Source organism: Antedon mediterranea, chromosome 2 (assembly GCF_964355755.1).
Source record: "Antedon mediterranea chromosome 2, ecAntMedi1.1, whole genome shotgun sequence".
NCBI classification, from domain to species: domain Eukaryota; kingdom Metazoa; phylum Echinodermata; class Crinoidea; order Comatulida; family Antedonidae; genus Antedon; species Antedon mediterranea.
Genome location: NC_092671.1, coordinates 879,950 through 1,456,665, shown reverse-complemented (window position 1 = coordinate 1,456,665; position 576,716 = coordinate 879,950). Strand labels below are relative to the sequence as shown.

Sequence of the window (576,716 nt, the reverse complement as noted above, 5' to 3'; positions counted from 1 at the left end):
TAAAAAAAGTAAATAAATAATTGCATAAACAGGTTAAATAGTAAACAATATGCAGTTACTGTAAAACTGCAGTAGAATAATTTGACATGGTCCCTAATAATATGCAACAAAACAATATGTAAAGAAAAAAGTAACATATTTAAATGTAACTCCAAGGTAACAAAAACATGATTAACAAGCATAATTAAAAATTAACTTATTTTCCTAAATATTCTGATTTTTTGAATATAATTATTATGGCAGTTTATATTATATTTTCGTTAATGCATTACAATACATAGATAACATACTACATTAACACAGGCTGCTGTGCTATTTGTATCAGTACAGCCTGAAGTACTTAATTAACATTCAAACTAATTAAAACATACTGTATTTGAATCTTAATTATAATAATTTATTTTATTATGGACATTCTTTCTTATTAATATTATGGAGTTCTCCCAAAGGTTTTCCCAGTAAATTAGCTCCAAACAATATAAAAAATGGTGTATTATAAAGAAAATTATACATAAAATAAACACTTATCTAGTAGTATTAGTATGCCAAGGTATCAGGATTAATTTTTTTTTTTAATGTCATCATACAGAATAAAAATGTCCACAAATTCAAGGTTTTTATAGTAAGTAAGTACAGTAGCTTAAAAGGTTAGACCAATTAGAATGAAGGTTCTTTGGTCCAATTAGGAAATTACAGACTTGTAGGGACAATCGCGCGGAGTTTTACACACTCTTCTTGTTTGTAAGTTTCTCTCTCTTCGTCTGGTTTTCAATGAGAAAACATCGATGATAATAATTAGTGTTAATACGATTTTAATTTATTCAGCGTGTTATAACTTTACATCTTTTTACAGTTAACTTGATTGTACTTCTGTACATCTGTTGTACTGTATATACATTTAAAATAGGGTATGTAAAGGCTTTTTGTTTATTTTCCTAAAGACTTACTTATTCCTTTTATTAAACTGTAGCAAAGACTCCTTGAATAATAGGTAGTAACAGTAAACAACATTTTTCTAATTATTAGTAAAATTACTACATTTTCAAAATGTAAACTTTATAGGAAACCCAATTATTACTACTGGTCAAATCTGTTCATTTCGTCCAACAACAAATGTGTGTACAGATTACTGTATTTAGAAAGTATACAATTTAAAACCAGATTTTCGGGCTAGGCCACTAGTACTGGGAGAGTTAATAAAAAGTATAATATTGGTAATAAAGATACAACTAAAACTTAACAATTAACTTAAATATAAATTCAGCAAAATATACATAAACATTTCTTTATAGTACTAATAATTAAAACAGATAATATACAGTAGTGACTGTGAACAAAAAAATACATTTGATTAATTTTAAAAACATAAAATTGGTAAAACAAACAATTTTAATGTCCAATCTGTCAACAAGCCAATTCAATTACATAAAACATTGAAGCCTCTATGAGCATTAAATATAACATCTCTATGTAATAAGCGTAACATACAAAAGTCAGACTCTATCCTAGAGATATATACTATTCTCTATGTTTAAAATTTCTTAAATGCTGTGTAAATATAATATTAAAACTGTATTACATTACATAAATTACAATGGTTGGTGGGGAATACCCAAATTCTTAACATTGATTATTTTATATTAACAAGAAGTAGAAAAATAGATCTGCAAGTAAAACCACTGTGAATGGTGAATGCATGCCTACTCGCTCACTATACATCGGAGTCAATCAACCATATCCTTTAGATGCTAAACAATACCTGTTACGACACACCTACAAAGGCAATGAAAAGATTAAATATTTGGTCTGTTTGCATTTTTTTAAAACTCAAACTATGTTTTTGAAGTTGATAAAACTATATAAATGTTCAAAAAAGAAAAATACATATTATTTATCATTTTGTATTAATTTATCAATTTTATAACCTTAAAAAGGCATTCCAGTTTTAAGGTTAAACAATATTATTTTTTGGAAAAGTATTTTAAGGCCACAATTATGCAAGGTGTTTACAACCAAAGGCTACAATAAGCCCGCTATCTAAATATTAAAACGACATATAGTACGCTTCAACTAAATTGTTTAATCATCAAATACATTTGTTAACATGTACTGTATGTACCCGTAAAAAAGCTCTGAATTGCTTCTACTACTGTACAATTGTTCCAATCATCACACGTACATCAAGACATTAAGGTACACACAGAAAAAAAGTACATCTTTTGATCATAAAAACTTAATATATCAAGGTACAGTAAGATTATAAAGAAAAACATACTGTTAGCCAACTGGATAGTAATATAATATTTGTATAATTTTATGATCATAATTTGACATGCAAATTTATTATGGTAATGCTTAATACAGTCAGAGCATTCAAATAGTGCAACAGTATATTAAACATTGTTGATTTTGCATGACTGCATTCACATACTTTAAAGCCATACACATTCCAACCAGCTTTACCAATATATAATTATTTACCACAAATTTCTTAACGCATTCTATAATTTTGATAAAAACCTATTGACATTTGAAATGTGTTTAATCGTTCTCATGCTCTTGTTCGTATTTAACCATTGCTTTGATTCCATTCATCACCACCTCGTGAGGGGGTGAATCCAGCGGGTTTTCATCCAACTCGAGGACCTCTAGCTTACACATTTTCGCGAGTAACCCCCTCGGTAACCTCTCGATCTGATTCTTCTTGATAAACACTTCACGTAGGTTTGGCATCTCAGCTAACGCTTCTGGAAATTCTTCCAGTTGATTATTATCCACAACTAACACTTCAAGGCATTTCATTTTCGCTATTCCAGCAGGGATACAACGGATTTTATTATTACGGATGTACAACTCCTTTATATTGGTTTCAAAAATGACTTCTGGGATTTCTTCGAAGTCGTTATAATCGAGATAAAGCTCTTCTAATCTATGAAGGTAAGTAATATCCTTTGGAAGTGATGTGAGTTTGTTATGCGACATCTTTAAGACTTTTATCGCTTCCATATCACCAATAACAGCCGGGAACTTTTCAAACTTATTTTCTGATAAATTGAGTTCTTGAACTTTTGTGAACTTTTCCAACCAATCAGGTAGATCAGTGATGTCATTTCCTTGGAGTCGGAGACCAATGATATTTGTTTTAGATCTCATCTTTTCGGGTACTTCGTCAGCTTTTTTACGAATCAATTCGACACAATCCCGCATATCGCCCTTGTCATCAAGAATCTTTGTTACTTTGTAATCTCCCATCTTGATTAATCTGTAACTCAACAAAAAACAATTGCTCTATGTTAGGGTAACAACACCAATGATATTACTACAGTAAGTTAAGTAGAGCTATTGTACTTTGGCATCTAACTTGAAAGATAGGCCAGGGAGTTGTTATTATAACAACTCCCTGGATAGGCCTCTAGGCCTAGCTCCTGCCTATCCACTGAATTATTTAAATTAATTACTGAATATTTATTTTTAAAATAGAGACTCTATTACATTAGGCCTATGCCTACTACAACTAATACGACACATATCCATATAAGCCTTATCCTACTGACAGTACATTTGTATATAAAGGTTCAAATGCTAGGCCACCAATATATGGGAAACACGCCCCATCAAGCTAGTCTCTTACTGCTCTAACTTAGGCTACCGTACTCACTGTTCGCTTCGTTGAATATGGATTATGGGGAATGGTTTTTGGCTTTGATATATCGCTTAAATATACTATAATATTCAAGAAACTGTGGATCTCAGTAACATACCAGGAGTAAATAATAATCTAGTCAATGGTAAAGATGTATTCAATCACCGAAACTGCCGTAAAATCCAAAATTGTGTAGGATTAATCTAGGCTAGCTTACCACCAGTTCAACAAGATAATAATAATGGCTCCGTTTCGGTTCACTAAGCTGCTAAGCGCCACCACACTTCGGTAGTGGATCTTCTGATGCTACACTACTGCAGACTGTCCCTTTGCATGCGGACTATGGTCTGCCTTCTTGCGGCTGTCCGCCAGGGGGGGGGGGGGGGGGGCGGGAGGAATATAAATCTTCTAATTGTAACCCTGGGTTATTATTCGGCAGTTTCTGCCTATAATGATATAATAGAAACAATATAATTCCCTCGTTGTGCCACGAGTTAAATATGTTGTGCATTGTTTCCCACACCAGTTTCTCGTAGAAATTATAAATTAGTTTTTAGGCATATGGGTTCGACTTGTACCACCAATGCATTTTACCACTCTGTTTTTATTTCCTTTCCGATGTTGTGGGATACCCTCCCTATTGAAGTGACTGATTTGTGCCTTTTTGGTTCCTCTAAGTTTTTCCCTGCCTTATTTAATGTATTTTGCTGTTAACTTGTTTTTGTCTGCACCACCAGAATGAGAGTAGCCTACTCGCATAGTGACTTGTCACTTTTCTACAATACGCCAGACTGGTGTTAGTTTTCTTGTGTTTGTATTTTTTATTGTATTAGGCCTATAATGTTTTATATGTCTTCTGCTGGAAAATAAATGAATTGAATTGAAATTGAATTGTGCCATGTGCTGGCCTTATGTTATGTGGCAGTAATTGCTCACTTTGGCGGATAATATAATTTTAAATGAATTACAAACAGATATGGGTGTGGACATTGATGATGCCGAGATCTTCTCTTCCAGATAAGTCTGACGCTCTCCCATATTTCGCAAGCTAACAGTAGGCCTATACATTGAAAAAAATATTACACTGAAACAAAAAATCAATGAAATATTAAAAATCGATGCCGATCGGAAGAGACCGTCAGACATACAACTCTGATCTGACGCTCTCCTAATGAATGACAGATGCAGTATACATTGAACAAAATATATTGTATAACACCTAAATATTCCTGTCATTTGATTGGAGTGTTGGTCAAATTATATGTTCGTGGAATGATACAAATAATTTCATTCAGTGTGAAATTCCAATTAGAAATTTAATCTTTCACCTCCCCATGAAATTATTTGTATCAATCCACTCATAAATATTAATTATTTGTATATTACACGGAGACAAACGTAAATGCATTAAAAATACATCGGTGATAGATGCCGAGCGTGTTGAACCATGGAGGTATTAGGCTCCATGGTTGAACCAGGGACCTCCAGAATTCAATCCGACGCCCTACTTCGGCAGTCACAATGATAGAGAAACATTATCTGAAACAAAAGTAAATGCATTGGAAAATAATTATATTGGTGATATTTTTTCGAAATCGGTGATTGAAAAACAAACTCTAAGAAAGTTAATACAATTATGGAAAAGAGAGAATTTTATAAACGAATCGGGCGAATCAAACATTATTCATGTTTTATCTGTTGTTGTTCCAAACGCAATAGGCTACACACTTCGAATTCAAAATTCAAGAGAAGATTTTTAATTCGGTATTTTAAATGTTGCGATTTGTATTTTATCGTATCATTCTTTCTTATATAAGTATTTTACATGCATTATAATATCCATATTATTTTCAAGGAAGACATTACATTTTTTACTAATAAAGTTTATTTTGTGGATCAGAGACCTCCAGATCTCTGACGCTCTTCCTTGAGGAAGCTACGTAAAACTTCGAAAATAAACTTGGTGCGGAAAAATTAATCTTGAAAAGAAACCCATATCAAAATCAAACCCACGATGAGCTTCTTTTCGAGATAGACTGTGTAAATGTCAGCATTGTGTTGCCCCATGTCAAAGGAATATAAACAATTATAAACATGCATGGTTTATAATTATGACAACTTGATGAATATATTAATAATCAAACCGTATACATTCTATTTAAAAAGATAATTATTTTCCAAATGGTACTTTGATTGTATCGTCTTCTTATCTGCATTTTGTTGGCAAAATGTAAAATTGGCATGGCTCTCTAGTCTGAATCTTAGTATGATAACCAATTAATTGTTATGGTAACAAATTTACAGCATTTATTTCGAAAAGAAGCCAATCACTCTTTAGTTTGCAAAAGTAATTTCAAAAAGAATCCCATCTCGAAACGAACGACGTCACACAAAAGACCTAAAATCAGCCCCTTTTCAAGGTTTTATGGAATTTCGACAGTTGATTTAAAATATGCAGTGAAACAAAAGATTTAACAGAAATTCAGAATTAAAATAACGCCACCTATTTTTAACAATTCCTTATAAACGTATTTTAGTCATATATCGAGAGTGTACTGAATGTTTTTCTTGAATTAATTTATAATTATGAATTATGAAAGACCAGAAGAAAAGAAAGGGTGAATAATGATTAAAATGTTTACAATAAACATAAATAATTAATATTTAAAACGAATGATTGGCTATAAAAAAAGTACAATCTTATTTGATTTTTTGCGTTAACCCACGTGACTTTTATGACGTAACAAATCAGACAACACAACATGCAAGAAGACCTGCAGCAAGAAGAAGAAGGAAAAGAAAGAGAAGCCTTATTGTATCATATGCCATGATTAGAGGCTATATTTATATGCATTATGCCTTTAAATAGTACTAGTAAAGCAGGTAAGTTTAATACTGAAGTAAGTTATTGTCAGATATTCTAATATTTAAAGCAGAGGCTACCCCCGAGGACGAGGTTACCATTCTTATGAACATTGTTTAGTTTGGGCTTAAGTTGAGGGGACAGCAGCATCCTGACCGGTTGGGTCTTGCATGGCATGGCAAGGTGGTGAGAAAAGTCTGGAGGTATGACCTTCTAACAGTCAGTATCCTGTCTGTCCGTTCGTCCGTCTATCTATCTATATGTCCGTGTCTAGAACACAAATTGTGTACCCATTGTGTAGGATCAGTCAGAGCTTCTTTTTTCCATTCTAAAAACAAAAGCATGATTTTTTTAATGATTGGGGAAAAACATTGAAAAAAACTAGAATTAATTAGACCATCGGCATACATGTTCCAGGTCACCCGCATGTTGCGCAAGGCTCATCCTTTTTTTGCTCAACCTCCTGCTCTTGTTATGAGCAATTTGATTTATATTTTATAAAATAATTAATATATTGAGATTTGTTCCATAAGCTTGGTTCTTCCAAACTAGGTTTCAACGCAAGGATGTATAAAGGCAATCAATCAGCCAATCACAACATGGATATGGATCCTCATCCAAACTGTCGCTTGTGATTGGTCAACTCACTTGCATTGCATGTGCGTTGTGTGAGAACCAAATTTAGTAAGAAGCAAACTGTTTATTTTGTGGTTTGTAGAAAAGTTTGTCTAGCCCCCTCTATTATGGTATTGAGTGTATATCTCTGAAGCCGTGTTTTATTTTGGATGTTACTCTTGTTGAACATGCTGTGTTCCAATCCTTATTAGGAGTGATTGGTAAGTTTCTGTCTGAATTTTATTATTTTCCACTGCATTTTGTTATTTACTGTATTTGTAACTGTATACAATTATTTTGATGATGCCAGATTATCACCATCAGAATAAAGACAAAATGTTGATAATGATGAGTATGATGATGAGGTTGATCATTATCAAATCATGATTTATTAATGATTAGATGATAATTAGGACATGCATTATTATGATTTCATCTGTCAATTATAACTTCCGTATCATTTCATTCTTTTTTTTAGCTTTTGTATTATTGTAAAAAACATACAGTACTAAGATTTGGAATAAATTATCATTTTCTCAAATCATAATCATCGTAATGATAAAAGTGATAATAATAAGGATAATAGTAATGATGAATATTGTGATTTTATTATAGATTTCCTCGTTTTTTTAATGCTACTTTATGAGGTCTATAATATCCTGCATGCATTATGTTCTAAACCATAATGTACTGTTTCTATGTATGTAATCCTATCCTATGATTTATGACACTAAAAGCGTACATTTATGCATAAATTTATGAACTTATTTCATTTACGTCATATATGGATTATTTATGGATAAGTTGCATCATTATTTCGACTAGGAGGTCTATCAAGTTTCATTTTAAATTTGTTATAGAATATTTTTTTTACAAAATGATCATAAAAAATCTAATAAATAAAACAGAACAAGCTTAATAAATTATTTAATAAGGGTTATTCTTATATTTTCTAAAAAAACTTATTTTATTTTTGAATATTTAGCGGACATACCAGATTGATTTTTACCGTAATTGTATTTAAAAAAAATTAAAATTAGGTAAAGAGATAAAAATATCTGGTTTTGCACCTGCTTCCGATTCATTCTTTTCTTTTTTTAGTTGACTTATCGAGTCAAAACCCTCATTTATAAGGATGAATTGTATGTGTTGTAACAAGCTTGTCATCAGGTACAAAGATCGCACCCTGAGGCAAAGTTGTTTTAACCCTATAATATCAGCTTAGCTCTCAAAGGCCTGGTTTACTTCTGCTTGGAGAATTTAGAACAGTGTTTTGAAAGTGTTCCCTCCTTTTTGCAATTATCACTGCGGTATATCCACCATTTGTCTATTGATACCAGAATCTACGTTTATTTTTATCGTAAAATTACAAATTTAACCTACTTGCTATTCAACAAACTAGCAAAAGACATTCTCAGAATGGTTCTGTTAAATCAGAATTCACAGCCTACTTTACACTTCTATTATAGATTATATTATCAGTGAAGATGGCAGCAAAGAGAGCACCTCCGGTAATTAAAAATAACATTCGTCGATGTTCTGCTTCGGATCAAAAAAAGGTAAGCAGATGATGATTGTCCGTCGTGTATTTTCTGTTTGTATATTAGCTGTTTGGTTTGTGTGTTATTATCTCTATAATGAAGGTGTGGAAAGAAAAGGGAAGAGATAGATTCATGGTATGTTAATTGAAAGTGTGTAGCAAGTGATGGTTAGGGCCAAGATGTAGTAATTAACAACAGTGTTGAGTAGTTCTTAAGTTTAATACCAGAGGAAAATCAAGGGTATCATGTTTAGCACTGTGAACCAAATAGTTGGCCCTTTTTGAACCATTTATAATTGGAGATTGAAAACTGAAAATTATATAAATTAAAAAAGTAAATCATAGGTGATGAATGTGAATAAAGTTTAGTATTTAAAAGGATCAGCAATAACTTCTGTGAGACATGGAACATTGCAAATATTGTGACAATTGATATAGTTCAGATCCTATGTGTCTTTAAGGTTCTTTCTACATTATCAAACTAGTCCAAAAAGTTTTATGTGCCCAAATATGGTAGTGATATACCTAAATATAAAGTTTGATAGTGTAGACAGGGCTTAACACTATGAACCAAATAGTTGTTCCTTATTGAACCAAATATCTAATTGTAATTGGCGATTGAAAACTGAAAATGACACAAAATGAAGAGATCAATTGAAAGGATACTCTAAATAATTCTTCCATGTTTTGTAAATGGTCTAATTTGTACAGTATCATAAATAAAGATTTATGTTATATATATATATTTATAATTATATTTTATACCTATCATTCCTAATTTCTTGTAATATTTTCTAGTAACCGTTTTAATATTGACCATCATATAAATTATTTTGGACATTATAATATGAGTCACGATTTCATGACATTTTACCGTTGACTCATTTTAAATGTTAGCAATTAAATACAGATGCAAAGCATAGAGGTCTCTGAGGCTGTTAATTATTGAAAAAAAGATTAGATCTTGTCAAACAAATCCATTGCATCTGTAATTAGAAAGCGGTAAAACTATTACGCTATGGACATTGGATATCATGTATGTCGTAGGTCGTACACTGACCTCTTTGATTCAATTTGATTCAATTGCAATTCAATACATTTTTAAAATTTACTGTATGAACCCGAATATATTCCCAGAGAGAATAATATTATATGAAATTTGACGAAAAATTAGGGGATGGGATGATACCCAGATTGCATTAAAAATGGGATTGAGCAAATCCATATTTAGCCTGAATTATGGGGTGGGATTATTCCCAAGCATGCGCTTATACTTTGTCATATACTGTCTGATAATAGATATTTGGTAATACATCTGTCTTGTCTTATACTTTGTCATATACTGTCTGATAATAGATATTTGGTAATACATCTGTCTTGTCTTATACTTTGTCATACACTGTATGGTAATAGATATTTGGTAATACATCTGTCTTGGTTAAAGGGAATATTTAGAAAAATATGACAATTGTCGTAAAGGAGACACCTTGTGTATCCAGAAGGAAGCCCACAGGGACTAGATTGTCTTTCTCAATTAAAATAATAATCTATAGGGAACATTCCTTTTAAGGAACAAATGTTACCATAATTGTAATTATATTTCATATCATAGATTTTCTATTGATCTAAACTATGCTTTTCTTATAAATATTATACTATACTAACAAAAAGTATCGGTTATTAATAAAATCCATAGGTACGTAGTTTAATACATTTAACCTTGATGTTGTAGCCCTGATATAACAGGCATTCTGTTCGGAAGCTTTTCGTTGAACATTACTACTGAAATAGTTGTGACACTTTTGACTGGATTACGGTTTGAAACGTGTGATTTACATCAACTGAGTAACATAATCTATGTAACAGTTTGTGCAGTTGTTCTCAAGCTTTCGATTTATTAAATTGCTTGGAAACAATGTCATGTTTGTTTCCTACAATTGGACATACAGACAATTATTTACTTACTCTTCTGAGTTAATTAGTTAGGCACTCAGAAAACCGAGAGAAATGCTGAGGACTTATTTTGAAGATTTGAATATTTTTATATTTTTTTTGGTGACATCACCAATGTATATCTATCAATTTTTCTTAAAATTAATAAACATGATGCATTGGAATAACTAATACTAAGCGGTCTTTTGGTGATAAGTCATTTTTGGTTCTGGGGTCTCAATTGTAAAATTGTTTACCTGATTGGGTTTGTGAGGTTTCTAATGTGCAATCTTTTAAGAAGCGACTTAAGACTTTTGTAATTTTGTCTGTATTTGATTTGTAAATGATTGTATATAAGATTTATATTTTTTTATAGCGCCTTGGTCTTTCAGAAAAGCGCTATATAAATATTGACTATAAATAATAATAATATAACTGTAAACAAAATTCACAACTTAAAAATTGTGGAAATTGAACGTGATACAGAACATTCAAAGCACGTAATATTCTTAGCAAATGATTTGCAAGCATTTTGCCAAGTAATCAACAAACATTATTCTGTAATTGTTATATAGTGTTTTAGTTTTTAAGTTGTTTGATGTTGCTTGTTAGTGAAGACACTAATGACAGTTAAAGTGAACTTGGAAATTGAATTGAATGCAAAAAGGTAATGAAGTGTATTAAATGCAAAGAATGTTGTATTGCTGTAAAGATACCGCATTCACTGTGTTTAAGATCTGCCGACATATTCTGTTGTAAATTGTCATTTCTGATTAATATTCTCAATTTCTACATTTTCTTTCTATTTTTTTAAAAATGAATCAAAGAAAAAGAAAATTACCTCATTTGATCTAAAAAAAGAATTTTACATTTTTGAATGTAATGAAAATTGAATTGAAAAACTAGGCTTTATTTATCAAACCAGTTATTTTTTTTGTATGAAATGGACGTAGTACAGTATAGGATAAGTTTTTTAAGAAAAATAAGTAAAATTATTGGCTTAAGGTAAATTTTAACCTGAATTAATCAAAACAAATGATTTTTTATTACTATTACCGTAGTTCCTCGGGTATAATCCCACCTCGGGTATAATCCCACCCCCGACTTTACGATTACCTTCGCACGCAAGCATATCCCCGGGCAAAGTCCCAGTGTATAATTTAACATTAGGCCAGAGGTGGGCCTAGGCTTACTGTAGCTAGCTAGGCCGACGTCAATTTCTCACCCAAAAAATTGAGTAATTTCTCTGAATTTGGCTGACTTAAAACTCATCAAACATTGTTAAGTTGAATACAAGCTTAAGGCTAGCATGCCCCGATCGTCACGTTCTGTACATCCTTTCGCCGTCGTGTACATTCTTTCTTGTTGTTTACACTACTGTGCATGCTTGATTACCGTAAAAAAAACACCGCCCTCTATACCGACCGGCTTGTGCAGTAGAATTTGTGTCACATGCAACAACATGCGATTTACACAGAGAGCTCGAGCGTGTGGGTGAACATGGAGAACTGGTATGATCGAGTTCATGTCGATTTAGGAAGCTAGGCCTAGCCTAGATCACATTTTAGGGTATTTTTTATATAGAAATCTCGGGGAAAATCTATACGGTAGGCATAGCACAGGTAAGACCAATTAGGCCGCCTAGGCCTAGTTGGCCTGGTTGTCTAATTGCTAGGCCTACATCGGAATATAGCTTTTAGATAGCCTAAAGCTAGAAGAATATCGTAATTTTCAGTTCATGCAGCGGGAAATCCCCGGGTATAGTCCCACCTCCCAAATTCGGGCAAATTTCACGTACAAGGGGGGTGGGATTATACCCGTGGAACTACGGTATAGTAAACCTTACTTCTGTAACTCGTTGCCTGGACTAGAAACCATCAAATCTGTGTCTAGGTGAGAAGTGAGGACACGGTATCCCAATTTTCCTACATACACACAATGAACTAACATGATGTAGTTTGGTTGTTGGTCATCACAAGTGCTTTAATTTTTGCCCAATTTTTGCATGTTGTAAATAGTTGTTGCATTTAATTATTTTAGATTATCTTGTATTACCTTGTATTTCACCCGCATTTGGCAATTTGAAAATGTTTAACCAATCACAAATTGTAAATAATCTTTAAGAAAAAAAAGTATAGTATTAAAAATCCTTAGAAAGAAGCAGGTTACTGCAGCAACCTATGAAGTCATTTAGACTTCACAATATCTATAAATCTTCTTTATGTTGATGTTTAAAAGATTTACAGCTCAAATATATATCAAGTTGATTTTAGCTTAGTAATGAATATGAAGTAGAACAACTGTGTGTTTAGGCCTAATAAAATCTGTTTGCTCCTGAAGATGGTGGTAGTATAACAACCGGAACGTCGTCGTCGAGACATTCTCAACTTAACTATATTTCTTTTTATAAGCACACGCTGCAACCGTACTTTACTAATGTGTTTGTTATGCCTGTGGTTTAATATGAAATAAGGCAGAAAATTCAATTTTGTAGAATCACATCAATTTTCATTTTGCAACAGTTGTGTAGATGTTTGTCCTCCATCTGACTGATTCCTGTTGTTTATTCTACTCACTTATATTGTTTGTTCAATATTCCTTTTATACATCAATTAGCATATTTGATTGAGAGACTTTTCATTTTATACTAACGTATATTCTCATGTACAATCCCACTTTTAATCCCATCCTCTACTTTATGATTTTTACAAACAGTCATATTCCCGGGTATAGTCCCAATATTGAATTTTGGTTTCTCTCTAACCAGTTCAGATGAGTTTTTTTGTGAACTAAGGTTTCCTCGGGTGTCCCAACCCCCAAAGTCAGTGCAGGATTGAATGTGATCTGTGTTGATTGTAGTTTTGCATGATGAATAAACATTGTAAAGTAAGATGTGTGGAACACTGTACTGTATTGTATTGTATCTTTTCAACAAGTAAATGAGTAGCCTAAAGTTGATAATCTCTTGACGTTTCGGTTGTTATGGTACAACCATCTCTTGGAGTAATGTAACTATAAAAGTAGTTTTTGGTTGAAATCTAATTTACTTCAGTATATTCATTGTTTTTCTACTATGACTGAAGAAGCTTGGAAATCAGGGGGACTTGTTTTTTATAGGGAGTAAATCTGTTCTGTGTCAATTGTCTGACACAAGCCTTGTTTCTTGGTGGCCTAGCATAAACTGACTATGTATGTTTATATGTGGGTTTTTTGTACTATCTCTACCTTGTTGCAGGCTCACTCACTCTGTAAATTATTAATGTTTATGAACACAGTGACCTGTTTTGACTTTAGTTAATGGTCTGTTACATTCTACTTTTTTCACATTAAACAATGTCATTAATAATGCTAAGATAAATCATCACGTGTCTAAGTACCTGCTTGCTTTGTCTTACTAGCAAATTTTATGAAATTTAGATGTTTTCATGCTGTAATGTTTGCAAGAGCTGTGTTCCATCAATTAAACAATGAAGAAAACTAACAAGACAATAAAAGACCACCACTAAAAGATAACTGGATAAACCAAATAAAAACATATTTAAAAGGAAAAAATAGAGACTTTAGCACAATGACAACCCATCCTGCCCAAAACAGAAAAACATGGAAAGAAATCGTGGAAAGCGTAATGTCGGAATGACGGAAAACATTTCAAGAGAGAGGTGTTCAGACTTCACTTTTTCTAAAGTAAAAGTTACTTTGCAAATTTAATACTCTGAGATAAATCAAAGAGAAAGTTGGAGTACCGTAGACCAGATACTTAGACCCCATTTATACTTCATCGACGATTTCTTAGCCGGCCCGAAGTCGGCCCGACACCGGCTTTCTTTTTAGCCCGCAATGTGTTTACACTTACCCAAAAAGCCGGCCTCGGGCCCCTACTATTGTGTTTACACTTGCTCTCACGGAAGAGTGCTCGATGATACGATTTTGCTACATTCACGTCATATCCGCTCATGTGCGCCCACTAACCGTCTTAAAAAGTTAATATTATTAAACGGTATTTAATATGGATCAAAACAATTGTATTGTTGCTTTACTACTAATGTTTGCGTCTCGTTTTCTGAAGAATATAGTAGTTGATCAATACGCCTTTTTCGCGAAACTGAAGACATTTTCGATCGATGTCAAACAATGCCGTGCAACGAAGGGTAACCAACAGAAATAACATAGCGTTTTCAGCCTATTTTCGGAGGACAAGTTACTCCATTAATTCGTAACTCCTCAACGGACAGTCGTATGGACAACATTTTTTCTGTAAAATGTTCTTTAAAGATTAGCCTACATAATTGTGTGATTGAAAAAAATTAGAAAATTTGTTTTCACTTCTTAAAGGCCATCGAAAAAAACAAAACACCACAGTGTATAAGCATAGGCGCCGCATGGTGTCCTGAAATCCCCTGAAAACGCTATGTTATTTCTGTTGGTTACGCTTCGTTGCACGGCATTGTTTGTCATCGATCGAAGATGCCTTCCGTTTCGTGAAAAAGGCGTATACATCTTCACCAATTTAATTTCAATGAAGAATTCCCGTTCATCAGCAATAAGTTTTGTAAACTTTAAACTATAGTTGACCCAGAACGTTCATTTTATGACCGCGAGTGTTTACACTATACGAAGTGCCGGCCCGAAGCCCGCAATTGCCGGCCTGAAGCCTACTCTAGACTAGGCTAAAAATTGAGCCGGCTCGAGGCCGGCTCGTTTGGTCCCAGAGTGTTTACACTTGTGCACTTTTGGCTCGGAGCCGGCCTCGGGCTCGCTAAAAGCTGAAGTGTAAATGGGGTCTTAGATTACCGTCATAGGAGGACCATACCATACGTTAGATTAAGTTTGAACCTTATCATAACCAAACCGTCCAACCATTTTCAGTAACAATGAATTTTTTTAAATGTGACCTTTTATAGAATAGCCTTAACTATAATGTAGCCACAAGAACAAGTTTTTTCATGGTGAACTTCCTTTGGAATAGAAATAGATAGGTTTATTCTGGGTTTATTATAGTAATTGGAAAATTAATGATATGTTGCGGTTGATGTAGACGTTCATTGAACTTAATTAGGTGGACAAACATTTTATCAACCCTAGATTTCTAGAAAATGATATAGTAAAATAGTCCGATATATTTTTATTTTAATCAAAATGTTTATAATGAAGATTTATAATAAAATATACAAAATTGCAAAAGTTTCTGGGTTAAAAACTAGAAAATATGATAATCAGCAATGTTTCCCATTTACTGTTAGTTTAGACTCGGAGCTTTTAAACAATCTTAAGAGCAACATTACAGCGGAAATATTTCAGCAATGATGTTCTTGAAACTGCAATGCCATGGAATAAAAAAGAAATCAATATAAACTAAATAATTCACATAGATGCTTCACATTAATGTTTGAAATATTTATAATGCTAAACTAGGTCATCAGAATAGTATAGCCCTAAATCCATGAGTAGGCTGTTCAACATGGGTCATTTTAGCAATGTAATCTTGCAGTAGGCTGCAGGGATATTTCATTAAACCTAATCCCTATTCCTTTTTCAAGCAAACCTTTAGTCATGGATATATTTGTGTGTGTATTGAAAATTGCGAGCACCTAGTTTTCAACAGCAACCATGAGGGATGTTTTACTTTGACTTTTACTTCATACAAGGCCTGCTCTTCTAAACTGTGTTTCAATAATTTCGCCCATCACTATTTTCTAATCTGAAATCAATAACATCAAGGAAGACTTGCCCCATGTCCAGCATCAACCCACCAACACGGTTTTTGTATGTTTTACACACATGTTATGCTAGTGTTTATTCACGTATGTATAAGCCTATTTGAATTAACAACTTTACAATGACAGTAACCCGTCATATTGTCTACTGTACCCATGCAATACCCTTGACTTTAAAGTCTTTGTAAATCCTTGTTTACCAACTATTATTTAAATAAACACATACATGTTTGTATTGTTGCCTTTACTGTGCTTAAATAGATTTAGTAAAATATTACTGAATAGAACTTAAATTATGATATGCTTTTGAATACTGTAATAAGCGTAACACGCATAGACATGTAGTCTGTCTATACAATTTAGCAAATGCTTAGTGTATAGAGGGAGGGGTTTAAAGGGCGTCTTAACACCTCTTTCTCTATTCAAGCTAGATCCATTTTCCACCCAATTACCAGCAAATCCTTTTAAAATGTCTTGAAATCAAAGCCTTTCTTTCAATCATCAAATAATTTTGTGATAAGTAGGTATTAAACGCGTTATAAGTTTACTATAATGTCATTGTTAAGCAGCGAGTGTACGTTCTTTGATTTAAGTTAGTGATCATAAACTTGAGTAACATCATTGTCCAGCTTTCATCTTGTGGTTTTCTTCAATTAAAACCAATAATCGTAAACTATATAGAATTGCTTGTTATTATTATAATTACAGTGCTTTAATATTTATAATTGAATTTTCAAGTTGGATTGTAGTTTTTTCCGGTGTTTCTGACAGGTAAGTCAAAAAGATATTATCTAATTTAGCATCTTTTTTAAACAAGTTGAACGACTTCATCACAACCATTGTATATATTCTAGAAGATTTTAATAGCTTTAAAAATTAATTGGAGAAACTTAATAAATGACCTGTATCTAAGTCCTTTTTGAGCTCTACTTAAGAATTGTCACTGAACTGTTTCTTTTTTCTCAATCATTGATATAAAGCAGTTTAAAATCACAATTTTTGTATTATACTGTAATTGTATGTGTAGACTGGATTTTAACCAAGAAATTATTACACTTTTAAGCATAAGCTTCACAATATCTCCTTTTCTCCATTAAAAAATGTATCCTATCTTTACAGTATCAACATACTGTATTGTGCAAATACTGTATCATGCAAAGAAAATAAAAGAATTTTCACCTATTAGTATTAGTTTATTTTTTTCAACATTATTTTTTAAAATCGGAATCTCTTTAAAAGTCTTAAACACTACTAAAGAAATATACTACTACTCTATTGAGATTCACAATTACTATATCATTGTTGCGATGTAAAATATTGTAGGCACATTTTACATAAACATCTGCCATGCATTCCTCTTTCTGTACATCTTAATGCCATTCTCGTTTACTGTCCGCTTTCAATTGCATCTTAAATTATATAACGTAGTTTAATAGGACATCTTGCTATTCTGTATACTGCATATTATTGGACGAAGGCTCAACTAATTTAGTGCACTATAGGAATGAGTTAAGTTATTATTTCCATTTATAATGTTAATTGCTGATGTCACAGCAGTGTTTTGTCCCTTGGGGATAATTTCTCACTGTTTAGTAGAAGTGAAGTCACAAAATTAAGATTTGTTGCTTAAGTTAAGAAGACAGTTAATGAAATAATAATGAAGGTGATTATACATGAATGGATATAATGACATTGTGTGCAAGTAAATGCATTAGAATGGGTTTAGACCTTAATAAGCACTTAGAAAATTACGTACTGTGTGATTTCATTATAATTTAGGGGTCAAAATTTAACCTTGATTTTGGAAGAAATTGTTTGTAGATAACTTACTGATAAGCCTAGATGTACAATGATGATAGATACAGTAAGTCTATTTCCTTTATCATATGTACTTTCTTCCAGAATATAGACGGAATTTAGAATCTACTGTAGTTAAATTTAACATAGACATGGCTAATTTTCTTACTATAAACACATTTTCTGTTATAATATGATAATATTGATAGATAGATTTTAATTTGGCAGAATATCAAATAAATTAATTTAAGAATCTCGTCATTTTTTGATGATTAATCATTGTTAAAATTTCAAAATACAAGTCTGTTTAATCTTATATACTGATAGTTGGAGTATAAAACTAAATATATATTCCTATAAAATATTCAGTATTCTGTTACTTCGTTCTTTGCAATTTTAATGCCAATTTTATACTAATTCTTATACATACATATACTATATATTCTATATATTCTTGTATACAAACATATACTATATAAACCATAATAAATAGTTTAGACAAAGTTAAAACATGACATTCAATTACAAAATGTAGGCCTACTAAATCCGTTATGAGTAAAAAGAAAATTGTACAATTTATAAAATGTAGGGCATAATTTAAGTTCATTATTAATTTGATGTTTATAAGATATTACTGATCTAAAGCTGTAAAGATGTTTTTAGCACCAAGATTACCATCGTTCTATACTTAAAACTGTATGATGTAACTTAAGTTAAGCAACATCACCAAGACCAAGTAAAGCCAATGAATCTATATATCACTTGACCAGTTTGGAGTATACTTAAGACTGATAAGAAAACTTAAAAGCATAAAAGAAATGTACAAAGCTTAAGTAATAGAAAATCATTAAGCCAAATTTCTACAAAAGTGGAACGGTACGCTTAAAGAGCTCAACTTGAATCTGACTTTAATTCTTTCTAACTTAACAACTATCAAGTACCTTGATGATTCTTAAGAAAACTTACAACTGTTTAGAATTATTCCTGATATAACCAACACAAATTGTAACATTTGCATTTTCTTCTCTGAAGTTTAATTTTGTAAATGCTGCCCTCTATAATTGTCATTTCTATACTTTCTGTAGGTGAATCCATAGGAGATAATATGAGATGACCCAAATCTTGACTTATGACATTTTAAAAATGGACATGAAAATATTTTAGCCAGTAGGTGCAAATGAGTAAATATCTTTTTACCTTGAAGAAATATGCATAATCTCTATTTTATGCTGTTTACTAAAATTAACTTTATATGTACTTTTATTTTTATCAGAGTGCCGTGGCCTCAATCCTCAAGTTAACACACACCTATCTATTATTCCTCCATCTATTGCACAACTAATTAAAAATGTTGGATCAGCATTCAATATTGAATAATTATAAAAAATGTAGTAGAGTTGTTACCTCTATATATAATGGTCTCTTCCAAAGTTTTCTTGAATGTACAGTGATAGTGATTCCTATTGGTCAGAAAACAAGTCATGTGATACCTTTATCCAAATATGGTGTTTGTCTATCAAGAGAGCAATAATTTACTATGAATTGGCAAATAGGTGAAGAGGTTTTAAAAGTGGGAAAAATAGCTGATTTATTTCAAAAGTGGTCTTCAGTCTCCTCTCAAGTGGAAAGATCTTCTTGGATGATAAAATAACTTGTTGATGAAGATGGATATTATTTCACTTTTTGTTACAGCTTAAATGGTATATTGACTTTTGTAGCCTATCCTATCTGTCCTTCAGGTGTGTTTACATAAAGGTAAATTTTCTACTCTCTGTCCTACAGCTGTTTATATACAGGTACATTTTGATATATGATCTTTTTTTAAATACTTTTTCAATCAAGGATGAGTGTTTAACATGTGAAATACAATCACATTTTGTATCAGATACTTGCTTGAACTTGTTAAACCACATTACAAGTGTTTACATATGGTGAACAGGATTGGGGACTTGTATTACATGATATAGGAGTGTTTCTGTACTTTCTGCCTTACTTTCTGGTTGATTACGCTTGAGTAAGGTAGGTGTAGTGTACCACTCCTTTTTATAAATCTTGGTAACTAAATGAATGTTGTATTTTACCTAACTAATAACGGTATTGCATTGTTTTATGTAAGTTGTGACAATTTTTATATATCCAACAATATTGGGAATATGCCAGTTTGGTATCAGCCAGAGAGAGTGAGAGATTGATAACTCTGGGAGCGACGGCCGACGTGCAAAGACGTCCGTCTCCAGCAATACCTGCTAAACTTAATAACAGTAATGTATTGTATTATCTAAGTTGTAAAAAACTATTGTATCCGGCAATTGTTTTTGTCATTCACTTTTTTTTTTAAAGATTAGTTAATAATTCTGTGTAATATACCGTATAAAGTATTAGTAAAATTTTCACAGATTACTGTTATAATAATGGTCATTGTATGTTTTTTTTTAAATGTCATTAAAAATCCAGATTTGATATTTTATTTATTTACTTCCTTTTGGCCTTGAGTGATATTTTATTATAAAACTCAACCAGACTGGACTGTGGTTTGCACCACCTGAAATATAGTGACCTACTTTCACAAGCACCACACTTAAAAAATAAATTTTGTGTTCAAATTGTGTACAGTAAATTAATAAATTTGATATTTTACCTATGCAGAATTTTTGAAATTCAGTAATTTTTGTAGAATTTTTGACCTTTTTACAATTTTTAATCTTAAAAAACAAAAGGGTGCTAGCTCATTCATTTTCAGTTTTCAATAATCTGGTTCTGACCCTGTATTGTACTATGGTGGGACTGAGAATTGGTCAGTTAAGTTGAAGTACAGTATTCAAGACTGGTAGCCATTACATAGAGCCATGATCAAGTCCATACAAACTACAAGGACAGGGATACCAATATAAACTTTTAAGTACATTATTTATCTAATTATTCATAATTTGGGAACTTAATCTAATACCCGCGCCCTTGACACCAACATGTGAAAGATTAGCAATGATGATTCATATACATAAGTGGGAGGCAGAATTAAAGAAGATATTATGAATGATGATGTTTGTATTGGTTTTGGTAGTGTGAGAAAGTTAGTCAACTGTTCCCACCTCTTCATCTTGGATCAATAATGAATCATACGGCATCATAGTTAATGCGAAACATGTGCAATTTAGATTTATTTTAGGTTTGGCAAGGTGGATCTATAAACTATTTGATAACGCTGAGATATTAAAAGTTAGTTTCTGATTTTATTTCATGGGTAAATCTTTTTTTCCTTTTAGTATTGGTTTTTGTCACTATAATGTTTTTATTTATGAAGTAACACCTTACAAAATATGCAAATTCTGCTTTACATAATTTTAAAATTAGGTGTAGTCCTTGTAATTCTTATACTTTTATTTAACATTGAAAAGTAAAATTCGTTTAGTTGAGATGGAAAGTCTGAACAGTTAACACGCAGCTAGTCACTTCATGTTGCATGTTTCATGGAAACATTTCGCGATTAAGCGCTCTCGCTAGTAGATTTCACGACTCTCAGATTGTTTGACTCTTTAAAACAAGACAATCAATGTGTGAATGACCGTAGGACTTGACCGGACTGAACCGCTTGGTAGTTTGACCAAAAAAGTAAAATGTGAATGAAGCTTAAATTAAAGTATGGTACTTAAAATAAAGCATGATTCATATACTGTACTTATGTAATTTGAGGATTTTAAGAATGTTTTTTACATCTTCAATCCGTGATGACTCATTTGCTTAAAGCAAGTGTATGCAGTAAAATTATGAAAGTTAAGTTAATTGAATGACAGGCTTAAGTTTGGCTCAATTATTTACAATATCTAATTGAGTTCAAATGCAATGTTTACAAGTCAATTGTTTATCTGTTTTTAAAAGTCGTTATACCGCAAAATACATGCCCAGTCTGTTGATCTTGGAGAGTGAGAGCGTGTCAGACATGTTAACTTGTGTACCACAAGGTCAGTTTTTGTGTAGTAGGGTCAAGTGGATACTAAATTTTAGTGCAAACTTCGAGTTCATTTACCTTAATTACTAAAAAAAAAATTGAAATATTATAGCTATTATTGGAGATCAAGGTAAAATAATAATTTGTATATAGTTTTTGAGTTTATAAGAACATTTTTATTAAGATTTTAGTTTAATAACCCAATCAAATTTAACGTTACAGCTGCTATACAAAATGATATGCCCTTTACACAATATGAATACAGTACACAGTTACGTAGTGAGGTGCAAAAGGCCCCTTGTTTCTTAAAGGGCCCTCCAATGCTTGTTAATTGCATTGGGGCTGTTCATGCTCTGGGCCCCTCTTAACTCTCGGCCTCTCTTAGCTCTCGGCCTCTCTTAGCTCTGGGCATCTGAGCTCTGGAGCCCCTGGGTTAATCCAATGAGCTCTCATAGCCATGTGCCACTGACAGTAAAGTAAAACCGTAGTACTGTAGGTTATTCACTTTCTGAGTTTACCATATAAACTCTTTACATGCTAGATGCAAGTTGGGTGCAAGTAAACTTTCAAGGATAACAAAGATTAAAAGAAGATCAAACCATTTACAACAGCTACTGTATGTAGGAATTATTCCATCTCTTTAGAAAGCATTGAGAGGCATCCCAAAGGCTTAGATCTTGGGGTGTGCCGATGAATATATGATGAACTATTGAGTATTTTAAAGCTATGGTCAAAACAAAATATTTTGATTAAATTTCAATCAGACATGGAGGATAGATAAAGATAAAGTTAATCACCCTTTTCATTATGCAAGTTTTGTTTCACCAAGCTCTCATTTGGGGGTGTCAAAATTCTGGAGAATGTTGGGGAAGATTCAGGATTTTTTTAACGGGGAGCGCCAGGGCCATAGCCACCAGTATGGTTGGTAAGGTGACCACTTTTTTACAGAGGTTGACAACCCAGTAGCTTGAACAGAGATTGTTCAAGCACCACTTTATTTCTCGTGGCTACATCACTGAGCGTTAATCAATAGATACCAAAATGTGGTTCATTCATTAAATCTTTCCTCCGCATCACCTTCATTCATTATCATTTTTAATTAGTTTAAATTGCTTTGTCAACTTTTGGCAGATCTACTGGTAGACTTAATTTAGCGTTATTAAAGCAGTATTAAAACTTTTCAAATTGGATATTTATCTCAACAATGCTATTCTGTTCCTTAAGTTATGACCTTCAAATTTTACCATCAGATTCTAAATAGTTATTAAATGCCACAACTTAAGTTGCTACCATCTGTAAAAACAATTATCAATTTGTTCGTTGGTTGATGACATATTAATGATGGCTGTCAAAACATTCTGTGTAAAGATAGAGCATAAAATTAGACATCTAGGATGTCAATTATAGCAATATTACACTCTATGAATAATATTAAAAGTTCATTGTGTATGTTAATGATGTTATTATTATAAATAATAGGAACATTAATTTGACAGTTAATAATTTCCTATTAATATACAAATAAAACATAGTAAGATACAGTATCATTACTAAAGTTAAAAGACCCGTTTTTCAATTTTAAAATTGCAATAAAAATATGAAAGAAATAGAAGGATAATTAATGCAATGCAAAGAAAGCTTACTATTATATATTATATACTTGCATAATCAGGGTCAACAAACTATATTTACTGCAGTAACTTCAGTATAATAATTTTGACATGGTCCATTATAAAAACCAAATACTGTATAACAGCATAAATTTGAAGCATAAAATGAGCACATTTGTATCCAATTTACATGCATTTTTAGTAGTAAGTCAGATATATTGCCTATCGCCTCATACATTATGCGGTTGAGTTAACAACGGATGATGTTAGTGACGTTTAAGTAGGAAATTCTCGGCCGTTGAACCCTATAATATGGGGTAACATTGTCATTTCTGGGATAAAACTGTTTCCTTTATATGGTGTACAGGTAGAATGTTATTTGGATAAAATATTGTAACAACATTTCAAGAAACTTTTTAATTTATATAATACAAGATACAAAAAAAAATTAATTCATCTTAAAATCTTTTTTGATTAACCATTTTCCTTATTTAAATCTAAAATTAAGAAATGTTTTGACTAGAAGATTTTAATTTGATTTGTTTTTTTTGGTGTCCTTTCTTGTATATAAACAATGAGTTTGTGTAGGGAAATAAGCATGTGTTTGGAAATTTACGAGTAAGCAGAAAATGCCTTTGGATATAATATAAAGTTTCCACGACATGAACACTAGCAACCTGATAGTGTAGATCAGATGAGGTTTGTTTTTTTGTAAAGAAAGACTCTTTGTAATAATCTGTTGATTTATAAACATCCTGATGACATGATAGTTGTAATGGCTACTCGCCTTTTCTTAGAAACGTTTTCTCCTTTTGTTTTTGAAAATTTATTGTGTGATTCATCATATCGGAACCAATCTGGCAATAAAACTTGTGTGGTAAAATAAGATATTTTAATTCAGTCTAATTTACCATTTTACTTTTTGTATTTCCTTCATATTAGGTTTAGTATACAGTACCATCCCTTTCCCTTTGCATGGATTAATGTGTGTGTAGTGTTACAATTTGTGAATTGGTTGAATTTGAAGGATTTTACTCTGCATAATTGAAGCATCTTCTTGGACATCAAACAGGTTAGTGGCTTGCTATATCTATGGTTAATAGAGTGATATGACGTAATAGTCAAGGGGTTGAACTATGAAGTGAGAGGTGGGTTAAAATCTGTACATATCAGGTTAATAGAGTGATATGACGTAATAGTCAAGGGGTTGAAATATGAAGTGAGAGGTGGGTTAAAATCTGTTCATATCATCATATTGACTCTATTCTTAGGCAAGATACTTGCCAAGTTTCCTGGACTTTCTGCATTCTCATTCCTGAGGACGATCAAAGTATATTGATCGAAACGTCGAGAAACTCAACAGTTCTTTTCAGAACTAATACATGTGGTGTACCGCAAACTTTATATCAACAAGATACTTTACTCAGGGGGATCGGGGGGATCGTACGATCCCCCCGCTGAACAGCGAGTTCCGCTTGGCCTCCCACTTTTTTTTTGCTGGGCATACTAACACAACACGACGATTGTTCACTACAGGCCTAGTCAAGCCTTAATAAATTTAATTAATATATATATATATATATATTTTAACTAAAATATAAAAACCTAACACTAAAATTTACAAGATAAGTTCTATTTTATAACTGCTGAACATCGTGGTTCTGGAGCTAGCGAGCTGTACACAGAGCATAGTTGTTGTTTGGTTGACATAACAGGGTATTCCCCTACACAGATCTCCGCGTGCGTGTGTGACGTGCCCAGCCAGCTGCTTGATAGAGAAAGCATGCAGCTCACATGGACGCAAGTGCAAGATGCAATGGTTGAGTGAATTCAGGTATCATCTTAATTCCATGGTTTTTTACCTAAACACCACATGATGGTGAATATGCCTGTTAAAGTCTCAATGATACGATCCCTAATGTACCATGTTGTTGCTAGGAGGCTTGAAAGGAGGAGGGATCTAGCCTAATTTCGGTCGGCAAGAGAATGCCGTCCTCTGACAATATAAGGTCGGCAATATTAAGGTCGGCAATTGAAATTTGTGAGCTGGAAATTACACCAACAATATAGTTCATAAACAAAAGAGAATAGCCGGAAATGCGATTTGTGGCCATAGGCATATAGAGAAAAAAATTTCGAGGGTATGGTTCCAGTGGCGGATCTAGCGGGGGCATATTTTTTTTTTTTAATTAAATATATTTTAAAAACACGTATCGTTTCGACGGTCATCAATCACCGATGGTTTGCACATTTTCATAGTGAAAATAGTACGTCGGAGCACATCGCCAGCTTGATCGCATTCCACCAAGCATGTACGTCGACATCCTTTGTGTACTATCAATCTCTAGCGTTACCAACGATCATTCACAGTTAAGTGTAAAAGGAGCAAGTTGATAAAAGCCATGTGGTGAGCTTGGTCGCGTTCCACTAAGCAGGTCGGCATCCTTTGTGATCGTCACTCCCGTATTGTAGAGTAGCGGTACCTCAGACGATCAATAGAGTTGATGAAGCCACATGGTCAGTGCTACTATACTACGCGCCCATTTATTAAGTACAATAAAAACAAAGGCTAGGACTGTATGCCTATGAAAATTATCCCGTTAGGGCTAAATTTTATTAAAACGTATTACTATTAAAATATTAACAATGCTGCAGCATTTCATGACCCTTGTTGTTTTATTTGCTTTCCCGTCGATGATTCTCATAAACACATTGCGATGACATCATGACAAAAGAGGTGTTTTGTTTTTTTTCAAATCACTAAATATAATGTAATCGAGCCGGACCGCTAAATTTTAAACGATCGTTATGCCATGATTTTAATTGTCAAAAACATGACCGTCAGTCGATGGCTCGGAGTTTCGATAAATCTCGCGTCGCATGTGTTGCGTGGTGAAAACACTCTCAGCAAGTTTGCTTCATTAATATGCATGAGACTCTGTGACGACCCGCTTTAACGGGACGTCATTTTACTTTAGCTGCATGCGAAGTATAGTGACCGCGATCGACCCGGCGTGCGTGTAAAAAAATAATACCGGCCTAGGCTAGGACAAGTTTATAATATAACGGTGAAAAACATCGTCGCGTTGTAAAAATTTAGATGTAAAGTACAGGCAAGTTGTTAGCTTGCTTTTGGTACCCTAGGTAAGTATCAGCTGCATATTCCACATGTCGTAATTTGCGAGCTTTAGAGTGTTTGGTAAATGACATTTCATACTGAATGTGTCGACACGAACAAACGAACAGATATGGAACGCCAAGAGTGCATCATTAAAACTGCATTCGACATATTAAAAATAAATTAAAAAGAAATAAATATTATACATTACATGGTTAAACCATGGACGTATAATTACATCTGGTCTTCTTATAACGAACACTATAGGCCTACCAAGCAGCGTGTTGCGAACATGTGCATGGGGGGAGGGCCATAAGAAAAGCTTTACATTTCACACATGCATTGTATACGGTCAAACCTTCTCACCCGCCGCTGAAAAAGGGGCCATTTTGACCTGGTATTTCGTGTGCTAATCGGATCGAATGCAGTTTTAATGAATGCACTCTTGGCGTTCCATATCTGTTCGTTATGAAATGGCGATATTTCTGTATTTTTTCAATCAATTGCTTGCTTGCGAGTATTATATAAGGTATGGTTTAAAGATCTTTGGCTATGTTCGGCTTCGGGATGTTATACCACACTTAGGCCTAGGCCATGCCTAGGCTAGGCTAGGGTCGTCGGTTTCGTGTTATGGGTCGTCCAATTCTAGGTTGTCCAATTCGAGGTCGCCCGGGTCGTTGGGGTCGTCCAATTCGAGGTCGTCGCTTTCTACACACCCTATGTGCATATAATCATTACTGGAATTTTCTGCACATAAAAAGATTGTTTAGGTTTTTTTTTTGTATTATAAATCGGTTTTTAATTATTTCAGAGTTTTACTTTTTACATTTTTTCTTATTTTTTACCACCCAATTTGAAGTAATCAGCCTTTAGTTGGAGCTAATAAGAGGGTCAAGGAGGCAAAAAAACAACATAATATAAACTTGATTTCATTAATTTTAGTTTGCACACACAGGTAGCTCTAAATGTCAAAATACGTTTAACATCCTTCAAAAGATGAATGTGTTTTAAATTAAAAGTTTTATTGATAGATTCTTTGAGGTTTTTAGTGCCAATAACAGTGTTTATTCAGGTAAACGTAAAATAAAACAATTATGTTTATTTTGTACCCTGGGATATTAAATGGCAATTGTTGGTATTTTATGCGCAGTTTGTGTATTACCTTACACCTTTATGATTCTTTGGTGTATTGAATTCATTTTTGATAGTTTAATAAAAATCAACATTTCACCATCACCGTATTAAACCATTTTATAGAACTTTGTTTTGAAGTTTTAATTACTTTTTACCTGCTATATGAATGAAGTACATACTTAAGGACTGGCTTACTCATTAACTTAACTGGGTTAAAACCATCATCAATTTTATTTTTCATTTGAAAATATTTGTTTTAACTTCCTTATTTGTAAGTCTCATGTGGTTTGCACTTTTCTTTCTACACCTGTTCAAGCCTCCAAATATAACATTTATAACATATGTGATGCTAATAGTTTTATAAGCAGTTATTTCCTTTCAATACCATAAATAATAACAAATACAACAATTTAGAAAATATTTTTGTCAGGTGTTTGTTAATGTGGGTTTAGTACAGAACTTCTTAAAAAATGTTTTTATAATTTTATACAAAAAAAAATGGAATATCTGTCATGTGGAGATACAGCACTGAAAATCGAGTGCATTATGATAGATGTTTTTTTTTTTATATGGAAACCATTAGTTGATGAAAAGATAAGAGAGTGATGCGTTTGTAAGATGTTCGATCAAATTCTAATCTACAAGTAAAACTGTTGGTGCCTTTTTAAAGCAGTTAATCTGGTAATTTCATGAGTTACACCATTCCAACCTTTTTTCCTTGGCAATGAAGCGCCGTATGGGCTTGTTCACTCACACGATTATTAATACGCTGTCCAGTTTCATAATCTTTTCAATTTTTTATGTTATGTTGTAATATACAATGGATTAAACTTTTCTTTTGGATGATAAATTGTATAACTACTGTGGAGTAGCTTAGTGGTATAGAGGTATGAACGTAAGGCTAGTGATGTGGAGGTCGAGTCTTGCGGCAAATCATAGAATGCTTGGGACGCTTGCTCTCTCCTTTTGAAAACTAAAGTGAAATTATTAATTAATTTTTGATATCTATTTTTCTTTTTCATTGAAGTTCATATTTTTCAAGTGAAAATTATGTCACAGGATGGCAAAACATCTCACCAATAACTCTTCTTTTTGTAGAAAATTTCAAAACATAAAGTGACGTTTATTAGAAAAAAAGAAAGTTTGTCGGTAAGCTGCCCTCTTGTGTCTCATAAAAACATAAGTTATGGCAGATGAATAATCTATATTCCAAAAACCACAAAGTATAACGATTGTTTATAAACACAAAATGTGTGAGATTTGTGAAAAAGAAACTTATTTAAATTAATGAATTTAGTATGTGTAATAAAAAGAATGATTGTGCTTGTGGTAACATTCTTAGTATTGTGATTGTGACTTAAAGACATAAAGTCTATACATTGTCCTATTATGAACATTATAAAGGAGATTTATTACAGGGTGTTTGACATAGGAAACGCACTGTGGTAGACAATCCTCAATGGTGTTTTAAAACATTTTGAAAAGGGATAATAAAACCCTGAATTTTGTTCTATTTTATAGTTAACCTGATACATTAAATAGGTTTTGCAATTGTGTATTTATGTGTGCATTTTAATAAGCAAGGTCCTGGTAGCAGCGTCCAAGTTTATTCTGTTTGTTATTGTTATTGATATAAATAACTTCTTATTACCTTATTTATTTTTAAGGGTCTTGGCTTAAAAGCTTTGCCATATTTTTATATCCTTAGTTTTATGGAATTGATAAATTGATTTTGATTGATTGAGTATCATTTCAGGGTTATGATCTGAATATTTTGTCTTCCCAGAGAACAATTTTTTTGCAAGCGCACCTCCTCATTGTAATTTTAATGTTAACAGGATAGCCAGCCTTATATTTTTTTAACTTGTATGCTGCCCTCTATAGTTACAAATGTATGAAACTTTAGAAACACACTGATATGTATGGAACGCCGTTTACGCAAGATTTCGATGATATGAATTTTATGACGCGATATGTGAATGAAATGCATCGATATGAATTAAATGGTGCGATATATGAATGAAATGTTTTGAATTGAATGCTTTGAATTGAATATTTTGAATGAAATGTTTTGAATGAAATGTTTTGAATGAAATGTTTTGAATGAAATGTTTTGAATGAAATGTTTTAAATGAAATGTTTTGAATGAAATGTTTTGAATGAAATGTTTGAATTGAATTGAAAAGTCAAACTATTGGTGGCGTATGTCATTCTCGCTCGCGATTATTTTCTCAACCTCTTAGGCCTAAGCCTGGGTACCCTCATCTCCTTTCTTCCACGCTGCCTTTACAGAGAATCCTAACAGACCTGGGTTCGGAAATATGTATTCCAATGTTTCAGGTCTGTTAGGGAGTCTCTGTAAAGGATTCATATTGATGACAGCGTTGAAAGGAGATGAGGGTACCCATGCTTAGGCCTATTAAGAGGTTGAAAAAAAATCGCGAGCGGGAATGACATACGCCGCCAATAGTTTGACTTTTCAATTCAATTCAAACATTTCATTCAAAACATTTCATTCAAAACATTTCATTCAAAACATTTCATTCAAAACATTTTATTCAAAACATTTCATTCAAAACATTTCAATCAAAACATTTCATTCAAAAAATTCAATTCAAAGCATTCAATTCAAAACATTTCATTCATATATCAGGCCATTCAATTCATATCGATGCATTTCATTCACATATCGCGTCATAAAATTCATATCATCGAAATGTTGCGTAAACGGCGTTCCATAGATATGAATTATAAGTCACTAATACGTTGTTACAGCAAACAGAAAAAAATATTAACATATGAGTTTTTTTAATGCAGCATAAAATTTCAGACGGAAAATATTTAGAGCTACAATTAAATGTCCCTGAAAACTAAAACTGGAGATATTAAAAGATGTCCATGGTATAAATGAATTAGTAATGTTCACAGAACATTAATTTTGTTACCATGACATCAGGATTAATGAATGCTTAGCAACAGGGCAATTGGTAAAACTAATGGTCAGACAGGTGGACAAGCTAATGGTCTTTTATTAATGTGAAGGTCAGGTACAGATTTGGTAGCAATTTGTTGCCATGGTGATCATTGTCAATAATTTTAATATTTGTACAGTTAAGCTGAACCTTGAGAGGATTCATAAGTGTCATTTGGTATGTACTCATAGATTTGTTTATCTGGTATTCATTCTGAATGTAGAGGAATAAGCTGTTAGCTCATTGTACTAAAAGCTCTGTCTACAGTATCAAACTAGTTTGACCAAAAAAGTGTGCTCAAATATGGTGGTGATATGACATCATCATGTCCATATATGGGCACATCATATTTTTTTGTCACATAAAGTTTGATAGTGTAGACAGAGCTTTAGCCTCAGCATTATGTGGTAGGGTGGCCAGTTCCTTTCAATGCGCACACTTTCTACCCTAGTATTTTTCCAGTGGACTGCAAGTTGTTCTTATTGGTTCTTTCTGTATGATAGTCATCTAACCTCTACAGAGACCTGCACAATTTACTGTATTCTATTATTAAACATGGATGAATATAAATAAAACAGTATTGTCATTTATATGTTTCTCAAAGGATATGTTGCCATTAGTAATGGCTTCTATTTCAATATAATGCTTTGAGCATTTACATTTTAAATGTATTTATTTTTTCCAAAGTAGAGGAAACACTTATGTTGACTTTATATGATAGATTGTAAAAATGAAATGTTTTGTCATGGCTTAGTAGGTCACTGACATCGTCTGTGGTTTTTGATCCTTGACCAAAAATTATTATGGTTTTGAAATAAAAATATATTGGGTAAAAGTAATGCAGTAACAAACAAATCACTGAAAACCAGCACTCAAGGTAAATAGACCAAACTTGATTGGATAAGGGTGATGGTAAATAAAACTGATATTAGCCAAGGACATACTTAATGAAAAATGTGTATCTAGATTTAATAGACTGAAGTTCTATAGCATATTTTATAGTCCACAAAGCAAGAATAAATTCTTATTTTCTTTTACTGGGATATGCAAGCAACTTCACTTCACTGTTTTTTTCATGGCTATCCATTACATGAACTGGCAAGGTTAAGGGAGCTATATCAACATCTTTAATACTTCCTTTAATTAGGAATCTGGTGTTTCATTTCTTGTTTAAAAAAAATTATCGTATACTGCCCTCTATGTTTTTATTGATAGATGATGGACTATGTGTTATCATATTCATACAAAATAAAAAACCAAAACAGAATTTTCTCAAATGTATCATTGTTATCACCATTTTCACTGTACTGTATTAATATTATATTCAATTTCTTTATTTCTAACCTATTTTAAATTTACAATTCTGTCAGCGTCTATGACGGACAGAAATTAATATGCATAAATATACAGACAATAACAATTGAATTGCAACTCGGGTTTCAAATTAATATTGTTCTACATATTATATACAATTTATGTTATGCAGCATAATTTTAATATTATATCATATTTAAATACCTAACCTATTTTAAATGTGTTAGATTGCCAGCGTCAATGACAGAGCATATCAAGCATACATTTCAGAAATTAATCAATAATTCCGTAGGCCAATTAGTTTGTCAGCCTAAGAATAAACATAATTATTCCATTATCCATGAGTCATTACTTTAGCTCACGCTTATTTCCCAAGTACAGTCTTATGTATTTTAGCATCATGCACATTTGTCAATTTTAATATAATTAAAAAAATTACTTTATGTCACCTGGTTATCATTAGAAACAAATAGGCTACAGTCCAAAATAAAAGTACATTTTAAACTTAATTTTAATTATAAAATTAACACATGTTCATGTTGAAGTAATTCAATTTTCAACACACTTAATCTTTGCAATTCACTATGTGGAAAATGTAGCTACATGGAATATATAACACGTCTGCTGTTATAGAATGTTCTAAATATATTTTATGATAAATACATTAGGTTAAAAAGAGAGGATGTAAAACGCTGTCAGTTTGTTAAATTTATTTGCCTGAAGTGATATAAGATGATTACTTTTCACATGATATATAGCATGGTTGTTCACAGTATTATATATATCTCTTTTTTTTTATTTACGGATATTTAATGTTGGAAAATATGTTTATTGGCAATTAAATATCAGCTTTTAATTATCATTCGTTAGAATGCCACAGTTTTTCAAAATTAAATTAATGTCATCGTTATAAAATAACATTTAATTTCAAAATACATGTAATTATCATAAAGTAAAATAATACTATAGTAAACAAAACATTAATTTCATCCTCTGAATTATTCTATCAACAGAATGATGAGAGTTGGCTTTAGACAAACGAGAACACGGTTGCCATTAAAATACACAATTTATACATTATTCAAAAACAATTAGAGTGTTTGCCACTATTAAAATACTGTAGAAATGGTGTAAAAGTGATGATTTACCTTCTAATTAATTTTGTATAATTTTGTATATACTTTCAATAGAAACCCTATGAATCTTTTTTACAAATTTGAAAGAAAAACAGCAACAATTTACGCGTTATTTTAAATAATGTTTAGATAAATATTAGTGTTGTGAAGTTAAATGTTGATTTTCCATTGTTCTTTATCGCAATTCCCACTGATAATTTAATTATTCTACTACTAGCTTTAAGATTGTCATCATTCTTGAGATGGATTGATATTATGTCAGCTCCAGATCTTGATTCCACTTGATGTACCCATTTCATATCTAAATTGCATCTTAGTAGCCACCTGGTAGAACAAGAATGCTGTAATCTATAATAGATGAAAGTAAATTAAGTTAAGTTCTTGCTAAGACTCCCCTTTACGTTGCTGTAACAGTTGTCATTTTACATGTAATCCAAATGCTTAATGATTTAAGTTGATACTTAAACCTTGCAGTATACTTTACTTAGTTTTATTCCATCTTGGTGAAACGAAGTTGGTTTCTGGTCCACATTGAGAAGATGGACCAGTACGGTTGGTAAGGTTTCAACCTGACCACTTTTTCACAGGCCTTTGACAACCCAGTGGGTAGGGTTGCACAGAGGATTGTTCCCTTTTCTTGCAAACAACAACAAACACACCACTTTATTTCTTGTGGCTGCATCACTGGGACTGGACTCATGTATAAGAGTTCCCTTATTTAAATGCAAAAAATAAAATAAAATATCCCTATGTATGCTTTCAACAGAAAAAAACAAGGCAGCAGAAGACCTAGAAACGTCATACCACAGCACCTAGTCTTGATTTCTCCCCTATCATTTAGTGAAAGAATGCTTGTGAAGTGGTATCTGTTTTACTATACGTTAGTTCCACCTCTTTAAGAAGTGAAGTATCCCATGTTCATGCCAGCCTTTAAGTTGTACTTTTTTTCATTTTGGTAAATTGTTTTAAGTGTTTCAGGATTTATCATTATTATAAATTAGATTGTGGAGCACTGTGGCGCAATGATTAGAGCATTGGACTTGCAATCAAGAGGTAGTCGGTTCCAGCCCCGGCTCGGTCACTGCAGTGTTGAGTCCTTGAGCAAGATTCTTTATCCACATTGTTCCTCCCCACCCAGGTGATAGAAATGGAGATGGGCACTACGGCCGTTAGCATTAGCTTGGTTTCGACTTTACCTACCCTACCTTATAAATTAGAAGATAAATACAGTATGACTTATTTGATAAATTGATTACTTGTATAATTGGTTCTGCTTGAGTACTATTATTGTTAGATAATAAATTACATTAAAATAGATATAAATTGTATAGATAATATTTATATCAACTAACTCCCAGTTCATTTCAGCTTTATGGCCCATGTTTGAACCAATGAGCTACTCGATGTTTGAACCATGGAGCTACTCCGTGTTTGAACTATCCAGTCTTTTCATCCATGACAGGTGTAATATACCAAAGGTACCTTAGTGTTGCGTGAGATAAATTATAAACACTTAAGCAATTTTACAGTATTTGAATAGAAATAGAGATTCATGTTGCAGAGCAGCTGCCATGGACTACAGACTCTGTGTACAATGAAAACAACGCGTTGAAAACTACCTCAATTTAAAGTGCCAATTTTACAAGTTCACATCCTATAATAGCTGTTTATGTTTGAGTGTCAATGTTAGTTGAATAGAGATGGTAGGCGGAGCAGATCGGAAAATTCAACAAAAAAACCATACTGCCACATTTCAATAAAAATGCACAATTTGAAGACAACTTTCAATTTCAAATAGTCTAATTTATTGAACAATTCTCAAAAATAGATCTTTGGATCTACGGTTTATAGTACTTATCCGAGAAGACTTGTTTCACCACCAGAAACTACAGTAGTAGCAAGTCGGCCTCAAACCCATGCCAATATACGCGCTTTAAGTACGGTAAACGGTGCCTCTGCCTGAAAGGCTCGAGCAATTGAACTTTGAAGCAGACTTTCTGTCCTAAAGTGTTTAATGTATCATTTATGATTTGTCATGACATATTTATTTTATGTAAACTGATGTAAAACAATTATTTAAAAATTCAGTATTCTCCAAAAAATTAGAATTAAATTAATAATCTATTTTACATATAGGCGTTGTTGCATATATCACTAAAGTGGACTATAAAAATAAGGATGGTATAAGGAATGCCAAGTATAGGATGTGCAACTTAAAATTCTAGTCTACTTAATACTATAGTTATATTGGTGTGTTACTACTAGCTAGCTGTTTAATTTCTACTGTCCACTCACCATCATTTCCATGCCAATTATCTCACGTAAATTCCTTAGCATAGAAGTGAATTTAGTATGGTACTCCTGGGACACTGCAGTCTAATCAATATTATATTAATATTTGTTATTACCCAATAGACATTATTATTGAAACAAAAATTAATTTATAATACTGGTTATTTTGTTGAGGATGTATAGAACAAAATAGTACCAATAGAACACACAACTCGGCTGTAACTATTTGAAAAAAAAACTGAAGAAGCTAAAATATTTTGGATATGCAGCTGGTGTAAATATGTTATATACAAAACTTTTATGATTATGTATATTAAAAAAAATAAAATAAAATTTATAAGGCATACAGTATTAGATGATAAAATAACATTATAAATATAATACATAATGTTGTTGGATTATGATCATGAAATACCAACGCTCAGATGTGTACGTACCGTAAATGAGAAAAGTTACTGTAGTTTCTAATTGACGAGAGGCTTTAGTTGGAGCGATAGTTTATATAAGGAGCGCTTAATTTATAGACAAAGCTGGTATTTAAGCACGCACTAATAAAGTTGGCTTTGCACACTACAACAAATGCACACATGTGTGTCCCATTTAATTGTAGACCAAAATTTATTTGGATTGAACAATTCATTGATAGATTTATTATTAGAAACTAATTTTTTGTGACCCAAGTTGACCTGTCGTGAATTCGGACGATTGTATTAAAATGTGTGACCTAAATTAGTTACTTATGATAACAAAAAGTACATACATTTTAAAGTATTGTAGATTATTAGGATTTTAATTTCAATTTAGTTTGAAAAATGACATGTTGACTTTAAAGTAATTATATGTTGAATTTATTGATTACTAAAAATTGATAGAACATTAATAAATAACGTAACTGTAACAGAAAAGTAGTCCTGGAAATAATTGTTTTGGGATTTAAACAAATGCTGTTTGACGAGTTACTTGCTGTGTTAGATATGTACGAAATTTAACAAAATAAAAGTTGATTTTGAAAAGTAAAAAAAAAAAAATAAAATGAATATAAATGTCGTCATTCACTGTTTTTCCATGATAATAAATGTTAGAATCCAAAATGTTTATATAAAAAAAGTCAGAGGGTGAAAATGGAAGGCTTTTGAGGATGTTGTATGTCTACTGTGTAATACTATAGATGTGTTGGGTTTAGCAAAATTGATAGTGTATGAAAACATGAAAAAAATAAATACATACTAAATTATAATAATAACAAATTCAAAGTTGACATCTCATTAGCATTATTGACATAAATATCATATTTTCTTATTAAACATGATATTTACGTAATTATATATTAGCAGATGTTGTTCATTTGCATAATTCATAATCTTCATATCATGTAATTCCAATCCTACTTTATGTTAGTTTCCATGGTAGTCATGACAACTGAGAAGTGCTCTTTTTATTTCTCAACCAATCTTTAATCACCTAATTATTTGCAATAATGATTAGAATGATGTGCACATGTTGCCATGGCAGCATATAAATTAACCCTCTTTCCAAAGACCGTTCCATTATTCATGAATATATTCCAAGCAATACAATGCTGTTTCATTGAGTAAAATTATTGAAAATATTGTGGAATGAATCATTTTTATCAAGGGATAACAAAATCATAATTCTTTAAATTTTTAATTGAAATTAATTTCATTATTTTATTTATTTAATTGTAAAGTAATTAAATTATTTATAGTTGTCCCTGGATAATTAAGTATATACTTAGTGTCATTGTATTAGAAGGTTGTAATATTGATTTACGGTTGAATAGTCACAGTTGTCTAATACATGCTTTACTATTCACCCCTTTTGATGAATGGTTGTGTCCAAAGGCCCTGTTAGGAGTAAATCACTATAGAATCTATGTACTGTAGTATGTACATAGACGAGCTGTCAGAATTAAAAGGATGGCAGCTATTTGAAGGGTTGTTTTTGTTGCTGGATGCCAGGGAGATTAATACAGGGATTTTAAATACGTAACAAATTCCAAAACAATTATGGCTGTGATGTTATGGAAATGGGAAAAGAACAACCAGAAAATAAAGAAGGTAAGATCCATGGGATAGTGTCGTCTGCTATTTATTGACTGGATATTCCTCTTGAGTGCTTTTGTTATTTGTATTGATTGAATTCTGGAAGGTTTTTTCATGTTCATGTTTGTATCGCACTATGATGCTAGAATGACATTTATTTATAAAAACATTTTTTGATATTTAATATTCATGTTTTTTTTTATCATTTAAATAATTTGTTATGTGTAATTTGTATACTCTTTTCACTAAGCATTTAAATAATATATTGTATTAAAAAATTAAATATAAATTTAGATATTTACATTAGCGTAAAATACTTATATGACTGAGTACAATCCCATGGCATCAAGATATTTAGGGTGGGATTATACATGAGGACCATGGGATTATATCTGGGGTCATATACATTTTTAGGTCTTGTGTCTATTTTATTAATGAGAAGCTAATTAAATAAACGATCAAAATGTTATATTTATTAGGTAAATATATATTCAGATATTAGAACAATAAAATTTAAATCCAACAATAATAACCTTTTATTTAAAAAGAATCTTTTTTTTAACAATGGCAATTTTCCCAATGAGTCAGTAACATCATGAGTGCTGTCATTTTGAATGTTGTACAGTAGTAATAATGCACGTAGTGTTTGACAGCTAAATTGGGTACTAGACACGTCATTCATTTTGAACAACTAACTCTTCCAAATAATTAAATACAAAAGACAGTCACGTTAGAAAGTAAAACTAGGTTTGTCTCATGTGCGGTAAACAGTCCTCATTCCTATTATAAACTTTTTAATTATGTTAATAACGATGTCTAGTTTGATTTGAGATGCGTAGATTGATCATCTTAGCAGACTGATAAACCCTCTTGGCATTTAATCAATCGGGCAACCTTTTTTAATCCCTCTTTTTGTTTATCCATCTTAAGTTATCTATTATCCTTAAGACATCTCCATCAGAATTTATAGTTTTCAAACAATAAAATAAAAATAACAAATTCTGTCATTTTATTGAGATACAGTAAAAAATATTAGATTTTTTACTATCAAGATTAGGATCTTTAACAATTTTCTTTTTTTGCATATTCATTAATTACATTTTTTGCAAAAAAAATTATTTCCCAGAAAACATGTGCCAAAAAATGAGGTAACTCATAATTTGTTTTCTTGAACATTAATTAATCTCTGAAAAAAATTGGGTTCTCAGAAAAATGACAACTCATTTATGGCACAAGTTCAACAAGACATTTGTTAATTTTCTACTTATGTCTAAAATATATGTTTCACATTTCTGCTTTGAGTTTGACGTGTATCATGTGGATTTTCTGAAAAATTAGAAATTTATAGTGACATTCATTGTCCCTTTAATCTAATTGACTGAGGCATACTACCACAATAATATAACACAATAAAGTACATGTTTTTTTGTCAACAAAGTGCAGGGAAAGGACGAAACAAGAAGTTAGCTTATTGATCATCTCCCCTTAGTTTTAAATCTTCCCTTAATTTCTGAAGAATGAAGATTTTGTATAGTGCCTAGATTTGCTATTTTTGTAGTTACTCAAACTGTGCCAGGCTTTCTTTATCTCTAAAGCCTTGTCTACACTATCAAACTTTATGTGACAAAAAAAAGTGCTTATAATATTTGGACAACATGATGATGTCGTATCACTACCATATTTGGGCATATCACTACCATATTTAGGCATATCACACTTTTTTGTCAAGCTAGTATGATAGTCTATACAGAGCTTTAGACTATATTTGCTACATTTGCTATATTTTTTCCATTTTGGATCCCCACAATATTACCTATTCATTCATCATTAAAGATCACTTGCGAGACAATGGAATTTGAAGTTAAATACAATAACATCAGTTAACTTAATTCAGAATGAATTAAGTTAAGATAAATGATTGTTTAACTTAAAATAATATTATTAAAACTAATAAACTTGGCTTTGATTTTGTAAGTCCTTGATATGTACACAAGAAAAAGACCATTTGAGATACGGAGATGACATAAAATGAACTTATGTCACGGTATGAATACACATGACAGTAAATAAGACATGTAATGTGTTGACTGTAAATTAAGTTTGAAGAGGTTAACATAATGTTTGCGTACTCAAGATTTAGACTGTGATAATGATTTATAAATAGAGTATATATCAAATCAAATTAACTTATTTTTATAATAATTTTCATTTTTTATTAATATTTTATTTATTGAACATCTGTTCCTAAAGAATAAAGATGATTGATATTTTCCTTGAATATTTTTTTTTTACAACAAACTATTTATATTAAAATATTGCTATTACCAATCATTCCTTTTGCTCTTCTATGCCATCTGGCATTAAATATTTTAATCTAAATTTTAAGCATAATTATTGTAGTTTTTGATGTGTTTTTATATCTGTATTAATTAATTATCAATCCAAAGGCAAATTACTGAAAAAATGAATTGTGTGGGTATTAGTGGCTGGATCTCAATGGAGATACAAAATAAAATAAGCAAAAGACTAAATCAAAATGATAAAGTAAAATAGCCAAAAAAATTAGCACAGCCTTCGGGCAACACTAGTCCTTTATCAGGGCAAGTATTTTAATTAATTATAATTATTTTATTTGATTTGTACACAGTAAATTACAAGCATTAAGATTTTTTCAATTGCAAAATGAATAAAAAGTTTGACTTTTACTTTTTATGTAAATTGTGTTTAAACTACAGCCAACCTCTAATCAGGGGATACTCCTATTAAGACGACACCTCCTATTAAAAGGACATCCTTGTAAGGACACTTTGTTGGGTCCCGAAGGTGTCCTCTTGATAGAGAGATTCTACTTCACATTAAAAAAAATATTGAGATTATAATGATTTAGAAAACAATTTTGTTATCTAGTTTTCTAACCATGACTTTTCTCATTGTCCAAACAATATATCAGACCAAAAAAATATTTTGCAAGATCATTATTAATAAGAATTAATATACGACTGTTGTGACTAACAACATTTTGTACTATGTTAGTAACGTACTAAAATAAACACTGGTGCATTACCTTAACCATCTGTCTGGTGTATGTACATTGTGCGTTGATGATCTCGTTTACTTAAAGAATCAATCGTGAAGTATGAATCACTCTGTTGATGTTGGTATCGTAGCGTTGTGAACTCATATCGCGGGGATTTAGATGTGTTGGAATTTTCGAAAAAGAATAATTGAATTAAAGGAGTTAGAAGATTTGTCTTAGTCAACTAATGTTCACTGTGGACATTAGAATAACCTTTTTATTGGAAAATACATGGTGTGGGGTCATTGACGAAAAAATGGCAAGATTACCCGAAATACAATGTGCTCACCTTGCATAACAACTAAAAGTTGTACAGCGATAACTTTAAAATGGCGTTCCACCATTCTCAATCATTCGAGAACGCTATTTAACCAGATGTTTGAAATTTGTCCTGTTTTTCTTTTTTATTTGGAGGATAATTTTTTCACATGATTATTATTTGATAATGTTTCTAACCAGAAAATTTGAAATTATTTAATTTCTTTTATTTTGAAATTTCTACTGGTTACACAAACATTATGATTATTAATCTAGCATTGATTCCAGCTCATATATTGCTGGTTGTTACATTTAATTCTGTCCTTGATTTGTTATGGTAGCATCAAGATATTGAATATTGTTTGTATAGTAGCATTATTTCATAACCACTATTCTCAAGTACTTTGTTGATGTTTTCATATCCTTGTCATCATGTTACCTTGGGTCGGTGAGAAAAACAATATTTGATTAATGTTCACTTCTTAAAAAGCTTAAAAAAATAAAAATTTGAAAGTAATTCATTTTAATTTTTAAGAATATACAGTAGCTACAAAGAATGATGATGTTATTACAACATTTTACAACATTCAATTGTCGGACAATAACAGTGCAAAAAACAAAAAAGCATTCAAACTTTAAAAAAAAAAAATTAAAAAAATGGTTATTTTTCCTTTTGCGAAAAAACCCTTATCCGATATTTTCATTGAACAGAAACGTTTCTCAGTTTTTCCGTTCCTTGTCACATTACAGATAATTTATGATTTTGATATTCCTTCAGGAATTTCGTCAAGGATTATCTGGGGGTACACAGAGGATGGATCACAGTGATATTCTTTCCCCTCAAATTTTGCCCCAGGGGTTTGTGCTGAGTCATAGAGAGAGCAGATTGAGAGGAAAGTAGGTCTTTTGTATTTGCTTGCTTGTAAATCAAGAATAAATGATGTTTGTATTAAGCAGAATATTTAAATTTATGTAAATTAAAATTGCAAAATGGAAAAAAGTATATCCTTTCGGAAGAGCCAAATGAAAAATAATTTATGCTAAATATTATGCCACTCTGTACAATAAAGGCCTCTTTATCCACTATTTCTCTTTAAAGAAGCGGTCTTCTTTGGAAAGAAACGGTCTTCTTTCTCTGGAAATAAGCGGTCTTCTTTCTTTGGCAAGAAGTGGGAGGGATAGTTACTGGTCCTACCCTACAACAAAGGTTGCTCATTCCACACTCTCTCTAAAATAATTATGTGATCATTTTTTTGAGTAAGCTACCCAACTTACCTATGTTATATCTTGTACTCTAGAGATGCACTGCACTTATCATTGTGTGACAGATTGTCATGGGATGATTTATCTCACACAAATAAATAGGTATTATGGGATTCACAGACAATTACGGATACATGGCATAATGTGTAAAATGATTCACTGCTGGATTTAAGTCAATTTTACTGTATAATACTGTTAACGTTTTAACGTATATTTGATTTATTTTCAAACATTAGAATAAATTTAATTTGTAAAAATGTTGAATTTGAAAAATGAATTGTTAAAATTAATGAGTATTTGTATATTTCATTTAATCAGAAAGTTGTAAGCAAAAATGCTTTACTTTTTTATGAGAGGACAACTTGTAAATCTTTATGTCTATTTCGTGCCTAGCTTACTTTAAATGCACAATATCCCATGTTCTTCAGAAAGAGGACTTTGATATGAAATTTATAGGTTCCTAAAGCACCCCTCTACCACAAAACTGTCAAGTCCCAAGTTTGAATATATTGTATGAATATAGCAAAAGAAAACTAAAATTTGCGGAAAATTAAAATTTTAGGGATAGTCTAGTGGTGTCTTTTTTGGAGAGTTTAAATGCATATTAAAACGAAGACATCAATATACGTTGTATTTGGTATGTATTTCCATTTTAAAGCTGGTGATATTTTTTATCCTGGGATGTACGTCTTATTGATTGTATGGTTGATGTATGCAAAAGTGTTTTTATATTAAAAAGAAAAACTAATTTAATATATTCAGATCATGGAGATATAAACATAGGATTGATTATTCAAAATTTAAGTATCGAAAACTTTAAGTAATTACGTAGCAAGACTGATGTGAGTAATGCATGTTGTTGAGAGTTGATGACAATGATTGAGAGGCTAATAATAGAAGATCGAAGAACCATTGGACCTTAATGCCTGTGGATGAATTCACTCTGAACTCAATTGTCACAGTGAGTGTTGATGATGCTTCTGTTGATAAATGCATCACAAATTCATTCATCTATTGTGTGCTAGTACTATGTAATTATGCATTCTTTTTGACAATATTCATAAATTCATAAACAGGTTTTTACAGTATATATGCTGATTTTAAAATTCCAAACTAGTAGTCTATGGTTAAATAAAGTTGAATTGAAGTGACTATATATATTATTTTTAAAAAACCCTAAAATAATAATTTGAAGTAAATTCTGCAATTTCAAGCAGTAGGCCTAGGCCTCCGTGGTTAAATACAGTTGAATTGAAGTGACTATGTAAATATAAAACCCTATATAATGATTTCAAGTGAAGTCTTTAATTTCAAGCAGTAGGCCTAGGCATCCGTGGTTAAATAAATTTGATTGAAATAATAATTAAAAAAAAAAAATGAAATTTAAAAAGTTGACATGTTCTAGCTAATAAATCTGCTTACACATTACCTGGTATGAAATCATTCATCTTAATTCTAATATCATTTTCCTACTGAGATGTTTTTCTAAACATAACGAATCTCGTAAGTTGATATACTCGCGATTCATCAAAATTGATGGATAATAAGTACATAGAAATATGCAAAGAACTCGCTAGCATAGTAAGATGTTCCATACAAAACTAGAATAGGCAATCTAAATATTCTGTTAATTACTATAATTTTGAAAGATTAGATTGGCGACATGCCACGTTATATCATGTATTTGTTTTAAATAAGAATTATGTTGCAGTACTCCTATACGTGTATGAATTTATTAGAAAAATTCCAGTAATTTAAAAAACTCTTTTATATTGCTTTAGAATGTATTTGCAAAGGTAACAGTTGAACCGTATATAGGCCTATGTTGAATCTCACAGAAGATGAAAGATATACTTTTAATTTATAGTAGTTTTTAAATGAGATATTTTCCATTTTATTAGCTATGTTAGCATGTGCTGAAAGGGAGTACTACCGGTAAATAACAGAAAGTATAAGAACTTAACGTATAGGGCGTAACCCATTTTATAAATGTAATATAATTCAGTTTTATAATAAAAGTGATATGTCATCTATGTTTTACCAATATACACGTTTTAATATTCGTTATTTTAATAAATGACATTTCCATCCAATGATGGTTTATCTGTGTTTGTTTGTGGTCCTGTCCGGTCGCTAGCGTAACACAAAACTTATTATTAGACCCTCAAATATATGTATCTTAACAATTACACAAATAGCTAGTTTTGATTGTAATTATATAATTACAATATACAGCTGCTATTATATATATAAATTATAATTAAATCATATCCCTAGGGACAGTACAGATATGAGACGTAACACTTTGTATGATTGTGGACAGTTGGTTTTACAACTGACAACGAAAACTGATTTGTCATTTGTAGCCTTGTGATGACATTAAACAGAATATTGAAGTTTTCCTCTGTTTGTCGGCCCACTCAACAATTATCTCCAACATGACACGCTTTTCATAATGTCAAAATATCAATATGTGTTAAAATCAATGTTTTTATAATGTTGATTTTTTTATGAGACATATTACTTTATAAAAATGTCAAGCTCATAAAAAAAATACTTTCAAAGATTAATTTGCACTTAATCCAGAAATTATTAGATACCATGAGGCTAAAGGTGCCATTTTATATAAAGATTACAGATAATACTTCAGGATGTTTATTAAGACATTTTTTTTCAAAAATTGTTGATATTTTAAATAATTAATAATAAAAAAATACATTTAATTACTATTTATATGCATACAATAATAGCGAGAGTACCCTTCCTGGTGAACAGCATTGCTAACAGTCATAAGAAATATTACCCCATTTGACAGAAAAATGTTTAATTGAATACCAACATACAGTATAGTATAATACATAATAAGCATAACAACAATCCAACATGAACATTACATGTGATAAAACATAACAAATTAACGTAAATTATATCTGATATTCTTTCCCATGCTATTATAGTCTTATGTACAGTAATACTGTATCAAACTGGGAGCTTAGAGATAGATGTATTATAGATGTATTACTTGGTATACTACAGTATACAGTCGTACTGTGAACTTAAAGGTACATAGATGTATTACTTGGTATAGTAGAGAATACAGTCGTACTGTGATCTTAAAGGTACATAGATGTATTACTTGGTATAGTAGAGAATACAGTCGTACTGTGAACTTAAAGGTACATTGATATATTACTTGGTATAGTACAGTATACAGTCGTACTGTGAACTTAAAGGTACATAGATATATTACTTGGTATAGTAGAATACAGTGGTAGGTACTGTGAACTTAAAGGTACTGTACATAGATGTATTACTTGGTATAGTAGAGAATACAGTCGTACTGTGAACTTAAAGGTACATAGATGTATTACTTGGTATAGTAGAGAATACAGTGGTACTGTGAACTTAAAGGTACATAGATGTATTACTTGGTATAGTAGAGAATACAGTGGTACTGTGAACTTAAATGTACATAGATATATTACTTGTTATGGTACAGAATACAGTCGTACTGTGATCTTAAAGGTACATAGATGTATTACTTGGTATAGTAGAGAATACAGTGGTACTGTGAACTTAAAGGTACATAGATGTATTACTTGGTATAGTAGAGAATACAGTCGTACTGTGAACTTAAAGGTACATAGATGTATTACTTGGTATAGTAGAGAATACAGTGGTAGGTACTGTGAACTTAAAGGTACATAGATGTATTACTTGGTATAGTAGAGAATACAGTGGTACTGTGAACTTAAAGGTACATAGATGTATTACTTGGTATAGTAGAGAATACAGTCGTACTGTGAACTTAAAGGTACATTGATATATTACTTGGTATAGTACAGTATGCACAAGTTGTAGCAATTGTGTTGATATTCTTTTTGTTTGTGATTTCAACGTTTTACAAAGTACTGTTTTGATTATCCTATTAAAAGGATAAAATAAACATTGAACGACAATATAGAATAAAAATAACAAAATATAGGATTGTTTTGAAACGCAACAAACTTAAAGTTCAAATTTAAAATGTCAGATCTAAAGCTATAGTATTTTACAATTTTTTATGTTAAAAATAACAATCTTGTGTTAAAAGGTTAAGAAATTATTTTTTTGCTAATTATAGATAAATGTAATATATCATATTTACAGTATGTCACTAGATTGAAAATGGTGCTACTGGTAGTAGTGAATACTGTATTTAATTAATGATAAATTAATTAATTTCTTGAATATTTTAACATATTTCACAACAATCATTATTTGTTTAAGACATGCTGCTTCAGTGTGTATGCAAATAAGGTGTGAGAATTTAGCTTTTTGAGTGAAATTGATATTGAGATCTTGACTTGAATCAAGTAATTCATTAACATCTGCCAATTGAGTTTTAAGCCTAATTACATCATAGGCTTAATAAAATGCATGAATTGAAAGACTGTGTTTGCAGAAATCATATATTTCAAAGCATTTTAACCAATGTTTGACTTCACAACATTTATCCATACTTTTTTAATATTATTTTTAATATGACTTTCAAACAAATATAATAATTACATATTTAATATAGTTATAATCAAAATATTATTATTTATAATATACAATTTCAATAAAATATAGTATAAATAGGAATGACTGATATAGAGATGATTGTCGAAAAGCTATTGAAGAAACATAAAACAGTACTGTCTAAATTAAAATAAAAGCTTTAAAATAAGCTTTAGGTTTGGTGGAAGATTTAGATGGTAGGTATTGCCATCAAAATTACATCCATGGCATGAGTAAATATGTAATTTATGTTTTTGTAATTTGTTGTAGCTGTATTAAAAGCCATAGATTCCAAATTGTTGCTCAATGGTATACTGTAACTTTTCATTGAATATAAATGTTGTATGTATTAAAAAGTGTTTGTTATTAATCACTTAATGAATTATAAAAGATGTTTAATTGTAAAGACTCGGTCATCAACTAAGTACTATCTTTCCCTAAGGTGTCATAAGTTTTGAAATGATAAACTACTGATATAGGAAAATATTTACTTAAAATTGCTACTTGGCGGTGATGTCAAGGGAGTTTGAACGCTTTGATTTCAGAATTCATTATTTTGTCTCTCTAGTGTCTTCAGACATCTGTTCAAGAATTTGTAATATTTTCATTATCATTTTGTTAGTTTACTTGTGAGAAGTGATCAAGTTAAATTTGCTGTCTAATTCCAATGAGAAAAATATGACTGACTGAAAATACAAAGTTAATCAGTGGTCAGGCAATAGCCTAAAATTAATATAAAACAAAAGAAAGTGTCAATAGGAATAAAATTCTGTATACACTATCAAACTAATTTGAAAAAAAAGTGTGATGTGCCCAAATATGGTAGTGATATGGCCAAATATGGTAGTGATATGACATCATCATGTCCATATATGGGCACGTCACATTTTTTTGTCACATAAAGTTTCATAATGTAGACAGAACTTAATAGGAGTTTTCTCTGAGTAGGAGTTGGCTGTATTATAAAACAATTAGTTTTATTAGAAAGTTAAGAGTGTTTTATTGTTCATTACCTGAAAAATCTAAACAGACTAAAGATGAGTAAATTAAACGTTTAGAGAATAAGCGTGACTGACAAGGGAAACAATCAAAAAGTGAAATCTAATTTGATGAAATGTTAAACTCTGGTTAATGGCACTTCATGTTAAGGGAAATAATTTCAATAATAAACAGAAGAAAATTTGATATATCATCTATCATTCAATTAAAATGAACTTTTTTTTATTGTTAGACAATGATTTTGCTAAAAATTAATTCAACATTTATGCAAGCATCTTTGTGTTGGGTACTTTTCTTGTTCCTGTTTAAGCTAATGTCTGCTATTTTAATTTCTGAAGGTCTTTCTACTTTTGAAAGTCATTGTAAATGTTTCTAAAGTGACATCACTTATATTTAATTGAAATTTATAATAGTCTTAACTTCCAAGTAGATCATTCATTCATTTAGGATGGACATTCATTGGGGGAGTGCTTATCAGCGTCAATATAATATATATAGATCCGAGTCTGCCTCAGCCCCACCTAAATTTTGTAAATTATAATAAAAAACTAGATTTAATTCGTCACTATGACGAATTATAGGTTATATGCATTGATTTTAATAAAGATAATTGATTTTTAAAAGATATTTTGATTCATTGATTTTCTCAGATTCTATAATTATTTATAATATATGATAGGACCTTGCTAACGCGAATACAATAGCCGGTATCACAATCCGATCAAAGATCCCTCTGCGTATAATGTCATAAACCACATTTGCTGTTACATAATAATAAAGACATAAGTTATTTTTTATCTAGATTTCATTATAAATCATGTGTATAATATATACACTAAGAAATAAATTTGAACAAACAATACGGATAATAAAAAAAAAAATCTTATTTCGTTTCCCAAGGTGAGACTCGATCTCGGTACCTTGAGTGCCATAGACACGAGCACACACCACCGAGCCATACACAACTGTCTAAAAATTGTAGAAAAATTCCTCCGTGTATTTACTATGCAGTAACCACTTTGGTGCAGATAGATTATTAAATACCGCAATGAATTATAATTTTTTACTATGATGACATCTCTAAAAATGTACAAAAATGATGCACTGTCAAACTATATACTTTTAACTTTAATATATGAACTTTTGGAGGAAGAAAGTTAATGTTAAGTTTGTTATTTTGGCCTAAGAAAATGTCATAATTTGTTTGATTGTCGAAATGAATTTTTTTTAATTTAATATGCAATCAATTATGGCTTAATCAACTTTTGTTCCCTTAGTTTAATAATAAATCATACATAAGATACATACACTTCAAGAAAATGAAATAAAAAATATGTGTTCCCGAGCATTTTGACGATCTATATTAATTTTAAAATTTAGCATATTTTCACCATTTTGTTAACTTACACGTGCGTAGCCTGTCACTTTTGACGTGCTCGTATAAGGCAATTACGCGTTGAAAAGTGAATAAAATATGATGATATTATTAAAGAAAGGTTGTACAACCGAAATCGGACAAAAAGAGTGCGCATTAACGTATAACGCGCAGTGCGCGTGCAAAAATCTGCGCACTCATGGCAATTTTTTAAACGCTTAAAATTGCCTGAAACGTACTCTAATTTCATCGAAAATAAATTTTGACAATTTTGAACATTTTAAGCGCGCGTACGCAAGCGTTATATGCGCTACGCACGTAATTGTATTGCCATATGATGAAATATGACCTGAAATTTATGAGTACCAAATTTTGTTTAATTGTGATTCATGCTTGTGAAGATATGATTACAAACGTGATTTCGTAAAATCGCGCGTAGACCGCGTAATTTTTGATTACGCATCGTGAAAATATAACCACATCGATTCCTGGCCATAAGGAATATACTCTGAAAAATTGACTTAGATAGATGAAACTGATATCAAGATAATTCACGGACAAAATAGTGCTAAGGAAAGAATAAATAAATAAATAAATAAATAAATAAAGATTTTGACAGAATCAAGAGGTTATATGCATATCATGCATATAACCTAAAAAAGACCATATATTAAATTTAGTTTTAGTTACATATTAAAAAACTAAAACTTAATATTGCAATTGTGCAACTTTGAATAACAATTATTTGTTTAAACAAATTGACAGAATATGACTGTTTCTATTAGAACAAATAGTATTTTTAAAAGTATCTGTCAATGACAGCCATGTGAAGAAGATGGCCACCAGAACAGTAACAGTATGCGATTCCACAATTGGCAAAGCAGTATACCAATAACATATATTAAACACCAGTGCTTCTAAATTGTCTATCCATAGACTAGAACATGTGATTATTGTTTGAAGGTTTTTCAACACATGTAGAATTACTAGTTTACAAAGGAATTATTTACTTATACAAAATCAATAACCCATCACAGCTTAGGATAAAGATTAGCCTTGATGTCTAAATAGTGGGCAGTGGCTGTAGTTGTGCTTGGCCTTCAATGTGACACAATATTGATATGTCATTTGTTAGCAGTTTAGCACCCGCCATGACCAATTTTACAGCAATTTAACTTTAGATATTAATGTAGTAATGCTACATCTTTAATTGTTAATATGGAGTGTTAATTTTTATGATGCCTCACTCCACTATGCAGCTGGCATTCAATGTCATTTTGCGCCTGCTCATGTTTCTGAGCGTGTGCACAATGACATCTTCTTATAGCGCAACATGAAACCAAAATCTCCCTACTAAAATGTTTGAGTTGTCATGTAATGTTTTCGTCTAGTATCCACAAAATCAAATCTTGACTCTTGTCAAAGTATCTGCAAACATTTATTTTTATTTTTCAAACCAATAGGAGCTCACCACTTACAGAAGGGAACAACACAATAAGTTATATTAAAAATTAATTTGCTGCACAAATTACAACCATATTTCACGACTGTGATTGTGTAACTCTTAATGTGTTCAAATCATGTTATAGTTCAAAGTGGCGTACGTAGATAGAATGAACATTACGTATTTAATTCAGCTGGTTTATTAATCCAGGGGGAATTGTATCAAAAGAGCTGTTCAATTTGTAAAATCAATTACTTTCATTAATTATGTTTACTAATGGCAAATGTGTTAAGCTCAAAATATGATGTGCCTAAATATAGTTGTTATATGCCCAAATCTGTTGGTAGTGAAGTGACATCATCATATGGGCACATCACATTTTGTTGGTCACATACTAGTTTGATAGTGTAGACAGACCTTTAGGTTGATTATTTAGATTATATAATTCTTAGTCTTCGTTACAAATATAAAATGTTGGATGTGTCGCAGTAAAATATACACAAGATGTATGTAATGACATAACTGTTAATAGAATATTTTCAAAATTAGTTGTGCATAGATTTTGGCACAAACAAGTTTATAAAATCATCTCACTGTCCGTAAAGGATACATCTGGTTGTCCGTGATTTTATGTTTTTTGAGTGCAGCCTATTATTGCATTGTTTTCAATGATTTGAATGTTTCAAATGAGAAAGGTCTGCACATCAAACTTTATGTGACAAAAAAATGTGATGTGCCCATATATGAACATGATGATGCCATATCACTACCATATTTAAGCATATTACTACCATATTTGGGTGCATCTCACTATTTTTTGTCAAACTAGTTTGATAGTATAGACAGAGCTTAACAAACTCAATTGATTTATTCACAATCTGAAAGTCCTCTTGCGAGAAAATTACAAATTAATTTATCCTGTGTGATTTAAATCCGTCTTTACAACATTAAAATAAGATTTGCAAATTTTGTCTACAAAATCTCAGAATCTAATGCATAATGTGTTTGCTCTATGAGTATACAGAGGACAGGTGGATATATCACCTGAGGTAGCACCTGAGGTAAGATTCAATTTAGAGATGTCGATCTTGCTGTCTTCAAACCTAATACATCAGCAATTAGATTACATCCATCAGATCATATGCAAAGTTTCTTTTTAGGTTTACTACATTTTATATTTGCAGCTTGGAAATGTAGGTCGTTTGTAGATGACATTTTGATCTTGTATCAGCGCAAATGTAAATTTTTCATAATCTTTTTTTTAATACACCTTTTTACAAGTATAATGAAGAAAATGTAGTTTGGCTTAGTATAAAAGCCATATTCACACTGGACTTTGTTGATTAAAAAATTACCTGAGGAAGGGAAATGTTACCAGTGTCCGCACATAAACTTTGTTGGCTCTATGAGCTTTACCACAGTTGTGGTAAGACCTCTAAACTGTAAAAAAAAGCAAAAAGTATTCCCTTGTACGCGAGTGAAAGCATTCAAACTTTATTAAGTAAAATTGTCTCACTTAGCAAGAAGGACTTGATAAAGATACACCTCTTAGCAGTTATTATTGAAAAAAAAAACAACAAAAAAGAGCATAATTACGGCTGCGAGTAGACTATTGAATTGCAATGGTGTTGCTACTGTAGTGCTGTTTTGCTTTGATATTTTTGCCAGGAATCAATTTCCTCTACATGACAGCTTCTACTGTGCTGATTGAGATGTGATTATGTTGGTTTAACACTAGTACTAGTACCAATACATTGGAAGCTGGTGTGCTATAATTTAATTAGGAGCTCAATCCTAATCTGCCAGGTTTGTTGTGGGTGTGAAACCACACAATAATTGACATTTTGACATTATGAACCAAATACATTTAGGCCTTGTAGTTTTCACGTTTTTAATTTTTTTTTTCGTTAAGTAAAATGATTAATATTTTTAGGAAATTTGTTTTCCCTTTGGCATTGGTTTGAAAATGATCAGAAAATAGACAGAACTAATTTTAGTGAAAGCCAAGCATCATACTTATTATGTCTGAAGCAAACCAAGAACATGTTATTAAATATAAAGTTTGGCCTATAGCATCATTTATTCCAAGTATAAGCTGCTTTGAGTGTAGTATCCCTATATTTAGGTTTAAGTTGACCCAAATTTGAATAGTATTTAATGGGTTTTTGGTAATTCTTTGAAAAATAGAGGTCGATATAGTTGCTTAGAAATGTCAACTTGCGAGAGGCAAACCTTTCAAGGCATGGTTTAGTGAAAAGCATGGTTCAGCTTAAAAGCATGATGCAGTAGAATGTCATGGTTCAATCAGAAGGCATGGTTTAAACAAAGTCCTAAAAAAGAAAGAAATAGATGACAGTGTAGAATTTAAAGGTAGATCACTGAGTCTAAGTAAAAAAGCAGTTTGACGACATGTGTATTTACATCTAAAGATCTATAGTATTGTAAGATAAAACTTAGAGAATCAGTATTGATTAGTATCTGACATAAGCTATCTACCAGTGTTACTTAGGAAATAGATCATTTCCCCATAATCACATTGTCATCGTTTATTCATGCATGTACTTTGTAAGATGTTGATTAACATCTCTCGTTAACTAGCCTCTCTACGCTGTGAAATCATTCAGACTTACGTTAGACATGAATACAATGATTATCAACTAGTAGGTAGTTTGATAAAATTGTAATTTTTAACTCTTTTTAAAAAATTATAACCATCAAGCATTTCAACCACCACCAGAGGGAACCCTTCCAGTTTTCGTTTGTGTAGCCTTCTTTGTAAGATGATGTAACAGAATTGCTTTTGTAGTTTTTATTATAACAAATATATTATATAAGGAATTCTTTTTACTATACAAGATGAAATAAAAAATCACTGTTTGTTATGGACTCATATTTTGAGACTAGACTGGACTAGCGGACTATAATCCAAATCGAGATGTAACCAAACGTCGTCTACATGGGAATGCCCGATCTGATAATCAAAATTTTGTTTGGCCGGTCAGGATAGCCTGATTCTGCACATCCAATTTAGTAATTTGACCTCTATATTCAATAGCCAATCAACTTCTGGTATTCAAATCAGCGTGTGGGAATTCATATGACTTTTGGGATTATATGATTTTTAGTAAAATAATAACACTGATCCAGATAAGGAAGAACTGTGTGAACACAGGCTTATATCTAGATAATGCTAATCAGTAGTTGTGTGTGTGTGTGAACATGGCTTTAAGATAAAATTACCTTGGTGTAGTGTTTGTCCAAGTATGTCGCATCGGATTGAACCTTAATGATTTACCTGCCTACCTCGTTATAGATTGCCAGTATTAAACATAAGATATATTTCAAACGATATAATATAATCACCTTATGATAGAGAAAGCATCAAGATTCGTAGGATGCGGAGATGATAAATGACACTAAATGCTATATTAAATTTCTAGTTTAATCGCTGCATTTAAATTACTCCATTAAGATCAATTAGACTAGATGTTACATGTATCATATTTTTTTATATTGCAAAATGTAATTTACAGTGGATACCTTAAACATTCATATAAGCATAACAATTGTGTGCTTGCAAACAATTCATTATGTAATTCTTTTTATCAATTTTATCTTTTATGATATAAATATTATATAATTATATGAAGAACTTCTATAATGGTTTTTTTTTTATAAGCATTATACAAAATAACATTTAAAAGTAAACATATAGCAAACAAATTATTTACTGCTAAATTAAAGCAAAAAGACATAAAACTAACAGATACCAGGTAATTATATTATATAAAACTATACAATAGAACACCTCCTTTGAGACACTCCTATTAAGGGACACTCCTATTAAGGGACACTCCTATTAAGGGACACTCCTATTAAGGGACACTCCTATTAAGGGACACTCCTATTAAGGGACACTCCTATTAAGGAACACTCCTATTAAGGGACACTCCTATTAAGGAACACTCCTATTAAGGGACACTCCTATTAAGGGACACTCCTATTAAGGGACACTCCTATTAAGGGACACTCCTATTAAGGGACACTCCTATTAAGGAACACTCCTATTAAGGGACACTCCTATTAAGGAACACTCCTATTAAGGGACACTCCTATTAAGGGACACTCCTATTAAGGGACACTCCTATTAAGGGACACTCCTATTAAGGGACACTCCTATTAAGGGACACTCCTATTAAGGGACACTCCTATTAAGGGACATTCCTATTAAGGGACACTCCTATTAAGGGACACTCCTATTAAGGGACACTCCTATTAAGGGACACTCCTATTAGGGGACACTCCTATTAAGGGACACTCCTATTAAGGGACACTCCTATTAAGGGACACTCCTATTAAGGGACACTCCTATTAAGGGACACTCCTATTAAGGGACACTCCTATTAAGGGACACTCCTATTAAGGGACACTTTCCTGTAAAATGAACAAGGGGCAATATATGTTTTAATATGATGACCAATCCCTCTTGAATGGAAACACTTGACGGGGCACTTTTTTGGGTCCCAAAGGTGTCCCCTTAAGTTCTTCTGTAATTGGCAATCATTTTATATTAAAAGTGGATGATGGATGTAAATATGAATTTTAATAAGAAGTTACATTATACCATTATTGTTTACATGAAATAATACAAAATAATAATTGTAGCATTACCTTGGGGTTTTGTCCTTGCACAAACAAAAAATTGAGACGTGATTGATTCCAAAGCGATTATTGCACACATGTAATTAAAACGTCAATGTTGCAATGTTTGACCTGTGTTATGTATGTGATCAGAGTCTTCCTTCCCCAGCCTTGCCCCCTTCATGGCTGTTTATTCTCTAGAGATTGATCACTCAACCCAATAGTTGTGGAACTTGTTATCTAGATTAGTATAATGATTTAGAGTAGGAGATCACTTTAATTAATAATATGCATATGAAATGTGTTTGATTAAATATATTGCATATTATATGAAGTATTAAATCAAGTTTAATATGTCAATTTATAGCATACTATAATTAATGTGCTAATTGGTGAATAACATCTGAATGAAAAATGTTTTATTTAAAGCCCCCTTCCCTACGTTTTTTAGATCTAATTTAAGATCACAAACTATATTTAATGTAAAAATAATACTATATGATCCTATTGCGATAACTTTTTTCGTCTTTAAACGGTTAAAAATAAAAAATATTATATAATTAAAAATAAGTCGATTCTGATAATTATAGCGGCCCGCTATAAATCCCAAAATGCATTGCGCGCAGATTGATATTTTTGTTTTTCACCTGTAATTCGCCCACTTTTCGATCGATCGTGAGGCCAAAACAAATGGAAGACTCCTAACTTTTCAGCGAAAATACCGGGTTTCCCCCAATTTGTATCAACGGAGTCTGGCAAAAATAGAAAGACAATTAATGCAGCAACTATACAACGTCAGGCTAGGTATATAGGTAGCGTACGATGTTCGTACGTTACCGATGTTTACCAGCTAGGCCTACAAAACTAAGCCTAGCTAGGCTAGGCCTAAGACCGTCCACGAGAGGTCGATCGCCGCGAGCTACTTAGGTAGTGCATTGTTTCTCACTTTTTATCATAATTTTCCAAAAAACGTCCAAAATTGCAGGGAAGGGGTCTTTAAAATACTGTAATCCATAATTTATTTTATTTAAGAACATCATTTTAAAAATAGTAAAATCAGGTTTGTGGCAAATAGAGTACAATCGGGAACGTTGATTGTTATGCTCATGGAGTAATGTTATCGTCCGACCTTTCTATTCGCGACTTTTAGGTACATATTACATTATTTTGGAAACACATGGTGTACTTCAAACCTCGCCATGGAAACCTTAAAAAACCTGACTGGTACTTGCCATGGAAACCTTAAAACATTGTCTACATAGGTAAAATAAAGAAGTTGATGAGTTTCAGTGACATGTTCAATATGTAGTTGGTCTCTATACCATTTACTTCTACTTCCGAATATTCAGAATATACTGTAGGTGTACGTATTTGGGTTAAAGTGCATCATTAAATTGAAGGCTGTTAATAACATATTAATATTCACTATTATATGTAAAAAATATAGATTTCATTGCAATAATCTGCTATAGCGTGTCAGTTAGGTGTGAGTATCACATATTTAGGTCATTAAATTTTGTAAGGCTACCAATAAAAAATGTTTCTCCAATTGTCCTAGTTCTCCTAAGTGACACTTGAATTTAATCACGTTGACACGCCGTAAAGCATTCAAAATCACCGAGAAAATGGATCTGTGATTGATTTTCGTCACTCCGTCTCCGATCACAATTACATCGCTCCACAAAATTATGTTTTTTATGTCTAGTGTTTCTGTTTGATAATGTGCCAAATAATATATTCTTTCAATATCATTAATTATAATTAATTTCTAATTAGAAAAAAGAAATAAGATGCAATAGTGAAAATTGTTTAATATTTAAGAAATAAAATATTAAACAATTTTCACTATTGCATCTTATTTCTTTTTTCTAATTAGAAATTAATTATAATTAATGATATTGAAAGAATACACTTTCAGTCAAACACACGGTAGTAGATAGTTTGATATTTTTACCAATAAATACTGTATAACTCATCCTTTGGACACCCCTATTCAGAGGACACTTTCCCATGAGATGAACGAGGGGCAATATATGTTTTGAAACTTTTACTGTCAACCCCTATTCAGAGGACACTTTCCCATGAGATGAAGGAGGGGCAATATATGTTTTGAAACTTCTATTGTCGACCCCTATTCAGAGGACACTTTCCCATGAGATGAAGGAGGGGCAATATATGTTTTGAAACTTCTACTGTCGACCCCTATTCAGGGGACACTTTCCCATAGATGAACGAGGGGCAATATATGTTTTGAAACTTCTACTGTCAACCCCTATTCAGGGGACACCCTTATTAAAGGTGGACTTCGTTTGATCCTGAAGATGTCCCCTTAATAGAGGTACTATACTGTACATTAGCATATAACAGTATAAGATGAATCTAAAATACACCATATCCATATCTGAAGTATACTACTGTATCTGTTCTGCTATCAAATTTTGATTCTTATATCATGTAATAAAAATAAGCTGTCTTCCACAATTTTTGACTTAATTATAATCTTAAATCCCATAAGAACTAACCGATATTGATCGTAACACGTGATCATAATTGGTTTTACGAGAATTTAAACTGACCTGCTTTTAAAATGCGAACAATCATTGCGATTTAGCTAATCCGTTCGTTTGTTGATTTCATCATTACTTGATGAAGATTGTACTTTCTATGATGCAGTGTTTATGACTAAGCAAATAATTACACTCTGCTAAATACACTCTTCTCGCTGAGGTTACATGTGCTTTGGTACAGTAGGTTTTTTTTATCACAACATATTATCAAAAACATTTGACCACAGGACCAATTCGCTCTGATCAATAAATAAAAAGTAGGCCTATTACTGTGATAAAAATACTCTTCAGAGTTTTTTGGTACAATCAATAAAAAAAAGTTACTCTCTGCTGAGAATGATTTTCACGCTGAGGTTACATATTTTACATACTGGCTTACTTCTTATTTTATTCAATAACTAAGATTAATAGCTGTATCTCTTACATATTTGATCAGGGTACAGATGCATCCTGATAATTTTCCATTATTTTAAGATGAATAATAGCAATATCTCTTACACATAATCAAGGCACAGCTGCTATTGTCTATGTTACCCTTAAATCATAGCAGCAGGAGGAGGATGAATATTTAATGAGTCATATGATACTGTACGCATACCGGCAGCATCTTTACACACCTGAGCAGGTGCGGCGCTATCAACGTTACCTGCCGACTTTGCTCTTTGATGATTCATCCTACTACTGCTTCATTTTTAATGTTAATAATATTGATAATATTTATGAAGTGTGTCATCTAAGTAATAAGTGTATATATTCAAAACACATCCATCATAGTATTGATGAGGTATTATTCTACATTGGTAGTTTTGGGTATTTTGTTTTTTTACTGCAATTTTAATGTTATAAATATTGATAAGATTTATGAAGTGTGTCATTTAAGTAATGAGTGTTCAAATATACAAAAAATGCATCATAGTATTGATGAGGTAATATTATTGGGTTGATTCACTGGTACTTTTAGTTTCTTTTATTCTTTTTTTAATGCAGTTTTAATAATTTTAATTGATAACATTTTAAATGATAAAAGGTGAGAACAATTTTACCTACACTTAATCCCAGTATACCTTTGTTATGAGCTTATAAAGGATCGCCACACCAAGTACGTACTCTTCACCAAGTACGTACTCTTCACCAAGTACCTACTCCCTGGCCTCTAATGAACAGTTTACACCTTAGTATAATTAGTATGTTTACATATTTTATTGAAAAATGACAGATGTATAAGGTCGTGAACTTTTCGGACCTTCTATAAAAACATTCATTATATTATTTCAGTCATTTTATCACAGAAAGATGTTTTCTTTAGTCAAGATATCCTGGTTTTATTACCAATGGGTCGTATAAAGTTCAAAAGAACATTATATAAACCAAAAATGATATTACTAATTTAATTGTTCCAATGTTCAAATCAAATCAAAATCAATATTTATTTCCAAAATGGTGGTGTCACCAAAAAAGCAAAAGCTTGTATCAGGAACACCAAAACAAAACATTCAAAAGCAAACAAAACATATAAATAAGACACAGAAATGAAAATAACAATAAAACGTAAAGCGGTACATTTCAATTGCAGTAAAAATCATATTAATACATTTTCAATATTTCTAAAGGTAAATATATTAACAAGAAACATGGCAGCTAAGTATTTTTGATAATAAATATTATTTTGCAGTTTTTTTTAAATTATTTACATTATGTTTTTGATATGCTTATGAAATAATGTTGTTTTCAATTTTGTTGTTGTAAATTATGAATAAATGACCAATGCCTTAATATTCCATCTGAAGGATGAGGCTAGTAATATCATCTTGCCTAATAAAATACCAAGGTGTTTTGTGACTGTGCAATTTGGTAGTAGTCATTCTCATACTCATGTACATTTAAAAGTAACACATCCAAATTCCAACTTTAAGTCAATGGCTACCAGATGTCTCTGTGAGCCGGTTATTTGAACCAGAACCAGTGGCAGGTGTTGGGAAAAAAGTTGAGGTGAACCTCTCTTTCATTTTTAATTTTTTTCGTCTTTCTACAAAATGATTTTAAAAATATTTCTACATTTTGAACTAAGAGTATACTAACATATTTTGTTAGATTTCAAAATGATGAAGCATTGACATCTTTTTTTTAGGTCATTTCTGACATAAAGTCTTCAGTCTTTCAATACCTACATCATATGTTTTATAAATTCCCACACCCAGAATCAAAGTAACCGATTTTAACTCATTTGTGTGACCTATATGCATGAACACAAAATGATGTCATTGGGGCAAACTAACATAAAATGGATGCCTGCAGCATAACAAAACAAAGAATGGAAAAAAAGAGAAATAGTATTTTACATTTAGTAAATATTATTGCACAGTTTGTGCTGTTGATTGAGATTAAGAATATGACCATGATGCTTATATTGAAATGTTAAAATATACGTAGTTAGTGTTACTATAATTTGGTTCTACATTATTATTACAAGTGTAATTTGTGTTCAAGTGAGAAAATCTTTATTATGAATAACGTTTATTGTAAAAATGTTATTTTGAAAATGTTTACATGCATACAGTATTTAATTTCAAATGAATAATTAAGATCTATACTAAATAATCTACTTTGATTTTGTTTTGAAAACCCCAATAGAGGAAAATCAATTGAATCCAATAATATTATGTAAAATATTGTGTTTATTTACGCTGCAGGTCCGTGTGTCCACACACCCACGCAGTTTGTTTGCAATTGCACCGCAAACCAGCAGACATTTCCTGTATCCCTAATGCTATAATATTAACTATATGAAGATATGTTGCTTAGCAACCATTAATTGATGGTTATAAAATGTCATGGATACCACACGGTAGCTAAATTAAATATTCATGAAAAATGTTACATAATTATATAGTAGTCAATACTACATTTGTGAAAATTATCATGTACTCATGTTTAACCAATTTTCTACATCTCAAATTTTACGTAAGCCTATAAAACTCTCTCTCTGTTTATATGCATCTTTTATAGCACATTATACACAAATCATTCTTTATACAATTCAGTAAACACTATACCTGTTGTTGTTACTGTTGCATGTACTCGCTTACTTTGGTTTACTTCTTCTTCCACAATCCTTCCTTGTGGCAATCGTTGCTTCCATGTCACTACTCCGAAGCAACCAACAATTTGTGAATCTCCATCTTTTGTTCTCTTTCTTAGGTCCCCCATCTGTTCTTTTTTTTTTCATTTCCCAATTGTTTCCTAAAAATTGTTTAATTAATTACTAAATTAAACTAATGTACTATTTTTGATGTATTTCAATTGTCAAATTTACACCTCCTCCATCACCTTCGATCAGCCTATGGAACTTTATAGCATAAACCAAAATCAGCTTAGATACAAATGTTACATTTATCACATCTAAAAATATATTAATGAACAGACAAATAATTAAAATTATAACAATAAATTGTACTTTCGCAGGCTAAGGGCAAACTTATCTGTCCCCTAGCCTAGCTGTATAATCTTATAAACCATTAAATGAGCGCTTCTACCCTGGAGTGCAGTTAACATAGTCCTTACTAGGTTACCTGACATTTATATACCCTTCAGGCCTAGAATTTGTCTATATTACATTTATTGATTCGGAAAATATTTGCTTACAATTTCCTTAAGAAGCAATATAATAAATTTGAAGAAAAGTGAAAGAACATGTTTTGACAAAAATGGAGACAATTACTATAGTAACTAACCAGTTCTAAGAAATAAGTATTAATGCCTTAAGTCAAAGTACAATGTTTCTGTCAAAATCTTTTTTTCGACCTGTGAACTATTCCTAATTTAAAAAATAGGTTTTTTAGATTGTAAAATGTATGTATTCTAAAACATCAGTGGAAACATCATTTCCATTAATATCATTTGCATATAATACTGTGTTGGTCTGAGACGCAAATACATACAAATAAAAACAGTGCATGGTGGTATATATTAACAAAACAAAGTAATTCTCCATATTATACAATGGGAGCTAAGATATTGATATAATATCTAATCTGGCCTAGCCGCCTGCAAAGAAATAAATGCTTTACAAACAGAATAATAAGCAAAACGTGTGGTAAACAACATGTCACATTTGTTATAATGACATCTTGCGACCGACCGACAACGGACGTCTTTAGTTAAAGAATTTGTGAAATTAAAATAAATCAATAAATTCTGTGAGCGATATTATTATGAGTTTTACGTGTCATAGGAAAGGTTTTATGTTGCGCCAAAGATCACCATTGCATCCATGTAATATTCCCTGCAAGTTCAGTATTGATTATATTAAGTTCATGAACTTAAATTGAGTTCTACCTCTGTTATGGTAGCTATAATTCATTATTTGTGAGTGAATTTATTAGGGAATATGAGAAGAAACCAGGAATACCTGATGATGTCAATGTTTGTTGCGGTATTGTATTACCTTTATAGTTAATTTAGATGATGTATATTGATTGGTACGTAATAACCATCATTCATCACTAACCCCTACTGCCCCTAGTACAAGTTGAAAAGTTAAAAATCTGTTATTTATTTATTTATGAATGAAGTTATTATGAATGGAAAGATTGCAAGGCAATATTAGTTGTAATATTAAGTTACCATATCATTGATTATAGCAAGTCAACATCCTCTGTCTGTAATTGTTGTCATTTCGCCCCTTTTTAGCTGTCTCTTGGATCTAACTCTTCATTATTTTACTGTAGGCTATGCATTAACTCAAACTTTCCTTTGGGTGATGTATTGAATTCATTTGGGTCAAATATTGATTAGAAAGAAGAAAGAAGAAAGAAAATGTGTTAAAGAAAACACTACAGAAACCAAAATTATTATAATAATACAGTTTAAATAAACATCAATTTTCAGAATAAATTACTGATATTTTTTACAAAATAAATATATAAATGTAGACCAATTTAGCTTTAAAATAAAAATGCTATCAAATGTGGAATGAGGAGGACCTAGTCTTGGTTAAATTGGTTTCAGATATTTTTAATTATACATTTTAAAAAACAGACAATATTATTTATAAGTTATTGTAACCAATGCCATTGGTGTAACATCACACTCATGTATTTTATCTAATAAATAATTTTGTTACAAGTTTTCTTAATCTTCCAATATTGATATTACAAATGTTTTGATGATTTCCATTATGGTATCCATTCCATTAACACACTCTCATTTTATTTTTTTTATATACTTTATTCACGAGACTGAATACAGCACAAATCAACATTGATTGTTTTTACACAAGTTTGTAATAAAATTAATAAAACACCACATAAATACGAACAAAATTTGAAAAGGAATCATCTATTCCATCTAATTCAATCTTGTTTTGTTTTCAAAATATATTGGCAATAAGTTAAAGGATTATGATTGTTACATCTAATAAAATCTTGTTTTGTTTTCCAGGTGTATTCAGACTGGGCTAACTTTTACTTGGAGCGAGCAGGTCACCGTAGCTTGATCAATGACCTCCAGGTTGACGTGTGTAATGGCGTACTCCTGGCACGTGTCATTGAATCTGTTAGTAAGTATACAAATCATTAAATGATCTTGTTACCAGCTTGTTGCCCATTATTCATTCTTTATTGAGCTTGTATTGTTCCTGATTCATGGCTGTATGTAGGCTAGCGGTATGTTTAGACCCAAAGTTTAATAGTGTTTGAGTGGGTTGGAAACCCACGCAGTGCAGATCTTGTGTCTCAATTTGGTAACTTAACATCTCAGAATTTCTTGCATCTTTTTTAAATGAAATAAAAGATGAAATTAAATCATCTGCGGAAAAAAAATGAAAATAATTTATATGCAGAAAAAGGAAAAATCAAATTATCCACAATGTTGAGATGTTGATCTATATAATTTACATCAAACTAAAAATTGTTTTACCAAAAAGAAAAAAATACTTTACTTAGGCCTATATCATGAATGCTTCTGCTCCAATGGATTTCAAAAACTTGAGGGAGTATCTTTTAAATTGGTTTTAATTGCTGTGTTAAGTAGATTTTAATTAACTATGATGTTATGTCCCCTATGACCATTACAAGGTGTCAAGGTAAATTACTGCAGTAATTAACATCATCAGCTGTGATGCACTTTCAAAATAATAATTACTATAGCAGCAGCAGCATAGTCCCAAAAGTTGTCTTTATTTTAGAGAAATAGCACTTTTTTGTTAATGCTTTAATTTTAGACAGAGGGAAATACATGTATATTTATTTTCCAAAATGTAAAACTCTAAATGCTGTTTGTGAATGTTTGATTGATTTATGACTGAAAGTAATCCATGTCCATAAAAGGAAACCCCAAAAGAATAAAAAAAAAAAAATATCCCCATCAGAACTGTTTCATAAAGAAACTATTTCATATTAGCTTTTCCACGTTCACCTTCATTTACCAGAAAAATGTTTCCCAACCTACAAGGTGTAAATCTTTCTGCTGTCAACAATAAACTAGGCCCAGATGTAAGCCAATAGGTAGAGATGCTGTATACGCCAGCTAACCAGCATTTTAGAATGTTTTAGCAACGATTTCAAGGTACATTTAAATTCATTTTACTTTGTACAGCAATAAGGTTATACATTGCTATTTTTGTTTTTAGTTGGTGACAAGCTAACTGTAAATTCACATCCGAAAAGTGCATCTCAAATGGTAAGTCTCATTTTCTTTGTTTTCAGTGATTTCTGTTGATTCTCGGTACTGTATTTATTTTTTTTTCAATATTTCACTCAGAGGCTCCTCACAAGGCAAGCTTAGTCACCACATGTAATATAAATGAGATGCTGTATTACCAAATATTACTATGATACCTCGGAAATCGGGTGGTGATTTTCACAGTTATTGTTACTTTTTTTGCACATAATTTAATTTATTATGAAAGTTAAAAATCTAATTTAGTGCGTGGTATCTATAAATAGATGGACATTTGTTATAATCTTTGACATGATCTGTGACTGAAGGTTATAAGGTTTGTAAGAAATTATTCCAAAATGAAACGTGGTTAGCAATAATTAGTCTTCCAAAATTGTGTTTTTTTGGTAGAGTTTTTCCCCCCGAGTGTCTTGACATCATCCGATAATCTTGGCTTTATTCACTTTATAGACAATAAATTTTTGAAACACAGTACTAAACGACTGGTATAGCATTTTTTGTTTATAAACTTATTTTAAATGCAATATTGAATTTTATAAAGTTATTCCAATTCCGGATAAAAACAAGTCCCAGTCCACTCAGGTGTAAATGATTACCTAGTTGAAAGACAAGGCAACATGGAAAACAACTGTAACATTACCACATAATGCTGAGGCTTATTAAAATGAGCTCCTAACAGGTCATTACCCTACGTTCAGAAATGAATACGGGACACGCCTTTTCTTTGACTTTTTATTTTTTGGGAGTGTTTTATTAGTATCCTAGTAGAACTTTTAAGTTTGTATGTACTGTAGTAAGAGTATGAGTATTTGCCATCATAGATAACATTATGCTGCCCTCTGTAAATTTATAAAAAGTAAGTGCAGTATAATACGCGTAAATGATTATTTTGTTGTACTGCCCTCTATAGTTCAAATCATTAGGTTCAGAAATAATTTTGTAGAATGTTTTGTAGTTTTTCCTTCTTTATTGAAATGTATTTTTCAATAATTATAGTTAAATTTACTATAATAAAATAAAAGAAGAAAAAAAATACTTATGATTTATGAATAATTGAAGATGCTATACTAGGAACTAAGTTAGTTTTTATTTCAATTTAACATTAAAATTTTATTTATTTCAATAAATGTAATATTTATGTAAATTGATATTTCCTAACGTAATGACTAACTTAAATTTGGCTGAGGAACCAGTAGTTAATCTGTTTTATAGAAAAGGTTTGCCTTGGTCTTAATAAACTAAGTATCCTGCCCTGTTTGGGATCAAACCAATATGTCATCCTCAATGTTAAGGATATGTGGGAAAGAAACATGTTAGGTTTCCATCTTTTTTGATAGGTCTAAAGGACTGTTAAGTTTATTGTGTTTCAAGATTTATAAAAAGATTTTCAATGAATCACAAACTTAGTAGTGAAGGTACAATGTACTTATTATATGTTTATAGCACACACATAGCACACTTAAGTTCATAGACTTATTCCTACGGGACCAGAAGCAACAAATTGCTTTGAGAAAAGGGAAGGCCTTGACATTGGATTTGTTTAATTTAAAAAAAAGAAGTTTAATTACACATTCATCATGGAATCCTAAGGGATAACTTTTGGCTGATATATAACTTTGCATAGGATATTTTAATCAACAAGATTTTAATTTAGCCTTTGTAAAAATATGTACTAATAAAGTCTTTCTAAAAAATAACTTTAGAACATATAGGATTAAAGTTGAAAAATATAAATCATAATCAATGTAGAGCTACTACTGTTTATTAAACAATAGAATTACTGCAGTTTTTTGTAAGAGGTGATTTCAGGTGTGCGGATGAGGGATGTTGTGAGTATTGTACTAACAGACATGTTTGCCACCCATACTCGAGGGTGATTCTGTAAACATCGTTGTTCATGATAGTTAAGCCTATATATTGTATTGCTCACAATTAGTTGATTAAAACCTTACAGTTACACAGGTAAACAAGACTACTCGACTCTTATTATACTACTTTCATTACTGTAGTATTAAGTACATCTACTAATGTTAAATTGGTATAATGGCATGAATTATTTTTGCTGCAGAGCATATTTACAGATAGAGGGCAGTATATCGAAATTTATACTTATCATTTTATAATGTTAGATAATTAGATCATTAATTCTTGACGTCTTGTCTGACATAATGTTTCTGTCATTTTTTGTATAGGTCAGATATGGTTTGTTATTGTGTTAACTATGCTTTTTTCCATTTAAATCTTTTTTATTTGGTTCATTCAATTATTTTTTGGTCATTTGATCCATTTACTTTCGTTTTGTTTGAATATTAATTTATTATATATTGCTACAAGATATGATATAAAATAAATTATATGCAATTAATTTTGGATTGATAATAATGTGAATTTCTTCCTACCATGTAAACACAACTAGAATATCAAAAAAGCTATTAATTCTTTGAAATTATATAATATATATTATAGTTTTTAAGTGTTCAGACAAAATGATATTAAAGCAATTTGTATTATGTCTGATGTAGACAATACATTTCATTCATGAAATTATAAAAAAAAAATCATTTGTATGTAATATGAAAGTAAATTTAACCTGGCCTCTGTTGGCAAGAAGCCAGATCGATGCTCAAAGAGATAGCTAGCTAGATGAGTTGCTGTCTACTGATGATGTCATCAGTGATATTATTAACTCAGAAACTATGTCCATTCATCAACTCCTCTGCCGCAGATGGTTTAAAGTAATTCATTTGTAGAGAGGTGGTGTTCATATTTAGGCCAACACTGTACATCTGTTCAATAGGCCTTAATAATTCAACATCCCTGCCACATTTCTAAGGTCAGTCTAATATATTATTGTTCTGTATAAGTTTTCCTTCTTGAATGTTCATTGAAGGGAAGAGTAAATATTAAGTAAATAATACTGGTAATGTTGTTTCATACATTTTCTTACTTACGTTTTTGAAGTTATATTTGGTAGATTTAACCATAAAAGGATATTGATGTTAAATTAAACATTATGTTTCTGATGTAAGATCAAGACAAGCAGTAGGTTTCTATATGCTCCCTTTATTTTCAAAACAACTTATCCAGAGCCAATGAGGAGTTTAATTTACTTGAATTTTTTTGATTTGAACCTTTTCCCCAAATTTCGCAAGTATACATGAAGATTAAGTTCGTACTCGTAATAAATTTTCTATTATTTGTGGTAAATATTATATTACCATAAGATGTAAGTTGACACCATAAGATAATCCAATTATATAATAGAAATATGACTGCATTTCTGGAAGGTTAGCATGATGTAATAATCCAATAACTGCTTGATGTTTATTATTTTGATATTCCTTATGATATGTATGATGAAGAAAGTTTCTTGACATTGTGCCAATAAGTTTTAGTTTATTCTTTATTTCTAAAAACATTGGAGGATGAATATGATTGTCTACTATACATTATTTAGGACGTGTGGCACAGTGTGTTAGATGCTGGACTATAGATTGTTGGTTCGAATCCAATGACAATAATGGTTGTATCCCTTTTGTCGTACAAAAAAATTCTCCTATAAAAACTATAGCTATGGGCTTGCATCAAATATCACCAGCATGCTAGATACTTCATTCAACAAGTAAGCTATAGGTTTCAGTAAACTCATCCTAAATCCCAGATATGTTCCACCTGCCTTCGCAACAGACTGACATAGTTTCACGTTTTTCACATTATCTCAATTTCTCCTTAAGGTACACCTGTTTAAGATGTTGTATTTGGTAATGTTCATGTAAGTTGTTTGTTTTTATAAAGTGAAAGTGATTTTTTTTCCTCTCACGCGCTCACCAAACCAAGCAACTTCAAGCTGTTTGGTTCATCTATTCTTAATGAATAATGAAAACATCCCCGTTTTTAGAATTAATTGCTGTCTAAAAATTGATTTGAAGAAAAAGAAACCTTAAAAAAACATGAACCTGTTGTAATTTGTTTAACGTTGCAACCCCATACCAAGTTGTAATTAGCTGGTAGTATACCTAGAGGGCTTAGGCAGCATGGCACGATTCTCTTTACAAGGATGATTGCCGCATATTCAGGTAAGGTTACCTGAACCGCAAATAGATCAACGATCCCTGTCTGCGATCGGCTCGGGTTACGTCCTTCGATCATGACCTATCCGAGCTCTTGTGGCATCGACGGAAAGGTACACTTTACGATGTACCATCAGGGGTCACAGCAGGAGGACAGATTTAACATGACGTCTTCCGAGGGATGCTGCGTTCGAAGCCGACACTCGTTATGTTTACTAGCATCATATTAACGGTTGTGAGACACTTGCTGGTTGTTTCCATGACGAATCACCACTGAGTATTTGAAAGTTGATTCCGTTAGTGACGGTCTGTCGTGGTCAGCGTTTGGTTAGGTATTATTACTGGTCAGTTTCTCTGTAAACTATATTACAGGCTGGTTAATCAATAACATTGCTTACAGCATGTTTGTTTAATGTGTGCTGACTACTACCTGAAAACAGATACATAGCAACTTGTACTATTATACTGCTCTTAGGTTCTGACATTCTACACTTGTTATTGGATAGTTTATTGCATCTATTACCAAAGAGATAATATTTTGCATGTTTGTGGAGTTTGCTAAGAACATACAGTCGAGGTAGGATTATATTTTGAGCTTCATAAACATACATTATGTTTTTATAAATTACAAATGTTTATTTGTAGCTTATTTGATGTGTACATGTGAGTAATTTTGTTGATTTTATTTTGATTAGCCTAAGACGATAAATACTAAACGTTTTAGGCTGTAAGTTGAGTTTTTTATGTATCATTTTCACATACATAAAGTGCTTAAAAGGATACTAGTAGGCCTAGATACACATTTTGGGTTTCAATTACATAATGATGGCATTCTAATGCATTTTGTTAGACTACAATTGACAAAATGCAGTACAGTAAATTATTAAATTTATAAAAATTAATATATTTTATTTAAAAAAAATGTTCATAAAAGTAGCAGCAAAAAAACAATTTTAAAGTAATTTTTACATGAATAAACATAACAATAAAGTGAAGACGTGTAAGTTTCACAACATGTGTACAGGTCATTTAAGGTTTATACGAGTGGCCAATAGCGCGTCTGATCAGCCCCCGAGGGCAAGAAGGTGTTCGACCAGCAGGGCATGGACAAACACCACTGGAAGTTATTTAATTCTCGCAATATCTCTCCAAATTTTTCATTTGTAATCAACTATCTAAATTCAATTTATTTGATATGTTGTCTTCAAATGGGGTTTGTTTCAGGATACATACTGTAGTACTGTATTAGTAGGCCTACAGTAATACAATTCAGTAGTAAATTGGTGTACATTAGCAGTAGTAAGAGATTTTACCCACTGATGTTTCTATGTTATATCTGCAATAATTACCGTAAACAACCAAGTATAGTTTCAAGGGGCCTGCTTACCAAAATTTGGCAAAAATTAGTGGGTGGAATTGTATTTGGATTAAACTAAAACTACTATGTGTATGAATTTGGCCTAAATTAGGAGATGGGATTATATGGGTCATATACAGTATAATAATACCGGTAGAATTAATTTTGAACATAGGTTTCATAAGTTATGTACATGTAAGTTAATTAATACTGGGATTCTGATATTATAGTATAAAATTATAAAGAATAAAGTGATTACCCACAAACAGAACTGCTCTAAATCCATCAACTGGAAACGATTTAGATTAAGATTTCATCTTTATAATAGTTCTACTCATCTTTTCAATACACCTGTGATTTACCTTATGTGAGCCTCATTTACACAATACAGTTGAATCGATCGCTTTAATTTTCATTTAAATTAATTAAATACGAGCAACATCCTCATCTGTAAGGTGTAATACTACCATAGCAGCCTGTATCTATTGCAATGCTTTGTACAACTGCAGGCATTCTTTATATTAGTCCATACTTTAAGATCTAGTTTATTGTCGTGCTGAGTTGACTATTTGACATAGATGATAATTTTGGAATAAGACCTACGCAACGTATGATCAGCATATAAAAAATAGTAATTCTGATATCTCAGTTTATACTTTGAGCTTTTTGTGTTGTATTATTTGTATTTTTTTAGAACTGCTCTATTTCTTATGCTGCCTCCTTCAGATGAAATGTAAAGGAACAGTGGGGTCAGTCTAATTACCGAAAACAACCGAAAACAACCGAAAACAACCGAAAACAACCGAAAATAACCGAAAACAACCGAAAACAACCGGAAACAACCCTAAACAACCGAAAACAAACCGAAAACAAACTAAAACAAATCTAATTACCGAAAACAAATTTTTTGTTATGTCGCCCTCTATATTAATGATATATTGAAGTAGATAGCACTGCGTTATTACACGTGAGCCTTGGTTTGGTTGTCAGGATCTGACGAGTATTCGGCACCAAAATCAGGGGCGGATCCAGGATTTTGAAATAGGGAGATGTGGGGGGGGGGGGGGGGGAGCAAAGGTAAAGTTTTCCCCTATGACATGTTCATTTCAAACTGAGAAGCAAAAAGCAAAGCTAAATACGTCAGAGGTGTTTTTTTGTTTTATAGTAGGCCTATACCCCCAAGTACCCAACAAATAATCCACTGAAAATTAATTAAATAGTCTATTATTTATTAAACTTTGTTATTCGGTGGCCATATAACAGCTAGAAGGCCTACTAAGAAATTTGTAATGCCTGAGATGATCATTGTGGGTGGGTGGGTAAGTTTAGTTCTGATAAAATGATAAGAAGTATTGGAACCATGGTGGGGCCTGTGACGAAGCTAATTTACTCCCATGACACCCCTAGCTAGATGGCCGGAAATGGGTACTCTCGCGCGTAAAATTCATGAAAAATGGAACCTCATAACTCATATCATTTGACGTTATTTTAATGTTGATTCTTGAATTTATTTGTTCACTAAACGAATAACTGTAATTTATTTGAATGCAAATAGAGAGAAAATGATGCCTATGTGCTCACGCATGAATTTGTTCAAAGTACTTGTTTCATTAAAAAATCAATTTGAAAGAAAGAGTATAGCTAGCCTTCTGGTGTAATGCCCAATTCACCACTAGACTAGACAAGTATTGTAATACAAATTAAAATCAAGGTTAAAATAAAAAAGAAAAATATATAAACATTTATTAAATAAGTTAAATTCTTAATTCCAGCAGTGTGCGTTTTAGAGAGGATTCATTTTAAGTCTTTTGCAGCGACAGCTTAATTTTGATTAAGTTGTTTAACAATTAAACGTAATGTTGTTTCCCCTGATTAATGAGTTAATGAATGTTTTTCTCCGTTGAAATATATATATATATATAATAGTCTGACAAAAATGATGACAGGAAGTGAAAACACAAACATGTTTCATTAACTTGTAAATCTTTATTAACCTTAGGCCTAATCATATTGAGAGAACATGAGAACACAACTCAAGTCTGTAACATCTTTTTAGTACTAAATTTCATTTTGTTTCGAGGTACAAACTCGATTCAAGATATCAGATGTATTATCAACATCTAGCCATGTTTGTTTAACTACAACAAACTAAATTTAAATAACATAGTGTAGTAAATAAATAACATTTTTCATGTTTTAAATAATACATGAGAACACAACTGAAAATCTGTAACATAATTCCTTTTTTATTTTTTTATTTTTTATTTTATTAAAATAAAAACCAACAGCGATAATTACCGCCACTAACAGGTTTGATACAAACAAAGCCAGGACTGTTTAAAGCACCTTGATTGGTCCTAACATTGGTCAAGGGCTTATCTCGTCTCTTGACCAGAGGAAAGGCATTAAATATAATGTTTTTGAGGTATACAAACTTGATTCAAGATATCAAATGTATTATCAACATCTACCTAAATTTAATTTGTAAAAAAAAACACACAAAACATACTGAAATCTAATGTTTTTTTAGGTATAGGTTGAAACTCAATAAAATATCAATTTGTGAATTTTTTTTTGAAAAAGAACAAACTTAATACACATGTTTGTTGAAGGCAAAGTGATTTATATTCTATGTGGAGAAAAAATACAAATTATCGAACAAAAGTTTAAAAGAAAAAAGAAATTTTATAACTTAATGCTAATTGCAAAACTGAATATTTACAACTGCTAAGTTGTCAATCTAAATCGGATACGATTGCATTGCTTTTAAAAATTGTTAGACAGAGAACGTATGTTTTTAGGAAGTAGTGTTATACAAACCATGGAGGACCTCCATGTACAAACCAATATAAACATATTTAAAATTGCAATAATAATCTGTAAATGCTATCTAGTAAATGCGTTATTAAATAATAAAAATTTAACACTGTGACAAATACTGGAGTAAATACATAAGTATATTTAAAATGCGACTTAACTTTAACAATAATTAATATAAAAAGATAGATTTAATAAGTGCAAACAGAATTAATAACACGAGAAACTAAGGTAGGCCTACCTTTAATAATAAACGTTTCATTGTTAAAGTAATAGTAAAACGTACGAGATGTGGAATTATTAAATGTGCGACATAAAACACAACTGAGAACATTTAATCAAATTACTAGCTTTTGACACATTGATGGCGTGGATAATGGGGTTCTTCGACAAAATTTAGGGAAACCGATTGAATAAGCTTAATGCACTTTTTATTTTTTTTTTTGGTGTAAAATGGTTCAATAGATATCTCGGAACCTCTTCAATATGAAAACTACAATACAATTACATCACGACGTGTTAAATAGAGTAAAAATTAGTTTGTGTAATTGTCGCCCTAATTAGAGGGGTTGGGTTGCATTTATTCAATTTATTCGAATAAATACGGTACTATTTTTTTCACATTCAAATCTTTGTATTATACAAGTATATACTGATTTAATATAAATGATATTAAGTTAAAAACATATACAAAACAATATTATTATAAAAAGAGTGTAATTATTGTAGATTATGAGTTTCAAATAAGTGTGAATATAAAATAGCCTAAGTAAAATCTTCACCATTAATTCTTTCAAGTCTTGATACAACTCTTATTTCTTACTGAATGATGTGGTTTTTGCAACTCTGGTTCTTTTTTTTTGTCCTGGTTTTTTAGCACATTGTGGTGTTGCAGGAATAATTAATTTCCCGTCTTTAGATGTTGTTGTTTTTGCAACTGTTTTGTTCAGTGATATTTTCAAAAATCGTAAAACATATTTGTTTTTTTCATCTTCAGATTTCCCTATCCAAACCGAATTTGGCACTGTATATTTCTTTAATCTAGGGATAACGTAAAAATTGCCTTGTCCGTGAATTGCACGCCGGGCGTCTGCATATTGTAATTTCGCAATTTTGTGTAGAATTTGTACTAAATCTGGAAGCCTTTGTGGTTTCCAGTTAATGGATAGTTTTAGAATGTGATTTATGCTTTCGCAGTTGTTGTTTGTCCAACGGTCCGGAATCACTCGGTCGGTAATATTGGGTCTGAAAACCTTTTCTTTTAAGGTTGGGCACAGTTTATCTCTAAAATAATTTCCAAATAGTGGAACTTGTTTTTGGAAATCTATTTCCAATTGTAGTGAACGTTTGTCAAATTGTGAAATGTTTGTACTCCCAAGTAATCCGGACGGCGAAAAGATTTTGTTTAGTATTATTTGTCGGTACTTATTATTTGCTCCTTGCTTTTCAAGCAAGTAACGAGATGCATTTTGCTTGATATGCCTTGTGCACAATATGTGTCGCGAATTGGGGAAAGAAAAGTTTAAAGCTTTCAAAATTGCCTTTTCTTCGTCGGAACCTATGACCATATTACAACTCATACCAACTTCGGAATTGTTTATGTCACTGTCAAGCTGACAACGCAAATGTGTAAAGAAATCAAGATACGTGCTGTACCGACCATCCCAGTGTAATAGCATCGGGCCGACAAAAATGGGATGATCATTTGCTTCTTTTTTAAGCAATAGAGTGTTTTTAAAAACAGTAACCGTTAAATAGCAAGCCCCCAAGTTAAAAGTCCTATCGATCCCTAGTATACTTTGAGAAATATTGCCACAACAAAACCTTCGTAAGTCATTAATTTGATTGTTTGTGTACAGAATTACACAAGGAGGCTGATTAGGTACAGCAAAGACTTTTTTTACAAATTCATGTTTTGTTAATTCGGTTATTAAATTTTGTATATCATCGGCAACATTAGACCTACTACCTGTGGTGAGTTTTTTTGATCGGTTATATTTCAAATTTCTCAGTTGTTTCATATCTCTGGGTGCGCTTTCGGGGTTAGAAAAAACCATATCTGCGTAAGTATCCCTGGGTTTGGAATGGACAAGTCTACATTCAGCATCACGTAGAACTTTCGGATGAGTACGTACGTATTCTGTGTGTGTATGTCTGTCATTACCATGTGACGAAATGGTAAAAGGAAAATTGCCAATGTATTCAACTACTGCTTTAGGCCTATTGAAGTTGTTCATTTTTTCGTTTTCGTTTTCTATCCACGACACTCGTTTTTTGTACCCTTTGTCTCGTTTTAATTTACAATAACACCTATGCAAAGTTATAATATTAGTCGGTTGTGGTACGAGCGGGACCCAAGTACCGTTTTTTTTAATGCAAAATCTATCACACTTAAAGACAATGGTGATAAGCCTTCCAGCTACTCTTGTGAACTGTGTCTTCGGAGTACTACTACTTGACGAGTCCCATACACCACAATCATCAGGAAAGAAGCTACGACCACCTCCAAAACGTTGTTGTACATTGCCTTCATTGTTGACAACAAATAACATATTTTCTTTAACACCCTGCGGAATGTCTGGGAATGTTGCATTTTCTGATGTTTTCATGAGGATTTGGTATAGTTCAGACACCTGAACAAATTTTTTGTTTAACAACCGCTTTGTGAACCTTTTGCACGACATTCGGTCACCTAAAACGAAGCATATTGAAAATTTCAAAATATTTAATAACAGTAATAGGCATGTTTCCTTTTTTGCGGGCACTGTTTATAAACTTTATTTCAATAGTTACTTTTGAGCAAATGTATGATGCATGCATTTTCTATTTTATATGTAATATTTTCACAATAGAATATTAGTATATTAGTAACATGTAATTGTACCTTAAGAACACGCTAAAACGTAGTCGATACATCTAAAGATAGTTTTATTTGGAAAATAAAAGATATCAGCCGTCACAATTTCCCACAAAAATAAACAGAATTATTTTAATTTTAATTGCATATTGGAAATGATAATGAATTTTGTTTTCGAATATTGTGTCACACAAAGATAATGTAGATTTTATTAATATAGTGTTTCAATTAGGTTGTGTAAATTAAATAACGAACCTTGCTTTTCCAGATCAGAACTAAATGAATTGTTTATGTGACTGTATCGTGTTTCGGAATTACTTAGAGCAACTTCAGACTCGGACGAAGAAAATATAATTGGTGAATTATCGCCGACGTCTTCAATCTTGACAAATGCAGTGTGTCCCCTCTGTTTTTTTCCTTTTTAAAAATATATAAATATTTGTCAAACCATAAAGCAATACATAACTTACAAATGTATTCCCCTATATTTTCATGCTATTGCTGGGAGCTTTTCTTTTGCTTTTTAACGGTAAATAACATACAGTACATGATAAACAATCAGACATTGAATCGTGTTCTATATCATGATACATTTTATCCGCATTTTATGCAGGTTGACCGCAGTACTATTGCAAATAACAGTACTTACAATGATAGGTGTATTTTAAACACTACCCTCTTATTAATAATGACACGATTTACTGTATTTGGTGATTTGAGTTTTCTATTTGAATAATGAAACTCGAATCTTGTTATTGAAATATCATAAATTTAAGAAACTCAAATATCTGAGTTTTTTAGATCTAGGAAACTTAGATATATTTAAAACTTGTGTTTTCTAACACAGATCTTGTAATGCGAAGATCAAAACGAACAAAACACTTACTTTCATGTTGCATAGTTTTTGTGGTTTTCGAGTCGGGCGTTGTCATCGACGTGCTTTTTTCCTTTATGATTTCGCTGTGGGGGTTACAAATTGGGGATTGGAAAATCACACTATCGCCGGAAGGCCTTCCTGTTATAGGCGTATGCAATACATCATTACGATTAGGTAGTAACTTTTCATTGGTGTCTGTATGATCACTGCTGTCGTTGTTGGAGTCAGAAAATTGATGTGATAATGAAATCAAATCAAAATCTATATCGGAAGATTGGCTAAAAAAAGAGGTAGCTGGAATGCCCTTAAAATTAGCCATCGTGGCATTTGTGTCTGTCTTTTTGCTGTTGTCGCTGTTTGGTGTGGAGCGTGGAGATATGGAAATCATATCACGTTTATGGAAAGGTTGTCTATCAACAGAAGTGGAGGGAACGTCTGTAGGATCAACCTGTGGTGTTGAGTCAACGGAATCAGATGATATGGTTGCGATTCGTTGCTTCTTCTTCGGTCGCCTTGTTTTCTTTTTCCGCACTATAAAATGTAGATTCATATCGATAAGTAAAAACACACAATGTTATATGATCTAGATACATTCAGATATCTCAGTTTCCTATAGACACCTACACTTATTGAATAAAACATTACTTTGTTAAAAAAAAAACAACAGATCAAAACACTACCTCCTGCATGATTCGTTACTTTCGTGGTTTTTAAGTCGGGCGTTGTCATCGACATGGGTACGTTGTCGCTATTTGGTGTGAACAGTGGAGATATGGAAATCATATCCCGTTTATGGAAAGGTTGTGTATCAACAGAAGTGGAGGGAAAGTCTGTAGGATCAACTTCAGACTCGGACGAAGAAAATATAAATGGTGAATTATCGCCGACATCTTCAATCTTGAAAAATACAGTGTGTCGCCTCTGGTGTTTTCCTTTTTGAAAATATATAAAATATTTGTCAAACCATAATGCAATGCATAACTATACATGTATTCCCCTATATTTTCAGGCTATTGCTGGGAGCTTTTCCTTTGCTTTTTAAAGGTAAATAACATACATGATAAACAATCAGACATTGAATCGTGTTCTATATCATGATATACATTTTAGCCGCATTTTATGCAGGTTGACCGCAGTACTATTTTTGGCAAATAACAATGAGTACTTACAATGATAGGTGTATTTTAAACACTACCCTCTTATTAACAATGACACGACTTACTGTATTATGTGATTTGATTTTTATATTTGAAGCTTGAAACTCGGATCTTGTTATTTAAATTTCATAAATATAGGAAACTCAAATATCTGAGTTTTTTAGATCTAGAAAACTTAGATATATCTAAAATTTGTGTTTTCTAACACAGATCTATTCTTGTAATGCGAAGATCAAAACGAACAAAACACTTACCTTCATGTTGCATAGTTTTTGTGGTTTTCAAGTCGGGCGTTGTCATCGACGTGCTTCTTTCCTTTATGATTTCGCTGTGGGGGTTACAAATTGGGGATTGGAAAATCACACTATCAGAAGGCTTTCCTGTTATAGGCATATGCAATACATCATTACGATTAGGTAGTAACTTTTCATTGGTGTCTGCATGATCACTGCTGTCGTTGTTGGGGTCAGAAAATTGATGATCAAAATCTATATTGGAAGATTGGTTAAAAAAAGAGGTAGCTGGAATGCCCTCAAAATTAGCCATCGTGGCATTAGTGTCTGTCTTTTTGCCGTTGTCGCTGTTTGATGTGGAGAGTGGAGATATGGAAATCACATCACATTTATGGAAAGGTTGTCTATCAACAGAAGTGGAGAGAAAGTCTGAAGGATCAAGTGTTGAGTCAACGGAATCAGAAGATATGGTTACTGTGGTTGCGATTCGTTGCTTCTTCTTCGGTCGCCTTGTTTTCTTTTTCCGCACTATAAAAATGTAGATTCATATCGATAAGTACAAACACACAATTGTATTTGATGTAGATACAATCAGATATCTCAGTTTTCTATAGACACCTACACTTATTAAATAAAACATGTCTTTGTTAAAAAAAAAAAAAACAGAACAAAACACTACCTCCTGCATGTTGCGTAGCTGTTGTAGTTTTCAAGTCGGGCGTTGTCATCGACAAGGGTACGTTGTCGCTGTTTGGTGTGGAGATTGGAGATATGGAAAACATATCACGTTTATGGAAAGGTTGTCTATCAACAGAAGTGGAGGGAAAGTCTGTAGGATCAACCTGTGGTGTTGAGTCAACGGAATCAGACGATATGGTTGCTATGGTTGCGATTCGTTGCTTCTTCTTCGGTCGCCTTGTTTTCTTTTTTCGTACTATAAAAATGTAGATTCATATCGATAAGTACAAACACACAATGTTATTTGATCTAGATACAATCAGATATCTCAGTTTCCTATAGACACCTACACTTATTGAATAAAACATTTATTTTTTACAAAAAAAAAAACAGAACAAAACACTACCTCCTGCATGTTGCGTATCTTTTGTGGTTTTCAAGTCGGGCGTTGTCATCGACATGGGTACGTTGTCGCTGTTGGGTGTGGACAGTGGAGATATGGAAATCATATCCCGTTTATGGAAAGGTTGTGTATCAACAGAATTGGAGGGAAAGTCTGTAGGATCAACTTCAGACTCGGACGAAGAAAATATAAATGGTGAATTATCACCGACATCTTCAATCTTGAAAAATACAGTGTGTCGCCTCTGCTGTTTTCCTTTTTGAAAATATATAAAATATTTGTCAAACCATAATGCAATACATAACTACAAATGTATTCCCCTATATTTTCAGGCTATTGCTGGGAGCTTTTCTTTTGCCTTTTAAAGGTAAATAACATACATGATAAACAATCAGACATTGAACAGTGTTCTATATCATGTTATACATTTTAGGCGCATTTTATGCAGGTTGACCGCAGTACTATATTGCAAATAACAGTACTTACAATGATAGGTGTATTTTAAACACTACCCTCTTATTAATAATGACACGATTTACTGTATTATGTGATTTGATTTTTATATTTGAAGATTGAAACTCGGATCTTGTTATTTAAATTTCATAATTCTAGGAAACTCAAATATCTGAGTTTTTTAGATCTAGAAAACTTAGATATATCTAAAATTTGTGTTTTCTAACACAGATCTTGTAATGCGAAGATCAAAACGAACAAAACACTTACCTTCATGTTGCATAGTTTTTATGGTGCTTTTTTCCTTTATGATTTCGCTGTGGGGGTTACAAATTGGGGATTGGAAAATCACACTATCGGAAGGCTTTCCTGTTATAGGCATATGCAATACATCATTATGATTAGGTAGTAACTTTTCATTGGTGTCTGCATGATCATTGCTGTTCTTGTTGGGGTCAGAAAATGGGTGTGATAATGAAATCAGATCAGAATCTATATTGGAAGATTGGTTAAAAAAAGAGGTAGCTGGATAGCCCTCTAAATTAGCCATCGTGGCATTTGTGTCTGTCTTTTTGCCGTTGTCGCTGTTTGATGTGGAGAGTGGAGATATGGAAATCATATCACGTTTATGGAAAGGTTGTCTATCAACAGAAGTGGAGGGAACGTCTGTAGGATCAAGTGTTGAGTCAACGGAATCAGATGATATGGTTACTGTGGTTGCGATTCGTTGCTTCTTCTTCGGTCGCCTTGTTTTCTTTTTTCGCACTATAAAAATGTAGATTCATATCGATAAGTACAAACACACAATTGTATTTGATGTAGATACAATCAGATATCTCAGTTTTCTATAGACGCCTACACTTATTAAATAAAACATGTCTTTGTTAAAAAAAAAATAACAGAACAAAACACTACCTCTTGCATGTTGCGTATCTGTTGTGGTTTTCAAGTCGGGCGTTGTCATCGACATGGGTACGTTGTCGCTGTTGGGCGTGGACAGTGGAGATAGGGAAATCATATCCCGTTTATGGAAAGGTTGTCTATCAACAGAAGTGGAGGGAAAGTCTGTAGGATCAACCTGTGGTGTTGAGTCAACGGAATCAGATGATATGGGTACTATAGTTGCGATTCGTTCTTTCATTTTCGGTCGCCTTTTCTTTTTTTGAACTATAAAAATTTAGATTTATCTCGGTCAATAATATAAACACACCTCTGAGATAACTTCGTTACAATAAAAAATAACAATGAACCAATCTATTGCGTACACTACGTACGGATAAGTTTTGTGTATTCTTATCCTAAAATTTTATTTTTTTTAAATTTGTACAAATAAATAAGAAACCATTTGTCTAAATTAGTAGAGTAGGCCTAATTTACCTTTCCTTTTGATTACTTTCTTGTGACCAATGTCGTCATACGAAGTAGATGACAAGCAAGATGACAATATTTCGGGTAAACACACTCTCTCATCTATTAAAGAACTGTCCAATAACGGGACAAAGTGGTTAGGAATCCACGTACCCTTTGAAGAAGGTAATAGTGTACTAGTCCACATAATAAAAATCGGATGTCTGTCAGCTGTTTCTTCGCAAGGATAAAAACTTCTATTCAATATGCGATGTGCATTGTCAGTAACGCCATTATAAGGAGGATACACAGAAATAATTTCTTGCCCTATAACACTAGACAACGCCTGTATCTGCCAAGCTGAAGAATAACCGCTTTCACGACTACAATCTGAACAAGCGAGATTGTAATCAGGACTGGTTAAAGCAATTTTTGAATGTTTGTGCAGTTCCTTGTAGAATGTTTCTTTTTCTACCATATCAACAAATGTTCTTACGCGAAGTTCAGTAGCAATGTTTTCATTGCCAGTCAAAGCAACAGCTACGGCATTAAACAAGCAGCTACCGTCACCAGCGACAGATACAGGGATTAAACGCCCACCTCCACATTTGTTCATTATACTTGTAGAAACAGCATCGATGACATACTGTTGAGATATCGTAAACGGGGGTTTACTAAAGCGATGATTACGTAGAAATAAACGTTCACTTTGCGCTATGTCAAGTATATTGTAATTGTTTTTGGTAGCTGAATCAATACGCTCTAATGAGGCCAAAAAATCAAAACTGCCATTAGGGCTACAGCATTCGGAACAAGTGAAATGCAAAGGAGAGTTACCTAAGCTATGCAAGTTTGCTTTAGTTAAGTTTTCGCACAATATGTGGAACCAGCGTAAGCAATAATCACAAAATATACTGTCATTGTTGCACGCAAACTTACAAACACCACAAAAGTATTTCCCCGTTTTTTTCTTGTCACAATCAAAACAAGTTAAACAAGGTCTAGTTTTTTTGTGCTGCCTTTTTTGTCTGTACATATTCTGAAAGTAAAATAAGAACAATTGGTTTGAAAGCAATTGTAAGGTCCTATCATTAGCAAGTACACATTATATTTATCAGATTATATTTACACTTTTGCAGCATTTACTATTTATAGAATAAAAATGTTATCTGCACTAAATAAGCCAGTCGGTAAATCTTTATGGAATTCATTTAAAAGCAATATGTTATATAACATTGAATGTGAAACATATAACAATAAAGAAAAAAGTATAGAAAAATGGGTAGCTTTAAGAAATAAGATTATGATAATATAATTTCTAATTTGATACGATTAACAGAAAAAGAATTACAGTGATACGGGTTACTGGTGGTACTGAGCTATTATTGTTTATTTTTATCATGTATATAAATATATTGTATAATCCGGGTTGTAAAATGAAAACAAACAAATGAAAATGTGTGAACTATTTTAAAACGGGATAGATGATAATGATGATCCTGTCAAGTGTATAACAAAATATAAGAAAATTAATGAAAAAAGGAGTAATACAGAATTCATATATGTAAAAATGTTACTTATGAACTGTAACGACATTTACAAGTTAAATAATACGATTTTATGTAATATGAGATAATATGAATGTGAATAAAAGTGGTGTTTGCGCCACAAAAGAGAAAAAGAAAAAAAACAAGTACACAAATCAAATTGCTTAACTTAGGCTTTATTGTTTTTCAATTCTTTATATCATTATTAGTCAAAATGATTAGTTTGATGATTTTTGGGTAAAAATTAAACTGCGAATGCGTATACGCGAAAAATTGCGATTCGCACAAATAAATAACTTGAATACCGTTGTAGATATTTAAATTAAAGCATTCTTTATACACTGAATAATGATTAACTATTAAAAAATGAACTGTAAATAATTATGAATGACTTACCACTGTGTGCTCGTCAGAACCGAACGGTTAAGTAAAAATAGACTGAACTGTTGTACAACTGAACTGAACTGTACAAAAATAAAGATTTAGATGGATTTTCTCCAGTGAGAATTCAAGAATAAAGGTATGATGTGTTTTTTTATCGCTTTAAATAGTGGAAAGAAACTTCAGCAGAACCACGCTTTTTACATAGTTGCATGAAGGTCTTTTTTATTGGCTTATTTTCTGAAGCCTAACACCGTCAAAGTTCTAGACCAATCGCAATGCACATTTTGCCAAAGCTGCTCTCATATTTGGGACCATCTTTAAGAAATCGGAAACCAACAGGCTGCTTTGATAATAACCGCACACGGAACCGGTGCTATCGCCATATCAAACACTATTTTGACAAAACCGTCCGACTCCGATAAAATGCCAGTTATTCCACTGACATATTGCAAAATAGGTTACCGTCAAGAATAAACATGTAAGGAACTCCTTTGTATGATCTTGATAAAATTACTAAGGTTCTTCGAACACAGAGACCAGAGACTAAGAGATAGGTCGAAACGGGTGTCTCAAAAACAGAGACCAGAGACCCGAGACCCAGGGTCTCTGTTTTCGAGAAAATCTGGAAAACAGAGACCCCCACTAAAACGTCTAAATAATACGTTATATAGGGGGTCTCTGTTTTCCAGAAAAACTCGAAAACAGATACCCCCATTAAAACGTCTCAATATTAAGTCAATATTACGTTACATAGGGGGTCTCTGTTTTCCAGAAAAACTCGAAAACAGATACCCCCATTAAAACTTCTTAATATTAAGTCAATATTACGTTATATAGGGGGTCTCAGTTTTCGAGTTTTTCTAGAAAACAGAGACCTCCACTAAAACGTTTCAATATTAAGTCAATATTACGTTATATAGGGGTCTCTGTTTTCGAGAAAAACTCGAAAACAGAGACCCCCACTAAAACGTCTCAATATTAGGTCAATATTACGTTATATAGGGGGTCCCCACTAAAACGTCTCAAAATCACAGAATGACGTATCAGTAATAAACGGTAACTGATATGCCGATATCAAAGAACATGCCGCAACGATAAGAAGATTGATGAATTCTTGAACGCGTGTGAAGAGACTGTCATTTTGGAATACAAGGTCGACGTCCTAGAAGTTAAGTAAGATGTATAAATGCATGTTAGAAGCTAAAAAGCGGGAGATTATTTCAAAAACTGACACTAGTTTCGTAACCTTTATTAACAAGCATAAAAGATAATAACGTACAATGCAATAACAAAATGATATGAGGTCAGACTTTGAGGCAGACTGGAGGATGAAGACAAATATATTGTGTTGGGCGAACCTTTAAAAAGAAATGAATTAAAAAAATAAAAATAAATTGATAAATAAATAAACATAAATTCACGGTTTTTGCGATAAAAGTTGGGTTTTAATAATTTATGACCAAGCTCGTTGGTGGGTATTTGCAACACTCTCAATAAACAGGGATTATATTAGGGGGTCTCGGGAAATCTCAAAAAAAGAGACCCCCAATATAATGAGACGTTTTAGTGGGGGTCTCTGTTTTCGAGTTTTTCTCCATTAGTATTTGTTTTATTATAAGGTTGTTGACATTATAATGTGTCTATTGTATATTTTAATGGTATTATACATATGCCTACATCATTATAATATAGCTCATCCCCACCCTCCTACCTCCTCCATTAGGCCTATTCCCTGCCCCACCGTTCGATAGAGATTAAATATAAATATATGAAAATTCACTAAAATTAGTTGTGAAATTAGGTTTTTTTTTCGTAAAAAAATTAGATTTATGAATAACTTATACAAATTCTCAAGTGTCAACAATAAATCGTCTGTGTTTTTAAACAGTGAAGCTTTAGCTTATCTTTATCTATTCTATACTTAAAGAGCACCAAATAAATGAACAACCATAGTTGATAGAACTATCGATCTCCACAGAGTATCTCCATAATATACTAGTTCAAGTTACTGATACCGTATCTATAAGAAACTGAAATACACAGCATGCTTTATACGTGTGTGATTGCATTTGATTGTGGGAATAGACATTTCTCAAATGTTGTGGTCTTCATGACGTGCTCTTTTGAAACATCATATTCATACTGGTTCAATAATTTTGTTAACGCTAGTTTTTGCAGGTTATTTATCCTTTTGATACGATAGATCACGACATCCTGATCAGTCGTATGCAGAAGGAATTTGGCATTACTGGCTTTTCTTTAAATTGGGTAGATAGAATATTGATGGATCCATTCTTCTTCCTTGGTAGTTTTAATATTTGTCTCAGTCGAGCCTTGTATTTCAGGACCTGGTACCCAAGCTATAGTTTTCCAGAGGTTCTCCCATGTTGAAAATCTCAGACTGACTTATTTTCATTACTATCTATGGGTGCTGCCTCATCGATAGTTAGTGTCATCAACTACAGAAACGCTGGCCCTTAATTATAGCATCTAAAAAAGGGTGTAATTCGCTCTCGCATACTTTTTGTGTTGTAGTTTGTAACATATTTCATGCCTTCTAAGTTCATCTAACCAATATTCCATTCGGATTGGATGGTGCGAGGTATTGCATCATCCCAGCCAAGTTCTTGACGGCATCAATTCTGTAAAATAAGTTAGTAAATTAATTCGATGAGTTGCATAGGCCTGTCAGTTATGGCCTTAAGACAGATTTCCGAGGAACTACGTAGAATTGTTTGCCGTGATTAATTACAATTTTTGTATGAAACGTATATACAGGTTCGAATCCCGCCAGAGACATTTTTTCATACAACTAAAAAATACGGAACTTTCGCCAATGACGCGTTTATGAGATCATGTTCCGATGAGCACTGTAATTTGACAGTATTTATTTATATATAATTTACACAGTGCTTCGCAATACAATTGTATAAATATAAAAACACAACAGGCATAGAAATAAATTCCAAACCGCCCGGTGATACACTGAAAATTATTTAATTAATTTTTGAAATGATAAAGATGAGGAAATCTGTGAGAATGAGAAAAAGTCGACCCAACCGAGACTCGAACTCGGACCGTCTGCTTGATATGCAGTTGCCCTCTAACCATTAGACCATTTCATGGTATTGTTCTTTAACTCGATTGGATAACGACCCTTTAACATTCTCGGCGTGGTACGGTTGGAACACAACTAGTCCTCAGTATATATATATATATATATATATATATATATATATATATATATATATATATATATATATATATATATAATCATCAAAGTAAAAAAAAATGTATAATACAGCGCAACACATAATCCTTGATGTACATAAAATATGGGTAACAACAATATCGCCAATGCATTTAATGTAAAAATATTATATCGTCATTCACCTCTGGAAAGTAACCTGGCATGGTTATGACGAATTTAATGAACATGCAATCGTAAAAGTTTGTAAACAAATCAACGTATAGTTAGAAATAAATACCCAAATAGATATTATGTTTTTCTCCTGTCATTTGTTTAAATCGGGCTATATACAAAATATTTGTACTGTGTATTTGACCTCCATTTTTAAATGTAGCAATATATCCGTTTTGCCCATTTTTATCCTAATACATTTTAAATAAAAATAAAAGTTTTAAAACACAGAATCGATTGAATTTATATTTATACTGGGTAACCTCTTCAGTCAAAGACTGGTCTCCCAGAGGACCCAGTTGGTGATCAGTGGCTGTAATGTACTAATACACCGGGGTAACCCCCTACTCGTCTCGTACTAGGTTCTTTAAAGTGCACACGAGCGAGATGTGTACACTGGACCTACGGTTTATAGTCCTTATCCGAGAAGACTCGTTCTAACCACCAGAACCACGGAGTGAGTGAGCCTCGAACCCCTGCCGATGTTATGGCTACGTAATTACTGTTCCACTGTCGTAACCGCTCGGCCACTCACTCCCTACGAATGTCTACTAATGTTGATTTGCGAAATTATTGGTTTAGGTTCCCGACCAAATCAACATTAAACTCAGATTTTCGCCCAGTTTCTAACCTTCATACGTTAGGTAAGATTATTCAGTATCTAACCATTTCCTGTCTACTTTATGAAACATATCAGTCGGTATAAATAATATAATAAATCTCATAGTACGGAAACTGCTCTATCGCGTTAAAAGTGATATATTATGTTGATGAAACATGATAAAGGGTGATATATTATGCTAGTTTTGGCAGTTTTTTTTTTATCCTTTTGATACGATAGATCACGACATCCTGATCAGTCGTATGCAGAATGAATTTGGCATTACTGGCTTTTCTTTATTAATTGGGTAGATAGAAATAAAATTACTTCAGCATTACATAAAAGGGATTTTTTTATTGGCGTCTTTCTTGATTTGTCAAAGTCAGTCAAATACCACAATACTTCTATCACAATTAATTGATTGGTTTAAAAGTTATTTATTATTTACCTCCGCCAAGGAGGTATCTCTAATCGATCGCGTGTGTCTGTTTATTTGATTGTCTGTCTGTTTGTTAGCAGAATTACTCAAAAAAGTTATTGCAAGAAATATGTGGCCAAGGACCACTCCATTACATTTGGAGGCAATCCGGACTACGGTCCCAATTTTTGACCACTTTTTAGTATTATTTTCAGACCTGCTAATTTACGATTTGCACCGAATAGAGGTGTTTTTCACAAACTGTTTTACATATAAACACAATATACACAAATAAACGTCGTAGAAGTGGTGTATTATTGTCATGCGGTAAGTACATTTGAAATCGCTGAAATTATACTATGTATTCGAGAACCATCCCTAGTTGTTAAAATTGTTATAAAATACTAAAAAATATTTTAGAAGTGATTATATCGAATTACAGTATTTAAAAATGCTTATATATTAAAATGCTTATATATTATGCGTGGTGCGTGTTAGTGTTAGGCTACTATTATGTAGTTTCTTTTATATTATATGTAGGAATACTTTAACTTTCCAACTTGTATCTTTAAAACCTTATTTCATGTTTTTTTCTATGATAATGTTTTATTTTTCAAAGGGTCTTACGACTACAGACAATTCCTTGTCTCCGTAAGATTCATGTAACATATATATTAAATATCTAACATATTGTAGATTCTGTAAGTAAATGCACGGTGTTATCATTGAGTTTGTACGATATTGAGTTAAATTTTGTGCACACTTCCATTTCGTATGGTCTCTATCTCCTTGGCTTTGCGCGCGCGGTCTTGTTGGCTTTAGAAACACCTATCAATAGAGGGCGACATTTAAAAAATATACTGTAGAAATTTGTTTGGCGTGCGAGGTCAATATAGTAGCTGCATCAAATTTGTTTTCGGTATTTAGATATTGTTATTTTGTTTTCGGTTTGTTTTCGGTTGTTTATGGTTGTTTTCAGTTGTTTATGGTTGTTTTCGGTTGTTTTCGGTTGTTTTCGGTTGTTTTCGGTAATTAGACTGACCGAGGAACAGTGACATACCTTTCACTTTTTTATTCATTTAAAGATACAATAGGTCAAACTCGGTTGAAATAACATTTACTTTTCACAATGTGAACACATTATTGTGTACCTTAATGTTGTGTTTAGTTTTCACAATACGAACACATATTTATTCTGTGCCTTTCTTACCATATTTGCACCCAACATGCTTATTGTTGAAAATGTTGATATTGTTCCTACCAAAACATGAGAATGTGGTTTCTATGTTCTTTGACGGCAGCATGTTACTTTCTTGCTGTTCATATTAATATGTAAATAATTTAACAGTTGTTGCGTCTTGATGCAAGCCCAGTAGGCATGGTTTCACTTAGTCCCAGTCAGAGTAAACAAGGTCCATGTTTTACATGACTTTTACCCAGCTACTGTATCAAGGTATGTCTTTAATTAGTCAGCAATGTATGTAATCGGGGTCATTAGATAGGGGGGTGGTCCATGTTACTCAATTGAGAGCATGCTAATAGATTGATTACTAGCTTAACTCTAATTATGTATTTCTGATTGAAGTCATATGAAATATATATAATTTTAATTGAACTTTGATTTTTCTCACTGACGTAGTAAAGTAGAAAGTGACCTTTTAATTTATAAGCATTTAAAAAATTAGTTAATTAAATTTATGTTTAGTTATTTAGAATAACAAAATTATTTGTTAAGCATCGACCAAATTTATAGGTCTATGGCCTAAGCAAAAACCAAAATATTAGGCATCAATTAATTTGTAATTTCTAGTTTAGAAATGACTTTCACGACGCATATCTTCAAGCTTAAGATTCAGTGGAAATAACGAGGTATTGGAAGGACAAATCTTTGTTCTGATTGATCACAATTAAAGAGTGCTCAAAAGCTTTTGAAAAGAGTTGAACAATCGCCATTAAAAAGGCTCAATAATAGATTTATACAACTGAGATTCTGACTAATTAATTATCCACGATCAATAAAGCATTTGTATATTTGTGAATAACAACTAATTAACAGGAAACACAGAACAGACAAGTTTGAAAGATGTTCATTTTGTGATTGAAGGAAGCTAAGCAAGAGGTAATTAGTCTACTGACTTTGATGTAAATACCGGATTTACCAAATACCAGGAGGTAGTGTACTGAGAGATATAGTGTACCAAGAGGAGTGTACAGACAGGTAGGGTAATGCTTTAACTCCCTGGTCTGAATTCTAATATAGTACAGCTAACTCTCAGCCCAAATCCAGGATTTTTTGGTGTTTTTTTTTTCTAATAGTTATACATTGTGGGAGAATTTCCTGTTTTCAGTCCATATTCCAGTATTTGGAGATTTTTAAAACTCTTCTTGCTCTTAGACACTAGATTGCACTAAGACGTAGGAGTGGTTAAAGCTTGAAATAGCTTTAAAAAACAGAATAAAGTGTCTTTCATAGATTGAGGATGTGGACTACAGTACAAGAAAAAATAAGTCTAGACCTCAAATAACCATGTACATGCTTATGCTTTTCTTATGGGCAGCGGACTGTACCCGGGCTTGGTGTAAACTTGGCTTTAGACTTTATGTGGTGGACATCTAGGCATTAGCCTGGTTGTCAGCATGGATTTACATACTCATTCCTTAGGGATATAGTATATTTCATGCTAATTGGATGCTTTGCATTAAGTGCATTTAGTATTCATATCGTTATAGTATGCATTTAGTGGTTTGCAGGTGACATCAGATTTAATGTAGGTTTATAATTTTGTATCCATTTTTAATATTACCATTTTGAAATCATTTAATATTCATGTTCTGTTTAAAAAAATTAATTACGAATCAATGAAATACAATATATACATATTTTACTTGCTTTATTCCTTAGTTTGAACAAATTATTTTAATCTTTTATTGAATTATGTTGTGAAAATTTAATTACATAATAACATTAACAATCAGTACTTTCTTTTTTTAATCATCTTTTAGGAATTTAGCTTTTATTTATATCGAATATGTTTTTGCTTATTAATAACTGTGCCCTTTCAAGAAAAATTGGGTCATCTTAGGGTAAGTTATCCAGACACCGTACCCAGAATGAAGTAGTTTAGGTTACAACTCCTAATTTATAAATTGGCTTATATTCATTTGTATGTTTACAGCATCAATAAAACATAGGAAAATATACTGTTGAATAGCAACCATTATCATCAGTGTATGCGGCATCTTTTATGTTTTGTTTACATTCATATACGTCATTTGTGTGATAATGTTACCGTTTGTTAAGCCGTTTAGACGCTACCAATATGTGGCACCGGCTCATGTTAGATTTTAATGTGTTAGTAATGTATTTCTTAATTATTTTTCCAGTATCTATGCCATTGTTTTGATGATATTCAATATTAATGATTATGTTATGGATAAACAACACATTTATAGTATGTTCCATCATGGTTATGGTCAGTAATATTTCTTTGTTGGAACATTACATAATGTTTTATAGATTATGCTAATGAGTATGTAATGAATAATTAGCACTATGTCATAATGAGTCACTGAGATAATTTCATTGGTTGCGCTCTACGACCGCCAAAAATCAATCTGTTTACGCAATTAGTGCCGAGAGCATCTCACTGACTGTTGTACTATGTACGGCAGTAATCGCCAGCAAACGGATGCATACTATAAATCTACGCCATTAGATCTTAAGGTGTTTGGTTTGAAGGCAAATACCTCTCAGATTGTGTACTGCAATTTAGTGCTTATGCCTGATTTCTCTTCCCGAATATTAATTCCTTTTTGCATCGTATACATTGATTCAGGATTTGTGCATTAACGGTATGTAACTGTTTTATTTATCAGATATTATGGTTTTTATAATATAAATTGATATAATAGTACTTAAAATATTTAACAGTGACCAATTTGACAATATATTCTTTAATTGTTAATGTTGTGTGTCTTGTGTGTTTGTTGTTTGTTAATTGTTAATTTGAGAGATCAGAAATAAAAATGGGATGAACCCACATCAGATAAGAAAATACATTTAGTTATTTACAGAATGTGCCAATTAGAGATTTAGTAATATTATCAATTAAATCAATGTCAATGTCTTAAAAAAATAAAAACTTGAATGAGTATATTGCCACACTGTGATATACCATAGTGTCCTTAGCATCCAAGACAGATTCCTCATAGTATAGATTCCATTTTAATGACTTGCTCTGTTTGGGAATCACAATTTCAAACTGCTAGTAAGTACTGATACATCATTCCCAGCTGCTAATATTTTGTATTCTTTAGAAATTAAATAAGACATTGTATTTTGATTTTGACATATATTATTATGATTGCTGCAATTCAGAGGACATACTGCTTCCACAGCTGATGTGATTCTGTAGGCCACATTTACTAACTGTATGCTCTAGTCCAATGAGCCAGCCTTATATGGACAATGTATTGTATTCATATACTACATCTCGTACATGTGTTAGTTGTAGTGATGAATTGTTTTGACAGGCTCTGCGTAGCATCTATGCACTATACTGTGACTAGTAATCTCTCATAATCATTATCATTATCATTATCATCATCAATGGAATCATCAGTATATTACTAGCATGATAATGATAATAATTCATTGCTATATTATCAACATTAAATTATTATTATTATTGTAATCTAAATTTATCCAACTTGGTTTGTGTAGTTTGAGAAAGATATGTAGAGAACATAAACATCATCATATACAATCATTATCATCATCATCATCATCATCATCTTTTTCATCATTCTTATCATTGCAATCAAATTATCACTTTTTCCCCACCTTTCATTGATATTAGAAAGCTTTTGGTTGTGTGACAACATTAACATTGGACTTTGTCCAGCCTTAGAATTTTATAATTTTAGTCATAATCATATTGCATTGATCTTATGGTTTAAGTCCTCTTCAAATAAATACTTCCTCTTTATGTTTTTTTTTATCATCTTTATTGTTATAATTTAAATAGCAATGATTATAGACTATAAATAGTTCCATTAGTGAACAACAATAAAAGCCCATTTGACAGATTCTATATGCCATTTCCATCTTATTACAACAAGATGTTTGTTTAGAGACGAATGAAAACGGACAGATTTTAATGATATCTCCAGCCTTAGCCTTCTTCGCAAAATTAAGCAATGACTTTCCAAGTCATTATGTGTATTTTGTTGGGAATAATACAGGGTTTTGGAAATTAGTTTTTGCAATCAGCAATCATCATTTACATCAATTCTTTAATTTATGAGGTCAAAAGTTATGGTGGGATTGAGTGGGTGGAAGATTGGGAATGTATATTTTTATATTATAATAAGCCAAGTTCTATTATTATAGTTGTACCCTTTGTTTTCTTGTGGCTCCGGCAAACTCGATAATTGGCTTTCCATTATTGTTGGTCCATCTTTACATCCATAATAATACATTCTTTTATACCACATATAACTTTCCATGTGTTTTACATAAAAGTAAAAGTAAAACATCCATACTACAATTTACATACCACATTCACTGGAAGTAGAAATACATCAGGGCTCACAGAATCACCTGCCCCGACGTCCAGGCGCCACCAAAAAATCAAGTCAAACATATATATAGAGCTTCATTGCCTGCATCCAGATGGACAAGCTCTCAAAAACCCCAGGATCATTGATTCATTTATGCTAGGCAGCAATGATTGTCTAAATACAGCTAAAGAATTAATTAGTTTTATCACATAAAAATTTAACAAAAAGGTTGGGCAGCTAAAAATTAGTTGGGGACAACCAAATTGTCCAAAGGACTACCTAATTTTACAAAATTCTACAGCCTTGCATGCCTGTGATTCGTGTAATTCAATGATTTATTGAATTTCTTGCGTATTGATCATACATAACCAACGTGTATAATTTACATAATATTTATTTGATTTAGCATTGGCCTCAAGCCAATATCATTTTATGAATCCAAAATTATGATTTCTGTGCCCTTTGGCTTTAATATATTCAGCTTGTACACAGACATGAACTGTAGTACACTCAAATATATCACCAGCTATCTTTATCTTATACCCAGGTGCTTAAATAAGTATCAAATGTACTAAGATGAGATTATTTCGCATAATAAATTTTAATTTTAAATCACATTGAAATTGAACACATGAATGTTTGGTACGGAATCTGAGATGGCAGGAGGCAGCCTGTAATGAAATCTTATGAATGTGAATTCAACATTTTTCAAATTAAATTTATGTCAAATTATGGATTCAGACATAAAAATCTTGCTTCTAACACCATCAATAGATTCTATAATACTTCTTAAAGATGTTATTTTCACTTAAATTAATGTATTGATTTTTCCTTCAGACATATGATAATTTAATGTCTTGTCATACTTTGATTAATTTTATATATAACATAATAAGATTACAAAATGTATTAAATGTTAACAATTTTACATATGTTTGTAATAAAATATAAATTAAAGCAATAATATTTTATTAGAAATCGGGAATTGAAAGAATTTTACGATAAATAAATTGATAGAATTCATAAAATTGCTGACAACATTGTATAGTCTAGGTGTACAGGGTTACCGACTTCTACATTTTGTTCTCTTGTATTTATAATAATTACCAAAGACACACATATTTAAAGCTAGTCTATATTATTATATAGTTCATGTTGCCCAATTTTAAGCAACATTTAAAGGAAGTAGTAAAAACAATAACAAATATCCAAAGTATTTTCTCTAATTGAAAAAATAAATTAATGTTGTTCTTATTGATAAATGTTAATTTTCTTTTGATCTTGAATTTATGATTATACTGCCAGAAAAATTAATGGCTGAAAATGCATTTTCAAGGCTAGATCCAATTAATTTAAATAGAATGTTTTAATGTAACAGATGTTTGGTTTGTTTAATGTGTTAGTTTCAACATGAAGGAATTAGTTTTAATTCCTCTGCGTTCAAAATGTTCATCCTTAGCAGATGATAAGATGTTGACGGGATGATATCGTAGTGATAGTTTATGTTTTAATAACAAAGGCTTGTTATATAGCAGAGGCATCAGGAACTGCACAAGCCCCATTTATTAATGTCTATTTCATGGCTAGCTTACCTGGATAAACCAACAATAGCCGTTTCTCCTCGAAGAGCGAGATATAACTCGAAAAGTAGAAATTTTCATTGAACATCCCTCTCCACAAATGGTATAGTCCATGAACTATGCCCTCAGGTGGGAGCCTCCCCACAAACCTCCATCATCATTTCTTAATATTATTATTAAATATGTGAAGTATCAGTAAGTTTTATAATATTTTATTATTTGTCTGCAAAATGAAAAATAAATTTGAATTATCATTTTTCTAGCCATACTGTATGTGATGGCTTGGTTGTATCATTCAAATATTAAAATAATTGAATTAAAACAATGTACTGTTATTATTAATTTAAAACAGTTTAATCATAATAACAGAAACACATATATTTATTTGTATTTTGTCTACAAAGACCGAGGCACAACTGGTGCTGTACAGAGTTCAATTAGACCAAACACTGGTTCGGGCACAACTGGTGCTGTACAGAGTTCAATTAGACCAAACACTGGTTCGGGCACAACTGGTGCTGTACAGGGTTCAATTAGACCAAACACTGGTTCGGGCACAACTGGTGCTGTACAGAGTTCAATTAGACCAAACACTGGTTCAGGCACAACTGGTGCTGTACAGAGTTCAATTAGACCAAACACTGGTTCGGGCACAACTGGTGCAGTACAGAGTTCAATTAGACCAAACACTGGTTCGGGCACAACTGGTGCTGTACAGAGTTCAATTAGACCAAACACTGGTTCGGGCACAACTGGTGCTGTACAGAGTTCAATTAGACCAAACACTGGTTCGGGCACAACTGGTGCTGTACAGAGTTCAATTAGACCAAACACTGGTTCGGGCACAACTGGTGCTGTACAGAGTTCAATTAGACCAAACCCTGGTTCGGTTACAACTGGTGCTGTACAGGCTTCAATTAGACCAAACACTGGTTCGGGCACAACTGGTGCTGTACAGAGTTCAATTAGACCAAACACTGGTTCGGGTTTTTGGTACTGGATTTTTCTTTTGGTCTTTTTATTTTATTTATTTTTTTTCAGTTTATGTACTGTAGGCCTACAATGCTTATATAAATCAAAGCTATTGTTATTGTATTATTAGTATTTTGTTATAACCACCAACCAACCTACCTACCTTGTCATCTGTCATTTGGCAGGTCCATTACAGTCTTATTTCACCACACTTCTCTATTTAGTGCTTCTTCTTTTAGTTAATCATTTTTTAGTTTAATCTTTTTTAAAGCATAGCACCAGCAGATACATCAATGTTTGTACCATTGACTTGAGTGTTTAACATTGTTTATATATACAATATGGTACTGGCAGGATACAATATGGTACTGGCAGGATACAATATGGTACTGGCAGGATACAATATGGTACTGGCAGGATACAATATGGTACTGGCAGGATACAATATTTGTTTTTCATTATTATTCTGTCAGAAGTAATTCTTCCATCAATTACACTTGCATACATTTCATGAATACAACGTTTGAATATCATCCCTGGAAACAGAGAAAGTAATCTTGCCTATCAATATGATGTTGATTTTAACTTAAAGATTCTTAAAGAAACTAATAGCTTAGGAAACCATCAAGGATTTCATAGTTGATTGAACTCCTAATTACAATAATTAGTTTGTCGCCTGGTTTATTTGAGATTTATACTATTAACGTCTTGTAAATTATAGATGGTATTTATTAGTAAAAATAATTGTGAATGTTACCTAAGCATGAATTATGCTTTGTTATCAATATATGTTATAACAAAATTATGTTCCGTTTGATAATTATATTTTACATAAATATTGATATTTTTGTACTAGCAAATGTCCCTTTTTTTGTACGGTTTCTTGATTTTTATTATGTTTTTTTTAGTATTAGTAAGTACCATGATAGTATTGCTATTTATCTAATCTTTAATTTCAATTAAATATACTTTATTTCAGCTTTTAGCTGTCTCTGCATTTTATTGTTTTTTTTGGGAAATAACAGATACCATGAATAAATAAAAATAACTATTATTTTAATGTAGGTTCAAAAACTTTGTATATGCTGCACTATTAAATTCTCCATCAGTATTGTATGCATATCTTGAGGAGGATCTATATAGTAAATCTTATCACGTTTTCTTGTAATAATAACTGCTTCTCGGACATGAATAATTCTTTGCATGACAAATTAAAGTGACTATGGCGTCGCAAAAATGATCCAGTGTGCTCTACATAAAAATTTAATTATTTTACTGTTCTGAATAATACCAAATTTAGGATGATGTCATCATTTTAAAAGGATTGAAATTTTAGAGTAATTGTAAATTTTGAACAATTTATCAACATAGAAATATCTAATGCAAACAAATATGTAAATGTACAGTACTATTAAGTATTATTTAAACAATGTGAAACCCTCATAAGGTATAGGACTGGATTAAGTACAGTAAAAAGTCTATGAATAGTATAATAATTTAAGTATCCCTATAAGTGTATATATACAGATGTGTTATGTTTTACATTATATAGTAGGGATGAAGTACCTGTACAGAAAACTCTATATCAAACTCATTTATTTTTTTCGAAAATACATTTTAAATTCATATAGGATCCTATAAAAAAGGTTTGTTTTTAATAATCTAAAACAATTGTAAGCATGTTGCCCTTTAATTACTTCGCAATAAACTTAATTCTAAATTTATTGCGCGTGATCTATTCACTTGTCATGGACTGTTGAACTGGGATATTGATTGTAGAAGGCGTCTGCTAGTCACAATTCAAATTGACAATATGATGTGAACACAAGCATTCCACATAATGCTCCTGCATTATTCAAATTAAGATCCTATTTCTATGCTGTTCTGGTCATCCATCCACTTTCATTCATTCATCCATTCATTTATTCATTCATTCATTCATTTATCCATGCCATACTATCCCATTCATCCTATTCCATACACCCTATCCCACATGACCTATCCCACACACCCTATCCCACACACCCTATCCCACACACCCTATCCCACACACCCTATCCCACACACCCTATCCCACACACCATATCCCATCCATCCTATCCCATCCATCCCATCCCATATTTTTATTCATTTAACATCTTTAATAATGGTGGCCTATACAGTCGCAGTAAAGGAACTGATCATTAAGACCCTCGATATATACATCCAAATATGTGGCAGAAAAAATAAAAGCGAAAAATAGATAAGAGATAGAAGATACTCTATACTACTCAAAATTGTTGCAGTAAAACTATTTTCCCATGAAAGGAATGAAGAGTAATTTTATTTTTCAATGCTATGGCCAACTTCTATTATGGAGACATTTTTGTTGGGTCTTTCAGTTGTCCCCTTAATAGACGCTCTACTGTAGCTCCAATTGTTCTCATTTAAAATGCATTGTTTCAGCAGTTGTATAGTAAACATAATAGGGTTTAAAGTACACAAGATCTTTAATTAAAATTTATTACCAATCCTGAAATGACTAATCCAAATGTCATCGTTGAAATGCGTAGGATGAGAGTAATGCCACGTGCTATCCTTGATGGATATATGAGAAAAATTTGATATTCACAAATTGGGATTGGCACTCCTGCTGAATTCTGGGACAATAACCACCCATATACTCTGTTAGAGTGGGGTATTAAAGGGGACAATGTGGAGTTTGGTTCTTTTAGTATCACCTTTACAATACAATTAGGTTACATTGTTACAGTATATCCAGGGAGGTATACCTCCCTGGTGTATCCTTTTGTACACGCCTTTTCCTTTAAAATTCCACTTTTTTTTAAAGGAAGTCAGACATAGAAATACCACCATGAAGAAATAAATACCCATGAGGTATGAATGTAGTAATAAAGTGATAAATATTTGGTAATGTTTTTATGCCTAAAGTACTTACAACAGTATACAAAAAATTAAAAAAATATATAAAAAAATAATAATTTCTAACTTATAATATGAAAGAAAAAAAGAGATTTAAACAGGAAAATAGTAATAAACATTTGTTGCATAAAACATGCAGTATATATTTAAAATAAATAAAGTTAAAACAAAGTTATTTAAAAATATTATTTTGTGCTCCGACCAATCGGCAAGCACATCAATAATTTCATGGCCCTTGCGTGTAGTATTGCAATAGTGTTATTCTTTGTGATTCATGTCTAGAATTAATTGCAGAATTTCATTTACACTTATCAACGTTGGTAGATGTTATGATGACTCATGCTAGAAAAAACCAACTGGAATAAATGACATTAAAAAATGTAATTTTGAATCTGTTTATATGTTGTCACTAAATTGATGAGTCAGCAGATATTAAATGGCAAATTTTGTAACAAAAATATTTTAATTTCTGATAACATTTAGTTATTCGTTTATTTTAATCTGTTTTATTGGATTTTTTTTGTAGCTGAATTTTAATGTGATTTTTAAAAAATCCATTAACAAAATGCCAATGCTGTGGATATCAGTTGCTGGATCTAGTATATAGTAATAAGTAAAAAAGCCAGAATGTAGTCCACTATTTCTTTGTCACAGCTATTTAAAAAAATTATTAAATTAGAGATACACTGTACAGCATTATTTTATGTTCAGCCTGCCAATATAAAGAATATAAGAATTCGTAGCATTAATAGGTCCATGTTTGTAGTATGGACAAAAATTACAATAATTTATATAAATCATGAAGTTATTGTTTAGGCACTATTCCTCCATGATATAATTATTTATTTGTGATTATTTACATATAATTAAATAGTTTATGCATATTTTGTATTGATATAAACATAAGTCACTAGTGTTATATAATCTTTGTCACGCTCCATTAGGTTTGTTTATTGTAAACATTGACCCATTGTAATTAGCTCATTTGAGCAATACTCTTACTGAGAACTGGTTGCTGGACTTAAGTTCTCCATATTATATGTTCAAATGTTGTTGCATTTGATCATTTTGTGAAGTGAACTAGCATGTGTACATCTTTCTAGTTCACAGTCACGTTTAATATCTTAATACGAAGACCTGTGTATTATCACCAATTAAACATTATTGGGATGGTTATGAATTATTACGTGTACAGTAGTAAAAGCAATGTATTAAGCCATACTATTGTGTTAGTTGGCATGCGAGGATCAGGTTTGTTATTCAATCCGATAGCGTGAATCAACCGATGCAAAAACACAGCAGGTAAGTTAAATTGGAATGCCATATTCTTTAATTCGTAGTGTCATCTCTTTATGGCTATACAGCCACCTCCGACTACAAACGGATAAAATAAATATTAAGAAGCGAACGATGTGCTTAGTATTTACGGTATTTAACGATTTTGTTGGCTTGGAATTAAAGTAAGTTTTAGTTTACTAATGCTATGCTCTCAAAGATCACATATGCTTTTAGTAATTTGCACTCAAATGGCATTACACATTGGAAAGTATCTGAAGTAAAATTACATTTGACAAGGTTTGATATGGGATGACAAGTCTTGTTTTTATAAGTCTAGTTGAGGAGGCTTCTAAAAAACTACAAGTCTAAAAGTTTGATACAAGAACATTTAAAGCTATACTATGGAACGCCGTTTACGCAACATTTTGATGATATGAATTTTATGACGCGATATGTGAATGAAATGCATCGATATGAATTGAATGGCGCGATATATAAATGAAATGTTTTGAATTGAATGCTTTGAATTGAATGTTTTGAATGAAATGTTTTGAACGAAATGTTTTGAATGAAATGTTTTGAATGAAATGTTTTGAATGAAATGTTTTGAATGAAATGTTTGAATTGAATTGAAAAGTCAAATTATTGGCGGCGTATGTCATTCCCGCTCGCGATTTTGTTTTAACCTCTTAGGCCTAAGCCTGGGTACCCTCATCTCCTTTCCACGCTGTCATCAATATGGATCCTTTACAAAGAATCCTAACAGACCTGAAACATTGGAATACATATTTCCGAACCCAGGTCTGTTAGGATTCTCTGTAAAGGCAGCGTGGAAAGGAGATGAGGGTACCCACACTTAGGCCTAAGAGGTTGAGAAAAAAATCGCGAGCGAGAATGACATACGCCACCAATAGTTTGACTTTTCAATTCAATTCAAACATTTAATTCAAAACATTTAATTCAAAACATTTAATTCAAAACATTTCATTCAAAACATTTCATTCAAAACATTTCATTCAAAACATTGCATTCAAAACAATTTATTCAAAACATTTCATTCAAAACATTTCATTCAAAACATTTCATTCAAAACATTCAATTCAAAGCATTCAATTCAAAACATTTCATTCATATATCGCGCCATTCAATTCCTATCGATGCATTTCATTCACATATCGCGTCATAAAATTCATATCATTGAAATGTTGCGTAAACGGCGTTCCATACTATACAACCTTGAGCATAACAATTTGTTGTTGAAGGATTGGATTATTTTTTATCATTTTAGCCCTGCAGTGTTATAGATTTTGATTCTGAAGTTTGTACGTAGTCGCCATTTATAAAGTTAAATTTAAAGGAATTAATATTAATAATAATTAATTATAAATTTATTAATAATGCATTTCCATGAAAGAATATTCACTAACTTGTCCTTAAAACTGAATTTATAGTAACAATTTAACTTTAGCCTTTTTCATTCAAAACACAGAACAAAACAAACAGATATTCTTTCACTCTTTGTTTCAGTGCAATGACTGTTTGCCTTATATTTATTGTTATTTATTTAATTATCTTGTTGTCTGGAGTGTAAATAACTTTGTTATTTCATTAACATTTTTCTTAGAATCTTACAAACATATTTTTATAGTTAATTAGGCAATTTGCATTGCAAAAATTCAGTATATTTTCAGGGACAAAATTACCAGTATATTAATCAAACAAAAATAAAATGTATACCATTTCTGTCATTGTAATTATTTTTCTCAAGTGTTCTTTCATAGTTTTTATTTTATTTAAAAAAATATATTCACTATTAAAACTTAGAGTTACTAGGGGAAACACTTCAAATTAAAAGAAAAATCTCCTATCTAAGTGAACAATTTAAGGGAAATACTTACTATACTAATACTAAATATTTATTGAGTTAAGTGAAATACTTAATATTTAAGGGAAATATCTCACTCTAGATTGTATTTGGTGAATACGGTACTTTATTGTGTTGAAAGAGCTATTTCTGAATAAAGACAATTTGTATCGTATTGTATAGGTTGATTAATATGTTGTAATTTTTAATACAGTATACCGTGCCATTTGTTATTGATTATTCTTTTTCCCAAGTTCAAGTTTATTATTTTATTGTTTTGCAATTCCAATTGGGTCATACCATTATTGTTATTGTTTATAAGTTCAAGTTCATATTATTACTATTACTTAATGTTGTCATGAGACAGTAATTCACAGGTTGACTGGAACCTAGTGAATATAAGACTAATTCCTATTGGCTGATTGCTATGTGATTATTTAAATGATGTCACCATATCTTGGCCTGGATATCTGATGAGTTGTCTACAGTACAGATAGATAGTACAGTTTATTTGTTAGCGTATTATAGCAAACATGTTATTAATATTAGACAAAGGCTGTTAAAATTTGATCAGTAACAATGTTTTGGATGTTTATCACATGTGATTGATGTGTATCACAAGTTACATCTAACAAAAGTGTTTTTGCATCATCTTGTGTAAGTACTTTATAGTTAATTACTTTTATTTTTTTATAATATAGAATTTATTTAATTTATTAATTTAATTTATCATCCTGAAACCTGTCATTGAGTTATATCGAAGGTACATCAAAGTTACATCAGATGTATTAGGAATTAATTGATTGATTGGGTTAGCTGTTCAGATATAATTCTGATCATCTTAAATCTGTTCTATGGTTAGATCGAATGCATGCTTAACATTAGTCCATGTGAACACAGCTTTATTTTACATTAGGATCATCTTAAATCCATTATATGGGTAGTGCTAATGCATGTTCATGTGAACACAGCTTTTATTTTAACATTTTACTTACCGTAGTACATTTTACTATTATATATTCTTATCAAGATTGGATGATAATTATGAAGTGTACAGCTGGATTATTAAACAAATGTAAATATCATTTTACAATATTATCAGAAAGTATGCAAATACATTTACTGTATTGTAAACTTGATTTTGTATTCAATAGAGAGCAATTTAACTATTCAAAAGCGTCTTTGATAATCTTTTTGGAATTGAGTGTCACCTCTGTCCTGCATGATTATTGCCACTTATCATCTATTTTAATTGATGTACAGCGCATTGAGAGCTTGCTTATATATTATTATTATTATTATTATTATTGGTGTCAAGAAACTGAAATCATAATGTGCCTTACTTTGTATTGTAAATTTTTAAACTTTTTAAAAGTTTATTTGGTGATGAGAAAACAAATGGGTCACAAAAATAAGTTAAGAAAGCCAATTTAAATTGTGTAACCTTTTCTTTTGTTGTCTTTTGTGGATGGTGTAAATAAATTCAAACCATGATATTTATGAGTAATCAAAAAGTAAACAATGAACAGTAGTCTTTGTTTTACGCAATAAAGGCTGACCTGGGAAAATGGCTAACTCTTCTGTATTTCATAACAATAGGTTGCCCAAGGTGGAATGCATTGTAACAACATTTTATTGCAATTGTCTTCTGTTCTTTGGTAGCAACAATGGGATTTTGTTATATTAAAATATTGAATTATTGTTTTTGTTATTAACGAAATAAAATTAAGAAAAACAATTTTTCATACTGTAATTTATTTTTAAGTTGCAATAAAAATTATTGTTGAAATACAGTAGCCTACAATTATATATAATTTTGATATAATGTAGGCCTACAATTATATATCATTTTGATATAATTTAGGCCTACAATTATATTAATTTGGAAGTACAGTAGGTCTACAATTATATATAATTTTGAAGTACTGTATGCCTACAATTATATATTATTATATATTGTACGAATGAAAACAAATTTAATGAGGGACAACTAACTATACATACTATTAAAGGTTATGCTGCGAGGCTAGATAGTATCTTAAATATTTCCAAGTACAGCGGTAAAGTTGTTAATTATATCATGATTATCTAGTGATCTTTGTTGGTGCTATAGCAAATAAGAATTGTATCAAGTTTATTTGTTTTCTGTTCTATACTCATTACAATTCATTGCATTACCTTTAGTAACCTAAAATGCCTGCAGAAATAGTTTCTATTTAGGTGATCAGGCGTAGGTACAATGTACAGTTTTTGCTTTTATTTGCAGACAGAATGATACAATCTGATCTAAGTAAAGTTTTATTGTGTGTGCCCATGTTTGTTTGATTTTGCCCAATAGTTGTTTTCAACCGTGTGTTGATCATTTTGTTGAATGTGTTTCTTTTAGTTGTTGGTTTGTTTGAGTTGGATTAGATAGGTATGTGGTTATTCATGTAACAAACATTGTAAGTAGAATGTAGTTATTAAGATACTTTATATTTAGTTTTAATCAAGATAGTAGGCCTACTGTATGTGTTGCCAACCTGAAATGAACCATGCTGAATACTCAGTACTGATACAGTTCTAATAATTATTTAGGATTTGAACATATATTCTTTATATTACTGGCCCTGAAGTTTACTTCTAGACCACCATGTGTTGGTGAATATTGAAAGTAAAGAAAAGTAAAATTATTATTCATACAGTAATCTATTTTGGTATTAGACAATATAAAGGATTCATAGCATTTTATTGTTCTAATGTAGTGTTCGATATTAAATGTTTAAAACATTTGTAATTTGGATTTCTTATCTTAGTGCTAAATTTACCAGTTTCGGAAATAATATTTGAATATTCATTGAATGCTTTGTATCTCAACCTTTCAAAAATATTTAAAAAAAAAAAATATTTAATCTTAATATGGATGATCACCACACATGTTTCAGAAAGCAGTTTCCATCATCAGTGCGAAGCTTTTCTTTATATTAAGTTATTCACAGTTACTACTCTACTGTATGGCACCAGATAGTGTCAATATCAGCTATTTGTTGTAAAATAATATACAGTAAAATATGAATAGAATTATTATTCTATTGTGTTAATTATCAGCAGGCCTATGTAATTCAGTCAATAATATTTTATATGTATTGTAAATAACATGCATTAGCACTTTGAAGATTAGACGCTAAAAAGGTAGACACCATTACTGAATCTTACAGCAAATTTGTCAAGTTATTTGCACATTTCGCCAAAAGCTTTACGTTAACAGCGGTTAAACGCGTCCTAGTTTTTAACACACTTGTTTGTTGTCCATTATTATGGTGTATGATGCGCATAAGGAGTTACAGTAAATGATTGTGCCCGATTTTTAAGAAAGGAAATTGGATTTTCTTAAGCCAATGCATTAGAATAATCGTGGTAGCTCATTACAGAATGTTAATTACCTTAGTTATAATTAACATAATTATTGAAATGGTTTTGACAGTTTGCATCTAGATACTAAAGGTACTGTATATTTTGTTTATGGGTATTTCAATGCAAATAAACTTTTTAAACTGACCAGTACAATTGCTGAGCTTGTAGTAATTAATGTGGAACAACAAAATTTAGGTAATCGGCACACTTTCTTATGAGTAAGTTTACAGTAGCCAGTGACTTGGTTGACAAATTAAGTCCAGTGGATTTACAGTTTAATTTCTTCTCTTCTATATTGGTTCTTGTGGGCGTTTTGGTTTGTAGTTTTTCGTGTATATTGTATGTTTAGGTTTATTTTATAATGACAATGAAATTGTTAGGAATGTGTTTTGTATAATTCCAGAAGTTATTGTATTCATACAGTGTATTACTGTAGATTGTTATCAGAAGACCTACCAACTATATTTTACTTTCGGTTTAATGAAATGTCATTTTGTCCACAGTTTGATCTTGTTAATTTTGTGTATCACCAATCTTGTTAATAACTTATTTAATGATCAATTCGTTTCTTTGTTGTTAACTTTTCTGTTTTTAGAGTTTTAGGGCACTAATTATGGAATGGCAAAAGGTAGCTTTCTGCTTTACACAAAAAGAACATTTTGTATCAGAATGGCAAAGGGGCCACTGAGTAACCTTTTTAGCTTTTTCCTCTAGGACAGTAGGCCTAAAGTACATACAGTACTTACAGTAGTAAGACCTTCCTAAATCTTTTTCCACATCAAACCCATCCAAAATGGGATGGTCCCAAAATGGGATGGTCCCAAAATTCACACAAACAAATTGGAAATCCCACGATACTAACAAACCTAAGTAGTGATAATTATAGAAAATCAATAATAAATATTGATTACTTTTAGTTTATTAAATCACTTTTGAATAACCAGTGAGAATTATAATATTTATTATTATAATAGGTGATGTTTTATTCTGGTGTTTGAGTTAATAGTTCTATCTGGCACCAGACAATGATATCGATCATTTTATTGTTTTTTTCTAAGGAGATTTTAATGAATGGGAAATTAATTTTATAAATTCAGTTATTGTTATTTTTAGTGTGGTGTATACGTACTGTGCACATTCTAATGATTGTAGGTAGGTTTTTCAATGTCTTTACAGTAGTTTGTTTTAAATCAGGGTTCTTTTTTTTTTTACTCCTGAACAATATTTACTCATTTGTGTCAGAACAAGTATTTTAGGTTAAGGACCAACAGTCACTTTCTCAATTTATGTTTCTGGATTCTATACAAAACGTACTGTGTTATTGAAAAACGTAACATACAGTAGCCCAGAGTTTTCTCTTGCGGATGGACAAAATCTGAGTTCAGTGTGAACTTAGCTTTAAGATGGCCACTTCTTTTTATTCATAAAACTAATAATAGTACTTACTATAGGAAGAGGAGTTAAATTGTAAATGCGAACCCATAGTCATTTGGAATTAGAATACTGTAATTCCCTGTTGATATAAAGCAGTCCAATTGACATCTAAGGGAGTACAGTAAATGCTCCCAGAAGTAATAACGTCCAATTGATGTGTTCATGAAACTTACGAATCATCCAGCTGAAGGCGAAATTATACAGTTAATTGAAAATGTTGATTAGTGTTGCATTAGCATAGAGCAGATGTAGCACACACAATCATCATCAATAATATTGGCCTAGCACTCGTACAACCTAGTCTAGAAATGCAAGTCGAAATTGAGGTTTAGTTTTTAAAGAATTGTTTTTTCTAAGGATACTGAATAGAGTACAGTACAACAATACTGTAGTAAAGAAAGAGTGGTGAGTACATTGATACAGTATGTTTTCCACCAGTATTTTTATTTTTCAGTTTTGCGAAGAGTGTTTTTATTATTTATACTGTACTTACTTTATATAAATCAAGCGTGTGTTCACAATTTAAACAGACCATAGAGCTAGCAAAAACTGGTTAAACCCAAAATGTCGTTTTTTTTCTTCAGAAAAAACCTGGCAGGCCAACATAATTTTACTAAAATTGTAATTATTAATACTGTATCTACAGTATATTTAAAATTTTGAGAGAATTTCCTGTTTTGATGTATTTACAGTAGATGTTGTTATTTAACAACTAAAATCTATTAAACATACTGTATATGTAATGCAACAAAATTAGATAAGGAATATTTAACAGATGCTATAGCTGGATGGTTATTGGACTGTGAGCTAACTCCGCTAAGCTTCTACAAAATGGACATCATTTATTCTTGAACGTATGACCGATTGCATTTGTATTCACCTCGCAATATAATTATGTAAATATGATTATCGCTTGCAAACCACTGAGTGAATACAGCAAGTGTAATGAATCATCACTGGACATTCAAAATGACCAGTCATATATCATACATAGTGTGAAAGAAAAACTGACCATTAGTGGCCTTTAAAATATATTTGACCGCAGTATTACTGTATAGTTTTTTTTTATTAATTTCAATTTCAATTATGGTTATATTTAAATTACTGATTGTACAGTAACTTAGCAAGAAAAATTAAATATTAAAATATATAAATAGTTACTGTATAAATGATATTTTTTTACAACAAAAACTTTTACCCGGAGAAATTCTGATTCTAGCTAATGAAAATTAAACATGAATTTCATTATGTGCTATATGAATATTTAGTACAATGTTTAATTACATTAATGTAAATAACATCACTTCTGAGGACGATCAAAGCATATTGACCTAAACGTCGAGAAACTCAACAGTACATTATTGTAAATAACATTAATTGTTTCATACTGCTTATCATGGCCATTTACACAGTTGCTACAAGTTTAATTTGAAGAATGTATTAATTTAAATAAATTACTGTAAATTTCACCTTTACTGTACAAACTGACCACACAAAATTATCAGAATAAAAATTATAAATATTACTATGATATACAGTAAACACACACAACAGTCTTTGCATACAAAACATCCCAGATTCTATGAATTGAGGCGACGTTTCAACTTCTAACGATAGAGTCAATAAATGATTCAGTCAAACTTGATTGAATTTTGACGAGATGAATAAGAACATGTATATAGCGAGTGTTTCCATGTTTTTTAATACTTTATGTTTAGAGTATTTCCACATCTGTTTGTTTCCCTGTGAGACTAGTCTGGATGTAGGTTGGATAGATAATGATGTGTCGTAAAAAGGATAATTTAACATTGATTCTGGCGAGTGAATGAGCCAATAATGACCATAGGATTAGCTGTTTTCTATTTTGATACCAGTGAGTTTATTGCAAGTCTCTTGTAGATTCTGTGGACTTGACTTACATGTACAATCTTCAATTTCTAAAAACCGAATTTTCCACTAATCAACTTAACCACACAGTAATGTACAAAAGTAAGATACAGTACTGTACTTAGGGTACTGTAGTAATGGTATACGCACCTTGTGTTAGGATTGAATATTCTGTAATTACTGTTTGTACCATATATCCTCTGGTATAATCCCACTTCACTAGAACACAACATTTGGCGGACTTTGGCGAGTGGGACTATACCAAGGGAAAGCCTGGTTCAGGAAAAAAATTATTGGTAAGCATTTCCTGGAAAAACTTTATCTTGAAATGGCGAGAGAAATTTATTTCCTAACTTTATTCTGACAATGTTAGATTTGAGCACTATTTATTGAAGTTTGAATTGACATTTCTCCTCGCGTTGATGTGTCTGAAGTTCTATTTGCTCATTATGATAATGTATTGTAAGAAATGTTTTAACCACATGGTAACCAACAGTAAAGAGACTTTGTACAAACACTTCATGTTGATCAAAGTTGTCAGACATTAATAATAATAATTCAGTGGGTTTCATTAGTATCCTTTTGCAACTATCCCAAAACTATACACTCTTTGGCTGGCCTACTGTAGAATGTCCAATTTTTTCCAAAGTTTTCTTCCGGAAAGTATTAAATCTTAACTGAAAAAATGTAGAACAGTTATAAAAAGTATAGTATTGAAATAGTAGATGAATGAAATGTTTTGTTTTATACCACTTAATATTATTAGATGGCACAATTAAATATTTAATGTGGTAGAGTTACTATGAGACAGAGCTCAGACTCGAACCTAAGACCTTGGTATTGTGCCATGTAAAACTTCAAATCTTCATATTGCCACTGCGAAGTTTGTCACAAAACTGATATTAGAGAATAATAAAGATTGTTAATGAGAAATCATGACTTCGTCGTCGTCACGCAGAATGACTTTTACTGCTCATTCTCACCTGATGAAATAAGTGACAAGGTGTTTATAATTACATGCTTGACCTAAGTTCACGCTAATTTTAATTGCTTTGATCGATCCGGTATATTCTAAATCAACAATAGATTATTACTGACTTACATGCCTTTTTACATCATTTTGAATATTAGAAACATATCTCACACATTTTGATTTAATGATGAATGTACACTCTTGTGCTTGTAATTTGACATTTCCTAGATTTTTCAGTTTGAATAATTAAAAATATTATACCATTATAGAATTGACATAAAACCACTGATTTTTTTGCCGATCTATCAAAGCAAAGAGCAACCTCTATATTGCCATGTACATTTGTACATGTGCCAATTGACATATCATCAACAGTAGATACAGTAAATGTCTATAAATTGTCAGAGCTATAGATAGTTCAGAATCTTGACCGATCAATCTGTCCTTATTTGGTACAGTATTTACTGTAGTACACTAATATAGCAATAATATTTCTAAACCCCTTCAATCCTCCAAAAAACATAGCAAACCTTATTGAACCAGCATAAAAGTGATTGAATCTTGTAGTGTACAACTCACTTGCTATGTTAGTTTAAAAAATGTTTTTTTTATCCCCAAAATAATGCATGGTTTGGGTGTTTAGCAATACCCTCGGAACGTTATTCTACTGTATATTGAAAATTATGATAAGAATAAAGTCGGCCATGTTTTACAAAAGGGTTTTTTCAGTATCTTTCAATTCTTTACTTTCTATATTTCATACAGTACAATGCTGTGCCTACAATACTAGGTTGAGCACTTTACTATTTCATACAGTACAATGCTGTGCCTACAATACTAGGTTGAGCACTTTACTATTTCATACAGTACAATGCTGTGCCTACAATACTAGGTTGAGCACTTTACTATTTCATACAGTACAATGCTGTGCCTACAATACTAGGTTGAGCACTTTACTATTTCATACAGTACAATGCTGTGCCTACAATACTAGGTTGAGCACTTTACTATTTCATACAGTACAATGCTGTGCCTACAATACTAGGTTGAGCACTTTACTATTTCATACAGTACAATGCTGTGCCTACAATACTAGGTTGAGCACTTTACTATTTCATACAGTACAATGCTGTGCCTACAATACTAGGTTGAGCACTTTACTATTTCATACAGTACAATGCTGTGCCTACAATACTAGGTTGAGCACTTTACTATTTCATACAGTACAATGCTGTGCCTACAATACTAGGTTGAGCACTTTACTATTTCATACAGTACAATGCTGTGCCTACAATACTAGGTTGAGCATATTCATACAGTACAATGCTGCGCCTACAATACTAGGTTGAGCATATTCATACAGTACAATGCTGCGCCTACAATACTAGGTTGAGCATATTCATACAGTACAATGCTGCGCCTACAATACTAGGTTGAGCATATTCATACAGTACAATGCTGTGCCTACAATACTAGGTTGAGCATATTCATACAGTACAATGCTGTGCCTACAATACTAGGTTGAGCACTTTACTATTTCATACAGTACAATGCTGTGCCTACAATACTAGGTTGAGCACTTTACTATTTCATACAGTACAATGCTGTGCCTACAATACTAGGTTGAGCACTTTACTATTTCATACAGTACAATGCTGTGCCTACAATACTAGGTTGAGCACTTTACTATTTCATACAGTACAATGCTGTGCCTACAATACTAGGTTGAGCATATTCATACAGTACAATGCTGCGCCTACAATACTAGGTTGAGCATATTCATACAGTACAATGCTGCGCCTACAATACTAGGTTGAGCATATTCATACAGTACAATGCTGCGCCTACAATACTAGGTTGAGCATATTCATACAGTACAATGCTGTGCCTACAATACTAGGTTGAGCATATTCATACAGTACAATGCTGTGCCTACAATACTAGGTTGAGCATATTCACTAGCAAGAGTGGTAAACAACTCATTATTTTTGTTATGTTCCAATAGTAAACTAGGAAATAAAAATTCAGATTGGATTTTTCGTAATGTGCCCATTAAAGATCTTATATCCTGTGAAATTATAAATTGAGTTGAGTTGAATGGCAAAGTTGCTTAAAGTAGTCTACAGTTAATGGAAGTTGGAAGTAAATCATTTAAATGTGTACACTGACTCGGAAACTTTGGAATGCAAACAAAGTCAGGAATTTAGAATAATCTGTATTTACTCTACTGCACTTGTTTAGGAATTTATGTAAATGCTATTTTAAAATTATAATTTTTTTATTTCAAATGAAATAGTTTCATTGTTGTATTTATTGCTGATTTCTACTCAAAATGCATGTCCCACAGTGATCTGTTAGAGTTTGTTAAATTTATGTAAATGTTGTTTCAAAATGATATTTTTAAAATCCAAATGAAATATTTTAGAAACTATAATTGATTTTGATAAATTTCAGATTCAGAAAGATTAGCACTGAATTTATTCATTGTATTGAGTGTTTCATTTTTTTTCTATCTTATAGATCGATAACATTGAGCGATGTCTTTACTATCTTACTATCAAGGGTGTCAACACACAAGGACTCTTAGCTAAAGGTGACAATTTTATTCATTATAAAAATTCTTAAATATGATGAATAGTGTTGAATATTCTCAATCAATAAAATACATATTCAATCCTATGACGTTGTCTAAGTATGGAGTTTTTGATTTGTGACTACTGTACCTTAAATGTAGGACTAATTATTAATAATAATGGTGGCAAGTCTACAGCCAGTGGGTTGTACTGTAGGCTGCAGTATCCTTTTCAAACTACAGACCATCTCAGAAAAAGTGCCTACAGTAACTTATGATGGAAATTCTACCTACTGTAGCCAGCAGGCCAATTACTTTCATTTACTAAGTTTGCCTAAATCTATTTTTTCTTCAGTTGCTTACACTTGCACTTTTCCCTTTGTGTGGAAAAAAAGTGCTTTGGGGAGATATATATAGTACCATATCTGCATCAATAGCGCTCATGTTGTAGGTCGTTTTCTGGGCATAGAATCCATCAAAACTGTCCTAAATTGTCAAAAATCAAAACTCTGAAAATATTTGGGGCCACTTTGTCAGTTGCAATCATTTAAAATGAATAACAGCGAAATTAGTTGCACAAAATAATTTGTCTACTGATTTCAATGGTTATTTCCTAAGTTGTCATTGTCGATAACCAACTTGCATTATTCCCATTTATTATTTATAATGTAATAAAAGAAGTTTAACTTTCAAAAGTCACTTTGAAATGTTAAACATCTGGTAAAACAATACCAGTAACATTATCAGCACTGTTAACATATGTTACTAGCAAGTATCCATAATGTGCTGCTGTACAGTAAACATTAATGTTTTCAGACACATTAGTCAGTTGACTTAGTTCATAAAGTATGACATCGTATTTACATACTTATTTAATGACAAGTGCACTTAGCTGTACATGGTAACCGATATAAGCCTACTATACAAGTAAGTAGAATCCACGCAGCATCCGGTTGTCAGTTGTCACTGGGTGCATCTAGCAGCATATATGCACGAGCTCAGAATTGATTTAAATTAAAGATAAACGTCTAAAGTAAAGTATAATTGTTGATGATAAATAATGTATGTTTCCAAGAGAGAAGATGTAAAGATGTATTTTCAATCTGTGATAGTTTGTTCTGTCTATTGTGAATAATTAAATTATGATTGTTGTATTTTTGACTGTTTTCTACTCAAAGCAGCAATGGATGCATTTGCCCCACAGTGGTCTCTTAGTGTTGTTGAACTTTAAAAGCCATTTTGTTTAATCTTGTACTCGAGGGAAAATATATCATAACAATTTGAACCATACATGATATATACAATATTGATTGATTTTAAAATATAAATTGTTAATGTTTATTAGTGGAATATTTTTATTCACTGTCAATCATATTTCAGCAAGTATTTGGCCAGGTAGTGGTCAGTGGGTAAAATAATATTTTTAGAGATTTTAAAGAGACTCAAATATGTTGAATGTAGAATAGGAAAACGAGTCTAAATAAAACCGGTCAATTAGTCTGATGAGAGAACAGTGTTCGAACCCGAGGGATCCTAGGATGTGAGATACTCCTAATCTAATCAAACCACTTGATTGGTTGTAGGAAATCATGTGACCACTTTAGATTATGATAGTCTGTCATAATGGGAGTAGTTGTGGCAGACTATATTTCATGATGCTATACTGTAGTATTAGTAATAAGAATCTGCAAAAATACTCTGCTTTTATGAAATGTAAAATTTAGGAATATTAGAAGAGTCAAGTCTGAAGGTATAGTGTATTACTTTTAACATTTTAATTACTGTTATAATTAGAATCAGTATTAATGCCGTTGCTATGGTGATGTTCCCACATTGCCATGTTAATATTGGCAATTTAAATTTGCATTTAATTTGAATGTTTAATTGTCTTTTAGGTTTATTTTAGGGGAGTTACTAGTACTTTAGGAGAAAATTATTCTTTGCTTTATAAACTTGGTTTGATTTCCACTGAATTTAGATTAGATATTGTTACATTTGAACCGAAAGCAGTGATAGAACCAGTTACCAATACCAAAATCGCTAGCCATTACCAGCCTCATTATGTACTGTACAGTACTTACAGTTCAGTAGTAACACAATTCTTTCGTTTCAGTAATAGCCTAGACAGTCAAATGTTCAACATATATGTTGGTAGACATGTTTTGAGTTTGTCTACATTTTATATAGCATTAATAACAACCACAAGAATACCGCATTTAAAATTTAGTATGCATACAGTACTATATGAGCGACATCACATTCAATGATTTGGACATTTTAAAAATGTGCTTCTGTGCCTCCATTCTAATTATTGGGTTTTTTTTTGGCAACACAATTTGTTCCCGATGTCTGCTGGTGTGATCAAAGCTTGTTGTGAAGCGAAGCTTGTATAATGAAACAGTGCTGTCATGTGAAACTAGGCCGTGTCAAAGTAGTTATTGGACAAAATCATGAAAATGAAAATTAGGAAGAAAAGGAAGTAATGTTATTTTGAATTCTAAAAGCTTAAATCGTTGATTTATTCATAATATTTGCTGAGAGAAATGATGCGGAATAAATAGAATGTGGGAATGTGAAGCATTCCTTAGTCCTTAATTAAATATCATCTTTGTTTTTCTATTTTGCAGATATTAAAGACGGAAATCTAAAGTCGATTCTAGGACTATTCTTTGCACTATCACGTTTCAAGCAATTACAACAAAAAGCACATCAGGAAAACAGTAGTGGTGCTCAAGATTCCCATCCTCCACAAAGACAGCAAACAAAACCAACTGTACCTCCTAGAGTTTCATCAGTCCCTACCCAGCAACGAGGATCAATTCCACCCATACAACCACCAAAAGCAATTCCAGGCTCGCAGAAATTAGTTTCAGGGGCACGTCACCAAAAACCAAGCGGGTCAACTCACCCAAGAGTCACCGTATCTACTACCCCTTCCTCACAGGCATCGCGTCCTCTACCCCAACACCCAAAGGTAACCGTTCTCCCCTCCCACCATCAGCAATCTGGCAAATCCCATCAACAGTTTGTGTCGCCGTCAACGAGTGGGAGACGAATTTTGTCACCGAAGGCAAGGTCACCAACTGGGAAGGCACATGTCACTGTATCGGCTGAAATCAGTATTTCATCAGTAAATGCACAAGTTACTCAAGGTGAGGCTATTGTTATTAGCTATGTAGTTTAAGTTTAATATACAGTATTTCATTTCATGCTCAAATATGTTATATTTATCTATGGTTACAAATTTATAATAAATAGGTATGTATATTGTCCTGAAAAAATTGATTTTTTTAAAAATATCATATTAGCTAGCCAATACTGTGTTTACTTTGACCAAAATTATTTTCCGATTAAAAGTACAGTACAATAAAATAAATTACCCATTACCTAAAATTAAAAGAAAACCTATTGACATCCGAACAATGGCTTTTGTTTAAATGTAACAGTTATTATATCTTTTTATAAGCAAAATCATTATTTTCAAATTCTTTATTAAAACTACAAAATGGCCTTCCAATAGTATTTTACAGTACAATGATTTCTTCATATTTTACTGTTTGTATCGTGAATATTGGTAATTATAGAACTGCTTTGTGGTTTGAATATGTTACAGATTATTTTACTAGTAGTTTCTTATTAGCCTCAGTAGTCTTCTTCAAATTATAATATATCATATTTCATTATGAAATAAATTCATTCATTCATGATAATACGAAATTGTTGAATGTTATTAAATTCAGAATTATTTATCTGGACTGTCATCGTCTTATACAGGAACTTAAAAGCAATCTATTAGAATTATAAGATTAGATGGATGATTTGAAATATCAAGTAGCAATACTTAGAGTTTGTTAGGAAGTTAGTAATGATCGTGGTATATTGTTCACAATGCTGAAGGGAAGTAGTTGGACTTGATTTAAATCATGAAAATATTGATGTAGCAATAATAAATACATTTGTTACGAAACACTAGGTACTACAGATTGGACTAACATTTGTACAAACGTACATACGAAAAGTTAGAGTCATGGAAATGAATATGAAAATTAATACATCATTTAATGATTTTTCCATCCACGGGACAGCCTAAAAAAAGTCAAAGTTTAGACCAAAATATTAACTAAAATGTTTGTTTTTTTTTAAATGTTTTTTTTGTTATTTGTATAATTTCAGCTTCATTAAAAACGTCCACTACAGCAGCAGCAGCAGCAGCAGCAGCAGACATGGCTTCCAGAATTCCAACTCCTAAATGTGCAAAATCAACTCAGGGATCTAAACTGGTTCCTCCGTCAACAAACATACGTCAAGGAGAAAAGAACCGCATGCCCGCTTCTCAACCATCGGCACAAACTCGAGGTAAACTGCAATAACAAATAAAATTGAAAGTTGATTTTGAATGTTAAGTACCATTTTGTAAACTTTCAATTCCTACTGTAATGTTTCCTTATTCGTATTCATTTACAAAATATGTTTCCCAATAATTTTCATAGTTTAGTATATTTTTTATTTGACTTTTGTTATGAATTGAAAACATACTGTACTATACTTCCTATCCTGCTCTATTATTTTCTAAAATAAAAGTAATTAATTTCCCCTGTATTTTCAATACTGAGTTTTCAAATGAAACAATCGTTTTGTTGCATCTCACCAGCACTGTACATGAACCCTCTTATTTAATAATAATAAAAATGTTTAATTTAATATAGCCTAAAATACAGGGTGCCTCTAAGCACTGAACAATCGACAGAAAAAAAGAAGAAAAAAAACTCCTGTAACTAGATTATCACTCTAGTTCTATATATCTAATTCATCTGTAACTAACTTGTCTGTTTTAGTACACACTAAAAGACATAACCTAAAATTGAAACTTGAAAGGTTGATAACCCAATTTTTAACCCATTTTAATATGTCACAAGAGACTGGCCTAGCCAAAACATTAACCCATATTTTGACATATATTCACATTCTAACACACACACTTTGACAAATAGCTTGCTTAAATATTGTTTACTTTTTTTCGGGAGAAATATTGACCTATAAATCTATAAGTAATTTAATATTTATGAGCTTTGTTTGTTATAATAATTTGACATTTAATTCTTAAATGTGTCTATCCCCAGGAGATGAAGACGAAACTATGAAAGTTGTTGAAAATGGTTCTGGTATAAAACCACCCGTGAACATAAACACAATTCCTAAGAAAGCTGCAAACCCACGAAGTCCAACACCAACCAGTCGGATTGTTGTGAATAAAATACCAGCAGCAATGCAGCAACAGAATGCCAAGCAAAACAACACAAAGAACTCCATGCTAACAAAACTGAAATTCTTTGGTAAAGAAAATGCAGGAGCCAAAGATAAAATTAACACTAAAGATAAAACAGACTCTATGCCTAAAACGCCGCCTAGTAAATTGAAAAGTAAAGATTCAAAAGGAAAGGCCAGCGCAAAAGAGAAAAGTGGTAGAGAAATACCTCAACGAAAAGTCAGTCAAAACAAAAGTGGGTTCAAAACAAAATCTGAAAGTAATTCAAGTATTGGGACTACAGGAAGTAATACGTCCTCTACTAGTAGTGCAATGAACAGTCCGACGTCATCGGCAGGTCCGACGATTGGAATTCAAAAGAAATCAGGTCAAAAAGCAATACCTCGTCCAGTAACTGGTCTCAAAGCCAGAGACTCGCCAGCCTCTCAGAGACGAGAATTAGAAAAACCAACAAGTGGAAGGTCTTCCAGAAGAAGTTCCAACAGCTCTGCTTTCTCAGAGGATTCATATGATACAAAGAGTTCTATAAGTAGTCCTCAAACCAGAGTGAAGAAAGCAACGTCAAGACTGCCCTCTCCTGGCCAACGAACCACAAGTACTGGCGGTAAAAAGTCCATGCTTGCTAAGTCTAAACCTATTACCAGTGCTCCGAGTAATACTACTCCAAGTCAGTCTACAAGGACTATTCCAAGACCACCTGGTAGTGGCATTAAAACTGGTTTGAAACCTCCAGTTAACTATCAAACATTACCAAGGAAATCAGCTATAACAGCTGTCACAACAGCTCCTGAAAAAGCAGTTAAAGACAAACAACAAGAAGAGGAAGTGACTAGTAGAATACCAAGCAGAGGTGGTGTATACAGCACATTCCCAGGTCCTCAAAAATCGAAAATGACCGTTAAAGACCGACGTGCAAAGGAAACAGAGGATGGCGATTCTGAACAATCTGAAGAAGTTCAAGTTCATAGGATAGCATCAAAATCTGAAGTCGGAAGTTATTCATCTCTTCCACGGGTCACAGGGCCATCTCCGTCTTATCCTGGTTCTCCTGGATCCTGTCACTCTCCCAGTCGTGGAGTACTTGAACGAAAACCATCTTGTCAGAATACAGCCACTGTTGCACCGTTTAACTACACCGGTAGTCGGCCATCTTCAAAAGACTTCAGTGAGGTGGGCATGCACTCACCACATACACCAGAGTCTACTCCCGGTACACCATGCAATATCAGTATTTCTTCTGGCACTTCAGAGAACAGTGTGATTTTTAAACCAATGACTGAGTCAGAAGAAGTGTGTACTACTTACACTAATGATAGAGCAGTTACGACCTTTGGCACACCAAAATCACAGAGGTCACAGAAGATTATGACAGCACGTCAGATTAGTGGTGAGAGCGTTGAGATGACGGTGATGACTGTCGCAGCTGACACCATAGGTTCTCAAAGCACTATGGAAACTACATTCGACGACAATGTTATAACACGTCTAACAAGTTCACCGGCTAAAAGTCAGAAGTCAGGTCAAGGTTCACCACCAGCTAAAGGAACGCCACATGCTGGATTTAAAACGTCAGTATCACCACTTCTTAACGACATAAACGCTCTTAACATGTCATCTGTTCTCACTCAGACTGACACCATGTCATCGTACATTAGCAACACGTACCCATTCCGTTCAAACGTCAACAGGTTCATCCCAGCACCATCTCTTAGCAAGCTTGCCTCTGGGCCAATGCGACGAACAATCTCAAATCGGTCACACTTGAGTGATTTACAGTTCTCGGAACAGGCAATTCTCGATGCTTGTGACGATGTCATAAATGAAGATGTTGCATCCGGTTATATGAGTGAGGGCGACATACTACAACCGAACCAACAACATGACAACAGTGGATACATGAGTGAGGGTGGTGGCATGATGTACACTAAGAGACTTCTGCTAGATTCCAGACCTTATCAAGATGGAATGGCCGCTGTCAGAGAATGCCTTGGTCAAGACCTTGATCTCAGTGACAATGATAGGTAAGAGAAACATTTACACCATTTTGAATTTTGTCTGGAAATTATTAACTGACTTCAATGTTAATTTATTAATTCAAATATAAAACCAAAATACACAATTGAGAAAGTTACAGCTAAAAAAAAATATGAAAAAACTAAGTTACAGTAAAAACCTTTTACATATTGCAATATGAATTAGGTAATTTAAAAAGTTTTCTGACAAGAGAGGGCAGCAAACATGATTTTATTTTTCTACAGCTTGAATCGATATAGTGCCCTCTATTTTTATGAAGAAATATAACTTTTCAACCAAACAATTCTTGGCCTATTCAATCAAAGTGCACCATAGTCAGTATTTTGTTGTTCTTATGAATTCTTACGAACAATTAACATGTTTATTGTATTTTTAACATTTTACACACTGTACATTTTAATACTATATTAACAGCAGAGGTCAAAGTTGAATATTATTGTCCTGAAAAGGACATGGCATAGCTTTGACATGTCAACTAGCAGCTGCAGATATCATCAAGGACGGACGCAAATTACATTTAGCTTAGTTAATAGGACATGATAAGCTACTCGGTGTGATGTCCCAATTCCTTCACGTCATATAATTGGTACTTCTTTGATGCCAGAAACTCAGCAAATGACTTGGGTAGTCAATACGCCATAGGATTCTATTAGCGCCTTGTTGAGGATTTGAAAGATTTACTGTGGAGAATATAAATACAGAATTTATAAATGAAATTATTATTTAAAAAAAACATGTATAAATATAGCAAGGCTAATATATTTTAGTAATATTGTTCATGATACCTTAAATACTCATTCATTATGATATAGACATAGACCATAGATATACTTTATTTGTCAAAAAGACATTTTTGAAAATTGCCTTTCTTGGCAAGTTAAGATAATATTAAAATATGTTTTAAAAATACTTTAAATACTTTCAAAACATTTTTATGATCTAATATAATGTAAGAAATAGCTACAGTTAGATGAAACTGTAACATAACATAAATATGTAATACAAATTAATTAAAGAAAAACGTAACATAACAATTAATGATAATAGTTAACAACAGTGTTCATCAATCACCAATCTATTCTCTTTGAAATTTTGAACGCCAATGTTTTTGTTCTGATTAAATAGGTCAAGTTTTTGAATTCAATTAAAAAATGTCCGGTTACATAAACATGCAGACATACCTTAAGACCTGGCTTATAGGCAACATCTTTGATTGGCTCTAGCTCCGCAAATCTTGATGATGCATTTGTTATCTTTCGTTAAAAGCACCTGCTCTGCAAAGTTTCTGCAATATGAATACGATAATTAGCAAAAAAGGATTAGAGGGCAGTTTAATTGGAAACATCCATTTTAAAATACCTCCAACTTTTAAGAATAGGTTAAGCATAGGCTTGTGGTAGCCCAGTGATCATAGGAACAAGAAGATTTATATTTTTAAAAGATCCCCAAGATAAAGATTATTTTTATATAAAATTACATTCCTACTAGTTTAACCCTGGCCTTTGCTGTATTTTGTCATCAAATTGTTCATTAATTTATACAGTTTTTCTAAGAACTAACCACAAAGTGTTTCTCTCATTTTGTGGTTTATTTATAATTTACAAAATAATTCCAAGAATTTGAAATGAAAGCCCAAATATCTTGTAAATTTTCAACTCTGCATGTAATAAAGCTTCCAGATTACAGCCTCGAGTTGTTGTTAACATTTTAGTTACAAAATCAAGTTGTTTCATCCAGAATTTTAAAACAACTCTCCTGGGTGACTGGAAATTCATGGAAATTGTTAGCCACACCTAAATGTACTTTTTAACAATTTTACTTAGGGCATTATGAAATATTTACATAATAATTTTGTCAACTTGATTAAAATATGGAGAATACCATTTGTTGTATGGGTAAATCAGTGCTAAAATATGGAGAACATTAATATAATGATAACTTGAAAATTAAAAGATAAATATATGTATTAATCTTGAATTATCTTCAATGCATTTAGTTCTTTGTGACAGATATCTACAGACCGTTATTCTAAATTCCCTATCTGATTTGTATTTAAGAAATGATTTTCTTTTTAACAAGCTATAATTTAAATATATGAGTAAAAATTAACAAAAAAAACTTTGACTTTGTAGCATCAGAGCTTTTATTTTAATATTGCTTTGAAATATCTACATGCTATATTTAAAAATGTCTCCTTATTGTTAAAAATTATGAATACCTATTGTTATGCCATTTCATGATTAAAAATGTATTGAAATAATGTTGCCAAGATTACCATCACATATGCGCTGTTGATATGCACTCAAGCATAATTATAATATTCTAGTTCAAAACCAAAAACCTGTAATGATGAAATTTAGTTGAAAATGAAACAACGGGAATAAACTTGGTATGATAGTTAATGAGCCAGTTTGGATGATCACTGATATTTTTATGCTTGTGTTTTCATCTGTAAAAAGAACTGCTAATCAAGCAGATTATCTGGGTAGGTTCAGTAAAAACAAACAAAAGCTTTTGTTTGCTAATTGCATTTTTTCTCATTATATGGCCAATATGTTACCATGAGTAAGCATACAGGAAAGTTGACCTGATGTTTGTGCAACACACGCATGTTACTTTGTGTATCAAGAATCGTCTGTACGTTGTTTTCTTTCGGTTTATGAAGTATTTGAACATTTATAACTTTCAATTGTCTGTGATTTTTAGGATAATTATCATTTTGCTGCTGAACTGAGCTTGTTTTCTGAGGAATCCTATTCCATATGTCTTGCTAAATACATGAGGTACAAGTTGATATTTTTTTTATAGTGATATTTTGATAAATCTGGTCTGATGTGTTAGAGGATTTGGGGATACTTTTATAGATTTTTAACTTCTAAAAAAGATTCATATTTATAGGGAAAAGGTTTGTTTTGATCTTTACTTTAGTAAATTAGATTGATTTCTATTTTAGATTATTGATAACCTTTAATATATTGATTTCTATTATAGATTATTAATAACCTATAATATTAATTGTTGATTCTCTTGAACTATAGTGTAATATGTATTGTCTAAAGTAATGTTATATTTAGAATATGGTTGAGATTTAATAAGGACATTAAGGCGTTTTATTTTTATATTTTATCATGTTCATACAATAGAACCCCTACAAAGTGTTCTCATAATTGGATGGATGTGTCTCAAAACATGGCAAATTTATAAACATTTAAAAAGCATTGTTGTAGCATATACTAGAGTAAAACTACTGAGATAGTATTGCTGTTACAACCATAGTGTAAGATCCATTGTAGTGGCAGTCAATTAAAATTGAACAAATGTTCTCAGCTTCAATAACAATGATAGACAAGGGACATTATAGAGAGGAAGTAGATAGAAGACTTCACATCCATTGAGCCTAGCTTATACATCTAATAATTGCTCTTACAACATACAGTGTCGGCAGTTATTCCTCCTTTGGGAAGCTAGCCTAACTGCATTATCATACATATTGTCTGTGAAGGACTTCTTGTATTCATACTGTACATTTAGTTTGCAGTGGAAATATATAAACATTTACATGTATAGAAAGATTCTAAATTGCCTGCTGATATACTAAATATTAATCATGTAATGAGAATGAGAAAAATACATCCCTATATACAGTTAGTTTATTTTGAATTTTGAAACGATAAAGATGAGAAAATTTGAAAGTCCCAACTATGATTCGAACTTGAACCATTCTGCTTGATATGTAGATGTTATAACTATTAGACCACAAGAGCTTTATGGTATCGTTCAAATGTTATTGGATAACGACTCTTTCTTTGATGAAAAGGAATTTGTTAAATTATTAAAAAGAGAATTTCTTTTTTTTTCCATTTTATCAAACCTATTAGTAAAAATGCCCCACCCTCTTTGAGAGCAATATTCCTGTTTACAGTTCATTGAAAAACATATAAGTTTTTAGTGGAATTAGTTAATTACCGTATTATTATAATGAACATTTATTAATAGGAATCAATTTATACAGAGTTAATCACACAGATTTATCACACAGATATACAGTGTGTCCTAGGTTCAGTTGAACCAACCATTTTTAAATCATACAATCTCTGATAGGATTAAAATTTTAAAATTGAGAATGTGAACTGATGTTAAGCATTTATTCTTAGCTTGATCAGGGACTTGAGCCTCTGACTAGATGTTTTCTGTCAGCTGTTTATTATCATTGGCTGATGCAGTATTAAGGGTCTTATTAAGGAGTTTATGCACGTTATGCACTGGATTTAAAGATTACACTTTTTACTACAACTCTTATTTACAAATGTTTTGAATAATTACTTACCAATTTTGGAATATGATGTTGTTTTAAAATCATGAAATATTTAAATAGAACCTTCTATTATAAAGAAAAATTGTCAAAAAAATTAAATGCAGCTTGGAAATAAGTGTGTTTTCAATTATTTGAAATTAAATTATATATTCTCTTACATTCATGACTGTCCTCATTAATTATGTTGCAAAAATTTGGAAATAATAAATTTGATATTCACAAACATCAATATAATTTAAATACTTACTAAGCTTTAGTTGAGTAGGTAAGAACAGAAACACAAACATAAGAGATAGAATTGAGCTTAATGTGTTAATTGTAGATATGATTAAAATTAATGTGTTGATATGATTATTTCCACCCAATGTATAATGGAATATTCTATATTCTTGAGTGGCCCCCCCAAAGCTGAAGAGGTGGTAAATCCTGTGGACTGAACACAGTGTATGTTTTCATAGTAAAATTCTACAAGGAGCATTTAAATAAGTTTACCTGCAGTGAAATGAACTAGTCCAGTTCCTGTGGAGGTACTGTAAATTATGAGAAAATTGGAGCCAAGTGAGTTGTACAAGACAAGCGGTACGGTCATCTCCCATGGATTAATATTACATAGAATATTAGCTGGATTACAAGACAAATTCCACAATTTGGAGTGATATAGCCGTCTTTTAAATCTAGCACTTTAGTTTTCAATTTTAGTTCTTAGTTTTTATGGTTCGACCTGGATATATTTGTGCAGAACAAGCATCATGGGGTCAGAGGGAAACCCCCATTCACGTTTCCTAAACATGCTGGGGATTGTTTCTCGCAGGCGAAAACTGTACAGGTAACTTTTCTAATAAAATTCAGGCAAACTTTTATTTTGTTACTTGGATTTAGTATGTTTGGTATACATTAAAATAATCTCAACAACACTTCTTTTTTTATAAAAAATGGATTAAAGTTGTCAAAAAGAATCTTTTATCTCATCTTTTTATAGAATGGCTGTTTTAACATTTTTTAGAGTTACGTTACTTTCCCAGGCAAGGATTGAAATGTTTACTTCATTTATCATCACCTTGTTTTAGTTGTTAGTTCTGGTTCAATAGTTTGAAAGGTTGAGTTAGGATGAGCAGGCTTAAACCACCGTCCACTCTAGATGTATGTTTACCGCAGATGGCTTATGTTTCCGATTTTACATGCATGAACCACTTTTGTTAATTGATCAAAGTTTAGTCTTTTAGCTTGAGTAGGACGAGAGAGAAGTAATGTACTCAAATGGATTTCTAACATAGGTTTTTTATTTTAGTAATAAATGTATCATGATGCATATATTAGATGTTACTTTGTAGAATAACTTGATATGAAATATACCTCTATAGATAATGTACAAGGATTCATTCAAATCCATCAAGAGTAGGTATTTTCTAGAAGTGAAATATACTTGTATAGTTACATAGATTCATTCAAAATCCATCAAAAGTAGAAAAATTGCCATGCAAATGGCTAATAAACCTCTTGCATACATATAGATATTTTCTTTAAAACATCAAAACACCAAACAGAGCGCGTACTGTATCTTGCATACTTATAGATATTTTTCTTAAAAGCATCAAAATATCAAACAAAGCACATACTGTATTTTAATACAGATTTCAATCTGTATTATTTAACCTGTAAGAACCGTATGGTAAGAAAGCTTATGTTTCACATATATTTATGAATGATTCAAAGATTCCACTGTCTGTTTTGTATCGTCGAAAAGAATACACGGCAGGAGTCTGTGCGCTCCTATTAGAACAATTTTGATATCTTTGTTTAACCTCATCCTTGCTTGGTCTTATCATAGTGGGAGCTCGACCTGAGGAGCCTAGGCTAGCTCATTTGTTTGTTTGCAGTCTTGAAGCTCTCTGGAGCCATGCTTGACATATAGAGTCACTCATGCACATGTTATGTACCGCAGTGTGATGTGTCTGCATCTGCCTTCCATTAGTATTATAATTGTTTAAGTTGGAGATGGGTTCTTGAAAGATTTTCTCTGTGGGCCTACTTCAGGATCGAGTACCATTGTTATTACATTGATGGATAGATTTAAGTTTATCATTATTGCCATGTTTATCATTGTAACAATTTATTATAATGTTATGATGTCATCATCATACTGCAATCATTATCATAATTGTCATCTTTATCATTATTATGTTTATCATACTTTTTTACCATTAAGACCATCATACTATCATTAAAGTGAGAATTATTATTATTATCTTTCTATTAACACCAATAAAGCAAATATAAGTTATTTATATGATTTAAAAAAAATCAGGTTCCATTTATCTACAGAATTTTTAAATGCATAAAATAATTGAACAACTTAAATTATTGCAGGTCTTGCATTTTTCACAACTTGATCAATAAATTCTTGACAATTATTTTAAAGAGATTTTTCCAACAACATGGGAATTTATGCTAAGTATACTGTAATTGATTCTTACTATTTAAGCATCTATGATGGTAAGATTGTTTAAACATCTATGATGGTGAGATTGTTGTATAGTTTGTATAGCTACTGAAGACAGATGTAGTTGGTAGATGAGTGTGTTTACTTTAATGTAATGACATTCCTATATGAAATACTTGGAAGTGCAATACATTTCAACACATGCTATTGGTGATAATAATGACATCATCTTGACAGAAAAGGGCATTCTATTTATAGAACTTGATTATATAGTTTACTATACAGTAGAATAGAACAACTAGGGACACCTTTAGGACATTCAACTTGATTATATAGTTTACTATACAGTAGAATAGAACAACTAGGGACACCTTTAGGACATTCAACTTGATTATATAGTTTACTATACAGTAGAATAGAACAACTAGGGACACCTTTAGGACATTCAACTTGATTATATAGTTTACTATACAGTAGAATAGAACAACTAGGGACACCTTTAGGACATTCAACTTGATTATATAGTTTACTATACAGTAGAATAGAACAACTAGGGACACCTTTAGGACATTCAAAAGTGTTCTCTAAATAAGAGGGTGTTCCTTTAGGGATAGTGTGTGGAGTTGTGGCTTGGTGGTTATGATGCTTGGCTACCACTCCAAGGGTCCTGGGTTCAAGTCCCGTCACATGTCAGGATTTTTTTCTAAGGACCAAATTACTCCACTCCCAAAGACTTGTAATAAGACTTTGTTTATGTAGAGCATCTTGTGTATATGTTTGTCTTGTGAACCTCTGAGGGTCCCTAATGATCAGCAATAGCTGGATGGATCACCCTCATTAAATATGGTAAAAAAAAAAAAAAAAAAATATCCCCTGAATAGGAATGTCGCAAAAAAACTAGTATCTGTATCTACAAAATTATTTCTTTAAAAGATATTATAAATAAATAAAACAATATTCAATATTTTAAAAGTAATAATATACTACTACCTAAATTTAATCATTAAATTATTTTTTTTTTATTTATTGCTTAATTTTTTACCAATTCGATCCAGAAGTATTGGTTCTCAGACACCAATTGAGATTTGTATACTGCCCTCTATATCTTATGAACTTTTTTTTATGAAAAAAAGATTGAATGGAGAAACTCATTGTTCAAAGTCAAGTTTTTTGTTTGACAAAGACATTTGGATTATTTGCTCTTGGTTACTGTATGTTCGTGATTAATATACAGTAAATCCATAGTAGTACGTCGGCGACGTCCAAAATCAACATGATACAGTAGAATTAATTTGTACAAACATGTGAGCAGTGATCGTGAGTGTCCATTGAAATTGAATCATAGTAAGTGCTGACTCCTGCGTAAACTGATCACACACCCTGCGATATAATATCTGCTAAATTCAATAGTGAATTCAATTTACTTCTTATGCAAACTGTATTTAATACCCTTGTATCCTATTTGTATCCTCGGTTTGTGCCACTTGTAATTTCACGTAAACGATTTCTTCATTTCTGTATTAGACCCACTGGGATGTTAGGGTGAACGACTTTATGGTTGCTTAGCAACCCATCAGCAGGATCTCTAGTAAGAATGTTTTGTATTCTCACTGTAGTTTTATAATTATTGGATGCATTGCTATGGTATTGATTTGTCCCGTTGATTACAATTGTTATCAGACTATCTTGAAATGCTTGTAGGTTATAATTAGCCCTTCTAGGTATATTTAATGGTTCACATTAATTTTACAGTCTGTTGACTACTCTACTGGATACAACTCCCATGTGAACCAAGTTTATATAAATAATGTGTTTGGGCTTCTGATCATCCCACTTTAACATGTTTACTTGCCAAAATGCATACAAACATAAAGTTCGAAAGCACGTACATGATTCCTAAGTGACTGTACTTAAGTGTACGATGGTATCAGTAATGACCTTGTGACTTCACATGAAAACATCGCAACTGTACATTCCGAAACATAAGTTGGTCGCAATGAATGTGATGTGTATCTCAACATTAATGTGATATGTTTCAACATAGGATTAAGAATATATTTATTAATATCAGTAACATCATCATCAATTGTTGTATTTTTACGTTTAAATACACTGTCTACTTTCTGGAGATAAAGCTTGGTCACACTGCACCTTTTTAATTAGTGGAAACAAGATTCAAGAAAACTCACAGACGCACTTTTTTAAAGAATTGGGATTTACTCAATTTTAAAGATTTTTTACATTTCCGCCGGACTCTGGGCTCTGTGTGAACATACGTTAAGTTCTCATGTTGACAATAGGTATAAAGATATTGTAGATTAAGTCCCCATAGAGATCAGGAGACTGAATTTCTGGTGGTAAGAATTTTACTGAGATCCCACTTAAGATAACTGGCCCCAGTATGTTAACATCCTGTGAAATTAAGCACAGATGTCTACTAAATAAGTACTAGATGTAATCTGCTGATTTGAAGCTGAAAATCACCATTTATTGGTACTGTTTATTAGCATTCCTATAATATCATTTTTATCAATCAAAACATTAAAAAATGGCATAATTGTTGAATTTTTAATGTAAGTTCCCAGTATGAAAAATCTCGTTTTCACAAATTCTTGCAAACAAATGTTTTTTCGTTGCTAATTATGCACATTTTTTCAGCTTTAATTTGTGTTCCTTTCAGTAGATGACATGCTGTCTGTCTTCCAGTAACTTTCTACCGGTATTTCCTCTCTCCATCCCTCCCTCCACCCATCCACCCCCTTACCCCACAAACAGCATTGTGCATTGTATTTCGTCACAGTTCCTTAAAACAGTACAAGTTTTTGTTACTTTTAGCTAATAGCTGTAGATATATTGTACAGTATTGGATTTCTTACAAGCCTCTTCTTTTTTTCATTGTACTTAACTTTAAGCCCTACTTAATTTCCAATGTGGCACAATTCATGATAACATTCCAATGTGATTATTTAGAGGTTTGGTATGTTTGTTTACTCAGTCTTGATATCATGTATTTAGGTGAGGCCTGTCACTCATTTCAAATACCATGTCATATGTTTAAAATTTGTCACATAAAATTGATAAAATCCTTAGATTAGGATATTGACCTCTACACAGTGCACCTTCTATGCATTGGCTTACAAAAGAATTCTATCTCTAAGGCTGATAGACATAAGACATAGTCTTTACCTATAAGACGATGTTAAAAATGTTGTCGATCGTCTCCTCCCTACATCGGAATATAGCCCAGACAAATTGTTTTCTCCTTTGCTGAGGAACTGAAATTGTAAAATTAACTGGAAAAGTTCTCTTTCAAAGCTCTTTGTATTGAAAATTATTTTATTCAAATGCTTGTAAATTTCTAAGACTTATCATATAGTACTATCTCATTTTGTCATGGACGATCAACAACTTTTTTGTTGACGTGGATTAAGTACTGTAGGTTATTTTGAGTTGTACTTTTAGTAATGTTGTACATGAGTAACTTTACACAGGTAGACAAAGACATACATGTTTATTGGAATTTGTCGCATCCACTCTCTTCCAACCCTATTTTAAAATAAAGCAATTTACATAAAAGATGAAAGCACAATTTAATGGATTAAAAATGTAGCCCAGATGTTGAATTTTAGTTGTAAACTTGTATTAGTGTTCAGTGATTTAAGTTTGTTTATTGAATGAATTCGTAGCATTTGATTGGCTGGCTGTTAAGACTAAAAAACTACAACAGACAATGGTTAATTAAAGGCAGCCATTAAAAGACCTTGTATTTTATTTACTCATTTACAATTGGTTGGAAAGTGTTTTTACATGAAGTTTTCCAGATGTTACTAGATCAAAAATAACTAATGGGTGAAGTCATTTGAATAGCACATTAGCCTGTAATATCCTAGCAAACATTGCTACTTATATCTTACAATCCCTAGGCCTAAGCCGGGAATATGTTGATTTAGCTAACCAATGATCCTGTGGAAAGCAGTGCAAGATCAGAAGCATCATTGCTATTTTATCTCAAAATCCCTAGGCCTAAGCCGGGGAATGTGATGATTTATTAACCGTCTGTGGTCACTCAGGAAGCACATTGGAACACCACATTTTGTCTTTTTGAAAACAGGTGCATATCAGTAGCTGTACCTATGGAATTATTAACAGAATATTGACTGAAATCTTTTGGTGGTATGTAGGGTTTATTGTGAATTTTTAAGTTTTAAAAATAAGTTTTCCAGAATTGATTACAATACGGTACACAATTATTAGGACTATTTTACTAATATTTGATTACATTCATGTATTAATATTTTTATGTAAATTTTCTGTTAAAAAGTTCATTTTACAAAATACAATTATTTACCTGGAATAATAACAGTATTGTGTTGAACAAGTTGTCAATTGTTTCATCTTTAAGGAACTAAAATAATGTTTTCTACTTTTTAATTAGATTTATATAAAAGGTTTAAGGTGTAATGCTATACAGTGTTTGAAGTGTTTTTGAAGGCCAGGTTATAGGGTGCAGAGTGAGTTTTTATAACTCCCTATTGTATTGCTAATTGGTGTGCTTTGGAAACACATCACTTTTGTTCCAAATTCAGCAAGCTTTCAAAGTTGTTTCTTGAGGAATAAGCTATAGATATTTTTTTGAACGATATGATTAAGGAAGAGGATAGAAATTTGGGTAGTTTTAATAAAGAAAGGTGAGTGAAGTAGAACATTGTAATTAAGAGGAGGATAGAGAGGGTTAATATTAGTTAGGAAAGAACTTAGAAGTAAGATGAAGGATATTGGTGTAAAGGAGAGAATACCATCATTCTTATCATCTCACACTGGAGTCTGGTGATTGATTGACATATTCTATTTATAAACTGTTAAGTTGACATAATATGATAATTTATCAGAAATAGAAAAGATATCTTTGTTTATTTTGTTTACTTTTACAAAAGATTGAGATCGATCTTGTACAAGTGGAGTTATTATTTTTGTTTCTATTCTTTCCAACTTAGGCCCTGTTCAGACCCATGGCGTTAGACCGTTTTAGCGTACAACGTTACTATCAAGGTCACGTTACAAACCGCAGAGAAAAAAACGAGGTGTTCAGACCCATAGCGTACGATTATCGTTACAACGGAAGTACGTCATCCAGGTTGTTTCTAGTTGCATATTCATGTGCTCTTACCCACGTGTTTTCATCATTATTTCCACTGTATATAGGCCTAGATCTCAGCCCTACAATATTATGACAAAATTTGCCGTAAATAAAACATACCTCAGCATTTATTTAAGAAAAATATAGTAAAGTCAAATTTCTGTTTCTATTGTTTTTATTTTGTAGTAAAAAACATTTTCCCCAGGCTCTTGTGTTACGAAAATAAAGCAGGCCTCGTCCTCGTAATGATGAAGAAAAAAAAGATTGAGATTAGTCTATCCAGTCCAGTCAAAGATATATATTCTTTGGTCCAGTCGGTTGAAAATAACCCTTAACTTGCTAATAAAAGGGACACAGCTCCCCTTGTTTGTTTACTGTTTTTTTTAGGAGTTAGGGGGTTTTCAGCATTAAACTTGTCCAGTCTAGTCTGCCTTGTATGAATGAGTGACTTTTGATGTCCCACGCTAGTTTTTAGCTTGAATGAAATGCGTGAATGGCTCTAGGCCTAGCTAGGCCTAAAAGCGGATGGGATCGTAGTCCCTATGTTTAAATACAAGGTGCATGTATTTATGTCATTTGTTAGAAAATATAATGGTAATCAGTTGATAATAGTTTGTAGCCTTTGTAACAGTTGTATTTGTAGTGTAGTTAGGCCTTATTTATTCTGGCCTTTTTGTTATTGAAATCCATCTCACACATTGACGATACAAGATGTCAGCCTAGGTCAAACCTTGTTTGGCGTCATAACAGGAAACGTTCTGATTGGATACAACGTTGACTTACAGTAGCGTCGTACGCTAAAACGGTACTATCAACCGTTTTCCACTACAACGCTACAACCGTTGTACGACGCGTTGTACGCTAATCCCCAACTGTTCAGACACACATTCTTTTAGCGTCGTACGCTAAAACGGTCTAACGCCATGGGTCTGAACAGGGCCTTAATAAAGTAAAATGTATTTACATTAAACATTAATAATATAGAACATTTTAATCAAAAGCAATAATATTGATTACTTTTTAAAGCACATGCATTTGATTAAGTTGGTCAAAATATCTTTAGGACATTTGATTGAGTGGTCAGATGAGGTTCATGTTGCAATGAGTGAGTGGTCAGAAGATATTCTTATGGGACTTGTGCTTGGAGTGGTTTCATCAGAGAGAAGAACTAAGGAAGAATTGTTCAGTTTTATCAATTGAGAAATAAATCATCTAGGGGAAAACAAAGAAATCAAATTTAATCTGGACTAACAGTTGGGGTACCACAGGATACAAGGGATTTTGTGTCGGCAATTTGTTCCAGACAAAAGATTCCAAGAGGAAGTGAACTGATAATTGAGATAGTATTCTGTGTATTAGACTCGAAAGAGGTGTTTGAAAATTATTAAGAAAACCAGTGATACTATATCAGTATGATGAAAACATACTATAACTGAGAATACTCTATTTAGTATGCTGAATAGTATGTTTAATATCTTATCTTAGTCAGTATTCATCATCTTGTTATCAACAATTTCTCTTCATATCATCTTGGTATACACGCTCTGGAGTCAGGCTTTTGATAAGATAAGATAAGATAACTTTTATTGATCCTTAACAAGGAAATTCATTGCTCGTCAAATAACAAAGAAAACACAATAAAAACAAATATAGCATAAAACCATTCATATAAAAACATCTAAAAAATTACAAGATAAAATTATCTTCTTGACTTCCTGTTGTACTGGATGATACCGGAGGGAATAAAGGATTTAGCAAATCGATTTGTTTTCACACTGAGGAGCCTCAATCTACCACTTGGATTAAGTTGGTCTATGATCACTTTGTGGAGAGGATGAGAGGCATCCGACTCAATGCGTTCGAAATCTTTCTGGAGGTGTTCTAGGTGCACATCGGTAAAGGAAGGCAGTTCCAGACCAATCATTTTACCAGCCCGACGGATGAAAGTTTCAAGGCGTCCTTTATTCCCTCCGGTAACATTACCAGCCCAACAGGAGAGGCAATACGTCCAAACACTACTTATAACGGATCTATAAAACGAAAGTAACATCAAATCACAGGAGTTAAATTTATATAAAGTTCTCATACAATACATTCTGGGATTTAATTTTTTGCTGATGTAGTCTATATGGTCTCCCCAATTCAGTTTATCATTGAAAACAATTCCTAGATTTTGTACTGGTCAACAATTTCAATTTCTTTACCTTTGATAGTGATTGGTTGAAAATTAAATTTATGTTTAGTCCTAAAATCAATGATCATCTCCTTTGTTTTTGATGCATTTATTTGGAGATAATTATCGTCACAAAATTTTACAAATCTTTGTATTTCGCTACGATAATTTTCATCATTGTTTGAAACTATGAGACCAATAGTACTAGTGTCATCAGCGAATTTAACAATGGGGCAAAGCTCATCATTTAAAGATCTGTAATCAGCCGTATACAAGGAATATAATTTAGGTGCGTTGACAGTACCCTGAGGAACACCGGTGTCAGAGGTTACGATTTCTGACTTAACACCATTAATATTAACAAATTGTTTTCTATCACAAATGAAATTTAAAACTAAACGAACAATCGGACGGGGAAACTCCATATTCAACATTTTGTCTGCTAAGATATGGGGTTGTATGGTATTAAACGCAGACTGAAAATCAAAATACATAATACGTGCCGAGTGGCCTTTCTTTACATTATCTAGATGTGAATACAATTTATGTAATTTAAAATAAATCGCATCACTGGTACTACGGAGTGATCGGTAAGCAAATTGCAACGGGTCTAACACTTTTTCAGCATAAGGTTGCATAATTTTTATAATAATACGTTCCAAATTTTTCATCGCGACAGACGTGAGTGCAACGGGTCTCAAATCATTCATGCTGTTAATCTTAGGTTTCTTAGGGACCGGTATTATGCATGAAAGTTTCCAAATATCCGGGAACGCATGATAAGAAAGACACATATTGAAAATAAATGTAAATATACCATCAAGGTGAGGAGAGCAGACCTTAAGTACTCGTGGAGGGATTCTATCCGGCCCAGCAGCCTTCGATGAATTGAGTTTCATGAATTCGTTATGTACATCAGAAATGCTTATACTAAATTTGGGATCATCTTCAGTCACCCGACACAAGCTAAATAGGGCCTCTCTTTCTTTTTTAAAATCATGAACATTAAAACGGTTATAAAATGAATTCATTTAACTCATTAACATATTGCACAGTAACATTCGGAATCGAGGTGGGTGTATTACCACCGTTTGTGTAACCACTCATAAGTTTAATACCCTGCCAAACTTGTTTCATATTATTAGACCTGAAGTTATGTTCAACTTTTTTCTTATAAATGTTCTTCTGTTTCATTATTTCAGATTTAATCTCTCTAGTCAATATTTTCATACGATTAGAGTCGCCCATCTTAAAGGCTTTACGTTTCTCACACAACAGTAATTTAACGCCTTTCGTGATCCATGGCTTGTTATTAGGATAGATTAGCTTAGCTGGTAGGATACCTTTGTTTTATCATTTTCTGGAGGTGTCTGGTCCTTGATAAATACTTGTGGTTTAATATTTCCTGTCTATCACCTGTCATCTGTCAATCAACAAGTTTCTATGGTTTTAAAGTTATTTTTACATGAATGAAATGTTTACCTGTAAGCTAGGTTTTGACAAGAATGCAGATTCAAAACTGAAACATTTTGTACAAAGTGATTTTTCAGAGTGGTCTCTTAATATCATTCAAGGTAGTCGTCCTGTAATCAATAATGTAGTCTTAATAAATTTTATAAATAATATTAGTTTTAGTGACATTTATAACTTTAACTATTGAATTAGTATTATCATATTACATACATTAAGTAGAATCAATAGTTTGAAGGTGATCGTGTCACATCCTAAAGGTGGTCGTTGTCCTAATAATTTTATTTACCTTGATTGAAAGTTAATTGAGATGAAATATCTATGGTTGTCTGCTATATGATTGAAAACAATTTGATCGAAACAAACCATCCAATCATAACGTCTTAATTTTGCGTAAATGAGTCGGAATTGTAAAGTGTTACGGTGTTATGGTTCAGTATGAATGTAAGTTATTCATACATTATTAGTGGTTTCTTAATGATGTACATATCTTAATGCTTAGTAGTCTACCTTTTAGTAAGCAAGACGATTATCATACCTGGCTGTATTTATCCCGAAGGCAGAACACACAAAGAAAACAGTATGGATTTGTTATGTGTATTCATACAGACAGCCTGGAACCATGCGCTTTCTCAAGTAGAGTTAATCAAATTGAGTAAAAAACCTCTTTGTTGAGCGGAAAGTGAACATAGGCAAGCATTTATAGAAACTAGTCCCATCGATTGGCTTACACCAACGGTACACCATGCTGTAACATCTCAACTTGCTGCAGTTAAGAATGCTATAATGATGTGCTATGATCAGCTTGTCTAGTATTATTTTCTCGTGTAAGGTTTCATATTTGGTAGGAGAATTCCTTTTGAGCAGTCCTCTCTGGTGGAAGATAATCAACCAAGATGGATGAAAGTTTCCGAACAAGAGTGAAGGAGTTTGATAAAAAGATGGATGACCTGGAGAAATTAATGTCAACATTGTTTGGCCACCGAACGGATGAAAGAAATGCGCCATCACGTACGAGTGAACCTGTAAAGTACGTAGAATGTTTTGGAATTACTTACACATTTGGATGAATGCCAATGCACCAGCTTTTGTTTATTTTGTTTTGACCTACACATCGCAAGTTTCTAAATTGTGGTATTATTCAATTTATATTTCAGCGATCGGAATACTACTATTTATATACTGTAATTTTCAGCTATGTTATGATTGATTATTAGATTGAATAATATTCTTTTGATAATTCATAAATTTTCACAAAAAAAAACGTAAAATATTTAGGTCAGTTTACGTTTTCTTGGTTCTGTGTACTATTTCTTGTATCATGGTTTATTTTCTAGATGTTGAAATCATTAACTATGAAATTCCAATATTTATTATAATTATGCAAAAATAGGAGCATAGTAATTATTGTGGAAATTCACTGAATCCTTTGGGAAAATATGTAATTTGTTTCCAAATTGTCATTCGTCATTAATACGCAGAGTACAAAATCACTTGCCTATTTCTAGATAGGAATACTATCTATATATTTTATTTAATGATATACAGTAGACTTTTAAATAGTTGTTCAGTAGAGACCCTATTAAGGGGACATTATCAGGGTCTAACAAAGTGTCCCCTTAAAAAGGGGTGTCTCTGGATAAGAGTTGACTGTCTTAAAACCTATTTCTCCTTGTTCATTTCATGGGTAAGTCTCCCCTTAATAGGAACGTTTTATATTCCTCTATGTACAGTATGTACACTGATAATCTTTTATAATTCATTTTTCTTAAATACAACAAGCTTTGTTTAAAACATTGTCTTAACAACACAAAGCTACTTAAGATGTTTAATTAATGCAAAATAGCTACAGTAATACTATTGTGAGCATTATTATTCCTTCTTGCTTGTTAATTAATATGGGGTTTTTGTTGTGAAGGTGTCCTTTTAAATTGCTTCACTCATGTGTACTTGTCGTACTTGCCTTAATTGCTAACTAATCAATTATTGTACTAGTATGTTGTTTTGTATAAGTTCAGTGGCTTATTTATTGGTTGAAATACCAATATTTCATTTTCAGAGGAGACTTGGATGATGTGGTTCCCCTCCTCCTCCTCCTCCCCACTCCTCCTTCTGAATCAATTACTTGCACTTGTGATACTAATAAAAGGGAACTGGGTGCAGCTATAGATGAAAAATCATTCTTAACAACAATATAATTAATGTTCAATTTCTATAGCGCAAAATTCAAGGCTCTAAGCACTGGACAGTTCTTAGTATTTAGTCATATAGAAATTTACTTATATGGATTGAAAATATGGTATAAATTATTATGAACTTATCATACTTTTATTGTTTGTAGAGCTAATCAGTTGAACTTGTTTAAACAATAAGTATTGAATAATTCCATGCTGAACCAAATGAAAGTTTAAAAACTTGTGTATGAGTAAAGTATTTGGAGATTAGTATTATTCATTCAGAATAAGTTGAACATTTAATTTACTATATCAGATTATAGTAGTAAACACAATGTTGCCAATTGCCTGTAGGTGTGCTCAGGTGATTTGCTGCTGCAGGTGTTTCTGTCTACCTGCTCTGACAACCGTGTGTGGCAATTGTACTTTTGTTGGTTCATTTCAATCTAGGTCTACCACTATAGTATCATTCACAGTAAACTTTATAGGGAAAAGTAACCAACCAAACGCAGGTGTGTATTATAGTTTAAGAAGGGACTTACATGTCTAGGACCACTAACAAATATATCACAGCTGCACATTAACCCTTTCTCCCTCCCAACATGTTACCAGAAACGAAAAGCAATGTGTTAAAAATAACATAAATAACATAAATACTGACAAATAATTAATCCAATAATTTAGTTTTCAGAGAAATTATCTCTTCGTCTCATATTCTTTGATGTCTGACTCATCAATATTTCATGCAAATTGTAAGACATTTATGATAATATGGTTTTATTAGAACTATTAACATCATTTGAGCAAAAAAAAGGTTAAATTATGTTGCACTTTTGTGTCATTAAAAATACTGAAGACTCTCGTCGACAACCGATTACAGATATCTCTAGTGAGTTAGTTTTACACTGTGTATCACCCCTGAATGCTCACTCATTATAATAAAGCCATTCATATATTTAGTATATTGCATTCAAACAGTGAGGCATTTGTGATTGCTCAGTAGTCCTATGGTTGAGAGCCATTTAAGTTGTTAAAAATGAACATATGTATCTATTTTGAATGGAAAGTTAATGGTATAGTAAAGATCTTCAGATATGCATGAATGAATCGAGATCAGATCAGTATTTAGGTCTTTTATCGTTTATCAGAGCATTTTATCAGATGTCTATTTAGATGAATATAAAATCCTAAAATGAAAGCGTGAGAACATTTGAGATATATCTTCAATCAACCTTAACCACAAAGAATATCACTTGAACAATAAAATCTACACCAGTCGGTGTTGTTGTTATTGTCTGCATTGGTTGCCATTTTGTGAGTGGACGTTACAAGTAAAACATTACACTAGATTTCTTAATGTGGCCAATTACAAAGGAGTAAAGGATTACTGCATTTAGACAATGGGAATAATGTGTTCTAGTTTTACAAAACTGATTTTTTAAGTACTGGTAAGTAGTCTTTTTATGACATCTGAAGCCACTATTGCTTTACATTCTTGGTTGAATCTGTGGTGTATTCTTCACGACACAAAAGAAGTTCATTTTCAGACCTGTTTCAATCTCAAGATGTTCTTATTTCTTGTAAAAGTTGGTTGATTTAACGAACTTTCAAATACTGTGACAACTAGAGTAATTGAGCTTCAATAAGGGCATTGTTTATAATTGTTTATTATTTATATATAAAATCTCCTAGTAGAAAATGATCGTTTATTTAAATATTTCAAAAACCTTCGTGTGATTAAGTATAATCACTTAAGCCAACAATAGAGAAAATACATGCAAAAATAAAAAATATGAATAGTTTAACAATAGAATATGAAATTTATTTAAAAAATCAATTTATAGTTAGTTTGCTATACAAATATATGGTCATTATGAAAACGATATTTAAGGGTCATGTAACGGTCAGGGTCATTTAGTGCCATTAAATCTAAATTATAAATATTGTTGCTACTTTAGAAATTGTGTTATGCTATACTTTAAATAGAACGTAAATAATTACTGAAAATCGTAAACACACTTTTTTCTGACCAGAAATTCCCCATGATGCCTCCTGTGTAGTGATCTCCTATATTATGACTGTGTGTTAGTATTTAATTTATTTTTAAGTAAATTGACGAAATCTATATTTTATGTTTTTGTGTAGTACATTGGTGACAAAGATATTTTTTTGTAAATTTGAATCCTCTGATTTGACCTCAATTGACCCATTAGCTTAATTGAAATTTGATGTTTAAGATGTGTATAGCCTAAAGAAGTTCAAGTGTGCAGGATAACACCTCCTGCTGTTACTGTGTACGCATTCATTCACAGTCTGTCTCTGCTAACATTTTGCTTTACAATTGCCTTTATAAATAAATACAGTAATCATAATTTATTGATAAACATAATGGTAATTTCAATATACATTAGCGCCCCTCCTTTTGAACAGCCCTATTATCATTAATAAAATGAACAGGGGAAATACTGTGTTTTAACACTAAAGGCTACCCCTTATTAGGGGGACATCCCTATCGATATAGCCTACTCTAGGTACTATACAGTAGCATTAAATAACCAAATAAATAACAACTAAGTACTAGCTGTAAGAGAAAATATTGAGTTTGATCTATACAAATGTTTATTGTCCAGGATGCGTTTAACACTACAATTGATTCATAGGATTACTGTAGTTTCTAAACAAAAAACAAAACAAGTTCACGTTTCTTTATTTTAAAATTAAACTGGTTATAAACAATGGCGAATAAAAGGCGGCTGTATTTCATGCAAGTTAATAGGTTACCGTTATGGTCACAAGTAAGTGGGAGAGATTGTAAAATTGTTCATAAAAATATTGAAGGTTAATCTATTAAGAGTCACAGAATGATCACAAAAGGATTGTCATTCCTCAATGGTATTGTACAATATTACAAAGTTTCACGAACAATGATAGCTATTATGTGAACGTCATAGGACAAAGATTGATTGTTGTGAGAATATGGGTGCAGTGTGCCTGTAAACTATAGTATATACAATGATAATAATTATGTAGTTTCTAATTTAAAGTCACATGATACTTTTAACAGTCATTGTATATACAGTACTGTAAATTAATTTTGAAATGGTTAAGATAATGAAAATCTGTGAGAATATGAAAAATCCGACCCAATATTTACGAATTGCATTTTTTACTTTTAATTCACCATGACTTTTAGCAATTTAGTACCGTAGTATAATGGCTATGATATTTACGATATTGCATTGCCCCTTTAATCCATATGTTAGTCTACACATATAATTAAAGGGACATTGATGTATAGCACTACTTTGCTTATAATACCACACAAAGAACACTGCCAATAGGCTCGTGGCTAATCTTTTATTCTTGATTATATGTCGTAATAATTTCCTTTGGCTTCATTACTAGTATAAAGTGTTGCAAAGGCAACAGTAGAAAGCTGTTATGTAAAAACCAAGTATTAAATAACTTATTTTAATTGAGTGTATCGTCGATGATCACAAGAAGCATTGAATTTATTTTATGGGAACGTTATACTGTATTTCATTTTAATCAACTATTGGAAAAGTGGTATGAGGTAAATATTTTAATTGGTATTTGTAATGTGTTATTGATTTTTGTAGGTCAGAGATTAGGAATGTATAAAATTATTTTATAGAAAAATTTAAACCGTAGTGCAGTACTACTACTAATGTATTTTTAAAATTTAAGTTAAATGAATTTTTTGACGATCACCATGCAGTCATAGTACAGTATGTAGTAGTACCTTTAACTGTCTGTACAAGTATTCTTCCTATATTCAGTGTATACTTATTGATAATTTCTTCATCATTTTCTTTGTGTATACATGTGATTACAAACAAGTTTCCTAGAAGTGAACAACGACACTGTTTTACTGGGCTTTATTTTAATGTATATTTATATCTTTATAGTTTTATTAATGTTGTATTTTCTCTTGTTTGTTATGTGCAATTTGGACCCCATTGGAAATGGGCTGGTTTTTCCGGCCTAATGGGTGTTCCTGATGCTCGTTATTTTGTCTTTTGTCTGTTTGTTATTTTAATTTTGAGCATCAAATAAATTCAATCAATCAATTTGTTACTTGTATTGGTATACAAATACAAAGTAGAGTATATATTCCCTGGTTAATGCTGAGTCTGCAGCAGGAGAGCAGTAACACAATATATCATCATCTTATGTTTCCAACTTGTGTATTGCTCATCTAGATACATTACATTGTCTGTTGTTGTTTATCAGTACCATACTTATACTCATTAATGTTAGAACCTGACCCGGTGACCTATAGTCTGCCCATTTGATTGGTCTGTGGTGGGACTTTAAGGTCAAAGAGGTCAGTTTCCTAGGAAAGCCACAGCATCATTTTATACTTCTGTCATCAGAGTATTTTAATTGCTTGGTGTTGAAAGAATTACAAGATGCTTTATTTGTAGTGTATGATGTAACCATGGGGATGTAAGAAGTTTAATTGATGTATATATAGTAAGTAGGCTACATTAACACTTGTAATTCATGTTGTTTTACTACAACAACATTACAACATTGACAGTAGCAGATTACTGGTAGGAAACCTAGTAAATCAGTTAGCTTGAAAAAAGCTAGTAAATTTTTCATAAAAGTCATTGATACTATAATATATAGTACTAAAGTGGCAGGACATACTGCTAACACAATTTTATTGATCGAAAGATAAACAAACAGAAACATCAGAAATTAAAACTGTGTAATTATTTTTTTATTTCATGTTTTATTCTATTTTGTTTAAAATGTTAGTCTTTATACTTTTGTTTAAAATTGGTTATTCTGTTACTAGCAAGTGATAGTTGACCTTTAATTATTTAAAAAAATTTATAATCATAAACTTTGTTGATTGGCATAACTAGCCATCAGACCATGACGATGTTAATGAGACTAGAATGAAGTTGACATTAAACTGGAAATACAAAGAAATCACAAGAGCATTTTAATGTTCTTATTCTCATCATGAAGCAATTATAGTAATGTAATGATAAATGGGAATAGAAGATCTGATATCAGCACATCAAATTATTTTTATTCCCAGTCAGTATGTCAGTAATATAAGGTCAAATACATTAGTTGGTGCAATTTCGTTTTTCTTACAAATATGATTGATAGAATATTAAAACTGCATAATTATACCAACCAGTGTATTTGTAGCTGATGTGTTTAATGAGTAAATATTTTCATTTCTTTAATGTTTCAAATTCAGTTTTGATAATCTTTATTTCACCACAACTAACACCTACACAAAAGAGATTTGTCTGGTTTTGGGTTGTTGATAGTATATTAATTCAAGTTTTCATTTTAGAAACCACATGTCATAAATTATCTAATGTCAGATTTACTCTAGAGAAAATGATTCAAATTGTCAAAGTTCAAGAAAAAAGAAGATTTACTAGGGTATTCTAAAATTAATTCTTAAATGTTCACAAAGTTAATGAAAGATCAATTTAAAGATTTTTTAAAATAACTATTGTTAAAGTTAAAAACAGTTATAGTACATATGGTAATGTTTAATGATTCTTAAAACTATCTAGACAAAATTATTTTCTAAGTGAAATATATTAATAATTTCTTTTATGATGTCCACATCTTTAAGTAATTTTCCTCCTAATCTGTTCTTAGGTTCAACATCAGGTCAACCATTAGTAAGATTGCATAAATCCAGATTTTCTTTATACTGCCACTCATGCCCTGTCAGTCAATTTTGACAAAAGAAAGCATGACCTTTAGGTTATATTTACATGTTTGTTTTTTTCATTTACTTATCCTAATGACAATCAAAATTGTTCCACTCACTGTAACTAAGACGCATTCTTACAATTCACTGTATGTAGTGTTTTGTTTCCAGTATAATAATGTTTGCATTTTGTCTGTTTATTCGTTGATTTTTTTGTTTGCGTTTTTATTTGTTGTTTTACTGAAACTGGAGCACCTGGTTTTCTTTGATGTAAATACATTACCTACATACATTAGTGTGGTATTTACAGATATAGGCTTGCTTTGGTTAACCTGTACACTGCACTTTATGATGTGGTATTTTGGCAGGTATATTTTTAAAAATTGCGAACCTACTTATACCGGCATTTGAGATAAATTCCTACATAATTGACATTCTGATTGTTATTAAAGTGATCAGCAATATTGTTATTCTTTAACCTAATTTGTTTATTTAAAAACAATAAATTATTTACAGATCAACAATCTCTTCAAGAGACTTGTATGGTTATGATTTCAACAGTTCTGTTATCATATCTGTTACCTTCCAGCTAATTACAGTCAGTGACAATACTGCCTAACATTATTTTTGATAATTCAAATTAATACAATGGTATTTTAACCAATTTATTTCATTTATTCTTGCAGTATTGAGGACAGCAGTTCCATCAGCAGTGGAATAAGTGATACAATCGCCGACATCAGTACAGACGAGAACTTTTTTTCTTCTCCAACTCATCGAAGATCAAGAAGTGACGGTAAAGAATCTGGCTTGAAATCTGCTTTAGCAGCTCGTCGCAAAGAAGTCAACAACAACGAGAAAGACGAAGATAGCACCATCACTAAGAATCGATCTGATAGTGGAAACGTATGGCGCAAACCGGAAGGTCGTCTTCACCGAGCTAGGTCACCGTCTGAATCTGGTGATTCCGAAGACTTCACGTTGGATGAAAGTGGTAGAATAATGAGAAGTTCAACAAAGAACTCTGGTGTTCGGCGAAGCGGCGGAGGAAAGTTAAGTGATGCGAATGGAACGAAACCTCAACGTATTAAATCACTCACCGATAAGTTTGAAGATGGAAAGAGCTCAAGTGAGAAACGATCTCAAATAGCAATGAGACAGCATGGCAAAGGTCAAAGTTTTGGTTATGGCAGGAAAAATGGTTCGTTAACGACAAGTAATAGTATTGGAAGTCGTCTTGCTAATATTTCAAAACAAGACCAGAGTGCAATTAGAGAAGCTGATGCCAAGAGTACTAGTGCCATGAAAGCAAAGATTACCAGCCCAAATTCACAATCAAAGAGTTTCACCAAACCAAATGCACCGACAGGGAACACAAAGACAGAGAAGTCAAATGGACATATACCTGTACTATCACCTGTTAATACTTCCAACAATGCTTCAACAAAATCTGATACCAGAGCTAGACTGGTAGCAAGCCCTGCAGGACCAGTCACTCTTTCCATAAGCGCCGTCGGGAACCAGAAAATTCAAACGACCATCAAAAGCCCGGATAAAAACGTTCCAAGAAGCCATTCAGCTCAGTATGTTACTAAAGATCAGAAAGAATTTGAAGATGCAAAGTATTCAAGTAGCCAAACAGTTGCATCTGATTCTGAAGCTATGCTTAAGAATTCTAAGCGTGCTCCATCAATTCTGACCTTATTTGGTCGAGGCGGAAAAGGTGGTTCAGAAGGCGGACGTGGTGCAGGAATGAACAACCAACGTGAAGAGGACACCATCATATCCAATCCCTTTGCATCGTTGAACATGTCTGATAAGTACATTGACCCTATTAATGAGATGCACATGCGAGCAGGAATGCATCGTGGTCAGCATCTACCGGGAACTGCGTATACATCTTCTCCGTACTCTAGCAGTACGCTACCGATACGTGGACAAGCTGCCAAAAAGCTGCAGGCCCAAGGAGGACAGATGAACCTCATGTTACGAAACGGTGTACTAAGCCCCGCACCAGCATTCCAACAAACTCACGAGTCCGGTAGTATTGAGTCGCTAGAATCTAACAGTTCAAACCTCTCATTGATGAGTAAAGCCACCAGTGAACGGTATGGCTTGACATCATCTGGTATGTCTCCGCTAACCCGTAGTAACAGTATAAGATCTACCCTCTCTGAGAAGATGCTCTCCAGGCCATTGACTCTGAAAGAACTTGATGAATCTGTCTGGAACCGATCTAACAGTTTGGTTAATGTGACTGATCCACCAGCATCTCCTACTGGTTCTACGGTGTCACAGCCTGCTATGCCGTCATCACACTATCCATACGGACAATTAGGCATGTAAGTAATTACAACAATTTTATAGCATTTTTATTATTTATACGGAGGCTTTTATTAGGTAAATATTATATATACATTATAATAAAGAGGTATAGTATTAAAGATTGGTACAAAATCTTTGATAATGATGTATAGGATGGTCATCAACTAATTGAAATAAAACAAAGTGGTATTATATTATGTATTGCAGTAAATTATTCTATGCCTTTGGGACACCCCTATTAATTGGACACTTCTTGATGAGACCCCTATTAAGGGGACACTTTGTTGGGTCCTGAAATTTCTACTGTATTGAATAAAAGTATAATTTGGAATATAAACTTTATTTTGCAATCTTTATTTTTTCAGAGGATCATCAATAGGTCGTTCTAGCAGCATTAGTACGTCGAGTGGTCTGGGTTTAAGACTCCGGAATGGCGTCATGTCACTCGAAGATCGCCAACGACAAACGATGAGCGTTGGATCATTCAAAGACTCGTCAAACCCGTCAGGATCGGCCATGTCACTTTCATCATCATCTTCAATTTATACCGTAAGACACATTTGGTTATTTTCAATGAAAATTAATAGAAATTTATATTGTAGATCTTTGCATTATAAAGGCAAATTTATAATATGTGTTGGTTACCTAAATTTGAAGGACTATGCCCACCCCAGTATATAAGCCAGTGTAAAAGCATAATAGGATCCCTGTAAAACAACCCTACCCTAAAGTATAATTAGTAAAGCCCATATCTTACGAGTGATAAGCATATGCATTTAGTAATGTACCACATACAGTAGTACATGATATTTTCAATATATAAGGTGTTACAATATTGACCACTTTGTTCTTTATTTGGTTCTTATTAAAATCTATGGAACGGAAACAATTATTGATATTTGTCACGTTGTTCAATAATTGAAAACTAAAATGAATTGCAATTGATTTCTTGGATTGTGTAACAAAACAGTAAAAACATTAACTTAAAATAATTTATTTAGCAATCAATTATTTTTCTTTTGCAGCCTGAAGAACGATCTTTGTTTGAAATGCGCCGACTGAAACATGAGCTAGAACGTTCTCAAGACAAAGTTGGTAATCTAACGTCTCAAGTTCATACCAATGTAAGTCAATATTTAATTCTACTTATTTTACAAAAGAAACAATACAGAATAGAATACTGTAGCTGGTTGAGTTTGTATTTCTGACAAATATACATTGATGTCTGCTGCCCTCTGTAATGCAACTTTTTTAAATAAGTGAGCCCTCTATCTAGTAATATTGTTGAATGTATTTTCTGTATAAGAAGAAGTGTTCAACTTTACTTTGAGGTTGAAATGTCTGCTGCAACTTTACAGTTGTTCAGGTTTGAGTGAGAAAACAAATCCTAAATATCCCAGCCAAAATAGTTTGATTTCTACAGCTTCAATTGTGCTGTGTTTGGCACTCAGATTTTGTGTTACCCATATTTAATACAGTCAACTCTCCCAATACCAGACTCTCTAAAAACCAGAAAACTCTCCAATACCAGACTTTTCTTGGGGACCAAAAGGTCCCAAATTCCTTTTTATTAAAAACACATTCCGAATATCAGACTTTCTGAAAAAAAGATATATTTGGCAAGCCCAAAAGTGTCCAGTATTGGGAGAGTTGACTATAACATTGTACCTATATCTTGTATAGGAAAATGAAAGGTTAACAAATTTATACACATATTGTGAGTGGCTGGTATTGATTGGTAATAGCCTCTTGAAATGATAATACTTATCTTGGGAGGCTGTCTGCCGCAAAGCATTTTCTAGATACTACATACCTTGATTATTAATGATCAAACAACATGAAAAAGATAACATAGATTAGCTAACTAATCAGTTATTGCCCTACGATGCAACATGAATGTTTTATAAACCAAATATTGGTATAATAGGGTGACTAATATTTTATTATTATCAGATATAAATGTCTGGTACAGTAGGCCCACTATCTCATCATCAATGATTTTCATGTGATCTTTCTATGATATTTTAGCTCTAATATTGATAACATAAATTATTAACTTTTTTTTAGCTTATTAATTTCTATCATTATACAGTTTTACATCTTAAATTATTTAATGTTCATATGAATTATGATTCAAGTTTATTGTACTAATACTATATTCAATTTTTAAAAAATGCTATGCTGTCCTGTGTTGACACATGTATAGAATTAGTCTGGTTCAAATCATATCAAACTAGCAACTGATGTAAGTGCTAGATTTGCTTTGGATTCTTTCGTTGCTTTGATGTGGTCCAAAATCTCTTTAAATATTTTCCTTTCTAATTGTCTGCTCAAAGGTGAATGTACTGTACCTACTAAATATTTTTTTGTAATTTTAGCAACGTGATTAGTAATTTAGGGAGATAAGAATCAAGGTAGTAAACAGTAAGTAATCACTAAGTATTTATCAAATATATTTACGGGATTTTATAATCCTTATCCTGGTCAAAGTTTGTTTTTGTGTGATTTTCATTGTTTGAAAATCCTAATTATTTGATTGATGTATATCTTTATAAAGATCAAAGATCATTATTTTGAGACAGACATGACATTCAGGTTGAAAGGATTTATTACATATTTTAGTTATGATTGAGTGCGGATTAATGCCATAAACTGGATTGTCTACTGCCCTCAATTTAAATAGTTTTCTTCAGGATTCAGAAGTCCACTTTAGGACATATCCCACCCACCTAACTCCAAAGCTCTCCAATTACTCCTCTATTTTGCTATTCTCAACCAGTTTTTGTCCCCAATTTAAATATTACCCAGAAATGCATTTTTAGCAATAGAACTTGGTAGCTTTGGTCTTACATATGAGCACCTCTCTTTTAGCCAATAAGAACATTTAATATCTTATTCAATATTAGATTCAGAATTTCTTTTGATTGTGGAAAGGCATCTGGTTATATTGATTGGTTCATGGTGAAGTAGTTTTTTAAACAGGTTAAATAGAAAAAAATTGCAATTGAACAATGTGTATATTAGGTGCTGCTTTTTTGAAGCAGAACACGTCTGATCATATTGATTGCGGAGTATAGTCAATTGTCCATTTTATACCAAATTATTATAAACTGTAACACAAAACAGGTGACAAATATTCAACAGTTTGCACTAAGAACTTAACAAACATATATAAGCATGTGCGAAGAAATAGATGCTTGAATTGTTAAATTGGTCAAGCTTGGTTAAACATGAAAGACCTCTTTACGGGATATATTGCAATTTTCGTTACTGATACCTCAAAGTTATTCCAGTTTAACAATGAGAGTTTGCTTTTATTAGGTAACAGAGGGAAAAATATTTTCTTTTGCTACAAGTCCTTGGAACTCCCGTTTTCTTGATTGCTTCTCAGTTATTTATATGTAAATATTATCAAATTCATTGGGAATTTGTCAAAATTAATATACAAGTTTGTTGAATTTGGTACTAATTGGGTTTTTGGTTGTTTGTTTGTGTGTTTAGAACATTAGTTTTTTGTTCATATAAAGAATTTATCAACAAAGTTGCTTACGGTAATAGGAATTGAGATAATAATACATTTCTTGTTTTCAATTTATTATGTCTAAAAAATAATATTAGCATAACATAATATTGATCAACCTTGGAAAATTTTAAATTTGTAATAATAGCTCATTTACTATACAGAAAGTTAAACAATAATTATTCATAAGCCCTTTAAAATGTAAATTAATGTTTTCTGTACATAGTAATTTTTAGTTTTCAAGTAAATGATGTTGCTGGAGGGTGAAATACAAACCTTTTGTTGCATAGAAACAAAGAATGTTTATGAATCTACAATTTCCGTTCTCAAGGCCCTCAATATCGCAATCTGATTTTCAATCAGCTTTAAATTTGCCTGCATGTAAGCAGCTGTGTTGTGCAGGAGAAAATCTAGCATAATCAACCTAATTATAACAAAAATGCACATCTACTGCCTGCTTTGAGTGGCCTAACAGAAAGTGTTAGCAGCTATTCTTTTATTATAATAGGTAGTTTACTTGTATTCAATTGTACACAATGAATACTTTACCTTCATCTTGACACTGCTATAGACCCCAAACTGTGCGAGTTAATTACCCCATGAGTGAATGGAGTTAGCCAATGAAAGATGTACGCCAATTGATCATGTGTATAATCAGCTCTAGTGTAATCAGTACACTTTGTCGTCATCTACATAACAACTACTTGGATATGTGGTCAAGATTTTAGCTTATAGCTGTGTGTATTGCAAGAAATTTTCAATTATTCAAGTGGTAGCTGAATATGTGCGTAGATTTTCCATCGATTTCTAGTCCCTGGATATATTTGAATTTTCTTGTCGATATTGGAATGTTATGCAATCATCAACAATAATTGAAAGGGCAAAGTGCAACTGTGATTACAAAACTGTGAACAAGGTACCTTTTCAGCATGTATATGATTCTAGTTCATAAAAACATCTCGTTATCGTTAACTGAACTTTGAATGCATTGAATATTACTATTGACATCAATATGGTGTAACTATAATATTGTTCAGTTTATAATCATCATCTCCTATGCATAATTGTATCACTGGGTTTAGTGTTTTGATAGCACTGTGAAAACAAAGCTGTAGAGAATAAATTTTGACAATACAGTCACTGAATATATTGGTGAAACTACTAGTACAGATGATGGCGACGAGACAGCGGCCGTATTCAGTGGTCGGACGGATGGACCCGCCTTCTGCCACATACCTACGGTCAGAGAAGGTTGACCGAAGGAAATATAGGTCTTGTCCATACCCAATAAGTGAGGAGGTAAGTAAGGAACTCATTTCAGTCACAGTTTTTAGGTCTGTGTGAAACAGGCATGCTAATGATAATAATACTTTTATAACTGGATCTGATTTGGTTAGTAACTTACCTGTAAAAAATGCTTTTGTTGCAACGAACCTCATTAAGCCTCTTAGAACACAACGGTAAATGTAAACAATGTGATTAGCGTATCTATAATTAATGTGCTAGTTCACTGCAACATAATGTTATTAATTAGTTGATTATATGTAGTAGAATTAAATTTAATGTACTTCAAAATACATTGCTATAATAACTTAAAAGCCATAAACTCTGATCATTTGTAATGAGAAAAATATTTCAAAAATGTTTCAATACAGATTTGAACCAGGAGTCCTCTGTTTGATATGCTCTACCATTAGACCACTCATGTTTGAGTCTTGATTTATACCACTTTATAATAATATTAACTTGATAATATTTTAAAATGTTTAATAAATTCAAATAACGTCGATTCCTAGAATTTAGAGAATCCAATCCTAATTAAATTCACATCGTACAGTCAACAATATAAGTAATGATATTCATTATATATTGATATTAATAATGCATTAGATATATGATTTGTGCATACTATTAAAAAAAGACAAAGGAACAAAATGTTTGGATGAAGATCAAGAAATTAGTTAATGAGAAAATGTGAACCATCAGTTGATTCATTCAAGTAGGCCTAATAAATTATTGATGCACTTAATAATTTGGTTAATAAGTATATGATTAGCCTGATTAAAGTTGGTTAACCCAGATACAAATGCCAGTAATTTAGAATACGAGCCCCATGGCTAAGTTGCGCTTTATTTCAAGTCACTTCACCATTTCTTAGGATTTTTGTAATTTTCCTAATAGCTGTTTTACACAAGTGTATGTTTTCAATATCGTGAAATGGACAGGAGAAATATATTATGTCTGTATCTGCAAATGTATACTTTAATGTTTTATGTCTACACAGCTTAGTTCAGATGAGTAGAAGTATTTCCAATTTCCATCTTAAATCTCAAATTGCACGATTTAAATGACGATTATTTTAAAATAGGAATCACATAACATTACATAGTATTGGTTTTCAGATATATATTGATATATTATTAACTAAGATTCTTGGACAAATAATTGCGATTTCCAATTTAGCATTACACATAAACTTCAAGTCATACGATAGCATACACACCCACCTGATTGTCTGCGCATATATTTTAACCGGGCACATAAGTTGCATTCGCACGGATCACCTAACTTGTTCTGGTGACAAGTTCAAAGCTATTTGGTTTTTATTCCTTTATAAATTTATAATAAAGGAGTTTTTAAAACATTCAATAAAAAGTAATTATAATATAAATGTTTAACAGATAAATTGTTTACCAAATTAAATTATTTGATACATTAGCATCCTTTCTAGTAATTGTACTTAATTGTGAGTATACAGAGAGAAATTGGCTTACAAACATCAACAAATAGTTTTATTCATTCCTTCTTTCACTTTATTGTCATGAAAAATAAATGCAAATTCTTCAGGTTTCTTTTGTTTTATTTAGTGGTGGACTCGGTCTATCATGAACGGTTGCGCAATTTGTTTAGAGTGATATGGAATGATGTTAGTCATCCCCTTAACTCGGACATTGCCGACTGCCTTATGGAACGGAGTGGTAGACTGAGGCCGCCATGGGGATCCACTGAACGCCATCGTCTCTCCTTCCTCCCAAGGGGCATACGAGACTATAATGAAAGATTTCAAAGATAGGGGAATTTATTACGAATACACTATTTTTGTTATTAATATCACACTTATGTTTTATGCCTATCATTTCTCTTTTCTTTACGGCATTGTTATAAGACAGCAACACAATTTCCCAAGTTGGGATGAATAAAGTTTCCTTGTATCCTTGTAGGAAAAATGCACATTTATCTATTTATCTTCGATCATCGTTCTCATCCTAGTAAGCTACTGTAAAAGCCCCTTTAGTTTTTTTGCAGTATACATCTTTCCATCATTATTTTTATAAAGTTATCTTCTTCAGTTGTCTATTCTAGTAGTATAATAACTAAAATGGTTTACTCTTTGTTGAAATTATTAATGAGCAAGAGATGAACGATCATACTTAATGAGCGCCCTTCTAACAAATATTAAACAACGTGGGCAAACTGACCGTGAAGCTCTCCTCATGTTTTAGCAACTCGTTTAATTTGTTCAGTTTCAATATTTGCTATTGCTTGACCCTTTCAGTTCTGTTTGGATAAAATTTAATTGCTAGGCTGGTGTCTATATGTCTAAATACTGTATATTGTGTGTTAATCATGCTGGATTTATAGCTTAAATCAGGCCTTGATATACTACCTGATTGAAAGGAGATACCTTAATTTATTTTTACCTCTATATAGAATATTAAAATGAAACTATTTGATATATTTATTTACTAATAATATATTAGAACTGATATTAATCCAGATATGAATTTAAATAGAAAGAAAAGCACCAATGTCGTGTGAAAGCTGCCTGCAGTTGAACCATGATACAAAAATGAAAATTTCAAAAATCAAAACGTGAAAAGAATATTTTCAAAAACATTTTCAGTAAATAATTCAGTATCACTCATTCAATTAGTTATACATTCTAGATATGAATTAATAGTGACGTTTATTATTATTAAAATTAAATGAATGTTTTATTAAAGTTTCTTGTTTTTATATATGATAGATGTGCTACGTGGAAACTCCATAAATCAGTTTAAAGAAATCCTTTTAGAAGATATTTTGAATACCAATGAAGAATTATAGGTCGTAAAATCTTAAATCATGCAAAATTGTCCAAATATAGCATCTTATTTGAAAACACTACTTAATACTTATAGTTGATCTTATTTAGACATTATTGGTTTGTTGTTACCATTTTGAGATCTTAAGTCCATTACACCTCCTTTTAGTATATATGCTTACGATCTACTTTGGTTTTAATTACAGCAATAGGGGTTTGTTATTGTGAGACCCAAGTGGTGGCCCCTTCTCAATTACATCTAATTTTGACATCCTGTGATGTGATGGTATTTGGATTTCACTTGATATCATTATACGATGGTCAATAAGGCCAGGTTTAATCAATCCAATGTACAACCATCTTCACAAAGTATGTTCAATAATCCATGGATAGCACTCTAATGTAAATATAATCCCAGCCCTAAAATATATATTTATGCAAAATAATCCATATGGATGTAGGCCATTCCACTACAAACTGCATCCAATGATGTATGTACAAAAATATATCTATCAGTTAGCTGAACATAATATAGCTCGTTCTACGACAATCTATTATGTCTGGTTTTCCAGAAAGTCTTGTATTCCGGCTTTTTTTTGTAAGAAAGAATTCGGAACCTTTTAGGCCTTGAGAAAAGTCTTGTTTAGGGAGAGTTTCCAGTTTTCAGAGAATACATCATAGCCATTTGCACTGTAGAAATGATTTATTTCCGATAGATAGTAGGTTGTAGGTAGTAAGCATTTGTGAATACTATCCAGAGGAACAGTGTGGTGGTGTTTGAATCCTCTTAGTTGTTTTATTTGGTTAGCCTATTTCTTGTCCAGAGTCTAGATAATTTGTAACAAGGCACTCTGATCTTCACAAAATAGCGCCGACTATATAAATGTTGCATTATTATTATAAACCTTCCTTTTTCATTTTTCAGTAATAGGTAAACTTGTTTACTGTTAAAGTTCCCGATTTTAATAGTTATTAATTAAACATATTAATCAAATAATTATCAATTACTTGAAAGCAGATGGTATCCATATGGAGTTAGTTTGTTGTTATCATTTCCATATTGCATTATTTCAGTTTTTATATCAATAAAAATGAAGATAGAATTTTATCTCCATGAATAAACTAAGTAAACATTTTTTACATGTTCCATCTATTAACAAAGCCTGATTTACTTCCATAAATAACTAATGTTCTCTACTTAATTTAACATTCATGTAAACAAGTAAATATAATTATCATGAAAGTTGGTGTGTAAGTGATATATACTACCAAATGAACATCTGATGAAATTAAATATTCTTATATTGTAAGGATCCTCGTCGTGAGGTAATTTCCTGATTGATAGTAATCAAAACGGTACTGGGTATAGTCTACTAGCGTTCCTGCTCCCAGCAAGTACATCCATTCATAGAAGCCTTAATGAAGTAAGCCTACCTGGTGGTAACCATAGAACGGTCCCGAGATAACGTCGGTAACCCAGTACCGTTTTGGTTACGATCAATCGGGAAATTACCTCACAATAAAATAATCAAAAAGTTGATAATGTTATAGTTCTATGTTTATTTGCTGATAGTAAGCGTACTTAAGTCTTTAATTTAATCATAAAAAAGTAAAATTTACTTCCTTTTTAATGCTTTAAAAATATCCAAAACCCAACATTTAATTAGTTTTCTTACAGCAGACACTAACATATGCATATATCCTGAAGCAAGCTGAAAATAAAGGTTAATAATTGTACATTTGCATTTTTATTATGCACCCAACCTTTTATACATCATGTGGCGTATGACCATCTGTATGTAGTATCCTGACATAGAACTGATGTATGTTGTCAATGCTTGCGTTTCTTCGTTCGTAGCATGCTGGGATGAACTTTAAGTGAACTTTGCAGTATTACAGCAGTTAAAATAGAATTGTAATTTCGTTGATTATTTATGATGCTAAAGTAAACATTGCTTACCTGGTAATTCATGAGTAACAACATTTGTACAACAAACCAAGATGAATTGAATATTTTTTTAATGAAAATGTGTTTTTATACAGCATAGATTTCATGTTATTATTATATTATTGTGGAAATAACATAACTTACGTAAAACATTGATTTAGAATTTAATCTTAAAATATATTTAATTCTTGGTGAATTCTTGGTGAAATAATATTTGATTTTTTTTTAAATAAATGAGTATTATGCTAATTCAGACTGTAAACAAATCTTAATCATACAAATACATTGCTAATGAAAATGTGTATATATATATTCATATGATATCTGCTCTGTCTACAATATCAACTATTTTTGTCATTTTAAACTGTCATACTTCATTTAAAAATATCACTTTAAAGAATACTAATTATACCGTAGAAGCAACAAGGATTATTTTGTTTTTACATCGCACAGTCTCATCAATATTATTTTAATTAAAGCTTCATTTGATTTATTAATTTGGTTGAATATTGAAAGGAAATAAACTGATAAAACACAGCTGGAAATGGAATATTGTTCATGGTACGAAATAATTTTCTCCTTTCACCCACGCTTTTGAGCCGGCCTGCTAGTTAAAAACACCGGAATTGACGTTTGATGGAGATTTGATAGTATTTTTGCTAATTAAATTTGAACAATAGCGATAGATAAGATGTTGATAAGTTTTGTCATTTGTCATCTGGTCTTTAGCAGCTCATGTACAAAATGTCAAGAAAACTGAATTGTGTGTCTTCACATAGAGGGCTCATTCTGATATCTCATTGTCAGAAATGGTAGTACTGTATACCAGTTAAGCATCAACTTAAGTGAAAAACATCAGTTTACAATTTTTAATATATTAATGTTTAAAATTGATTGATAGGTTTCTTTCTTTCATTTTAAAATATTTTGTTTATTAGATGGATTTGATTTATTTAAATTTCTTGATTATGACCAATTGATTTGTATGATAGATTAATATATGATTGTTTGATATCTTTTTTGTGATTGATTGATTGTATAATTTACTTTTAAAGTTACTGACATGACAGTTACATATTTTCTACAAGCTGGTCAAACAGATAAAACCAATCTTGTAGTTCTACAGATAAAATTACCTCACAAAATAAAGTCCACCTCCCACACTTTAATTTTATTATACATGGCTCCCGGATATACAATAATTAGCGCATCATGTTGCTATGGAAATCAATAAATAAATAATAAATTGTGTTTATTATTAATATTATTCATTTATACAATCTTAATAAGGTTTCTATTTACATATGAAAATGTGTAATAAAAATGTTTTAATATTAAACATTGATATCAAATCATGTAAAGTGTTTATGACTCAATATAAATATAGTATGGGTGTACACAATAAACAGCCTGATTAACCCAGTTGAAGGTGAGCATACAGGATTGATGTTAGCTTGAACTTTACGAGTACATCAGGTTCTTAGCAGCCTACAGGCTTCTACTCAAAGGTGCGTCCCAATTGTTTCCAAAATCCCTTTTTTAATCCATTTAAAGAAGATTTAAATAATGACGAGAATCATTCAAGTGTGAAACTATTGAAATTAGTAAAATATTTGTTTGAATTAGCTGGTAATTGTTCAATTTAAAGTCAACAAACAGAGTAATTTTGTTTCAATAGAAAATGGACACTTTGAAACAGGTACTTAAAAACCCTTAAGAAATATGTTTAATTGTTTGTGTGATCTGACCCAATTGTTAATTAGAATTTGAGAAAAGCTAATAGGATTTTTTTTAGTAAAGGAGGCTTTAATTTAATATACTGTAGGTGTTGTGGTAAGCACCTTTGTACCTGTGCTGTTGTAGTGGATATCAAATGTTATGAACACTAAAATTGCAATAGCTCCCTCTATTGGTGAATGTAAAATCCAGAAATTTGTAGCAGACAGTTTTAGACTTAGTGCATGCTTATTTACTTATTCCATGCTTAGTGCATGCATAGTAGTGGATTTGAAGGTATTGTATTGTGGTTGAAGCATGTTTGTTTCTTGCTGCATATTATTGGTTCAAGTCTCAAAACTGAGCATTGTTTTGTTCTTTATTTCTCTTCTTAGTAGGCCTAAAAAGAACAAAATCTCACAATAAAACACAACAAACAGTTTGTGGCTAGAATAATCTCTAAATTATAGTGATATTATTTTTGGGGTAACATTATATATACTATACTATATAGATATGCCCCTGGATTTGATCTAATAGACAAATTGATAATAGGCACCAGGTCTTATCAACTGATTATTTCTGAACAATGATTTTGGATTGGTTAAAAAAATACATAGCAACCACTTCAATTATTATATAAACACAGACATAACCCATGATACCCCTTGAATTATGACACAATAAATAGGGTTCATTTTATTTGATCTATAACTGACTCATGTGCCGTTTGTCACGCACCTATGTTTGTATATTCTTTTTTTTTTCATATAATTTCCTACTTAAATCTATAAATAACAAAATACTCAAATTATTGTGACCTATGACGCAGCTACTATATAACGCCTGATTTTAATTCATCAATATATAAAATTTATATTTTAATAGAAATTAAGATTCTTTAACTTCTGATTTATCCATTGCCTTCACATAAATATCGCCCTCTACATAAACTAAACAAAACATTTTTCTCAAAGTGTTAAAAGGACTTAAATAATACAGTATTATGATTTTTTAAATATTTTTTTTAACAGATACCAATATGAGTAGTACAAATTATTCCACATTTCTCATTCAGATAATCAGTTACTTATTCATAATTTGTTCTTTCTGTTAGTGTTAGAGATACAAATATCCTGATATGATTGGCTAAATAATAGGATTCCCAATCATGTTTATTATTTGTTAATTCTTTGTTTTATTTTAGAAATAAAAATAATATATTTGTCTTCAATGTTAATTGGCTTAATGTTATAAGATTTACTAGCATAATTTATTTAGTAAGCCTGTTTTATTTCATTAATTTGATTTAGCCGTGGAGCCATTGCGTGTGATGGTAAAGCAGTGTGTTGTTGCATTGTCAATTCAGGTCGCTTAAAACTTTAAATTAATCACAAAGCTATTGTTTTCATACCTTTTGAGTAGGATTAATTGTTAAAGGAGCTTGTGACGTTTTAATTTCAAAAGCTTTTCGCCAGTCACCAGAATTAGACAATTTGGAAGGCTAACTCTAAGGATGAGATAGAATGAACAATAAAACTTATCATTGGATTGATCCATTTTATTATAGGGGTGTTCTATAGTACATTCTCTATAAGATCTGTATTGTAATTGGTTTTGATGTGCTCCCAGTTGGGTAATTTTCAGTGAGTTAAGTGGTTTTGTTTGCTTTGCTATGGAGCGACAGCGTGTGTTCTCTGTGAACCAATAATCACTAATGAATGCTTAAGCATTGTACACACATACACACACTACATAGCTTATGTCCACTGTGGTGATCATTATTATTAACTTATCTTGGAACTAATTATTCACTGCTTCAAGCCGTCGTCTTGCTTCTTTTTTTTCTGTCCGTTGATTTGTTATGGGCAGTTGGCATGGAGGATCTAAAATGGATTCTAAGGATATCGACTTTAGTAATCTTGTGTTGGACGATGGTACCATGGTGCGTATTTGATTGTTTACATTTAAGTATTTTTGATTTAGTAAATTCATACTGGTATTTAAGTATATTCTTAGGCTTATAAGTAATGGTTTAAGTTAATGTAATTTCTGTATATCACACCTATCACTACACTTAAAATTAACCATTTTATCGGTGGCATGTATCTGGTACATATACTAAACTATGGTAAATGATAGTTAAATAAATATTTGGTATTTTATAAAATTATTACAATAATAACACCGATGTTTGTAAATATTATATTAATTGTACACCTAAAAAATGTAATCAAATAAAGATGACAAAATGTGTGTGTGTCATCATAAATTATATTACAAAATTTATTCATGAGTTGTGCTGGTTCTATCGACTTCTTTTGATAATAAAAGAGCTTATATTGTGTTTATTGTGCGGCAAAGAGAGATGTAATGATATAGAGTATGAAACTGAAGGAAGCGTTATTAAGGATCTGTTCGTCGTCTTTACTGCTTGGCGACGAGTATTTTCAATTAAATTCTAAATTCTAGTTTTCTTTGCAGATCATCATTATTATGTTAATCAAGAAGCAATAAATTCTTGAATAATTTTATTTATGTATTTTCTCTTTATACTCATTTTTTTTCTTTGTATATTTTATGAATTTTTGGGGGTTTTTCCTTCCATAATGCAGTATATTTCACTATTTCTCCCATGTTCTCTTTTGTGTACTTTTTTTGCAATTTCATATTTTGTTTTGAGAAATTAACATTCCAGGAAAACTTAAAATACTTTTGGCTCCTTAAAGTTCTATGACATGTCAAATGATTAACTATTTTGAGAATTGATGTTGTAGAGAGGTAATAAATCACATTATTTAGGGGGGGTTTGTGGCAACTATGTATTTACAACATAATTATTCAAACAGGTTTGATTGAGGTTAAAAGAGGACACAAAACATTACATAAATCAACTATGTTTACTACTACACCTGAAAAATATTCTCTCCTTGTTTTTATTTGGACAAATTCTTTAAATATCGCAAATGCAAATATCACAAATATAGATTTGATTTAGATAGTAATTGATTCAGTTTGACATCAGAGCACCCCAGAATGTGTAAATAAAATATCTGAGTACAAGTTATTTAAATTCTATTTGTTTTATCCCTTGTGATTTTCACTTGGGGGTTGCTTATTGTTGAATTTTATTTAGAAAAGTTTAAATAAAGAACGAAGAATTGTGAGAGCATTTAAATAATCTGACAATGCATTATTTGTCTCTTTATATTGAAGTTGTTAAACATTATTTACTTTCTTTCTGCCTAAGGTACGTCCGTGCACGTGTTGCATTAACCTGTCCTGTAGCCTTAATTGTTGGCTTTATGTAGAGACTTTTAAATACAATATTAATTTTTTTTTGGAATCTTTAATAAATACTTTAAAAGTTTAATTGAAATAAATTAGATTAATTAAGAATTACTAATCAGGTTATTATTTATTGCAATATTTAAATAAAATGAAAATTAAACAAATTATTCAATTCAAGTTGATTTATTGTATATTGAATGTCAAATATGAAATATATACTTGGTTGTGAAATCTGATATTCTCTAGTAAAAGTAATCTAAAACTAATTAATAAGATTATGGACAATTAGGGAGGTCCTAAGATTAAGTTCTTTTTGTTCAATTTTGTCGTCGTACTACCCGTACTGACCTGATTGGGCTAATTTGTGGTCATTTAATTAGCAACTATTGAACCAAAATGAATAATGAATAAAAGAATTGAAATTTTACCTACGAAAATTGGCCTTGTACTCTTAATCGGAATTATTATTCTTTTTAATTTGATACACGCACGTGTAACTAAAATAAAAGAATTAAACACCATTTTTAAGAAAGGTGTAATGAACGTAAACATTAACTAAGGTTGCAAGTAGTTCAACAATTTAGTCCGTTTTTCATAAAGCGAAAAGAGAACAAAACAAAAGAGGTCGAGTATTGTTTTTACAAAAGGTTTTGCATGCTGAGCTATGATGTCATAATTAGATATCCTATAGAGAGTCCATGTGAATAACTCCTCCATTCATTTAATTCACTATCGCTTTTTATAAAAGTAGATTTCAGTCGATTTATCGTTTAGATAACAACTGTTCTGATAATACATCATTTAAATTATGAATGCTTTTTAGAAACATCGTAGGAAATGATGTCAAACTGAGTATATTTTCATTTTATTTTTAATCTTGCAACTGTGCTTCGAAATAAATTACTCCAAAATGACAGGTGATATTTACAACAAAGAGTTTGAGATAATGGCACGTTATTCTGAAATTGGAACGTGAATACAATTTTAAAAGTATTGAACAATTATAGATTAAATGGATGATATAGATGATGATGTAAAATAATAAAATTGAGATTAAAATTGAGATAACAAGAAAAATGTCCTGTTTTTTCCCGAGCACAGATATTAAAAGATAAAACACAGACTGTGTCAACTTTTAGTAATATTTATTATTAATCGGATCACATTTTGTGAGTGCCACCAATTCAAAAGTGAATTGGTTAACAAATAAATAAATATAATTTTCTTAAATTTATTAGTTTATTCAAAGAGAAACAATCTGGTATATTCTATATTGTTTAAACATTTCTTGATAATGTATAATTATGTGTTGGGAATGTATTATAAAATAGTTTAAAGTCAAAAGTAGAAGATTTCAATTTTGTAGGATAAAACTTACTCCAAATCAAATAAGGAAATCATGATTTGATATTTTGTTCTTTATTGGATCATCATCATCATCATCAGATTACATTTGTTGTTGTAGATGTAAATCTGTAGTTATTGCATTTCCAGCTCTTTCAGATTCAATAAACTATCAACATATTAATTCATCGTATCTCGTAGTATTTTGTCGTCAGACATCAATCAGAGAGCTCTTCTTCATGAGTGGTCTATTATGTTGTATATAGACTTTATGTTGCCAACTCTATTAACAAATATCCAAATTTGGGCATTATTGGCTTTTCATTAGCAACGTGGGCTGATAACGCATGAAATGAGTATAGATAGATGAATGTAGGTAATATTCCAATTAAAAATCACTCCCAATTATGGACTGCTGCTTATAGTAAGTATCCACAATTTATATGTCAGTGAGAACATATAAATATCACAGTTTTTAAAGCACCTTGTATATTTTCTGTATATATATATATATTCCTCCTCTAACCAACCCCAGCTATCCCACCACACCCACAATTGGAGGTATATATGTATTTATTTTCCTTTTAAATTGTTCTATTACATTTTACCCCAAAAACAAATGTCCTATATTTGGGGTGAATGAACTCCTTTCATTACCTTTGAAAGTGTGATGGTAGATGGAAAGGCTCCACCAAGAAATCATATGGAGTTTATTAGTGGTAACTATCAAGTTCATACCACAGTGTGATACCAGTTTCAATATGATATTCTTTTATATTAAAAATTCTACAAAATCAATATCTTAAGTGTTCTTGCTCGTTAGATAGTAACAAGAAGGTCAATAATAATAATAATCCGGAAAAAGAGTCATTTTTACCTTTAACTCTCGTATATTTATAATTATGTATTGTTGACTGAATTCATACTATATAACTATGTCACAAAAAACAGTTAAAAATGGGCTATAGTCATAAGCATACTACTTCTCAATTTATCTCAGAAATTGCAAGCAAGTAAACACTGAGGATTTGTATGATAATATTATTTTCTTTATAAAAAAATACTTCGATCTAATATTGTTTTCATTGTAAACCCAATTATGAAGTGTAAATCATGATGGTTTGTTGATGTACATAACAAAAGTAGAATAGAAACACACCATGCAAAACAGAATTACATAGAGAAACACCATGCAAAACAGAATTACATAGAGAAACACCATGCAAAACAGAATTACATAGAGAAACACCATGCAAAACAGAATTACATAGAATAAGTACCTTAACAACCTTATTGCTTCTATCTTTGTTGTACCTGTTTTATACCACATACGTTTATATGAAACAAATAAACTTACACTTTCTCCCATTCATTGAAATGTCAACAGCCCAAAACCGTTTTTTTATTTCTTCAACGAGTAACCTACTAAGCTTAATTCTCTCTATTGAGACTTGTAAAACCTTATTTTTAAATGGATAAACTGTTAGGCCAGGAGCTTTGCCTTTTCTTCGTTGTTTGTACTTTTTTCAGCCTGCCAGAGGCTAATTACCTGCCTTGTTCTAAAGTTTCCAAAAGTTGTATGAATTGGTTTCTCTGGGCCTGTGGCAAAAAACACCAATTACAGGCATCTTTATCTAGTTTCATTTTCACGAACTTACAAAGATCTTTTTCGATAGTTCATATATAATTTTTGATTGTTTTCCTTTCATTCACACGAAAAGAAATCTGTTGATTGGCTGAGAAGATATTTAAGAAATTTGTATACAAAATTTGCATTCAGTTTAAGGTAACAATGTATTTTCAATGTGTCTTTAATATCTTTGTATGCATTTTGAATTATTTCTTGCCTTGCCAAAATACTGAAGGTTAGTATTACATTATTATTAGTGTTGCAATTTATTAGCATTATTATTATTTATTTATTATTAATTGTGAATATCCTAGAAAGTAATAAAAATGCAATTTATACCATTTCCTTTTCTCCCTGCAACAACCTAAACCTCTTTTTTGCTCACTACGGTAGTTGTAATTTGTAGGTTTTCTGTTATTAACTTTCACATTGGTTGTCGTTATAATATACATTGTCCAGTGAATGATAATTAGATGGAAAAGGTTAATTAGAGACTGACCAGTGCAATCCAGTTAAAAGAGGTCAACGTTGGCTGCAGTTGGTTGCCATGTTGACAACGATCATTTAGTTTAAATTTAAAATAAATGGAAAATATTTACTACAGGTTTATTTCTTGTGACAAGTGATTATTCTGTCTGAGTTATGTTGTTGTTTCAAATATTTATGTCTTCTAATGTGGTTGTAACAGCTGTATAACTGCTATGTTTATTGGTCAATTTATGTTCATTATCCATCACTGTTTCCTAACAGACATTTTGATTGGTGAATACCAATAAATCTATTGCCAACACATGTAAAATTTATTTTATTTGGCACTGTTCTTACAAATATAATACCGCAAAAGTGCAGATGAATTTTATATATAACTGCATTGCCATAGAAACTAGAATTCTACATCCTTTCATGTGTTATGTTAAATAATAAAATAGGTTATTTGTAGTTTTAATTTGAGTGCTTTGAAAGCTGAGGGTTGATTGTTCTAAAAAGTACATTGTGATGAACAAACTTTCACCAGACCATTTTGATTTTTTTTGTGTGTTAAAAATGTCTATTCTCGTCGATCCAATAAATTGTAGGCGGTACAGTATGTCTCCTGTTTACTACTAACCATAGAGATCATTAACAGGTTTAAACCCTAGTGCTTGGGGAGTCTCAGAGAGTCAAATGTCCCCACAAGATGACAAAGCAAGTGGTCCATAATTGGAAAGGAGACATACTTAATTGTGAATGATAGTGAGGTTGTTGTAATCAGATAGAAGTATTTAATTGATGTATCTTTCTGATTGATTGGCTTCTGCTAAGTCATTGTAGTGTATACAATTGGTATCTGGTCTAATGCATATTTTAATACTCTTTCCCTCTGGTTACAAATTACTCACTGTGTGTTATAGACAACAATTAGTGTTAGTCGGTGTTGTACATGGTTATTTTTGTATAGATAGTAATTAATTTTACAATCATTCATAAAAGAGTAAGAAATCATTAATATCATGACTCATAATTTGTCAATAAGTTTTAATTTATTTAATGTAGTGATGTAGTCTAATGATATGAATAATGTATTGTCTCATCACACAAAGCACTATAGTAGTACTATTGGTAGTTCAAGATAGTCCATTAGTAGTACAATAGTACTACTATTGGTAGTTTAAGATAGTCCATTAGTAGTGTAATAGTAGTACTATTGGTAGTTCAAGATAGTGCAATAGTAGTAGTACTATTGGTAGTTTAAGATAGTCCATTAGTAGTGTAATAGTAGTACTATTGGTAGTTCAAGATAGTCCATTAGTAGTACAATAGTACTACTATTGGTAGTTTAAGATAGTCCATTAGTAGTGTAATAGTAGTACTATAGGTAGTTCAAGATAGTGCAATAGTAGTAGTACTATTGGTAGTTTAAGATAGTCCATTAGTAGTGTAATAGTAGTACTATTGGTAGTTCAAGATAGTGCAATAGTAGTAGTACTATTTGTAGTTCAAGATAGTCCATTAGTAGTGCAATAGTACTACTATTGGTAGTTTAAGATAGTCCATTAGTAGTGCAATAGTGCAAATGGAAGAACACTTTAATTCATTTTAATTGTATAAACTAAATGACAATATAAGATAAGAATCGTATCCTAGTTATTGTTGTAGCCTTAATCACATAAACTAGATGGCACGCTCGCTTCGCTCGCGTACCATCTAGGTCGTGCCCACAGATGGTTCTCGAATACACAGTATTTCCAGCGAGAAAAAAATGGAGATTTCAAATGTACGTACCGCAGGACTATAATACATTGTCGTTTACAGAAACGAATAAATATACACAATGATTTATGTAGTCAACCAAAATTAGCACCCTGGGAATTACTTCCGAGAGAGAAACAAAATGAGTCAAATTTTTTTATTTGGACTCATTTAAACAAACCCAATTTGTGTTTTGTATGTAACATTAAGGGTTGAGGGATGGGGGAAGAAGATAGGTACAAAGAGGAAACATTTTAAAATATATTCTTATCCACTCAGTAACGAAATATTGTTTTTAATGTTTTATAGGCCTATAAATAATATACCACTAAATACAGTAAAACATTTACGATTTAATACGGTACTTTGTTAAAACTCTCACTGTCATAGTCGATTGAAATAGTAAAGTACATGTAACGATACACCACTACGACGTTTATATATTTAATAATAATACTATTTATGTTTATTCTCCAAGGGGGCCCATAAATCTAAATCTATACCTCTATGGTTAAACCAAATAATTTGGAATGTTTATTTGTATATTATATGTTTATAATCTAACAGTAGGGCCTACCCACACTCACAGTAATAAAGTTTATTTGTATATATTTTTATATTACATCTAACAGTACCAACACTCACAGTAAGAAATTTGCGATTCAAATTGCGATCAAAAGTGGTTTTAACCATTAAAATACCTTAACAGTATTGTACAGCCAGGGAACTCCCTGGTACAGCATTGCAATACTATTTATGTTTATTCTCCAAGGGGGCCCATAAATCTAAATCTATACCTGTATGGTTAAACCAAATAATTTGGAATGTTCCATTCATCACAAATCAATACATTTGTAAAAACGTATATTAAATGTATCAAAATAGTATTTTTTAAAGAAAATCGGCCTGTCTTCAACATTATGATGCTGTACTCGAACTGTTCAACCGGTTTTCAGCTATTAAAAACAATTATCGTAGGAGGAGATAGGAAAATGCGAAGCCTCCTCGCATTTTTGTGGCGGGTATTTTTCAAGACGGACATCCATTAGACAGTGTATACCACGATCGGAAAACACCCCTATTTGGGGCAAATCGTTGAACCTAAATTCGTTTTAACCGTCAATAACTAATTATTTAACTTAATTTAATTAGTAAACAGGGTTACATCAGGTGGTTAAAATCAGTACCGAAAGTACGAACCAACTTTATATACCATCGAGTAAAAATTCTAGAAGTAAGGCGCGATTTACCGAATTTTGCCCTTACGTAAATTTATATATAGATATCAGGTGCAGTACAAGAATACGGTGAAAAAAACAAAAAGATAAATAACAATTCAAATGCTATTTCTTTCAAATGCATTTTTCAACTAGATTCGATATAAAAAAAACTTGAATGTTGTTTATGTTCGAAACATTAAGTGCTTCTTGTTTACCTGGTTAATAAATTGAATCTTCTCTTACGTTTTTATCACTAATGATGTATCAGTTACTTATGTACTGGTGACGATCATTCTACTGTTAATTATTAGTCTGACTTCATTTAGAGCCCCTCAGGCTAATGAAATTAGTCAATTTAATCTCCTCAGGTTACTGATAAATGAGTCTGACCATACTAATATCAGGACTTATAAATTATATCTTCAGTTTTACGTATTTGGGTTCATAAAGAAATTGCAATACTTAGTTTAAATATTTCCTATTTTACTTCAATGTATATACAGCACATTTGCCTGCTTACATGACCTATTTAAGAATGAACTATTATTCTTCAAATATTCAGTTTGTGTTAAAACAATATAAAGTAGCTCTAGTTATTACATTTCAAAATGATACATTATGTTTTTATTAATGTTACAATAGAACTCGTTTATGTGAACCAAGTCTAGCCAATGTAATTATGTTTTCCCCACTTTCATAACCACAATATCATGACTTTATGCTTTTGTAGTACTAGTAGATTTTTTTTTATTGTTCAAACCAATAAATCATTTTTGTTGTATATCTGCTTTATGACACCAAGGGAAATGTTCTCCTTATATTCCAGCTGGTTGGAAACTAAACCTTAGAGTGACTTACTTATCTGATAATATAGTTTAATAAAGTGTGTGGTTAACAAAAGAAATATATTAATGATGGAAAAATGACAAAGGACGATTCCATCAATCAAAACACATAATAAGAAGATAGGGTGTTGCCAGATTTAATAACATTCTTAATGAATGCAACATGTTGTTAAATTGGTGGCAACGTGATGAATTTTCAGGCAATTACTCTACACCAATATTAATAAATCATAATGGAAATGGACAAAGAAAAATATCATCATACAGAATTGTATGGAAGGGAAGATCTATTATTGTTGTTTGCTGCTTTAAAAAAAGTTTTGACAATATACTTAGAAAGATTTATTCACACCTATGGGGAATGAGTAAATTTAAATACAGAACATGGGAGACATTTAAAACAATACAACATTGCAATGATTGGTGACTCATTTAGTAACCATAACAACGGCAGGTAGACAATAAACTTTGCTAGACTCATACTTTGACTTGAAGAAAACAAACACCACTCATAATTCAAACATTCCAATGTGACAGGCAATTCATACATCAACATGTTATTTAGTAATTTTATATATAATACTAATATACAACTTTCACACCTCACTGGTATAGACACTGAGCAGTGAAATATGGTTATGAGGCGACCTTTTGTTTTGTGTCTCAATGGAAAAAGTTTGAGAGTTTATGATTTATATTAAAATAAGATTTAGAATGCATAATGACACAACAACAAACTCAGTTGAAATAATAATGTTAAATATATATCATTAAAATGTACAGTAGTGTCTAATTACAGTTTGAAATGTTCCACAATATTTTACCATTATTTTCCCTTACTGTACTCATGGAGAAATCAATAACTGATTTCTCCATGCTGTACTGTAGTTGACGACAAATTCTGTTTTAAATTCCCTAAATTTGTTTGTTCAAATTTGATCTTGTTTTACGTTGTTCTATAAATCCTGTTTTGATTAATAAACTTGTTTGCTTATTTATATTTCTCCCTTATTTAGTAAACCACAATATATGATAAATATTGACATACAATGATATATTTTCATTGTTATTTTGTAAGTCAAGCGTGGATTTGTATCACCACTAATGCTTGATATTAATGTATTATATTGATACTGATGTTTTGTACATATATCCTGAAATGTATTAAATAAAAGAAAACATGTAATTATGATTAATTGTAATATGAATTATTTGGTTTATTTTTGGATTCCACTTTGTCACGGAGCGAGACATTTTGTCTTTCTTTACTAAAGTATAAATCTTAGTAATTTTCCAATATTTTCCGGTTCAAGGCTTTTGTATTGTAAGTTTGTTCATCAATCTTTCATAGAGAATTAGGGATGGGTTTGAGTAAGAATAGAAGTTGTCTGCCGCTGCAGCCAACCTGGAACCACCCGGTTCATTCGGTAAAAGTACCGTCTTTTCAAGATTAACATTCTTTAGTTGTTGCATCAAATTCTGTGGTTTGTTCATTATTATAAAATCCATCTTTGTGCACAGATTTAATTATAAAATTATATTGGGGAAGTCTCCTGAACTCCTGGCAACTGAATTTGTTTAGGGACTTGATAGAGTCGTAAATAAACAATTTCTTTCAGGTACACTGTCATACTTAGTTCAGGTAACTATGCTCGGAACACTGTTGGATTAGCAAGCACTTGGTTGATTATTAAGTAAATTTTTATGATAAACTCAAGGTCGACTGCAGTTATATACAAATGAGTTAGTCAGCCTTAAACTATCAGATGATAGATAAATATTGATTCTTAAAGACCATTGCACTAGCGGGCTTAAGTTCACTCTCTCTCTCTCTCTCTCGTCTAACTTCAGGTAAGGATTGTTTTTGTAATTATATTAGTTCTCCCAGTACAGATTTCGTACATGCATTGCTATTTTAGCATGTACTTAGTGGGATTGTATTGCACTTTTTAATGAAAATATTAGTTTTTTCTATAAAAACATAGCTTTATAACAAAGTAGACATCAGGGCTTTCTCATTGTTGCATCAATAAGAACACCAAGGTGATATAAGCGTATCCTTCACAAGAAGTACTTGTGTTCATAAGGAATAATTAAAACACAAATGAACTTAGCTCATCAGTGGAGGTCAATGTGATATTTGCTATCTTGTCACTATGAATTAAAGTACTGTCACTTAGCTGGCTAATTACAAACATACATATATTATTTGATTCAAGATATTGGGGCTCAAAAGATCTGTTTATATTGAATGTACCTTATTAGGCAAAGAACTGAAATATACAGTAATAAAACCTCTACTGTGGGGAAACTTTGGGACCTAACAAAGTTTCCCCTTAATAGTTGGCTGAATGTAAAACAAATATTTGCCCTTGATCATTTCATGAGAAAGTGTCCCCTGAATAGGGATGTCCAAGTGTCCCCTGAATAGGGATGTCCAAGTGTCCCCTGAATAGGGATGTCCAAGTGTCCCCTGAATAGGGATGTCCAAGTGTCCCCTGAATAGGGATGTCCAAGTGTCCCCTGAATAGGGATGTCCAAGTGTCCCCTGAATAGGGATGTCCAAGTGTCCCCTGAATAGGGATGTCCAAGTGTCCCCTGAATAGGGATGTCCAAGTGTCCCCTGAATAGGGATGTCCAAGTGTCCCCTGAATAGGGATGTCCAAGTGTCCCCTGAATAGGGATGTCCAAGTGTCCCCTGAATAGGGATGTCCAAGTGTCCCCTGAATAGGGATGTCCAAGTGTCCCCTGAATAGGGATGTCCAAGTGTCCCCTGAATAGGGATGTCCAAGTGTCTTAAATTGATTTCTATGGTAAAACCCTATCTTGCTAGACTTTAAGTAGGGTAGCCTGAATGACATATTGATGTGTTTTTATGTTTGTCTTTTAAACACCTACATTTACTTAAAGCTTGTAATAACTTCTTGTTTTCAATGCCATTTTTTACCCAATTTCTTAGATAAAAAATATTTACAAAGCATAAAAAGAATAAACAGTCTGGGATAAAAATATCAGACGTTAAATAAACAAAGTTACTAAATAAACATTTCTGCTTTTTTTTTGGAAAACCTCTTGAGAGGAGCTTGGATAAACAAGGTAATGGCCATGTTTTTCAATGGCAGACCATTACATATTTATATAATAAAGGTAGGCAGAACACCTGCGATATATGAGCCCTATTTAATAATTCAATTTTGACCAGGTATCTACAATAGCTATGGTATCTGCTATATACAGGTGATTAGAACTCCCTATTGCAGTCAATTCCACTTGAGAACTAGGGTTGCTTTGTTATTTTAACAGATTTTCGGACTAGTCAATATTTTAATGGGTGATCCAAACCCTCTCATGTTCAATGGCTGGTCAGTGTAAATGTCCAGGTGTGTTATTTTATTCATATTCTATTTCTTAATAAATTATAATTATCGTTATTATGTTTTCATTCTTAAAAACATATGAAATCATTGGTGAATACACTTGAATGTGTTATTAATCTACAATAAGCTAGGGAGTCATTTACCATTATCTCATTATCTATATTAAACCGTCCCTCTATGAATATTTGTGATTATCTAAAAAGTTATTTGCCATTATCAGCACGTACTTATCTATCTTGAAACGTTTGATTAGTACTATGCTTATGACTATTTCTACACCAATATGGAGTTATCAATAATAAATAATACAATGAAAACTGCTATCTTTATTTCACTCACAACTTGAGTTGTTTGGAAGTTCTAGGCTACAAAGAATGAAGCTGTTTAGTCTTAGATGAAATGGCAATCTGATTATCCGTAATATACTTTGGTGGATAATATTACATACATGATACTATTCATAATATAATTTTAATTATTATGAGCCACTAGTATCTACTTGGATGCAAGGTCATGTACATCATTGATCCTATCAGGGAAGAATAGTAAAATTGTAATTTCACGTTTCCTGATCCTGTATCACATTTGATTGCCCCATCCTTAACTTAGGGCTCATAGAATTAATTTCATTTAATAGCGTAGTAATATATTTTTTATATAAAAAAAGACAAAAGGTATGCTAGTACGCTAATCAACTTGAAGAACAAAAGTACTCCAAGAAAGGAAAATGTGTCGTCATGATAGGATAGATGATTGGATATAAAGCAACAAATTAGTCATCAGGAACATGTTGTTATTTATATTTAGTAAGATAGGATCTATGTATATTGCTAGAGTATTTTTCACTGCAGGTCTAGGCCTATGATTCGATCAGATCCTGTCTACATTGACAAGTGTAATTTGTTGGCAGCTCCTAGCAACAGGGGTTTGAAAACACCGCATGATAGATATCATGTTTGGTGTTAGAATCATGAGCATGACGCAAACACAACTCAAACTATACCACTCAATTAAAACATTATCCAGGCTTGTGTAAATGAAGACCTTGTATGCTGAGTTTAGAACTCTATTTGAGATGTCAATTGTCTAAGTACTAAGGTGTTTCATGGATAATAACAGTGTGATGTAGTAAGGAAAGGAGTATATTAAACTGCAAGGATACCAAATGGAGAGGTGTCTTCATATGGTCGACCATTTCAGCAATAAGACTTAAAAGATGGTTGTTTAAAGAATCTTGTGCATCCAATCAATTCAATTATTAAATCATTATTATTTCATAATTAATATTATCTGAATCATTTGGCAATTAAAGGGTTTATTGATTAACTTAATTGTTGAAACAATAGAGATCTTTATGTTGAAACTTCTGATTTGAAATTCATTGTTATTAAAAATGTGTTAATTGGCTGTTGCTAATTGATGATAAGTGACAATATTTACTAAGCCATCATTTATCATACACCACAATACAATGTCTCCTCATGTAGCTAAACTAACACCTATCAATGACTGACCAGCGTTAGGATCAATAGTTAGGCTCCCATTGGCTGGGAAAGATCGCTTTCAAAGGACATGTGATAACCCTGTGTGTGATACGCACCGCCCGCTCCTATTGTTACTCTGTCTCATGATCCACCCTAGGACAATAAGTTCTTGAGACTTTAGAAAAACAATTAGAAACTGATAGGGCCATGTTGTTCTGGATATCATAACAAACCTGGTGTATAGTGCAGATGGACAGTCATTAAAAACATCTAGTTTCCAACGCATAAACATATATCACGTCTTATAAGGAATAATATGATTTTATAAGGTAAGATAAAGGATATATTCTTAAATTATGTATTTGTTAATTCCATTAATTCTAATTTAAAATATGTTATTACTGTGTAGTGGAATTTCATGTTAATTTTAGTTAAAATGTAACTAATTTCATTAGTGAGGCGTGTTTGGATAACTCGTAAGGGCTTCATTAGGTCCACTGTTGGCTGTCACAATGTACCTATACACCCTTGAATGATTAAGAAAATTAACCCGTAGAGCTAACACTTAGGGCCTAGCTCATTCTCTTGTTGTGATTCAATCAAGTTAAAATCCTGATTAATACTATTATTCTCTTCACCTGCTGGTAAACAAACATACCGATTAGGAGGCAGAGACCCTGAACAAATTCATCTTTTTATGGTGAAAAGATCCAAGTGTACGACCCGACATGGATCTTGTGTCAATCAAGGGGCGTGAGCATGATGAGGTAAATTAAATCGCAATCAAATTCGTTCAGGGTTGGACTATACGTAAATGCCTCATTTAACTTATATAGAAGTGTTATTGAATACGTGTTTGTTTAATGCATCATGTGATTAGGTAAACGTGAACGGTCGTTTGACGCGCATCACGTGTGGATGAGAATCTTTGTATTCTACTATTGTTTTTTCAAGTTCCCATCCTCTACGCTATTTTGATTGCTTACATCAGAAGTTACCAAAACAGTTTGTTTTTGTCAGTTAGTGATGTCACTTTAACCCGGTCAGGAACGTACTTTGTACTTATGATTTCCAAAACATTTTATTTCTGAATGTAAGTAAGCACTTTTTTTTGCAGATTTTTACATATTATACATTATCTGTTATTGTATACGTGATTAAAACCCTATGAGTATCTTTTACATTCTGAAGTACAGCAGTTATGAACCATACCATGGTGATAATGAAATGAGTTAAGATCTTCTTAGAATTATTCAATATACTATGCTAGTTAATGTTGACTATTACTACCACCAGTTAAATGATGCCAGGCAGTTATAGACGTCTTCAATGCACTTGCAAAACTGTTACTATCTATTTTATTTCTCTCCATATCCACTCGTACTCGTCAAATAGGTACCAAATTGTTGTTGTTCACAATATCGCCACTTCTAAAAGGGTTCCAGTCAGGTGAAGAGTCTTTTCAAATATCTCAATGGGTCATTTTGTCTGGTAAACCATTGCTTTTATGCATTTTATTTCTTTTGAATGCCCACTCATGCCCAGCAATTAGATAAAATCCGTAGCTTAAGCTTTTTCTAGTGTCCATTTAGACAGATTGGAATTGTCTGTCTGCTATATGCTTTCTGGCTACAATTCTCATATTGCCTTGTGTGTAATTACATTGTTGTTAATCAATTAATTCTTGATATCCTAACTAAAATATAGACATATTTAATGAGATTAATATTTCAATATTAATTAATATTTCTAGTATTTATATTTTATTCATTGGACTTGATAATGACCCCATGATTGAGTTGAAACTTTTAAGCGTTATTTTTCTATTATGTATTTACAATAAACATACCCTCATTCGTAATTTATATTTTGATTAAATCTATAAATTATTGAAATAAGTTATTTGATTCTTTTACAATAATTACAAGTTTTTTTTTTATACTAAAAATATGCAAAAATCCTTGAATACCACAAATTCTCCAAAAACCATAAGGTCTCAAAGGTATAAAATCCTTTCCTATAGGTACAATTAAAATACACTCTATAAACCAAACTTTGTAGAAAACCAGACAGTTATGATGTCAGCCCAAGGGTGTCTGATGTGAGTGCACATTAGCTATGTAGACAAAACCTCAATTATTTCATGTTATGAACTATTCTTCATTTTTGTCACCACACACGTATCCCATCCATACTTGTTCTATGCACCAATGCCTCGGCCATACATGGTCCATGCCCTACACCCATGACCCCACCCGCACATTATCTATGCACCATGCTCCACCATGGTCTTTTCACCCTTGTCAAGCAAACATGACCCCACCCGCACATCCATGCACCCATGCTCCACCATGGTCCTTTCACCCTTGTTGAGCACCTATGCTACACATATAGTTATTTTGGCCCATACTTTTTACCAGTAATAAAAGAACTAGAACACACAATTGCGCCAAAATACACAACAATACGCAACACAAACATTATTTGTTAGACTTTGTTATTTACATAATATCTTTGTTATAAACAATTAAAGTTTCCAATTCGTTGCTTATTTCTTATTATATTTTAATCGGTTTTAAACGGTCAATATTTTAATCCATCTCTTGTCACGTCATGTAAATTAGAAAACTTTTCTTAGCTATTCAGATTGAACACAGTTAGTGTATTAAAAAATAGTTCATTTATTTTTCCATTATACAACCAACAGAAGCCTTGGCATTTAAGTGTAAAGAAATTCACAAGTTTAATAGGATTTTATGGATGTTTTGTATAGACCTTCTCAATTGTGAAATTGTTTCTTATTTCTATATATTCATATTTATAATAGTATTAAATTAGTGATGCACAAGTAATATATAGTTTAATCTCAGCATGGTTTTTATATTGGTCGTCTTGTAACACTAAAATCAACATGCTCATTTTAGTGTTTGGTTATATTTTAGTGGTTTATGACTAAACTGGCAATATTGATTTAATAAAACAAAATTAGATTTCTATTTATATTAATATTGAATGTCGGGCTGTAGAAGTGAAAGTTTACATTACCAAATTACAAAGGCTATGGATAGTAGGCCTATTTTATTGTTTGAACGTTTTCGTGGAGAAGAAACAGTCAACATGCATGAGGTAATGTAGTTATTTGATATACTATTCAAAACTATGAGAAAATTTGACATTTATTTGATGTAATTTGGAAAAATGCAATTGTATACCTTCAATTATTCAAATTTTAAAATTTCTATTCCAAAGTTGCTACTTTAACTGTAACAATATGCAGTAAATGTTAGTTATTTCAAAATCAAATTCTTACTTAAAGTTGTTAGAAAACATACAATTAAAATTAAGGGTGTTTAATAAGTAGGTCTAAATTATAACATTTGACCCTTTATCCCATATACTGTATCTGATTTATCACCATGTGACTAGTGAGGTCTGGAGACCACAGGTTTGAGGTAAAAATAATTAAATAATGGAAGACGAGGGCTAGGGTGCTTGTTGGAAACAGACGCTGAGACTAGACTTTCTAGAGAACCATTTTATTTCTGGGAAAAAATAAAAATCCATAGTTTAATAATAGCATACACAGTATGATGTAGTTATTATCATATATATATAAATTTATTTATATAATGCATTATAATAAGATCAGATTCATATTGACATAAAATTATATTTTATTCATCAGATGAGGCCATTCTTATAAAAAAAAATTCACAAAACATTTTTCACATTGCAAAAACAAATCCTACCAAAATACCTTTTTATAGATTTCTTAAAATAACAATAAAACTCTGATGGTGGTATTATAAGAATAAATCATTAATTCTTGTTGTTTACCATAATTAAATAATAGTCCCAATGAGTGCATTTTTTATAGCCGGGTAAATACATTCTGGCAAGCCCTGGTAGACTGACTAGCTACCACAATCCACTTGAGAGTGTAGTTACGTCAGTCAGGGTGCCAACTGTACTTTCTATATAAATACCAATATTTTGAGTACTTTTCATTCACTCACCTCACAATTACCTCAAAACTCAACTAAAATTCTGAAAGCGTGTGTCCAGATCAGTGGCTTTTATTATTTTTGAATACCATGATAGAAGACAAGATTCTCTATTCTTCTCTTTGTGTTAACTGTTATATTTTGTTGGATTTTCATAGTTGACAGGTACCATTGTCATCAAGACTGTGTTATTTCAAAGCAACAATGTAGTCACTTTGTTTGAATTGTTATTTCATATGAGCAACAATATCTACAGAACTATTTATTTGTGCTGTTTTTCCAGCGAGAGAAGGAACAATTCTATTTCTGGTGGGTTTTTTTAGCGAGAGAAGGAACAATTTTATTTCTGGTGGTTTTCCAGCGAGAGAAGGAACAATTTTATTTCTGGTGGTTTTCCAGCGAGAGAAGGAACAATTTTATTTCTGGTGGTTTTTTTTTTAGCGAGAGAAGGATCAATTTTATTTCTGGTGGTTTTCCAGCGAGAGAAGGAACAATTTTATTTCTGGTGGTTTTCCAGCGAGAGAAGGAACAATTTTATTTCTGGTGGTTTTCCAGCGAGAGAAGGAACAATTTTATTTCTGGTAATTTTTTTTAGCGAGAGAAGGAACAATTTTATTTCTGGTGGTTTTTTTTAGCGAGAGAAGGATCCATTTTATTTTAGTGTTTTTCTAGCAAGATTTTATTTCTGGTGTTTTAAATTGGTTATACAGTAGAAAAGGTACAATTTAATGATAATTTGTTCTGCCAATAAGGTTAGTTTGTTATTTTTGTTTAAAAGTATTACTTTTAGTACTGTATACAGTTTTTACATGCTTTTTTTTACATGTTTCTGCAGTATATTTTAGTGTTTTTAAATGATGTTAGTATTTTGTAGCAATAGATCTAAGGCCCTGTTCAGACCCATGGCGTTAGACCGTTTTAGCGTACAACGTTACTATCAAGGTCACGTTACAAACCGCAGAGAAAAAAACGAGGTGTTCAGACCCATAGCGTACGATTATCGTTACAACGGAAGTACGTCATCCAGGTTGTTTCTAGTTGCATATTCATGTGCTCTTACCCACGTGTTTTCATCATTATTTCCACTGTATATAGGCCTAGATCTCAGCCCTACAATATTATGACAAAATTTGCCGTAAATAAAACATACCTCAGCATTTATTTAAGAAAAATATAGTAAAGTCAAATTTCTGTTTCTATTGTTTTTATTTTGTAGTAAAAAACATTTTCCCCAGGCTCTTGTGTTACGAAAATAAAGCAGGCCTCGTCCTCGTAATGATGAAGAAAAAAAAGATTGAGATTAGTCTATCCAGTCCAGTCAAAGATATATATTCTTTGGTCCAGTCGGTTGAAAATAACCCTTAACTTGCTAATAAAAGGGACACAGCTCCCCTTGTTTGTTTACTGTTTTTTTTAGGAGTTAGGGGGTTTTCAGCATTAAACTTGTCCAGTCTAGTCTGCCTTGTATGAATGAGTGACTTTTGTTGTCCCACGCTAGTTTTTAGCTTGAATGAAATGCGTGAATGGCTCTAGGCCTAGCTAGGCCTAAAAGCGGATGGGATCGTAGTCCCTATGTTTAAATACAAGGTGCATGTATTTATGTCATTTGTTAGAAAATATAATGGTAATCAGTTGATAATAGTTTGTAGCCTTTGTAACAGTTGTATTTGTAGTGTAGTTAGGCCTTATTTATTCTGGCCTTTTTGTTATTGAAATCCATCTCACACATTGACGATACAAGATGTCAGCCTAGGTCAAACCTTGTTTGGCGTCATAACAGGAAACGTTCTGATTGGATACAACGTTGACTTACAGTAGCGTCGTACGCTAAAACGGTACTATCAACCGTTTTCCACTACAACGCTACAACCGTTGTACGACGCGTTGTACGCTAATCCCCAACTGTTCAGACACACATTCTTTTAGCGTCGTACGCTAAAACGGTCTAACGCCATGGGTCTGAACAGGGCCTAAATCTATTAAAAATAAGAACAATGTTAGCCACATAATAAAGCCAACACCCACATTCCACTTCTGTCTGTATTTCTTTAATGTTTGAGCATTTGGCATAAAAGACATTCATTTTTAGTATCCTAAGGTTGTGGTTGCTTCATTAAGTAAACTCTTTTATGCATTCTACAATTGTTTCTATGTACATACAGAAAGACTGCAAATAACAATGTTTTTTACATGCTCATGGTGTGCATATTTGTGGTGTATGTACAATACTGTATATTTTCCACAAATAACTCTCATAAATTTAATAACTGGAAAGGTCAAATTGAGTTTGTGTATTTTATTTCAAACTATATATGTATCTTACAATGCTTAATTCTTTTATCAATATTGCGGCCAGAAACCCTTGTAATGACCTGCTGCATTTGACTGCAGCATTAATTTTTAGTGGCACTGTGGCTTGGTGGTTGACATGCTTGCTAACCAATCCCAGGGTCATTTGTTCAAATCCTACCATAATCCTGCCATAATCCTCCCAATCCCAGTATAAGCCCACTATTATTAATTAATACCTACTAGAATGAGACTTAGTATGTAATGTGTTTCCATCCTGTAATTGACAAAGTCATGTATTTGCTAGTGGGTTGGGAGAAAATAAAATAAATACTGTAGACTATTCAATATGAATGTTTTGATGATAAACGACAACGATGTAAATAATGTCATGGGTCACATAAAGTATGTTTGTGTTCAACATGACTGCTGCCAATCTTACACCCTTTATGCTTTAATCATAAATTGATGATTTACAGTGTGTATTGTCAGCAGGTTGACTTAACCAACATTTGTTTGTTTTTTATATCTTTAGGCGCATGTGGTGGCAGCCTTCGAACAAAGTCTATCTAGCATGACAAATCGTCTGCAGAAGTTGTCGACAACTTCAGAGCAGAAAGAAAGCGAATTACAAGAGTTAAGAAGTCGCATAGAACACTTGAAAGACGAGCAGTCCGCTGCTGAGGGCACAATTAGAAGACATAGTTCTGCTTCCAGACATAATTCAAGTAAGTGGTGCTTATGTATGATTTAGATTGGATTCTGAAAAAAAACCCATTATTTTCATTCATGATGATCATTCAAATATGTTGTTTATTTAAATGTTGGAATTCATTTTTACAAACCTTTTTGTTTAAAAAAGAAAGGGAATTTGCTGTAGTGGCTGAAGGGGTTTCAGAGGGCCCCTCTGAAAAGCAGTGTCATAAACTGACAGTACTGCCCTACTAAATCAAAAAAATCATCTTCTGAAATAATTGTCTTCATAGATATACAGTACTTTACCGTAGTCTTTGAGTTTCTGTTGACATTTGTGGTATATGTACTGCTTTTGAAATTTAATTGAGAAATCAAAATCCAAATAGATACATATATTATATTTTTTTAAGGTACAATATTTAAAAAAGTAAATACATTATATTATTATATTTATTTTTCAAGCTGATAATGTTTGAAGTGCAAATATCAAGTCAGCTGTTGGCTTAGAATAATCCTATATATTAAATCACTTATTTTAATCAATTATTATAAATGCATGATTTTCAAGCAGAAATGATAATTAAGCAACAATATATTTATCTTCCTGTTTTGCAGCATCTTCCAATTTATCACGACAACATTCCTCAGACAGTATCTCTAGCATTGGAAGTCTTAATAGCATGTCAAGTGTTGGCTCTGCTATGACAGATACCGAGATCGATAAGAAAAAGAAAAAGAAAAATTGGGTAAGCATTTTATAGGTTCAGTCAATTTAATTCTTCTGTTCCCAGATATTTGGTAGCCTGTCTTGGTGCTTCCTCTCCTACCTTCCTTCCTGCATGTCCATAACCCCTACTGTACATATTTGGGCATAAGCTCACCATTCTCAAACATAATTTGGTGGGCTTACTGTATATCTAAGGATGGGCTTATATTTGAGGACCAAAAAGCCTATGAATATTCATAAACAATTACTCTTATCTGGGCTGGGATAATTTGTTAGATTTTTTTGTTGTTGATTATTTATTGTTCCTGTATTTATATTTTTATCTGAATAGGTTTGTGCAGGTGTAAAACACATAGATCTTTGAATAGATTCCCAGGGTTAGCCTCTCAAGCCCAGCTGTATGTTCATAAATCATAACTAACATTTATGCTGTCAAAGTTTGGGGGAGTTAATAATGGGAACAAAGAGATTGCAGCATGATAATGTGTGAAGCTGTACCGTACAATTACCTAACAAGGAATTATAACATTATTAATGCGGTGCGCCATCAAATTCTTGGTGGTACGCACACCTTCAGTTGTCTACTATGGCATTCATTCTATTTACAAATTTATATACAGTATTTGGAATGTGTACAAATTAACCCATCTTTATTTCTACTTCTATTCTACTTATTCTGCTGCATCACATGACTCTCTCGTTTGTGAATAGAAATAAAAATAATGTCCTATCATTATCATCAACTTAATCTAGTACAAAAAAAGTCATGTCATATCTGGTATTGCTAGTGTTACTACTACATAAGTCATGTCATATCTGGTAGTGCTAGTGTTACTACTACATAATGTTTGCCTAATTAAAAATAACATGTTTGCATTTGTTGCAACATCAAAAGATGTGAGATGAACATACATCAACTAAGACCACAGTAATTTTAGTAATACACACATTTCACTTTTTTTACAATATATTATTTGAATTTTGACTATTTCATGCCTTTAAAAAACAGTTTATTAATTTTTTACTTTTCATGTCCTAATTAATTCATTTATTCAATTGTCCATTTGTTCTTAACTAAATGAGTGAACTTATTCCACTTTTGACTTGTTCATGCCCAAGCAACTAAATTTATTTCATTTTCACTTCTTCATGCCTGCAGTTGCAGATTCCCTCTCCTACTGGAGATAAGGTAATTTAATTATGCATGAAATGCTGTATCCCATAATACTCCATATAATACAAAAATATAATACAAAATATAATAATAACTATATTGGCAATTACAACCTGTTATAAATCAACTTGCATGCCAGGATACATTTGAAATTATTTCTTTTTTTATAAAATATATTTATATATTTGATTGATATTGTTGTTTTGAGTTATATTTTGCTTTTGATTTATTATACATTTGAAGGTCAACTTTTGGCATTAAATCTTTTTTATTTTAAGCTTTGAAACCCTTATATGTAAAATGTGTTATTTGTAAAATGTGTTATTTGTATTGTTTTATGTTTCCATGGAGATGAATGATTTTCCAAAATGCATTACTCAAAAAGTCAAATTTATATTGCATCCAAATTTTTTATTGTCTACTTAAATTTTGCATCCATTAAATTGGCTATATATAGCCAACATTTCTGTACATATAGTAATAATAAAATTATTAAGCAACTAAAATGATATTTATTTTTTGGTTTCTATTCCTGCTTCACAAATGATTGTCTTCGTCAGACGACGGAGTATAGATGTAATACATTACCTGCCAAACTACCTAAGGACTTCTCAGTACATTCAGGTAGTGAGAGTGTCACAGAGCAAAATCAGGATATTAGCGGCAAGACTAAGGGACTTGGTCAGGCGCTGACGGAGGTTAATATCACACGTTTAGATGTTGGCTGTTTAGTTGTTGTCTGTTGGGAACTCTTGAGGGTGCTCTCTCATTTCAAATATATGAATGCGTATAATACCCATCATGCTTCTTCATCTTCAAACGTCTTCATCAATGTTTCAATTTCCCTGATTTATAACGATTTATAACTAATTCTGTTTTGTTTAATTTTTGTTTGCTCTATCATAATCAATTTTATCCGTACTCTTTTGCTTATTCTTTCTGTACTCTTCATCATTTGTATGGTTTTTTTCTGTTTAATACAAAACATGTATGATTTGATAGCACAGTTTACTCACAGCCTGCAGTTTAATCTATAACTACATTTGTGTTCTCATCATTATAGCATATAACCACTGATATAACATTGTTTTTACTTAGCACGTCCTTCCCTGGTATGGTGCTACTTACCACTCGATACCTGGAGTTATACAGCAAACATTGTGTCAAATAGAATCTCACGGTCGACCTCCATCTTATCAAATATGGTTACTGTACTTCTAACTATAATTTCTTTTATTATTATTTTAATTTTTTAATTTATTTACGTTGTCTTACAATAAGTTATTTGTCTTCCTCAGATTCGTAGTTCTTTCCGATCAGCATTTTCACGGAAGAAGAAGACGAGTGGTACAACCACCGACGTTGAGGATTACGAGAGCACAACAAGTGTTCCAACCAACGTGGGCATGAAGACTTCGGCGTCAACGCCAGCGTAAGTGCACGCTCATTGTGAACAATTAACATCTTAATTATATCTATTTAAAGGACTATTTAAAGAAATGTTGCATGATTCACCAAATGTGGCACGGGCATTATACCGATTCTAAATTAGTTTAGAACATGTGTACATTTTCTGTAACTTCATGAAATATTTGTTACATTATATCTTTTTTTTTTCACTTTCCTAAACAGGAAAAGCTTTTGCCAAATGACTTCCACTCAATACTAATCCAATTCCTGCCAATGCTAAAATGAAGTGAATTTTGGGGACAGAAAAATTGAATTGTCTGGCTTTTATAATCAAACATTTCCATTATACTTAAAAAAGTATTTAAATGGAAACTGTTTCACGAAGCTGATTTATAGAACACATGTTAAATCTGCTAATTCAGGATGATTGAAGGCAGATACTAGGGTAATACACACGTGCGGTTTAAATACAGGAAACTGAATGTCAGACTAACTTTAATCATACATACACTCTAGATGAACATTATTTCTAGAAGCGTACTGAACAAAACAGTCATGTCGATTTTAGCTCCTCGTACATGGTAATTTGGTCTTTTATATACATGTTTTGCCTTCGTAGTTTGTTTTTCTAACGTGCATCAGATGTAACTTATCCGCAAGATAACAATTTACCTTTTGACTTTGCAAATTGTTTATTCTGCACAATATATCTATTTTTCGTTTCAATTCATCATATTTTTATTTCTTCCAATTTGCAGGATCTTTGACCTGGAACAGGCAAATGAAACGATAGATCAGTTAAAGAAGCAGTTGAGAGAGCGTGAAAGCAAGTTAACAGACGTGAAACTTGAAGCCCTCAACTCGCAACATCAAGTGGAACAGCTACGAGATCAAATGGCTAAGCTACGAGTAAGTTAAAACTTACTTTTGGAAATTATTAGTACTTAGAATTTATAGATGATACAAATGTTTAGAATTCAAGTATGTTAAATGATGTACAAGTTTGTGTTACAAACTGAAAAATGTCATCGTGCATAATTTGTTCTGTATTCATGTATAGTGTATGTAATACTATTTTAAACCAAAAATGCTTTTAAATTAATAAGGAATGTCTATATTTTAATTGTTATTCATTATCAAATTTATTATCATTATCTAAAATAAATAATTCTTATGACATACAGTATAAATTAGGATACAGTATCATACGGTCAAACTATATCATTGAAGATCCAATAAATCAATAGAATACTGTTTATAAATATTATTTAAAATTTCAAGTATATGAAGCTCTGTCTACACTATCAAACTAGTTTGACAAAAAAAAGTGTGATGTCCAAATATGGTAGTGATAATCCCAAATGTAGTAGTGATATGACATTATCATGTCTATATGGGTACATCACATTTTTGGCAAGTTTAATAGTGTAGACTGAGCCTGGATGCACTCATTAGCTTTATACCTATAGTTTTTATTATGTTAAGCTATAACATACTGATTATTATTACATTAATGTTACTTTGGACATTGCAACATTTAAATGTTTTTATTACAGAATGAAGTAACAACACTAAAGCAAGAGAATGACCGGTTAGCACGCCAGATGCAAGGGCGTCGGAATTTAAATACGAGTCCATCGCAAGTCTCCCTCAGCTCAGGAAGTTCATCTACCAAACGTTTGAGCCGAGAGTCATTAGGTAAGAATAAATACATTTATAATAAATAAGTTAATTATCGAATGAATAGGTTTATTGCTGATGAATTTAATATGTAAATATCACTTTGTTTAGCTGCTGGTCGGTGAATATCTAAGCCAAACTATTATAATACTATTATTGGCACTATTTTTCATTCCTGAAATACATTTTTCTTTGAAATGCAATTTGATTAAAAATACATTTTGTTTATAGAATAGCAACTTCAATTTTTATCACTTTCACAGAAATTGTATTTACTACTAATAGCTTTTTAGAATAACTTGCCCGACATTTTTTAAATAAAATAAATTTTTTTTTCAGATCGCCAAAGGTTTAGTTTTGCATCAGATCACAGTGGTAGTCTAGGTAATTGTTTTCTTTACACTGAATTTATAATGAGTAAACACAAGTAAGAAGTGCAATCAACTCTGAGCTGATTACAATTTGTTCCCTCTGAAGATAATTAGACACATTTGGAAACCAAATTTCAGTGTTTTATTCAGTTTTTTTCTAAATGGCTTTTAAAAATGTTCTATTTTAGATATTTTACTTGATGACAGCTCAGGAACAACGACCAATGGCCAGAGAATAACCATTGCCGTGGCAACTGGTTCATTTGATGAAACCAAAAATTCAGAGGTATACTTAATTTATTCACGTTTTCTTTTTTTTTTTCAAAATGTATTGAGTTCCAACTCAATCTACTCTAACTGTAATGTTATGCTAAAAAAAGTTGTGTGTATTTTAGTTGAAAAATTAAATTGTGACGCCACATGATAGAACAGCTGTCTAGAAGGCATTTGGATATTTTCAACCTCATCTTCTCCAAATGTAGAAGGATTTACATAGCTATCAGTGGATTAGTTTATCAGTGTAATGCAGACATTGATGGACGATGATTGATGAGAAGATATTCTGCCTACGTTTTAACTTAAATACAAATAAGAAAAACAACGATAATGCATTTGGTGTGATGTACAGCAACGTGAATCTTTGATCCGTACATGACTCGGCTATTACACAGATTGCTTTTGATTCTGTGCGAATGATGATAGTTCATGACCGAAGAATGTGTATGAATGTTGTTGTGCTGTTGAGGCAGGCGGGGTCACCCATCATGACTTTCTTTACCCGTAGTATTCTTTCAAGATCCAAGCCTGTGGGGAGAATTGGTACAAATTGCAAAAATCGACATAAGCTAGGCTAGTTAGCCTATCACCATCACTTCTGCTGCTGTTCTCTAGTTTAAAAAGGAAACTTAAGCCAATAAAAGTGGAATGTTTGAACCTACTGGCTTGATATCTTGTCACTCAGCTTTGTCACCCAATCATGCATGTGTATTTTCTTCACTTATAATGTAGTTGATATATTTTGTTACTATTTTTTTGCAGGATACTAAAGAAAGTACGATATTGATAGGAACTGTTGGCATTAGTACTAAGACCAACTGGGACTCATTGGATAGTGTAGTTCGCAGGATCTTTAAGGTAATTTATCTCACTTTTCATATCAAAATTATGCTTTATTTTAAGCCTTCCAGTACACAGTATTATTATAGTGCATGCAACTGTGTCTGTCATAAAATTGTAACTCTTGTAATTTGAAGCAAGAACAGTTGTCCTGTTCATGCCTTTTGCTTGCTCCTGGTAAGAGTTTGTTTATATGCCAAATGATAGAAACAAAGCCCTGGATGGTTTAATGTCTGTCTTGTCATTTTTCATTGTCACCTTACTTTGTTTATATCAGTCACTTATCTCAAATTTTCTGACATCCACTTAATGTTAGATTTATTGCATTCTTTGGTTGTTTATCTTAGCCCAATTAGAATGACTTTATATGGCAATATGAAGTAAAGACCCTAAATGTCAAATTATATGACAAAATATTATGCTGGCAGACTTATATGTGCAATTTAATTGAAACATTGTTTTGTAAATTTTAAATTGAATCGTAGAATTCTATACCTTACATGCCAAGTTTTCGTCTGTATGTAATTGATATGTAATGTATATCCAAAATGAAATTGATAGATGAATTGCATGAAGACATTAATACTATTAAATGAAATTATTTCTTTCAGGAATATATATTAAGAATTGATCCTGCTACAAACCTAGGCCTCAGTACTGAGAGCATACATAGCTACATCGTCGGGGAGATCACCAGGACCAAAGACTCCGATCCCCCTATGCTCCTACCTTGCGGCTACCTGGTAGGTAACAATACCTCCATCACGATTCAGCTGAAAGGTGTTCGGCAGAGCAGCCCAGACTCGCTTGTGTTTGAAACGCTCATTCCCAAGCCGATTCTTCAGCGGTACATCAGTCTGTTAATGGAGCACAGGCGGATCGTTCTCTGCGGACCTAGTGGCACTGGCAAAACGTTCCTGGCGCAGAAACTTGCAGCTCACATTGTTCAAAGGTTAGGCTTATTTCTACTTAAAAATAATATCGGTATCATCACAAACTTTAGTATCATTTAATCAATGTATCAGATCTTTCTTTTTTATAATCATTAATGTTATCATAATCATTTACATCATCATCATTTTATTCTAATCAGTGTATTTAATCTTTTTCATAACAATTGCCATCATTTATTTTCAAAATCCGTATCTCCACCCAATTTAACTAAAATAGTTTTCTCATCATCATCATTTATAAAACTAATTTGTGAGTAATTTTAATGGACAAATAACTAATTTTTACCCTTAATTTTGTAGATCTGGCAAAGAGGTAACGGATAACAGCATTGCAGTGTATAACGTGGACCATAAAACCAGTAAAGAGCTACGTCAATATCTTAAGAACTTAGCAGAACAATGTGAATCAAAGTAAGTATTCTGGTAGAACAAATTGAATTTAGATAATTCTTCATATGGCATGGATCATAGGAATATCTGTGATGTAGAAAATGTAGATGCCCTTAAAATCTACCTTTTAACTATATTTAAATATCGTTTTATAAATATTTTAAATAATGTAATCAATAAATGTATTTGTATTCATATTCAACTTCTTAAAACTAAACATTCTTAAGTTAAACATGATTAAACATTAATTTAAATTTCTTTTTAGTTCTCCTGATGTTGCTAAAGTTGTCATCCTTGATAATCTTCATCATGTGACATCACTAAGCGACGTCTTCAATGGATTCCTGAGCTATAAGTATCAGCGATGTCCTTACATCATTGGTACAATGAGCCAAGCTAGCTGTTCAACAACCAACCTACAATTGCACCACAACTTCAGGTATTTACCTTAGTATTTAAATTATTTTATGCATAATTAATCATAATTAACCAGTAGGAAAACTAGCTGGTTGTTCATCAGCAAACTTACCATTGCCCTACCATGTTCTTGGATGTGTGTTTCTCTACAATTAAATTTTATTGAAGAATAATTGGTGTTAATCTACATAAATTGTTGTTTACAGGTGGGTGCTATGTGCGAACCACATGGAACCTGTAAAAGGCTTCCTTGGACGTTACTTAAGAAGAAAACTAGTAGAAAATGAGGTCAGCAAAAATGTTCACAACAACGATCTAATCCGCATCTTGGATTGGATTCCAAAAGTGTGGATCCACTTGAACAAGTTTCTTGAGACGCATAGCTCGTCTGATGTGACCATCGGACCAAGGCTTTTCCTGTCGTGTCCGGTGGATATTCCTGGATCTCAAGTCTGGTTCACTGACCTGTGGAACTACTCTATTGTTCCGTACTTGTTAGAGGCTGTCAGAGAAGGCCTACAGGTAATTTACATCACATTTTGTGTTATTTTCATAATATATTTGTAATCATATGATATTTTAAAATCTATGTATTCTTTTTTTTTACTGTATTGTAAACACACTGTAATTATATTTTGTATACTATAGTTGTATGGTCGCAAAGCATCATGGGATGACCCATCAGAGTGGGTAGTTGACAGTTACCCATGGACACCAAACAGTAGTCAAGAATGGCCGTCATTGCTACGTCTACGGCCTGCAGATGTTGGCTTTGATGGCTACCGAGAGCACACCGGAACTAAAGGTTCCCAGGGAACCCAGAGTGATGTTGAAGGTGACCCACTGGTAGGTATTCACAACATTGTGACCATGAAAGATCAAATTTTATAAATTTTAGCATAATCATTTTGGAATTTAAACTTGTTATCAATGACTGTACACAGTTTATACTTTATATAGTATATATTTATTGCAAGAAACCTGGTGGTTCACAAATTCCTTAGTAGACCAGCAACTAGAGAATGATGTTGTAATGGCTTGCTACAAATACTCAATCTATTCTGGATATTTGTAAATGCATGATTCAGAATTCTTCTGAATTTTGTAATGGGGGATGAATGTTGCATCTCACTTTGCCTTGATGTTTATGTTTTCAATGAACTGTAGAGGGTGTCCTTTTTTCGGTGGTTGCATATATCTAACGTCTCTCCACCAAATTCTTTCCATTTTTTGCTTCCATTGCAACAGTTAAGTATGATAATGCATTTACAGCAGGCGTCTGGCTACACCAGCCCGCCAGGCACTGATCAAGTTTAGGTAGGTTTGTATTGTACCTCACTGGATCATCCTTTGCATTGTGGAGTTAGCATGTCTCATCATATTTTCTGTTTTTGCAAGCTTTTGTTTTGGAACGGTAGATGAAAAAGGGATATTAAACGACCAAACACTTTCCAATAAAGAATTAATGTGTGTACTGAGATTATCCGCATGCACAGATTAATTGTTTTCCCCTTCTACTGTCCTTAAACGAAAGCTTGCTATAAATACTGTAGTCAGGATGATAACAACCAGTTACCTGGCCTTGTCTGGACAGGCAGCCATGTTTACCTCCTTGACTACGGCCATGTCAAATCGTCTTTATGTTACCAATATTCCAGATTTAAAATGAACAATTTCTGTTGTTGATTTCATTATTTTGGCATAGCTTGTGTAATGTTTGTTTCTATATATTTTCTTATTTTTTTTATATTGAGATTATTTTTTAGTTGCTTTATCATCATGACAGTTTCATTTTAGTTAGCGCATTTTCTTTTTTGCAGCAAACATTTAAAATTTAAAATTGAATTTGTATGATTTTATTTGATTAGCTAAATCATTCTAATCACCATGATAATATTATGATTAAGAATAATCATTTTTAGTGTAATTATTTGTTGCTTTTTACAAAAAAAAAATTATTTTGTTGAAAAATGTCTTTTTTTTCTTACTGTAAATTTGTGAGCTGTGATTATTGTGATTAAGTAAATCTTTTTTTTTGTACATTTGAAGTGTTTCCACAACTTACTACATAAAGCTGGCTTTGTAGCAGTAGAATTTTGTGCATTTAAGTATCCTATGGTAATGAGAAAACATGGATTGGGTTATAATGTTTTCGTAAATATTTCCCCAACACATCACAACAGAAATAAAGTATGGTTGTAAGAAAAGGGATTAACTCCTGGCTGGGAAGGGGTACTGTGAGGCTCACAGTCTTTCAAAGATTATTTTTATATTTAATTGGAAAATCTTATAGAAATTCATTGGTATAATAGAAGAGGTTGTCCTGTCAAAAAGTGGTCAACTACTATAGGCCAACCATACTAGTGGCTGTGGCCCTGGATTTATTTTACATTACATCAAATACAAAATTTACAAACACTTTAAATTATGCTCTTTTTGTTCTCTTTAGTTGACCATGTTAATGCAACTACAAGAAGCAGCCAATTATTCAGGACCACAAAGTTGTGACAGTGACACAAGCAGTCTGAACAGTATAGGCATGAGCAATGAACGGTTGCATGATGTTGCTATTGAATCTGTTCTTTGAACACTGATTGGAGTCAAGAGTCTGAACATTATAAGTATAAGCAATGTATGGTTGCATGATGTTGCCAATTTTGAAAACTGACTGTGAAGGAAGAAGAATTCTGAATAGTATAGAAGTATAGACATGAATAACAAACAATTGATGTGACTATGTTTGAAACATATAGTCATGGAACATACAATGTGAACAGTATTGGTATGTTGCCATAATGAGTCTGTTCTTTGAACATGAATGTCAAGGAACAAGGAGAACAGAATAAGCATAGCAAAATGATGCATTGCTATGCTTGAAGAATATAGATGTGGAACAAGCAATGTGGACAGTGTTGGTATTAGCAACGGGCAGTTGCAACATGGATGGTTAGTTGCAAAATTGATTCTGAAGAAAATGAACTGTCTGGCACAGTCACATATACAGAGTCAATAAAGATTATGGATATGTAGTAGCAATGACTCATTGTGATGCTTCACAATAAACATGTTTGTGGCACTACATGAAGATTCATGGTTTGAGAACCATGTTGTTCTGCTGCTACAGAGATCATGGTATTTGCTACAATGTTGTGGTCATTTGTTGGTGCATGGTTCAAGACAATTGCAATAGCAGGTGGTACCGATAACTAAATGATGCTGCTACATTTGGAACATCAAGAGCTCCACTTCATGCTACCTGGTATGGTGGTACTTGGATCAGCGTGTGTTGAGGCTTATTTCATGTCGCTAACAATATTATATTACAACATTTTACTACATAAAACGATGTATTCTACTGTCAAATGTATGGAATGTTGCTCTCAAATCAACTTTGTGGAAAGTGTCTTAGCTACCAAGAAACTATAAAGGCCATATGTTGCTACAAATGGAACCTGTGCTACAGTAAGACTATAAAAACATTTAATAGCATGCAATAAGAACTATGCATGGTGCTACATAGAGGATCCCTACATAGAGAGTATCATCATCATTGCCTTGCTTGTGACATCGGAACAATGAGGAGAGATGTGAAGTTAAAACTATCAAAATATTATAAAAGAAAATGACGTCATAATTCTTGAAGTACAGATATGTAATGATGTTTTACCATTGGATGTGATAAGAGATGACCACGAAGACAATGTACTAAGAGTACAGTATATTTAGAATACAATATATATGAACTAAAAGTACAATATATTAAGAAATTTATTATATTAAAGAAGAAGAAAAAAACATCTTGGTGTGGGTGTAATTGGGAATTTGTAATTATTGTAATTTATTAATCATTAATGAATGGTGCTAAGTAAGATTCTAATTACATTTTTGATTAAAACAGTCAACTTTTTCAGGTTGGTATAATTGCTAAATGAATGTTACATATATTGATTGTTTTTGGTATTATATATGCATGAATTCTGAGTATTACAAGTTTTATATCATGAATTCAAAGGCATCGCAGGCGGATTCATTACTTTATTTTGAGGAGTCATTCAGAAAATTCTAAGAAAAAAATATAATATAAGTTGTTTAGGTTTACATCTCATGGACTCGCTGTTTTTTTTATCTGCGTCTGGATATTTTATTTAAGATGTACTAAGGTGTGCTTAGACTTGAAACAATTAATTAAGTTATACATTATATTAGTATCTCCCCTTTACATATTGTCGCCTTCCTCTCGTCTATCTTAAGACAAAAGTAATTCCTTGATTCTTGTATTTAAACTCGTCAATATATATTCAGTTATAATAATAAGTAAATCCCATTCATATACTGTATCTCTATTCATCCCACCATAATATATAGTTACTTCCTCATATTGAATTTGTCATTCCAGAATTGGTTGGTTTCTTAATTACTTTCAGCATAAATTGAAACGTAGATGTTTTAAAAAATGTGAAAAAAAATCAATTGTTTTAGGTTGTTATTATTGTTGTAAACAATACATTTTAAAGTTGGTTAAAACTGTTAATTTGTAATTATGTAATTTTGTTGTATATTCACATTAAAATGAACCTAATAATATTTATGATTAAGCTGTGAATAAATTTTTACATGATAACTGAAGTATAGTTTTGAGCATTTATTTGATTGTTGTTGGTTCATCCTTAAAATCATTTATGCGATTGAGGTTAAAACACACATTTGAACACCGGAACAACAAGTTAAACCAAATGATATATAATGATTATATTTAGCTCCGATGCAGAAAAGGACTTGGAAGACTTATAATATTAATACCAATGAAATCAGATATCTTGTTTAGCATTATTGAATTGAAGAAAACAGATTATGAGATTAACTGAAATGTTAAAGCTAAAAATATGTTCAATATTATTATTGATAAGGGTAAATATTCTCATCCATTACATTTCCCTGATAGAAAATATGTAATCGAGGTTCCTGAAGTTTGTGTGCAGGGCTGAAGCCACCAGTACGGTTGGTAAGGTGTCAACCTGACCACTTTTTCACAGAGGCCCAACCCAGTGGCTTGATTGATTGTACCCTATTCTTGCAAAAACTGGATCACTTTATTTCTCGTGGCTACATCACTGTACTGTTGGAGAGCGGGTTTTGGAAAATGGATTTAAAAATATAAAAATCAGCAATAAACACAAAAGCTTTTTGGTGGTAAGTAACAAATCAGTAGTGCATTTATTTATACTAATCAACATACATGTTACAGTCTATTCTTTCACAAAAGTATATACAGAATATTCACAATATATTCAACAAGAAAATAGTACAAATAACATTATATTTATTATACTAATTTAAGTTGGGATCATTTTAAGCTACTTGGTCATGTTTAAGGTGGGGGAACAAGCAACGGTGTTTACAATATAGTCACCAATTATGTAACAAAATATAGTTATCTAGCTTTCATATTAAATTTGCATAACATTCACTGTGCCTGAGAAATTCAAATTAAATGTAAATCAACTCCATGGTGATATGCTAAATCTAAAGCTCTGTCTACACTATCAAACTTTATGTGACAAAAAAGTGTGATGTGCCCAAATATGGTAGTGATATGACATCATCATGTCCATATTTGGGCACATCACAATTTTTGTCACATAAAGTGTGATAGTGTAGACAAACTTGCTTCTACTCTAATTATTGATCGTCGTAAACTTTCTGAATTTTAAAATATTTTATTTTGCTTTAGGTTATGGAAACTGCAGATGGCATGAATAGTCCATTCCATTTGTTATAATATTATCACTTATAAATAAATTAAATACCAAAGGTTAGTAAATTTCATATATTTAAAATGTAATCATAATTTAAACTACTAAGAGCATTGTCTGTTCAATATATTAACCTCAATTCTTGGTTCAAATAATCCTTACAATGTGAATTTATATTTTTAAATATTTTATTTCCTTCAGGTTATGGGAACTGGAGATTTTGAATAGGTCATGCCATTTGTAATATTATAACTTATAAATAAATTAAATGGATTAATGAACTCATTCAGTACTAAAGGTTAGTAGTAACATTCCTATATTTAAAAGAACATTTACTGCAGAATCGACATGATGATGTCATATCACTACCATATTTGGGCACATCGCACTGTTTTTGTCAAACTAGTTTCATAGTGAAGACAGAGCTTTATTATATAAAGTGAACCACTTAATAACACACACATTGTGGATACTAGATTTAAAATATCTACTATGATATGAACAAAAGTGTATAAATACTAAAAATACAAATTACTCTGAGCGTGCTCAAATCACCATCTTTTGAAACAATTGTTGCTTAGCAACCTTCTGTAAACATTTTACTAATTCTATAAACATATGCATAGACATTCTTCACCGATTCAACAACCATAAACGGAAGCCAACATATACATAATTGAAAATTAATTAATAATTACGAATGGATACATTTTAATCTTACATATCGACAAAATAGTTACTACACTTGATAATTGGAAAATTGTGATATAAAATTCGATGCACAACTTGTCTATATTTCAAATTGTTTATTATGCCATCGTATGCTAGATTAAATTAGTATATGCTAATTAGGTATATGCTAATTAAACTAGTATGATAATTATCATATTGTATGCTATATGGTAGCATGCAGAGATATATAAAAAAAATAGCATTAATATTCTGATGAATAATATTATATCTTATTTGGTCCATATTAAAAGCAGCAGTAGCGTGTTTATTTGTAGTTATTTATCAAGTAAATTTAGTACTTGGCCTCATGAATATTCATGTTACACTCATAAATATGATTTTAAAATGGTGAACAACAATAATCTTGGGAATTTTACATTGATTTAATTCCCAAAACATAATGTCCATTGCATCCAAATATACTATTATATTATTAAACCACCAAGAATATGCAATGTTTTAAAATTCATTTCTTTTTGTTTTTGTTCAAGCGATTGTCAGAAAGGAACTACACAAATCCAAAAATGAATGTCAGATTACAGAATTATAGAAGCAACTACCAAATGCCTACAACAGATGAATAATAGTGTAACAGACGATGATGACATTGTCTATCTCAGACAAAACTACATTTATCAAATAATGCCCATGTCAACTTATCAGTTTTCTAAATAACTCTGATGATGGGGATTTGTCAGTAGCACTGGATGAGCACAGAAAATGTAGGTTGGCTAGCCTTGAATGGTTTTTTACTAAAAATTGTATATAGGGCCAGCTAATACCTAAGCCCTATTTTAACCAAGCACAGTGTTGGGTTATATTGGAAGTGGGTCTCCACCTGCCTATCAATTCCTACAGGCCAAATTTAAACACTACTTTCTAATCCTTTTAATAAATCTGTTAACGTAAATTTTTGGAATGCTATTCTCTCGTACGGATGCGCGCTTCCGCTTTCGTGTACACAAGCAAAATGGCAGGTAGTGGTTCCATCTGGTAACTGTTCCACTCCGTAGTACGTAATGTCCGAGTAAGCGCTAGGATACGGGTCCAACAACCACGGTTGACTCCAGGTTTTGCATCCGTCTCTGCTTAAGCGTATGGACATGTTCACTCTGGTGTTGGTACTCGCCGGATTCATGAATATCACCCATGTTTTTTGGTCGTTTTCTTGTAGAAGATGTCTTGGCGCCGGGAAGCCAACCATGCTAGCCTAAAATCAAACAAAATGTAAGTACAAATGAATATTTTTATGAAAATTCTGATTTTTATTTTCTGCTTATTTTAATCTCAAATTCCCATTATTAAAAAAAATTATACCATGTTTGTGTCAATACAGTTGAAAATCTACCGATGAAACCAGAAATTTTGTTTTAAAACCTTTATAATATCTTCCTAAGATGGACATATGCAACAATATCGTAATATTGAAAACTAATGTTATCAAATCTACGTTTCGCGGTACGTCTGAGATAGATAGGTATCCAAGGCAGAGTTTTTCATTGTGCTTGCCTATGTCAGAATTAAGTATAATTTATATATAGATGATAAAAAATTTATAAACTAGACAATGAGAGGTCTACTTATTTATATAGCACTGTGAAGTTGTAGTTTTAAATAACATTCATTAGTAGAAAATCAATGCAAACTTGTTTTCCATTTGATAATTCATATTTCTTATTTATAACCAAGAACAGAAACCTATTACATCAACTATAAACCAGAAAGTTGGCTTTCACCCGAGAGACTTTGATATAATACTGTAACTTGGTATTTTTATATTACAGTGGATAATTGAACACTATACATTACAGTATAGCTTCTAATGATTGTAGTCTATTATTGCAATATATAATCTGTGAATTCACATTGATATGTAGCCATTTATACTCCTGTGTAGAGAGCAATAACGTTGATAAAACAAAAACCATTGAGCTTAAGAAACACTTTTCATAGTTATATAAATTTAATCATTATTTCTTTCATTTATTTGGCAAAAGTTATTTAAATACAACAACCTAAACCAAAGGTAGATTTTCTTCTGTTGCAAAATCTGCAATTGCCCTATGAGACACTTTTGTTATGATCCACCCTTGGTCTACGATTCCTTCTGTGGAAGGGGTTGTGCAATAACCATAATCAAACAGATTCTGCCATCACCCTCTTTTGGCAATAACTCCATAAATCGACATGGGTTCAAACATATCCCTCACAATTGTGCTGGTGGTAGAACATGGCTTCTCCAAAAAACAATTTAATGACCATTTCAATACTACAGTAGTGTGCATTTTAAAGAACCCAGTGCATCTTTCAGAATGAGCCTTACGAGCCCCTGTCGTTCATGGTAGGCGCTGCACTGTGGTTGCTATGGGTCGGTGGAGGGCCTAATCCAGGATATAACAAAACAAACCAAACAGATTCTGCCACCCTCCCCCTCTACTTACATGACAACCGCCAAATGACTTGACAGTAGGCATTATCTTGGTGATCATGTGACATGGTTCTTCAAGCTCCGTGATTTCTGATTCTTGAAATGATTCGCATTGATCATTGCTAAATGCCTGTTGGCGATTAGCAGCTCCTAATGTACGACTATTTACACAAATACTTCCATCTTCCAGTTCAACCGCCTGAAAATAAATTATTACTTGAAATTATCATTTTTATCTGATCTATCCATTGGGAGAAATAAAATGATTCTCTGGCAATTAGCTTGTCTAACATTTTACTGTGCTACTAATGTTTATTTACTGTACATGTATGTATCAGCTCGCATTATATTTATTGCATTGTATCTATGACAATTTTATTCCTAAAATTGCCATTAGGGATTTGTTGCCTTTTAATGTCCTATCATTAACAACATCTTCTATCCCACCTTTCACCCAATCATCACCTAAATCTGTCATAGTGTAATCAATATGTTATCAATATCTTATCAATAAAACATCATCTTCTCTCTCTCACTACTCTCAGTTACTCCTATCACCCAGTCATCAATTCAACCAAACTAGCTTTTAATCTAGAAATTGGTTTGTCTTGGTGGATTTTTATTTTGTATTTTATCTGTATTTTAACTTGAACAAACTGACTCCCAATTTCAAACCATATTACATGGGTTTAACATGAATAATCATAAATGAATCTCCATCAACACTTTTCCGTTTATAGTTTCATCAATATTTTATCAATATAAACAGCATCATTAGTCTCTATCACTGTTCATCATTGCAACCATTATTATCTGCTGAACATCAAATTACCATTAACACCCTCAAGTATGATATTGTAAACTCTAAATGGCAAAAACCATCAACATAGGCATCTATATTCATCATATACTGTATAATTTCATATTTTTCATTCATTTATTTTATCATATACTGAATATTATAATTATTATTTTTCATATTTTATTTGTATTTTATATTATTCCTTCATTCCAAGAACAATTATATCTACCATTTATTTCAAGTTAACGGGCTAGTGATCTGGAGGTCATGGGTTCAAGTCCCACCTTTACGTCTTACTTTATGTTAGAGTAGGGCAAAACATCTGACCAAGAACCAATCTATTATTTCAATTTACCTGGCATTCATTAGAATGTATAAAGTTTTCCTTGTCGTCTTTTGTGTGCGGAACAATTCCGCCCAAATGCCAAGTATTTCCACCGTCATCGCTGTACAAGATATTTGAAAGATTCTCACTGCCGTAGAATGTATCAAACAGAGTCATTACAAATTGCGTTATCTTCTCAAAAAATCCGTCCTCTGAAAAGAAATATATCGGATTAGGCTTACTGATCAACGTTAAATCCTATAAAATAGAATTATGATGCATACAATCTATATTATAATTTAATTTAGATCCCAAAACTATGGAATATTTTATTTTATTAGCGTTTATTGTTAGATTCACACAATTAGTATCATTTATGACAAGAGACATTTTTATTTCATTTGATATAAAAGAATTATTTATTTCATGACCTAAATATTAATTTTTTATTAAAAATAACAAATAAACTGTGTTATAAAATATTTATCTATGAATTACAATATTTATAGTTTAATTGAATAAATGTTTCATTTAACTTCATTACAATGAATATTATTCGTGTCATTTTACTTTTTCTCTTTGTATATATGTAAATAATATTTTTATATGCTGCATTTAATATTTCATTTCTTTTTATAATATTATTATTATTACTTTATTTACTACTTTATTTCTATATTATTAAAATTGTCCATTAGAAAAGATATTTATCTAATTTTCTCTTTATACAGGAATTAATCAAAATAATGTTGGTTTGAATTGAACAAAAAATGTTCATGTTGCCAGTTTGAAATGTGTTGCCAAGAGATCAAGAGCGCACTAATGATACCAGTCTCCCATTTTGAATGAACTCAGCTTAAATGCTTACTGGTAAGAAAATTAGAAACATTAGCAATACAAATTACTTATGAAACCATCAAATAAAAAAAAATGGTTCAATTTCATTTACTAGTATTTGTATGTTATACAATATTGTCACACTTATGGAATATTCATTCAATATTTGTGTCCCGAACAAAATAATTCCTATGTACTGTATTGCTATTCTTTAATTACTAATCAACAATATAAAAGCTGCTATGTAAAACCTAAAAAACATAGTGTATTATACAGTGATAGCCACAAGAAATAAAGTTGTGCTGTTTTTGCAAGAAAAGAGAACAATCTCAGTTCAAGCTACTGGGTTGTCAAAAGCCTCTGTGAAAAAGTGGTCAGGTTGAAACCTTACCAAATGTACTGGTGGCTACAGCCCTGTTATAGAATGGTTTGTTGTCATTATCTATGCATGCTTTTAAAACGATGTCCATTGCAATGCCACAACAGGTTTTAATAACGACATCAAGTTGGAACATTAATAGGCCATTGTTTTTCCGTTCTTTCACATTTGAGTTCATAGCTTAGCTGATTCTTAGTACTGTATCTATGGTTTTTACAGGATACAGTGAACTCTCCCAATACCAGACACTATGAAAACCAGAAACTCTCCCAATACCAAATAGTACCAAATTCATTTTTACCATTAAAAACACATTCCGAATACCAGACTTTCCTGAAAATATTTGGCCAGCCCAGAGGTGTCCGGTATTGGCAGAGTTGACTGTAATAGGTAAATTCTGTAACATATCCATATGTGATACCTATGTGACACTGTATTATAGAATGTGCATTATATTATATGACAATTAACGCTAGATATGGAGATAACGTGGAGATACAGTACAGAGAATCAAATGGATGCTTTGAATTGCTTCAGAATGTTACAACAGAACTCACAATGTGTATTGGTCTATATACATGATTCATATTCTGTTTTATCATTTTTACTTTTTAAAAACTCTTCAAAGACTAGCACCATTGTCCCTATTTTTACCTTTCGTTGAGCCGCTTTGTGCTTGTGTGTATCATTATCGTTTTTTAAATCCACCAGTAATAAATGTTGTCACATAAACTGACGTCATTTTGGCATAATTGATTGCCCGCGCCACGCTCCGTTACATTTATATAAAATATTTTTACGATGGAATCACAAGTCCCGAGCCTAATGATCCCTGTGATAAATACACATACTTTATATACTTAACATAACATAGTAGTGTACTGATTGGCGAATTAAACATTCCTATGCTTATGATTATTATTATGATATAGAAGGCAAACATTTTAAAATAGACTTTGAGTTATTATAATGTAAATCATCTGAGATATTCTGTTTGTTTATTGCTTAGTTTAAAATATCTGTAAATTAAAATAAAGAATAATGAATAGAATATCAGAAAGTATGATTAAGTTAAAATAAATGTTTAACTTCAACTTGATTTAAGCATTAACCAAGTACTTTTTTTCATGAAAAAGAACCCCTATTTGAACCCCCTACAACTCCATAAACTACCCATAACGCCCCCACCCCACCCACATGACAGCTCAAAAAATGTATGGTTGTTTAGTATCCACATAGATTCTATTAATAATTTGGCTTATTATATAATTTGAAAATTAGGCAAACTGTATATTTTGCTCCTGTTTATAGTTTGTCGTGTTGTATTTTTCAGTGACGGCACTTAGTGTAATTAAAAACATGGCTTATATCATAATACACTGAAGGATCTAAGTACACTGACAAATAAGTAATAAAAAGCATGTTACTATCCTACATTGATTAATCCTATTCAACAAGCTACTACTGAAACTCAAGAAATAGATTTGCTGACAATTTTGATTAATGATTTGAGAATTATTAACCATATTGATTTTTATAATTTTATTCTATTTATTTTAATTATAGACAAAATATGTAAATTTCAGATTTAATCAATTTTTGCTGTATTATGATGAATATTATTTAATTTATTTTCAAGATATTAAATTGGTATTATTATTATTAAAAACTCACGCACATAGCAACACACTACAGTTAAATCATTTTCCCGTGGAATATGTATATGTTGGTCACAACCTCTATTAAGGGGACCATTTTAAGATTACGAATGTGTCCAGTTTTCTGTACATTAAAAGGAGATGCAATTTAAGTTCATAATTATAATAATTACATGTCTTTTTTCTAAGAATTACTACTTTTAAAAACATTTACCACATGACTTTTGCTCCTAAGTTGACCGTAATTATATATATTGATCGGTTGCTTGTTGATTGACCTTCCATATAATTGGTCAACACTTACTCACATTAGTCCAGCAATCACAGATTTCAAACTCAATATCTTGCACACGATAAAACATATATTATTTATACATTGTAATACACTTGGTGGATAAAATAAACTCAATATCTTGCACATGATAAAACATATATTATTTATACATTGTAATACACTTGGTGGATAAAATATAATATAAATGTATGATATAAAATGATAATATAATATAAAGAAATAGATATTGTATAAATAAATATATACAGACACACAACAACTATAAATTATAGTTAAGTGATATTAATTTAGAAACGATAACAATGAAGTAATCTGTGAGAATGGGAAGACATCGCCCCAACTGATATTCAAACTTCGAACCTTCTTCTTGATTTGCTGATATCCTAACCAAAATTTTTTTTTTCCTAATTTCAAATTCTAACATCAAATTTTTGTACCTAATTCTGATAGCCATCATCATATTATTATTCACATATAAATCATGTATCTTAGCTATGTATTTCAATATTAAAATTCAATTAATAATTTATTGCGCTGCTGTAGTGATTCTATTGTTTGTTTCGTCGTACAAGAGAGGCATAGGAAATTGTACATGTATTTAGTGATTATAGAATGTAATCAGTGTCATTTATTGATCACAAAATTAAGAAATTGAGGAAATCGAGATCAAGTGACCGATTGTTTTGTAGATATGTGTAGATGGACGTTGCTGGCAAAAGAATGAAATAGAAGTCATTGAAAGCCAGATGAATGAAGATGAATGATACTGATAAAAGTAAGTAATTAATAGTGTTACAGTATTATAAAACTTAATAAGCATTTAATGTAAAGACTATTAAAGCAGGTGGGTTGTTTAGAAAGAAATTTAATTAAAGATTGTGACCAATGAATGTAAAGGACTAGAGATGATTAAAAGACAAGCGCGTGAAGTTTCTTCCACGGCCGAAGAAGAAACTCTTGTTTTTAGCTGGTAGATGATAAATAAACAACAACATACCTTCTACAGGTTTCCAAGTCATATTGCCAGGAACAATTAAACGACCTGACCTTAATTGAATACCATGACCTGGACCTAAAAATAGAATTTTATATCAAAATTAAATCCATAAGTTGCAAAATTAATCAATATATTCAACATTACTATTTCATCAAGAAAATTAATTTTTTTTTATTAAACATGGCATAACATCCACAGACTTAATAGAATATTTTTTTATTGACTTTATATAAAAATCATATTTATGACATCTAATATATAAAGTAACCATAGTAACCACAATACTAGTAAAATAATAATATTTTGTATTTATAGTAGGATATAAATTATTAAAGATAGAGGCAAACAATATCATGTATAACATGTAACTCCCTTGTCTCATTGCATAAAGCTTGTTTCCCACTAGGACGTAATGGCGACGCAAGTAATTTGATTGGTCAATTCACTTGCATCGCATGTACACCCAAGTGAGAATCAAGCTTTAGGCATGGAAAGTTTATAACGAAATAAGGGCTTTAAAATATAAAATGTCGCCGCCGCATAAGACCTTGATTAGTTTACTAATCGTGCCCATAGTTTCGTATCTTGTATAAAATATTTGACATTGGCTAATATACATTTATGTGAAGTACTACTAATGTATGTAAAAACTATATTATTGCATCGATGATAACAATTTATATGAGCACTTTGTATCAGTAATGTCTTCAGCATGTTTGTAGATATAAAACATCTTACACAATTTAAGCTGTACTCAATTAACCATAAAATATAGTTTTATTTTTAAGTAAAATGTTTACTGAAGTTAGAATGCCAAAGGTTTAAGATCTCACTTAGGATTTGTTATTCAGATAAGTATAAAAATAGAACTCTATTCAATTATTATAAAAAATAATATTTACAAAAATTTGGCAATTAGTATTTCTATAACTTACAAATATTAAGAATTGAATGTTAGACTGATTATTGAAGTAGGTAGGTCATTTAGTAAACAATTGGATAATTTTTAAGAGCATTGTTCCTTTGCAGTAAAGTGTTTTATTGTTTTTTGAATTATTATTTTACTGAAAACTTTACTGGTCGTATCTGCCCGCTGTTTGTTGGCAGCTCGAGGTAGGGATCATTTGTGTCGAGATGAAAGCTGTATTTGACATCTAGTCCTTGAGAGAGTGTTTATTTTATTGTACATAATATCTATATTTATATAATATCTGTTATTATTATACAGATATTGACTGCTTAGAGGTTAAATATAAGTCATGTGATGCAGTTTCAACCAATCACGTTCATGTATTTACATGGGCTATGTAATATATGATAATAATAACTAGATTGTTTGGTTAGAGTACTCGATATCTATTATTATGTACACTACCTGGTGAATATATATTTGGTGGCCTTTTAAGTTTTCCAAGTGTCTCTTCTGTTATGTCGACAGATTTTGACCACGTCACTCCTTCGTCCACGCTCTTAATAACGTGCAGTCGACATAGATAATGCTCCTCCTTGATCATGTCTGCTTCATTTACTTCCGTTGGAAAGGTCGTAAAAATTAATACGACAGTATCATTCTGCTTGTCCACAATCGGCACTGGGTTCATTGTCCTAGAGAAGAAGAAGTTGATGAAATCTTTCAGATTTGTAATTTTCTTATAAAATTACTCTGGTTGCATCTATTAATTATTCGAATGTTTTCACTATTTTACTGTGTAGTCAAACTGTTTAATAGTACATTCCTAATTTACAATCACATTCGTTGTGCACTATTTTCAAGGTCTTTTGTTTAATGTCTAGAGTGAAATACATTTGCTAATTTGGTGAAAAATGACAACAATTTTTAAAAAAACTGTAGAGAAGGTATTCTTGTGTATAATTTATTGGTTTCAATAGATATACTTCATTCATTCCACTCGGGGCAATTATTAATTATTTATTAAGAATATACCCATTTTGAATGTCAACTGCACACAAAATGAATGGTACAATTCTAATATTTGGCTTATTTTACATTCATGTTTTGATGCATTTTAGGAAAATTAATATTTTTTTTGGAGAAATACACATTATATACATTTACACATTCATACATTTTAAAGTCAAACATAGTTATATTTTGAATATATAATAATTTAAAATACTGCAATATTGAATTTACACTTTACTACTCCTATTCCCTAAAACTTTTCACTAGAGACGGACTTGAACGTAGAAGCAATGTAAGTGAGTTGACCAATCAATCACAAGAGACAGTTGTGAATTCGTCAAATCAGTTACTCTGCGCTTACGTCCTAGTGGAACCAGGCATTAGGTGGAAAATCCAAGAGGCCCTTCTTAAATATAAATAATCTCAATGCCAATGATAGGACATTAAGTTGACCACTTCATTCTATAACCCACTATTTTAAAGTTAGTGGATCCACCATGAAAACCTGAAAATATACCTAAACCTAATCAAACTAGTTTGACAAAACAACTGCGATGTGCCCAAATATGAGAGTTATATACCAAATACGGTAGTGATATGACCTCATTTTTTGTCACAAAGTTTGATAGTGTAGACAGAGCTTAGATATCATTATTGGTGAATACACTTGGATTCAATGAGTGGGATGCTTAGTTAGTTAAAGTTACATGAACTGTTACAATTGTAAACATCCATGTTTAGTACTACTACTAAATTAGTAGCACTATTAGACTTAATAGCTTTACATCACGTCCATTTGATCAAGCCACTTTCGGTATGCTGCCAGCAAGACATTATCCAGGCTAAAGAGGTAAAACATTTACATTGTTACATCTCTAATTTGTAACAATTAACACCATGTAAACAATCTCATTAACTCGTTTACTCAACTCCAATGTAATTCTATTTATGCGCAATCTGTTCGGAATCTTATGCGATAATTGATAAGTTCGGTAACTTGAATGATTTTCTAAGTGGTTATCTAAATGATTGTTTGCTGTTCTTCACAAATGCACTTTAACTCAATGTTAAGTCCACACACGCTTGCAACGAGCAATAATGTGATCTTGATTGCAAGTTAATAAATTGGTTTCAGTGAAGTTATTTAGGTAATTACCAACATAACTATACATGTACAAACTAGTGATGGTCTATAACATTTAGTTTTCAGTGATGTATTTTTACTGCAGGTATTCTTTGTCGCAAATTTCTACTTTGAAAATGATCAAATAGATCAAAACAAATCTACAATCAAATTGTTATTTGAGCGAGCGAGTGGCCGAGCGGTTAATGGAACCGTAATTACGTAGCCATTGTTTGTTTGTTTGTTTTATCTTTATACTGGGTGACCTCTTCAGTCAAAGACTGATCTCCCAGAGGGCCCAATTGGTGATCAGTGGCTGTGATGTACTAATACACCGGGGTAACCCCCTACTCATCTCGAAAGATGTACTAGGTTCTTTAAAGTGCACACAAGCAAGTTGTGTACACTGGACCTATGGTTTATAGTCCTTATCCGAGAAGACTCATTCTACCACCAGAACCATGGAGTGAGTGAGCCTCGAACCCCTGCCGATGTTATGGCTACGTGATTACGGTTCCACTGTCTTAACCGCTCGGCCACTCACTCACAGTAGCATGCTCTTTTGCTTAGTCGGTTGCTGCTTCGTGAAAACTAAAGGGTGCTTATACTTCAAACACTCTCAAACTTCCACCAAATTGTTGCTGATGATAATTTAATCTTAAACTATCTTTTAATCAACGTCGTCAGGAACAGTCATATGAGGGGAGACTAGACACTCTTGATATCACATCCACAATCGCCATTAGAGATTGTTATACTGTTCTATATGTTTGCAATGTTTTACTTTATCATCAAAGATCTATTATTTATAATTTACTCATAGTTAATAATCGTCATGACACCCTCACTTTCAAGCATCTTCGCTCCAGTAATGATATGTCAAAATTTTGCATCGCGACCAGATTCACTAGAACTTGGAATTCCATACCCAATGAGATTCGCGATATTTTTGTTAATGGTTCATTTATTAATTTTAAATTATCTCTAAAGCAATATTTTAAATGTCGGAGAGAAACTTTTTAACTTTATCTTGTGAAATGTCTATGTTATTTTAGTATATATTCTTGTTATTTGTAATTTTTGTGTTGGAGAGACACACCTTACCGGTGAAAGCGTTTTGTTTAATGCTTTTGTCTCTCCTCGGCTTCATGTCTTGTACTTCATGTATATATATTTCTATGTTTTTGTAATTATTATTTTATGTTTTAATTGCCGAAATGAATAAAATAAAAATAAAATAAATCATTAAATTAAAATGTTTCTGTTTCTTCTGACATTTTTTATTTGTATGCAAAAGGCAAACATACTGACACATTGCAATGCTGAATTCAGCTATGAAAAAGCTAATCTACAAAACCCCCATAACTAGGTGTTATGTGACTCTGCCTATTAAATTAACAACTTTAACCAAAACATGATTTAACACCGTGAATATTAATTTAATTGGTAAGTTTAAGTACGTTTACGGCGTCAATTGACGAGGAACGTGCGAAACCTAGAGCAGTTGTTAAACTCATACAGTATCACGTTTGATTTACGTCCTCCAATCATAATGTTAAAGGGAAGTGAAATTACACCTGACGATATTACTAAATTATTACATTGTTATTTTTAGAACGGAATGTATGTTACACATTTCAGCTTTTGTTTAATGTTACATAAAAGCTTTTAGAGCTTAACACAAAGTTCAATGTATAACATAAACCAATTAGATATTACAATATATAGTACCAACTACTTGTTTTCAATTTAAATTGGTTGCGGACATCTTGTAGCGTAATTAGTCTGTTTTTTAAATGCAGACATCTTTATTTATATAAATTGTTAATATCACCAATTACCATAACACTAACTTATATTAATAACTTGTGACCATAAAAAATTTATGTTGTTTGTGTCAAGAAGAATATTGTACAATTTAGAATGTTAAAATGTGAATACATACTTCTCATAGCAACATTTTCTGTACAAAAGATCACTTAAATTTAGGTTCAAATGTTGGTTTTTTCCTTTCAGATTATTCTAAAGAAAAAAAGTTTCTCTAAATTTGTATGTCATTAGACTATTGATGATAAATACACATAACAACTGACGCATAATTTGATCTCATTCGATAGTCTGACAATAGAATTAAACCTAGCTTTTCCAATTTTTAAATGCACTATTTCCGTACCATAGTCTGATAATAGACTTGAACCTAGCTTTCTGCTAGGCACTGTTGATGTACAATAGTCTGAAAATACAATTAAACCAAGCTTTTCCAATGTTTTAATGCACTGTTGGCGTACAATAGTCTGATAATAGAATAGAACCTAGCTTTCCCAATGTTTGAATGCACTGATGGCGTACCATAGTTTGACAATAGACTTGAACCTAGATTTCCTAATGTTTGAATGCACTGATGGCGTACCATAGTTTGACAATAGACTTGAACCTAGCTTTCCCAATGTTTGAATGCACTGATGGCGTACCATAGTTTGACAATAGACTTGAACCTAGATTTCCCAATGTTCTGAAGCTGTATTGGATTGGTTTCTCTACTCAGTTTCAAGTTGTGTCGTTTCTGCTCTTTTGAAGTAAGTGTTTCCGCTGCATGTGTGGCAATTTAAAGTGAGCAACCTTTAGGAGTTTATTTCCATAAAAATAATACCAATATAAACACAATTTATATCAAATTTTGTGAATTTCCAACATTATCTCTAGAGCTATCTTTAACTCGCAAATTATGGTTCAACTATTACATTGCAATTTTGTATGCATCATTATGTGATCATAAGGAAATGTGTTAAATCATATGCAATCATAAATATAGTTAGTATGCATTATTGTAGTGCATAGTTATTTCATAATAAATGCAAATAAAACTTCAAATTCTAATCTTAAAAAAAAATCATCTGGATTTCTAACCCACTGATTAAACCCACCTTTTGGTATTAAAGTTTTCCGTGTTTAATATAATAATGAAGTACTTGAATAACTTGAGAAAAAAATGTAAAAAATGAACTTAAAATACAAAATAAGTGATTTCAAGACACGGCTTACGATTTTGATTACATCACATCGGGATAAGCCTCTGGGCTTTTGCATTGCATAATCTTGATTTCTGAAATCATGCTTATCAAAAATGAAATAGCTTTGACGAACCAAATGTAAATGATGACAACAATGAGAAATGTGATTTTTATTCGGTAACTAGTTGACATAGAAATCATCGATAACAAAAACTAAGCAATTATTGTTCGCAGTAAATCTCAAAATCATTCAAAAACATGGTAAATATTCTGTTTTTGTTTTATCAAGAATTTAGCTTTTCTTCGTCTTTTCTTTTCCCGATTTTGAATGACTTTGTTGCTGATCTGTTCGTTAATTCTTATCGATTGGTCAAGGCTATATTGTGCTAACCATATTTCACATGTCCCACTTTCCTTTCAGACAATCAAAATTTTACAAATCCCATAATATAATATTAATCATTATATTATTTTAATTAACTTTTTCAAATTATCAATTGTTAGGAAACTGCAGTACAAGGTGGCCTTGAATATAATCATATATTTATTATTTTATCAAGATTGTTTTTTATAATTGATTGTTTTTAGTCCAGTAAAAATGTAAGTATATGCTACAAAATTAGTTATTACCGTTCTGCATTATTACAGTGGATAGTTGATACCCAAGGGCCTGATTTTACGTAATAAAAATATGTATTATTTTAATAGATATTTGTATTTGCATCAATAGTATTATTCTATAAGGTTAGAACATTTTGTATGATGTTCAGTTTGACATTCTGAATGGTAATCTCTTTACTGGGCATAACTCGCAATTTCTTCCCGCAATAAGGTTACGTAATTAATTACAATCTTAAACACATTCATGTAAAATGTGATACATATTTATAACATTTTATTTAAATTTGGAAATGGATGACAAAAATAATTAATATTAATGACATTATCAATAAAGCGAAGCAAAGGAGGTAATTAGACAAAGTAAATATATTTTGATTTTCGGACCCACTTTTTGGAATGTTCTGCCACTCCCCATCTTAAACTCTGTTTATAGTAAATCATTTTTATCTATAAACTTAAAAGTCATCTTATTTCCAAATATTAACTTTTCTTCGGTCAATTTTTTATTCGTTCGTTTTTTTTTAATTGTCTGTGTCAGTGATAGATGTGTTTTTCATCTTTCTGGGCTTGTACCTTCTTCTTTCTAAATTTTTAAAAATATATTGTACATTGAAATAAATGTTGTATATGAAAGGATTAAATAAATGTTGCTTTGAATTGAATTTACACCACTAGTAGTAAAACAAATCCATCTTTGGCAAAGGTTTTAAATACATACAGTACTTACCATATTAATATATTAGATCCATAAAGTCACATTTTTTAATGAATTCAGTAAAAATTAGTACTAAAATCTTATAATGGCTCTTTAGAAGCGTTGCTAATAGTTACATGACAAAACTAAACTAATTCCTTAATATTAAATTCTTAAAGTAGATATATTATTCCATAGTAATACTTTACCAACTTATTAACCTGGACTCTAATTTTGCATTTTCACAAAATTAATTAACTATAAAGTTCTTGAAAGGCACATTACAAACACATTAGATTGAAGATGCATTCAATTAATGACAACACTGATCAATATGCAAGGAGTATTAACCATTATATTTACAGAATTACACTTACAGTAGTTATAGAACTATGTTTGCCATTTACTACAAACGACATGTATAGCATTAGAAACTTGTTGAGGAATTTTCAAAAGTAAATCATCATTTTTATCAATACTGTGTGATGATATCTTCTCAAGAAACAAATAAACACAAGATGTAACCCAGTGGAGTTTACAATTACTGTACACATGACAGCAATGTATATGCCATCCAGTCCAGTCCCTAGCACAAACTTGCCAATTTACAGGATGGATAAATTTATATATTTGGTGTTTTTCTTCGTTCTTTATTTATTTATTCTTGTTCTATCATACTTTAATTACTCCAATACCTAATTTATTTTCACTTTATACAGTAAATCTACTTATTATTAATATATTTTGGTTTTTAATATACTATATGATATATTCATAAAACTATATCAAATTATTTAAATATTGTTCCTTTATTAGTTATGATGGATTTTCGTTGGTTTACATTAAGTTATCTAAATATTGTCGCACTTGTATCTGAGCGTACAAATCGATTAATACTTGTCACGTTATCCACAGCCTATATTGACGTATTCCGAGTGAATCGAGCCAAATGTTTACACAGTAAGGAATACTTTCCCCTTGTCATTTCTCGGTTGACGCGTTTCTGAAGCTCCACAGTCTCAGAGATTACACAAATCAATTAGGTATTATAATTAATGAATGCTTGTGTTACATATTGCTACATGTGTACTATAACAGGAATCTAACCTTGGGCATGTTGTACGTCGTAGAAAGTCATCGATAATAAGGCACGATAGCATTTATTGATCTTTATAATGCTTGCCCTGGGCTACTATATGGAATGATTTTATACAATGCTGCAGACGAATACGTATCATCAGATAAATTATGGAACATATTACCACGAGCAAGGTTTGGTTACAACAAAGGGTTTTCAAGTCACATCATTTGAGATCAAATTATTTAACATCACAGCAGATATAATTAAATGTTTATATGAATAAAACAATTACACATTAGTAATTATTATCAAACAATTATACATAATTATACATTAGTAATTATTATCAAATGTTATTCAACAAAGAGGATTTAATTCCTTTATAATTTCAGAAATGTTTCCAATTAAATAACAAATTGCTCCATTTATTTTTATAAATAACAAATTGCTCCATTTATTTTTATAAATAATAAATTGTATATGATTATCTAGTTCTTCACTTTATCACTGACAAACCAGGAGCTTTTTATTTGTGATGACCTGTGACCTAGGAATTAGTTAGGCCATGACCATACCGGGACATTGGGATTTGCTTTCTCATTCAATGACACAGTTTTGGCGGATTCTAGATCCAGACGATGACCAATGACATAGGTCATCCCATGTCGAGCTCTACTCGCAAGGGCGATTGTACATTACCTTCGGTTCTCAAATGAAGCCACAACTCTTATGTCCTCCCAGTCAATTTTGTCTCTATTCAAAAATCCTCTGCGCATCATTAGATCCATCGGTCCCCAATCTCGAAACGATTGTTTACGTCCTTCGCAAAACGCCAGGAAAGTGCCGTTATGATATACAAGAGCAGGGATCCTTGTGGAAAAAAGAAAAAAGACATTTTGGCACCTGGATACTAAGTATTTCACGTAAGTCAATAAACATTTAAGGATTTTCCTCTAAGTGGTATGTACTTAGATAGAAGAACATTAAAACAAGTCTCTCTGTCTCTATTTATTTTTTGAACTTGTGAACCCATGATCTTACGATCAGTAATCTCCAACGTCCAACACACTGCGCCACACGCCCTTGTGTCAACAAATAAAAATATGCAGACAATGCCGCTTTATATTGGTAGACGTCTTTGAATACAACATTCTTTTTTCTCGCAGATGACATTTTGCTATCGTATTACATGATGCCAAATATAAATGTTACACCATTTAAAGTTATTAATGAAGCAAATTAACTATATACATCATATTAACTAAAGTACATGTATGTTATAAAGTGTATAGAGGCAAATAAATAACATTTTACAGCTTTCTATCACATCATGTTTAATGTGTAAATATGGCGAAGAGTATTACTCAAGTTCTGCACAGCGTCAAATAAAACAGACAACAGTAATATAGTTTACTTGACATGCTTTCGACAGTGACAAATATATTAGGAAGATGACACTAATATATTTTATTACACGATACAGCGATAATATTGACAAATGTTCAAGCCTTAAACTATGTTGCTCTACTGTATTTTATCATTCATTCATTTTACTTTATATTATTGATGTAACCTTTTCTATTGGGTATTCATTTATTAAAGATAAATTCATGTGTCATTTCCCAATTACCAAGACTCATCCAATTAGTCACTTACATTCTGTGGCCCAGATTAATATTAGGGGAAGGGGGAGGGGATGAGCTAGCTCAATTCCAAGAAAGATATGTAGATGGCATTACAAATAACATAATAGCAAGGAATGGTTAAAATGCTGTTACTTTTAATTAATGTTCTCCCTTTGGAGAAAGAAAGGGAGAATTGCCTATGTTGGTTTATCCAGGTAACTTCTATAAAGCAAATATTATCAGGGAGGTATGAAAACATTTTCATTTCATATATATAACCTAAGGGCAGTACATCACTATTATTAACTGTTTATAACCTAAGGGAGTACATCACTATTATTAACTGTTTATAACCTAAGGGCAGTACATCACTATTATTAACTGTTTATAACCTAAGGGCAGTACATCACTATTATTAACTGTTTATAACCTAAGGGCAGTACATCACTATTATTAACTGTTTATAACCTAAGGGCAGTACATCACTATTATTAACTGTTTATAACCTAAGGGCAGTACATCACTATTATTAACTGTTTATGATCAGAAAAGCAATAATATTCCAATGAATATGTAAGCCAGTAATTTTCATATGTACAATTTAGATAGATGGAAATGTGCTTTTCTTGTGTTATTGTCTGTGAATTAATAATGTAACAGAGTAATGTACAGAGTTGTTTATTCATCTCATCAGGACTATATCCATATTCAAAGTCTGCTGTATTAATATCAGTAAATATCTTTTTGCAAATAAACACTTAAGTTTTATAGTAACATGTTTTTATTTATTTTGTACTACTGTAGCACAATGGTTAATAAACTCCAGGTCTGGTGTTTGCGACTGTCACGTAGAACATACCAATATTCTACTGAACTGTTTAAGATTATATAATCTGTTTTTTTTAGGTTTATAGGTGGAGTTGGATAGCCGAGCGGTTAGGACACTTGACTGTCAAACAGATAGACCTGGGTTCAATTCCCGACAACTCTCAGTCCACTCAGCTGTAAATGAGTACCTAGTTGAAAATACTAGGGAGAAAAAAAGGCGGCGTGGAAAGGAACTGGCCACCCTACCACATAATGCCGGGGCTTAGTACAATGAGCTCCTAACAGCTCATTCCCCTACGTTCAGAGAACGCGAGACTCACCTTCACCTTCAGGTGGTAGTACTTCAGATAGCATCCCACTTCTAATCGAATCGGTTCGACCAGAGGGGTTTGACCAGGAGGGGTTTGACCAGAAGGGGTTTTACCAGAGGGGTTTGACTAGAGGGGTTTGACCATAGGGGTTTGACCAGTCTTCATATGATTTGCACAAGGATTTATTCCTTATTGTTCATACAGAAAATGAAAACCATTTTGTTATAATAATATTGACATGCTTTTAAGTCAAGTATAAGTGACCAATTTGATAGATGAGAACATTTCTGTCTAAAAGTGTTAAGCTATTACAGAGTGATGATTTGAAATGCATCATGGGATAACAGAGTCCCGATGTATCGCCCCAGACAAATGAACTCTGTGTTCTTGAATTTATGAATAAATTATCTACTAATAGTAATAGTTCTTGTTATTAGTTCATGTTCATAAAGCAATATAACGTCTACAGTCTTGTAACTTGTTGGGTTTCTTAGATTTTATTTAGATTTATTTTAAGTAGTTTCTAATTTGTAAGTGCTTTATACATTTTGTAATTGCTTATTTTATAATTACCCTATATAGTTATAAATATCATATTTTTTAATAATTACTTTACATATAATTATAAATATGTTCTATACCTTTTCTAAGTAGGCCTACCTTGTTATTATAAAGTAACTTATACATATAATAAGTATTATACATTTCTTTAAGTACCTTATATATTTTATAACTACTGTACCTTATATAAATATTTATACATTTTGTGAATACTTATATATTTTCAATATTGACGATCTGTCATTATTTAACTATTTTAAAAAGTATTGAAAACAAATTAAATAAAATATAATCTAGTTTTAATTGTTTTGGTCAATAGTATATTCAGAAATATTATTTAAATTCTGATTTATTAATAAAATACTGGTAATCAATAATATATTAATTTGCATAAAAATGAAATTCATTTTTCACCTTATTCTAGATTATAATTGTGTTATGAATAAGTACAGTAGACTGTAAAACAAATATAATGTTTAATTATATTATATTTAAAATAATAGCAAGGTCACGCAGAAACACGTATATGATCAATGTAATTAAATAATAGTCAGTGAAGCGCGACAACGAAGCTGTATATTATCCGTGGCGCTTCCATGCAAGTATTCTAATTCCCCATCTACTTGCAGTTACTATGACGATACAGTAGCGCGGGATAATGGCATTAATTTTCTTATTGTAGTCTCCATCAATAATAATGATATGATACTGCTGTACAAGTTGCAACAAACACACATTTAGACAGTCTACTCTAATATTAGTTGTAATCATTGGGAAAGAAAAGCAAAATTACTATTGTCCTGATATCGACACAGAAAATCATTAAGTGTTATTAATGTTTAGAAAGGCGAAATACATGAGATGTGTTTTAATAATTAACTGTACTCAGAACTGTACAAAGCCAGTGTTATGTTTCAGTAACAAGCCCATGGGAATACTTTGTGAATTTTGAGATGTAATCCCATGATATGAAACATGTTTGAGTGACTTTTTAAAAATATTAATTTTTCATAGTGAAACGCAACATTTTATTGATCAAATCATTGAACAAAATGACTAGATTTTTGTCCTTTGATTGGAGGATTTTGAGTCACATGATATTAATAAAATACTCCAATGAACCTTACGTCATCAAGCGTGCAATTGCAATATATGGGCGCTTATTCTTGTTACATGGATGAGCAACCACACGTGACACGAGGCTAGGCTGTTGTAGTTTGCGCACTCAATAATTGTTCCACCCCTTGTACAAAGCTGCCTTTTTAATGGTTTAGTTAGCCTCTCATTAAAAGTAGTTGTATTATAAAACAATTAATGAATGTTTTTAATTCATGCAATAGAACAAATAATATCATTCGGTGAAAGTTAACATTTTATATGTTTACCTCATGAAATTATTAAATGTATCATGTGCACTCATTCATTATTCACAGATATTTTGCTAAGATCAAAGAAGATCAAAATGGTACAGGGAAGAGTACAGAAGTATGGTTGGGGTGACTTTGAAAAGATTTAGGCATGTAATCAACAGATAAAATAGATGATGATTACTGTACCAGAAATATTTTTTTATTAATTTACATAATAATTTATTAGTTTTTCGTAATAAAATTTTTTTTTGTAATTGATGTAATAAAACCTGACAAAGTACTTTATGTGCTAATGTGATCTCTGAAAATGATATATATAACATTAAATAATGTTGAAACATAATCTGGTTGAAATGCACTTAATATAGATATTATTTAAGCATTATTAGAGGAAATAGGATCGGTAACAATATGGCTATAATGTAAGTATAGTGCATAGAATGTAATGGATTATTAACAGGAATTACAACTGCACCTTATGAATTTAGGAATTGAGAAAAGGATGTGTAAAGGCTATACAAACTATGGCCTACAATTGAAATATTTTGCACGTAAAGGTTATAAGTGTAGAGGCTGTAACAAGTACACAAGCTATGGGCTATAATTTAGATATTTTGCATTGACGACGGACAAACTTGAGGACAGCAATTTCTTACAAAAATAGATCTGCACAAGCGGCTCTAGACGTGTGCTTGTGGCGCTGATAAACAAATACTATATACTAAACATAAAAATAAACTAAACTAGACCTAAAGCCTTTGGGCATGTCTAGCACAAGTCATGCTTCTTTTGTCATTGGTCTTGACAATTTTGTGTTCACAAGGATTACCTATCAGTTCGTCCTTAATAAAGGAGGTATGTTTTGACGTGTCCTTTAATTTGCAAAACTTTAACAGTTGGATGAGTGCAAACACTGAAGATGTGAAACAAATGTTTATGAAACATGTTTGTTGCATGTACAATGCACAGTTCATTTGACTTGTGTTAGTTAATGTTGTCTCAAGTTTTCTTTTTTACCTGTGCCTCACCAATAATATTCTTGTAGCAAAGTTGGAATTGATTAGGATCACTGTGGTGTGATATGAATAATATTTTTATATTGTATATAAATTAGTGTAGTGATCTATTATTGTAACTAGATAACTAGAATCCTAAGTTAAAATGATACAGCCTAGAAATAATTATCCCGAAAAAACTAGTCATCGGTACCAATATTAAATATACCTATTACAATGATATGAAGAAGACCTTATCTGCAATTTACCAATCATGAATAATTTATGGAGTGTAAATATCGATAAGTTTACACAAAGTGATTGCGCTTCAGCTACATGAATCTCTTATGAAATATGAGAATAATATTAGTGTCGATGACAATGATCATCTTTATATTGATGATTATATTGATGATAATGATGATAATGATGATAATGATGGTGAATGATATCAATAATGATAATATTCAGATGATATTCTTATGATTTTGTAGCTTATTTCATTTATTGTATTTATTGTACAATTTTTTTCATTACTGAACTCATTCAATTTCACATACAGAAATTAAATTTATAAATCCTGGCGATGGTTTAGTCAGCTTACTGCAATCTACTGTCAACTGTCAAATTTCTGATGCGTTAAAGCATATCAAGTTGATATCATTAATATTATTGATATCATATCATATTAATAGGTTAAATAAACATTTCAAGTTCTTATAAAGTTCCAATAACAATTATTTTTATCATTATTGATATCGTTATTGATAACATATTGATACAGTACTCATATCGTATTAGTATTTTAAATTAAATGTTAAGTTCTTATACAGTTTCAATTAAAATTATTGATACCATTGTTGATATCATTAATGATAAAAATATTGATAACATTATTGATACCAGTATTGATATCATTGTTGATACCATTATTGATAGTATTCATATCATATTAATAGGTTAAAAAAAATAAAAAATTATACACTTTCAATACAAATTATTGATACCATTATTGATACCATTGTTAATATTATTGTTAATATCATGTTGTTGATATTATTTATATCCTTTAATGACATTAGGTTATTAATAGATTAGATTTTCTTTTTGTCTTTCGTGGGAGTAACCCACCTTTATTGTCTCTTTTTTAATATATATATTTATCATCATACAATATTAATATCGGTACCAAATGTTTGAACCAGTCCATATATAAATATACAGTATGCATATGGTACATCCATAGTATATATTTTACAATCGGTATCATTTTTAAATTTTTTTATAACACATTTTTAAGCTTGTTTAAAAAATATTCTATGGCCTAAAACAACAATATCAATATTGTCCATCAATATCTAGTGATAGCCGTCATATAACTGATATACTGCATATCAATTTATATGTATATTTAGGTTTTTTTTTTATTTTTTTGAAAATGTTAATAAAAATGTTTTTTAACTCCTGTGTATAATTCATTACTTCACATGGTTCTCTAAATAAAATAGAGTAGATATGTTGATCTTCATAAACAATAGATAGTCAAATAAGTACTTTACACGCTTAAAATCTATCTAACATTTTTTTGATATCTTAAGCCATCATGTTTTTTTTTTATCATATAATTCCAGACAAACCTTGACAAGCCTTCTAATGAAGCAGCTTACTATTTAAAGACCTTGAGAAAGTTAAAATTGTCATTTAAATGTCAAAGTCATAAGATGATTTTATGACAATGTTTAACTTTTGCCATTATATGAAATATGAAGTCAGTTTGAGATATAAAAATACAAGCCGTAATTACCGTACATTTTTTTTTGTCTTGTTTTTTATGAAAATATAAATTGGCCTTCTACTAGTTTTAATACTTGTATCCGGACATAATGATTTTTTAATATGATATAATGTTTTAGATTGAATTGTTTACTAAAAACTATGTTACAACATTGACAGTTATTATCTAACAGGAAATTAAAAAAATACATTCAATCTTTTTCAGCCATTGTACATTAATGTAAACGAGTTAAAATCAATAATTCCTATGTTAAAACTTTTTCCTCAATGTTTAAATTCATTCATAATGATTGATTAAAGTTCTATTTGTTAATTTGTCAATGTCTTGTAAATGAGACAACTAATTAACAGTAAGGCACATACATCAGTGAAATTATGTTAGTATACATACTGTACATACATACTGTACATACATACTGTACATACATACTGTACATACATACTGTACATACATACTGTACATACATACTGTACATACATACTGTACATACATACTGTACATACATACTGTACATACATACTGTACATACATACTGTACATACTTACTGTACATACATACTGTACATACATACTGTACATACTTACTGTACATACATACTGTACATACATACTGTACATACATACTGTACATACTTACTGTACATACATACTGTACATACATACTGTACATACTAAACTATGACCAGGCTACAAGAAGGTTTGCCTTTAATAATGTGGGTGAGGAAAACCTTTTCAAAATAATAACAAAAATGTGTAAATGTATGTGTATTTAATTTATTTAAACATTCGATGCTGTTATTGACAAAAACAAATCAATTTGTAAATGTTTTATGCAATTAAACATTTCCTACATGAATTCAACCATCAAGAAATGATATCAATATTTTTTAGATTTACTTAATTTAATTTTGGGAGAAGGGAACTGCTAAAACCAAGGAACCAGGCAGTGAGGCAGACACAATCTATAATTACTAGTAGTCTGTCCAAAATAGATGATTAAAGTTTCATTCACACGCAAAAAAGAAACAGAATAATATATATTATAAGCACCGCACTTAAGCATAGAAAAAAAGTACTGCGGCAGACGATGAAAAAAACCTTAATTTACAAAACTAAAACACAAAGCATTTGAATGCTCCAAGTTTTCAAAGTAAAATGATTCATTAAAAATTGTCATTATACACACAACAACAAAAAAAACAGTTTAATTGTAAGTTTATCCCGACGAACAAAGTAAAGTTAATTGAAGAATTTATGGTCGTTTGGATCTTGGCTTGTTATAGTGACTCGGGGGGATTTTATTATAATGGTAGGAAAATTAGGAATTATTTAGAAATCTAATTATTAGAAATAGACATAGTCATATTTTATAAATTCGTTAAAAATACTATAAACATAAACAAAAATATTAACATAAAAATTTAGAGTGCTGATATTGGATATACTGGGATTACACATAAACTGATTGATTTCTAAATTACGGTCTACTGTCCTGAAACTCACCAATACCATGAATTACACAAAAAATGTTGGAATTAAACACCGTTTATGATTGTGAATTAGTTTAATTTAAACAAAAACCAGTTCTGTCAAATCTGCGCAACAACAGAAGTATTTAATCCAATTTGTAAATATATCATTGTACAGTACATTTAATCTTCTGTGGCAGCTTTACAATTGCTATCGTAAAAGCGATGATAGTTTTACTACGTGAAGTGCAAACAGATGTCTGATAAATACATTACACCGCATTTTATTGGCCGTTTTATATACATTACAATATATAATTCATTTGGCTTTTAACAGTTTACTTTTGACAGGATTTTCAAGGGTTTGGAAGTGACGTGCGAGTTTGGGAGTGACGTGCGAGTTTGGGAGGGACGTGCGAGTTTTGGAGGGACGTGCGACAACAATCAATTAGATATGACAACACATTTGAAAAGCCTACCATTATTCTAGAACTAAATGCAATAAGTTGTACTCTTACCTAAAAGTGTTGAATTCATGATCGCCTTGGCCGAATATTTCTGAAGAACAAAATAAAACATTTAATTTATTTTTAATTGCAAAGTGCGAGAACATTGCTAGTGTCTGGACATTCAGGTGCTATATTCTCCGATCCTATCTCTCCCTACTTTTCATTCATAATAACATTTATTTCTTATCTTTCAAAGTAAACAAAATAACAATTTAAATATAAATAATTAAGAGGCAGAAACCCAGAAAGTAATAACATTTGGAGGTTTCCCTCCAAAAAAACTTGTGACGGGTAGCCAGTTAAGAAGTTGTAATCATATTGAAGTTTGAAGAAACAGAAAACAAAACAAGACAAAACAAACAGGTAACGCAAGACAACAAGTTAATAAAAATAAAATACTATGGAAGCACAGAAAAACAAGAATAAATATGTTCATTTATTTACTTCCTACTCTTCATCTACACATCATACACTTTTCATATTAGTGAGAAGTTTAGTTTTTATTTGAATGGGGGAGAGGGAAGCATATACAGGCGGAAGTATATACAATGCTTAATTTAGTTAGCCTACTGTAGGCCTACTTAGTTGGGCCTACTGTCTGCTGAGTACTTTATTGCTTAGGCTCGGTACAGGCATTGAGAAACTAAAATAATTTTGCAATGAATATTTACCTGTAATAGGGAGGACATTCGCTGTAGCTGCAGCTAAATTAGATGCCATGGCTGGTAGGCTGCACGATACCTTATCTGAGCTGCTGCTTTAATAGTACAATGTGTACTAAAACTCAGCTCTAAGTTGATCGCTCTCGAGGTTTGTTATTGTTTTTTGTTTATTTTGTGAGGGCGCACCGCTTAAAATAAATACACTCGGCAGCGGAGTGCGGAGTAGCGCACCGTGTGAATAGACAAATACTTGTAACACCACGTCACGGGCGAATAGGTCTTGTCCGGTGGTGTATTTTAATTACACGTGGGTAAATTATGATGTAGAAAATGAGTAAAAGAAGCAGTAAATCCTCTTACCACAAGAATGAAAATCGATTCAAAGTAAGTAATTATAATTAATGATATTATATTGAGTGAAAGTAAGCTACAAACTGATGGTTTGAAGTGTCAAATATTAATTTTGTTAGGCTAGGCCTAGCAGACAAGACGTGTCGAAATCATCGTCTGACTGAAAGGCAACTTGGATAGGCTCACGGCGTGAATGGTGTTGAGTAACACCTGGGCTTAGCTCAAAACACTACTACAGTACTGTAACTCAACTGGAGTATGGTCGAAGCGGCCGCCAGTTTAATATCGTCATTTGTATGGAACGTTAACTAACTAAATATATTTACATATGCTATCAAATCATTAATAATTTACGTTTGCATTATAATCTACACACTACTATTGAACCTTTATGTCTCATTTACGTACTATTTATTTGTTTATTTATATCTCTTTAAAAAAAAAATACATTGGCAGTGAAGGGAAAAAATAACGTTGAACTGACCCAACGTTTCTGGAGCACTCTCCTATTGAATCTTTATACAGTATTGCAATATTAATTTACGTACGGTATTTGCCGAATATTTATATCTCATTTACATACTATCAAATCTGCATATACAGTATTGCCGCATTAATAATTTACCTACGGTTTTGCCAAATCTTTATATCTCATTTACATACCGTATATTTCGGTGTATAAGTCGCACTTTTTACACGCAAATTTGACCTCTAAATTAAGGGTGTGTCTTATACACTGAACATAAATGCCTCACCACACTGATTGTACATATCGTCACTAGCTACAGTGTACTGTACTAACATAACGGCAACTTGCTTCTGCCTAGTTTTCAAGGCATTTTAGCATGATGTTATACTAAATATGATGAAAAGATTTGTTCATTATGGAGCTGTTTTAGGCGCTCCGATAAAATTTCATTTGTAAACGTTTACGATTGGATTAGTATATATTTAGTTATACGCACGATCGTCGACCGCCGTACCCCCAGCGCAAGCCCTTCTTGGCGGCCACATGGTGTACGGTATTCGACTAGTATATTCTCCAGGTGATTATAGCATGGACCTAGCGTACACACTTATCGGATGCATAGATACTAATCGAATACGATTGTCCGTGAAAACGTGCGCCCTCTCGAAATGATCGAGCGAGGCTAGCCCACACACGTACGTGTTACACACACACGGTCATGCACTCGATGTTGCGGGTGCGAAACTCATGAATAACAAGTTAGAAAGAACTTGTTGAGGCTGGGCCCGGCCGAGCCTAGGTAAGAAAAAACCTAAATAAAGGACACCGTTGTAGATATAACAAAATATATTATAACAATAATATTGATTACAATTTAAAAAAACATTGTTTTGATGAAATATAAGGTGCGTCTTATACATCAACGATATAAAAAATACAGATATTTTACTCTCAGTTAGGGGGTGCATCTTATACACAGGTGCGACTTATAAACTGAAATATATGGTACTATCGAATCTTCATACAGTATTGCATTAATAATTTACGTACGGTATTGCCGAGTCTATATCGTGCCTAGCTTACCTGGATAAACCAACATAAGCCTCTCTCTCCGACGAGAGGTAAACATTACGAAAAGAAGAACATTAATAACATTAATTTTTCCCCACCCCCGTCGGATAATGGATCAGTCCGCCACCAGTACGCCCTCAAGTGAGACACACCCACTTATCATCGTCATCATTTCTTTTCGTAACGTCGTTGTGTACGTACGTCTTTTTCTGAACACATTCCTGGAATTCCTGAGGAATTTGCGATAAAGACCTTTATACTGTAGACTGGAAGAGAAGAATAGAGCAAGAAAACGAAGCTAAGTGTAGTAGATCGTTATCTTGTGGTGGATACGTTTAGAATCGTTACCCTTGACTAGTTGCCAGGAGTTAAAATTTAGCGTTGTAAGCCGTTATCCAGTGTGTTTCACCTGGATAGAAATACTGGAAGATCTTTTGTTGTTCGTTAGGCTAGTGGGGAAAAGTAGGTCTGTTAGATCACCATGCCTAAGCAGGACTGTATTAAATGTAGGGGTCCCCGCTCTACCGTGAAGTGGGACCGCCACTTGGAGTGTATAAATTGCCGCACGTGTACCGAGTTGTCGCCGTGCGATGTTTGTGTCCAAGTTCAAATCGCTCCCTAAGCCTAAAGAGCGCACGGAAGCGGTACCACCTCCGGAGGTGGGTACCGTTGATACGGCAGGCCCTCCTGTCGTCGCGCCGGAAGTTAGCCTTCCAGATATGCCTGCACCGGCTGCGGCCTCTGCGGTTCCGGGGGTGAATGAGATTTCTCCGGGGTTACTGCAAGCCATTGTTGCAGCTGTGAGAGCTCTGCCGAGGGATGAGCCTGAGGTACCCTCTCAGAGTAGACCTCCTCCCCAGATTCCATACATTGATGTTGGCCCACAGCAAACCTCGTTTTTCGATGGTTCGTCCGTCCGGCAAAGGGACTACGATAGTGACAGGACGATGGCCTCGCTCTCTGACGATGATAGAGATAGCTTACGAGAGCAGGCCGGGCTAGGGGAGGAAGGTCTGCAGGCGCTAGTTATGCGGACGGTCCCCGCGGTGCTGTCCTTTCTCGGCGTCGATTTCACGTATCGAGAGCCTAAGCATACTCCTTCGTCTAAGCGGTATTCCACTTTTGGCGTACGCACGCCCTTTAAGAAGGTATCTTCGTGCCCGGTTACGCCTCTCGATCCAGAACTTGTGGAACGTGTGGAGCTGATCGCTAAGGAGTCCAAGGTTCGTAGGCCTATGCCTTATAGCCTGTCATCGGCTTTTCCGGTGCCGCAGAAACAATTCGAACTGTACATCGCGGCGCCGAGCGTCCCGGAGGCAGCGAAGGAACGGGTCCGTGAGGACCAGAACCTGGACCCGTCCAGGACTAATTTTTTGAAGCCTTCGGAATCCCGGACAGAGGACGTCCTTATGTCCGTCGACAGGAGTGGTCGCCGGTATTATAATGTGAAGCGCCGGTGACGGCTTGGGGGCGCCCGTCCCTCCAAGCGAGGGCGGGCAGGTGGGGGGTCGCTTGAAACGGTTTTCACGGGTTTGGGAGACCCTGACCACAGACAGATGGGTTCTCTCCACCGTGACACACGGGTATCGTATCGAATTCTCGAGCCCTCCGGTGAGCGGAGGTGCCCGGCACACGAGGATTCCGTCAGAGCCGGAAAAGAGTCAAGCGCTCATGACGGGCCTCGAAGCACTGCTCCAGAAAGGAGCTGTGGTGCATGTTCAAAAAGAACAACTTACGATCCCGGGACACGAATCCACCGTTTTCCTCGCCCAGAAAAAATCGGGCGATTGGCGACCCATCCTAAACCTCAAAAGTCTGAACAAGCGGTACATTCGGCCCCGCAGGTTCAGGATGGAGACTGTCTCATCTATCCTGTTGGGGCTAAGACGAGGGGACTGGGCAGCCACAATAGACTTGAAAGACGCGTACTTTCACGTGCCTATTGCGCAAGAACACCAGAGTTGGCTGCGCTTCCGCATTCACGATCAGGTATACCAATTCGTAGCTCTGCCGTTCGGCCTCTCAACGGCCCCACGAGTGTTTACTCGTCTAGTGAGAACCCTGGCGGTGTTCTTTCATCAACACGGCATCAGAGTTTTCATGTACTTAGACGATTGGTTGATCGTGGCCCAGTCCAGGGACCAGCTGCTGAGCAGCTTATCTTTTGTCCGCCTCGTGACGGAACAAGCAGGGTTCATAATAAACGAGGAGAAGTCATGTCTTCTCCCTTCTCAGAACCCTCTGTATCTCGGAGCCCAAATAAATTTGGTTACGGGCCGTGCGTGCCCATCCATCGAGCGTGTGGCCAAGGCAAGAACTGCAGTGCTACATCTTATCAATGCTCAGGCTCCGACGGCGTACGACTGGCTACGCACCTTGGGGTCACTGGCCAGCCTCGTCACTCTCGTTCCGTTCTGCCGGTTAAGGATGCGGCCTCTACATCTGCACCTTCTGGCAGCATACCGCCCAAGATCAGACCCTCTACACAAAGTGGTTCCAACGAATGCGTTCATTATCTCGCATCTCGAATGGTGGCTCGTGGAAGACAGGTTACTTGTGGGCACACCTATACAAAGGTCAATTCCGGATGTCCGTGTGGAAACGGACGCATCCGAAGTAGGCTGGGGCGGTCACATACCGTCTCCGGACATTCGCGTCTCCGGCCTCTGGTCGCCCGAGGAGACGCGCGCCCACATCAACCTGCTCGAACTTTGGGCAGTCGAGCGCTCGTTGGAGGCTCTTCTTCCCCACCTGGCAAATCGCCATGTTCTCGTCAATTCCGACAACACAACCGTCGTGGCATACATAAACAGGCAGGGGGGTACACGGTCCCCCACGCTATGTTGCCACACGTGGACGGTGCTGATGTGGTGTATAAGGCACAACATCCAACTGTCAGCGGCCCACATTGCGGGTCGTCTGAACATAGTGGCGGACGCCCTGTCCCGTCCACTTCTACGTCCTACGGAATGGCGTCTCCTTCCAATAATCGCCACCCAAATCTTCAACCACTTTGGGCGGCCCCATGTAGATCTGTTTGCGACGTCAGGCAACACGCAGCTCCCGACTTTCTGCAGTCGATATCGGGATGCTCATGCGTGGGCGGTGGATGCCCTGTCCATACCATGGGACAACCTTTGGGCATATGCCTTTCCACCGATTTCAATTCTGCCACTGGTCCTGACGCACATTCAGCGCCATCAATGCCGAGTCCTACTAATAGCGCCGTATTGGCCCAGGCAGCCGTGGTTTCCACTGCTACTAGGCCTTCTGTACGATCAGCCGTTACGTCTTCCGATTCGGAACGACTTGCTGACGCAGGGCCGAGCTCGGTTTGCTCTACCGAACCTCATATCCCTCGACCTGACTGTATGGCCATTGTCAGGGATCGCTTCAGAGACTCAGGCATTCCAGATGGCCCGGCCGCCCTCGCGGCGAAATCCCGGCGGGAATCCACTCTTGCTGTCTACAATAGCCGATTAAAACACTTTTTCAAATGGTGCAAGCGCCAGAAGACCGACCCTATGAAAGTGACTTTGGGCCAGGTCTGCGCTTTCCTACATTACCTGTTTGAGTCAGGTCTGCAGGTTCGCACCGTATCCGGCTATCGGTCTGCCTTGGGTGCAGTAATTCCGAATTTTAAGGACGGCTCGACCATCTCTTCATCCCCTGCAATTTCCAGTTTGCTTCGCGGGATGTTTCGAGAACGGCCTCCTACTAAGGCCCTGATTCCACGTTGGGACGTCAATGTCGTCCTAGCCGCTCTTATGCGTCCACCCTTCGAGCCCCTGAGTAGGGCATCACTTTACAACCTGACTCTCAAAACTGCCTTTTTGATTGCACTAGCCTCGTGCAAGCGCAGAGGTGAACTGCATGCTCTTTCTCTGGAGCCAGGGCACATCAGGTTTGAACGGGGTGGCGCGCGGTTGGTTTTTAGAAAAGATTTCCTTGCAAAATCTCAGACATTGAACTTCTCGCCGCCGACTGTGTTTATTCCCACCATTGCTGCATGTTCAGGGGTTGAGGAAGACGGACTTTGGTGCCCGGTGCGGGCACTAAAGTTTTACATCAAACGCACAGAGTCCATTCGGGTCTCAGCGTCACATCTGTTCGTATCGACAGTTGCACCCTTCCGACCGGCTGCTCGGTCGACGCTGGCAAACTGGGTCGTGGCAGCCATCCGGGCTGGTTACGACTCCACAAATACGCCTCCTCCGGCACATATGCACCAAGTGCGTGGCATAGCCGCTTCATGGGCGCTGTTTGCTGGGGTGCCCCTTCCAGACATCCTGCAAGCGGCATGGTGGCGATCACAGTCCACCTTCACATCCCACTACCTGTCGGATACCTCCGCAAACCAGTCTACGGTGGCGGCTTCAATCTTGAAGCCCAGACACTAGGTATGTATGACAATGTTTACCTTGCCTCCCGCCTCCGACTAGACTCTAGTCCGGTGCTACACTGGCTTATGTTGGTTTATCCAGGTAAGCTAGGCACGATATAGACTACACAAACCAACAGTGGTGTTGGTAGTCTATGAGTGCCGCTTACCTGGATAAACGCCCTCCCTACCGTCCCCTCAGGCAGGTGGTCTTGAGAAATGATGACGATGATAAGTGGGTGTGTCTCACTTGAGGGCGTACTGGTGGCGGACTGATCCATTATCCGACGGGGGTGGGGAAAAATTAATGTTATTAATGTTCTTCTTTTCGTAATGTTTACCTCTCGTCGGAGAGAGAGGCTTATGTTGGTTTATCCAGGTAAGCGGCACTCATAGACTACCAACACCACTGTTGGTTTGTGTAATCTTGAAAAATTGATGTCATCATGTTATTGTAATTAAATTATGTTTGCGCACACGTACTACTTACAGTAGTTACTTTACTAATATATTAATATCAAATATATATATTTTGATATACTTTATTGAAAAAATATATATATTATTCTTAATAATTCGCTCATTATACAGTATATTATATTGATATACAATACAAACACCACAATGTATTTTATCGACTTTATTAAACATATATATCATTTAGAACAGTTAAAGTAAGTAACCATTGATTCGCCATTTCGTTTAAAAGAAGGTATCACATTCAATCTGTAAAAAAAAGAGAATAAATTACATAATATTAATAATGTAGATTGTTATTTACGTCCAAAGAAAAGAAAACCTGTCGAAACAATCAAAGCGCACACGGCGTTCCATACAAATTACCGTTATTGAACTAGCGGCCGCTTTGACAGTAATCCACTCAACTACATAGGCCTAACTTGTGGTTGTATTGTTGCAAAATGATTTGTATGTTTTGTAAACTTGCTTAAAATTAAATAAATTTTTGTCATCAAGGGCTTAGGTCTAGCTAGGCTAGGTTCATTCATTAGCAATCGTAATCATTTGGTTTACTTTTTTATCTTTTATCAATTAATACAGTTTGAGACTTTTTCTGAGCGATTGGCTAAAGTGAATATCGATGTTATCAGACATGGAAGTCGTACACAGCAATTACCAGAGGTATTTTGAATAATTTTTATCTTTTGATATTTACTTTTGTTGTCTAAAAGCTTCTATGCCCCTTTTATTTAGTTCCACGTGCAATTTTCTCAACTTATAGTAATAGGCCTATGGTGTTTGGGTTTCCATTGTTTTTCAAATAAAGTTACAATATTATGCACTTGTCAATTGTATGACCTACTGTACTATACAACCTCCGGGAGATAGTACGTCACAACAAATGCAGATACTGCTGCTTCTGGTAATTTGTAAATACACACACGATATCATTTTTTATTATTATTTTATAAATATTATATTGCATCAAGGATTATATTATAGAGTATATCTAACAAGAAAAGTAAAAAGCACCTGTTTTTAAATTTTAATATAGGACGCAGATTCTTTCTTTGCTGAAGGCTTAGCCAAGTGGTCTGAGTTGAACTGTACTCAGCATTATGGTAAGTGTACAGCTTGATTTTATTTCTATGGAAGTGGCTATCAACCATGCATGCAATTTATTATTTTTTATCGGCACAGTTGACTGTGGGTCTAATGTAAAGTTTTCTATCTGCACAGTTGACTGTACACTAGGCTCGCACTGGCCGATCGCCAAGTCGCCATGGGCGAAAACGTTTCTAGATTGGCGAAAAATAAAACGGCTACTTTAGCCATTTTGGCGATGACATATGATAAAATAGATAATTAAATAATCATTTTGGCGAAAGCATAAAGTCCAACTAAAAGGTCCATTTGTCGATCTCCAAACATTTATTTTGTTCGTTTTCACGTTGTTTACTTCAAGCTCCATTTTTCGTCAACTTGTTTCGTTGTACCAGGCGTCTCTTTGTTTTTTTAAAAGATGGAGATAGCAGAGGTAGACTGCACAGAGAGACTGGCGTTACACGACACATGGATGATGAAGTCTACCCAAACTATCACGTGTTGTGCGCTGCACAAACGATCGACTACGTAGCCGACGGTCGGCTAATTACCGGGATTGTCTATTTTTCGATAGGGGTGTACTTTTCAGATTAAAAAGAAACATTATAGTATCTTCGATGAATGACGTCTTAATCTTATCGAAATAAAAAATGTATGCGTTATGCATTTTAGAGTCTTCCAATTTAATGTAGTTTCATATTTTAGCCTTAATAAACTTCCCTCGTGCGTCAGTGTAAACAAAACAACATGCGGGAAATGGGAGAGTCTAACAGGGATTTAGCTGAACACACACGTGCATCTGAGCGGGGCCGGCCGCCGGCTTCTGTTTTGTTGTGTAAAATTAATACTGTAATAATCGGATAAATCATAAATTTCTCGCCCTGACAGAAACGCTTCGGCGCAGCCTTGAGGGATGGAAAAACGTGTACTCTGTGCTTTGGCCTATATTATCTTAAGTTTAACAACGATACGAGTGTTCGTTTGCTAGGAATTTCCCTAAATATTTTAGCATACGATATACTGTTGCGTTGTTGTACATAATTTTGTAGGCCTAGACCGGCGGTTCTGCACTTTCGCACCTCTTGAGCATACCCAATTTAAAAACATTAACCGGCTGCGCGGCGGTGATTCTGATGACCATGACCAGCCAAGCGTAAAAAACAAAAGTAACATAGCGTTCAGGGGATTTCAGAAAACTGTAAAATGTTTCTTATTAAATTGATAACTGTATAAATGCTGTATGATTAAAAACAATTTGAACAATTGTTTTGATCATGTAAATAAAAAACAAAAAAATTTTTTTTCACGCTGCTGCTCTAGCCCGCTACGTCACACGAGATGACTCATTCATTAGATGAAATCAAGCAGCTTTATAGTACTACACTTTGACATTTTTGTTAAAATGGAAACTCCACTATAATTTATTGGTACCACCTGTTGAATCCAAAAACGGCTGAGAAAAGAGTCTAACGACAAATCCCAAAGCATTCTGGTATTTATGAGTCCCATGATATAATTCGCTGTCAGATAATCATTGAATTATTATCAGAACAGTCCATTGAAGTTTTTGTTTGTAATAGGATACTTGAAGTATCTAGGCGTGATGAAGTGACCCCCAGACTTGACCTTAGCAATAACAATAAGCGAGCAGCGTTTTTTGTAAGAAATATTCTTGTTTTAATCATACAGTGATATAGCATAATATAGGCATGGTTCTTTATCTCAATGCCTTACAAAAATGTTCAGGGAACAGTGTATAGACCTGTTGACATAGATAAATTGACTAAAATGTTTTTACCACTATATTTCAAAAATTTTAAATGTTGGCTATAAACCGATTCATTTGGCTAAATAAAAAAATTTGACTTTAGCCATTTTGGCTATAGATAAACTGATTTGACTAAAAAAAATATTTTGACTTTCGCCAAATGGCTAAACAAAATGAAATGTTAGTGCTACCCCAGGTACACCTAGTTCCCAGTGCCAATAAGACAATGGAATTAAGGTGTATATTCAACCTTGTCCAGGCCTCGAATTTTACCGCGGCCAGTGCCGTCGGTGCCCTCCCAGTTGGCCTCAATGCCCTCGAAAATGAATAGCACCCACGGCCACTACTGGCCTGCCCTTTTTTTTGCGTTGGCCGTGAGTGCCCTTCCCGAGTTTTACCACAATAAAAACCACTGAAGTAGATAGAAAATAATGTCAAGAATATCGGATGAGACGCAAAACTATCGCCTGTCTTCGTTGCAAGGGGATTTCCCTAGACGCATTTAGACAAAACATCGAACATATTTATGTAACCAAAACAATATCGTTCCGGCCGCCGTGCGTGGTAAATCACGGTATAGATAGTACATTAAAATACAGGGGTGTACACTTTTAATAATAAAGGCTAAAGCTAAAAACGTTCCTCGATCGGAGGTCACTGAAAGTATTAAAGTCGCACCACCTCCGTCTCAATAATCGAGCTAGCCGCCTTCGTTGAAAAAAAATTACACGCACTCCTAGCCTAGCGCGCCGCCTATCCTCCCGCCGCCGATCCGATCAAACACACGCGATTCAATACATTGGGAAAACAATTCTATTTGATGCACACGCACCCTCTGATATGAAAATACCATGTGCGTTCCTGCATGGTGTAGTCCATTATACGTGTAAAATTAGGGGTGTCCACTTTTAGTACTAAAGTTAAACCGGTACCTTAACCCGAAGATCGTTGGAAGTATATTATATTTATATTTTATCGCACCCATCTCAATATTAATCCAGCCGACAGATCATCGAAAAAATCTTGTTTAACAACGTCATACACTAAATTAACAAGCGCCTTTTTACCGAACTCAAGGAAATGGTATAGTCCACAATACACGTGCAGAAGGCTAAACAGAGAGAGAGAGAGAGAGGGGTCGGTGTCCGTCTCTGTGTTTTGAATTCTTATAAATATGGATTATACTAACAAAAAAGCTTCAGGAATCGAAACTCGGAAAATAACAATAATTTATATTCTACAACATAATGTCATTGGCTTGATTTTTACTGTGGTTAACACTCTGTGTATGAATAGTTGTAATTAAGGCCTACAAACAAATTGTTTTTGTACCCTGTGTTCTCCGTCCGCTGCGCCGTAGTGCTGCTAAGTGCTTGCTGTTGTTAGGGTCTTTACCTGTTGGGCCTGGCTTCACATGCCTTTTTTGATCGCATTGTTTGAAACTAAACGAAACATTCAACACAGGAAGGTAAACTGTGAACGCTAAACATCGTACCTTATTTATATGGATTGTAAATACACGTAATATTTATATGAAATACAAAAAGATGTAGGCCTAGACAGTCCTCTCCTACTACTACTACTACGCAATCTGATGAATAGGGGAAATCCCCCCAAAAATGTTTGCGGGTAGAATTTTTTTTTTTTTTAAATTCCACCCGGGCGCTCAACCGGAAACAAGCTATTTTTTAATTTTGGCCTAGTTATTAAAATATTTTTTAATTTTGGCCTTGGTGCCCCTTCGATTTAAAACAAAATGGCCTTGGTGCCCTCCCATTTGGCCTTGGTGCCCCTCAAATCAACGAAAACCGGAGGCCAAATGGCCTTGCCCCTAAAATCCCCAAATTCGAGGCCTGCTTGTCAATAGAAAACAAGACATATGCAGGGGGATGACTTTGCTGATAGTCTCTTCATCCCATGTTACTGTTTGTGCGAATAAAATGTTACTTTTTATTGTAAAGGTGCATTCACTGCTGAAGTCAACAAGCAAGTACAAAGCTATGCCCAACTGGTGCATCATGAAGATAACATTGTTAAGGCTCTCAAAAAGCACCTACAGATTAAGAACAGCCTTGCCTACCAACCTCTACTAGAGTAAGTATATGTACTTAAAAGTAACTCAAACAACATTAACAGCCTTGCCTACCATCCTCTACTATGGTAAGTATGTATACTTACATGCAAAGGAACTCAAATAACATTAATAGCCTTGCCTACCAACCTCTACTAGAGTAAGTATGTGTACTTAAAAGTAACTCAAATAACATTAACAGCCTTGCCTACCAACCTCTACTAGAGTAAGTATGTGTACTTAAATGCAAAGTAACTCAAATAACATTAATAGCCTTGCCTACCAACTTCTACTAGAGTAAGTATGTGTACTTAAATGAAAAGGAACTCAAATAACATTAACAGCCTGGCCTACCAACCTCTACTAGAGTAAGTATGTGTACTTAAATGAAAAGGAACTCAAATAACATTAACGGCCTGGCCTACCAACCTCTACTAGAGTAAGTATGTGTACTTAAATGAAAAGGAACTCAAATAACATTAACAGCCTTGCCTACCAACCTCTACTAGAGTAAGTATGTGTACATAAATGCAAAGGAACTCAAATAACATTAACAGCCTTGCCTACCAACCTCTACTAGAGTAAGTATGTGTACTTAAATGAAAAGGAACTCAAATAACATTAACGGCCTGGCCTACCAACCTCTACTAGAGTAAGTATTTGTACTTAAATGAAAAGGAACTCAAATAACATTAACGGCCTTGCCTACCAACCTCTACTAGAGTAAGTATGTGTACTTAAATGAAAAGGAACTCAAATAACATTAACAGCCTTGCCTACCAACCTCTACTAGAGTATGTATGTGTACTTAAATGCAAAGGAACTCAAATAACATTAACGGCCTGGCCTACCAACCTCTACTAGAGTAAGTATTTGTACTTAAATGAAAAGGAACTCAAATAACATTAACGGCCTTGCCTACCAACCTCTACTAGAGTAAGTATGTGTACTTAAATGAAAAGGAACTCAAATAACATTAACAGCCTTGCCTACCAACCTCTACTAGAGTATGTATGTGTACTTAAATGCAAAGGTATACGAATAACATTAACAGCCTTGCCTACCAACCTCTACTAGAGTAAGTATGTGTACTTAAATGAAAAGGAACTCATATAACATTAACGGCCTTGCCTACCAACCTCTACTAGAGTAAGTATGTGTACTTAAATGCAAAATAATGCAAAGTAACAAGAATAACATTAACAGCCTTGCCTACCAACAACTATTAGAGTAAGTATGTGTACTTAAATTAAAAGTAATATAGACTTTATATAATATCCAAGTCATAGTTATTATAGTTAATGTCTTTTTTTGTCTATAGTTTGGTAGTTCAGTTGGCCCGAGATCTCCAGATGGATTTCTACCGGCACTTCCATGAATTCTTTGAGATAATTACGTCACTACTTAACACACAAGACACTGAAATACTTGAAAGTGCGTTCCGATGTCTCTCTTACCTGTTCAAGTTTCTCTGGCGATATCTTGTAAAGGACATTCAGGATGTGTTTATGTAAGTTTGTGTGCAATCTTGAAGATTTACCTATGTTTTACATATAGTAGAAGGCTATCTATCTTTGCATATTAGTTCAATTAAAGTGATCTTTATTGCAATTAGTACCTGTATTTCATGTGTACACACAATGTTCCATCTTCAATAATTGTAGAATATTTATAGAAATTATATAGTAACATGTCTTGCAAATTTACAACCTTTTAAGAATTCCTTTTGTACAAACATTTACAGAATTTATCAGCCACTGTTAGAAAAAGATCAGAAGGCACATATACGCAACTTTGCAGCTGAAAGTTTCTCATTTCTGATGCGCAAGATACGTGACCCTGGTGACCTGTTCAACTTCATGTTCAGCAAACTCAACGAGAATAATGGCGTAAGTTAATAATATCTTCTACTTCAGATTTAAGCATTGAGGTCTGTCTACACTATCAAACTAGTGTGATGTGCCCAAATATGGTAGTGATATGCACAAATATGGTAGTGATATGACATCATCATGTCCATGTATGGACACATTTTTGGATAGCGTAGCCTGTCAATAGCCACCTTCTAGTCTTCCACTGAGCCTAAACCTTATTTCAAGATCTTGCATCCAGCCTAGTTTCAACACACCAGTCACCCACAGAGATGTCTAGATACCCTAACAATACATTTACTGTGTTATCCCTGTTTTATTTCTCAGCTTTGTGTTTTTATTTCTGTCTATTTTGAAACAGTAGTTTACAGTTTCTAACTTTTATTCTGTTGGATTTCTTACCTTGTTTTTCAGCTTTGTGCCGGTTTAGGTCAGCTATTGTTTGAAATGATTAAAGGAGTCGTGAAACAATTTCACTCCTGTACAGAAAAGGTAGGATTTCTTCTTTATTTACATCATAGAGAAATAAGTAACTCATTTGTCCATGATGTTTACATTTTTACTTAATGATGTTATGTGAACCTAATGTTTCAATTCTTAATGAATGTCTGTATCATCATTATTTAAGGTGTTACCTTTGATGTTGCACAAGTTAGGACCCAGTGAAGATGAATCATGTAGGCTACCCAGTCATCTCGTTTACCAAGCTTTATCACACATGTTGAATAACATGTTAGAATACACAAATAAGGAGAACATTCAGGTTGTCTGGGAATGCTTCCAGGTAAGTTACTAACATGTTTTCATCATTATCTAAATCATTGTGATCATCATCAGCTTTGTCAATATTATTATCATATGTCATTTTATTGCAAAGTTATAAGCAAATGTAAAATTTTGTTTTTGTATAGAGTGAAATTTACAAAGTTCATGAAAGTGTGCAAGTAACTAAGAATGAAGCCGTCATAGATCAGATGAATCGTCTGCTGCAGCTCTTCCAACAATTGATCAAAAGAGGGGGTGGAGGGTTAATTATATCGCCTGAAAAACTAGTCAAGGTAAAAATTACGTTTGTAATTTGTTTTATATTTGCATAAGTGAAAAAATAGAAAGAAACTGTGATAATAGTTTAATTTATTCTTTGTTTTCCTTGTAGCTTTTAGAAAAGATATTGTCTGGCCCATTTGCTTCCAGTAGTCACAGTGACATCATCCTTAATATAACCTCTGACCTTTTGTGTGCTCCCAGGTGTAACCTAACTCTTCATCAAAATTCCATGCTGATAAACTTGGTAAGATATGTAATGTTATTTTTTTACTTATTAGACTGTAGTAATAATTTAGTTTAGCAGTATTCCTTATATGGATACTAGAATTCCTTATATGTAATACCAGCCATTCTTGGATACTAGTCTTCCTGATATGGATACTAGCCTTCCTTATATGGATACTAGCCTTCCTTATATGTAATACCAGCCATTCTTGGATACTAGCCTTCCTTATATGGATACTAGCCTTCCTTATATGGATACTAGCCTTCCTTATATGGATACTAGCCTTCCTTATATGTATACTAGCCTTCCTTATATGTAATACCAGCCATTCTTGGATACTAGTCTTCCTGATATGGATACTAGCCTTCCTTATATGGATACTAGCCTTCCTTATATGGATACTAGCCTTCATTATATGGATACTAGCCTTCCTTATATGGATACTAGCCTTCCTTATATGGATACTAGCCTTCCTTATATGGATACTAGCCTTCCTTATATGGATACCATCCCCAGACAAGAAAGGTCCTACTTCAATACTGTAGTTGACATAACTTCTATTTTATGTATTTGTTTAGGTATTGAAAGGCAAATTCACTAGAAAGCAGGTGTTTTCTTTTGTTGCTAGTCTTTATGAGGAAACTTTTTTCGATAAGGTAAACATTTTTTTTTTATATTCTTGACCGTTAAATGTGTTAGGTGACTACCTCAAAGCTAACCACAATATCACATTTACTTTTTAGGATGTTTTGCCTCGTTTTCTTGATATCTGCCATTCGTGTATGTTGACCAATGATAAAGAAGCCAGGGAAGATGTTCTTGAATCATTGGCCCATCTGATAAACATTAGACGACCTCTGATTACTGATGCATCACAATTGACTTCTTATCAACCGTATCATTTAGATTTCAACATAGCTCTGCAAAAAAGGTTTGGAAATCTTAATTGAAATTAAGTATTTGTGATCTTTACAATATTATAGTAAATTTAACTTGCTTTGGAATATTAAAATGAATAAATAAAATCCTTTTGTAGTACTAAATCAGAATGTCAATTTTGCAGAAATAAGAGTAAATTATCGACGTCTATACCAGAATATATTTTGTCACTGCTGGATGAAGAGTCTAATGACATCTCCTTGGAGTCTAATCAAGCTAGGCTGTGGGCTGGACTATGCTGTGTTCCTCATGTCAGGTATGTATCATTTTTTACCGAAATTGAGTTTTAGCGTTATTGGGTTATATGTTGTAACGTCAACACTGTCTTGATTTTATTTTCAGACCGATGGACAAAGCAAAGTGCAAAGTTGTTTTGGGAAACATATTAAACAAGTTAACACAACTACTACCCAATTTAGAAGGTAATCTACGTCCTTAAGTGTGTGGTACATTTCTTAGTATGGTACAATGAGATACCGGACTACCATATTATGGGTTCTAAACTTGTCTGCCTATTGCTTGTATCCGAGGCAAAATAATTTACTCTCAAGCTGTGTACATACGTTGTACATGTCCACAATAAAGAACTTTGTGCACTATGCAAAAAGAGTAGGAAAATCGTCTGCCTTGCTGTGCTTACCATGGTCCTGTACTGGGCCCTATGGTCAGTATAAAGAACAAATAGATATAAAGATAATAATAGATAGAGATTAACAACATTGTTTGTTCTACAGCTTCATTATCAGCTAAGGTGCTATTGATGTTAAGTCATGTCGTGTTGGATCTGTGTGTTACCTACGATACTGCAGACATTAGACACTTTCTATCCTCCTCTTTTATTATGGATCTTCTAAGGTATTTTATAATCACATATGTAATAATTTGAAGTGCCATAAAAGATATTGGAAATATGTTTTGGAGTACCAGTTAATTATGCGACATATGCTTTTTAGGTCCCAGGGGAGCAAAATAAACTTAGGGGTCAATGGGTTAAACAAATAACATTTTTATTTATTCACATTCAGTATTTTAATTGTTTTAAAAAATGTTACTAATGTTATATGTATTTTTTTAATTTTTAAAGAAAATTTCCAGAGAATCAACATGCATTGCTAGTTGGTGATATATATTTTAAACTGAATTCAAAAGATAAGACAAGTACAGAATCCAATATCTCATTGGATGAAGTCTATCCTTTGATAAAAAAGAATTTATCATCTCCATTTAACAAGGTAATTCAGTATTTACACAAAACTTTACTTAGTTCTCAAAAAAAACCTCTCAGTTATAAAGTTATATTGATTTAATTTCCAATGTGTTATTACTATAAGATTTCAAATTTTTAAAAATAATTAAATAAGATTAACATCTCAATTTTAAATCAATTAATTTTATGTTTTGTTTATTTTCAGGTTCGTCTTTTAAGTTTACACATTCTGTCAACATTCCTGTTAGATCTACCAACTTTAGAAGACAAAGTGGTGAGTACAGAATTAATAATTTACAAATTTATTTTTTGGGAAATTGGTATCGCCCCCTGCCTTCACAATCTTGTTACATGGGTGTATTCTTGCTTAGTGATCGTGCTGGTCAAAGTAAAGTGATTGTGCTGGTCAAAGTAAAGTGATCATGCTGGTCAAAGTAAAGTGATCATGCTTGTCAAAGTAAAGTGATCGTGCTGGTCAAAGTAAAGTCATTGATTAGACTACTAAACTAATTGCTTTAAATACTGTTTTTAAAACTTATGAGGAACATCTCCTGACGAAATGTGTCCAAGGTGGATAAGCAAGTCTATCACCAATCAAACTTAAGTGAGATATTTCCCTTAAATATTAAGCATTTCCCTTAAATTGTATTTACTTAGATAGCAGATTGTTTTTAATTTTAAGGGTAAGTGTTTCTCTTAGCCTTAGTGTGAATGGTGAATACGGTTTCCTATAAACCTGTCGTATTATTTTCTTATTTTAAAGACTGAATCAAATGAAATATTTTTTTTCAGTCGGTTGAGCAAGTTGGTATTTTTAGACTTTGTCTTAGAGCTGAGATGGTACCAGTTACATTAGCAGATTACAGAGAAAAACTCAAGTGTCTACAGCATCTTGACTATAATGTTGTACAGTATAACATTCCTAAAGAATCCAATCTACATGAAGTAAGACATTACTTCTGCTTGTAACATTACATTAAGTGTGTGAATTTAGATTATACTTAAATATTAATTTGATGGCGATGGTTGGTGAGAGATAAGGATTAAGATTATAGTGATTTATGATGTCATATGGGATGTTGATGATGTCATGTGGGATGTTGATGATGTCATGTGGAATGCTGATGATGTCATGTGGAATGATGATAATGCCATATGGAATGCTGATGATGCCATATGGAATGATGATGTCATGATGAGATGTTGATGTCATGTGGGATGTTGATGATGTCATATGGGATGTTAATGATGTCATACAGTATGTGATGTTAATGATGTCATATGGGATGTTGATGATGTCATACGATGAGGAGGATTTTTTTAATCTTTTTTTTTTCTGTAGGTGCCTCTTCTTTACTTGGTCAGTATGTTATATGTCAACTTTCGGTTACTATGGGAACCAGTAATGGAACTTATCAGGTTCGTAATTTATCTTGAATTTAACCTAAAATGAAATTGTAATGTATAAAAGTGAATACGTTTTCACAATAGAATGATCACTGTAAATATAGGGCTTTAGTTCATAGTTATTTATACATCTATTTAAAATACTTATATTTAACTGGTTACTATATTGTAGTTTAAATACACCTTTTTTTCTTTTGATGTTAATAGAAGCCATGCCTGTGGAATGGATAAAAAATCATTCTGGAAAATATATGGTGACCATTTGAGGATAGTAGCTGGGATATGTGAACAACTTGGAAGCAACGATACAACAGGTTCTCAGACACCCAACTCGCAACTATCAGAAGATGAAGATGATGACAACGTAACCAGCCTGAGTCTGCTCTTTAGCAGTGTGTACAATGATCAGGTATTAGATGAAGACAGACCAGACTATGTGAACTTTCGTCAACAGGCGTGGAAAGCCATGCATTTATTTGCAGACCGTGCTGAACTGCGGTCTCGGGAGTTAACTCCATTGTTTCTAAAGTTTATAGAGTAAGTGGCTTGGTGTGGTGGTGGTGGTGAGTACTCTGGTGGGAAAATTGAATATTGCAATAAAATACATTAATACTGGGTGCTTAAAAAGCCTGTACACATTTTAAAAGACCAATAAATATGTTATTAGTACGCAATACATAATATGTCACAACCAGGACACGTGTAAAGAGCCGTTTACACACGTTAATAACTCGGTACACATGTTAATAGCCTAGAACATTTGTAAAGAGCCTTTTACATATGTTTATAGCTTAGTACGCATGTTTATAGCCTAGAACATGTGTAAAGAGCCTTTTACATAATGTTAATAGCTCAGTACACATGTTTATAGCCTAGAACATGTGTAAAGAACCTTTTACATATGTTTATAGCCTAGAACATGTGTAAAGAGCCTTTTACATAATGTTAATAGCTCAGTACACATGTTTATAGCCTAGAACATGTGTAAAGAGGCTTTTACACATGTTTATAGCCTAGAACATGTGTAAAGAGCCTTTTACACATGTTTATAGCCTGTGTAAAAGTCTTTTTAAACATATTAATAGCATGATAAACATGTTAATATATACTTTTTCTTCATTTTAGAAAAGAATATTACCCATCAGACGTGCTCAATGCGCCAACGCAAGATATTCAGAGGAGAAATGAGAGAACGAAAGATTCAGCAAACCAGGAGAAAGATGTAGATGAAACAGAAGATGAGGAAGAGACATCAAGTGATTCTAATAAAAGTCAAACAAAGCAAAAACATTCAGTTACGCAGTAAGTCACATGATAATAATAATATAGCCTGATTTACAAAAATTATTTATTTTAAATTTTATATTGCATGTCTTGCCACTGTGTAGCTCATTTGTTTACATTTCTTTTCCCCAGGACACTGTTAGCTCATCTTGAGCTGTTTGCTAAGTTCAGAGGACCAAAAAGTCTGTACCAAGAACAAGAATTGAGAAAACTATACACAAATGTAAGTAGAAGTGACATAGAATAGCAAATCTTGCTTTCTGCTCATGCCCTCAGTTGCCCAGTTTCAATGTGTGTAAGATCTTCATTATTATCCTTACAGTATTCTCCCTATAAGCTCTTGTCTACACTATCAATCTTTATGTCATGTGCCGATATGGACATAATGATGTCATATCACTACCATATTTAAGCATATCACTACCATATTTAAGCATATCACTACCATATTTAAGCATATCACTACCATATTTAAGCATATCACTACCATATTTAAGCATATCACTACCATATTTAAGCATATCACTACCATATTTAAGCATATCACTACCATATTTGGGCATATCACTACTGTACCAAATAGTGTAGACAGGGCTTTACAGTATTCTCCCTTAAGTTATTAAAACATTTTCTTTTTTCCCCATGGACATCTCCATCTGTTTTATGTGATTTAATCAATCACCTTTAATTTGATAAATGTTGCAGCTTCTTTCACACAAGTATGGCAAGGTACAGAAGACCGCTCTTGACTGTCTCTTTGCTTATAAGCACAAGTACTTAACACCATACCAGGATCATTTCAAACTTCTCATGGATGATAAAACATTCCGTGAAGAAATCGCATTATTCAACATCGATCCTGAACATGGCATTGTTGATAAGAGTCACAGGGCTGGTTTGATCCCAATATTGATGAGGTACTAAGAGTTTCTTGTCAGTTTTTTCTATCATTATGTGTACATAAACTGGTGCAATGATGAGTATGTATGAAAACATGAATATAACATGTATGATAACATGATAAATATGTATAACCTGATGAATTTTACATTTTTGTTATTTATTATTTAATCCATTTATGTATATGTATCGAATTGCGAACAACTGACATTTCTTTGTTTTTACAAAGACAAAGTTTCTTATATCTTGTATATATGACAACATGATGAATATCCATTACAGAACAATCAACTATTATTTAATGAATAATAAACTTGACTCCTTGTAGGATATTGTATGGCAAGATGTTGGGTAAGGCTGGAGCTGGAACGCAAGGTCGTGCAGGGTCAGCACAAAGAAGGTCTGTTATTTTACGATTCTTAGCTGGCTCTGAAGAGGAGGAACTGCGAGTATTTATTGACCTTGTTACTGAACCATGTCTGCATTTAATCAAAGGTAACTGATGTCATCTTGTTTAGTATGTATCTGTTGATATCTAAACATAATGGCTTTTAAAATGAATACACGGCTTTACTTATGTAATCTTGTAATTGTTTAACAGATTCTTGTACAGAAATGCTGAATGATGTCAAACAGTCACTTGATTTAAGTGCAGTTGTACCCCTCAAGAAACTACACAGGTATAGATTGGTTTATGGTATATGGGTATACTTGTACATGGTTATACTTGTACATGGGTATACTTGTACATGGGTATACTTGTATATGGGTATACTGGTACATGGGTATACTTGTACATGGGTATACTTGTACATGGGTATACTTGTACATGGGTATACTTGTACATGTGTATACTTGTACATGGGTATACTTGTATATGGGTATACTTGTACATGTGTATACTTGTACATGGGTATACTTGTACATGTGTATACTTGTACATGGGTATACTGGTACATGGGTATACTTGTACATGGGTATACTTGTACATGGGTATACTTGTACATGGGTATACTTGTACATGGGTATACTTGTACATGGGTATACTTGTACATGGGTATACTTGTACATGGGTATACTTGTACATGGGTATACTTGTACATGTGTATACTTGTACATGGGTATACTTGTACATGGGTATACTTGTACATGGGTATACTTGTACATGGGTATACTTGTACATTGGTATACTTGTACATGGGTATACTTGTACATGGGTATACTTGTACATGGGTATACTTGTACATGGGTATACTTGTACATGGGTATACTTGTACATGGGTATACTTGTACATGGGTATACTTGTACATGGGTATACTTGTACATGGGTATACTTGTACATGGGTATACTTGTACATGGGTATACTTGTACATGGTTATACTTGTACATGGGTATACTGGTACATGGGCATACTTGTACATGGGCATACTTGTACATGGGCATACTGGTACATGGGCATACTGGTACATGGTTATACTTGTACATGGGTATACTGGTACATGGGTATACTTGTACATGGGTATACTTGTACATGGGTATACTTGTACATGGGTATACTTGTACGTGGGTATACTTGTACGTGGTTATACTTGTACATGGGTATACTTGTATATGGGTATACTTGTACATGGGTATACTTGTACATGGTTATACTTGTACATGGGTATACTGGTACATGGGTATACTTGTACATGGGTATACTTGTACATGGGTATACTTGTACATGGTTATACTTGTACATGGTTATACTTGTATATGGGTATACTTGTACGTGGGTATACTTGTATATGGGTATACTTGTACATGGGTATACTTGTACATGGGTATACTTGTACATGGGTATACTTGTACATGGGTATACTGGTACATGGGTATACTTGTACATGGTTATACTTGTACATGGGTATACTTGTATATGGGTATACTTGTACATGGGTATACTTGTACATGGTTATACTTGTACATGGGTATACTGGTACATGGGTATACTTGTACATGGGTATACTGGTACATGGGTATACTTGTACGTGGGTATACTGGTACATGGGTATACTTGTACATGGGTATACTTGTACATGGGTATACTTGTACATGGGTATACTTGTACATGGGTATACTTGTACATGGGTATACTTGTACATGGGTATACTTGTATATGGGTATACTTGTACATGGTTATACAGTCAACTCTCCCAATACCGGACACCCTTGGGCGGGCATATATTTTCCGGTTTTTCGAAAGTCCGGTTTCCTGAAAACGTATTTTTAAAGTCATCACGTTGTCACTGAAAATGCTTTGAATCACCGGTCCGAATGCTGCCCGGTACGGTCTCCTAGCGTAGGGAAGGCCTAGGCTAGGCTATGATTGTGTCAATCTAGTTTTAATTAAATAAATACTGATATAGGCCTAGGCTAGGCCTACTTTATTAATATTAAGCTACAGTAATTCAATTTACCTTTTTTAAAAGTTACATTATTTACTGTACCAATAAAACATGTTACAATAGTAAATTATTGTTTCTCAATGTGTTTTTAACGGCAAAAAGGCCTACGTACGTACGTACGGTGAACATAATTTCGGTCTGTTTATTGTTTTTCGTGAGCTAGCTAGCAGCAGCAGCATGGGTGAAAGGGCTTTGATTGATGCGCATGTGCAGAGGTGTCATAATCAAATAAAAACGCCCACACCTAGACCACATGTTTTTTAAGCTCCTTTATTTTGACGTAATTTGATAGCAATGATGAAAATTGATTAGGTAAACGAGCCAAGCAATAATGACAATAATTAATTGGTAACATTTCAAAGTTTATTAACACTAGTTAAGTCAAGTTCATTCCGTCTACGTTTTGCCATAATGATTTCCAAATTTATAATGATGCACATTTTTAGTGAAACATTCCTTTTTAAAGTCCTATTGCAATTGTGAATTTAACAATAATTTAAACAAAACAAAGACACAAAGTGGAATGTAAATTGAACTTTATTAAAAAACAATTCATATGCTAAAAAACAGGGAGTTGTTAACAACTCCCTGCTAAAAACAATAGACATTAAGACAATGACATAGCGCTTCGATGTGAAAAAGCCCACCGCAGTTCGATACGCAACAAAGCAATTGCCGCCTCGTGGGTTAACAATGAACTGACCTGTCAATCACAGTGTAGTGCTCCATGGCAACATTATTTGATCGTACCGCGAAACGTCGCGCACTTCATGCATGGTGAGGGTATGGTTAAAAGCTTTTGTACATTGTGAATGTATTGAATCCGAGTCAGCGACGACGATGTTACGTTGTTTTCGTAAATACAGTATATGGATATCGTAAATATTTGGAGTTTTTTAACTGTCAGTCCGGTTTTCAGACGCTAATTTTCGTGTTTTGTACTTCATAATTTGTCCGGATTCCGGAATTGGGTATTCCGGTTTTCATGATAAATTACAGTACATTTAGAATAGGGACAAATTGGGCCCTCCAAAAAAGTCCGGTTTTTCGTGAATTCCGGTTTTGGGAGAGTCCGGTATTGGGAGAGTTGACTGTACTTGTATATGGGTATACTTGTATATGGGTATACTGGTACATGGGTATACTTGTACATGGGTATACTGGTACATGGGTATACTTGTATATGGGTATACTGGTACATGGGTATACTTGTACATGGGTATACTTGTATATGGGTATACTGGTACATGGGTATACTTGTACATGGGTATACTTGTACGTGGGTATACTTGTACGTGGGTATACTTGTACGTGGGTATACTTGTACGTGGGTATACTTGTACGTGGGTATACTTGTACATGTGTATACTTGTACATGGGTATACTTGTACATGGGTATACTTGTACGTGGGTATACTTGTACGTGGGTATACTTGTACGTGGGTATACTTGTACATGTGTATACTTGTACGTGTGTATACTTGTACGTGGGTATACTTGTACGTGGGTATACTTGTACGTGGGTATACTTGTACGTGGGTATACTTGTACGTGGGTATACTTGTACGTGGGTATACTTGTACGTGGGTATACTTGTACGTGGGTATACTTGTACGTGGGTATACTTGTACGTGGGTATACTTGTACATGGGTATACTTGTACATGGGTATACTTGTACATGGGTATACTTGTACATGGGTATACTTGTACATGGGTATACTTGTACATGGGTATACTGGTACATGGGTATACTTGTACATGGGTATACTTGTTATATGTCTGCACATATTTCAATTTCCAAAAGATGAGTTAAGGCCAATTTACACAGACAGTAACGGTAAGCTGAAACCGTGTAGCTTGTCCCGCTCGACCGCCCACATTTAGTGTAAATGGTCAGAAGAAATAAAATAGATTCTATATTATTTTTATTTTCCGCCTACCTTTACCGCTCATCTTTAGTTGTTTATTGTGTGATTTGTACATGGGTATACTTGTTACTGTATGCATTTCAAAAAGATAAGTCTACTCCACTTAATTAAAATACAAGCAACCTAGTATTAATAATATTATTGTCTGCTACGTTTCAGCATGATTGATACCATTGCAGTGATATTCAGCAAGTTGGGTCACATGGTCACAGCTTTCCTTCCCATGATCCTTCGGTTAATCATAAGTCTAATAGCCACATTCACTAAGCTGCTTGATATGAGACATCAGGTTTGTACAAGTATTTGATTGTAAAACATTATTAGAGAAGAAACATTGTGAGCCATCCAAGTTTGCAATTAGCCTCAACTTCCTTTTTCAGCTGACCTGTGATAGAATCATAAAAAGTGCCTACACATTTATATTCATCAGTTTATATACATTCTAGATAATAAAAACATTATGTGACCTAGATTGTAGAAAGACAAACATTATGTGACCTAGATTGTAGAGAGACAAACATTATGTGACCTAGATTGTAGAAAGACAAAGAAAAAATTGTTTACAAACTGTTTACAATTGGCTTATTTGATAAAGTTATATTTAGATTGTGAGATAAAAAATCATTAGGAAAAATCTTTATTAGATAAAGCATTAAAGTGCAATTCGCAATCATGTTTGTGTGTTTGTTCTCTACATTTAGATTCTACCATACCATGTGAACCAACTGAAGACGTTACGCCCTCTTGCAATCCAACGTCTCGTTGAATTTTTCACGATCTTTGACAACTACGCCTTTTCTTTGGAAGAGGTTAATTGTATCTTTGAGGCGGCGGTATGGCCTCAAATTTCTCGTTTACCTAACGAGAGCATCACAAGTCCAACAACCTTACTCAAGATGATCTTCATATGGAGTAAAAACCCAAGGTATTTATGTATTTTATTGTATTTGATTATTACTGTATATGACCATAAGTATAATCCCATGTTCAAGTATAATCCCACCCCCTAATTCAGACAAAATAGTTTGGTAAATTAGTTGTTAATGCAATTCAATTATAATCCCACCCCTAATTCAGACAAAATACTACTGGTAAATTAGTTATTAATACAATTCAAGTATAATCCCACCCCCTAATTCAGACAAAATACTTTGGTAAATTAGTTATTAATACAATTCAAGTATAATCCCACCCCCTAATTCAGACAAAATACTTTGGTAAATTACTTGTTAATGCAATTCAATTATAATCCCACCCCTAATTCAGACAAAATACTTTGGTAAATTACTTGTTAATGCAATTCAATTATAATCCAACCCCTAATTCAGACAAAATACTTTGGTAAATTACTTGTTAATGCAATTCAATTATAATCCCACCCCTAATTCAGACAAAATACTTTGGTAAATTACTTGTTAATGCAATTCAATTATAATCCCACCCCTAATTCAGACAAAATACTTTGGTAAATTACTTGTTAATGCAATTCAATTATAATCCCACCCCTAATTCAGACAAAATACTTTGGTAAATTAGTTGTTAATGCAATTCAATTATAATCCCACCCCTAATTCAGACAAAATACTACTGGTAAATTAGCTATTAATACAATTCAAGTATAATCCCACCCCTAATTCAGACAAAATACTACTGGTAAATTAGTTATTAATACAATTCAAGTATAATCCCACCCCCTAATTCAGAAAAAATACTTTGGTAAATTACTTAATGCAATTCAATTATAATCTTTCCCCCTAATTTTGGCTAAATTTCTTACCTCTGGGACTATACTTGGTCATTTAGTTACATGGCAATAGCATCCTCCAATTACATGAGTACTGTTTTCTCAAAGTACATCTTGTGGTCCCGATGCAACATTACAGCATTTAACAGCACAGGGACAGGTTTACCTGTTGACTTGTTCCTGAAATCAAATGCTACAATTCCAATTCTTGTTTATAACTTTCATGTTTGATTGAATAGCATTATTATTTGGTAACATCAAAGTGACGATTAAATATTTTGTTTTTGTCATTGTATTTCATTTATTTTATCCATCAGGTTCTTCCTATTGTTAGCTAAACATCACCCAGATGATAAAGAACTTACGATTCTTCCATATGTAATGGCTTTACTGAAGTCCAAACTGACCACTAAACCAGTACTGGACATGGTTATGGACATTGTGGAAAACCTACTAGTATGTGAAAACTTTGAACCAAATGATGTTACAAAGGAGATTGACGTGCAAGATAGTTTAGATGTCTCACTTATTGAAGAGGAAACGTTTAATGGTTTGTTCTCTTGATTTGTTAAAACAGAGAATGTTGATAATATTAATATTGTACACATTTTTTTGTATAGAATCTTGATTTTGGAATTTTACTTTAAATAGAGCCACCAACATACGGCACTAAGTTGATCTTTCCTCATGTCAACTCTATCTTGACTTATCTAAAAGCGACAGTAACAACTAAATACGAGAAGAAGAACCTGCCAATGAGAGAGCTTAACATCCTTTCCAGGTATGATATTCCACATACAGCAATGTCGTAGAATCTGTAATCTTATTTTGAAGAAAAAACATTTTTTAAATAACATTTATTTGTATTTTGATAGGATTAGCCTGTTTGTGTCGGATGAGGAACAGTGCATTGTTCTTGTGTCTTTATTACTGCCTTACTTAAAAATGACTACCAGCCGAAACCAGGTAAATAGAAATAACATTTCCACACACCAAGCAAACTTAGTTGACCAGTGTTGACCAGTTGACCAACTTCAGAGATTTATAGAAATTTGTTAGGCCTTCCTCACAAACTAGTTTGCTGATGTGTGTGCACTCAGCCAATCAAATCAGTCGTCGTTGTCATGTGAGTAAACAAATGATAATATCGCAAACGTCACCAAACAAAGGTTTTTATTTTATTTATTCGGTATAATAAAAATACATCCAATTACAACAGTCGAGGACTGAAATGATTTGCATTACAAATATATAAAAATAGGATAAAATAGCTATAAAAAAAAGGTAATGTATTTTGCATAATTCCATTTTTTTTGTTTTCAGAATGTTGAACTTGATATTCTGCGGACCATTAGAAATGTTATCAAAAAAACATCAGATCCATCTTCTTTTCTCGGGTAAGAAATATTTGTTTGTATTTAATAAAATTTAATAAATCCAATCCAAAACTTCTGATATGAAGCATTGATCTTTTATCATTTGTCTTGCCTACAGACCAGTATCCAAACTGCTATACACTCTAACGTACCCTCAGTCGCGTGTCATCCTCGTAGAAGTGTTCGCTTCGATGGCCGAGAAAGACGAGACGTTAAAGGCAACAGCTGAGATGATGTCTGAGTTGAATGCATGGGATAAACGACACATTGAAGAACCCGATTTTATAACTCGTTTCAAATGTTTTAAACGAGTTTGTGAGTTAATTGCTGACTGGAAGAACATGGATATGAAAGTGTTGACACCTTTGATTAACAATTGTTTCTTCTTTATTTCTAAGGTAATTTCATTTCATTTATCAATGCAGATAAACATAACAAAACCTGTGACGGTGACGGGATTAAACAAAAGCAAAGTTTCTCTGAAAAAAAATATTCTTGAAAACTAACATTACTAGTTAATTTCATACAGTAGATTAAATCAAAGAAATGTAGACATGGTTGTACACGTCAGCATCAACACTTTATTTGTGTAGCAGTGAACCCACATTGGTGTATCCAGAGAAAGTAGAAATAAAAGCATTGGCAATTCTTAGGAATATTTATAGTACTACTACTTTCAATCAAAGGTCATTATCAGGTCATAAGTCATTTAGTATGTTTGTCTTGTGACAGAAATAGGAAAGATTTGATGCATCTAGAATCTAGACCTAGAAAACATCAAATCTGTGTCAAGGAATAGAGTGAGGAAGCACCCAATTTCCCTGCATGGCCCAATGAACTAAATGACCTAGCTTTATCCTAGAATAGAAAACTCTCTGATGTTTAATTTGTATGTTTATTTAGGTGGATGAGATGTCACTGCGAGATAATGCCACCAACTGCCTACAAGCTATTATCCACAAGCTGCAGTCTGGCGATTTTGGAGATGAACTGTTCAATTCAATTATCATACACAAATTTATGCCAGCAATAAAAGAGGGAATTAAGCTGAAAAATGAGGTAAGATCATTACAAAAAGCACTCTTGGAACATTTTATGTGCTTACACATCATCAGCTAGAATCTGTACCTACCATGATCAAATTTATTGCTAGCATATAGTAGCATAAACAGCAACAACTCATTTAGAGATACAGTCTAGAATGTAATACACAACTACAGAAACATATTATTAACAGACCAGTGGTAAATGTCCGTAAACGGATTGTAGCAAAAAGATAAACTTGGTTATTTCTTTAGGTGTCCAGAGGTGAGATAGTGACATTATTGCGAGACATTGTCAAGGCATTCCCACATCATCCAAGATTCTCTGACATGACTGTCCTACTTGATGAAGATATGGAGAAAGACTACTTTGAAAATATTAAGCATATTCAGGTACATCTTTTTGATTCTAATGTTTTATCAAATTATTGAGACTTTCTGCTAATTCTATTTATGTATTCAAAAGCTGTATATTCAAGAAAGACTTCTCAATGTGAAGCTAATATCTTTATTTGCAAACATTGATTTTGAACTTTTCCTTTTAGATCCATCGAAGAGGGCGGGCTTTACGACGTCTAACGAACCACTGCTCAAATGGTGAGCTAGGCCATAGCAACCTGTACCAGTATCTTCTGCCACTGACCTCAGCAATGGTCTTTGACCAGTCTCTGGCGAAAGATCAAAACTTTGTTGTTGAAGCTATCAATACTATCGGTGCTATAACTAGCCAGTTGCCATGGAAATTTTACAGTGTACTGTTGCGGCAATATTTGAAATTGTTGACGTTTAGTCTGGAGTGGCAGAAAGTGGCTGTAAAGTAAGTTTACCACCAAGTGTTAAAAAATGGTTGCCAACTTTTATTTTACCATCTACTAGAAATAATAAAAAAATATGAAAGTTGCTATTATTTCTATATTATTATTTGTATCACAGATCTTTTTAATTTATATGGAGTTTAGTAAGAATATGTAAAGTTGAAATGGGGTTTTTTTCCTAGGTTAGTGGTTGCCATTTTGGACGCCTTCCATTTTGACCTGTCTTTGTCCAGTGGAGTTGAATCTTACATGATGTTTAAGAAAGGAGTTGAGCTGGTTGATGAAAAAGATTGTAAGTATTTCAATTAAGCATCACCTCATTATGGTAACACATCACCTTTCCATAACACAACACTACTTTGAGTTGTCATTAATTGGTGTGTTATGCTCTTCCTGATTATTTTTATTAAAAATGTGTAAATTATTTTTGCTAATCTGTAACATTTCAGTTAAAAGAAATAAAAATGATGTCAAAGATGATTTAGAAAAAACAGAAGATTTGATTGAAGAGGATGAACAGGTAGTGGATGAAACCCAGCTGGAGGAGAAAGAGAGGAAAGTAGCCCTAGCAACCAGGATCCATCACACCATTATTAATAGTATTCTACCTCAGCTGTTTAAGTCTATTACTAAAAAGGTATTTGATTCAGATTATTTCATTTATTTAATGTGATGAACGAGGTCACAAAAAATATGTTAAAATCTGGATTTAAACAAATTTAAAAATAAATAATTTTTAAAATGTAATATAAAGTGTTTGTATTTTGAAAATATAATTCTTCACTTAAAACATTATTTTTGAAAATATTGTTTTATTTTTACTTTTTGCTCAGGCCCGTACTGATGATGAGCATCGATCTGTGAGGAAGAACACCGTAGATGATGATGAAGTGTTGAGGGTACCAATTGCTCTTGCTATGGTTAAATTATTGCAATCTCTGCCTATAGGAGCATTGCACCAGTATCTACCAAAGTATGTTCTTTTATTTTGTATTCATTCATTCGTTTTATTTCACAATGCATCACAGTTGATAAGTTATTACAGAATAATTCAAAAAGTAATTCAAATAAAAGATGCAAAGCCTGGAAAAGAATTTAGAATTTTCTGGAACTTGGACTTGCTGAGGAATTGTGGTATTGATAATGTACATAGTTGTATATCCAGACAAGATCCCAGAAACAGGATGGCTTTTAAAAGTAGTTTTTATAATGTAGTTTTTTAAATTCCGGTCATTTTGATACCGCATGTGTATGGATGTGTGTATAATAAAGACAAATCGTAAACACTATCGCTTAAAATAGTACTTATGCCTGATTGTTGTGAAAGTAGTTACATGTGCTTAACACATTTTTTATTTCCTTTATGTAGCGTACTCATCAAAGTTTGTCAAATGCTAAAGAGTCGGTCACGTGACATTCGTGAAGTGACCCGTGACACACTTGTTAAGATCTTGCAATCTCTTGGGGTCAATTATTTCAGTTTTATCCTCAAGGAACTCAAACAAGCCCTCACTAGAGGCTACCAGGTAGGCTGAATTGAATTATAATATGTTGGCTGATATTCTCTCTTCATAGCCATATCATTCATTAGCTTGCCACTTCTTTGTGACTGGCTGTTTTTATTTGATTATTATTTTTTTCTCCATTGAGATTCAGTATTATTTTTTCCTTTGGATTATGTATTTGCATATTTGTATATAAAGCCAATGATATTGTGAAGACACAATAATGAATATTATTATTATCTTTCCAGTTACACGTACTTGCCTACACTGTGAATTTGTTACTGAAGACGATAGTTGATAAACTTAAGCATGGAGACTTGGACTGCTGTATAAAACAACTTACTGAGGTAGGAATTAATGGACTGATTGATCATCCTTTATCTTTACTACATTGTTACCATTTACATTAAAAGTTTTAAAAACAATCGTGAATGATTAGAAGGAAAGATGATTACAATAGCATCCTCCAATTACAAGAGTACTGTTTTCTCAAAGTACATCTTGTGGTCCCGATGCAACATTACAGCATTTAACAGCACAGGGACAGGTTTACCTATTGACCTGTTCCTGAAATACAATGCTACAAGTATTTAAGATGAATGAATATCCAATGAACTATTTATTTAATTAGAATATATATTCCTGCTTGCATTTTTCCCATTTCAAAATAGATTCCCCTTATCCATACATAGATGATGATTTTGTTGTTTTCCTTTGTAGGTTTTTAATAGTGAACTTTTTGGTGAAGTTGCCGAAGAAAAGAACGTAGCAGGAATTGTTGTCAAACTCTTTGAAGCCAAATCAACAAAGAGTTACGACTCATATCAATTAGTGTCAAAGTTCATAAGTCAAAGGTCACTTGCACTTTTGATTCTGCCATTGAAAGAGGTAGGTGTGACTATAATTAGGAGGAGTGGACGGGCTGTTTCTGCTCAGACAGATACAGATTATATTTGAGACAAGCTACGCAGTTTTCTGCTTACCATTACCGCTTGTCTGTGTAAATTGATTGATTGAATTGATTGAAATATATATTTGGCATTTGTTGTGTTAATATCTACATGTCCTTGTAAATCTTTCTTTACTTGGTTCATATTGCTTTTACTTCTTGTTTCCCTTTTGTACTTGTTAATTCTTTTATGTTTTAATTTTGTATTTTTGTAGGTATTAGATAATTCTCATTCACATAAGATGATCAAGAAAGTACAGGAAGTGCTCCGTAGACTGGAAATTGGTCTGCTAGAGAATTCTGGGATAGATGATTCAGCCATGTTGATTTTCATTCATGGTCTTGCTACTGAGAGCTTACCACTTGTAACAGACAAGACAAAGTAACTTTAGTTTTACTTTTCTTTGCTATGTGTGTTCATTGTATGTCTCATAGCATCCTCCAATTACATGAGTACCGTTTTTTCAAAGTACATCTTGTGGTCCCGATGCAACATTACAGCATATTACAGCACAGGGACAGGTTTACCTATTGACTTGTTCCTGAAATCAAATGCTACAATTATTAAAAATGAATTATTTTTCCAAAAAATATATTTTGTAAACTGCATTAGTTTTGAAATCAATGATTTAAATGTAAATATTTGAAGAAAATTAACAACAAATATATATGTTAATTTTGTATAGAGCTAAAAAAAATGTTCAGCTACCACGCAACCCTCGTCTACAACCACAAAGTACGTACTTACTACCAGAGACCCCCAAGAGAACTCAGAAGATGCCACAGATGAGTGTGAAAACCAATGTTCACATCATTGTGGAGTTTGGTCTTCAGGTGTGTTTACAGCTCTTTTTATATATGGCAGTACCTCTCTCTTCTTATTATAGAACATTGTTCGGGTTCCTGATGAACAAATAATTTTTATAAAATAAATAATTAATGATCCAATCATATTACATCATTTCTCATTTGCCTATTTTTATTTTTCAGTTATTTTATTTGTCACTTAAAAGGTCAAAGTTCAATGCTGGTAACTCAGATCATCAACAGATGCTAGACCCATTTGTACAGCTACTCACCGAGTGCTTAACTTCAAAATACACTAAGGTACTATTTATAGAGTAATGTGACATTTTTTTTTAAATATTTTATTTTTATTTTAAACTGTTAAAATTCTTAAAAATTAAGTAAATCCAGGTATTTTATTGTGAAATAAAAAGAAATTTAATTCTGACTTTTTATAAAATACAATTGTAAAGGAAATGGTACAATAGTGTTGACATGACCTTGTTATGACATTTGACCTTGTTATTTCAGGTGACAACATGTGCTCTTAGATGTTTCTCTTATCTTTTAAAATTTCCTCTTCCATCATTGGAGGCAAACATAACTAAGATTACACAACAGTTGTTCACCCTGTTAAGGAACTATGCACGCACTGGGGCCGGAAAAGGGGATAACTTTGAATTGGTGGTGGCATGTTTTAAGGTAAATTTAAATCATCAAATTGGTTTTTTTAATAGTAGCCCTATTAAATTATTAAATATTAAATTGCCTAAAAGTTGTAGTAAGACTGCATTTGATTTCATAACATTTATTTTACCCCATTTGACTTATTTTAATCATTTAACTTTATTAAAAAACAATATTCAAGTTCAAGTTTACAGTATAAAACTTATTATTAGAATAATGATTTTGGGTTTTTAAATGGTAATCAAACTTATTACTAAAACTAATGAGCCAGCTGTTATTGGTAAACTGATATATGATTATTATTTATTTTAGGCTGTCACTGTTTTAGTCCGTGATGTCAAAGGTCATCAAATCACCGATGAGCAACTTCAGGTTCTACTAAGTTTTGCCGAGGAGGATATCCATGACCACACACGGCAAGCGACTGCCTTTTCTTTACTCAAGGTAAGTTCATATAAAGTGTTACAGTTATTATATAACGCTGGTTACAGTATTAATTTAGTGAAATTATGCAGTACATCATGGTTCAACAAATTAATGAACAAAGCAAAGATTAAACAGTGTTGTTAATGTTGCTATGTACATGTTTTTGTTGTAGGCCATATTAGGACGTCAGCTAATGGTACCTGAAATTCATGATGTAATGAAGAAGGTAGCAGAATTATCCATAAGGAGTGAGATGCACTCAGTAAGGCTGCAGTGTCGGCAAGTGAGTGACAAAATTATATATATATATTGTAATGTCTGTTTGGGTAGAGAGAACCCATGGCCTAACATGTAGAATTGAAGTTTTCCCGAGAGAAATGAGATATAAATGTAATTGAATTAAATATATAACCAATTCCAATAATCTACTTCGCAGGTTGTTCTCCATTTCTTACTTGACTACCCACTTGGTAGCAAGCTGAAGCAACATCTGGAGTTCTACGTAGGACAGTTGTCATTTGATGAAGAAAATGGACGAGTATCTGCTCTGGAAATGCTAGCAACCATGTTTTCATCTTTTCCACAGGTTAATTTACAATTTTTATTTACTTGTACAAATAAATTTGCATCTGATGACATTAATTGGATATGACATGTATAGTTTGTAAGCCATTTTAATCCTGTTAGCTTTGTCATTATTATCATTTACCATGGTGGATAGGAATTTATAAATAGTTAAATAAGCATTCTGTGAAGCAGAACTACGAAGCATGTGATATTTAAGACTTATCAAAATCAAAAGATGATTTCCTTGGCTAATAATACATTTTATCATTTCTAATTTTCTTTCAGAAAACTCTGGATAAACACTATGGTTTGTTCTTTATTCCCATGGCAACTAGATTAGTGAATGATGATTCTGCTAAATGTCGCAAACTGGTGGCATTGGCTCTCAAATCACTCCTGCAAAAGGTAAGCAAACTGGTGGCATAGCTCTCAAATCACTCCTGCAAAAGGTAAGCAAACTGGTGGCATAGCTCTCAAATCGCTCCTGCAAAAGGTTAGAATTTTGTAAAATATTTTGAAAAGATTACTAGTAAATTTAAAGTATATTTAACGTTATCAGCTTGATATTGGAAGACGGGACAGTCTGTTTGCCATGGTAACACAATGGTTAAATGACGAGAAGGTCATGCATCAGCGATTGGCAGCCCAGATCTGTGGCATCTTCATTGAAGCAGAAAGGTTAGACTTTGATAGACGAGCAAATGAAACACTGAAGCTGATTGGTGGAATCATATCGGAACAAAGATTTAAAAAGGTAAATTGATAACATTTTATAGTTTACAATAGGTGCACATAAAATAAAAATTTCTTTTTGAAAAATATTAGATAATAATGATTAATAAAACAGAAATTTGATGTTCTATATTGAGTTTTATAAAGGCTTTTTGATGGGCTTCTTGTTGCTCAGAAGTCATTTTATCTATAATAGAAATTTAAAACTACTATTATAACACAAAGTTACAGTAACATTTCTACGATCTATATAAAATATTCAGATCTTACTTTAAATGCAGAAGTTGATGAAAATATATTTTATATCATGACTTCATAATAATTGATTTTGATTTCATCATGACATAATTAATTTTTATTTCATCATGAAATAAGATTTGATTTTAGAATATATCATCCATCATAATTGATTTTAATCCATCAGTATCCATCATAATTGATTTTAATCCATCAGTATCCATCATAATTGATTTTAATCCATCAGTATCCATCATAATTGATTTTAATTCATCAGTATCCATCATAATTGATTTTAGGTGATGGAAGATGACATTGGCACTGCAGATGATGAAGAAGATCTAGACCACTTGTTGTACCATCTTCTCAGTACACTGGCTAAAATGTTGCACATGTGCAATATAGTCAATAGTGGCACCTACAAAGCAGCAATGAATCATTTATGGGGTTAGTTATCAGAACAACATTATCAACAATTGAATTTTGTTTTTCTAATTTTGTGCAAATATGTGTGCAATGTTTTCATTTTTGCCAACCATCACATAATTATTAGGCAGCTTTCGGAGTGGGATGCGGGAAAAGGTTGACGTGAAAGGCGATGGCTTCCGCGACAGTCATACAGTATAAACAGTAACTTTGTTTCTTGTAATATTCACAGGTTCAGTTGAAGTTCATCTTCTCCATCCACATGCATGGGTACGTCTGGTAACATCGCAACTTTTTGGCATCCTCTTTGCTGCTTGGCAACCGCAGGAAGTGGTTGACGTGGCAACATCACCTGAATCAGAAGTCCTCAATCAAACCGTGACAAAATCGCAAAAGAAAACGATTCAAAGATCACAAAAACAAGAAGAAATCATGGAAAATGAAAAATTAAAGTGTTATATTGTTACAGATTTTGAAGCAAGATTTCGAGAACTTGCATACAGGTTTTGCACACAATTGAAATCAAATCTACTGGACAAAGATTTATCAGAACAGGTAGGCTACACTCATGTTGCATTTGTAGTTTTCTTTTCGGGAGTTCTTTGAGACGCACCCTTTGTGCTTTTAGATTTTGCATATAGTATCTTGTTTAATTAACATTAATTTTTTTTCAGGTGATAAAAAACTTGGTATTTATAGCAAGAGTAATCATTATCTATACAAAAGATGAGTTGGATCAACTGGCAATGACATCACACAATGCCAAGTACACTAAAATTGATGATGTCACCACTAAAAAGGGTGACATCACAGCTAACTCAAAAAATGGCAGCACAGAGATGAGAAAGCTTGAGGTGTTATGGCTGATGAATAAAATGTGTCAAATTGGGCGGACAGAGCTCGCGCAAACACCTAAAAAGACATTGAAGCGTACCTGTATGGTGAAGTGGTTGGGAGCTGTGAGCATGTACCTTGGCAAGGAACATGTTGCAGTATTCTTACAACGCATCTTGAAACCATTAATGCGAGAAATCTCTGACAAAATGTCTCATTCAGGTAAGTAGAATATTTGCAATGATTAATAGGAAGCTTTCGATTCGCGACATCTAGATGACCTAGTGACATGCTAGGTCAGGTCAATTGATGTGTCATAGGGGAGAGAAGAAGCACATAACAATTCCCTGCATTCACATTATAACACGATTTGATTGTCGCTTGTCTATAAACAACAGCTCCTTAATGTTCTGTGATCCTGCCACTGAATATATCAATAGATAAATACAAATATAAAAATGTTTACATTTAAAATGTTTTTGTTTTATTTTCTAGATTCAGAATTACGGATTCTTTGTCAAGAGGTGATGGACTTGTTAAAGAGTATGGTAGATACTGAAGTGTTCACTAAGGCATATGCAGCAGTCCAGAAAGAATTGAACACTATCAGGGAAGGAAGAAAAAAGAAGAGAGTTATGCAGGTAATTTTGCTGTCAATTATTTTGAACATTTATATGCAATATGCACCTGATTCCTGGTACTGTATCAATATGCACCTGATTCCTGGTACTGTATCAATATGCACCTGATTCCTGGTACTGTATCAATATGCACCTGATTCCTGGTACTGTATCAATATGCACCTGATTCCTGGTACTGTATCAATATGCACCTGATTCCTGGTACTGTATCAATATGCACCTGATTCCTGGTACTGTATCAATATGCACCTGATTCCTGGTACTGTATCAATATGCACCTGATTCCTGGTACTGTATCAATATGCACCTGATTCCTGGTACTGTATCAATATGCACCTGATTCCTGGTACTGTATCAATATGCACCTGATTCCTGGTACTGTATCAATATGCACCTGATTCCTGGTACTGTATCAATATGCACCTGATTCCTGGTACTGTATCAATATGCACCTGATTCCTGGTACTGTATCAATATGCACCTGATTCCTGGTACTGTATCAATATGCACCTGATTCCTGGTACTGTATCAATATGCACCTGATTCCTGGTACTGTATCAATATGCACCTGATTCCTGGTACTGTATCAATATGCACCTGATTCCTGGTACTGTATCAATATGCACCTGATTCCTGGTACTGTATCAATATGCACCTGATTCCTGGTACTGTATCAATATGCACCTGATTCCTGGTACTGTATCAATATGCACCTGATTCCTGGTACTGTATCAATATGCACCTGATTCCTGGTACTGTATCAATATGCACCTGATTCCTGGTACTGTATCAATATGCACCTGATTCCTGGTACTGTATCAATATGCACCTGATTCCTGGTACTGTATCAATATGCACCTGATTCCTGGTACTGTATCAATATGCACCTGATTCCTGGTACTGTATCAATATGCACCTGATTCCTGGTACTGTATCAATATGCACCTGATTCCTGGTACTGTATCTAGATTTCTCCAGTACCATAAGACTCTTTGGTAATACAACATCACATGTGTTTCACATGTACTTCCTAGTATCATATATAATAACCTAACCTTACAACATCACATGTGTTTCACATGTACTTCCTAGTATCATATATAATAACCTAACCTTACAGCATCACATGTGTTTCACATGTACTTCCTAGTATCATATATAATAACCTAACCTTACAACATCACATGTGTTTCACATGTACTTCCTAGTATCATATATAATAACCTAACCTTACAACATCACATGTGTTTCACATGTACTTCCTAGTATCATATATAATAACCTAACCTTACAACATCACATGTGTTTCACATGTACTTCCTAGTATCATATATAATAACCTAACCTTACAACATCACATGTGTTTCACATGTACTTCCTAGTATCATATATAATAACCTAACCTTACAGCATCACATGTGTTTCACATGTACTTCCTAGTATCATATATAATAACCTAACCTTACAGCATCACATGTGTTTCACATGTACTTCCTAGTATCATATATAATAACCTAACCTTACATGATACAAGATCTTCCTTTTACATTTCCTAGGTTACCTTGTTTATTTAACTGGAATATTATATTTTCAATGAAATTAATCAGTAATAAATATTGTTGCAAGTTTAGAAAAGGCTAAATCAGCAGAATAAACAGAATTGAGGAAAGAGTGAAAAATCCACTTATTCATTAATATTGCCGTGCTATAATGCCGATTTTCCACTATGCGAATTTGTTTGCACAAATCGAAAGCGCTAGCTTGTATGCATGCGTATTCATGTTTGCATCGTCCAAATCCTTTTCTACGAATGTGTATTAGCTGACGCCTTCGATTCGGTTGAACAAATTTGCCTAGTGGAAATTCGTCTTTATAACGTACATCTTGCACATTACTTCTAGCCGTCAATCTTATCTCATATTTATCAATTTGTCTATTTTCCCACAGGCTGTGGCAGACCCTGAAGCAGCCGCCAAACGAAAAATAAAGAAACAAATTTCCAAGAAAGAATCGAAGAAAAGAAAGCTTGCTTTACTTCGTCCAACGTATCAACCAAAAAAAAAGAAGCTTAAGAACACAAACCAATTTTAATGTTGTACTTAATTTTAAAATTATCTTTTAAATTCAATACTACTATGGCTCTATGCGATGGTAGTAACACAATTATATACACATATATGCCAATATTGTTGCATAATAAATTAATGTTAAAAAATAATCGGTACTTTGGTCTGCTCATGTTACCTCAATAGATATTGAATATGGCCATTTTTAAAAAAAATCCCTCTACTATAGTACAGGAAAATTTTTGAAAATGAACAAATTTCAACCTTTTTATTTGTTGTCATAACTAGTTAATATGACTCTATAAGATGATGATAAGCCCCTTTCTCACAGAGCAGTGTGCCAGGAATATTGCGGGAATATACCATTACCATGCCGGTATGGTTTTCTGTGAGAACGGGTCGTCTTGGCATCATACCGGCATCATGCCGGCATCGACATGACCTGCTTTAGACCTAGTAATATTCTAGGGATATTCCCCGCAATGCCAGACAGGCATTATGTGAGAACGTAACGCCGTTATATTCCGGGGTTATATTTAATTCCCCGTCAAAGCTTTGACACCTTGCACGGTCAAGTGTATCACTTTGGCGCCGATTCAATTCAATTAACAATAATAATGTCGAACTGGAGGGATAATGAGATAAGAGAGCTGCTTAAAATAAGGGGACAAGAAGAAATTTGTAGCATACATAGACATAGGCCATTATAGCTCTTTGTTTCTTGGTGCCTGACCCTTCGTCGCCTTGCCTTGTAAATTGTAGGCCTACAGCCTTCTAAGGTGTTTTACAGATTGCTGATGACGGCTAATTAATTGCTGTACCTGTATAATATATGCATAATATACTGTACATAGCCTGTATTGCATAAATATGATATAAAGGAAGATAATAATCTGTGACTTATAATTCGCCGCCATATATCGATAGACAAAAATGATAACAATAAAGGATGCCCTCAATAATTATTTTGTCAGAGACTTTTTATTGGCCGAATATGCCAGACTCCTTTCTCACAGAAAGCCGGTATATTCCGGTTATATTTCCGGCACGATAGTCCGATAAGAATGGGTATATGCCGGTAACGATACCGGCATGACGCCAGCATAATACCGGTATATTGCAGGCACGTCTGTGAGAAAGGGGCTATAGTGAAATATATGTACATATATGGCAATATTATTGCATAATAATTGAATTTTAAAAAGTTGATATTTTGGCCAATTTTGAAAAATACAGGGAAATTTTCGAAAAATGACCAAATTTCGACCTTTTTATTTTTTGTCATAACTGGTTAATATGACTATAAGATGGTGATAATGCAATATATGTGCATATATGGCAATATTATCGCATAATAATTGAATTTAAAAAAGTCAATATTTTGGCCATTTTTGAAAAAATCCCTAAACTATACTATACCGCATAAAGCAAAGTTTTGAGATAATCAACAAAACGTGTTCTTGTTTTAGCTCTTCACGTGTGTAGATAATATTAGTTTGATTAGTATGTCAATTGTGCTATAGTAACCAGTTTTATCGAAAAATAAAAAGGTCGAAAATTTGCCATTTTTTGAAAAATCCCTGTACTATATAGTACAGGGAAATTTTCTAAAAATGGCCGATTTTCGACCCTTTTATTTTTTGACATAAATGGTTACTATTGCATAATAAACATGCGCAGAACCCATTATTCGACTCTGCGCATATTTATTATGCAATAGTAACCATTTATGTCAAAAAATAAAAGGGTCGAAAATTGTGCTATCATAACCATATTTGAAAAATAGTTACTATAGCATAATAAACATGCGCAGAGTCGACTAATGGGTTCTGCGCATGTTAATTGTGCTATAGTAACCAGTTTTATCGAAAAATAAAAAGGTCGAAAATTGGCCATTTTCTGAAAAAATCTCTGTACTATAATAGTACAGGGAAATTGTTGAAAAATGGGCAATTTTCGACCCTTTTATTTTTTTACATAAATGGTTACTATAGCATAATAAACATGCGCAGAGTCGTCTAATGGTTCTGCGCATGTAAATTGTGCTATAGCCAGTTTTATCGAACATTGTCATTTTTTTAAAAATCCCTGTAAAATTTTTGAAAAATTGCCGATTTTCGACCCTTTTATTTTTTGACATAAATGGTTACTATAGCACAATTAACATGCGCAGAACCCATTATTCGACTCTGCGCATGTTTATTATGCTATAGTAACCATTTATGTCAAAAGTGGTTACTTTTGACATAAATGGTTACTGTAGCATAATAAACATGCGCAGAGTCGTCTAATGGTTCTGTGCATGTAAATTGTGCTATATTATAGTAACCAGTTTTTTCGAAAAATGGCAATTTTTTTTTAAAATCCCTGTACAGGGAAATTTTCGAAAATTGTTTTTCATGTTTCTTGTATTTTTACTTTTTAAGTATTAATTTAAGAGGGAGAATATTCAATAATAATATCATTACGGTGTTCACATTTTTGAAAAATGTGTCAGTTGAGTCGTTCTTTCATGAAATTTTTGAAAAATGACCAAATTTTGACCCTTTTATTATTATTTAATTTATTGCATAATGATTGAATTTTAAAAAGTTGATATTTTGGCCTTTAAAAAAAAATAGTACAGGGAAATTCATAGAAAATAAAGTAAGAGAAGAGCATTTTCTTGCGTGCATTTATTGCAAATTCATTCATAACTTTCTTCTTCTCAACTTTATCTAAAGTTTATCTTTTCATTTACACATCTTCCTTCTAATACATTCTTTCAATTTTCTGAATCAACTTTCTGTTTAAATAGCTCCTTAATTCTACATATTTTTTTTATAATCTTCTATAATATTTCAAATTCTTTTCTATATAGATTTGAGCAAAACATAAAAAGAGGGCTTTTCAGTTTGTTAAAACACATTTGTAGGCGTTTAAAAAAGTAGAGTATCAAAATCTTTGTCCATCTGTACAAAACAATTAAATGTTTAAACAAAAACATAGTGAGCACAACCAACATGACCAAACTTTTCCAACAACCAAGATGTTCGCTATGTGATGAGACACATAGGTTACTTACACAAATCCACTACAAAGAGCCGACAATGTGCACACAATTTAACCCCAATATGTAGAAGCTAAATGTGTTTGAAAATAAATATACAATGTGTTTCATTTCACCTATACATTTCAGTACTTTGAATATAAATTTATATAAAATAAAAAAACAACAAAATACACTTGTATGGCTATACTACCATAACTTTTACAGTTATATATTAAATAAATTATTATTTATAATCATTATTCTGACAATATGTAGTTATTGCATTGAAATCATAGGTGAAAAGATGTATATAATGAGGATACATATGATATCTGTACATATTAAAATTTGACATTAATTTGACAAAATCACCAAGCCACTACTACCACAGACTTTGAACAAGACCAGATAACACACTATCATCATCAAAATCAAACTTAAATATGGAAAAACAATTAGCTGTACAATTTATTTGTTCCAAAAATAAATGTTCGTCTCTGTTTCTGTATACTAATTTTTTTTATTGGTTGATAAAAATTTGTACAGGAGTTTTACGCAAACTGGAGAGCCCTCTTTGATGCAAAATGCTCAAAATTCCCTGAAGATACACATGAAGCAGGGTAGGGAAACTGAACGACATTGCTGGCATTCAATAGGCAAGCATTAAGTAACCGGGCCGCAGTGCCGAGGCTACCACTATCACTAACATGCATCCCTTAAATTCTTCATTAATTAAACTTAAATTTACAATGTAAAACTTATTTCTTCTCTAACGAGGATATATGATCCGGAAAAAATAATGTTAGTTAAAGCATATTGTGAAAATCTATGTTTTCTTAAACTACTTTACTTTCTCTTAAATATTCGTTAATAATTAATATGGCTAGTATATTTCTAAGTAGTGAGTGACGACTACAATCTTTATTCTACTACGTATTAGCTTTATGATTATATACAGATGGTGAGTATATATATAATATACTCAAAAATTAAATAATGCAATGGTATTTTACATACAGCATGAACTATCTCAAGGTTAATATCTATGAAATGAAAGAAATAGTGATGACAGATGATGGGCAAGCAAACCGGGCAAGTTGTCCAACCTGGGAAACAAGCCTCTGCCCGTTACCTCATTTCTGACACAACTATTTCATAAAATGAAAGCAATGGTAATGAAATTATTTTGATTACGATCACCAATAAAAAAAAAGTATTCACAACCATACATCATTACTAAGATCAATAAACATAAATTTATATTATGTTACATACTTTGTGATAAAAAGATGGTATTCATTTATCATACAATAGTTACAATCACACTATGAATAGACATTACAGAAATGATGAATGTTAACATAAAAACAACTAAACACATTTGGATTATCATGTCCATTCACGATTTCGCAAAATATTTCCACAAAATTTACAAGTCGATTTCAAAATATCAAACAAAAACACATTATTGCTTTGCATTTATGGAAATTGTATAAAACATATGTAATAGAAAGCACGATTAAAAGTTGACAAGTAACAGAAAGTTGACCCCAAATGACCCTTGAGATAGTTCATGCATTTTTAAAGTAGAGTGCATTCTATATACAACATTCTTGGGCTACATACAACCCGTAAAATAAATAAATAAATAGTATATTATCATCATTAACATTCATCATGTTACATACTTCAATCAACTAAATTCTTTACTAAGTTAAAATTGAAGCTAATAAATCAAATAGTTGAATACAATGTTGACAATTTTAAAATATTAGAAATGTTTTTGTTTGTTCCCAAACTATTTTTAGATAAATTCTTATTGACAGTTTGGAATGATACAGAAGGTGGACTATTCAACTAAGCACACTAAACTTAATTTAAATATTTTCTTTAATCAACGTGTCTGGAAGTTTAAAGAAGAATGATCATTTCAGGAAAGTGCACTTTTTTTATGTCAGGTAGCCCATATTATCCCTGAATACCTAGTTGGTCCTCATGTATATCAGATATATACATACTTTGAATACAATACCACCAGCATTGTGACTAGTAAAATTCTAAAAGCTATTTCTAGTTAGTACATGGAATGGATGTATTGCACCTTCCTTACTCACTCACCCGATCATATCTCCCAGGTATATTTTGAGAACAAAACGAGAATAAATAACTTATATATTGCAGCATAGCCCAGCCTAGTAACAACCAAGTTGTTGTAAAGGAAATAAATAAATTCATAAATAAATGAACTGAATAAATTAAGCATAAATTATTTATAAATACTGATCATCTCGGAGGAGGTAAATATAAATTCAGGACACGACGCTAAATAAAACCAAAACTCACAAAAGACAAAATTCATGAAGAGAATTCTATACATTTTGTGGTATACTGAATTATTTAACATTTTAAAATAGATGAGTATAGAATATTCTTGAACTTTAAGTAACATTTGTAAGTTCTGTCTAAATATGAAATAAATTGAAACAAAATATTATTTTAATTATTTGTATTTATATAACCACATTGTTCTTTCTCGTTAATCTTCTTGTGTGAATTCTAAAGAAGCAATCAGTACATGTTGCAACCAGTCTGTCTGTATGTCTATCTATTTTGTGTCTTGTTTCTACTGCCGCCTCCCTCTCATTCTGCAAGAAACAAAATATTTAATTTTGATAAAGACTAAAAGTCTATATAGACTAAAATGTGTTAACAGGAAGAACAAAACACAGTTGATAGACCTAAGTTTTTTTCTGCCACTGGTTATCATATAACAAAGAGAAATAGAAATGAAAGAAAGTAGTAGGCCTATAGATAATATGTGTACATATTATCTATATGAAGTAACAATGTTTAATTATTATTTATTATTAATTTATTATTTTTAATTGTATTAATGATTTATCATTATTTCATTTTAGCATTAGGACCAAACAGAGGAATAGTTTAAAAATTCTGTTTGGTTTTTTTTTTTAAATTTTAATTGAAATGCAAACCACTTGCAGTTTCTTGTTCATTAATCCCTCACCAAAAAAATGTTTTTTAAAACTATGAACAAAAATGTATTTGAGAGCATTGTGTGAAGATACACATTAGTCCTTCCCAGAAGGCCATACTAAACCGGGGCGGATCCAGCATATAATACAATCAATATTAACTGTCAAAAACCAGAATAAAAAAAAAACATAAATTAAAATTTAATGTTTTATATATTTATTGGATTTAAATAATACTTTATAGATATAAAGGAGAAATAGTTAAGAAATGTGTAAAAAGTAAAAGCACAACAGAAAATGAAATTTATACAGTATAGAAAAATAATTCACAGCAACAAAAACACAAAATAATTGTTCAACATATATAACCAGCCTATTACCAGATACCCCATCAAATAAGGAGCTGCAAAAAACAACTCCAAAACAACTCCAAACTTTCATGCATGATAACTTTATTTTTTATTTTACTAGATATTACACCACTAATTTCAACAAATTCTATTTAACATACTAAATGGGAAATTGGAATATAACATAAAAACCCTTCCTACCATTTAGTATTCCCTTCCCGACAAAATTCCCAACAACAAACAATATTTAAATTTATCACTCAAATATGCATCTATACATGTGTATACTTGTATATAATTTTGACATAAAAATGCATATATAAATATATATAAAAAATATAAATATATATTGTATTATTTTCATATTTCCTGTAGAAAGTGAACTAACACTTGAATGACATGTTTTTGATGTTGAAAGTGTAGTAAACAACTTGTAAACATTTATATACAACAAAAACGAATGATCTATCAAAATTTGGAGCTTACAAAAAATGTATAAAACCCATCAAAAATTCAGCCAGATATATATTTGACATAATTTACCAATGCAAAAACTACTCAGACAATACTGTATATAACATTATCCCCATTTACATTACAACATCAGTTTGATGACATCACAATCAAGCTCTAGCACAAAAGTGTACAAAAACACCAAAATGCCCAAATTGTCCCAACTTACAAGTTGCAACACTGAGTAGGAGTAGGAGTAGGAGCTACTACTATCAAAGTAGTAGTAGTCTGTTGTCAATCCATTATCATTAAGAAGAAGCTACTTCTATCAATTCAATGATTCAATTGTAAAAAACAAAGAAAAACATTTAAAATTTGACAGCTTCTTTTATTTGATGACAAAAACAAACATAAATTACATGACAACTGGACAAACATTCATTAAATAATGTGTTGCAAAATTCTTAATTTTAATCATAATAAAATCTTTAGTTGGATTCCATTCATTTAAAATTTCCTAGTGGTTAACTTAACCTAACTTGTGGTTGTGACAGAACTATTAGCTCACACATTTTGTGCTTCTAACTTAAATTCTAAAATTTCTAAAATCATTTCTCAGAGTGTCAACTCTAGTAGCAGGCCAAATTGTAGTTACCTAAAAGATACTTAAATACATATTTTGTTGACAAAAGTAAAGATGGCTTCTATAAAAAATTTTGTATAAAAGCCCTCCCTCTAAAAAAAATGGGCAATTGTTGGTTTATCCAGGTAAGCTAGGCAAGAAATATTGTGCTTGTTGACATATCAGTCACCAACATAATTGTAGTTGTAAAATAAGTAAACTGTAGTATTTTAAATACCTGTATTTAGTTAGTAAGGTTTGCTGGAGTCTTTAGGTCTCTTCAGCTGCACCTTTAGGCGCTTAGATCCAACTTGAAATCCATTCATGTTCTGGATGGCAGTTTGAGCACTGGCAGGGTTGTCAAAGCTCACAAAGCCTACAAAATACAATTATTATTTAAAAAACCTTAATATTCTATGGTAAGATTTTATGAATATTTTTTTACAATATACAGTAAACATTTTTTCTATATCATGTAAAGAGAGGCAAATACACATAAGCGTGTGCATACATTCGGGAATTAGTTTTGTTACACAGTCGCTGTTCCAATTATATATATAGATTATATACCATGAAAGACAGTTTGTTTGTTTCTGCTTCACATTTTGTATAGGATATAATAGTGACAAATGTTCTATCTTACAATATAGAATTCATCGATGGGCAGTTTCTGTTACAAGAACGGAGGACTGTTGAATGTACAAGACGAGACTTACCAAAACATTTACTCTGATTTGTGGCTCTGTCCACAAACACCTTTGAACTGATGATGTTACCAAAGGGTAGAAACATTTGCATCAATTCAGCATCTCCTAATTCTTGAGGAAGATGATATATGAACAGATTACATCCTTCTGGGCCAACTGAAAACAAACATCACAAATTAATTAAAATAATGGAAAACTATATGTATATATTTATTATGATTTGAATCTGTGCATGATGAATCGGAAATTTTCAAGAAATAAATTATTTTGCATTATTGTTGGTGCAGTATGTCATGTTAGTAGCTGCTTTTGTTTTACTAGTGTTTATGTTGTGTTCAACTTCAGGCATCTCATGAACTATGACATGTAGACAATCAACAGAGAAGATCAAAATGTTCATGTAAACATCTATCGATCTATCTGTCAGCACCGATAAATATGCATAATGTTTTGAATTGCTTTACTTTTATTTTAAATTTACCTTCTCTTTGTTGTGCCGCAATCACAGGTGGCTGCTGCTGCTGAGATGAGAATGTTTGCGAGATCTGTCCATACATACTGGCAGGATAAGCAGCTAAATACAAATTAAAATTATGTTAATGGCTTATCTCCTCTGAATACTGAATATTTGTTTATTCTTTCTTTATTCTGCAAGCACTTTCAATGCTAGTGCACTGATTGGTACAGCAATTGGAAATATAACAAACATAAACAAAATAGTAACCTATGTGATTGCCGGCAAACTGTGTCATGGCTGTGTACGGCTGTAGAGGGTCAGAGGTCGCCGAGGCTTGAGCTGAAGCAAAGAAGGCACCTTAAAATAAAACATGAATACCTTTAAGGTATTAGAAAATGTACGACCAAACCTAGTTGGACTTATTTCACATGAAAATCATACAATTTTAATTAAAAACCTGATTTTGTTTACTAATAGAGTATTATAGAGATATAGTTTTAACTTTTTAACAACATACTGTTTAAAAATATGTAAACATGTTAACACACAAGGCACAAAAAATAAGGATAAATACAATATTTTGTATGTACTTTAAGGAAACATTACACCAAACTCTTGAACTTTGACATGCTCTTGAATACGGCGAGAACCAATATTAATCAATAATGCATACATTGTTCACTACAGAGTACAAATACAATGTTTGAGGTAGAAAATGAACTTCTGGTTTTAAAGGAAGTTGATATGGGCGTGACCAATGATGCATGAAATATAGTAACCATGGTGTTAAGACTACAACATAAAAAAATCACTAAAACAAAAAAATAACCAGCAAATGAAGAGGACATACAGTATATGGTGACAAATATACGAGTCGCAGAGACAGCAGCAAAATTTAACCTGGTATCATTATCTGTAATTATTATAATCTAAATTAGCGAAAAAGAATTTTTCTTTAGAAGATACTTGTAATGAATCATTGTAATCCCAAATAAGGTACAAACAAAACACGAAATAAGAACAAAAAGCAAATAGCGCAGCAATGCGTATACTTATTAATAATGCTGATTTTGAATAAGGCATCCTTCAGATCGACATTTAGCTGTTGCCCTAAAGTATCACAATACATGCACAAATTGTTTTGTCCATCAATCTTTATACATAAATTAGTGCAAATTACAAATAACTCATTACTTCCCAAATTTAAGATTTCTTATTTTTGTTTTGTAAAAATAAGAAATAAAAGATAATAATTGAATAAATGTAAATCACAAAAAAAAGTTTATTGATAATTTTGTAAAGATGAATTGATGATAAATGTAGCAGCAGAATAAGATTAATTTGGTGAATATATTGATCTCTTCGTTCAAGAGTTTGGTTGGTTGTTTTTTTTTAATCAACATTAAAATGTTGATAAGCCTAGATTTGAATTTGGAATCTGGGTTTGGGAACTAACCAGTGTAATGCTGCAGTCCAGTATAGGCTTGTTGTAGGATCTCTGCTGTTGACGACGCCGAAGCTTATATTGAAAAAAAAACAAATCATGATACAATTATAATAATAATTGCTGACATAAACCCTTATTAATATTCATATTTTCTTTTGATGATATTATTAGAGACCACCAGGGTAGAAATAAATTAAAATAATAATTCATCACAATGTGATAAAAATACTGAAGAAGAAGAAATAAAAATAAACATTTTAAAATTTTAATTGACTTTTCACCAACTAGTATTTCGCAAGAATTTAAAATAGGAACTACAATAGAGTAGTGGTTAATGATTTAGGTATTTTAGTAATAAGTGTTAGTTTTGGGAAACCAACTTGAAAGCAACGTCATTTTATCAAAACACATTTTGGTTTTGTATCTACATTGACAGTTAATGCATGACAAAAGATACAAGATTCAATAATAAAAAAACATATGTCTGATGACAGAAAAAACTAGTCAATCAGGTCCCTTTGATAGCAAAGAGTGACTTGAGAACATTCCAAACACTTTAGGGAACGCATTAAGCAACCCATTTGGGTGCAATTAATGTTCAACTCTGTTAAAATCAAGTAGGTCTCTAGCAGGCAAGACATTAAACAGCTCATTAGTTAACGAATGCATAATTTACAATACAGGCATTTCCTGATTGCACATGCGCATAGCAATGTTCGGCAGCATTAATTATGTTTAAAAGCGTTTGTTTGGCGATGTTTACGAGCAATGACAGGCGTTTGTTTGGAAATGTTCAGAAGAGACTCTTTGACGGATAACCACAGTGCAGATTCATTTCCAATCAGAAGGTGACAAATTTGGTGTAAAGCTCATGCTACTGAATCCAGTTAAAATCAATCAATTACAACAACAAAGCATCGGACATGTTACGACGACGAGACAAAAGAAGCTACAGCAGCTTCCACGTCAACCAAAGATCTTACTTGCAGCCAGCAAGAAAATAATTAGACGCATAATGATGACACTTGGTGCTCCATTATCATGTCATTGCAAAGTCAAATTCATCAGGTATACTTAGCCCGCTACTTTATGACCTTTGACCTTTCAACAACATGATTAATGTATTTAACACGCTACATTTACAACATGTTTAAACATATTCCATAGTTATGCTCAGGTGGGTTTCATACCTGGGTATTGTTGCATGCCGTTAGCGTAGATCGGCTCCGTGGCTTGACCGTTGGTCTGCGCTGCCATTGTGTATGTTGGGACCGTTGGTGAGGGCAAGCTTGGAGTACCACCGTTGATAGTAGCTTGACCGGTTGCAGCAGCTACAGCTGTTGAATAAACACAATTATTTACTATATCACTAAATTAAACAAAAAAAATGATTACATATACATTTTAGAAGCGATAAATACGCAATTCTAACCTGCAGAGGGAGCAACAGCAGTAGCGAAGCCGTTTGGTGTTGCTATTGTGTTCATTTGATGTACTTGTGCAGACAGCGTACTCATTGGATTCACGGCAACGTACGGCGTTCCACCGTGCGCCATTAGTTGTTGAGGAAGAATATGCTGCAATGAGTAAATATTATGATAAATAAAATGTTTATAAAATCTAAATAAATTAACATTTTAGAAATAAAATCATAAACTAAGAATAAATGATTTAGTGATATTTTCGAAAAAGTTTAACTGGTAAAGAGGTCATATTTGGTTGCTTCATACGCCGCACAAGGTAAATGCTAAAATAATTCTTTTGTGATTAAATTTTACTTGGTCAGATGTTTTTTACTACTCCAATGTAAATTTTCCTAATACTAATGTAATATTCAGTTGGAAGTCAAACCCACAAACCCCAGAACACTATTTTTGCATCACCTCTGTACACCCAAGCTAGATTTTAATTTTCTGATACAAGTTTGAAGTTAGATATATTCGTAACACATAGGAGTCTATCAAATTAGTTTTGTGCAATTTTGAAATGAAAAGTGCATTATGGGTAAACCCAATGAAGATGAATGATTTATGACCAAAAATAGACATTCTTACTGCATTTAAAATGTTGGCTAATTCTCTTGTAGAATGGGTCTATAATTAAAGAGATTATCATCAAATACTGTATAATCTATATTCAAAATTGGATAATAACCACCAACACTATTTCTAATAAACAATGGATGGAGAGGAGATTTGAAACCCATGGGTATGTTTCATATGAAACCAACACGGTCTGAACTTGGAAAAATGAAATACCGAGAGATTGTGACCAAATGATAGAGGGTGCTATAAATTTATTTAATACACCCAATCATAGAGGGAAGTATTTAAAAATCTGAGGCATTAGAAGACATCACAACCAAGCTCTAACACATTCTGAATCATGACACTAATCCATAGAGTACTTACTGGATACACAGCTAATGGGGTCTCCTGGCTCATGGTAGGAGTGGTTGGGTAATGATAAAGGGGCGTGGTTACGATAGGACTTAATACTCCTAAAGCTCCGCCCATTTGTTGCATTCTTCGCATCTGTCTTTCCTTTTCGGTATCCGCAAATTTTACTACAATTGCAGAAGATGCACCCTGCAAAAAAAATATAAAAAGTAAAATGAAAACCAAATAGAATGTTCATTTTAAGAAATATAGCGAATTTAATAAAATGCTAAAGTTATTATAACTATTTTACTAACTGTGAAAAGGAAGACTTTTAATTATTAGAAACATTGTGCGATATCTAGAGTACAGTAGCTTGTGGGTTAGACACTTTACAGGCTGTTAAGCATGTTCTAAGTCTAAACATCCAAAGTTAAACTGATAACATGCCTGCCTGTTAAGTGGTCCCTTAGGTGCTTAAATGTAACTTTGGCGATCATACTGCCCCCACTTTTGTCATTACAGCATTAATACACAAAAAGCTTTATTTTTGTTTTATTATAGAAATATATATTAGATGAAAATGCATAAGCATCTTTCAACATTCCCATCTTCAATTATGGTGCATAGGAAATATTGTATTTCTTATATTTTATTGATCAAACAAATTATTAAAAAAGCTTATATATAAATATTGACATTTGTATTCAAAATATTTATGAAAACATAGCTACATGGGATAATAAAATTTTTTTTTTTGATAAAAAATAATGTAAACTATATGGATTATGGTTCTAATATTGCCAAACATTAGTACTGTATAAAAACAATACAGAAATAAAATAAAATTACAATAATATAATCTTTTTTGCGGACAATTTATACCGTAAAAATGAGCCTACGTGCTGTATTTGTGCAAATTTATTAATTATGACATGGTATATTATTTTTAAAGTGCTAAAAATTGGTTTTGTTCTTCTGTTTAAAAAAAAGCGCACTCATTTTTTTGATGAAATATAAAATTAAAACATTCATTTGTAAAATTGATCCATTTTTTTATGTGGATTCTTTGTTCAATTAATGAAAAAATATTTTTAGGACTGATTTTCTTTTCATTACCGGTAATGATATCTCTAGGAAATGCTCTTAAACTGTTATTGCTGCTTCTGTGTTCTGTTCTACCCATGGTCATGGTTTAATCTATAATATGCAGCTATTGTAGAAAATGCATTAAATAACAGTCGATAACAGTCTTCAAATTCAGCAGAAGAATGGAAAAAGGAGGAGAAAATGGCTTCTTTTGTTGTCTTAGTGATGACCCCTTACCATGTATTATCCAACCCACTATATTTAGTTCATTAATTTTCATAATGTAAAGTATTTTGCATAATACAAATTTTTAAAACCGTCATATATAATTGCTCAGTTTAAGTAAAAAAGATGATATATATTGGTTACAAATGTCAACAGCAATTTAATGACTACCAAATGTGGTTATTACAAAAGAATAGAACATCTTATTTATATATTTTTTATTTTTCAATATATATTTTATTTTTCAGTATCTTTTTTATTTTTCAATATCTTTTTTATTTTTCAATATCTTTTTTATTTTTCAATATCTTTTTTATTTTTCAATATCTTTATGTGTTGCATTATGACAAATGACTGGGGTAATAATGTGAAGCGCTTATAGGCTTTATGCATTAAGTGCTATATAAGAACAACGTATTATTATTACAAATTATTTAAGTGCTGCCTAGCTTTTATTTATTACGTTATTGCCTTCTGTAGTGTAATAATAGGTTTGATTTACTATAACATGCTGAAAATGACATAAAGCATAGATACAGTTAATTAGTTGCTGCTACTACTTTAAGGTCATCTAACAGATCACTTTGTACAGCTTGCAAAACCTGATATCTCAAGCTGCCCTCTTAACATTTTACTGATAAGAAAATGATGCAAAACACAAAATGGCATCCTCTAACATACAATATGCAGGTTTTTTTTTAAATTTACAATATTCTGTTATCTATAATAATATGGTAAATATTTTAAATGATTATATACATTTGATTATTAGGCACAGAACAAATTTTGAACTGCCCAGTGGTTTACTGTTTAAAAAAATTAATACATTCTTTTATAAATGATAAAGATGAGGACATTTGTGAGAATGAGAAAAGGCTGATTATAATATATATTTGAGTAACAGGAACAAATTTCGAACTTCCCAGTGGTTTACTGAAAATTGTTTAATTTAGTTAGAAATGATAAAGAATTAATTATTTATCTCACAGCTTCTGTAAATAAAAATATATATACAGAAGATAATAACTATTTCATTCACAAAGAACGGAAATATTAATTTAATTATATAAACGGAAAATACTACTGCATATGGATACATAATAATGAAGCTATTGTTATGAATATGAAATGAATTTGCATTTCACTACAACCTTGATAATCAATGAAATTATTGGGAATATATTATCATTGTATTTATGGCTGCAAACCTCCATTGTGTCTCAACAATATATATTACCATAAACAGAATATACTATTCTATTGTACTCGACACTACTATGTGAATACAATACGCATTAACAATATTTTCATTTCACCAAAATGTCTGTTGAAATACTATTAATTATGCTTGGCTGGGCGGGGTCAATGAAGGTGTCATAATTTATTTTTTTTTATATCTATAGTTCACCAGGCACCTAGACTAAATAATGTTTGATCATCTCTTTAGTACATAGTAATTTGGCCACTCATCCTATGTCTATCATAATTAAATACATAATCACTATAAAAGGGTGGGGCTTATTAGTTACATTATCTTTATAATAGTATAGTTCACCAGGCACCTACTGTAAACCCTACTACTGTAAAAGTGATAGTAATTTGGGCATCCATCCTATGTCTATACATACTTAAGCAATAAACGGGTGGGGCTTAGTCGCACACAGTTACATTATCTTTAGACCCAAGGAGTGTGGGCTTAAACCAATATTGCAAGTAAGTCATAATAGCAAGCTTTCATTACTGGGCTTATATGTATGCACAGACTAATTATATTGGTAATAATTGTTTGTCTGACATTGATGCAGAGTTAGTATTGTACATAAAGTAAGTGTACTTACAGGCATAGTTTGACATTGGTGTAGGTTGTTTATCGCAGCAGCCGCCTCTTTCCTAGTACTGAATTTTACAAAAGCGCACCCTAAAAAAAAAGGACAGAAATAAATTACTTAAAATACATTAACCAAAATTACAATGAATAATAACATAACACATTAGTATGATTAGGTATTTAAAAAAAAATAAGATGAATTTGACAACACTTGACAATTAATCTATATTTTATGTAGAGATTCTATCGCAATTCGTGAGGAATCTCTCGCAATATTTGATCTGTAATTGTTAATCAAGAGCTGTTTGGTTCAAAGCTCAAAAACAATTTTTAACTTTGTATAATTAGTTTTTTCCTTTCCTAAAATTACTAAACAATAAGTTTCTCTGTTTGTTTGGTGTTCTTGAGTATCAATCATGTGGGTTCTAGGGTTCATCGGGATTATGGGTATCTGGTATACAGTATATCATAGAGAAAGAATTGTACAATTACTGAAAACACTGTGTAGAATACAAAGTACAGTACTAGTAGTACCTCATGACCATCTTGACAAAATTCACAAACTTCATACCAGCTGATATATTTGTGTTTTCTATCAATGCATATTAATCTCATTTATTTGAAGTAAATTTGCATATATTAATTTTTTTTAAGTATTAAAAATCACTTAATTTTTTTTTTTTCGAAATATCTCAAACCATTCATTCATACCATGGAGGAAATATATAGATATAGATTTCCTCTATGCTCATACTGTACTAAAATTCTATAAACTGTACTTTCAATTATTTCTGAGTTTTTTTTTTGTTTGGTATTGACTGTTGTACTGTAGCATAATACCACAACATAGTATCTATGGACATAGAAATAAATAGAGCTACTAAATCATCACCATAACAGCTTATAATAGTGACTTATTTTGTTCCTCCTAAAAATGATGAACATAGGAAATGCTTGGGTTATTGTCTGGACTCATTTTAGGGTAGCATCATAGTAGTGTATGTTACGATCCTCGTAGTCATGTGATGCAATTTCAACCAATATTGTTCACATATTAATATAGGCTATGTAATATAACATTTGAAACCTACCTTTACTAACCCCATTTGGATCTCTTAATATAGTACATTCTTCAATTTTACCAAAAGGGTGAAATAGGGCTCGGACATCGTCTTCAGTTTGGTGCTTATTGAGCATGCCTACAAATAATTTACGGTCCTCTACAAAAATAACAAAATATTCCTTTTATATATTATCAAAGAAAAATATCAATATTATTATTTTTATTTCTAGTATTGTTATGTTTTATATAATTCAACGACAGGAATTTCAATACGATTCTACAAAATGTAATGAAATAGTATTTTCAAATTATTCTTAAAATGATCTTTGACCTTTGAGAAGATGAATATTGCTATCTTGGCATTTTCAAGTTAATTGTATGAGCTTGCACGTTTATGTGCCGTGATTCTTTAATACGATATCAACAATATTTATTTCCTTTCAGTGTAATTACGGGCTAAATTGAAATAAATAAATTGGATTGCTATGGTAACGGAGATAACAATCGGTTAATGTCATTAATTTCTTAATTGCTTTCATTCATTTTACTCTGGTTTGTTCAGTCGCTGCAGAGATTTTTTGTTTTTCCACTTGAGCCACCGCCATTTTCCATTTGGAATTATTTTCACTGCACTGCATATTATATATCACATACATTATTTAACATTAAATGTTAGTGATATCTAAATAACAAACTTAGTATCAATATCATAAAAAAACTAGTAGTACTAAAAGTCATTTTTTTTTAGTTCTTAATTTGGCTATATATATTTTTTGCATGTATGTTTTGTTTTTACATATATCTGGTCACCGGTACAATTTGATGGTAGATGTAGTTAGCGAATATAAGAAGATGGATTATACAGAGGAAAAATACAAATGTTAAAAGATATTTTTTCATAGAAAGAAGCCACTAGTTTGCAACTTGTATTAAATAAAAAATCACCATAATATATTACTTTATTAATGTTTTGGAAATCTGTTGCATTAAAAACAAAATCCACGTTATATATAATTCAATTAAATTTGCTATCTTAGAAGCCTCCAGGTATGCAATTGAAATATATACAAAGTAGGCATTGATAATTTTTATTATTTATTGTCAAAAAGGACAAATGACGAATGAGTTGAGTGGGTGGGTGGTTAAAAAAAGGAATAACATAAATGGCCATGACGCAATTTGTTCATTGTCAATGTATCGATTGTTTTCAATGACGACGCTATGAAATGAAAGGTAATACAGAAGAAAATGTAAAAGCTTTTTAAAAGATTGGAACATAGGTAATAAACTTGATTAAGAAAAATGAATATTAAAACTATTTATTTATTTATTTATTCCCACTGATAAGGTGTTGACATAGACACTGTACTGCATCTTTAGGATATCCCTATAAAGGGAACATTTTCTTGTGAAACGAACGAGGTGCAAATATATAGCCAAGAGGATAACCAATATTAAGTGTCCTCTTTTTCTACCGTATTCATTTTATTTCAACAATCAAAAACATAACATGACCATCAGTTGTGGATGGACGTGTAGATGGACTCTTACTCTTATTATGCTATGTCCATTAAATGGAGTCTAAAAGAGCTGAATCTAAAATGCTTCCTAAGTGAACTCGGATGCACATTAACGATATTAAGAAACCATTAACACATGTAAAACGCCTGACTAATTACAAAATACTTCTAACGCCAGATCATTAAAATGTATTCTTTATTTATGCTAATTATGGACAGTTATTAATGATTGTGATTATCTTTTGTACAGTAAGTGAATTCATGCATCTCTCTTGTCCGTCATAAATTTATCTTCACTCTCAAGGAAGATAACCGTTTCCTCTAAATAAAGACCACTCTAATTAGAAATACTAACAAACCATTTCTTTTGTATTAATCAAGAAAAACGAGTGGATTTAGATGTTTCACTGTTTGCTTTGGTGAAGGTCAGACCAAATATTTATTTCTAAGATAAAAACTATAAAATTGATATTTAGTTTCAATTGTAAAATCTTGTAAAGGTAATTTTGTGGTTCCTTCTTCAACCCTAAGAAGAGGGTTGTTAGTTTGAAGATGTTTTAATGAGATGAAAGGTGAAGGAAAGAAGGTGAGAAGATCAGGAAGGAAAGAAAGGGATAGAAAATTAGAAAGGAAATGAGGAGTATGGCATTACGGTTATTATTTAATGAAATACCTGTAATTAATCAAATGTTGGTGTCCACAAACTAAATGCCACTTGGTTTTTAACATTCCAGTTAAAACTTTGAATTGCTATATTGATATAAATATTGTGTTGTGCTACTAGACACACTGTGTGCAAGCAATCAATATCTTTATTATTGATTAAAACCAAACTACTTTGGTTGTTTGGTGGTAACTAAAATTAAATGAAAATGACTAAACATACATAAAAAAAAATACTGTACCTGCGCTACAACAGATACCATTTATTTTTTGTATGAATGAATGGTTGACTTTTTGTATATGTACATGTGTCTATACATTGTTATGAATGAATTTGTATTTTTATTGCACTTTTTTTACCTTTTGATGTTTTTACCTCATGTAAAAGTCAATTCAGAATTTGTGCTATGTTTTAATAATTATGTTAAATTTGAATAAATACTAATATATATAAATATATAAAAGACAAAACGAAAAAAAAATTATACATTTTATAATATATTATGATGTACTTTTATATCTATGAACCACAAGTTTATTGCTTCCATTTTATCTAATTATACTCCGTCACGATACCTGGCGTTTACTTTCATTAAATAGCATTTTTACAGAGCTGGATCAATACTTAATTATGTATGGTGTATTTATACGGAAACCTAGTAGTATTGTATTGACCCATATTAAACTTGTGCTGAATGGCTAATGCAGCAGCATATACGATACGCATACTTATGAATATGTAATGTTGTTTAATCAATTGACATAGAACAAAGAACTCAGCTGGTTTGCTTGGTTTTCAGTAACGTGGGGCGTCGTTCTATCGTTGAATTGTTCACTGTGAAAGTGGTATCCGGTTTGCAATCATTATGTTGAGCAGCTTTAGTTCATTCATCATCATAATGATTATTTATTACAGGTTCTAAACAAGTTTTTGTTTTTTATAGTTAATTTCTTGTTTTTTATTTTTATTTCATATTCATACTGTACAACAACGAGCACAAACGTATTACTTTTATATTTTATTTTTAAAAAGTATTTCGATTAATGGTATATTTATTTAACAAAAAAAAAAAAAAATTAAACATAAAATATTTTGGACTTTTAAAATTTGTATTAAAATATATTTACTTACTGGTATATATTATTCAACAAATTTATAATTTTTGTTCAATTTGAAAACATTATATCACATAACAAAATATATTTTGAACTTTTCAATATTTTGTATATATACTTACTTTTAATTTTTAAAATAAAATAGTAATATTTGAAATAAATTATGAATAAATAGTGAAATGAAACATAAATGAAATGTGAGGATTTGTTTGCATTTGTTTTTTTACGACAACAACGTTGTTTTACGAGTGAAATCTTACCCGCAATGTAATAACTGCATGAGATACGCTGTGGGCTTTCTTAAATAAATACTGAACGTAGTGAAATAATAAATCACAAACCGCAATCAGTTGTTGCTAGAAATGTACAATTAAATTTAGAAGAAAGAAGACTTAGACTTATGTGGCTAATGTATCTGTAGATTTCTTTGCAATTTATATGCAGTGTGTATTTATTCTATAATGTGAGCTGCCGCAATATAACTGTATCCATGTTCGTATGTCTTTAACAGTAATTGTTAAGCCATATTTGCTTATCATCCCTACAGTAGATCTTATGATACAGTCATACCTTCACGATACAGTCATATTATTTCATTGTTATTCTACACTAAATTTCTTCAGTAACATTTTAAAATTACTGCAGTGTATTTTCTACATTATATACTGTATATTTTATTTAGAATTTTTCAATGAAATTACTTTAAAATGTGTTTATAATCATATTGCAATATTTGTTAAATTTAATAATTATATATTTTTAAAAATGAATTTGTTTCTTTAAGCATGTAAATGTATAAAATAAATATACATATGCTTCAATACAGCCAACAATTACTGGCTACCCTTGTGCTGGCATGTATGTTTAAAAAATAAATAAAAGTCTGGTTTTCTTTTCAAAGGTTTGAAAGAGCTTGTATATGCCTTTAGATAATGTATTTATATTATATGATTATATCTTTGGCATTATCTAATATAATTTGATTATATTTGATTTAAAATAAGACATTTGTAACATGAATCTAATAATAATTGAGAAAGTATAGTATTTAAATCTAGTAATAATAAATCACATTTTAAAATAGAAATTGGAAAAGAATATTTAAAATTTGACATTTCTTAAACTGTCAACATTTATCAAGTGAATGACATCAGACAGCATTTCCTTAATTACTAGTTTTAAATGTCAAAATATTTTCAGTTACTAATTTTAAAACATTGAGTTTGGTAAATAAAAAATTTATTTTTATTTTAAAACAATATTTTTCTAACTGCAAAAACAGATTATGTGTTACTAAAATTACTTTTTTATTAATAACCGATAAAATTAAAATAGATAAAAATTTAAAAATAATAAATATATACCACGATATTTATATTATATTCACGATTGGTTCTTTCCATATAGTTTTGTCATATCATTTTTGTGTTGCCTTGTAACGATGAAAAGTGACGTACAAGTACTACTAGACATAATTTATGATAATTATGTTGAACACAGTACGATGACGACGCTACAAAATGCCAGCACTCAATGACTTGCTTAAGAAACGCTTAAGCAAGCACAATGCTCGTCGTCATCATCTTATTGATTATTCCATTATTGTACGTTTCCTTTCGATGATGCATAAATTAGACATTTGAAGCCAACGAGTGCTCTGGTATTCTTAAAAATAAAATTGTTTACAAAATAAAATCTAACCTACCTCCTCTGTTCTCACTGTCTGCAGGTTTAACTTGTATGGGCCGGTTCATCTGAAAAACAATTACAAAATAATAACAATTTGTGTTAAGAAAAACTTGATAAATTGTAGTAAAATTAATTATTTTTTATGTATGTAGGTAGTGTTACAATATCATGGTAGTGATTTAAAACATAAAAAAAACAAACATTTTGAACTTTATATATATAAAAGAAATTACATTATAATAATAATTCACTTATTAATTCACTCAATCTGCTGTTGGATCAACATATTTATATTGAAACATATTTGTTGTATTCATTATACTACTAATAATGAATAATATAACTATAGTAGTGTGTATGTTTGAAGAGAAGCTATGTTAGATTTTAAAATAAAAAAAATGTTAATAAATCAATCACATGGTCATTTGACATATAAACATTAAGGAATTGATGAACTTTATTATTTACAATATTTCAACATTTATTTACAAACATTATCAACATTATTTATACTGTTGCCAACATGCATAAAATTAGTTCTTTTGTTGTCAGCATTCCCATTGGGCCTTTCTGTAATCTGGGAACTTCACTTTTATGTTGATGCAGCTAATATATATGTTTATACTAATCTTTGACACATGTTCATTTTAAAGTTGAATAGTGGTGAGGCCTTTGTAGAGCAAGCAGCCTTTGTTGTAGTGTGCAGTGAAGTGCGAGGACTAACAAAGCAAAAGGAACGAACAGACCCTCTAACAACCACACCTGCTCCCATATTTAATTCAGATCTTCAGTAACGTTAAATTAAAATCTTCTTCTTCAAGATCAAACTACATATTTCTTTTGGAAATTTAAAACCTTGGGTTTGTTTAAGATATTCTGATGAGTTTTGTTTGTATGTGTTCAAACGAATGCTTGGTGAATAAGATCTATCCAAGGACCCATGGGTCATACAAAATGAAGGCACTATAAAACTTAAAACAATAAAATGCACTAATAACAACCAACATGATTTTTCTTTTAAATACAAAAACAAAAACATTTCATATTTTGTATCACTGATGTTCGTATGTACTCATTAACGCTTATAGAATAAATAAGTGCTCCCTGGGCTTGCATATATTTTTAATTTCAATCTTTTATAAAAAAAAAAGTTTATATTTTAAATTGTAAATGTATCTTGAATAAAATATCCATATCATTTTTATGAAATACTTCTATAAAAATTGTTACAATTGACTAATTTAATTTTAGATAAAGATAAAAATTCATGGAAAATATTCTACAGAATAATTTATCATTTCAGTTGTATTAGATAATCAGCTTAACCTAACGATTATGAACAGGCTTTTAGATAATGTCAAAGCTTAATTAGAAATGCTTTTGTGGTGTGTTTCAATGCTTCGAGCATTCTTATGATGTAACGTAGCTCAACATTTAATATGTTAATAAGTTAGCAAGCACTGAATGCCATTATGCTCAACGAGTGAAACTTCATTCAGATGCAATTTCAACAATAAAACTACAAATGATGTGAGAATTGTATTTGCTGTTAATTTCAAACATATTAATTATGAATCAAAATTCATATTTTTACACATATATTACAAGGTCAATAGGATATGATATTGTTTTCCGCATTATTTATTAATCCGCTCATTTTGTCTAGCTCATTTATTTTAGTAATTTTTTTTTAATGGCAGTACAATAATATTATTTTGTTATTATTAAAAATAAATAAAAGTATTGTTATTTACAGTACAGACAGCCTGGTTTAATTTTGTTTATCAAAAAAATCCTGTTTTTATTGTATAGTTGAATTAAAAAACATTATTATTTTATAATCAAACCAAATTATTTATAGTACATTTGTGAGATTATACCAGGGAGATGTATCTCCCTGATTATACCTACCTACCGTAGAGGTTATCTAATACGATGTGACCACCTGAGAATAGGGTAGGTAGATGGTCATGGTACACCGCGACTGGTAGGCCTAACACCATGGCCTAGCTAGGCTAAGGCATGGAGAAACTTACTTCACCATGGCCTAAGCATGGACTAGGTATGACTTTCAATGCACTTTAAACAATACTAACTAACAAGTTAAAGCATTGTAAGATACTTTTACGTTAATTGCTATATTATTAGCATCTGTCATTCTAACAATTTAGCTTTTTTTAGTGTATGTCTTGAACCAACAAAACGGACCTCGATCCTTAGATAGTCTGCCAGGCAAAACAAAGCACCCTCTATCTAAATTAAGTTGATACTCTGGACCAATCAAAATGCTTTGTGATAATAACGCGTATGACAATGGTATCTCATGGTTCACATTGTAACAAATGTATGCCTATTAATTTTGTTAAAATTTGTGTGAAATGTCGGCCGATCGATTTGTACCCTCTATTAATCTAAAATCTTTGGGTATAGTGAATAACAATTCATTTAACTAGATTTAATTCGTCACTATGACGAATTATAGGTTATATGCATTGATTTAAATAAAGATAATTGATTTTTAAAAGATATATTGATTGATTGATTGATTTTCTCAGAATCTTTAATTATTTATAATATATGATAGGACTTTGCTAACGCGAACACCATAGCCGGTATCACAATCCGATCAAAGATCCCTCTGCGTATAATGTCATAAACCGCATTTGTTGTTACATAATAATAAAGGCATAAAGTAACTTTTTATCTAGATTTCATTATAAATCATGTGTATAATCTATACACTAAGAAATAAATTTGAACAATACGGATAATAAAAAAAAAATCTTATTTCGTTTCCCAATGTGAGACTCGAACTCGGTACTTTGAATGCCATGACACGAGCACAGACCATCGAGCCATACACAACTGACTAAAAGTTGGAGAAAAATTCCTCCGTGTATTTACTATGCAGTAACCACTTTGGTGCAGATAGATTATTACATACCGCAATGAATTATAATGTTTTACTATGATGACATCTTTAAAAATTAAAAAAAATGATGCACTGTCAAACTATATACTTTTAACTTTAATATATGAACTTCTTAAGGAAGAAAGTTAACGTTAAGTTTGTTATTTTGGCCTAAGAAAATGTTATAATTTGTTTGATTGTCGAAATTAATTTTGTTAAATTTAATGTGCCATTAATGATGACTTAATCAACTTTTGTTCTTCTAATTTCATAACAAATCATACATATGATATATACACTTCAAGAAAATTAAATAAAAAATACGTGTTCCCGAGCATTCTAACGATATATATTAATTTTAAAATTTAGCATATTTTCACCATTTTGTTAACTTACACGTGCGTAGCCCGTCACTTTTGACGTGCTCGTATAACGCTGTTTCGCGTTGAAAAGTGAATAAAATATGATGATATTATTAAAGAAAGGTTATACAACAGTAATCGGACACAAACAGTGCGCATTAACGTTTGACGCGCAGTGCGCGTGCAAAAATCTGCGCACTCATGGCAATTTTTTAAACGCTTAAAATTGCCTGAAACGTACTCTAATTTCATCGAAAATAAATTCTGACAATTTTCAACATTTTAAGCGCGCGTACGCATGCGTTATATGCGCTACGCACGTAATTGTATTGCCATATGATGAAATATGACCTGAAATTTATGAGTACCAAATTTTGTTTAAAAGTGATTCTTGTTTGTGAAGATATGATTACAAACGTGATTTCGTTAAATCGCGCGTAGACCGCGTAATTTTTGATTGCGCATCGTGAAAACATAACCACATCGATTCCTGGCCATAAGGAATATACTCTGAAAAATTGACTTAGATAGATGAAACTGATGCCAAGATAATTCACGGACAAATAGTGCTAAGGAAAGAATAAATAAATAAATAAATAAATAAATAAAGATTTTGACAGAATCAAGAGGTTATATGCATATCATGCATATAACCTAATAATTGAATTGAATTTTTTTAAATATAAAAAAAACCAAATATCGTTAATGTGTATATACTGTATTATGTTAATGTATTAATAATACAACCTTTTGTTTGGAGTTGTTTTAATACCTTGACATTTTAATAGATGGTTCTGATCGATTTTACAAGATTTATATTCCTATAAATCTTCTAAAATTACGATTACGTGGTCATCAACCAGATATCACGTGGTCATCAGCCAGATATTTTAATAACTACTGCTGTACTACAGCAACGTGTTTGGCCTCAAATATCAACAAATAATGTGTACGCATGCGCATCATCTCGGTCGTCATCGATTTTGTTTGTTGAATGAGCTGCTTGAGAGGATGCCTTTCAGGGGTTTTCTGTTTAGATATACCCAATCACGACTCTGTAGATCATTTTACCAGGGCCTATAAATAGGCCTATCCTATATAAGGCTACACATACTGGCGGTTTTATTTTTTTATACAAATTATTATTTAAATCTAAGGCCTAGTTTGTGTAATAACTCCACCCATCCCATTTAGGCCTCCGGGCTTTTAACAATTGTTGTAAACTTAAACAAGACATGTGAATTTAATTTTGAATATGTTAAATGTATTAAGAATTTACACATAAGTGGTATTATTTATTTTGATACCTGCGTCACCCCACCCCTGGTGCGTCACCCCGCCCCTGGTGCGGTGCGTCACCCCACCCCTGGTGCTTTTGTATCCCATTCGTTAAATTGCCTTTATTAGGCCTACACTTCATTTATGGTTTGTTGAAATTATATCTGGGTAAGAACGAATTAATTTTCTTAAAAGAACACAGAGAATATAACCAATACAACTTAATGCGAGAAATTTAAATTTATGTATTGAATGTAGTTTCTGTTAAATGCGATGAATAAACGCAAAGTACGAATAGTAATTGTTTTTTTTTTACGAAATGTATTACGCATGCGCATTTTAACTTTCCAGTTTATGATTTAGTGCGTGACGTAAGATTTGGTGAGTACATGGTAATTTCACGCTTCTTTCGCTTATGGCTTGCAAACAAGCGATTCGATATTTTCACGAATTAAATGCGATGTGCATAGATCGTATTCGTGTGAAATGCAATTTCATTATAGCCTAACTTATCTTTGAACATTATAAAAACCCTCGATGTAGAATCGACCGAAAGTGTTATAATAAGCAAGGTCTACAAATAAATATTAATATTTAATATGGCATTATGATAAATTTTTATTGAAAAGAAATTGAAGTAAACAAATTTGATATAGCATTCTTTATATTACATTATTTTAAATGTACAGTTTGGATGTGGTATATGCTAATACAATTCATCAACTATTGTTAGTGTAGGCCCACAACTGTGTCTGGGTAAAATTACGGTATGGAATCATTCCGAAAAAGAGTTTGTAAATTCAATTAAAGATAAGCCCATATTTTCCGTTTTCAACAAATAGTTTTAAACATTAATATTTGTTGTTGAATATACCATTTTAATGTCACATAATAGTTAGGCCTATTCACTTTGACCAAAGATCGGATCGAAAAAAATATGATAAACTCGTAATTTAAAGAAATCGGAAATAAATTGTGTTTTTAGTTATATCAGCGACATATTTTTGTTTAATTAGTTTTGTGAATAACTTCATTAAAACTATACAAAATTGCATATTTAAAGTTTGATTTAATTCATCTTTATTTTTTCATGTTTTTGGGGACAATACGTCTTTAAAATACAATTTACGCCACCATCTGCCCCTTTCAGGGCTAAAATACAATAATACAATTAAGAGCACGGATTGTCTAAACAGGCAGGTGTTTCCCGAATTGTGTTAATGGAATACCGTACTTGGTTGAACCCACAAACAACACTTCCTTTTAACAACACGACGATCATCAGTATATTGTTTATTTTAGATATCGAGGAATTATTCTAATCCGTACAATAATAATAATAAAGGACTGAATGACATTATTTTGACATATGCACTGCATCTATTTCCAAAGGATCATCGTAGGTATATTTGGTAATACAACATCACACATGGTTTCTACATTACATGATACAGGCACCACATGTGATATAAATGAGATGCTGTATTACAAAATATTCCTATGATTCTTCGGAAATAGATAGTATATGGAGATACAGTACTGGGAATCGGGTGGAATGTAGTAAACCTATTGCTAAAACAAATTATGTTGGATATATTGAACATGGAGGTATAATGTTATACCTCCATGTATTGAAGTTACGGCTTCTTAATAATATTTATAAAAATCAGGAGAATACCTCAACTATCCCTCACTCCCCAATTTAGAAAACACAATTTTGGAACAACTAGTAATAGAATATAATTTTTTTTAAAAACCACATTGTAAAATAACCATATTTTTAAGTGACCGTTTGGCACAACGCTCTACTACCATACACGATTGGTGACAGATTCATTGCAATAAGAATACTATACCTTTTGTCAATTTCATGAGACCAAATTAGCAAGGACAATAACAAAGGAAAGTTAATTAAGACAAACACGGATTGATAGCGTAACGACGATGCTTGATTACGGTATGAACAATGTTCAGCTTTTGTTGATATTATTTACAAAAAAATTACTAATATTGAATTCATATTTATTCTGTTCTCTCTGTATCCATTCTCGATCGATTTCAATCAATATCTATCAATATCTAACTAAAAAACTTGATAACGAATTGTTTATCTTATAATATTATGAATTATTTTATAAACCTTTTCTTCTTTGTTAGCATTAGCAAGGGGTTGTTTTTTTTGTTAGATTTTTTTTTTTTTGCTTTTTCAAAACACTAATACCGATACAATAATTAAAATATTATAAACGCAATTTAAAACTGTAAAGAAGCAAGGTTTTCCAAACACATGATGGTTTTAGATAACACATATGGAATTCAATAAGGAAAGTGAATACTGAGGGCTAATTTAAATATATTACATTTAACGAATTCAGATTCATTTTTTAAAATATTGTAAATTTCATGTTTTAGATTAAAGAAAATAAGTATATCGTACAAGAGCGGTTTATAATGGCCAGTGGCAATGAATTCATACAAGCGTAATGCAGTGTGTGTGTCATATTGATTATCAACACTTCAATAATGTGTACTTCTAATAACAAGTTTACAAAAGATATTCAAGTTACACAACTTAAATATACATATTCGCTACAACGATCTTTCGTCTGATCTAATATTTAAAGAATATTTGTACTTACTTTTTTGGATAAATTTCTTGAGTAGTGAGGCTTTTATGGAGTGTACGTAGTAGACGATATGCAAATGAGAATGAGACGCGACGATGATAATGCGTTCTATCTCACTAGCGAGTGAGTGTTCATCAATCGAGGACGAGCTGCTGGCATACTTTGCAAAAAGGCCACCAATTTAATCCCATTTTGGCGGAGGAATAAGTTCTTTAATGTCATGTAATTAATTCATTACAAATTGTAATTAATGTTAGAGATTATACCATAGTACATTTCATTAAATTTATACAGCAACTTACTATTTTGAATGATTGGTTATCTTTCTATCTATCTACACAGACTATTATTTGGACGAGAACGGGATACCATTAACATTTAGTTTTAGTTCAGTCTTATTTTAGTTTAGACAGATGATAAATATTGATGATAAATCGTTTTCATCAGAAAATAATTATGGAAAGAAAGAATTTGTTTTTATTTTACATTATACCTTGACGTACCAGTACCGTATGCAATATGTACATATTCGTTTTAAAATGAATGAATTACTAAAAAACGGCAAGGTTATACTGAAGCCTATTCAGTGAACCATTGATGCCGCGAATATCATTATAATATTATAATTCGAATAAATTATAAACCTACGTTATTCTGTTAAACAATATAAATCATATACAATTTTACGGCGTGCTCTTTCTTTTCTATTAGAATAAATTACTCTTAGGATCTATTTTTTAAAAGAATATAAGTTATTGGTAATAAACCAACATATACTTTGCATAATTAGCAGCTCCCTGTTAAAGGCAGTCAATTTAGACCACTGCCTAGATTGACAGAGACTAATGCATCTGCATTATGATGACCAAACAGCTACATTTACATTTCTCTTTCTCAATATACTCATGTAAAAGAGTATAAGGTATGGTAAAGAAAGCTCTGTCTACACTATCAAGCTAGATTGACAAAAAAAAAGTGTGATGTGCCCAAAAATGGAAGAGATATGCTCAAATATGGTAGTGGTATGGCATCATCATTCATATATGAGCACATCACATTTTTTGTCACATAGTGATAGTGTAGACTGAGCTTAAAGCGGGGACGCGTATTCCAACACATATTGCGCACGCGCGTTTTACACAATTAATATTACGTTATTTAAAATCCATTCTGCTACTGTGCGTTGTATGCTACTTGCTACGCCCACGCCCCACTTAATCTTTCAATTTTTCTTTCAAAGAAATTTTAATTTGAAATTAAAACGTAGTTTTTAATTAAAGTGTATCCACAAGAGAAAACTGTTCTTAACTCGAACTGCTGCAAAAAGCCAATTATGGACCTGCTAAGGGTATGGAGCGCGGCCATACAAAAATCAATTGCATTTCGTTCCCACTACTTCCAATAAGATGTATTTGTAGCCTACAGAGGTAAATTTCTTTAACGTATTAGGCCTTAAGCTTGGTTCACACTAGGACGTACGCGCAACGCAAGTGATTTGATAAATCAAACGCGATGGATTATTCGAACTGACACTGGTGATTGGTCAACTCGCTTTTGCGTTACGCTTTAGTGGGATCCAAGTTCAATTCGTCTTGCATCAAAAATCGGGATTGGACAATCTTCATAGGCGAACACTCGTACTTAACTATTTGCTTAGTTCGAACTTAATTGTAATGTATACACATTTATTTCAACAAAACTTAATTATAGATGATATAATCATAAGAATCAATTATATTATTTTATTCTTGTTTGCTGAACTCGACACAAAAGCGTTTTAATGTACAGTACTAGTAGGCCTATTAGTTTCAGACTGGAAACCACCTGCTGTCGCTGCCGAAGCGTTTATTCGAACATACCAAATATGCATCATTATAAATAATTAATGAGGTCGATATATTCAATGAATAATTTTAACTAATACGAGTTTATTTATACCGATATTCAAATATTAACTGTTAAACTCGGTTTGTCATTATGGTAATTTTAATTTAATATTTTTGTTATAATATTTCACTGTAGGTCATATCATTTTATTTATTATATCCAAGATAATTAAAAGTTTTGGATAAAAACAAACCGAAATGAAATATTTGTTTATTTAAGGTATGTTTTTTTTTCTATGTTATAGCAGTATTTATGGTGTTTATTAAAAGCTAGAGTAAGCATAGTTTGAATAATTAAAAGAAACCTTTTTACAAGAAAAAATCATGTTCTGCCTTTGTGCGATTCTAGCCGTACACAACGTTGAATGAAGATGAGAATATTACTAAATATCAATCTTCATTCAACGATTTCTTCAAAATCTTACTGTGTTAAAATATAATTGCTGTCTGTATAAACGGATAAATAAATCCTAAAACATTATAGTTTGGTATTAAAATAGAACATGTGCCTGCTCCGTAAGCCTTCTGTCATCTGTCAGTTTTCCTTTGTCCATTCAAGACCATTAACTCAGCCGGGCATAGCAAGTCAATTGCGGCCACGACTCGAGTAAGTACAGTACTTACAATACTTGCGTTCACATAAAGTACGTACTTAAAAACGCGTTTATTAAGACAATGAAAAATAACATTTAATAGAACAAAAGAAAATATACCTCAGTATTTTGTTTTTGAAAGTTATGACTTACGATGTTATCGTATCGGTCTGTTATTGACATAAGACCAATATACCACCAGTGTATAAATAGTGTATTGACAAAAGACCAATATACCAGAGGGTAATCAATTCCATTGGTTGTTTACTAGCAGCTAGATAACCATACTCAAAATATGCAATTAAAATAATTATATTATCTTCGGATTAAGCACACTATACCTGCATTTTCATTATCAAAATATTTATTTAAAGATTTGATATGCATAAAAACATACTATCGAATTTAATAACATGTTTGACCATTTACTATGAATTGTTACTTACCCCCGGGAGAGTTTTCTTTTCGTGTAGTTCTGATTGGGCACCTAGAGCACTTTCTCTGTCACAATAAGTCAAAAAGGCGCAGCCTAAAATAAAATCGAATAAGATCTGTTTATTTGACATATTTAATGTTAAATCAGAAATATTAAAATACATCGCATAAAAATGGGCGTTTCAGCGCAGCTGATAATAATAATGTTGACGTTTACCAAAATATGTAAACAAAACATGGATTTAAACAGGTAAAACATGGATAGCACCTGTTAATTAGTAAACACGCGCCCTAATTTAAGGACGATGTAGGTATAAATGATGATGATAAAGTATATATAATAAAGCCTACCTTTATGCATGCCTGTATAACGATCTCTCAAAACAGTCAATTCATAGATTCTACCGTACTCTTCAAAAATCGGACGAAGATCTTTCTCTTCCAAAGTCCTTGGAATCTGGCCGACAAATAGTTTGATAGCATCATGGTTTTTCATTGGAATAGTGTGCATTGGTGCCTTGATTGGGTTACCGTGGACGACATGATGTTCTCCATTTATTTGCACCGTTGCCATATTCGTCATGATTATTTGTATATATATAGTAAGACTTTTGAAGAAGAAATAAAGGAGAGATGCGAAGATTGACCGAACTGTCGTATGCGGGCAGACTCAATGAGGAGGAGGCGGGCACGCTTCAATGCTAAAGATCTCTATTGTACGACAAGATTTATTTAAATTTATTCAGGTATTACTGTCCCAATTATGCTAATGGTTGAGAAGTCCCGGTGGGATGGGCTAAGACTCACTAAGACAAACAATAGGCACGCGACTGCGTCTTACACAAAGGGGGAGCTAGACGGTTGAGAATCATTTCAAAGCAGCATGAATTCTTGTTGTGTTTGTTCACTGTACGCATTTCTCACAAAGCATTTGAAAAGTGACTCTTATTGTAGCTTTTGTTTCGTGTGGCTTCATTAAGTTTGAACAATTGGCACGCGAGTGGAATAAAGCATTAACGGTCCAATTGTGTTATTGACAAACTTCATTATTTCAGTCTTTGTTTTATGTTTTCTAACCAAATGTCAACATTTAGGACTAATAATGTAAGAGCGAAAACAAAGAATGAAATACCAAAGTAAAGTTAGGTATAGGCCTACATTCATCACAAAGGATTCGTTTTCATTTATTAAAAGGAAACCAATGAATAATAAACTTCGTAAATAATTTACATATTACTTTTTGTTTGGTAATTTTATTATTATATTTCATCATTTCAAAGAATGACGTAATTAAAAATCAACGAATAAGTTCTTGTTTTCATTTCTTATCCTTTCGTCTTAAGACATCAATTACTGTGTTTAGTTAGTATGAGCTTGTTCCGAGTAAGGACCTGATAAATTGGTTACGTACACATTGGTAACCTCAGGATCCCGATTTAAGTACACACTTTTAATCACAAGAGTACGATCTAAGTACACAATGTCGTCCCACGGGTCCCAACATATCTAATCATTGCAGTTTATCAAATCCTTAGATTCAGTTATTCTTTAATATCCACTTAATTCGACGGTAAATTTTAACAACATCGGCCATCGATCCTCGCCGCCATCGATTTTGATATATTACATATATTTACTACGATCATAAGAACGCATATAATACTGAAATTGTTCCAAACAAACTAAAGCTTGATTGTTACTTGCGCTATTTACGTCCTTGCGTTGCGCTATTTACGTCCTTGCGTTGCGCAGTTTACGTTCTTGCGTTGGGTTCTTTACGTCCTTGCGTTGCGCCCTTTAAGCCTGTTTTCCTGTCGACGTTATTCGACGCTATCGTCGTTGATCATTAACAGTTCAACGACGATCGTTTGAAAACGATCAAGTTGAAATGATAACGATAGCGAGTACCTTTTCCTGTAAATCGTTAACATTTCAATGTTTACGTAGAAGATCGCCGATTATTGTTAACGATAGCGTCGAATAACGTCGACAGGAAAACAGGCTTTACGTCCTTGCGTTGCGCTATCACGTATTTGCGTTGCGCTCTTTACGTCTTTGCGTTGCGCTTCCGTAAATCCTTGCGTTGTGTCAGGGGTAACCAAACTTTGACAGCTTCTGTTGTTGGTGTGGAGAATTGAAATTAAGCTGAGTAAAATAAATTAGGTAAATGTCCATTTTTGACGTTTTTGATGCGTCATTTTCATTACATCAACATGGTTTTTATCACTTCGTCCTCCTCACCATCCGGGTATCTTCATCTTGGTCAGTGTCATCATCGCCGCCATATTTTCTACCTCTCATCATCTTAATCCGCATTATTATCATAACCGTCTTCTATTATCGTGAAATCACACAAATGTAGACAATCTATAACCGATAAGTATTGATTGGGTTTGAATACCTTATATATAGAAGTTCACACACGCGTATAGCTAAAAACGTCATGTGGTCATGCAGTTTACGAAGATGACGTCATGACAATGGCTAATGATGGATATTGGGGACGGCGGCATTATTTTGTCCATATTATGGAATTTCTGGAGATTATTGCACTTTATTCCTAAATCTCTGTCTACACTATCAAACTTGTTTGATGAAAACAAAGTGTTATGTGCCCACAAATGGTAGTGCTATGCCAAAATATGGTAGTGATATGACATCGTCATGTCCATATTATGAGCATAAAGTTTGATAGTAGTGTAGCCAGAGCTTAAAGCGTGGTTCCCACTAGCGACGCAAACTACGCAACGTAAGAAAATGCCCTTCCGATAATTTTGTTTGTTCTCGCCTGCGTGAAATCAAACCTGCAACTTTGCAGCAATGTTGCGTCGTCGTTTCCCACTTGTGATTACGCAATACAGCACCTTGCGTCAATACGTCGTTGCGTTGCGTTCTAGTGGGAACCACGCTTAAGACTCGTAATACAGTCAGTATAAATTAAGTGGGCTTTGTTAGGTCTACAGGATCTATAACAACAATGTCATATCTCTCACTGTCTGTCTTTGACAACAGAAAACAAACCCAGTTAATGAATTCATCAGTATGCATTGAATATTGCAAACGGATTCACATTACTGTCCTATAATTAATTTGTCTTCAACTGATTAAACGGGGAAACCTAAAACTTACAATCATCAAAGAACAATACATGAGTTTCTAAATACATATCACAATACAGTACGGTATGTTTAGTTGTATATGTATTTAGTTGGGAAACCCATTATCCTGAGTGATATGATAAGGCCTACATTAAAACACCTTCTTTTCTCAAGAAAAACTGTATTAAAGGGACACTTTGCTGGCCTGTCCCAAGAGTCTAGTCCTACTGTAAATGGATATGGATCAACATACAGATACAGATTCATTTATTGTCCAATATAAATGGAAATTACAGTGCTCATAAATTATCTTGGCTTGCCTAAAATAAATATATGGGGAAAAAGGGACTATCTAACATATCTTTTGTTATAATGCCTTATCCCAGCTGGGTAGAACGAGTATTTGTAAGATCCGTCTGCGCGTTCACCGTCCTCATCATCTAATATCAATTGACAACTCCACTCCCAAAGACTTGTAATAAGACTTTGTTTATGTAGAGCAGCATCTTGTATGTTTGTCTTGTGAACCTCTGAAGGTCCCTAATGATCAGCAATTACTGGATGAATCACCCTCATTAAATATGGTGTAAAAAAAAAATCTGTTGATAGGAGACCTAGGCCTACCTATAAACCAAGATTTGAACCCAGAATCTTCTACTTGAAGTTTTACTGTCCCATTGGTTGAAAGAGTATCGTGAAGAGGGCGCACTACATGTATTTTAAAGTTTTTTTTTCATTTCTGCCGAGAGCGCCCTCTTTATTATAGAGTTTTCTGACAAAATGGCGACTACCACAGATCGTAAAACAAACGAAAAAACGTCTTCTATTGAAGATGAAGAAGCCCTTGAAAGAGAACACTTTTTACGTATATTATATGCCTACAAAAATTACAGGTAAGTGTATATTATTTTTTATTTTTTATGTATGCTTTGTAGTCCTAGGCCCTCTCTTAGTTAGAGATAGGCGGGCGTACGACGCATCACATATTGTGGATGGCGGCCTCGTTCAGCCTCTCTCTACTACTAGTCTCTACTTAGTTTTAGGCCTAGGCCTAGTACAGGCTAGAAGAGGTGTCCGATAATCTTATCAAATTTGCTTTATTAAGGATATATGCAATGGAACGTGTAAACAGAAGTGAGAAATCATTCAATAAACTTCCTGATAAGCACAAAAAGTTGTTACCAGCATATTTGCCAACTTTGAGTAAGGTTCGAAGTGCCATCGACACAAATTATGAGTTGATTCTTAGGATTACCAACAGCTCAGATCAGATGTTTGTCAATAAAGATATGGAGGTAAGTGTAAGCTCAAAGCGTTTTATTTTTTTTCCAACAAGTAAAAGTAGTTATTAACGTTTTGTAACATATTGAACCCTTTTAATCAATGTTTCCCAATTTACAATCAATTGCTAAAATTATTTGTTTTAAACAGAATGTTTCTGATCCAAGGAAGAAAGTAAAAGCGGTTACATCACATGATATGGAGAAGATATACACAACTTTGAAACAGTTTGCAAGAGACTGGAGCTCGGAGGGAAAACATGAACGAGACAGCTGCTATAAACCCATTATAGATGAAGTTATTGCAAGGTTACCTATTAATGAAAGGTATTCAAATGCTATCCAATACAGCTATCACATTCAACTCCAAAAAAATGAATTGTTTAAATGTTTTATTCAGATAAATACTGCTATATTTGAAGGACATTCGTTCATTTTATTTGGTCAAAATCATTGTCAACATATGCATATACAAGACAACACCAAAATACACATAAAATGGAGTTAAAACTAAAAGCAGAAAAGCATTGGGTTAAAAAATAGTCATATAATATTATAGTAAAATACAATTAAAAGCTACTGCAATGTGTTATTCAGTATTCATAAAGCATCCCACATTGAATATTGAATGTATTATCTAGAAAATATACAATCATAATCAATTTAATATCAATCATCATAATGGATAGAGTGTATCGTGCATTTAACGATTTAGTGCACCATATCACCAATGTAGAAGCGTATTTAAGGAAGATATATTATAACTTGGTATAAACTAACTACATTAGTTTTTAATTTCTTTATTGTTAGTTTTCAGGAGCAGAAGAAGGTGTTGGTACCTGGCGCTGGTCTTGGACGATTGGCTTTTGAGATTGCAAGACTTGGCTACGAATGTCAAGGCAATGAATTTAGTATGATTATGCTGATTGCAGCAAACTTTATTCTTAATAGGTATGCACACTATTGTGTAAAGTTCTGTCTACAATATCAAGTTTACAATAACTAGTTTGACAAAAAAAGTGTGGTGTCCAAATATGGTAGTGATATGACATCATCATGTCCATATATGGGCACATCACATAAAGTTTGATGTGTAGACAGAACTAGTGTAGAGTCAAGATCCATCCAGTGGCACCCAATTCTCAGTGACAATATTTGTACAGTATCATGGACAAATTATGTATCACAGCATCACATGTGTATCATATGTAGTGCCTGTATCATGGAATGTCATTTTAGGGTCACATTTTATGTATAATAAACATTGAGTAACCCTGTACACAAATGGAACAATCTGTAAATTAATATAAAATCTTTGTTATTGTGTTGATTAGTATGGATATTACACTTCTCCTTTCTTTCCTTAGAAACAAGCTCTAATCTTAGCAGTCAACACTTTTCATGTTTTCTACAGATCAGCAGGCATAAATGTGTACACACTTCACCCTTGGGTTCATCAATACATCAACAACAAATGCTCGGAGGACCAAGTAAAAGCCATTCAAATTCCTGACATCAGTACACAAAACCTGCCAGTTAATGCTAATTTTTCAATGGCCGCTGGTGATTTCTTGGAGGTTTACACAGAGCCAGGTAAGCTCAGCAAACATTGAGCAGAGATAGGATAGGGGCTGTTAAGGCCTAGTTATTTACCTGTATAAGCAGTGGTGTAATTCAGAGACCCGAGGCCCCTTGTTTATTTATAGCCTTTTTCCACATACAATTTGAATGCCTTATTTCTCCTCTTGGTCCGGCTCGGGGGCTTAGCTTCATAGATACCCCCAAGGATACACGCACGGAGCTTGCATCACCTTAAATTTAACCTCTTAGGTTAAGATTTCATTGGTGACTTTTGTACTCTCCTCAACGTAAAGTTTGTTTGTTTTTCTATAGATTACTGGGATTGCATTGCAACATGCTATTTTATCGATACAGCTCACAATATTTTGGAGTATCTTGAGAAAATTTATGAAATTTTAAAACCTGGTGGTTACTGGATAAATCTTGGTAAGTTATATGTTTATCGCTACAGTACTTCTTTGATGTGTTCCTAGATTTTGGTGTTTTACTTTGGGTGCAAAGCTCTCCTATTTGTGGTTCAAATGCATTAACACATACTACATCTTATGTTTGAACTGTCTTTTAAATTAAACAAATTACAGTACTGCCCAAAATGGAAAAGGTGCTAGAATGCCCCTGTTTGTGCTCAAATGCAATTCTTGTAAAAGCAAATTTTTAAATTATTGAAACTTTGTTTGTAGGACCACTGTTGTACCACTTTGCAGATATGCATGGAGAGGAATCCATTGAGATTAGCTACTCAGAACTGAGACGTGTTATATTAGAGCTTGGATTCACCATTTTAGTAAGTCCTTGTTTGAAAATAAGACCATTAAATATCAAGAAGTCAAAATAAATCATCTTTGTTTACACTAATTTTCTTAAACTTAAATCAATATTCTATGTAATAATTGTATACATTTTTCATTCAGAATGAAAAGACAGACGTATCGAGTACGTACACCCAGAATCCACGTTCAATGCTGCAATACAGATACGACTGCGTGTTCTTCACGTGCCAAAAACCATTCGTAGACACCAGTTGACTCGCTGCAAGACAATCCGACATGCATACACAAGCCACAAATAAATGTTTTATTTTTTTTTAAATCAAAAGCAAGATGAAGTCAAAACTGTGCATTTATTGGTGATAATCATGGGTTAATAAAATAAGAAAACGATCATTTTATGCGCATTTACATCTGAAAGTATAATGAAAATTTCATATACATTGCACACCTTAAAAAATTATAGAAATTTACAGTATCTCTAGTATAAATAATTTCCAAATAGACAAATATTCTCTATCAAAATTATACAATTTAATAATATAATTATTACATATTCGTATAGATTTGCTAAACCTAACAATGGAATGTACTAGAATCAAGTTGGCTTTTTGTATACAAAAAATACCAATTGTGAATTTCAGCTTTACAATAAAAATTAAAATTATGCAACGTATGACCGTATAAATATATTTTGTCCAATATGTAGTAAAATTAATGAATTTCAGATACCTGTCAATTCACAAAAAACTCACAACTAACCACTGGCTGCAGATATTGCCTGTCTGAAATCGGAAAACATTCAAACATGCTGTACAACAACTATTGCAATACAAGAAGAGAAAAATATGAACGCTCCCACAGCTGCAGAGCTTGTTGTTTGTTTGTTTTTATTTCTTGCTCATATAAAAAAAATAACAGTGGTACAGAAATATATATATACATCAAAAGTCGCAGACTTAACAAACAACAAAATCAGAACAATCAGAACAAAGACAACAACAAAAAACGAGTAGGAGCAAAGGATAACCCGGAGGTTTGTATTCTGAGGGGTCCCGACAGGAAACCTTAAAATAAATAAATATGTTGCTTAAAGCGTGGTTCTCACTAGCGACGCGACGCAAGGACGTAACGCAACGCAAGTGAATTGACCAATCACAAGCGATGGCTTATTCGCTTGTGATTCCTAACTGTCTATAACTTCGCTTGTCATTGGTTAAAACGCTTGCGTTGCGTTTACGTCCTTGCGTTACGTTCTAGTGGGAACCAAGCTTAAGTGATTGATGAATACAACCACTATACTCTAGTAGCTAGATCAACTTTCGTATGCACTTTGAGGTCCAGAGAATTTGACTTCAGAAATTGGTTTAGGGTGGTCAAACAATCATTTTTGGCTTGGTTACACATTTTGAAAATGTGGCAAAAGGTCAGGGTGAAAGGTCATAAGACCAAACGCCAATATGTCCTTAAATCTCAACAACCACTCGTCACAGCGAAGTAATTTTGGTCTCAAATTGATCAGAAGGTATACATTTATATTCAGTCTAAAGGGACATTTTAGTTAAAAATGACCGGAAATGCCATTTCTGACCTTTGACCCACAACACAGGGCATGTATTTATCTCCGTAACTACTGGTCGTAGACACTTGAATTTGGTTTTAAATTGTTCAAAATATATATTTTGTTATTTGTTACACATTTGAAAAATGTTACAAAAGGTCAAAGGGTCAGGGTCAAGGGTTATATGAACAAATAAATAAAGGTACTTGTATCTCGGCAACCACTGGTCGCAGCAAGTCAATTTTGATCTCAAAATGTTCAGAAGGCATGCATTTATATTCCGTCTAATGGGGCATTTTAGTAAAAAATGATCAGAAATGCGATTTCTGACCTTTGACCCACATACCAGGGCATCTTCATATCTCTGTAAGTACTGGTCGTAGAAACTTAAATTTGGTATCAAATTGTTCGAAATATACATATTTACATTCATTGTAATAGAAAATGTGGTTAAAAGATGAACAGAAAATACTATTACTAAATGTTTCAAACAAAAAACATATCTCTACACAACTTATCCTTAGACAGTAATGTTATGCAATAACTGATACTTTAAATTGTTTCAATTTCAAGTACTAGTTATTGCTGTCCACGAGAACATTTTGATATAAACGTCAAGCTCAACAGCTCTTTTCAGAATGCTAGAAGTAACTTGCCATGTGTATCCGATTAAACGCCCTGGGCATTTATTGTTCAAAAGGGTTTTTAGGGGAGGGGAGGCATCTTTATTTGGGGTATAATATGGTAACATGTATAATCAAATAAATACCACCTAGATGTAAAAAAATACAGCACAATTATTATCAAAAGATGATAAAATTATGTCAAAATGCTTGGTAAATTGTAGATTATGGTAGTTAAAATGTGTTGTGATACAATTATTTTGTAAATGCATGTGGCGGAGCGTTTATTCCACATGATGTTCTATTGGAGGGAATGGTGGCGTTTATTTGAGGGTGGCGTTTATTTGAGGGAGGCTTTTATTCAAAGAGGGTGTTAATTCGAATAAATACTCGAGCTCAACAGTTAAGAATGCTAGAAGTAACTTACCATAGTTACCCGAATAAAAGGCCCGGGCATTTATTTATTCAGGGAAGGCGTTTATTTTGTTTGGGTGTAATAATGGTAACATGTATAATCAAATAAATACACCCCAGATAAAAAAAATTATAATTAATATAATAAGAATAATAACTGGATTAAACCTCATTCTATCCTGGTGCAAGTACAATCATGTACTAAAAGGTATCAGAGACAACTATAATAGACCAATTCATTGTCATTATTCCGTAACACTGTTGCATAATATTTTTAAATGTTACCGACAAAACTTATACATAATATGTATAAGTTTTGTCGGTGTATATTATACACGTCTGCTCCCAGTGTAGATAATAAAACAATATATGTTTCTGGAGATTTATTATCAATACGACTAGAAACTTTGACATGTTTTAGGTAGTGAATGCATTGACAATAAAAGCATCAGAAGTTATCATGATAAAATCATACTACAACACTGTACTACAGTACACAAGGGTGTTTTCAGGAAAGCTGGACATATTGTACAATAGTAATGAAACTATGTATTGGCATTTAAAAATATGCAAAAGATTGTTGTCAACTTGTACTGTAGTCACAAACAAACAGATGATAGAATGAAGATCCATTGTGAGTGCAATCGTGTCAGGATAATGATATGTCATTGTTTTAAATCATTATACTGGCACCTGGAGGAGAAGATCCATTTAATGTTATCTATGACAGTGTCACTTTTATTCTAAAAGACAGAAACATTTCGTTAAAAGGCATAAAGAAGAAAACGAATCATGTAAAGTACCTTTTATCAGTTGAGAAGCGAATTATAATTATTAAAATTAGAGTATTTATTCGAATTAACACCCGCTTTGAATAAAAGCCTCCCTCAAATAAACGCCACCATTCCCTCCAATAGAACACCATGTGGAATACACCCGCCACATGCATTTACACAATAATTGTATCACAACACATTACATTAACTACCATAATCTACAATTACCAAGCATTTTTTTTAACTTTTTGATATTAATTGATCAATTTGATACTAAAATTACCTCTCTGTGACCAGTGGTTGTCGAGATTTAAGGACCTATTGGTGTTTAGTTTGATAACCTTTCACCCTGACCTTTTGACCTTTCGCCACATTTTCAAAATGTGTAACCAGGCCAATAATGATTGTTTGACCATCCTAAACCAATTTCTGAAGTCAAATTCTCTGGACCTCAAAGTGCATACGAAAGTTGATCTAGCTACTAGAGTACTAATAGTTTGTAGTAAAACTTGTCTCCCTAGCAAAATATCTAGTATTCCTCATACATTATGAACAACTCTATGCAACTTTACAGCATGCATAGGTGAACCAGTTGCACTCATCAGCAAAGATGTAGTAAACGGTAAAACTAACGTTGATGCAAAATACACAAAATAAGGCACAGGAGGGGTGCTGCCAAAGGGCCATAACCACAGGCCTCTACGCGTGCCATCCCTTATATGGTGTGAAAACCATGAAAGAGTGAAGAGGTAAGGAAAGAAATGAAGCCGGTGTAAGCCACTTATGCAGATAATGATCTCACTGACGATGGCTAGAATTGGAATGAGGGTTGTCATGTGAAGTAACGGTCTCTGTTGAAGAAAGGTCGCATCCTGTGGGAAGAAAAGAAAATTAAAACTTATTTTAATTGTAAATTTAGTTAAATTAATACTTCTCACAGACTAGCTCATTGTTGACCCATAAGTAAGTAAAACATTTTATTATGCAAAATAATTTAAATACATATCTTTTTTGTTACTGTATAATCAATTTAGAAACATTTTCTATTAAAATAACTTCTAATTAATAACTTAATGATAACTGCAGTCTTAAATAAAATAAATTATGTGCAAATTTTATAAAGCAGAACAAAACTTTACCTTTAAGTGTATAGAACGTGCTGCAATGAAGTGATCAATATCCATTGCACTAGCTAGCAATCCAGCAAAGACAATCTGAAAGACATTCTTTGAAGTGATGCTGCCTCCTAAAACAATTGTCCACATCCACGATGCAATCATAAAATGGGTAAAGGTATCAAGAAGCGCAGCGCAAACACGATTTCTTCTGACAAAATCACTTTGAGCAAAGTGATCACAGGTTAAACAAAATGCACCCAGAAAAGTTGCAGAGATAAAATTTGTACTGCTAAGAATTTCTTTAATTTTACTTTTACTAAATCCATTATTTAAATTGTTTATAGGCAGCCGCATCGTTTGAAATAATATGATAGTACGAAGGCTATATGCCTAGTTGAAGTATGATTTAGCCAGTTTTTATAGTAGTTTTTTCAGTTGTAACTTCAAATGCAACAAATAAGACTGAAAAACAAAGTCAAAAGAAACAGTAATATTTCTCATTTGTTGGAAAGCAGAATACATGACTAGCATTATTGATGATTTATTTACAGTATTTATATATATTTCTCGTTTATTTATATTTTTTCTTGCATATTCATATAAATTAATAAAAATGTATTGATTGTTACCAATTTTCAAAGATAAATTCCAGGAATTAACTCTTTATTTATTACAATACAAACTTTTATTTTCTTCTAGGCCTAGCTAGGCCTCCTAGTTAACTTGAATATTAATCAATTTATAATAGGTGTAAATATCGAAAAATAACCTTCTTTCTATACCACAGATAAAGCTGACTGCCTCCTATCTATAATCTCTTACAATATTACTGAACTTCTACATTCAGTAGAGGGCAGGCTTCTATTTAACGAGCCTCTCTCTCACGTCACTAGGGCCTTGGTCCTATCTTCCTTAACTCTTATCTTAGGCCTAGCCTAGGACCTAGGCCTACTACTCTTATAGCATTAGCAAACCTAATCCAACTGTAGGACAGCTATTTAAATACAGTTTACCTGAATTGTGTTTGGTATTACTAATTACTTCGAGTTGACTAGCTTAGGAAGCCCTGGCCCCTACTAACTAGGCAAGTACTAGCAGCTGGCTAGGCCTAGCGAGTAGAAGTTTCGCAGATCTAGGTCTCCCATTTTTTTTTACTACTGCCCTCTTCCGTCCTTTGTGTGGTTATTTTTGTAACATTTCTAGGGTGTCATAACGGATGCTGTTTGCTTTCCTGGTGTTGTATGAAACGCTAATAGTTGTATTTCTGTAATATAAGATTACAATTAATCTACTATAACAAATATTTTTTTAACAGTAAATACATTTATAACGTTCAAAAAGCACTTTTATTTGTAGTACAATTGTTTCTGTTTTAAAATTACTTTAATTATTAGAAATATAAACATTTCTGTTTGACGCGCCATAGTTCCATAAAATCCGACTGCCAAGAAGTATCCAAAATGGTTTCTTCCTGACTGACTACTGTTGGTGATGGTAAACAAACAACTGACAGAAGAGAGGTCGATGAAATTATAAGTGAAAACTGAATTTATTTGATATGATTGTAAGTATTGTATGATAATATGGGTATATAGCCAAGTTTATAATATTGATTACATATTTACACTATATTCACATTGCTAACTACATTAACTGACCGTCTAAATGTTGTGTATGATAGAGGGTTAGTGGAAAGTAGGCCCAGCCAGAAGAAGAGAGAGTACTAACTTTACTAGACAGTACTAGGCCTATCTATATCTACTGATTGTACCTGCTAGCTAAGATTTTAATGTTGACAGTATTACACGAGGCCATTCTTATAAATTACGTCATCATTATGTACGAACAAATTCAAGGAGAAATGCCTTTACAAGAAGTAAACATTGAGGCAAATTCATTTTTCACTCTAAGGCAGAACCCTGGAGGTTATATAACTGTTATGCGCGATTTGAACGATTTGCGCAATTTGAAATTGCGCAAAAAAAATCCTTGCGCAATTTGAATTGAAACATGTGTTTCAAATTGCGCAAGCAACGTATTAAATTGCGCAAGTAATCTGCAAATTGCGCAAGGTTTTTCGACAGATTGTGAAACCATGCACACCCATATTTTTATAGTAATTTCTAAGAATGATTCAAAATTAAAGATAAATATCGCATTTCCTTATTTTAGTAGTGCAAATATTGTTATAAGTTAGCATACCGTCGAAGAACCGACGAAGCGGTGGTGTTCCACCAGGCGGGCGCGGCGCAGGCGGCCGGCTATACTACTCTAGCCTAGCCAGGGTCTGGACTACTGATACTGACTAGGTTACATGGCCTAGCTTAAACTAATGTAAAAAACTTAAAAAGTGAGTATTAACTATTAAACATTATCTTCATTGAAATGGTCTTATTTATATAATAAAATACTAAATTTTAAACTCCTCTGCCTAGGCCTAGCCTAGCCATGTATGGGAAAATTTACAGTTCGTTTTCAAATTGCGCAAAGGTGTCATATTGCGCAAGAACTATCTTGCGCAATTTACAAATTGTGCAGCGCAATTTAAAATTGCGCAAAGATTTTCTTGCGCAATTTGAAATTGCGCAAGTTGATTGCGCAATTTGAAATTGCGCAAAAAAATCCTTGCGCAATTTCAAATTGCGCAAGGATTTTTTTGCGCAATTTCAAATTGCGCAAATCGTTCAAATCGCGCATAACATAACCAGAGGACACTCACTTACACTATCTAAACCTAGATACAAAACCATCAGGAGAGATACCTATTTTGACGTCAGAGCAATCAACAAATGGAACTCACTACCAGAACATGTCATTAACAGCACAAACACAAATTCATTCAAAAACAACCTCGACATTCACATAAACAAAAGGAGAGGAGGCAACTATTACAAGCATTAAGCTCACAGCCTCTTTTAATCACTAAAGGTAAGAATCACTAAAGGTAAGAGTAACCAGATCATGGAATTCGCTGCCTGAGGATGATGTGAATTCAAAATCCTTAAATTCTTTCAAGGCTGCAATTGAGAAACGTTGGGCTGACCACCCACTAAAATTTGCGCCGTATGTTAAAACATTATTTTCATCGAGGGGCCTATAAGCACTGTATGCTTGGCTTCTATACCCAGGAAAATCCTGGGAATCAAGTAAACAAGAGTAGTAGCCTAGTTAGATACTGTAGGTATTGCCAATTACATCAAGGCCTAGGTTAGACTTGCTCCAAGTCTGTATTGTCTTTTTTTTTATTTATTTGTTTTTATTTCGACCGCGATTTTTGTCTTAAAATACAGACTTGTGAAACACGTATAGAAATCGATTTGCAGACCGCAAGCATCCGATAAGAATGACGTAGGTTACGATACCGTATTTGGCTATATGGGGCGGGCGGTATGTAAATATGGATTTCGAATCAACCAATGATCATTTTGTTTCAAAATAAAAAAGATCGAGTCATTTTGTTTCAAAATAAAAAAGATCGAGTACTATACGAACAGTGCTGAATGTACGATCGAGACTGTTGAAATATAAAATCGTGTTGCCAAGTTGTTTTGTTTATTAATTGTTTAGTCCTTGGCCTAGGCCTCCTTCGTAGGTCCTACTCAACTCGCACGTATGACCTGCCGAATAAAACGCCAATAAGGTAGGCCTACATACCATCACCGGCACACAACAGGGCTACACCACCATACAGAACAGGACAGGGTCTGGGTGGGAATTAAATCAAAATATCTCCGCGTAATAAATGATCCATTGAATCAATGTTTGATTTGCGGAGAAGCTAGCCTATCATATCAAGACGAGTTTTCATGTTCTTGGGAAAAATCCCATCAAATAATTACCAGACAGGGATAAAATCATTTCTAGCCTTCAGAAACTTTCATCAATGTACCCACCCGTACCCATGGAGGTATCTCCATGATGTACCCAAGTACACATTGTCTAAACGTAAAATAGCGCATGCGCATCATCTTAGATGTTTAGTCTTTGAAATATGAATATTAAAATAGTGTACGAGTGAGTAGCCAATCGCATGCAGCTGAAACTAGTCAACCGGATAATCGTATGCACCAAGAATTCTTGGTGTCAAACCACGTGACTTGTGCGTGTTTCCCCAGACGGAGTATCCAAAATCAAGTAGTAAACGTATGAAACGCCATATGTGCCAAAATATTTATCTTTTTACTAATATTAAGACAAAACTCCGTCTGGAACCCAGACTAGGCCTAGGTCTACAGTTAATACAAATTTCAACAACATGCTAAACAAATAGACATGGTCTGGGATTTTTTCTATTTTCAGTTCTGTATACCATTTTAAAAACCAAAATGGCAACAGTTTTTTCGCTTCAATTTCTGACTGTTAAAGCTGCAGTCAAAATTTTACTTGATCATGATGACCGACACAGTGTGGAATTGCGAAAGAATGCAAAAACGTTATTAAAACAGCTATCAACTCAATGCTTCACGGCGATCAGTCTTGACATCTTAGAGACTTTTGTTGACCAACACCCAAGACTTTTAACTGGTGAGCTTCTTGAGGTATTGGTGGCACCCCATATGAAAAGACTTTGTCTTAACCAGTGTACTGGTATTCTATGTGATCAAGAAGAACTGAAGCATTTAGGGAATGTCATGAAAAAGTAAGACAAGTTTATAATGAAGTCTTTATTAGTCTAGTCATCATCGTAAAAATTATTGTTGCTTTTTCTGTTGACACTATATTTAAATTATATTTAACTTTGCTTAAATTTCTTTCAGATGTCCTCGTCTTCAGCACATACAGTTGAACAAATGTCACCCACCATCAGAAACAACTACTGAACTCTGTCTTCTGATTGGTCAAAATCTTCAGACCCTAACATCACTATCATTTGAATATTGTAAAACTCTTTCAAATGAAAATGTCCAGGTATATTATTTGAACATCTGAAAAAAGATAATCATTATTATTATTATTGTACAATTTAGTGGGAGTGGACATCACCACCCACATGCTGGATCTGCCTCTGTATGATATTATAATAATGTCATATCCAAACTCATCAATCATTTTCTTCACTTAGAGAATACTTATAAACTGCAGGAACTTGTCTCAGTTGAACCTGTCCATGTGTTCAGGCATCACTGATCAGGTGTTTAACCTCAAGTTGTCGTCGTCATCTGAAAGCAAAGTTGAAGGCACATCAATCCAAGAAACACAATGTGGTTCCCCAGGACAACATCTTACAGATGTTGACGTCTCTTGTAACCAAAACTTAACAAGTACTTGTATTCGTTATCTGGTAGCGCTCTGTGGAAGTTCTTTACAGGTTCTTAATGTGTCCTACACCGGGGTAGGTTCTTTTTAAGAAGGTTTAATAGGTTTTAGCAGCTGTAAATTGGCATTTACCATACTCTTTAAATTAATAGATCAGTTTGTATTTTTACATCACTATAAAGGATAACCTCTCCCCCGGGGAGACTTTGTTTATGTATGATATCTGTATATTGTATGTGTATATTTATCTTGTAAACAAGGTTGGACAGTGAATTAACTCACTTATGATGCCTATCCTTGGAAATTTTCTTAAAAAATAATAATAATAATAATACAGTGGAATCCCTATTAAGAAGACATCTTTAGGATGCAACAAAGTGTCCCCTTTATATGGGTGTTCCCCTGAATAGAGGTTGTCCATAGTGTTAAAACATATATTGTCCCGCATTTGATCCATGAGAAAGTGTCCAATGAATAGAGGTTGTCCATAGTGTTAAAACATATATTGTCCAGCATTTGATCCATGAGAAAGTGTCCAATGAATAGAGGTTGGCCATAGTGTTAAAACATATATTGTCCCGCATTTGATCCATGAGAAAGTGTCCCCTGAATAGAGGTTGTCCATAGTGTTAAAACATATATTGTCCCGCATTTGATCCATGAGAAAGTGTCCAATGAATAGAGGTTGGCCATAGTGTTAAAACATATATTGTCCCGCATTTGATCCATGAGAAAGTGTCCCCTGAATAGAGGTTGGCTATAGTGTTAAAACATATATTGTCCCGCATTTGATCCATGAGAAAGTGTACAATGAATAGAGGTTGGCCATAGTGTTAAAACATATATTGTCCCGCATTTGATCCATGAGAAAGTGTCCCCTGAATAGAGGTTGGCCATAGTGTTAAAACATATATTGTCCCGCATTTGATCCATGAGAAAGTGTCCCCTGAATAGAGGTTGGCCATAGTGTTAAAACATATATTGTCCTGCATTTGATCCATGAGAAAGTGTCCCCTGAATAGAGGTTGTCCATAGTGTTAAAACATATATTGTCCCGCATTTGATCCATGAGAAAGTGTTCCCTGAATAGAGGTTGGCCATAGTGTTAAAACATATATTGTCCCGCATTTGATCCATGAGAAAGTGTTCCCTGAATAGAGGTTGGCCATAGTGTTAAAACATATATTTTCCCGCATTTGGTCCATGAGAAAGTGTTCCCTGAATAGGGTTGTCAAAAAAAAGGGTTATACTGTAATAATGAATAATAAATAGATATGATAACTGTACTTAATGACATTTATTTTTATTTCTTGATAAACAGATGGATTGTACATTACTGTGGTACCTTTGTGGCCATACATGGTATGATGCTGTTGAGCTGGCCTCCACTTTCAACCAAGATACTTCTGGTTCTGTTACGTCTAATCTAATGCGGGAATACCAGACACTAGAACTTGAGATGATGTTTACTAAAGAAAGTGAGGAATCAGATATTGATGATTTACCACGTGTATACAAAGTGACTGAGGAAAAAAGGAAGAAACCTGATGACAAGGAGGTAGTAGACAAGCCAAAAAATGGTCACCATGATGCACCTCTTCAATTGAATCATGTAACAAAGCATAAAAACCCTGTCGAAGGCAATGCCCTACTGAACCAAGATACTACAATAGAGGGGGTAAAACTAGGAGTAGGCAAACCAGAGAATGAAGTTATAGTACAAAAGTCAGAAGAAGATTTGTGTCAATCTGTTGGTCGTTTAGTCCAACCAAATGATGCTCAAAATGATCTTCAAAATATTGATTCTCTTGATAGAATGCATCAAAAAAACGTTAAGACTGAAGAAGAAGAAACACGCCCTGAAGCATCAGATGTAGAGACGAAGGGTAATCCTGATGTTGTATTTGTACCAGCAGAAACAAATAACTATCAAGAAGAACATGAAAATGTCAAATTATTGGAACTAGAAGATGTAAAATTGTCATTTAATGAATTTTCATTGGAAAATACTTCATTTGATTGTGTTGTTGACACTTTAGCTGCATCAGCTCTTAATGAAATCACATTGTTAGACAATGCCAAGGACTCACATGATGCAGACTTCCCAGATGATAGATATTCTGTATCAAATAATGAACAAGCTGTATCAATTAATAGTGAACAAGCCGTATCAAATGGTTCTTCAAGGGCGGTTGGGGTCAATCCGTCAGAGGTCATGTTACCAATGAGCGATACTTCTTCAGATAGCACAGAAAGCTCTAAAGCGTCATTAACGCTTCGATCTCAACACGATGAAAGTTTAAACAGAATCGTCTCAGAATTTGTTGATAATATGCTACAAGAAATATGTCATGAATGTTCCGATGAAAACGCTGACAGTAACGGAGATGCAGATTCATTTTTAGATTTTAACAAGCCTACTAGTAAGCAAACCGAAACAGAGGTCATCACAGATGAAATATCAGGGCATGAATTTGTTGCATCTTCAGCGGTCAAAGTTCATCGAAAATGGGCTAGAGAATTTATTCCAAATATAAAGGATCTTGACATAAGCAATATTGAATTTGATGACAGCATGGGAGAGATATGTTTTCAAGAATTCTTGAACATTAACACGTGCTTGTTAAAGTTAAACTTATCATGGAAAGGGATATCAGATGACCTCTTATCAAGAGTTCAAAGTTCACTTACAAATCTAAGGTGGTTATCTATGGTAAGATGGTGCTCACTTGTCCTATGAGATATTAATTTCATTTTTGTTTTATCATATTTATTTATGGTTATGTTATCTATCTTTTTTTTAAACATGATGTGGCACAACTGTTTGAGTTTTATTGAAGGCAACTGTTACTTTCACAGTCACAAGACTAAGTTGTATTATCTGTATAGTTGTTAATTTTACTCATTTGTTTTGAGAATGGTTCCATGATTGTTCCGAATCGTCGATCTTTTTTTTGTCATTAAAGTTTATTTGAAAGTTCTTATGTTTCCCATCAATATTAACGTAATTATTAATAGACAACAATTGAAAACAAACTAATACAATTAACTTTTTCTTCAAGCTGATTAATACGAATACTGTACTGTAATTATTGCTTTGTATCATTTTTAGAGTGAATGTGAAAACATTACCAGCCATGGACTTTCAGAGTTGCTAAATGTTTGCAAGGACCTAACACATTTGACTATAGAAGGTTTGGAATGATATTATTTGTATACACACTATCTTATTTAATATTCATATTTTTGTTTTAATCAGTAAACCACACAACATGAGAAAAACCAGGATGACAAATAAAGCCTATTTTCAATAAATCCTATTATAAACAAGTAATTTAATACAATATGTATTCAAGATACAATATTATTAGATTCTACCCTCCCAGTGCATGTAACTGAGAATGTGAATCTTTATCACGAAACTGCAAGAGGGATTTTTTTTTAAAGAATTTGTATTCAAATTTACATTACATTTTTAGGAATGTATTTCATTAATGACACAGCGTTGTGTCCATTGTTCAGCCAAGATGGAAGATGCGGTGTGCATAGCTTGAAGTTGAGTGAGACTTACATTACAGATTACAGTCTGAACCGAATCGCCAAATATCTTGGTTCTAAGGTAAAAATATGATAATGCGCGACGCTCTTTATGGGAGTATGTTTCCATACGCGTTTGATCCAAAAATTGACTGGGGTAATAATGTTCAGCGCTTAGAGGTTTCACAACATTAGGCGCTATATACTGTAAATCCAGGATATTAATATTATTATTCTTCATTGATTCATTAAAAACAAGGAAACCCTGAAAGTACAACAATATTTAAAACTACTGTATGTCTCACAAACAAGTAATGTTATTTGAATTCACCTCAATGCTATATATTGTTTGCATGGCGAAATCAATATATTGATACAGTAAAAAGTTTGCAGTACACAACTATTGAGTTCTTTTCAGAACTAAATACATGTTGTGTACCACACCTCAATGTTGTTGATACGCTGTTTTTCACTACTATTGCCTTTTATTTGTGCGGATCAACATAAATCGTTAATTTTGTCGAAACCAATTAGAAATAACCAGGTACATTTCCTCAACAGTTAACCATTCTACATTTAAATTGGTGCGAGGAGATTACTGATGGCGGTCTTTGTACCATCACTGCCAACTGCCACCGATTGACAGACTTTGCTATTCGTCAGTGTAGCACATCAAAGTCCACACTTATCCAGTTAGCAGACAACTGTCCAAACTTGGTTGCGCTTAACGTAGCCGCTGTTGACTGTTTGGCGGATGACATAATCATAACCATGGCAACACGACTCTGTTTCTTGAAACGGTTGGATGTTAGTTGGAATTCTGGTATGTATAAAATACAGAAACGTCAATTATTTTATTGCATTGTTTGTATAATCTAAAGCTCTGTCTACACTATATATCAAATCTGTATAATCTAAAGCTCTGTTTACACTATATATCAAATCTGTATAATCTAAAGCTCTGTTTACACTATATATCAAATCTGTATAATCTAAAGCTCTGTCTACACTATATATCAAATCTGTATAATCTAAAGCTCTGTCTACACTATATATCAAATCTGTATAATCTAAAGCTCTGTCTACACTATATATCAAATCTGTAACTGATGATTTTGTTATCTTGGCTACTGTTTAGTAACCTGGCTACTGTTTTTTTTTTCAGAATTGACCGACGTTACGGTGTGTTGTCTTTTAATCAACTGTCCTCTTTTAGATAATTTATGTCTTGATGGTCTTAAATGCATCACATCAAAACCGTTCTTACCCATCATTGCAGGTAAGTACAGGGTTTTAATCACTTTTAGCTAAGAAGATGGTCTCATTAGAATCACTGACTAAAAAGGTTACCAATATGTTCTGTTATATAAGAATTTCGTTTCGTTTTCAAGGTTATCGAAAGATGTTGCTTCAAATTTTATTTTTATCATATTCTTAAGTATCAAGTTAAGTAGGGTTAGTTAGATAACCGTACTATAGTCTAGATAATGATATGATAATTATATCTAGACTATAGTACGGTTATCTAACATATATTCACATATTTTTTCAACAGTTCAACAACCATAATTTTTTTGGGGTCAAATATTACAATTTCTAACAGCAAGTCAAATCATTTCTTTCATTTTAACAAATAGCAATTCTGGTAGATTTAAATTAAAAATTTTAAATATTATATCTCTGTAATTATTTCCAACATTCCACTAGAGCTGGTTCGGTGGCGTCGTTGTCAAGCTTTAATTAAACTGAAATTGAAGGAACAGAAGTTATTAAAGAAACTTGGAGAACCACATTTATCAAGTGACGAGGTTAGTAGCAATTCTGTTGTTTTGATTGCTGCAGTTGGTGATATTTATCCATCACATTTACCAATTATTACAACGGTTATATTTTCTTTGTAGGAATATGAAGACCTTTTTGTGCCTACAAGATCCACAACCTATGCACTTCACTTACGATATCTCAGCTTGCAGTATTGTGATCTTGTTAATGACCGTCATTTGGCTGAAATTGTAGCCATCTGTAAGGGCACACTGACCATCAAGGATTACTATGGGGAGCAAATTGTGCCAAAACTCTTGGACTATCGGTGAAATAGAAAATGATGAGGAGAAACAGTTTATTTCATGCCACTGCTATCCCGCTAACTTTTAGTGGGTAAATAAGTAGTAGAACAACCAATTTACAAAATATGAAGCAAACAAAAAATGTTAATATTAGTAAGCCAAATATATTGTGCAATACTAAAGCAATTAAGTTATTCATTTAATAAATATATATGTTTATATAGTTTGTCAAAACTCAGAACCTGTAATGCCACCAATAAATCAATTTTATTTATGTATGTTTTTATAATTTTGTTCACATTCTATGATACAGTACATTCTATGTTGAAAAATAAAACATATTGAAGCAATAGATTTTTCATTTTTCTTAAAAACACTCAAAATATATTTATTAGTAATGTATTTGCTGCATTGCACGTCACTCTACTATGACGCAACGCACTTTTTGACGAATCACAAATCCGAATGACTCGTCGCTTGTAATTGTAAACTCCTGGCCAGAATTGAGCAGTATCTTTACATACAATTCCCCGGTGACGTAGTCAGCCAAAATTATTTTGAAATATGACGGGCAAAAACGATAATACTGTACACTGTATTTCCTGTTTTATATTAAATGTATAATTCTAGGAGTTTTACCATTGAACAATTTGTAGCCTACGATTACGTCACATGATCTTATTGACCTCTATTTCCCGGTTTGTTACTAGGTAACCGTACTAATGGTACAGTACTGTATCTCACTTGTTGAACAATCCAATAATCAAAAGCTTCCCTCTCCAGGAGGACGCAAGAACGTATTTAGCAAGTAATCTGACCAATTACGACGCGTGGATTAAACGAATTGTCGCCTGTGATTGACCAACTCCCTTGCACTTGCGTTGTTGCGTCCAAAATCGACCATTTTTTCATAAGAAACACGTTTAGCATGTTTTTTCATACAAAAATACGCTCGTACACTATTTTTTTACTGAAATGGAAAGACTTTACTACGTATTAGGCCTACTCATTTTTGAAATATGTATACATACTGTAGATGCCCACTCCTATGCGCAAGGCGCGGGTCACATACGCGTACACCAAATGACGACACACGCAAATAACGGGTACGGTAATGTATTAAAATTGAATTGCTACGGTAATTTAAATAAATTTTCAATACAGAGGGAAAACTGTAAGCACATTGAATGGAGCATAACATGTCGAGTGTTTCAATTGCTCAAGTAGATAAGATGGATTGTTTGCCAGTCTCAAACCGTATGGTGACAATTCTTGGAAAAGGTTGCAAACTACACTACTGTACGTGAATGTATTTCATGTCATCGAATTACACAATTAAACGCACGTAACTGGCCTGAAACTGTAGAGCTACAGTTTCAGGCAAATGATCGATCGGTTGGTACCTGCCAAAATCATATCAAGAGTATATTTTGAGAGCAGCTTTCTTTTATAAAAACAAGGTTAGATTTCCGAGTAGAGTTTTATGATGACTGCGTCACTACACCATCAAGGGAGTTGGGTCATTGCCATGGTAATATACCACTATGGTTGGCAAACTGCTACATAACTTCTGGATAACCCATTACATTAAACTGGATTTACTTCCCGTATTGTTTCCAAAACATTCACAGAATATATACAAAATACAACAAGGTTAAAAATGAATATCACTTTGTTTTAGAATGTCCATAAGACAGTCTGTTTAATACCTTATTATTTTAAACCAACAAATCAAAAGTTTAATTTACTAATACAGCATTACTAACAAAAAGAAAAGTAATCCATAACACGTGGTAAGATTTTACTTTCTCGCATATAATAAAGAGAAATAATTATTTTGCTGTTATTGAATGTAGGCCTACAGTAAAGTTCCTAAAATGAATGTAGGCCTACAGTAAAGTTCCTAAAATGAATGTAGGCCTACAGTAAAGTTCCTAAAATGAATGTAGGCCTACAGTAAAGTTCCTAAAATGAATGTAGGCCTACAGTAAAGTTCCTAAAATGAATGTAGGCCTACAGTAAAGTTCCTAAAATGAATGTAGGCCTACAGTAAAGTTCCTAAAATGAATGTAGGCCTACAGTAAAGTTCCTAAAATGAATGTAGGCCTACAGTAAAGTTCCTAAAATGAATGTAGGCCTACAGTAAAGTTCCTAAAATGAATGTAGGCCTACAGTAAAGTTCCTAAAATGAATGTAGGCCTACAGTAAAGTTCCTAAAATGAATGTAGGCCTACAGTAAAGTTCCTAAAATGAATGTAGGCCTACAGTAAAGTTCCTAAAATGAATGTAGGCCTACAGTAAAGTTCCTAAAATGAATGTAGGCCTACAGTAAAGTTCCTAAAATGAATGTAGGCCTACAGTAAAGTTCCTAAAATGAATGTAGGCCTACAGTAAAGTTCCTAAAATGAATGTAGACCTACAGTAAAGTTCCTAAAATGATTAACAATTACGGATTGGGAGTGCGACCTTTTATGTACAATATTAATACTGTATCAACGGCGAAACAAGTTCCCATTAGGCTGATAAAAGCGCAGATAATTCGAATCGAGGCTTGTGATTGGTCATTTTGTAGAAGAGTTCACAGGTTAACGTTGATTCTGCCAGTTTCCATTGAACTTGTAGACATTTTAGTTTTTACGAACATTCTCTCCCGTCCAAACTGTGAAAAATATCAAGGTAGATGCCTACTCACAAATAGTCTTATGAATGGTTAAATAATTCAAAAATCCGGTAAAGTTTGCCTTGGTGGAATAAAGCCATTCACAATCATTGGCGTTTTATTTTTAGAATAATTAGTTTTCCATTACCAATTATGAATACACGGAAACACTTGACAACTTGTAGTGCCAAAACGGTCTAAAAAAACATTGTACTACTACTGTATATTGAATGACGGGTGTTCACAAGCTATGTTTGGTTTTATCTTATTTCATTATAGAATATTAAACGTTTTCTATGAAACGCCAATTGGATAACGAGTTTATCCTATTGGCGTTTTATAGAAAACTTTGAAATACCTCGTTTCTAGTTGGCGTTTCATTGATAAGTTATTACCAGTCCACCAGTTTGGTAGATTTTAGTTCCCTCATTTTAATAATACAATACATATTAATTTTACCGTACACCTATTGCAGAGGTACTGCTTTTCCAACAGATACAGGTACAGGCATGAATTTTAAATATAATATCTGGTTAACTGTACATAAATCAAATATTTGTAACAGAAATGAAGACGAAAAAACATGAATTTCCCTTATTATGGTCAAATACAAAATTTGGCAAAATTCTGCCATAAAAACCAGGAAGACTTTTTTCAGTAGTTAAGTAGTTTAACCTAATGTAATAAAATGTCTGGTGACTCCCTAGAAAATGAAAAAAGAGGGTGGATATACGGTGGATAATTTTTGCTATAGCATGAAAATAAAAATCTGAAGTTGAATATAACAATAACAAATGTAAAATTCAATATTTAGTCATCTGATAACATTTTTTACCACACCATTGTCACCGTTTATATTTCATAGCTTTTTAAAATGCCATTCTATTTACAAAATGTGTGTACAAATACAATAGGAATTTTAGTGTGTAATTTGAACTAGTATCCCCCACTGATAAGTGCTTATTTTCAATAAGCTATTGTAACACAAATAAAATCCGAACAATTATGAAACATATGAGAAACTATAGATCGATAATTATTGGAATTTTTTGCCCGCACCTAGCCTTTAATTAGAAAACAATTATTTTTACTTACATCGTTTGGCGTATTAAATAAGCCTACGAACTGAAAATTGTCGGCGTCTGTGTATACGTCGTCGAAATCGGTAGGACGACAGGCTATAGTGAGACAAAAGAGAAGTTGAGCGGACTTATGACATGAAGGCCGGGAGGGGTGCAATATTAAATTAAATGTTACAAACATCGCATACATCCCGACCTACACGTCAACAGTCGACGCATCCTTAATTAATTTGACATATTTGAAGCGAAAAGACAAGAAGTTGTGTGAAGAAGAAGAGCATAGTTGTCCGTTAGTTGAATTCGGTAGGCCGGGACAAGTGCAATACTTGACTTTATGAAAATCACAGCATAGTACATGTCAAGACCTATCAAACTCATCTTGTGGTTTCAAAGTAAACAAACATCAAGCATTTAAGATAGATCACGTCCAATAAAATAGCTTAGAACGTTATGTAGGCTGTATGGGGGTGAGCGGTATGAGGACGTGTGTGGTATTTCCCCATACCGCACCGCTCACTCACTCCCACGAGAGCATGATACAGCATGGTATGGTTTCTGCGGTTAGTTGCATAATGTGATGAATTGTCTGCAGTATGTACGGTAGACGTCTTCATTTTTAACTTATTTCACAGAATTTTTTCATAGTGTATCATGTACACTTTCTTGCATGAAGCTTCAAGGATCATTTCATTCCAATCGAAAATGACTGCTGGATACACTCTAAAGCCATAATTTAAGTCCAAGAGTTCATCTATCAAACGAGTATTTAATGTTCTAGCTTTGATTTATCTTACAATCGGACCCCTATGTTGAAACTATTAAAGATGTATTGTCCTTTTAAACACAAAAAAATGAAGGTCAAAATATTCTAAATTTAAAGTGGCCATATCAAAGTAATATTAAAGTTATTCACTTTAAGTCGAAAATTTGAGCCAAAAACAACAAGTTTACGTAATTAACAGGTAAATTAGTTTGATTAAATTTCATCTGGAAAATCGTCACGAGCGAAAGTAAACAAAGATTTCAAACCATGAGTACGCATTATGCATTTGCTAAATTAGGATTGTTTACAACTTGTCACGGTTAAGAAGGTATTTTCACACAGATCATGAGGAAGTTTTATGATTATGCATACAGAGTAGCCAAACAAGCGCGTTTCATTATGGGATATGTTTTGATTGAAAACTTTGACTGGAAGTCAAAGTTATTTTTTTAACAAAAAAACGTCTGTATTTCAGTAAAATTTTGTTTTTCCGAAAATTTTTTTGTGATAGTTAATAACTATTATGATACTTCAAAATGACCCACCTTTTTTCGAAATCTATTATTTTTTATTTTTTTTTAATTAGTCAAAGGGACAATATATCTTTAAAAAAACATTTACCTGTTGATGGTTACCCATCAAGATAATGGAATATACCATAAGTCATTTTTCTACATTTTCCCTCGTCGAGATTGAAAGGCATTATGTAAAAACTGTATATATATTTTCACTATAGCGTTATAGCAATGGTTTATATATTACTGTTTGCGTTTTAACCATCTAAAACTGTTCAACACTGAGTTTCCATACACGAGTCATCTAGCAAAATGTACTAAACTAGTGTGCCACGTTTGCATCCATCAGCAAAACAGATGTTTTTCCCGCTCAAACTGTATCAACATGCAAGATTAATTATAAGGCGATGGAATTCTCTGGTTTATTGGGCCACGTTGGGCGTACTCACCACAAGGTCACAAACACCTTTGGGCATATACAAATTGTGAGAAACCTCTTTTTGTGAAAACGTTTAAAAGCGTTTCTTTATGGTTATTATAATGTGACAAGAGTTGACAATAGTATATAGATTTACTGTTCTTCTTGCATATGGTATTATTTAAATAGTTAACAGCGTTGGGTATTAAACACAACGTAAGACGCCAACACACAACGGGGACGATCATGTGGAACCAATTACACTGCCAAAATAAATTTCTATTCAGCGCTTAAACCGACGAATACAAATGTATTCCATAAGCCTTTGCAGACTATCCATGCAGATATTTAGCCGATAGCATTGGCCCGTGCGTACACGAAAGAAAATGGCGGCAAATCGGGTTCAATGTACGACAAGTAAATAAGTGAATTAATTTTCGTATTAAGTCGTATTCCTGGTTCGTCAGCAACTGAGAATATTATATAGACTCCAGATGCTTTAGATTGCGTTTTATAGGCAGGATAGGAAGTTTTTTTTATTAACATCACACAATCCGACAATAGATTATGATGTGCGTTTTTTAAATTTTAATTTACGGGCGGGTTGATCAAAAGCGATCGCTTAAAAAAAACAATTTGAAGACTGAAAATCGTAGATATGGTGCAAGTAGAACGAAGTGGAGTAGTTGACGACAGAAGATGTGTTTTGGCGGCAACCAGCAGGCCGGGACGAGTGCAATATTACCGTAATTGCCAACATTGCGCTCATACAGACCTACCAGTCGACCCATTTCAAAGAACATTCAACTAAAAACTGAAGAAACTAGATGTTGAATTCAAGACGAAGATAACTACAGTACACTAAAGTACGTGCTAAAGTAAGTAAGTGTCCACAAAGATAATTATTAAGTATGAGCTTAATGCAATTCCATAATGAGTATTCTGTGTAGTAGTATAGTATTTTGCTGCCATGGACCTAGCCCTAGGTCCATGTTTCTATTCAACATTAAGCAATGTGTGATGAGGTTTGATACAAGCAAGTTAAAGAACAAAGGGAAGAAAAGAAACAATCTGGAAAAAAAAATACTTATCATCACTGCATATTCTCCAGACGTAGTATTTCAAACAACTGGCTCCTCGATAAATACTAGCCATTGAATAAGAAGCGGACATCCGACAAGCTGCCATTCTGTTCCTAAAACAAATCATATTACCATTGTTTGATCCAAGAGTATTGAACCGTATTGTAAGCAACGATCTTGTATCAAATTATAATATACAAGATTGTTATTATAGAGGCCAGTAGAACAAACTATACACTATGTTATTTAATGAACCATTGGAATGTAGTGTCAGGATTTTTAAGTAGAAATTCGTTACCCCGGATATCCATTAACTTTGCATTGGAACGCATGACCGCAAGATTAAACAATGTTAAATTTGATTAACAATTGTCATTCACAAGGTTATTTGAGTAAAGCACACTTCTATACAAATAATCTCCATTCTACGACCACCGGGACAGTAACCTATTTAAAACAGAAAACTGACACGACAAAAACAATGGTTTATATTAAATAAGGTGTATATTTTATTTGTAACTGCAAAGTTTTTTTTAAATTGTTTAGTAAAGCAAAAGAGCGTAATATAAACTTATACTCTACGAACATGTGCGCCAAATAAGCAAATTGGCGCGAAAATGTCTGAACACAAAAGGCGGTTGTGTTCGCTTAATTGTTTGGTTTCTATAGCTTAATTGTTTGGTTATATACTCAAATATTTGATTTACGACTCCAAATTCGGTGTTAATGTATGTATAACTACATTATTGTTGACTACTTTATACAGTTTCCAATCAAAAGGCATTTAAGAGGTATAAATAAGACCACGTTTTTTGTTGTTTTAAAAACCTACATATCTGTATACTATAGCAATGGCAGATGAAAAATGAAAAAAAGTAGAAATTGAAAACCATTTATAAAACTGAACAGGACTTGCCGCAAAATAAAATGACAAACCGCAAACGTCACAGAATTGTTTGAAGTTTTGCATCACATTTTTTTTATCATAAGCCTATAATTCCAATAAAATCGCAAACAATAACCAGAGTTAACATTTAAGTCACACCAAACATGTACTCAAACATTGATTAAACCAAGAAAACAAAACTTAAAACACTATTAATAAAGGAAACTTGCTCTCACCTCTCTCGATGGTTTAGTAGCAGCAATGTTGGAACCAAACGGCGTCCTCCTTAATCACTTCCAACTGACTGGTGTTAAGATTTTACAAAATGGCTCGCAAATCTATTTGCTTTGATTGGTCACGTCCATTATGACAATAGGGGTGTCTAAGTTTTTTATTCAAATGCATTTACTGTAATTCGATATCACAGACTATGATCATAATGTTACGAAATAAACTCTGTTCACAACAATTGTTAAAGATGTTGTATATATTTATTGTTAATTGTTAGGTAAAAATGTAGTTTTTGCAAACGTGTTTGTGAAAAAAATAAATAAAGACACCCTAATTTCACCTTGTTGTTATCCTTGAAGAGTAAAAGAAGATTGAATGAATAATTATTCAAGGGATTAAAGGTGCAGGAATATTTGTGTAAAATACAATGCTTTCACCAGCTGAAAGGCAAGCTTAAGCAGGTGTGAGAAATGCCACGGTTCTCAGGATTGTTCACTACAATTTGACAAAAGACATTCACCTTTAACCGATGTAAAAGTATACAATATCTATTCTTAGTTTGTTTCCGAATTTTAGATTAACCACATGCATGTACAATGAGTTTAGATTAACCACATGCATGTACAATGAGTTTTAGAAAGTAAACTGTTGACATGTCAATTCAATTTCAATTTCTTTTTATTTCGGAAATATCATCCATATTAATAAACGTATAAACAGAAAAAAAAAAATCGTAAACTCTAAACTTAAGTATATAGAATGCTTCTCCATCTACAATACATTTTGGAGTTATGGAGCATATTTTTGCAAACACAAAGCAACAAGGATGTTACCACTATTCAACATACGTTGCATAGAACCATGGTAGATTTTCGCATGTACTCATTAAAGGAAGGGACACCATGTTCAATAAACATTGCACTGGCACTACTACTTCTAGAGACATTAAGTATACGGCGCAAAGCATTATTGTAACATACATTAAGAGATCTAATATTCTTCATAGTTACACCAAAGGGCTGCACAATACATATTAATACAGTAAGATCTAAAGAGACAACATTTAACATTGGTAGAGCATTTCATAAATTTGCGATTGAGTGAGTTGCTTCTAATACATAAAGATCTGTACTGACTTTGAATGTCAGCCTCATCACTGCAATCACACATAAGAATGACCAAGGTACCTTTCTCAACATAAGCAAGTTTTTTACCAAAAAGTTTAGTAATAGAATTATCTTCAAGTTTGCAAGTACGAGGACAGAAACACATACAAAAAGATTTCTTATCATTAAATAAAACATCATTCTCTTGCGAAAACTCTTCACAAACATGTACCAATTGCTGGAGACCAGCAACTGAGGGGGCAAGTAGAACAAGATCATCCGCATAACTAAGATGATTCAAGATAATGTTTCTACATTGGCAACCCATGTCTTTATACTGTATAACTTAGGCATTTCACTATTCCCTGATAGTATTGTAATACTGTACATTAGGCCTATATATTTTCACGGTTGTATTGGGGAAAATTCGTTACCTTGATTTCGTTTTGTCTTTCTCGGTGGTCCAATGTTTTTGTGGAATTAAACATCTGTTAAAATTGGTATAAACATTGGATCATGTTTCGTTCATAGGTTATATTTTCCTCTCAAGAATCCGGGATACTGGGTGTAAAACGGAGACATTTCCCGACCCAGGGGAGGGAGCTTTTGGCATTTGACAATTTTTTTCCCAATTGCTAGCAGCCTGGGTAATACACTGAGGTCTAATACAGGTACTACTAATAACAGTGTATTGCACTGTGCCAAAAACAAGTAGAACAAAAAACCTGTAGGCCTATCCGAGTTTGACGTACGCGCGCGTCAAGTTCGTTATAATCAAGCCCGATTATTATGGTATTATTTAATTGATATTAATCAATCCTTTTTAACAGATTTTAGCATTATTAAACAATATATTTAATTACTTCATTTATAAATTATTTTTACAGTAGGCCTAGTAATTGTGAAACCCAAATACGTACCTGTACAGTGCCCAAATTACTCGGTTTCCCGCCATCACTGGTTCAGTACGTCCATAATAAAATAAATTGTTCATTTTTATAGTACATACAGATGGAGAAATCGTCATTAATTTTAGTGAAAATTTGAACGGAGATTGAAGAAACGTCTGAAGCAGCCCAGGGTCGAGTTACAGATTATTTGGCCTTGGCTGTATTCATTCACAATTTTGACCTAAAAAATAATGAAAGCGAAATCTAAATGCACTACCTTGTAAATAGATTTATTTTAAAATTGCATCAATATTTTTATATATCTATGTAATTTTGAATCATTGTTTATTTTGTACAGTTATTGTGATGTATTTTATGTAAAGCGCCTTTGTTGAGCATGTTTATTCATGAAAAGGGCGCTATATAAATGTGGTATATTATTAATATATTATAATATTAAACATATTTTTGTTACAATCAGCAAATGAAGATGTGTATTGAGTGAGTGAGTGACCGAGCGGTTAAGACAGTGGAAAGTGAGTGAGTGGCCGAGCGGTTAAGACAGTGGAACCGTAATCACGTAGCCAACATCGGCAGGGGTTCGAGGCTCACTCACTCCATGGTTCTGGTGGTAGAACGAGTCTTCTCGGATAAGGACTATAAACCGTAGGTCCAGTGTACACATCTAGCTCGTGTGCACTATAATAATAACAACTTTATTTAAAAACGGATGCAACACTTGAATCACCATATTGGTGTTTTTCACAAGGCCGTTACTTACTACAAAACTATTTATACCATTACACAAGTTATCAATTACAGTACAAAAACAACAACAACAACAACAACAACAACAACAACAAAAAAAAAAAAGATTTCATGAAAAAATATAGAGTTTCACTATAAAGAACCTAGTACATCTTTCGAGACGAGTAGGGGGTTACCCTGGTGTATTAGTACATCACAGCCACTGATCACCAACTGGGCCCTCTGGGAGATCAGTCTTTGACTGAAGAGGTCACCCAGTATAAAGATAAAAACAAACAAATTAAAATAGACATCATTAATCATATATACAATTACAATGACGTCACTGGAACGATATCACTTAAAGCTCATTTATAGTGAATAATAATGTTATATGTTTAAGTGTTGAGAATCAAAATACCGTATCTTTACAACAGAACCAGAATTCAGTAGATAGAGAGGAAAATACGGACATACAGACAGACAGGTAAGTAATCAAAAGGATACTGAACCAGGGTCAAATAAAAGGTGTATTTTACGAACCAGTTCCGTTTAGTTCAGAGGTTAGCTAGTATACAGGTTGTGTTAGCTAGTATCAGGTTGTGTTAGCTAGTATACAGGTTGTGTTTCCATGCATGATTATTTTATTGTTTCTAGGTTCCAGTATTAATTAATCACAATTTTCAAAATGTCCATAATAATTATGTTCTTATTTTGTGGCAATTTCACTCAGGAATCGCGCCGCCCCATAGCAGTAGTGGTATAACATTGTCTACCGAATCTGCTATCATTTTATGTTTGAAATAGCAAAATAATAAAGTATATATGTTTATAAGTAGATGTAGGCCAATGCATATCATGCTTTTAATTCGTTTAAATGTTAGGGTCGACTAAACCGCAATTAGTATTGTCATTTTGGCTCCTCATAGATGATGGAAACCAACCAGAGTGTCTTGGCGGCGCGACCATGAACTGTCAATGCCCCGTAAACACAGCATATAGGAATGTCGATTTCCTGCAGCAACACTGTACCTTGGAAATAATGACAGTCTAACCGGTTAGTGTGTACAACCCATTTTTTTCTTATAGTTATAATTTAATAAAACGCCATTATATTGTGATGGTAACATTGACTTGATAGTCAACAGTTAAGTCACGTCCAAACGCCATTATATTGTGATGGTAACATTGACTTGATAGTCAACAGTTAAGTCACGTCCCCTGTTTTTATTTTGGAAGACAAGAAACAAACAAAAAACTATTTTTAAAAAAACACCAAGGCATGAGAGGCAAAAAACTAAATATTTTGTTCATATTTTTTTTCGAAATGTTGGGTGGGTACCATTTGACGGGCGGCGGAGTTTAGTACTTTAAATAATAACGAGAGAGTCACATAGTTTTTTGTATTTCTTTCTCTCTTTTTTATTTAAAAAAGGACATTTGATACTTTCTTTGATTTTCAATTTCACGCTGGTTTTAATTTCACAAAAAAAGAAGAAAAAAAATGTGAATTTTATTGGATTTGAAAGAAATAAAATGTTGATTTGATTTTAATATACTGTATAAAAAAAGTCCGAATTCAATACGTGTTCTGTTGTTTGAAAACAAGAGATTCCGTGATTTAAAACATTGTAATACAAATAAAGAATCCAACGATTTATTATTACTGATTTAACTCGGTGGATTCTATGCCAGATTGCCGAATCCTATTTAGGCGGGAATATTGGCCTTGATCAGTGGGGTGAGTGGGCTAGCAAGCAATGTCCGCCTGGAGGCATTATACATGGCTTCCTTCATAGGTAACATACGGTACTTAATAATATCACATAACAGCAGATTAGGAACAAATCACTGGTTTGACCTGCACCCTACTTTCCATATCCCAGGTAAGCAATAAGTTTCCCGCCAAAATTATACGACCTCTGAACAATAATGAAAAAAACCTTGCCGGAAGCAGCTGACGTATTAATGAATCTAAATTTAATAGTACTGTACTACAAACTTTACAACGATACACTCTGTACGGGACTCTGTAGTTCAATTCAATACTTTATTGCACCGTGTTTTTATACCTTACAGTACACTGATGGAGACATGCCTACATATCCTTAGTACATCTCTACATATTTCTTATTTGTTCCTAGCTCAATTATAAAAAAGACGTGCAATAGATAGACTTATATTTTATACCTTGTATTAATCTTAAATAATTAAATTGCGTTTGTCCATACTACAACCATGAAGAAAAACGTAAACAGCGCCATCCAATGATATTTATGGCGTAATAAACAGTTTTATGGTAATCTTCTATTATAATATGTGACCAAAATACATCGGTCATTATTATATACAGTATATATATTGTTTGTATGTGTATGTGTGTCTGCTTTAGTGAAATCAACTGAATGTCAAAATAATAGTATTGCATGTCGCCGCCTACCGGGAGAGAGTTCTCACTTAGGGGAAGTTCTCACTTAGGGGAGAGAGTTCTTTGTTTTAAAAGTTGGTTTCTTTTGTTATAGAGGGCGCTATATTAATATAACTGAACATCAAATTTGTCAAAAATGAAACTTTCATATAGAATTCCAGTATGCTCTAAATTTTAATACGATATAATCTTTCTTTTTATGAATCATTACGAGTTATTTAAAACTGGCAAGGGAATGTTTTCATTAACAGGACCACGGTTACACGTATGATGAAAGGGAAATAATAGCAGTAAGTTAGTAACACGTTTATATAGTATTACATTTATTCGTTAGACATATCAGACGCATTTTGCCGATATTTAACGAGAAACTCAAGAATATATGTCGGGTTATATCGGGAAACAATTATGCATTGGTATGGTAAAAGGGTAATAAAACCAGCACATCATCAAAGACAAATTTATATCATTGGCCTACGATGAACTATCGGTCTACAAATAATTATGTGGAGGAGCAGAACGAACCTAAAAATAAGTATAAACCTAATGGCAAAATAACTATCAACACTATTTTAATCGGATGGTGAGGTCTTCTTATATAACGTACCCGCCCTAGTGACATGCAATACAATCCCCTTCTGCCTTACTTTGACATCCTCGGTTTATTATTATGTTCACACGTACGATGTAAGGCTAGCGTATCGTACGCCCTTCCGTGTGAACTAGGCAGTGGCGTTGTTTACGGTACTTAGGTCACGTCCTTGACGACGTTGTGCACATCTACATACCCCATCTAAACCTAAACATTTCATAAATGTTCATGATGCTTTTCTTTTTCGGTAATAGGTAGAACTGTGTTCCAATATTACCAGCATCAATATCACAACAATGTCGTCGAAGGTGCTCCGTACTTCTTTCAGCACACGGTAAACACATTACAAAAATACTCGTAGACATCGTATGTTTAGTTCATCAACATATCTAATGACCAACACGGCTGTTTGCTGTGTAGGCCTAATATAACCATTTTAGCCTATTTTATGTCAGTGGGAATGAAAGGAGGTATATAAAATGTGAACTAATTGAATGTTTCTAATTGGCTGTGTAAGCTTGGTTTCCACTTTGGACGCAGCGCAAGGACGACGAAAAGCTCTGTCTGTCTACACAAGCAACTAATTTGACCATAGAAATATGACCAAATGTGGTAGTAATATGACATCATCGTGTCCATATATGGGCGCATCACATTTTGTTGACATAAAGTTTGATAGTGTAGACAGTGCAAGTAATTTGACATGATGGATTATCTGAACACGATCTTGTCATGCGTCGCGACTACGTCATTGCGTTGCGTCCTAGTGAAAACCAAGGTTTAGTGGCCTCTGCTTTAATTTATAAAAATACGTCAGCAACCAGTCTGAAGTGGACGGGGAAGTGGACCTACTTGTATTAGGGTGACAGTACCACCAGGGCCATTAACAAATATTCTTTGTTTACAAAAGCATGCAGGGAAGTTAGTAAGCAAATTGATATAACTACTGAAAGATGTTATTGAGGCTTAGATCTTCAACCGTGCGTGCGGCCATGATTATGATATGCGCTCGTGCGTTATGCCTGGCCAGCAGTTGTGTTAGCGAGAACATAGAGTAACATATCTAGCTTAGTTTTCTCCTCGTAAATTGTAATATGATTAATCGGCAGACGATAATTTGTCACATTTATAGCCTCACATTGTTAATCATAATCATCTCATTATCGCTGATATCATTTAACAACCATTTTGTGATTCTATGACTTTTTTCGAGTATGATGAAACTATTTTTCTTGAAATAATTTCATTTGACTCTTTCCTTTTTGTTGTACTTAATTTTCTATAGTTAAATGATGAATTATAAATTAGCGTCCATGTTAATGGTTAAATCAACCAAAAGAACGTTAATTATATGTAATTCGTTCAAATGCCTTTATCATTGTTATAGTAGGCCTATCCTTTTCTGTTAAAACACATTGCTAATTATAAATTGGAAAATTTCCCATTTAGGACCCAACGCAAAGAAGTAGGTAAGCGCAACGTAAGTTTGCCCAATCACAACGCAAGGACGTGCGTAAGTGTCACGCAAGATTCGACCAATCACAGCGCGTGGATCATCCGAGCTGTCGCGCTTTGATTAGTGTAAACTCTTTTGCGTTGCGCGTACAACAACACCCAATTGCGTTGCGTACAAAATTGGTAATATAACTAATATACAATTGCAATTATTAATGCAATATTCATCTCGTCAATAAAAAACGGAAATAATTGTACAATTTCTATGGATTTTTATTATTACAATTGGCCTACTTTACAGCTAAACTAAATATGGTGTTCAAATTGAGAAAGTCATTTGTCAATGATCCAGACATGCGCATGCGTATTGAAATACTCCTGTGGTCCACCATCTAGCAGCATTGACAGCAGAGGAGTATTCGTTGTCCGCTGTTGGACGCCTTTTTTTAGAACCGAGAAAAAAAATTACAAGTAGACATTTCTTTCTCTTACCAACATCTCTAGGCCTATATTATTTTCTTTTTGATGTTTGGAAAGTAACTTATTTGACTGCTGCTTAAGAAAGTGAAATGATGTTTTTAGATGATAAGATGGATACAATTATTATTCTGCCATCGTGAAGTATAACAAACGCATTTGTTGCGTTACAACGCGTTTTCAACGTTCCCTAAACGCAATTGATATGTAAATATTATTATTGACAATCAAAGAGTAACCCTGGAATATTTCCATATTCATGGGAATAAATGGAATGAATTACGGAAGCAAGGGCGAAGCCGTTAAATAAGTTTTTGACGCTGGAAAGATTGTTCTCGCATTTCACAGACATGGAGGATGTTAACGATCAAAAGGTAGGACTCTCTTCATTACGAAATAATTTTCAGAAAATGTCTGTTTACACTTGATTTATATCCATTTATTTTCTAAAATAATCGGGTAATGGATAGCTTTGATAGTTAAGGCCGACGTTTTGATCTCTTTCGCAATTTATCTTGTTTTTCGTCTCATGTAGAATAGAAGTATTTAGTACTCGTAACACAGTTTTATTTTTAAATATTCAAACTAACAAAATAATGTACATTTATTGAGGGCAATGATTAGCGTTAGCATTATTAAGCACTTCGATTGATTGTAAAATAAGCCACCGTCTCTAATGCGCACTGTTCAACAAAATATGTACATTTCGTATAGGTTCATACAGTAATGTGATATTTTAATATAATAATGATACTTTAATTGAAATTTTAATTTAATTTTAATCTAATTAGAGGCCTACATTAATACAAGTGTACAACTATAAGCCATACAAATTAATACAATCTCTAAAGTGAAGTAAAGATATCATGAGACACAAAGCTTACCATATCATCAACATTTGCGCGCGTGCAAATCTGCACCATTATCATCAACATTTGAACGCGCGCGTGAGAATCTGCACCGTTAACATCAACATTTGAACGCGCGCGTGTAACGATTCCAATGACTGACATGCTACTCTGACTACTTAATATGCACATCGATAACTTAAATCAATCGTAATTATGGTTAAAACACTAATATTTTTTAAAGATGCATTTCTCAAAAGAATTACATGTATTGATTTTAGTTTCATTGTAGGCCTACTGTATATTGAAATTGATTTAAACTATAATAGTAACAGTTTCGTGTAACTATAGAACGTAACAGGCCTATACAAAAAAATGTATTTATCGACATAGTTGTGAATTGGTGTGAACCTGTGTGTGGGCGAGAGATTTCTGTCCTCATCTAGTTGATTTAAATTCAATAAAATATGTTATATTAGGAAAGTAGTTGTAAACCTACTGTTTTGTATATCATTTAAAATTTTTTACATACTGTACTAAAAAAAATCTACCACAAACAAACACATCTGCTGTTGTTTCAATCTACCAAACCAAGGAATATTAGATTTTTTGACTGAATTCACCCATTTTTATGACGTCATAGCAGCTTACCATCCCTCTAATATTATACTATAAAAATAAAAGTATTTATTATAAGGCCTGTTTTGTTTGCAATTCGACTGGTGATGATTTGATACTGTTTATGATTTACGAATTGAACATTCCATACTGTTCGGATGATATTAATGTTAAATGTTGTCATAGAGAATGATGATGGTGAGATGTTTCTAGCAACTGTCCAGCGAAGAAAGAGACCCCTGATTTCAATGAGGTGTCTGCTGAGCAGAATCGATGAGTGTAATCAAAGCTCATTGCACGTGCGCAAAAACTCTCTCTCTCCCTCTGACTTATTGACAGGACAACATTAGTTAAAACACAACTTATGTTAGCGTCGAATGTTAAATGTTCTTTTGTGTATCATCGTTCAGCGTGAATATATTAATCTTAACATTACTAATGACATGTACATTCAGCCGTTTCAAAAGTTAAAGATTATTGTTATTTAAGAAATTACGAAAATGAATCAAGATATGTTCATCTGACTTTGAATATCTTAAATTATTTCAATAATTATAAATTCCAACTGAATACCATAAATAAGGTCATCGTGAGATAAAAAAAAACAAACAAATTCTGTTTCGCATAAAAAAAAATCATGCATTTAACACATGTAAAATATATACTTATGCGACGATCATAATTTAATCAAAAGCCACGGTAAAATGAGCTATTAGTGTATTGATTTTAAATTCCACACTCGATCACCAAATTAATTCTACATTCGATCAGAAGTGAGGATTATTACCATACGACGTTTAGTCATTTCCATTTAATCGGTATTTTAAATTGTATCATATGAATATCACAAATATTTCGGATATACTTAACTTTATACCATTGGTAAGAATTCAATTTGACACTGACGCTGACATTATTTCTGAAAAAAAAAAGTTTACCAAAGGTTTAGAATTCGGAAAGCTTTGCCAAACACTTTGAATGCAAATGCGGCTTTGAATAATGATAATGTTTAAATTTGTGTCATACTAACGTTCACGCGCGCGTATCTTATCAGTGTTTGAACGCACGGATAAAAATGTGTATTTTATCAAATACATCAATTATATGTATCATTGGTTGAAAGTTCAAGGGAACTGTGGAAAACATTTGGAAACGTCAAAACATAAGATTAGTTGTAAATCAAATCGTTTGACATTTTGCAACCGTTTCTTGTTGCAAAAGGCTCCCATAGGCAGAATACATTTGAAGATAACGTATAGTGTCAAGGCTAGACAACTTCTTTGTATTTAATAAATACATTTTTTTTGTGCAAATCCGAGGAAATCATTTGTCATGGACTCTTTACTACATATATGAATATCATAAATACATATAAAACAGTTTATGTTGTGATCTCATTTATTTATTTTTATTTATTTCTTTATTCTGATATAAAATCAATAGGATAAAAACACAAAAAAAGTGTCATTGCCGCCTACACGATAAGGACGTTTAGATGGTGGTGTCACATTGGTCAGCATGAAATCTCCTGTAGAGAATCAATCATTGACATTTAAAAAAAGTATAATTAGTACAAGTTTCTATACTATGGATGTTGTTGACCTTGCCGCACGCCCTATGTTGATAACATAGTTGTTGACCTTGCCGCACGCCCTATGTTGATAACATAGTTGTTGACCTTGCCGCACGCCCTATGTTGATAACATAGTTGTTGACCTTGCCGCACGCCCTATGTTGATAACATAGTTGTTGACCTTCCGCACGCCCTATGTTGATAACATAGTTGTTGACCTTGCCGCACGCCCTATGTTGATAACATAGTTGTTGACCTTGCCGCACGCCCTATGTTGATAACATAGTTGTTGACCTTGCCGCACGCCCTATGTTGATAACATAGTTGTTGACCTTGCCGCAGGCCTATGTTGATAACATACTGTATACGCGCTATAGGCCTGGGTTATTCTGATCGTAACATACATAAACTGAAGTATGTTTTATGTATTTGGAACATTCACAATTTATTTATTAAATAGGTTTATAAATATGTTTATTGGATCTGAACTGAGAGTTTTTTTAAATACATGTATCACATCTCTGACACATTGTCTTTAACTCCCATAATTTGTAAGATTATTGAGAAATTGCTTTGCTATCGTTTGAGGGAATAATATAATAATATCCTTTCAGAAAATCAGTTTGGGTTTAAACAAATGTATAGTACTGAACTTTTACTTTCAAAGGTTTTTCATTAAGGGCTCAGAATTTAAAGGCTGTAAAAATATTGATATTATTTTTCTTGATTTTTCGTCTGCATTTGATAAGGTGTCTCATAAAAGATTAATTAAGAAACTTAATAACTGTGGCATTGGTGGAAACACTAATGCATGGATTACAGATTTTCTTTCAAATAGACGCCAAAGGGTTATTTACAGAGGAGAAAAGTCAGAGTGGGTAAATGTTACTTCAGAGGTAGGTACCACAATGGTCAGTTTTGGGCCCTCTTTTATTTTTGATTTACGTAAGTGATATTGTAAATATATATTTCTTCTTTACTTTTTCAATTTGCTGATGATCACACATTATCACGTCCTATTTATAACAATAATGATTGTAAATTGCTTCAAAAGGATTTAGATTTAATTGCTAAATGGGCAAATGTAAACAAACTTCCCTTAAATCCTGTCAAATGCGCCGTAATGCATATTACAAGATGTAAAGATATAGTTAACTGGGATTATACCATAGAATCAGACAATATTCCTAAAGTTACAGAATTCAAATTTCTAGGTGTTTATGTAAATAGTTCGTTGTCGTGTCATACACAAGTTAGTTATATATGTTGTAAAGCAAGCAGATTGCTTGGTTTCATTTCAAAATGTAGTAAAAATATGTCTTGGTTAGCTATGTTGAACTTATACAAAGCTCTATTACTTCCATGGCCAGTGGTTACCTACTGTTGTTCAATGTGGGCACCATTTGAGAAATCACATATTATATTATTAATAGAATAGAAAGTATACAAAGGAAAGCAACAAAGATAATAATGTTTAGAAAGGAAGGTTCCTGGGACACATCTTATTTTCATAGGTTGAAAGTGCTTGAATTATTATCTATTGATGACTTGTTTAAATTACATAGACTTTCATTAGGATTTAAGGTGTTGAAAGGTTACTGTCCCCATTCTTTCAATGAGTATATTAAAACTAGTGAAAGATGTCCGGGTAGGCTTTTACGTTGGAATTCGAAAGGCAATACTTTTCATAATTCTGTATTTGTTTCCTTTCCTAGACTATGGGAGCAAATACCAAATGACATAAAAGATTCACAAACAATTTCAATATTTAAGGCTGCTCTAACAAAACACTATATTTCATGTTATGTATAGTTTATTTGTATTTTTCTTGTATATGGTTTATTCCTGGTTATTTTTTACATTGATGACCGAATAAATATTATTATTATTATTATTATCTCAATTATTTATACACATTAAAATGTAACTGTGTACATGAAAAAAAAGTCTTGTTTTTAATTCTAATTTAACAAAAATGTGTATTTTGCCTCTTATCTCAGTAAATAATGACCTGTTTTACATTGATGTACACCATCTGAAACTCCGATATGAAGAAGATATTGTTATGTATTGGATATATAATATGTAGGTATTGTTATATGTAGGACACTTTTCTGTGAAACAACAAACTAGAGGCAATATTATGTTTTAAATATATAGGCCTATGCCCCTTTAAATCAGGAAGTGCTTGCAGATTGTCGAAAGTCAATATTAGAACTATATTTTAAAGTTTCACTTCTTAACCTTCAAGTCGATGATATTACAATTCAGTATTAGAAAATAATCTATAGTCTATTAATACTTTACGAATTAAGTTCAGAGCTCCTTTGTTGGGAGCAATAAGACATTCAAGTTCGTTCACACTAAAACAGTGACTTTGAAGTTTACGCGCATCTTGAAAGTTTGGTTTACACTAGAACGCAATGTAAAGTATTTTGCTCTGTGCTATTGTTGGCATTTTCCACAACTAGACCTAATGATTTATCGCGTCACATTACTTAAGCGTGGTTCCCACTAGAACGTAAAGCTGATTTTCCACTAGGCGAATTTGTTCGCGCGAATCCAACGTTTCGAAGAGAAAAAAATCGCTACCGATTTTCCACTACATGAGCGAATAGCTGCGACGTTCATGTTCATCGCGTGGTTGCTGAGCATTTCGATTCGCATGAGTGCTCATGAAAGCGTCATAGCTCATTTCCTGAGCTCTGATTGGTTGCGCAATATTTCGTTTCGCAAAAAGTAGAAACAATTCGAACTAGTAAATTTCGCTGAAGCGAAAAATCAAAGGAACTAGAATTCGTCGAAGAAGGCAGTATGACAGACAGAAACGCGAATACGCATGTGCATAGCATGACGCTTTCGATTCGCGCGAACAATTCGCCTAGTGGAAAATCGGCTTAACGCAACATAACGCCGCGACGTATCGACGCAAAGTGCTGTATTGCGTAATCACAAGTGGGAACCGACGACGCGCACCAGTGGTGAAATCAGTTTGATTTCACGCATAGTACAGCGCGTTCTCAAAAGTACGCGGCGTGAACCAGGTCAAAGTCTACGGCAACTAACGCAACAAGCAGGTTTGATTTTACACAGGTGGGGGCAAACACAATTATTTTAGGGGCATTTTCTTACGTTGCGTCGGTTGCGTTGCGTCCTTGTTTATACCGTTTGCACCATTCTTAACAACGTCGCGCACCGTTTGTGTAATGTAATGATTGAATTGACAACGCAAACAAACGTTTCTTAAATCACCAGTCCTCAACAAAACCAAACGTGTGCACATTGGGCTAGTGTAAACCAGGTTCAAGATGTCAATATTTTGACATTTTCCTGTGTAAACGAAGCAAAATACACAGATCGGCGTTCTGTTGTGTTTGCGTCACCACCTTCGTTAAAAATGGGAGACCTGCTGATTCGATAGGATTAACACACATCTGACTTGTCAATACACACTCACTTCCGTCCCGCCAGTTTCTTGGGCGCGAGCGTTTCATACAGGAGACTTTTAGATTGTTTACAATAATTTGGTAAGTTGTTAACCCTTTAATTAAAGTACAAATTTGCATGTTTCCTTATCACATAGGTGTACAACGAAGGGCTAAAGTTTAAGTCCTTGGTTTTTGCAGCTATTATGTCTTAACCAGTAGTAAATATTTATTTTTTGAAGTTATCAGTTGTTACTTCACATGGTAGTATAGTTACTAATGCGGTTTGCATTGTAGAATTAGTTTTACTATATTGATGTTATATACTCAGTAGGAGGCCTATCAAATATATACAACATTGCAGTCGCCATGCAGAAATGCTGAAATTAAGTTCACGCTGTGTTATCGAAATAAATGGAAACCAGCAACATTGTATTCCTTGTAGTTTTGTACTTTATAGCAGACCTACATTTATTAATGTATATTGATGTTGGCCTCAATCATGATGAATACTATATTCACGTATAGCATCAGTATTAAGTGTTGTATTGAATCTTGGAATTTGAAATAAAAGTCTGCCTGTTCTTACGTCACCAGCAGCTGAAATAATACAATTTTCTGGAAATAACATTTATCCAATTTGGATTTGTTAATTAAGAGAAATGAACATTTGTTGCATCATTATACTCGTTTGTGTTTGCCTGCTGTACGTTCGCCTGTAGGCCTATCTACACACATATATAATCAACATTAAAGTTAATAGGACGTAAATAAATGTTAAACGCCTTATGTCCTTGACCTGGTCCATATATTCGAGGTCTAATAGGCTTTTTCCTTATAATTTCGTAAAAAATGACAGAACATGTAGGCATATTATTATACAAATATGAATGTGTGTTAAAGGAAGTGCGGCGGATAACCCACAGATAATACTAAAAAGAACCACATAATCAATTCATAAAGTAAAGGAGAATGATCAATTTGAAAATAATCAAACTATGGTTATTAACTCATTTTATAAGAAATCAATTCGAGGATGTGCACTTTATGTAGCCTATTTTTTTGCACGTTGTTCAATACTACAACAAGCGATTAGATACGATATGTGTTACCTGTAGTGTAGTTTGTAAGGATAAGTTGCTCATGTTTATTAAAATAACTTCTCACGATAATTTTAACACTCCACTCCAGATCATCTGACACATCGATAGCGTGTTCTAACTGGAAATGAAAAAAATGCCATGGGCCTAGTTTCACGGTCAATCGGAATTTTAGGGTCACTCAATTAAATATGTATCAACATAATATTACAGTGTATCCTATAGTAGTACTAACAGGCCTAATTTGACCAATCATAAGTGGACAGTTCGGATATTAATGTATGATGATTGGTCAATTTACTTTGCAAACTTTACTACTTATTAGTAATATCTTCTGCATTCCAATATTGGAGAAATAAAGATCCCATAATTTTACGTATTCGGAATTGAAATTCGTAACTATGTTATTTGTAATGGCTAAATTGTAGAAAATTGTAAACATTTTCATTTAATATCATGAAGCCTACATATAAACGTTTTTATGGGCTGCCTGGAATTTTCCCCTATTATTTTAATCATGTTTACTGTTAATTTTAAAATAAATGTTACTTTGATTGAGTGACAGCTTGGTTAGTACGCATTGAAAACAAAGACGTTGTCGTGTGAGTTCAAATACAGTATTTCGATTTATCGCGTGTTATGTAACTTTTGACAGAGAAGGTGAAACAGAAACTCACCCATTGATCTGATGTTGAACTATATCACCATTATCAGTACATAGGTTAACAATCAGACTATAACTAATATTTTGATTGTCTTACTATAAGAGTTATTAAATATCTATCTCATGTGATAGAGACCTTTTATTATTAATATGATGATGTGTGTGGGTTAAACATTACGGTTACTCGTCACGCTTGCTCTGCTCTTTAATAGGCCTACTAATAATACTGATACTCTCGGTCGATACTTTTATTTAGTACTAGGCCTATCTTTTGAATACGGTTTATCTTTACAAAATGACCTTCATTTGACTTCTTAGGAGAACCTTCGTATTTGACGTACAATTTAAATTCAATGATAGGATGCAATGATAAATTAGAAGCAATGAATCTTGACTAATGGGCTGTCGTTGAGGGCTGTAACGCGTAGCGCGTTTGTGCGTGTAATGGGTTTTGCGAAACGCGTTCCGAATGTAGTTTATTTAACCATGAAGGAAATGTTCTCCATGGTTTAACCCTCAAGACTGGTTATGGAGTTATTCGTATACAATTGTAAAAAATACGGTATAATGTTGGAACATTATGTACATGCCAATCCAATATGATTAGTCTATATAATTTATGCCTTTTAGATGTAAACACGGCACTTAAATTTCACATACATTTTAGGGTAAATTCATGGAAAGTCTGTTTTTCAGCAGCTTAGGGAAGCTCAATAATATTCATGAGATATTCACAAAATCACGTCATCAGTGGATTCCAAACTCGCGACGTCATGTACGTTGAGTTTGTCAATTAATTTACATCTCTAAACTAAACTACCAGTAAGAATATAGATTACTCCGTACTGACTTTTTATTTCATGATAATAATAAAACAGCTACACAGTTAATATTTATTCACACAGCACTCTCTAAGATGAACGCTCTGTTATAAACTATTAGATGTTTAACCTGCAAAGCAACCATGCATGTGCGTTTTCGAATTTAACGTCTAGTAAATGTGACGCCTTAACCGTTTACGCTTAATAAACTCTAAAGCTTGGTTCCCACTACCGACGCAACGCAAGGACGTAACGACGCAACGTAAGTGATTGTACTTCCGAGTCTCTAGTGGGAACCACGCGCTAGTGGACCATTTGGTAGACGCACACATATAGTTTCAATGGTGTCCAATCAGAAGTAAAGAACTTAAGCCTACTGTATCTTCTTGGAATTGTACTTCCGAGTAAGTTTAATAAGAGACATTTGCTACCAAAATTCTTGATTGTGTTTTAGCTATAAAATGTTAATTTGTTATCACATTATTTGTCAACAGTTGGTAGCAATCTTTCTTGTTCACTCACAATTTGTGATTCATTCATAGTTTAGAAGAGCTCATTATAGGAAATATCTAATTATAATTTTCCAGGAATATTAATGAAACCTGCCTGTCTTCTTTGGAGAATATAATTCAGAATTAATGAGAAATGTTATATGAAACGGCAGGCAAGGCATTACCATTGCCGATGTTTGATATTTTATAGAATTTTCCTCAAAATGATTTATCAATATAGGCCTATATATGTCTAATTGATATTGATATAAATATTTATTTAAAAGTAGTAGTTTAGTAGTTAATTTATACAATTACGGTTGAAAAGATATTTAAAAAACATTATAATGGAATATACAAAAAAAAACCATCTAAAAATAGTCTTATAATTTGGAATAAAATACACAGACAATAATTTTTAAAAAGGCGTACATTTTGAGATTTCAAACGAAACCCAATTACACTCTATGTTGTAAATCGCAACACATTATTAATGTGTTTAACCTTTAAACATACATAATACACCGATATAACCGGATCATTTTAGATATCTTATCTTTAGTATATATGCTTTATTGTTATCTGAATCCCATATATTGATATTTGAAGGTAAGCCTATTGCCATGCAGTCATTCACACAAAGTAAAAAGCGACGCCCTTCACCCAATACACCCAAGTTTAATCATCGTATCATGTCAAAGGCTGGCATGCGGATTTTTAACTTATTTTAAGCATGGAGATTCGATCTTGTAAATATCACAAGCTTACTTGTATTAAATTAGGCCTACAGCAGATAAATAGAGTAGGACTATGATAGATAAAAGTATGACAAGTCATAAGCTATAGTTCGGATGAGCCGTCGCTTGCATTATTTGCATTTGTCGTTCGGTAGTGGGAACCGAGATTTTAAAACCAAACAACGTGATCAACTTGTAAATTAAATGTTTGTTAAGCTCTGTCTACACTATCCAAATATAGTAGTGACATGATGTCATCGTGTCCAATATCACATTGTTTTGTCACATAAAGTTTGATAGTGTAGACAGAGCCCTTTCTCAAAAAATACCAATACAATCTTCATTCTAGTTTCTTGTTATTCTCTTCGTTAAGTTGGCATTGAAGAGATGAACATCTAATCCCCTCTTGTTTTCTGACCACCATTACACCACCCTGGTTACATGTGACGTTAAGTAGCAATAAAACATCTTAAGATACTTTGTAGCCCTTTAATAGCACTATAATACTGTTTACTTCCAAACGCCCTTTGGCACAATTAAGTTATCTTATGACTATGCAAAGTTACTGGGCAAGATTAGCATTATAAGTTGTATACTTTATGATATACTTATCGATCAAAGTAAACACTTACTGGCTGTTACATCTTATGATCTGCCCCCTGCCAGATAGAAAGACTAGTAACACAGAAACAAGATATATCTGGTGGTGAAATCCACTTCTGAGAGACATTATTAAAATTCTGAATCACCTTCTATGTTTTTATAGAATCAATTTCAAATTTCAACTAAACGTAATATTTTATTATTGTTACAAAATTTAGTTACTGGAGGTGTGGTTTATTATGGTAATATCGCTACATTCTCTCACTTATCAGATTAAAGGTACAAATTCCCTTTCACGCCTATTTGAACTTGTTCCACTGTGTATAGTTATACGGTATCGTACGAGCTTGAAACAAGTACGTCGTATCGTTGTTCATCAGTGAATATCTTGTACATTTCAGGACAACATGGGGATGACACAAATGAATGTCGATGAAGAGGCCGCAACACCTGGTCGCAAAGGAAATGGATTTTACTGCAGCCCTGCACAGTTGTTTTTTGTTGCAATAACGGTAGCCATTACCATCACAGGCGTTGGTTTATTGTGTTATTATGCACCAGATAGAACCAGTGAATGTGAACCTGTTGTAGGCAGCCAAGAACCTATCAAACAATCAGAGGAACCTAAACCAACAGAGAAACCTAACCCAACAGAGAAACCTAAACCAACAACAGTAAAAGATGTCACAACCAAAAAGATGCCTTCTACACCAGACATGCCGAGTCCTTCTCCGACATCTGGCGGGGACTGGGAAGGTCGACTATCTAGTAATATTATACCGAAGCATTATACACTTACTCTGCAGCCATACCTCTACGAAAAGGACATTCCAGCTGGTAGCGGCAAAACGCTGTTTACTTTTGATGGTACAGTTAAGATTGAAATTAAGTGTCTTGAAGCAACAAATGTCATTAAATTACATAAGAATGCTATTAATGTGACAGAAGGTACTCTAACTGTAACAGACATTGACTCGTCTAAAGACGTTAAAATCAAAACGTTTACTGATCAAGTTGAATATCAATTTCTTGTTATTGAACTTGAAACGTCACTTGAAGCTGACCGTAGCTATGAAATAAGTATGGATTATATCGGAGACTTGTGGGACGGTCTTGCTGGATTCTACCGCAGTAGCTATAAAAACGATGCTGGCGAGACCAGGTAAATTTCTTGTTTATAACAATGTTCAGATTTAACTTATATCTTTTGTAGATGAATGAAATACAGTAGTTCCGATGAATTGCATGCTTCCATTTGGCAATTTACTGAAAAGGCGATCTCTCTCCAATTCAAGTTTACCACCTCGATCCCAGTTATACTATAAATCAGCCTACTGTTTGAAACTTGGAAGATTAACAATAGCAACCAAACATTTGTTGAGATTTTTCTGGAGTTGCAGATTCCGACCGACCATTCTAGATCTGAGAAAATATCGCTTAGTAGGAAAACTTACCATTTATTTAACCTCTGACATTGTTTTTATTTCAGGTTTATTGCCACAACGCAGATGCAGCCTACAGATGCCCGTCGAGCTCTTCCTTGTTTTGATGAACCAGCAATGAAGGCTACCTTTAATACCACCATCATACATCCCAGTGATCTTTCGGCTATTACCAACATGAATAATATTTCCACAGAAGTCCTTACTGGCGACTGGAGTGGTTGGGAAAAGACACAATTCGAAACAACTCCCGCCATGTCTACGTATTTGCTTGCGTTTGTTGTATCTGACTTTACCTTCAAATCTGGAACAACAAACAGAAATGTAACGGTTAGTCTCATTTCATTTAATATTATTTCAAATTCATAGGAAAGTTTAGCTATACACATTCATTTTTACATATCACATACATACTGTATTTAGAATGTTGCTTATGAAATTATATAAATTTTATGGAATTTGCCAGATGCACTGGAGAATCGGCTAAACGTATAAATAATAAAATTATGTAGGCCTATTGCATTTGTTGGTAGTTATTAATGATTGGATATTTACAAAAATAGTATTACTTTTATTCCTTCGTGGTTTTATTTTGAATTAGGTTTTGTTTGCTTATTTGTTCAATTCAGTCAAGATGAGACAAATACTTTTAAATCTTGATCCTAATAATGGTCTTTTATTTTTCTTATCTGTTATTACTATTTGCTATTTATTATTTAATAAGTCATTATTTATTGGTTTTAGTTATGCATATCCATACATAAATATTATTAATAAGTCTTTTGTAAGTTAGTCCCAATTTTATTTTTTCAAAGAATAATATACATTAACATTGTTTCATCTTTTATAATTTCACATAATTATATATGGTAACATATAAGCATAAACAGCAGACATTTTTAGGGCTAATATAACATGTTCATAATTTCTCATTTTGTTTTTTGTTTTTTGTATAATATTTGTGTTTTAGTTCAGAGTGTGGGCGAGAACAGAACGCATCGATACAGTAGATTACGCCCTCCAAGCCGGAATTCGTATCTTGGATTTCTTCGAAGATTATTTCAATATTGACTATCCACTACCTAAACAAGGTAATTCCCAAACAGCCAGTATTTGTTCTGGGCTAAAACTACCTACTACCTAAACAAGTTAATTCCCAAACAGCCACTAGTTCGTTCTGGGCTCAAACTGCCCACTACCTAAACAAGGTAATTCCTAAACAGCCAGTAGTTAGTTCTGGGCTGAAAACAGCTAGTAGTTAGGTCTGGGCTCAAACTATTTGCAAATGTTATATTTCATTATAAATCATATAGGCCTACATTATTGTCCACAAACGGAAACGTTAATATTAATTCAAATTATTTTTCGAATAATAAGCATATCATTATTCATCATCTACGCCTTTATGTTGTCAGACCAGGGAGTGATCACTACCTGGTCAGACGTAGGCATATGAACCCCGACTTTATTGCGAACATTTTTTTTTATTTGGTAAATTTCTTTAAAATTATTAACGTCAATAACATCACAATTTTCAAAGTTTTATTTTATAAATAAACTAGGTATACAGTATGCCAAAATGCCTATTGATTTTCCAGAAAATCGATATATTGGTGACGTCACAAACGTTTATCTTCAATGTGTGCCAAAATATAAAATAGTACGCCCTCTTTAGCTCTCTTCATTTGACCAAACATTAACTAAACCACCTCCAATAAAATATTGTCTTAATTGTGTATATTGATATATACACCCTTTTGTTTTATGTTATTTTAAGATATGATAGCCATACCGGACTTTTCTGCCGGAGCTATGGAGAATTGGGGCTTGATTACGTACAGGGAAACTGCGCTACTTTTTGATTCTTCCGAAAATTCAGCGAGTAACAAGCAAAGGATAGCCGTTGTAGTTTCTCATGAGTTGGCACATCAGGTAAGATTAGTATTGTAACAATAATTATCATGTTCGTTAAAAATGTTGATTTTTGCTAATTATTTAATTATCGTAACTGTAGCAATCTTAAACTTGATCAATTTGTCTGAAATACTAATTTAATCTTGAACTATGGAAGATGTTGTACTCTGTATTATTTTTTCCGAAATAAAAGATGAAATGAAATGTACGGCACGGAGATCACTCAAATATTTACTTCTACAATATACGGTAGCTTGGTTCTAATAATGGGTCGAGATGATCCATTGCTTGTGATTAGTCAAATTAATTACACGTCATTATTACGTTATATCCAAGTGGGAACCAAGCTTAGGTAAGACTCTGTATAATAAGTCGCATATCAGTCTCAATACATTTATATACTTTCAGTGGTTTGGAAATCTTGTTACTCCAATATGGTGGGATGATTTGTGGCTTAATGAAGGTTTTGCTAGCTATGTGGAATATCTTGGTGTTGATCACATTGAACCGACTTGGCAGATGGTATGACGTCATTTACTTTCTACGTTAAAGATGTATTTCCCACAAAAAACATGAAAAATGAATATTGATAAAAATACGTTGAATAGGCCATTTTTCATAAAGTTACTCACTTCCATAGGAAAAAAACGTTTTCACTTGTAAAAAGACAAATTAAACAGTTTCAACCAAAAAACCCCCAATTTAACTATTGCTTTAAATTACAGTTTTTCATGTAAATATTTTTATGTGAATATCTATTATGTGTCACCATTAAAATGACATATTCAAACAATGAAAAACATTATTTGTTTAGGGGACAATAATATCTTTAAATGTTTACAAAAGAGTACAGTAAACATATTATTGTTATTATGATACCCCTAAAATGTTATTGGCGAATTTCTGTTTTCAGTTGGTTGAGTTTGCAAATAAAATAAATAAAATGAAAACACAATGTTTGTATCTTGATACAGCAAGAACAGTTTGTTGTTGAGGATCTGCAGTACGTGTTTACTTTGGATGGTCTCGGCAGTTCTCATCCAATCAAAGTACCTGTACGAACACCAGAAGAAATTAATGAGATATTTGACTCTATCTCCTACAGCAAGGTAGGCATTGATAATCTAATGGTTGTTTGAAGGTTTGCATGCGTAAAATGTTGATATAAGTTTGCGGTACACCACCACATATGTTAGTTCTGAAAAGAGCTGTTTAGTTTCTCGACGCTTCGATCAATATGCTTTGATCGTCCTCAGAAATCTAATGGTTGTAATCATTTTACTATATAAAATATTATTTTTACGAAATTCATTAATCACTAAAATCGATAAAGATAGTTAATTCTAAAAACAAGTGTTGTAACCAATCAAGCTTCATTTTGAAATAATTTGGAATAAATTGTATGATCTTTAGATTAGAGTTCATAATAGTCAAAAAAGGGCGTGGTATGACAACAAAGGGCGTAGTATCACCACAAAGGGCGTGGTATCACAACAAAGGGCGTGGTATCACAACAAAGGGCGTAGTATCACAATATAGGGCGTGGTATCACAACAAAGGGCGTGGTATCACAACAAAGGGCGTGGTATCACAACAAATTCATAATTCTCAATACTACATTACTTGCCTTACCATAGTAACGCAATCAATTAAGCGCACACCGCGCAACAAGCAATATATCATCCAAACTGTCGCTTGTGAGTGGTCTTCCCACTTGCGTTTGCGTCCAATCGTTAAAGCTTGGTTCTCACTAGAGTCACAACGCAAGGACCAATGAAAACCGACAGTTCGAGTAATCCATGGCATGTGATTGGTCAAATTACGTTGCGCTTACGTACTTGTGTTGCAGCGTATCTAATGGGAACCAATCATGAAGCTACTATTTAAAAAAAAAAACAGGGCTTAAGTAATTTTACGGTGACCCGTAAGTGCCAAGGCTTATTTCTCACTGAACTTGCTGTTGAAATGTGTGCTGAAGTGTAAAATGAAAAATTATTCTACGAAATGTACGTTTTATTGTTTTTCCAGGGAGCCGCAATTCTTAGAATGTTAAATGATATACTTACAGAAGATGTGTTTGTGAAGGGGTTGACCAACTACCTAAACCATTTCGCGTACAGTAATGCTGAGTCTGATGATTTATGGGAGTATTTAACTGCAGTAAGTAACATTTTATAATTTGAAAAAGAGGTCGTAATTGAGTAAACAGTCTAGAGCGTGGAACATGAATGTGATGAATGGATATTAATAATGAAACATGAAGTGGTGTAAAAGAAGAAGAAATGAGTTAGGATTCTGACTATGGATAACGTTACGTTTATGATGGTGAGGATATTACGGTTGATGATTGACTATGACGATGATGACGACATTAATACGGTTGATGATTGCTTATGACGACATTAATACGGTTGATAATTGCCTATGGCGATGATGACATTAATACGGTTGATGATGGACTATGACGATGATGACGACATTAATCGGTTGATGATTGCTTATGACGACATTAATACGGTTGATAATTGCCTATGGCGATGATGACATTAATACGGTTGATGATAGACTATGATGATGATGACGAAATTAATACGGTTGATGATAAACTATGACGATGATGACGACATTAATACGGTTGATGATTGCCTATGATGATGACATTAATACGGTTGATGATGGACTATGACGATGATGATGACATTAATACGGTTGATGATTGCTTATGACGACATTAATACGGTTGATGATTGCCTATGATGATGACGACATTAATACGGTTGATGATAGACTATGAAGATGATGACGACATTAATACGGTTTAATAATAATACGGTCTACCGAAGATGCTGTATCAATCACTTTGCATAGGATCTTAGAGCATCTCGAACGTGATAAAAGATATGCTAGGATTTTATATATAGATTTCAGTTCAGCATTTAATACGATTGTACCGTATAAGTTACACACTAAGATGGTTGAAATCGGTTTCGATATTTCTATATGTAACTGGGTGTTAAACTTTTTAACTGATCGACCCCAACGTACTAAAGTGGGCACTATTATATCGGATAAGCGTATTATAAATACAGGTGTACCGCAGGGCTGATGATCTGATGTGGCATATTAACACACGTAACATTATTAGAAAGGCCCAAAGAAGAACCTACGTCCTACGTAGACTTAGATCATTTGGTATAAACTCTGAAATAATGTCGTCCTTCTATTGGTCAGTTATAGAGAGTGTCATAACGTATTCTTTAACGGTATGGTTCGGTAGCACTACCGAAAATGAAAAGCGTGACCTAAATAGAATAGTCAAGACCGCATCGCGTATAATTGGATTTGCACAATTGCCTTTGGAGAACATATTTTCAGATCGTCTTCTGAAAAAGGCAGTGGCTATCAAAGATGATCAATTTCATCCGGCCTCTAGTATGTTCCATCGGTCGGCGATTTCGTTCTATTAAGGCCAATAAAGCACGATTTACAATTTTACAAATAGTTTCTTTCCAGGAGCTATTAGCCTTAAACATAATGTAGACACTTTTTTGTAATGTTTTTGTTTTTGAGTTCGTGCTGTGTCCGTTGGATATTGTGCTCCGCCAACAGAGCAAACAGAATTTCTATGTTTTTTCTTAAACTTGACTTGACTTAATAATGATAATGATTTATGTTTTTTTAAAATAAATTGTATTACTTTAGGCAGACAGAGGTATAGGAGATAACGATGTTAAACGTATAATGGACACATGGACTCTCCAAATGGGCTACCCTGTGGTCACGTGCAAACGTAGTGGTGACACAATATCAGCAAACCAAACGCATTTCCTAATCGATCCAACATCAGAAGTCGAAGATAAATACGGTGATTTAGGGTGAGATTGCTATAGTTAATATTGATACAACTCACAGTATTGTATATATTAATTGGTCCATCATTAACCTATTGCCACGTGTTGGTAAATAGTAATATATTCAATATACCTTCTTTATATTCTAGATACACGTGGTATGTGCAAGTTTCGTATTTCGACGATAGTAGTAACGTTAGATCTAACAGGTGGCTCAATAAGGGACCAGGTAACTTTTTTTTGTGATATTCTTTTTTCCCAAAATGAAAGACAGTTTTCCTTTCGGGTATAATTTGCTGAGTTAATTAATTAGCATACAGTACAGCTAAAAAATATGTATACGTGCGCAAGTGCAAGCATTTACATACACGCGCAAGTGCAATCATTTACATACACGCGCGTGTCAGTTGAGTCCTAAAGCTCAGTTTCATACAATAGACCCAACGTAGACCCGACGTAGGTGCAACGCAAGTGAGTTGACCAATCACAGATGACAGTTCGAATGATCCATCGCGCCGTGATTGGTCAAATTGCTTGCGGTGCGCTAAGGTCCTTGCATTGCGTCCAAGTAACAACCCATAGACTTGCAGGGTTGAGCCCACAGTTTTTAAGAACTAACAATCAAAGAAACTATTTTATTGTTATTTTATTTTACAGACTCGTTTGATTTATTGGGAAGTAATCCTGATTGGTATATACTGAATGACAAACAGAGCGGCTACTACAGAGTAAACTACGATCAGGCCAATTGGGATGCATTGAAAACTCAACTTGAAACCAATTCGACTGTAAGTATCGTCACTATCATCTTGATCTCGATATCATCATCGTCATCATCGTCATTATCATCTCGATATCATCATCGTCATTATCATCTTGATATCATCATCGTCATTATCATCTTGATATCATCATCGTCATTATCATCTTGATATCATCATCGTCATTATCATCTTGATATCATCATCGTCATCATCATCGTCACTATCATCTTGATATCATCATCGTCATCATCGTCATTATCATCTTGATATCATCCCCCAATATTTATATTTATTCATCATCATGGTCATTTTCATTTGTATTGTGATGGCGTTAGTTACACTCCGTTATGCGTGAGTAATGCATAAACATGAAATAGTTTTGACCTTTATATTAAACACACTGCTATATTTATGTACCAATATAAAAATAATCTATTACCAGAATCATTTAATAACTTATTTAGTACATCTGCCTCATTCCATAATTACTCAACTAGAAACAGGTCGAACTACTGTCCACCAACTAAATCCTACCAAGGAACACATATTTGGAATAATTTAACAGATTATATAAAAGAATCCCCCACTTTAAGTTTAAACAGAGATTAAAGCAACATTATATCAATAGAAATATTTAAGTTAAGTTTAAGTAAATTGTACTCATGTTTGTTCTTTTTTGTTAGGTTACGTGTTTAAAGCACTTGTGCTTATTTTTTACCCCATTCCATTATCATATTACTTGTATTGTATTTGATGTTTTTATATTGATTATGGAATAAAAATGTCGATGATTGAAAGCCTTCACTGTGCGCATTTGTCCGGTAATTCGGCTTGCTAATGTGCCAGATATGTTGTAAGTAAAGTACGAATGAAATTGGCTGATGTTTTGTATCTGTCGTCAACTGATTATAGATCGACATCATAGTATTGATTGTAGTGGAGTAAATACTGGAGTAAATTTGCTTTGTTCCATGTTGCTTATAATAAATATTTAAAAAAAATCCGTCTCTGTTATAGGTTTTCCCAGATGAAAACAAAGCCGCTCTTATTGACGACGCTTTCAACTTGGCAAGAGCCGGTTTACTAGAACAAGTTACAGCTCTTAGTCTTACAACATTTTTAAAGGACGACTTGAGCTATATCCCATGGGAAGCCACTCTGACAGTAATGAGTTACGTACAAGACATGTTTAGTCGATACGAGGGATATGGCGCTCTCGAGGTAAACTTAACTTAAATAAGGCATACTCATTTTTTTATACTACTGATGGTAATGGTGATATGATATTGATAATATTTATGATTTTATTGTAATTTTATGTCTTTATATAGTACCGGTATTTTTTTATAATTGATTGTTTATGATATCTGTACTGTATGCCTTAGAACTTATCTCTTTGGAAAGAATTCGGCGCATTATAAATATGAATTAAATTGAATATTGCTGAGGAGCCCAATGATCAGCTTGCTGGACGGAATCCCTCCCCTAAACATGGTTCAATAATATGATATTGATAGGGTGAATGATTATGACATAATGATCACTTAATCATGATAATAGTTTGATTAAACTATAGTGATTTTAATAATAATATTATTAATGAAACTATAACATTTTTTTTTTTTTTTTGTAAGATATATATGCATAACTTGGTCGAGAACCTGTACAACTCCGTGGGATGGATAGATAGCGGATCTCATCTTGAACAGTAAGTTATACAATGTTGTTGTCACTTTACTCTCCAAACAAGCCATAAACTAACAAAACAGGTGCACACAAATAAGTATTTAAAGCCGTTTTGTAGATGACAGTGAAGTGAAAAATATGAGCATTTCTTTTTCGTCCGTTAACTGATTATCTGTAATTGTTAAAATGTTTTTTTTTGTTTCATGTCATAATTGTGCTCTTTACAGATACAACCGTGTGAATGCGCTTTTCACAGCCTGTACATATAAGAATGATGATTGCCTGATAGAAGCCACTGCTCTGTATGCACAATATATGACGTTGTCAAACGCTGGCAATTCCACAAACCCGTAAGATTTAACGTTTTACACAGTAATTTACAATGACTAAAGCTCTATCAAACTAAAAAATGTGATGGACATGATGATGTCATATCACTAACATATTTGGGATATCACTACTATGCCATATTTAGGCACATCACTAGTTTGATAGTGACGATCCATTGTGATTGGTCCATTGTTTGTGATTGGTCAAATTGATTTGAATTGATTTCTAATCCCTGTGTAGATACATTTTAGCTAAATAAGTATTTTTATATTATTTTTTATTGCAATATGTTTGATTTCACTTATAATTATAAATATTATAAATATTCACAAATACTTTGTTCTTGTGATTTGTACGTGCACTTCGTTATATACTGTTTTATGCCTGTTTTAATTGTGTTTATATTTCTAAGTAGCCTTTGGCTGCGATTTGGATATTTAAAAATATGAAATAAATAAAAAAAAATGAAATAAAACTCGAGTGGGAATCAAGCTGACTGACGCATTACATCAATGTAGACACTCTTGAATTCTTACCTTTAGTAAAGTTAAGAGGCAGTTATTTTTTTAAACTCGTAAGGAGCCTCTTCTCTCATTGTGCGAGTGTGTGTTTGTCAATTTTTTTTTAATGAATTTACACTCTTTCTATTGACAACCAATTCTTCTTCTAGTGTATCACCGAATTTGCGAACCCTGACGTACTGTAATGGTATCCGTGAAGGTGGCCAAGTCGAGTGGGACTTCGGTTATAATAAATATACAACTAGCGACGATGCTGCAGAAAAGAGTAAATGGTTGTTCGCACTTGGATGCAGTCAGGAACCCTGGATATTAAGCAGGTTAACACAATTTTATTCAAATTATATTAACATTATTTGGATAAATCATATAAATATTAAATTCTTATTTTTTATGGATAATCATTTCTCTAGAGTACCAACGGCAAAAGTCACAACATACTTTCCAAATTTATCATTAAATACAATTTGTGGAAAAAAAATTCAGCGCACTTCCACAAAAAGTGTTCTCAATTCATATGCTGAAGTTGAAACACACCTTACTATGCTCTAATCTTTGAAATTCTGGATTTGCATCATATTTTGTTAGTTCAACAAACTTGGCCAATGTGGCTGTCAGTTACGCGAACGTAAACATAACCGTTGAAATACGTAATTGTATTATTTTCCGCTAAAGTTATTGTTTACATTGCAGAGATTGGTTTATAAAAGGAACTTGTATAAAAACTAAATTCGAATCGACAAATTAGTGGTTAGCCTGGTGAGCCTCTATAGAGCTGGACGTTTTTGTCGAACAAATAAATGAAATGAATGCCTGCTTAACATCACAAACTAATGATTGTTGTTTATTTCTAGATATCTTGAGCTTTCACTAGATCCAGATGAGGTAAGATCTCAAGACGCCGTCTACGTCATTCAGTACGTATCAGACAACTACGTCGGTAGAGCTCTTGCGTGGGACTTCATTCGCGCCAAATGGGACATTCTCAGAAACAAGTAAGTATTATTAATATTGTTTAGCATTACGATCAGGGGTGGATTAAATGTATTTAACCCTGTAACTGATAGGGAACAAACCCACTCTCATAAATGTTTATTTAATATCAACCACTGGAGTATCGAAAAGCACATAGTGGATTATTTGTTTGTGAGAGAGAGAACCAGAACAGCGACACACATGCGCATGGTGCGATGATGACGTGAAAAGGGGGTTGGTTCTTTGGAAGCAGACAGTAAAGTGTCAGTCAGTGTGATGATGGAGGAATTAGCGCGAAAAATACTTAATTGTATTATTGACTCATTTTGACCAGTTCTAGTGATTTGCATGCAAGCGTGTCTGCCACGAACCATTATACACAAACTCACCTTCCAATCCAGTCTGATGGTTCAATTGGCTGACTGTATATCTAACTCAGTCGGTATCCGACATATCGACCACATACAACGTGCTTTTAATATGTATATTGTCGCTGTAATTATTGTTATACTACTACATCGCAATTATGTTAAAAACATAAGAATTAACTGCATGATGCTTCTACTAAATTAAAGACGTTGTAATGAAGAAAATATCTGGACATTTGATGGTCACTGCGGTTTGACAGTCTCCCGACAGTCTCCTGGAAGACTAACTCTTTTATGTGCACTTTTAACAAGTGTTTGACAGCCTACTAATCTTGGCTTAGTTTTTTAAAATAATACTAATCTGTCGTCTTTTATTCAGCGTGCAATGTGTAAGTACTTAACACTATTATCATTATTACAGTTTTAAGATCATCATTATTAAATAGCATGAAGAAACACTCATTTTATCGTTAATATAGTTCATTTCATGAATATTAAACGTTTGTTAGTGTAGAACATTATCATTGTTACAATATTAGCATGTTTGATGTGTTAACGGCTGTTAAAACTGTCAAGATTAAGCCACTTTGGTAAACATTAATAACCGTAGTCTTACCACCTTATAATAATAATATATGGCCAATCTATAGACAAGTTTTTTATTTGGCCTAATTTGCACAAAAAAGTATACTTTTACTATTTTGTCAGTCACTATGACAATATAAATAGTGATATTACAATTTCTATTAGTTTCTGTATAACCGCTTTTGGCTCAACACTGTAATAGGTTTTAGTTGTATAGTTAACGTAGAAACTTATATAAATTCCATATAGGCCTAAACATGATAGAATTAGCATGACTAATTTCCTTCTCTTGGTATAACTTAACTGTTACTCCCACCTTTTGTTTGGTAGATATAGAGGTTTTGCCTTTCGTCGCCTGCTTTCATCAGTCTCCGCCCACTTCAATACGGAATACGACTTGGAAACGGTAGGTTTCTATATGACCTTAATATAGGTCATATCAACTTGTTTGCTCTAAGTTTCTTTACCGTTATTATTGTTAATATATCATCCAACCTAGTAAATCTAATTACACGTTGTATTATGTGTTTTCTCTTCTAGCTTCTGGAATTCGGGGAAGGCAAAGATTTGGGTTCAGTCAACCGGGCATTTCTCCAAAGTGTAGAAAAAACTAAAGCAAACATAAAGTGGATGGATAACAATGCCGAAGATGTGAAGAAATGGCTAGAAGAAGCCAACTTGTCGTCGTAGTTTTAGTTTTAGAATAACTTCATTTAAGTTTATATAGTTTGATGATAATAAATTGTAATTCATTCATTCATAAACATTTATTTCTATTAATGGTGCATAGAAAATCACAGATTTCCTCATCTTATCGTTTCAAATTTAATTAATTAAATTTCAGTATATCACCGGGCGGTTTGGAATTGATGTTCTATGCCTTATGTATATATACATAAAGAGAATGGTAATGACATTATGTATACCGTGCGGTAGTTTGTTTTAGTTTAGGTACGATATGCCTGGTGTTGACTAGATTTAATTTGTGATGCTATCAAGTTATGTTTATCTTTATTTTGTACAAAGTTTGTCTAATTGTGACCAAGTATCTTAAAACCACCTTTGTACAATGCTTTTATTAATAAAATTATATATTTCAAAGTTATGTGAATAAAATTAAATTTGTTTTCACACAATAACACTTTGTTTAATACAACTTATAATAAATTGCATTCACCTGATAAAGAATACAATTAATATATAAAATAATAATTCCATATAGTCGATGAAATCACGGTCATCAATGTAGCGGCACTATCATCTTTGGTTTCACTGTCTCGTCGTTCGGAGTTGACGTTAAGACTTTGGTCGGGTAAACAATACGAATCAACGTGATCCAATAGTGTACATTGTTTTTTATTTGTGGTGTCTAAACAATTCAATCACGTTATGAAACATTTTTCTTTTCAGTTACGGAGGTGGTTCATTTTCTTTTAGCCGATTGATTGAGAGTGTTACAAAACATTTCAATACTAACTTTGATTTAGAAGAGGTAAGTTGTTGGTACTGGTTTGACCATTTCACCGTTTCTGGTTTGACTATTTTACCGTTACTGGTTTGACCCTTTCATCGTTCCTGGTTTGACCATTTCACCCTTCCTGGTTTGACCCTTTCACTGTATAATGGTTTAACCATTTCACCGTTTCTGGTTTGACCCTTTCACTGTTATTGGTTTTACCATTTCACCGTTTCTAGTTGTTCAAATTATTTAGGAAAAGTTAAGACACGTGCTTAAAGCATACAGAAGCTTCGTGGTCAATTGACTGTGCGTGCACTTTCTGCGCACAATCACAGTCTTTCTTCCATGACTACTGAACACATTTAGCACCGGTATTTATATATAGTTATGTAAGTTTCGGATGAATAAAGAAAGTAAGTATTAAGAAACTTATATTAATATACTTTATTATAAAATATGATTATTATGATTTTTAAACAGTTGGAAGCGTTTGGCGAAGATAGAGATTTCGGATCAGCAGCTCGCGCCTATCAACAAAGTATTGAAAAGACAAAGGCAAATATCATATGGATGACCAACAATGCTGCTAGTACGTTCGAATGGCTGGAAAAGCAAAACCCTTGATGATAAGAGATCACACCAAGATTAAAACATTTTATTACTGAACATTTTCCTATTTCATATATCCATTTTTAATATCGGTATGTTTATACCAATCGTGTTACTTCGATTTTCTACTGGAATATGGTACGTCGATTATTAATGTTTGACGCCAGTGAAGGTTTATAACCACACTGGCTGAAAGTCTATGTTACCACTTGAATAATTAGTCAATTAAACAATATTAAGAGATGATATCAGTTTTTACTGTAACAAATTATTGATAATATTTATACATTTAACGCTGAGAGAATCAAGTTGATCATCATATGCAGTTTGTCACGGCAGGCACCACGAAGAGAAGCACAAAACACCCGCGTTCGCGCACACTAATGTATTTTCACGCGCGTCACTTGTCAGCGTACAATGTTTTTAAACATTAGAAGCAAATGTAAATTTATACTAGCAACGTATGGATTCATTAGAGTATTATACTGTGAAATTTCCACTTTTGTACCATGAATTATACATCTACAAGTTAATGTTTTGTTTTGTAAGCTTTCTTAAATTTATCAATTTTTGCCAGAAAAACATTTTATAACCAGACAACATAAAATGATGAAAGTACAGAATACTCAGCATAAATACATTAATATATATCTTACACATTGTTAATGTTAATATTAAATCATTTATTATAATGTTATAATACGGTAATATGGTATTAAATTATTATTGTAAAATCATTATATTATACTAATATATTTGATTTTGATTTATTATTATATAATATATAAAAAGAATATTTACCAATTATTATAGTCAATGATAATGAATAATGTTTTATTTATCCCATTTGTTACATGACTTTTGAACTATTATACAATAAAAATAAAGTTGTTCTAAATTGTTCCGTATCGATTGAAATACAAACATTACAGTTATTACCATGACATGTTTCAAACGTGTTTGTTTTACAACAAGTTATCAAAACAAACAATTATTATTTGGAATAAGAGATTGTGTAGTTTGACATGAAGAAATTATTAATGTTTAAACATTTAACATACAATTACTGTATGGTGATTTTTGTAGACGTAAGAATCTACTATGAACAATTGGAGAGGGACAAGTTTGGCAAATCGACTGCTAGTTGTAGTATAGCATGTTTATATTTTAAGAACTGACAAGGATCAAATGTCAACGTTTAACGATCTTTCGTTTCGTTTAACAGGAGTACTGTGTAACTGCGTAAACTGCATCAAAAGGTTCTGCTGCTAAACAAAATTTGATTCATAGACCTCCTGAATTGCATGCGGTTTTATTTCTAATTTCAATCCTTTTCGTTTCATTCTCATTCTATCCAATGATCTTGTTTTCCATTCGTCTACTTCCACTTCTTTTTTCTTACTTCTTATATCACGATCTAACGTGCTAGATCTACTAATGAATTGAACACTCGATTTTAACGAGTTGTTATCGAGTTCATCCAGCAGGGTTTCATCTTCAAGCTCTTTCCATACTTGTGTTCTCCTGTGTTTACTCTCTCTCTTTAATGAGTTGGTCATGTATTCAATTGCGTCATCCAGGGTACTCATTGCATCATTAACAGCAAGTCGTTGCTGCAATGACTGCGCCGACTTTTGCGCGATCTCAGACATCGATTCGCACTTTTCGTAAAGATCAACGTCACTCATCTTTTTAAGTGACGACATTGACGTCGAGAATAACGGCGAGTAACCGATCGAGTTAAAGCAAGACGAAGATTTTTGTCCGCTAATCCGCAAATTGTTTGCGACCAGGTGGTTTTTCCTGGCACTGTTTAAAGCGAACAGTCCCTGTAGTGGAATTTCATTGCAGCTTAAATTTAGATGAGTTAGTTTTGTAACTTTATGTAAGTTTTCGGCAATGCTCATGGCACCTTCTAAGCCGACACGATTCGATGCTAATTGTAAAAAAGTCAAGTTTTGAATTTCGTGTAGGTAAACAGCAATCGCGCTGACTCCATCATCAGAGATCAAATTCTCACTCATGTCCAAATGTCTCAAATATTTCAAATGGCAGAACTTCTTAGAAAAAGCAACAGTGGATTTGTTTGTGATTGAATTTTTTGAGACGTCGATTAATTCCAGCGTTTCACAATAACAGAAATTGTCAACAGCGACAATAAATCCATCGTCCGTGATTCCGTTTTTCTGAACTCGAAGATGAAGAAGCGGCATGTACTTCATTGACGTTGCTAAGTTCTTGAACCCCTTGTTACCAATATTACACTCACTTAATTCAAGATAAACTAGTGAGGTCATGAGTGATAGTATCAAATTGATGGCATGAAGACCATCTGGTCCGAGGTCATTGTTCCTAAAATTGATTGACTGAAGTGGTGTTTCGTCGTGAATGTGATTTGTAAAGAACGGCACCACACAAGCATCAACTCCAGCATTACTTAAGTCAACACTAGACAGATAATGTGAATGTTGTACAAAATATCCAATAGCGGAGACCACATACGGTAAATGATGAATGCGATTATTCTTAATACTGATGCATAGAGTGGGAAGGAGTTCTTCAACCATGGAGCACAAGTTTCCACCTTTAGCTTCGTACACACTTTCAACCATCATTATCTGCAAGTCATGTTCTGCAATATCGTTCACACAGCTTGCTTTCACCAATGTTCTAAGATAGCTACGTAATTTCTCTGGATGGAACTTGGCAATGAGACCTGCTAGAATGCTACAAACACCTCTGGTTGATGGCAGTAACTGGAGACAATGTTCAAGAGCTTGTGAGATCTGAAGGTTACTGGTGACCGTATCTTCTAAGTTACTGCAACACCAAATCGCTATTACGTAATCCTGCATAACCCGATTAGAAAAAATAAAATAATTTGGCTCCTTCTCGTGACGTCGTAAGAAATCAAATGAGTACTGCCTAGCCTGCAGTTCGGTAAACGATGGGAAATGTCTGTGAAGTAAGTGGCTCGGAATTAAGTGTCCATTCTTTGGATTTTCGTAACGTGTTTCAAGAGAAACTTTTCCTAGAATTTTTAAAATTCTTTGCGACACTTCTGAATTGATCATAGATCTTCCAAAACCAAAATACTCAGCATTTTCAAACTCGAAAACTTGATCTTCAATGAAATCTGCTAACATATCACAAATTGTGGCGGGAACCTCTCGATCTTCTCGTAAATTATTTTTCAAGTAAGATAAAATCCCAGGGTGATCATCTAAGTTGAATCCTGATATTACAGGATTCTCTTTACAGATATCCATTAGATTGATGTTAGTTTCCATGAATATAATGAAGATATTTAAATATTAGGAATTGGAATTTCTTTAAAAACTTGATCGTTGGTCTGACGTCATTCTTTGTTTTCTGTGAAATAAAAAAAGTATCGTAAGTGAGAATTAATATCATTAAATAACGCATCGTTAATTATGGTGACGACTTTTAATCTTACAACCATACAATACATGGATCATCAACATAGCCTACAGAACAATCACAATCAATGTCAATGAATGATCATACTTTTAACCAAACTGACTGAAAGGTCTTACTCTTACTACCAGTAAGTTGACGCTTAGCCCTAATTCTATCAACACATACTCTCCTAGGGTAGATTTCAAATGTTAGGCCTAACCTAGATAGGCCTCTATTTTTAAAAACGTAATTTTATTCGCATGACGACACCGAACGAGGCACCGACTACTGCAGCTGAGGGTCGATCGGAAGAAGAAAGGAATCTGCGCGTTTACGCAAGAAATATTTCTGCGCGCAATAACAATTTTTAATATTCGAATTAAGCACGCAATACGTATAAATGCACGACATACAGAATTGATGAACTAAAAATATGGTCCAATGATCAGAAAGTAGACATTTTAAAGTTTTTGAGTTTGAAATAAATGAGTCAAAATGTTTAACATATATCATGGTGTTATCTGTTTTATTATTCTTCACTGTGTTCTCTCGGCACCAACAATTGTAAGTTATGTTCACTTTATAAAGGGTAGCCAGGCTAGCCCAGAGTAGGCCTAGCCTAGGCCTAGGCTAGTAGCTTAACTTAGTTTAGTTAAAGATTAAATGAAACAATATTGAAAACTGCCTAGGCCTAGGCCTGCCACTAGAATCGAGTGAAGACGACAGAAACTTCCAGGTGGTAAGAATAGAAGAGCCCCTTCTTGGAAGAATGTCTATAGTTGATGAAGTAGATACAACTGTTGGTAACAGGTTTCATTGTAATTTATACTGTATCAATAATGATTAACCATATTTTGCATTTAAAACTTCCTGTAGGTACCAAAACAAAATGCTAAATTTGATGACAAGACGCAGAAGATACCGGCAGTGAAGAACCAAGGTTTAAGTAACCCGCAGCCGTTGAATGGTAACACTCCGTCTAAGATTCATCAGTATTCAGGAACTATTACATTCTTACCCAGCCCTCTACCGTATTCAGGGTACGGCTACGGTGAAGAAGCAACAACAGAAGGATTCGTAATCAGTGAAGACAACACCAATGATTATATTGAGCTTAATAATAACGAACCAATTAATTTAATTCATGAAAATGGAAAAACGCTTGGTGGAAAAACTGCAAATACATTGCCTAATGTAAACTCAGAGAAGACAGTTAAAGATTATAATGATTTAGATAATCTAGATTATGCTGAAATTAGTAACATCGCTGAAAACTACCCGTCATTGTTTGAAGAATATTTAGATTATGGGACCGGGGGGAACTTACCGCCAATCGGACAAGCCAAGTATGATGAAGGTAAAGATTCTGAAGACCTAGGCACTCAATATTTGCAAGGAGGAGGTGTAGATAATTCTGAGAAGACAGATGATACCAATGTTGGTCAACAACAAAATGATGTTGAATTTAGTAACCAAGAACTTAGTAGGCCTAATCAAGAAGCACTACAGCCGACATTTGTGAGGGAGGACTTTGCAGGAGAAGACGTGGAGGGTGCAGAAGCTGATCAGATCATGGCGATGGTAAACGCCAAGGAGCATCCGGGTTAGTCTAACTCTTAAAGATCTCTCTATACACTATCAATTTATGCGACAAAAAAATGTATAATGTACACAATGATGTCATATCACTACCATATTTGGGAACACACATTTTGTCAAACTAGTTTGATAGTGTAGATAGCACTTTAGACGACCAGAGATATCAACTTCGTTCTCACCGTTGCGTAAAAGTTGGAACCAATTGTTGATAGGCCTAAATCACAAGATCCGAACGTTATTGTTTTGTGGAGAACATTTAAGTTATTTAAATAATAAGGCTACAAAGGAAAGAATTCCGTTAACAATTTAGTAAAGATATTCGTGGTTTTTTTTTCAGGTTTGTCCAACGGTATCGAATACGATGTCGGAGTACCAGATAAAATGGTTAATCGGCCTGGTGTCAATCAGTTAGAGGAAGAAAAAAAAGGGAACTCTCAATATTCAAGAAATGAAAATGAAGAAGAAGTCGTAGAGGATGAAGGAGTTCCTAATGATGAAGAAATCGAACAATTACGATCTTTAGTTAAAAAATATGGACGGAATATACTGGATGCAGCATAACGTTTTATTTTATTCCACACACTGAATAAAAATATAGGAACCATTTTAAGTGGTTTTGACGAATTATTTGACGAAACATGTTTTTACAAACCATTTAAGTCACAGAATTATATATTTAGAAGTATTCTATTTAACCACTATATTTCCATGATAATATTTACATTTAATAATTCATTATTTTACAAAATTATTAACCAATATTCAAAACTAATTTAAGCTCTTACTGAAGATTTTAAAACATCGCCACCAACATCATTACGTTTATTATAGAGGTCTCCCTCCACTAAATAAATACTTATGGCGAAGTACGAACTTAAGAATGGTGCAGATAAATCGACTGTAAATAAACAAATATCTATAAAGTGTAGTCAGTCATACAGGCTAGTATTTGTTTAGAGATATGGCCACTGACAGATCTTATCGACAACTCAAAAATATTCAAGATGATGACTTTTCTGATGAAGAAAACAACGCATTTGCTCCGTTGGCAGGCCACCAGCAGCAGCAGAGCAGTGGTGGTGGTGGGACGACGACGTTCCGAGGAGGGAAGCGGTCTCAATCAACTGTTCGATCTTGTGGACGGAGTAGATCAACATGCATTGTATTTATGGCTTTGATTCTGGTTTTAGCCATCGCAGTGGTGTCCAGCTTCGCTAGGCCTAGATGTTCTAGAGATGTTGGATCAACAACAAATATTTACACAACAGTTGCTCAGCACACGACAAAACCACCCCCAATAAATCCTACTCCCAGCCCGTGGCCTTGGAACAGTGTACGTCTTCCAACTGATGTTATACCAACATCATATCGCATCTTTCTACATCCAAACCTAACAACTTATGATGTGACAGGCAGTGTCATTATTAATGCTACCGTACAAAATCCAACAAAATTACTTGTTTTACATGCCAAAAACATGACATTTTCGAAAGTTGAAGTATTAGATGCTTCAAAACAAAACATTCCTCTAGATAAGTACGTGCTTAATGAAAAACTAGAACAGGCCGATATTGTTTTCGTCAATGAGATCAAAAACGGTAAAATTGAAATATGCATTAATTTTACGTATGTTTTGAATGATGGGTTGGCAGGTTTCTATCGAAGTACGTATGTAGATGAAAACGGTGTCACAAAGTAAGTCATTGTTGTTGATATTTTATTCTTTGTTTTAATTGTACATGCAGGTACATTCTTTGTTGTAAACATTCATTCTTTTATTAACTAACATACTGTATCTGCCAACATTCATAATTGAAAAACCAGGAAAACAAATAAGTCACAAAAGAAGACAAACAGTTCATAATTGTTATTATGTTCTTAAATAATAAATTGTATTTATTTATTTTAACCTTTTTAATTTGCTGACCATAACTTAATTATTTTGGCCTCCTTCTGCATTCATTTTGTACCTTTTTTTACTGTAATAATTGTTTCATCTTAATTTTTTTTTAAAGATAAGTTGGTGTTTTTCAGGAAGTCTTTAACATAGTGTACAGACAAAACCTTGAATTTGTTTTCAGATACTATATATACATAAATACGTGATAGCAAATCATTCAATTTTGTTAAATTGATGTACCTAGAGGAATCTAAACAAGATTCATGGTAGAGTACAGTATATCACCTTTACCTGTAGTTCCTCCCATCAGGCATACTCTAAAATATTTGTCTATTTTATATAACAAAGTCTTAGAAATATACAAAATTGGAAATATTTAGACTTTCTAGATATAAGGGAAAAAAATGTAAAGGATGTAGAAAAAAATGTTTTGTGCGACAAATATAAAGATAGTTTGAATGTTTTACAGAAATTCCATAACTATTAATTAATATTAAGTACTGTTGCTAAGCACTGTGATTACAGAATCATAATTAAATTAAGAATCATAATTAAATTAAATTAATTTTAATATCAATTGTTGACTTAATGTACTGCTAAATGATATTTTGGTAATATTTTTTTGTTTTTTGTCCCAAACAATTTTTAAAAAGTGTCTGAAAAGACCCTTTACCCTTTTTTCAAATCAATCTATTTGTTCATTTCATTTAAAACAATACACATAAACAAAAAGGAGTAAAACAAATTTAAAGTAGATGAAAGGAACCTTCAGGAAACCCCAAGGGACTTGTAATAGGTGGCCCACTAAAAATGAGTTACATTAAGATAATAAATAAGTTTAAAAAAAGCCTGTATAGCAAATAGACCATGAAAGGATCAACAGGGGACGCGCATTGTTAAGGAATAACATACTAAATTACAGCTACAATATTTGCTTACCGAATTTGCTTAACAATACCAAAGTATGTTGATAATAACCAGGTCTTGCCTATACAGCCATCAGCAGTATCATTAAGTTTCATCGTCAGAGTATTCCACATGATATCAGCAGAATCATTCCATCAACTTTCTACTTTTCCTGAGTTCACTATTGTCCCTTTATCTTCCAAGTCAGAATCAAGAACAGCTTCAATCTGTTTTAGTTACAATAACCGTCTCTTAGTAGTCGCACCCAACATGGAATATGTCTGCAAAGTTTGGTTTAGAACCAAGATTTGGCGAGTGGTTATGTACAAAGGCCTTCGACACTTCCTGAAAATGCGTGACAGTAGTATGAATCACAGAAGTCACTCTACATTTATTATTTTGCGTTTTTTTCATCGTATGATTCATATAGTGATTTAAAAACTAAGACATAAGTAAACTTAGACGTGTTCAGTAGCTGAAATCATTTTTCCTTTGTTCTTTAAATTAGATTAAATCATTTTTTGCGTAATTAGCTTCTTCTTTGTTTTTTTACTATCGAGTGAATAATTAACCCAAATAAAGTAATAGACTGAACAATATTGGAAACTTTGTAATAAGATTTGGTTCTACACTGTTTAATATTTATGTGACAAAAAATGTGATGTGCCCATATATGGACATATCACTATCATATTTGGGCATATCACTACCTTATTTGGGCACATCACACTTTTTTTGTCATACTACAGGTAGTTTAATAGTATAGACAGAGCTTTACTGTAACCATTGTTGCTCCCTGCTAGAACCCTTCATCAGTAAATAAATCAGAATTTCTATTCCCTGTAATTGTATTAGAAAAACCAAACTTTGGGGAAAACCAAACTTTCTTTGGAAAAGCCAAATAATTTACGTGGATAAGGTGGCTAGCATTTCTTTCCTTGTTTGTTAGCTTTCCTCGCTCTTAATTTGTACCTACTGTATGAATATTAAGCTCCTACTACTGATATCACATTAACTTAAGTGTATGTTCACTCTAAATCAACCAAAAAAAGGGAAAATATTGAATTTTTATTTTGTAATTTTTTTTAGTAGTTTCTTCTCTCCATTTGTGTGTCACATATTACACTCTATATTTATGATTTTGAAATTAATTAAATTGAGTATTACCATTTTTTATTAAACCTCATGAAAACAAATTATATTTTGTATGTTACATCAAGGAGGTCGTCAACCTGGTTATATAATTGTGCTATCAAATAGAACTCAGTTTCATCACATTTAAATCAAAATACAAAAAATTCCTAATTACTGTAGTCCAGTAAAGATAAGTCAAAAATAGGGTGAACCTAGAACAAATTGCAACAGAATTTTTGTTTGTTTTGTCTGGTAAATATGGTTCAAATGAATACCATATCCAAAGTTTACCAAAATCGGACATCGGGAAGTGAATTAATTAGCATAAATTCAAAATGGCCGCCATTTGCTATTTTGAAGCCTCATATCTCTCTAACAGTTGGATTTAGACCACCTAAGTGCATTACGAGTAGATATAAATGTGATATTAAACATTCTAATTAGCATATTTAAATTCCCATATGACGTACCTATGACGTCATATGGTAGTTGTGACGTCATATATTATGTTATAACTGTTTAAATGACATTATACTATGCGAACAATTTAGGAACTGCAAGAAAACATGTTTCTTGACATTCTCCTTGTTGAAATGAACATTATTTCCAAAGTTTACTAAAATCGGACGTCAGGAAGTGGGTTAATTAGCATACATTAAAAATGGCCGCTATTTATCATACTATTTTGAAGCTCCATATCTCCTTAACGCTTGGTTTTAGACCACCCAAGTTCATTACGAGTAGATATAAATGTAATATTAAACTTTCCAATTAGCATATTTAAATTGCCATATGACGTAAATATGAGGTAGTTGTGACGTCATATATTATGTTATAACTGCTTAAATTGCATTATCCCATGCTAAAAAATGTAGAAACTGCAGGAACACAATTTTCTAACAATGAAATGAACATGATATCCTAAGTTCACCAAAATCAGACTTCAAGAAGGGGGTCAATTAGCATCAATTCAAAATGGCTGCTATTTACTATACCATTTTGAAGCCCTGTATCTCCTTAGCGGTTGGGTTTAGCAAATGGCGGCCATTTTGAATTTATGCTAATTAACCCACTTCCCGATGTCCGATTTTGGTAAATTTTGGATATGATGTTCATGTTCACCATATCAACCAAATAAAAAAAAAAAAAAATTCTGTTGCAATTTGTTCTAGGTTCAACCATATTTTTACTGGACTAAATATCTATTATACAAACCAACTTAATATTACACCCAAAATTTTGACCTATTTGAAACACCTCTTTTACCCTTATTTATTTGTTTGTCTTGTCTTCGTCCATATTGTGTCTCTTGCGTAGTGTATGTACCGTCTGTAACCTCCGTTTGTCTCTGTCTATGATCATTGATCCAAATTTTTTTTATAACAACTTTTTTTCTGAGTTTATTCGAGTTTCTCCAGATACAAGGCATTTTACTTTTAATTTGATTCATATTTTGTCAATATACTTTGAATTTTTCTTTGTGTAAATAAAATGAATGAATGAAATAAAGTAAATCATAATTTGCCATTTTGGAATAAACTTTGTGAATTTGTTTTTATTAGAACGATAGCTACGACGCAGTTTGAGGCGTCAGACGCACGCGCTGCATTCCCATGTTTTGATGAACCAGGATTCAAAGCCACATTCAAGTTAAACATGGTCCGAGAGCCGCAATACCATACGTTATTCAACATGCCTCTAGTTAACACAACTTCTTCTAGCGACAACTTAGAGATGGATGTTTTTGAAAAATCGTTCGAAATGAGCACATACTTAGTTGCGTTTGTCGTTTCAGAATTTGAAAATAAAACCTCAACTATACGAGATGGTTTAAAGGTAGGTTCAAAATTAAATATAATTTATGTATAAAATTCTTCAGTGTTCTAATCTATTAAAGTAACATTTGTTTTTCTGTTTCTTTGTTTTGATTGGTTGAGAGTCTATACAGTATTATCAATAAATCTTATTTAAAATTATGAATTTCTATGAAATAAAAAAAACATACATATAGTACAAATAGTACAAATAGTACAAATAGTACAAGTAGTACAAGTAGTACAAGTAGTACAAGTAGCACAAGTAGCACATGTAGCACATGTAGCACATGTAGCACATGTAGCACATGTAGCACATGTAGCACATGTAGCACATGTAGCACATATAGCACATGGTACAAATAGCACATATAGCACATATAGTACATAGTACATATAGTACATATAGTACATATAGTACATAGTACTAACATATAGTACATAGTACATATAGTACATATAGTACATATAGTACATAGTACATATAGTACATATAGTACATAGTACATAGTACATATAGTACATAGTACATATAGTACAAATAGTACAAATAGTACATATAGTACATATAGTACATATAGTACATATAGCACATATAGTACATATAGTACATATAGTACATATAGTACATATAGTACATAGTACATATAGTACATAGTACATATAGTACATATAGTACATATAGTACATAGTACATATAGTAAATATAGTACATAGTACATAGTACATAGTACTGTACATATAGTACATATAGTACATATAGTACAAATAGTACATATAGCACATATAGCACATATAGCACATATAATACATATAGCACATATAGTACATATAGTACATATAGTACATAGTACATATAGTACATATAGTACATATAGTACATATTGTACATATAGTACATAGTACATATAGTACATAGTACATATAGTACATAGTACATATAGTACACATAGTACACATAGTACATATAGTACATATAGCACATATAGTACATATAGTACATATAGCACATATAGTACATATAGTACATATAGTACATATAGTACATATAATACATATAGCACATATAGCACATATAATACATATAGCACATATAGCACATATAGCACATATAGTACATATAATACATATAGCACATATAGCACATATAGCACATAGCACATATAGTACATATATAATGAAACATCAAATGTAAATTCAGCTTTGATTTTTATTAATGAAATTCAAGAGCATTCTTCTTTTTTTTCGTCCTCTGAATGTATTTTGTAACATACAATCTGTGCTGTTGCTGTAATATATGCGTCTTTATAATAATTCAACCGTTATAAAAACTACATGTCTATCAATCAGCCGCTACTTTTAACCAAAAATGAACTTTATATAACCTACAATGTACTACTCTGTATAAGAACAGCTACTGTACTAAAATTTAACTTATGTACAACCCTAGATATGCTTTATAGTACACATAACATGCATATTATTAAAATGAATCCCTGAATTTTTAAATATACAATGCAAAAGATTAGTTAATAGTTAATAATTGATACTTTAAGTTTATTTTTGTTTTATTTCAAAACCCAAACCAACAGCAAAAAAAGAATTGTCAATAAACAGGAGGGGTAACATACAAATACATTGAACATATACCTATATAATAAACATAATGTAGCATTTGATTTATTTAATAAAAGTGATTTACTTGGTTGTGCCCCTTGGTTGAATGAACATTAACATTCAAAATATGGAATTTAAAGTTACATAATATTATTTCTGTCTTTTATTACAATATTAGCATAAAATTGTGTAAGTTGGCTAGTTGCCAGGACATAAGGTTATTTATTCCAATTTGCTGTCAAAGATGTACAAAGACGGAAACACAGTGACTCACACTTTATGAATCTGAAATTTTAAAAGCCGGGTCTCTGACCCCTTGTTCATGCTTCAGGTTGTTTTAAATGACCATGACAATCAAATCAATCTGTGGAATGAAATCTAAAATACAATGTTGTGTATTATATATTATTATTATTATATATATTCTAATTTCACTTCATTTCATCCTCAAATATGAATTTATTTCATAGTATAGAATATAAAAATATTTAAAACATTTGGTAAAAAAAATATTAACATATTTAAGAACACTATATGTAAGGTGTTTTATTTGTTTACTGAATACTGAATACTGAAATGCTTTATTTGTCCATCATCATCATAAAATAACAACAGAAATTCTTCTTGAAGATTGACAATTATTAGTAAAATAATGAATAGATATACAATAAAATATATTATATACACACACATAATTGCACAAAAAAATATAAGTTATGAAACACGGTGTAAAAATGACAAGGTATTAAAATTGAATAGGATTCAGGAGATTAAAATTTAATATATAAATTAATTTATTTAATTTATAAAATATATAAAACACTTTAACATTAAAATATAAAAAACATCATAATAATAATACAGATAAAAAGATCACAATTTATGCTTCATTTAAAAGTCTGATGGTTTGCACTGATGAAGGGCTAGTGTTGTCTGAAAGCTCTGCTAATTTTTCTGGCTGTTTTACTTTATCGTTTTGATTTAGCTTTTTTCTTTTTTTTGTATCTCCATTGAGATGCAGCCACTGATACCCACAGCATTGTCATTTTTTCAGTAATTTGCCTTTGAATTTATATATTATTATTTGTAAAAATATCTGTATTTATTATTGCTATGGTATAGGAACAGATTGAAGACATTTCTAAAAATAAGCCTCAACCATCCATCCGATCAATTCCCTTTTTAAAAATCCCAACAATGTTAACAGTATATAAAAAAAATGTGAAACATATAGATTCAGAGATGTATGAAGATTGTTTTACAAGAAAATCATAAATGTTAATATAATGTTATTTAAAACTTCATGGCACTAGAGTATGTACATTAGAGTATGTTGTAGTGGCTTCTAGAAGTCAATTGACTCTTAAAAAGGAAAGCACAGATTGTGCAATAACAATATATATATATATATATTATATTATATTATGTTTCTTAGATGCGATACCTAAGTATATTTTAATTGCGGAGAAAACTATGCTCAAATATTTCTTATTTATTTGTCTGCTTAGAAAAAAATAATATAATTTTTGCAGATTGGCGTTCATGCTCCCGGTAGACAAATCGATGAAATGGATTTGGCTTTTGAAGTTCTAAACAAAACAATACAATTTTATGAAGACTATTTCGGCTTTGCTTATCCATTACCAAAACAAGGTATGTATTCACTCCATATATGGACATGATGATGTCATATCACTACCATTTTTGGGAATATCACAATTTTTTTGTCAAACTAGTTTGATAGTGTAGACAGAGCTAAAGAGTAGATGTTGAATTGTTATTCAGTATACGACCTACATCATGTTCAATGGCAGAATACAATGATGTCATTCGTTTCACCATAACATATTATGATAAGTGATTTTTGTTAGCGGTGCTGTGGCCCCAAGCATGTCTCTACTTACATAATTCAACATCATGTTAAATCACATTACATGAGAACTATGCCATGGAGGTGCCTTGTTGTGTTTACCTATATAAAGTCTTTTTATGAATGTTGATAGTTACAGTGTTTGCCTTCAGAACATTTCGGTGTTTATTGTCACAACAAAGTACATAATAAAAAAATGTTCTTAATAAAACTACAAGAACAAACAAAAACATAAAATTACATAACAGAATTTTTTTAATGAAAATGAATGTTATTTCAAAGGGAGGGGGAAATATTCCATGACCCCTTTACCATTTCTCTGCCCCCCCCCCCTCCCCTTTTTGGATGATGGATAATGCTCCCAATGATCCATAAACAACAATACAACATGACTGTTTAATTATTTCAAGATATGGTAGCTATTCCTGATTTTGCGGCTGGGGCAATGGAGAACTGGGGACTGATAACATACAGACAAGTTGATGTGTTGTATAAAGAACATGTCACTACACTTCAGCAGCAGCAAAGGATCTCAATTGTCGTCACACATGAGTTAGCTCATCAGGTTGGTTCACATCAGAATTATGCTTGTACTGTGTTGTTATGTTTGATCCATGACATGTGCTGAGTTGCCCTGTACACTGGGGTCAAGTAAAATTAATTCCACATGAGACTGGTGCTATAAAGTGACAGAGTCAAGACTTGAACCCAAGACCCTGGGATTGGTAATCAAACTTGTTAACCACCTTGATATTAGTATCACTTTTACACATTCAGAGACCAAACAACTTTTAAATGTGACATGATGACCACTCAATTCTGTTTTTCTTTAACATTAACTTTCAGTGGTTTGGAAATTTAGTGACGATGAAATGGTGGAATGATCTCTGGTTAAATGAAGGATTTGCAAGCTATGTTGAGTATGTTGGAACTGACAATTGGAACAAAGACTGGCACATGGTTTGTAAAGTCATCATTCTAGGTTCAATCATACCTGACAAGTCAACAATGTTTTGGGAAAACTCTAAGCACCTGTTCAGACTATGAAACTAGGAAATATTTTTTTTTATAAAATTGCCAAGGATAACCATAGGAGAATTCATTCATTATCCTTATTAAAGGTGGCAATACTGTAGTGTAAACCACTTGCTATGCAATTTACTAACACGAATATGAATTTGGCAGTTTTTTCATTTATCATAAACAGATATCCCTCAAATTTTAGAATTTCATTAGTTACTTGGATTTTGAACTTTTGTTAAATTAATTCTATAGAGAAGTTATAATTGTGAAAGAAGGTTTTAGCAGTCTTTAAAAGCTATCTGTCTCTATATGCATTATTTATCATGATAAGTGATGTGTTTATTTTGAGCATTTTCTGTCTTTATAATTGCAGATGGACCAGTTTATTTTGTATGCAACTCATACAGCGATGGCCATGGACTGCTTACAGAGCTCTCATCCAATATCGGTGAATGTACAGGAACCCAGTCAAATTGCTGCTGTCTTTGATGCTATTTCATATGATAAGGTAATTAGTGTTACTACTGAAAAACAGGCTTAGTGTGAGCGCTTACTTAAACCTCAAAGTATAATGAGGCTTAGTGTGAGTGCTTACTTAAACCTCAAAGTTTGAGGCTTAGTGTGAGTGCTTACTTAAACCTCAAAGTATGAGGCTTAGTGTGAGTGCTTACTTAAACCTCAAAGTATAATGAGGCTTAGTGTGAGTGCTTACTTAAACCTCAAAGTTTGAGGCTTAGTGTGAGTGCTTACTTAAACCTCAAAGTATAATGAGGCTTAGTGTGAGCACTTACTTAAACCTCAAAGTATAATGAGGCTTAGTGTGAGTGCTTACTTAAACCTCAAAGTTTGAGGCTTAGTGTGAGTGCTTACTTAAACCTCAAAGTATAATGAGGCTTAGTGTGAGCGCTTACTTAAACCTCAAAGTATAATGAGGCTTAGTGTGAGTGCTTAGGCGTCATCTACAAATTATTTCAGACCACAGAGACGCGTCTGAAAACTTGCAACCCATCAGACGCGTCTGTCCAATGCTGAACCTCATTAACGATCTATTATGAATATTCATGAGCTACCCAATCGCGGCGAAGACGCGTCTGTGTGATTAAAACCCGTCTTCGCTGTTTAGTAGGTAAAACAATAGAAAACGCGTCTGAGTGATTAAAACCCGTCTGTATTGCTTGTATGGTGAAACAACATTGGTATCATTTCACAGAACCAACAAATCTGAGACTAGGCCTAGGTTATCCTAATTTGGACGGAAATTCGCCGATGAGACGACATCGGGCCTGTGGACCTCAGCTCAGGCAGAAAGAAAGAAAGTCTAGGCTAGCCTAGTTTCGGCGGCCTATACTAGGCCTAGGCCTAGGTTGCCTATAAATTATTTAACGCTCCTACCTTGGGTTAGCGAATTAAAAAAACAACGACGCCTAGGCTAGGATATGAAAAATAAATATATATTCCATATTAAGATTTAACATAGGCCTTTTAAAATGATTACGACATGTGTAAAGAAAAAGGCTCGACCAGAATTTGGAGGGGAAAAACATGTGAGCAGTTTAGAGCTAGCTAGAGAGAGAGTATTATGTTTCATGTCATGTGACACAAAATCCAGGTACACGATCTTAATTACTGTTTTATCGTCGTCAGACGGCAGCCGCCAGAGTATCGCGTTTCATGCCATGTGACAAAAAAAACTAGGTCTGTATTTATTACTGTCTTCTGTCGGCAGTCTTTTTGAGCGGCCGACTGAAAACGTTCTGATACTATATTTAGAATGAATTGTGTACGATCTTTTTTTCTCGGCATCATTCTGGATGGACTGGACATTCGCTATAATATGTTTATTAGTTGGCCTGTTTGTTGAGGTTCACCTGTGTTGGATCGCATGTCTCTACGTTTACATCGTGGGAAATTTATATTTATATTCGCCGTTGATTAGGTAAACACGCACGAAGGAAACGATCACGATTAAAAAATATTATATGTTTACAACTTAGTCCTCCGCCAGTTAAATTTAACACATTAATTTCACACCTTCTTACTTCACTAAGAACATCGTAGGGTTGTTTATTTAGGTTACGAACTCCCTACGAAGTTCAGAACGTAGCTCATTGAAAGTTGTTTATTGAGGTTACGAAGCCAAACAATGGAACCTTCGAAGCCAACAACGTAGCCTACGAAGCTACTTCGTAGGTAAAGTTGCAGTATTTTCTTTCTGTACTGTAGGTCAATAGTTTGAGTGATTCCATGTTCCAAAAGTTAACTTTAACGTTTTTGCATGTGGTAAATTCACTCTTTAGCACAAGAAAAATAAAATCGCAAACATAAAAGGTCGCGAATAAATAGGAACGAAAATGTGCGCTTTACAGTATACTCTGTCGGCGGTTAAAGGGTATACCTGTACTGATTAGTTTGTCTTACTGCCGGTTGTAAATAATAATTTAATATCACGCTCTCAATGAATTCACTTGTATGTAGCGCGTTTAACACCAGTACACAGTACTGTATAACAATGTGCAGTCAGCCGTATATAGGGGCGGGGCCATAGTCGAACATGCATATTGGCGTCTAGACGCAGCCAAATCAGACGGGTTTTGAGACGCGTTTTTGGGTAAACAATAGAAAACGCGTCTGGACGCTGATTTGTGGTCTGAAATAATTTGTAGATGACGCCTTACTTAAACCTCAAAGTATGAGGCTTAGTGTGAGTGCTTACTTAAACCTCAAAGTATGAGGCTTAGTGTGAGTGCTTACTTAAACCTCAAAGTATGAGGCTTAGTGTGAGTGCTTACTTAAACCTCAAAGTATGAGGCTTAGTGTGAGTGCTTACTTAAACCTCAAAGTATGAGGCTTAGTGTGAGTGCTTACTTAAACTTCAAAGTAATAAGGTTTAGTGTGAGTGCTTATTTAAACTTTTAAGTAATGAGGCTTAGTGTGAGTGCTTACTTAAATTTCCAAGTCATGAGGCTCAGTATGATTGAAGAAAGAAATGTTGTATATTAAAGTAAAGATGAATAATGTGATAATAAACATGCACATCTTCCAATCCCACAGTCCAGGGTTCAAATCCTGTATGAGTCAGTACTAAAATACTTTGTTATATGTATATATATATAAATATATTTTTATTATGACATGTATATTTACACGCAATTTGATTCTTAGCCACGAGTTGTAATTATGGTTGATTTTTGATATTTGAATAAAAGTGAAATATAATTTGCTAGATAGATTCAGAAATTTGTTTAAAGTAATGTATAAATCAATGGTGATGTAGATACTGAAAATAATACACTACAACATATTACATCTTAGATACAGTATCAAAAAGTAATAATGGCTTATTATTTTTTGAGGTTGCAATATAAAATATTGCTGATGACAGCATGAAAGCCTAAGCTGCCATATGGCTTTATTGCTATTTATGATAATAATAAGTAGAGTGAACGGTGATATCCTTGATAGGACAATCATCTACTACAACTATTTTGATACGGTTTGGTTTGTGTACCTGCTTCTAACCCAATTAATAACTGATTTTGAGTCAATTATTAATGTATTCATTTGATGTTCAATAGATGACTAAATATGTTATTTGATTCACAGAATTAAAATAACTGAAATGTACTTAAATAAAGTAAAATGAATAAGACATGCACAGTTTCTTTTTGGAAAAGATAAATAAAATAAACATAAAAACATAATATAAGCAAAAATGTTATACTGTATTAAACCATAATACTTACATTGCTTTGAATGACACCATGATGTAGTTGAAACCTCATTACTTTTTTATCGTTATTTTTCTTTATTATTATATTATATTTATTATTTATAAACAGGTGTACTTTAATTGATAATTGTTTCTTTTTTTTTTATGTAGGGTGCCTGTATAATTAGAATGTTACAGGCATACCTGGGCAAAGAGAAGTTTCTAACCGGACTTAAACAATATCTAAACAATCATGCTTATGGCAATGCTGATAGTGATGACTTATGGAAAGCGTTATCAAACCAGGTACAGTACTAAATATTGATAAGAAGTAAGTTGTCTCTACAATTCATCATTGGTGTGTACAGAGTGGCACCCCAACACCACCTCCTGCCTATACCACCACCCCCTGCGCCCATCCCGCTATGATAATGATTTGAGACTATAAATACTATTTGTTACCACAAACTTATTATTGGCTTTTACAGCAGGATATGTAAAATTCACATAAATTTAAAAAAAATTAATATTATAAAATTACACTTTTCCCTGATTATACACACACCCATATGATAATGGTATAGTGTAGGTTTAATTACGAACTTGTATTAAAATAGGAGTATATATTGTTGTTGTACTTGTTTGGATTAAAGTATTATGGTATAAAATAAAAGCAACAGACTTGTTTTAATTAGTTTGCCTAACAGCTGTTGATACTCACGCTAATTCCTATGAGATTCACTAAATTATTAAAAATGAAAGGTCATTCATCATTTTGATAGTCACTAGCTTGATATTATATGGTTTACAAACAATATGATCAGTTAAATATTGAAAATACATATTTAAATATTGAAAATACATATTTAAATAAAGGTAATGAAATTTCTTTTTATAGAATTTCTCTTTAATTTTATTTATTTTGATGTATATTTTATAAATAAAAGAACTGTTGTTTTGCTTTTTATCTTCTGTTAAATTATACACTCAAGACAAAAAGTATTTTATGTCAATATTTGTTATACACTGTTTATTACCGAGTATAGTGGCAGTGTTTCAACTTGGCAAACATTTAGGGGGTGGAATACAGTAATACTGGAATTGGATGAATTTACCAAAGTCGTTGATTTTAACCTAAATTAGTGCAAGACAGGATTATTCTCTAGCATGATATTATGGTCATATATATACACTACTGTATTTGTTACAATTTTGCGCAAGAAATAATAATGTGAATAGATTTCAGAGACAGTTTTAATCAATTCTTTTATTTTATATATTTATTGATTATATTATTATTAATATTATCATTATTCCTTACTGTTAATGTTACATTATTCATAAACTATTGTGATGATAAAATATTGTTGTGTGGGGTTTTTAATGAGGTGAATACAGAATGTTTGTGTTTTTCAAAATTTAAAATTTCAAAATTCACAATAATTTTTATTTACAGTATTATTACCTTTTTAAATGTCAGTGTGTCACAACTGAGATATTTTTATTTAAAAGGTTGACATTTTTATTTTTGAAAGGTCAGAGGTGAAAACTAATGCTGTTCTTCTGTGCATGCTGTCTTCAGAGTCAAAATATTTTCTATCCAATGGTGTAACCACTTCTTTCATTTGTGACTGATATTTAATAATTTGACTTTTGCTTTTGTTTTAATTTTGTAATAATTTCTGTCTTGCAGGATGATGGAGGTGAAGTGAAGAAAATGATGGATACGTGGACGATACAACAAGGTTACCCAGTGGTTAACATGTCACGAGACAACGAGAAGAACATAACCGTTTCACAAAAACAATTTTTATTAAAGGATGGCTATACACCTGGGAAAAAGTAGGTCACTCTCACTCTCATCCCCTCCCTATAACACACCCCTAACTGCACCCCCCCCCCCCTTTAAAAAAAACCTTTAACATTATCATTAATATAAATTGTTTTTTAAACAACTTACAGCACACAATTCAACATACCTTAAAGTACCTTTTAGATTTTTTTGAGTATCATTAATACATACATTAACATTGCATTAAATAATTTCTTTTTAAATTTTAAATAATTATTAATCAATATTAATGCATTTTATTTTTTATTTATGCATACTTCGTATGTAGAGCTACATCTCATAATAATTAGTGATATTTAAAAAAAATATAATGTTTAATTTCAGGAGCTTATGGGTAATTCCTCTAACGTACACTGATGATAGTGGCGAGGAATATTCCACTGTTATACAAAATGATGATCAAGGTAATGTTTTAAACTGTTAGATAAACTCTGTTTTTAATGCCCATGAAAATCTATATATTTGAAAACTGTAAGCAATGTCTTAAGAAACATGCATTTTAGTACAACGTGCTATCACATCCTAATAAGGCATATTCAAATTGGGGAATCATGCAAAATATGAGGTAGTACTTGTTCCTGCAAATGCGGTACTTAGGGCAAAACATTATATGCTGTAATACAAGCCCCCTCGTGAATATGAATCAATATTATGTACATATATTTTTGTTTCATGAATGTTGTCTGGTATGTGTGTACTGTACATGTAAATGGTATCCAAACTGACAAGCACTCGCTTCTTTTGGTGCTATTAACCATTGTAATTGTGGATGAATAAAGGCAAAGAATAGAGTCTCTTCAAAGAATAGAGTCTCTTCAAAGAATAGAGTCTCTTCAAAGAATAGAGTCTCTTCAAAGAATAGAGTCTCTTCAAAGAATAGAGTCTCTTCAAAGAATAGAGTCTCTTCAAAAAATAGAGTCTCTTCAAAGAATAGAGTCTCTTCAAAGAATAGAGTCTCTTCAAAGAATAGAGTCTCTTCAAAGAATAGAGTCTCTTCAAAGAATAGAATCTCTTCAAAGAATAGAATCTCTTCAAAGAATAGAGTCTCTTCAAAGAATAGAGTCTCTTCAAAGAATAGAGTCTCTTCAAAGAATAGAGTCTCTTCAAAGAATAGAGTCTCTTCAAAGAATAGAGTCTCTTCAAAGAATAGAGTCTCTTCAAGGAATAGAGTCTCTTCTAGGAATAGAGTCTCTTCAAAGAATAGAGTCTCTTCAAAGAATAGAGTCTCTTCAAAGAATAGAGTCTCTTCAAAGAATAGAGTCTCTTCAAAGAATAGAGTCTCTTCAAAGAATAGAGTCTCTTCAAAGAATTTACTTGATATTTTCAGACTCTAATATAGAAATTGCCAGCTCTGTAAAATGGTTTAAAGGAAATTTGGGGCAAGCTGGATTCTATCGTGTCAATTACAATGATGACAACTGGAACAGTTTGAGTGATCAGTTGTGGACTGATCATACCGTGTTTACACCAGCGGATAGAGCAAGTCTTATAGATGATGCCCATTACTTGGCTAGGTAAGTACATTCTCTTTAACCGATGACGCAACATTGCTGCAAACATCGCTACGGGAAACACACAACAACAAAAGCAAAAGAATACGTAGTTCACAGTACACAGAGTAAACTACAGCAACTAACGTTGGCACATAACAAGCAGGTTTGGTTTATGCAGATGGGGAAAACACAATTATTGGAAGGGCATGTTCTTGTGTCAGTTGCGTTGCGTGCTAGGGAGGTTTTGCACTCTCTTTAGGGAGGTTTCGCACTTTTTCAAATACCATAACAAATATGTTAAAGCAAAATATTGACGGTACTCTCAAATTATGAAGAAGGTGTTTTCTAATTGAAGGTGGCTGATTATCCAAATGTTTTTAAACTTGTTTCATATTTTTTCTTTTTCTTTCATTTTGGGCAATATTTATTGAACAAGGAGTATAAATGAGTACCACTATTTTAGTAGATTTCATATTAACTTTATAAAAAGTTTTAGGCACTTTGGAAATTTTATAATAATGAAAAATACAGATTACAAAAAATTATTTAGCAAAAATGTATAAATTACCATACCTCATTACTAAATAATGAGTTGTTTATTTATCATTTTACCTATAGAGCTGGTATGTTAGACTACAGTATTACACTAAACCTTGGTAGTTACATTGCCAAAGACGAAGATTACGTTCCCATAACCACGCTTCTTTCTAGATTCCGATACATTGGTGTGATGTTGCAGAAAACTGGAGACTATAACCTATACAGGGTATGTGTGTTCAGGTTGTGTGTTGTTGATGTATTCTATGTTACACAACAACAAAAATGTATATGTATATTTTCATCCTGTAATTGGTATTTACACTGTTGGTTGTGCAATAAATAAATAAATAAAGTATAGTTGGGCACATCACTCTTTTTTATAAAATTTTTGATAATGTAGACAGAGCTTTACATTTATGAGATTTGTTTAAAATTCAACATTTATAAAATACTTATAATTTCTATTATCACCAGGTAGTTGAGGGTTTCTCTATGCCTGTAAATTTATATATTTTTTAATGGTCCTTTAGATATTTTTTATTTAAGTTGAAAATTCATGAAATCTTTTAACAATATAATGTGAAATTTGGACTATAAAATGGGAAAAATTGTAAGAAAAAATATATCTAGGCTTTCAATGATTAATAAAAGTTTGTCTAATGATAATTTATTTAATTCTCAGGAAATTTGATGCAAAAGTGGAAATAATCAATTTATTTTGTTTTTTAGAAATATATGTGGCAGATACTTACAACATGGAAAAATAAATTAAACTGGAATGAAACTAAAGAAGACTCACATCTTACAAAGTAAGATACATTTACTCCATGGTCACACTAAACTTTAATTCAACTTGTTACATCTGATATAGTATTTATAGACTCACATCTTACTAAGTAAGATACATTTACTCTTTGGCCACACTAAACCTTAATTCAACTTGTTACATCTGATATAGTATTTGTAGACTCACATCTTACTAAGTAAGATACATTTACTCCATGGTCACACTAAACTTTAATTCAACTTGTTACATCTGATATAGTATTTGTAGACTCACATCTTACTAAGTAAGATACATTTACTCTTTGGCCACACTAAACCTTAATTCAACTTGTTACATCTGATATAGTATTTGTAGACTCACATCTTACAAAGTAAGATACATTTACTCCATGGTCACACTCAACTTTAATTCAACTTGTTACATCTGATATAGTATTTGTAGACTCACATCTTACTAAGTAAGATACATTTACTCTTTGGCCATACTAAACCTTAATTCAACTTGTTACATCTGATATAGTATTTGTAGACTCACATCTTACTAAGTAAGATACATTTACTCTTTGGCCACACTAAACCTTAATTCAACTTGTTACATCTGATATAGTATTTGTAGACTCACATCTTACTAAGTAAGATACATTTACTCTTTGGCCACACTAAACCTTAATTCAACTTGTTACATCTGATATAGTATTTGTAGACTCACATCTTCTTAAGTAAGATACATTTACTCCATGGTCACACTAAACCTTAATTCAACTTGTTACATCTGATATAGTATTTGTAGACTCACATCTTACTAAGTAAGATACATTTACTCCATGGTCACACTAAACCTTAATTCAACTTGTTACATCTGATATAGTATTTGTAGACTCGCATCTTACCAAGTAAGATACATTTACTCCTTGGCCACACTAAACCTTAATTCAACTTGTTACATCTGATATAGTATTTGTAGACTCACATCTTACTAAGTAAGATACATTTACTCCATGGTCACACTAAACCTTAATTCAACTTGTTACATCTGATATAGTATTTGTAGACTCACATCTTACTAAGTAAGATACATTTACTCTTTGGCCATACTAAACCTTAATTCAACTTGTTACATCTGATATAGTATTTATAGACTCACATCTTACCAAGTAAGATACATTTACTCTTTGGCCACACTAAACCTTAATTCAACTTGTTACATCTGATATAGTATTTGTAGACTCACATCTTACTAAGTAAGATACATTTACTCTTTGGCCATACTAAACCTTAATTCAACTTGTTACATCTGATATAGTATTTGTAGACTCGCATCTTACCAAGTAAGATACATTTACTCCTTGGCCTCACTAAACCTTAATTCAACTTGTTACATCTGATATAGTATTTGTAGACTCACATCTTACTAAGTAAGATACATTTACTCTTTGGCCTCACTAAACCTTAATTCAACTTGTTACATCTGATATAGTATTTGTAGACTCACATCTTACTAAGTAAGATACATTTACTCTTTGGCCATACTAAACCTTAATTCAACTTGTTACATCTGATATAGTATTTATAGACTCACATCTTACTAAGTAAGATACATTTACTCCTTGGCCACACTAAACTTTAATTCAACTTTTAACATCTGAACAATGAAAAAATGTACAGTATAGTATACAGTATAATGGAATATTGCTGATGAGACAAAATTTGTAACCAGTCGAACAATATCATATACAACTCTTAAATCTCTTAGATTAGTAATGATAAATATTTGCTATGAAGAAGTACACTCCAGTTTGTTTTTTCATTGTCAAAATTCAAACTGTGTTTGTTTTTTGTTTTTTATCCAACATACATACACAAGTTAAACCAAACCAACTAGTTGGAGATAACAAGAACAAAACTGCATAGTAATGAATGATTGCAAGAGAGACTGTAAAGAACCTGATACAATTCATTTGTTTTGCTTATTGTTGCCTTTTTTTCTGAATGTGTCACAGATTCCTACGTGTCAGTGTCCTCTCTTTAGCTGTTGAACTAGGCCATGAATCCGCTATTGCTGAAGCCATTGATATATTCAATGACTGGAAAAATAATAATATGTCGTAAGTATAACTGAATGTTCTGCCAATAAAGTCTCTAATATAGCATGATGTCACAGTTCTGCTGGAGGTTTCCGTTTCATGGAGAAATAAGTTATCCATGAAATTTGTAACCCGTACCTAGACAAATTCTAAAGTGACTTTGATTGTTTTGGCTTTTGTTGTTCTCAAAATGTGATTTTGTTTGCATTATACGCAGAACAATTGTATTGTGCTACACAGATTAAAGATTAATATATCTTTTTATCTGTGCATTTTAGCTTTTAAACCAAATTTAATGCATGTGAGTTTTACCTGATGTTACATTAATCAATGTTATTACATTAAATAATGTAACATTATATTATAATAACTTGGATATTCATTAATACATCTCATAATAATAGCATTACTACATCAAAATACTTATATTACAAAGTGTTATATGACATGCTTTCAAGGCAGATAGATGTTTAAATCATTTAGACATGAGGGAAGTAGACATTAAATGAAGTCTATGATCAACTTCATTTTATGCCAAGTCATTCATTTTACTTAAACCTCACAATATTGCAAAATGTTAAGATTTAAATAACAAGTGTTCATTGTTATGTACTAAAAAATCCTACAATATTGCACAACTGTATTTGATCTGGCCTAGATATTGATAGCAATCAGAATCAAATACTGTTACATTGATGGGCACCCTCTGGTCATTCTGCAATACCACAATTTAAATGATAATAATCCACATTCATGTTCACTTTAATAATTTATTTATATCTTTCATTTTTATTCCATTATTTTTTATAATTTTAAACAATATTTGATGTCAAATCTAATGAATGTCTCTTCTGGCAGGTTTGATGTCAATCTGAAATACCCAGTGTATTGTGCAGCGGCCCGGAACGGTTTTGAATCTGACTGGGAATTTCTCTGGGATAGATATCAGAAAACGAAAGTGGTCTCTGAAAAAACAGTTATCATGTCAGCATTGGGATGTACCAGAGATATATCAATTATAAATAGGTAGATAATTATTATTATTATTCTTGACTCAAGAGACCATAACAATAGACAATCACCAGATTGGGAAAGTTGACAAATACAAACACCTGGGGCAGACCTTGAAAATGGTCAACACCACAGAGGAGGAGATATTAATACGTGTAAAAGCAGGTTGGAGAAGGTTCGGGATGCACAAGCATATCCTGACCGACCAAGACATTCCCATGTCACTAAGAAGCAAGGTGTACAATCAATGTGTTCTAACAACTATAGTTTATGGGGCAGAGACATGGGCAACAACGAAAGAGATGGAACAAAAATTGATAACAACACAAAGAGCGATGGAAAGAAAAATGGTAAATCTATCAATACGAGACAGAGTAAAGCATAGTGAGATACGGAAAAGAACAAAAGTCAAATAATAATAATAATAATAAGATTTTTATAGCGCACATACCACTCCAGAGTGCTCAAGGCGCATTGACATCATGGTAAAGATCAAAGAATTGAAATGGAGATGGGCAGGACACATAGCCAGAAGAGACGACAACAGATGGACGAAGAGATTGAATGAATGGCAGCCGAGGACAGGGAGAAGAAGAAGAGGACGGCAAAAAAGAAGATGGCGTGACGACATAACAACGTACATGGAAACGGCAACATGGGAAAGATCGGCAAGAAACAGAACTAAATGGAAACAGCTGGAGGAGGCCTTCACACAGCAGTGGTTGAAATAGGCTATGAGATGAGATGAGATTATTATTATATCAATTATATATATCTTTACAACTAAACTCTATGGATCAATATGTAGAGGCAATTTGCATATGTGTTAGCAGGTGTAACGAACGGCATGCAAACCTGAAATAGAAATGTTGGAAGTACTACATGGTGTAGATGTTCAATAACCTTCTATACACCATCCATTTCTATCCACTTCCCCTTTTCTGACTCTGTGATACTCGCCACTCAGCTTTCATTTGCATTTTTTCTCAATAAAATCATTTTGATACTCTATTACAACACTTTACAATTTATATTATTAGTTTTATAGTATACAAATAGTTCCTACTGGTACTTTAGGTTAGAACTGAAACTTGCCTATGCTTTCTGGTAACAATATGAATACAAAGATACCAAGTTCTCTTAGGATCAGATGTACTTAATATTGTGAACAATGTATGTTTTTCAGGTATTTGGACAGTGTGTTTGATGATTCTGTACGTTTGCAAGACATAGGACAAGTTATTGGATCTGTTGCTGCTAATCCAATTGGAGCACGACCAGCTTGGCTATTCCTTATGGAAAATTGGGACACGTTCTTACAAAAGTAAGAATTTTCTTCTAAATAGAGGCCATAGTAAATGTGGTTTTTAATTGAGTAGATTATTAACTTTCTGTTTTTTTTTCTACAGGCTTGGTTCTACATCGTTTAGTTTTGGAAATATCATTAGCAGTTGTACATCCAGCATAGCAAGTAACATTGAATATAGAGAGGTATGTAAAGTTGATATTTTTTTCCAAATACTGTACATCTAGATTTTAAAAGTTGTGGAGATCACAATAAAGAAAACAGCACAGGACAATCCTGGTAGCATATAGGATAATATATAAGGAATGGTGGTGAGTGAAGGAATGAGTGAGTTCAGGCTTCATTCTGTGATTAAATCCACCATGATAGCAACTTAATTTTAGCAAATGAAAATGACGATTTTCACCACATTTAGTTGGACCTTGAGTTCTCATTTAAACACATTTAGGACTACAATTAGAAGATTTACTTACTTAAAAGATAATGATTGTATTTTAAATGTTATAATTTGTTGTTTAACTCCACATGTTTCTACTTAAAGACCTTAATGTTACTATAAACTAACTGACAACATATGTATCCTGTTGTCTTTTGTCTTTAGCTCCATTATGATAACTAACGGCACTTAAGTTGTTGCACATTAAGAGCTTATGGTCCTTGAATCATTCATGGTAGCTAGTTGGCAAACATGGCTGCTTATGGTCCTTGAATCATTCATGGTAGTTAGTTGGCAAACATGGCTGCTTATGGTCCTTGAATCATTCATGGTAGTTAGTTGGCAAACATGGCTGCTTATGGTCCTTGAATCATTCATGGTAGTTAGTTGGCAAACATGGCTGCTTATGGTCCTTGAATCATTCATGGTAGTTAGTTGGCAAACATGGCTGCTTATGGTCCTTGAATCATTCATGGTAGTTAGTTGGCAAACATGGCTGCTTATGGTCCTTGAATCATTCATGGTAGTTAGTTGGCAAACATGGCTGCTTATGGTCCTTGAATCATTCATGGTAGTTAGTTGGCAAACATGGCTGCTTATAGTCCTTGAATCATTCATGGTAGTTAGTTGGCAAACATGGCTGCTTATGGTCCTTGAATCATTCATGGTAGTTAGTTGGCAAACATGGCTGCTTATGGTCCTTGAATCATTCATGGTAGTTAGTTGGCAAACATGACTGCTTATGGTCCTTGAATCATTCATGGTAGTTAGTTGGCAAACATGACTGCTTATGGTCCTTGAATCATTCATGGTAGTTGGCAAACATGACTGCTTATGGTCCTTGAATCATTCATGGTAGTTGGCAAACATGACTGCTTATGGTCCTTGAATCATTCATGGTAGTTAGTTGGCAAACATGACTGCTTATGGTCCTTGAATCATTCATGGTAGTTAGTTGGCAAACATGGCTGCTTATGGTCCTTGAATCATTCATGGTAGTTAGTTGGCAAACATGACTGCTTATGGTCCTTGAATCATTCATGGTAGTTAGTTGGCAAACATGGCTGCTTATGGTCCTTGAATCATTCATGGTAGTTAGTTGGCAAACATGGCTGCTTATGGTCCTTGAATCATTCATGGTAGTTAGTTGGCAAACATGGCTGCTTATGGTCCTTGAATCATTCATGGTAGTTAGTTGGCAAACATGACTGCTTATGGTCCTTGAATCATTCATGGTAGTTAGTTGGCAAACATGACTGCTTATGGTCCTTGAATCATTCATGGTAGTTAGTTGGCAAACATGGCTGCTTATGGTCCTTGAATCATTCATGGTAGTTAGTTGGCAAACATGACTGCTTATGGTCCTTGAATCATTCATGGTAGTTAGTTGGCAAACATGACTGCTTATGGTCCTTGAATCATTCATGGTAGTTGGCAAACATGACTGCTTATGGTCCTTGAATCATTCATGGTAGTTGGCAAACATGACTGCTTATGGTCCTTGAATCATTCATGGTAGTTAGTTGGCAAACATGACTGCTTATGGTCCTTGAATCATTCATGGTAGTTAGTTGGCAAACATGGCTGCTTATGGTCCTTGAATCATTCATGGTAGTTAGTTGGCAAACATGACTGCTTATGGTCCTTGAATCATTCATGGTAGTTAGTTGGCAAACATGGCTGCTTATGGTCCTTGAATCATTCATGGTAGTTAGTTGGCAAACATGGCTGCTTATGGTCCTTGAATCATTCATGGTAGTTAGTTGGCAAACATGGCTGCTTATAGTCCTTGAATCATTCATGGTAGTTAGTTGGCAAACATGGCTGCTTATGGTCCTTGAATCATTCATGGTAGTTAGTTGGCAAACATGGCTGCTTATGGTCCTTGAATCATTCATGGTAGTTAGTTGGCAAACATGACTGCTTATGGTCCTTGAATCATTCATGGTAGTTAGTTGGCAAACATGGCTGCTTATGGTCCTTGAATCATTCATGGTAGTTAGTTGGCAAACATGGCTGCTTTGAGTTCTGTGTTTAAATAAAAGCTAATAGAGTGCTGTTTATGTTCACTTTAATAAATGAAAATAAAAAATCATAGTATAACATTATGAAAATAAACAGTAAACTTATATTCAAGACATCTAGAACTGATACCTTAAAATTTAGCTAGGAAAACTGCCTGTAAATACAATATATGAAAGCTTTACAGCATTCTTATGTCAGATAGTCGTCTTCTTTTAAGGTCTGTCTACACTGCCAAACTAGTTTGACAAAAAAAGTGTAATGTTCCATCAAATATGGTAGTGATATGATGTCATCACATAAAGTTTGATAGCATAGACAGGGATGATTCATGTTTTTGGAGGATGTTTCATTTACAGATCTTATATGATGTCAAAATCAGAGTTATAGAGGAACTAGATCTCCTACCATTGTATTCTCAATTCAATATCTAAATGACCCACTGCAGAATGTTGGATCTTACTTTGTTTGCCATCCACTGACTGATATTTTAGTGTTTTACTGAGCTATCCCACACCCTTTCAATGGAATAGTTCAATTTTTTATCCCAAATTTTTTCAATGGAACATCACTTATTTTATGTGATCAGAAATGTGTTCCATATTGTGAGTTGTTTATTGATTGTTGGCAACATTTTTTCAATGGAACATTCCATATTGTGATTGATGCCCTCAATGGGCTGATTTGTTTTAAAAGCTTTATTGTAACAAACTGAAATATAAGTACTGTACAGGTGTTCATGTCGGATTTGCATACAAAAACAGGTGTTATTTCAGTTGTTTTTCTTATTTCACAGGCAAAACAATTCTTTGACGATCATTCTGATGCTGGTTCAGGAACGCGTGAGATCAGTAAAGCTTTAGAAAAAATGGAAATAAATGTAAAATGGTTGACGAAGAATAAAAGAATAATACGAGAATGGTTCTTTTCTCAAATGAACTAATCCATTGTAAAAGATCATTAATCCAAATACAGAAGTTGTCTTACTCAAATTATTAGATTCTATATATTTTGGTGAAAATAGACCAAGTAGTAGAAACAGGACTTATGCGGCTTTGCACCTCAAGTGGGTATTAGTTTACAAAAGATATAAAATAAAAGTATTAAAATATTCAAAAGACAGATATCTCCTTGCTGAATAGAATTAGACCCTTTCAACGATTTTTGTGAAAACAATTTCATGTGGTTTCAATGTACTGCACTACCAAGGAAATCTAACAACAGGATGCTGAGCTCTGGAGATGAAAGGGTCTATCTGTGGCTGCGACACCGTCAGTTCCATGCCTCTTAACAGGCACTGCACGTCGCAGAGAATATGTACATAGTACAGTACTGTTGGTATTTGTCGCAGCCTGACATAAGATCAAAGGGCTGTTATGAGTTCCTATCTTGGTAAGGCGAGCTCAGTGTCATGTTGTAAGATTGCCTTGGTAGTACTTAGGTAAAAATCATAAATTATAAACCATTAGAGAACTTATGTTAAAATGGATCAAAGATTATTGTATTATTAATTTTTGACAACCAACAACTGGTTACAATGTTAGGTTTCAATATAAATGTTAGTATAATTTATAATAATTATAGTTATTTATTTTATCCAGATTTTATTTTCAGTCTTTCGTGATATTTAGTTACTAAGGTGTATTTTGGTGTGAGCATGGAGAATGGGGTATGTTTCTTAGTTGTTTACAGTCTTATAAAATCAACACTGTTTGTTTGTTTTCTGTCTTGTTTTTTAAACTATGGGAAAGCGATGCTTGCCAAAGGTTCTTAGCTTCTGGCAATCAGCAAATAGAGGTTATTGTAAATTATTTACAATATGATTGATTTGGTTTTCTTAAACTACATTTTTCAAGTTGAGTCCGTTTTTTTTATATATATACAGTATTGCAAGGTCCAACTTTCTGATTAATAATTTCTCTAATGTTTGCCTGCATTTGCTTAGTATTTCTGTTTCATTTTGGGTGTTTTATGGTCGTTTTTGTTGTTATTGGTGAAATGTTTAAATTAATTTTGTAAATATCTTCTATTTTCCTTAATACTTTTATATTTCAATTTTTTTTGCAATTTGTGCAATTTTCTTCTAGTTTTAGCACAATGCTTCCTTTTAAATCAAGGTTGTAAATAAAACATAAACTTAACACTGCTTAAGTATAAAAATTGGATGGATTAAATTGAGGGACCATTTTAAAATTACTCTACTGCAATAATTATATTGTTTTACTGCAATTAATTTGTTGAAAAGTAGAATTCATGAGATAGAACCAAAAAAGTGGATGCTAAATATTGCAAAGCGGGTTAAAAAGTACTAACACATTGTAGTTACTGCAGTAACTGCAGTAGAATATGATCCCTAATTTTATTGTGATGGCATACACAAATATGATATAAAAACTAGGTTTAACGAGGCTGCTCAATATCAGGAGTGTTTCATTAATATGAAATAAGTAATGCTAATCGAAGCGTGTAATTTATTCAATGATTTTAATAGCAACAAGCCGAGATATATCCTTGAATATAGAAAAGTAGTAATTGTAATTGTGAATCTTCCCATGAGCTTTTTGTTTAGCAATATGTACATCAATGTTTGTGGACAGCACTTTAGGATAATAAACTGTTAATTATTCAGAATTAGGCCACTTACGTTTTATACAAATCATGTGACGGTGCTAACAAGTGGCGGCGCTACACGTAGTTCGAACTAAGCGCGCAAGTACGTAATCTGACCAATCTAGTAATCGTTCGGATGGTCGTAGCTTACGATTGGTCAATTTGCGTTGCGTATACACTTTTGCGTTGTTCAACTGCCTGTTAGTGACGTGTAAATATTTAAAATACACGCATATCGTCGTTCGCCTACGAAATATGCCATTTTAAAAATTCAAATTAATATATTTTGGCATTTTTTTTTTAATTTTTTAAATTGTCAAAGGAAATAGCCTTGTCTGAGACATAAAGCACCGAACATTAAACGTGTCGCCTCTTGCAAACTAGCGTGATCTGTTAACCCTATTTTACATCTCCCTGGTTAACCTGACCAAATGTAGCCACGTTGATGTTTGTATAGCCAACCGTATGTTCAATAATATTGGCACATATAGTACAGTACTACTATTTATTCGCATTTATTTGCTCGTATAGAAGTACAAATATGTTAACCGTAACGAACAATGTAAAAACCATAATGCATCATCATCACCGTACAGTAGTGTGTAAGTTAGGTATTCGATAAAATGTTAACATTAGTTGATTACTTATTACTCATTATCCCCTTAAGTTCATACTTATACTTAATTGCCTCATTGCTATTGTGATTTCACATACTTGTCACAGTATTGCGTATACAATTTGGACCAATCGTTTTACATTACGTAACCATAGAATACGCGCAATGCATCGCTAACGGTTAATGTATATTTTACACAAAATAACGTTTTTCTGTGCGTTTGATGTTTGTTAAATTGGTTAGAGAGCTAAAAGGTAATTTATATGAAATATACCCCAAGGGATGTTGTGTATTATCATAAAGCGAATCATGGTGTTATACGGCAAGTTGAATTTGAAAACATGAATACGATTTGTAAAAGGAATATATCCGTGTGTTGTTTTTACTTGAATTGTTGAATTATAGATGCTGTATTTTAGCGAAAGAATTCAAACTATTTAAAAGAGCTATTTACGTTTTCGTTTTCGTTTTAAATGATTGCATATATTAATATAATTATAAGCGAGTACGATTTTTCATTCACGATGAAAATCATCCACCGTTAACAAAATATAACAACATTGTAAGAGTATTTGAACAAAATAAATTAAACTTATTTGTATTTATACCTGTCTGCGTGTCTGTCCATTGTCTGCTTGTCTGTAAATGCACTGAGAACACGGATATACAACCACGACAACACAATACATTTTGTACAATTTAGTTTCATTTCCAATGTTTTCAGTATAGCCTAGAGTCTCATAATCGTAAATCTGCTATTTATATTTAAATTTAATTGTAACTTGAGTCTGAAGTTAGTATAGGCCTAACTGTAATATTATAACTAATTGTCATAATAATGAATACGGATTTGGTGAATAACGTACTGGCCTATATGCATCATACGCAACGTAACGCAACGTAAGAAAATGCTCTTCCAATCATTCAAACCCCCGCCTTCGTGCCTGCGATGTTTGCAGCACAATTGTGTCTGTCGGTTCCCACTTGTAATTACGCAATACAGCACTTTGCGTCGATACGTCGCTGCGTTGCGTCGCTAGTGGGAACCAAGCGTTACGCAATACAGCACTTTGCGTCAATACGTCGCTGCGTTGCGTTCTAGTGGGAAAAACGCTTAAATGAGAGAAAAGGAAGCATGCATGTAAAACGTGTTGATGCTACTTTTATGTATGCATCATTTAGCAGCAGCATCGTTTGCCAATCTGCTTGAGGTCAAATATAATGACTGTAATGTTTAATACGGTCAAAGCAGATATCCATAATTATAACTTAATGGCATATGTTGTTAAATTGCTTGTTATAATTGCATACTTGGTGCCTGTTTACAATGTTCTCTCCATTTTTATTTGATATATTTTGTTCTCATCTCATGGTTACATCACAATGAATATTAAAATAATTATTTTATTTTTTGTAATCGTACATTTTGTTTAAATTGCAATTAAAGTTATACCTTCATTATTATAACTATTGTTATAGGTCTATTCACTTGTATCTTTAATATTCGCTATATTTTGAAATATTTAACTCATCAGCACCAAACGTTCATAAAACACTATCGACAACAACTAAATCCATCAATTGATTGCCCATCTGTGATTCCATTTTACCTAAAAACGATCGTTTTCATTTTATTAGTTTTTTATTTGCTCATCTTCATTGTCATTATCACGCAGTATAAATCACGTATACATAGCTATATAATGACGTATGAATAGCTATATAATATAAAGTATGAATAGCTATATAATATGACGTATGAATAGCTATATATAATATGACGTATGAATTGCATATAATTTTAAGTATGAATAGCTATATATAAAATGACGTATGAATAGCTATATATAATAATATGACTTATTATAGCTCTGTCGTGTGAATAGCTGTATTACTTATGTCTTGTATGAATTCAATCAGCTATCATTGAGAAAATAAAGAATTGCTGCTGCCAGCAATGATTATAAAACAGTTTAGTTTTATATGAATCTTTATGGTTACCATTAAATATATGAATGGCATTTTGTACAAAATGGTTTGACTCTTTCCTGGTTTCACCATTGTTGAACCTGCCATGTTGAAGCAAATTCCACAGACACTAACTGTAAACAAAAAAACAAAATTGAATAGTCAGAATTTATGCATATAACGCCTTATGACGCAAGCTTTTGAAGCTCTACTTTACTTTTGTTCAGGTTTTTCCTATTTGAAATGTCTGTCACTTGGAGTCAATTTGTCAGTAGCTATAGCTTACAGTATTTGAATCCCAACATTTTCATATCTATGTTTATTGTATGTTGTTGTATTAATATTATGCTGACAAAATAAATAAACGAAACAAACAAATAGAAGACCAAACTCAGTGTGTTTGTGACTCGACACATACAGTATATACACATACAGTATATACACATACAGTATATACACATACAGTATATACACATACAGTATATACACATACAGTATATACACATACAGTATATACACATACAGTATAATACACATACAGTATATACACATACAGTATATACACATACAGTATATACACATACAGTATATACACATACAGTATATACACATACAGTATATACACATACAGTATATACACATACAGTATATACACATACAGTATATACACATACAGTATAATACACATACAGTATATACACATACAGTATATACACATACAGTATATACACATACAGTATATACACATACAGTATATACACATACAGTATAATACACATACAGTATATACACATACAGTATAATACACATACAGTATATACACATACAGTATATACACATACAGTATATACACATACACATACAGTATATACACATACAGTATATACACATACAGTATATACACATACAGTATATACACATACAGTAGTTCAGGTATGAATTTATCTACTCAACAACGTCATGAACCCTGCTATGTGAAATATACAATTGAACTAACAAACATTATACGCGCAACATACACCCTTGTTGTACGGCGCATCATGTTTAATGCATGGATATTATATTCAATCATATATTAAGTCTGCCATCGGACTTTGTGACTAATTTACATTCGGGTCGATATCTCGGTGTTCTTGAACCGTCCGATAATTAATCAAAATCGTTGTTCACTTACAAACTCTCAGCGTATTTCGCATTTTCATGAATTTTTAAATTTCAATTACTTTTAGGACGGACGTGGATTTCACGCTTATTACGGTACTTGATATTAGTCAATTGTGCTTTGAAAAAAACAATCAGTTTTTGTTTTCTGTTAGTAATTACTGTTATTTTATCATCATCGTCATCACCAATTATAAAAAAAAAAATTATTTAAAATTATTAAGTATAGAATTTTCTAGAATAAAAAATATAATTCAATTTAATAATATTATATAACCTTTATTGTCATTATAATTATTATAATAATCGTCCTCGTTTAGTCATCTATCCATCATCGCTTTTATTCATCTATTCATCATATCACAATAATCATTATTATCATCCAAATCACCACTATCTGATTCGTTTTACAATACGTTCACTATCATCCTCATCATCATAATCATTATCATTATCACCAGCATGTGCTTCTTTACCTTACGTCTTGTGCATGTTCTTAGAATAGTTTGCATTTGGAAACCATGAATGTTAGATCAACAGAGGCTCAAGTACCACTTAAGTTCCTGTGTCAAACTGTGGTGTTATTAAGTGATACGCCATTCCAACTTACAATTACTATATTTTGGAATATATGCATGTACTTAAGTTTCTGAGTGTAAAGGTATTAAAGCTTATGTCTGAGGTTGTGTTCTATTATGAATTTATGAGTGGCATCTTGAAGATAATGTAATGATGAATACACTGACTGGATGATGAGTCGTCTCAGAAATCTTAAGTGTAACTTAATACCATCACTCTAATGAGTAGCAGAGTATCAAGTGTTATTTATGCAGAGAGAATATACTTAGCTTCTTGATAATGATATGAAAAGTGACAGCAACATCGTACAACATTTTATAATCATGTACTGCATACATACAGTATGCCTTTGATGTGTTTCTTCAAATGTCTTGTAATGTCTTTTAAATCATTGTATTTTGAGAGAAACATTATTTAGAAATGTAAGTTTTCAGTAGCAGAGCGTTTGAACACGATCATCACTGGTTATTTAGTTTAGCTAATTTGTCTAATTTCTAATGTATGTTGTGTACTGTACATCTTTGGCCCACATGTGGTCTCTTGATAGAGTCTTTACCTGATGGAACGGTAGACAAAGTCCCCACAATACGTATCTAAATAATCAACGTTCTGTCCTTGGATCGTTGGTCCTGATTTACTAAGTAAATTGGTAATTCTTTATTTTGATAGCAATTGGTAATCTGTATTGATCTGTATGCCTTTGTACTTACCAAGGAGGATTAATTGACAATGTTTACAATTAACCTTTATAACTTAACGAGGGAAGGTTCTCTAACGAAGCACACTTGCACTTTATATAATATGAACCATGCAAAGAAATCGATAGGCATGTAGAATTTGGTTACATCTTGGTTACTTTCTTCTTTCTATTCCTCTATCCAGCCGACTATTTTATAGAAAAGTATGTCTTCTCTTCTTTCTCTACTGAACATTCACCCCCGTTTACCACAAGATACTGTAACTTGCCAGCTTTCGTTTCAGGATGGTAGGCCTATTGGAAGGAGGCCTATTGGAAGGAGGCCTGATAAAGAACGGAACGGAGTTTACTGAAGTTATACGCATGTGCAGATTACTTTTTGCATAAATTACTTTTCCGCCTGCCGTCCCCGAAACAAATTCGCTACACCCTTTTCAAGTTGTATCGTAGAATTGGTAGGCCTGCTCTGATTTGGTTACTCCAGTATTTCACGGGGATGCGAGTTGGTTACACGACTCGGTACCATATTCTGTCTAATTATTATCTCCTCTACCACCAATCTGGCTAGTCTAGTCTATAACTAGAAAGGTGACAATTGGATGAAGCTTCGTGATGAATCCAGTGTTCATTCATTTTTAAATGTTTCACAAAAGAACGGTGTTTTTGTGTTGCTGAACACAATTCCAGTTAAATATGCGAATTTATCAATGCCAACGTCTCTAATGAATGATTTATGGTATTTAACTATAATTGGTCAATGCGAATAATATTTAAAACTCAATAATTGTTTGCCTCGTTCCGGGGATTAAATACAAAATGTAAAATGTATTTAGTAGTAAAATTATTTTAGTAGTCTAAATGAAAAAGGGGTTCGCCCCTGGTATGTGTAAGTATAATGGCTGCTTCTTATCTAGATCAATCATGGCGCCTTGCCTATGAAACTACCGTGCCATTCTGTATACAAATCATAACTGGTTGTATGACAGTAATTATTGGTTTTTGGTGACGAAAAACTGACATTAGACATGGAATACACATAAACATCGGATACATGATAATAATATATACTACGCGGTTAGACCCTCAAACACAATTTACTTTATATGGTTTCAACTTTTCACCTTTCATAACTCCAACTTTTGAAGTAAAGTTCTTCCAGCCAGGGGCCTATTGTTTATTTTAAGTGAAAAAAAATGTCTATTCAAGTCTTTGCATACTTATACAATACACGGACACTTATTTATTATCTTTGAAAATTTCTTGCAATGACCTTCGTTGTATACATGTGTATTTCTTAAAAATTAGACCTGTTTCGGGCAGATCCACATAATAAAAATCCGATCGCACAAAATTCAATTAAGACTGCTTAAGTGATGAAGATAATTTTCAAATTATTTAATTTTCTGTTTCGATGTACAATATATAAATAATCACTTTCATCGTAATTTTTACAATTGATCACCAACTCGTCGTGGTGACAAGTTCGTGTGGTTGAATTTCGAAGTTTGCCTGAATTGATGATTTGTAACACCTTTTACTGCAAATTAATTTGTTTTTGGCAAGTAATCACTCCTTTCTGATATATAAGTTGATATTCTTCATAAACATAAGATTAAGAATTAAATGCTTTACATCCCTAAACAAATAATGGACGTTTCCTGTTAATATTTGTGAGTTTATTCGAATCAGTTTTTGTACGGAGGCACGATGAAGGCTATGAGGATAAAATCTGAGGATGTTGGTTCCTAACAGTTGCAATGTTCTACAATACTAGCTGCCTCTCAAAGGTAAATCGAAGTATCTTTAATTTAAATTGCTTTAAATATTAAAATTTTATTATTTTGTTACGTAATTTATACTTGAAATCAATTTGATAGTATATGATGATGATAATTATAATATAATTAGGCCTACAGTTAGCATGTTTTCATTCATAAGTATATGAAATTATCATATCATTAGTATTAATTTATTATAGTTTTTAACGAATTATTATGTTATTATTTAGGTAAATAATTGTGTTATTTTGTTATCATATTTATTCTATTATTTGGTTTTCTATTATTATAATTAGTGTTTGTATTAGTAATATTATAATTTTTATAAATTTGAATAATCTTAATTATAGTGTGTATGAGTGAATAGTATGTGATTAGGCATGATAATATGCTCGCATTAATGCTACACTCAAATATCACGAATCACTTGGGAAATTGCAAATGCTGATGTCATCACATGGCAAAAATTGAACGAAGTATGTAACGAGTATGACATGGTACTGGTCAGGCTAATCAACATCATGAGTAGGTCTATGACATGGTACTGGTCAACTTCATGAGTAGGTCTATGACATGGTACTGGTCAACTTCATGAGTAAGCCTATGATATGGTACTGGTCAGGATAATCAAACGTGAGTAGGCTTATGGCATGATACTGGTCAAGCTAATTAAACATGAGTAGGCCTATGACATGGTACTGGTCAAGCTAATCAAATATGAGTAGGCATATGACATGGCACTGGTCAAGCTAATCAACATCATGAGTAGGCCTATGACATGATACTGGTCAAGCTAATCAACATCATGAGTAGGCTTATGGCATGATACCGGTCAAGCTAATTAAACATGAGTAGGCCTATGACATGGTACTGGTCAAGCTAATCAAACATGAGTAGGCCTATGACATGGTACTGGTCAAGCTAATCAAACATGAGTAGGCATATGACATGGTACTGGTCAAGCTAATCAACATCATGAGTAGGCCTATGACATGGTACTGGTTAAGCTAATCAACATCATGAGTAGGCTTATGGCATGATACTGGTCAAGCTAATCAAACATGGGTATGCCTATTGCATGGTACTGGTCAAGCTAATCAAACATGAGTAGGCCTATGACATTCTACTGGTCATGTTGGTCAATATTTTGTTAACATAGTATTGGTCAGACTCTAATCAATATCGTGAGTATTCCTATGACATAGTATGTACTGGTCATTTTGGTCAACATCATGTTGACATAGTACTGGTCAGGCTGATAAACATCATGAGTAGGCCTATTGCATGGTACTGGTCAAGCTGATCAATATAATTTCTTCAATTAATGCTGTTGTTTTTTTCTAAATCAAGTATAAGGTCTTTAGAATATCAATATAATATGTTGCTGTATTTGTGCTGCAGTTCCGGAACTAGTAGTATTTCTTGTCCATTTTCTGTTTCTATCTAGTTTTTTGCCTTTTCTCTCCTCTTTTTTGTTGATATTTTTTTTTCACGCAAATATTTTCAAGTATTTCTCTCCCTCTCTTTTCTCTTGGGGAAGTAATAAATGGACACATTGTGTAAAGTAAACATACTCTATCTGTAAAATCTGTTACTTCGACAAAATCAAATATTAGAGGATTTGCATATAAAACAAGAATAATTGTAATATAATACTCTTTTATATGTTTATTCAGCAATAATAGTAGGCCTACTTTATGTTTGTTTCTGAGACAACTACACTCGAATAAGTTCTCCTGTTTATCTTTGTTGATCTTTGGCTATTGTTATACTCGAGTAGTTCTCGTATCTTTTTATTTAACTTCCAATCTTTGTGAGCCATTTTGTAAACAACCCAGCTTTTGTGTCCATTTATTCCGATTCGATCAAATATTTCTTTGAATTTCTTGTATAATTTATAAATACTCAGTTTTGTATAAATTTGAGACATTTCATCATAAACACAGTTTGTGAGTAATTTTGTAAACAAACCAGCTTTGGTGTGCATTTAATGATTCTGATTTGATCAAATATTTCTTTGAATTTCGATATAGGCCTAAAGTCTAAGCTTTGTATAAGTTTGAAATATTTCATTATAAAACACTGTTTATAATGCAAGTAGGCCTAAAATTGTATTTTATCCAGAGCTCATTTCGACTACCTTAATTTGCGAGTTTTAAAGTCAAATTGATAGTGAATAGATAATAATCATTGATTACAAGATAATGCTGATAATAATAATGACAGCGATACGTACGTATTCACTGCTGAACAACAGCCATTTTGATGAATATAAATCACTGATGTTCATCATGACACATGAAACCAATTCGATTTACAGATTTCGTTGTTTAATGTGAATGGAAGCTTAACGTGGCATTTCGTTGCTTTAATGGAAGCTTAAAGTGGCATTTCCACTATTTACTATTTACAGATTTCGTTGCTTTAATGTGAATGAAAGCTTAAAGTGGAATTTCATTGCTTGAATGCATGTGAATGGAAGCTTATAAAGTGGCATTTCCACTATTTATTTAATTTCAAAATTCCGTACAAAAGTATTTACAGAGTGGTTTGAATGAAATGATTATGTCAATTTATATATCTGGAAAAAAATTGGAATTCTATAAATTATTTGTTACTTGTAATCGGAATTCTGAGGAATTTAGTAAATTTTAATAATATAAATATATGTTTACGTATTCAGCATTATTACACATAAAATGCTAAGGTTAGACTTCAGTAACTGTGTGTACAAAATACAAAATAAGCTACGAGTGCTAACGTTAATCCATATCTTTATCGACTTAATTACGTCATCCATCATCAACTACAACACTACCTCGTCGGATGAATCTCGTGCGCAGTGAACCATGGAAAACAAGAACGTAACGGCTTTTCCATAATTCCTCTAATCCCTGTAGACAGATAAAAGCCCAATATATGGTATAAAATTATCTGCATAATTCATGCGATATTGCAAAAATAAAACACGTCATGATATTATACAGTAGTTTCATGCAAGAAATATTGTATGCGTAAAATTACGTATTCGTGTGTGTGTGTGCGTGCGCGTGGTGCGTTATGTTATCGCAATGCGCAACATCGGAAACGTACAATTCTCGCGCATTAATTTACGTGTGGGCGTTCACAAAATGTGAGCGCACATTTAAATAATTAGTATGACAAGGCATGCTGCTATCATGTTTATTGATATCGATATTATCAATGAATTCCATGCATTTTGTGTTTAAACAATTATAATTATTATGGTTACAATGATCATGTCTCTCTAACAATGTTTTACTGACTGTAAATGAGAAGGTGTTTTATCTTAATATAAATTATGCTAAAATAGATAGATGCATATTATTATTAAAATAACGCAACCCAAGTGCAAATTAAGTAGAGTTTGTTGATGAGAAACGGTGAAATAATTAATTCCTCGACATATTTTAATTCATTAAAAGATTAACCATCTATAGTTTGCCATCAAGACTGCTTGAGGGCCGTGTGTCAACTTACACCAACCCTTCGCTAATTCCGAATCAAAGCGAAATTTCATATCTTGAGATATCGATTTGTTGAGAGCAGAAGATTGAGTAAAATGCAATGTTTACTTGGAACACGTTAAAACAAAGAACTGCTGCATGTAGTAAGCTGGGACAACGAGGAGGCAATCGTTAAAAACATCTCTGTGATCATGCTAATTACAACTAGTTTTAGAGTGCTGCTCGCCATGAGTCATTCAGATTGCTTCATTCACTCACTGTCAGCAATCTTTGTTTTTATATGCTGCAGTTCGCACATTTTGGCAACAAAATTCATTTTAAACATTCCTCAACAATTCTTACAATTAATTTGTAATTTTTCATACAGGAATTCCCTACACTACGTTATGTTACTCTTTCTGGCAATAAAAGTGAATAATTTTAAGATTTATGTTAAATGTGATTTTGTATAAAATATTATATCCGTGATTCGATGAAATTCAATTAGCTGAATTAGTAAAATAATTGACATCGAAGTAATATTATATATAACAGGAAATATCATTAAGCATAGAACGATATCATAACATATAAAATAAGTACTATGGTACTGAAAGCGTTTTCACATAAAAGGTTATAGTTACGTATCAACAACACAAAAAACAGATTGACTATATATTGCTTGGTTCCCGTTACGCAAGAACGTAAGCGCAACCTAATTATTTGACCAATCACAAGCGATGGATTTGTTAAACTGTCGCTTGTCATTGGTTTAAAGAGACAAAACAGAAAGAAACAAACAAACTGACATAAATTATAAATGGGCCTAATTGAAATATTTTATCATTTAAATAAATACATGTGTAAAGTCATCCCTTACAAACATTGATATGACCTTTTAAAAGTGCAAGCAGACGCGGAACCCCGTTCCCAGGTATGACGTCAACACGTCACGTGGGTTTTCCCACTTGCTACGCTCAATCCGGGGATCAAAATCTTCGAAAGGAAGTAGTTAATACAACAGTTTAATTTAATAATAAATATGGCTCCTAATTCATTTAGTGCGAACTTGAACTAGTATTAAACAGTTACACCCATTCACCAGAATGTTCTTTTATTCAGTGATGACGCCTGACACATTATTAATTGTCTTGATATTGTAATAGCCAAGATTTTAGGGTTCGAGTCCACTTTTAACGTACCGAAAAAATACCAAATGTTGTAGGTGTACAGTAGGATATTAGGTTCTTGTGACAACAAGTTCTTTCTGCAACCGCCCTTTCGTTTTTGGGGGATTTTTTTAATGATACACATTAATTGTATTTGTTGGTATAATAATTTGGAAAAGGATGCATTAAATGGAGTAGGCCTTATGATTGGTTCCATTATTAGGACGCAAAGATGCAAGTGCAACGCAAATAAGTTGACCAATCACAAGCGACAGTTCGGATGATCTTTCGCGCGCGTCGTGATTGGTCAAGTTACTTGCGTTGCACCGTTCTAGCTTTGAACGACGTCAATATAAGGCGATGTTGTACTATTCAAAAGCATGACTGCACTTTTATGCAATAAAGTTCACATTGGTGTGCATGTTCACAGACAGTCTTACTAGCCCGTTCAAGGGCGCCGTTTTTACACTCATTTATCACAATCCTCAATTTCCTACTGAGAAAGTCAATCGTTTCATTTCTGTCTTCTGTTTGCTTTGATTCAAAGCTAAAGTAATGTCTTCATATTTTATCTAAAATTTACATCACACTTTAAATGATTTACGCTAAGTCGGTAAAATTATACGTTTGCGCCACAATGTGCCGTTAGTACCACCTCACATGAACCGTTTACGAAAGGTTGGCAAGCGGCAGCATACACTCAACGACGACGTCGTGTGATGGGATGTTTTTATGTGTGTGACGTAAGCCAAAGTTTAATGGAACATCACGGACATTGACGCACTGGCCAGATATCAGGACAGTCAGGTCACAGCCCTACTACTGTATAGGCCTACTATACGTAATGAATATAGAAATGGCTAATGATTTGGATACATATTGTTGCGAAAAAATTTAGTGTTTGCGCTATTGACGACTGAAAACTCATTAATACGTTTGCGGTGGAGTTTTTGCGATAATGGTATTCCTGTAAGTACGTATTCAATATATTTGCACGACCTATTTTATTTGTTGGCTGTCATTATGCATTTTTTTAAAGATTTAAATACAATTTCTGAGAGATGATTAGTTATAAGACCTAAAACAACGACAAAAATATAATCAATTTAGGCCTATTTGCTTCTTTATTATGTTTTCTGTGTCATCATTTAGGGGTTTACACGAAGCAGAGATCGAAAAACTTGTTTCTTTCGTTAATTTTGTCACGTTTATTTTAGCTGTAAGGGACCTTGAAAGAAAACTGTCGCCTGCATCCAAGTCAGTTCATTACAAAAAAAGGTCAACCTGTTTTCGTAGTGGTATAGTCCCAGTAACTTTTTACGAGAATCTACAGCTTACAATTACCGCAAGCGTGTTACCATCTGTGCTGTGTCCATCCAAGCGTGAAAAAATATGCGTTGAGAACGCGCGATATAACACACGCGTAAGAACGCATTATTGATGCGTTGACTTTCATCGTGGCCGGCTTATCGCTGCAAGAAAAGGAACAACTGTTTCTGGAGTTTAATCAGCAGACGACAGCTTCATTTGGCGGCAAAAACATTAACGAATAAGTAATAATTCTGTACAGATAGAAGCGTTAATGGCCCACACACGCAATATGCCAGTCGTTTGAATTTTTTTTTCAGATAGTGAAAGTTTAAAAATATGGTGTTTATATCCAATTTGTTTTCACGCTTGGTGGCTGTGCGGCTTTTGAATTCGATGACAAAAGACGAAAGTGGCGAAAACAGTGACAACCCTAATAGTTTAGGATGGATCATGTGTGTAAAGAGGTAAATTTTCGGTTTATTTGTTTATCAAAATACTATTCACATCGTAACTTAAGTTTTCAAAATGTATTTCTGAGAATATCATTTATTGTATCAGTCAAAATGTTTAAATCGAATTATTATTATGTATGATTGTGATAATAAATTGGATGGAATACATGCAGTTTTAGCAATACAACATTTGTGAAAGTGCAGGTATTAAAATATCCCCATCTGTCGTGATACTCGTTTACGTATAGTAAATTAGTATATAATTATTTACATTACACAGTGAGGTAATAATACCCCAACCACAGAAATCAATTTAACGTGGTTTGACTGTGTGACGTTGCTGTAACATATATCGTTTTATGATGATGTTTTCCCGAAATAATTAGTAATATTTTTTCTCATGGGATTAAGCTAAAACCACAATGTTTGTAGAAATCACGATATTGTTGTACTTATGCGTCAATAATAGTAAAAATAGACCTTTTTCATCATTACCCCTGTCCAGGAGTTCAGAGCAATCTATAATGTTAATATCAATCGTAAAAATAGCTTTTATTTACCCCTTCTTCATTTCTAAAATTCAAAGAGCAGCAATCTAGAATGTTCATACTTATCTTCATCAGCGTCAACAAAGGCACGCAATTTGCGCGCGCGTACTAAATGCTGGTACCATTATTATCAGTGGGGTGTAATGAGGATGCTTTTTACTATTACTTCTAAGTAAACCATTGGCATTGAATCAAGTTAGCTGGAAATAACTATCTCGTGATGTTTTAAAAAAATACTATAAGTTGGTTTATTTTCCTCTTTTATCAATCATGGAGGATTGTCAGGTTTAAAATCTAATTTAAAATGATTGTATTTGAAACTGCAATGGTACTAAAAAGTAGCAGCTTCTGTATTTATACAATTATACCGAAAACAATTTATTCTGCTGTGTTGACCACAATATAACCGGCAGGACGAGTGCAACACGGCCTCAAACCCCACACACTTGTATGGTCCTCTATCACGATATAAAGCACACTGTTGGAATATAATATGTTTTCATTCATCAGCTGCAAACAAAGATGAATAATATAGTATTTACATTCCATATGTATTGTGGGGTAATTCATATTCCTCTCACTTTTATTATTTTTGAAGGTTACATAGCTTTTGTTAATTCGAACGACAAACAAACTGGTATTGTTTTGCCTCAATTGTACATAAAAAAAACACGAACAGATTTGGAACAGCAAAGTTATTAATTATAGATTAAATTGCATTAATGCAGAATAGTTGTAATGAGCAGTAATCAGTACATTGAATTGTGAATGAAGGACTTGCTAGAATTCTGTCATTAATTCTCCTCGTAAATGAATAATTGAATGATGCGTTCCTGATTCGAGGACATTGATTGAATTGTTAACAAGAAATACTCATTTTACGTCATACCTTTTATTCACTTTTATCGATGTGTTTATAGGTTCAACTATTTAGAACTTTTAGGGATTGTAAGGTGTGGGTGATGGCTTCAGTTAAAAGTAAACATCAAAACTGTTCAGCGTGTGTAGCTTTTTATGGTGGACCTCAATTCTGTTCTGGTGATACTTAAGTTCGAGCACATGATGAGTGAGTATCTTATAATTATATAGAGTCACTGTAGACTGTATAGGAACAGGAAATGTAGGCCTACAGGTTAAGTGGGTGGACCCTCAGAAGGTTGGTTGGACTAACAGAAAATAGCTCTTTTTTTGTTGTTGCATGTATACGTGATCGTTTTCCACTTTCCTGATGTAATAAACAAATAATTTTGGTCATATAATGTGAATGATGACACAAATATAGGCCTATAATCGTTAAAATGAGTTTTTGAAGGGTTGGAACACGTTTGTCAACAATCAACAAATCACAACTCTTATTTAACTGTATACAATATTATAAAATAAAAGTGTTGTATCACGGCGGCCTAATTATGTTAAGTGTGAGTTTAGTTTTGGGCTGCAGCACTGTCACGCAAGACATACGCCGAACCCCATGTACAAGATATTACAATAATTGCCAATTCGTTTAATTCGCTCATATTTCTGAATTAGAAATGTGGTTTATCAAACATATCTACATTTTGTGAATATTTTTGTCTACACATTTATGATTGCACTTGCTCATTTATAGACTGGCTGTCTTGCTGGGTAATTCATTGGAGAGACACGATCTTTACTAACTTCTTTCGTTTTTGATCTTACTATATTTCTATGTAAGAAATCATGGGACTGTTTATTTACTGTAATAATTAAGCTAGGTTCCCACTTGCAACGCGAGTTACTCGACCAATCACAAACGATAGTTCGGATGATCCATCGCGTCGTGATTGGTCAAATTTACTTGCTTACTTACGGTGCGCTAACGTCGTTGAAACCAAGCTTACTACTTCGTGATGGGCGATTATGATGTCGATATAAAATCAGATTGTATAGATTAAATAGGATAATCTAGATTTGGCTTCATTAGCATAATGCGTAAGCTCTTGATCTTGACGTGTTTATTGTATGATTATGTTTGTACTCATTATGTCTCACACATCTGACGTCATCATCCACACCTAAATTTAGGTTTGGGTGTGTGTGTTTTACAATAGAGTACCCTAATGTAAATAATTATATTATATGTTAATGACAGTGTGTCTAAAAATATGAAAGGTATAAACGGACCATTCCTGTGAAAGGTATAAACGATATTCCATATCGTCTGCTGATTGTAGTTTCCAGGATGCAACGCGCAGCTTAAAATATTTTGACCAATCACAAGAGACTGGTAGAAACTTCTAGGCGCTTGCTTGTGATTGGGCAAATCACCTGCGTTTCGCGTACGTCGTATTTGTGTAAGCCTACGTGAAAACCAAGCGAAAAAGCATGTCATCTTTAATAAGTGCAACGTCACTTTGTTGTTTAAGCATGGTTAAACAAGTTACCTCCGGTGACGTTTCATTGTCCTCAGTTTTCTATTTTACTGACATCATACTCCAAATATTAAACTTTTGAATATTTGACCTTACTTCATTATTATTTAAATCTCGTTCGTTTCTTTGAATCTGGCAATATAAAAATTGTTTTTGATTTATTATCATCTTGATTTACAAAACAACTAATCTGGACATTTTCTTTAGTTACTGCCCAACTTTATGGGTAGTAGTAAGTCGTCTTCAAAAAAGGATGGACCACAATGAGTCAATGAGTGACTTCTACGATATTGCATGTTATGTGGCTATCGTTTGTGTATGGAGAACCACACGTAATAATTGTCATCATAATATTAAAGCACATGCCTCTCTAACAATAAGCGATTGTGTTTAACTATTTCCCGCTTTGATATCAGTGACAATCTCTAAACTACGCATGCGCATGTTGGTTTGTGCTATATTATTCAAATCTACTTATTATGCTACAACACAATGCTTCTACTCGTGGTGAACCATATTCCGACGATAAAATCGTTTTAGCCTTTGGACTTGGTTGTGGCAGCAGCAGCCACGGCCACGTGTGGGAGCACTCTGCCTTTCGCTAATACACAGGTAAGACTTGCATTTATATCTAAATTTATATAATAATGTTCAATGTTTAGGCCTACAATATTGAAAACAGAATCTGCGTATTCGTTTAGAAAAAAGATGGCAGTGTGAATAGTAATATTGAATGCAAGACAAAGCTTTGATTTACGGGCAATCTGCTCCGGTTAATTTGCTGTGACAGTGTACACAATTTTCTGGCCAACAATCCTCATGATCTATTGTTTTATTCCGAAAATGAACAGCTTTATGAAAAGAAGAATTTGTGTTTATATTGTGGTAATGTGCAGGGAAATTTTAATTCTGATGTAGCCATTTTATGATAATTTTCTATATGTTGTGTTGTTATTAATATAACAGTGTATTCGCATTCAAGCCTATGTTACACAAATTCCAATCATAAGCTCCACGTATCGCTGTACAATTAAGTACTGGTATTAGATAACAAAGAACTCATCAAGTAATCACCGTATTGATAACAAAAATGTTCTTTTGTGTTCGTTTCCGGGCAGATGTTAAATATTATATTTCTTTTTATTTATAGTTGAACCTTGCAAATTAGTAATATATTTTGTATTGTTCTATCGGTTTTACATTATTAATCATTATGAAAGAGCTATAGCCTAAGTCGACTTAATTGTTGACGAATGGAGACTGAAATTAATGGATATTCAACCATTCAAATTTAATGGAACACTATCTCATAGGCTATACGAAGCCTATATGGTATACTCCATACGTTCAATAAAAAATCTCAAGAATAAACAAATTCTTATATTATGTAATTAATAATTAAGCGCCGTTATATTATTATAGACCAAGACAAGAATAGGTCTTTGATATTATTTGTTATCGAAGTATACGAAGGATTTTGTTTTGTACACTATAATATAAATTGGATTCAATCGCAGTACACACCTACTGTAGTATTAATAAGGCATGACGAGGCGTTTGTCCTCTCTAGAATGCAATAATATTTTATGTTGAGTGAATTATAATTCTACGGGTCATCTTATCTTAGGCGTTTAATTATGACTTATGAATATTCATTATGTTTAACGTGAATATTTATGACGTGTAATTAAGCATGGTTGTTGTTGCATAAGCAATATATATCAAATAATATCAAATATTTATGCCATGAAAAAATTCACTTACTACATGGATATTTTAACCGTGTCGTTTGCCAAGATTTAACATAATGTACAGTAGTAAGTTGTTATTACGTTGCATTATTTTTCGTTCCTATCAGAGAGCATGTGTGTAAAAATGTTTGCATTATCTCTTAAAGGCCTAATACTAATTACATACTGTAATACATATGGTTGATATTTTCAAAACGTTTTGTGACTATACTTGCGGTCACTGGCAAACCAGTCCGACTGCCGTTACCTCTGCAGCACCCTCCTGACCAAAGAGCAGTGGTGGCGCCAGGGGTGGGGATGAGGGAAGTATGTTTGTGAGTTATAACAATATTTAATCATAGAAGTATATATAAATAACTTTGTGCTTCGATACATTGAAATTGTTCAAAGTAAGCCTGTAGATATATTGTAGTTTTATAAAATGTTTGTACAAAGCTTAGTCTTAAACTGATTTTTGTATTCTTGCTAACCCTACCGTACCAACAAAGGAACAACAACAGTATAAATGATTTGATAGCGAAACCAAGGTCTCGCCAGGCGTATTAATCGTTTTATAAGGAGTTTACTCAATTGATTTCTGGTCGTATGATTTCATACAATATAGTCTACTTGAGTCTTAAGAAGTAGAAGTATACTTTGCCTGGGAACGAGTTCTAATAGTTACTTTTGCTTGGTTTATTTTCAACAGGAGAAATCGAGCAAATACAACCCAACACTAGATGTATACTGAAAAACAACGCCGTACCAGCATTCCTTCCAAAAAGCAAACAAGAAATTTTACGGACGGTAGTCTTGGAATGCGGGTATTTTTTTCTCTTGATATAAATTTGCCCTGAGAACTAATTCGAGGCATTGTGTGTGAGGTTAGGAAGGTGAGTGGATCGTGATATAGCTAGTTGGTAGGCAGCCTACAGTAATAGTTGTAAGGAGCGGATCTCTGCACTTCCGGAAGAGATGCTTCCGTATCCACGCCTTGTTAATATTATCATCTTGCAGATAAGTGTGTGCAGAATATTCTAAGCCTAGGATAATTTCAATTCAAGGTAAGTAGAGAGCAACTGATCAAATATACATAACTGAATTACACATGTATTTTTATACTTTTGTTCCTGTTATTTTGCTCATTTGAATAGATATAATCTGTGATTCATAAACCGTTTTCATATGATTTTGTCAACATATTATTCACACATGGCATTTAGTTCCTTTATGGTATAATGACGTGTTAGACTACATATTCCTCCACAATGGCATTGCGTTTTAAGTGTTTGCTGTTAAAATTATGTATATCATTAAGTCAGATTCGTTTTACCATATGGTAAATTCACATGTTTATTTATGATATGGTAATGAGATTGATAATATTTAATGCACTAAGCTCATATATACGTATTACCCAATTAAACTTACATTATGTGCTAACCGTAAATTACTGACTAGTAGACAATTGAGAATGAAAATGTGAACACCATCATAATGAACATAAAATAATGATAACTTCTGCTTTCAACTTCCAGGTCGGCACATTGCGTTAACACAGGGCTATGAGCTGTGTTTGGCCTTATCACAAAAAATGATAGGATTACTATGTATTAAACAATTAATATTAATAATAATTATTATTTTTGAGTCTAAATTAAGAATTAATTAAGATACTCAAACTTTAAATTCGTTTTATTTACCATATTTTTCCTGGTTTAATGTATAACACACAGTGCTTTTTATTTACTTTTTCTCTCCCATTTCCAGATTTGGGTGACAACAGGTAATATCCCGAGTGACGTATTAGCCTACTACTCAGGCACTTAGATGTGATATTAGTCAGAAAAGGCAGCAGATGCAGTAGTATCTTCCATTATTCCTTATCATTCTCTTGCCCCGCCTGTATCGTGATAGCTGGACGGAGAACTGATAAGGGCTTGTGGAAGAAGAATACACCGTTTCCTCCTCAATATCCGTCGTCAATACAGATCTGCAAAGTGGAGATAAGCGTCTACTTATAGTTGTCGTGGCCTAAACAACTTACGTAAAATGCTATATACATTTTCATTGTTCATTCATGCTCGTAAAATACAACAGAAATCATTGTATATTATGAGAGTCGTGGGATGTTTTAGAGCTAATTTTAGAACAACATATAATAATTGTTAAAATAGTTCGGTAACCCATACTATAATTAGATAATAAATCGGTACATTAAGCTTTGTAGAATAAGAATACTTATTTGATACAAATGTTTATAGAATTGTTAGTGAATAAAAATGAAGACGATCACCACTGGACCCCATAATTTGTACACTGGTTAATTAATTTAGACCTGTATGCCTAACTGATTTTGAAAACGAATAATTTGTCCAGCTCAATTGTTGAGAAAGAGAGTTAAAAACGTATTATTAAAGTTTATCCCTATTTCCTCCCCAATAGAAAGTGCACAATGTTGTAGAATTCAAGTACAAAGAAGGCCTGTGGGGCAAGGTATAATTTGTCTTCGAGAAAATAAATACAAAGAATTAAATCAAGTGGAATTAACTTATTGTATGGCTGATTAAATCAATTGCGGTACAAACTTTGAATAGGTATTCATTGTTAGGTCTGTAAGCGCATAGCTCGCACATTTGTGTGCAGTTAGGATAAGTAGCTAAGATCATTGATAACATGCTAAGATCAACCATTGAAGGCTAGGCCAATAGAAGCATGACTTGTAGGATTGTTTTGTTGCTACACATACACATATGAAAGCAGGCATTACTTCAACGAACTTAAGCATATGTCTTCCGTTCAAACGTATATATTTTCTTGAATAATTTCTATGTATATATTTTGTTTTACTGTATATGCAAATGATAATAAAAGGAAATGATGATTTCCACTAATGTAATGTAATGTAAGATGACCAAATACAATGTAACAATTTAGTAAATGTGCACCTCATTTCTTGAAGTATCATCACACATACGAAAATGTATGATCGCGAATGAGATATGAATAATAATATACACGAATATCTAGTATTATAAGTTCTGGTAATGTCAGGCAAGAATTACGCGCGCGTAACAATTTTCTTCAGCATTTAAATGCGCGCGTCTGTGTATGTTACCTATAGGATCAATTTCGTACTATATGATACGCTTGTTCGTGAAGTAAGACATTGAGGGCGTACTACATATAGCTATAATACCAGAGCCATATATAGGAGGTATATTCAGAGCGTCATTTCGATCTCTATATAGAGAGAGTTTCGACATTGAATGGATTAGAAGCCGTGTTTGTGTCCAACTTATGCATATGTGGCGTATGGAGTTGAGTCTTTTGTTTTGAAAATGTATAACATCAAATTGTTTGAAGGTTTTTGTTAGAATAATAACGAAGTTATAAAGTTACTGCGAACATGATTTTAAACAACAAAAATAGCTTTAATCCATTCAATTTCCGACTCTTTACAATAAATGGCTTTGTGCGCTCCATGCATGCGAGTTTAGTTTGTACACCGATTCTCTATAGTAATGCATTGTTTTTACATTTTGTTGTTTAAAATCATGTTCGCAGTAACTTTATGATTTCGTTATTATCTTAACAAAAACTTTAAAAAAAATTGATTGTTTTGATATTAAATTCGATATTTAAAGCCTTGTGAATGTTATACATTTTTTAAGCAAATGACTTGACTCCATACGCTAGTACATAGGCATAGTTGGACACAAACATGGCCGGCGTGCACACCACGTGACTTTCTAAAATCCGTGAACGCAATGCCGTAACTCTCTCTATATATGGCTCCGAGCTATACCGTGTTTAGCTAAATTATTAGCTCCACCCTCTAGTTTATTGGAATTTATACCGATATCGAATCAAACTCTCTTATTCAGATGAAATATGATACAGAATGACTTTTCTACCCGACAGCTGCGTTGTTGAGTGGCGCGCGTCGTGAAACTCGGAAGGTAACTTTAAACTTTCGTAGATCTAACAACCTTCTACATCAGTTTAAAAATACTCTAAATAGGCTCGTCTGGGTGACAATATTTTCACATAACAGAGCCCTGAATGTAATAAGGGAGGAATGTACAGTAAACACAGTACATGAAATATAGTACAGTATAGGCCCTATTAATCTAACAAATTAAAATAAACCGTCTCTCAAGTATTTCCCATTTCTAACACATTGAGGGCGTGCTACTCCATTGCTTTTTTGACGTTTACACGTTTTACAAGCGAGTCGCGAATCGCTAGCTAGCCGCTTCGATGGTATAATCGTGGACTGGTGGTGGCGGACACAATACAGTTATATCGGCTACACGATCATGCACACTACTAATCTAGTAGGCCTAGGCCAAATTTTGAAGGGGATCAGATTTGCGGCGTCAAATGTGTTTCAGCACAGTAAATTTGGATTTATGAGGCACTATGGCTTAAAAGTATTTACTGGTGAAACATCAGACTGGTACCAAGAGTTCAATTCATATCATATTCCTACTACAAAGCCTCAGAATGTTCTGTTGTCAATTGCATCATCTATGATGGCGCTGTACGATCCCTACAGGCATGATATGGTTGCTGTGGTAGGTGAAGCAACTGGTTACAGAGCCTTACAACAGATGCACAGACAAATGATGAATGATCCAACAGGACAGATTATTTTAAAAGAAAAACCAAGGATAAACAGCAAAACAATTGATTTTGATTTTTTACGGAGTCTTCCTGATAAAACACTTGGTAAAAAGTACATTACGTTTATGGATAAGAATAATATTAATGCAGATACTAGAGCAATGACTAGGTTTGTTGATGATGCTGATTTAGCTTATGTTATCCAAAGATATCGTGAACTTCATGATTTCAATCATTTACTTCTTGGGCTTCAACCTAATATGCTTGGTGAAGTTTTGGTAAAATGGTTTGAGATGATACAAACTGGGTTCCCTGTCTGCACGTTAGGAGCCATTTTTGGTCCTATAAGACTTGACTACAGTAAGAATGTGAAATTAATGCAGACCTATTTGCCATTGGTGATCAAGGCAGCAAGGAAATCAACATGTTTGTTGAATGTTTACATCGAACATCACTTTGAAGACGATTTTGAACAGTTTAGGGATGAATTAGGAATCAGAACAATACCGATCAGATGAAAGAAGATTTGTTGTTGCTGGTATCATTTTTGGTTCCTATTTTTATGTGGTATTTGCAAATTATTTGTATGTCTAATTTGTAAATATAATTTTCATATTTCAGTGAGTGTAATATTGTGGTATGCTCATTATGTAAGAACAGAGTATAAATAAAAAGTAAATAATTTAAAAATAAAAGGCTATCCTATAATATAATGCAACATTTTTATTTGTATCTAATAATTTTAATTAAATGATATTACAACGCGATTGAAAGATGTTAACATTAAGAATGATGTGGTGGTATTATTTTATCTGTCTTTTTATTCGTGGCTCAAGCACGGTGACAATGTCTTAACTGGCCTTCAGGTAGAGCATGAAGTCAACTCCCGATTAGTATAAAAAAGACTTTAAACAAGAACAAGGAGTAATTGAGTACGTTAAACACAATTAAAAATAGGGACAATAACATAATAATAAGTAATAATAAGGGTGTGAGATCTAGAAAACTCATCTCAGATATATCTGAGTTTTCTATAGCTAGCGTCTGTCCTGGCTTCTTATCCACAATCACAACATTTCCATTAGATGTAATAATGAAGCTGTCAACATCAAAGTATATCTTTATAAATTCCCACTATTTTTTTATTTTTTATTTTATTTCATCATCACCCTACAGTGACCAAACGTCACCATTAACAGGGTTGAAAGTCGTAAAATATAACATATTATATACAAGCAAAAATCAAAAGATAACAAGACAACATTTAAATATACTATGAACTTGAATGAATAAATCGGTGTATGAGATCTAACAGCTGAATGGCTAGATATGCTCTTGTGATCCACAATGACGTAATTAAGTTGTATAGGGGCGTTCCATGTTTCCAATTACAATTCCTCGACCACACATTCCGTAAACGACCGGGAGAAAGTTGTTCAGGCTCGCTACGAATTCGTCTATACTAAATGTATACGTAATATTCAGATAAAATTGTTTTTATGGATCGAACTCAGATAAGATAAATAATGTAGTAGTATTAAATAAATACAATATAATATGAATTTTAGGCTTCAATTCAAAACCCCTGCATTTAGTATGCACACCTGACGTCAATTACGGTACTACTTACATTTTGTTTTGGAATGTTCAGATGTCATGTAAAGAGTAAGTTGTGAGTATTACATAAATTAAAAGTACCATGTATTATTGCTATAATCATTTCGATTTTTGCTTTCATCTGTGAACATCTCTTGTAACTTCAGTTTAGTGTTCACACAATATTTAGATATACTTAACAGAAAAATGTATTTATTACAGGTACACATAGACCGACAGACTATAATAGACCTAACATAATTGTAGCTGTATTAGACCTATTACATCGCAGTATCTGCATATAATTGAAAGTATAACAAACAGAAGGGGATTTCAAATATATAACAATAATAGTTAATAACTCACACATTGTTATATTTTCATAGACTTATTTTAATGTTCCGTTACGTAGGCTCTTACTGGAAAATCTTTTAAACAAAAAATGTATCATCTCCCTTTCCTTGGCACAGTTTAAATATCAAGTAATCAAGGTCCTAGAATACTTGTTTTTTTTAACCATTTTTGCATTTCCATATCTGCGGTAAAATGTTTGTCAGCTTTCGTACTTAATTCGAATTGTTCATTTACTTGTTCTTGCTTTACACTTTGCCAGATTCATCTTCAAATATAGACGATGGATCGGCGAAACAATCAATTATTTCATATTCTTCATCAAAAATAGTCTCATTGTTTTCTTGTCTGGCGTTCATTTCTTCGACTTTCGGTTCCCTTTCTTCAACTTTTCTCACTTCCATCTCTTTTCTAATATCATGCGTCCGTTGAACGTTTTGATAAACAGTTTTCAGGCTTATTGAAGCCACCTGACTTTCTAACGTGACATCTCGAATTGGTAAATTTGCTAAATTAGCTAATTTCAGTGACATTAAAATAACAAATACAAGTAAAACAAGGATCAGTTTAGAAATGTTTCGAGTAGGTTTATGGCGAAAAACGACAACTCTCATTATTCTTAAAAACACCATCTTGTTTGAATTCAGTTCTTACTTCGTCAAATTCCACAAAATAAAGTAAAACAATGAACTGGTCGTAAGCTCATTAATTTACTCAACACTCAGTTTGTCATTGCATCACTTTCTCCATTATGAAATAATTTCTCCTCTCGATTCTTCGTTTTACGTATTTTTGAAAATCAATTTTAAACAACTGAAAATAAAATATTTCTAAAGATCACAGATAAAAGTTCCCGTTTCCATGATAAAAATATGTAAGAAGAGAATAACAGCTAAGCTAACAATCAGGATAAGCACTCACTTTGAGTCAAACCTCAACAATAAAACCATTTAGTAAAACTTCTTTAAAATCACGTTTCATTGAATGTCTTCCTTTTTTCAATTAACAAACACTTCAACTATTGTGGCGTCAACCGCAGCTAATGTTTTGAACAGATTCAACTGTTTTTAATGTGATAGAGGACTATCTTTGGAAACTTTAATGTCGACTCGAGATTTGAACACTTTGCGAGTTGGTATTCTCAAAATACTTCAGGCTCTGAATGCTGTTTGAATAAGTATATTTCTTTTCAGTGGCAGAATTCAAAACAATATAAATCAACTCACACAGAATAAAAGGCTACTGAATAAAAACAAGCAGAATGTCATTTAAATGGTTAACAAACTTCAACACACGTTCTGTATTGATGACCTTATGATCCTGTAATCTATCAAATGATTCCGTATACAAATTTGGAAAATACTTACTTTTTGTTGGAAAAATGCGAAAAGTATGTACCTCTACTACAGTCTATATAGCATATAACGACTACTACAGAACAACCACCTGTTGTTGACATTCATTGCAGTACATCATAGAATGTTCATTAATCATTCTAAAATTAAGGTTATTGTATTACACGGCTGTTTACATTTGTATGTGTAAACACATTCATTAGTGTGACTTTCTTCACACACCTTAAATTCTCGACATTTCGGAATGCGGTTGACAAACATTTTGAATTTGTTGGTAAAAATGAAAATACAGTATATATATATTTAGGGAAGTATACAAAAACTATGAAATTACCATGTAGAGTTATTCAATCTAATCTTGTTTTTTAGTTGCGTGCAAACGCAACTCACTATGTCGGTCGGTTGGACGGTCGGTCGGTCTGTCGGTTGTTCGGTCGGTAAACACTAACTCAAATGTGTGCACGCACTGGAGAAATTTATCCATGGTGCACGCGACTGCAGCCATGTTTATGGCCTTGTTCAATGGTATTGTACTTAGTATAGGCCTACTGTATCAGAATAATCATTCATGGGCCTAATATTTAGAATTAAATTGTTGTTAATTATGAAGTCTTCCTACAGTTTTTCTCCGTTTCTCACAACCAAACCATGAATATCAATATCTGCAAATCTATACATTTTTTTTTATTACGAAGGATTCTTATAAAATATTAGTAGTGTCTGCGGGGAGTGTCTGGCTCCTGGGGGTGGGGTTGCGTCAAATTGCAACGCGTTATACATCGTGAAACTTGTTTACGAATACACGACATTGAGACTCAGCAATCCATCCAGGGTTAAAAAAAGAAAGAGAATTGAAACAATGGCGGCGACTTCAAGAAGAACGTTGGGCCGAAACTTGTCGACAGATAGCACAGCTTTTTTCTTGTGTGATATGCAAGAAAAATTCAAACCTCATATTAAATTTTTTGCTGAAATTCTAGAAGTGGCACAAAGAATGGTAAGTCTGTTCGGATCTGTCTGTTCTAGAATACAAAGCTAGGGCTACTAGAGGGCCTACTAGCCTCTAATAGGTAGTAGCCTACTAGTAGGCCTACTACTATCTAGCTAGCCTACCTAGGCCTACTACTAGGCCCAGGAGGCCTACTACTACTACTAGCCTCTCTAGTAGTAGTAGTAGGCCTACAACTAGCCTAAATATAGATAGAGGGCCTAGCTAGGCCTACTAAAAAGTAAGTAAGAAAAGCTAGAATAGGCCTAAATAAAGCCCTTATTTATATATCATGACATGAATGTATGGGCCCGAGGCACATAATTGTTTACTGTATATTAATTTTAGGTTTGTGCAAGTAAAATTCTCAGCATTCCACTGTTTGTTACAGAGCAGGTGAGATAATCTCAAATTATGTTTTCAAATTTATATATTATAAAATACACTTTACAGTCACTGCGACAATAAAGAGTGTGTATGATTATTAAAAAAGCTTGCTAATTTGCATTATTTACTTAAGTTAAAAAATGTAGTTACACTGGAGTAGACTATTTTTGACATGGTTCCTTGTTGATAAGTACTGTTTATTTGTTAGTATCCTAATGGCTTAGGAAAAACTGTAGAGGATCTTGATGTCACGTCAGCTGTTGATGTTTACCCAAAGACTGTCTTCTCCATGCTTATTCCAGAGGTGCAGAGAGAACTTGAAACACGCCGCAATATCAAGTCAATTGTCTTGTTTGGAATTGAGGTAAATATTCATCTGCTTCTCGTCTCTTCAGTTTGTTAAACTTTGTCAACATTTTCCTGGGTTTTCTGTGCATTTTGCAAAATATTGAACTTTTTACAAATAATTTTTAGAATACAATATACAGTAATTGTAAAAATTATATTATTATGATCATATTATAAATCTTTTAAATTGTGTAAAAATGTTTAATCGTGTATAAAATCAAAATTGTGACGAATTTGATGAATAGGCAAACTGCCTTAAAATAGCGTGACATTTATTATATATTCATATAATTTATAATGTTTGAGTCAGAAAATCCGCATAATTATTAAAGACACCTTCCCTACAATTTGTGACGTTTTGTAAAAATAATACATATTTATTACTTTAAAAACATTAAACCAGGTCATTCTTTGTCTTAAATGTACGTTTTATGGTAAATTATGATAAAAAGTGAGAAACAATGCACTACCTAAGTAGCTCGCGGCGACTGACCTCTTGTGGACGGTCTTTAGGCCTAGCCTAGCTAGGCTTAGTTTTGTAGGCTTAGCTGGTAAACATCGGCAACGTACGAACATCGTACGCTAGCTATATACCTAGCCTGACGTTGTATAGTTGCTGCATTAATTGTCTTTCTATTTTTGCCAGACTCCGTTGATAAAAATTGGGGAAAACCCGATATTTTTGCTGAAAAGTTAGGAGTCTTCCATTTGTTTTGGCCTCACGATCGATTGAAAAGTAGGTGAATTACAGAAAAAAAACCAGAAATATCAATTCGTGCGCAATGCATTTTGGGATTTATAGCGGGTCGCTGTAATTATTAGAATCGACTTATTTTTAACATTTTTACCCATTTAAAGACGAAAAAAGTTATCACAATAGGACCATATAGTATTATTTTTACATTAAATATATTTGTGATCTTAAAATAGATCTAAAAAACATAGGGAAGGTGTCTTTAACTTTTATGTGCCAAAATCAAGCTAGAGAAAGAAATACAAAGTTATAAAACAGTTCACTCTTCCCTGTTATAAAAATTAAATCTAAATAGATATATAGTCGCTGTATGTTTGTTGTTTCAGACGCATGTATGCATTCAACAGACTGCATTAGACTTGCTAGGTAAAGACTACGATGTACATGTAGTAGCTGATGCCTGCTCATCACGTAGCATGATGGATAGACAGTTTGCCTATGAGGTAAATAAAAACAAATATGATGTGCCCATATATGGACATGATGTCATATCACTACCATATTTGGGCATATCACTACAATATTTGGGTTTATCACACTTTTTGTGACAAATAAGTTTGATAGTGTAGACAGAGCTTTATACAATTCATGAAGGTTTGCATGGTGATTAAACCCTGGTAAAGTAAGGTTTTCAGTACAGAAATATAAAGTATTTTTGATTTCAGTTATCATCTTTTACGGAATCACATTACAAACAGTTTGATGTCAAACATAGCATACTTTTGTATTCAAGGTTATCTTTCAATTAGCATCATAGCAAACAAATGTTCCATGTTATTTTGTTAGTGTTTTATTTGTATTTTATGTGTTCTAATATGACAATTCTGTACGATGAGTCAATAACATAAAAATAATTTAAATTGTACTACTGTTATTCCTTACAGAGGTTAAGACAGGCTGGTGCAATTGTAACCACTAGTGAATCAGTCTTGTTGCAGCTTGTGGGTGATAAGAATCATGCTCATTTCAAAGAGATACAAGGAGTGATCAAAGTTAGTGCTCCAACATCAGGATTGTAATAAAATGAAAAATGGATGAACATTTTTACTTGGAATTTGTTTGCTAAAATGAGAAAATAAGAGAATTGAGCATCCTGCAGTATGAGACCTTTAAAAGTATCACTATAGAGGTATTATACAACCAGAGAGTGAGAGCAAACTAATGTAAACATGTTAGTAGATTCTATAACGCTCCTATGGGTCTCCTCACTATTGATTTGTTGACAAATCTCGAATATTCAGAATTTTCTGCACATGTAAATGGGAATATTAAGGTCTCAAGCATGCAATATCAGGAAGTCAAGAACTCCCTACATATACTATTTTTATTTGATTTTTGCAAATGTGCGGTGTGAAGATTCTGTCAGCATTGGCCTAAAAGTAGTTTTTAATTTGAGACTTTAATCATGTGTGTAATTGTAACTCAAGTTTATATTGATGTAAAATGAATAAATTAAATAAAATGTAAATAAAAGAAATAGAAGTACTCAGATACATTATATACCAATTCTTCCATATATTTGCATATAATATTTTTTTGGCATTTCGTTTTAATTAACCTTTAAAAATAACCTATAAAATCCCTCATTGGTATAAAATATAATTATTTATGTACATTTTATTAAAAATAACACAAATCAAGTTAATCAAGCAGCTTAAGCCATAGCACTAAGTATGTGCTTAAACATGTAGATTTAGTTAGTATATTTGGTGGGTGAAAGCCGCTTGCATCATGAGAAATTATCTGTAAAACTAGTACAGTAGTTACATTACTACTGTATTTACTCAACAATAAAGTAATACAAAGTCTATTACATCCAGCACTTAACATTGCAACCATTTGAAAATATCCCAACAAAATATCCTAAACAATTCTGATTGTTAGTAAATACACCTTATTCTTTACAGCATACTGTAAATATGCCTATCTAACTATAAATTAAAATACCTCCAAAAACAATTTATTAATAATTCCAAAATAAATAATGTTGACCAAATTTGACAAATTGATTTACTGTTTCTATGTATTTTTGGATAGTTAGTGAAATCCCTTTCAAACCCAGGACTTATAAAACAATTACAGTATTTTAGTGATATTTTTAGAAGATACCAAACTAGTAGAATATAATAATTAGAAAACTAGATATATCTTATATATATTATAGAGGCTTTTCTGATTTTGTATTTGAATTGACAGCTCATTTGCATAGGACGTCTTTTTATTAATAAACTTTGAATCACAAGGCACTTCTGATTTATCTGGGAAAATGAACAAGTAATGCACACAAATAGACTAACCTTAAAGCTAACCCCATGAACCAGTATCAGTATGTATACATAAGTATCTAACCAAAGTTGGAATGATGTAAATTCAATTTTGCTATTTTTTCATCTACATTATACAACATTATTGTAATGTATTCTACCAACTTCAGTCATTTCCTTAGATTCACCTAACTTCACATAATATAACATTATCACATAATGTTATTTACATTATTACATAATGTTATTTACAATAATATCACATAATATAACATTTATCAGATGACTTTTTATCTTCTACTTGAGTTTTCTTTGTTGGTGCATTTGTATCATTAGCGGTTTTCACACTTGTTTCTGATTCTTTTCCTTTTAATCCATATTTTTCTCGTATTTCATCTCGTTTTCCAGCCCTTTCAGCTCGACGTTTTGCTTGAATTTCTTCTCTTTTCTTCCTTTAAAACAAAATAAACAAAAGAACTCTCCATTGTACAAATTTAAATTATACTATTAATACATGTTTTAAATTAATACATGTTTTGTTTGGTTTTTGTGGTTATGGGTAGTAATAGAATTTTAAAAATTTATATATAATATTTTTACAAATTTTATAATAAGTTTCCATAATTACTTTTCTTCTTCTTTCTGTAATTCTTCTTTTTTTATTTTTTTCAAATCGGCTGCTGAAGGTTGATTTTCTTCCTCTTCTTTGTCGTCCAATCCGAGGCCTTTCGTGATTTGATTTAGTTTATTTGACACCACAGCTTTTCCTAACATTGCCGACATAATGAAGTCCTCTTTCAGTAGCTTCTTCTTTGGGAAAAATCTAGATAGAGGAAATATAATAATTTAATATAATATATATAATAATTACTACAGTATTTTTATGAATTTTGTATTATCAAATTACACAGTACAATATTAACATAAAGACATAGATTAGAGTCACATTCTTTTTTTCAATGAATGAATATTATTTAAATTAAAGTTAATTAATGCCATACTTTTTTATATCATTTTTTTATGCCACAGGAAGTAATACTAATATATACACTTTAGTTTCCTATTGTTAATAATACTACTGTAGTATAGCGGTATTCTATTTTTATTAGCTAGGCCTAGGCCCTTTCTCAACTCCCCCGCGCGCCAACACATCTCACTCCTCTTCCATTCTGACCTCACTCAGCAGGTCAGCCTACTAGCCTATACTATAGGCTAGGCTTAGATAAGAAGAAGACACTGTTTGATTAAATAAATACATAATTAGGAACGCACGGGCCTGGTTTATGATGTAATAAATAATTACGTGAATGTTGTAGAAAGAATATTTCAATTATCATGAATTTTTACCGTACTTTGAACTCGTCGGAAGGGAAATATCACTTCTCCCGTCGGTTAATTTTTGCCTGGTTTCACCGTTTGATTTGCGTTCATTGAGCCAACTCTCAGTTTTACGGTGACGCGTTATTTCTACCTTCTCTTGTTTTTTTTCAACAATATTTTACGAGGGTGGTTCGGCCACCCGAAGCTGATCATGACCCTCATAAAAATACAATATGACGAGATATAAACATGTAACAATACAAATTAAATTAAAATAAATAGAATTTATAAAGATAAACAAAATAAAACAAAGCACAAAAAAACAAATTATATTAATTTTTTAAATAAAATAAAATTGGCCAAGTCAGCAGAAAAAAAGTATGAAAAAGGAAGTAAATAAACAGGAAGATGGTTCTTGAGCAAAAATGTGTCAGCTCTGTATATGTATGCATTATTATTGCTAAAATATTATATGAGTAGGGAACAGTTTTCTCACATTTGCAATGCGTTATTACCAGCATCCAAATAAAGTATCTACATACTATATCATAGAGATATTATAATTTTCTTGTGTAATCAGTCCCTTATCTCTAATTTTAATGTGAATTGTCAAGTGTTGAGAGATAAAGAGAACAACATTTATTCTCTCTAGAACGTGTTTTACGAAAACGAAACGCGTCAGCAAGTAAATTTAACACACAAACAATCCAACTCATTAATTCCTAAAGATCGCATCCAGTTAAGAAAGTAATAATAAAGGGATAGTGAACTTCTATTGGATACGATATTACTACACGGCAGTTTTTGCCTTGTCGCGTCGATCGTCGACGACCTAGCGTTTTTTTAAATAAAATTCTTCAAAGATTGAGTGAAAATGTATGATCAAATAATATTGTTCTGTGATTATCTTTGATATAGAGTATAATTTAATTACTTGTGATATATTAGGTTTATATTATATAGGCCTAGGTCATCGTAATCTAGGATATTGAATATTTTACGTAGGCCCACCACCAACAGACAGAGGTGGAAAGCAGCTAGCTGCAGGAGTGGCTAGGCTTTTTAGGCATACTCTCTAGTTCAGACACGGCCTACTCGCATCAACCTAAATAGGCCTAGCCCTTCCGCATTCGTCTAGGCTCTAGTGAGCCGTGTATGTTTAATACCTATTATCTATGTAATTCCTACAGTTACTTGTTGTTGAATGAAATAGCAAGATTTAGCCCTAAAACTAAACTAAAAAGATTTTCAGATTAATAGCATTTTTATTTTACTTTTACCTTACCTTAATTTTGAATGATTTTAGTAAATAAATAACTTTCAGTTTATTTTTTTAATAGAAAATCTTTGAAAATGTCATCATTATCCCGCCGTGAGTTGGACGACATCAAGCCATGGGTGGAAAAAACTGTAAAACGTGTTCTAGGGTTTCCAGAGCCGACTGTGGTTATGGCTGCATTTAACTGTGTGTCAAAGGGCCTAGATGAGTCCAAAACCATAGGTAATTAATTCAACGTATGACGCACTATTATCCCCGGGAGAGGTGCGTCATTTGTCCAATGTGTATCATACCTTATGAATAACATGATCACTGCACTCCTGCATAAAAAATGGACTTACCTTTAGGTTACCCTGACGCACTCATTTTGACGCATTGTGACCATGTTCATGATATGGTGGGTGGTAAAGTGACAGACATTGACACACCATTGTTCAATGATATGACGTACCATTTAGATTTTATGATGCACCCTGCATCAATTATTATTTGTAAATTGAATAAAAGATATAAATCTGATTTTGGTAAGAAATTGTGTGGTCAAGTATTTTCTCATTTAAGTGGTCAAGTATTATTCTCATTTAAGTGGTCAAGTATTTTTGTCATTTCAGAAATGCTTCAGCCATTACTTGAAAAATCTGCGCCAAAGTTTGTGTCACTGCTGTTTGAGACGATCCGAGAAGTTGAGTCATCAAGAAAGTCGAGCAAACCACGTAAAAGAACATTCAAGGTATATTATTTCTGTTTTTGAGGGGGTGACTGTAATGATGTATCATACAGCTGTCGTAGTCGTAGAGTTTTCACATGAAAACAAATTGCCCTAATTCACCTGTCTATAAAAAGATAATTGCAGATTAATTTATTAAACAGTATTACAAAGTTACTACTACTTTATAAAGTTAATTAATTTTGAATATTTATGAAAAACAGAAGGTTAATTCTAAATATTAAAAAAAAAAAATTATACTTCTGGAAGTTGGTGTTATTTCTCTATTTTACTGTAAAATTAGCTACTTCATTTATATTTCAAAACATTATTTAAAAAATCAGTTTATGTTGACATTTTTTTGCAGGAAGATGATTCAGGTGAAGAAGTTGCTAAACCAAAGAAGTCTAAAATACCGTCTCATTTCTCAGATGATTTAGACGCCCCTCTACCTGAGCCTACTCCGAGTCCTGGACAACTGACCTCTGCACAAATTAAAGAAATGATGGTGCAAGCACGCAAACAAATCACAGCAAGGAAAGAACAGATAGACGCACTTGTTAGTATATACCAACAGTTTTAAGAACATACATTGTATTAAGATATTTTATTTAAACTATTAATCATTTTTGTATGAAGGTGATACTGATAGTTTGAATAGAGTTATACCGTTCACAAGAAGCTCTTCATAAACGAAGGCTTATCGGAGTGCAGTTGGTTTGTTTTGAGAAAAACATTATTTTGGAGCCTACAGTCTTGGTCCTCAATAAATCTACATTTTAGTAATAATATATTTATTTTCTCCAAAATACATAAAATGAAAAAAATTTATAAAAACAACATATATGAGGGTGGCAGATAAATGAGGAACAAGTTCCAATTATCTAAATGGTTTTGACTGCCCTTTTAACTTAATATTATTAGATTAAACCATCAATATTTCATTATTTTCAGAGCATGATGCGAAAGCCAGCAATACCCACCCTGATGCCAGAAAGTCAGAGCCAACTACTAGCTAAAGAAGCCCTAGATAAGGCCAAGAGAGCTGCTGAAATCCAGGCTAGAATCCAAGCACAAATGGCTAGCTCTGGTCTCGGAAAGCATCTGTCAAAGTTTGTAACAACATTTTATTCAATAAACAAGTAGATACCTAATGTATTTATTTACATACATATCCATTACACAATGCAGATTATAACTATGGGTACTGGTTCAGGTAACTGTCTTACATAGAGACACTTGGTAGCCAGTGACATTAAGTTGACATTTTAAAAATGATATAATATATATAATGCAACATTAATATAGTTAATTTCTTTATCATTGTGACTTATCTCATTAGGCCAACGCCATTAATTTTGGATGATCAAGGTAGAACCATTGATGCAAGTGGTAACACTATTCAACTCACTCAGAGAATGCCAACGTTAAAGGTAATAAAAATCAAAATTATCAAACCATTGTTAACTTTAGCAGTAATTTAAGACCATTACCTAAGAGCCATTCAATGATCATCAAATATTAATCTACTACAGTATTAGTTAAAATCAGTTCTTGAGTAATACAGAAAACACAAAAAATGTGAAGATTTGATTTTGTTTCGCAAGTAATACATAATTGTCTTGTACAGTATTATAAAAATGTTAATGTATTCGGTTCCTCTATGCATTTTGTAATGTCTTTTAAGAATTATTGGATCATAACATTCAAATATTATTTGTAAGGCTAATATCAGAGCGAAGAAAAGGGAAGAGTTCAAAGCAGTACAAGATAAGCCAGATATTCAGTTGGATGATACTCACAAGTTCTTTGATCAGCGTGTTACCTTACAACCTGCAGTAAGACCCAGACGTGGATTTAAGTTCCACGAAAAAGGCAAATATCAGATGGTGGCACAAAGAGTCAGAGCCAAGGTAATGAATGATCCCGTCTTTGTTATAAATAAAAATATATGTACAGTCAACTCTAACTCTCTGAAAACCAGAAACTCTCCCAAAACCAGACTTTTCTCACATTAATTTTAACCAAAGAAAACACAATCCGAATACCAGATTTTCCAGAAAACCAGACATATTTGGCCAGCCAAAGGTGGTATTGAGAGAGTTGACTGTATATATTATTTATTAATGTTTTTAATTATAAATGTTGTTTATTAACAAAATCAATCAAACCAAAATCTAGTTTAATTAATTTGGATGACAACATTTTACATGGTGATTTATTTTATTGGTTCCTAAATACTTCCTATTTCTACTATTTTAAGTGCAATAATGACATTACATTATTTGTCTCTGTATATAATTATACATAATAATGTGCACTTTTTATTTTTTTTTGGATTGAATATTACCACACACAGAGCATAGTAATGAGAGGGGTTATCATGCATCCCTAACAATCCTTTTATTCATTTGTTTTTATATTGTTCTTGTAGGCCCAGCTAGAGAAGCTTCAAAGTGAGATTGCTCAAGCAGCAAAGAAGACTGGAATATCCTCAGCTGCACGGTTGGCACTCATTCAACCCAAGAAAACATTTGTAAGTACAATCCTATTAAGGGGACTCTCCTACTAAGGGGACATTGAAACATGAATCTACAGTGCCAAAGGTGTAAAGGTTCTGCTGTATATCATTTGTAGAGCAACATTTTTTTATGTTATTTATATCACATTTTTTTGATCCAGAGGGAAAATGAGATACCAGATGTTGAGTGGTGGGATTCTGTGATATTGAAAGTTGATTCGTACGCTGGTTTGGATGGCAAGGATAAGAACGAGTATATAGTTGGCGTTACACATCTTGTTGAACATCCAATTCAACTTAAACCACCAAGTAAGCATTACTTAGTAGTAAATTTAGGATTCAAGTTGATTCTTACACTGGCTTGATGGCAAAGATGAGTGTTAGGATTCAAGTTGATTCTTACACTAGCTTGATGGTAAAGATGAGTGTTAGGATTCAAGTTGATTCTTACACTGGCTTGATGGTAAAGATGAGTGTTAGGATTCAAGTTGATTCTTACACTGGCTTGATGGCAAAGATGAGTGTATATAATACATAATTTATAATTATTTGGATCTAGTTTTAGTTGTCCGTTTGTTTCCATGTGATTACTGTACATTCAATTAGTCAACTAATAAAACAAACAAACAAAAAAACTTGTATTTTATGTGCATGTACAACAATTGAAATCGCAACAGGCTAGGACGCCCCTCTCCAGAGACCTGATCTGTTTATTCAATTTTAATCTATATATAAATAACTTGTTTATGTTTATTTGCAGGTGATAAAGACAAAGCAGTTGAAGTACCCATTTTCTTGACAAAGAAAGAAAGAAAAAAAATGCGTAGACAGTCAAGGAGAGAAGCTGACTTGGAAAAACAAGAGAAAGTTAGGTTAGGCCTAGAGCCACCACCTGAACCTAAAGGTATGGCTACTCAAATTAGTTTGACTTTAAACTTCTACAGTGCCTTGTGAGTTGTATATAGAGAGGGGTCTGTTGGATATAGAAATATTTTATTTTTGACTAAAGATTGATATATATATATACACGATTGATTGTGCATGAATTTGTTTCATTTCACACTAGATACATTGTCAATGAGCTTATCTCTCCCATGCGATACATTTGATGCAAAATTTGTAACCTTAAATAAATGATTTAAATGTGTTTTTTGTTGTTGTTTTCAGTGCGAATGGCAAACTTGATGAGAGTACTGGGTAATGATGCTGTACAGGATCCCACGAAGGTTGAAGCTCACGTCAGAGCTCAGATGGCCAAGCGTCAGAGGTGCAATCTCAGATTTGATTATTTTTAATGGTTTTACAAAGTTTTGGAATCATTTGCCATTCATAGACATTTTTACCTCTCATAATTTGTAGTAACTATTTCATAATAATTTTTTTTTTTTTCTTATAGGTTGCATGAAGAAGCAAATGCTGCGCGGAAGTTGACTGACGAGCAGAAACGCGAAAAGAAATTGAACAAAATCCGAGAGGATACCGCGGAAGCTGTTAATGTGGCAGTATATAGAGTGCGTGACCTCAGCGGTCCATCACACAAGTTCAAAGTTGAAGCTAATTGTAAACAGTTGTTGATGACAGGTTTAGTGATCTTGTTTAAAGAGGCTAATGTTGTCGTAGTTGAAGGAGGTTAGTTGTCTTTTTTTTTGCATCTGAATTTTAGCCAAAGATTCTGATATTAGTATAAACTAAATTTGTCTTCTAAATACAGTAAACACTGTTTATTATTCACAGTAAAGAAATCGGTGTAATAAAACTGTTTTGTACATCAATTAATATACTTGTTTTCAAAAGGAATATTTTGTGCTTAATTTAGGTCCAAAACAACAGAAGAAATTCAAAAGATTAATGATGCATCGTATTAAGTGGGATCAAGATAAGCGAAGAAAACGTAAGTAAATAAACAGGTTTTAAAAAAAATATTAAATTGGTACTTAGATTTAAGTATAGTTAAATCTAAGTAATGACTAAATATTTTGTTAAACTCTTACCTTATCTAGTAATGTAATTTGTACATTCATTTTAACATGTGCTGTTTCTAAAATTTGGTGGCTGACATGCTTGTTACCCAGGGCTCGGAATGGTTGACATGCTTGTTACCCAGGGCTTTGTGGTTGACATGCTTGTTACCCAGGGCTTTGTGGTTGACATGCTTGTTACCCAGGGCTTTGTGGTTGACATGCTTGTTACCCAGGGCTTTGTGGTTGACATGCTTGTTACCCAGGGCTTTGTGGTTGACATGCTTGTTACCCAGGGCTTTGTGGTTGACATGCTTGTTACCCAGGGCTTTGTGGTTGACATGCTTGTTACCCAGGGCTTTGTGGTTGACATGCTTGTTACCCAGGGCTTTGTGGTTGACATGCTTGTTACCCAGGCTTTGTGGTTGACATGCTTGTTACCCAGGCTTTGTGGTTGACATGCTTGTTACCCAGGGCTCGGAATGGTTGACATGCTTGTTACCCAGGGCTTTGTGGTTGACATGCTTGTTACCCAGGGCTTTGTGGTTGACATGCTTGTTATCCAGGGCTTTGTGGTTGACATGCTTGTTACCCAGGGCTTTGTGGTTGACATGCTTGTTACCCAGGGCTTTGTGGTTGACATGCTTGTTACCCAGGGCTTTGTGGTTGACATGCTTGTTACCCAGGGCTTTGTGGTTGACATGCTTGTTACCCAGGGCTTTGTGGTTGACATGCTTGTTACCCAGGGCTTTGTGGTTGACATGCTTGTTACCCAGGGCTTTGTGGTTGACATGCTTGTTACCCAGGGCTTTGTGGTTGACATGCTTGTTACCCAGGGCTTTGTGGTTGACATGCTTGTTACCCAGGGCTTTGTGGTTGACATGCTTGTTACCCAGGGCTTTGAGGTTGACATGCTTGTTACCCAGGGCTTTGTGGTTGACATGCTTGTTACCCAGGGCTCGGAATTCAAATCCCGTGTCTAAAATATCACCACTAAGCATAATACTATATGTCATTCATTCATAGTTGATGTTGGATGTGAAATAGAAAAGAACCGTAAATCAAATTTTTTTCTATTTTTAGATGTCCAAGAAGATGATTCAGATGAGGAGGACCATGCAAAAGTGAATAGATGTGTGCTGGTGTGGGAAGGAACAACGCCAGAGCGAAATTTTGGAGACATCAAGTTTAAACAATGTCCTACCGAGTCGATGGCGCGTGAAGTGTTCAAGAAACATAGCGTGGAGCATTACTGGGACTTGGCGCATAATGAAGCGCTTATTGAGACTTCTCAAGATCTGTAATTGATAAGACAATTTTATTTGTCATGTTTTTCTTTTTCAAGCATAACGCTATCTATAGTATGATTCCAGCAGGTATTTTTAAAGAATTAATGGTAAGGAGAGATTATTTTTTTGTATCTGGTTGTAAAGTTCTTGTTTTTTTTTTATAACTTTCCATTAATAATCTATTTTATAAACGTGCAGTTTGTTTTTTGCATTGCATTTATAGTAAAATAAATGATATTATTTTAATTATAGTAACACCACATATGTTCATTGAAGCATGGAATACATTGTAAAAGGCCTTTCCAATGTAATTTGATATGGGTTGGAGTCTTTTTCTTTTTGTCACAGGTGTCCGTACGGTTGCCATGCAATGAGTACAGGTGTGTAAATATGATTGACACAAGGTGAGCACCCATCACCACCAGTATCTGTCATTCACTCAAAATAAAGTATGTATTTTTAGTTTATACTGTATTGTTGTATACTGGTATAGTGGTTTCTATAATGCTGTCTTGAGGCATGCTAAAGACAGTATTACCTTTTATCAATGACTGTAATACAATAAGTAATGTAGGTTGTAGGCGGTGTTTCAACTTAATATTGGTAAATAGATGAAACATTTGGCACATATGGCATTTCATACATATAATACTATTAAAATACAAAAATCGAAACACCGACATTAACTAGAGATTTGAGGCAAGTCTATACAATAGATTCATTATCTCTGTCTTTTTAAAAATATTTTTGTTTGTACATAAATTACAATAGTATTTAGGATATTTTATTTTAAATACAATCAGTTAAAAAGTTGAACTTTTATAAAATTATAAAAACGATTGATATTGTGACTATTTCTCTGTTTACTTTCCTGTTCCAATTTAGGAATTAATTTATTCTGGTAAATCTTGCTGGTGAAATCTCTCTCTTTTCTGGTTTATTTGAAAGGGTGATTTTCAAAATTATTTTTAATGAGATACACACTGTCTGGCAGTATTCTGTTGACTTGTTACAATTTCCTCTAAATTTGGTCAAATTCATTTTCCAACATTTGTTATATTTGCAAATTATGCGAAAAGTTTAATTTCATTATAAAAGTTCAACTTGAGCCATACTTTGTATAGACACACCAAATTTGCTGTATTCTGTTGTGTTTTATAGAGTACATGCTGGCCGCCAGCAACCGGCTAGAGACGTCATTAAGGTAATGTATTCAAGAATGTAATCAAGCATAACAGCCTCTTGGTCATATAATGATCTTTCTAATTCAATACTCTTTGTTATCTGGTTTAACTTATAGTATAATATTTAGAACTTCCAAAATGTATGAGTACTGTATGTTCTCTCAATGTATATGCTATACATCTTAACATTCAATTTGTGTGGCTTGCTTACAGTAGTAATTTAAGTGAAGAACAATAGCCAATCCAATGATTGGGGTGGTCCTGAGGACACACTTGGTTGAGATAATCAATTTCAGTTTAACATAAGTCATGAAATGTCCTTACTTCATGGGCCCTGTTTTATGAAGTAACCATGGAACCATTTACAGCAGCGGTACTGTATACTAAACTTAATTCTACATGGTTCTAATAGTTAGCAAACCTGTTCTCATTGTTAAGTATAGGAATCAGCATAATCATTTACTGTAGCTGTGTTTTTTTGTTTGACTTATTTAAGAACACAGAAAGGACAAAACATACTGTAACATAATGATTTTAATAAATATTGTCAGAATCTATGTTTGTGTTAGTATGCCTTACATACATTTCTGTGGTAGAATCTACTAAAAATAAACCACTAGTCATGTTTTTTAGATACATATCGTCACATGGTTACTTCATTTGACTGATTACTTAATTTCGCATTCCTACACCCTAATTGTCATTCAGCTCTTTACGGTACTCCCTAATAAGGGTCAAATGCTCATGTCTGTGATAACAGAATCCAAGGTTGTGACCTGGACCTAAACGCTCCCTGATATCTGCCGGTCTATTTTAATTTGACTGATTACTTAATTTCGCATTCCTACACCCTAATTGTCATTCAGCTCTTTACGGTACTCCCTAATAAGGGTCAAATGCTCATGTCTGTGATAACAGAATCCAAGGTTGTGACCTGGACCTAAACGCTCCCTGATATCTGCCGGTCTATTTTAAGCATGGCCCTTAAGTTCATACTAGACTGTTGTTTAGATACTGTACAAACATATTTGGTATGACACCTGTATCTTCAACTGGATGTTGCTTTGTGTAAGAAATAAACTGCTGACGCCATCTTCTTAGTTCAGATGCTGTCACGTGTCGTAATAACTTAATGTAAATGAATTCATGTAAGGAAAAACAATTTGAAATATAATAGGCACATGCCTATTTAAAGGAAATTCATACTTTAACATCGGTTTGACTGTAATTCGGGAATATATGACTGATTCACAGACCTCACAAAACTAAAAGACATTTCTGTACAAACTCAGAACTTCTTTTCCATAATTGTATTAATCTGTATTTATAAACAGGCCTACTTGTTACGTATTATGTATGTTAAAAGGATATTTTGTCTGCAGCTTTTGGTAAGCTGATTTCATCGCCAGGAAAACTTGTTTTCTGTGCATTCAACAAGGCCTGTAATATAAAATTGAATCCCTAGATTAAACAGTTAACTAATAAATAACTGGGGGCCCATCGCTGGGGGCCCATCGCTGGCAGCCCTGCAAACGGACTACTGCACGTACCATTACAATGTCTTGTGTTATTTTGTCCAACTCGTGCAAAAAGCTTGTTGATGACAGTGGTTGCTGTAAATGAAAATAACATTATTAATTGACAATGTCCTGTAATAATAAAAATGGAATTGCTTGTGTAAACAAGAATGTCTTATAAGTATTTTAAATGTATTATGTATCGTGGAAGACAATTTTCAAAAAGATATTCCATTTTTAACGAATAAAGTTTATCAGTGGCTATGTCTAACATTATCTGTATTGTTTCCAAATTACCATTATTAGTAAATAATGATATTCTTATTTGAAAGGAGTTTTGATTTATAATTATAATGTATACAATCTTAAATTTATTACCAATATCTATAAAAGTTTGTTTAATATTATCATTGATATCTGATTTTCTCTAAAAAAACAAAAAAATTATCTATATTAACCCTCTGCTATTCATTGCGTATTAAAACCAACTAACAACTTACAGATACTGTGGACATGTTTGGTGGAGGAGCTTTTCTTAAGAACACTGCATCATAAATTTGTTGACCCGGCAGGTCATCGTCTGGTGATATTGTGAATAATGGCGAGTCCCAACGGTTCCTCGAATCTGGTGTTTCAAATCTCATTACTAAAGCATCAAAGCTAAACAGAAAACAAAATTGTATTACATTTTACAGTTTGAATAAAATTATTCAATTTTGCCCAAAAAAATTATTTTGCTTATAAAAATACAAATAAGAGTTAAATTTAACCAAAAACCCATTCACTTAAAAGTTTTTTTTCAAACTAAAAAAACTAATTTTCTAGGACAATATATTTAAACAGTTTGTTTTAACTGGTAATAAAGAATAGAAAACTGCTTTTTACTAGTTGGATTTGGTATTAAAATAAATAGCATAATATGCATATGTGAAAATCTCCATACATTTCATTGCTATACTGCTCATTTTCTGGTCTTATCGCATTCCATTCTTTAGCTGTTTGTGCGTTGACTTCACAATGAATCTACAAATATAATTTATAGAAATTTCTAAAGATTAAGTTTATACACACACTAGATTGGATTATTCATTACCAATATTAATACAAACTTACAATACAATGAGGAGTTTGAGAAGACTTTGCGACACAAAATAACTCGTATCGAAAACCTGAAATTAAAAAAAATCTAATATATTTGTTAAAAGTAAAAATAAAACATAAATTTAACGATAGATACACTTTAAACAAAATAAATTATTCAGACTAAAAAAAACATTCTCTTTTGTAAAGGAAAAAAAGTGCGCCCAATGTGGGGCTCGAACCCACGACCCTGAGATTAAGAGTCTCATGCTCTACCGACTGAGCTAACCGGGCTTGTTGAGTCACCTTGCAAGTTTATTGGTTATGATCGACGTATCACAAGCCGCGGCAGTAATAAAATTCAGCCATCGTCGTACGTCAAAAAACGTTACGTTGTGTTTGGCCTAGCTAGGCCTATGCGTTTTTAACTTAGGTATTATAGTTTTGATGTTTTATATACATACGACGAGTAGGCCTTAACATAATATTTGTCTAGAGAAAGGCGCTAGCATAGTTAAAGCTAGGCCTAGCTAGGTAGGCCATTTTGAGGTTGTGTGGGGACGGACTGGCCGAGTCTTCTTCAGCTAGCAGGTCAGCTTGGAGGTCAGGGAGACATTGGAGGCCTGGCCTAAAAATTTGACTAATTTTCGAAATGTAATAATGAACAATAACACTTATTTTTTTGACGTGAAAAAAAGTAATTCCCAGATACAATATATTTTTCTTGAAATCGAAAAAAAAGTGTACAAACTGCTTTTTTAAAATGGAAAAAAAAAAAAATGTAACGAATGTATATATGAATATGATGAAGTAGGCCTTATTATGTTGAATTTAAAAATTAAATTCATAATCTTTTTTGTTCCATACCTTTTATATAATTTAATGAATCAACAATTACAACATCATCTTTTGAAATGGCTCTGAAAATAAAATAAATGTTAATGTAACTAAAAAATTATCTATTGGTAAATGTATTAAGTGTTAAATACTGTATATTTTAATGTAGATTTGAATTTTGGTGTCAAAATATTTGTATTGTGTAATAATACAGTAATTATTATTTTACTTGGTGTACTTATTTTTATTATAATTTATCAAACTTTTTAAATGATAAAGTATTATAAAAACTAAACTAAATCATAATTCATACTTTTTATTTAATGTTTTTACATATTATATATGAATCCAATTCAATTACTTCTTATGTATTTTACAATAAATTTGAATTGAACTTTATTATCTAGAATAACTCTCCTTTAGCCAGTCTTACCTTTGCACTCCAGATTTAAGTGACCCGCGTGTATCCTTTTCTTCTTTTGAATCTGTAAATAAATGTAGAGTAATTAATAAGCCATGCAGTACAGATTGTCTATAATTCTGTAATTAATTAAGCCAAATTGATATTCTATAATTTTAATTTCATATAAATTAATTTCATATAATGTTAAAATGTTACTGCAGTAGGCTATATAACACTGTTGACATTTTTACATCACATTATTTTTGAAATTCTGTTATTAAAAGTACTGTTAGTGTTAGTGTTTTAAATGTAATGTTTAAAAACAAAAGCCTTTCATCAATTTTCTGACACTCACCGCTATAAACTAGGTCTCGTTTTACCCCAATTGAATGATCACTTATGACTGTTACCCGTTTGCAGTGTTTTTCTTCAAAGTATACTTTGACAGCTTCTGATCGTTTAGTTTTCCCACTGCTGGGATAACCACATAGAATTATCAAAGGCATTTTGTATACTAACTGTTTACAACATGCAACTTGTCACACTTCAAAATCAAAAGTGTAAAAGGGGAAGTACCTAGCGATATGGTGACGTCATGTAAGCCTATGGAACGCCAAAGTTGTCTAAGATTACCTATTGTTATTATGACAGCGTGTATAATGTTAATACTCAAAGTTGTACACTATTCTGTTATTTTAATTAGAATTTAATACAAATGATGACGTTTAAATTTATTTATGATTGGATTAATATATTTTTCAATACATTTCCAATTGGCCTTTTCTACAATTAATCCATATCTGTACAAAATTCCAGAGGGCGCTCGCTTTTATTTTTATTTCATCGGAAATTCTGTGAATTAACTCCTGAATGAAGCGACGCTTATATTCTTCGCCTTGGAGCTGGTTGGAGCCCATTCTGGTGTTGTTAAATACTACCAGGATTAAGTTATGTATTATTTAGAAGTTAAAGTATTTGTGAAAATCGTGTTTGTAGACAATTTATGTAGACTTTTTTGTAGACATGTTCTTGACCTTACGCAAATTCTTGTCGTTGCTTCCGGTACAGGTCAATAAATTCGCGCCAAATTCGTTCTTTTTGCCACCAGCTCAATTATTGAGGGGACTTCATCAATTTGACAGTGTCAAGAAAGTTGAAAGAAAGCAAATAATTATCCTATCCCGAAAGTTAGAAATGGCTCCAAATTCCCCAATGAAACGACTACATGTTGATGATAGTGCGGCTGCTGGAGATTCGGCTTCAAAAGAAAGAATTGTTTTGAAGTTTTTGAAATGTAGAGACGGTGCTCATGCCCCAACACGAGGGTCAGCAAAAGCGGCAGGATTTGATCTTTACAGGTACGTACATATAGGGAGAATGACTACCACCAGCAGACCTGTTGTATACATCCTATGAACTATGTATTTGGCCTATATGGTTACATGTTTCATTAAAAAAAATGTCGTGATTCGATTTGAGGATGATCCGATATTATTGTCATTGATTAGGGCCTAGCCTATAGGTTAGCTTCAACCAAACAGTAAGTGTATGAGGCCCGCCTCTTTGAAGGATAACCGACGCAGAAATTATTCAGAAACACTGTGTTGGTTGTTGCCACAGAAAACTTTATTATTGATCTCCTTCCGTATGTGCATATATTTACCTATGTTATTCTTACAAGAACTGGAAATACAGTTAATAGATATTAGAACATTGATATAACGTTTCACACTTGTTTTGTAATGAACTTAAACATTAACCAACACTATATGGTAAACCAATCTCATTACATAATATTATTAACAGTTAACACTAAAATCAACGTTAAATATACCTGAATCGAATAACTATGTTAACTTGTACATGTACATCATAAGCACCTTCCAACCATTATAATCGACGATTTAATATAATGGTATAACATGTTCACAGAATCATCGTAACATTGATATATAGAATTAAATACTCCTTAGACTTAATACATAATAACTTTCTAAAAATAAAATGTCTTACTGACGGAAACAAACAACTTATAATGGAAGAGAATCATGGTATGCAAATTAAGTTTACATTCCAACGCATGCCACCAACCAATTCTAATATACTGTAGCAGACAAAATCGAACCGCGACATAAATTAGTCCTAGGCCCTATTTTGTATTTATTTTTTAAATGATGAATTTATGACATAACAGTCCGAGAAAAAAAAAAGATTAAGATTTTTATATTACATAAACATTATTTTATATATTCATTAATAATAATTTATGCCTAATCTATTAAAAATAATAATAAATATTTATTGTAGTTTTAATTTACATTTGAATACTATCTTTTTTTAAGTGTAATGAATATTTTTATATACCGTAATATATAAAATTTCATATTGCATAATCTTTTTGTTTTCACAGTGCCGTTGACATTGTTATACCAGCTAAAGGAAAAAACAAGGTTGACACCGGAATTAAAGTTGCGCTACCAGAAAATTGCTACGGAAGAGTAGCTCCTCGGTCTGGATTAGCAAATAAACATTTCATTGATGTTGGTGGTATGTTAATTTATTGTAATTTAGTAGTACTTTTTAAAAAAAACTGTACACTACTACAAATGTAGCTTACCTTGCAAATACAAATCCATTTCATTTATTTAGCTCGATGCTCCATATTATACTCAACCTTGTCAGCAAATGAATACCTTTTTAAATAATAATTTTTTTTTTAAATATTTTAGCTGGTGTTATAGATCAAGATTACAGGGGAGAAATTGGTGTTATTTTGTTCAATTTTTCAGATGTTGATTACCAAGGTAACAGTACACACTTTTGTAAAACTACTTTCATTTCATAACAAAACTTGAGTATAGAGAAAAAGAAAATATAACAATATACTTTAATCTGCACACTTCCATTACATTTAGAAAGAAAACAATATTATGATTGTATTTTATTTTTATTATTTTCTAGTAACCAAAGGGACAAGAATTGCCCAGCTTATTTGTGAAAGAATATATATGCCAGAACTTGAAGAATGTACGGTGAGTTGAGTTGAGAAAAGAAAATAGAAAAAACACTTGTTCAACAAGAAATACCCATTTATTTGTTACTGTCACTAAAGGTGAACTGTCATTAAATTAACATGATCATTATTTTTCAACATATACAATATAATGATAGTACAATTGCAGTATAACCCCTCTGTTGGGACACCCCCATTAAGAGGAAAGTTCTTTATTTGAGCGAGTAATTTTTTCACTGTCACTTTCAATATAATAATTCGATATTGTAAATGTCATCATTGTCATATCACCATTTTCATGTCTTTTTAAGATGGTGCATATTTACTCCAATATAAATAGGCCAATTTGTAGATATGACGATGACATATAAGTATTGCTCTAACGTGCTATACTAAGCAAACATGTTTTCCTTTTGCAGGAGCTGGATGAAACGGTGCGTGGAAGTGGAGGCTATGGCTCATCTGGGATGAAATAAAAATGAGAATTTAATAAACTGATAGAGGGCAGTATTTAATAGTTCACCTTGTAAATATTAACTTGTCATACATGAAATCTTATAAAGATAACTTGTTACTTGTAATGTTCTGTGTGTTCGATCTTTCAATGATACCACATGAATATTCATTCATTTTGCACATTCAAATATTTATTAAGTAACTCACAAAGTTTTAGCCACTGAAGTGTTTCTGGTAAAACATAATATTAATACGAATATCTGTATAGGTAAAAGTGTACATGTTTTTTTCAACAAAAGAGCAAATATGATGACCAGTATCTTGAATGTACTTTGTATAAGGTTAAATAAAATACAATTTCATTTACAAAGGTTATATAATAAAGTGACAAAATAGTTTGGCAAGCAACTCAGAAATGTGAACATTGTGTAAAAATGTAGATTTCCAGTGAAATGACAGGTGCAAAGAAATTAAAATTACTTGCATTGTATTCTGGTATGATCAGAGTATAAGTATACAATAAAGGCACACTGTATTTTGTAATGTAATGTATTATGTTTTGTAATTTGCTTTCCACTAATTGGGCAACTCATTGTGTACATGTGATGGTAATGTTTGTATATTAAAATCCACTAAAAGCTACAAGTAGTCTTTTTTTTTATTCAAGAGAGGTGGGTTTATGTCCAAGGTTAATTTTTGTGAATGAGTGAATTCTTCATAACCAGAAACCTGCATCTGCTGTAACTTAGTACTCGTTCTGTCTGATTGGAATCAGAGGTTGTATTTAAAGCAATCTTGTTTAAATGGCAGTCGATCATGAGTACAGAAAATGTTTTCATTTTGTTTGGACAATAAAGGAATTTTGTATTGCTATGCAAATTGAGTCCGATTGACCTAAAATAACAATTACAAAAATGTGAGGGGTGCATTGGTTGATCAGATATAATGGCAACTTTATAGGAGGATGTTTGCATGAATTGGAAAGGTCATAGGAAAGGAAAGATATAGCATTTTCAATGAAAGACAATGATTACCAAAATAATTACATGAAAAAACATTTATGGTCAATTGTTTCCAAGCTTAAAATGGATGGCACTTGGCATACTTACACCATAGATAAAATAAAATAAGTAGCCCAGTGTACTTATTTTAGCAATACTTCCACCGACTACTGGATCTTGCTTCCTACCTATTTCAGAGTTCTAGTAGTAGTAGACGTCCTAAGAGAATTCCCTCGCGTTTGCGCGCGGCGCAGTTATACGCACACGCGCGCATGTTCAGATCATAGTTTGGGGAATTCCTTTTATTTATCCACGTGTCGTTAAAAACTTTTACGATATTTATGATTTTTTTTTGCTTGTCAGAAAACGCAAATCGGTTGTCTTTTTTGCACTATATAATATAGCTCATCGAAAGTACTGTATTTACTACTGTATTTAGTTTATGTATTCTTTTCTGCAATCGTGGCGGTGCCTTTGACATAGAAGAAAACGCTATTTTTTTCTGCAATCGTGGCGGTGCCTTTTACATAGAAAACGCCTCCTATCCTTGCATATTATTCCAAAAAAGGGATGATTTTACAAAAACCGGTGTTTTAAAAAAGGTTGATACTGTATTAATTATTATTTATATGAAATTTAGACAATTTTAGTTGGATCTCAAATCAAGAAATAATGACATAAAAAAAATAACAGTACTTATTAAATTTCAATAATTTCGCGGATTTGGCAAGCAAGAAGCAAATCAGCTGTTGTGTATCGAAAAAGTTGGGTGCGCTGCGACGGCGCAACCACCGAGAGATTTTCACTCATCAGCTGCTGCTAGATTGGAAGGATGAAAGAAGCCAATCATTGACTGATCGTTTTTATACTATCATTTAGTTGGATTTTCCTCAATTCGAATATATCATGACACTATCCTAGACTGAAGATATTCAGGAAGGATGTCTACAGAAGAACTTTACAGCAAGGTGAGTGATTGGGAGGAAGTTTCTTAATTGCTTCCGCCTTTTCGATTGAGTATAGCTAGGCCACTGTTGAAGGGACTGTCGAAGCCTGTGGCCTAGGTTACGCCCACCAAGCAGCAGATCAACCACCGTGCCTAACACAAATTGGGCATAGAAGCATGTAAAATCCTTGACCATGGCCTAGGAATATATCAACCTAAACGTACAGTGTTTTCAGCTAGGTAACTTGTATTGTAGGATTTGAATTTTGTTTTAATTTTAAAATTGTGGTCCTCGAATTTTGCTGATGACAGTCGTAGCTAGTATTAGTAATAATAGTAGTACTTAGTTTAGTACTAGTAGCGGCGGTGGATTCCTAGTAGCTGGGTGGGCAGTTCCATTTTCTTTCTAATAAATAAATAGTAGCACTCAGCAGAATTCCCTAGGCATACTACTACTACGACCACTACCACCTGTAACCTGGCCTAGGTTAGTTAGGATTCCTAGGCCTACTAACTACTACTACTTTAGTGTAGTTAAGTAGGCCCTACTAACTTTTTATTTCTGAGATGAGTACTTATGCACAGAGTATCAAATTACAAATAATAATGTCATATTTTGTATTACATATGTAATAATTAATATGTTAAATCTTGTATTTATAGCAGTTTATAATAACTGTATTTTTTAAATCATAAGCAACAAAACATTGATGATTTTTCAAAGTACATGTATACAAAATTCTTCCATATTTACTCAATAAAATTTCTTTATTTTAAATTGTTGAATCAAAATATTGATATACTGTACCCACACATAAACAAATATTGAAATTTTATTCAAAAGTTAATAGTCAAAAGACAGACATCCAATGTTAATATTTAATCCCCAACATACTTTATATTTATTTTAATGTCTTAATAGCAGTTATTGTGATGTGTACTACTATACACATAGTGACTCATTTGATATCATGATGGATTATTATTATTTCTCTCCTTTTGTCATCATTTGAAGGTGTGGTTTCCTTGCATTGTTGTTGTAATATCATTATTAATATATTATTATAAGAAAAGAGAACGCTATAAAGTCATAGTAAAAGTATTAAATTATTGCAAAGATTAAGTTCATAATTCGTATTTTGGCTTTTGAATGAAAAATGCTATATTGCAGTTCCTGACAGCACAGGGTTACAGATTTGTACTTGTTAGTTATTTTTAATGAAGTTGTAATTCTTTTAAAAAAATTTGCGAAAAGAATTACTAATTCATGAATCCAAAACCAATTGAACATTTATAATCATGTTGTTTTTAACTTTATGGTTATAAAATACTTGCTAAACTGTAAGTTAAGAACAAGCCCTATGAAACCACTATACCGGCCGGCATAAGTCCTCGGTTAAAAGTCCTTGTATTAACAATACTTGTATCAGATAAACTCCTTGTTAGACACAATAACTGGTCTATCACCAAATAGAAATTTTTATTGTACTTGTATTTTCTACAGAAAATACCATGATAGAAGATTTGTGTGGTTTTGATGTATGGAGACCACCCTTTGTCTCCCTAATCCCACTTTCCTATTGGTGAAAAATTCTGAATAGGCTTGGCAAATCAAGGATTTATGTATTGGTTACTAAGTGTTATGAATAATTCATTCTTTACTAATTTTTTACAGAAATCTACCATTGTTTACTAACAAACAATAGTGATTGTACTTCTTATTCATTAGTTTTTATGAATACTGATTATTGTAATAAGGTGTTATAAAATGTGTTTTTTTAGGTGTTTTTATTTCCTTTCTCGTGACAAACCAAAACATTGTTAGAACCTGATCAGCAGCTGTTCAGAAACTATACACCATGTTACTAACGAAGCAATTGAATTTCCTGTAGAAATCGTGAATTCAGGTTTCTCTCCGCATTTAATGACATGTATCAAATGTATGTTCATGAAATTAATTAATGAATTAAAAATGACTACACCAATATAAATCAGATATTTTAAGTCAGAAATGTCAATAACTAAAGCCTGTTTGAGGTCAAAATGCCAATCGCCTGTATAATAATAATATACTTTTTTTTAAATCAATTAATCAATGTACGACATAAATTTTAAAATCTTAAAATACTAACTGTATAGTATAAATATTGAAACAAGCAAGAAAAAAAGTTTAATTAATATCACAATTTATCTTTATCTATCAATAATTTGCTTGGTAGAAATTATCAGAAATAGCTATTACATGTATACTGTACACTAAATACAAACATTCTGTAATACTGTACCACGAGTAATATAAAGTGATGACACAATTTAACACGATATAAATGTTAAAATCTTAAAATACTACTGTATAATCATGGAGAAATAAGTTAGGATTTCTCCATGGTATAATATAACAAGCAAGAAAAAAAGTTTAATATCAGAATGTATCTTAATGAATAATTTTGTATAGCCAACATGAACACAAAGATCACATCCATCAGAGTAATATACAGTACAGTATGTAGGTAATTGTTTTTATCTTTGATGACACAAAGATCACATCCATCAGAGTAATATACAGTATGTAGGTAATTGTTTTTATCTTTGATGACACAAAGATCACATTCATCAGAGTAATATACAGTATGTAGGTAATTGTTTTTCTCTTTGATGACACAAAGATCACATCCATTAGAGTAATATACAGTATGTAGGTAATTGTTTTTATCTTTGATGACACAAAGATCACATCCATCACACTTCACAGTAATATACAGTTTATGTAGGTAATTGTTTTTATCTTTAATAGAATGTCTGCTGTAAAATAATGAGATGAAAAGTGAAAGCATTAATCAAACCACTTTGTATTCTAGATTGTCTAATTACTACACCGATTAAAACAATCATTTATTTTAGTATAACAGCAGTTTATATTGGATATTAGTAAACTATTGGTTTTGAATGTCAAAGTATTGATGAAAGAAGCCAATATTTATATGATAGCTCCTATTTAGGATCAATTATTATTAATATTATTGATGATACAGGGTGGTCCAGCATCATACAGTATACAGAGTGATAGATCAGTTGGGAATACACACTGTGCCTTTGCCTGATCCTCTGTGGGTACATTTACAAAATTTGTAAGCAGCTTGATCGTGGTGCTAGCACCAGAAAACCAGAAGATCTTTGAGTCAGCCGTTCATGGAAACTGAACCGCATACCAATTTAAATTTTGCGTGAACATAGTATGATTTGCATAGAATTCTAATAAATCTATTGTTTATGTGAAAGGTCACTACACAATCACGAAGGACCGGTGTGTACCCTACAAATTTGACTGCCTACAAAGCCCCGCTAAATCCAGACGAACAACAGTTAAAAACTAAGGAATGGTTAATTAGCCAGTTTTCTGGGGATGCTGGTCATAACTCTTGAGGGCTATGAACCCTGCGGTACAGCACTGATATCTCAAATTATGTAACCTTTGTCAATATTTGATATTCAAACTAAGGCCCTGTTCAGACCCAGGGCGTTAGATTGATTTAATTGTTAGATTATGGTGCTGAATCCATTTGTTTTAATTGGTGTTTTTATTAGTCTGATTTATGTTGTCAAGCTACTGTACAGCAATATCATTTGAACATAATTTATTGATTGGATGTTTAAAAAACGTTTAAGGTGTTTTGTTATGAAACACAAATTGTTCTCTCTAGTGTCATCAAGTGTATGATTTAGTTAGAATATGATATTATAAAACATTATACTGTTATATGTCTACAACCAGTGTACTGTGTCGTATGGGGTGTAGGTGTACAAGCTAGGCCTATGGTATAATATTTGGGGTGGTTCATTTGAACCACGAAGCCCCCTCCGCCACTGGTTTATATTGATTTATTGTGGACAAGCAATATGGTATGTACTGTACAGTATAGTATTAGTAATCGGTATGATCTACTTGTTATTTTAAAAAGATTTTAAGAACCCTGATTTTTAATTTAATTTAATAATTTTGTCTGTTCAGTGACACTATTTATTAAGGCGTAATAACGAACCATACCTTTATTAGGCAATGACCTTGTTCTGATCATTAGACCTACAAGTTGTTTCTCATGAAAGTCGCTATTCTGTAAATACTATTCTTTGTTTTCTACACCAGTCATGCGTTTAGACTATTCTATATGAACACAGTGTGTCAGGCCGTTGGAATTCTAATTGAATGCTTGGTTGGACCAAAGGTGAAACTTGATGAATTGTTAGGAATTAGGTAGTATTTCCTATAATTGTATTGTGGTTACATGAATGTTAACAACATACATTATGGAAAATGAAATTATCATAAAAATATTGCTAGATTTGTAATCCGAAATAAATGCATGATTTTAAAAATGTTAGTGTATAACAACAAATCCAAAATCTTAGCCATTCTCTCACGGTAATGAGCCAGACACTGTAGGTGTGTATATTTATTTTAAATAGTCCACATTTGCAGTTTAGAAGTGGGTAACTATACATCCAGTAAAAGACTATTCAATTACTTTCATTTGGATTATTCTATTGAATATAATTATCACAAAGACTATTCAATGACTTTCATTTGGATTATTCTATTGAATATAATTATCACAAAGATTAAAAATATTCTCTCTTCTCATTTGTTCTATTTACAAATTTGTTTATCTTGACATTAAATAATGATCTAGTTAATGAGTGGGTTAATGTTGTATAAGCTATGATATATTACTACTGTACAATATCTTGAAATTCTCTCAGCTACTATAGGCTGAAACACGATGTAATCAATATTGTGAATCCTTGATTAAATGTCAATTATTGATGTTAAATTATTATAATAAACAATATTGGGGAAAGTTATTGATTTAAATGTAATTTAATGTATGTTTATAGATATAAATATAATTTACCGTAGTACAATTTTAAAATATTGTACTTTAATTAATTAAATGATATTGTTTAAAAACGACAAATTAAATCCAAAACTATACTATACTGTAGTATTGTACTTGGACTTTAAAATCTAATTGAGTCTTTTAACTTAATAATTTGGTAATTTTAGCAAGTTTATTCTGCATTAATAAGCTTTTAGCATGATTTAATTTATACAGTACTAATGAGAGTATGAGATATCATAATAAATAATTGTAATATTTGTAGGATATGAACTTATCGCCTTATTTGTATGCTTGATTAAGCAAACAACTGAGTGTTATGAAATGACAAAGTCAAAGGTCAAAGTTTTAGTTATACTGCTCTACCATGAATTTCTAAACCAATACCCAACATATTCACGTTCAGGTGGTTCTTTTCTGATTTCCCTAAAACATAATTTATGATATTGTTAAACCTTTGGGGACTTTAGCTTATTGAGTAACAATCCACTGTACTATTAGTTGTACAGTATAACAAGAAATATTTCTTACAAAAAACGCTGCTCGCTTATTGATAAATATTTTTTATTTTAAATGTTTTTGAATGTATCATTTTATTGTCACATAATAGTTATTTTACCTGAAAAAAATGTAATTTAAAGCAACAAATACTTAAATTGTCTGTCAGACAATGGTTTTTGGGTTTCTTTTCTTTTTTTATATGTGAATAAATATTATTTTTTTGTTACAGAAGTGAATACTCAATTTCTGTCACTTTAGTTAATTTTATTGCTAAGGTCAAAGCTGGGGTCACTTCATCACCCTAGATATTTCAATTGTGAAGTATCCTATTACAAACACAAACTTTAATGGACTGTTTCGATAATAATTCAATGAATATCTGACAGTGAATATACCAGAAATGCTTAGGGATTTGTAATTTTAGCATGACAGGTCCTAATAGACTCTTTCCCAGACGTTTTTTGGGTCTACTGTAGCAGCTGGAATCAATAAATTATAGTGGAGTTTCCATTTTCACAAACCTGTCTGTCCTTAGAACTATAACTGCTGCTTGCTTTAGCTTCTGATTGAGTAGTCCTAATGGGACGTAGCGGGCTAGAGCAGCAGCGTGAAAATGTAGTTTATACTGGTGGTAGTAAGGAAGTTTTATAAAATATGTTTCAAATGAAAAGTCTATTTAGCATAAAGATAGACACCTGTGCATAGTGGACTATGGTCACTGCAGTGCTGTCAATTTTACATTGTATCTATAAATTTCAAAACCAGACATTTTTAATTTTTGTCAAGAGCTACTTTGTTGAAGGGACCCTTTTTTCGCACCCTTCCTTTCTACCATCTTGTAGTAGGCGATGGCCTTTGTTTACTCATAATTTGTTGTGATATGACTACAGTGTTCTCTATTTGACAAAACATATAACATATACTATATGTAGCCAACACATTGTAATGACATGAACTCAAACAATGTATCAACATGGATGCAGTTTGTATGTGGGTTCACTCTGGTAGAAGTGTACACAGTCATTCTTATCTGATTTTGTATTGTTATGAGTAAGATAAGACAGTTAGCAACTACTGTCCATCTGTGTACTTAGCCTACCTGCCACATCAGCGTATCTGATATTATGCTAATGTATTTCAATTGATTCTTGTGTTCAATCTTAAGCACCTCATTAAGAAAAATGTCTGGTCTCAAATTGGTGCCAACAGTCCTAAGCATACTGTACCTGTAAATAAGTGTGCAACTCAGTTTTTTCATTTATTCAACATTTATTCATCATGGTTTTACAATGCATGTACCATAGATCATAAGATAAGGATCTAAAATAGGGCTTGTCTCAAAGTATATTTTTAAATACAAAATTAGTTCTACTACAGTTGGTTAAGTGCTGTGATACAATAGAATGAAGACCCTTAATTGGTTGGGTGACTCTACCTGCCTAGTGTAGCACAAACTACAAGCAACTACAGAATATTATTATAATAATAGAGATACTGTAATTATGAATATTGTGACCTCATTTTTAAATACATAAGTTGTTTCACAGCATAATTTCAGGGTTAATAAGAAAACCACTCACCAATAATAACCTATTAGTAGTATCTAGTATGATTAAAGCTACTATTAGAGTACAAAATACTATTATTAAAAAGTAGGACTCTTCTAATACTACCTTGTGGTTATCTACACCTGTAATACTAAATTGTGGTTATCTACTGTATACTACTAATTACAATGTAAACCTACCCTCATCTCCTAAGTGTTTCCACCATTTTTATCAGTCTGTGAAATGTGAGATCTGTTCGTGCTAATAACACCACAAAAATGAATATTCATAAGGACCTTGTTTACGTGATGGAAATTAAGCTGGTAGGCCCGTCTCAGTTGTCAGTACCAAAATAAAGGCACGATGCTAACGTTTATATAATCACGTTAAATTTAGTCATCTGATTATTAATAGCTCTCATTGGCTGTTGTATCATCAGCAGGAACACTCCTATTATTCCCGGCACTTCTCCATATGGTCCTCTCAAAGTCTGCATTTTTCACTCAATGCTTTGATTCTACTTTTAAGTTGTTTTGTGTAAAGTGTGTTTTATGTCGCAAGTAATAATTGGGTCACGGTAGAAGATTTTTTTGGAAAATTACGATATTTACTTTGCATTTTGGCTGTACAATAATGGACACAATAGCAATGAATATTTCAGTGAATGCATAAAACTTTGTGATTTTTTGTGTGTGAATCATTTTGGATTTAAGCATCAGCAAAGACATGTTATCACTTTATACCGGTGTAGTCAACATTTGGAAATATGGCTGTTGATTGGCAGAATCGCTTTAACTACATGCCGATTGATTTAGAGATTTATGTTAAAGTAAGTTTGCAATCCAGCCATAATCTTTTGATTTCAAAGAAAGGGAGCAGGCTGTTTTTTTTTAGTTTCTTGAATAGAAATTAAGAGTGTAGTTGTGTCTAGGTTTTTTGTCTATCAATGCTTTTATTAAACAGTATTGTAGCAATCATTCCAGCATATAGTAGTTTCTAAATGAGAACTAGCTTTACATGAAACTATTACAGAAAAAATCCTAGGTCTTGGAGCCATATGATGAGTGCAAACACGTATGTGGATACAATGGCAATACATTTCCAATGAACTTTATTTTACCATTTTTAATCCCTGCACACAACTTGTACACAACTTGCACCCCGCTCCCCCTAACCTTGTCTTTTCAAATTCCTGGATTCATCACCACTGCGACTCAGAAAAATCTTGCATTCCTTCTTTAATACAAGATTATTTGTACTAATTGTTATTAGTGGTGCCACCAGGATTCTCGACTAAGAGTCCACATGCCCGACGCAACAAAGCACAGATTGATATTATGTTGGAGTGAGTACAATCATTAATAATAGCCTATCATTTGTACTGGAGACCTGTGTCAGCATTTGATAGCAGTCTTGGGATTATTGAACATTTTAACCTATCACTACATTCTCAAGTTGACATTTAATAAACTTGTGTTTAGGATCAGAAATACATCAGGCTCTCTGCTATTTGGAAAACATTTTATCTCTGTTGGATACAGTACTATTGGATTGTATACTGTGATTTAGCTTGCCTGGTTTGCTTTAGCATAGCAAACAGCATTTAACCAGTCCTCAGCTATTATAGTAACTATACCTACTTTCAGTATCCATTGTGATATATTTGAATGAATATAAATAGGATGACTGCTGATTGTATAGTGATAGTAATTGTGTTAGATAGACAAGATTTCTGATTTTATTGTAAAAACCCTTTTGACATACCACAAATGTTTGGTATATTAAAATAGTAAATAATGTAGTTGAATTATGTAAATTTTAATACTGATTATAAATAAACAGTCTACAGTACTACAAACATTAAAAAGTATTAAGACCCAAGAGATGATATGAAAATTGAATTATGTAAATTAGGATACCAGAAACATTTAAGACTATTCCTAAGAGAGTGAGTACATAGTTCATGCAGTCTCTTGTGTATGTCTCCTTTAAATGAAAAATGACTACTGTATGTTCTTAATAAAAATATGTATTTTTACATCTAGCGCAATGAAGTCATGTTTGCCAGCCATCATGTAGTGTGAAATGCTGATTTGTTCTCAATTTTAGAACCAATTCATGTACTAGTCTGTACTACTACTCTAGTTGTGCAAATCACTACTGCAGTACTATGTACTGTACAGTAGCTGTATGAAATAGTCTATCAATAGTCTCAGAAAAATGGTTTCTATATTGCAACATTACTGTTGTTTTTCTTTCAATTCAATCTGAAATAAAACTCCTACTCCTGTCTGCCTTGAAACATTAATAATAGCCGATAAACGTTATGTTTCTTAGTACAGAAACAAAGGTCATTGAATCCTTGATGATAGAAGGATATCTATATTATAATATTAACACCATTTTAAATGGTACTGTAGATTAAACAATATAATGTCCAAGGCACTATAAATATTAATGGATTTCAGTGTTCACGTTTGACAACCATTAAATAAGTTAAAATGGTTGGTACTATATCTTGTAATTAATTCTTTTACACGTTTATATGATCAAATTTGGAACAAGATTACATTTGTATTGAAAGACCTCTTCATTACAACACTGTTCTATCAGGGACAAGTCCTACAGTAGATGGATTAGTTCACTGTGAGACAATTCTCTACTTGTTTTAATAGTGTGTCAAGTTCATCGTGCATATGCAATGTATATACATGGGATCAACAACTTTAATTCCCATCCGAAGAATGACGCAATGAGAGATTATCTCATTATCTCAAATATACAGTATACAGTAAGCAATAGCACAGAGACAAACCATGTATCTCACATGCTAGTCAGATCCCTTACCATTACGCCATACAACTCTCTAATTAGCTATAGCTGTAATAAGCAGATTGTGTTACTTTGTTAAATACATTAGTGTATCTAAATTGTTGTTAAACTTCTTTATGTGAAGCGCTTTGATCAACGGGGAAAAGCGCTATGTAAGCAATTATTTTATTATTATTTAACAATAACATATGTTAATAGTTTTGTCAGAATAATTGAATGTTTTGCTATGATTATTTTAGGGTGCTCGGGTGTGGATACGAGACCCAGAAGAAGTATGGATTGGTGGCACATTGACTAAAGACTACAAAGAAGGGCAAAATGTAGAAGTTGAACTGGAAGATGGACAAGTAAGTTTTTATGTCTCCTCATATGGTAAAGGGCCTATGTCGGTTTATCCATGTTTTTTAGGCACAAGATACAGTAGACTTTTCATACATAATACCTTAAAAACTATAGAGCTCTTCAGTCAAAATCATAATTAAATTATATAACAGTAACGGTCGTAAAGAATCATGGATATTTATTAATGGCAAAATTAAAAGCATTTTATAGGAGCTCTTCAATATCTAGAGAGTTTTTATTGTTATTAAAAGTAATATAAAGATGTAAATGATTATTTATTCCATAGGAAAGAACCATCAAGATTAAAACTAAAGATGCCATGCCCCCGTTGCGTAACCCTGAAATACTTATCGGTGAAAATGATTTAACATCGCTTAGTTATTTACATGAACCTGCAGTACTATACAACTTGAACGTGAGGTTTATTCAAAATAGAGCAATCTATACGTACTGTGGTAAGTCAATTATTATAGTAACAACATGTAGTATTCCAATTGTTTCATTTCTTGATCCATTTTGGGTTGATAGCACCATGGTTTGGTTGTCTTTCAAGCTTTAAGGCTCTGTTCACATTAAGCCTGGATAGGGTTTGGTTGTCTTTCAAGCTTTAAGGCTCTGTTCACATTAAGCCTGGATATGGTTTGGTTGTCTTTCGAGCTTTAAGGCTCTGTTCACATTAAGCCTGGATTTGGTTTGGTTGTCTTTCAAGCTTTAAGGCTCTGTTCACATTAAGCCTGGATATGGTTTGGTTGTCTTTCAAGCTTTAAGGCTCTGTTCACATTAAGCCTGAATTTGTTCCAGTGGCAGGAGAACCCCACCTACAGTACGTTTTTGTTCTGGTTCGGGAATGAGTTAGTCTATTCTGAAACATTATATTTTCATAGTAAACGTAGCTTAAATAATCTACCATCTATTTATAAAGCTAGCTGTAAACTGAAGAAGTAAAATACACTGAAACAAGTATAGTACAAGTTAAGCATTAAGACCAGTGCTTGTATACCTGTTGACATGAAAAGAATGTTACAGTATAACACCTGTAAGTTGCTGCACACTTGTGAAGAGAGTACCAACAAATGCTATGAATAATTTTAATTGATAATATTTCATGAAACAAACAAATGTAACAAGTTTGAATTAATGATGTCAATGATAAACTGCTCATCAGCAATCATCAAATCCAGAGGATGGAATTATTTATTATATTTCATGTCTATTACTAGTATACTGTACTGTACATATATTACATTAACGACATAGATTATAACATCATAAACAGGAATGCCATCCTTATTTTACTAATTGCGCTACACAATCATGTTGTATGTAATATTTCTATAATGTAAATCACATTTGAATCTCCATATTTGAAATGTATTGATATCATCGTCATACATTTATGTTAACATGAAAAGAATTTTACAGTAAATATTATTAGCAGCGCATTTACTCAGACAATCTTAAAAAACATTCCATAATCTTGCGTCACAAAGCTTTATAAAGTTTTATTTAATCCTTTGAACTTCATATAATCAATGTTATAGACAGTGGAATTGGATTTTATCTCTCAGATTTGATTCATTTTAATGTATTATAAACAAAACTAATTGTAATGCACAGAATTACATTGTTGTTAATAATAATATGTTTAAAAATGGCCTCAATTTAGTTTGGTTTTTTAAATTCTTTCTTATTGATTATAAACAAGATATATACAGTAACCATTTGTTTAAATGTTTATGTTTTGCTGCAATATTTTTAGCTAAGCAAAGCATTATAATCTGTGCATTATGAATTCATGCATTTTATGGCAATTGTCATTAACCTGTTGTATCACCTCTGATGGTTGGATAATGACACAAATATTAAACAACATTTGCTTATGACTAATATACAGAGACTGTTTGTCTACCTAAATGAATGTAATTTTTAAAGACATTTTTCATGCTTTATACTGGTTGCAATTAATCAATTTGTATTGTGTACTTTTCTTGTTTTCAAGTTAGTTTTATTCTAGTGTAAATCATTATATTGGTTAAAGTTTATGTGACTTGCACTATAAGGTCATAGAAAGGTCAGACAACAGGGAGAAAGAAGGAGACAAACTAGGGAGTTAGAGACAAATTAATGTAGAGTTGTGGAGATAAATAGGGTCCCTAGTTATTATAAAGGGTCCCTGGATAATAAAGAGGGGTCCTGAATATCAGCTTCCCTGTGAGGGAACTGGAAGGGTCACCCTCTATAAATATCCTTAAATAATAAAATTAAATAATTAAAATATTGAGTAAAAACATAATTACTGATAATAATACTGGATAATTGGATTAATCCAATTTTTTTTTTTCAGGTATTGTGCTTGTCGCAATCAATCCGTATGAACAGCTCCCTCTATATGGCGAAGATGTCATCAATGCGTACCATAGCCAGGATATGGCTGGTATGGACCCACATATATTTGCTGTCGCTGAAGAAGCATTTAAGCGATTATCCAGGTACTTTTAATTAGTAATGTAACACTAACAATGTTGCACGTGATATTTATAACAGGTTGATTAAAGTCCTTTTGACATAAACATCTAATAAATATCTCCTTGTGCCAGAAACTGTAGAATAAATGAATCTGGAAAGCATTTTTTTGTCACTTTGTGCCCTCCATACTGATCACTACCACATTTCACATAGTACAATACAATAATTCTCATGAGTAGTACATATGTTAATTCAGGGTGTTGGGAAAGGGGAGTATCACATTATACAAGAAGTATATAAGTACACTCCCTGTGCCAGAAACTTTCCCCCCAAAAATCAAAAGGTTCCAAATTTGTACTACATTTCTTCCTGATTTCCTACTACTGTACAGTATTAAAATTGAATTTGGAATATTAAACTTGCTAGTTGGACTGCCAGCCCTAAAATGTAGTGTTAAGACTGTACTATAACTGTATCAACATGTAAAGGATTTTAAGATTCATTATGGGCATAATCCGACCGGTCTAAAATATTACAACTAAAACTTTATTATAGTTAATGATTATGTCACTTGTTTGTGTTTCACAGGTTTGAACAGGACCAGTCCATTATTGTTAGTGGGGAGAGTGGTGCTGGAAAAACTGTGTCTGCAAAATATGCAATGCGATATTTTGCAACAGTCGGAGGATCATATGAAGAAACGCAAGTTGAAAAGAAAGTATTGGCGTCTAATCCTATCATGGAGGTATGATTGATGTATTGAGAGATTCTTTGCCCAACACTAACATAATTTTACTGAATATTTAATTAGCTCCAAGTTTATTTTACGAGTGGACACAAAACCAGAATATTTATATTACTGAACTTGCACTGATGGCTAGAGTTAGCTTTGAGCTCAATGAGTATTCAGTACAATTTAGACGAGTTAGTCAAATTATCTAACAAATATACCTATGTGTCTGTCTACACTATCAAACTTTATGTGAAAAAATATGTGATGTGCCCATATATGGACATGATGATGTCATATCACTATCTTATTTGAGCATATCACCACCTTATTTGGGCACATCACATTCTTTTTTAGTGTAGACAAAGCTTAACTTTGTAGTTGGTAAAATTATGTAAAAATTAAATTAAATTATTTCAGAATAATTTTAATATCATTGCTAGAATCAAATCAATGGGCATAGAAAAGACAAGATAAAACCTTTTCATCAAAAGAACAATTACCTATGTACTCAGAAATGTATACATTGTTTTGTAAATTTAGTGTTTATTTACTGCAGTATGTAAACGAGAATTTAATATGTGAATTAGGTTTGTTTTTGAACTGCATCATAGTACAACTAGCCTAGGGCAATTATCCTCAATATGGTTTTGCTTGCTTTCACTAACAACAGCGAAAATGATAAATATATTCAACTTCTGCTTCTGTTAATTGGGGGAAAACCCTTTATTATATAGCCAGTATTCTATACTGCTGTACCCGCTGAGACTGCTGAGGCGATTAGCTTGTGAAGCTACAGTATTCTATACTGCTGTACCCGCCGAGACTGCTGAGGCGATTAGCTTGTGAAGCTACAGAATTCTAGAAATACTGAGCATCAATAGAAGAAATTAATCTCAAATATTAAAAAAAAAATTACATTCAAAAACATACGTGATACTCCTTAATATATCTTAATTTAAAGATTACATATGACCAATGACAATAACATAAAATCAACATAATGACTACATTAGTTAAACACGATTCAGATGCTATATACAGTAATGATTTGGATTTCTAGAAATTAAACATAAACTGCTATCTATAAAACGTGATTTATAGTATCTGGACTGTCTGCGTGATTATTGCATTGAAGTGGAATATCTTTGTCTTCTAATATATTTGAAACAAGTAGAAATAATTTAATCACAGCAGCATTACGTTTAATGTCATCTTAAGTATCAAGTCATTTTGTTTTTAAATCTTGCAATCAGTTTACTTTTTCTTTGTATAGTAATGTTATTGTATGTATTTTTATACATTACAGTTGGGACACTCCTATTCAGTACAATTTTTAGGGAAATAAACGATAGCCAATGTTTTAACACTACAGCCAACCCTGTATTTAGGGGTCACCCCTAATATTAGGATAATTTATTGGGTCCTGAAAGTGTCCTCTTAATATGGATTCTACTGTACAGTATTTCAAATAGATAAATTAACAAATTGAATTAAATAAAATTATTATATTGTAGTCAATTGGAAACGCCAAGACAACAAGGAACGACAACAGTAGTAGGTTCGGCAAGTACGTTGAGATTAGTTTTAACAAAATACATCACATAATTGGAGCGCACATGAGGACGTATTTACTGGAGAAAACAAGAGTTGTGTTCCAAGCATCGGAGGAAAGGAACTACCATATATTCTACCAATTATGCGCCAGCTCTGATTTACCAGAATTACAAGAGCTTCAATTAGGTATGAGCAAGGAATATATAACACAAGAATCTCCGCAAGGAACCTATAACACAAAAATCTCCTGTCTCAGTTTTCATTTAAAATATTGTACTGTTGAATCTCCCAATATTGGACTCTCTGAAAACGAGAAATTTCCAAATACCAAACTTTTCTCAAGGTTCAAATAGTCCCAAATTCATTTTTACCATTAAAAACACATTCCAAATACCAGACTTTCCGGAAAATCTGACATATTTGGTCAACCCAAAGGTGTCCAGTATTGAGAGATTTCTCTGTATTGTGTCAGAGTCACAAGGTCACACATTCTAGCCCACAATGCCTTTTGAAATGTTAGAAGTTTTGATTTTTTGGACGGCCGAGAGATTCTTGTGTTTATAGGTTCTTTGGTATGGGTAACCTAATCAACTACAAAACACAGAACATGAATAAAGTTACTCCCAAAAGTAAAATAATATAATGTTTGTCATTTTTGGTGCAACTGATTGACAGCATAACTTCCTTTTTATTGTACGAATTCTTTGAATTTATTTCATAGGAATTATTTGGAATAAAAAAAGGATGGTAATATCCTGTAGGAAGTGATTAAATTAATTCTTCAAATGGTGGCATAAACATTTATCTTTGTAATTATTTTAAACATCCTGGAGATAGGTTTACTAATTTATTTTTAATAATTAATAATTTTAGTAATGCATATTATTTTAACAGATTGATGTGTTAAATGATGAATGAAAAAAAGATAGGATTATGGAGTGTTATGAATTTGATTGATTGATATTATTAATAACATAATCAAATGTTAATTATGTAGCGTTTTCTTGATTTTTCTTGTACTCAACTGTTTTAAAACTTAGTTAAACATGTTGTTCAGTCAGTTTCTAAATAGTAAACACTTTTATTCTGTATATTGAATACTGTACATCATTTTCAAGTACTAACAAATATAAAATAGATGATTTATGTATAAATTAATGTTTGTAACTGTTTGTTATTCATAGGGCATCCAGATGAATTTTTTTATACGAATCAGGGAGAAGCTCCAGAGGTGGTTGGCATCAATGATAGGGATGATTTAGAAGAAACTAGAGATGCGTTTCAACTTGTTGGTAAATCAAGCATTCTCTTCTTTTCTCCTTTTTTTCTTTTATTTCTCTCCTTCTAATTAAAGTCTCTCAATTCTTTTTGAGTCAGTAATGCAAAAATTTATCTGGTACTTAGTAATGGATTCTAAAAGTTTTTCTAATAAGGGAATTCCAAAACTAGTCAAATATCGGATGTGATCCTAGTTTTTAATAGAAACATTGTGTACATCAATTTATTATGAACACATTTATTATGAATAAAAACTATTCATAGTTATTATTCATTGTCATTATCTAAAACATATGTAATGATCAGCCATTTCCTTATGATCTACAAGCAGACACACATTGCAATGTAATATGGCACATTTAGTTTTGATTGCAAAATCATTCTGTAACTAGTGAACCATATCAAATTAAAGATTAAGATCAAATTATAAATACAAACAGATGAATTTGTAGTTACTCAAATGTCACTATTGATTCTAAAATATTTATCAGAAGAGAAAAATATGATTTTTTTTGTATATGTGAATTTTATGTAATCAAAAGTGGAGTTATATTGCAAAATACTAGAAATTAGACAACATTTGGAAAATTATGGATTTGTAAAATCTCAAACAATATATATTGTTTTTAGATTAAAAAAGGTTCCCAATGGAAATAAGCTAAAACGCTCATGGACTATCCTTGAAATTCTTTCCTAAATGTACTGTATATTATTTTTAATGTCAGTAATTAATGTTATTACTTTTGTATGTATTTTATAATTATTTTCCAAATCAAATCAAATCATACAGCATAACTGATTACCCATTGCCACTTCAGTATAACATTTAAAAATTGTTTATTATTATATTAAAGGAATAAGTGAAGAAACGCAGATGTCCATATTTCGTGTAGTAGCAGCTGTTTTGCATTTCGGCAATGTAGAAGTGAAACCTGAACGAGGTGATAACAGCTCTATTGAGGTGAGAATAAAATGATCATTGTGCTATTAACACAATTATATGAAACAGTATTATAATATTGCTCTAAATAGTCATTTCTAATGTATAAGAAAAGGCCTAATACATTGATTGCAATGCTGAAAGCACATTGTTCATTCTAGATGTCTTTATATTTATGCTTTGAATGCACATTGAAGCATGTTATGGAGAAAGCATGTTGGCCATACTTAAGCATGCAGACTTAATAAACTTGCATGTCTATAGTAAGCTATGTATGGCATGAATATAATGTGTATGCTAAAAACAAAGTAAGGATGTGATAGAAAGCAGAGTGACATTCTCCCTGATAATGAGTAATGGTAGGCCTAAAGCTCTGTCTACACTATCAGTTTGACAACAAAGTGGGATATGCCCAAATATTTTAGTGATATGACATCATTGTGTCCATATATCGGCACATGTTTTTGTCACATAAAGTTTGATAGTGTAGGCAGAGATTAAATAAGAATGTACGTCCCTGGTAAGAATGTATGGCCTAATTAAAAAATGGACTATAGGTAAGAATATATGGACTAAGTAACAATGTACCAGCCCAAGTGATAATATATAAGCTTATTGCATGTGCCCTTCCTCTGTATCATGACCCAGGTCAACTAAACATGTCATTTTAATTTGTAGCTGGATTCTGATACAAGGTGTTTCTTGGAGGCAAGTGGTTCACTAATCACCCGCTAATTACTTGCATTTTAATCACCCTTTCCTTTGCTTGTAGATAGCAATAAAAACATTCTTTTTGGTCACCTTTTAGATTTATAAAATTTGCATTTTTAAGCCACATTTTCTTAGGTTAGTTTGAGCTTTTTTCTTTTCAATCTTTTTACATAAATTCACAACATTTATTTCAAATCATAATACATTACAAGATGATAGTTTAACCTTTAAATGTTTGAGTCTTTATTTACACATTAGTATAAGAGGAATTCATCACATTTTCACAGACTGTCATCATAAGAAATGTATTTATTAACACACAATCAATCAACTGTTTATTATTGTTTAATGAGAGTAATATCTGACACTTTCAATTATAATATTCTATGACATTATCAGCACTTCATGTTTGGCTTTAGCTACCTAATAGTGCTGTAGGTTTTGTTTACGCAGCAACATTACACAGAGACCTTTATAAACAATTTATTGTACAATCTGCAATTTTTAAAAAAGAACATTTTTGTTTTGATATTTGATGTTTTTGATTTACATGTAATGAATTTGGCTTATTATGCTTTAAAGTGAAAAACAGAACATTTTCAATAGATTACATTGAAGTAGTAACATTTTACTTTGCAACTTAGTTATTTAAAAATTAATATAAAAGTCTATAATATATATAACATATATATTTCTATAGGATAAGAATTAAAGGTGACCAACGTCTCTTCAGGAATATTTTTGATTTGAAATAGCTTGTTGTTGCTACAGTACTATTGTTTAATCCATATATTACACATTTTATCTTTGCTTTGGACATTAATATTGAATGTAATGAATCAGAATTAAACCTTAATGTAAATATTAAATCTGTTTTATGAATCTCAATTCAACTTTTCTATAAATTGAATTCACTGCATTTTAATTTCCTTTCATTGATTATGTACGACAATGATGTTACCATGGAAATATTTTATTCTAATTAAGAATGAATTTTAACGGAAGCTCAGTGTGCTTAACATACCAATACACATAAGCATGACATTAATAACATAAATAAAAACACCTACAGTCTGCCAGATAGATTTAGGTGCACCCAACAATTTTAGTACAGTCTTTATCTTCACAAATAAGCTAGGTGATCTGATACTTAAGTGTGTACTTAAATTATTTTATTTCTTCATCACCATCAATACATATCAAGTCAAATATTATTTTAATAAATAAAAATAAATTGATGTGCAGTTGTTTGCTGTGATTGCCAACGACTAATATGTTGTTTTGCTAGGATAGATTGAGGGAAAATAGTTTATTATTTTTATGAAGGTAAATTGGTTGAGGTAGGTGAGGAATGTCAACATGCATGTTGTTTTATGTTATTTTCTGCCATGTAAACATCTATACTTTCTTCAGGATAGATTTTTTACATTTTGTCTTCATTTATTGCAATATTTTTTAATTTAAAATAATGTTTGTGTTTTTCAGAGGGACAATGAAAATATTGGGGTGTTGTGTAAACTACTTGGCATTGAAGAAGGTCAGATGAGAAAGTGGTTAGTGAATCGTAAGATAGTGACGGTTAGAGAAGTGCTGACCAAACCGTTACCCTACCAACAGGTTAGCATTGGTTTATATTGCCTCCTGCTTCGTCTTCTCAAGTCTATCTATGTTTTTTTCTCATCGGTTATTTGTTGATGTTTTCTTTCTGTTCAGACGCTGAGGTACAGTAAAGCATGCCTCTTTTCATACATTCTTTTCGTCTTCTTTATCATCATCATCATTATGAAATTTTGATTTACGACAACTGACTACCTAGGTCATGTCAATTCACAGTCACTGTAAAGTTGGGATGTGCTTCCTCGTCCCCACTTCAAGACCGTTTTGGTGGTTTGCGATGACCAATGACACATCAATTGATATAACCTAACTTGCTCCTAGGTTGTTAATTGGCAAATCTAAAGCTGCCTATTTTCCTGCTATACTACTAACAATATGTTGTAATATTTGTTGCAGGCATTAAATGGGCGTGATGCATTAGCAAAACACATTTATGCTCAATTATTCAAGTGGATTGTGAAACAAGTAAATAAAGCTCTTGTACCGACAACGAAAGCACACAACTTTATTGGCGTACTTGATATTTATGGGTAGGTTCTTTTCTATCTAGATTTATAAAGTTAAAGAAATGAGTTAATACTTTTTGTAGTGGTGTTACAGCTAGTCTCCATTCTCAAAATTGCATATTAAATTTTGTTTTTTTCTTTTAAATTTGTGTGTAGGTTTGAAATGTTTGCCATAAATAGCTTTGAGCAGTTTTGCATAAATTATGCAAATGAGAAGTTACAGCAACAATTTACGCAGGTAACGATAACATATTTAATAAGTTCTGAAATAATATTGCTTAATCTTTATATTAGGATATTCCAAATAGAGTCTAAATTAATATTCAACATTTTAAGTTTTAATATTTGTTTCAAATGTTTTCAAATATAGTGATTGTACTGAGGAAGGATTAGTGTTACCTGAAAGCTCTTTAGCTTTTTGCTTATTTTAGTTGTACCTCCATTTAGATGCAACCACTCAAGAAATTTTATTGGTCCATTTAAAATGGAAATTCACTTTGCTTTGTATAGTTAAAACCATGATATTTATTTTACCTTTATTTCAATATCCCTTTTAGCATGTTTTCAAATTGGAGCAAGAGGAATATATCCGTGAGAAAATAGAATGGAACATGATTGATTTTTATGACAACCAGCCATGTATAGATCTTATTGAAAACAAACTGGGAATACTGGATCTGTTGGATGAGGAATGCATGGTAGGTGCCATTGAAAAAGATTACAATTTATACTAAAATACATTTTAATTAATTATATACTCATACGAGTAAATTAAAAAAAAAATAGACAAAACACAATTTTCTGTCTCTTTTGGAGAAACCCTTGTATTATTTCATCTGAATTTTACACTAAAATACATTTGAATTAATCATGTTGGTGCTAAAATTAACATTACAATTGTCATAGTAAATGGCTATATTATAAATTATTCAATTAAGAACAATTACATCAATACGATTTAGCAACAAACATGGCATATTTTAGTTATTGCCTTAAAAGCACATAACTGGATACAAGAGTTACATTTGAGTTGGTTTAACCAATAAAATAATTATATTGTAAATAATGCTTATCAATATCATACGTAAAAGACAAAAAAATGGACACAAGAGAAGTTAAATTAGAGTTGGTTTAACTACTAAAATAAGGCTAAATTGATTGTAACTTATATCAATAGATTTGAAATAAGCAAACACATAAAAAAACATCTGTTTATTTTCAGGTACCTAAAGGCAATGATGACAACTGGTGTCAGAAATTATACTCTCAACATGTTAACAAATCCAAGCATTTCACGAAGCCTAGAACGTCTAACAGTTCGTACGTTGTGCATCATTTTGCTGACAAGGTTGAATACACAGCAGAAGGCTTTGTGGAAAAGAATAGGGACAACGTCAATGATGAACATCTCAATATTCTCCGTGCAAGTCAGGTAATATTATACATTGGATTACGATAGAAGGACAGTAATATTTTTGAATCCATTTTTTTGGTGTTTTTTCTACTCAGTAAAATTAAGATTTTTGTAAAGATAGTTGTTTTTTTAACTGAGTAAGACATATAATATATATAATTTCTCGTAGTTTTGAAGGACAATATTTATCAAGCTCATCATAAGTTTTTATGTGTTTCTTTTTTTATCTCTAAATTTCCTTTTTTATTGTGTTTATGTTTTCATTTTTTAAGATGATGAATAAAGAATATTTTATTTTAAAAATGGGGTGGGATTTGTTACATTCTGTTTCATCTCTGATCTCAATTTTTATTTGCTTCGAGACAATCTACTAATTGTTAAAAGCAATATATAAATTAGAAAATTGATTTTTATTTTTCTATGTAGTATGAGTTTGTAGCAGACTTATTTAGAGACAAGAACACAAAAGCAGTTGACCCAAAGAGATCTGCAATAAAACCAATGACCCCAGCTGTGAGGACGCAGAAACAATTCAAAAAATCTGTTGGTTCCCAGGTAAGTGACGATAAAGACATTCGTCCTGCTCAATACAGATAATCTCTCGGCTCATCGGATTAAAGACATTCGTCCCGCTCAATACAGATAATCTCTCGGCTCATCGGATTAAAGACATTCGTCCTGCTCAATACAGATAATCTCCAACATAGACAATCTGTAAATTAATGACCAAATGACTAAATTATACTAAAAGTCTTAGATTAAGTTGGTAGAACATATATGCATCTTACTTAAGACTGTACTTAAGAGATGAGACATTCAAGTATTCATCAATATAGTGACAGCCATTCATTACTATATTGATTACATATTGTATTCATATGCTAACATGCATTCATTTCTCATAATTTTTTAAAACCATTTGTTTATTTGCAATTCCCAATGTTATGCATTTTATTAATAATACTTTTCTCATTTTTGTTTAAATATTAAATTTATTTTATTTGGTATCCTTTATCCTACATTTTATCATTGTCATATTGTATTTGTATGCTAGCAAAGAATCATATAATTAAGTATTCCTGCAAAATAAAAAAAACCACATTTTTGGAGCAGTAATTGATCTCAATGCATAATGACGTAACTAAAAGACAAAATGATTTGTAATAGTAGGTCTTCACAAAATTGGTTTCTCATTTAAGAAATATGTTTACTTTGAGGCTGAGAGTAGACCTGAATTCTTAGTATTTAGCTTAAAACTGAGCATTTTCAATTGATTTCAAAAAGAGAGTGAAATTAAGTTCGTTCTAATACTAATTTCTGGAATGGTGACAATATTTTGTCACTTTACTTAAATAATTGTGTGGTTTCCAGCTTCAGGATTCTAAAAGCAAATCAAAAGAAATGAAGAAATCGGTCGGAAGTCAGGTTGGTATCCATGGTAACAACCTATAAACAAAATGCAAACAAATTGGCATATACAGTATATCATGGTTAGCGGGAAAAATAATATGTTTGCTATGATTCTTTTATAGCTTAGTCTTTGATAACTTGCATGTACTCTTTGCACATTATACAGTACACCCGGCAAAATATAATAATACTGTATACTGAATTTGATGTGTTTAAGATTTGTCAGTTAGTAATTTGTAGTTCCTATTTATCACAAACTTAACCTTAATTAACAAAGTGTGAACACTATTTATACTAACATACAACATATTCACTAATATCAATAGGTTAATAACACAATAGATCAATTGTCCATTCAAGTGTTAAGCAATATATAGCGTATAGAACATCAACAGATGCTTACAATTGTGATAGGTTCAGCATCTACCGCAATCCCTGAATGGAGGGTGGTTGCAGAGGGTATTACGTCACCAACTCTAATTGTAAGCATCTTGTTGCCCTCTGTTGTTTCATATTTGTACAAATGAATATTTAGTAAGTACTTTAAATCACATAAATAAATCAAGATTTCCTGGAGATCATCATCATCATAATATTTAGTAGTCAATTTCTACTTTATTCTGCCATAGCTTTATATTCTTTATGAAAAAATATATTGAGTGCATACTTAAGCAACCCGAATGGTAGCAGTACTTAGGACAAGAAAAATTCCTATTTTATACATTTTTTAAAGTTATGCTTTTGATACAAAAAAAGTTATGCTTTTGATACAAAATAATAATTTAAAATGCTTATTGAACCATTTAAAAAATGTATATCTTATGAGGCTCATCTAATACTATACTTGTTTCATTTGATGTGACATACATGTGTATTTTCTAAATCATGAATCACAGGTGGTGTATATTGATACAGGTATTCATTGTGTTCACAGGTGTCAATGTCATTGTAGAATCGATGTTAATGAGTATATAATTTAACAGGTGGTGGAGATTTCACAGTTAATTTAAGATCATTATATACAGTGATCTACATACACAGGTGGTGGTTTGTGATTGTCCTAGCGTTAAACTCACACACAACCTCTAGCACTCACGTTTAAAGAGGCTGTGGAATGAAGCTTAAGTGTAGTAAGATAATGGATGGAAAGGCTAGCGTTAGGTTAGATGCTGTATAGCATGGGATAACTTGCTTGCCTGCCCATGGTTGTGGCTACAAATAAATAGGAAAAAATGACACACAGTAGTTAGCATGGTTGTAGTTGTACTGTAAATGGTGAGTTACCTGGTTGATAATGATATATACTGCAAACAAATTGCATGAGGTAATTTTAAGGTGAGGTGAAAAAGAATTTGGTTATAGATAAAATAAAGTGTATAGTAACTGTACAGTGAACCCAAGACACAGTTGACTTTGATTTTAGCTAGCAAGTTAAGATGTTATATTATTTTATCATAATATAATAATATTTATCATATTTTAAAATGCTTTTTTGTTCTAGTTCCGAGATTCTTTAAAGATTTTGATGACCAAACTAAACAGTACAACTCCTCATTATGTGAGATGCATTAAACCAAATGATTTGAAAGAATCGTTCTGTTATGAACCCAAGAGGGCGGTAGAACAACTAAGAGCTTGCGGTGTGTTGGAAACGATCAGAATCAGTGCCGCAGGATTTCCATCAAGGTGAACATACTTTTAATATTGTTATATGACATATCTTCTTGTTAAATTATAAAAACAATGAATTCTATTAGTTTGTTCCTTAGGCCCATTTTAGGGTATATCAGTCGCTTGGAACCATTATTGCATCTAACAGACTCATAAATATTTATGAAGTGGCTTTTCTTTCTGTTTCTGTTCAAATAATTGACAATTCTGGTTGGGTTTCTGTTGAAAATTTGCTCTGATTATTGCATTATGGGAGTATGTTTCAAGAGGAATATGATAATGAGATAAAATTTGTTACAAAGGGCAGAGTAACATGATTTTGTATATTACAGGTGGACTTATCCAGAGTTTTTCTCAAGATACCGAGTTCTTATGATAAAGAAAGAAGCAAATAGGAATAATATGCGAGGAAGTGCAGAGAAAACTCTAACAAGATTAATAACAGTAAGTTTGTCATTGCTAGAATAATGAAAAGCAAAACAATAGAATACAAGGGTTAGTGTTGCCCGAAAGCTCTGCTAACTTTTCTGGCTGTTTTACTTTATTGTTTTGATTTAGCTTCTCGCATTTGTTTTTTGTATCTCCATTGTCGAGATCCAGCCACTGATACCCACAACATTTTAAATTTTTCAGTAATTTGCCTTTGGATTTATGAATATATATTGATAGATTACAGAATGTATTTTAAATGGAGAGAAGCACTACATGTATATCAACGGGTAATTATTGGTCTTCTCTCCTCTAACTGCTTTTATTAGTAATAGTAACCCAAAAAATTGTTCAATTCAGTTGATTAATTCAGCACAATAAAGAAACCAACATTGTTTAACGATAATAAAAAATAACTTTTTTAATTTTCCTAACCTAGAATCCTGACAAATATCAGTTTGGAAAGACAAAGATTTTCTTCCGTGCGGGACAAGTTGCTTACATGGAGAAATTGAGAGCAGACCTGTTAAAGAAGGCTTGTGTACGTATGCAGAAGACAGTACGTGGATATTTACAACGAAAGCGTTATAAGCGGTTGAAGGCAGCTACTGTTGTTTTACAGAAACATATTCGAGCCACAAATGCAAGAAGGTGATTTAAACATATTTTTTTTTAAATAAGAGATTGATAATTTTTTTTGTTTATATCTGAAACAAAGTATGTGATCAACTTGGTAAAGTGCTATATAAGCAATTATTATTATTATTTTATTGATCGTTAATATTCTATTTAGTATTATAGATTCTTGGCTTTTATTAAATATAAAAAAAATTAAGCAAGGAACAATAAAATTCACAATTTTGTTTTATAGATTGGTGAAATTCATGCGAAGAACTAAAGCAACTATACGTCTACAGAAAGCATGGCGGCGTTACAGGCAGCGCAAGGCTTACTTACATATCAGGAGGGCGGTCGTTACCATCCAAGCTTTCACTCGTGGTATGTACGGTCGTCGTTATTACAAAGAAGTACTACGGGAAGCACGAGCCACAACGATACAAAGATACACAAGAGGATTGCTTGCCAGGAGATCTTATCAAAAAGCACGCAAAGCGATTATATTATTACAATGTTGTACAAGAAGAATGTATGCAAAGAGAGAATTGAAACAACTTAAGGTATCTGTATTTTTCCTTTTTTTATATTCAACATATCATTCTACATTTGTTTTTATTGTTCGTAGGAGTTGAGACAAAGCACTTTAATTGGATTTGCAATTTACTTAACTTAAATTTCACATGGTTTTAGACATAATACATTTATTGACATTCCAAATTATGGTGGTGATGTGCTGTAGTAAGGCAGACTTCAAAAAGTCTTCTATAAGAAGTCTAATCGTAGGAGGTTTCTGATATTCTAAGTCAATCCTGTGTCTCCCGCCAAGAGTGCAAATTTGTAGATTAATTTTGATATGGGAAAAAAACATATTGTATCATTTTTTAGGCTCTTCTGCTAGGCCACTTCTGGGAATTCATATTATATAATAATATTAATAACAAGGTGCGGATAACTAATAATAGTATGAATATTTAGAGGCATTCTTAATACCAGCCAGTCATATATATAGAGCGTTCTATAGTATTTTTATTTATTAACGCCCTCTATGCTTTCACAAATTCTCCTGATATTTCACTTTTTTCAAGTTAGGTGATTTTTCTAGTAAGGTGTTCAAAACAGAGATATTTTCTTTTCTTGTTGACAACAACCTTTTCATTTTACAGTAATAGACATAAAATTGTTTGTAACATTTCAATTGTCAACTTGCCCATTCAAGCGTATAAAAGGCATTCAAAATTGTCACTTGTTCACTGAAGCATATCAACACATTGAAATAATTCACTTTTCTTATAGATTGAAGCCAAGTCTGTTGAACATTTTAAGAAACTAAATATAGGAATGGAAAATAAAATCATTGAACTTCAACAGAAACTTAATCAACAGGTAGGTGCTATAAAGTTTCCAAACCAAATATTGTAAGAGTTATCTTGAACTTTGTATTACCATAGAGATCTCTATGGTATTACCAGGGTGTTGTTAACAACTCCCTTGTATTACCATAGAGATCTCTATGGTATTACCAGGGTGTTGTTAACAACTCCCTTGTATTACCATAGAGATCTCTATGGTATTACCAGGGTGTTGTTAACAACTCCCTTGTATTACCATAGAGATCTCTATGGTATTACCAGGGTGTTGTTAACAACTCCCTTGTATTACCATAGAGATCTTTATGGTATTACCAGGGTGTTGTTAACAACTCCCTTGTATTACCATAGAGATCTCTATGGTATTACCAGGGTGTTGTTAACAAGTCCCTGGTAATACCATAGAGATCTCTATGGTATTACCCGGGTGTTGTTAACAACTCCCTGGTATTAGCATGAGATACTGTATTCTACTCAGGGACATCTCTGCTTCTTCCATTATATTAGCTTCTTTTTATTTATTTTTAAGAGTAAATTAAAACTACATAATATATTCATATTTCTACTTTTGTTTGCAATAAATATATTTTAAATTATGTTATTCAAATCAGGATTGAAAACTAAAAAACGGATAGTAGAATACTGAAATTAATTTTCTGTTTTCTCCCCATTAATTGATAATATATGTTTATTTTTCTAGGCAAAGGTGTCATCAATGAATAAAGAAAAAGAGGAAGTTATAATAAAACTAGAAACAAAAGTTAAAGAAATGGAAAGCCGCGGAGGAGAAGTTGACGTGCTGCAGAAAAAGAAGGTAGAGATGGAAGACGAACTTACAAAGTTGAGACGCGAGTTAGACGAGACGAGAACCGAAAGAGACAAACTCTTATTAGATATGAAAGCTGCACAAGAACAGTTTAATCAGGTGAAGCCTTATTTTAGATTAGATAGTAGACAGGTTTACAGAATGTACTTAAGTTTTGCCAAGATCATGGCAACAGTCTTACAACACCTTGATAAGGATTAGTAACCTCATTTCTCATTCCTTTATTTTAATGATATTTTAGCATGGAAACTAAAGTAGTTTGTACAATAATAAAAAGAACACCTTGTATCATTCCATCCAAATTGCCTTTCAAAAATCCCTTTCCTGTTTAATACTTCTGCAGTAGTTAGCTACTAATTGTTGACTATATATATATATTGTTTTAATGTGCAAAACTTTCATTTAAAGGTGCTATTTTATATATTTTTATATATTTTATTATTAACATAACTTATATTTCAGCTAATAACATTCCATTTAGGGTTGTGCGTATATTAACAATATACTAATAGCAGTTGTGGTGTCTTCATAAGCTAATCTTGAAACAAAATTTGCTGCCAGGCTAATATTATATAATGTGATGCGAGAGCGTTTTTATGAGGTTGTGACATGATATTTTGTGTTGAGTGGTTGATAACTTGAGTGATTCTGTAAATCTCACCTCAATGTTTCCGTCTTCCATATGTCCATGATAGCTAGTCATAGGCTTATCCAGGTGCGGCCTACGTGGCTTGGCTCCTCTATCTTCTAAATTTGTTTAAGTATATTGCAAAACATTAAATTCAGCATATTATTTGACATTTCAATGGAAAAAAAAAATGCTCAAAAAAAAAAAATCACACCCTACAATTGCACCGCTGAAATCATTTATATATCTATGCAAAGCTGTTTATATTTTATATATTAGATTTACACTTTTTCAATATTGGACACCAATCAACTGGGTCTGAATTGATGATTCAATTACTTTAGTTGGGAGGAGTTCCTTTGAGATCCTTTGGACAATTTTATTTAAATGTTGGGAGAATTTGTGGATTTCAGAGTATTATACAGAGTTTGAGACTGCATTATTACAGCAATATTTATATAAAATATATACATAATATGCCATATCATATTTTCACAAATTTATCTATCTATTATAAATATTCAGTTTACATAATAAATTGATATTAATACTAATATATAATAATTAAATTATATTAAAACTGAATTAATACATAAACAATGTGAAAAGTATTACAAAACTAACATACTAATATTCATTCTAATATCACAGCTTAAAAATAACATACATACATTGAATGCAATAATACTATTATTGGTAGGCTGTATATTACAAATTCAATAATAAAGTAACTTTTATTGATATTTGTGTATTGTTCACTAATACATTCACAGTGCTAGTATACTAACAATCACTACGTTTTTATCATTAATAAGCCAGTTATATACCAAACTAACTTACTAATAACTCCTGTACAATCCCACTTTGCCACATCCAGTGTTAAATAGAGCATAAGCCACCAAGTTCGGGCAAATGTACTTAGTTCTCTATACTCAATCAAACAGTAATACATTTTAATTATAAATATATTTAGTTTAATTAATATAATCTATATAATATATATTTAATTAAGTATAAAACACATAAACTTTTTAAAATATTACCATTTTTAAAAATAGAAACCATAAAATTATTACTTATTTTGCATTCAGCTTAAAACTTTTAAAATCATGAAATGTAAATAAAGTGCAGGCATTTTTATAGTATTTCAAACAAGTAGAAATAATTAGTGAATTTACACAAATAGTATGTTTAAAATTAGGAAACAATTTTTCACAGTAATTTCATATTTCTTTCTAAAATGTGCAATATGAAGACTTCATTAGTTACATACCTTGTAAACATACTGTATTTACATTTTATGTAATATTAAAAGTTTATCGTTATCTCCACTAAAGCCCTGTCTACACTATCAAACAAAAAAGTGTGATCTGCCCATATATGGTAATGATATGCATAAATATGGTAGAGATATAAGATCATCGTGTCCATATATAAACACATCACATTTTTTTGTCACATAAAGTTTGGTAGTGTAGACAGACCTTTAGGAAGGTATATTTTCACCTGTTATTTGTTGTCCAATTTACAAGATATCTCACAAAGTTCTTGGCCTAATCTTTACGGGTATTCCTAGGCCTGTGGAACAATCATTAGTGCTTGGTCTAGATACTGTCTTGTTTATTTGTTTATGTTTTGTTTGTTATGTGGTCTGTCTTTGTTTATCCTGACCCTTTGTTTTAAAATTAGAACATTATGTTTTATTATTAATTAATACTGTACTGTCTCAGCCGAGAAGAGTGACATCATTGTAATTTCACTCTTCCTTGGTCTCAGTCTAAGTCCATCCACCAAGTTATTTTCATCTTATTTTATGAAAATGTTGGTCCTTACCTTATACTAGAGTCAGTACAATATTTAAAAAATATAATTATTTTATCAAATTATTAGTTTTTAATTCTGTTGGCAATAAAGGATGCAAGGACAGACCATCTTGTTTTTATCTTGTTTTTTGTTTGTTTTCCACATTGTTGTCATTTTGAAATTAATTTTCAACAGAAGAAGGTGTCATCAATTAATTATAATTGATCATTTATCAAAATCAACGTTATCATTATTGTCATTGTTGAGACTTACTTGAGTCTTGTTTTACCTTTACAGGACTGAAATGTTTTACCAGTATTCAGTATTTATCATTATACTTATCCACTCTTGGAGTTTATTGCAGGAAATTATTGAGAGGATCAAAGTTGAGATTTTTTGTGTTGTGTGTGATTGGAAATACATTGGATAGTTGATTGCGAGCTTATATGAGATTGTTTGTGTGTGATTGGAAATACATTGGATAGTCGATTGCGAGCTTATATGAGATTATTTGTGTGTGATTGGAAATACATTGGATAGTTGATTGCGAGCTTATATGAGATTGTTTGTGTGTGATTGGAAATACATTGGATAGTTGATTGCGAGCTTATATGAGATTGTTTGTGTGTGATTGGAAATACATTGGATAGTTGATTGCGAGCTTATATGAGATTGTTTGTTTGTGATTGGAGAAGATATTTGTTGTATGCGAGCTATTATTAGTACTTTGCTACAATTATATTTAATAAGTCAACTGCATTTGGAAAATGTATATGCTACGCACAACTCAAAAACTTCACAGGGAATGGGAACTAATCATTGATCGTTAATGATGAATACAGTGAAAAATTGTCAATTTTGAATTTTTTTCTAAATCAAATGTGTTTTCCATTGTTTAAAGAAATTGATCTACAACTCTTGTTAATTTTTTTTTTTTTTTTTATTAGGAGAAAAAATTATTAGAAGCAGAAAGTGAGAAGTTAAGGAAAGATGTTCTTGAAAAAGAAAATATACTTAAAGAACAAGGCGAGAGAATGGAAGGTACGTACCAATGTCACTAACAGTGTTAAATTATATACATATCTACACACATACAGTATGCTTTCTAAATATGGTAGTGATATGCCCAAATATGTTAGTGTTTTGACATCATCATGTCCATATATGGGCACATCACATTTTTTGTCACATAAAGTCACAAAGCTATAGAGAAATTAAAATTAGGAAACATGGTAAACATTAGACAAATTGATATTATTTTAGGTGAAATTAAAAAACAAGTTGAAGATGAAACTGCGGGTCTTCGTAAAGATCTAGAAGATGAACGATACAATCATCAAAAACTGGTACAAGATTACACGCGGCTAGAACAACGAAAACAAAACCTGGAAGATGAAGTGAAAAGTTTAGAAACGGAAGTAAAAACGATAGAATCGCATCCAGTAGAAAGGCAAATTGTGATAGATGTGAAGGAGGGAAGTGAATCTGGGTATGGTACGCTAAGCACTACTGATTTAGATGACACCGACACTGTAGATAGAGAAATTGAGGTATGTTTTTTTTCAGTTCACAGCCAACAGAGATTTAAAAAAAAATTCCACTAGCAGGCGGAGATAAACAAAAATAATTTATACAAATATTTATGCATGAGCACAGCATTTTATTATTTATTTCTTATTAATTTATTTACACTTACACAATTAAATTTTAGCTCAAATTTTATCAAGTTGTCATACATTTTTAAACCTAAAATAATTGTATCATTTTAGGAACAAGGCGAAGAAAAGGCCAGTATGGATATGAGTATCTTCTTAAAATTGCAAAAACGATTAAAAGATTTAGAAAAAGAAAAGAAGCAGTTAGAGGTTGATTTAGAAAAGAAGGATGATGTTAACAAAGAGCGTTCCAATGGTTTAGAGAAAGAAATTCACACCACAAACCTACAGGTAAATTCTTTTGGCTGAAACATTTAGCTTTTGGTCATGAGTGATATAACAACAAAGAGGTTGAGATCGGTAATAATAATTTTATTTATTTGTTCAACATAACATCAATGAAGCTCTATAAAGCATAAGCCAGAAGAAGACCCAGAAAAATAATATTTTGAAACCGAGGACACTTTTCATTATTATTTAAAATGAATTACATTTACAGATGCAGCGACTAAAAGAAGATAATAATAAACTAAGAGAAGAAGTAGAAATGTACAAAGAGTCTTTAGAAAAAGCATCTGAAGGTGATGGATCTCAAGTCATCAAAGTCTTCAACCAGCAGATTGAAGTATTGAATCTTGAAAATGAAAAACATCGTGATGAAATCATTAAATTAAAGACTGAGCAAATAGTTCATCGAGAAGTGGCCACACCAGATGTCGTGGACGCTGGAACTAACACTGACCGTCAGTTGTATGTGGACCAAGCAGCTGAAGATTTGAATAAAGATGGTGACTTGGAGATGGCGTACCAGTCGTTGAAAATGACCAATCAGTAAGTGTTTACAGAATACTGTTAGTTATTGGTCCAAACTATTTTTTGTTGTTGACAAGCTCAAACAGTACAAAATATAAAAAATACAAAAATATTGGTGGTAGGTATATGCGCGTGGTGGTGTGTGTATGCGTAGTGATATATTGAGGGTTTGTATAAATGTTAACAGCAAATTACTGATGACAACTTGGTAGGTTATATTTTGTTTCATTTTAACTGTTTTATAAGAAGCATATTTTGTTATCCATTCATTCTTCATACAAAGAACTGAGATTATTCACTGGGTTATGGTAAAACTAAAATATTTAGTAAGTCATAAGAACAAACGCTGCCTCAAATAACTAATGAATTTCAATTGTACACATTAATGTATGTGAACAGTATGTATTTCAATTGTACACATTAATGTATGTGAACAGTATGTATTTCTAGATGTATGTATTCACAGGGAATAACAACTCCCTGGTATTCATACACAAATTTTGCTTGTCTCTGTGGATCAAATCAATTTATTTTTTTCTTAATAAAGTTGGATTGTATGATATTTATCTAGACTTCACAAAAATACAGCAATGCAAATTTTCTTCAGCAGTGGTTCTTTAGGTGTTTACTCAAAGAAAAATGAATATTACAGCATGAATTTAAATAAAAACTAAACTAAATATTGGTGTTTTTATTATTGCATGCAAAAAATGCATTTTGATATTGAAATATATTTAATATTTATATTATTATTATTATTTAACAAAGACGTAGTGTTGATATATTAAGTAAGCTAATAGGTATAAACCTAACTAATGTTCAATGTTGTTTTGTAAATATAAAAAGTTGTTTGTTGTATGTTAATGTATATTTACCTTTTCCCCAATAATCTCTTCCCCTCGCACTTTGAATGTACCTTCCTGTCTCAGTGACATTCCATGCCACTCTGTCACTTGTCACATTAATATCTTGTCACTTGTCCCATTTCTTCACATTTACATTTTCTTCTAACAATTTCAACATGAAAAAACCAGTTTCCATATATAAATGGACACCAAACCTTCTATCGCTCTCTATAAAATAGAAGTGAAATGTAAAATTTGGTTCTCACTTGGACGTAATGCAATGATGCAGGTACAATGCAAGTGAGTTGACCAATCCCAAGCAACAGTTTGGATGAGCCATCGCATCATGATTGGTCAAGTAACCATTTGTTACGTTGTGTCTAAGTTGGAACCAAGCTTAGTCTTCTCTCATCATATAACCCCTACTTGATTTATGTTTTTAATCATCCTTGCCAAATATTCACACTCTACTCTTATCCCCTGCTTCTCTACACCCTAGCTACCCTACACCCTAACTGCCCTATACCCTAACTGCCCTATATCCCTACTCAACCCCTAGTTACCCTACACCCTAGTTACCCTACACCCCTACTCACAACCTACTGTTAAATGTGTGTGTTTTTGTCCTGTTAGTTTAATCACAGCACTATCAGTCAGTCAGTCCAGCTTACATGACACTGTACATAAATACGGAGATCTAGCTGAAATACAAAATGATCTTTTGATTCAAAAATTGTGAGTAACCTCCACCTATTGGTTTACTCATCATCCAATCACGTTTCTTCCTCTTTCAGCTTGTTTTCAGCGCACTCAATCTCTTGCATTTCACCAATAGGATAGCTTAGCACCGTTCTTAGCACTAACTTAACTACTTTCATTCAATTAAGCTTGTTTTGTTTTGCTAATTAAAATTACATTTCGGTTTCTAAAATATATAATTTTATTGAGAGAGGGTGAAATAGCAACAGTGTAGTTGGTGTTTACTTTAACAATGGAAATTATTTTATATGCATGCTGTTTTGTTCTATAATAAGTATTTGCATTTGAACATAGTACAGGTGTTACATCCAGTATGAATAGTCAATGATCTGATATTATCTGGTTATCTGGTATTACTATTAGATAATAAGAATATGTAAATTACATATTTATCATATTCATAAGGGTTTTAATATTATAAGTACCTTAAGTAATGTATGAAGGTGTAAACCTCCAAAAATAGCATTTGCATTTATGCAAATAAGACAATCTACATAAAGGGCATATCTTGTTTGTATAGAATGCATGTTGCATGCACTCTAATAATTTGATTCTAGGGATTCTGTTACATCTACTTTCGTACTTAACTTTATGACTGACTTAAGTAGTCAACTGGTACAATGCATCTTAAGAATGTCTTTTGGATGTTGCTATACTATTACATGATTTATGCCTTTTAAAAATGTTTCTATTATCAATATATATATTATTTAATTTAAATTCATTGTAAGAAATACATAATATTTGAACAATTACATTAAGCATTGTTTCACCTCATATCAGTATGGTTTTTATTCTATTGTAGGTTAATAATCATCATCATCAAGTATTTTCCATCACTCTCCATAAATGTTATTTATGGTGACAAAAGTGACTTTTTTATAAAAATGTTTTGCATTTTTTTTAGAATTCTTGAAAAAGAGTTACAAGCACAGACAAAGAACCACGAACATGAAGTAAAGGAATTGAAAGAAGAAGTGAAGAAAGTAATGAAAGACAATGACAGACAACAAGAAATTATTGGAGAGGTAAGAATCATAAAGTTGTTGTCACAGAAGACAAGTATTGTCTTTATTATCATCATCAAAGTCATCACCATTATCATCACCATGATGTCGGCTTTATCATTACCATTATCATCATAACTTTAAAAAAACATTCTAAAATTTCGTCCACAGAATTTGAAATTGAAACCAGAGGATCGTGTGAATGCCATTGCGCAACACGAGATCACACGGTTGACGACAGAAAATATGGTACGTATCAAACAAATGTTAGATTAGAAATTGTGTCAATACAGTATTGTTATTTCATTTAGGTATCTATAATATATGTAGTTTTAGCTTATATTATAATGTTGTTCGTTTACCCCTAACAAAACTATGACGTTTTCACACACTGGGGCGTCAACCCGTACTCTGGTGTGTGAAAACTCTGACGTTTTCACACACTGGGGCGTCAACCCGTACTCTGGTGTGTGAAAACTCTATGACGTTTTCACACACTGGGGCGTCAACCCGTACTCTGGTGTGTGAAAACTCTATGACGTTTTCACACACTTGGGCGTCAACCCGTGCTCTGGTGTGTGAAAACTCTATGACGTTTTCACACACTGGGGCGTCAACTCGTACTCTGGTGTGTGAAAACTCCAAGGTTTTGATGTGAAAGAGTAATATTCTATATTTGTTTATGAGTAATGTGTTAATGACATTTAATAAATAGTATCAAGTCATAGCATTCTGCTGCTGCCTTTTACATACTACTGTTAGTACATACACCACTCCAGGCTAACATTACATACAGTAGTATATGATATGTACAGTATATGAACAGTTTCAACAGCACTGGAAGGGATGGTAAATAATAGGCCTAACTAACTCAATAGCCTATATATCATGTGAATGTATTTGTTATATTTAACAATTTGTAAAAATCATATTATTATATATTTAACCACTAGATATGATTGCATGATTACATATAATATACAGTATTTAACTTTGTTTTTTTACCTTAGCATATGCGTCTTTGTGTTAGGGAGAATTTGGTATGACATTGTAAACATTTATATATTGTGTAACATGTGGAGATTGTTTAGTAATCAAATATCTAGAGTAGTCGGTACCTAACACATTGTCTATAATGATTTGAATACAGAACATGTCAACTTAGATCAATTACGTTTTAATTATTAGCTTTTTTTGTTGAAAATAAACCTTGCATTACTTTAAGCTGTGTCTACACTATCAAACTAGTTTGACAAAAAAGTGTGATTTGCCCAAATATGATAATTATGTACATGTTATATGGGCACATCACATGTTTTTGTCAAAAAAGGTTTGATAGTGTAGAAAAAGCTTTAAAGCACAGATACACTCTAAACCCAGAACATCTTTAAGTAATAGATTCCAATTATGTTAAGTGTTTATAGTTATATACCGCTTTTAGATGTTTGTCTCTCAATTTGTGTTTAACATTTTAATGCCCTATCCAAGGTTTTGATGTGAAACACATTTGCTGCCTTTCTACATTATTCAATTTTAACATTTTTTTAAATAAAACAATCATCATCGTCATTATTATCATTATCAAATGCTACATTTCAGTGCAATGATATATAAACATATTATTAATCAATATTAATTATTGATTGTTAATACTTATATATTATTATATTTATGTTGCTTAGATATCTTTGTTTTTAATTGAGTAGAATTTGTTAAATATTAATGTGAAAAATCCTTCTATAACAGGACTTTCCACTTATTCCAGCCAAGCAAAGTACCACACATGATGTTTGCCCTTTTCCTCTACCTGCCCCTTTTCCATAAAAGCTGCAAGACTGACCGCAAAAAACACCACATCCTGCGCTCAATGTTCTTACCTTCCTTTAGTTTAAATAAAATTAAAGCTCTTTCTATTCACACCTTTTCCTGAATCTTCTTCATACATCTTTCATCCAAAAGAGTTCTTTTACTAACAAAATGAACATGTCATATTGCTGTTGTTTTCTGTCTAATGCTTAAGGGCATACAATTGTGTGTGCTTCATCTTTCCAAAGTTTAATTAGATGATGTGACAGGGATATTTATTATGAATTTAGAATCAATTCCATTGTATCTGTTCAATTCAAAGTATTACATTAATGGAGAAAAGAAGTATTAAACAGAATACAACTATTTTAGGTGCATAACTGATATTTATTTTGCATTAACTTATGGTATCGTAAATAGCCCTTATAAAGAATTTATTTTCACTTTATTTAGAGAGCCCTTCCAGCTGAACCTGCGAATAAGAAAATATTTTTTAAATTCATTTGATTACATTATTAAAATTTTCATTATTCATTTTTTTATTTCAGGATTTGATGGAACAAAATGAATATCTAGAAAAGAATGTGAAGAAATTGAAGAAACAGTTGAAGGCAGCTCACAAGAAACTGACGTCAGTTGGCGAACCATGTAAGTAAAGATATTTGTGTGTGAACAGAATATAAAGTTCTGTCTACACTATCAAACTTTATATGACAAAAAAATGTAACATGCCCATATGTGAACATGATATCATATCATTATCATATTTGAGCATATAACTACCATATTTGGGCACATCACACTTTCAAACTAGTTTGATAGTGTAGAAAGGGCTTTAGAAATCATTAGACTCTCAAAAGATATAAAATATCAATTTTTAAGTAACATTTAAATTACTTATTTTGCAGCTCCTGGTCTTACGCCTACAACAGACTCGCCGGTGTCAATTTTAGCAAATCACCATGACATGGGCACACCAAATCATGGCCCAGCAGTACGCCACAAAGAACGTGACCTGATGGGAATTATTGAGTACCAGGCAGATGATCAACCAAGGCTAATCAAAAATATTATTATAGGTAAGTTTGGTTATGAGCGTGGGAGCTTGCTTTACTGTTGCATAATTCTACTAGACACTTATATCAGAATAGACAGTTACAGTATAACCCTTCTTTGAGACAGCCCTATTTAGGGGACACCCCTTCAAGAGCTCTATTGATAAACTCAGCTTTGTAGATACTTTAACACGGAATGTATGTATATTTTATTTGTCAGATTTCAAGCCCAAGATGGCGGATGGCTATCTACCTGGTCTACCAGCCTACATTATATTCATGTGCGTCAGGCATGCTGACTACATTAACAATGACAACAAAATTAAGATGTTACTTACTGGGGTCATTAATGGAATTAAGAAGACAGTCAAAGTAAGATTCAACATTATATCTGATATTTAGCAGCATTCCCAACACAGTACTGTAATTTATTAATTTTATCCAATTTTGATCAGTTGGTTCATTATTATGATGATACAAATTGCACTACTTTGGTAGGAAAGAACAAACTGGTTTTTATATGTTATATGTGAATAGCTCTCCAAATCTTTTATTTGACAAATTCTCAACACCTTAAATGTCGTAATGTAAATTTTTTAAATGTTGTATATGATTTATTCAATATAGAAACATTTTGAAGAATTTGAGTATGTTTCTTTCTGGTTGACAAATACATGTCGTTTGCTCCATAACCTTAAGCAATACAGCGGAGAACAGGTAATATATTCACCTTTGACCTTTATCCTTGTGTTTTAAAGGCCTACTTGTCTACACTTGTGAGGTGAAAGTGTCGGTTGGTGCTTTTGATATGACTACATGCTAGTTTTCTGAACTACATATCTATACTACATTTATTATTAAACATTTATTTTGATAATTAAGATCATGTGCTTTTGCTACAAATGTCTCACAACCTTCTACACAGTCATAAATTCACAATAATGTTATTTACTTCTTCATGATTTAATGATCTAATAATTGTTCTTGTGCGTGTATAGAGTTTTTCGTCACAAAATTCAGACTTCCAGAATGAGCACTGCTTACGGAACTTTGACTTGTCTGAGTATCGTCGTGTATTGAATGATCTAGCTGTACATATCTATCAAATGTTAGTAAGGATCATTGAAAACCAAGTGCAACCAATGATAGGTATGTAACCAGCTACATTTAGAATAATCCATATGTTTATCTTTGGATAGCCAACCTCTATCTATTGGTTGATTGAACTATGATTCCCTATTTTTCTAATTGGTACGAATATTATTTTGTTTATTTAGTTCCTGCAATGTTAGAAAGTGACAGTGCTGGATTAACAGCCAACAAGCCAACAGGAATGAGAGGTCGAAGTTCAAGTAGTGTTAATAATCCACAACAAGAAATGAGGAATGTTTCCATTGAATCAATTATAAAACAGGTAAGATTAATGAGTTAGTGTGAACGGCCACTAGACCGGTATCCGGGATCAATGTGAACTGGCTCTGTAAACTCATCTATGGAAAGAAATAGCACTCTTTACTTAAACCTTATCAAATACAAATAATCATATTTTGTTTTTTGTTTTTAGTTGTCAATCTACCTTGCTGTTATGAATTCCCATGGAGTGGACCCTCAACTCATACGACAAGTTATGAAACAGGTAATGTTACCATTGTTATTTACAGTTTTTTTTCATTAGTTAATATACGAAAATGTAGATACAATTTACCTTAATTTTTAAAACATTTTTTACCAATGACCTATGATAAGCATCAAGGAAATGAAATTTCATGTTCATTTATCTTATGTTATGTTGTGGGATCCATGTACTGCATTTACCATTTATAAAGCAGAGAATATCATTAATGTTTTGAAAAATATAAGAATGAAAGTTTTTTTGTGATCAAATATCTCCTTTTTTCTTGTTCTTATTTAGACATTCTACCTTGTTACCTCAACAACAATAAACAACCTGTTGCTACGCAAAGAAATGTGTCACTGGTCAAAGGGCGTTCAAATCCGCTACAATTTGAGTGAATTGGAAGAGTGGTTACGAACAAACAACATGTTTGACCAAGGGATGGAGAACATACTAGAACCACTCGTCCAGGTAGCCCAGCTACTACAGGTCAAGAAACGTACAGATGATGACGTCAAGTTGATCTGTGATACATGTAGCATGCTGACAACCACTCAGGTAGGTTTCAATCATTAGTTTTTGTTGAGCTGTTTTAAAAGAGTCTTCCAATATGAATTCCTTTAAATTTTAGTTTAGAAAACATATTCTATTGTAAATTGTTTGATTTTTATATTGTACTTTATTTTGTAAAGAGTTTAATTTGGTATAAATGTTTTTATTTTATCATTTTAAAGAGGGCCTGCCGATTCAGCTGGTAGGGTTACTCTCTCTAAATTAAATTGAAATAATGATGCCATATTCAAATATTATTTGTTTGTTGTATCATAGCCACAACATCACAAGTTTACTTTATTTCCTTTTATTTGAAAAGTGAATTCAGCACCAAAATGTATGCAAAGTCGAATCATTACTGAAACTGTTTTCTGTTAATAGTGTTTACATTTTAATATTATTATAGATCGTCAAAATCTTGAGCCTGTACACACCAGATGAATACGAATCAAGGACAGAAATATCTTTCATTCGACAAGTTCAGCAAAAATTAAAGAACCGTGGAGACGCGAAACGTGAAGCTCAGCTTCTGATCGACGCTCGACATCAAATTCCAGTAACATTTCCATACAACCCATCGTCGGTACTTCTAAACGAAATTTCAATTCCTGCCAAATTCGGTCTGAATTACGTACATTGTATATAAAATGACACTTAGGATATCGTTCTACAGGCATATTATATTTTATGAGTAATAGTTAACAGTAATAAGTTTGATTATTGGTGATGGAATACACTTAACAAATGAAATATATATTAACATAGTTTAATTGGTATAAATATTGCAATGTTTGTGATGTAACAAAGTTGTGGTAATATATTGTTGGTCATGTGATGAAGATAGATATTTAGCCATGTTGTCATAGAAACCATGTGCTATGTATTGTTATCAGATTATTACAATTATGAACTATATTTAGCCTACTATATTAGACAAAAAGAGATACATAAAACAATTATTTTATAATGTGCTGACAAATTATTTATATTATTCATATCATGACCAAACTGGTACAATTCCAATGAAATCAATTCTAATTATGAAACATTTTTCTGCAAAATGAAAGTTTATCCAATCAGGGCACAAGAAATACAAGTGATTATTTAACTAATCAAATTTTAGATTTATTCAGGTTAATACAATTTACGTTATAATTGTAACTAAAAGTAAATTTATTTTTTTGTTGACCAAAAAATGTAAACTTGACACTATGCATTTGTAACATGTACATAAGATGGAGTTATCTTCAGTGTATTTCACAGTATTTACTATTTTCAGTTTCAAAATATATTGTTTGGTTGAATACCGTAATAATAAAACTATACTTTATCATTTTACTTGTTGATTTACTGGCATCCCATCAAATTAACTTTTATATAATAAATCTTCATTTTTTTACCTCAATATAATCGACTGCATGTTTATTGATATTTTATATTAAAATGACTTAATTACCTTTATGTATTTGTTTAATATGTTTGTATTATAGTTTGGCAGGAGGGAACGTCTCGGTAGCAATATATTAAATTCCTCATAAATTGGTTTTAAATAACAGTTATTTTCTAACTTAAATCATCGTTTTAAATTGAACCAAATAATGTAGATATTGTTTAACCAGAAGTATGTGAGTTATTGCACTTTTCAGATACCTATTTTTGTGATGAACTGTATAAATATATGTGTATGTGTCTATATAATATATATATATATCAACTCGTGTATTGATTATTTCTGGTTGAAAACTGGTGTAGAATCGTAATTAAAAGGTGTACACATAATAATTACTGAAAGAATACATTTTAGTAACAATAGTTTATTCATACTATTTGTTTCCATAGATGAAATTCTTGATTTATAATTGTGTTTGGAGGAATGGCATTTGTTTTACACGTACAGTAATATTAACATGGATTTGGGTTATGTCTCAGAAAGGTTGTAATGAATTAATTTGATAACAAACTAATGGTTTCATCTCAATTCTTCCCATTCTTTCCTTCAGTTCTCCTCTCCCCTCCCTCTATTCTCTTCCTAATCCTTTCTCTTCCATTACCTCCCTTCAAAGTAATAAATGTTTTAACAGAGACATATATTTAAAAAATTTTTTTCATCTTTATTCGGGTGAAATCATAAGTCACCCCCTTGTAGCGTCTCAACACATTTAAACATTCCCCGCCTTATACTGAAATAATATATGCTCAATCTGCACTATTTTTCCATTGTATATTGTGTATTTCTAACAGTAAATCTTTGCTAGAAATAAATTAATTAATGTACTATACATCATAAATATATTTTACTTATAGATTATTAATGACAGCTATACTGCACCATACTGTCGAATATTTGTATCTGTACACATGCCACAGCATTACAGACCTTTATTTGTATCTGTACACATGCCACAGCATTACAGACCTTTATTTGTATCTGTACACATGCCACAGCATTACAGACCTTTATTTGTATCTGTACACATGCCACAGCATTACAGACCTTTATTTGTATCTGTACACATGCCACAGCATTACAGACCTTTATTTGTATCTGTACACATGCCACAGTATTACAGACCTTTATTTGTATCTGTACACATGCCACAGCATTACAGACCTTTATTTGTATCTGTACACATGCCACAGTATTACAGACCTTTATTTGTATCTGTACACATGCCACAGCATTACAGACCTTTATTTGTATCTGTACACATGCCACAGCATTACAGACCTTTATTTGTATCTGTACACATGCCACAGCATTACAGACCTTTATTTGTATCTGTACACATGCCACAGCATTACAGACCTTTATTTGTATCTGTACACATGCCACAGCATTACAGACCTTTATTTTCTGTTGCTATTTATATAATAGTGGACAATGATGTTAGTCTTCCAAACCAGTACAATGTTCTTGTGCAGGTATGCTGATACCTATGTTGTATTCAAGCACCACTTTCTCTTGTAGTTTTCTTTAATGATAAATTAATTCATATTTAGGGCATGGTTCCCACTAGAGAAAACTGGACACATTTTTGGTGAGAGGTTGTCCTACTGTAGCATTATTGTTTACTGTATTACAGATTTTATTTTGCAAATTCAGCAGAGAATTGGTACATTGTGGAATAAATGTAGTGTCGCTGTATTACTTTTTAATCTGTCAACAAGTACAAGATGCTGAACTTGAGAAACAAACTTGTTTAGTTCGTTCATAGGCCAAACCAAATCCAACTTAGCTTAAAACAATTATGTGTGTGCGTGTGTTTATAGATGGCGATGTATTGTAAACCTTCGACCATAAAGAATATTTATTATGCAAAAATGATGATTAAATTTACTAATGTACACAAAGAATGTTAAATAAATTCAATGGCTATTCCCACGTACGTTTCATCTCTCATTAGTTTATCTTGTATGCCCCCAGGACACCTACGCCCCCAGATCAAGCAGGATTGAATGAGCTGAGACTGTAACTCGTTTAGAATCCAGTGTTTTGTTGTTATTTATTATTTATTTTATTTTATTAATTTTAGCAACATTAAAAAAATACCTAAACTTTGAGTGTGCCAAGGATTGAAGCAAGTTTAATGGATATTTTTAAATAAAAAAGAATTGGATGCTATTTATTGGTTTTTTTTAATAAGAGTTCCACAATTTTATCAATGAGAAAGTAAAATGAAAAAAAAATATCGACCCTGATGGGACTCGAACCCACAATCTTCAGCTCCGGAGGCTGACGCCTTATCCATTAGGCCACAGGGTCGGGCATCATGGGAAACTAATAACATATCTACTTAACCACTAGGTACTGTAAATTAACATCTGACAATGATAGTCTTTTTAAAAACAAATATTTTTGTTAAATTTGTGCAAATTTCATTATATATTATCAATAACAAAATTAGATTATTTTTGGCTATAGTTGGTCGTGAAACTTAAAAATAATACAGTTTTCGAGGATCGATATAGAAAGAGTTCTTGAACAAAATGTATGCATGGTGTAAAATATGATACTACACACAAACTCTCGTTAATGTCATTCAAACAAAATATCCAATATTATATAATATCTAATAACTTACTTTAACAATATTATTATTATTATGATTGATTTATATTTATTATTTTTCTTACTTTTTAAGACAATTTTGACCAAAGATTGATTGAAGTAAATCGGAGTTATCGAATCCGTCATATCCTTTAATTCGTATGTTACTCACAACCAAATTAACATTACAAATCGCACATCGCGGCGGCAAGTTTGATGTTGTAGGCCTGAGCTTAGCTGAGAAAGAGCAAAAATATGAAATTTAGAGCTAAAGTTGTTGATGTAGCATGCATAGATCGATTTATCCGTAAGTCATAAACCTAATATATTACATGATATAGGCCCTCAAGACATAGCTACCCAGCTAGGCCTAGTCGAATGGGCTGAATCGTCCCGACGGACCGATGACATGTTCCTCATCAGGGCCAGCAGGGGGAGAGAGAGAGAGAGTGGAGTGACAGTGTCTGCGGCGGCAGCAGCGTGTGAGTGCTACGTCAATGAATGAGGCCTAGGCCTAGCTAACCTACGGAAAGGAAAAACATTAATTTGACTACATTTATTAGGACTCTTTTAGCCATACATAGTTAAGCTTACTACCTATATAGAAGAGGCCTAATTTATTAATTTATAAATTATAGTATAAATATACCTTTTTTTTAATTAATAAAATAGCCTATTAATATTATTCATTTTTTGTTGTTGGTAGGAGTTTTGACAACAATAGCAAAAATGACACACCTTTGTGTCTTGCGGATAACAGAAGATAAAATGTTTTTCATCCTCAATGATAATGTATGCAAGGGTAATATCTGGTGCGAAGTAACAGCTGTAAGTATGCACATTGCATGGTGAAACACATTTAACATAGTTAAGTTTATCTAGTAGTACAGTAGTGTTTATTCACCATGTTTAATAATAATAATAATAATAAATATCCTAGATGTGCCTAATGTTGTGAAATGTTCTAAGTGGTGTACATATTATTATTATTTTTAATTAAACACGCCTGGAAACATACTCCCAAATGCATGCAGATAGTAATCAGCACAAAATTGTGTCTTGATCTTTTGTACACCTGGGTGGAGAGAGGCAAATGTAAGTAAAGTATCTAGTAACACACTGCGTCACATGCCCTTAAAGGGGGATTCTGGGTTTAAAATTGTTTTTAAATATCGTTTATTTATTAAATAAAAAATATAACAATATAGACATGTCAGAATGAAGAAGTAATAACGAGAAATAAAAAAAATTAAATTTCATATACATTTTAGGGTAAATTCATGGAAAGTCTGTTTTTCAGCAGCTTAGGGAAGCTCATTAATAATCATGAGATATCCACAAAATCATGTCATCAGCAGTGGATTCCAAACTCTGACGTCATGTACGTTGTGTTGTCAACTAATTTACATCTCTCTCCCTTGTCAAACAACAACCAAGTGAGCTAGCTAGTGTAGTAGACCCTATACGAATTGATACTACCAGGCCTTTTACTATAGGCTACACTTGTTAAAATTAGCAATACTTATGTATACAAATATTCCAACTCTCTCATTCGAGCTATTATTATCATCTATACAATTCCGGTAGGTCGAGTCGACCTTCAATACTGTACATCGTTCATGTTGTGATTATACCCCCCTTTAATAATGCAAACAATTAATCAATATGGCACTGTAATATTGTATGTAATAATTATTATTACTAATGATAATATGTAATAATGTTGTAAAGTGTTCTTCTTTTCAGAGTAATTTTTTTGATGAATTCAATATGGAGGGAGTATCTTCAGATGCAAATGAAATCTACCTTGAAGTTACCCCAGATGATTTAGTCAGAGCTGCCAAAACAGCACAATTTGCTAAATCTCTCAAAATAAAGCTCACTAAAAAATTAAGTCCATGTCTCACATTTTTTGTTGAGCTGGTATGTATTTTTCAATTTAAATATCATTTTGTTTTATCTTTTGTCTTATTCATCATTGATTTATTTCTTTGACTAATTTTTTTTTTTATCAATTACTTTGTGCATTAAGTGCAGCTATATAAGAACAATGTATTATTATTTACAGTACTTTCAAATGTCAAATCTATTAATATTGGCTGTAGAAGAAAATTAGAATAACATTAAAACACACAGCTTATTCAGTGAATGAACCAATTTATCTTCTTTTTTTTTGCTTTAGTGTTCAGTAAGTGGACATAGCAGAAATGTGAATCATGATGTTCCTGTTAATGTTATACCAAAACGTCTGTGGGATGATTTTCAGGAACCAACTATTCCGGATTTTGATGTAATCTATCAAATATTTTAAGTAAATTACTCTCAAAATCAACATTATTAAATTCATTAATGTTATCTTTTATACATGATACAATAGAGAATGTACCCAATTAATCAATTTATAATTGTAATGTAAAAGTAATTAGTACATAAATACCAGCACAATCTTTTATGCTCTTTCTACACTATCATACTAGTGTGCCCAAATATGGTAGTGATATGATGTCATCATGTCCATATATGGGCACATTATTTTGTCACATACAATTTAGACAAAGCTTAAGGCTTAGACAGTAGAATATCCCTTTTAGTACATCCATATTAACAGGAAGTGAATGAGGTGGAATTTTTGTTAGCACTACAGCCAACCTCCCCTTTAAGAGAAAACTTTGAACGGTCCTAAAGAGGTTCTACTCTATGTGTTTTTGATAAATTTACATGTGTTTTAATATTTGTTATAGGTAAGCATTAATATGCCATCTCTAAAATTCCTCAAAAACGTTGTGGAAAGAATGAAGAATATTGGAAGTTATCTGGTGAGTTATGATAAAAGAAGTTCAATGAATGCAAAGGTGTATTTTACAAATCATTAGTGACAGTTTGGATGATCTGTCATTTTTGTTGTTAAAATTGTTGAAGTTACTTGCATTAAATGTACAACCTTGCATTACCTCCCAGAGAAAACCAAACTTGCAAGATCAGATTAAGTGTGGATGGCACTATGTAAGCAAAATGCATATTTATCTAGATATCATTCATTGTTATTGTCTTAGTATAAATGGACCTTATTTGTGAATATAGTATGAATGCACAAAAATACTGTGTTTATAATTGGAAATGATTGTTTGATTTGTCATAGGAACTTTCAGCCAATCAAAATGGAGATATGACATTAAAAGTTGAAAGTCAAATGGCCACAGTCTCCACACATTTTAAATCATTGCAAGTTCAATACTTTGGTATGTTCTTTTTAACTTTTTTTGTTTGTTAAGTCTCTTATTTTTAACTGTTAAAAGGTATTAAAAAACACAGACAATATGGCACTGGTCATACCTCCAATAAACCATTTCTCTTGTTTTGTTTTTGTTTTTTTACAGATGATGAACCGTCTGTTTCAACAAGAAATAAAGATGAAATGTTTGGAGCCAAAATTGATATTAAGAGGTTTCAGACATTTTTTTCTGGTCTACAACTAAATCCACAAAAGATTATTTGTAGTAAGTTGCATTTAAAAAATTATCATTTGGACTTTTTTTATTTGAATGGACACCACATTGTGTGGGAGGGGTGATAAATCTACTAAAGACTGCTAAAACAACCATTCCAAATATTGAGAAACTCGTGGCTGTATTCACCATTCACACTAGGGAAACCCTTAAAATTACAAAAATTTCCAATCTAAGAGAATAAAATTTAAGGGAAATACTTAAATATTTATTGAATCAAGTGAAACACTTAATATTTAAAGGAAATATCTCATTTAAGTGTGATTGTTGAATACAGCTTTATTTTAAATTCAACTGTTTTATTGCTTGTTTCAATGTTTATTTCAGATATTGTTGATAATCGTCTTGTTCATTTTCTTCTTCTACAAGAGGACTTGTCTTTACAATATAGTATGCCAATTGTACAACAATAAACTGAATGAAATGAACAAAAGCAGAACTTAGATATGTTTCAAACGCATCCAACAACTCCAGCCATGCAATGTGACCATCGCATGATACTCGCAAGCCAGTATTAGCTGTTGCTGCCTCCTCATCTTGTCCCAGGTCATTTAATCAACTTTTTTTTACAAGGGTATCTCTAACAGCTGTACTACAGCAGTACAGCTGACTTGAAGAGGCCCTCTTAAAACAATACAAAAATATACAGCCGACATTCAAACAGTAAGATACAAGAGGATTCATAAAGTTAAATTCTCCCAACAGATTGAAAAATGTTAAAGTTCATACATGTACAATAAATTAGAAAAATGTTAGAATTCATTAGTTGCATAAATATTACCTTAAATCTGCATTTTGGGCTTGTAGCTAAACTACCTTGCCCCTGTTTCATTTTAAAAAAATCTATAATATTAATATTGTATAAGTCTTTAGAGCCTCTAAAAAGAAAAGACATATAATGTAATATTATTATTGAAAGAATTTATTTCATATATGTGGAACAATGGCAGAGTTATATCCATGTACAATACATTAATTTGAAGAACTGTAATATCTGTTGTATAAATGTATGATCAAATCACTACATACTATGTAAAATGTAAATATATTATAGCAAGTTTATATTATACACTTTTTGATATTTTTTCTGTTGTGACGAGGAGTGCGTTTACATAATTTTATATATTACTTATGAAATGGTTTCACTATTTCCAAGTCCAGAATTTACCAATGTTTTAATTAGAGAGGAGTGGGACCTGGTCAACATTTGGCTTGTTTAATAGTGTGGGTCTATCTTGACCGGTAATAAAGAAAGTTTGTTGTTGACTGAAGTTTGGATCAAATTGATATGGACAAATTTAAAAATACGTAAAAATTACAATAATAGATGTTGTACTTTTGTATCGGAATTGAAAAAATACCAGAAAAAATGTTTTGTTTCAAGTAAATGACCGGTATAATACCTTATTTGACCAATGAAATCACGCATGTGCAAAAGTGTGACGTCATCATTTGCAGTTTATCATTTTTGGACGATGATGGTGGTAAATTGATAACTTGCTTGCTAGCCGTTTACACAGTAAATTCTGCCAAGACAAACTGCCTTACACATTAGAAACACATCTTTTCAGGTATTTATATATATTGATATGTTATAGCTTGTTTTAGAAATAAATCTATTTAAGTTTTGTATCCATTTTCCGAGGATGAAGATGGAGAAGCTAGGCTAGGCCTACTTCATTTCGTTAGGCCCGATTATTATGTGTGTCCGCCCGCTATTATCCGCCCAGCCCCATTCAGGCGACACAGACTTGTGTGCTGAAAACAACAGTGAATACTGGTGGTGGTATTTTAAACTTCGATGCAATGGGCTTCAAAATGAATGATTTATATCTTGATTTAAATTATATGAAAACTAAAATATACAATTAGGCAAGTGTAGTAGAATATTTCTAATTAAATAAAACAAATTGGTCTTTGGTTTTGGAACCATCCATTTTATAGCCTAACTAGCCTACTTGCTGTCTCTTGTTTTACTAGTAAATAATACAGCAATCTCAGTAGTACTGGAGGCCTACAAGTAGTAATGATCATTTCTGAAGTTGCATTAAATTTTCATTGAAATTTGAATAATGTTTTTAAATAGGACTACAAACAAACAATATTTTACTTGATAGACTTGTATTACATAAGGCCCTCTAGTAAGGTAAGAAATGGAGCAAAAACAATTAACTGTTGTTGCTCCATGGTTAATAGACAATAGGAAATAAGTAATTGTTTGCCACATACAGGTAGTATTCTTAAATATAGATTTAAAAAAAATAGCAACTGACCAAAACAAAATCTGGAAATTGTTTCATTTTAATTATGCCAAACCACAATTCAGAACTATTATCATCACCTGATTCTTTCAGCTCTGTCTTCTGGTTTCAATTGATATATTCTTTTGAATTTATCCAATAAAAAGAGGAACGCCATTATAGGTGAATGAGAGTGTGGTAATTATTTCAATACAATACTAGATAACATTTGCATAATTTGTATTTTGCCAAAGCAAACATGTCTTGGTTAGTAGGTATCCCATTCCAGGCCTACATTAAAGTCCACGTATATATTTTTTCATCATAGTTCATACCCCATGTTAAGCTACAGTATGTCTACACTATCAAACTTTAAGTGACAAAAAATAAATAGACATGATGATGTCATTATCACTACCATATTTGGGCATATCACTATCATATTTGGTTACATCACAAGTTTTTTTTTCAAATTCGGTTGACAGTGTAGAGAGAACCTTAAATATTCATTGAACTCTTTAATGCGCTTAATTTCAAAATGTTTGGATGTGTTCATTGCCAGCATTGTAATTCCATATTATGACTGTCGCATTTAATTAAAGTATCTCTGGGATTTTGATTAAACTACACCATACATTCTCATTCCATATTCAGTCAAAAATGATTTTTAATAATTTCTAAACTAGGTATACAATTTGTATACTGTTTTCTGTGTGCAAGTCTTAGACAGCTATCTGTAATCACACCCATTTTCAAACATTAGAGTCAATTTATACTGATTTAACAAGGTATGGTAATGTTATCCTAACATAGTTGATATCAAATGCAGGCTTAATATTATCTGTATAATATTCTAGAGGGGATCAACTCAATGGCTGAAGGACATTTCTAGAGCAACAACATTTTCATAGAATTACAGTACAGTATATTTTTTAAACTGAACATTAATGATACTAAAGAAATCCAGTACCCTGTTGAAACATGTCCGTAATCAATTCACAGTTACTTTGTTGTTTTTCTAAAGTTACTTTATCCGCCTAAAAATTATAATAATTAAGGCTTGGTTCCCACTAGAACGTAACGCAAGGACGTAAACGCAACGCAAGCGTTTTAACCAATGACAAGCGAAGTTATAGACAGTTAGCAATCACAAGCAAATAAGCCATCGATTGTGATTGGTCAATTCATTTGCGTTGCGTTACGTCCTTGCGTTGCGTCGCTAGTGGGAACCACGCTTAAAGCTTGTCTATCGCGTAAAACAACAATGAATTCTACTGTACTGTTGAATATGAACATTTTTCTTTCTTAAAGTGGGGTCCATGTTAATGTTAATGTTAAGTGGGGTCCATGTTAATGTTAAGTGGGGTCCATGTTAATGTTAAGTGGGGTCCATGTGAATGTTAAGTGGGGTCCATGTGAATGTTAAGTGGGGTCCATGTGAATGTTAATGTTAAGTGGGGTCCATGTTAATGTTAATGTTAAGTGGGGTCCATGTTAATGTTAATGTTAAGTGGGGTCCATTTTAATGTTAAGTGAGGTCCATGTTAATGTTAAGTGGGGTCCATGTGAATGTTAAGTGGGGTCCATGTGAATGGTTATGTTAAGTGGGGTCCATGTTAATGTTAATGTTAAGTGGGGTCCATGTTAATGTTAATGTTAAGTGGGGTCCATTTTAATGTTAAGTGAGGTCCATGTTAATGTTCACTGTCAGTGTATGATCCTCCCTCATTTGATAACGTTTGTATTGTGTTCAACAAATTTGTGTCAATATTTAATTTTTCAAAAAGTACACCCTTAACCATTGACAGAACCTACTGCTATTTCACAATGTATTGCTTTTATTCAAATTCTTATAGTGCATTACGAATAATACGTTCGATAAACTTTTCAATTAAAAATGCATTCAGATAATATATCCACTTGAATGAATATCTTACTGTGTAGGACACGGTATTGATATTAATATATTTCATACAGAATAAATAGATTACACAGTATTATATTGCCTGTTTTTTTGTACCAGTATTATCATTAAGAATATGAAACAGGATTGTTTATACTGTTCTACTCCCAACCTGCTCTTCCCACTCAGTATTAATATCTTCTAGTATTCTTCTGCTTCTGTTTATTAATCCCACTTTCGTGTTTTAAATATTTATATCCCTGCAATGTGTATCACTGCCTACAGTATTCTGTATTGTTAACTTTAATGTCTAAAACATTTTCTTCATCGCCTCAAAATAATAAGAGAATAAATTACAAGCATGGTTTATATAATAAAAAGAACACAAATAATTTACAGTGATATATTATTGAACACATTGATTTTACATATTGTATTGTGTTTGTGTATTATTTTGACAATTAAGACACAATATTGTATTGTTTTCACTTAGCTTTACTTGTAGTCTAGTTTCATCCGCAAGGACACTGAAATATTATCAGAGTTACGTACGTACATGATCAATTGCATAAATAATCATCACATGAATGAATCGTAATAATATTACTACTAGTAGAATGAATCGTAATAATATTACTACTAGTAGAAGGAGGAAAGCTACATACAATAACAATGTTTCACTGCAGTCTACAGTCAGATTGTGAAAAATAATAATATTTATATTTACTGTTTGTCAATTCTCAAAAATCAAAAAAAATATCAAAAGTGCATTGTAAATTTTATTTAATTACTTATTCAGGTATAAAAACATCAAATTCAAACAAACATCCAAAGCTGAAACGGTTGGATTACGAAAAAAATAATAAACGAAAAAGAAATGAACATATTAAATAGATTCGTGCTAATTGTGGATTTACCATACCTTTCTGTATATATGGCATCTGCTGAATAAAATGATTTAAAATGAATTTTTAAAGAACCAAAAGTGGGTATGTTTTACAGAAAATGGGAGTTACTATTAACTGTTTTAAATTAATATTGTATTAATAGTTACTGTATACTGCTAACTACTGTAATATCAAACTACAGCGGATCAGAGAATACGATGGTTACTAAAACTGTATTAAATACCTGAGTAAGTTTAGTACACTGCTAGATATGTAACTATCAAATCAATAATTATTAGAGCCGAGGGGATATCTTCTCATGCTGTGATGTGTATGCCATTACTGTATGTTTAAAATTGTATTAAAAAAATTAAATATGTATTGGCTTAATTATGAAAAATGATGATTTCAAGTAGCTTGTTAATGTTATTAAAAGTAAAAAGTGGCCTTCAAACCTATCATTGTCTGTTTCATGCCTAGCTTACCTGGATAAACTGACATTGGCCTATTTCTCTTTGAGAAGAGCGCTACAAAAATACATTAAAAAATCATTAAACAACCATATCGTTTTATATCATTTTATTGTGAAATAAAGTTATAAATGGTCATAGCTGAGTTTATTTTACTAATTAATAGCTTGTTAAATTGATTTAATTAGTGTTTCACTTCAGTTACATATTGTTGGTGTTTTTAATATAATATTTATTTTTATATCGCCCTCTATTATATAATGTTTAACATTAGTTTTATTATAGACTAACAATTTTTCAACTCTTCTGCTTTTTAAAATTGTTTTCTCTTAATAATTGCCTAATGATGATAAAGAAGAAGAAGACAATGTGGGTAGGCTGTTTGCTGTGTGTCTATTGTTAGCTAAGTCTTCATTATTTTCATTTATTCAGAGCCATGAGGAAATGCTGTTTGAAAGGGCCCAATAGTTCAAAAGCACATTACTGCAAAGCGTAGCCTACAGTTAAAGATTTTATCAGAGCCAGAGGACACACCAAAATGTCTATAAATATAATCGGTTTGTTGTCATCAGGTTTGATGAAGAATTGTAGATTAGTTAATGTCTTATACTTCAAATGTTTAGAATTCACATCAGTACAATAATTTTGTGAATGCCAATTTGGTAATTTAACTCCTTTACAACAGTATGTTCAATTCCAACGGAATGCAGAAGTTCGTACTTAGCATTAGCAACAGCATCCATGAATGAAGATCAAATGTGTTGTTTGTAAAGTATTGAAGAAGAAGAAGAAGCACTGTATGTGGGTGTTGATCTGGATTTGGTAGCTTTTAGTTTCATGGATTAGTTTCCTAAAACGCTTAGCAAATCTTACAAAAAAAAAATCTTATTAAATTGATTGATCGATTGGTATGGTATTTATTTCAGTAATATCTGAAAAGTTAATTTTTGCCTAAATCTTTTTTCATTTTTCATTAACCCAACTTAGCCATCACATGACTATCAACATGACCCATTATTATTTCAAAATAGGTATATTTTGTAATATATAAAAAACATGTTGGCATTGTCATTTTATCACCATGACAAACAACATAGCTTTTAAACATGAAGTACTGTATGTATGTAAATTTTGTAAATAATAACATTGCTTGATCCTGATTGGTCATTTAACTTAAATTTAAAATGTTGGTTCAGTTTGCCAATGATTTTAAGCCAATCAAAAGTTGAATCTATTAGTCAATTTTGAAAATAATCTGGTTTGCTTTATATGACATTTGAAATTACTCCTCCTGATATTTAAATGTCAGGATAATGCTTTTGGCAATTGTGTGATTTGTAGTTTGGTTTATTAGTAGTAGAAATTACACATTTATAATAATATATAAAATCTGCCCTTTCAGATATCACTACTACTGTATTATAGTGTGACTTTATTATATAATTCAATGTTTATCTTTTTTTTACTTTTGACTTTCAATATGTTATTGATACTTTAAGGTACAGTACTTCTCAAGAGGTGATATAATTTCATTTAAAAAACAGATTTTGTTTGACATTTAAATAAATGGTTTTAAATGCGTTTAGTTGGCCCAGAAAACTTTTATTTATTTGCAATGTACAATTTTGATTACCCTATTAATGTCATGTTTCGAGCGTTTTAAGGAGATTTTTTTTTTCCACAAATTGATACAGTTGTCACGAACTCCTCTCACGTATGTTTCCGAGCGGTTGAAAATACTTTAGGAACTCCCTTGTGACATAAAAGTATACACACAAAATCCACAAAGTTGTAAAATAACTCAAAAACAAAGCTTTAATTTCAATCAACTTCAACTTTCAACAATCCAGTAAGCACTTTAAACAACAGCTTCACAATGACTTTACAATATAACATCCAACCTCTAATCCAACCTCTAATCCAACAACCTTACAATAGTTTACATCCCTTTATATACAAGATGCTCCTATCCTTCTAGATCATTCTTTATACTTCTCATTATTACATGATTACAGTTTCTATTAATAGCACTTCTGGAATGTTCTTGATTGTTCTTATTAATTATACATGGTTTATTAAATCAAAACATCTTATTCTAGAATGTTCATGTAAATACTATGTTACTCTATATGTTAGGGAATGGTAATTTATTACACTCCCCCCTCTTTCTGAGCTCAAAACTCTTTCTTGGAGTTTTGAGGGGAAAGTATACACGGACGTGGCAAAATATAACATTTCCGACCTAGAAACCCTGTTTAATATATGAATATAAATTCAAACTACATTACGTGAAAACCAAATTCTCATTACAAACAAAATGTAAGAAACAAGTAACTTATAAACATTAAAACCTATTTTGTCTATTTGTAAAGTAACCCTTAAGTTAATGGTTTTCGTGACAATCCGTCAGCATTACCATTAGAAATACCCCTTCTATGTACAACAGTAAAGCAATAAGGTTGTAAATCAAGACTCCATCTAGTTAGTCTTTTGTTTGTCTCTTTCATTTCAACCAACCATTTGAGTGGTTGATGGTCAGTAACTATCTTAAATTTTCTGCCTAGTAGATAATATCGCAGACTTTCGACAGCCCATTTTATAGCTAAACACTCTTTCTCTATAGTTGCATAATTCTGTTCTCTTGGGAACATCTTACGACTAAGATACAATACTGGATGGTCAGTACCATCAGGACCTAGTTGACTAAGTACTGCACCTAACCCTCGATCTGACGCATCTGTTTGCAGTATAAACTCTGCATTAAAATCTGGGTTTCGTAACACAGGGTCTGAACATAACGCCTGTTTTAACTTTACAAGTGCATCTTCGCACTCAGGCGTCCATTTGATTTTATCTGGATGTTTTTTCCCCGTCAGATCAGTTAGAGGTGCTGCGATGTCAGCATAATTAGGAATAAACTTTCGGTAGTATCCTGTCAGGCCAAGAAAAGATTTAACATCCTTCTTAGTTTTAGGTTTTTCCCATTGTACTACCGCTTCTACCTTAGTCTTTTGAGGACGTATCATTCCCTCTCCAACTACATACCCTAAATAATGCACTTTACTATGTGCGAAACTACATTTTGCAGGTTTGACTGTCAGATTAGCTTGCTTGAGGGTCTGAAAAATGTCCCTAAGATGATGGATATGACTTTCCCAGTCTGGACTAAATATTACCAGATCATCCATATAAGCTGCTGCATAAGATTCTTTCTTGCGCAACAGTTGATCCATCATTCTTTGAAACGTTGCAGGAGCCCCATGCAAGCCAAATGGTAAATACTTAAATTGGTACAAACCCATTGGTGTTGAAAAAGCTGTATATGGTTTTGACCGTTCAGTTAATGGAACCTGCCAGTAACCTTTACATAAATCTAACTTTGTTATAAATTTAGCAGGACCAACCCTGCCTATTATTTCGTCTATTCGAGGCATTGGATATGCATCAAACTTGCTCAAGCTATTCACTTTTTTGTAATTTACGCAAAAGCGAGCTGTACCGTCCGGCTTTGGTACCATGATATAAGGAGAGGACCAGGGACTGTGAGACTCTTCTATTACCCCAAGTTCCAACATAGATTCTATCTCTTCTTTTACTTTGCCTAACTTAGCCTGAGGAATTGGATAAGCTCTTAATCTAACTGGGTGTACCCCTAGGTTCATTTCAATATCATGCTTTATTACAGTAGTTTTCCCTGGCTTGTCCTGTAACACTGAGTCAAATTCAGAAAACACCTCCGCTAAATCTGAAAGCTGAGATTCATCTAATCCTTCACCAGAATCTAAGGTTAAATTGGAACTAGAAATATTTGACCAAGAAATGTCCTTATCCTGACCCTCGTCTTGTCCAGTTACATCATTTATAGCCAGCATAACCTCAATAGTTCTACGATGAAATTGTTTTAAAAGATTTATGTGGTAGACTTTTGACTTTTTCCGTTTATCATTAGTTTCCACCTCATAGTTTACTGGACCTAGTTTCCTTAAAACCTTGTAAGGACCTTGCCATTTTGCCTCTAATGCATCGTTACTAGATGGTAAGAGTAATAGGACTTCATCACCTGGACTAAATTCTCTACAAACAGATTTCTGATCATATTTTTGTTTTTGCCTTGTTTGGGATAGTTCAATGTTTTCCTGGACTAGATCTTTCATTGAAGTTAACCTATCTCTCATTTTAACAACGTGTGAAACCACACTTTGAGGACCTGTCACCGTGCCTGTCCACATTTCTTTCATTATATCAAGTGGACCTCGTACCTTCCAACCATACAATAATTCAAATGGAGAGAACCCAGTTGACTCCTGCGGTACCTCCCTATAAGCAAATAATAGGTACGGAAGCAATTTATCCCATTCTCGGGGATCATCCTGAACAAATTTTCTAATCATAGCCTTGAGGGTGCCATTAAATCTTTCCACTAATCCATCGGTTTGTGGATGGTAGGGAGAAGTAGTCAAGCCCTTAATTGAAAGTAACTTATAAATTTGACTCAACAACTTAGAGGTAAAGTTAGAGCCTTGATCGGTTAAAATTTCTGTTGGTACCCCTACCCTGGAAAATAATTTAATCAACTCATCCGCTATCTTTGGAGCTTCAATACTTCTCAGTGGGATAGCCTCCGGATATCGAGTTGCATAATCACATATAACCAAGACATATTTATTTCCTGTCTTACTCCGTGCTAGTGGACCAACAATGTCCATAGCGATTCGGCGGAATGGTTCACTGATTATTGGCAAAGGAATCATCGGGGCCTTCAATTTAGTTTTATACTTTGAAGTTTTCTGACAATTTTCACAAGTGTTACAATATTCGGTCACATCCTTTCTAATACCAGGCCAAAAGAATCTCTGCTTTATCCTATCTAATGTCTTTTTCCTACCTAAATGACCTGCCAAAGGAATATCATGTGAGACTTTCAATACACTATTACGGCAAGGGTATGGAACTACTAATTGCTCTATTGGTTCTGTCTGGTGTTTAGTGAAAACCTGCCTAAATAAAATTCCATCCTTACAGACTATCTTTATAGTGTCATCATCCTTCTGTACTAACATCTGTTCTCGAAGTGAAATTAAAGTTCTATCCTTAACCTGATAATCCTTAATTTTATCTCTGCCAATATCTAAAATGTCTAATTCACTATCTTGGCTAGATTGAGCTTCCTTTGTTTTTGCAAACTCTTTCCTAACTTTTCGTTTCTCACTTCTGGTTTTATGAACTTTTTCCTTGGGAGGGTTGTTACTGAGTAGTTGGCCATCTAAATGTCCAAATTCTTCTTGAAAATTAACCACATCATCTAACTGATGTGAAATAACCCCAGAAGCTTTTTCCGACTTTAATTCGTTTTCCTCTCTTAGTTTTTCTTTTCTAGCATGATCTCTAGTGGCAACAAAACTATGCCTATCATGATTCTTATCCCTCTTTCCTAATAAGTCTCCAAATTTAGGAAAGTCCCTACCAAGAATTACATCTCTTGGTAAATCGCTGCAAACGCCAACCAACAAATTATGGTCTTCGTTATTAATCTTAATATTGACGAATGCAGTAGGATAGGCTTGGACATGGTCATGGACGCACCTGCATGTAATTTTAGCTTGCTCCGCGCGATTAATTTTCTTAGCCGCTACTAAATCAGAATGAACAAGTGTCATATCACATCCAGAGTCTATCAAAATTTCACAATCACATCCTTCAACTAGGCCTCTACAAATGTAAGGTGTACATGGTTTTGAAACAGTATCTGTCTTTGTCGACAAAAAGCCATCCTTACTTCGACAAAATCGTTCTATGTGGCCTACTTTTTTGCACCGTCTACAAACGAGAGGTTGTCTAGCGTCAGATTGTGATTTATGAAAGTTATCAGGGGGATTATTATTACCCTTACTGTCAACTTCAGGAGTGCCTTTCACTGTTTTCTCCTGGTTGTTTCTATTTTCGTGTTTTCTATTTTGAAACTTTTTCTCAAAATCGATACCTTTTCTAGCTTGAAAATAATTATCTGCTAATTCCGCAGCATTTAATCCCGAATCTGGTTTATGTTCTTTAACCCAAATTTGTACCCCTGTGGGCATAATATCTATCAATTGCTCTAAAATAACAATTTCAGCTAAATCATCTTTGCTTTTATCAGCAGGCCTAGCCCACTTAGTAAATAAATCTTTTAACCTAACATACATTTCTCTATAACTTTCTTCACTTTTCTTTTTAATTGACCTAAACCTTTGCCTATATGTCTCTTCAGTTATGTCATACCTTTGTAATATTGCTTTCTTCACTATGTCGTACTGGTTACTTTCTGTCACTGGTAGTGATGCATAGGCTGCTCTTGCTTTGCCTGTCAAATGAGGTATTAGTTTTACTACCCAGTGTTCTTTTCGCCACTCATAGGTGTTAGCAATACGTTCAAACGTAGTGAGATAATTTTCAATATCATCACTATCAGAAAGCTTTGCAATCTGAACTTCCTTCAATCTCATTATGTCTTTTAATCGTTTCTCCTCACTGTCCTTTTGCTTGTCCATTAACGCCATTACTAATGCTTGCTGTTTCTCCATATCTTCCCTACGTAAACGTTCTTGTCTTTCCATATCTTCTTTGCGTAAACGTTCTTGTTTCTCTATATCTTCCTTGCGTAAACGTTCTTGTTTCTCTATATCTTCCCGACGTCTTTCATTATCTTCTTGACGTGAACGTTCTTGTTGTTTCATCATCTGCTGCATCATAATATTCTGCTGTTGCATTTGCTGCTGCATCAACAACAAAAAGTCTTTTGAAAATGAGTCAGCCCCTGTAGGGTTATGTCCACTGGTTGGTCCAGACTCTTCTGCCTGTTGTTCAGGTTGAATTGATTGAACTGATTCTACATCCGAATCAGTTTCATCGCCGCCGCTGTATTCTCTACCGGATCTTGTTGTTGATTGTTTATCAGCCATTTTTTAAATCTGGATGAGGGTCTTGTTACTAGTTAATCGTAGTTACCGAGACGTTCACAAGTCTACTGTTCCAAATAAATAATGTACTGTTCTTAAAACAATGTTTGTGTACTTACGATTAAACAAAACGTAGCACCACGGCTTCCGTAAAATATCTCAGTATCGTAAGTACCACTTCCTCAAAATATCAATAAAAGTACAGTTGATCCTAAACAGCCACCAATCTATGGCAAAATACAGTAGATCAAACTGCTACCACAAAATATCACAACAGTACTGTAGATAAATACACAGTTAAGTCGAACAGTAGATCGAAATAACCGCTGCCACCAAATTAGGCTGAACACCGCTGCCACCAAATTATGTCACGAACTCCTCTCACGTATGTTTCCGAGCGGTTGAAAATACTTTAGGAACTCCCTTGTGACATAAAAGTATACACACAAAATCCACAAAGTTGTAAAATAACTCAAAAACAAAGCTTTAATTTCAATCAACTTCAACTTTCAACAATCCAGTAAGCACTTTAAACAACAGCTTCACAATGACTTTACAATATAACATCCAACCTCTAATCCAACCTCTAATCCAACAACCTTACAATAGTTTACATCCCTTTATATACAAGATGCTCCTATCCTTCTAGATCATTCTTTATACTTCTCATTATTACATGATTACAGTTTCTATTAATAGCACTTCTGGAATGTTCTTGATTGTTCTTATTAATTATACATGGTTTATTAAATCAAAACATCTTATTCTAGAATGTTCATGTAAATACTATGTTACTCTATATGTTAGGGAATGGTAATTTATTACAACAGTATATTAGAACGATCAGGTGATTCAGAATTACTTAAACCTGCGTAAGAATCGTTTACAAAGCAGGTTCATATGCCACGTTGCTTTAAATAATACTAAATGCAAATTTGTAATTATCTGTAAAATATTGAATTCTTACACAAATGTAGTGTCATAGAAGGACATATAAATATTATGGTCTAGACAAACTGTGAGTTGAGTAACTGTATCTACAGTATACCACAACTTCATTTAAGCCCGCAAGGAAGTTCCTTTTTACCGAAAAAGGGGCTCATGATCCTATCTAGTTAAGCCTATATACCATACTTTCATTTAATATCTAGTCTAAAAATGGCATGCTTCAGGAAAAAAGGGTTCATTCAAACCCTTGAACCCCCTCTGGCTACGGGCTTATAATCAATCCGACTCACAAACCATTTCCCATGTGTAGTTAGTGCTACCATGAACTGTAGTATGTACAGCTAATCCTAACAGATTTAGAAGAGCTATGATCAGATCAACATATTCATTCATACATGATGGACATCAGATTTTGTAGCATATCTTCTTAATCTTGTGAGATTTATCATAAGTGCCAGTCAAGTGTATACTTTGATTCGAGGTGTAAAAAAAATTTTACCTAGTTAAATAATAATTTTGTCCAGTGTACTGTGTAGCATAGCAAAACTACTGACATTTAGAAAATTGCATAGCAAAACATTCATACAAAACTATGTTAGACTAAAAAGATATTTTGTTGCAAAAACAGTTGAATGCAAAATACACAACAAGCTTTTAGGTTGCCCATAAATGCTTGGATTGGGGAGGAGGGGTGGAGAAGGGATTCCACCAAACTAAGAGACTCATCTACTTTAATTGGATTTCAATATTGAGAAGACGCCTAGATTTCCAAATTATAGTACAGTATGTAACTAAACCATGCGGCCACATTGTATTTGTCCATAAATGAACTCAAATCAGGATTTAATTTATTCTTTAATATTCACCATAATTGATATTCATACAATATTCTCATAATTAAAATTGAAAATTTATTTTAAGCCATTTAGATGATTGAATTTTTCAGTAGTAATTGTTACTGTAAGGTACCTGTAGTGGATACCAGAAAGCTAAAACAACCTACAGTACTGTATACTATCAGGATTGGGCTTGTGTACAGTAGGCTACAGCATGCAACAAAACCATCAGGTTTTAATTTTTACTAATTACTATACAATACTTAGTTTCCATAATCTAAACCAACACAGTAGAATACTCATTTATTTTTATACTGTAGGTAAAATAATTTAGAATATCTGATTTATGGTATAAAAATCCTCAGCCCACGAATTTCACGTCGGCAATCGGCAATTGCCGACCTTAAATTGTCAGAGGACGGCATTCTCTTGCCGACCTAGAAATTTCTTTCAAGCCTCCTAGCAACAACATGGTACATTAAGGGATCGTATCATTGAGACTTTTAACACCCATATTCACCACCATGTGGTGTTTAGTTAACAAACCATGGAATTAAGATGATCCCTGAATTCACTCAACCATTGCATCATGCATTATTTTGTGTGAGCTGCATGCTTTCTATCTCTGGGCACAGCGCGAGACCTGTGTAGGGGAATACCCTGTTATGTCAAGTAAACAACTATGCTCTCTGTGTACGGCTAGCTCCATAACCACGATGTTTCTCCCTGGCTGAACATCGTTCAGCAGTTATCAAATAGAATTTATCTTGTAAATTTTAGTGTTAGGTTTTTATATTTTAGTTAATTTTGCTAGTTCTTTTTGCATAACATATAGCTAGGGAGGCTAGGCCTGGCTAGGCCTTAGGTTAGCAAGAGGTTAGGCCTTGGTGAAATTTCTATTTTTAGAACTGCCGAGACTGCCGACCTTGGCGAATTTAAGGTCGGCAATTTTTTGCCGACCTTCTTTTTTCTGAATTTCGTGGGCTGAATCCTATGTTAAAAAGTGACCTACTTAATATGCGTGGATGCTCAAAAGCTACCACCTCCACACGACATGAACTTTGACACCATGTAATTCTTTATTGACATCTAATTAGCATGTTGAATTTCACTATACTAAAGCATTATGTTAATCATTCTTTGACCATATTAATAAAAAATCCAAGATAATTTTATGCTTCAGTGATTATCAGGTTTAAATTTCTTTAGAATAGGCCATAGCATCCTATCACAATCCTTTTCAAATCCAATACGCTATGTATTACAGAATAAATATAGCTACATGCTTCATAATTAAATATCCTTTAACATTAAAAATTTGTAATGAATGAGGTTTATTTATTCGAGTACAGACTTACTCTCTATTATTCTTAAGTCTGTAGGTTAATCATGGTGCACTTTAACCCTTGGTCTTTAACCTATTAAATTATAATAAGATGAAATGTGAATGATGTTTCATGAAATAGCTCTGTGAATTATTAGTTCAGTAAGTATACAAAGCTATTGTAGAATTACACATTAATTATTATCCTGTTCTGTTGTGTAGCAGCAAGTAGTTAATATTGTAGTTTATGTAATCTAGGATATTGTAATATTATAAGTGGATAGTATGATTGGTGAATAGGGCAGGCTATCAGCATAGAGCAGCTAGTACCGTCTAGGCCTAATGATGCTGCTGCATAGATTTTTCATCAGCTAATGGTGGTTTAAATTCTATGCCTCATTAAATCATGCAGATTAAAATCTGAAGAAGCAGGATAATTCTTTCATTGTCATCTGTTGTTGTGAAGAAAAACAAATTGTTAGCGCTCACATGATAAATGTCAGGATTTATTTTGATTTCTGTAAACATTTTAGTAGTGTTATATCACTAGGTCCCCGGAAATTACATTGTATTTTTGTTTTTAGAGAGTAAAAATTGTGCTGAAAAAAATCAGGGCAGGCAGCCCAGGGTTTTCCCTTTAAAACGTACACAACACACTTACAGGATTTGTCATTACATAGCAACTTTAACCACACAAATCAATTGCATTTTGTATGTTTTCCTGTACACATATTTTTGGCAAGATCAGTATGTAGTTTGCAGAACATTGTATTGTAATGTTAGTTTAAAATGATCAAAACTGATCAAGGTACAGTACCAGGTTAGATATCCTTTTGTAGCCTAAACATTCAGTTATGTTGTCTTCTAATACATTAATGTTATAATTTATTTGCTTTCATATAAATTATTGCAATATCACATTAATGTAGTAAAAGAAGATTAAAGTTTGTTTTAAAAATAGAATTTGAAGGATTTAACGCAAATTGGCTTTTAAGTATTTTAATGCGTACATTACGAATATGGATATTATGGTTTTAAATTCATTGATTTGGTTTTGCGTTATCGCAAGTTATATAATAAAAATAATCTTTCAAACTAATTATTACAGTATTTATAGTACGTAGCAAACTAGTATTAAATATTTACCTTGACTACTATACTAGTAAAGAATATATAGTTGTTATTGTTATACTATTAAATTATTATTATTGGCCAACTCATATATTATGTATGCTTCACTAAAAAACAAAATGAACAATTTTTTTTTTCGTATGATTTTATTGCTGATGAGCAACTAGAGCATTAGTCTCGGTCCAAAAGCTTCATCACCACCGAGGGCGACGCTGACCACTGTGCCAGTAAATAAAATCAATACGTGTTCTTAAAGATACGCTGCAGTATGCTGAATTACTGTTGTGGTTTATTTAGCAGTTGTATTGATTATATTGTCACGCAATCTTCACTAAGAATATACACTCACCGCCGTCGTCGTTTGCTACTACCATACATGCATGATCTAATTAGATTCTGCTACATGTGCAGTTTTTGTTCTAGTTATAACATGTAACCTACATTAAATCTCATCTAAACATAAGAAATAAATGATGTAGAAAAATAATAAGGGCACTACTAAACTAACAAAGTACATCGCAAACAAGGCTAGAAAAATGTGCCTTTTTATCCACTGGTGGCAAATCCTTGTTATTTGTACAAATCTGACTAGCAAAATGAGTAACCCACTAATAAACTAGCAAGCATACATTTATTTACACAGCATTTGAATTCATGGGCTAAATTGGAAAAATCCTTAAACTGTATATGTTTTTTTATAGACTAAAATTTGAAAAGTAATTATTTTGCAGAACAGCTAGTTGTTTAAATGTTCAACTAGCATTAATTACTGTATATTTTATTTTTAGAATGTACTTAGTTAGTAAATAAGAATTTTGCAATTATTACAGTGCATATTTCAAACCATGTACTGAGGCTTTAGCATAATGTAAGCGTAAATTACAATTAATTATTCATAATAAGAATAAAATTTATTTCTTTTGTCAGATTATATTATTACTGTAGCTTTTGTATTAAATTTAATAACACAAGACTAATCAACATATTACTTGATTGATTTCAATTGTTTCTGTTGTATGGATTAACTTTTGTAATTTGATAATATAATTTTATTAATTTATATATATTACTGTATACTAACAGATAATTTAATTTTGTTTAATAAACTACTGTATTTATTTTTAAAATGCAAGATCGATTTTGTCAGTGACGTAAAATTAGGTGTTCTTTTTATCCAAATTAATTTAAAATGATAAAGTAGATTTATTTTACAAAATCCAACAAATATGTATATAGTATACTGTACAGGTCCTATACTGGAATAAGATTTGTTTTTTTTTTGTATTTGATGAGTCTGTCCTGCTTGAATTGTATGACATAATAACATTCATTCTGACAATGTACAGTATATATGATTATGTTCAGTTTAATTCAAATGTTAAATCATTTTTAAATTAATATTTTGTGATGGTTTCCTTGTGATATGCATCAATACTAAAGTTTACTATAAATACACAATGTTCATTTTATATGACAACAACAAAGCATTTTGTAGGGATTATGCTATAAAGTCTTCTGCTGGGTACACAAAACCAGTTTCTTGGTATTCAACAATACTTAATAGCTTGGGCTACAAACAATTACTAAAGCATATTTGAAAGAAAGGTTCATTGAATTTAACATTTAACAAATCTGTTATAAGTTGTGATTGTTGTCACAGAGAAAGAATCCTAGATCCTGTCTTTTGACTGCATTTTCCATTCACCTTGACAAAAAAAGTGTGATGTGCCCAAATATAGTAGTAATATGACATCATCGTTTCCATATAATATATGGGCACATCACATTTTTTTTGTCACATAAAGTTTGATAATGTATTATAGCTTGCTGGAGATTTCAAATGTTTGGCTGTCTTGTTGATATTAAGAGATACTAGTTTTTAAGCCATATTCTCATGTTGTATTCAACGCATTCTATTATACAATTAACCTTTTCCTTATTGAGAACTTAAATTTGGTAATCTATTTAATGATGCCTTAATACAATTTGGATAATTGAAAATTCTATTTGGTATAATGATGAATTGAAACCACAGTGTAGAATAAGTTTAACACCATAGACATACTGTATAAACTAATCAATCAGCCACAGTATGTGTTAGTTTTATTGATTTTTCACCACACATTTCGAGACTGACCTTTCCAAAGTTATTTTCATATTTTTGTAGATGAATTTTATACTTTTTTCCTTTTGCTATGTGATTTTAGTCTGCAGCTAAGAAAAAAAACCAAAACAGTACAAAGATCGCATAGTGATCCTGTAGCTTGGTAGGGTGTTGCTAAAAATTGATTTATTGTCTAATTGCAATGTGTTTATCATGGCTGAAAGAATAATAATTGACAGAAAGAAAGATAGAAATAGAAGAACAGTAGTACCTTTAGGAAGTTGACAAAGCTTTCTGGATTATAATAATGTAATATATAGATACCAATACTCATCTCGATATTTCACTTCTGTTCTGATTAGTTACGGTTCGCTGATTACTACCATGAATTCATGATCTTATTTATATTATACAAATTACTATGAGAAGTCAAAATTGAGAAGCAGCTTAAGTCACGTTTCAGTGGTTGCCTTTATGGCATTAGTGTATGGTATGTCTAGTAAAACCCAGAACAACGAGTTTGTAAAACCTCCATCCCTGTAACTTGCCTGTTTTTGAGCAGTAAAATCTCCATACTGTAGATGATAAAATAACATTATTGATGGCCAGTAAAAATGAAATTCGGGCCAGTTAAAATGAAAGTCGGGCCAGTTAAAAAAATGATCTACAATAATCAGTAAGTTCAACCTCTAAAATGCCATGGAAACTTTGTATATTTCTGTGACATTATTTTATTTTTTTATACAAACCCCACTCTCTAAATTGAAAGACTTACTCAAAATCATAATAAGCCTGGCTTGTCATTCAAAATCTGCTCTACACCATCCTACATAATCACATAATCACATAAGAATAAAACAATGCAGATGTCAAAGTTCAATTGTTTTATGGTACATAATTATTATATAATCCGGCAAGATAATGCTGATATTTAATTTGTTGTAATGAATACTGTCATTATGCAGGCCCCTAGGCCTCACTGAATACTGCTATTATGCAGGCCCCTGTAAGCAATGCAGAAAAGAAAAAGGGAGATTAATAATTTGGTTAACTTTAATACATTGCACGACAGAGTTGGAGGGTCACACGATTTCCCGGTGATAGTGGATCTTCTGCTTTTAACTCTCCTCAGCACTTTTTTTTTAACTAGTACTTCTGTTGATGGACTGTTGTTGCAGCCATGTTGTCTTATAGTACGTTATAAATTATATTTAATAAATATTTTTAACTACATCTCTCTCTCTCTTTTTGCAGGCATTTTTAGTAATCAGATGCTGTGATTGGTGAGAGTGCATTGGCGTTTAAGAGTTAGTCATAAACAACCACCAACATGACCCATTGTATTTGGTAAATATTTGTTCATCTTTTATCCCAATTTAGTATTTATCCCGTTCAGGCTTAGATATTTACACATGCACAGCTATTGCTAACTTGGGTTGGGTTGGTTGGAACCAAATCACTTACCTGTGTAAAGAACTAAGCAAATACAGTGGTAAAGCAATATAGTATACAGCATACAGTGGTAAAGCAATATTATAGTATACAGCATACAGTGGTAAAGCAATATAGTATACAGCATACAGTGGTAAAGCAATATTATAGTATACAGCATACAGTGGTAAAGCAATATAGTATACAGCATACAGTGGTAAAGCAATATAGTATACAGCATACAGTGGTAAAGCAATATAGTTATACAGCATACAGTGTTAAAGCAATATAGTATACAGCATACAGTGGTAAAGCAATATAGTATACAGCATACAGTGTTAAAGCAATATAGTATACAGCATACAGCTGCTTCCCATGCATAATAACTGTGTTGTATTAACTGTAACTACTAATTTTCATTGACATGAGAAACATAGTTTTTTTTTTACACCATATTAAGAGGGTGATCCATCCACCTATTGCTGATCATTAGGGACCCTCAGAGGTTCACAAGACAAACATATACACAAGATGCTCTACATGAACAAAGTCTTATTACAAGTCTTTGGGATTGGAGTTGTAATTTTGTCCTTAGAAAAATAAATCCTGACATGTGACTGGACTTGAATTTAGGACCCTTGGAGTGGTAGCCAAGCATCATAACTCTGTGGTCTATTGCCTTGCTTTATTGCTCGACATCATATTGTAGTATATCATCAGCTAGGACTTTTTACTGCATTATTTAATTCATTGTATAAGTATAAGTATAATCTTTATTCGTTCCCACAAGGAGAAAATTACATTGCTCGTCTTCAAATACATCATAATTACAATATGACTCAAAATATGCTAAAGTGTTATAAAACTGTAACACAGAGGTCAATTTTTCATCTTTAACCTTTTTTTTTTTTTATAACCTGAAATTGTTGAGTAAAAACATATCTTTCAGGCAATACTAAAAAAAAGATAAGTCACTGAACATGAACTTCAAAAAATGTATTTTAATTTAATTGGTGTAGCAATTGCGTGTGTTAGTTTTGACGGACAAAATTTTGTTGTTTTTCTTGAACAAATAATAAAATTATCATAACTATGTCTTATAATTTATTTAATTATGTTTAATATACTACATTTCAAAGTATAAATGCGGAAAAAAATTTCTCAATAATCACATAAAAGTGTTTTTGTCTTTAAAAAATTAGCATGCAATTGGTGAAAATTTATTACGCCGTTTTAATTGTACTTTAATCACTGTAAATCCTTTGGTTATTAACTATTCTTGATAGAATGGCAGAAAGTCATAATGGCAAAATGTTTTATGAGGAAAAATAATATCAAATGGCATATCTTTGAAAATAATGACATTATTTGAGGTGTACTTGCGTGTGTTAGTTTGACAGACACTACGCTTGCGTGTGTTAGTTTGACAGACGAAGCTGTGGGTGTGGGTGTGTGTGTTGTCTGGAAAACACTATTGGGCATGTAGTTTGAGAAAAAAAATGATAAGAGTACACTTTAGGTGTGAAGGTTGGCTATTTATTAAAAATTACCAATATTTTAATAAAATCCAAATACCGTTATGTAATCTCCGACATACAGTAATTTTCACTTGGCAAATTCAACTACCGGTATACAATACTTGCATGTATAAAAACACAACTAAACATGTCATCAAAATGGTTTGAAATATTTAAATTGAAAATTAATCTGAAACAATTATCTTAATTGCCTAATTATTATACAGTCAACATGAAAACGTGCATGATGCATAAATAGAACATCTTTCTCTATACAATTTTGAATGGACGGCACCTCTTGAATTAGTTTTCGGGGTTGGTGAGCCCTTATTTATCTCTTCCATTTTTACTTTTATTTTTAAAACCATTCTGAAAATACAGCAAGTACAGAAAAAAATATTAATTTTGTATTTATTTTATTAATATTTTTATTTATTATATTAGTAAATCTATATGTTTTATTTATTTAATATTTCTTTAAATATTTTTATTTATGTTAGTAGGCCTACATTTGATTTATTCTTTTATATTTTAATTTGTTTTATTTCTATTTGTTTTAATTTAGTATACTTAATTATTATTGAGTTAATACTAATTAAATAGCCTGTTAGTTACTTAACTATATTTTTATTATAGGTATTAATATATAGTATCTATTTATTTATAATTATATTGGAATAAATGTTATACTTCAAAATTATTTTACCATGCTAATCATCAACACACAAAATGAAACTAAATTGTTTAATTCCATTAAATATTTTTTTTTATGAAGTATAAAAGCTATTAAAATACGCTATTTGTAATTGAAATGAAATACACGATCTGCCAAATCCTTATATACACGGCCGCCGTCCGTCAAATATAACGCACGTGTTCGCCAGCGCTCCTCCGGAGACGGAATACCAGCGATTGCTACTTGTTTGAAGTATAGGCTTAGGCCTAGTTATAAAACCTAGGAATTACATGTATTAAAACTTGAAAAGAACATTCCATGATATTAAAATTAACTAAAATCTAACCAATAAATATGTCAAGGCCTAACGCACGGAAGAAATATCTGTCAAATATAACGCACGATTTAGAAAGGTCAGTCAAAACACTGAGCAAATTAGCCTAGGCGTGTGCCTATCGCTGTCGCTTGAGACAGTTCGCCCTAATAGCCGTACCGAGGTAATTATTAGGCCTAAAATACCATTAGAATTAAATATATAAAGCCTAAACTATGTATTTATGTTCTAAATGTATTTATTTATGATTTCTAATAATGTTAAGTACTTACGTGCGTTATATCTTGCGTGCGTTATATTTTTGACAGATACTAGTTTTCGTTGTTTAGCGACGCAAGTTTACATTCTGTGAAGAATTTTTGCAGCGGGAAGCCATCGCGGGAGCTATATTTGTAGGCTGCCATGTAGTATCGTCTGTTTGCTCATTCTCGGCGGTAATGACAGGAAAACATTGCGTGCGTTAGTTTTTGACAGACAATGGTGACATTTTTTTTAAATCGGGATTTATATACAATTAAATTACATAACATTTAAAATCTGATGCATTATATAGAGTAAACATATCCTTGAATTGTTTAACATTTTGGTTTTCGTATTGCCGTTGTTCTAGGCCTAACCCAGCCTAGGCCTAGTCAAACTTGATTGTTGACGGACACAGTAACGCACGTCAGCACAAGCAAAGATATTAATTTATTATACAAAAATAAAATATTGTGGTGTCAATATATTGATTTTATTTATTGTTTATACATGTACTTCCAATATCCCAATCAATATTTTTTATTATACTTCACAATTATCAAATATAAATTGGATTATGAAGTGACACTCAAAATGTTACAAATTCATGGTGTGAGAATAGGCCATTATCACAACAAATTTGAAATTTAAAAAAAAAATAGTGGGTGAAGTGAAATGAAACTGTGTAAGTTATACCGTTGCATGTTAAACTATCTATTAATTCCCTACACATATTAGTGTATAGTATATAATATTTTTTATAAATACAAATTAAAATGGCATTTTATGTAACACCTTAGCATATTTTGACTCATATATAAAATAACATGACAATACAACAATACAGGGGAAGATTTCATTTTAAAATTTTGTTTAGCAATATTGCTAATCAAACTGATTTTTGAGTCCAGAAACATATAGTTTTGTATTGTATTTTTTGCTACACAATTGTAGAAATGTGTAGCATTAAGGTTGTTTTGTATAGCTTTTTGCTATGCTACACTGGCGAAATGTGTAGCAATAAGGTTGTTTTGTATAGCTTTTTGCTATGCTACACTGGCGAAATTATTCCCTGCAATACCAATATTAAAAACTCACAACAAGAACATATTATTACATATTATTTCATGGTGCTCATCTGTGTCAATGTGCCTCCTTTTTTACGGTGCAAAATAAGATTTTTGAGAATACGAGTTACAAGGTTATATTGGTTCCAGGTTTTTAGATGTTGCACAACATTATCGTATGTTTAAAAAAAAATGTTAATTTTGTTACAAAGGCATAGTTTTTCAACAAGCTTGTGAGGTGTAATGGTCCTTATGGATTATGCTGTAGGAGCATCTTTGTTAATGATACATATTGAACAACAATAGGTACTTATTCCACTGAATACTGTATGCAAACACATTGCCTTTTGTTGAATTGGATTGTTGTAGAAATAAAAGTAAAATAAGAAAATAGTGATGGCTACTATAATACAGTAGCTTTATACATTGCATACACAAACTTTAATGCATGTTGCATGTTTAATTGAATACATTAGTCGTAAAACAAAATTGAATTTCACTTCTATCGTCAACTAATCTTTTATTGTAAATTATATGACAGATCTATCTGGAAAATAATTAAATCAGCCATTTTGATTATTATTCATAATTATAGGAACTTTACTAACTAGCTTCTAGTGAAAATCAATAAATGAATAGACAGAGGTAATTAGAGATTTTCTATAAGCATCAAAGAGATGATTAACAAATATGAAATGTATCTTCTTCAGTCTCATACTATAGCCAACTTTAAGTTCACCCAAATATTGATTTCTTATGAGATAAGTTTACAGAGGGGGAAATTAACAAAATGCTACTGTTCAAAATGGGGTTTATCCACACACTGTTTCTAGTGGGTTTTACCCACAGACTATTCCCAGTGGGTTTTACCCAGACTGTTTCCAGTGGGTTTTATTATCCACAGACTGTTTCCAGTGGGTTTTCCCCACAGACTGTTTCCAATGGGTTTTACCACAGTCACTTTCCAATAGGGTTTACCAGTCAGTTTCAAATAGTTTCACAACAGTCAGTTTAAATTGCATACTATGCTAGTTTGCATGGGTTTTACCCACAGACTAGGTTACATAGGTTTATTGTACACAGCACTGTTTGCAACTTAAAAACACAGGCTATTTTGCAACTATAGTACTGCTAGGTTTAGCCAAAGACTTTTGCAATGGAGTTTACTCAGGCTGCTGTTAATTATTGGTTTTTTTTTTGCAACTAGTCTATTAGGGCCTGTTTCTGCTGCATAAAAAATAACCGGTTAAAATCGGTGTGAATAAATTAAAATCGGTGTGAATAAATTAACTCCATTTTCTTGGCAGCAGAAACAGGACACATTTGTGGTAACCGGTTAAAAGGCAGCGGTTAAAACACCAATTTAAATCGGTGTTAGAACGCCGTTTAACCGGTTATCGCTGAGCAATTCTTAGCTGCAACACGAAATAACGGTTATTTGATTGACAGTTGTGACCCCGGGTCAGATACCGTCGCATACGGTGCGTGTTTTCCTCGTGGTTTTGACAGTCGAACGAAGAAGTGAACATGTATGTGGATGAATGAAATCACAAGATATGTTATTCAGTTGTGGGGGGAGAGAAAGTACGGGGAAGGATGGCAGGCAATAGAAAAGAATCACAGATAATAAATAAGAACATTTTTGCGAAAGTAAAAGAGGAATTTGGGGTGGAGTTCCGGGGACTACCCAAGCTAAGCAATTTGAGGCGTTAGTACACGCTTGCGAAGGGTATGGATGGTCCTATATTAACACCAAAACGGAAACAAAAGGGACTCAGAATGTTGCAAATACCTACCAAACGATAGTAGATAATGGTTAATTAATTATGAAAACCCAAATTTTATAGCAAAAATCATCCGAATTTATGTTATAAACGATGAATTTAGCAACAAAAACTTAATCCAAACGAGCGTATTTATGGCACGCCCTTAGTGCCTTTAATAGGAGAACAATGAACAATCTTAATTTGATCGTTTTATATAATTTTTTTAGAAAAACATCACATTGACCGAAAACAAAGGTTATGAGAGCATTTGATAATATATTAAATATGATTTTTATTTACATAAATATACGAAACAATGTTTAATACTCATTATTCTATTAAAGGCACTATGTGCGTGCGATATTCTATGACTTGGATACTCTCGTTTGATTTAAGTTTTTGTGGCTAAAATCGTCGTTTTTAACATAAATTCGGACGATTGTTGCTATAAAAGTTAGGGTTTCATAATTAATTAACAATTATCTACTCTCGTTTGGTAGGTACTGCAACATTCTAAGTCTCGTTTTTGTTTCCGTTTGGTTTTTTGTAGGACCGCGCTCGCGAAAGACAACAGTCGTTCACGTGGGAAGGGCCGTATCATCATCGCCTTTGTTCAAGAGGAATTTTAGGCTAGATAAAAATTATCCTAGGCGATCGGGCGCTGCACGACCCTCCCCATGTTATTGAAGGCGCCATGAGAATTAATTTTATTAGCGATCAGTAAGTAGGCTTTACAAAAAACAAAACTTGTAGACCTGTAGACAACATTTTATTATTTTAACATGTTTGAGATGTTCGGCGATATACACACGTGTTTATTGACGACGTCGATGTAAACAAACAGCCAACTTACTACTTCCGTCTGAGTGTATTGCATTTTGGGTAATGATGACGTTTTGCTCGACGACCACCCATAGATTTAACCGGTTATTTCGGAGCACAAATTGAGCAGAAACGCGGTCTTGTTATTGTTATCTATTTTTAATCTATTTTAAAATAACCGGTTAAATTGCGTTATGCAGCAGAAACAGACCCTTAGAGTAGAACAACAATCTAATGTGATGACTGCCCCAGTTTTCTTAGTTTCAGTGATCAAATCAGCGATGGGAACTTGGCATGTCAAACCAATTGGTTTTACCCGTAATTAAATCTATTCAACTGCCATGCAATTTATTTCTAGGAAACCTGATGAATTTTAATGAATTGCTTAAAAACAGTGTATTTAGATCAAGCTACTAAGAATCAATCAGTCTACTTGTGATGATTGTAAAACCTGTTGCTCACTTGTTTACCTAAGCCCTGTCTATACTATCAAACTTTGTGACAACAAATGTGATGTGCCCATATATGAACATGATGATGTCATTGATAGTGTAGACAGAGCTTTAGACATTGTCATCAAAACTTATTTTTTAAGTTTACCTAGTTTATGGAACTTCACTACAATACTTTATTTCAGTTTAAAGCCAAGTATCTAAATAACAACAATGATGAAGAGCTGTTCAAGCAACTTTATATTTTCATTCATCAGTGGAAAATTACTTCCATTTATTGTCATTTGCATATAAAATATACATAGAAATTTTGTTTGTATATACAAAAACAGATAAATGAAAAACTAACAAAAACAATTACAAAGTGTCACATCACTGTTGTATGGTATACTGACAAGCATTCAGTTCAGCTATACTCTTCTGAGTATGACATTTTGCGGAAATGGGAAGGTGCCTTAAGCTCTGTCTATAATATCAAACTAGACAAAAAAAAATATGGTATACTCAAATATGTCCATATTTGGGCACATCACATTTGTTGTCACATAAAGTTTGATAGAGTAGAGAGAGCTTTATACTTGGATTACATGAAATTGATCAAAATCTTATGTCCATATTTATCCTAAATTAGGGGGTGTTTGATTATACTTAAGCAATGGATTATATTTGGGTAATTGAAGAGATGCTGTATCCAGTTCTGCATAATTAATCCAATTACATTTTATCTGTGGTACATTAATAGAAAACTGATATTTCAATTAATCCTATTACTGTATCAATAATATGGTTAAAGTAAAATATTGGCCAATCATGACGCATTGAAACATTCAAACTAGCTTGTGATTGGTCAACTCGCTCTGTTGTTGCGTTGCGTCCAAGTGGGAACCAGAAAGGTGACTCGGTAAAACATGAAATGAAAACATTATAAAATAAGTCCTTTAATATTTGAAACAAACATCTTAAATACTGAAATCAATCACTGCCCTTCTCCCATCACAGAGCCTTAATCCAGCATATCTTGTTTAGACACCTAGATCCATCATGTCCTAAAACGTGTATAATATAAGATGCTTTAAAGTCATCTAACTTAGGCCTATCTTTACCTTTGAATTTCCTGTTAAAACTTAGGATTTGATAACTAATCTTGTTGTACTTTCTGATAGTTATAAGCTCTTTGTTTGATTACTGTGGGGAAGGAGGTGGGGGAGGGATCATCGTGTCAGATCATAGAAATTCCTTTAGGATGTTCAGACCATACAGTAATTTAGTTATTACATCAGACCTTAGTTTTCATTTGAATTGATATTCTTCCTTGGCTTCTATTCTACTGAATTTTCGATTTCACATTGTAGCTCTAACTGTATAAAGGTTTTTTGGACATTAAATCTTGATTTGGGTTTACGACCGTTCTTGTTAATTGTTTTAGAAAACATCCTTACTTGATCCTTTGGATTAAACATTAAGCTTTTGTTTTTCCGGTACTGGTGCATTGTTTGTAAACTAGTGTTTTTGGTATCTAATGCTCTACACTATCATTGTATCAAACAAACAAAAACAAGTGTGTGCACAAATATGGTAGTGATACTATGCCCAAATATGGTAGTGATATGACATCATCATGTCTATAGGCACATCACATTTTGTTGTCACATAAAGTTTGATAGTGTAGACAGAGCTACAGTATAGCTTAGTGCTCAAACCTAATCTGAACATTAATATTTAAATCTCTGTATTCTCCATTCGTAATATTGGTGTATTGAAGCTGTAATGATATTCCTAACAAAAAAAGGAGAAAAGGCCTGCGGCATGGATTTTCTTTGTATTTTAATAGCAATTCCAAGAACATTGATGAATACCAACAAAAATTGACTTAAATATTACAATAAGGCATTGATGCACATCCTGGTTAACAATTATCCACAGAGCACTTTATTGATTATTTTATGCTGATCAACCAGTAATTATGAGGGGAAATCCCCCTATGTTGAGTATTTTATCCCCAACATGAGCAAATTAAAGTCTATGTCTGAATCACTTTATCAGACTACAGCATGCATTTTATGTGAATCATAAGAAATTTACTTACTCTTCCAGCCAACTACCATTGACCAGCCAACTACCATTGACCAGCCAACTACCATTGACCAGCAAACTACCATTGACCAGCAAACTATCCAAATAAATGTGGGAGTATCTAGCAAATCAAATGTTTCTCACAATTTTATTTTAGGAAAGTAAATATTAATAATTAATTAACAAATAATAACTTTTTTTTCCCTGACTATAAAATTGTAAATTTTTTATTATGATAAAATATCTTTTTTGAAACCATAACCCTGTGTAAGCTTGGTCCTCCAAGCTGTGACCGGGAATGTACCATTGTCTTTTTTTTTTAAATAAAAAATGATTTGATAAATATATAGAAAATACCTTTCCAAAGAAAGAACAGATTCGACTAATATACAAAATATATTATCACTACTTTGGTGAGTTTTGAGGTTTTTCTTTTTAAAAAAACCATGAGAACTGTAGGAGCTTAATTTTCCAAATTAGAAAAATTGTTTTTGAAGATAATATGATGGGGCTTTGTAACCCACCTGTTTAGTGGATTTAGTGATTCAATTTAACACCATCGTATTCTCAGAAATTTAGTTCAGAGTTAATCCTCAGCGATTCAGTTTAACAGCCCACGAATTTCACGTCGGCAATCGGCAATTGCCGACCTTATTGCCGACCTTAAATTGTCAGAGGACGGCAAGAGATTGCCGACCTAGAAACTAGGCTAGATCCCTCCTTTCAAGCCTCCTAGCAACAACATGGTACTTTAAGGGATCGTATCATTGAAATTTTAACAGGCATATTCACCACCATGTTGTGTTTAGTTAACAAACCATGGAATTAAGATGATCCCTGAATTCACTCAACCATTACATCATTTTGTGTGTGAGCTGCATGCTTTCCTATCAACCAAGCTGGCTGCTGGGCACAGCGCTGCGCGCCACAGACCTGTGTAGGGGAATACCCTGTCATGCCAAGCAAGCAACTATGCTCTGTGTACGGCTAGCTCCAGAACCATGATGTTCAGCAATTAATTATCAAATAGAATTTATCTTGTAGATTTTAGTGTTAGGTTTTTATATTTTAGTTAATTTTGCTAGTTCTTTTTGCATAACATATAGCTAGGGAGGCTAGGCCTAGCTAGGCCTTTTAGGTTAGCAAGAGGTTTAGGCCTTGGTTGGGGTGAATTTTCTATTTTTAGAACTGCCGAGACTGCCGACCTTGGCGAATTTAAGGTCGGCAATTTTTTGCCGACCTTCTTTTTTCTGAATTTCGTGGGCTGGTTTAAGACCATCTTTTTCAAATATGATTTAATTAAAATTAATAATTATGCTAAGCATGGTTTTGAATGTCAATACCTAGAGCAAAAACACCCACATGAATGAAGTACATGAATATACAACATGAATGACATTTGACAGATACTGTAGGATGCTGCTCACTTCATAGAACCCACTTTATTCTCCAGTGTACAATTTTGTTCCGATAGATAATTTAGAATGTTAAGGCTTTAACCACTTGATGTTTGAAATGTTTCAAAATGACATAATAGAAAATCAATGCTAGCAAGCAGTGCAATTCCACAGACAGATTTTAAAAATCCTACAGTATGTATGTATGCCCTAAATTATAAGGCTAGGTATCATATGTGAATATATGAAAGTGGTCTTTCATTGTGAGTAAATACTGATAGTAAGTAAATTATAAGGCTAGGCATCCTATTGTATGTGAATATATGAAAGGCTTGTGAGTAAATACTGATAGTAACAATACATTTAATTAATAATTTAACTAAAAAATAAAGGAAAATAATACAAAATGTTGACATAACAAATGAGGTTATGTTAAGTGTGATGTGCCTGTTAAGTGTGATGTGCCTGTTTAGTGTGATGTGCCTGTTTAGTGTGATGTGCCTGTTTAGTGTGATGTGCCTGTTTAGTGTGATGTGCCTGTTTAGTGTGATGTGCCTGTTTAGTGTGATGTGCCTGTTTAGTGTGATGTGCCTGTTCAGTGTGATGTGCCTGTTCAGTGTGATGTGCCTGTTTAGTGTGATGTGCCTGTTTAGTGTGATGTGCCTGTTTAGTGTGATGTGCCTGTTTAGTGTGATGTGCCTGTTTAGTGTGATGTGCCTGTTTAGTGTGATGTGCCTGTTTAGTGTGATGTGCCTGTTCAGTGTGATGTGCCTGTTCAGTGTGATGTGCCTGTTCAGTGTGATGTGCCTGTTCAGTGTGATGTGCCTGTTTAGTGTGATGTGCCTGTTCAGTGTGATGTGCCTGTTCAGTGTGATGTGCCTGTTCAGTGTGATGTGCCTGTTCAGTGTGATGTGCCTGTTCAGTGTGATGTGCCTGTTCAGTGTGATGTGCCTGTTTAGTGTGATGTGCCTGTTCAGTGTGATGTGCCTGTTTAGTGTGATGTGCCTGTTTAGTGTGATATGCCTGTTCAGTGTGATGTGCCTGTTCAGTGTGATGTGCCTGTTCAGTGTGATGTGCCTGTTCAGTGTGATGTGCCTGTTCAGTGTGATGTGCCTGTTTAATAGTGTGATGTGCCTGTTTAATAGTGTGATGTGCCTGTTCAGTGTGATGTGCCTGTTCAGTGTGATGTGCCTGTTCAGTGTGATGTGCCTGTTCAGTGTGATGTGCCTGTTCAGTGTGATGTGCCTGTTCAGTGTGATGTGCCTGTTTAATAGTGTGATGTGCCTGTTCAGTGTGATGTGCCTGTTCAGTGTGATGTGCCTGTTTAATAGTGTGATGCTATATTGATGCAACATTAAAACCACCAAAATATTACATTTGGTCCGCATATTACATTTGGTCCGCATGTCACCCTGAAAGTTGACAAAATTCCATTTTCTGAGTGGATTGGTGGAAGGAGGCTGACTTGGTAATTTTATTGCTTAAAAATTAATTTTTATATTGAAGATCTGAGAAAATAGCACCTTAACTAGGATTTCTAGATTTAGTGTTTCTAGGTAGAGTAGGAGTTGTTTACAGTATTACTATTTTACTAATTACTGTAAAGAAGACATGAACATCGTCGCCATACTACTATGTATACTAAGAATATGCCAAGTTAAATTCAACCTGAACCATGAACTAAGTACGCAGTTTGTTAAAACCATTAATCAGATGACTACTGTATACCCACTATACACAAAACGTCAAGGGATTGCAGCAGTAGTGAACCATCTGCAATAATGAATGGATTATTTTGTATTAGAATATGGCAAAGATTACTTTGTAGATATCTTATCAACAGAATTCAGTAAACAACAAATCGTTTGTGAATTTAGGAAGAAATTCTTTATTTCCTATGATATTTTATAGGACACTGTCCGATATTGGTGCTCTTCTATTTTTACATAGCATTTCAATCAATCAATCAGATTTATATAGCGCCAGTATCCATAATAATGTTCAAAGGCGCTTGACAATGTTAAGCAGGAAATGCCTCTGTGTAAAAATGGGTTTTTAGTCGTGTTTTGAAAGTGTTGATGTTTTCAGATGTCTTTATGTCGATTGGCAGTTTATTCCACAAAATGGGTGCTGCACAGGAAAATGCACGATGGCCATATGTCTGAAGTTTCCATTTAAATCATAGTAATTATATTGACTGTTTTTGACTATATGAAATAGATGATTGTAAAGTTATGAATTAGAATATTATGAATTAGAAAATAAATTTACATATTTTTATGGAAATATTATAAGGTCTTGACAGTAGATATATAATGAATCATAATTTTGTCACAATTTTGCCAACTAAGCTTTACGTACTACTGTATATGCTGTACTATATATCAATTTCGACCTTTAAAATCAACCACGCACTTCATCATTTCGGTAAAGTAATGATTTAGAAAAAAATTACAATTTTGGTTTGTTTTGGCTTTTTTTATTAAAATTGAATGATAAAGGAGTGCAAATCACTTAATGATCTTTATTCATTGCACACTTTGTTGTCAACGGTAACCAGTGTATGTTGTACAGTATGTACACACACTATTGTAAACATTGAATCAGCAGTCATAATTAAACATTGTACCTTTTACAACCAAGCATCCGCACATAAATTCGACTTTTTTTGATTTAACTAGAATCTACTGATGACTTAAGTGGGATGACTTGATACGGAATGATGCGGTTTAATATTGCTCTTTAGAATAATTTGTTAACATTATCAATGCTGGCAATACTTATAACGGAAGTTTATAGAATAGAAATTAGAATATGTTTCTGTAGGATAGCTTTTTTAGGATGTAATAACAAACACCAAACTATGTTGACGTATTTTAACATATCAGAAGCTAGATTAGAATTTAGTGCGTGCTTATTTTAATTAGCAATGTAAAATTCCCTTATTTTATTAGCCTCGTCTGCCTTATGCCAACTACTGTAAGGCCCTGGTTTACTGTATGTGTATCGCCATCACCATCCATTAGTGTATTGGCTGTGCAAACATTGTAAAAAATATTACAAAACTGCTTTTTCTGCTTGATTATTATAGAACATTATTTGTCCATAGATAAACAGTTGAAACTCAATTCATATCCATATACTGTAACATAATATGCTGATATGTGATTTGATATCTAACAATGAGCCAACCATTGTGATAAATCACCATGGCAACAGTTCATTGAAACGGTGACTTGACGTTGTGTTTCCTATTATGAAGTATGAACTAAAGGACAAAATTTAAGCAATATGTTTCTATGGTGATAAATAACAATTCGACCAGGAGGCAAAGTGTTATGGATTTATATTCTGTACCGGTACCTTTTGGAAACAAAATTAATTAAACATCTTCAATAATAGTTATCATTTTATTTCATTTAACATTTATTTTAAAATATTCATTAAACAAAACAAGATAATGCAAACATTTGTGCATGCAAATTATAAAATAAATACAGAGTGCTTTTTTACAGATTTAGATTAATAGAAGTATAACGATCCTTAAATGAAAAAATAAAATAATAAGCAACATGAAAATCAATATTACCAATTTATAAGGTTAAACAATGTTTAAACATGTTAATAGCATTATTAAAAACTATACTGGTAAATGTGATTTATTTACTTAAGTAGGGCTTCTAAACTTTCTTGAAGTAAACTGGTATCACAACAAACATCCTCTAAAATAGCATACTGTTTCCTTGCAAAAATGTCAATAACAGCTCCAGCTCCAGCACCAATTTCAGGATACAAAATATATAAATAAAATAGTACATGCTGCCACATTCTTTAAAAGTGTTATATTTTATTATTTATTCACTTTATTTTACCAGGGTGACAAATTTATTTCAAAATATGTGTTAAATTAGTATTCACATATGTATTGTTAATAAAATAATTGTTTTAATTTTCTATTTTTATTCCTAAATTTAAGTATTAGTAAGAATATTAAAAATGTAATGTTAGAAATTGCTAAATAGTATTCGTGCCTAGCTAACCTGGATAAATCGACATTGGCCTCAAATACATAGAAATTCATATTTCACACCCTAATTATCAGATAATGGTTCATTCCATGGACATACCACCATCATTTCTTTTTCAGGCATAGTAGTGGTAACATGTCTGAAAGAAAAGTACACATTAATCAAATTGAGTGGAGTTGTGGCTTGGTGGTTATGATGCTTGGCTACCACTCCAAGGGTCCTGGGTTCAAGTCCCGTCACATGTCGGGATTTTCTCTAAGGACCAAATTACTCCACTCCCAAAGACTTGTAATAAGACTTTGTTTATGTAGAGCATCTTGTGTATATGTTTGTCTTGTGAACCTCTGAGGGTCCCTAATGATCAGCAATAGGTGGATGGATCACCCTCATTAAATATGGTTTAAAAAAAAATTAAAAAAATTAATTAAACTAATAATACTAATAATTATATCAGTGGTATTTACTATCTATTGAATCATATACAGTGATCATGGAGGAATTATTTAGAATTCTTTCCTGCTTTGATGTAGTGTATTCAGCATACACCATTTTTAGGAACTTTTATAAAATAATCTTATTCTTGTAAATAATCCAATCACATTAAACATAATAAACATGTTCTCAGAAAACAATTTATTTTAATACAATATCTAAATACCTGGCTGAATTTGCCTTAAATAAATAAAGTGGAGAACTTAAGTCACCCGCCTTGCATGTAATGGAATAATAACTGACATTAAGATCACAATAAGCAATGTGTGGGAGTTGAAACTAAGAAATTCAACTCTGGCAATTTTGTTAAAAGCTGGCTTAATTTGTATATCCAAAATCAGAGATAGAGTGTGGGTGGCAGAATAGCGGAGTGGTTGAGAGACTGTGAAATGTCAGTACATTTCTAGCTGTGTATTGATTAAACACATCAGCCGCTGCCTATACTCTGCTGCTGCTATTCATACATTCTGCTCTGTATGTACGTTAGGGTTATTGTTTCTGTTTGGCTTGCACAGAACACGGTAAGTCATTTTCAGATTAATATCATATTAATAATACATTGTAATCTAGGTTTTTCTTTGCACTAGATATGAATTACTACTATTCGTGTCATGCACATAATGGGTCTTTGGGTATAATATTTTGAACTCTATGATGTGTTTTCTATGGCAGGTATTTCCCATTATATTGCAGAAAGTAATATTAAGTATCTTAAGCTCCTCTGTCTACACTATCAATCTAGTTTGGTTGTGATGTGCCAAAATATGTTAGTGAAATTCCCAAATATGGTATTGATAATGATATGACATCATCATGTCCATATATGACCACATCACTTTTTTTATCACATAAAATTTGATGAGGTAGACAGAGCTTTACCAAAGATTTTATAATGAGGAGAACTATTTTTTGTATAGTTTACTGTATATCCCCCCACCCCCCTTAAGGTTCCTTATCTGTAAAGCATTGGTTACAGCTTGACACACCATATGTATATCATGGGACTAGTACAGTTAACCACATCATCTGACAACTACTGTACCATCTGTTATTTCTCACGAACAAACTAAAACAGGAAAACCAACTTTTTCGTTTCTTTTTAAAAATAAATTAAACTTTAAAACGCTATTAAGAAATTGACCTTATCTTGCAATGATTGTGTTCCGTGTTCTGCCCGTTATTTTTGCAGATGAAATATTCCCAAAAACAACCCAATCTCTGTTTGTGCCCCATTCACTACCCCTTTTTTGTTAAGATTTGCCACATTGCATTGATGTTGAATGATTTCTGGTTAAACATGTACTGTACAACGACAAAATCAAAAGTGTATTCTGAGATACTGTTAGTAAGTTAGTGTACAAACCGTAATGCATATTACCTAAATGGGGTCACTTACTTACCGTACCTTTCCTCTTCAGGCCAAGTCCAATAAGCCTACAAGATGCTCGCTTCAGTCAGTTCTGTTTCTAGCTTTAACCATAACTTCATTCCATGATCTCCAGCCGTATATATCTCTTTCCTATTGAGGTCAACATAATAATAATAATAATGATGATGTAATTAGGATAGACCAGTAATCTTTTTAGTTCATTGTACACTGCTATGTCCTGTTTCTGCTGCAAAAAAATAACTGATTAATAATAACAGTGTAAATAAATTATCACAATTCCTTTTCCTATTTTTAACATTTGACCACCTGATAATATTGCATTTTGCTGTAAATGTTAAGACCAACACCTAAATTAAATGGTTATTTGAGAGCAGAAATTATTATATTATATTAGAAAATTATTTATTGAAATAAACAGTTTTTTCGCTAGCAATCAGAAGTAGGCCCTCAAGCAACAAATATTAAACTGATTAAAAATCCTTTGAAATGGTCTGATTTTGTTATTACAGTACAGTTAGTAGTATAATTGTATAGTGAATTCACTGCGATTGCTACTTAATACTTTATGCATAGAAAATAATGTTTGTTAGGATAAAAAAAAAATGATGATTTCTTTCACTGAGCTGTCTGTGATACTACAATGAATTCATAAACCATTTTAGATTCATGGCATACGTTTTGTAGTAGTAGTAGCCTTGGATTTTAGTATTAAATATATAAAAGGGAGGCAAAACACAATGCCACCTATTTTCTTTCTTTTCAATGAACTTCTACTAAAATTTGCTGTGTTGCAATTTTGTTTTATGATTACACTAGTAGTCTTATATTGTAGGGTTTAATATTGAAATTTAATACAATTTATGCATTATAAATACTTGACGTTAATGAATTTATACTTGTTTTACATATTTGTATGACTAAATATGAGTGGGTTGCTATATGTCTGGTTTATTAATGATATCCAGTAAAACCAGAATTGCTGTGTTTACATTACACTCAGTTAATTCTATTGTTATGTGAATCATGAGAAAAGAGTTAAATAAAGCGATATGGAAATGTCACTAAAAAGAGACATTATTTTACCACTTGACAATATTTCATAGTGTTTTCTTTGGTCTTTTATTCATGTACTGCATTTTACATTCAAAAGTAAACATTACCAATTCAAATTAAATTTTGGCAAATCCATTATTAAAATGTAATATTTTAATGCAATAAAGTATTATCACACACCTACATTTCGTACATCGACCTCTCCCTCCCACCTCTCCCTCCCACCTCCCCGGCAGCACTAAATTATATTATATGATTATGTCACTCAAAAAGTTTACATTATTTTACCATGACAATAATGTTATGTTATCTATTCATATATTTACATAAAAAAAGGAACACATTCCAATTCAAAATATTATTTTATAAATAAACAACAGTTACAGTATAATATTATTATCAGAGTGTTGTTGTTATTTTTCTTGGAATCTACTAACTCTGCATTCTGTCATCTTTTATAGCATCAAAGTGTTGTACAATGAATGCTGTAGATAATGATATGTGTACACACTGTATAACAATAACATAGTCAATATATGGCCACAGTATGAGCTGCTGTGTGTGATTGAATGTGTTCATATTCACTATTTATCATAAATATTCTTTACCAAAAGAAAAACCTGATACAAACAACTATGTTATTGCATATTATAATAATTTTAATACAGATAAATTAATAGGTATAAATTATATATTTCACTTTTATACCTTAAAAATAATTTAGATAAATAAAATAACAGTGTATTCCTGATTCAATTCATCCATATTACAAATTTTATTGCATTTGACGCATGCTTGGAAATAATAGGCTAATTTCAGGCCAAATACTTTGTGCGAATCCACTGATTAAATTTACGTTTATGTGAGTATTATCACACCCCTAAATTTGGCCAAATTTTGTGTACAAGCTCCTGGTACTATAATCAGCCATACCGTATAAATAAATTAGAAGAAACAAGATTAAGAATACACATGTCGTCAGTGTTATATTCTTGTTCAGATAATCCCTGGAACATCATTTCATGTGTATTTTGAGATTATTATCCATAGTACTAGTAGTATAAACCGCTAGGATTATTGTTGTACCTACAGTAAAATGCCTTAGTGAATGGTTTTCAATTCAAAATTAATATTTATTTCCAAAATGGTGGCGTCACCAAGAAAGCAAAAGCTTGTGTCAGGGACGCCAAAACAAAACATTCAAAAGCAAACAAAACATAAAAACACAGAAATGTTGTACCTACAGGCAATGCCTTCAGAGAATGGTTTATTTTGTACTCAACAGTAAATGCCTTTAGAGAATTGTTTATGTATGTCAAGAAAAACATGGCTGCATTGTCTAAATGTCAAGTCAACTATTAGGTATCATGTTTGTTAATCTTGACATTGATGAATACTAATAATTATTGATACTAATAAAAATTGCTTTTGGCTATTTTAAAGAACATAAATAATAATATCTGTCTGCTATTGAGCAAGATAAAGTATGTGCTTTAGATACTAAAATCTGTTTTCAGTTGACAATGAACTACCAAGTACCATCCTTTACCCCTATACTTTCCTATTATTTTGATTTTAGTGTTAAAGCTTAGTTGTACCTACGTACAGACGTAGGTACAACCCAGACGAGTTGACCAATCATAAGTGACAGTTCAGATGAACCATCGCGTCGTAATTGGTCAAATGAGTTGCGGCTCACTTTACACGCTTGTGTTACGCCAACATGAGAACCAAGCTGAACTTGGATATAGTAATCTTTGCAATGACTTTCACCCAAGCCTTCAAACATGTTTCTTGTCCTTGGCCTTAAATTAATTATACAACACATATATTTATTTATATACATTTACAAGCAGTAATAAATGGAGTGGGTTTTTTAAAATCAAACTTTTCTTGTTTTCTACACAAAACTACCACATAAAATAATATACAGAATTAAATTGAAAGTCACTGTAATGCCAGAATACACTTCATGTGATGTTGTAGCTGTCATTGTTTATTTAGCAAACAATATAGTGATGATGTGGTCACCATGTGTTCAAATATGTCAGGCCACTAATCACTTGCCTAACTCTCTATGTAATTTAAACCTTAAGATAAATCTTACCTTCACTCAATAAATTCTACTTTATCTACCATACTATTTCCACTGCCGGTATACAACTTTATCTTTTTTGTCTAATTTGTATCTAGTGTACATGGATAAACCGATATTAGCCCTTTCCCCAATAGACAAATAGAAAAAGAATTTTTAGTGGAACATCCCTGCCACCCCCACGTAATCTATTATGTGCCTAGCTTACCTGGATCAGCCTTACCTTCTCCAAGAATGAAAAAGACTATTTGGGGCTTGGTCAGCTACTTGAGGAAAACCTCTTTAGGAGTTGCCAGTAGCCTCAGAAAATTTTTGAAAAAATAGATGCTTACACACTGTTTAATAGGCTAGAGCAACTGCTTCCATTACATTTAATAACACATGTTACATAATGTAAATTTAAATTAATCCTTCCTAAATACTGTACGGATCTTTTTTGACAAACTAATAATAAACTTTGATCGAAAAACACTTCAAACGAAATGAACATTTGGTAATGCGGTACTCCGAAAATGCCTCGATAGTGCTTGTTGTGTACTGTTGTGTTTTGGTGGTCTGTTAACCGCAGATATATACCCTACAGCCGGGTGAATAACTCAATGTAATTTAATTAATAATATACAATGATTGCAGTAATCGCCCTGTCTATAACACAAATCAATAAACGCCAAATACGCCACACACTTTATTTCATGTTTATTTTAAGCCTATAAAATAATAAAAGAACACCATGTTTCTTGTTTATTTTTATTGTTTATACTGCATACCATTTATTATATAAAAAACCTTCATACACAAGAAGAAAGTTCACGATAATACACTCCACTCTGTACAGGGGTGTAGATATTCCACGCGCTAACGCTTGCACACACGGATTATGGCGATAATTAACTGAAATAAAAAATGGTGTATTTTTTTAGAGTGATGACGTCAGCATTCACACAAGGAGCGAGCTAGACAACGTGATGCTGGTAGTAGGAGGAAGTGTGTGTGTTTTGAAAATAACTCGGTTGTGCGTATTTTCCAAAGATTTTAAATTGCGTTTTCTTTTTAAACTCTTGAATTCATAAATAGTAATTAAACTCTTTTAGCTCTTTCACTATGTAGGCCAATTTACACATCTATAATGCTACCCTAGCTCTAGGCCTAGCCTACTCTTCTTAATTAAAAGAGTCAGGTGCGTCGAATCTACGTCTAGCGACGCGGTCGCGAGTTGATTGCATCCATTTTTCCTTTTTTTTTTAGAATTAAGGTGGGGGTTGGCTAGCCACCCTATTCAAACCCCCCCCCCCCCCTAGATCCGCCACTGAGCAGACTAGCAACACCAACTTTGTGTATTTTATTAGTTTCTTCTCACCTTAGCATTCGTCTAAGTCATTGACATTTGGATAGTTTATTGCAGAGTTTCTCTGGTGTGAAACGACCATTGTAAGAGCTTTTTAAACTTTTAAAAACACAATCATTAATTTCTGTAAGAAATAACCTTTCAAACAAATTTGCAAATCCAATGACTTTAATTAGATATGATAGTTATCACTACATTTATAGGTCTACTAAATACATTATTAATCAAAATTGTTTTGATATAGGGCTTGGTTAATTACTGTATTATCTGTATATAAATAATGAAACGACTACGGATTAGGCAATATTATGTTAAGACCCATGTGCAGTATGTTTTTAATCCATTGTGAAATATACTTTTAATCCTATGTGTAATATACGTTTAATCATAGAGATATTATAGTTCACTATAATATCTCTATGGTTTAATCCCATGTGTAATATTTGTTGATCCCATGTGGAGTATGGGCTTAATCCTGTGTTTTGTTTTTAATCCTATGTACCCTGTATGTTCGTTTGAAATAAAATCACTTTTATTTCCATAAAAAAATAACAGTTTAAGAGGATGGATGTACAACATATTCTGTAAATTCATGTGTAATATACTTTTAATCCTCACAAGTCTATTATTATATTTTTAATCCCTTATTGTTTGACTTGAAATATTGATTTTAAAGAATGTTTTTGCTTGCATCATTTTATGTAATCAGTCACTTGTTTGTTTATTTTTCTTGTCACTATTATGCTAATAATAAAATATGTTGTGAATACAGTTTCTTTACAACTCTGTCTGATGTCATTGCAATACAGCTTATGAATGCTATCTATACTATCAAGGTGATTATGACCTTGTGATGTACGTCATATCACACACATTCATACCTCATTTAATCTATACATCTCGCAAATTTATTATTTTTCAACTGAACTATTTTTTAGTAATAGCCTCAGACGTTATGCTTCCACTGAATATGAACTATTATTTCACAACAAAATATTCTATATATTTTTTACTGAATTTCGTAGAGTATGTCTTTACTGGATGTGATCTAGACTATTGTCCAACATTAAGCTAATATTAATAAGATACATTTACTAGAACTAAGCAGTTTCTTTGAATTAACCGATAAAGTTGTTCTTTCGCTGAATCTGATCTAGGCCATTGTACAACAGTCGCTACTAAGCTATGCATTTACTAGATCAGAGCCAATTCCTGTACATTAACCTATAAAGTATGTTCACTGGATCTGATAAAACAACTTAGTCAGTGGATTTACTATTCAGTCGAGAAGACACTGACCGTAGTCAAGGCATTTCCTTCATCTCGCCATAATAACTTGTTCACATCAAAGTTATGGCGACGAAATCATCTTGCTAATCTAGTAAATTTATCACGCCCTAAGTGTGATATGAACTGGGTTATTATTTTAACATTGACCTGAGATAATAGCTATGAAAATGATGAAACCCTATCTCAGTTTCAAGAGCTAAATTCATTGAGTTAAAATACAAAAATAAATTGAGGATCGAATTGGACACACATAATGATAATTTTATCAAGGATAGTGTGTAGGCTTGTTCCTTGCATCAAATACTAAGTTAGAGTACTGACAAAAAGTCATGATCCAACCAAGTTATGTTTATTTAATTTTAGCAACAAATAAGCATACATAAACATATTATATCATGCATAAAATGTGTATGTATAAATTGTAAGTTGTTAACTTAACCTGTTATGGTTTACTTAAGATTAAATATGTATGTGTAAACACCATTATTATTTTTATGTTTTACAGGAACTCGATTGAGGATGTAAGCAGTAACCAATTTTAGGCTAATGCATTGTTGTTGATCTGCTGGATAGAATTGCATGTGCTTATAGTTAAAGTAAGTGTTTACTTAATTAATAACCATACAGTATATAATGACAATTAAAATGTATGCATATCATTATCATTAAAATGATATTTTATCAGATAGGCGTAGTTGGATAGAAAGCAGTTCAGTTTTAAAACATTACATTCTTACATTAAGTTTTGCATTCATGAGCAAAGTGGTGATGCTGTTCCTACTTCTCTTGGAAAAGTTGGTTCTATCATCTTACTTCGTTACACTATCTTCTTAAGATCTATGTCCTATCTACATGTATGATATTGGGTCAACTCCACCAAATTTCAAAGTCCATTCTTCCATGAATCTGAAAATGTGACAAATCTTGTTGGATATGGAATGTAAGCCATAGGTCCAGTGTACACAAAATGTGCACCTTCATTTCAAGAACCTAGTACGTCTTTCAGAATAAGTAGGAGTTACCCCGACAGTTAGGAGTTACCCCGACAGGTAGGGGTTACCCCGACAGGTAGGAGTTACCCCGACAGGTAGGAGTTACCCCGACAGGTAGGGGTTACCCCGACAGGTAGGAGTTACCCCGACAGGTAGGGGTTACCCCGGTTTAAAAAGTTTACACTATCACAGACGAGAGCATCTGAAATGCTACCACTAAGAAAAATATAGTTGAAAATTTGACATCTTAATCCACCTTGACAGCAATGAGCTCTGGAATGATGATACACCAAATGGAATGATAAAAGGAAAATGTGGTGTTTTGTAATCTAATAATATATGTTGTTTTCCCATAGATTTATGAAAATATAGTTACAAAAAGATGGCAGCTACTCCAGATCCAGCAGCGGTTGAGGTTTCCACGGAAACGCCACAGAGCGTAGATTTACCTAGTCCAGAACAAACACAGGAAACTAGTGAAAGTACAGTTAAAAATGAGAAGAAAGGAAGCGCAGGGTCAACTTCAAAAACAGATATAAAGAATGATAATGGACGCGAGAAAGGTGATAAACGCGAACGAGGTGATAGTAAAAAGGAACGTTTAGAATTTAGCAAGCGGGAATCAAGATCGCTCGATGCTCAAAGTAAAAAATATGAACACAAAAAGCATGAAACTGCAAAAACGCGTAGAGGTTCGTTAGTTAAAAGTAAGTCTGAAGAATATAGGCACGATAACGGATTACGCAGGCAGGGATCACGAGAAGGCGATGCACAACCTCGTCGGTCGTCAAACGCTAAGAGGCTTGTACGGAGTAAAGCTGTTGATAAAGACATTTATGATATTACATCTCAGGTTAGTCAATTAATTATAAAAAAATATCACCTTTCCACATACCCCTTAAGGCCTATACATTTTTTTTGTATAAAGCCAAAAAGTATTCTTAAAATATTGGAAAATCACTAAAAATGTGTGGTATGAATGAAAAGTTGCAGGACTATAAACTGGCATCTGATTGGCTGGAAAGTAAAGGTCATATTGTAAAGCTTTATCTACACTATCAAACTTTATGTGACAAAATGTAATGTGCCCGTATGTACACGATGATGTCATATCACTACCATATTTGGGTATATTATCACTACTATGTTTGGGCACATCACACTTTTTTTGTCAAACTAGTTTGATATTGTTGTAGACAGAGCTTTAGGGAATATTCTATGAATTAGAGAAATTATGAGCTTCGATTCTATTTGAGTTTTCCATTTACTGTACTCATTGGACTTACCTTCAGTATTTTCAACGGAATTTAAATTGCAGCAAAATTGTCAAATGTTGCCATGGTTATCAAATTCAAATAAGTCTATTTTTTATAATGCATTTATTTATTTACTTTTTTCTCGCCATTATTTGAATTTTACTAATAATATTATTGATAAAGCATACATGTTAACTTAAAAGTGCTGGAGGCATTGAAGTTTGCCAACATTTTGCATAATGTAGAACGTCATTTATAAAAACACATGCTTGTTTATATTGACGTATATTGTTTAGCATTAATATCAATTTATTAATGTAAACTATCATGTGATAGCGTCTGAAATCTCATTTACCTAGAATAATGTCATATTTTTTTATTGACAATTTTCTGTTAGTGTTAATAACATTTTTAGAGTAGAAATGATTTTTAAATCATAAATTGCATACCTGTACTACCATTTAAAAAAATTAATTTTCATTGAACAGTACAATATAAACATTTATCATTCATGATCATTATTATTTTTTAAGTTAGGGAATAGAATTTAATTGCGTTTGGCAAAATAAATACAGACATGAGTAATAAACAAACGGGTCCTGGTAGATAAATACCCTGTGAGCGAGACAACATTCTGTGTAGAAATTAAGTTTATAATAATAAAAATAATTAATTAACTGTATTATTAATTAATCAATAGAAATCCGGTAGATAGGTTAATTATTGGTATATACTATAAATATGGACACTATATTCGGTCTGGACCGTGAATATTTTACTTTTTGAAAGTAACTAATCTGGTTACGAACGATTGTCAAAATGGTATCTGTCGAAATAACATACACCGCGCATCACAGTAGCGCGTACAGCGATGGTTTGGCGCATTGTGTATCGGTCGCACGCTAGCTATGCCGCCGAAGCATTACAAAGGTTTAAGTGGATTGGCATGTTTGTTTGTTATCTGAATAAAAAATAATGGATGAATTTTCAATATGAAGTCTTTAATTTTATTATTGTATGTATACCCTAAATTGTTTTGGTTTTTCACTGTAAGTGGCCGAGTTTTACGCAACAAACTTTAGAAATGGTATGAATATTATCATCAGTTTACTAGCTAGGCTAGTAGTACTAGGCTAGGCTATAGTCTAGGCCTAGTCGTAAAACGGTTCCGGACCAACTTTAGGCCAAGTTAACTAGGCCTGGTGTCTTTACTATGTGGATTTTGGCGAAACATTGATGTAAGATTTATGATTTATAAAATGTAGGCCTAATACATTTTTCGATAGTGATAACTTGTTTTTATAGGCCTACCGGTGCCGTGTAAGTAACTTTTTTGTTGTTTGTTGATCTCACCGGGCGATATTTTCATATTGTGATGTCTTGCACAAAATCGCGAATATCTCGACTTTCTTGCGCGAAACTACGAAAAACTCAAAAAGTGGGTTACTTTCATTTTACTATTACGATTTACATATTGCGATTTGAAAATCGTTCTTGGTACCATTGTAAAGCTAAAATCTTTATGATTATTTTAGTCTAAATTACATGTAAATCAGATCACATACATAGTTTCAATCAGCTTTAATAAAAACATCGAATTGGGCTATTAAAAAAAACCTCTGGCAGTCAAAGTGTTAAGCAAAAGTATTTTAATTATTTATTTTTAATCCTTTATTTTTGTCAAATGTTTAAATTTTATTTGAAAGAAAGAAGAAATAAATGTTACTTGAAGTTTAATTTTAAAAGCTAATTTTAGATCATTAAAAAATGAGGTTTGTCATTTGAAATATATCTATTTACAATTGGTCATTACATGTACATCAGAAAAACTAATCATCTTAATTTAAAAATGCAAATTTATTATTATAGTCATGATTAATAAATTACTCTATTAAAACAATTTAATAGTTTCCCTTATCTTCTGCCAGTGCTACACTCACTCAGTCATTTAAAACTAAAAAATTATTTTTACTGAAAATATTAAACTAGTGAGGTTGTAAGTGTTCTAACATTACTAATAAAGTAGTGTACATTTGTTTCAGATAAAAAATCCAATTTTTCATGTTAAAAATGTATTGTCATGAAAATTAAGATAAAATAAGACTTTGTATTATACCATTTTCAGTTCCATAGAAAATAAAACAAAAATAATGATTTCATTTATAAATAGACGAAGTAATCTGTTAAATTTAACCAAAAATATGTCCAACAAAAAAATTTAATTTTTTTTCAGGTGATTAATTTTTAAGTTGATCTAAAATTAAATTTATTAATAGTTAGTGACAAAGACATTCCTGCATCAACTATAACTGTTGACCTTTGTATTTATTTATTATTATTATTATTTATTATTTAACAATATTTTAATGTGTTTGTAAATAAACATAGAATAAATTATGAGATGGATAGTTAGTTTAAAGTTTTTGAATATAATTAGTAGCAGCCCTGTGACAGTTCCCCTGCCCCAGGACAGTTTCCCTGCCCCAGGACAGTTCTCCCTCCTCACACACCTTCCATGGTGGTGTTCAAATGTAATTTAAAACCTTACCAGTACAATTGCAGTCATTTTTAGTGTATGAATGCGTGCAGTAGCAAAAAAAATGTATAAACAAAAATATATTTGGAGGTTGAGAATACAATCTTAGCTATCTACAGTATTGTATGTTGAATAGGGTAAAATTGGTCACGGTTGAGTAAATCCTAAGTATACTGTATTATAATAACCAGTATATTGTATTTACAAAACAGAATGTACTGTAGTATAAATCTAAATCAATTCTGCCACTTTGTATAAAATAGAACACTGAATTTATCAAAGAATAAAATAAATATTTATGATAATAAATTTCCAGTATGATATAATATATTGATACAAAACAGAAATTAAGAATAACAATTAAATTCGGCCACTTTTTATAAAAATTAAGAACACAGATTATGATGATAATTTGAATAAATATGGTAGTGATATGACATCATCATGTCCATATATGGGCACATGGCAGTTTGATAAGGTAGACAAAGCTTCAAGAATTCAACATGTACATTTTGATTTAAATTTAAGCTTCTAATTCCTGTTGCTAAAATTACAACACTGATAAATCTATTTATTTTGGGAATTAAATAAACAACCTAATGTTATCTTATTTTGTTGTTTATTTACAGTATTTTAATCAGAAAATACACGGTTACGCTAATAATAATGATTACGATTTGAATCTATTTAGGGTAATGAAGTTCCACCACGTCTTAAGTTGAAGGCAGAGAGCTCTGATTACCCATCACCTAGGATTGTGAGGCAACACAGTGGCACCAGAAGTGAACCAGCTCTATCCAGAGGTAACATACACATTTCTTATTGTTATTAGATATGCTCTGTTTTCATACCCCCTTTTTGCTATCAACATTTAGGATCATTTCAAATGATGCCACCTCCCCTCTATTTTTAGGTGAGCAGGGTCCATGTTATTGTTAGATTCACTTGTAATATGATATGTAACATGTTTAATGGATTCTTGATTTGAATGAAAGTAGTATCTGGTTAAATATTTTGGACGTACACAGTAATCTGGAATTTGCACTATATAGAATATAAAGTTGTGTTTTTATAATTTTTAGTATAGTCCAGAGTTTGTACTCATTTTGCAATATAAAGTTCTGTTTTTATCATTTTTAGTATAGTCCAGAGTTTGTACTCATTTTGCAATATAAAGTTGTGTTTTTATAATTTTTAGTATAGTCCAGAGTTTGTACTCATTTTGCAATATGAAGTTGTGTTTTTATAATTTTTAGTATAGTCCAGAGTTTGTTGAAGTTGTGTTTTATCATAGATTCAAGTATGGATGAACAAAGTCATCGTCCGATAGACTCAACCGGTACAGATGTCTTGCAGTTTATAATAAAAGCTCTCCAGACACAAAAAGACAGGAAACACCTTCTTGATTTTGAGAGAGATGTTTTAGAGTTCATGGAATCGGGGTAAATATATTGCCTTTATACATTTAGTAGTTTGGGGAGGCTAAATAAATTTAATTATATATATTTTGAGATCGTTTATAAGGTTTATCGCAAATAGCGTGCGCGAAGCATGGTGGGAAAGATTTGGGAGCAAACGTCACGACGTGCATGTACATGATTTGTTGTTTGTACGTACGCATCGTGACATTTGCTCTCAAACCCTTTCCATCATGCATTGTGAAATGACATTGCTCGTGAAATCAAGCTATTTGCAATAAACCTATCTTTGCTTCTACAGTGGCTCAGGGTTGTTGTTAAAAACGCACAACGCAAAGTTGTTTAAGAAAAAAAAGTAAGTGGTCCGGATGATGGAGTACAGCTGATGACAATTGCAGGCTCAGTAGTTAAATTAAGTGAATATTTTACAAATTTGGCATGGACTTGTCTTGCTCTTTCTTTACCTTTCTCTCACTGTATTATAACGTTTATCTCGACAACTTATCAAATCCTGATAAAGCCTTTATAAGCCGTGTAAAATCATTGATAGATTTATGCTGTCTTTGAGTGTGAGAAGGTTTTTCCGTCAATATTTTCAACAATCCAAGTCTTTGAATTTATAATCATTGCATTGTTTCACTATAATTTTCTTTTAATCCAAACAATTTGAATAAATTTCAAGTTCTATAAACATATTTGCGAGTAAAATTGTTTCTTGTTTGGTTTGTTTGTTATCACGACAGCGCCTACAATTTTCAAGTTATCATTCTGAATTTTTCAATGTATAGGTATATACTTACACAGAACATACCTATTAAAATTCGAGAAATTCCGTTCATTAATAATGTCACAAATAAAAAATGTTTTCTTAAATCTATTCCGAAAACTAGATATTTCCATAAATGAAAAGCAAATTATTTTTTCAGGAAATAATTAACACATTTTGATTTCATTGCTTCTTGAGAATAATTGTTTGGGGCATTTACCCCGTAAATTAATATTCAACAACATACAATATATCAAGTGATATTCAGTAGCACAAAGCTGTTCAGTTCATTTTATCTCAGATTGCATTTAAATTCACAATGTAGATTCCAAGAAATAAGATAGAAGTGAAGGAATTAGATAAAACCTTTTTGTTCTGTTGGGAATATGTCTTTACTCATCACATGTTCACTGTGGTTTGCTGATTCAACTCTGTTTATCATTTTGAAATTTTGCTTGAAAGATAGCATAGAACAAATCCATTATTTTTTTTAATTCAAGGATTACCAATAGTACATTAATCACTGTCCTATCAGATAGGTGGTAACCCTCTGATACAGGGGCTATTTTGTGAACAAGTTTACCGGGATAACCCCCTACTCATCTCAAATGATGAACTAAAGTGCACCTATGGCTATACCTATGGTTTATATAGTCCTTAACCGAGAAGACCACCACCACCAGAATTAGGACCGAGTCGGCCTCAAACCCATGTAGATATTGTCTCTTTAGGTACGGTAAAAGACGCCTCTGCCTTAACTACTTGACCATTTGACCATTTATATGGATATTTGTAGTAGTAGATTGTCCAATCTAAAACTGAATAAAGCAATAAGGATGGCACATTATCGGGACATAACAAAATAATAGGGGTTTCCACTGAATAGAGGTTTCCACCGAATAGGGGTTTCCCCTGAATTAGAGTTGGCAGTATTTTAAAATCTAATAATACATTTTCCTTCTTTATTTCATGGAAAAGTGTCCTCATATAATACCTTAGTGTTTCAAAAAAGATATTCTTTTGTAATTAAAAAAATGATCTTATTGTAATTGTAATAATGTTCAATTCAATAAAATGCCTCTAAGCACTGAACAATCATTGGGGTTTATAACTGAGTGTGTATGGTGCTATAAAGAAATGTATACAATAAACTATTTTTTTTTTTCATAGTGTAATAATCTGCTGTGCTAATAATATATCTAGTTGATAGTCAGTTTAATTTATATTTAGAAATAGTTTATATTTAGTTTTAACATTTAAACAAATCTAAAATAACAATTAGATAGTTATAAATATTGATAATAATAATTCAAAGTATTAATAGATGTTATATAATGGATGGATTTGATTAATATAATAACAATTTTGTTTTCATCAATTCAGTATAACTTTGACATTAAAGTGTTGTTTTAAAATAATATTTCCATTAAAGTAGTAACCTTAATAGTAACCTTTAACATTTGAAATAAATTAGCCTAATTTTAAATATTGTAATACACTTTTGGCATACACTTGGGATACCATTTCCACACCAGCAGATTTCCATAGCAAACACACAGCTGTGCCTTCAAGTAACTGCCGTACTAAACATACATAATTATTTTAAATGTAACATTTTGAGTCAGTAAAGCTACTTAAATACATAATAATCTTAGGCATAAGTTGTACCCATTATTACCAGTCAGAAAGCTGGAGTACTTCACATATTCTTATGCACATGTTGTACCCATTAATATATATATTAATATTGCAAACTTACATAACCTTTTGTTTGTCAAGTTCAGCAATGTATTTTAGTAAGCTGTTCATTAAAATAGAAAGTTGAATACACTTTGTTATATAATGTTATGGTAACACGGTAATGAAAAACCTATTTTAATCTAATCGAGTACAGAGTACGCCAAGTTGTTTTTAAAGTGAATTAGATTGTTACTTTCCTTACATACTTAAATTATTAACCTTCAATCTAAATGTCATGTCAGTGGAGCTCTATTGCATAATAATAATAAGTGGCGCTGTGCAACACGGCGACACAGCTCGTCTCATTGTCTCTATTGTTACTCATTTTTTGACGTTATTTTCGTATATTTGGACTGTATTGTATTGTGGAAGAAGTCATTTGATTTATACATTATGTTGTATGTGAAAGTTTTGAAATTTCTGTATTTTTTGCTGATATTTTGGCTGTTCTTACTGTGTGGATTGAGTAAGCCGGGCGGTGGAATTGCGTACACGTCATCTGATTTGCATTCCATGGGCGAGAGGTCGACCTCACCGCTACCGGCACACGTTGAATTACCATCTGAGATACAACGTCGCAGGCTTCGGAAAAGGGGCAAGGCTGCTGGGGTCAGAAAGCGACTACAACGAAGGAAATGTAAGCCTTTTATACCATCTTTAATATTTGGAAATGTAAGATCTTTGAATAACAAAGTCGATTTACTCAGAGCAAACGTCGAACACTTCAGCGATTTTAGGAATGCCAGCTTACTTGCATTCACGGAAACCCACCTGAGCGATAAGCATAGCGATCAACATATTCAAGTAGTTGGCTTTAAATCTGTTAGTGGGGATCGTACAGCCGAAGCGAACAAAGATGGCGGTGGTGGTCTTTGCCTCTACATTAATGAGAAATACTGTCATCCAAATAACTCTACGCTTAAGCTTCATAAATGTTCGCCACACTCGGAAGTGCTGGTTGTTGGTATTCGCCCCTACTATCTTCCGAGAGAGTTCTCGCATGTTATCAATGTTATGGTATACATACCTAACAAAAAGCTTGAAAAGCCTGCTATAAATGAGATCGCAGAAATTATCGAAGGTATTGAGTGTAGTCACCCTGAGGCGCTTGTAATTATCAATGGCGATTTCAACAGATGCAAGCTCAAGAAAACAACGGCCACTTATTATCAGCATGTTACATGTAAAACGAGGGACAACGCGATTCTTGATTTATGCTACTCTAGTGTGAAGGATGCCTATATTTCGACCCCACTACCAAACTTGGGCAAATCTGATCATAATTTGATTTTACTCAGTCCTAAATATCGCCCGTTAAATAAGACATGCCAACCAAAAATTATTAATGTACGTAAATGGTCTCCTGAAGCCGAGGAAGCCCTGATAGCGGAATTTGAATCTACCGATTGGGATATTTTTACGGAGGATGAAGATTTGAATAGTATTACTTATGCAGTGAGCTCGTACATAAACTTTTGTATTGATAAATGCGTTCCAGTTAAAAAAGTGAAAATCTACCCTAACAACAAGCCATGGATCACGAAAGGCGTTAAATTACTGTTGTGTGAGAAACGTAAAGCCTTTAAGATGGGCGACTCTAATCGTATGAAAATATTGACTAGAGAGATTAAATCTGAAATAATGAAACAGAAGAACATTTATAGGAAAAAAGTTGAACATAACTTCAGGTCTAATAATATGAAACAAGTTTGGCAGGGTATAAAACTTATGAGTGGTTACACAAACGGTGGTAATACACCCACCTCGATTCCGAATGTTACTGTGCAATATGTTAATGAGTTAAATGAATTTTATAACCGTTTTAATGTTCATGATTTTAAAAAAGAAAGAGAGGCTCTATTTAGCTTGTGTCGGGTGACTGAAGATGATCCCAAATTTAGTATAAGCATTTCTGATGTACATAACGAATTCATGAAACTCAATTCATCGAAGGCTGCTGGGCCGGATAGAATCCCACCACGAGTACTTAAGGTCTGCTCTCCTCACCTTGATGGTATATTTACATTTATTTTCAATATGTGTCTTTCTTATCATGCGTTCCCGGATATTTGGAAACTTTCATGCATAATACCGGTACCTAAGAAACCTAAGATTAACAGCATGAATGATTTGAGACCCGTTGCACTCACGTCTGTCGCGATGAAAATATTGGAACGTATTATTTTAAAAATTATGCAACCTTATGCTGAAAAAGTGTTAGACCCGTTGCAATTTGCTTACCGATCACTCCGTAGTACCAGTGATGCGATTTATTTTAAATTACATAAATTGTATTCACATCTAGATAATGTAAAGAAAGGCCACTCGGCACGTATCATGTATTTTGATTTTCAATCTGCGTTTAATACCATACAACCCCATATCTTAGCAGACAAAATGTTGAATATGGAGTTTCCCCGTCCGATTGTTCGTTTAGTTTTAAATTTCATTTGTGATAGAAAACAATTTGTTAATATTAATGGTGTTAAGTCAGAAATCGTAACCTCTGACACCGGTGTTCCTCAGGGTACTGTCAACGCACCTAAATTATATTCCTTGTATACGGCGGATTACAGATCTTTAAATGATGAGCTTTGCCCCGTTGTTAAATTCGCTGATGACACTAGTACTATTGGTCTCATAGTTTCAAACAATGATGAAAATTATCGTAGCGAAATACAAAGATTTGTTAAATTTTGTGACGATAATTATCTCCAAATAAATGCATCAAAAACAAAGGAGATGATCATTGATTTTAGGACTAAACATAAATTTAATTTTCAACCAATCACTATCAAAGGTAAAGAAATTGAAATTGTTGACCAGTACAAGTATCTAGGAATTGTTTTCAATGATAAACTGAGTTGGGGAGACCATATAGACTTCATCAGCAAAAAATTAAGTCCCAGAATGTATTGTATGAGAACTTTATATAAATTTAACTCCTGTGATTTGATGTTACTTTCGTTCTATAGATCCGTTATATGTAGTGTTTGGACGTATTGCCTCTCCTGTTGGGCTGGTAATGTTACCGGAGGGAATAAAGGACGCCTTGAAACTTTCATCCGTCGGGCTGGTAAAATGATTGGTCTGGAACTGCCTTCCTTTACCGATGTGCACCTAGAACACCTCCAGAAAGATTTCGAACGCATTGTGTCGGATGCCTCTCATCCTCTCCACAAAGTGATCATAGACCAACTTAATCCAAGTGGTAGATTGAGGCTCCTCAGTGTGAAAACAAATCGATTTGCTAAATCCTTTATTCCCTCCGGTATCATCCAGTACAACAGGAAGTCAAGAAGATAATTTTATATTGTAATTTTTTAGATGTTTTTATATGAATGGTTTTATGCTATATTTGTTTTTATAGTGTTTTCTTTGTTTTATGACGAGCAATGAATTTCCTTTTTGAGGATCAATAAAAGTTATCTTATCTTATCTTATCTTAAGATGCTCATCTATAGATACCACAATACTGGGTTCAAATAATGTCAGATGTCAGGATTTTTTCTATGAAAAACAGTTCCACTTCCAAAGACGTGTGTAATTATAGAACATCTTTTGTAATGAATGAATTCTCTTATCCTTTGCAATTTTACTTTTTTTTTTAAACATAGTATGACATTTCTAATATTTTTCTTATTCTTATATTTTTACAGAGATGAAGAGAAGAATTTTCCCCCAATGAATTCATACCAACGTATGCTACTTCATCGAGTGGCGGTTTTATTTGGCTTAGAACATAACGTAGATGACACAAAGAGTTATGTAATACTCAACAAAACACAACATATGAGAGTGTTAGTTCCATATTTTATATATTTTTATTATGGTACAAAAACTACAAGATGTTTGTTTTATGGTATGAGACGTGGTTCACTACAAAAGCCTGTGTAGAATGTTGTGCCATTCAATTTTGTTCACCTTTAACTTGGTTGACCCTTAATTTTCGTTTTCATTTTGTGATTTGCATCACTATATAATGTCATTAAAATATAATATGTTATTATGCAGAAGGTAATTTTCATATAATGCTATTGTTTAGTTACAAAGGACACACATCCACGTCAAGTGTATTAATCAATGTCTTGCTACTTAAAAGGTATTTATTTCACTACAGTGGAATGTTAACATAATGAGCAGTCATTATGTACCGTTCTTTATCATTAATAATAGTCTATAAAATTACCCTCTCAGACCTCAACAACCAACTAATGACTGCTCCAAATAAATGCTTTCCATTCAATTAATAAACTTAATTATTTAAACTTGCTGTAAAGACCATTTCAATTAAAGAACACAATACGATTACAGGAAAAAGACACAACGCACTAAAAACGAATATATAACCTCTTAATCATAGAGAGAGATTAATATGATTATTTTTTGGGTGGTATGTTGAAAGGAGATGGGGATGGATAGAGTGTGCAGAGCAACTCAGAATGTACTTACTTTTTATTCAGTTACCGTAAGCATGTGATTAAGCACATCTTTTCTTAAGTTCCAACAAATTTATCAATGAAAATGCAGTAACTGTTATCATTGGCTTCCTAATCAATTTATCAAGCTTGAACTTTAACGGATTAACTTGATTCACATTAAAATAATCTTAGGGTATCTATTGTACATGTGTCTAAAGCTCCTTCAATCCAGCTAGCTTTATGCCTCATCTATCTTTTGTTTCATAAAGAAGTTTGGCTTTTTATATTATTCTACACTTTTCAAACAGAAATTTAAGGAAGAAAAAGATTTTTAAATTTAATAAGTGATCATAATTCTAATATCGATTGAGAAAGTTTGTGTAGGAGGCCCGGATATTTTATAAATAATGATTTATATAAAATGACTCGTGGAACAAGTACAGTGATATATTCTACTCACATAGTCAGAAATTAATCAATGCTTCACATGCTGCTTCAAATCAATATACATTTCTTCATTTTGGCTTGTAACTTTCTGGTATATATTAAAAAATTAGAATGTTTTAGTCACATATCATCTTATTATACCATATATTTAAATGTTATTGTTAGCTGTTTTACAAATTTAATTGATGTCCTTTTCAGTTTTACTTTATTGTTTTTTATGTTATGTAAGGACCTGTTTCTATTGAGCAAAGAGAATACATTTTTTTCTTGACAGCAAAAATGGAGTCACATAAAAAAAAACCACAAAAAGAAAATTGGAAACGGTTTAATGATGACCACATATAATGAATAAACATGATAATCTTATTTATTCATTTATTCAATCTTATATTTCGGAATCTCTGGTCCATAGAAAGTACAATTACTTATAAATTAATTTTTTTTAAATGTACTATGGCATTCTAGGATGGCATTGCACCTGGAGAGCATCTTTAACTTATATAAGACGTTGTCTATAATCGTTTGAATCGTTGTTTCCTCAGACCTGATCAGAAATTTCAGGATTACATCAAAGATGATCCCGTTCCAACAACGATCCTCAAAAGGGCTGAACATAGTGCAGATTACTCAAGTATGGGTCGACCCTTTGACAAGGACATGAACAAACAAAACAAATCATTTGAAGAAAGGAAAGAGAACTATGAAGAATTACGTAACAGACTATTTAGTGATAAGGTGAGATTCTAAAGACAAAAAACCAAATATGGTAGTGATAGATTCAAATATGGAAGTAATATCATCATTGTGTCCATATATGGGCACATCACATTTTTTTTTTGTCAAACTAGTCACATCAAGTTTGATATTGTAGACATAGTTTTTAAGAAAACAAAAAACACATTATTTTACCAAGAAAGAGTTGCTGATACTTAAGCTTGTACTTAGTACACCATTCTTGGAACTAAATCTAGATATAAGTACACACTCCAGATTAATGCACCCTCATGAGTCCTCATTTTGGTTTTGTTGTTGGTAATAGTAATCGTCAGTGACAATAGACATAGTTTTCTATACTGTACAACTTAGCGTGATTGAAGTTTTCATTTTATTCTTAAATATTGTCGTGATATGCTTTCATCATCAGTAAATTATTTACAAACAAAAATTTATCAGTTTAAAAAAAAATATCATTTTAACTAAAATTCTGTTTTAATATTAAAGGAAAAGAAGTGGTCTTTTTTTACATTTCATTTGTTATTGCTATTTTTATTGGAGTCCGTGATAATATAAACATTCAATAACAATATTTGTTACAATATATTTTCTTTGCTATAGCAAGATATTAATTTTCCTAATGTTTAATAGGTTGTTAGTGGCAACCAATAGTACATTAACCCTGCTAAGTTTACGAACTTAATGTTAATTTATGTTCCAATAGTGTACATAATGTTGCTCATTATTTGCATCCTCGTTGTCAATGGCAACCAATAGTACAACTTCAAAGTTGATTGAAGATAAAAGGATAGATTTGATTATTGCATCAACGCCTTTTTAGTAGAGATAAATTACAAAAGAAACAATTTCCAAGTATCACAGAGAGTAGTTTCTAAGTAATTGTACGGGATAAACCAATTTAATGTTTTTGTGCTGCTAAAACAGTGAGCAGTTTCTAAATCGTTTTAGGTTTGAGGATTTAGTTTGTAATTCAATTCAATAAAACAATGAATTGCACAAAATCAGGCCTTGATTACAAGGAATGCCAGGGAAATGTAACTTTAACATAAACCAGAGATTTGTATATTTACCAGAAAAATTCACACTCTCTCAAAACTAAGCATCAACTAATTATTTGATTTTTCTAATGACAATAAAGTTATTTATAAACAGCAATACATACATACATAGATTAATAATGTTAACATAATTATGCTAGCATATCCAATGAAAACAATGTAATTATATTATTTTTTTTCACATCATTTGTTGCTATAATAATTTCATTATAAACTCCAAAGGAACATTATTTTTAATGATATTATTTTCATTATTGCCTCAACACGATGTCAAATCCATGTTCCTCGTAATTCTTGCTAATATTGATTATTCTTAAATGTGAAATATAACAAGGGAGCGTAAACCCCTGTGATTTGCTAAAGACACAGTGAAGCTATCATTCACATCTACCCAACGCTACAATTACCATAATACCCTGTAGATGAATTAACGAGCAAAATCAGATAAAGAATCTCTTGGCTCTGCTCTGTTGAATGTAAATTGGATGTTTACATAATGCTTTGTATTTAACAAGAAGAACATATTAGTATCACTGGTCCTCTCGTAGTTGATAGTAGTATTATCCTCGTAGGGTTGTGACAAACCGAAGGACACGTAATTTTTATACAAGATTTAAATAGACAAAATATCCTTGAAATGTTTCTTGGGGTATATATCACGGAAACAAACAGCTGACAGTTTCATGTGAAGCATATTATGTATTTTATTTTAGGTATAAAATGTTTATTAAAGTAAGGTTTATTCCCAAACAAAATTTTACATTTTTCTAAAGATCAAAGAAAAAGATCTGTGAATATTATAGATAAATCTAATTCCCTGCAAAATTTATATATTAAAATGATTATATTCTTTGAGATAGTTGAGATTGACATTCAGTATTATAACCCATGTGAAGACAGGTGAGGTTGTTATTTGTTGCAGCAAATCTTGGTTGCCAATTATTTTCTCATAAATATTGGATATTCAAATCCAGTTTCTACCTCCTCTGCGTAGAGAAGTCATTGTCTTTTAATTGAAATGTCTGAGAATAAAAAGCATGGCACCTGTCTATTTAGCAGTTCTTTACAAATACTTGATTTGCTATTATGTATTAAAAAAACAAGGAATGGAAACACATTTAAAATGTACAGTTATTATAGAGTTTATTTTATTTATTTATTTCAACAATATTTAACGAGGGGGTCCATCCAGTTGAAGCAATAAAACAATAAAAATTTGACAAAACATGAAATACAACAGAAGACAACTAAACAAATTAAATTAAAAGAAATAGAATTTATAAATATTAACAAAATAAAGAATTTGAAAAAAATAATTAGAATCAAAAGGGAAATCAATAAAAATAATAAATTGTTGTTTAGCTTATGAATAAATATTTGAAAACGCCCAAAACGGCCCCATATGTAAAATATGAGATCATCATATCCTGTATAAATATGTTTTAATAAATAAATAAATGATATCAGCACAATTAATAGATGAAAAAATTAAATAAAATTTTATTTTTTATGTTTAGGAAGCGCAAGAAATAACAGCCATTCAAAGGTATGTCTCTAAACTGTGTTTTAATGTCGGATATTTTCAGAAATTATTATTTTTTTATTTATGTAATTTATATGTGCTTGTGGGGACGTCCCATTAAAAGTGATTACATTCGCCGTTAGTGACCTCCAGGTCAATCACATGTGACAACTCTGTCTGACTGTACTGTTCATACTGTATGTGAGTGAAATCGAGAATAAAGTGAATTGAAGTTAAATTAATTACTGTGAATATTCATATTTGTGATTGTAAGACTTGGCCATAAATGTACTACCATGCCACCTGCAGTGGTATTTTGTTAGATATTAGCAAATGCTTATGCCAAAATTGTATTATATTTAGACCAAATAGACTACTAGTTGGTAGAAGACAGGACTCTGGTACATCCGACGAGTCGATGCGGAGTTGGATAGAAGACCGGCCGTGGAGTAGCGTGGAGTCAAGTGGTTCCGAAAGGCAACACCCGGCACATATAATCAAGGCCAGTAGTTTTGCTGGCGTTACAAACAGAAATAGTTTTAATAGGAAAGACAGCAGCAGCAGTTGGACGAGCAGTAGCAGTAGCAGTAACCGAGGAAGTCTTTCAAAGTTAGCACGTGTTGGTAAGTCTGCACTTAAGTCATCCCATTCCACACCTTTGCAAGTTTATTATATAAAACATGTGACTAAGTTTAGACACACATCTATCTGCAACTAAAAGACAGGTCTCCCTCTGATTAAAAACCATAAGGACCAATTGTCATAAAGGCTAGACCTCTAATAGATGAGATTAATTCAATAATATTGAAGACAAAAGTATACTAAAGTAATACAGTAGAACACTATTAAGGGGATAAATACTCATCCATTTCAAAGAACATCTCCTAAATAGGGGTTTCCTCTGAATAGGAGTGCGAATAGGGTGTCCTCCAAATAAAGAGGCCCTCTGAATAGGGGTGCCCTAAAGTAATGGATCTACTGTATTTAATATGAGGAAGACCTGTGTGCATATTTAGCCTCCTGGATATAGCTGTGAAATCCTTGTATACTATAATATAAGGTCATCCCTAATTTGGGACAATCTTTTAGCATGTTTCTTTTGTCCCAGTTTGACAATATTTTAAATTTATTCTCTAAATCAAGAGCTCTTCTTATATCTTTCTGTTGTAGAACTAGTACTAAGGATGGCTTGTGTATTAAGGGTCCTATGCTTAAACATTTATATACAGTAACTAAACTACAAACTCCCTGAAAACCTCAAACAAAACCAGAATTTCTTACGATTCCTAGAGTACTATTGAGAATACGGGGATGAGATTTCTCGGTAAACCAGAAGAATTGGTCGATTTTTTTTACCCCATTAAACTTTGGAAAGACTGATAAAACAGATCTCAAGAAACAGCTATATTTTCAGTTACTATGACTACAACCTTTGACCTTTTATGTCATTATTTCTTCAGAATTTTGATTCTATTGTCATCATCCTTCATTGTTCTTTTCTTATAAGAGTTTGCAAATTATATATGTAGGAAAGATGCACCCTTTTTGCTGTGTGCTTTTCACCATTTCTTTTTTTTTTTTCAATTTTGGTTTCAGTTATTTTGGAACAACCTTGTTGCTCAGGTGAATTATATTTTCCCTGTTAAATAAGAATGTTAAATGATATGCATGTTCCTTCTACCCGACATCTTAACCCAGCCAGTGCATGTTTTAGATTTAGTTGTCTTGTATTGTATGCATTATATTGCTTGTACCAACTAACCAGTTGATGTTAAAATCGGTGTTGATGTTATGCATGATGCATTAATATGATTTAACCAGTTTAACCTGTTAAACCAATTAAACTATTTTAACCAGTTAAACCAGCTAAACCAGTTCAACCAGCTAAACCAGTTTAACCCATTAAACCAGTTCTTGTTAACTTGTGTTTGACGTTTTATGCATACATTGCTACTATGTACCACTTAACAATGTTTTTTTTTATGATAATATTTTTTAATTATCATCTGTTAATAAAAGTAAAACAGTGGATGATGTGTGATCATACAATCAATCAACCAATTTATTAAAGCTTGATTTATTTGTTTTTAACACTTCAAATTGTAAATACTATAAAGTTTCTGTCCATTATTTATCGATGACATAAATATCATGTGAGTTTAGCTTGGGCATTGATGTGTAATAGCATAATAAAGAAAGTGCGTGGGTGTAAAACAACTGAAGGTAATATCAATCAGAAAGTTTGATAGGAGATTGATACATGTTAAAGGTTGATGTACCCATGTAGCAGGCCATCCAATATAACATCAGTCTAAATTCTTTATATAATCAATTAAGTATTGTTTAGTGGCAGGGGTGAATCTATCTTGTAAATGCCAGATGCCAAAGGAGATATTGCAATGACAAATGCTTAATGAGAATGATACTTGAATCCTTACTACTTGAGGCTTTTATTTACTACTAACTTTGTATACAATCTCTATTCAAAACCACCCTAGACCAGTGACGTAGCCACCAGAAATAAATATCACAGAGTTGTCAAAGGCCTTTGCGAAAAAGTGATCAGGTTGAAAACTCACCAACCGTACTGGTGGCTATGTCCCTATGCACAAGCCAGTTAAACGTTGCATAGTGAAAAATGAATGACCAGTTTTACTAAAAAGTGTTACAACAATAATATAAATGTGGCAGAGAATTATTGACCACCAACATTTGTTTGTCTAAAAAAAAATGTTTCCCAGCTGAAGTATGCGGTTTAATAAATAGCAGACTATGTTTCGGGTTTAGTGCTGTTAAAGATCTGAAATTATTAATTTAGTTTGTGATTTGCGTTTTCTACTCTTCTTTTTTTACTTTTGAATTTAAATTATTGAAAAGAAAAACAAATTGTAGATAGGCCAAGATAAATAATGCAGGGTGTTTGACAAATAAATGTTTATTACATAACATAGTAATTAATGGGCTAACCTAAACCTGGTTTACATAACATAGTAATTAATGGGCTAACCTAAACCTGGTTTACATAGTAATTAATGGGCTAACCTAAACCTGGTTTACATAGTAATTAATGGGCTAACCTAAACCTGGTTTACATAGCAATTAATGGGCTAACCTAAACCTGGTTTACATAACATAGTAATTAATGGGCTAACCTAAACCTGGTTTACATAGTAATTAATGGTCTAACCTAAACCTGGTTTACATAGTAATTAATGGGCTAACCTAAACCTGGTTTACATAACATAGTAATTAATGGGCTAACCTAAACCTTTATTATATATAAATATTATGAAAAACTGGATCTATTCAGGTTATTGACCAGGTGAATAAATATATTGACTAATTGTAAACAAACGTACCGAGCTGGTTGTTGCAATTATTCTTCGAATAAGTCTTGAAGACGTGACTATAGTAGCCCACTCACTCGTCGCGCACCTGAGTAGGTGTAACACCCGAGGGCACAAGTCATCTTCTAGCCCACTCAAACACATCTGAGTAGGTGCCATATACAATACATATCCATTAACAAATGCATATCTTCTTATTTTGTATGCTGCTATAAAATGCATGAGTATATTAACCGTAAAATGTTCCTACACAAAGCAATACTTTGACCTTATTGTTCCATCTTCCTCCTGGCTTGGAAGAAATTGCAATATGCTTTTTAATGTAGTAATCTCATTTGAATTGGTTTTCAATATGGTCCAGATTAAAAAAAAAAAAAAACACCAGTATTTATTAAAATTTACCTTTCATTTATTGAAATATTTATTATTTCATTGCCCGATGTTTAGCATTTGAAACAAGTTTTTATAATAACTACAAACAGTATTTATTATTATTGTAAAGACTTCCAAGATTAAACTTATGTTTACCTTTTTTAATTATTGAAATATTTATATTATTTCATTGCCCGATGTTTAGCATCTAAACAAGTTTTTATTAATGTAAATAATAACTTTAAAAAATGGCAATATTAAAAAATTATTTTTCTGATATAAACACAATAAATCACAATATAATTTAGTAGTATAGACTCTTTGTAATACTGTCACTTGTTGCTCATGTTATATGCTGATGTACATTTAGTACAATGATGATAATGCTTTATTTATTAACAGGTGTGACCGAAAATCGTAGTGAATGTACATTGCTTGTCTTGTTGTGTTATGTTGGATGTGATTTGTCGTCTATCGCTGCCCTGTCTACCTTACTCTTTAAAATATTCAATTTTATCAGCAAACCACCCCAGGTTCCAGGAACCCTGACTATATACCATACCCTTCTTAAAATATTCAATCTATTACCATCAGCAAACTACACCAGGTTGCAGGGCCCACTTGTTCCCTTGAATATATACCATACCCCTCTTAAATATTACAGGTTCCATACGCATACTCTACTTAAATAAATAAAAAAATCTCAGTGCAACTTGAGTTGTCCATTTCTGTGAGACTAGTCATGTGCACATTAGTGATTAATGTTCATTATCTATGTTTGTTTATAGTTGTCTGATATCATTTGTATTATCTGTTGATAGTATTACTCTATTGTGTAAAATAACGTTAATGTTACTCTGTTTACCTTATTCATAATTTATGTTATTTTCATGACATTACAGTAAAGTAGTGCATTGTGCAGTAACTCACTTCATCATTCTTAAAATAACTTTTATCAAAAATTGTTTTTCACGTCTAAATCTAGAACATTATTTATTAATTTACGCGTCACAGATAGTATTTTTTATAATTAAAATACAGATAGAAAGGTGTTAAGTGTGTTTAGGTTCATCATGTTGTTTAATATTTACGATGATGATTCTTAGAATGGCATTAGACTCACCCACTCATCTACTTTTTGCCCAAGGTGAATGCCAAACTTACTTTAATTGTATTTAATGTGAATTTAAATTCACAAGTAAAATAAAATGAGGAATTTGGGAAAGATGACATTGTTGTGCCAGAAACAATATAACTGTATAGAACTGTAACTGTATAGAACTGTGTACTGTGTAGAAGTGGGATACTTATTTCATCATAAATGCATTTTAAAGTTTGTTTTTCATACTAATCGTATTCATTCATTGAACATTTATTTTGACCAAAATCAAACTTCGGCGTATGTACATTTACTAAACAGATAAAACAAAAGCATCATTTGGTTGAAGGACGCCATAGAGACTTAAAAAAGTCCATCACTGTCGCCCCTTTCTCATAGACACAATCTATACATAAAAACAGAATTAAACAAGTCCATCACTGTCGTCCCTTTCTCATAGACACAATCTATACATAAAAACAGAATTACATCAAGTCCATCACTGTCGTTCCTTTCTCATAGACTCAATCTATACATAAAAACAGAATTACATCAAGTCCATCACTGTCGTCCCTTTCTCATAGACACAATCTATACATAAAAACAGAATTACATCAAGTCCATCACTGTCGTTCCTTTCTCATAGACACAATCTATACATAAAAACAGAATTACATCAAGTCCATCACTGTCGTCCCTTTCTCATAGACACAATCTATACATAAAAACAGAATTAAACAAGTCCATCACTGTCGTTCCTTTCTCATAGACACAATCTATACATAAAAACAGAATTACATCAAGTCCATCACTGTCGTTCCTTTCTCATAGACACAATCTATACATAAAAACAGAATTACATCAAGTCCATCACTGTCGTTCCTTTCTCATAGACACAATCTATACATAAAAACAGAATTACATCAAGTCCATCACTGTCGTTCCTTTCTCATAGACACAATCTATACATAAAAACAGAATTACATCAAGTCCATCACTGTCGTTCCTTTCTCATAGACTCAATCTATACATAAAAACAGAATTACATCAAGTCCATCACTGTCGTTCCTTTCTCATAGACTCAATCTATACATAAAAACAGAATTACATCAAGTCCATCACTGTCGTCCCTTTCTCATAGACACAATCTATACATAAAAACAGAATTACATCAAGTCCATCACTGTCGTTCCTTTCTCATAGACTCAATCTATACATAAAAACAGAATTACATCAAGTCCATCACTGTCGTTCCTTTCTCATAGACACAATCTATACATAAAAACAGAATTACATCAAGTCCATCACTGTCGTCCCTTTCTCATAGACACAATCTATACATAAAAACAGAATTAAACAAGTCCATCACTGTCGTTCCTTTCTCATAGACACAATCTATACATAAAAACAGAATTACATCAAGTCCATCACTGTCGTTCCTTTCTCATAGACACAATCTATACATAAAAACAGAATTACATCAAGTCCATCACTGTCGTCCCTTTCTCATAGACACAATCTATACATAAAAACAGAATTAAACAAGTCCATCACTGTCGTTCCTTTCTCATAGACACAATCTATACGTAAAAACAGAATTACATCAAGTCCATCACTGTCGTTCCTTTCTCATAGACACAATCTATACATAAAAACAGAATTACATCAAGTCCATCACTGTCGTTCCTTTCTCATAGACACAATCTATACATAAAAACAGAATTACATCAAGTACACATAAACAATGGCACAAGTCCCTGGCCATTGAATTTGATATAAATGATGAAGTTATTTCTATCATATATATTAGATTTATTATTTTGTTAAACTAAATCATACAATATGATGTAATCACACATAGGATCCCTTCTATCTATTCATGTACATGATGTACTGGTAATTGGACCTTTGTAACATGCCCTTAGGTAAGACATTCCTCACCCTAATTAAACATTGCTCTTGCTATATGTACCTCATTCATTAGTGCATTTGAAGAGCTAGGTTTGTGACAGTAATACTCCCAAATTGATCTTTATTACGTCTTCCTTTTTATTAATTTCACTGTCACCAAAAATATACATTTTTAGAATATTAATTAATGTAGCCAGAATGAAGGAGATTATTCAAAGATTTTCTGTTCCTCCTTTTCATCTGATATTTTCCCTTTATATCTGATATTTTCTTCTCAATCCATCTCTTTATTGTAATCATTCACAAGTGTGTAAGGCTCAAACTTTATGTGACAAAAAAGTGTGATGTGCCCATATATGGACATGATGATGTCATATCACTACCATATTTAGGCACATCACACTTTTTTTTGTCAAACTTTGATAGTGTAGACAGAGCTTTATATTTAGTATGTTTGTTTGAATACATTAATTGAATGTCCTTAGTTTCGCTAACATTTAATTTGCTTATTTGTAAGCCTACTAACAACATCTACATGTCTGTTTCCACAAACACATCACACTTTGTGATATCATTAGTAGTCCTATTAACAAAATAGCTAATGTTTGTACTTTATTTCAAATACCAGATATTTTGTCTGATTTCAATTACTATGATTTGTTCAGGTTATTGATGATAAAACATTTGAATAATATAATGTTTACATTATGAATGTGATGTTTTGTTTTGATCTTAACCGTTGTAGTTCATCTACGTTGTAATAAAGGTGCTTTAATATTGTCAATCTTTGTTGTTAATGGTTACGCATTTCTATTTGTTTTTCAGATTCTAGCGAACAAAGAACGGGAAGTCCGCAGTATCGACCTTCAACTCAGTTTCCAGTTTATAACCAACAGTTTATGACACAGCCTGGACATCAACTCACCTATCAACCAGTCCAGTCAATGCCGCAGGTTTCATCTTGGCAGCATAACAACATGACTGGCCACACCCAACAACAGATGCCTGCCAATTCCAGTATCCTTACCTCTGGTAATATTTCCTCGCCCACTATATTATATAGCGCCCCCAGTATAGAATCTGTTCCAGCGGGTAGCATACTGTACAATCCACACACAGGTAGAGTGCCTATGTCGTATTGTGCGTGTGTTTCTTTTGAGCATGCTCAGTTGTTGTGCTGTGTATATTTATATGCATGATAACAGAAGCTTTGATTGGCTAACTTTGTGGGTTGCAAGCCTTGTATGTTGTAACAAAGTAAAGGCTATAAGTATGTATATTAGGGATAGGTGAGCAATAGATAATTTTTAAAAAACATCATTTCATTCTTTTTTTTCAAAAATTTCCAGCAAATTTACATAATTTACAATATATACATTAAAAAAAATTCTACATAATATCTATATTGCTCGTTATTTATAGAAAATGATTAACAAGTTAAAATTTTCAGTATTTTACGAAACAAAATTGAATCTGTCTAAAACCTGAACTGTAGCCTTGCTTATTTCTTTTGTATTGAATAATATTTTATTTATTAGATGTGTAGTAAATGTGTTTTATTTATTAGATGTGTAGTAAATGTGTTTTATTAGATGTGTAGTAAATGTGTTTTATTTATTAGATGTGTAGTAAATGTGTTTTATTAGATGTGTAGTAAATGTGTTTTATTTATTAGATGTGTAGTAAATGTGTTTTATTAGATGTGTAGTAAATGTGTTTTATTTATTAGATGTGTAGTAAATGTGTTTTATTAGATGTGTAGTAAATGTGTTTTATTTATTAGATGTGTAATAAATGTGTTTTATTAGATGTGTAGTAAATGTGTTTTATTTATTAGATGTGTAGTAAATGTGTTTTATTTATTAGATGTGTAGTAAATGTGTTTTATTTATTAGATGTGTAGTAAATGTGTTTTATTTATTAGATGTGTAGTAAATGTGTTTTATTTATTAGATGTGTAGTAAATGTGTTTTATTTATTAGATGTGTAGTAAATGTGTTTTATTAGATGTGTAGTAAATGTGTTTTATTAGATGTGTAGTAAATGTGTTTTATTTATTAGATGTGTAGTAAATGTGTTTTATTTATTAGATGTGTAGTAAATGTGTTTTATTTATTAGATGTGTAGTAAATGTGTTTTTGATGTGTGAATTACATGTTGCATACCTTTTATTGGAAGTAATTCTAAATGATTTAATAAAATGAAACTTTAACTCACAAAAATTGCAGTATATACACAATTAATTGTTAAACTACTGCGTCTCGAAAACTAGACTTAAGTGAAATTGCTAATTATTTATAAACATTTATTTAATGATTTTTTCAATGATGGCAAACATTTATTTACTTGAATTAGTATTTAAAAAAACAAACAAATATATTGATTCTTGTTGAAACACTTTTGCATGGTCTGAATGTCAAAATGGATGTTTTATAAATACCTATGTCTCTCTTCAGTTTATTAATGGGTGTGTGTTTTTTAATGAATAGGTTCACCATATCAGAACCAAGATGGCAGCCCTCTTGTGTACCACCCTGGTATGACAAGTCAAGTACCCACAAACCAACCAATAACAAACCAGAATTTACAACAAGTGCAAATGTCAATGATAAACCCAGGACAGATTCAGCAACCGATTCCAGCCACACCAGTAAACATAAACCAATTACAGAATCAACAACATCTAAACCAACAAATGACATCTGCTGGTCAGCATATACCATCACAAGTCTATGGCAACCAACCTGTCTTGCTACATCAACTACCTCAGCAAACTTCTGGAGTAAGTTTATTTAAAAATTTAAATGTGGGGGGGAATAACCTGTTATTTGTTGCAGCCTACTGGGCTTAATTGCGCACAGGTGCTGACGATATATACAGCAACTAACTAACTAACAGGGGCTGAGATGGACCAGTAGACCATGGTAACCTTCTTCTCTTCCGACAAATGAATTTGGTTCTTTTAAAGTGTACACGAGCCAGATGTGTACACTAGACCTCCAGTCCCTATCGTTTTGTAAAAACCACCATTGATTATTATGACCACAGGTTCAAATCCCCATGGGACTACACTTGGTCATCTATAGTATATGTAAAAATACAGTTAAAGAAAATATATATAGAAACTCAACAGTTCTTTTCAGAACAAAGATATGTGGTGTACCGCAAACTTTATATCAATATTTAATTTCGCCATGCAAACCTTCAAACAATATAATATATATATATATATATATATATATATAAATCCAAAGGCAAATTACTGAAAAAAGGACAATGCTGTGGGTATCAGTGGCTGGATCTCAATGAAGATACACAAAAAAAAGCGAAAAGCTAAATCAAAATGATAAAGTAAAACAGCCAGAAAAGTTAGCAGAGCTTTTGGGCAACACTAGCCCTTCATCAGTACAAGTGATGAAGGGCTATATATATATAGTTATGTTGTGTGCTTGTTGTTAATGAGACATGATTATTATTATTGTTGTAAATAGGAGTTCCCTGATGTGACAGTGCAGCTTCAAGCTATGAACATTAACAGACAACCTTCCAATGAAAGTGACCCAGGTCAACAACAACAAACACAACAACAACAACAACAGCAGCAGTCAGTTATACATCAATCACAGATGCTAGGACAGGTGGTAAGACATCCAGGTGTTATACCTGGATACCAGATACAAGGAGCAAATACACCTGGTGGGGGACAACAACAGGCACCACAGGTGAAGCAAAGTTTGGTTTTTATAATTTGCAATCTGTAAATTTATTTCATGCCATCAATGGGAAACTTAACTTTGTTTTTGTGTTTGTTTAGGTGTTATTTTGTCCGCCAAATCAGAATCAACCTCAAGTTACTCAAACTCAAATAACGTATCAAGTACCAACGCAGTTTGTTCAACCACAGCAGCAACAGCAACAAGGTGTTACCATGCAACAATTGAATCAAGCAGCCATACAACAGCATCAGCAGCAGCAACACCCACATCAACCTACACCTCCAGTAATATACCAAACTCAGCCACAAATGATAGGACAGCAGCAGCAACAACCTATTCTAACACAAGGCAGCTATCAACATATACCAATGAGTAATATACATCAACAACAACAGCAACAACAACAACAGATACTCTACTCTCAACCTGTATACGACCCGCAGCAGGTTTCACATCAGCAGGGCTTTGGTTCAAATCTCCAAATAGTTTACCAAACACCACAGAACACGGCGCAGCAGCTACAGGCACAAACGTTACATAGCGTGCATCAGGATGTTCATAGATCTGCTTCCCCAGCCTCACAGATCCTAACATCTCCTATGGTGGGTCAAGGCCAACCACCTATGGCTTACGTGCACCTCCACCAGCAGCATCGTCCACCGTCTCCACACAGTGGAAGCCAATATAGCTCACACCAGGGTAGTAGTAAGTCACCGTCACCACAACAGGCAATGATGCAATACCAACAGAGAATAACACCAGGATGTGGTGAGGTTAGATCTCCTAAGCCTGGCAGCATCTATATGGAACACTCAACGTTAAGTCCGTCAATGTCTCCTGCACAGAGTCCTAGTCCAAGCAGGGCTGACAGTTTAGAAAAGGGTTAGCTTTACTCTTTGGGTTTTTACTTGTCAGATTAGTAGTGATGATGATAAAGAAATCACCTCAATGAACTTTTAATTGACTACAAAATAATAATAATGTTCAATTTAAATAGTGCAAAATGCAGGGCTGATAATTATTTAATATTGAAAGGGCAAATTTAAAAAGTGGGATTTGAGGAGTTATTTTAATGTAGAATAAGAGTGGAAAAAAGTACAAAAGTAACAAAAAGAAAATGTACAAAAGTAACAAATAGAAAAACAAAATTACATTTCAGCAGATCACAAATATCAAATACAATAATTATAATGATGTTGAGTTTAGTCTTTGTGGTTATGATGGATTTAGTGATTTCTGTTCGGTTACATTTACTTACTTTTCTTGCGTAGGTGTTGGTGGAAGACGAAGACTGTCTGCAACAGGTGAAGGTACATCACAGGACGATCCAAGCAAAGGTATAGACATGCTAAACATTCAAACAATGCATTCAAACGATAGACTTACCTAAATTTCTTCCTATCCTGCATTCATGTCTGTTTGTCCTTTGGTACTTATGTCAACAATGATATTGAAATTGATCTGCTATTGGTTGGTTGACATCTCTGTCACACCTCATCCCTCACATCATACTTTTATGGTTCCCAACAAATCAAGGAATGGAATAAAAAATGTCCTCAAATTAGTTTCTATACTTTTGAATTTTATTCATACTGGATAACCTCTTATTTTATTCATACTGGATAACCTCTTATTTTATTCATACTGGATAACCTCTTATTTTATTTATACTGGATAACCTCTTATTTTATTCATACTGGATAACCTCTTATTTTATTCATACTGGATAACCTCTTATTTTATTCATACTGGATAACCTCTTATTTTATTTATACTGGATAACCTCTTATTTTATTCATACTGGATAACCTCTTATTTTATTTATACTGGATAACCTCTTATTTTATTCATACTGGATAACCTCTTATTTTATTCATACTGGATAACCTCTTATTTTATTTATACTGGATAACCTCTTATTTTATTTATACTGGATAACCTCTTATTTTATTCATACTGGATAACCTCTTATTTTATTCATACTGGATAACCTCTTATTTTATTTATACTGGATAACCTCTTATTTTATTTATACTGGATAACCTCTTATTTTATTCATACTGGATAACCTCTTATTTTATTCATACTGGATAACCTCTTATTTTATTCATACTGGATAACCTCTTATTTTATTTATACTGGATAACCTCTTATTTTATTTATACTGGATAACCTCTTATTTTATTCATACTGGATAACCTCTTATTTTATTCATACTGGATAACCTCTTATTTTATTCATACTGGATAACCTCTTATTTTATTTATACTGGATAACCTCTTATTTTATTCATACTGGATAACCTCTTATTTTATTCATACTGGATAACCTCTTATTTTATTCATACTGGATAACCTCTTATTTTATTCATACTGGATAACCTCTTATTTTATTCATACTGGATAACCTCTTATTTTATTTATACTGGATAACCTCTTATTTTATTCATACTGGATAACCTCTTATTTTATTCATACTGGATAACCTCTTATTTTATTCATACTGGATAACCTCTTATTTTATTTATACTGGATAACCTCTTATTTTATTCATACTGGATAACCTCTTATTTTATTCATACTGGATAACCTCTTATTTTATTTATACTGGATAACCTCTTATTTTATTCATACTGGATAACCTCTTATTTTATTCATACTGGATAACCTCTTATTTTATTCATACTGGATAACCTCTTATTTTATTCATACTGGATAACCTCTTATTTTATTCATACTGGATAACCTCTTATTTTATTCATACTGGATAACCTCTTATTTTATTCATACTGGATAACCTCTTATTTTATTCATACTGGATAACCTCTTATTTTATTCATACTGGATAACCTCTTATTTTATTCATACTGGATAACCTCTTATTTTATTCATACTGGATAACCTCTTATTTTATTCATACTGGATAACCTCTTATTTTATTCATACTGGATAACCTCTTATTTTATTTATACTGGATAACCTCTTATTTTATTTATACTGGATAACCTCTTATTTTATTCATACTGGATAACCTCTTATTTTATTTATACTGGATAACCTCTTATTTTATTCATACTGGATAACCTCTTATTTTATTTATACTGGATAACCTCTTATTTTATTCATACTGGATAACCTCTTATTTTATTCATACTGGATAACCTCTTATTTTATTCATACTGGATAACCTCTTATTTTATTCATACTGGATAACCTCTTATTTTATTCATACTGGATAACCTCTTATTTTATTCATACTGGATAACCTCTTATTTTATTCATACTGGATAACCTCTTATTTTATTTATACTGGATAACCTCTTATTTTATTCATACTGGATAACCTCTTATTTTATTCATACTGGATAACCTCTTATTTTATTCATACTGGATAACCTCTTATTTTATTCATACTGGATAACCTCTTATTTTATTCATACTGGATAACCTCTTATTTTATTCATACTGGATAACCTCTTATTTTATTCATATTGGATAACCTCTTATTTTATTCATACTGGATAACCTCTTATTTTATTTATACTGGATAACCTCTTATTTTATTCATACTGGATAACCTCTTATTTTATTCATACTGGATAACCTCTTATTTTATTTATACTGGATAACCTCTTATTTTATTCATACTGGATAACCTCTTATTTTATTTATACTGGATAACCTCTTATTTTATTCATACTGGATAACCTCTTATTTTATTCATACTGGATAACCTCTTATTTTATTCATACTGGATAACCTCTTATTTTATTCATACTGGATAACCTCTTATTTTATTCATACTGGATAACCTCTTATTTTATTCATACTGGATAACCTCTTATTTTATTCATACTGGATAACCTCTTATTTTATTCATACTGGATAACCTCTTATTTTATTCATACTGGATAACCTCTTATTTTATTCATACTGGATAACCTCTTATTTTATTCATACTGGATAACCTCTTATTTTATTCATACTGGATAACCTCTTATTTTATTCATACTGGATAACCTCTTATTTTATTCATACTGGATAACCTCTTATTTTATTCATACTGGATAACCTCTTATTTTATTCATACTGGATAACCTCTTATTTTATTCCATACTGGATAACCTCTTATTTTATTCATACTGGATAACCTCTTATTTTATTCATACTGGATAACCTCTTATTTTATTCATACTGGATAACCTCTTATTTTATTCATACTGGATAACCTCTTATTTTATTCATACTGGATAACCTCTTATTTTATTTATACTGGATAACCTCTTATTTTATTCATACTGGATAACCTCTTATTTTATTCATACTGGATAACCTCTTATTTTATTCATACTGGATAACCTCTTATTTTATTCCATACTGGATAACCTCTTATTTTATTCATACTGGATAACCTCTTATTTTATTCATACTGGATAACCTCTTATTTTATTCATACTGGATAACCTCTTATTTTATTCATACTGGATAACCTCTTATTTTATTTATACTGGATAACCTCTTATTTTATTCATACTGGATAACCTCTTATTTTATTCATACTGGATAACCTCTTATTTTATTTATACTGGATAACCTCTTATTTTATTCATACTGGATAACCTCTTATTTTATTCATACTGGATAACCTCTTATTTTATTCATACTGGATAACCTCTTATTTTATTCCATACTGGATAACCTCTTATTTTATTCATACTGGATAACCTCTTATTTTATTCATACTGGATAACCTCTTATTTTATTCATACTGGATAACCTCTTATTTTATTCATACTGGATAACCTCTTATTTTATTCATACTGGATAACCTCTTATTTTATTCATACTGGATAACCTCTTATTTTATTCATACTGGATAACCTCTTATTTTATTCATACTGGATAACCTCTTATTTTATTCATACTGGATAACCTCTTATTTTATTCATACTGGATAACCTCTTATTTTATTCATACTGGATAACCTCTTATTTTATTCATACTGGATAACCTCTTATTTTATTCATACTGGATAACCTCTTATTTTATTCCATACTGGATAACCTCTTATTTTATTCATACTGGATAACCTCTTATTTTATTCATACTGGATAACCTCTTATTTTATTCATACTGGATAACCTCTTATTTTATTCATACTGGATAACCTCTTATTTTATTCATACTGGATAACCTCTTATTTTATTCATACTGGATAACCTCTTATTTTATTCATACTGGATAACCTCTTATTTTATTCATACTGGATAACCTCTTATTTTATTCATACTGGATAACCTCTTATTTTATTCATACTGGATAACCTCTTATTTTATTCATACTGGATAACCTCTTATTTTATTCATACTGGATAACCTCTTATTTTATTCATACTGGATAACCTCTTCAGTCAAAGAGTGATCTCCCCATCAGCCCAGTTATGATCAGTAGCTGTGATGTACTAGTACACCGGGGTAACACCTTAATTGTCTCGAAAGATGTACTAGGTCCTTTAAAGTGCACATGAGCTAGATGTGTACACTGGACCTACGGTTTATAGTCCTTATCCGAGAAGATTCTACATTGCTGGAATATAATTTGTTTAACATTGCAAAAAAAAATGTCTTATTTATTCATTTTTTCAAACCCTTACATTTTCCTGCTACTAAAGCCAGTTATATCTTGCTTAGCCAGTTAAGCATACCTTTGAGACCTTTTAGGATATTATAATTGATAATTTTTATTTTTTTCTAGATGACTTAAATGTACTTTATGTAGTTGGTATTCCAGTTGAAGCAACAGTATCAGAAGCAGAGGCTATGTTACATGAAGTAGCCAACCTAGGAGCACAAATAACGTGGACAAAACGTAACAGTGGCGGATTGCCAGGCATCATGGACCGCAACGACAAAGCCACAGAATACACTATACGTGCACTACTACCGACAGCGGAGCATGCTCAGAGAGTCCATCGCAGTATATCTAGCACAAACTATCAACTTCTACTGCACAAGACAGACTCATTTATGAACCCTGCTTTATAATGATTTTATTTTTGTAAACAATTAGTATTTGTATTTATGTCTTTCATGTTATGTTTTAAGACCAGTTTGTATGCTTTTGTGTACCAGAGTGTATAATTCTTATATTAGTGCTATAGATACAAGTTAACGACATGATTAATGGCAATAGTGTCTTCTAGTGCAAAATGTTTTCTTTTTGTCTCATAATTTGTATGATGGATTTTAACCCATTTTTCATGTTGGTATATAAAGTCGCTTTTTTGTAGACGTTTGTTTCGTTGATGAAATTATTGTTTGATAAACAAATACTAATGTATCTGTAATATTAATAGTTAAAATGCTTCAACATATGGTACACTGATATTGGATTTGTGTCTACGGTAGGACCTAGATTTTACGTACGGTATGGCAACAAACATGGCATCTGTAAAATCAAGGTTGACCTTAAACTGACCTCTAAATGTAGATCCTATAACTAAGGCTGCCGCAACATTCTGTTTACCTTACAGGTAGTCCTAAAAATTTACAAACTCTTAATTTATTAAATCAAAAACACAAAAAACAACATACCATATTCAATTACAATCAAATCGTTTGTTTCATAAATCCAAAGAACGTACAATCTAGGTCGTACTGTACTCCTAAATTTATTTTCTGTAATGTTTCAATGGTAGGTGATATTCTATTGTGTCAGTTGATAGGTATATATAAAATGTGTCTACAGAGTGTGTGTTAGTGAATATGTGTGTGCGGAATATTTTACACAAAATAAGTGTTATAGTATATCAAAGTCATTTTATTTATAAATTGTGTGAGAGTGTTTTTTTTTATTTACATTAAGTCAGTCATTTCTTTGCTGTGAAGAGTAGTGAGATGGGGTTAGGGGGTAATTTTAGGCAATACTTGTAAAATGCTACAATATTTGGAACACACATTAATTAGTAGTTCTTCCAACATTTCCTAGTGGTTGCAAATAATGTATTCAATACTTTTGATAAATATAATCCCTTTCAAATTGATGAGTCTCAAATTTCAGGAACTTAGCTGCCGATATAAGGGAAATATTTTAGTTAATTTGACTAAAACCAAAAGTGTGGTGTATTATCAAATCTATATAACTCTCTTAATAAATGTTGACTAAAATACCAAATAATAATATTATGAGAAAAGAGTTGGTATATTTTGAGTGTATGCTACCAATCCAGTGGCTATGTAGCGCTAAGTCTTCTAAGTGACTGTACTTAAATATCAATTCTTAAAACATGTTTAAATGTCAGATGATGAAGTAGAAACTAGTTTTAAAATATTTTATTTACTTAAAATGAATTTGGTATAAATAATTTCCATTTTAAAAATTCCATCAAAAATGAAATATAATTGAAAATGATTTTAAATGAACTTGTTAATGATCCCTTGGCAACTCAGGTGTTAAGTTATTTATTTACGAGTGAAAGTTTAGTGTCAAGCAGCAATATGTGGTGTACATGATGGTGAAGGCATTTGCTCCCCGCAGAGGTCTGGTTTGTGTATGCCTCAGTGCAATTAATTCAAAGGCTTATTTATTTTTGCTTTTCCTCCTTGTCAATTTGTATGCACTTTATGTCGGGTATCGTAGGTAATGATTATGTATGTGCAGATACCAAATTATTCGCCTGTGCCTTGTCGTTGTTGACCTTTGTCCCCTTAGTCTTTTTGACCTTTGGCCCCTTAGTCTTTGTTGACCGTTGGCCCCTTAGTCTTTGTTGTCTGTAAGGCTTGTTTATGTGGAACGGGATTGTAAGTTTGCTACAAGTATTCAGTTGTTTTGGGTTTTTATCATAGGGTGGTTCTGTCTCAAGAGGCTTTGTACCTACTGTAGAGTAAAATAACCAATTTCACCACTAGCCCTAACGGCTATGTGGCTACCTGGCCTCCTAGAAGACTTGTCTCCAATCTGTTGCTTTAAAAAAATTCATATACTGTCATAAACTACAACAACAAAAATCATAAATGTGTTAGTTACTTCTGGTCATTTACTAATCATCGTCGTCGCAATCCTACAACTCCTAGTCTCTCCAGGGAGGTACCTCTGTTCTGTCTCCTCGTTCCTCTATTTATCATTTATGGTCTTTTGTCATTCACTGTAACAACCTTCAATAGTCCTAACTATTTGTTTTAATTTTGTGAGTTAAAATTAAATTAACTTTGTAGATATGAATCAAACTGTTTCCATAGTAATGTTTTCAAATTTTATAAAATAGATTTAAAATGAATAAATGTTTGTTTTAATGATTTATTGAATTGATTCTAATAGCTATTGGTAGTTGGGGGAATAAATTGTGTTATGAATATTCATGAACAGGTAACCTTTGACCCATCCAATATTGTTGACTTGCTAATATGGCTTAATTTTGTTATGTTTAGTTAAGTAATGTTCGTCCCACTGCATAGTATACATGTTTTCTCATTTATCCTACAAACCAGAATATCAAATATAACTTAATTATACATAATTAAATTATTCTACCGCAGTTACTGCAGTAACCAGGCCCCTGCTGCAGTAACTAGCTATTTTCGCATTAGAGCATGATTTTAGTTCGTTTCAATGTAGAACAAATATTACCAGAATAGCTTATTAAATGATTGCAAAAAAAAATATATTTACTGCAGTAACTGCAGTGGAATAATGTTGACATGGTCTCTTAACCATCCAAAGTTAATTTGTGTTTGAAAAAAATCCTTATTTTATTACAAAATTCATTACCCTAATGTGTTTTCTTTTGCTATTAATATTTTAGTCATGGCAATGTTATCATGATTAATGGACTGTGGTAGATACTGACGCCTTTTGTACTGTTCTAGCCTGGTTGTCAACAACTCGATTTCTTTCCGATTTCAGGTTTTTTTATTTACTCTTCTATTTTTTTTTCTATATTCGTATCCGTTTGTGACAACTATTGTGTAAATGTCAAACTGTAAAATTATATACGCCTAAACAATCGGTTTTTAAACATTGTAAAATGCTATTCTGTTTGTAGAGGATAGTATTTTTGTATTCGTCCATTTTGTTGCTTCGATGGCTTCGTATAATTTCTGTTGAAATAATGGTATATAATAATTAGTGAGGTAGTTCCGTCGTCGACAGCTATGCCTTAAAAGAACCATCCTCATATTCCCCGGATTAAAAAAAACAACTTGGTATGTTAAGTACCACTACAGAATTAGTACTGTGGTAAAAATTAGTACCGCGTACACATGCGCAATGGGGCTCTATCGACGACGGATGTATCAATGAGTTCACAGTTTTATAGTAGGCCTAAAAATGAAAACCATTTTGTGTATGTTGTACCGTTAGGTGTAGCAAGTTGGACGATCCGACGGTCAAAATGACGAAATAAAGTCGGTAGTGAGCCGTTATTTTAAATCACATGTATTTGCTTTTTAAGAAGAGATAATTTACTATTCCTATCTGTTCACTCTCAGCAGTCACCGCTTGTTAAATAATACTTTTTATTTCATTTTGTTGATAACCCTGTGTTTAGTAGTTGAATAGGACCCGAATTTTAACAGTTTATTTAGATGTGTCTTACCACCTAGTTTAAGAAAGTTGCTGTCACGTGTATAGTATGTACTGTATTAGGGATTGAAGAAAAGGATAATATAGATGGACATGGACACCACTTATCTGGTCAATATGAAAGGGGCGTTCCCGTCCGCCAGTGATGGACACTTTCTTGATGGACGGAGAGATACATTTACGGTTTGATAGAGTAACGTTTGAATCACGTTGCGGACGGGAACTTCCCGGGAAAAGCAGTAAATTCACGAACTATGTGGTAATTACCATGCCTTAGATATGATCACATGTTATGTTAAAAAAAACAGAATTTTGGACGAAGCGTTTTTTCTATGCCAAACTTTTTCATCGTTGCTGCATTGTGTGTTCTGTAATATGCAATTGCCGAACTACTGGGAGACACTTGTTTTTGTATAATTCTTGTGCAATGTGTAAATGGATTAAATTATTACGAAAAGATTAAACGTTTTGTCGAAAGTTATTTATCTACTTGTCTACGATTCCTAAATTATGGGTTAGACACAATTGAATTGTAAGAGGGTTTCAGGGCGTCGGCGTCATTTGTTTTATTGGGAGAGGGAATTTATTCACCTCTGGACCATCTCGCCCCCCCCCCCCCCCCCGCCCGCATTCCCGTCTCTTTCTCTGCCCATTATGACGGAGTGAATTACCGATATCAATTCGGTAACAGTGTGTTTTATAGTGTATTCTTTTTTTTGTTATTCCTTGCCGTGTATTATTGTTATTAGGCCCACCCTTGCCTGTGTCGGCTTTAAGTCTACTCGTCTCGCAAACATTAAAATGTGCATACAATATTTGTTTTATCGTACCCCAACATTACGCCGTTATACTAAGTGACTATTTTTTATGTGAATCGATTACTAATTTATTGCTAAACCGCCTCTATCCTATCTTGCGAAGTTGTTGACGTGTTACTATGTATTACGCCAACATTACGCCGTTATAATAAGTGACTATTATTGATGTGAATCGATTACTAATTTATTGCTAAACCGCCTCTATCCTATCTTGCGAAGTTGTTGACGTGTATATACTATGTATTACGCCAACATTACGCCGTTAGGCCGTTATAAGAATAAACTGTTATTGACGTAAACCGAAATTACTATTTTGATTGCTAACGTATGCGTCTATCCTATCTTTTTGATGTGTGCATATTATGCTTTGTATTACCCCAATATTACGCCGTTATAAGAGTAGACTAACTGTAAATCGAAATTACTATTTTGATTGCTAACGTATGCGTCTATCCTATCTTTTTGATGTGTGCATATTATGCTTTGTATTACCCCAATATTACGCCGTTATAAGAGTAGACTAACTGTAAATCGAAATTACTATTTTGATTGCTAACGTATGCGTCTATCCTATCTATTTGATGTGTACATATTTTGTATTACGCCAACATTACGCCGTTATTATTGACGTAATAATTCGAAATTACTAATGACTGCTAAACCGCGTCTATTCTATCTTGTATACTTGGTATTACACCCTAATATTACGCCGAGTAGACTGGCTGTAAATCGAAATTACTATTTGATTGCTAAATGATTACAAATCAATCAAGCTGTGACAGATTTGTTGTAGACAAAGTACCCTAAATTATTTTATCCGCCGACTACGCAACAGAGCATGTCCAGGGTTAGCCTTCCTATTCCATAACGGGACATTCCCGGGTACGTCGTCAAATTCCGCGCATTGCTAACATCCTTGTGACGTCACACTCGGTGCAGATTGCGACGAATGTGTCGTGTGACTTGAGATTCTCTTGCTTGTCAGTAGTCGGGTCCGTTGACTGGTGTAAACAAGTACCAAGTCCTTTTGGGAGATTTAAGTTTTATAAATTACATCATTATATAAAATGGTAAGTGTTGTAATATGGATAGGACTGTATTGTATAGGACTATGCTTAGTTTAAATTCAGTCACTTTTAGCTTTTATATTTAGACAACGATTGTAAGAATTCAGGTTACGAGAAATTGCGAACAAATTGAAACATTTGTTGAATGGGTATTCTACTACACATTATCGATGGATTTCTCAATCAATTGAGAATATGATGTGTATAGACTTAGATATATTAAGTATATCAGTCAGTCCATAAGTTCAATAACTATAGTTAAATCATGGATGGAGGAATTATTTCATTCATAGTTGAATGTATACTAGAGTACTTTACTTTACTAGAGTAAATTTGTTCATACTCGTCGGCAATCGTATCTAAACATATCCCCTGCATTTGAAGTGTATGTACCGTCATTAGTTTAACATGTATGTTAGATTACTATTTTGTAGGTTGATACTGATGATCTAAAGGCATCCATATTTGATATCTTTCATATTTAGAACATTTTTTTATATAACACTTAACAGCTAACTAAAAACTTATACAATTATTTTTCAAGGCTTTCGAATTCTGTGAAGACATGAAGGACGGTAAGATTTAAATTTTTATTAGTTTAGAACTTGTATAAAAACAATAAAATATAACATAAAAATTAGATAAATAATTATGTATTCCTGAATCCTTGTCGATAAATACGCCGCTGACCAATTCGTTCGCTCCTAATTAATTATGTAAAAGAGTTTCATCACGTGGTACTTTACATGGCGTTGATTGGTGGAAAGCTCACACCTATAATATTTCACAATCACAGTCGCTGAATGGCTATTGTAACCGTGCCCATATTTGGGGATGAGTTATAGGACGCAATTGTGAAAGATTGACATGAATGATTTAGTTGAAATGTTTTCTCTTCTGATGTTACATTCGGTGTAGACCAGTTATATAGTTCTAAAACGATAGTCGCGAGCATTTTATACGCCGCTTATTTCACAGGACGCCTATATACACTATGAGAAATAATACAAGAGTCTGTTTTACTTTTTTTTCGTCTGGTGTATTTTTAATTTTAACGAAGATTTCAAGCCATGTGGGCCTCTTATACGATTACTTCAGCTGTGTAGGCATTCATTATTAAAATCTATTTACCTAATAATCGTGTATGTAACTAAACCAAAATATATATGATATTACTAATTATAATAAATGGAACAAATGTAATATGATCAATATTTATATTTGAATATAGAGTACCGTGAATGCTTTATGCTGTTTGACACCATCGGTGACAGCAAAGTATCTGCATTGGTTGTCGGTGACATTGCCCGCTCACTTGGAATGAACCCAACCCTTGCAGATATCAAGAAGGTTACTGGACCCGATGCTGATGAAAGTAAGTAAGCTTGATTCCCATTGGACGCAACGCAACGACGTAAGCGCGCGCACCGCACGTAATTTGACCAATCATGGCGCGATGGATCATCTGCCGCTTGTCATTGGTCAACTCACTCGTGTTACGCCTCTACGTCGTTGGTTGGGAACCAATCATTGGTTGCTTGTTAAAGAGCGCGCGTGCGCCCTTTTAATTCGTCCAATCGATTGTCTGTTTAACAAACATTGATAATAATATCAACGAGTCGTTTCATTTTGTATAGCCACCCGTTTATCATTCGAGGAATTCTTAGCCCAACTGCAAGACTTGGCAAAGAGTAAAGATCAGGGATGTGCTGAAGACTATATGGAGTGTATGAGAGTATTCGACAAGGAAGGTAACGGTATCATCACAGGAGCTGAGTTGCGGAGGATTCTCACATCGCTCGGTAAATATATTTTAAATTGAAATTCAACAATAATACATTATATCTAACAATACTTTTTATTCTCGTACCGTACTATTTCATCATCGCGCGCGCCTATAAAATGCAAAATACCATCGGATTAAAAACATCAAATTTGTCCACACCGACAGCCAAAGCTGAAACGGTTAGATTGCAAAATTAAAACAACACGAACAAATTGGAAAAGCCGTTACAAGAAGAATTAATTTCAAGAAACAATAGTTAAACAATTTATTGACAAAGTGTAAAAATTATAAAAAGAATATATTACAAATTAAGATGACAAAAGGACAGTCTTTATTGCCACTAAAACGTGTACTAAATCTTGAAGAAACTCTCCCTTTTTTACGAAAATAGACCGGACATATTATGTCGATACGATTTTTCTGGGACATAGTACTATTTTTAGTATTTTATTTTTCAGGTGAGAAACTATCAGACGAAGATGTTGAATCATTATTGGCTGGCTTAGAAAACTCTGAAGGAGAAATTACATATGAAGGTTAGTAGTAAAGGTTAAAGGTTAATAGTAAAGGTTAAAGTTAATAGTAAAAGTTAAAGGTAATAGTAAAGGTTAAAGGTTAATAGTAAAGGTTAGGCCTAAAGTTTAGTAAAACAACATGATTTGGAGTGTTTGTTGTCAATAACTAAAAGAGGAAAGATGTTTTTTAAAGATATTAATTTATTTATAACGATGACGAATAAAGTTAGTTTTGCACTAACACCATGTGTTTCCTAAATGAAATAAAATATATGTATATGTGTCGACGTTTCGATTGTTATGCTACCAAAATATCGATACACACTACAACCATCTTCTGAAGAGGAAAAAACAGTTGTCATACCAACCGAAAAATCGAGAAACTTTACATTATTTCCTTTTGGAAACGGTGTACCTAAAGATATTTACTATGATGATTCGTTGAAGTGGAATGGAAAGACGGTTGTGTGATAATGCAGATAAGTTAGAGTAAATGTAAAGAAATGTATTAACGTTACAGAAAACTTGAATTTCTCTTTTTTTTTCTCTCCAGAATTTATAAACCGGGTGATAGCTCCAATGGATTAAACGTATCGGCATTCAACATTCAGTGGTCAATGAGCTAAAAGACTGTTTCGAGAAAACAAAATACATCATAAGTTTTCAAACAAGAACAACAAACGCTTTAATATAAAAAGTAAAGAAAATAAGCGTAATATAAATGCAACATAATCAGTAACCAAGTATATTTGCTGCCCTCTTTAGTTTAAAACTTCTGTTGAGCAGAAACAAAATGATATGGGAACTTCCCATGGTGCAATCTATTTTTAGCACATTTGTATGCAGTGTAAATAGTAGATTAATATAGTAAAAACAATATTTTAAAGCAATTTTAGCTGCCATATAAAATCCTTCATATCTAACCTAGAATAGGTTTTCATTTATTGGGGGTAACTTATTTATAACAAACAGACATCCTTTTTTTGTATTTATCTTGTTCATAACTTCCGGGAAGGGGGAATTTAAAAAAAAGTTTAGTTGAATTTGATTAGATAATAAACACTATCATACAGATGAACCGAGTCTTTACTTATTAATGTTCGAAAGTCTTTATCCTTAAGTAAGTAATGGTTGGTATAAAATCATGTTGTCCGCAAAAACAATTCGTATGCGTAAAGGTAAATTATTATTTTATCCTTGCTGGACAACCCACTACAAAAATATTTTAATATCGCCTATTTTAACAGTGTGAACATGTGCATATTAAGTGATAAGCGGTCTTAGTAAGCAGTAAGTAGTTACAAAAAAAAGTTTATAAACAGAAAATGAAATTTAAATAAAACGTTCATTCTTCCATTAAAACAAAAATAATAGTATACGTGGGGAGGGAAAACTACAGAAAACAAGTTTACAGAAGTCTACATAAAGTATGTTTGTTTGCAAACAAACATTCGGTAAAGTTCGCTAGTGCAGGACTAGGCTTTATAATTGTATTTAATCTAAATCGATCAATTAACCGGTAATTCAGTTTGCAATCCAACAGTTGAATATGTTTCTAAACGAGTAGGTGACGATTCAGCATTACCCGATGGCGGTGGTATAATTATACTTAAATGTGTTGGTCCACGCTTGCTGCCCTGGTGCTGGCTCTTACCAATTGCTGACCCGTTAGATGCCAATACTTGATCGTAACTTGGCGGAGCTTCTGTTATGTCATCTTCTGATGACCAATTTACTGCTGTTGAGTAAGAGGGTGGGGTATAGTTGTCTGTGGGGTGGGGAGAATGTGGAGATGGGCCAGTAGGGTCGATTACTGTCAGTATGTTCGTGGTGGTGGTGGTGGTGGTATGTGGTTGATTCGGACTTCGTTTACAGCAACATATGCAACATAATAATAAGAAAGAAAACACAGCTATGACGCCCATCATGATATACATGGCAAGTAATGACGGATCTGAAATATAACAAAATAACGAATCAATTCAAATGTTGGTGCGCGCGCATGCAAAAGGTGTTTCATCATGCTTTGAAAAGATTCATTACGAATACGAATAGAACTTTATTGCAATCAAACGAAGGATTGAAGTTTAACAAAAGCGTTTCACTAGGAAAAATAAAATGCAATATAGAAATATAAAAAAAACATTTAGAAAGGTAGAACATACAATCAAAATATTAATACAAAATTACAATAAAATATCACTTATTATAAAAACAAAAACATTCGGTCGGTAATCTACGGTTGAGACATAATTAACTGCTATATTTTATGTATCATTGTTTAGATGGGCGTATCAAATGACATTAATTACGGAAACCATACCACAGATATAACACAATATTAAAAACACACATACATTCTTTTCTATAAAGTGAACAAACTCACCTAATGCAGGTTCATCTAGTTTATATTCATAAGCAGTAATTATAAATGACGACACTCTTGAAAAACGGCTCAGATGAAGTGTCATGTAAACCTCTGACTTATTAGTATACACGTAGCGGTCACTGTTTCTGCACCAGGTATGTAAAGTATTATATAAAGAATCAGCCACCTGTATGTAATTGCCTTCATCGCATACTTGATTGCCGTTTTCATCGAATTCACCATCGTTTAACGTGACCGTAAGACCGATGGACACTTCCTTTAAACAGATTAATTTTATCGAACAAATCGTTGTATAGAGTGGGGTATTAGGCATAACATTGTCAAATCTTAGTTGTAAAGTCTGTTCAAAGTGAATTTTACTGGTATGATCAGCTGCACAGTATTCTGGCCGTAAGTAACTCACTCTTGGCTGTAATTCATAGCCTATAATAGAAAACGATTTATTTAAGGTACTATAATAATATACTAAGCTAATACATATATAAATAATTTTATTTGTGTACATATTGTGAGTTTTGTGTTTTGGCGTAAAGACGTTGTAACTTCTGCTTCTAACGTTTCCGAAGACGCAACGCAAGGGAGTTGACCAAATCGACTTTGGATAACTTACCGCCTGCGATTGGTCAAATGTGTTACGTTTTCTTACTTGCATTGCGGGTCCCAGTGGGAACCAAGCTTAAGTGGGCTGATACATTATTATTAAGCAACGTAACATTATTATTAAGCAACGTATGGCATTAACACAAAATAACATGTTTTTACTGCATATCATTGAAATATACATATACAATGGTATACGGAATGGCTGGTCAGACAATACTTTTGCGTGCGTAAACATGACACACAACAAATATTTCTACGTTTAAAATTGTAATAATATATTTTAAAAAGTTTTAATGTTAATAATTTTTACCTTGGCATTTATAGTAATAAAGTGTGAAAAGGAGCAAAATGCAGCCTTTCAGCTGACAACCGTCCATCGTGATGTCAATAAACTTGATAAATTGGGACTTTGTACTTCGTCGTAAATGTAGCCTACTCTCTATGTTGGTGATACGAGAATTAATAGACATGGCTTGTTATCAGATTATAAATATTGCAATATGATTTTGAATTGTAAATATTACGGATCAATACTCATCTTGTAGGAAGGCTTGTTATCAATTTCATCAGGCACGAATCTGGACCTTCGGAATTGTCACAGTCAAAAGTGACGGGTATTTAAAGTTAAACGCAAAGGGTAATTTGCATAGAACTAGTCAGGTGTATTACCGTATAAAAGAATTGCGGAGGAACGTAGTAATTACACCTCACATCAACCTTGTAGAGAAGGGAGGTGTCGCACCTCAGCAATAATACAGATTGACCATTTGCTGCCCGTTGGGCTGAAGTTGGTACCACCACCACCATATGTAGTAAACCAAGCCGAGTAAACACATGATTTTTTATGATTGTAATTGGTAGTGAACAAGTCCACGAAGAAGTGACCGGCGGACAAAGAAATAAATACATTCAGTTGCTAATATTATATATCTGTATACTTTTAATTGCGTTCTTCAGTAGCCATATAGTTAACTTCAATCTGGGCGTGACAGTACTGTTCACTATGTCAGCCTGCCGATTTATGTAAAATAAATTATTAATAATAAAATGACAATTGATTGACGGAGCTTTCGATTGCGATGCCGCCTCATTACGTCATTTGTTCAAATCGTCGTCAAGTTCTGTAAAATCATCATCCAGCCATGAATATATCCATAGCGCCACCTATAGTTGAGATATGGTACTTTATCTTTTAATTGTATCATTGATGAAGTATATTCTTCAGAGCGTCATTCTAACGATGGAGCATTCTCTACTTCTCTACGGAGCGCCATTTATGCCTTTATTTTCTTCAGAAATAGAAATGTGTATCAAATGTGGATCAAATTTGGCACCGGTGGAGCACAGTGATATAAAATAGAAATAAGTCACTAATTTAAATATATTTTCGTATTTTAATACACTGTGCTCAAGTGCCAATTTGGCAGGAGGGGAAAACAGTGATATAAAATAGAAATAAGTTACTACATTTTAATATACTATTTGTATCTAATACACTGAGCTCAATGGACCCAGTTTGGCACGAGCGGAGCACAGAGGGATATAAAATAGAAATAAAATCACTAAAATGTTAAAATGTCATTCGTATGTAATAAGCTGTGCTCAAGTGGACCCAATTTGGCACCAGTGGAGCACAGTGATAGAAATAAGTTACTGAATTTTAATATCTTTTCGTATGGACTGTGCTCAAGTGGACAGTAATTTGGCTCCAGTTGAGCACATCGAAATAGTCGCATACAAAAATATTGAGAAAATATACTTCTGGAATTCAAAATGCAGCTCTATTTCTCGAAATTTGCTCAGCCCCAAGCATGGTGGGGTACTGAAGATTCTTGTACATGTTGTTTGAAAAAAATAATAGATGTAATTTCAGGAGAAACTTTCAGCTCTATTTTAAACAGTTTGGTATGCCGTGCGTTGTTATGCAAATGAGTTTGTGCAGGTGTATTATGGAGAAGATGGTGTGTTTAGTCATTCGCGGTCAACACTTTACATAAGATTGTTCAAATCATGTAAATAAAACATTTTCCTCAACAACCCTCATATCATATCATATATCATATCATTTATTTCGCCAATATACAGAACAGTACAAAAAAAACAATACAAAAGTAAGTCAATGAGGCCGGATAACCCAAAAGTTATAAATAAAAATAACCGTCGAGAGGCTCTCCACATAGAAATACTTCCATAAAATGAATAATACATGGGTTCTATTAAAATTTAGATAAAACTATAAAATTTAGCAATGGGTTTTTATAAAAAAAATTGTTAATTTAAAAAGATAGAATTTAAAAATATCTTTAAAATATACATATGTTCAGATTAAAACAGATTATTAAAATATTTCTTAAGGCTATGCTTAAAACAGTTTATATTAATTAAAAGTTGGTCGCAGATATCCGTAGGCAGATCTCTAAAATGTCTAACAAAAAAATTAAAGACAGAATTATGAAATAAATCAGTCCGGGCTATAAAATGATTGCGCAACTTAAGGTTATCAACATGTCTGCAATTAATAGATAAATATTTAAAAACATTAACATCATATAATTTGTATATACATTTGGTAACAAAATTAATACATAAATACCTAATACGATTGTTAATGGACATCAGATTAAGGCGTTTCAAACGTTCAGGGTAAGGGAGAAAAAAAATTAGGACTTATAAGTACTTTCAGAAGGAGAAACACATAATAACAAATAAATAAATCCTTTAAATTTATGGTTTTACAGATGTGTTTCTTTGTATCTGTAATGTAACTCCTCGAGCTCCCCATGCTCAATGTTTTTGTTTCTATGGAGCGCCAAAAGAGCAACAATAATAGTACAAGTATAAAAACAGAAAGAAAACGAAACAAAAAAACTTATCATGATTTTTTAATTAAAATTTATTTGCCAGTATTTATTTCCTCGTATTTGCATGATTATACTATTATCATTACAATTTTAATTTTACATTGTTCCATCCACACTGTAGATGGACTCCACAGAGTTTTCAGCCCTCTATATAATTTTTGCTCTTTTGACGTTCCATAGAAACAAAAACATTGAACATGGGGTAGGCCGGTCACAGTGCATATCGGCCGCCAGTCATTTCGGCCGCCGGTTATGGAACGCCTAAAATCATGAAACGCCAAAAAGGACAAAATATTTATTGTTCATTTCGGCCGCCACAATCGTCAATATTGTTAATGTATGGCACGCCTCAATTATAAAAAATGGTGTATACACATGTGCCTATCGCCTGAATAGACGTGCGTATTCAAACAGCAAGCAGCAATCAACAAAAACGATCATACTTTTTGATTTGTATAGAGTTGCGCTATTTTACTATCATTCGCCGGCTTCTTCTTGACTGAGCCCAACCCCAACCAATTAGGTATAATATTATATCAGGCATATAATAATTTACCTCTATTTATATGTATTGTAATTAATATATTATATAGGCTTAGGGAATATACGTCTGTCTTTTATTATGCAAACAATTACGTAAAAGAGAACAATTTATTTAAAAACAATAATTGTTACAATGTATAGCCCGTAAAGCCAGCGTATCCATTTTTATACTTATGCATACTGTGTGGCAGATTATATCATGTCGTTAACAACATAACCTACTATTCGATCACCTAATTTTAATTTTTTAATTTTATTTACATCCGTTATGTAGGATAATATTAAGTGTATAATAATAATTGTTGAGACAAATCACGTGTATACTTTTATTTCTAATGTTATGTTTAAAATAGTTGTTAGTAAAAATGATCATTATATGCGGATGGTTAAAAGGCGAGTTACTGAAATAAACCCCCGAATAAGCCGTATTGGGGGAGATGCGCTTTCTATGATCGTGCAGCTGTTTCCTCTAACAATGCGTTATTTTGCTGACGGGGTTTCCCCTTTTTAAAAAGCACGCACTTGTTAGCGTGTCAAATCATGGACAAAACACGTACGATCGTAGTCCATGGCCAGGTAAAGATGACGTCTATTACTAATAACCATACTTTTAAAACGTCTATAGGCCTCCTGCACGTGTTTTTGTGAAACGATGTATATAATTTAAGATTTTAATTTGAAAAATATCTTTTATTTCTTTATTTACAATAATCATTTAATGTAAATAATTAAGTAAGTAGTCTCACATAACATTCATACGACGTTCGTAAATCTAAATGTTTAAATATATAGTACCTCTTTGAGAATCGTGTCCACCTTTATTATCCATACATTATTCTCACATCTATCATTGTACATCATAGACCTACTGTAGGGCTGGTAGATTGATTTATAACGGAATATTATCTATATATTTTATTATTATCCTAAACCATGCTCACGTCAGAGTGGCGGATATCGGATACAAAAATCATCATCAATTCAATTCAATTCAATTCACATTTATTTACTCATCGTTTATAAATACAGTTTCATAGCATAAATGATGGCAAGGATCCTGCATAGAGAAGTTTACACTTCTGTTTTCGCAGGACCCTTTTACATAAAAAACATAAAACAATAAACACAACATAATAGATACAAAATAAAAAAAAAACATTTCCTATATACATTTTAGAGTTGTTCATCATCAAAAAGCGATACTGTTTTTCTAACATGATTATTTATACATTTTGTCTTAAAAAAGAAGATATTCAGTTTATTACTTCCAGTACATGTGGATTCTTTCTATATATATTATAGCAAAAGTATGAATACATATAATATAAAACAGGCTATGTGTGTATACTCGCACATCACCATCATCATGCATCAAATTCCTTTATTGCATAAACCTCATTGAGCTGGTATCCACTTGCAGGTATAGAACGAGTTTCGTAATTAACTGTGATTAAAAAATACGCAATAGGCGTGTCTACTTGTTTAACTATTAAATTATTATTTATTTTCAAAACCTTAAACAACGTCATGCTAAGAGAACACATTACAATTCATTAAAACCTGTAAGATAAAATGGAAACACAAATTATTTATAAATAATGAGATAAATATTTATATTTACTGTAATTAAAAAATAACGATCGATGTTTAAAAAAATGTCAAACAGTAGGCCTATTATTAGAAATTCCAATATTCAAAATTAACTAAAAACATAATGAACGTTTTCATTAAAAATGTATCTAATGCGCCATATACAAATTAGCGCGACCAAAATAAAACGCGACCGATATCAAACGTAACTAATAGGATAAAAAGCGTATCTAGCGGCGCTCCATACCAAATACCGGATGTTTATTTTATCGCGACCGATTTCAAACGCGATCGATTTCATCTGACACCATTTACACACGTCTATTCAGGCGATAGGCACATGTATACACCCTTTTTGACAATTAAGGCGTGCCATACGTTATTAACAATATTGACGATTCTGGCGGCCGAAATGAACAATACATATTTTGTCTTTTTTTGGCGTTTCATGATTTTAGGCGTTCCATAACCGGCGGCCGAAATGACTGGCGGCCGAAATGATCAGACACCGGTAGGCCTACTGTACTGTAGGCTAGTCATTTTGTGTGCGAGAAAAACGTCTGTAAAATCATCAATTTAAAAATGTATTTGTTACTTTTTATGTGATTCTTTTTCATGAAAGTGCCAATTCTAAGGTGTGGTATTCAGAATAAATGTTGGGAGTTAAAATACAAGGCAGGTGCGAAAGATAAATATTTGTAATCTTAGGTCTTGGGTCTTAGCTTTCGTGATCTTAGGTCTTAGGGGGTCTTAGCTTTCGTGGTCTTAGGTTTCGTGACACCCAGCTGAGAGGTCCCCGCAAATGATAATAGTATAATCATGCAAGTACGAAGAAAT

The 576,716-nt window shown here is 32.5% G+C and overlaps 24 protein-coding genes and 2 non-coding genes across 47 annotated transcripts in view; 15 read left to right on the top strand and 11 right to left on the bottom strand.

Moving 5' to 3' along the window:
* The window catches only part of LOC140040008 (uncharacterized), a 4,785-nt gene extending 916 nt beyond the window's left edge, over positions 1-3,869 (bottom strand). Inside the window, exons 1-2 of the mRNA XM_072085626.1 lie at positions 3,762-3,869; positions 1-3,262 (exon numbers count right to left, since the gene is read on the bottom strand). The exon at positions 1-3,262 is cut by the window's left edge and continues 916 nt beyond it. Coding sequence (XP_071941727.1) covers positions 2,542-3,252 — 711 coding nt within the window. The 5' untranslated portion in view covers positions 3,253-3,262; positions 3,762-3,869 and the 3' untranslated portion in view covers positions 1-2,541. The remainder of the gene's footprint in view (positions 3,263-3,761) is intronic.
* A 2,539-nt stretch (positions 3,870-6,408) lies between these two features.
* Positions 6,409-191,152, top strand: LOC140040004 (neuron navigator 2-like). 7 transcript variants are annotated; one of them, XM_072085619.1, is made up of 28 exons: positions 7,307-7,342; positions 8,591-8,680; positions 63,294-63,411; positions 64,483-64,532; positions 111,538-111,610; positions 114,217-114,741; positions 115,763-115,945; positions 116,710-118,876; positions 143,001-144,656; positions 145,005-145,188; positions 145,665-145,763; positions 178,156-178,348; positions 178,932-179,062; positions 180,203-180,232; positions 180,778-180,915; positions 181,516-181,649; positions 182,386-182,536; positions 183,184-183,325; positions 183,647-183,691; positions 183,867-183,964; positions 184,717-184,812; positions 185,406-185,746; positions 186,048-186,158; positions 186,403-186,576; positions 186,761-187,076; positions 187,203-187,400; positions 187,803-187,871; positions 189,004-189,107. In XM_072085619.1, the coding sequence occupies exons 2-27, from the start codon at positions 8,609-8,611 to the stop codon at positions 187,869-187,871; spliced, it is 7,494 nt and encodes a 2,497-aa protein (XP_071941720.1). In that variant the 5' UTR covers positions 7,307-7,342; positions 8,591-8,608; the 3' UTR covers positions 189,004-189,107. The 7 variants fall into 7 exon arrangements, with proteins under 7 accessions (XP_071941717.1, XP_071941720.1, XP_071941716.1 ...); XM_072085616.1 differs by lacking the exons at positions 7,307-7,342; positions 187,803-187,871 and adding an exon at positions 6,409-6,526 and having other exon boundaries at positions 189,004-191,152; XM_072085615.1 differs by lacking the exon at positions 187,803-187,871 and having other exon boundaries at positions 189,004-191,152.
* A 595-nt stretch (positions 191,153-191,747) lies between these two features.
* On the bottom strand, positions 191,748-219,476 carry LOC140040003 (sialidase-2-like). Its single transcript, XM_072085614.1, has 8 exons — positions 219,349-219,476; positions 218,687-218,726; positions 209,914-210,084; positions 202,136-202,365; positions 200,761-200,835; positions 196,625-196,806; positions 195,481-195,666; positions 191,748-194,249 (listed from the first exon to the last, which is right to left on the bottom strand). The coding sequence occupies exons 1-8, from the start codon at positions 219,395-219,397 to the stop codon at positions 193,905-193,907; spliced, it is 1,278 nt and encodes a 425-aa protein (XP_071941715.1). The 5' UTR covers positions 219,398-219,476; the 3' UTR covers positions 191,748-193,904.
* Positions 219,477-219,646: 170 nt separating this feature from the next.
* LOC140040006 (small subunit processome component 20 homolog) lies at positions 219,647-260,141 on the top strand. Its single transcript, XM_072085622.1, has 55 exons — positions 219,647-219,723; positions 226,671-226,751; positions 227,125-227,191; positions 230,904-231,036; positions 232,335-232,523; positions 232,758-232,902; positions 233,299-233,376; positions 233,513-233,668; positions 233,796-233,942; positions 234,041-234,175; positions 234,736-234,813; positions 234,901-235,088; positions 235,221-235,352; positions 235,439-235,518; positions 235,831-235,951; positions 236,181-236,328; positions 236,509-236,577; positions 237,096-237,248; positions 237,646-237,722; positions 237,918-238,247; positions 238,836-239,012; positions 239,127-239,217; positions 239,700-239,911; positions 240,223-240,389; positions 240,496-240,574; positions 244,429-244,558; positions 244,971-245,194; positions 246,331-246,563; positions 246,665-246,794; positions 246,889-246,979; positions 247,337-247,410; positions 247,508-247,787; positions 248,293-248,448; positions 248,688-248,825; positions 248,978-249,249; positions 249,430-249,539; positions 249,697-249,884; positions 250,081-250,220; positions 250,617-250,773; positions 251,001-251,099; positions 251,473-251,640; positions 251,917-252,083; positions 252,388-252,535; positions 252,692-252,808; positions 253,019-253,189; positions 253,487-253,618; positions 253,773-253,883; positions 254,037-254,186; positions 254,453-254,572; positions 254,727-254,921; positions 255,436-255,583; positions 255,795-256,117; positions 256,237-256,618; positions 256,892-257,037; positions 258,985-260,141. Exons 1-55 carry the CDS (start codon positions 219,670-219,672, stop codon positions 259,126-259,128), a joined length of 8,331 nt encoding a protein of 2,776 aa, XP_071941723.1. The 5' UTR covers positions 219,647-219,669; the 3' UTR covers positions 259,129-260,141.
* Positions 260,142-261,648: 1,507 nt separating this feature from the next.
* Positions 261,649-291,844, bottom strand: LOC140040002 (CUGBP Elav-like family member 3-A). Of its 2 annotated transcripts, XM_072085612.1 has the most exons (14): positions 291,178-291,844; positions 290,838-290,920; positions 280,751-280,799; positions 275,775-275,903; positions 274,694-274,773; positions 271,575-271,751; positions 270,596-270,740; positions 270,354-270,500; positions 269,173-269,235; positions 267,984-268,055; positions 267,741-267,833; positions 267,269-267,415; positions 266,791-266,928; positions 261,649-264,779 (listed from the first exon to the last, which is right to left on the bottom strand). In XM_072085612.1, exons 1-13 carry the CDS (start codon positions 291,407-291,409, stop codon positions 266,801-266,803), a joined length of 1,545 nt encoding a protein of 514 aa, XP_071941713.1. In that variant the 5' UTR covers positions 291,410-291,844; the 3' UTR covers positions 261,649-264,779; positions 266,791-266,800. The 2 variants fall into 2 exon arrangements, with proteins under 2 accessions (XP_071941713.1, XP_071941714.1); XM_072085613.1 differs by lacking the exon at positions 269,173-269,235 and having other exon boundaries at positions 261,650-264,779.
* Positions 291,845-294,578: 2,734 nt separating this feature from the next.
* On the top strand, positions 294,579-298,186 carry LOC140039483 (carnosine N-methyltransferase-like). The gene is made up of 8 exons (XM_072085087.1): positions 294,579-294,817; positions 295,030-295,219; positions 295,356-295,531; positions 296,015-296,155; positions 296,619-296,797; positions 297,098-297,211; positions 297,466-297,569; positions 297,697-298,186. Exons 1-8 carry the CDS (start codon positions 294,705-294,707, stop codon positions 297,808-297,810), a joined length of 1,131 nt encoding a protein of 376 aa, XP_071941188.1. The 5' UTR covers positions 294,579-294,704; the 3' UTR covers positions 297,811-298,186.
* Positions 298,187-301,420: 3,234 nt separating this feature from the next.
* Positions 301,421-303,176, bottom strand: LOC140039482 (transmembrane protein 267-like). The gene is made up of 3 exons (XM_072085086.1): positions 303,058-303,176; positions 302,066-302,506; positions 301,421-301,798 (listed from the first exon to the last, which is right to left on the bottom strand). Exons 2-3 carry the CDS (start codon positions 302,396-302,398, stop codon positions 301,466-301,468), a joined length of 666 nt encoding a protein of 221 aa, XP_071941187.1. The 5' UTR covers positions 302,399-302,506; positions 303,058-303,176; the 3' UTR covers positions 301,421-301,465.
* Positions 303,177-303,516: 340 nt separating this feature from the next.
* Positions 303,517-313,208, top strand: LOC140040001 (uncharacterized). 2 transcript variants are annotated; one of them, XM_072085609.1, is made up of 11 exons: positions 303,517-303,608; positions 306,344-306,683; positions 306,802-306,952; positions 307,107-307,376; positions 308,622-310,013; positions 310,413-310,494; positions 310,780-310,919; positions 311,399-311,660; positions 312,003-312,116; positions 312,545-312,645; positions 312,739-313,208. In XM_072085609.1, exons 2-11 carry the CDS (start codon positions 306,370-306,372, stop codon positions 312,928-312,930), a joined length of 3,018 nt encoding a protein of 1,005 aa, XP_071941710.1. In that variant the 5' UTR covers positions 303,517-303,608; positions 306,344-306,369; the 3' UTR covers positions 312,931-313,208. The 2 variants fall into 2 exon arrangements, with proteins under 2 accessions (XP_071941710.1, XP_071941711.1); XM_072085610.1 differs by lacking the exon at positions 303,517-303,608 and adding an exon at positions 305,215-305,251 and having other exon boundaries at positions 306,272-306,683.
* A 21,259-nt stretch (positions 313,209-334,467) lies between these two features.
* On the top strand, positions 334,468-354,502 carry LOC140039996 (aminopeptidase N-like). Of its 4 annotated transcripts, none has more exons than XM_072085603.1 (18): positions 334,469-334,800; positions 339,516-340,276; positions 340,604-340,886; positions 341,527-341,647; positions 342,334-342,488; positions 342,879-342,992; positions 343,445-343,579; positions 344,499-344,630; positions 346,173-346,345; positions 346,471-346,550; positions 346,979-347,109; positions 348,103-348,306; positions 348,720-348,793; positions 348,999-349,121; positions 349,772-349,939; positions 350,474-350,614; positions 351,878-351,953; positions 352,088-352,794. In XM_072085603.1, exons 2-18 carry the CDS (start codon positions 339,522-339,524, stop codon positions 352,235-352,237), a joined length of 3,015 nt encoding a protein of 1,004 aa, XP_071941704.1. In that variant the 5' UTR covers positions 334,469-334,800; positions 339,516-339,521; the 3' UTR covers positions 352,238-352,794. The 4 variants fall into 4 exon arrangements, with proteins under 4 accessions (XP_071941705.1, XP_071941704.1, XP_071941702.1 ...); XM_072085601.1 differs by lacking the exons at positions 351,878-351,953; positions 352,088-352,794 and adding exons at positions 352,958-353,039; positions 353,487-354,502 and having other exon boundaries at positions 334,470-334,800; XM_072085602.1 differs by lacking the exons at positions 334,469-334,800; positions 351,878-351,953; positions 352,088-352,794 and adding exons at positions 337,403-337,687; positions 352,958-353,039; positions 353,487-354,502.
* LOC140039998 (uncharacterized) lies at positions 354,423-361,742 on the bottom strand. 2 transcript variants are annotated; one of them, XM_072085607.1, is made up of 2 exons: positions 361,474-361,742; positions 354,423-356,987 (listed from the first exon to the last, which is right to left on the bottom strand). In XM_072085607.1, exon 2 carries the CDS (start codon positions 356,903-356,905, stop codon positions 354,884-354,886), a length of 2,022 nt encoding a protein of 673 aa, XP_071941708.1. In that variant the 5' UTR covers positions 356,906-356,987; positions 361,474-361,742; the 3' UTR covers positions 354,423-354,883. The 2 variants fall into 2 exon arrangements, with proteins under 2 accessions (XP_071941708.1, XP_071941707.1); XM_072085606.1 differs by lacking the exon at positions 361,474-361,742 and adding an exon at positions 357,144-357,315.
* Positions 357,444-359,223, top strand: LOC140040000 (uncharacterized). The gene is made up of 3 exons (XM_072085608.1): positions 357,444-357,599; positions 357,912-358,638; positions 358,972-359,223. Exons 1-3 carry the CDS (start codon positions 357,531-357,533, stop codon positions 359,193-359,195), a joined length of 1,020 nt encoding a protein of 339 aa, XP_071941709.1. The 5' UTR covers positions 357,444-357,530; the 3' UTR covers positions 359,196-359,223.
* LOC140039997 (glutamyl aminopeptidase-like) lies at positions 359,496-389,689 on the top strand. The gene is made up of 17 exons (XM_072085605.1): positions 359,496-360,329; positions 364,137-364,410; positions 367,538-367,658; positions 368,286-368,440; positions 368,722-368,835; positions 369,272-369,406; positions 372,779-372,913; positions 374,301-374,449; positions 374,784-374,863; positions 375,787-375,973; positions 376,571-376,718; positions 377,222-377,301; positions 379,279-379,383; positions 380,221-380,388; positions 381,560-381,697; positions 381,783-381,864; positions 384,934-389,689. Exons 1-17 carry the CDS (start codon positions 359,596-359,598, stop codon positions 385,078-385,080), a joined length of 2,952 nt encoding a protein of 983 aa, XP_071941706.1. The 5' UTR covers positions 359,496-359,595; the 3' UTR covers positions 385,081-389,689.
* Positions 389,690-409,031: 19,342 nt separating this feature from the next.
* Positions 409,032-409,763, top strand: LOC140041177 (ubiquinone biosynthesis protein COQ4 homolog, mitochondrial-like). Its single transcript, XM_072087601.1, has one exon. The coding sequence runs from the start codon at positions 409,032-409,034 to the stop codon at positions 409,761-409,763; it is 732 nt and encodes a 243-aa protein (XP_071943702.1).
* A 3,615-nt stretch (positions 409,764-413,378) lies between these two features.
* LOC140039994 (isochorismatase domain-containing protein 1-like) lies at positions 413,379-417,283 on the top strand. Its single transcript, XM_072085598.1, has 5 exons — positions 413,379-413,544; positions 413,884-413,931; positions 414,131-414,286; positions 415,351-415,467; positions 415,909-417,283. The coding sequence occupies exons 1-5, from the start codon at positions 413,407-413,409 to the stop codon at positions 416,041-416,043; spliced, it is 594 nt and encodes a 197-aa protein (XP_071941699.1). The 5' UTR covers positions 413,379-413,406; the 3' UTR covers positions 416,044-417,283.
* A 211-nt stretch (positions 417,284-417,494) lies between these two features.
* On the bottom strand, positions 417,495-418,744 carry LOC140039995 (uncharacterized). The gene is made up of 3 exons (XM_072085600.1): positions 418,641-418,744; positions 417,917-418,111; positions 417,495-417,740 (listed from the first exon to the last, which is right to left on the bottom strand). The coding sequence occupies exons 2-3, from the start codon at positions 418,069-418,071 to the stop codon at positions 417,548-417,550; spliced, it is 348 nt and encodes a 115-aa protein (XP_071941701.1). The 5' UTR covers positions 418,072-418,111; positions 418,641-418,744; the 3' UTR covers positions 417,495-417,547.
* A 666-nt stretch (positions 418,745-419,410) lies between these two features.
* Positions 419,411-428,100, top strand: LOC140039991 (U4/U6 small nuclear ribonucleoprotein Prp3-like). 2 transcript variants are annotated; one of them, XR_011842682.1, is made up of 15 exons: positions 419,411-419,484; positions 419,949-420,109; positions 420,499-420,617; positions 420,961-421,152; positions 421,548-421,705; positions 421,936-422,026; positions 422,318-422,506; positions 423,028-423,129; positions 423,276-423,423; positions 423,875-424,018; positions 424,282-424,381; positions 424,511-424,743; positions 424,931-425,005; positions 426,156-426,810; positions 427,523-428,100. XR_011842682.1 is itself a non-coding variant. In XM_072085593.1 (14 exons), the coding sequence occupies exons 2-14, from the start codon at positions 419,962-419,964 to the stop codon at positions 426,374-426,376; spliced, it is 1,920 nt and encodes a 639-aa protein (XP_071941694.1). In that variant the 5' UTR covers positions 419,411-419,484; positions 419,949-419,961; the 3' UTR covers positions 426,377-428,100. The 2 variants fall into 2 exon arrangements, 1 of the variants encoding a protein (XP_071941694.1); XM_072085593.1 differs by having other exon boundaries at positions 426,156-428,100.
* Positions 428,101-428,261: 161 nt separating this feature from the next.
* Positions 428,262-431,975, bottom strand: LOC140039992 (protein KTI12 homolog). Its single transcript, XM_072085594.1, has 9 exons — positions 431,738-431,975; positions 431,413-431,464; positions 431,010-431,062; positions 430,176-430,231; positions 430,006-430,085; positions 429,563-429,722; positions 429,096-429,158; positions 428,917-428,985; positions 428,262-428,679 (listed from the first exon to the last, which is right to left on the bottom strand). The coding sequence occupies exons 1-9, from the start codon at positions 431,886-431,888 to the stop codon at positions 428,536-428,538; spliced, it is 828 nt and encodes a 275-aa protein (XP_071941695.1). The 5' UTR covers positions 431,889-431,975; the 3' UTR covers positions 428,262-428,535.
* On the bottom strand, positions 430,364-430,436 carry Trnak-cuu (transfer RNA lysine (anticodon CUU)). The gene has a single exon. It is a non-coding gene; the product is annotated as a tRNA-Lys (tRNA).
* On the top strand, positions 430,476-435,496 carry LOC140039993 (uncharacterized). Of its 3 annotated transcripts, none has more exons than XM_072085597.1 (6): positions 430,476-430,575; positions 432,491-432,740; positions 433,793-433,929; positions 434,112-434,186; positions 434,344-434,414; positions 434,815-435,496. In XM_072085597.1, exons 2-6 carry the CDS (start codon positions 432,577-432,579, stop codon positions 434,869-434,871), a joined length of 504 nt encoding a protein of 167 aa, XP_071941698.1. In that variant the 5' UTR covers positions 430,476-430,575; positions 432,491-432,576; the 3' UTR covers positions 434,872-435,496. The 3 variants fall into 3 exon arrangements, with proteins under 3 accessions (XP_071941698.1, XP_071941697.1, XP_071941696.1); XM_072085596.1 differs by having other exon boundaries at positions 430,490-430,575; positions 432,451-432,740; XM_072085595.1 differs by lacking the exon at positions 430,476-430,575 and having other exon boundaries at positions 431,851-432,740.
* Positions 435,497-436,683: 1,187 nt separating this feature from the next.
* On the top strand, positions 436,684-480,607 carry LOC140039990 (unconventional myosin-Va-like). Of its 3 annotated transcripts, none has more exons than XM_072085591.1 (36): positions 436,684-436,820; positions 446,813-446,920; positions 447,202-447,370; positions 449,260-449,404; positions 449,970-450,126; positions 451,629-451,854; positions 452,853-452,960; positions 453,801-453,907; positions 456,083-456,214; positions 456,611-456,744; positions 456,877-456,958; positions 457,278-457,418; positions 457,943-458,152; positions 458,561-458,689; positions 459,506-459,559; positions 461,046-461,230; positions 461,548-461,659; positions 462,084-462,295; positions 462,516-462,822; positions 463,556-463,645; positions 464,330-464,554; positions 467,834-467,927; positions 468,150-468,436; positions 468,656-468,832; positions 469,041-469,372; positions 471,866-471,986; positions 472,137-472,214; positions 474,320-474,419; positions 474,680-474,850; positions 475,047-475,198; positions 475,454-475,543; positions 475,825-475,975; positions 476,104-476,240; positions 476,391-476,462; positions 476,739-476,999; positions 477,400-480,607. In XM_072085591.1, the coding sequence occupies exons 1-36, from the start codon at positions 436,794-436,796 to the stop codon at positions 477,637-477,639; spliced, it is 5,523 nt and encodes a 1,840-aa protein (XP_071941692.1). In that variant the 5' UTR covers positions 436,684-436,793; the 3' UTR covers positions 477,640-480,607. The 3 variants fall into 3 exon arrangements, with proteins under 3 accessions (XP_071941692.1, XP_071941690.1, XP_071941693.1); XM_072085589.1 differs by lacking the exon at positions 436,684-436,820 and adding an exon at positions 443,945-444,570; XM_072085592.1 differs by lacking the exons at positions 436,684-436,820; positions 459,506-459,559 and adding an exon at positions 443,945-444,570.
* Positions 480,608-480,683: 76 nt separating this feature from the next.
* Trnar-ccg (transfer RNA arginine (anticodon CCG)) lies at positions 480,684-480,756 on the bottom strand. Its single transcript has one exon. It is a non-coding gene; the product is annotated as a tRNA-Arg (tRNA).
* Positions 480,757-481,255: 499 nt separating this feature from the next.
* LOC140039989 (checkpoint protein HUS1-like) lies at positions 481,256-485,836 on the top strand. Its single transcript, XM_072085588.1, has 8 exons — positions 481,256-481,348; positions 481,748-481,869; positions 482,788-482,964; positions 483,224-483,331; positions 483,783-483,857; positions 484,181-484,280; positions 484,419-484,538; positions 484,875-485,836. Exons 1-8 carry the CDS (start codon positions 481,297-481,299, stop codon positions 484,958-484,960), a joined length of 840 nt encoding a protein of 279 aa, XP_071941689.1. The 5' UTR covers positions 481,256-481,296; the 3' UTR covers positions 484,961-485,836.
* A 171-nt stretch (positions 485,837-486,007) lies between these two features.
* On the top strand, positions 486,008-564,171 carry LOC140039987 (uncharacterized). Of its 5 annotated transcripts, none has more exons than XM_072085587.1 (17): positions 486,008-486,118; positions 504,580-504,672; positions 527,299-527,389; positions 528,142-528,638; positions 532,269-532,380; positions 532,872-533,019; positions 539,161-539,301; positions 540,912-541,104; positions 543,680-543,708; positions 544,048-544,307; positions 545,281-545,307; positions 551,239-551,445; positions 552,903-553,195; positions 553,905-554,135; positions 554,228-555,011; positions 555,401-555,466; positions 559,883-564,171. In XM_072085587.1, exons 4-17 carry the CDS (start codon positions 528,168-528,170, stop codon positions 560,170-560,172), a joined length of 3,252 nt encoding a protein of 1,083 aa, XP_071941688.1. In that variant the 5' UTR covers positions 486,008-486,118; positions 504,580-504,672; positions 527,299-527,389; positions 528,142-528,167; the 3' UTR covers positions 560,173-564,171. The 5 variants fall into 5 exon arrangements, with proteins under 5 accessions (XP_071941688.1, XP_071941684.1, XP_071941685.1 ...); XM_072085583.1 differs by having other exon boundaries at positions 551,239-551,532; XM_072085584.1 differs by lacking the exon at positions 504,580-504,672 and having other exon boundaries at positions 551,239-551,532.
* On the bottom strand, positions 492,426-496,985 carry LOC140041176 (uncharacterized). Its single transcript, XM_072087600.1, has 2 exons — positions 496,306-496,985; positions 492,426-496,218 (listed from the first exon to the last, which is right to left on the bottom strand). Exons 1-2 carry the CDS (start codon positions 496,983-496,985, stop codon positions 492,426-492,428), a joined length of 4,473 nt encoding a protein of 1,490 aa, XP_071943701.1.
* A 1,284-nt stretch (positions 564,172-565,455) lies between the features above and the next one.
* LOC140039986 (myosin light chain 1/3, skeletal muscle isoform-like) lies at positions 565,456-568,971 on the top strand. Its single transcript, XM_072085582.1, has 6 exons — positions 565,456-565,595; positions 566,137-566,167; positions 566,824-566,967; positions 567,230-567,394; positions 567,837-567,914; positions 568,447-568,971. The coding sequence occupies exons 1-6, from the start codon at positions 565,593-565,595 to the stop codon at positions 568,479-568,481; spliced, it is 456 nt and encodes a 151-aa protein (XP_071941683.1). The 5' UTR covers positions 565,456-565,592; the 3' UTR covers positions 568,482-568,971.
* A 34-nt stretch (positions 568,972-569,005) lies between these two features.
* Positions 569,006-571,597, bottom strand: LOC140039985 (uncharacterized). Its single transcript, XM_072085581.1, has 3 exons — positions 571,196-571,597; positions 570,280-570,705; positions 569,006-569,847 (listed from the first exon to the last, which is right to left on the bottom strand). Exons 1-3 carry the CDS (start codon positions 571,353-571,355, stop codon positions 569,402-569,404), a joined length of 1,032 nt encoding a protein of 343 aa, XP_071941682.1. The 5' UTR covers positions 571,356-571,597; the 3' UTR covers positions 569,006-569,401.
* Between the last annotated feature and the right edge of the window lie 5,119 nt (positions 571,598-576,716).

Coding starts and splice junctions, on each gene's coding strand:
- LOC140040004 (XM_072085616.1), top strand. CDS start 8,609: ATGGCAGCAAAGAGAGCACCTCCGGTAATTAAAAATAACATTCGTCGA. Junction 144,657..145,004: donor CCATACGGACAATTAGGCAT/GTAAGTAATTAC, acceptor TTATTTTTTCAG/AGGATCATCAATAGGTCGTT. Junction 179,063..180,202: donor AAAAGAAAAAGAAAAATTGG/GTAAGCATTTTA, acceptor TCATGCCTGCAG/TTGCAGATTCCCTCTCCTAC.
- LOC140040003 (XM_072085614.1), bottom strand. CDS start 219,397: ATGGCATCTAATTTAGCTGCAGCTACAGCGAATGTCCTCCCTATTACA. Junction 195,667..196,624: donor TACATTCTAATGAATGCCAG/GTAAATTGAAAT, acceptor ATTTATTTTCAG/GCGGTTGAACTGGAAGATGG. Junction 194,250..195,480: donor AGTCATTTGGCGGTTGTCAT/GTAAGTAGAGGG, acceptor GTTTGATTTTAG/GCTAGCATGGTTGGCTTCCC.
- LOC140040006 (XM_072085622.1), top strand. CDS start 219,670: ATGAGTAAAAGAAGCAGTAAATCCTCTTACCACAAGAATGAAAATCGA. Junction 239,218..239,699: donor TGAGAAAACTATACACAAAT/GTAAGTAGAAGT, acceptor TAAATGTTGCAG/CTTCTTTCACACAAGTATGG. Junction 255,584..255,794: donor AGCAATGAATCATTTATGGG/GTTAGTTATCAG, acceptor TAATATTCACAG/GTTCAGTTGAAGTTCATCTT.
- LOC140040002 (XM_072085612.1), bottom strand. CDS start 291,409: ATGACGAATATGGCAACGGTGCAAATAAATGGAGAACATCATGTCGTC. Junction 271,752..274,693: donor ACCAATGTCAAACTATGCCT/GTAAGTACACTT, acceptor TTTTTTTTGCAG/GGTGCATCTTCTGCAATTGT. Junction 269,236..270,353: donor CGGCATGCAACAATACCCAG/GTATGAAACCCA, acceptor TTTCAATATAAG/CTTCGGCGTCGTCAACAGCA.
- LOC140039483 (XM_072085087.1), top strand. CDS start 294,705: ATGGCGACTACCACAGATCGTAAAACAAACGAAAAAACGTCTTCTATT. Junction 294,818..295,029: donor TATGCCTACAAAAATTACAG/GTAAGTGTATAT, acceptor TGCTTTATTAAG/GATATATGCAATGGAACGTG. Junction 297,570..297,696: donor AGCTTGGATTCACCATTTTA/GTAAGTCCTTGT, acceptor TTTTTCATTCAG/AATGAAAAGACAGACGTATC.
- LOC140039482 (XM_072085086.1), bottom strand. CDS start 302,398: ATGCGGCTGCCTATAAACAATTTAAATAATGGATTTAGTAAAAGTAAA. Junction 301,799..302,065: donor CACGTTCTATACACTTAAAG/GTAAAGTTTTGT, acceptor TTCTTCCCACAG/GATGCGACCTTTCTTCAACA.
- LOC140040001 (XM_072085609.1), top strand. CDS start 306,370: ATGGCAACAGTTTTTTCGCTTCAATTTCTGACTGTTAAAGCTGCAGTC. Junction 306,684..306,801: donor TTAGGGAATGTCATGAAAAA/GTAAGACAAGTT, acceptor AATTTCTTTCAG/ATGTCCTCGTCTTCAGCACA. Junction 310,920..311,398: donor CCAAATATCTTGGTTCTAAG/GTAAAAATATGA, acceptor TTTCCTCAACAG/TTAACCATTCTACATTTAAA.
- LOC140039996 (XM_072085601.1), top strand. CDS start 339,522: ATGGGGATGACACAAATGAATGTCGATGAAGAGGCCGCAACACCTGGT. Junction 342,489..342,878: donor CTCATGAGTTGGCACATCAG/GTAAGATTAGTA, acceptor ATATACTTTCAG/TGGTTTGGAAATCTTGTTAC. Junction 343,580..344,498: donor ACTCTATCTCCTACAGCAAG/GTAGGCATTGAT, acceptor TTGTTTTTCCAG/GGAGCCGCAATTCTTAGAAT.
- LOC140039998 (XM_072085607.1), bottom strand. CDS start 356,905: ATGGAAACTAACATCAATCTAATGGATATCTGTAAAGAGAATCCTGTA.
- LOC140040000 (XM_072085608.1), top strand. CDS start 357,531: ATGTTTAACATATATCATGGTGTTATCTGTTTTATTATTCTTCACTGT. Junction 357,600..357,911: donor TTCTCTCGGCACCAACAATT/GTAAGTTATGTT, acceptor AACTTCCTGTAG/GTACCAAAACAAAATGCTAA. Junction 358,639..358,971: donor AAACGCCAAGGAGCATCCGG/GTTAGTCTAACT, acceptor TTTTTTTTTCAG/GTTTGTCCAACGGTATCGAA.
- LOC140039997 (XM_072085605.1), top strand. CDS start 359,596: ATGGCCACTGACAGATCTTATCGACAACTCAAAAATATTCAAGATGAT. Junction 369,407..372,778: donor ATGCTATTTCATATGATAAG/GTAATTAGTGTT, acceptor TTTTTTATGTAG/GGTGCCTGTATAATTAGAAT. Junction 374,864..375,786: donor TATACAAAATGATGATCAAG/GTAATGTTTTAA, acceptor TGATATTTTCAG/ACTCTAATATAGAAATTGCC.
- LOC140041177 (XM_072087601.1), top strand. CDS start 409,032: ATGAGGCACTATGGCTTAAAAGTATTTACTGGTGAAACATCAGACTGG.
- LOC140039994 (XM_072085598.1), top strand. CDS start 413,407: ATGGCGGCGACTTCAAGAAGAACGTTGGGCCGAAACTTGTCGACAGAT. Junction 414,287..415,350: donor TTGTCTTGTTTGGAATTGAG/GTAAATATTCAT, acceptor TTGTTGTTTCAG/ACGCATGTATGCATTCAACA. Junction 415,468..415,908: donor ATAGACAGTTTGCCTATGAG/GTAAATAAAAAC, acceptor TATTCCTTACAG/AGGTTAAGACAGGCTGGTGC.
- LOC140039995 (XM_072085600.1), bottom strand. CDS start 418,071: ATGTCGGCAATGTTAGGAAAAGCTGTGGTGTCAAATAAACTAAATCAA. Junction 417,741..417,916: donor TTACAGAAAGAAGAAGAAAA/GTAATTATGGAA, acceptor TTTGTTTTAAAG/GAAGAAAAGAGAAGAAATTC.
- LOC140039991 (XM_072085593.1), top strand. CDS start 419,962: ATGTCATCATTATCCCGCCGTGAGTTGGACGACATCAAGCCATGGGTG. Junction 420,110..420,498: donor AGATGAGTCCAAAACCATAG/GTAATTAATTCA, acceptor TTGTCATTTCAG/AAATGCTTCAGCCATTACTT. Junction 423,130..423,275: donor TTCAACCCAAGAAAACATTT/GTAAGTACAATC, acceptor TTTTTGATCCAG/AGGGAAAATGAGATACCAGA.
- LOC140039992 (XM_072085594.1), bottom strand. CDS start 431,888: ATGCCTTTGATAATTCTATGTGGTTATCCCAGCAGTGGGAAAACTAAA. Junction 429,159..429,562: donor CAAACATGTCCACAGTATCT/GTAAGTTGTTAG, acceptor TTTCATTTACAG/CAACCACTGTCATCAACAAG. Junction 428,986..429,095: donor TAACACAAGACATTGTAATG/GTACGTGCAGTA, acceptor TTTATATTACAG/GCCTTGTTGAATGCACAGAA.
- LOC140039993 (XM_072085595.1), top strand. CDS start 432,406: ATGTTCTTGACCTTACGCAAATTCTTGTCGTTGCTTCCGGTACAGGTC. Junction 433,930..434,111: donor ACATTTCATTGATGTTGGTG/GTATGTTAATTT, acceptor TAAATATTTTAG/CTGGTGTTATAGATCAAGAT. Junction 434,415..434,814: donor CAGAACTTGAAGAATGTACG/GTGAGTTGAGTT, acceptor TTCCTTTTGCAG/GAGCTGGATGAAACGGTGCG.
- LOC140039990 (XM_072085589.1), top strand. CDS start 444,508: ATGGCTGTTGATTGGCAGAATCGCTTTAACTACATGCCGATTGATTTA. Junction 462,296..462,515: donor CGAGCCACAAATGCAAGAAG/GTGATTTAAACA, acceptor TTTGTTTTATAG/ATTGGTGAAATTCATGCGAA. Junction 469,373..471,865: donor TCGTTGAAAATGACCAATCA/GTAAGTGTTTAC, acceptor CATTTTTTTTAG/AATTCTTGAAAAAGAGTTAC.
- LOC140039989 (XM_072085588.1), top strand. CDS start 481,297: ATGAAATTTAGAGCTAAAGTTGTTGATGTAGCATGCATAGATCGATTT. Junction 483,332..483,782: donor CAACTATTCCGGATTTTGAT/GTAATCTATCAA, acceptor TATTTGTTATAG/GTAAGCATTAATATGCCATC. Junction 483,858..484,180: donor AGAATATTGGAAGTTATCTG/GTGAGTTATGAT, acceptor GATTTGTCATAG/GAACTTTCAGCCAATCAAAA.
- LOC140041176 (XM_072087600.1), bottom strand. CDS start 496,985: ATGGCTGATAAACAATCAACAACAAGATCCGGTAGAGAATACAGCGGC. Junction 496,219..496,305: donor AAGAAAGCAATATTACAAAG/GTATGACATAAC, acceptor AATGTATGTTAG/GTTAAAAGATTTATTTACTA.
- LOC140039987 (XM_072085584.1), top strand. CDS start 528,168: ATGGCAGCTACTCCAGATCCAGCAGCGGTTGAGGTTTCCACGGAAACG. Junction 541,105..543,679: donor ACAGACTATTTAGTGATAAG/GTGAGATTCTAA, acceptor TTTTATGTTTAG/GAAGCGCAAGAAATAACAGC. Junction 551,533..552,902: donor ACTGTACAATCCACACACAG/GTAGAGTGCCTA, acceptor TTTAATGAATAG/GTTCACCATATCAGAACCAA.
- LOC140039986 (XM_072085582.1), top strand. Junction 566,168..566,823: donor CTGTGAAGACATGAAGGACG/GTAAGATTTAAA, acceptor ATTTGAATATAG/AGTACCGTGAATGCTTTATG. Junction 567,915..568,446: donor AGGAGAAATTACATATGAAG/GTTAGTAGTAAA, acceptor TTTTCTCTCCAG/AATTTATAAACCGGGTGATA.
- LOC140039985 (XM_072085581.1), bottom strand. CDS start 571,355: ATGTCTATTAATTCTCGTATCACCAACATAGAGAGTAGGCTACATTTA. Junction 570,706..571,195: donor TTATTACTATAAATGCCAAG/GTAAAAATTATT, acceptor TTTCTATTATAG/GCTATGAATTACAGCCAAGA. Junction 569,848..570,279: donor ACTAGATGAACCTGCATTAG/GTGAGTTTGTTC, acceptor GTTATATTTCAG/ATCCGTCATTACTTGCCATG.